General features: G+C 32.6%; 29 protein-coding genes, 3 long non-coding RNA genes and 4 other non-coding genes across 71 annotated transcripts; 15 read left to right on the plus strand and 21 right to left on the minus strand.

The window, feature by feature from the left end:
* The first annotated feature begins 8,085 nt into the window (after positions 1-8,085).
* Positions 8,086-15,670, plus strand: LOC132717027 (hemagglutinin/amebocyte aggregation factor-like). The gene is made up of 7 exons (XM_060700393.1): positions 8,086-8,192; positions 9,552-9,611; positions 10,139-10,355; positions 10,785-10,916; positions 11,770-11,893; positions 14,623-14,803; positions 14,849-15,670. The coding sequence occupies exons 2-6, from the start codon at positions 9,597-9,599 to the stop codon at positions 14,696-14,698; spliced, it is 564 nt and encodes a 187-aa protein (XP_060556376.1). The 5' UTR covers positions 8,086-8,192; positions 9,552-9,596; the 3' UTR covers positions 14,699-14,803; positions 14,849-15,670.
* A 9,537-nt stretch (positions 15,671-25,207) lies between these two features.
* Positions 25,208-31,018, plus strand: LOC132717016 (uncharacterized). The gene is made up of 2 exons (XM_060700371.1): positions 25,208-25,431; positions 29,065-31,018. Exon 2 carries the CDS (start codon positions 29,065-29,067, stop codon positions 30,589-30,591), a length of 1,527 nt encoding a protein of 508 aa, XP_060556354.1. The 5' UTR covers positions 25,208-25,431; the 3' UTR covers positions 30,592-31,018.
* Positions 31,019-37,979: 6,961 nt separating this feature from the next.
* LOC132717017 (cell cycle control protein 50A-like) lies at positions 37,980-52,452 on the plus strand. 5 transcript variants are annotated; one of them, XM_060700373.1, is made up of 10 exons: positions 37,980-38,123; positions 38,755-38,888; positions 39,509-39,646; positions 40,016-40,220; positions 44,434-44,547; positions 45,228-45,248; positions 46,393-46,617; positions 47,317-47,482; positions 49,481-49,522; positions 52,379-52,452. In XM_060700373.1, exons 1-10 carry the CDS (start codon positions 38,057-38,059, stop codon positions 52,422-52,424), a joined length of 1,158 nt encoding a protein of 385 aa, XP_060556356.1. In that variant the 5' UTR covers positions 37,980-38,056; the 3' UTR covers positions 52,425-52,452. The 5 variants fall into 5 exon arrangements, with proteins under 5 accessions (XP_060556356.1, XP_060556355.1, XP_060556358.1 ...); XM_060700372.1 differs by lacking the exon at positions 49,481-49,522 and adding an exon at positions 50,989-51,049; XM_060700375.1 differs by lacking the exon at positions 49,481-49,522.
* A 1,523-nt stretch (positions 52,453-53,975) lies between these two features.
* Positions 53,976-60,746, plus strand: LOC132717031 (uncharacterized). The gene is made up of 2 exons (XR_009623896.1): positions 53,976-58,102; positions 58,737-60,746. It is a non-coding gene; the product is annotated as an uncharacterized LOC132717031 (long non-coding RNA).
* Positions 60,747-62,872: 2,126 nt separating this feature from the next.
* Positions 62,873-67,241, plus strand: LOC132717015 (toll-like receptor 4). Its single transcript, XM_060700370.1, has 2 exons — positions 62,873-63,124; positions 64,054-67,241. Exon 2 carries the CDS (start codon positions 64,065-64,067, stop codon positions 66,891-66,893), a length of 2,829 nt encoding a protein of 942 aa, XP_060556353.1. The 5' UTR covers positions 62,873-63,124; positions 64,054-64,064; the 3' UTR covers positions 66,894-67,241.
* A 7,705-nt stretch (positions 67,242-74,946) lies between these two features.
* LOC132717029 (uncharacterized) lies at positions 74,947-77,109 on the minus strand. The gene is made up of 3 exons (XM_060700396.1): positions 76,684-77,109; positions 76,091-76,261; positions 74,947-75,354 (listed from the first exon to the last, which is right to left on the minus strand). The coding sequence occupies exons 1-3, from the start codon at positions 76,708-76,710 to the stop codon at positions 75,133-75,135; spliced, it is 420 nt and encodes a 139-aa protein (XP_060556379.1). The 5' UTR covers positions 76,711-77,109; the 3' UTR covers positions 74,947-75,132.
* Positions 77,110-80,912: 3,803 nt separating this feature from the next.
* On the plus strand, positions 80,913-89,093 carry LOC132717032 (uncharacterized). 3 transcript variants are annotated; one of them, XM_060700401.1, is made up of 3 exons: positions 80,913-81,269; positions 86,417-86,586; positions 87,511-89,093. In XM_060700401.1, the coding sequence occupies exons 1-3, from the start codon at positions 81,237-81,239 to the stop codon at positions 87,674-87,676; spliced, it is 369 nt and encodes a 122-aa protein (XP_060556384.1). In that variant the 5' UTR covers positions 80,913-81,236; the 3' UTR covers positions 87,677-89,093. The 3 variants fall into 3 exon arrangements, with proteins under 3 accessions (XP_060556384.1, XP_060556383.1, XP_060556386.1); XM_060700400.1 differs by lacking the exon at positions 80,913-81,269 and adding an exon at positions 83,888-83,992; XM_060700403.1 differs by lacking the exon at positions 80,913-81,269 and adding an exon at positions 84,009-84,189.
* A 1,308-nt stretch (positions 89,094-90,401) lies between these two features.
* Positions 90,402-99,343, minus strand: LOC132717033 (cytochrome P450 2J4-like). The gene is made up of 7 exons (XM_060700404.1): positions 97,648-99,343; positions 95,506-95,718; positions 94,444-94,582; positions 93,107-93,208; positions 92,303-92,466; positions 91,073-91,200; positions 90,402-90,656 (listed from the first exon to the last, which is right to left on the minus strand). The coding sequence occupies exons 1-7, from the start codon at positions 98,197-98,199 to the stop codon at positions 90,434-90,436; spliced, it is 1,521 nt and encodes a 506-aa protein (XP_060556387.1). The 5' UTR covers positions 98,200-99,343; the 3' UTR covers positions 90,402-90,433.
* A 3,598-nt stretch (positions 99,344-102,941) lies between these two features.
* Positions 102,942-110,629, minus strand: LOC132717034 (uncharacterized). The gene is made up of 6 exons (XM_060700405.1): positions 108,053-110,629; positions 106,152-106,323; positions 105,157-105,299; positions 104,516-104,627; positions 103,890-104,020; positions 102,942-103,219 (listed from the first exon to the last, which is right to left on the minus strand). Exons 1-6 carry the CDS (start codon positions 108,072-108,074, stop codon positions 103,023-103,025), a joined length of 777 nt encoding a protein of 258 aa, XP_060556388.1. The 5' UTR covers positions 108,075-110,629; the 3' UTR covers positions 102,942-103,022.
* Positions 110,630-113,733: 3,104 nt separating this feature from the next.
* LOC132717036 (cytochrome P450 2J4-like) lies at positions 113,734-124,246 on the plus strand. Its single transcript, XM_060700407.1, has 7 exons — positions 113,734-114,560; positions 119,303-119,515; positions 121,200-121,338; positions 122,149-122,250; positions 122,533-122,696; positions 123,001-123,128; positions 123,573-124,246. The coding sequence occupies exons 1-7, from the start codon at positions 114,009-114,011 to the stop codon at positions 123,793-123,795; spliced, it is 1,521 nt and encodes a 506-aa protein (XP_060556390.1). The 5' UTR covers positions 113,734-114,008; the 3' UTR covers positions 123,796-124,246.
* A 12-nt stretch (positions 124,247-124,258) lies between these two features.
* Positions 124,259-138,951, minus strand: LOC132717035 (uncharacterized). Its single transcript, XM_060700406.1, has 12 exons — positions 138,752-138,951; positions 135,117-135,241; positions 133,715-133,850; positions 131,959-132,067; positions 130,278-130,499; positions 129,950-130,062; positions 128,621-128,744; positions 127,894-127,964; positions 127,295-127,494; positions 126,224-126,370; positions 125,396-125,545; positions 124,259-124,398 (listed from the first exon to the last, which is right to left on the minus strand). Exons 1-12 carry the CDS (start codon positions 138,829-138,831, stop codon positions 124,259-124,261), a joined length of 1,617 nt encoding a protein of 538 aa, XP_060556389.1. The 5' UTR covers positions 138,832-138,951.
* Positions 138,952-141,042: 2,091 nt separating this feature from the next.
* Positions 141,043-212,026, plus strand: LOC132717037 (protein cycle-like). 3 transcript variants are annotated; one of them, XM_060700410.1, is made up of 17 exons: positions 141,043-141,127; positions 161,172-161,400; positions 165,046-165,114; positions 170,079-170,236; positions 171,323-171,402; positions 173,958-174,050; positions 192,886-193,003; positions 194,835-195,014; positions 196,642-196,924; positions 198,517-198,623; positions 199,640-199,790; positions 201,896-202,002; positions 202,371-202,479; positions 204,376-204,433; positions 209,494-209,548; positions 210,634-210,729; positions 211,589-212,026. In XM_060700410.1, the coding sequence occupies exons 2-17, from the start codon at positions 161,273-161,275 to the stop codon at positions 211,777-211,779; spliced, it is 1,983 nt and encodes a 660-aa protein (XP_060556393.1). In that variant the 5' UTR covers positions 141,043-141,127; positions 161,172-161,272; the 3' UTR covers positions 211,780-212,026. The 3 variants fall into 3 exon arrangements, with proteins under 3 accessions (XP_060556393.1, XP_060556391.1, XP_060556392.1); XM_060700408.1 differs by lacking the exon at positions 141,043-141,127 and adding an exon at positions 146,197-146,345; XM_060700409.1 differs by lacking the exon at positions 141,043-141,127 and adding an exon at positions 146,198-146,345 and having other exon boundaries at positions 194,835-195,005.
* Positions 212,027-220,083: 8,057 nt separating this feature from the next.
* Positions 220,084-226,800, plus strand: LOC132717044 (stabilizer of axonemal microtubules 3-like). The gene is made up of 6 exons (XM_060700428.1): positions 220,084-220,343; positions 221,374-221,562; positions 222,269-222,445; positions 222,934-223,154; positions 223,911-224,128; positions 224,870-226,800. The coding sequence occupies exons 1-6, from the start codon at positions 220,230-220,232 to the stop codon at positions 224,956-224,958; spliced, it is 1,008 nt and encodes a 335-aa protein (XP_060556411.1). The 5' UTR covers positions 220,084-220,229; the 3' UTR covers positions 224,959-226,800.
* Positions 226,100-246,598, minus strand: LOC132717043 (uncharacterized). The gene is made up of 7 exons (XM_060700427.1): positions 246,452-246,598; positions 244,883-245,688; positions 243,235-243,337; positions 242,740-242,915; positions 241,800-241,952; positions 228,485-228,607; positions 226,100-227,940 (listed from the first exon to the last, which is right to left on the minus strand). The coding sequence occupies exons 2-7, from the start codon at positions 245,680-245,682 to the stop codon at positions 227,817-227,819; spliced, it is 1,479 nt and encodes a 492-aa protein (XP_060556410.1). The 5' UTR covers positions 245,683-245,688; positions 246,452-246,598; the 3' UTR covers positions 226,100-227,816.
* On the plus strand, positions 230,437-240,921 carry LOC132717039 (prostaglandin reductase-3-like). The gene is made up of 11 exons (XM_060700411.1): positions 230,437-230,806; positions 232,860-232,947; positions 233,251-233,346; positions 234,038-234,136; positions 236,930-236,998; positions 237,417-237,491; positions 237,953-238,024; positions 238,252-238,313; positions 239,055-239,157; positions 239,733-239,918; positions 240,566-240,921. The coding sequence occupies exons 1-11, from the start codon at positions 230,670-230,672 to the stop codon at positions 240,623-240,625; spliced, it is 1,047 nt and encodes a 348-aa protein (XP_060556394.1). The 5' UTR covers positions 230,437-230,669; the 3' UTR covers positions 240,626-240,921.
* Positions 246,599-246,703: 105 nt separating the features above from the next.
* On the plus strand, positions 246,704-338,528 carry LOC132717040 (lipoxygenase homology domain-containing protein 1-like). Of its 11 annotated transcripts, none has more exons than XM_060700415.1 (51): positions 246,704-246,895; positions 248,056-248,253; positions 248,709-248,843; positions 249,351-249,505; positions 249,743-249,895; positions 250,738-250,911; positions 251,711-251,876; positions 252,346-252,593; positions 253,129-253,264; positions 257,712-257,856; positions 265,383-265,485; positions 287,662-287,794; positions 289,542-289,562; positions 298,300-298,686; positions 300,645-300,892; positions 301,294-301,429; positions 302,776-302,927; positions 303,576-303,733; positions 307,155-307,228; positions 310,013-310,206; positions 312,180-312,372; positions 312,520-312,680; positions 313,280-313,366; positions 313,693-313,905; positions 314,045-314,201; positions 314,549-314,703; positions 315,959-315,991; positions 317,763-317,896; positions 318,260-318,411; positions 318,848-318,952; positions 319,393-319,501; positions 319,830-320,014; positions 320,587-320,765; positions 321,132-321,248; positions 323,138-323,155; positions 325,996-326,155; positions 326,315-326,469; positions 326,773-326,982; positions 327,310-327,466; positions 327,971-328,176; positions 328,699-328,888; positions 329,192-329,439; positions 330,179-330,305; positions 330,856-331,086; positions 332,184-332,198; positions 333,099-333,281; positions 335,720-335,858; positions 336,174-336,341; positions 336,925-337,037; positions 337,430-337,621; positions 338,039-338,528. In XM_060700415.1, the coding sequence occupies exons 2-51, from the start codon at positions 248,079-248,081 to the stop codon at positions 338,218-338,220; spliced, it is 7,767 nt and encodes a 2,588-aa protein (XP_060556398.1). In that variant the 5' UTR covers positions 246,704-246,895; positions 248,056-248,078; the 3' UTR covers positions 338,221-338,528. The 11 variants fall into 11 exon arrangements, with proteins under 11 accessions (XP_060556398.1, XP_060556395.1, XP_060556396.1 ...); XM_060700412.1 differs by lacking the exon at positions 323,138-323,155 and adding an exon at positions 324,726-324,755; XM_060700413.1 differs by lacking the exon at positions 323,138-323,155 and adding an exon at positions 324,726-324,755 and having other exon boundaries at positions 248,060-248,253.
* On the minus strand, positions 269,406-285,626 carry LOC132717041 (uncharacterized). 3 transcript variants are annotated; one of them, XM_060700424.1, is made up of 3 exons: positions 285,084-285,626; positions 271,832-273,931; positions 269,406-270,268 (listed from the first exon to the last, which is right to left on the minus strand). In XM_060700424.1, exons 2-3 carry the CDS (start codon positions 273,768-273,770, stop codon positions 270,168-270,170), a joined length of 2,040 nt encoding a protein of 679 aa, XP_060556407.1. In that variant the 5' UTR covers positions 273,771-273,931; positions 285,084-285,626; the 3' UTR covers positions 269,406-270,167. The 3 variants fall into 3 exon arrangements, with proteins under 3 accessions (XP_060556407.1, XP_060556409.1, XP_060556408.1); XM_060700426.1 differs by lacking the exon at positions 285,084-285,626 and adding an exon at positions 276,333-276,584; XM_060700425.1 differs by lacking the exon at positions 285,084-285,626 and adding an exon at positions 276,216-276,294.
* A 5,478-nt stretch (positions 338,529-344,006) lies between the features above and the next one.
* On the minus strand, positions 344,007-355,323 carry LOC132717045 (small ribosomal subunit protein uS17-like). The gene is made up of 4 exons (XM_060700431.1): positions 355,184-355,323; positions 349,601-349,729; positions 347,793-347,998; positions 344,007-344,142 (listed from the first exon to the last, which is right to left on the minus strand). The coding sequence occupies exons 1-4, from the start codon at positions 355,193-355,195 to the stop codon at positions 344,019-344,021; spliced, it is 471 nt and encodes a 156-aa protein (XP_060556414.1). The 5' UTR covers positions 355,196-355,323; the 3' UTR covers positions 344,007-344,018.
* On the minus strand, positions 344,396-344,474 carry LOC132717058 (small nucleolar RNA SNORD35). The gene has a single exon (XR_009623905.1). It is a non-coding gene; the product is annotated as a small nucleolar RNA SNORD35 (small nucleolar RNA).
* Positions 345,027-345,108, minus strand: LOC132717057 (small nucleolar RNA SNORD35). The gene has a single exon (XR_009623904.1). It is a non-coding gene; the product is annotated as a small nucleolar RNA SNORD35 (small nucleolar RNA).
* On the minus strand, positions 345,489-345,568 carry LOC132717056 (small nucleolar RNA SNORD35). Its single transcript, XR_009623903.1, has one exon. It is a non-coding gene; the product is annotated as a small nucleolar RNA SNORD35 (small nucleolar RNA).
* Positions 347,227-347,306, minus strand: LOC132717059 (small nucleolar RNA SNORD35). Its single transcript, XR_009623906.1, has one exon. It is a non-coding gene; the product is annotated as a small nucleolar RNA SNORD35 (small nucleolar RNA).
* Positions 355,324-359,431: 4,108 nt separating the features above from the next.
* LOC132717003 (uncharacterized protein C17orf113-like) lies at positions 359,432-363,320 on the plus strand. The gene is made up of 7 exons (XM_060700354.1): positions 359,432-360,275; positions 360,498-360,644; positions 360,922-361,069; positions 361,362-361,437; positions 362,015-362,128; positions 362,308-362,498; positions 362,676-363,320. Exons 1-7 carry the CDS (start codon positions 359,432-359,434, stop codon positions 363,226-363,228), a joined length of 2,073 nt encoding a protein of 690 aa, XP_060556337.1. The 3' UTR covers positions 363,229-363,320.
* A 2,985-nt stretch (positions 363,321-366,305) lies between these two features.
* LOC132717046 (uncharacterized) lies at positions 366,306-375,029 on the minus strand. The gene is made up of 4 exons (XM_060700432.1): positions 374,665-375,029; positions 368,077-368,562; positions 367,141-367,278; positions 366,306-366,553 (listed from the first exon to the last, which is right to left on the minus strand). Exons 2-4 carry the CDS (start codon positions 368,545-368,547, stop codon positions 366,317-366,319), a joined length of 846 nt encoding a protein of 281 aa, XP_060556415.1. The 5' UTR covers positions 368,548-368,562; positions 374,665-375,029; the 3' UTR covers positions 366,306-366,316.
* A 3,383-nt stretch (positions 375,030-378,412) lies between these two features.
* LOC132717006 (uncharacterized) lies at positions 378,413-383,617 on the minus strand. The gene is made up of 3 exons (XM_060700358.1): positions 383,612-383,617; positions 380,932-381,408; positions 378,413-379,956 (listed from the first exon to the last, which is right to left on the minus strand). Exons 1-3 carry the CDS (start codon positions 383,615-383,617, stop codon positions 378,844-378,846), a joined length of 1,596 nt encoding a protein of 531 aa, XP_060556341.1. The 3' UTR covers positions 378,413-378,843.
* Positions 383,618-383,980: 363 nt separating this feature from the next.
* Positions 383,981-416,568, plus strand: LOC132717047 (aldehyde dehydrogenase, dimeric NADP-preferring-like). Of its 14 annotated transcripts, XR_009623897.1 has the most exons (16): positions 383,981-384,093; positions 390,604-390,747; positions 391,240-391,335; positions 394,586-394,721; positions 396,764-396,849; positions 397,222-397,385; positions 397,753-397,879; positions 398,908-399,011; positions 401,048-401,177; positions 401,815-401,885; positions 402,510-402,631; positions 406,154-406,283; positions 408,672-408,807; positions 412,962-412,993; positions 414,690-414,748; positions 416,490-416,568. XR_009623897.1 is itself a non-coding variant. In XM_060700443.1 (15 exons), exons 1-13 carry the CDS (start codon positions 384,076-384,078, stop codon positions 407,873-407,875), a joined length of 1,434 nt encoding a protein of 477 aa, XP_060556426.1. In that variant the 5' UTR covers positions 383,981-384,075; the 3' UTR covers positions 407,876-407,890; positions 412,962-412,993; positions 416,490-416,568. The 14 variants fall into 14 exon arrangements, 10 of the variants coding, with proteins under 10 accessions (XP_060556426.1, XP_060556418.1, XP_060556419.1 ...); XR_009623899.1 differs by lacking the exons at positions 408,672-408,807; positions 412,962-412,993 and adding an exon at positions 406,598-406,715; XR_009623898.1 differs by lacking the exons at positions 408,672-408,807; positions 412,962-412,993 and adding an exon at positions 406,598-406,711.
* Positions 416,569-418,780: 2,212 nt separating this feature from the next.
* On the minus strand, positions 418,781-420,381 carry LOC132716996 (uncharacterized). Its single transcript, XM_060700349.1, has 2 exons — positions 420,158-420,381; positions 418,781-419,239 (listed from the first exon to the last, which is right to left on the minus strand). Exons 1-2 carry the CDS (start codon positions 420,258-420,260, stop codon positions 418,854-418,856), a joined length of 489 nt encoding a protein of 162 aa, XP_060556332.1. The 5' UTR covers positions 420,261-420,381; the 3' UTR covers positions 418,781-418,853.
* Positions 420,382-426,452: 6,071 nt separating this feature from the next.
* LOC132716997 (uncharacterized) lies at positions 426,453-427,963 on the minus strand. Its single transcript, XM_060700350.1, has 2 exons — positions 427,798-427,963; positions 426,453-426,996 (listed from the first exon to the last, which is right to left on the minus strand). Exons 1-2 carry the CDS (start codon positions 427,898-427,900, stop codon positions 426,701-426,703), a joined length of 399 nt encoding a protein of 132 aa, XP_060556333.1. The 5' UTR covers positions 427,901-427,963; the 3' UTR covers positions 426,453-426,700.
* Positions 427,964-447,113: 19,150 nt separating this feature from the next.
* Positions 447,114-451,095, minus strand: LOC132716998 (uncharacterized). The gene is made up of 2 exons (XM_060700351.1): positions 450,897-451,095; positions 447,114-447,829 (listed from the first exon to the last, which is right to left on the minus strand). The coding sequence occupies exons 1-2, from the start codon at positions 451,018-451,020 to the stop codon at positions 447,525-447,527; spliced, it is 429 nt and encodes a 142-aa protein (XP_060556334.1). The 5' UTR covers positions 451,021-451,095; the 3' UTR covers positions 447,114-447,524.
* A 6,961-nt stretch (positions 451,096-458,056) lies between these two features.
* On the minus strand, positions 458,057-460,458 carry LOC132716999 (uncharacterized). The gene is made up of 3 exons (XM_060700352.1): positions 460,380-460,458; positions 459,302-459,405; positions 458,057-458,523 (listed from the first exon to the last, which is right to left on the minus strand). The coding sequence occupies exons 2-3, from the start codon at positions 459,384-459,386 to the stop codon at positions 458,177-458,179; spliced, it is 432 nt and encodes a 143-aa protein (XP_060556335.1). The 5' UTR covers positions 459,387-459,405; positions 460,380-460,458; the 3' UTR covers positions 458,057-458,176.
* Positions 460,459-473,971: 13,513 nt separating this feature from the next.
* On the plus strand, positions 473,972-486,613 carry LOC132717049 (N,N'-diacetylchitobiase-like). Its single transcript, XM_060700444.1, has 12 exons — positions 473,972-474,129; positions 477,862-478,554; positions 478,836-479,039; positions 479,394-479,650; positions 480,063-480,680; positions 481,310-481,555; positions 482,238-482,478; positions 483,377-483,504; positions 483,900-484,060; positions 484,453-484,665; positions 484,885-484,969; positions 485,507-486,613. The coding sequence occupies exons 1-12, from the start codon at positions 474,081-474,083 to the stop codon at positions 486,194-486,196; spliced, it is 3,585 nt and encodes a 1,194-aa protein (XP_060556427.1). The 5' UTR covers positions 473,972-474,080; the 3' UTR covers positions 486,197-486,613.
* Positions 486,614-490,004: 3,391 nt separating this feature from the next.
* Positions 490,005-490,817, minus strand: LOC132717007 (uncharacterized). The gene is made up of 3 exons (XM_060700359.1): positions 490,756-490,817; positions 490,495-490,573; positions 490,005-490,424 (listed from the first exon to the last, which is right to left on the minus strand). Exons 1-3 carry the CDS (start codon positions 490,815-490,817, stop codon positions 490,005-490,007), a joined length of 561 nt encoding a protein of 186 aa, XP_060556342.1.
* Positions 490,818-493,526: 2,709 nt separating this feature from the next.
* LOC132717052 (uncharacterized) lies at positions 493,527-494,612 on the minus strand. The gene is made up of 2 exons (XM_060700448.1): positions 494,373-494,612; positions 493,527-494,073 (listed from the first exon to the last, which is right to left on the minus strand). Exons 1-2 carry the CDS (start codon positions 494,524-494,526, stop codon positions 493,640-493,642), a joined length of 588 nt encoding a protein of 195 aa, XP_060556431.1. The 5' UTR covers positions 494,527-494,612; the 3' UTR covers positions 493,527-493,639.
* A 20,033-nt stretch (positions 494,613-514,645) lies between these two features.
* On the minus strand, positions 514,646-515,838 carry LOC132717000 (uncharacterized). The gene is made up of 2 exons (XR_009623894.1): positions 515,464-515,838; positions 514,646-515,192 (listed from the first exon to the last, which is right to left on the minus strand). It is a non-coding gene; the product is annotated as an uncharacterized LOC132717000 (long non-coding RNA).
* A 9,274-nt stretch (positions 515,839-525,112) lies between these two features.
* Positions 525,113-536,328, minus strand: LOC132717050 (heavy metal-binding protein HIP-like). 3 transcript variants are annotated; one of them, XM_060700446.1, is made up of 2 exons: positions 536,072-536,325; positions 525,113-525,661 (listed from the first exon to the last, which is right to left on the minus strand). In XM_060700446.1, the coding sequence occupies exons 1-2, from the start codon at positions 536,241-536,243 to the stop codon at positions 525,228-525,230; spliced, it is 606 nt and encodes a 201-aa protein (XP_060556429.1). In that variant the 5' UTR covers positions 536,244-536,325; the 3' UTR covers positions 525,113-525,227. The 3 variants fall into 3 exon arrangements, with proteins under 3 accessions (XP_060556429.1, XP_060556430.1, XP_060556428.1); XM_060700447.1 differs by lacking the exon at positions 536,072-536,325 and adding an exon at positions 525,933-526,200; XM_060700445.1 differs by lacking the exon at positions 525,113-525,661 and adding an exon at positions 535,229-535,778 and having other exon boundaries at positions 536,072-536,328.
* On the plus strand, positions 532,304-559,797 carry LOC132717051 (uncharacterized). The gene is made up of 3 exons (XR_009623901.1): positions 532,304-533,606; positions 534,450-534,530; positions 559,145-559,797. It is a non-coding gene; the product is annotated as an uncharacterized LOC132717051 (long non-coding RNA).
* Positions 559,798-576,716: the final 16,919 nt, after the last annotated feature.

A 576,716-nucleotide genomic window follows, 5' to 3' on the forward strand; every position in this document is an offset into this window, starting at 1 on the left:
ATTATCATCAATCATCCCATCAAAAATCAGCATCATTATCTTATCATCACTCTTCCATCATCATTTTCAGCGCTCAATTACACGAAGTCCGTTTTATACTGTATGGTTAATGTTTTAAGAAAACAGGGACCAGCAGTATTTGTTTTAGTAACATATTAAAATATATTTTTCGTATCACATCCAAAAAATGATGATCATCTTGACTTGCACAAATATTAGCCCCCTTTGTATTATGTTAAAATTTTCAATTATTGAATTGCTGATAGTGTGATGTACAGCTGATTATGATGTAATGTTGATTTGTATACTTATGATGATTATCATGATGATGGTTAACGATATAATGATAATGATAGTTGTTAATGATGTTCAGATGATTGGCGGTTGATGATGAACTGTGGGTGATATGGTAATTGTACTGATCTTTACTGGTGATATAATGATAATTATGACGTACTTATGATGATGATGAACGACTTATTTGACTTGATGTTAAAGATAAGAATGAAGCGATGATGATTACTGATGATTATGGGGGTGGTGGTGATGATGATGAGATAATAAAGAAGAAATTAAAAATGATGCAAATGATGAAAAATGATAACATTAGTTAGTTTTTGGTAAAAAAATGATGAAAAAATTATTTTTCCTGTGCTTGCTGCTGCTCTGCTGCTGCTGTGTGCTGCTGCTGCTGAATATATTTATATATTGACGATAATGATGATGATGATGATAGTGATGATGATAATGATGATGTAGATGATATAGATGAGTTGATGATGATAATGATGATAATGATGATAGCTTAATGTGGCTTAACAGCCATTAGAATAGCTTAATGCGGCTTAGCAGCCATGAGAATAGCTTAATTAGGCTTAGCAGCCATGATAATAGCTAAATTTGGCTAAGCAGTCATTAGAATAGCTTAATTAGGCTTAGCGGCCATGAAAATAGTTTAATGTGGCTTAGCAGCCATTAGAATAGCTTAATGAGGCTTATAGCAGCCATTAATTTTAAGATTATTTAACTGTGTAAATGTTTTCTTTAAGACATAACATATTCGACGTTAATTTTTATGAAATTAAGCATTTTATTGGTATTTATCTTATCGTGACATACATTTCCATAGCCACCGTGACGAGATAGATAGCCTGCCGGAGATCCTGGTGGATAAAGTGACTCTACTGCCGGATATACTCCTCCAGTCTAGAGCTTACAGCACGCTTTGGCACGTATGGGCTTTAGCTAACGGTCTTGGTAGTGGGGACATCTTTTTGCCTGCAAGGGATTTTCCGCTGGCTTTATATCTAACGTCATTGATACAAATTGCTCATTCTTGTAGGCCTATAATAACGGCATTTTACAGCATTAAGTGGTTTCAAGACATAAATAACGTGTTATCTACATGCATGGCACAAGTTTGAGAAGTACACATGCATTGAAAAATATATTATTCAAATAAAAAGGGAAATGTTGGGATTTGAACCCTCACCAGTATAGTTGATAGACCAGTGTGTTACCAATACGCTACAATGTCTCATTGCAAATAATGTGCCAAAAAACTATTACAATACTATCCATACACACATGACCTACCTTTTCTGAAGTGCACTGATCCATGGTTCCGAAATAAATTACAATTAAAATAAACTTATCAAACTTAACTTATCATAAATATCAAAGGCCGTATCATCTAATTCATTATGCAAAATAAATTATATTTATGTTATTTTGTATTTTTGCAATGTTTCTGCATTTATACACGCAAACACCCTAAAGGTAGCCTCTTAAGTACTGAGATATCCAAATCATGTATTATTCGTGTTTTTCAAAATAAATAGAGTTTTTTTACCACCAAGATAGCCACAAAATAATTTATTAGTCAATTAGCATTACCCGTCTAATTTCTAGTCTTCTACGGTCTCCCTCTAGGGAGACCGGCGAGCAGCTACACATATTTTTTCGACCTCTCCCAGTTCCAAAGCAATTATTTCAATTGTTTCAGTAAAAATTCAATTTACAAGTTCTTAGTAATTGCCGATCTAGATAGAAAGGATAAGACCGGGTCGGCCAAGTTTATTTTATTTAAAGTTATAATGAAATTGATTTGTTACGATGGCGTAATAATATGTCCGCCAAAGAAATAGTTGGCAAAGTATGAGAGCTGTCATTGAACAAATATTTGCTTGAGATAAGTAAAAAAATCTAATGGGTTTAAGAATAACTGAAAGATGTTTTCTGATTTTAACGGTAAACCATCCGAATTTGCTACAACGATGCCGATAAATTTCCAATGCATAAAAAATTTGTGTAGGAATAACAACTGTCAGTTAAATGGGTCAAACCGTTCATGCTGAACATTCAGCTGGACATTCGATTTATCACCGTTGAGCTGGCACGATATTCGGCACGACATTCAGCTCGACATTTTTTTGTGTCGAGCTGGAATGTGAAGCTGAGAATAATTTCTTGGTTGTATGAATGTCGAAACTTAAGCTATCAAAGAAGCATTTCCATATGAACTTTGCTGGAGTTTGTCAGTGATATTTTGAGAAGTTTTAGTGAAGAACCATCGAATTATAAATCGATTAATTTTTTTTAACGTTTATCTTTTATCTTTAAAACCACGTTAGCAATTTATTGGCGTTTATTTTCCTTAATTGCTTCATACCAACAAAAACAGATTTAAAGCAACATGCCTCCAGATTATGCTAATTTTAATGAAAAATTTGAAAATGTATTTAAAAGTAAAATCTTGTGAAGGGAATAAAGAAACTAATTTACACATTCAAAACGGTACTTACAATACACGTAAATAACCACAAAGAGGTCAAAATACAATGTTTGCGAATATAACCCTTACAATAAATTATTGTGATATATTCTGTAAAATCAGTCATTAATCGCAAATCACATGATAAGTGTTACTTGGATCTTGAATCTTTTACTTTCTTGAAATTTTAGTACATTGTACATTTTTATCTCAAGTTTGATTTTCTTGAAATATTTTGGCTCATCTGTTAGCATGCTGCTTTAAATCTAGGACATTTCGTTTTTATAATTTTAATTTATGTGCAAATTTCTGTCATTAATATTCAAACATTAATCGGATTTTCATAAAATCCAAAGCGACCGTAAGATGTTTTTGGAATAGGTTTTTGTGCAATAATGGCCATATAAGGTGATAATTCATCAACGGGGACAACATAGCACATGTAACATTATCTATCTTATTATGTATATAATGTACGAGGGATGATCAAAAATTAACCGGACTTTGTAAATGATTCTTAACCTGTTAAATGAATTTACATAACAATACACGGAAAATAAATCGGAATCTATCCCCTAAATAATACAAAAAATACCAACAAGAAATATTAACAAAGAAAAAAGTTATGCTGTTATTGGCATGCACATGTAAAGCTATGCGGCGCACGGTATAACTTTAAAATTGACGTTAACGTCGTCACAAGCGTTCCTTAACGGAGCAGATTTTTACTCATTTACGGAGTAGGCCAATATGTGGTACCGTCATGTTATTGATGCGGCGGATCCCCTGCCTATATATATATTTCTGTACAAGTGGGTATCATATTGTATTGTAATAGAATGAATGGTGATAAAGAGCTCCTGTAATGACGCACACTTCCGTTATTTTCTTCTGTAACTTGATTGTTGAAGAAATCGCACATGCAATTAACTATATTATGTATTACAAATAATATAAAATAAAGTTGCTGAATGATAATGTATCATACATACGAAAAAATAACATAATAATACAACTATGATCAAAATTGTCATTATTTTAAAATAAATAAAACGCATAGCCAATTTGAACAGTGGCTGTTAAATTGTTGACACAATTTCTCCATAAGACTACTGCGTAAAATAAGAAAATAATTGATACAATTGTAAACCAAGAATACAATACATGCAATTAATGCATTAACTATTATCATTTTAAGATCCTCAGAGTTGACTGCACCGTCCCGTAGTTACTTTCGAACATCGTTGACAATGTCCGCAGTCAATCGACTGTCATTTTGCAACGTCTTGGCGACTGACGTCACCAACGTCCTTGAAAATGTATTTTTTCTGTCTCTCCCTTACTTGTTTCTATTTCTCTATTATCCTTTCTTAATATTTTAAGCTAATCAAAAAATATGCTGTGGCTTTCTGGAACTTTTCCCTTGATAGCCATAATCTTTTTCTACGTTTTAAACAGTTTCTCGTCTTACATTTGACAATTTTTTCCTATTGATCGATTTTCAAGACATTCCGACGACATAGTTTTTAACGCGAGAATTTAATTAACATGTGACGTTTGAATTGTGATTGTAAATGTAAAATATGGTTTAAATGAAGTCATTTTTACTGACAACGTCAAGATATGGTACATGACGCTTTGGCGCATTTTGAAATCTAAATGTGCCATATTGTAAAATACACGCAGCATAAAGCGCCTCATGTCAAAGGCGAATTTAGGCACTGCGCCGGGTGTGCGTTAACCATGGTGTTTGAATTCGCTGTTACGGACAAGCTATTTGCGTTATCTGATTAAATAAAGTATCAGTTTACAGGTATTGTTTTCCGATTAAGTTTGATATATAACAATAAGTGATAGGATGAAAATTCTTCAATTGCCAGTCAAAGTCCGGTTTATTTTTGATCATCCCTCGTATGAAAAAATATGAAATTGTAAAGCCATAAGACAAGATCCGGGTGTTTGTATATTGTATGTATGGCGTGAATTATATATCCATGAATCGGGTAACAGGATGTACTCCTACTGTAAAAAAAGTAGATTTTATCAAAATGTGTGTTGTAAACGTAAACATATTCTTTATAGATTTTAGTCAAAGAAACTAATTGAAATCTATAAAATACTTACTAAATATGTCTAATTTGAATAAAAGAATGAATAAACTATGTATGGGAAGCTGCGTTTTCTATTTACGGACAAGTAAAATCGGTCCTTTCTTTTAAAAACTGGCAGGTATTTTTATGATACTATTCATAGTGTAACCAGAGTTTTAAACATAGCAGGTCTACTTTATGTGAAGTCAAAACATGTTTATTTTATTTTTACAAAGATATTCTCTAAATTTTCTATCAAAGTTGAGCATAGTATATCTTTAATGAACATTAATTATATTTAAGATGTTGACGATTTTAATTTTAGAAATACCATTTTTTAAACAACCAGTATCCTACTTTTATGTTGTTGGAAATGAAATTAAATACAAGTCACGTGCTATATCAAATATTCAGTAAAAGAAAATGGCTAGCTTACTAATATATTGTAATAAGTACTAGTACCAGTTTTACCTACTGTGATTTCTATTTTCTTTTCTTGCAAACTTTCTAGAATGTGCAACATGATGGTCATGTTATTTGTTGCCAATGCAACATAATAGTAACACAAGATTTGCAACTTAAAGGTAATGTAATATGCAACATAAAGGTAAATTATCATGATGCTTCTTAAAAGGCAAGATGAAGATAATGTAACATGGAGGTAATGTAACATAAAGCTTATGTAACATAAGGATATGTAACAGAATGGTAATGTAATATACAAGAGAAGGTAAATCATTATGTTGCTAGCATAAGATAATGTAACATAAAGGTAATGTAATATTAAGAAAATGTAACATAAAGATAATGTAACGTAAAGGTAATTTAACATAAAAGTAATGTAATAAGTTTATGTTACATAAAGGTAATGTTACATGGAGGTATATATATATATATGAAATAAACGTTATGTGACAATAAACTAATGTCATGTTACATGACGGCTATATAATATAAATGTAATATAACAAAAAGGTAATATAACATAAAGGTAATTTAACAGGAAGGTAATGTAACATAAAGGTTATGTAAGATGAATGGTAATGTAACATACAACATGAAGTTTATTAAGAATGCTGCTACTTTAAAGGCAAGATGAAAATAATGTGACACAATTTTAAGATAATGCAACATGAAGGAAATGTTACACGAATGTAATGAAAAATGAATGAAATGACACATAAATAAAATAATAAAACAGTAATGTATCAAGGAGGTTATGCAAGATGATGGTAATATATTATGGAGGTTTTGTAAGATGATGGTAATATATCATGGAGGTTATGCAAGATGATGGTAATGTATCATGGAGGTTATGCGAGATGATGGTTATGTATCATTGAGGTTATGCAAGATGATGGCAATGTATCATGAAGGTTATGCGAGATGATGGTAATGTATCATGGAGGTTATGCGAGATGATGGTAATGTATAATGAAGGTTATGCGAGTTGATGGTAAGGTATCATGGAGGTTATGCAAGATTATGGTAATGTATCATAAGGTTATTCAAGATTGATGGTAATGTATCATGGAGGTTATGCAAGATTGATGGTAATGTATCATGGAGGTTATGCGAGATGATGGTAAATGTATCATGGAGGGGGGTAATGTATTCGTGGAGGTTATTCCAAAGATGATGTAATGTATCATGGAGATTATTGCGAGATTGATAAGTAATGTAACATGGAGGTTATGCAAGATGATGGTAATGTATCATGGAGGTTATGCAAGATGATGGTAATGTATCATGAAGGTTATGCAAGATGATAGTGTATGTATCATGGAGGTTATGCAACATGATGGTAATGTATCATGAAGGTTATGCAAGATGATGTTAATGCATCATGAAGGTTATGCAAGATGATGGTTATGTATCATGGAGGTTATGCAAGATGATGGTAATGTATCATGGAGGTTATGCGAGATGATGGTAATGTATCATGGAGGTAATGCAAGATGATGGTAATGTATCATGGAGGTTATTCAAGATGATGGTAATGTAGCATGGAGGTTATGCAAGATGATGGTCATGTATCATGGAGGTTATGCAAGATGATGGTAATGTATCATGGAGGTTATGCAAGATGATGGTAATGTATCATGGAGGTTATGCAAGATGATGGTAATGTATCATGGAGGTTATGCAAGATGATGGTAATGTATCATGGAGGTTATGCAAGATGATGGTAATGTATCATGGAGGTTATGCAAGATGATGGTAATGTATCATGGAGGTTATGCAAGATGATGGTAATGTATCATTGAGGTTATGCAAGATGACGGTAATGTATCATGGAGGTTATGAAAAATGACGGTAATGTATCATGGAGATTATGAAAAATTACGGTAATGTATCATGGAGGTTATGCAAGATGACGGTAATGTATCATAGAGGTTATTCAAGATGATGGTAATGTATCATGGAGGTTATGCAAGATGATGGTAATATAAGAAGAAAATACTGATATTCCCTTGAATATTACAAATGTTAACATCAACCAAATTTTCTTCTTGCACATTTAATTATACAACAACGACCCAAATATTAGGAAAAGAGAAATACTTAAACTTACGATATGTAATATTACAGGATCATTCTACATTGTTGAGTGCAATACTGAATTTTATCGGACGGGTTACTGTCACACCTATATTGGACTCTAATAAATGTCCAATAGATGCAGTATTGTAATCACCAATATATAGTTTCACACCACCAATTTTTGGCATTCCGCTAGAACATTGTTCTATATTGTTATACATATGATTTTTTAAAGATGATTCGGTTAATTTATTAACTGCTGTGTTTTGTCGTATAGTAGATAGGGTTGCAAAAAATTCCAAGAGATTCAAAACGGCAACTTGTCCCGACGATCGTCCGGTATTACGCTTTCCTTGGAAAAATTAATATCTTTGTTTTTTCCGCAGGTTTTTTCGTGCAGTTAACTTTCTTCATATAAACTTAATGCATTTTGATTCCATTCAAAAAGTAAACAACCTACCCGTTTGTGAATATTTGACAAGGTTTTCATATAAAATTACAACAAAACGCCTTTAAAGAAAAATGACGACGGTCCCTGCATCACATACGCTTCATTATAAGGAAAAGCGCAAAATAAAAGAGATGTTACAAAAGAAATTTATAAAGAAATTGTGTCCTGTTTATTGAAATGTTAATCTAAATATAGGGACAAATAAACTTTGACTAGTCAATTCAGAGATGGGATTTTTTATGGAGGATGATATAACAACCTATAAAATAATGCAGACTCGATCATTGCAGGACTTTAGGTACCACACGATTCTCGTTAGGACATTTGATTACAGGTATGTGATGAATATTTTATACTTATTAATTCTCATTAACGTTTATTATCTGCTTAAATTACATTTTATTCTATTATTTTTATTCTATTTTAATATACAAAGCATTGATTGATCAAAAGTCGAACGTTTTCGATAAATTATGGAAAAAAATTCTTAGGACATTTTCGTATTCATTTTTTTAATATTTTGAGACTTTCTGCACAAACGTTCATTTAAAGAGAAAATTCTTATAATTTTTATACACATCTACACTTAACAAAAAATAAATTCTCAACCTACGTAGCCTCTATCGTATTTTAATGCAAAAATAACTTTAGTCAATTTTAGGACATCACATGCTTTAACTTATTGTTGGGGTTTACGTCGCATCAACACTGCAAATAAAGGCGGTGTGGCGACTTTCTAGATTTATTGTTTAAGAAAATATATGGAGTATTCATACAATGGGATAACATCATAAAACGTACAAAACAGATACAAGATATATGAATTGATAAATATATTAACAACAGCATAGACCTTTGTACGACGAAGTCCTTTGCTATGAAATATTGATCGGAAGTAGTATTTGCAAAAGAACATCCCCCTACATAGAAATGTAGTAAAGGTTCATAGACAATTCTGAGTTAGTTTAAGGAAAAAAGTAGAAAATGATATAAAATAGCTTTTTAACAGAAACACATAAGATACCTTTATAGCTCTGTGGCCAAAATTGCCATAGAACGTGTTGAAGAAGTCCCCCTTATATCCCATTATTTAAATATTATTTAAATAATTTTTCAAAGTTTTGAGAAGTTAATATGGGTAGTGAATTAACGCACATTTTATCCGGTTCCTCCCAACCAGGGTCTTTCAAATATTACATGAACGATAGGTTACTCACATGGCATCATTCATGAAGTCCATGTTCGAACCAACAGCGGTGAGTGGCAAGTCGTTGACTTTTAAGCATTTTAGCATGGATGCCCCGTAAAGTTAACGGTCTAACGGCATGAATTTAGCGACTTTACGGCGTGAAATTGGCTTTTACCACTCAGCCATTGACGCCCCGTGAACTGCACGGACTAGCGGCACGAAGCTGGCAGCATTGAACCAAACATTCCCTCGTCTTTTAGAAAATATATAAAGCAAAAGGGACTTTGACAGAATTTCAAAATCAGTAGTTCGAATGGATTTTTAAAGATATTTCTTGATATTTGAATAATATAAGTGATACATGTTTGGCAGTAATATTGCAGTTCAAAACTTCGTTCATACATACATAATATGTATAATGGTTGTCAGTTTCTAACATAGACACAATACGTGAAAATCAAAAAGTTTCTGCATTTTTTAATAATTTTACTCTGACATTTTCAGAAAAATAACCATCTTCCCGTTAAAAGTAAGAATTCTACAACTGAAATGTATCTCATTTGGGTAAGAACTGTTTTAAATAAATTTTAGAATGTGAATTTATTTCTTTAATTTGTTTGTATTTATTTTACTATAATGAGGGGCACAGGTGAAAGTATAAAGCGCCTTCTTCATAAAAGAAAGGCCTAAACCTTTTTTATAAGTCATAGCATAAATGCGCCAATGAGGGTATGAGGCTTTTGATGGATCATGCGTCTTTTACAGGCTATATTTCCAATATATTCAAATGTTTTTTCGTCTGTATACTTTTTACCAAAGGGACAGAGTGTGACGTGTCTTAAGATTGTTTTTGATGAGCAAAATATTTCAAAACTTTACTAAACCTAAACCTCAAAGAAACATGTTGCAGTCACCGTGGATATTCCAAACACCTTGCCGAATGACGATTATAGTAGTTCTCCGTACTTTTACGAAAATGTCCGGAATGTTGCGAATACTATTACGATTAATATCTAACCACCATTACACGCTTTTTCTTAGGTATATGATGTTAATTAAATGAAAGATTGTTATATTTTTAATCAATAAAGGAACTTCTGATTGTGGCCAGTGTGCTTCACACTGGCGGTTGCAGACTTTTAAACAATTATGATCAACATGTGGAATTCAAATGTGACAGACAGAACCAGTTCGTATCCCATGTATCGAGTATACACAGCAATCCCCATGAAGATCGTGTATTCTCCATGAAATGTCGAGATTTTCCAGTTAAGGTTGCTGGTCTGACGCCCACTTGCTATTGGACAGGTATTATGTAAAATCATGTTTTTGCCTTTTGTTGATTTGCGCGTGTGCAACAAACAATTTGGCTCATTTTTTAAGCACAAAGTGATCAGAGGTGAGTTTTTGTGATAACATATGCAGTCTGCCGCCGTCGTGCAAATCTTCTATCTTATTTCAAGAAACCAACTATTTGTACAGTATTTAATTTTCGTCATCAGAAATTCTATCATATTTTTGCCTATATTTATTGATCTTACGTTGGTTTCCGTTTTATAGAAATTAGAAAATGAAGTGACATAACAGAAATTAGAAATTAAAGTGACTATGTTTCTTTTGTACATGCTTTAATGTTTTAAGAGTTAGTGTATTTGACGAATGGGCCATTATTTCCTCTGAACATTGAAGATCAAAATATGCCAATGCTGATTATGTATTTAAAACTATGTATTTCAGGGTATATAAACGATTGGGACCAAGTTATGATATATCAATGCCCTGGCAATTCGTACATCGGTGGATTTCAAAGTGACTACAGCAATCCTCATAAAGACAGGAGGTGGAAGGCCAAATGTTGTCATATGAAAGGTAAATTTTGCTACTTTTTAATAATAAATCTTCCTAATTGCTGTCATTGATAATCTCAAACAGTCTAAAGTTTGTCTGTTGGTTGATTTATGCTACTCTCAACCGAAAAATGTCAACTTTAAAGGTTTCCTGCTAGGATATTTTTAATACAAGAATAGCAGACCCTTATAGAAATTTATAGCAATCAGCATTTCATCATTTGCATTTTTTCTCTTCTTAATCGGATAGCCAGGCAAATTTTGTCACTTATTTATTGAGTCGAACACTTAATAATTAAGAGTTTGGAACGAAGTGTGCATGTATAAACTGAATATAGTAGCACTGCCTTATTAGAACGACGGGACGCTCGGTCATAATCATATTTGCCCGGGTCAGCCTCAATAAGAGCTTATTTGCCCGTGTCAGCCTCAATTTGAGCTTATTTGCCCGGGTCAGCCTCAATAAGAGCTTATTTGCCCGGGTCAGCCTCAATATGAGCTTATTTGCCCGGGTCAGCCTCAATATGAGCTTATTTGCCCGGGTCAGCCTCAATATGAGCTTATTTGCCTGGGTCAGCCTCAATATGAGCTTATTTGCCCGGGTCAGCCTCAATATGAGCTTACTTGCCCGGGTCAGCCTCAATATGAGCTTATTTGCCCGGGTCAGCCTCAATATGAGCTTATTTGCCCGTGTCAGCCTCAATATGAGCTTATTTGTCCGTGTCAGCCTCAATATGATCATATTTGCCCGTGTCAGCCTCAATATGAGCTTTAAGACATCTTAACAAATACCTTATCATTAATGTTTAAAAGAGACAAGGTATGTTTGTCACATCCAGTTAATATATATGTTTATTATATGATTTATTCTTTAGGAATTTACTTAGCTGGATGTCACTATACTCCCTGGACCAATAACTATGATGGCAAGCAAAACTTTGATGCCGAAACTAACCGAGTAACGAAAGGCATCGCCTCAGTTCATCTAAATGGCATTGAGTAAGTTGAAATCATTTAAAGCAGCACGCCTCCAAGTTGAAATCATTTAAAATAGCACGCCGCTAAGCTGAAATCATTTAAAGCAGCATGCCTCCAAGTTGAAATCATTATATAAAGCAGCACGTTTCCAAGTTGAAAAGCAGCACGCACCCAAGTTGAAATCATTTAAAGCAGCACGTATCGATGTTGACAATACGTCTCTATATTTTAAATCTTTTGAAGCAGCACGCCTCCAAATTAAAAAAATTAAAATCATCACGCCTCCAAGATGAAATCATTTAAAGCAGCACGCCTCCAAGTTGAAATCATTTAAAGCAGCACGCCTCAATATCGAAATCATTTTAAGCAGTTCGCCTCCAAGTTGAAATCATTTAAAGCAGTACGTATCGATTTTGAAATTTATGTTAAGCAGCACGCCTCCAAATTGAAATCATTTAAATCAACACGCATCAAAGCTGAAATCATTTAAACAGCACGCCCCCAAGTTTAAATCATTTTAAGCAGCACGCCTAAATATTGAAATCATTTTAAGCAGTTTGCCTCCAAGTTCAAATCAATTAAAGCAGCACGCCTCCAAGTTCAAATCATGTTAACCCATTACTTCATGAGCATGTTGTGAAAAATGGCTGTTTTCATTGAAAAGTATCCAGTTACAAGTTCAAATTGCTATAATACTATAAAAACTGCTTCAACACTAATCAAACTTGGCACAAATGTTGACTGGACCATTGCCATTGCAACAACATGCTCAGGCTTAAATTTTCTGTTACCATGGCAACGAGGGGACATCTCAAAATTGCCAACAATCACTATTTTGCGTTGATTTTTTCCATCAAAATTGATTTCAAAGTGCTGCAACTTCTCAATGGATTGAGATAGAGTCAGATGCTTTTCAGCGTTGGTTACACGTTACCTTATGATCAATCTGGGGTCATTTATAGCCTCTCATAAGTCCAAATCTTTCTTGGCGATGAGGGGGACTCCGCCCCCCCCCCTTCTAACCCCCCAAACAGAAGGGGGCACATCCCCCTTCTGGCAACCCCCTGATGTATATTTTGGTTGGGGGCCGCGCCGAAAAAGTGGCAACTTTTTTTAACAACATTTCTCAAACAAAAACAAGTGTTGGGGGTCTAAATTAGGCATTTTTTCACCATTTGAGACAACAAAAGGGGGAGGGGGGTTGAAAAGGCGTTAAAAGGCTTGTATGTCGCGTTATGGGTAAAGCAAAATGTCTCTATATTTTAAATCATTTGAAGCAGCACGCCCCAAAAATGAAATCATTATGACAGCACGCCTCCAAATTTAGATTATTCCAAGTAGCACGCCTCCATGTTTGAAATTAATAAAAGCAGCGCGCATCCAAGTTGAAATCATTTTAAGTAGCAATGTCCCAAGTTGAAATCATTTAAAACAGCATGCCTCAAAGTTTAAAACATTCTAAGCAGCACGTTTCCAAGTTGAAATATTTCAAGCAGCACGCCTCCAAGTTTGAATCATTTGAAACAGCACGCCTCCATGTTGAAATCATTTAAAGCAGAACGTCTTAAACTTGAAAACATTTTAAGCAGCACGCCTCCAACTTGGAATCATTTAAAGCAGCACGAATCCAAGCTGAAATCATTTTAAGTAGCACGGTTCCAAGTTGAAATCATTTCTCCAAGTTTGAATTATTTTAAGCAGCAAGTTTCCAGTTGAAATCATTTAATGCAGCACGCCTCCAACTTGAAATCATTTAAAGCAGCACGCCTCCATATTGAAATCGTTTTACCAAATTGAAATCATTTAAAGCAGTACGCATCGAAGTTGAAAACATTTGAAGTAACACGGTTCCAAGTTGATATCATTTTAAGAAGTTGAAATCATTTAAAGCAGCACGGTTCCAAGCTGAAATCATTTTAAGCAGCACGTTCCCAAGTTGAAAGCATTTAAAGCAGCACGCATCCAAGTTGAAATTATTTAAAGTAGCACGCCTTCAAGTTGAAATCATTTAAAGTAGCCCGGTTCCAAGTTGAAATCATTTTAAGTAGCACAAATCAAGTTAAAGTCATTCAGCACACCTCAAGATTAATAAGAAAAACCTTTAGAACTGTACTCCTAAATTGCTTTAAAACAGAAATTACCAACAACTTGACGAAATATGCGTTATTGTTGCTGATATTATATTTTCGCAAACAAAGTTTGAAGGAGGTATACTGGTTGGCTGACTGGCCAGCTGACTGGTCGGTCGGTCGGTTGTTTAAAGAATTTAATTTCCCTCTCCTTGGCACTGTTATTGCCCTCTGACTTTGTATTCATTAGACTCGTACATTCAATGCATATGGCATTGCTGTTTCTTAGTTTGTGTTTAGTCCGGAGTATAACTCAGAGTATAAGAAGAAGAATTTTATAAGACTTAGTCTTTCGTTCTCATCCTTTTCTTTGAATATATTATATATTTCTATTCTGATGGTATTGTATTATGTATATCATGTAAATATACGGGAAATAAATATGTTTAAACTAACTCTGAGGTTTCATTGCTTCAGGCACAAACGAGCAGTTGGGTAGACCACTGGCAATCCGTAAGGTAGCTAGAGAAAAATATAGAATACGTTTTAGTTATCCTTATTTGTGTAAGAAAAGTTCAATATGTATGTATTTATCTGCTTAATGATATGCATTGAAGCCGCCATTTTAGTTTTAGTCTTGAAATAATGATGTTATTCGAATTATTTTCTTGTTCTTGTCAGGGACCGCATTTACAAGTTCACGACATGTGAAGTCCTTCGTAAAAAAGGGAAATTTGCTGTGGTCGGCAAGGAATAAAGTTCATCTACAGTGAATTACACCTACAGTGAAATAAACCTACAGTGAATTACCACTGAATTTCAGTGTAATGAATAAAATTACTTGTATGTTCTTTATTATTTCTAAATGCATCTTTTTTTTTCGTCTTTCAGTCTGTATATCATAGAATAAATGCATCTTTTCTCTCGTAATTCCAATTGTACATAACAGTCTATGATGTCCATTAAACCGCCATAATGCATTTATTTTTGTAAACTTTATACGTTTGGCGGTATATTACAAATTTCAACTCATTGTCAATAGTACTGAACCATAGTTTTATTTCTTTTGCGTATTGATAATAAGTACAATTGTAGCTATTTTGGTATTTTGTGTATGGTAGCCAAGATATATCTTTTTGTTTAAATTTTGCTACCTTTAATTATTTCAGATTCAGCACTATTCGCTTAAATTTAAAAGCATGTTAAATGTTCAAAATCCATTATTATAACATTATAAAACACATGTTTGCCCCTTCTACAAAAGAAAACAATATATTTTTATCTGAGGCTTTATGTACCTTTAAGCTGTATGCATTTTATTATCATGCTTTACTTATATTTAAGTTATGTCTTGTTTGTTTGTTGTTTTTTGTGTCGCAATAATAAGTATAATATTTTAACGATACACATTATTTTTAATACTGAAAACTCCCTTTATTTGAGAAAAAAAAAGAAATTACGTCATGAATTGACAGAAGTCATGTATGTAAATTATATAAACGTCACGAATATCCAATGAAAATCGACGTTACCAACGTGTAATATTATAAATAGATACGTTAAAGCAAAACAAACATGGTATTGAATCGCAACAGGGAAAAAAATTGTATGTTATATTTGTATGACTGAACTCCACAGGAACAGATTTATTTTGCTGCTTTTCTTTTTGCTGTCTTTGTATATGTACTTATCCACAGCTTATTAATAAATAAAACATTTGCATTATAAATTTTTAGAATTTGCAGTTTATGTTCCCAATTTGTTATGAATGCTGAAAATTTGTCCACACACGCAACTCAGTTTTTTCGCCCACCTCTTGCCCTTTCGCTCCACTACTTCCGAAAAGTGGCGACATACAAATTTAGGGAATCCACTTGGAGTAGCTGCAGGGAGCTTTATTTGTCAACAACTCATCATCATCAAATTCATCAGCAGCATCATCAAAACCATGTTTATTAATATCATCACCTTAATCCCCATCATCATCAGCATCAAAATCATAATTTACAACTATTATGTCATCATTTTCATCAAAATTATAATTATCATCAAAATCATCATCAAAAATCATCATCATTATCTTTATCATCACTTCCATCATCATTTTCAGCGCTTAATTACACGAAGTCCGTTATACTGTATGGTTAATGTAAGAAAACAGGGACAGAAGTATTTGTTTAGTAACATATTAAATATATTTAAGAAATAACATCGGCCTGAGAGGTGTATATCGGCTATTTAACACCGGTTTGGAGTTTTGATGCGTAGGAATTGACCACGAAGGCCGTAGGCCTGAGTGGGTACGGCCTGAGTGGTTAATTTTCTCGCATCAAAACGACAAAACCGGTGTTAAATAGCCGATATACACCTCTCAGGCCGATGTTATTTCGATTCTAACACGATAAAATAAGGAAAATCACTAATGTTATTTTGCAAGCGGAAATAACTTCCGGTGCCGATTTTCGTAAAACGCTGTTCGATTTTCGCACCCTACTCTTGCGAAGATATAGAAATTATTGAACAAAAGAAACAATAAGAAAAAAAACGTTATTTTATCAAGTTTTCAACATAAAAACTTACGTCGAATTGTGTTTACGTCAGTGCCCCAATTATCATTCTTGTATGTATGAAATAACGTCAGCTTGTTTATACTTAGGATGACGTCATTACGCTGCTTATACGGATTGGCGCCGTTTTGTCAAAATATTTATTGACTGATATGGATCTAATACGTGGCATGAGTGTATGTGATATATTATTTTGGTATTGTATGAAAAGAAAGTATTATACGAACTGAAAATATAAATAAAAATGCCTTTTATTGTTGCTTTAAAATGCTTTTTAAACTATACAATCGAGGGTGAAAACATAACAGCGCATATACAAGTAGTCCCTATCCGGTGTTTATTGTCAGTTTAACACCAGTTTTTTTCCTTCTTTGTCTATAGTGACAAAATCACGTGAGTGTTAGAATTTTCAGTATCACATCGAAAAACATAAGAAAAATATGATCATCTTGACTTGCTCAAATATGAAGTCCTTTGTATTATGTATAAAATTTTCAATTATTGGAATTGCTGATAGTGATGATGTACAGCTGATTATGATGATAATGTTGATGATATACTTATGATGATTATCATGATGATGGTACCGATAATAATGATAATGATAGTTGTAATGATGTTCAGATGATGGCGGTGATGATGAACTGTGGGTGATAATGGTAATACTGATTTACTGGTGATGATAATGATAATTATGACGTACTTATGATGATGATGAACGACTGTATTTGACTATGATGTTAATGATAAGAATGAAGGCGATGATGATGTACTGATGATTATGGTGGTGGTGGTGATGATGATGACGATAATAATGAAGATTATATGATGCAAATGATGAAAATATGAGGAACATTATGTAGTGGTGGTAATTATGATGATTATGTTTTCCTGCTGCTGCTGCTGCTGCTGAATATATTTATATATTGACGATAGTGATGATGATGATGATGATGGTGATGATGATGATAATGATGATGTAGATGATGTTGATGATGATGATGATGATGATGATAATAATGATGATGATGATGGTGATGATAATGATGATGATTTTGATGATGATTTTGATGATGATGATAATGATGATGATGATGATGATGATGATGATGATGATGATGATGATGATAATAATAATAATGATGATGATGATGATGATGATGATGATGATGATGATGATGATGATGATGATAATGGTGATGATGATGATGATGATGATGATGATGATGATGATGATGATGATGATGATGGTGATGATGGTGATGATGATGATGATGATGATGATGATGATGATGATGATGATATACATTATACATTATTATTATTATTATTATTATTATTATTATTATTATTATTATTATTATTATAATGACAAAGATGATTATGATGATGTTGATGCCTTTTAGTTTGAAATGTTTAAATGAACTACGACGCTGGACATTTTTCTCACGATGCCAGACCCATGACGAACAAAAAATAGCTTTCATTCTTTCGTCTTAAATTCCTGTTGTTTTTGCAATACTTTGTCATTGTGTTCTTATCAATTTAGACAACACGTCTCATACATTGCCAGACAAGCACTTGACCCTTTCTTTCATAGCTAATTGATTGTATGTGTTTGACCACTTGATGTGCACCTTTTTCAATATTGTAAAACAAGAAAAATCGAATGTTTATGTCAATTTAATAGCTCCTTCCCTATGAAATTGTCATTTTCTCGCGACACATTATTCTCACGTTACACCACAAACTCTCTGGTTAGAATGTCCTGATCTGGTGGTGGCTAAGTGTTATGTTTCTAGGGTTGTTTGACTGTTGGTGACTGTCACAGATATAAAATGACACAAGTGGCAATTATTGAGTCCGTTTAACATTTTTAACTAAATAGAGACATGGCCTTTTCTCATAAAAATGGGGGTTTTTTTTTGTTTTTTGTTTTTTTGTTTCTTTAGTATTTTTCTAGATAAAGCTCAAGATCGGTTTTGATATGTATTAACTGAAGTAGTTACATAAGAAACGGTACGAAACAATAAGATTCCATAGCAGTTGCTTTTACTGGTGCATGAAGACCATAGGTCATTACTGGCACTTTTTCTCTACTTGTAATGGGGTTTGTAGGCGAACAGCATGGGTCCTAGTCAGACTGCACGGATGCGCAGGCTGGTCTGGATCAATGCTGGTCGCAAACGCACTATGTTGGTTTTGTCATGACGCGGCTTGAAAAAGTTTCTATAAAAATGTTGTCCACTGTTTCGGGAATCCTCTGGTGCCAAAGATCATATTTCATTATGTAAATGTACACAACATGTGTTGATACCAATCTATGAAAGATATTTTTAAACATTTTTTTTTCATCGTTATTTTTTATTATTATTATTATTATTATTATTATTATTATTATTATTATTATTATTATTATTATGCCTGTGGTATTTGGTTCCCTTCAAAGTGGCAATATTTTCTTCTCAGATAAAAGGATGAATATAAATAAAAAAATAAAAAAGGACACATTTATTTTTGTTTTTCTTGATATTTATTAACAATATTTTTCACTTTTCCCCCACTTTGGGCAAACAATGTTAAACAATACATAACTGATATTAACTTTTTTTTCTTAATGTTGGTCAGAAATGAGGATACTCATAAATGATAAGTTTAACTCGAAGCCGTTTGACAGAAATTGTAACACAATTCACAGATATTCATGGAAAAATCATAGTATTTTGCAAAATGAAATGAGATAAAATTAGAAGAAAAAAAATATAATTGAAAATTATTTTGTCTTCAGTTAAAAATTACCACTTTCAGTTACACCAAAATACTTTCAATGCAATTACTCGTGAAGATGCAGCATTTTTGTCACATTTTAATTTAAAAGACGCTCTTCAAACTTCCACAAGGCATTAATTTCAATTTGAATTTTACAATGGAACGCTCTCATGCTCCCAGCATGCAGTTCAGTTTCCTGTCGCGAGCACTTGGACCTCATCTTGTATTCTATGTTTAGCATAATGTTTATGTCCCATTAAATGATTTTAAAGCGATAAAATATCATTTAACAATTGACAGTTTGCCATTATTGTGTTACCGTATACAGCATTCGGAACACCTCGCCAATTACCAATAATAATATCAATAACAAAACTAGAAAAAAATGATGGCGTAATTGAAAATGATAAATGAACTAAATAAATATTTTATCAATATTTCAAATAATAAAATCAAAACTTTTTTGTCAGAAAACATTTTTTTCCATTTTGTTAGGCACTCTCGTATTTGATATTCCATATATATCGACCATGGAAGTAAATCAAACTATTTCATAATAATTCAAAGATTTGCAACTTTTTAAAACTTTTTTCAGGGTAGTATTGTTCAGAAATTTGGCTTAAGTTCAGATCTATTTAAGTTTTTTTCTTGTCTAATGCGTAAACTTAATTAGTAAGATTGTATTGTTCAGCGCACTGTGTATTTAAGGGAAGCAATCATCTTGATTTTACACAATTGCGTATTGAATTTCTATTTATGACAATATTGAAATAAAATCCAACCACCATAATTCTGAATATTCAACAAACCATAAGAGTCTTGAATAGATTTGAATAAGGAAAAGCCATGCTCATCATTTAAAAGTGCCTAGGTTGCTGATAAATAACCCATGCAGTACTAGATCGAATAACCAATGTACTCCCAAGCATGCATTTTCAATTTGCTGCAAAAAAATTGCCTTTTAAAAAACGAAAAGAAAATTTTATTTTCCACAAAAAGTGATATTAGGCTTATAATTGTCTTACTGTCGTATGCACTCCAAGTGTCATTTGTGTCATCTTGTACAAGGACATTAACCAAGGTCAAACATCCCTAGTAACAGGATCGCTACCCTGCAGATCAGAGCATCACTGGACCCGGAAAAAATAAATCGGATGATAGTTTGTGGTGTAATGTGAGAATAATGTGTCGCGAGAAATGACAATTTCATAGGGAAGGAGCTATTAAATTGACATAAACATTCGATTTTTCTTGTTTTACAATATTGAACACGCTGGACATCAAGTGGTCAATCACATACGATCAATTAGCTATGAAAGAAAGGGTCAAGTGTGTGTCTGGTATTGCTAGAGACGTGGTGTCTAAATTGATAAGAAAACCATGACAAAGTACTGCAAATACAACAGGAATTTAAGACGAAAGAATGAAAGCTATTTTTGTGCGCCATGACCTGACATCGTGAGAAAAACATGCTGCATTGTTGACTAGCTTAGAGATGAATCTATTTCGCAATGCAACATTTGATTAGAAAACATAAAAATGTAACAACTTTTAACTTAATAATGTACAAGTCTGACAAAAAAAAAGATATGAACTTTGCAATCGGAGTATAAACTTGGCAATCAAAGTATGAACTTGGCAATCGAAGTTATCCACTTTCTCTTTAGAAATTTCCTTGACTTTTACAAATTTGGCTATATCATTCACTTAGTGAATATAGTGAAATGCCCAATGCCTTGCACTTTTTCCGAATAATAAAGTACAATAAAAGCATGTTTATTGATGACCCGTCACTTATAAAAAGCTAGATTATATAAGTACGAAATTTAAATATACTTGAAGATCAGAAGATTATGTTTTAAAAAATCTACCTTTTTCTTATTTAATAGTCAAATAAGTGAATATTAATTGATTAAAGCACTTTAGATTCAGTGCACGATAGACTCAGACGATAAATAAGGGTGGCAATTTTACAACTTTTATCTAAATTGAAAGATGGCTGGATAACAAGTTGTAAATATATAAATGAATAATTGTTCAAATTTATCAATTAAATCCTTCATATAATGTGAGAAAATTGCCATCTAGGCTGTGAGTTTTTGACTACTACTATAAATATATTTATATTTAAGATAAAACAATAAAAATTTGTAAAAAAAGAAATGTGAGCAATATACTATTTGTCTGAAGCTCGGTCGTTTCTGCTCGGCAATTTCCGTCAGACTGCGACAATGTTAACGCCGAGGGGTAGCGATTGTCGCTCGGCAAAGTGATAACAAGATGAAGGGCTTAGTGTCAGACCCCCTACCAACATCCTTACCTCAAATGTACATGTGTAGGAACACGTAATTTTAGCAGACGACACATGTTTTTGCGTATGATGACCGTTATTCGATATTAATTAAAATTTGCAAGGTTGAATATTAGAGAAAATTTTAATTTGTGATTGAAAAAGGTTGATTAATCTCCTAAATGTTAAGTTTACCGTGTTTTTAAAAGGAATTCAAGTTTGAAAAGCCAGTTGAACTTCCAGTTGATTTAATGAAATAACTTTCCAAATTTAAAACTACAAATCACCATCACCCTATGGAAAAGGGCCGCCATCATGGCATTGAAAGTGATCTTAGAACCTGTACTCATTGTAACAAAACCTTTATTGGTGATGAATTTCATTATTTGCTTGAATGAGATAATTTTAAAGAAATCGGAACAAAAATGTAAAAGAGATACTACTATTGTTATCCAATTGGCTACGAACTGGAAGAATTAATTAATTGTAAAGATCAGGCTACATTAGCAAAATTAGCTTTTCTTTGTAAGAATATTTTGTCAACTGATAATGAGATTTTTGCCACTTGTCATTCTTTGCTTTTTATTTTGCAACAACATAGATCGCAGTTACATAAAATTCTCTCATATTTTGGTACTTTCTTTATTACAACACAGCATGATATCAATTGCAACAATATAATTCATTAAGTATTAAAACTGTGTAACCATAATTGTTTATTACATATGTTTGATGTAATGTTGTTTTAACTTTTCATATTCATATGAATATGTTTGCAATGAATACTATTAAATTGAATTGAAGTGGGAAAAAAATATCTGTGCGATATTGAAGCGTTTTGTTTTTTGTTTTGTTTTGGGGGTTCTTTAAAGGGATAAACGCAACCACGTAAACAGTGTCATTATTAAAGTATTATGAATTGCTAGTAAAAATTGTATTGTGAGGTTTCCAATCGGCGCTCTCATATCTCGTGAGATTCCTACCAAATAAAATACACTCAAGGCAAAGTCAAGTTCCAAATCAAGAACTCTTGTTTGTATTTAAATAAGCTTGCGTTGTGAGAAAAATGATATATTTCTTAATACGGGTACTGTTTCCCCTAATCCTAAAGCTGTACTTAAAACTTACTTATGACACTTAAATGCAATTTGTATCTCGTATTGAATCGGTATTTTCTGTTTGATGTTTGATTGATCTGAAGGATATTAATCAAGTATTTCTTCGAAAATGTGTTAAAGAGATTTAAGGATATTAAGAAATGAATTAACGTAATCTTTATATACGGATGATATATATTTATATATAAGAACACCTGTTGTTTTATATTTTGAAGATCACATTAATTTGTTGCTTCCCACAATAATATGCCGTAAAGTTCTGTCGATACATCCTAATACACTTAAAGGTTTACTTACACTTAAATTTACTTATGCCACTTGAATAAAAATTTGTATCTCTGATAATCCGATTTGCTTGTTTGATGTTTGATTGGTTTTTACGTTTATAATCAAACGTTTCTTTAAGAAGTGTTCCAGATATTAGAATTATAACAGCGGTATCAATATTATATTTATGTATAACTTTATAATGTAATTCAACAAATTGCTAATATGCTATTTATTGAGTTGAATAAATATTTTATCAGGCTTTCAAACTTGGGCGAAGAATAGATGAATGTGCCTCTTGATGAATAATTCTAATCTATTTTTCAATTTCCTTATGAGATAATCATTAAGCTCCAGTTTTAACTGGTAAAAATGAAATTGTTGACATTGTGTCCAATCTGGGTAAACTAGAAGCTAGAATAATTTATTGCTGATTACAGAAAATAACCACAGGAATATAATATAAACAAAATAAAACAGATTTTAAGATAAACTTTAATTATGACCTTTAACAATATGGAACTTTGTCCTGACACGAGTAAATGAAAATAATTAAAACATCTTTATTGCAATTTAAATTGAAAACAGTCGTAAAACCTGAAAATTACCATGTATGAACACTAGTAATACAATAGATAACAAAGTTGTTTATCGTTGACACATCGCTGTCCCCGCCGGCCAAAGTTCGAACACTAATTCGACATCGAACCTGACGATTAGCTCGGGTTTGGCACTTTAGATTTACTGTAGGTACAACACTATGACACTATCAGATGCTGTTATCACGTGTCACTTTTACAACGATTTTGTTAGATTTAGCTCCTTGTACTCTTAAATTATTTTTTTTTAATTAAATGCCTAGAAACTTTTAAAAATAAATTATTTTTAAGACAATAATATTTTCGAATTTTCTTATTAAACAAAAATATAAATTTGGGGCTCAATAATATGTGATCCCTTTATATAACTTATGCAGATTTTCAAATAAGAATTTACTACTCAAAACTGAAATACCAAAACCCTCTTTTCTGATATCTTAAACGGGTATACAAATTTTCATTCTCACTAAAAAAAGATTCACTTTCACTTTATCTTCCAGCAACGTCGCTAACTTAACCTTAAAATAAAATCACGTTTTTCACGCGTTTGCAATAATTCAATATTGTAAATTTCTCTCTAAAGTACCGACAATTGGTAATCTTGCGTGTTACAAAAAAAAAGAATAAGGGATAGACTGTATCTTTGCTGAGTCAAGATGTTTGTACAAGATTACATTTTCAAAATATTGTCCCTATTTTTCAAGTCTTTAAGTTTCTATAAAAACCTATTTCACAGGCGATATGGTTTTATTACATCTTGCGGTATAAGGGTTATATTGTGCTCGAACAAACAATTTGAATGTAACTAAATCCACACCCCTCTTATGTGAAGAATTTTAATTCAAAATATAAATAGAAATTTTTGAGGCAAAATATCAAATTTTGAGAAATGATATAACAGAAAATTAAAACGAACCAAAAAATAAACTGACGGAAGAAAAAAACATTATTGAAATGTAGATCCTAGGTTAAACTGAATTATGTGCGGTTATAATACATGTATTCTATAATGAAATATAGTTTAGCTTAGTTTAATTAAGTTTATTAGGATTTAGTTGATTTCATTACGACCATAGAAAGAGGGCAGTATGCAATGCATGTATGATTTAAAGTCATATATAAATAAGACACATTCACACATTTTTATTTATGTAGATCTATTTCCAATCTATTCGATGAAGAAAATAAGAAAAATATGGCTTTCATAATAAAAATTTGTTCAAACAAATTTAGTAAATCTGGTTTTGGCATTGTTACCTAATAATTGCTTTTCAAAGATTATTTATAACAATGATTTAAAATAATATCATATTTTGGCCACCTTTCTCGACTGTTAAGTGTTTGTAATTCGGATTATTTACGCTTTAGCCTATATTTGTTTGAAATACCCTACATGGGGCCGAATAGCCCTTGTTCCCTAATCCGTAAGCAAATATATCAGTGTTTGAACATGTCACTAACGGCCCTTAGTCTTCAAGGTTCAGCTCTACCTAATTACTTACACAATTCTATTAATTAATTGCAATTGTACAATGAAACTGGCATTCTGTCTTAAAATTAATTCTTTGTAGGAAGTTGCATTTTCTCGTTATTGTCTCCACAGGTCGGGGGTGACGGAAGTCACATTGCGTGTCAAGCAGAAGACAATTTTCAGCGCGCGCCCACCCATAATACCTTGCGGGCGTTACGGTCCTGACGTCAAGTTAATGTCCGTCACGTGACAAGGATATAAAAAGTGCAATGACAGTTAAACAGGCATTAGATTTTTCAATTACAAGTGTTACGAATCAGTTAAGATAAACTGAAGACAACATCAGTTGGAGATAGACACCATAAGACACCATTTATACTAAAGGAATTATTTATTTCACATACGAAAGGTAGGCCGAAATATATTTTAACATTTTCTATAACTGTGCATTAATCATTTTAGAGTAAAAATAGATTTACATTTAAACTCAAATTATTAAATTTGAATCTTTGATAAAATGCGTTTAAACTTTTAAAAGCGGTATCGTGTATACATACAACTCATATTACTTAAGTTTTATGTATAGGCAAAATCAAAGATGTTTAGCTATTTACCTTTAAATGCAATGCGACACCACCTAAATGTATAATTTTGTGCGAATACTTTAATTTTGTGAACTACATGTAAAATACAGATATATAAATATAGCAAATATAAAATTTTACTAAACATAAACATTGCTCGAAGGAAATGGAAAATTGCTGTAGAAAAAATGTCGTTAATGATTCTTTGATTTTCCTAAAAATAATATAATAATATTTTCTGCAGACTACATTTTTTTTAGTATACATGTATATATTTTATCATTCATAAAGTTTCATCATGATTTGAAATCAGTTGATGTTAAACAATTGTAATATTTGAGACAGATATGTTAAGATAAAGTTGAAATTATGCAATACGTCATCTTGTGAGATATCTACACGTTATAGATGATATTCCTAGAGGGGTTATTAGAATATTTTAATATAAAGGTTGGAGGGGTGATTAAGAATGATTAAATATTTTACTACATATAGTAACAAAACAGAATAGAACAAGATTTGAAAGCACAAATGCTCCATTCAAACATATACTTATAGTACATAAGAAATAGCAGAATACTATATTGGAAGCACTACGTCAATATTATAATGATAGGCTCACACAGTTACAAATTCTTTGACATTTTATTCGTACTAAGAAATGAACAATTTTTAAGTAAGTAAACCAATGTTCGTAAATTAAGTTTAAATTAACTAAGATCTCAATTGATTAACTAAGACCTTAATTAATTAATGAAAATCTTGATTAATTAATGATTTTCAAAATTTCAAGTATATTATTACACTTAAAATACTACCAACATTCATGCAATCTGACCAGGCTTTATACTGTTAGTAACTTAAATTTTACATTTTCATGTTACAAAATCCTTTAAACTCAAAATAGAATGTCCCAAATTTAAAGAAGGGCAAGTCCATTAAACAATTTCAGCAGCGTTAAGTGGATGATTCACTGTCCGTGAGATTTGTTTTCAAGGTGACTAAGGAGGTTTTTGTATCTGTTAATGAATGGACGTTTATAATTATGACACGCATTCAAATCATCTCTTGTTAAAATAAAAAGATATTTAGCGTCTCCTCCCCCCCACCCCCTTTATGTCCAAGGCTTAGTCATCACGGCTTGTGAGTGTATTTTGTTCATCATAACTGTAAAAGAAAAACTTTAAAAAAGATTATATTTTGCTCATGTCTGTAAAAGATACTTCCTGTTGGCCTTCTTAGATTAGGTCTTACTTCTTTGTTGAAACAAAAAGTTTGTAAATTAGTATTTGTGGAAGGCTTTTGTTAAAGTGTCAAGTTATACTCTATATACATAATACTTTAAAACAGCCACTTAAGATTTGTTTTTTTTCTTTTTCAAAATTTGGTCTTTGATGTTAAACACTAAAGCTATACAGACGAATTAATTCAGGGCTTGTATCTGTAGAACTTAATTCAGACATCCGCACAGGAGGCGTCCCTTGTAATATTTCAATTTTCATATAATTGTCCTTGAAATCTTTTCAAATTTTATAATATTTAAGTTCTCTTTTCTCTATTTCCGATAAAAATTTATTATTAAGCTATATACAATTATGTTTCGTGAAGCTATTTTTTTTTTTCACTTCATATGTTTGACACACTAATAAAGAATGCGTTGGTTTTATAATTGAAGTTTGGAGATTTTACTCTCTTGTCTTATTCAAACAAACTCATTGCGTTATAATACATTTATCATTCACACAGAATCCAGTCTGACCGGCGTCCGATGACATTTCGTTATTACATTATATTATTAAGCCCATTTACTTGTGACAGATTTGAAAAATGCGTTTTATTGCGCTCGCCGGTTGTCTTTAACTGTTCAACTGTCTAATTTATCTATTTATGTGTTTGTTTTGAGTTTTATTGCTCTAGTTACGTCAGTAAATGTTTTCTCTAAATTGTTATTTTCAAACCATTTAACATGTTAAATCACATGTAAAGAGGACACATTTGTATCTTTTTTTCTGCGTCGTTGACGTTCCATAATTTATGGCCTTATCGAGTTAATCTTACAAGAGTTGTCTTTCATGATTTTGATATACGATACACCGATATCCGCTAAAATCGTTTCAAAGGTTCACTGAAGATGTAATAAAAATCTTATGGAAAAATCTTACATCAGTATGCTTGCTTAAACATTAAATTAATGGTCAAATAGGGTACTAGTAATTCATTTTAAAAGCCCGTGGTATAAATAAGTAGAATTGGTACAGTTACACGGGGGACGTATTGTTTGATATAAAATGGGTCATAAATTTAATCACATTTCACTTTATAGTAATAATACGTTACAAACGTATTCAAATGTTCCTGATTTAATGCCCAATAAACTTAAACCTATGTTAAACAAGGACTAAATTGTACTGTTTGGGGTCAAACTGCCGTCTGCTAGAGCAGAATGCTGATTTATTGTAAGATATTTTAGTACATGTACTCGTAACTAATAATGATATAAATGAATCACGTTTCTTTTTTTTCCAAATCCCAACCAGACGCTCTTTGCAATTAAAATTTGAATCTTTTTTAAAAAAAATGGTCAAAAATTGGTGCTCGTTTCACAAATCAACCATCAAAATCCTCTCAAATCGATTATCGAACTAAATTATGTATATTTATCATTTTTCTTTAACCCGAGAAAAAAGCACCGCCAATCGCAGCTTTTAATTGATTTTGATAAAAAAATTCACATACTTAATCAATTTTCTTAAAATATTATTCAACTTTTGCTTTTTAAATTTGACTTTTTAAATCTAATCTTTTCAAACATGAGTAAACACACTGTCACAGTCTTGTAAACATATAAACAACATCATTATCACTTTCTATTGTCATGTTGATTTTATCAGAGAAAATTCTTACAATTTTAATCAGATTAAGACAGAAATGTTAGAAGGAAGAAATGATTGTATCAAACATTGTTATTATTAGATAAATTTTATCAAATATTACCATCTTCATGTTCGAAACAATATCAAGATATTTCGGCTCATTGTTATGTCTTTGAAGTCGCCTGCCGACAAAGGTTTTACTTGTCCTAGGGAGGGAAAAATTAGAAAATCTATGATTAAACATTCGCATTTCTTTTCACATACATCAAAATCGAATTTTATCTTTTCAAAAACTCATTATCTATGTTTAATAATCTTTTTCTTCGATCTTAATTAATTCAGTATAAATATCAAACTTCTTCGAATTCAAATTCATTTCACATGCTAAGTTCAAAGTGTCAAGGTCGAAAAAAAATGATTTCTTACGTACATTCGTTCGTGGTAAGTTATTAAACGAGTGGCGTCCGTACTTCTCTCTGCCATTTATAAGTTCTTTTGAAAAAACGATATAAATGATCATTTGATATTTTGCTCGTCGTAATTTTGTTTGACCGGTTTTTCATGAATTCATTTTTATTCTTTCAGATGTCTCATGCCAGGAGAAAATACGTAGAAGTTCCTATGATAATTGAGGGAAACCTCAAATACGTAAAGGGAGTCTCAAAATACACAACATGCGGTGACGTCATCAAAATGATATTGAAGAAAACCGACGAAGGCAAAGAAAATGGAACTCCGGAAGCTTTCGGAATCTACGAGTCTTCACGAGGCATTGAACGTCTGCTTCCCGCCAAAAGCCGCGTGCTAAAAGTTATGCGCTCGTGGGGCATGGATGCTGATTATGAATTTGTATTCCGTAAAGTGAACACGGCGTTTGTCGCCCCAAAAATATCAGAAGCTAAAAGAAGGAAACTGACCAACAGGCAAAGAACAACAAATAAATACGAAAATGTCGCAAAGCTTGCAGGACTTGTACATTCACAGAAAACTAGACTCAGTAAACACAGTGGTAACAATGAATTTGTGAAAGAAATATATTTTAATGACTCTGATAGTAGTATGGATGAGTTTATTTCTCACGTCGACAAAAGTAACATGAACGGATTTCTAAATTTCTGCGGTGCTGTTTCAGCGGAAGAGATTAACAAATTGTCGTCTGTAAGCCAGCTTGAGATGAGCAGAAACGTGACCGGACAATCGGATGATTGTGGATTTGTACGTGGTAAAGATGTTACATGCACCTTACAACACAACGTTAATGACGTGAAATATGCCGTTAGAAAAACACTGAAAACCAAAACATGTACTATATCTGACCTCAGTACTAAAAGAAATAATCTCGGAGCTGAAATTCACGCGACACCAAATCGAAAAGCAGCAAAGGAACAAAGCAGGGCTATGAAACGTCACGACAAATTCGCCAATGAAATTGCTACAAAAGTTGCTAAAATGGACCAGAGAGAAGGTAAAGAAGCGTTGTTGCAGAAGTACTTCGCCGACTACATAGCATATCGTTCACCAGGACACAAATATCGTGACACAAGATTCCGAGAACAAGGTGATGGCGCGGAATCTACGACTGTATACCCCGCTCAACGAAATGTAACCGGTTGTGAGTTCGAGACAGTAACACCAAAGCGAAGCATCTCGCGGTCATCTCTCACATTCAATGAAAGTGACACGAGCAGCGATTCCGGCCAGGAGGACGATATGTTGAACTTCGATACAGCGTTCATCTCTGACGTCACGAAAGTTGACACCGGATATAAAGTACCTCACGCTAGCCCTAACTCCCATCTTGACAATTCTCTACACGAAGAAGTAGACTTAAATACTGCATGTGTAGGCAAGTTAGTAGACTATAGTTTGAGCGAAGAAGATTCTGTACTTGCTGACCCAAGTGACATCAGTTCTATAAGTACAGTTAGCGAACATATCGTACATAATGTGAGCAGCGTCTCTGATATTGTTAAAGCTATTTTTAACGAGAACCGAGAGGTCAGCGAAGATGACGAAATGGAGAGTTTTATGAAGACGAAACTTTGGGACGAATTCTCCGATGAGGGCCTCAGTTCTTTAGGCAGTGAAGATGAAAAGGAGATACTTGTTTAAAATCAGACACTTATTCACTGATGAAAACGGAAAATATGTACTCAAATGAAAAATAGAAAACTGTTAAAAGATCATATCTTTTCTTAGACAATAACTCCTTGTGTATAAGTCTAAGCATAGCTAGTAAAAGACAATCCAAATGGACGTGTCTTCCAAAAGACCATTGCTTATTTGTGTATACTTTGTGTATTACCATTTTGATATAATGGCCGCCGTTTCTCTAAATCACTTGCTTTCAATTCTTTTTTGTATAAAGACTCATTGCTTTTATCATTTCTGTAAATATGTGGTTTTTGAAACCTGGAGTGTGCTATAGTTGTGTTTTAAACTATTGTTATGATTGCTATGGAAACATAATTTTTGTTTTTTGTGCATATGATTTGTTATTGATAAGTTAAACGTTTTGAAAATGTGCAATAAAATGTTTATGAAGAATATAAATGATTTTTTTTCTTCATTTTATTGTTTTCAGGGTAAAATTATTTGATAATTGTTACCATTGTCACAAAACCCATGTATACAACCCAATGTACCCATTGTTATATGCGATCTGTTATCAACCTTCGGTCATAGATATTTTTGCTAAATTTATATATAGAAATTTGTAGTTCGTTTTCAATAAAGAAGATTTAGTAAATATAAGCATAAATACCAAAAAGAAACAATGGCCAGAGAACGCTGCCTTCGGGTTTCAATGAAAATCAATTTTCCAAGGTACAGTTTAATCTGTCTGTAGCGACTACTCTCACGAGAACTGAAATAAATCGCTCTTTGTAGTTCAGAAAAAGTATATATTCGCCTTAACGCTGAAGGAAAAAAGCTAAAGTGTTAATCTTTCGTGACAGGATTTTCTGGTTGTGGTCTACAGTCCGAAGTGGTATGTAGTACAGGTTTTACTGTACATTTGATTTATAAGCACAATAAAATTGATATAATTATGTTAATTTGTACGTCTCCAATTTGGGTAACACATAAAAGGAAAACAGAAATATATTTTATTTGTATGATTATCATATAAATTTTCTTCAACCCTTAACCTGTTGATTTTTTCCTGAACTCGCCCAGCTTTCAATTTTGGGACTGTCCATTATAAATGTTTGGGAGGTCAATATGAAATCGTAGATTCAGACGGATGTGAAAATATGCCTGACTCTACACTGGCTTATCACTTCCGGGTTAAAATTTCTACGTGGATCAGTCAGATTATTATACAAATTAATTCAAACAGTAAAGCAGTAAACACAGCAAACTGCCATTGAAATTTTACTTCTTTACTGTCATTATGGTGTAAGGGATTGATTGCATAACACTATATAAAAACGGAAATGGGCGAAAAATACCGAACAATGATCGATATATCTTTGGTATGCATAATTCATTGTTGAACTAAATTCTCGCGCATAATTTAATTAGATATTTAAATATTGACATAACATTGATACATCATTCATCATTAATAGTATAATAGGAAATAAAAGTCAAAATTTACCGGAAAAAACTGTACATTTATTACATTTCCTTAGGCAACTTGTCATTACATGTAAATTGAATAAAAAATACACACACATCTGTACTAATATCAATGACCTGTATACAATATGTATAAACTGTTTGAAGAAAATTTATTTTTTAATATTTTTTTACTTTATTATTCAATATTTTTCACAATATTTTTCAGCCGATTAACTTGACTGATTAATTTTTGTAAATCTGTTATGATTGATTTGAAAAACTACAATCCTATTGGACTAGAAATAATTTCAAACGTCAATTACCAGAAAAGGTTGTATTGATATTCAAATAAAAGCCATAGAGGATTGATGAAAGTTATTCGCAGTAAAAAAGATGTGTGTCCGTAAGAATATATATCTAAAGTCTATTTCTTTTAATGTTTTGATATTTTTCAAGTTTGAAACATTTTATAATAATCTGTTAACTGATTTAAGTTCGTGTTGATAACTATACTGTATGCATGTATATATAGGAAACATCCGATTTGTCAGCCTTTTTTTTCAAAGTACTGAAGTAACATGGGAATAACCTAAAAGTTCCGTATTTTTTTGATATTGTAAGAGACAATTTGACACCGTACTACATGTTTATTTTACATGTTGTGTTGTTGTTTATTTTTTCTAAATATTTGGAACATCAGAAATACTATACATGCTCATCATACAGAGATATGAGGATCTTGTAAATGGTGTGAATTTTTAATAGCCGATATGTAAAATGGTCCCGTTTTCAAGCACATTCCATGCTGAATGTGTGTAACTGAATTGTCTTGCTTTGTATTTGAAATTGTGGTTTGATAAGTAACTTTGAATAAAATATTCAAACTTTTATTTCCATCTTAGGTTTACATCAAGTAAACAACATAAGCATTATTTTGAAATTTACCGGCGCCAATTGAAAGCACTATACGTAGATAGATCAGCTACCGGTAAGTCTGAGTTGACTGTGCAGGATGTGCAGGGCAGAGTAGAGTTGTTATATTAAAACATTACACAATAAAAATATACAAAAACTGATTTAATAAAATCACATACAATTTTTTATATCCATATCCAAAGTTTGAGCAAATAATCAGCCTACCTCCTACATCTTTAAACAGATAAAGCGTTTTAGAAAATCATAAAGTATTAAATGACAACCGTCTTATAAAAATAATATGATTGTCTAATTTTTATCTTCTGACGACATGTAGCATCTTGGGTTATACCCGTTTATTTATTTATTATTCAGACAATAGTTACATTGACCATCACTAAATTTTTATGACTGTCTTGAGACATGTTGGTCAGCTTCGTCGTAAAAATGTCCCCGGATGACGAATAAGGGGTCTAACAAGAGGTGCCATCACAAATCAATTGACTAGTTATACTGACTGTTTTATTATAACATTCTCTAATTTATAGTTAGTACACAATTACTCCCGGTCTCTGTCAAATAAAACCCAAATCATGTTAACGGAAAGAACAGCGTCATTTAGTTACCAAGAATAATCAAATATGTTTCGTCAAACATTACATAAAGCGTTAGTTATACTATAATTAAACATGCATTTATAAATATTTAACTTATTGTGTTTACTCCATATATTAGCCATTTACTTACTTGTTAAAAAAAGCAGATATGTTTGTCAAACAATTATTACATAATACGTTTGTTATACTCTATTTCCTTTGATTGTCGTTAAAATGAAGAGAAAATGTTATCTTTCATTTTCTGAAGAAAGTAAGAAGCGTGTACGAGTTATCCCCCTCGAGATCAGTGCATTGTTGCGCACCATCTTTGCGATACTCACAGCGGTTACTTCCCTTACACACATTTCAAATGATAATGGGAGATTACTGTGCGATTATCAACTTTTTACCTCTATAGTCTACACAGTTTCTAAAATACAAAAAGCTGAATCAAATATGATTGTCTCATATTTGGCTACAACAAGATAATCTACATGCTGCCCCAGAACCGGAAGTGATTATAGCCTTTGCCAACAGTATTGATCCAGGCCAAGCTATAATTTAATAAATAGTGCAATGGTACAATTTTACCAGACTATATATTGTTGGCTGACTAACTCTACATTTCCGTCTTCGTTACATAAAAATTGATAATAAACTGTTCTGAATTTAGAAGTTGGACAAGTCGATTTAAGGAATTAAACAGGTTAATATAAATAGCAATACAGGCAACTTAAAGGCCCATTATACATCAGATTTTTTGTTTATATTTTTATTTCTCGAAAGTTTTTTACCTTTGTTGTCCTGCTAGAATTTCCAATACGTTATACATTGGCAACTTACTTGAACTATCATTTGCATTAATTGCTCGTTTGCAATTGATACAGTTATGGTGGTTAAGTATTTTGTATGGGAGTCAAAATACATTTTTATATTTATACTTCATGTTGCTACTTAGATTACAAATATTTTACATACAGAGCTGTAATTTCAGGTAACATGTATATAGCATGCCCTAACGTTTTAAAACTCATGTTTGCTCTTTCTAAAAACGGAAATAAAATATTTTTATTTTCTGAGACATAATGTGCCTTTAAGCAGGAAACATTTAATCATTATAAAGGCAGTTGTTCATAGGATATAAGCTAAGCAAATTTCAGGCTATTTTGATGACTTATGTCAAGTACAAACATCAAAACAAATAATAACATTAAGGACATGATGAACGGTACAGGGGAGATAACACATACAGCATGTTGTTAAAAGTGTACAATGGTTATGTCATCTTAGTAATGAATATATTGGTTAGATCGATAGCAGCCAAATCTAGATCCGTTCTTACTATCACCCATACAAGTACTTATGAATATAAAATCTAGAATTTTTTATATATAAGCATGAGGAAATATTCTGCCATTTAAGGTACTTGTCGGCTCGAAGTAATTATATTATAAATTGGTACATGAAATGTTTGTATGTATGATAAAAGTTTGTTATACATGTATTAACAAATTGTAAATGAAACTTATGATTGTTGTCTACGGAACCTTCTCAACTAACTTACTGTTAGGAAATGATCTTACATTATATTATGTTGTAAACTATTTGAGCTGTGCTGTTCTGTGTTGTGTTGTGCCGTGCCGTGCCGTGCTTACCGGTATAACCAAAGGCAGAGATTTCTAATGTAGGCTAGCTATCTCCGTAAAGCAAACTTGATAAATTGATCGTAACAAAAATACCTCCAACACCTTCCTTTTACATGCAATAAACTTTTATTTAAAACATCTTTTATATGAGCCAATTGAAGATCTATAAAAGCTATACATGTACATTTCCATTAGGAGTGCGCCCGCGCGTGTGTGTGCGTATGTATGCGTGCGTGCGTGCGCGCGCGTGCGTGTGCGTGTGTGGGATAACTATTGGAACAAAAAGGTCTTCCTGTGAGCAGGGTCTTTTAAATAGAAAGACCCTGCTATGAGGTATAATGTGAAATAAAACTTTTGACTTTAAAGCTGCATGCCTCCAGATGAGCCAAAATATTTCAAGAAAAATAAACTTGAGAAAAACGTTCTAAGATATTAAGAACATTAGAAATATTCAAGATTCGAGTAATAATGTAAATTTTGTCTGCTTTAGATGACTGATTTTGCAGAATTTATTACCATATTTCTACTGCGTTACTAACGCAGTAAGGGCTAATTTTGCATACTTTGACCTCTTTTCGGTAATTTATGTGGGCTATAAGTGTCGTTTGCAATGTTTTAAAGATCCTGTAACACATTTTTTTCGTGGTTTTATTTCATAAATATGATGTGCTCAAATTAAGATTTGTCAATATTGTAAGTTCAAATAAGCATTATTTATGAACTTATTACCCAATTTAACATTTCATGTAAATAAAGGGAGGTAATTAGAAATTTATTTTCTATAAATTTTATATCAAATTTTCCAATAAGAAATGAATGCATGTAATTTATTGATTAACCCATTACTTCATGATCATTTTGTGAAAAATGGCTGTTTTCATTGAAAAGTCTCCCGTTACAAGTTCAAATTGCTCTAATACTATAAAAACTGCTTCAACACTAATCAAACTTGACACAAATGTTGACTGGACAATTGCCCTTGAAACAACATGCTCAGGCTTAAATTTTCTGTTACCATGGCAATCTCAAAATTGCCAAAAATCACTATTTTGCGTTGATTTTTTCCATTAAAATTGATTTCAAAGTGCTGCAACTTCTCAATGGATTGAGATAGAGTCAAATGTTTTTCAGCGTTGGTTACACGTTACCTTATGATCAATCTGGGATCATTTATGGCCTCTCACAAGTCCAAAATTTTCTTGGCGATGAGGGGGACTCCGCCCCGCTTCAAACCCCCAAACAGAAGGGGGCACATCCCCCTTCTGGCAACCCCAGGTATATCGCGTAATGGGTTAAATATCATGTACACAAATATTCGCAGTACACATTTTACATATTCTTTGATGTTTGAAAATTGTTTTATTTGCATGATTATATACATATATATTTTTTTGCAAATGTGGATACACACAGTCTTCTCACTTCCCCTCGGAGCGTGCACGTCGCTGAGAAGGCACAGGGCATCGGCAAAAGATTTACGGCTTGGCTGGTATAGTTAACTTAAATTGAAGCATTCGTGGGCGTTATCACGGAACCGCTACTTCGTCAACAACTGCGGACCACCTGCCGGTGTTCTGACAAATGCCGAGGGGAGTGGCCTTACAAAGTAGGCGCTTGGGTCGACGAGGATGGTGTGCTAAGGTGCGTGAGCCCTTAGCACGGTTAGACGGCTTGAATGGCAGGCCTTTTGCTGGCACCAACAGCCCTTTTCAGGGCTATCCTTTCATATTGTCACAGGTTACTGTACATTTAGGTTCTCATTGACCGCCGTACAGTGACCTACTTTTGGCTCAAAATTCATATCTTTGGCTAATACTCCGTGGAAATTGCATGGAGGTAAATTATCACCACTTTGTGCTTCAAAATTAACTCTTTAAGGGCATGACTGGTGACATGTCCGGGGTCCGTACTCCACAGCGAAAGCTGCTTTTTGTGCCCTTACGGGCGGATGGACCCTCATTAAGCATTAACTTTAGTCAGTCAGTATACACACAGTAAAAATATCAATCACAAAACATACAGGATCTTTTATTGCTTTCCATGTCATCCCCACAACATTTTTCTTCTTCAGTATGTTTTCAAAATTTTCATGAAAATAAGCATTATTCTGGAGGCTTTAATGCAAACACTCAAATTTGTTGCATATATACATGTACACTTAAAAAAAAAACTTAATATAAGCCGTTTTGAAAAAAAAAAATATTTCAACGGTTATAATAATATTATAATTAATATGTATTATTATAGACGTTGAAATACGAAAAAAATTTCAAAACGGCTTATATTAAGTTTTTTTTATTTATATATATGATCAGTACATGTGCTGATCGAGATTGACAAATATACATTTTATTTGAAAAAGGCGTTTCAAGCTCCACACCCCAAGTGTCTGTGGCAAAATTAGCCTTATTATACAGACGTTGAAATACGATTTTTTTCAAAACGGCTTATATTAAGTTTTTTTTATATATATGGTCAGTACATGTGCTGGGATCAACAAATACTAGTATACATTTTATTTGGATTTTAAAGGCGTTTTAAGCTCCACGCCCCAAGTGTCTGTGCAAATAGGTCAACAAATTCATAATAAAATTATAAAACGACAACAATAACGCTAACAAAAATGACTAATCACCCTTTTTATAATCATTTATTTGTTTCATGATTTTAGAACTTTTCCTTCTTTTTATAAGGTGTTTAGTCTGGATTACCTGCCCTTTTATCTCCGTTCAATAGTACGACTGGAACCAGACTAATAAGGTGTCAGATTTCTTGAAATCCAAACAAACTTGTGGTGGTGTACCTTCAATAAATATCACGCACTTTAATTCTCACGACACGCCAAAATATTTCAAAATGGCGAACGGTACACCAGGAACTCCGGGTCCTGAAGCGGAAAAAGCTGCTAGTCGACGTCCAAAAGGTGATTTCAGCTTAAATTTTCTTAATAAAATTTCTTCCATGAACCCTTTTATATATTTAAATTCTTATTTTTACCGAAAATTAAGAGGTTTTCCAGATCTTTGTGAAATAAACACCTGTTGTTATGTTTTTGTTTTTCCTTGTTTTGGTTTTCGTCACACTTTTTGACATATGTCATTAATAATTTATTAATATTCTGATTTTTGTCCACGAAATAATTTTGATTTCACTGTCAATTTGTTTATATAGATTGTTCATTTTTGGTTTTAATATTTTGATTATGAATAATTTAAAATAGAAAATAAAATGCTGTCAAATGATTGGTCAGATCAATTAGAAATTAGAGCAGCAAGTATGTAGTATTTTGCCTTGTCTGGAAAATGTCACAAATTTTCTGTATACCGTTGACATGCACACATCATAGATCTTATACAATTTATAGATGCCACTAGTATTAAATTTAAAAGATTTATTAATCATGAATTAAACACGATTTCTTGAAAAAATTGGCTCAAACATTTAAAATGCTGGTTTGATTCTCACAGAATAATTTTTATCCATGAATAATATTATATTATTCTATTATATAATACTTAAAGAAAATTGAAACCAATGGTAATTTCTCTCTGCAGATACAAAACTCAAACAACAGAGACTTCCAGCATGGCAACCCATTTTGACAGCTGGCACTGTTTTACCAGCTTTCTTTGCCATAGGATTGGCATTTATACCTCTTGGAGTTGTTCTACTAGTTACATCTAATGATGTGAGTATATTACATTAGTAGTTACACAGTGTCGCTCAATAAAAGTATCTTTCATCTTTGGCTTAGCATTCTGTGTTCTCATAAATGTCACCAGATTTGTAGGTGTATTAATATGCGTAAATGAATTCTAAAATTTGAAAAAGTGATATGAACGGATTGAACCAGCTTGAACTAAATAAGTTTTAACTTACTAGTTTTTTAATTATAGTTGGTTTAAAAATCAAAACTGTATACATGACCATCATTAATTCACCACTTAGGCCACTTGTTCACAAGTTTATAATATTTTTAACATCCAAAAATTGATCCTGCCGAGACACCATCATTGTCAATGTGACTTAAAGATTCAGACCCTTATGAGAACAAGATATCAGATAATGAGGTCACAGAGGAAAAAACCTTGTCAGGTAATAGGTAAATTATGTACATGTATTGTGCAAACTGTCCAAAAAAGGTGAGAGTGCCAGCATCAAGTATGTATGGTATAACCTACATGAGTCATTATAGATTAATTAGGGTTTGTAATCCTAAAAACTAAGTCTTTCTTTGAGCTGTTACACATGGCCAAATATAGCAATTGAACTCACATTGGTTACTTATGGTGTATTTTCTATTTATAGATTCAGGAATATAGATACGACTACACACAGTGTGTCAATAGTAATGAAGACAAGTGTGCTGACCTTCTCACAAACCTTACAGCCACAGGGCAGACATGTACATGCACATTTAAGATAGAGTTGAAAGAGGATTTTGTGGTAAGATAAACAGATGTGTATTATAAGAAGCAATGCTGCATACACCATTTCCAGTACAGGAGAAATGTCTGACTCAATGGTAACTGTTGAGGGTGGTAACAAGGCTACAGCAAGTTTCCCCTGAGGAGTTATCCAAGAGGTGGATATTCCTACCTGTTCTGACTGGCAGCTTTGCTTTGATTATTTTACTTTTTTATTACAAATGAAGAAATAGTGAAAACCCAATTAGATTAAACAGTAATAAACACATATGTGACATCACATCAGTGATGACATCACATTGCTGATTTTTTTTACAAATAAATGTTTGAAAGTACATGTACATCATATATCAATTCTTATATAAGATATATATTTCTTTTTATCTAGGGCACAGTATACATGTATTATGGACTCACAAACTTTTATCAAAACCATCGACGTTATGTACGTTCACGAGACGACAGCCAGCTACATGGTTACGATGTAGATAGTTTATACAGTGATTGTGAACCATTCAAGACTAAGAAGTTAAACACATCCGTTGAGATGAAGATCGCACCTTGTGGTGCTATTGCCAACAGTCTGTTCAATGGTTAGTACTATCTACAACAGTCACCTGTCTTTTTGTCCAGTTTTTGATACATTAGGAAAAAGGTTTTTGTTTACATTAAAGCAGGAAGCTTGCAGATTTACACAAATTTTTATGAAAGTGTTCTAAATGATTAAGATATTTTCAGTAATACTAATAAAGTGCTTAATGATAATTTAGAGCACTAACTGGTTCTAGATGTACTTATATGCAAAGGTTGATAATATTAAACTTTTAGTGTATCAGATCTCATAATTTGTGTAATTTTTACACATTTGTATAAAGAATATTTATGTATCAATATATGATCATTTATATTAAAGATTCATACATATTTGTTTATAAGGGTTGTAACTCAGAATATTGATAATTTGTATTACAGATTTGTACACAATCATTTATGGGGGTGTTGTATTAATCATAATTAATGTTTTAATAATGATAATTTATATTACAGACTCATAAATAATTGTCTATGAGAGCGTTATATTAATGTTTCAATAATGATTAATTTGTATTACTGATGTGTAGTCATTTGTTTATGGGGGTTTTGTATTCATGTTTCAACAATGATAATTTGTATTACAGGCTCATATACTTTTGTGAATGTATATCAAAATCCCCTTGATCATAATCCCCTTGGTTGAAAAATGACATAGTGATCGAAATCCCCTCAACAGAAATGACCGGGTGTTCATAATCCCCTTGATGGATAGTCAAAATCCCCTTGGCAAAAATGATGGGGTGGTCAAAATCCCCTCAACTTGTGAAAAACAACCCCCTTTACTCAATATTCTTTTTCCTTTGATCTTTTGTCACTCCAGCTAAACTATTGTGTTACATAAAGAAATGTTGCAAACAGCAGTTACATTGAGTAGAGGAAAGAGTATGGAGTATACTTTAGCAATATAATACAGGTTATTTTTAAATACTCCAATGTTGTCATTTTCATGTTAATATAAAATATAAAACCAGACATAATATTTCACTCTTATTTATTTTCTGACAGCACATTTTACATATGTTAGCACATTCACAGAATTTACATAGCACCGACATTATTTTATTCTGATAATCTGTCCCAGAGCACCCAAGAAGTCTTCAAGGGATTTAATGCCACTTGCGTACTGTGAGCACAAAACTTTCAGTCTCTGCTGGTGAGCTTAAGTGGCCTTCTTCACTCGTTTCTGTAGAAGTTCACCACGATTACATCTCAGAATTTCAGCTGCCACCATTTTTGCATCCTTTTCAACACATTGCACAACTGTCCAAAGTGAAGGATTTGAATGTCCAACAAGGTGCTTAAACCCATTGTTCCAAGATTCACACTGGTTATTTTTTCTATCCTGGTCAGTCATTGTGGCACTGTGCACATTCCAAATTGGTGGAGGAAATCTTGGAGAGGAGCGTCGGAACCTCATATTTCCATTAGCAGTGATGACTGCGCGAAAGGATCCATTTACATAGTTGGAGTCAAAAATACTCAACCAGACACTGTAGATGATCTGGGGCCTGTTCACGTAGTAACGTCAAGCCTTCTTGCACATCGCTGCATGGAAGAAACGCCAGACCGTCAAGCTTTCCGCAGAAGGATTTCACATCATCATCATTGTTGTAGTCAGACTGAAGACCCTCTGCTTGCACTCTTCTCCAAGTAGCTTGGTTAGATGTATTAAACATCCTAGATGGTGTAAAAAAAAAAGGTTTTAATATGCTGTTTAAATAGTCTTTTACATATTATAATACAATTAAACAAGAATATGAATGATATATATATACATACAAAGCCTGATCATGTGTTGTATTGAATGATTCATTTTCAGCAACTTTTATCCTGATTCAACGTCAGACATGTTAAAGGCTTGTATAATTATTAACAGAAATTTGGTTTCATTTATTTTTTTATTTAATGAAATAAATGGTTTCATTTTTTTTTTTTATTTTTTTTCATTTAGCAATGAAATAAATGGTTTCATTTAATTTTTTTTATTTTATTTCATTTAACATTGAAAATAAATTATCACAAATGATCTTATTTTTTATTACCTGGATATGAATGTTGCTGGCCAATACAGTTCTCACAGCATTGTGTATAGCTATCTCATAGTCTGCCATAATTTGCTCTGGGATAGGTCGGATACCTCGCTGCAGACAGGCATCTAGTAGGGCAGTCAGCATTTCTTCATACACCAGCTGTTGCTTTGACGGAAGGAGTGCGTAGACAACTGAGACACAGGATTCACCTAAATGTACACGGATGACAAAAGTTGTTGGAACTGAGAGGGCGCTGTAGAGTGGGTGCCATCCATAAACCATCTGGATGCACTATCTAGGAGGCGAAGACCGTCATTAGTGGCGAAGATGAGGATACGGTTTGCCTGGAGACTCGTTGTCGTAGATGACATTACTTGCAAACTCAATAGGGAAAGGAACAGGAACATCTCTGATTGTTGATGGGTTCTTAGGTGCTGTTCCTCTCTTGGCGCGTCTCACAGTTTGCTTCAAACTCTTTACGGAACTGGCAGCAATAACCTGAAGTAAAAATAAAGCAACAGTTTTTCATGCACTCAATTCAATTATTTCATTTTCCTATTTCACAGTTGTTTGTCTGGCCTTTGTGTCTGTACATTCTGGGCATTTAACATATTCATCAGTATTGTCATTATATCATTAATATCATCATTAAAAGTAATCTTACTAATATAAATTTCCAAAGTGGTTTATTTCATGAGAAGACCCATGTGCATTTTACAGAGCATGTTGAAATTTAAAAAAGAACAATTTTGAAATTTACAGGATTTCTATGAGTCTTATTTATTAACTCACCTCTGTAGGCTGCAGCGATAATTTATCTGTTACTATCTGTCCGGGTTTACCACGGTTAGCTTCAGCAGATGCTTTTATCTCACTGCGGACTTTAAGTGCCTGCATTGCAAATTTGTCAGGAGCATGACTGTGCGCGGTTTCAGATTTGACAGAAGACACCTAGAAATAGAACATAAAGTTAGCATGCTGAAATTAATATTTACCTATTATAATTCAAATTTATGCATACTTTTATTATGATGTGCTTTATGTCTCCATTAATATTTTCATGTAATCTCTTTTGCTTTACTTAAAAGAGTGCTATACAAAGGTTAAAAAAAATAATAAGACGAAAAAAATTAATTCAGGCATAACTTGCACAATTGATACATATTAGTTTATCTCATGTTCAATGTACCAAATGATTATTATTGATTATATACTTACATGTAAATCAGTAGTCAGTGCACCTTTACAGTTCAGACCAATTCTCTGAGAGCATTCCACCGCATTGAGGACTTATTTTCATTTTTCTTTGTGTAGGCATAACCTTCATACAGAAGCTTACGAGAACCTTTGTTACTTGTAATGAATTCCATTTTGGGTATTCATGTCTATTGCAGAGAGCCATCATATTATATACCCAACAAAATAACAGTTTGCAGTTAAGTAAAACAAAGATGAAGTAATTTTAGATAGCAAACTGCAATTAATAGCCTCATTTTAAGTTATTATCTGGAAAGATCTAAAGCTAGTGTGCAACAAATTTGCCTTTAAAGGTGTTTATCATTGCAAAGATTAATTGATTGTTTGCTACATATAACTATAATTGCAATGATTAATTATAATCAACTATCATTTATTTGTTTGTATTTTACAATTTTCTCAGCAATAATAACATCAATAAAGGGTGTCATTATTAACTGGCTGTGACAAACATACACCTTTTAATTGTTTGTATGCTTTTCTCTTTTTTTTCAGCAATTCTTGAAGCAGTTGGTTCTTAAATTCATTGAACTAAAAAGAAAAATAAGAAAAGAAATTTCCCAACCATTTCACATTATTTGAGGGGATTTTGACTACCCACTGAGGGGATTATGACCATCCCTTTATTTTTGCCAAGGGGATTATGATAACCCTGTCATTTCTGTTGAGGGGATTTCGATCACTATGTCGTTTATGAACCAAGGGGATTATGATCAAGGGGATTTTGAGCGTCTCCCACTTTTGTTTATAAACGTGTTGTATTAATGTTTCAATAATGATAATTTGTGTTACAGATTCTTACACATTTGTATAAGAGGGTGTTGTATAAATGTTTCAACAATGATAATTTGTATTACAGGCTCATACACATTTGTTTATAAGGACGTTGTATTAATGTTTCAGTAATGATAAATTTGTATTACAGACTCATACACATTTGTATATAAGGGAGATGGAACTAAGAATGTAAATGTATCAATGTTGAGAACAGGCATCGCCTGGGCGTCTGATAAAGATGTGAAGTTTGGTAACCCTAGTTGTAAGTATTCATAAATACTTTTGAATATGAATATGAAACTTTACAATTGAGACTGATTTATCTTGCATAGTCATAGGTAATATGTTTAACAACATGTCCAGTAATAGGAGTGTAGATAACTGATGACAAGGTGAAAGTGATGAACCTTTGTCACCAGTATCAAGCTAGCCTAGCTGGCAAACCTGTGCAGTCTGAACAAGCTTTATACTGTTGGTAGTTCAGTATTTACCCAATACATCGGAGCAAACCATACCAGCTTTGTTTAACATGGCTGGTATAATTTACTCCCTTGTATATTTACTCATAAATTTCTTAATGGCTAAAGATTATGATATTTCATCTGCATTCATTGACATTATTGTGGCAGTATTGGATTTGAATAGAATTTACAAACATTTTATTCTAATGTTTGGTGTTTTGAATATCTATGATAAGATTGTTGTGTAGCAAGAACCAGATTTAGAAATGTTTACCTAAATTTAAATGTGAAAAAATCTTCATCACTGTCTCACTTAAATGAATTGGATTTTTTTTCTCATTTGAACACAACCTATATTTTAATAACTACTAAAATACTGTAATTCATACAATGTATATAGGTTTTTATTCTTAAATGAACGCTATGAATTCTTTGTTTAGGATTAGTAGTGTTTTTAATTATCACATAATTGGTTTATCAGCTAAGAATGGTTCTGATGATCGTAAGTATTTTGTTGATAATTGCCCTTTACCTCCGATTGTTCAGTTCTGATATTGGTTATGGAAATAATGGTTCCTGGTTTACTTTGTGTTCAATTTAAGAGGCAAGAATAAAACATAGTAAAAGCTGGGAACAAGTATCAAGGTGTTACCCTGCCTTAATTTCCATTTATATGTTAGCTTTTGATCCAATTTACTGAATTCAGAAATTTCTGTTGATATTTTTGTTGAGGAGGTGGACAAAGTATGTACACTTTTATTTTGAAACTTTGTTTTACTGTATATTATACAGTTTCATATATAAACTGCCAAGTGTTTTCCAGAAAGTTTAAGAAATTCCTGGCTGTATTTTGTCTATGTTTAATGAGGATCCATCCACCCAAAAAAGTATTCAAGATATGAACTTTAAGCCAAATGTAGGTCACTTTACGACAGTCAGTGAGAACCTAAATGTACAGTAACCTGAGACAATATGATAAGGAGATAGCCCTTTAAAGGGGCTGCCTTTCAAGCGGTCACTTTCTGTGCTTAGGGCTCACACACCTTGGAAAGTAATGAAGAAGGTTAGCCCTGAACAGGATTGTTGGTGCCACGAAGAGGGCCTGTCTTTCAAGCCATTAGTTTTCACTATGAAATTCCTGATGTCCGTATGTGTATGTCTATACCTATGCTTTTGTTTATCAGCAATGACAGCTGTAGATTGAAGTCCTGCTTTGCTTTTTGAATTTTCTGTCATATGAGGAACACCTCTGCAACCTAAAGCAGTTTATAGTGAATATTCTATACTGGCGTTTGAGAACTATTAACTTGGAAGTGTGAGATATTTGCTCTGTGACCTTGAAATCGTGGGTACAATTGAAATTGTATGAAAATTAACATTGTTAATGGCTGACTTATTTTACCAGTATAATAGCTGACTTACTTCACTAGTATCATATCAGACCAGTCGTCTGTACAGTCGTACATGTCTCTTATATATAAGCTTCTTAATGTCTACATTCTTTTAGTATTGAATTACTATAGTCTCATTGTAGATACAATGTTGTTTCCTAATTAAATGTAGAGAAGTTGAGTGTATGAATACAGCAGCTAAAGGCTAAAATCCAAAAAAAGATTTATAATGTACTAATTGATGTCTATTTTTAGCATGGGCAGGATTTACAAATCCGCCCAACTGGAACAACAAGATGGTGTATCAGCTTGACCCGGACGATGAGAACAACAACGGATACAAGAATGAGGACCTCATTGTCTGGATGAGGACGGCTGCCTTGCCGACGTTCCGTAAACTTCACCGCAGGATTAATCATCAGCAAACAGAATTCACTGACGGTCTCCCAAAAGGACAGTATGAAGTTACCATTGATTATGGTTAGTTTGTAAATTAGTTTGCCATCAGATTTCTGTGCATTTAAATAAAAATTTAGAAATTATTCTAATCAGTACAAATGGCAAAACTGCTGAAATAGCCATTACTTTATAACTAACAGGGTTGAAAAAAAAATTGTTAAAAATATTAAATTATGTCCTGTTTTCCAAATAATTATTTATATGCATACAAAATATAGGGGACCTAAGTGGTCAGGTGGTTTAAGTCCCTTACTTTAAATCATTTGCTCTTTTCCTTGTGGGTTAAAATCCTGTGAGGGATTTTGGATTTTCATGTGAGGAAGCTGTCAAGCTAGCTTACAGAACCTCAGTCAGTGGTTCTACTCTGGTGCCTGCTCATGCCTGAAATAATGCACAATGGGGTACCTGAGTTATTCTTTCTCCAGTAAAGCTGGAAAGTTGCCATGTGGTCTTTATAGTGTCATTAATACTTAAAATGAAAAATAAAATAAAAAATATTACTTAAATTGTGAATTAAAGGGAAACATGAATGGTTATTTTTTATACATTTCTTAAAATATAAATATATTTGTTTTGATTGGTGGAAAGTTTGTCAAATGAGGCTTGAAATAAGCATCAGTTGAAACTGTAGATTCCTAAGATCATCAGCTGATATTGTTTTTGTAGGTGTAGCTTTATTTTTGTTCCTGTACAATATTTTGCTCTTTTTGTTAAATATAGCCTACCCGGTAACATTGTTTGACGGAACTAAGAGTATTATATTGACAACAACCTCATGGCTCGGCGGCAAGAATCCATTCCTCGGAATAGCATATCTCGTTGTCGGATCAATCTGTATCTTGCTGGGAGTTATATTCCTGCTCATTCACCTGAAATGGGGACGCAAGTAAGTGCCACGTTATTTATAGAAGTTTTACTGACATGCAATGTAATGGAAGAAAACGTTTACTTACATAGAGCTGTTTCAGAATCAGCATTGTAGTAGTTTGATGTATATTTATTTAATGATCAACATTATTTTTTGTCCAATCACATTGTAGTATTTTTCAAATTTCTGCTTTGTCTAACTTTGGTTAATGTGTACTAACTAAATAAAATTCACTTAATCTGTCGTCTAACCGCAGTCTAACAAATTTCAATAATGCATTATATTAGGGAGGAGTTAGAGGTATGGTTTACACTCTGATTTGTAAAATGTCAAGGTTAGCAAAACAATGCCAACATAAAAAAAATTAGTCGAGGTCAGGTGTTTCTAAATGTGAGGATACAATCAACTGATTTATTACATAGATAATACATGTTGGGTACGCAGAGACAAATGATTGCATATTAACTTTTTTATATCCTTTGAACTCTAAGAAAAATGACTGTTATAAATTGCTGACTGTTTTAAACTTTATATTTTATAGAAAAAGTAACCAAAACATTATTTTCTTTCACTTGATAGGAATAAACTGCATTAACAATCATTGATATCAAGAATACAATGATTACATTTTTTGGCTGGAAAACTCATTGAAAATGGACCCCCTTCACACAGAAAAAAATGAACTGTTTTTCAAATGAGCAAATCAATAGGGATTTTAAATGTTAGTGAATAACTTGAAGCTAATAACGAATTTGTATCAATGAATAATCTCTAATGTATTTTTTTCTCACATTTTCCATTTATTTTAAAAGGATGTACACATTTCATTAACTCCATTGTTTTTACCTAATTGCATCGTTTTCCTCGCTGTTTTTTCCAGACATATTATAAACATGATAGTCTTACTGTAGATAAAGGTATAAATTCTGTGACATTTCAGTAAAAAATGTGCCTGGGCCATTTATTTAGCTTATCTAAATGTGACATGTTAGCAACTTGACAAGGTGTAGACATGTTGTAGAGCGAAAGGGCGGAGCTATAGGTGATTTAGAGAAATGCCTTGTTGTTAGTTGAAAAAAATAATGTTGATCATTAAATAGGTTAATGTTTAATAATATGCATTAACAAAAATAATTGGTCGCCTGCCTGTGGCAGGCTTGACCAATTATTTTTGTTAATGCATATTATTAAACACTAACCTATACGTAATGTAAAAAAAAAGGAAATGTCAAATCTCTGTTCATATAAGGTCCATTTAAACAATGTCAAATTGAAGTTTTTGTTCAATTGGTATCAATTAAGATCTTCCATCTTAAGTATGTGAAAGTTATATATGATGCAAAATTATTATCAAAATGATGTCATATTTCATACATTATAATTTATTAATGTCAATTTAGATTTTTGACAAAGTAATGAAAAATTACTATATGTTTAAGATTGCATTTGAAATTATAAGCTTTTTTTTGTTGACCAAATGTGAGGTTTATCTGTATATGAAATGAAAATATAGTGCAAAAATTAAGTTTATTTAATTTGACATCACATATAATGTACATTTCTGTTCAACATTTTTAGGACCAATTGTCAATACCCTCTTCTGTCAAATAATGATAATAATAAGATATAATAATAGTAATGTTTATTAACGTATTCAATGCATATGTTCTTATCATGTTATGTTGGGCTTATCAGCCCTAGTTGTTTGATTATAAACGTCTGTCTGTCTTTCTTGATTTAAAATGCCTGTCTGGCCACGTGGCTAAATGGTAAGTGCGTCTGATTAGTAATCTAAGGTTTGCTGACCATGTGGGTTTAAACCCTGTCTGGGGCAAGCCGTTGTTTCCTTGAGCAAGAAACTTTACATTCATTGCTTAGTACTGGTTGGTTCCAGGTGCGGATTCGAGAGTGTTTCAATAAGCTTATAGTTTCAACAAAAGCAAAATTAAAATAAATTTGTGTAAACTGTTAATGCCTGTCTGTTCGTCTGTAAAGTGTAAGAAATTGACATTTCAGCACCTATAGAAGACAATTTGTACACCAAAGTCAAACCAGAAGGTCCATTGTTGATTTATGTTATGTTTTTGTTTTAGTTGAACTTTTTATGCCCCCAAAATGTGGGAGCATATAGCGTTGCACTTGTCCGTCCGTCCAACAATCAGTCAGTCAGTCCGTCCGTCCGTACGTCCCGAAATCTTGTGAACGCAACTCCTCTTAAACCGGATGGCAGATTTTGCTTAAACTTACAGGGATGAACAACCTTAATGTGTAGATGGTAGTAAAGGAAGGAATTTTTGCTGCGACCAAATTTAACAGAATTATGGCCCTTTGTTGATTTTTTCACTATATACTATGTAGAAATTTTGTTTACGCAACTCCTCTTAAACCGGATGGCAGATTTTGCTTAAACTTACAGGGATGAACAACCTAAAGGTGTAGATGGTAGTAAAGGAAGGAATTTTCGCTGCGACCAAATTTTACAGAATTATGGCCCTTTGATGATTTTTTCACTATATACTATGTAGAAATTTTGTGAATGCAACTTTTCTTAAACCGGATGGCAGATTTTGCTTAAACTTCCAGGGATGAACAACCTTAATGTGTAGATGGCAGTGAAGGGAGGAATTTTTGCTGCAACCAAATTTAACAGAATTATGGCCCTTTGTTGATTTTTTCATTATATACTTTGTAGAAATTTTGTTAACGTAACTCCTCTTAAACCGGATTGCAGATTTTGCTTAAACTTCCAGGGATTTACAACCTTAATGTGTAGATGTTAGTAAAGGAAAGAATTTTTGCTGCGACCAAATTTAACAGAATTATGGCCCTTTGTTGATTTTTTGTCCAAAAAATATTTGACCTGGAGTCATAAGATTGACAGAACAGTGGTGTGTGGGGGCATCTGTGTCCTATGGACACATTTCTAGTTTTCACTACTTTTCCATTATGATGAACTTTTGGTTACTATTTTTTTAATGCCAAATACTACAGGGTAAACTTTTGAAATGAAAAAAAAAATTTGTTTCATTGTATAAACTTTAAAGTAAAGGGCGCTATATGGGATGCAAAAACTTCCTTTAATGTTCATGTAAGTGGCAGGATAGTGTAAAGTGAAATGATTGATTGATGCATTCATTTTGATTTACAATAATGTGACATGGCATAATATTAATAATCATGTCATACAATGTATAGTATACTTAAGGTTCATAATTTGACATATGATTGTCAAACATCATAATTATATAGCTTTAATATACTGTGATCATACAGGATTTATATCTCAAGTATCACACATGCAGTTGTTATTTTGGTATTGAAAGCAAGAATTAATCATTTCTGGAAAAAAGAGAATTTTGAAAATAAAAAGTACCCATTTTAGAAAATTATCCTATTAATCTCACAAAAAAATGCCAACCTATTTTGCATCTGTACTGCCTCTTTTAATATGGGTTAAATACTTTTCAGGAAAAAAAGGAGCATTGATTTTTATTTCAGTTTTAATAAGTCAATTATTTCAATAGTATTTCAGACATTGCTAGTATGTTTGAGCAAAGAACAGATTTGATAAAACATATGGACAAGGTAGATCTTAGAATGACCACAGTTTCCCCTATCTTTACAAATTGTATTGTCAACCCTTGAGCCCCCCTGAATCTGTGTAATACAATGTTGATTGAAATTTGAACATTCAAGTCATAGTTACAGGGATATCTATACAAAAATTACATAATATTGAGCTACCAACAGTATAGAGCTTGATCTGATGGGACTTAAGTGCAGGCAAGCCTGGATCTATACTATTTGGTAAAGGTTTATCACTCTTAGTTACAGCAGACAAAGCATTAAACAGTCTAAAGTTTCTGTTTCCCTATTCACACCATGTTTACAATTATCACTATTCAGTCCCACATAAGATACCAAAAAAAAAGTTGTTGAAGACCAGTCTGAAAATTGAGCTATACGGTTGGTTAATTTCATATCTATTTTTAGAACAAACCAATCAGGTGTTTGATATTTTGACTGGTTATCAAATTAATTTGATGTTGCATATTATGTTCTACTTTCCTTCCAATCTTTCCTTCACACCAACATTATATACTTTTTAAGACACATTGCGTTATATGCCCATTCAAACATGTAGAAATGTTCCCTTTTTTACTTTCAGAAAATATACATAAAAATTTATGGAAGTGCATGTAATTTGTTATCTTTGAATACAAGTTACTATTGTTTTTTTACTATTGTTCATTTGTTCAAAAGTTGTTCCTTTGATTTTAAATTGATGATGTTTAACACATTAAGTCAGTTTATAAAACATTGTAAATAAAAAAAAGAGAAAATTTGTCACCTTAGTGCAATAACTGGTTAACTCCTATTGAATTTAGAAGAACTTAGTTAACCTGTTACTGCACTAAGGTGTTTTAATGTAGTTTTGAGAGATAATGAAAGAAGTGTGTAGTTCAGATAAATTTTATACTTTCCAAGTTGTCACCTTGACTTGTCACCTTATTATACATCTAGGTAGAATTTCAGTGTGTTGAACGCCTTATTTTGATCCAGTGGTGACGTCACAAATGTTTTGATGATATATTCATTTGCCTTTTCTTTAGGAAAACTACACTGCTATGGTATTGTCTAAATTTTGTTTGCAAAATTTTACAAAAGGTATATAAAAGAAGAAATATTACAGAAATGTGTTTTTCTGATGGATTGTACAACTGTCATTGGTTCTATATAGTGGTTTTTACATTCATCAGCATGATGTATTTGAAATAGTTTTGCACAACCAGCTAGAGTGATAAAATTTGTCAGAAAAAAAATTCATACAATAAAAACGTACATGTACTATATTCCGTAACTATAAAAGATGACAACTAAAGTATATTAACTTATTTTTTTTTAATTTTTCAGAACTTCAGAGATGATCAATGTGACGAGTAGAACTACATTCAACTGATGATGATGATGATGATGATGATGACGATGATGATGATAAAAGAATAAAATATGAAGAACAGCAGTTTAAAGGCTTGAAAGACTAGAGTTAATGAATATAATACATTTGTATGACCTAGATGATGCAGAAGATTTCAAAGAAATTAGTAACCAAAGGCTGTTTTTAGACTTTAATGTCGTAAACTATATGTAGATGATGATTTTGTAGAAAGTATAGGTTTAAAGATATTTAGGAAGCAAAAAAATGCTGTACTTATAAGGTTATGAACATTTATATACATATATCATAATATTTTTCTTGATAAATGCCATTTACAAAATAAAATTTGATGTTTTAAGTAGAAAAAAAAAAGGTAAATTGTGCAATTGTGTTAAATGATGGTTAATAAAGTATAGCATTATGTTCTGAGCCTACAAATATTATATCATATTTGATGCATATTTGGTAGCGTTTTATGCTAAAAATAGTCATTAATTTTCAAAATTTGTTTTGTTTGTTTAATAAATTGTTAAATTATGTGTAAAAGCATTATATGTTTGGAAAAACAGTAGATTTTATTCTGTTTGAAATTGTCATGAATTTTTTGATTTGGTTAATTTTAATTAAATTTATGTTGAGCATTCACTCCAGTATTACGTCCAAATTAGAGAGGGTCAGGAAAATAGGGGTGAGGGGTGATGGGAGAAAACCTCTGGGTGTTTCTAGAGGAGGACCAAATATTTGTGATGGGAGAATTTACTTGTCTTTCAAATAAATCACAAAATTTATGGGTTTTTTTTACAGGAACTTTAATTGGATATTATTAGTTTCAAATGTTGTCACAAATTTTAGTTGTCATTATTATAATTATCATAGATCTATATCAATTTCAAAATGGTAATCCACCATTCTTCATGATTTCACTCTGTGGGGAAAGTGCAGTAAGTATGTAAATACAGCTGTGTGTTAACATGCATTTTTGATTCTATTTCTTTTTAGGAAACAATATTGGCAATAATAAAACTTTTAATACCCACCATTGAAGAGGCAGGCAGTGATGCATATCAGTGCAGCCTGAACAATCTCTATTGTTTGTAGTCGAATTTTAGCTATTTTTTTTACCCTGAAATCCTTTATTTAAATAATGGTCTGTTCACAATTCAAAGTAGGTCAAGTCCATTATCAAATCTAGCGGGTTCAGGGTAAACCATGGCACTGTGATTGTTTTTCCAGATAGTTTAGTAAATGTTACCTAATTAGCTTGTTTGTAAGGGTTTCTTTTAGCACCTTCAATAATGTTTGTAAATAATTTTTAACATTTTTTAGCTCATCTGAGCATGGGTAAAGTATTGTGATCCATTGTTGGTTTTCTAGTTTTATATTGTACATGAGAACAATACCTACTCCTTATCTACATTGCCATGAATTGTGAAGAAACAATATGGGAATGATTCTAGGATGAACTTTGACAAAAAAAATAACTTCATTGTAACAAAATGGCTGTCGAAGTTAAAAATAGAAATGAATTTATAAAACGTCCAATTTTTATTAAAGATGACATTAATCATCCAAGTCACACAGGTAACACTTGTTTTTTGTTATATTACACACTGTGGTGAATGCTGAGCATAATTTTAATTGGCCTAATTTTGAAGACTTGACACAGTATTGAAATGTGGTACATTGATTGCATTTACACAAGGAGTTACTACTGAATTTTTTCTCAGGAAGAATCTTATATTCATCCTGACCTTAGTTTTTCATTTCTTTTTTATTGCTATATGTTAGATGTTTACATGTAACTCTTCACCTGCTGGAATTTAAAGTGATCAGCCTTTGCCACCAGTATAGAACCAGGCCTGTTCTAACCAGATGTGAAAGGTCACACGCGACTAGTTTTGTTTATCAAATTGTGTGACACTTTCCTTTCTATTTATTCCTTACATTTTTATTAAAGCTACATTAAATAAATTTCATAAAAACAGAAATGGCGACATTTTATTAATAAATTTCATATCGACTCCAGATTTTATTTTGGTGTCAAGACAACCAAAATAAGTTTTATAAGCATAAAAAATGGGCAACTTCATTGTGGCGAAATCGGAAGTACAATAATAATCATTTCTGTTTGCTTGAGAAACTTCCGCTTCATATCATCCGTACATCAATATTAAATCAACAAACATGACTATATGCAGGAGTCCTAATCTAACGGTATATTTCCGCATTGTAACAGATATTTTCATACAAATTTAATCCTTTTTATGAGATGATTAATTTTTTCTGAACCACAGGCCTAGTGCACCCTGAAGCTAAAACGGTAAAAGTGTGTTTGCACAAGAAAATCTCACATTTACTGTGTTCCGGACAGCAACTATAACACTGTGACGTAGCGCATACACGAGCTAATTATTGTCTTCATTTGCATCTTAAAATTCGTATACGAACTTTAGTGTTACCGTGGGGTTTTCCGTTTAAAACCCTAATTTATTAACAATATTTGATGAGATTTACAACATAACTGTTGAAAGGGTTTATGAAACTGTATAATGCTTGTTTTTTAGGCCGACGGCAAAATATTTTTACATATTTATTTAATGTAACTTTAAGTTTCTACTAAAAATATATACATATAATAATAATATATAAATGTTACTCCATCTATACATCAAAACATATACACGACAATACGTATTGCAATATATTGCAATACGCTTCAGCAAAATGGCAATATATTGCAATACGGTTTTTGCTGTATTGTTACACCCCTACTAGTAATCCATATGAAATACCTAAAATTTGTGAAAATGTGCAATATGAGCTTTTATTTGGCCTTGTAATTGCATGGAAATATGGTAATTAAAATATTGAATTCAGTTATATTTTGCAAAAAGCATTTTGGCACTAAATAGATTGGGAGATATTTCGACAATTCTCAAGTTTTCTTTAAATTTGAAATCTTAAGACTTTTAGTTTTGAAGTCAAATGGTGGAATACTTCATATATAGAAAAGATTAAAAGTGCTCTTTTTTTTGGGATTAGATTTTTAATTTTTTGTTTAAATCCTTTCATGTTTATCTATTTTATAATGAATTTTATCCTTTTTTTTCAAAGTTAATTGTGTACAGTTATTGCTTATGTAACTTTTTTAATAAAATTACACATTTTCAAATTTTGAACAATGCACTTGCTGTTTTCATTCCATGTGATATTGTTATTATGTTACTTTAGAGAGGTGGGGAGAAAGTTTGAGTCAAAGAATGTGCGGGAATATAATATATATGTATTATATATGTATATATATATTGGTGTGTAGGAAATGAGTTGACATGATGTACAGAATTTTTCATTCTTGCAGATTTTTTTACTTAGATCAATAATGAAAATTGCTTGTAAGGAGCAGTACATTATTTGACATTTAAATTGTTTGCAATGGCGTGTGAAAAGGTTATGGATAAATATCAGTTTTATCCAGGTAGGAGGGATGTCTAGATTTACTCCTTATATGATTAAACAGTGTTTGTGTAACTTTAAAGGGACTCCACTGAGGTTTAAAGGGACTACACTGAGGTATTTTGACAAAACGGGACTGTTTAAAATTAATCATTCATTCAATGTAGGTCTAGACCAATAACTTGTGTGTAAAATTTTAGATCATTGACCTACTCCATTTTTCAAGAATAATCCCTCTAATTGTAAAAAAATGACCCAAAACTGAAAAACGTCACAACTCAAATCAGGCATAGAATAGTACAAATTATTATTATTTACTTTATTTCTGAGTATATTTCTTAATTAACATTTGGATATCTCTGTTTTAGGGCCCCAAATGATCTATATAAGAAAGTGAAATTTTATGATTTTAGGCTCTCAGTGAAGCTCCGTTAATAGATACAATGAAGAAGTTACTTGAAACAGTTCCATATATGATCTATTTTATAAATGAAAATAGTTTTATTATGTCTGAAATATGTAAAGTTCTGACTTTTATAAACTCACAGAATGTTGTACTGAAATAGGATAAATGTTTATTATAGATGTATATTTCTCTTTATTGTTCATATGAAGACCAGTCAGTGATTGTTACTATATATAGATTTGTGTTACTATAAATAGATTTATATTGTAGTATTGCTGGTCACAAGATATTATTCACTAGATTCATATTGTGTGTTGTATTTATTCTTTACTTCATTAAAAATCATTGGTTTTTCTCTTGCATACTTGTAGTTCAAAATCCAAAGAGCGAATGTTTCTTGCATAATTGTTCTCTATTTTTATATTGTGTACATGTAGATTTTAACATAAGGTAGCATGGTGTTCAGTCGATATTTATTACTGTCATAGAATGTTGTTGGATGACTTTAATTTGATTGGATGATTTAGCTTGCACTGTAAGACTGATAACAGAAGGGTTCGGTCTAGGTTGGATCCGAAAAATTAAGATTTGTTAGTAAGAATTCAATTTTTTTTCTTGCTATCATTATTCCACATATATTACATTGATAATAGTTTTATACCCTTTAAAATTTTAAACTCAAAAATAAAACAGAAATATAAAATGTACAAGCAAAGTTCTAGACATTTATTATGAAAACAGACTTTTTGTGTCGCCTTGAAAAGGTGACATATAGGGGTTACTTTTGTCGGCGGCGTCTGTGTTGGCGTCGTTGTCGACGTCGGCGTCCCTTAAAGCTTGTCCGGAGCATAACTCAGTCACTATAAGTCTGATTGACTTCAAACTTGGTATGCATGCTTCTTTCAATAACTCGAAGTGCAGTGCACAAGGACCGGTACTCTGCAGTTCTTATTTTTTGAGTTATTGCCCTTTGTTAATTTACATACTTTAATTTTGTCCGGGCCATTTCTCTTCAACTAAAAAAGCTATGGACTTGGAACTTCATAGGATGATAGATCTCATTAAGAAGAAATGCAGTGCACAAGAACCAGTACTCTGCACTTCCTAATTTTTGAGTTATTGCCCTTTGTTAATTTTCATACTTTATTTTTGTCCGGGCCATTTCTCCTAATGTGTAAAAGCCATGGACTTGAAAATTCATAGGATAATAGGTCTCATTAAGAAGAAGTGCAGTGCACAAGAACTGGTACTCTGCATTTCTTATTTTTTGAGTTATTGCCCTTTGTTTATTTTCATACTTTGATTTTGTCCGGGCCATTTCTCCTTAAGTATAAAAGCTATGGACTTGAAACTTCATAGGATGATAGATCTTATTATTAAGAAGTGCAGTGCACAAGAATCGGTACTCTGCATTTCTTAATTTTTGAGTTATGGCCATTTGTTAATTTTCATACTTAATTTTTGTCCAGGCCAATTTGCCGAAAGTATAAAAGTTATGGACTTGAAACTTCATAGGATGATAGATCTCATTAAAAAGAAGTGCAGTGCATAAGAACTGATACTCTGCATTTCTTATTTTTGAGTTATTGCCCTTTGTTGATTTTCTTACTTTATTTTTGTCCTGGTCATTTCTCAAGTATGAAAGCTATGGACTTGAAACATCATAGAATGATAGATCTTATTGATAAGAAGTGCAGTGTATAGAAACTGCTGCTTTGCACTTATTATTTTTTTAGTTATTGCCCTTTGTTATTTTTCATATTTCATTTTTGTCCTGGCCATTTCCCCTAAACTACATTGTTCACAAGGCGACACATCCGACTCGCGGAGTTCTAGTTTTGTTTATTTTTGCAAGTACATGTACAATATTGAGGTGTAAGGAATTGCATGAAATCCTTGAAAAAGATTTTGTCTTAATAATTTTGTTTGAATGTTATTCATTCATTGATTCATTCATTTTTAAACAAACTTTTTCTAGCTTATTATTTGGCTTTGTAACATTTTAGTTTCATTCTCTTTGGGACGTATCATTTAAATAAGAAATTAAAAAAGAAAAAACCCACACATATCTGACACATAAGTGAATGATAATTTTTTTATTCATACAGTTAGACATGTTTGCTGGTGACTGAATATTGTAATTTCATAAGCTAAATTGTCACCTTAGTGCAGTAAGGGGTTAACTCATATTGAAATTGAAATCACTAAGGTGATGATTTGTAAATTTAGAGTTTGACAAGTCCTTACAAAATACAAACAAGTATGAAATTTTAAAGTCTGGAATAGCATTGTCAATATTCAGTGTTAATATTAAAACAGACTATATTTGTATTGAAATTGTTTCAGAAATTGAAAAAATCCTAATAAGTTTCATGTATTTTAAAGCCTGCAAAGCAAAATGATTTTATTAATTGTTAAGTTCTTACTGTTTTTTATATAGTTATTTTAACATTCCACATGTATATACTTTTTAGAATGTAAATATAGGTGCAAAAATTATTTCAAAGTTCATACTCTTGCATAATCCACACAATTATGTTTTTGTTTATGTTTTGAAACATGGATTTTACCTTGATTTTCCTTTACGAAATCTCAATACATTATAAGATATGAAAGAAACAATGTAATGGGTCAGAATATAGTAGAGGAATTTTTTTTTGGTGGGGATGGGGAGTAAGGAATGAGGGAGGGGGAGTAGGGAATGAGGGAGGGGGAGTAAGGAATGAGGGAGGGGGATGAGAGTTGAGTTGTGAGGGGTTTCAAAAATGTGTATTTAGCCAATGACACTGTACTTGTAACAAATTTTGAAAATTGATGCAAAATTTAAAAGAACTTTGTTAACAGAAACAGAGCTATTGCTTTTTAGCTCGACTATTCGATAAGAATAAGTAGAGCTATTGCAGTCACCCGAGCGTCGGCGTCGGCGTAACCACTTATGTTAAAGTTTTTGTAATAGTTCAAATATTTTCAAAGTCCATTGACATATGGCTTTGAAACTTTGCACACTTGTTCACCATCATGACCCCAACCTGTACACAGGAGGAGGTAACTCTATCAAGCATTTTGACAGAATTATGCCCCTTTTTTGACTTAGAATTTACGTTAAAGTTTTTGTAATAGTTCAAATATTTTCCAAGTCCATTGACATATGGCTTTGAAACTTTGCACACTTGTTCACCATCATGACCCCAATCTGTAGACAGGAGGAGGTAACTCTATCAAGCATTTTGACAGAATTATGCCCCTTTTTCGACTTAGAATTTACGTTAAAGTTTTTGTAATAGTTCAAATATTTTCAAAGTCCATTGACATATGGCTTTGAAACTTTGCACACTTGTTCACCATCATGACCCAAACCTGTAGACAGGAGGAGGTAACTCTATCAAGCATTTTGACAGAATTATGCCCCTTTTTCGACTTAGAATTTACGTTAAAGTTTTTGTAATAGTTCAAATATTTTCCAAGTCCATTGACATATGGCTTTGAAACTTTGCACACTTGTTCACCATCCTGATCCCAACCTGTAGACAGGAGGAGGTAACTCTATCAAGCATTTTGACAGAATTATGCCCCTTTTTCGACTTAGAATTTACGTTAAAAGTTTTTGTAATAGTTAAAATATTTTCAAAGTCCATTGACATATGGCTTTGAAACTTTGCACACTTGTTCACCATCATTACCCCAACCTGTAAACAGGAGGAGGTAACTGTATCAAGCATTTTTTTACTATCAAGCACTTAGAATAGTCGAGCGTTGCTGTCCTACCGACAGCTCTTGTTATATTTGATAGGTTTTATTTTAAGGAAATCACTGTAATAACAACAAGTTTTTACTTCCTTTTTTGTGGGATAATCTTAAACTTAGAATGGAGTGTATGGACTGTTCCAAAATCTCAGTGTATAACAGACATTTTTCTAAAAAAAAACAAAAACAAGGCTGAAAAAATACAGATTATTTGATTTCTCAATCTGAAATTTGGGGAAAAAAGTTGCTTTAAATATTGATATAGTCATTATGACGCTTGGTTAATGGTTACATTAAACTAATTCTAACTGTATTTTATTGCATGCAATCAGTATAGATAAAAGGCGAGTTTGCACTTATTCATGTGGTGTCACCTGTTGTGTTTAGCTTTTTGATATTTAAACCTTTTAAGCAAGCAATTAATGGACTAATCCAAAATCAAAGCAGTCAAGAAAAATTTTACAAATTAGGCAGATTAAAAGTTAAATTGAAATTTGCTCATTATCGCCATAAAGTCTTGAATTATAATAATTGTCAGCCCAATTTGAGATATAAAGAAAACAGAAACTAGAACCTGGTCTGCTGTCTAGAGAAAACCAAAAAAACTGTATTTTTTCCAGCCCATTGTTTTGATTTTCTTTCCACCATTAACTGTCATGTTTATTTATTCTAGTCTGTAATGTATGATTGTGAATTTATCTTTATATATATACTGAAAATAAAACAAAATTTTACCAAAATTTGTTTGTGCTGTTTCTCTTGTTTTCTTCATCATTTTGACCATACTCACAGGATCCTAATGTGACCCTCAATGTGATGTAAATGATTCTAGTTTCATGCGTAAGTAGGTCACATTAGCTAAAAATAGACTCAATGACGTCTTAAAAATCTCAGAAACTGTAGTGCCTAAAGCTTAGAGTTTTGGCGTGTAGAATCACAATAAAGATATGTACAAATCATGACCCCTCGGATCACTTAGTTTTATATAGACTTGTATTCGGGAAACACATTAAAAGTCGTTTGGGAACATACAATGTCTTCTACAGCTGGAGTTTTTGTTTTGTAGCCTTTTCAATATGATCTCTACAACTATCGTAGGAGGATACAAAAATGACATACCCAGTATGATTTTTTTTTTCCCTAGCATTTGACCTCAGGTTGAGCGATCTAAGGCTACCATGGCCCTCTTGTTATTTTTTTCATTATACGTCCAAATGTATTCATTTTATGTTTCACTATAAATCTTAAAATTTATTAGTGAGCCCATATTTTCTAATGCAATTAGTACTTCCTAAATTTTAGGCATTTGTACTTTTAAATTATAAGAATTGTAATATTTTTTTTTTTTTTTTGCCGTGGAAAGGAAATTAAAGCTCTATAATGGCACCAATGGTTCAAGCAGGGTTTATTCAATAAAGTGCAATTTATTAACTCTTGTTAAAGATTAGACATTTCACCCAGGATTTATATTTTGATAAACCAATCGGCATTGCCCTAGTTTAATGGGTACAAGGTTAGCTTTTAAAAAAGCTAGTAGCGACTCGCTTCGTAATTTTTTTCCAGGGGTGCGTTTAAATGTAAAAATGACAGTTCTGTTAGCTGAAGAGACTTCAGAGAACATCAAAATAAAAGTGACATAAAGTTATGGAAGCCAGTTTCACTCAGTTTAACAAAGAGGAATATGAGTATATATGAAGATGCATGTAAACAGATAGAATGAAGTCCCTATGTCTATGCACATTTACTATATGGCCTTTTGACCTTGACCAAATAAATGTTAGATAGGTAGAATTCATAAAGATGTCTCTTTATACGAAGTTAAGTTGTAATATCATATTTAGTATTGGAATGAGTGACAGACACAAGCCCTAAAGTAAACACAAGTTGTCAATTAATTCAGCCAGAAAAGACGGGATCCTATTAAGAATATAGGGATCCCGGGAATTAACCAGTCTTAGATGCTTTTCAGATAAGCCGGGATCCTATTAAAACATATAGGGATCCCGGGAATTGACCAGTTCAAGAATATAGTTTTCAGAAAAGCCGGGATCGTATTAAAGTATAAAGAGATCCAAGGAATTGGCCAGTTCAAGAATATAGTTTTCAGAAAAGCTGGGATCGCATTAAAACATAAAGGGATCCCGGGATTTGACCAATTCAAGAATGTAGTCTTTGATTTTTCCAATTAATTAGGCATATAATTATAAGTATTGTGATTTTTAAGTTTGTTGATAAATAGCTCTAAATATATTTATATCCAAAGTTTAATTAATTTAACGTTCATTACATACAATAAAAAAACTTAACGTTTAATGGCCTTTCATTACGACAATAATCAACACAAATATAGTTTATAAGTTTTTCCTCTATATCTTATACGATCCCGGCCAGTCCGGTCGTCCCGGATCCCGGCCAGTAAATATATACACTAAATACCGGAAAGGATAAAATGACCGGAAAAAAGGAAAAAGAAAAAAATGCACAGAACCAGGTGTACACTTATGTTAATTAACCAAACGAAACTTACTACAGAGGAACAGGTGAAATCGCTAAATCAAAAGTCAGTGTTAATATGATTTATTGAAAAGAATTCATGAAAACAAACATTTTTAATCATCATAATATCTTTGCGCTCAAAACAATACTTGCTGCTTTTTAAATATGGCGTGAAAATTGAAGGTTTTTTGACGCTATGTAAGATTAAATTTGATTGGCTAAATAATTTTGGATCCTAGCCCTGATAGATAAATTTTTATAGAAAGCTGGAAGCCAAGCTTCGATTAAATTTTTGGATGGATTCGGAGTTTTAGGTTGTTTCTCAGTAAAATCCTAACGTAATACCGGCTCGCCGTGGCGAGCCGGCATAAAATAATCTGGCCGTGCACGAATATTACGTTCTTTATGCACTTCTTGCAAGAGTTGTCTGTCTTGAATACAGTCATTAACAAACAAAAAAAATGTTTATTTATGTACTAACAAAATACGGAAAGAAAATACACAAAAGAAAGGTCGTGACGATAGCACATGTTTACACAGGGAAATTAAATGCACGAACTTTTTCTAATTATTATTTTTTATCTTTCTCATTATAAAACTTTATGCCACTGGATCTTACAGAGTAAGTCGTATTCATTAAACTTGTTTTATAAAAAGTAATCTTTTATTTTTTATTTCACTTATTTGTTATAAGTGTATATGTTTTTAATTTCAACAAGTATATTTCTCATTTAATTTACATGTTTTGATTGATGTTTTATCATGTTTTTCATCTTTAATGACAATTTCAACTGTCACATTGGCGCAAAATTTGCACGAGAACACAATGCGTACGATGCGTATTCATATCGGTACCATCTTTGCGAAGTCTACTAGATCGGTACCATCTTTCCTAAATCTACTAAATATGTACCCTCTTTGCAAAGTCTACTGAAACGATACCCGCTTTGCGAAACCCACTGTCAAAATGGTACCCTTTTGCATATGCTACTGTCATTCTCTGCAAACAAATAGGCAACGGACAGCAGTCTAGGGAATGTTCAGCCTACTGATAAAAGGTGGTGACAATGTTTGGAAAAGTATACCACGGAACATTAGAATGTTTTATCTATGTCTTTTATTGTTAATGCAACACCACAATAGGCTACATTGTTTCGACCGATGTTTCGTCACAGCGACCGCCTCGGCATGTTTTTTGGGCTAACATCAATCTGTGGTTTGATTATGTTCACACCATACGTATAACATTTATCAATTTTTATGTTATCTTAAGACAAATGGTAACAAATAGTAAAAAAAAAATTTTTTAAATTAATAAGATTACCCTATTTCGGTTTCGCAGCGACAAGGAGAAGCTCTTGGCTACTGATTTTACACCACTCATGCTCATGTTGTTACGTATTTTTAGCTGTAGTTGTTACATATGGAATGAAACTCATGATCCACGACTATATAACCCGACAGTGTCACCACACTAATCCTGTACTCGCTACTGATCTACTGCAATAAAGATACATGCACTAAGTAATATATAACATTGATCTTTTACAGATACTTAAAACATGGCTACATTACACGATAGAATTGTGAAGAGTTTACACCAATTCTTCCTTATTTTATTGTTGGTTTCATCCGGATCATGTACCATTGATGAAGACGGGTCACACTCATCTCGTGTCGGACAGACAATCTCCGACAGCAATGCAACGCCACTCAGCTCAGAAACTTTCATCGACTATTTTCATGGAAAGTCTAACCCAAAAGAATCATCTGATAAAGCTTCCGTATCTCGTAACACTAACCCCATGTTAAAGTCATGCGATGACTATACTAGTATGCCGCTTCATATACCACATGTGGACATTAACTGTAAAACATTAGTGAACTGTTCATGTGGTAATGATAGAGTTTATGGACAAGTTGTCGACTGTTCTAAAAGGAATATTACTGAAATTCCTCAATTTCCAAAAGAAACATCTGTTCTACTTCTAAGCAGAAACCAGATTAAAAGTATAAAAGATGGAGCGTTTAAGAATCTGAAATATTTGAAATATTTAGACATGTCGCAAAATGAACTCCAAAACTTGACGAACGGCTCGTTTCATGGACTTGAAGGGTTATGTGTTTTGAAACTTACTGGAAACCAAATAAAATACACAAACGTTACCATTCCAGAAAGTACCTTTCGAGACTTAAATAATTTGATTTATCTAGAATTTCAACAAAATTTAGATGAACAATTTCCCGAAGAAATGTACCCGTCGATTGCTCTCAGTGCATTGACTGAGCTCCAGTTCTTACATATTGATGGACTTAATAATAGGCCTTTCCAAGTTGAATTTCAGAACTTGAGCAAGCTTTCCAATTTAAGCTTGATTGGGGAACCTTATAGAAGATGCAAGATGAAAACAATAGAAAAAGATATGTTTGTAAACTTTCCATTTTTGAAATCATTGACAGTGGTCAACTGCTATACAACAAGGGTTGAAAATGGTAGCTTTGCTGAACTCCACTGGCTTAATAGTCTTGATCTATCATATAACACTGAACTTACATTCGCTAGTCTTCCAAATATAACATTTGCATTAAGAGGCAGAACCATGTACTTATTAAATCTTACTAAAATCCATAAAACATTTGGAGATTGTACAAATTTAAAGGCAAACGATCTGCAATATATGACAAAAATGACGATCAAAAATTTTATAATTGATTCTAACAGACTCTCCGTAATGAAAAGGGATGCGGTAGATAATATTCCAAAACTAACAGGGACGCTATCCGTTAAGGACAACTTATTACTGATTGACGTCTATATTATTTCACTGTTGACCCATCATAATCTTACAAACTTGTCGTCATTAATTTTGGCTGACCAAACTCATAACCATAATCTCTCCGAACTATGGCCACTATATAACCAAGACTTTAATAAAAAAAGTAATCAAAACACGGAGAGACTTGTTGAAACGACTGTTCTGAAACCAAGTGGAAAAAGGCGAATTATGAAAAGATGGTCAGAACAAAATTGCTCCACATGTATAAATAATTTTTCGATACCTTACCCAGTCCCACAAAACTTACAACACCTTGATATGAGCAACATGAAAGCAAGGTATCCGTTACAAAGGATTTGTGTCTGTGAACCAAATAGTTTAAGATCACTTGACGTACATAGAAATATATTCTATAGCATCGAAGGGAGTATCTTGGGACTTACAAAATTAGAATGGGTGGACTTCTCTTGGAATTTCTGTGAGTACATCAGTCCTAATGTTCTTCATGAACTACCAGGCCTGAAGTTTTTGAATCTTTCATACAACTATCTTGGATCTTCATTCAAACTTGATAGACATGGGGATATTTTTAGCCAGCAAAGCCGCTTGAGGACTTTAGATCTCACGGAAAATAGAATACGCGCTTTTAATTCTGGTTTCTTTTCGGGGTTGATTAATTTGGAAAAACTTATTCTAAGAGATAATTTTTTGGCGCAATTTGAAGTCAACCTGCAGACAATGAAAAAGCTTAATCACATAAATTTAAGACACAACTTATTATTCCAATTCAGTGATTATATATTACATGAATTTGAACACCTTGCTGTAAACAATTTAACCATTGATCTTTATAAGAATAACCTTTCATGTAGCTGTAAGCATCTTAATCTTCTAAAGTGGATGTCTAATTCGAAGATCAACTTTCAAAACTTGAAGGATTACTCTTGCATAGATGAAAATGGAGAGTCAAGAAATATGTCGTCTCCGCATGAGCTTTATGCTGAGCTTTTTGAATATTGTAAAAGTTACACATTGCTTATATTCATTAGTTCTGCTATATTTGTTCTTGCCTTGACCGTTATCACGGTCTGTATCGTATACAGATACCGTTGGAATCTAAGATATATTTATTACTCGGGCAAAATGAGAATGAAGGGTTATATTCCAATAAAGGATGACGGTAGCGATTTTGATCATGACGTATTCGTTTCTTTTGCAAACGAGGATAATTCATTCGTTAGAGACTTTGCCATACCGGAACTAGAAGAAAAGCGACACCTACGACTTCTGCTACATGATCGAGACTTTAGACCCGGAGAATTCGTTCATGATAACATAGTTAAGGCGATTTGTACATCAAAGAAAACACTTATTGTTATGTCAGATGCTTTTCTGCAGAGTGTATGGTGCAGGTTTGAAATGCACATGGCCAGAATGGAAGCGATTAAAACTGAAAGAAATGTTCTGACTGTCGTGTTGTTAAAAGACGTGCCAACCGCTGGACTTCCGCTTGAAATTGTAGATATCATTCGACAGAAGACTTACTTAGAATTTCCACATGAGGATGCCCACAGAGAACAGTTTTGGGACAGACTATTCGAAGCTTTGAAATAAAGAAATGAACACAGGCATTGTAATTAATCGTATAACCATTTTATTTTTAATTTAGATTTTATTATATGCTTTTAATATAAATAAGTATTGTATTGTTGTATTTGCTTATAAAATAGACTTATCTGTGCATTTTCCTCGAAATGATTTCCGGGTGTATTTATTAAGTTTGACAGCATAAATCTTATGAAATATAAGCATCACGAATTAAAACTTTGCTGTAGCGCTGTCATCAGCATTGAACAAAACTCATCTGGAAGGTTTTTTTGTAAATGTTTAAACAGGATTTATTCAAAGGTGTCAGTATTTATAATGATTATCAATGAGTGAAATAAAGTCTACTAGATCTTCCTCTGTAAAATCAATTATTGTCAAAGAGAGTTACTTATTTATAAAAATCTCATGCTAAACCATCTGTATTATATACCTTCCATTGGAACATTAGTTTAAGTTTTGCTATTTAATGTTTTAATATTTCATCATTTAGTGGTAATCATGAACCTTCGGATAACGTTATACGTCCCTTCGCGTTGCAACTTGTCACTATTGATGGACAACTCGAGATGTCCAGCTTGTTTCACGGTATCTCTTTTCATAAAATTTAATTTCAAAACATGAATATGTACAACAATTGTCATCATGTTTTTGAGTTGAAAGTCCGAATACCCCTATTATTGCATTTTCCACACACAAAAAAAAAACAAATCAAACGGAGGTAACAAGTCTAAGATCACTTCGACCTGCTTTTTTCTTTTGTTTAAAACTAGTAATCTTTTGGTAAAACTCAGCGTTTAATATTTATAGTTCTAACCATGAGCGAAAAGTATTGAATCAATTTCATCCTGAACTACTTGTAGATATCGTTCCAGGACTTGAAGTCCCACTTTCACATATCAATTCTTTCATATTTTCATAGAATACAAATCGTTTCCTCCGAGTCCGCTGTAGTGTCCGTAACCTGGCTAGTGCGAACATGCGTCTTTTTGTCATTTCTTCAGTCCAGTTCTCGTGTTCTATACGAGATGTTCCAAGCCTAGATTTGCTTTGTTCTATCCGTTCATCTTGTTCTAGTTCTTCTGCAGGTGTCATTAATCGTTCTTCTACATCCAGAAATACACTATTATCCGTGTCAACCGTACTAGGCTCACTACCGACTTCCTTTAAAGACATTTTTTATCATTCCTTCGCAGAACCTCACTTTATCTGTTTAATTTCTTAGCTTTTGATATAAAATATTTTTGTCGGACTGACTACTTCCAAGCGCTTTAATATTTTCTTGACAACTACGACGTGATAGTTTGGAATTTGTCGTTACCATTCGCCAAAACTTTATAACTCATTCGATCTTATATTCATCGTATTATGTCTACAATATTTATTCACCGTTACACGATGTTAAAAATCATGTAATTCAAATATTAATTTTTAACCCTATTAAAATTCACTTTATTCTTTAATTAGCTTTAGTGACTTTGCTTAATGCAAATAACCCGGTCATTGGGTTTTAATTTTCCATTTAGACCACACACTTTTTTTTAAAACAGTTACAAAAAGATTAAAAACCAAATATATAAAACCTTGGTACAGATATGTTGGCCGATAGATTCTTGATGAAATTAGAATTAAAACATGTTAAGAGGGGATCATAAATAAAAATAGGCTTATTTAATCGTTTGATCAAGTGTCAGTAATGTACTTTTCGAGTGGTTTAGCAAACCTTCGTGGACTTTTATAGTATGAAATTACCGTATATACTATACAGTACACAACATAAGCTTTAGGTTTTAGGCAAAGTATTTTTTTATCTACTACATTTGAAACACGATACATTGTTTTATTTTACAATAAAAATTAAAACTCAATAAATAACCCTGTTTAAACCATTTTATAATCCCACACAGTACAGAAAAGATGTACATTTGTATTTTAAAGATTAACTAATTCAAGTGTTGAAACATTTTATAAAACTTAAATTAGAAAAAAGCTTTTATTATTTTTTTTCAAAATCCTAAAACAACAGTTGAAAAAAGGTACACATGCTTTGAATTAGTGTGACAATTCTTCTATGCTTGACCAACTGTTTTAGACATGTACAATTTATCTATGCTTTTGGTGATTATTTGCTATGTCATTTATATAAATGGATTATTATTAAACTTAGAGGTGAAAACAAACTAAGAACTTGGTCATGCTTTAATGTCCAACTTACATTATTTTAAGCACAAGCGGGTACCTGAGTGGAACCACCGATCTTGCGCAAGATATAACAGGATATCTTTGTGATATGAAAGAAACCAAACTCCAATAGCGGGATTCGAAACCACAGCGGTGATAGGCAAATGATTTAATGTCAGCGACCTTAACCACTCAGACAAGCTGGTCCTTCACATGGATTGACCTTCTTTAAACTATGAAGATTTGTAAATCACTGACTCATTTTTTGTTTTTTTTTGTTGTTGTTGTTGTTGTTGTTGTTGTTTTCAAAAACAATAACACAATTCACTTAAAGATGTGATAGTTTAACTCACGGATTACTAAATGTAACCTTGTACGTTCAGCAAAAAGCTTATTTGAAGTAAGTACGGTAATTCTTGTATCCGACTGACCTAAACTCCGACTGACCTAAACTCCGACTGACCTAAACTTTAAATTATGTATCCGACTGGCCAATCAGTGAAATAAATGTCATATTACACTATATTAGATAAAACAAAAAATTAAGATTCCAATTGTATGGATATGATATATTTTCTTGATATCATATAAATAAGTGTCATTTTGGCGCCATATTTGGTAATGTCTCAGTAGCTTTAGAATATGATGTTATATAATATCAAACTGGAAACAAGAAACTGAGCAAACAAGAAACACATACAATTTATACTTCGAAGTTAAATTCTTGAAAACGTAAGACAGTTCTCACTTCTAATTGAGATATTCTCGAAATTCACTGAAAAATATCAAAATATTTGCTTATATATCGTATTAAATACATCGGCACAATAACTGTCCAAATTTGACAGAAAATACCACCATGTTTACATACATTTCAACAAGCAAAATGTGAGGTTATTCTGTCGTTTATATTGAGAAATTAAATATTTACCAACGGTTTAAAAGTTTATCAAAATATGTCATCTATCTCTCTTGAAAAGCTAATAAATTAAAACAAAGCCACATCGAGTGCTACAAAGCCAAATACAAATCAGTTTACTTTAGAATAATGTGATTAAATTAAAGCCTTAAGCACAAGTTTTTCACTGCCAAACCCGTCTTAAGTATGGGAATAGCAGAGGCTGATAAAATAGCAAACGCCACAATGTGCACTCAAGATTCACTTCTAATATCCGCAGGACAAGACAGTGAAAATGTTGTGAATTTGAACAACAATATTCTTCTTTACTAAAAACAGAACGTAAAAAGATATGAATCTGTATTGTTCGATGTTTTTAATTTAAGATTTCAAGTTCAAATTCAAGTTTCATTTAATTGCTAACTCATAACTGAGTAGTATTTATTAAGTTAGTAGTACTCCCTTATTAATGTTCAGGTTGTGAGTAGTGTTTAGTGAGTGAAGTTTATATTGTAATTCGAGCTATTAAACTGAAACAAAGCTCCCGTAAAGTGCGACAAAGTCAAAAATAAATCAGTTTGTTTTGTTTGTTTGATTGGGTTTTACGTCACACCGACATAGTATAGGTCATATGGCGACGTTCCAGCTTTACTGGTGAAGGAAAAACCTCTGGTACCCTTCCATGCATTATTACAGGTACGAACGGGCACCTGAGTAGAACCACCGACGTTCCATAAGCTAGCTGGATAGCTTCCTCACATAAAAGGATCCAACGTCCCTGTCGGGATTCGAATCCACAGCGGTGTGGAAATAAATCAGTGACTCTTTTTAGATACGATACACTAAGATCTATTTCTTGACGTTTTTAATTCAACAATTTTTAAGCTTTTGCCTTTTGAGTTGATAAAGACATTAATTAGTATACAAATTCCTGTATTCGTTCAAAGTATAAACATATCACCGGCAAGACCTACTTTTCTTTCTGGTTGAACACCACCAGGTTTTACCATCCATATATAGAACATGCTTTTAAAACATCTCTACAAACCACTTAGTACAAGTGTGTTAACTCTTTAGTTAAAAGCGTTTGGAGAATTTGAAAATAAGCAACGTAAATATGTTATATAAGAATATCTGTTAATTGCGCTTGGTCATCATGTCGAAGTAGTAGAAGCAAGTTCTTAAAGTATATTAAAGCTGCATGCTTCCAGGTGAGCGAAAAAGAAAATCATGAAAATGAATATTTAAATTATTTTTACTAATATATTAAGAGAGGTAAAAAGATTCTAGATTCAATAAATAATTTACATGTAACGTGCGATTTAAGACTGATTTTGTGGTATTCATCACCACATCTCTACTACGTGACTAATGAAGTAAGGACCATTTTCGCGCATTTTGGCCTTTTGGTAATTTGCGTAGATTGTAAGTGTCGATTGTAATGTGTAAATTACTTTCTTTGTTCACCTCACAATGTTTTACTTTTACATTTTCACATTTTTCATGAAAATTAGCATGAATCTGGAGGCGTGCTGCTTTAAAGAACATGGCAGATATGATTCATCATTACCTTACTCAATTAATATACGTTCTATATACATGTATAAAAGAAATTCTGAACTCATTTTATTATAAATCAAAATCAAATATTAGGGATACTGAATATTTCAAAAGCATATCCAGTGACTTTATTTCATATGAAAAATGAATTAACTGGTCATTAACCGTACATGTAGATAAAACATTACAATTTTGAATCTTACTACGTTCTACCTCATTCAACAGATATTTAGTTCTAAACATTTTTATATCAATCATGCGTTCTATTATGTAATAGTTATAGAATATATACGAGGACTTTACCGGCTGGTATCAGCGCATGGGGCGACAACAAGGGTCAATCATAGGAAATTAATCGAGACGGAACGTCGAGATTAATTTCCATGATTGACCCTTTTGTCGCCCCATGCGCTGATACCAGCCGGTGAAGTCCGAGTATTTATTCTGTAACTGTTTTATCGCATGACCGCCACAACTTTCCTTTGAAGATCGGCGTTCTCTAAATTTTAGTATCGGAAAACTTTGGGGTGCTCTAAATGAGGTATCAGTACGCTTTGGGGTGCTCTAAATGAGGTATCAGTACACTTTCTCGCGCATGCCCAGTTTATTATTTTATTTCAAATAATAAAGTGAGCATACATGAAAAAGAGCAAAACAAAACATTACACAGTTTACAGACTTTTTTTTAAATATTTATGTATCATCTCAATCTTTTTTTCTTCTTTTTCAAAATCTGAAAATGCAGTTATTATAAAGATGTTGACTCAAGGGGAAGTAATCGCCATTTTCTGCATCCTGACCTCGAGGACAAATCTGAAACAATGATCAAATTATTTTTTTATTTACTTTAAACAATGCCTTCGTTTTACAGGAGATTCTGACCAGTAAGCCACTCAGTAAATCACTACACGTATATGAACATAATATTCTAGCGTAATTTTTAATAGATGGCAGTAGTAAAAATCACTACATTGTCGTTAGTTTTAAAAATACGCGTACAAGATATACCTCTGAAATATACACCGGGATACTTATCGACAATATTTCCTAGATTATATTTTGAAAATGAGCTTGAAAGATGATTATTATTTCGCATTTAGTAAAAAAATGCATCAACTTACCTCGTGAAATGGTTATTTATGTCAGGTTCCTTCAACGGCATCTAATGGGTGTATTTCTGTGGGTATTTCTTAAAATATTTATATGTTTAAATAAAGCAAATATTACGAGAGAAGAAAAAAGTCGTGATGGTCATGCGATAATTCAGTGTTACAGCATGGATCCAGACCAGCCTGCGCATCCGCGCAGTCTGATCTGGATCCATGCTGTTCGCTATCAGTTTCTCTATTTGTTATAGGGTTTGTAAGCGAACAGCATGGATCCTGATCAGACTGCGCAGATGCGCAGGCTGGTCTGGATCCATGCTGGTCGCAAACCCATTATGTTGGTTTTGTCATGACGCGGCTCATATTCATTATATTTTGTATATGATCATAATGTTATGCACTTTATTCAAAACAAATTAAATATAAATGTATCTTCAGTTTTAATATTGGAAAAACTAATAAATGTCAAAATGGTCATTGCGGCTCGACCAAACATATATTCTGTATACTCGTATAATATAAACTATGCATTAGTCATAAAAATACATGTTAATATGATTTTCAGTGATATTTTAAGACAAATATATATATTTAAAAAAAAAACACGATTAAGAAAAAATCACGAAAAGGGAAGTTAAGGCGTATAATTAAAACCCGCACTTTTAAAAAGAATCGTGGGAATAAATAATTAACAAAGAAAAAATGACCATATTTTTAGATTGCGGATAGTGTGTGCGTGTCGTTGATAGGTGATAAAAACTTCCTGTTCTAATATTTTACTCATATTTTATTTCCTTCAAGTGTTTATGATTGAAAAATAAAATCCAAGCAGGAAATAAGATCAATGTTAATTTGCTTTTATTTATCTACAAATTGTGTTTCCTTCGCATGAATCACTTTCACAAAAGATAATGGTAAACTATTAACGACTAACTTTTAAATACTAGATCTAGTAGCATTGATATATTATTTTCATCTAAAATGGGATTAATTTAACTTAATTTTTGATATGTTTATCATGTTTACATCAAAAATTACGTGACAAACTTTATACATGTAGATGGTTTACATTAATGAGACGACTGTATTATAATTCATACATGACATTTATAAACGTTGTTGTTGTTTTCCAACATAACATTAAGCTTTTTTAGAGAAATATTCATTATAATTTCTTTAAAATTCACTCTACTAAACACAGGCCGTTAGTACGTACGTACTGATTACCCTATCACAGGATGGTTCCCATTTTTCAAGTGGGGAGGTGGCATAAAAAGGGGCATAACTTAGTAAAAACTAATGTCTGATTTATGGGCCTTGGATATGGATAATGACCTTCTAGACATGTATCAAGTTTCAGGTGAACATCTTCTGTAGTTTCAAAGATTTATCATATGTTGCATGTATAATTTTAACCAGAAATTTTCTAAGTTTAAAAAATCATATCTATAGTGTAATCTGATCGGTTAATTTTCTCGTACGCACGACTTCATTATCTCGTTCGCACGACATAATATCTCGTGCCACCGTGCACACGAATTAGTAACTCGTGTGCACGACATTATATCTCGTGCGCATCACTTATCTATCTCATGCGCATAACTTATTAACACGAGATAAATAAAAACACACGCATGACACTTCTGTACAACCATATCTCTTGATGACATTTATTTGTTATGATTATACATATTAATGCACCTATCAATTCAGTTTAGTGCCGTATTGTAATCGTGTGTTAACAAATGAGGGAAACCAGAAATGTGCAGTACAGAAGAGAAACAGAAGAGAGAGACCGACAACCATTATTGAGGAATCGTGTGCTACGGAACTGGAAGTTTGATTCTGGCGAGGAATCATTGTCTGTCTGCCACCCTGACATTTAACCAGAGACTAACAAAAATATGGTTAAAATTGTTCTGACTATGCATATGGAAAGCAGCGCACTAAACTGCGAGTGAAAGGCGCGTAATTCTTAGATATTTGACGTGCTCCGTGATCACATCATTTATGTTATCATTTTGTTATTTATTGATATCTTATGAAATTCAATAACAAAAATGTTCCAAATATATGTGTACTAGTATATAACATGATATTAAAATCTTTAATTCATACATTTTTAATTAATGTTTTAAACAGACTTATCAGAGAATATTTGGACAGCACTCATATATTTAAATATGTGTTTCTATATATTTATATTCACCTGTTTGCATTTAAAAATTATAAAGTCACATTTATGTATTTACACGTTTACATCTATAAAAACATACAGACATTTTAATGCACACGTTTACAATTATTACAACATTCGGATTTAAATTGACAATTATAATTTACAATTAAATTCACATACAGACATTTATATTAAAGTATTAACATTTTTGTGCAATTTAGACATTTTTACTCAAAAACATGTATACTATAGTAAACACTTTATATATATTATGCAGTATGTTTTTAATATCATAGTACAACACAAAATTAATTTCAAAATTATTCATTTCTTTGAAGATCTACTATGACCGCTAGCATTCATAGTTTGTAAATACTCTTTCACGGTGTCATACACTTCCATACGTTGTCTATGAAATTTTCCAAGAGCTTTTAATTTACCATACGCTTCTAGTCTACGTTTGTTTAAACCATTCTCCCATTTCTCGTAGTCTTCTCTTTGACGTTGTAATCTGTCTACCACCTCTTCTAATCTGTTATCAAGTTCCTGTAAGATAGTTCATGTAAAGTTGTTAAGGAAATTGGAGCAAAAGTCCGCACTGTTATTCTATGCTTTTTGTTCAAAGCTAAAAAAAAAATATTTAACGTTTTAACGTGATAAGCAAGTACCTATTTAGCCTTTTTCAGATATAGTTAGAAGTTATTTATAACTTTGGTGAGAAAACATTTTGAAAAGAAATACAAACGTAGTTCATATTTTGAATTATAAAAATAATGTAAGATTATCTTTTGAATTATAAGAATATTGTAAAAATATCATTATCAAACACTTTGGTGTTGGAAGAAGATGCATGCAGTTTGTGCCTGGTCGATGTTATCCGAATGTTTGAATTCAGGACAAAAAACGTACATTGTACATGTAAAGGACAATATAAGAATTCCAGTTACAAGCAAAACGCCCTTGATAAAATTTCATGCTTACTTTTGAAAACAAAAATCTTTCAAACTTCTTAATCTATAAATGCAACAAAATGTAGTAGTATTGGTTGTCTATTGCTTGTATTTTATATTTGCAATATGAATTATGGTAGTATGTTTTTAATATATGATGTACACTGCTTTGCCGTCGGGCTTTAGACATTACTCGAATAATTATAGCTTTTCTTGAAAATGTAATCAGTAGGAAATCGAGGGGAAGGTACCCAAAATATCTTTTATCAAGCTGTCAAAACAAACTTTCATCTACATATGAAGATACATGATTTTGCTACAAATTTACGTACCTGAATTTCCTGAGCAGTCATTAGATATTCTACAGAACTTTCTGGCCGAGATGGTCCAATAGTGCTTGTGTCGTCCGTGGAGAACCCGGATGTAGATTTATCGAAGGGAATTTCTGGTTCCCGGCCTGAAGCTTTACTATCCGTCCTTGACTCTTTAATGTCTAGAGTAATCTGTAGTACAATAAAATACAAATATAGTTTAACACCGTGCAATATGGATTGCTAATGTTGTTATTATTACAAATATTGTTAATTATATAGCAGATCATAAAGCGATCCTGAACAATATGAATGTTTATTCTAATCACTTCGAACTCTTATCAACATTATTTTTCAAGAAATATTTGATAAGAATACCAAGATGATTCACTTCTATTGTTTTTATGAATATTTGAAATATTTATGAAAAATGTGCCCATTAAAGATTATTCACTTTAGATAAAAATGTGAGAAAATTGCAACGCGTAAAAATAAAAATAAATGTACATCACTAGCAAGGCTACCTGTATATGTTTAGCATGCAACTACCTTCTTTAATTAAAAAAAGGTTTATTATTTTTGTCCTTTTTAAAGTAATTTACTTATTTACATGCCTCTTTAGATAAATCGCTGTCGGTCATCTTTGTTAAAATTTCAGACTTGTCCTTCTTCTAAATCAACTCCTTTATAGTGCTCCCGTTTCCATTTCTTTTCTACTTCCGGTACGTGGCCGCTCAAAAATATCCGTGTCACTTTTTTTTCAACTTTATAAATAAAAGCGTTATGTTTCCAGTAAGTAGACAGTAATTCGGGTATTTAACAAATCTTACGTATTTTAAAACATTATTTTCACTTTTCAAAAATTTAAAATCCAAGCTGTCTTATGTTTTCATTTATTGCGTACCGCAGTCATTCAGCGTTTATTTATGAACCTCATTAAAATCTTCAAAATTTCTCGTCACCAGGGACTGTATTTGAATGCTTGCATTGTGTCTTTTATATTAGATGTATGCGTAAAGAGGCATAAATAGACTGTAATTTTCTTCTTTTGATACTGTGGGATTTGTTATATGAAGATTATTGTTAAACTAAATATTAAGGCCTTGGGATGTTTTTGCCAATCAAATCACGTGGGGAGATCGATATCTGTAAATAATTGATCTGTTTTGATAATATATCACAGTATTTTACAATATTTAACCACGCGATTATGAAATCATTGTATTATTTGATTTTTAATTAACTGGTATGGGGGGTTTGTAAAAACGTAACATTTATTTAAACAGTTTTAGATAACGAACTCAGATCAAATATTTAGTCCAATATCGAAAAATAAGTTTATCGTTGGGCTGAAAAATCCTAAATATAGATTTTTTTCTGATGAAAATTCCTAATTTTCTAGATTATCGTTTACTTAATGCTCTCTTAAACAAAAATATTACCAAATGCTGTAAATTAAAGTTGTAAATTTGAAACACCAAGGGAGACAATCATGCAACAAACTGAATTTAAAACCGTTAATTATTTCCCCTATATGCTAATTGTAATATTTCAGAAATAAGGTATTTTGTTTGAAAATTAAATATCGTTTAACTGTCATAAGTTTGTATGCATTTTTCCTGAGAACAATCTATGTGTATATTGCTATAAATTTCAATTTTCCGTGAAAATCAGTTTGAAATGACAATGACAACGTTTTGGGATTTGGAGAATTTGGATACATAGATAATATCGGCAATATAGGATTATCCTGTCGGTAGGTGATAATCCATGATACGTGACTGGATATGTCATTTCTTAAAGTTAGTCTGGTACGTGATGATTGATTAACTCATCAGTTTATCTTGAATAGATAAACCTGGCCCGTTTCCCGACAAATGAGTTTTATTTCCGGCTGGATCAATCGGAACACTTCGCAGAATCAACGTCAAGTATGGCGGTAAAGACCGGAAAGTCGCGATCTGCACCAATCGCAATTTTCGGCATTCCGAACCGATAGATTTTGGTACGACAGTGCATATCTACAACTTGATTACATGTGCTGATTTAGCATGTCGTATTCGCTTCTCGCTCACAAGGACGAGGGTTCTCAATTTTCGCTTTCGGATTCGAGAAAAAACGAAACGACAGAAAGGGCGAAAATACGACTCGTATGGTCGAATTCCATTTGTCGAATTTTCGCCTTTTCACGTTTAAAGTACAAAAATGCGAAAACACAATAGACGACAAAGTAAAGCATTTTCAATTTTTCGCATTTTCGCTTTTTCGTGTTATGACATTTTCGCATTGTTGTATTTTCGCTTTTTTTCCATAGTTACCGGCTGGTTTGCATTTATTATGAAAATAGATTTCAAAAAATGTAAAAATACAACAATGCGAAAAAAGTCAAAATACAACAATGCGAAAACACAACAATGCGAAAAAGTCGAAATGTAATAAAAGTCAAAATAGTCTACAATAATGCAAAAAAAAAGCGAAAACACAACAATGCGAAAAAGTCAAAATGCAATAATGCGAAAAAGCGAAAACACAACAATACGTAAAAGTCAAAATGCAATAATGCGAAAAAGCAAAAATACGACAAAGGAAATGCAAATAGACGACATGTTTTACGTTTCGTATACCCTATTGTCTTCTGTCGTATTTTTGCTTTTTCGCCTCGAAATGCTTGTTTTTGCCTTTTTCCTAAATGACTGGAAGTCCTACTTGAACTAAATCTTTATTCTTGGACATCAAACAATATTTTGCAACATACTAGCATTATTAGCATTGTGCTGTAAATGTACTCTTTTCTGACATACAACTGCGAACCTTCAGACAGTTTCAATATTGCACGTGTTTCTCTCATTTTTTCACCTTTTGAAAATAGAAACCTTTACATATACCAAATTAGACCTCCGGTGTACAAATGTAAGTGCAGGGGGTAAAAATTCCTCGGTTACTTGGTCCTGTATGTGACGGAAGAAATATCGAGTTGTGTAATTTGTCAAAGAGTCATTTTAAACAGATCCAATGAACGAAAAGAGGAGCAGACGGTACCCAGTATTTGATTGAGGAAGTATACTGTTCTGATAAAGTATCGACTGGAAATGCATTTCTGTTTTCTAACCAGTCATTTCGTCATTGACACAAATCGCAACAATACAAATTAAACAGATCATGCAAATATTGACAAATACAGTGCAGCCTCGACAAAGCGGCCATCTGTCAAGCAATCATCTTTATACAATATATCCAAGTGTAACAATAAATTTCACCTCTCAACATCATCATCGGACAGTGATTACCTCCCTTGGCAGATCTTTGTACTGATAAGGGGAAATCACTGCGTAGGAGATTGCCATACTATGTGTCCCGCCACAGTTGTTGTTTAGCAGAGGTTTTACTGTATATATCTTTGTATTATTTACGTAACGACCGAACAATTAGTGCACTCAAAAACAATGTAAGTCACTAGGACTCATAAGCAGTTGAAATATAGTTTAATAAGAATTTCTCATCAGGACGTGTATGTAAGACACCGAAGGTACAATTTATTTTGCAGTTTTTTATGCCTTCTTACAATTATCTCTACGAAAAATCGTAGCAAAATAAGCAATACTCAGTAAGAAATTTATAAACATTACGTATTATACAGAGCTAATTTTACCTGCAAAATACATGTACATTCAGTAAAAAAAACGCATATTGCAGACTCATAATATATATAGTGTAAATTCGTGACTAACTTGACACGTGCTCATATTCAAGTTATTACTAATAAATGAACTTCCTCTAGCGACCTAAATACACAATGTAATTGATAATTTACTTTAAATGTTTGCTTTTTTCTAATTCGATTACGAGAAATGAATTTGATACAACGGTTAAGGGTCGATAAATCCATAAGGTACACATACATTCCTTATTGAAGGTTTGTTGTTAAAGATTGCATTGATTATTTTCCCCAAAGTGAGAATTAAAAAGACAAACACGGTTTGCAAAACAGTTATTAAAGGTAATTGTCCTATTAGCTAAGTTGTAAAAAAGGTAGTGGTCCTTTAGCTAAAGTTGCTGAAGTTAGGTCCTATATAAGCTAAGGTTATTGTTACTCCTATTTGCTAATAGTATTAAAGGTATTCATCCTAACTGAAGTAATTAAAAGTAAGCTATAAGCTAATGTAAATCAAGGTAATATTAATTTTAGGTAAAATTACTGAACATTACTATCTTCTAAGCTACAGTAATAGAAGAAAATGGTCCTATAAGTAAAAATTGTTTTAAGGGACTCCACTGAGGTTTTTTGGCATGATGGGACTGAAAATGATTTTTCCAGATAAATGTACCATTTGATGTAGGTTAAAACCTCGATTCTCTGTGCAAAATTTCAGATCATTCGCGCACTTGATTTTTCCAAAATAAATATTCAAATTGTAAAAAAATGACCCAAAATGAAAAGCGTTAAAAACGCTTTTCACTCAAATCAGGCTAAGAAAAGCATAAAAATACAATTTTCAATTCATTTCAAAGTATATTTCTTAACTATCTTTGCATAATTATATTTCTGTTAAAAGTGCCCCAGCTCATTTATGTACGAAATTCGAATGTTATATTTTAGACCTATTTTGCATTCGCAACTGAATACACACCCGTACGCACGCACGGATCCACAATGTTTTAATTCTGGGAAAAGGGTGGGGGTGAACTTCTGAGCTTATGTAAATTGTGCGATACTTGTATACGGAAGTCTGAAAACACAGATGGACAAGTACCTTTAAGTCAATTGTATGTCAGAATGAAAATATTTACTCAAGTCAAGAAATAAAGTCATTCAAGTCTAATCTAATCAATTTTAGATAATGTTTCCAATAACATGCGAGGCGATCTAATAACCGTTTTTTTCTGTTAAACACCAATCGTGTTTGTCGGAAACATGGGGCGTGTTACTTGAATAGATGTCTCGCTAAAATACCAGATTCTTTTTTCTTTCTATAAAGGCGATAAGGTTTCATGTATGTGCTCACGTAAATGTACGGAAATCAATTAACTTTTAAGAATGGAAATACGTGACTTATCTAGCTCAATTTAATGCAATAAACAATGAGAGGATTTTAAATAAAGATAATATATGCATATATGGAGACTATAATCACAAAGGAAATATATATGTTATTCTGTAAACACTATCATGAGGGTTTTAGATGATTATCAGAACACAACGGTATGTATGATTTTGTCGTTTTGTTTATTTTCTTCTTCAATTCAAGTGTTTGTTCAGTATTGATTCATCATAATTTGGTATCAATCACTTTATCGTATTGATTGTTGTTGTTGTTATCATCATCGTAATCATCACTATCATCGTCACCTACACCATCATCATCATCATCATCATCACTATCATCATCATCATCATCATCATCATCGCCTTCAACACTATCAACATCAGAAGCAACATCATCATCGCTACAACCATCATCATCATCGTGATCATCATCATAATTATCAACATTTTCAGCACCATGAATACATTTGTTGTCACCAGCATCGTTTTCTTTTTCACTGTCATTATCACTATCATCACCACCATCATCATCGTAAAATTAAAATACAACAGAATCATCGTCACTATCATTAACAACACCGTCACTGCCACCCATGTCATCATCACCGCCACTACCAGCAGCAGCAGCAGCAGCAGCAGCAGCAACAACAACAACAACAATAAAATTTTCAAGCCAATAACAGTTGTCTTCATCTTCCAGATACCATCATAATTTTCATTAAAAGCATCATTAATGCGTGCATTATAAAAATGTGTTGTCATAATATTCTTGATATCATCTAGAGAACATATAAAAATAAGGGACGTACGTTCAGTTAAATATGCCTACTTTACAGGAGTAAGCTCCCTTTATATAAATGAAATAACGGCGCAATCATACAAAATGCGCAACCTTTGTAACATCATTAATATCACGAGCATCCGCGTCAAGTTCGTAAATTTGATATGTGCGACCTGCTTATGTGCTCCTTGACCCTTTTACCGCTCTGTGTTCGATTCCCACTACTTAAGGACTTTGAATTATTACATTGATTTGTTGAAATTATCCAGTCAGCCTACAACGGAAAGTCAGTCGTACTACGCAGGTGCTCGTTCGTTTTTTAAATAATGCTTAGATGGACATCTGAGGTCTTCTCCCGCGAATAAAGCTGGAACTTTATCATTTTTTGTGTAACCAAAAGAAACAAAAACAATTAGAACAAACACCATCGCCATGTTGATAAAAGCACTAAGTTAAGAAACATCTTAGCCCAGAATTCCTCTCAAATAATTCGAGAGATTTTCCATAGTTTAATGATTATGGGATTTACAGAAAACTTTATATTTGTTAACTTTTTCCATCGCTTATTAGATTTATGTATAGATTTTTGAATATTGTAACCAAACCATTTTGGCGTGACAGTGATACCCCATTCACAGTACATGTAGTAGTATTTGTTTATTTAAACCCCAGTCACACTAGAGGTTACGATTACTTGCGACCACCGGCGACTTGTAAAACAGACGATCATCAGCGATTTTCTGCGACCAAAACGTTTTTGGACAGATAAATTTACTTCTGCGACTATCGTAAGACCAGTCATCATTGACAATCGCACGACAGGTCATAAGCAAACGTACGATGGTCTCAAGATTGTGTGGGATTACTAACGACTACCCGTGACCTGTCATGCGATCACCTACAACTTGTCCTACGACCATCGCACGATAACTCAAAGTTACTCAAGATTATCAGTAACTAGTGGCAATTTGTTAAGACTGTCGTAAGATTGTCGCACTTCCGAACGACGATCGTGCAAAAGCCTAAGACCTTATAAGATCACTGGTGACCTATTTGATCGCAGGGAGGTTTTTGTGCAAGCTCAAAAACCTCTCTGGTCGTGGGACCTAAATAAGATAACCTGCGACTCTCAAAGACCACCGATAAGACGTTTTAAAGATTGTCCGCGACCAGAGGTCACTGGTGATCTTGAACTGGTCTTCACTGGTCGTAAGCTCTAATGTGACTGGGGCTTTTGGGTAGACAATTTTTTAACCGGGCAGAACCTTTCACCGCGCGTGTTCTCCATGTCTCAAATTTTCTCTGGATCGAAATTCAAACCGAAATTTTTCACTTTCTGTTAATGTTTCCTAATTGTAAAAACAAGCTGTAACATTTCACTTTTTATTCATTTATAACATCTGAAAATATTAACCATTATAATAAATTGCGCAGACCTTTTCCACGTGCCTTGAAACATGTCCCGGCGACTCTTTTAGCATAGCGATTGTAAGATTTAATTGGATTCAAATGGATTTTATTAAATCGAATATCATGTTGTTGTTTTTTTTATTGACAATCGAAACGCTTTTATTTTTCAACGACAATTGAAATCCAAAAAAACTATGAATGACATTTCAATACCGTAAATTGCTTTTCTTTCAGACATTCATGAACGTGTTGTTTAAAATACAAAGCCGACAAAGAAATACAGAGTCAAACACGCATTTCAGCATTTAACTGTCTCCATTGTCAACACGATGAATAACCTATTAAATAGTTTACAATATTAAATTCTATTTATTCCGAGTGATTTCACATCCATAGTGCTTTTCAATTTTCTTTCCAGATTAAAATCTTTATACGCGATTCTGTTAATCCCTTATAATAGAATCGTTTTTTTTTGAAACGGTTATAAACTTAAAAGAGATTAATGACTTAACTACAAATTAAAACCACATTCAGTGAATTTCAAATAGATATACACTCTTAAGTCAGCCTTTTCACAAAATGTATTTACAAGCGCATTATATGACTTATAATTGAACCCCGCAAGAATGGCATGAAACCTTTTATATACGTTCATATACAACAAGGTTTACCCTATTCAAAACAATCCGTAAGATTTCAGATTTCAGCATACTACAGAAAGGATTATTCTATTCTGTTTGTTTTGGAGGCATAAATATACGCAATTCTTAAGCTATCTTAAAGCAGTTTGCGTATTTATTATGACAGGTGTCCCAACTCCCTAGCAAATGCATATCACGTTGTCTTATCAGGAATTTTTTATATTTGGATTTTAACAACTAATTGGTAAGCATGTAATATAAATTATGATTACATCTGCTTTCGATGTCATTAATAAATATGAAAATAAATAATAAATAATACTAAATTAACTAATTAGTTATTACATTGATGACTTGATAAATGGCGAGCAGGATTTGTTGTTTATTTTGTTGTTAAGATTGTTTAAACATACACGTATTCATTTTAATTTGATGTTAAAACAAATTCTTGCAGAATGTATTACTAACTTTCTAGTCGACTTCCTGGAGCTAACAAGTATTGTATCATAATTATGAGAAAATATGGTCGGGCCAACAGTAGGCTTGAACCTACTATGTTATAACTAAGGTGCAGGCACATTAACCACTAGTCCATTGCTCCTCTTTGCTAGGTGTCACTATGGCCAAGTTGTGATTTGGGCATAATTGTCTAGTATATTATAGAGATAGGCCTTTATAATAAATCATCTTATTTTATTCAAAATATCAATCATGCATTAATTCAAATACCCGCCATGTATTATTTCAAATATCAATAATGTAGATCTAATATTTCAAATATTCTTCACATTTGATTTCAAGGTTAAAAGTAGAAATCGTATAAACCGCCAATAGGTTCTTTATACATCTGTCTTTCTTATGTGAGTGATCGCAGATATCTCGGCTGGGTATAAATCCCCTGGTGGGAAGAACCGTGCTTTTAACCAGCAACCAGCCAGTCTTGGAGGTCATCCTGAACTCCATTGATATAGATATTCTTTTAACATTAAATATGTTATTCTTTTAAAGATAATATAATATTCTTATTTTATAAGACCACATCGACGCTAAGGTCATCTTACTATTTAAACTTGTATCTCACTTTTTATTTATATTGATAACAATTAATGGACATTGCATGGTTATTAATATTTGTAGTAACCAGGTATTAAATTTTTCGGTTGGAGTTTTATTTGTTCAGTATACTTCTGTTCATAACGTCTTTTGAACAAAATTTGTGGACAACTTGTTAACACTCCTCAAATGAAAATATTTCAAATTTGTGTAAAGGATGAATCAAATGTCTTATCAAACAAAATAAGATTTAAAGATAAGTTGAGGTGCGAAAAATATGAATAAAACTGGTATGTGAAGGACCTAATTAACTGAATTTCTGTATGTGCTGGAAATATATATATGAATAAGTTAATTAAACATTTGGAAATGAAGAATTGAGTACATTTAGTATATCCCAGAAGTGAGATTGTACTGGTCTGTTCAGATTGAAATAAAGTTATTAAATGATATCATAATTGAATTTAAAATGGAAATTAAGAACTTGATTGATGTAATAAATTGTGTGAGCGTTATTCAAAGTACGGAAGGGAATCGAAAATAAAAGTTTTATTGCAAATGTTAACCCATTGCAAAGTTGCGGCGTAACAAGCGATCTATATTTAAATTAACATAATAATTAAAACGGAGTTAAGCACAAATACATGTAAAATGCACGTGGTGCTATTACGTATTCTTTAACCGAAAAACTTTTAGAATTATATTTTTAATTGATTATCTGAATGTCACAATAAAACGGTTTCCTTTCGTGTGCTTTGCCCGAATTACAGGATATATAAAAGAAGGGGGAACTTAAAATGAGCCGCGTCATGACAAAACCAACATATTGCGTTTGCGACCAGCATGGATCCAGACCAGCCTGCGCATCCGCGCAGTCTGATCAGGATCAATGCTGTTCGCTATCAGTTTCTCTACTTGTAATAGGGTTTGTAAGCGAACAGCATGGATCCTGATCAGACTGCGCGGATGCGCAGGCTGGTCTGGAACCATGCTTGTCGCAAACCCATTATGTTGGTTTTGTCGTAACGCGGCTCAAATGTTAATTCAAAGTACTCGTAAATATTGATTTATTTTATGTTGGATGCTTTACCCAATTCCTGATATGTTTGTTTTAAATGGTGAAAACTTGAATAATTATCATACGTTACTCGAATTTCAAGATGTAAACAAACAAAAAAATAATTTAATATCAAGAGCTTTACAAAATGTCGGATGGAACCGCGACAACTATGGAAATTTATCAATTTTAGTACGGGTGTTTTTCCTGAAGCAAATGTTACTTTAAACTTTTGAAGCGATTAAGACTTGGATTAAATTATCTAAGTTACATGAGACGCTTTACCCAAATTGAGATGTAGAAATTGTCGGAAACTATAACAATATAAGATATAACATGAACTTGGTTTACTTTATTGTAGGTGCTTTACTCGGAGCACGAGATGAATAAGGCGGTGGAAACTTGGAAGGAACTGAAGCGCATACAGTTAGTGGATGAGAAACAAAGCGAAGAAGATCGTCGATGGGAGGAGGAATTTATCCGTCGACGACAAGAATTAGAAAAACAAAGACAGATCTCTAGCCAAAGAAGGTAATTATGTTGTAATACTTTTGTGACTTGAGATCTAAAGCATACGAGGTAAACTAATTTAGCACTTTTCATAGCAAAAGAAGGTAAACTAAATGGCCAAAGGAGGTAACAAAACAGACGATTTGTTTGAATTTATACAGTTCCGAAAGTACGTTAAATAAAACTGCCTGTTTTTGACATTTTGACAATACAGAAAACCCTTTCTGAAACTTTTAAAGATCTTTCAGTTACGGGCAACATGTGACATGCTCAGAAAAGTTCTTGCTTACAATAGATCTAAATGAATAATGGTAATAGCGAGCTCGTAGAGCTGGCCCGAAGGGCCTGCTCGCAAAGCGAGCTTTACGGTAACGCGAGTACCTGCTAGATAGTGATGGGTCCTAAGTACCGAACTGACACATCGCAACTTTTCGAATTACAAGATATCGATAAAAGCCGAGGTATTCTGATTGAAAACGGAAGCGTAAACTGGTGTCCTGCGCACTTATATGAGAACCATAATAGGCAAGGGAACCAGAATAAACGGAAGCAGTTTATAAAATACCGAATGACAATTTTAAAACGGAAAATGTAAAATAAGAATGAACGATTATTGTATACTATTTCACGGTAAAAGTAAATCGAGCTCGCTTTGAGGCTTTGCCTTGTTCATATTAGAATAGTAGTATTAAAATGATGTCAGTTCAGCATGGGAATATCCATCACAAATTTAACTTAAATTTTTAAAAAAAAACGGATATGTTAGGTGCTATTGAAATAAAGGAAATGTCAGGGACTTCCGGATTTGGGTTCTGATTTTTTACAAAGATTGTCTTGCAAGAGCATACAAAACCACAAGTGGTAAAAAAACTAAACAGATATATAACCAAGACACAAATGTACTTGAATCAAATTAAAATGTTTTTTTTTTCTCTTTTATTTCAGATTAAGAAGTAACAGGAAACTGACAGATCTATCCGCCAGATGGCGTAACTTAGAACAGAAGCGCGTGGAGAAAAATGATCTATATTTAGATCGACTAAGAACCAGCCTCAGTATCGCGTTAAGAACAGAATCAATGTCGTCTGGTTCCCCGTACATGGACAGATGATAGTCATACTATATGTGGGGTCTGACAGGAAGTTGTTATTTCATATAAACTTTTTTTGAAGCGCGTTCAGGACAATTTGCTAACCTTGGAAGGCCGATAATGTTTCCGAGGGAAAAATTAATAACAACTTTGCCGGGGCGAGTTTCATACATATTTATACGAAATAAAAACATAATTGTCGGATTCGTTTTATCACGTGACTTAATTATAAATACCGATTTGTACATTTTATTTCCGAATAAGCCGCTTAAAACCGGAAAAAGCAAAGATCAATTTCAAAATAACTTATTTCTAGCATAATTGAGGGCATTTATGGAATGCTTAAACAGACTTGAATGCGTACAATCATTGGTAAGGGGTGGGGGCTGTTATAGTAATAAAATAACGTTACACGAACGAACAATTGTAATTCAAAGTATAATCAAAATATATTAAATTGTTGTATATCAAAAATAGAAAATTCGTGCTATAAATATAAGCCCCTATCAAATTCGCTTTTACAGATCAGTCAATAGTTCATTAGAAAGAAACACCGAGTGTTATAATTAAAATTTTACAACCACCGTATCATTTACAAACCATTTATTTACATTGGGTAAACAGACAGTATTATTTGTATATATACATAGTATTTTGTTTCTGAAAATAGTTTTAAATGTATATACGATTGTGCTCAAATTATCATGTGTGTCAAATGTATTACTTATATTATCACTGTTCAACAGTAAGATTTGTGTTTCAAAATGATAGATTTGTGTTTCCATGTTCACATGCCATACAATGTATGTAATTGTTCACAGGCAAGGATTGTATACGAATGTTCATAGACGAAAAATACATATTTGAATGTTCATATACTGAAAAATATGAATGTCCACAAATTAGGATTGTATAATTATGAATGTTCAAAAACCATAAGGTGTACATGTATATTTAATGTACATAGATCATACAAATATATTGTAGCTAAGGTTCATTATTTATAACTTGCTTTACAAACGATTTCTAGCTCACGGTGGTGATATTGATTATATATCTTATCAGTGAAAAGTTTCATTTTTATCAATAAGATAAATTCTATATCACTCACTGCCAATCAATCAAAGAGAAAACTTTTTGTTCATTTGTTTTTGATTGCTTTTTCATCAATATCGCTCATAACAATGAAATGAAATATAATATTACTTTAGGGACAAGCTTGTTTTTAACTGTTGCTTTTGTTGTTTTTATTGTTGTTTAAATATAATACGTATCAATTCACAAAAGTGTGTTTATGTATTTATGTATGGCCGTTCATTGTTTTATTTCTATGTAGATTTTATGTTTGTTTTCTTCATACAATGTATGCTTAATTGAACAAAATTTTATAATATGTTTGAAATGGATGACGTGAAGAGTATATTAAAATTAAAATTATTTTTGATCTTTGTTATCATTTTTGTACGCATGACCGAGGAATGATTTTGTATGTGACATTCAATTTTATTTCATATCCCCATATCTCACCGCAACCCACCCTACCCACTCCCAAATCATGCAATAAATCAGAAAACCACATGGAATTCAGGTCATTTTCTTCTTTTTACCTTATGTAAAAGCTCAAAGAAATCCTGAACAAAACGAAGAATTTATTGTACTGGAAGTTACATACTTTTTCAAAATGTCAAATAAATTGAAGAGTGAAATAAAGTGGTCAACAAAAATAGTTGAATACATTAATGATTCTATTGGACTCGTACACAGCTGCAAATTTTTTGTTAATACCTGCTAGCGCCTCATCCAATATAGCTATAACAGGTGTTTACTCGTTCAAAAAAAATCAGTATTGTACTCAACAATGTAAAATATAACATATGCCAAAGAAATCTGTTTATCATATCTGTAAAAAGTACAACCATTACTTTTATGACAGAACACCGTGAAAATAAAATAAAAGAAACTCTGTCGCGGTAAACATGGTATGAATGTTGCTGGATTGTTCTATTAATGCAGAAATATTATCAGTGCTTATTTATGGCATAGCACACGGATTTTATACTACTAGTATCCGGCAAATACCGGACAAGAGATGGCGAATAGTCCTTAAATTTATCGTGAACAAACAACGGCCGAAAACATAACCGACCTGTAGATAGTTATTTATTATAGTAAATAAACGAAAATTACCTAAATATAAGTTGTAAACTTATGAAGAATATACTCTTACTCAGCTAGACTTATTAAACATTGTGTTTGCCTCATTTGAAGGCGTACTTTTTAAAAGGAATTCTACAATTCCATGCTTATACATATAGTTTGGATATCATTGCATACGAGAAAGATAATAAACATGTCTACTTGATAAAAAAAAAAGTTCAAGGAAACTGATCGGAATATAGGTCTAGGTCAGTTTAGGTTTTACAAACAATGTTTTTATTTTGTTCTCTTTTTTTCTATCGTATCCTGCGATAAAGTTTTCAAGATTAATGATTAAAACATTCTTTATGCGCTTTTTATTCAAATAAAGATTAGACCTATGTCTGGATACTAGAGAGATCTCAATGTTTTATGCAAGATAAAAGCTCTTTTTAATTAAATTTAAAAGTTTATTGTAAATAATGTCAAGGAATTCAATAATCTAAGGTTATCATTTTTCTTTCAATTTTAATAACATGACTGTACTACAAATCAGTCTGACTACACAACATCTAAATGATTTATTTTGACTAGAAAAAACAACAACATCTATTTTTGACAACTTAATGGTGCATAATGAGATCAAAGTATAATATTTTCTCGAGAAATGATTCGACATTTATACTGAGGCTCCGCCATGGGGTATTTTCTCGTGTACAATCTAGGATCTGCAGACGGCAAGTCGTAGTTTTCTGGCGGCAAAATGCGCACGCGCTGCAACAGTGACGTAATGGTTATAAATATCCTTGACCTTGCAAAATCCTGTCCTGGACAAGCTCTTTTTCCTAGACTAAATGGAACAACGCTGAAAAAAGCGAAATGTTTCTTTTGGTGAATAATACTAAAATAGGTAAGTCAACCTTTTCAATGTCAAATAACTTTTAAAGTGTGACTTGGACTTAGTACAAAATGGCTAACATGATAATGTTACCCGATAAAGGCCTTTCGCTTTATATGGAATTCGTTACTTTTAAAACATTTGCCTCCCTTTGCGATTCAAAGCTTTCTAGATGTACTGAATTGTCTCCCTTGATGTCATTTTCTCAAATCTGCCCGCGTAAACTATTGCCTGGGTTTATACAGGAATGGGCAACCTTTAAACACTGAAATGTCGCTGTATTATCTTAACACTATCGGCTTGACTTGACTTACAGCAAAATGAAAAATAAAATGGATAAGCAAGAGGTTGAATGATTCAAAAATACAAGCTTAGTGTCTTACTTCCGTATGTAACTATGATCGGGCGGAAGGAGATCCCCTTTGTTGTCGAGAAACCTTTCAGGTCTGAAGTCCCAAGGATCGCCCCATATTTCTGAGTCATGATGAATACTGTACAGATTTGGAAAAATCTAAAATAAAATAACAAATTTAAATTAACGAACGTTCAAAATACATGTACTGTGTAATATTTCTTTGGTCTTCCAAATGTAACAAGGGGGCCATTGGCCCCAATGCGCTCACCTGAGTACTAAATGCAATTGATATACAAAAGTGAAGTTACCAGGTCTTAAAAATATACAATACAGGGTTAATTTTTTGTGTAGGTAAGAAGTTGATGTTTTAAGACAATACACCAAGAACTTTAAAGTTATGATCAAGGTTAAAGTTTGTGGATGGGAACAGTTTTTACTATATACATATAAGGAAAACCTATGACCCCGGGGCGGGGCCAATTTTGACCCTAGGACCATCCAAGGATCTTTCTTGTAAAGTATGGTTACTGAGGAGTCATTGATTTTTGAGGAGATGTTCTTAAAAGAAATTGTTGACGATGAACGACGGACAGTGGGGGATCACAATAGCTCACAATGAGCACGTTGTGTTCAGGTGAGCTAAAATACACAGTAAAATATTATTGAATTATAAAATTTTGAAAATAATACAGAAGAAAATGTAAAGATTTACAATGCCAAAATATCGTGTTTTATACTGTAGACATGGCATTTTATGTGACAATTAGGACGGGAGCATGCAAATTAAAATTGTACCTCTAAATTACGGAATGATTTTACTGAAAAGCTTTGCTGTCACTAGGTCGATTTTGGCAATTTAATATGCAAAGTAGTTGTATTTAGTTAAAATATATTCAATTGAGATTGGTTTGGTGAAAGTCTGGAGCTCATTTGAACCACTCCCAAGCCTGGAGATAATAAGTGCTGGTTACATACGAAGAAACAAGCTCGAACCTACATTCTCTGGGTCAAGTGGCAGACGCACTAAACACGAGATCGACGCAGCCTTATTTATACAAGTTACTCATAGATAATCATTTCATGAATGCTTAAATATGATGTATAAACATGTAGTTATGAGCATGGTTTTAAAAATCATTTTGCTGATATGATAAAAGTTTTCGTTAAATTGACTCGATGGTAGGAGCTGATGAAAACATACAAAAGGAATGATAAATTTGTTCATTCTTTTTCAATTTTTCAATAAATCAAAACATACCACGGACCCGTTTTCTATGTAATACCCGTCTAAAAGAAATCCCTTTTTACACAAATGAGGTATTGCTAATGGTGTCTGTGAGCCGTAACGCAATAGTTCAAGCATGACAGCGTTCGTAAATGGCATCCACTTCCGGTCTGACACTTCCGGAAATCGTTCAGTTCCTATCAAATAAAGTTTAATTTGCATATTTATAAAATTCATGCATTGGGAAACAAGTGGTCATTTAAAACAGATTTTCTGAATATCTGTAACATCTAAATTACATATTTCAATACCGTCAAAGAAAATGTAAAATGACAATGTGTAGCATAGAGCACATAATGTAAGGTATAGGCGTAATATGGCAAGAAATAGCAAGAAATGATATACAAAGTGTGAGGCGCTAAAAGAACAAATTGTAATTTTTGTAACGTGTTACATTACATAATACTATGAACAGCATAAATGAACCATAACAAATTGTGGGCGACTTCGGTCACCTACCGTGGTATCATTAGTAAGACTAAATATAGACCGGTTTGGCAAATGTGACGTCATGCGGGCCAGTCATTTTGTTAAAAGATGGCGGCGGAAATTAGTTTCATATCCGCCATTTGCAAAACCAACACAAAACATGCGCATTTCAACTTCGTAACAAGACTTAAGTTCGTGATCGCTCTGTGTGATTAAATAGCATAATGGACTAAAAAGGAATAAAAGGTAAAATGTACAGTTGGCTTAATATTATGTAGCATAGAGAAAATAACATTTGACATACAGTACAAATTTGAGCATAATTCATCAGCATAAGAAATCATTTACCGATGACGTTGTCAATTTCTGCTTGTAGGCGTGTCTGTATGTCCTGATAGTGACACATTAGTAAAATAAAGAGGCGGATACTCTTCAACAACTCTGTCATTCCTGTTAACAAAATTAGAAATCTATATTTGGTGTTTAAATATTGCAGTGACACACGATAGAAAAGTTGAGCAATTTTCTGATGTTTCTTTACCAACCTTAACATATAACCATGCCTTGTTCCTTATTAAGGGTTAGAATTTCCCGAATTATTAAGAAATTATTACGAAAATAGTTATTTACTCGTATACAAAAGCATGATCGAGACAGTATGCGTTATTGTCATTTGGCGAAAACATTCTAGAGTTTAATTTAACAATATTTGAACGTTTAAAGTCTTAGTTATGTTGGCATGCACGAAAATAGTGATATTCACTCTCTACTTGTTTCGCATCGCATGATTTACAAATTCTTTGTTTATGAAGGTTATTTTTTGCCTTTAAGTTTCTATCAGTTACCTTTGATGGGATGCTGAAAGCTACAATGTTAGTTGGGTTTATACAAGCTATTGAAAGATGGAAAACATTTATTCATTTTATTTTTCGACATTGCTTTTGAAGTTGATAAACGTAAAAATTAATAACCGACCTTTGAAATAGGTATGGTATGGAAGTTATCACTGACATAAGCTATTAAGTGTGAGATAGTCAAGCTGGCTGCTAATAACTCCGGTTGCAATCTAATATACCTAACGTTACATGTGTATGGGTATATATACTTTTAATATGTTTGTATCCTAAACATCTAATTAAAAATTCTTTTAGAATCATTTAAAAAGTCAAAAATGGTAATTTTAAAGTTGGCTAAATTGAAAATTTTCAGACTCTGACTGATTGACGCAAGTTAACTCCGCGCACACCCACCCCATCCATTCCCTTGTACAGGCTTACTTCAGAGTTTCAAATGGTTTACAAACGAAAGTTACGTATATTTTATTGTTTTATATTTTATTACGTATTTTTAGCTGTCGGCCGATTGTAAAATACTATTTAATGTGAAATGGTTGCAAAGTTACTATTTGACAAACTGTTTGAGAGGTATTATCTACAGTTCTAAGAATTAATACAATGCCAAACTATTTGAAATAAAATATAACCATTGTGTCTTTAATAGGAGAATAGTGTGAAGCGTGTTAGAACTTTTTCTTCTTTTTAATATGAAATTATTGAAATGCATTTATTTCAGGTGTGTTTATAGGTCTCAGTGTTTGAAATTTTTTTAAACATAAGCAAACTTGGATAGATTTAGTTCTTCATTCAAACTACAAAATTGTGTAGTAGGCTTTGCATTATGATTACCTGCCGCAAGGGTGTCAAATATAAAACCTTTGATATGTTCGTCACTTAATAACGTGCTTCCGGTTTTGATGACGTCATCTGATTGTCTCATTAAACACACGTCTACAAGGCCTCTCATCCTTCCAGAGATGTAAGATTTCTGAAACAAAAGTGCCACGCTGTAGAGGTTACACTGTAACAGTCTTGATACAAAAGTTAACTTAAAAAGAAATTTAGAAAGTTGTTCAAAACCTAACATAAACTCAGTAGGTTAATGCCATTTATTATATGGTGCCACTCAGCTATAAAAAATATGTTCATGATCTGTCAGAATTGTATTTATAGATTAGCATCTCCACACAATCTGCAATATATCAAAAAAATCTTATATCTGATAAAAAAAATCTGCTCGATTATTCTATAAACAACAACTCTTTTTGTTTAGATAGAATATATTCCCCTAATAACCATTAAATAAACAAACGGTCTGAGCGTTTGCTTTGAACTTCCGCCTGCTTTTACAACATCATCTTTTCTCTTTTACAACAAATCTTTCTTATGTTAGGATTAAAAGCGTTATGAAAGCGTGCAATTGATTAAAGAAACGTGCAAGTTATGTTGAAAGTAGATTTCTAATAAATGTTTTATAAAAATATCTTATGAACGTCGGCCTCGATTGCATGAAATGATAAGGTAGCAAAAATGGATTAGAATATCACGAAAATGTTTTCTCTCCGATTTTTTAAAAAGGAAAACGTAATAGAACTGATTAATCTGTAAGACGGATATGGACATGAGAACTACAGAAAGATATCTTGATATTTCCTTTGATTAAATTGTAACGCACATTCCTTGAAGATAGTTAAAGAAATTCCTGCACGAGCTAGTTCAGGTTACAGTTGTATTAGTAAGTTATGAAATAGAATTTATTGCAAAAACTGTTGCGCTACTTCTTGCTGCTTTTGAATAAAAAAACGTTACGAGTCAAAGCATCTACCTCTACATGGTTCTATGAATGATTTATTTCTTCTCCTAGATCTGAATCTGATATACTTGTAATAGAAGTAAAGAATGAATTCTAACCTTTTGGTCCTCGAAGAATCTTTTTGCCACTTTATCCCTTGACTCAACTGTCCGTCTGTACACATCACCATAGTAGCCTGGCAGGTGTCTAAGAAACGGAAATGTTCTGAGAGCGCCATCTACCGAAGGTTCGATAAGTTCAAACAGAAGGTCAATGAATTCCCATGGCGCGTCTGTGTCAGGAACCGTCTCGGAAAGACGTTCGCCGATCAACTGAAAGTGCAATGCAAAGACAAACGTGCAATGTAAGTGAAACTTAATAAAAAGATAAGATATATATCCTTTCATGGAATGGAATTCTATTTGGGTCGGTATTGCAAAGAAAAATCATATTGCGATAATTATAATGCGATATATTGCAATACATTTTGAACTATATAAAATGCTTGAAAATCCAGGGTAAGACGTACAGAACATTGACTGTAAGAGTTTATCGTATAATATTATTTCTCAATAAATGGTAGTCAGAGGCCCTTTGATAAAAGATTTCTAAATGTTTAATGAAAAGACATTGTAAATGACGTAATGTAATTTTTATGTTTAAAACCAGTCGACGAACTTCCGTTGCCGCTGCGACACCTTATTATTGTTTTTATATAATACAAAATAATTAATCAAACCAATTTCTTTTTTGTTTGTGAAACTAATTGCATGAAGTCGGGACAACAATTTGGTCAAGTTTTGCCATTATCGCATAAAAATTTACCGTAAATTATGCGGTATGTAAAATAAAGTGTGTGATGCTATTTTAAACTTGCACTCTCATTCTGTTCACCTTGTCACCAGTTATTTAGTAATTTAAACTAATTTTCTTTCAAATTCCGATATAATCTTCCAATTGCAATTATGTGTTTATCCATCCCTTGAAAAATTCAAAAGGACTATATTTGCACTATAAACATACTCTTCTTTCGCTCTCACGCACGAAATCTTTGTTCAAATACGTTAGAATTGTAAAACGTGTCACCTTGACCTTAATCATGATAACACATAAAAAATCAAAGCAATGTGGTTATTCTATAAAAACTATTATTTATTTATTTATTTGTAATTCTGACCATTTTTTCACCATATTTATTAAACTTAACTGTTTTAGGTATAAGAAAAAGTTTTGATGTCATTAGCGGTGTTTAATGGAAACAATAGACTGTAGACTTTTTAAAGTGACTAAATACTAATGTAAAACAAGTCAACTGAAGACAAATTCACTTTAATTTAGATTTTTTTTCATTCCACATCATATACTTATGTACATGAGTGGCACGTCTGCAAACAGTTGTCGTACTTTGCAGTTTTTATACATACTGCTTCTTCAATTCGGGAAATAATTAATATTGTAATCAATGGAATCAACTATGCAGTATTAAAAATTCGTTATAATAACTCGCCAGGTTCTATGGCCACATTTATCTATTTAAGATATGCCAGAATCATAACTTTCAATTAGTACGTTAGAAAACGTTTCAACAGCTAGAGGGATACTGTAAATCAGCAAAGATGTGAATGTATTAGAGAGGGTTATATGCCGGATCTTTGTCCGTTATCTTGTCTGGGAACTACTGTATCTAGCTCAAATAATAAATGCAGCACATATTTCCTACAAAAAAACGAATTTGTAAAATTGAATACTCGTGCGCCAGACCACTCATTAGATAATATTGAACATTAACTTTTATTTAATCAAAGCTTTGATTTGTTCAAGGGTAACTTTATCTATTTAAACGACATTATAAAACTTTAATCTTAAAAGAACATTAGATTAGACTTTAGATTGGCAAAATGTCCACATCCGACTACATGTACTTTATATTTTGGTTAAACCCAGCTTTAAATTGTTACTATCATGTGCTTTTAAAGTGATAGTAAATTAAAACGCGCTCATTTTAGATAGTCCATTTTATTGACCTCTTCAAAGACTTATCAGAACTTAATACCTGTGAAGGAACATCACCGAGGCGAAATAGGGTTCAAATTCACGACCTTTGTGTTGAGAAGATCACACATTTACCACTAAATCATCTTTAGACAAGAATGTATACTATTTTGCCTTTTATTTCGAAAAACGTTGACTTTTAAATTTACTATATGTAGATACTAATTAAAATATTTATAATTTTACACATATTATAAATGTTTACTTACCAATATTGCACATACGTTCTTAAAATATGTCCTCAAATACTCGTGCGGGTTAATATTGCACGTTGGCTTACTTATAAGATTTAAATGTAATCGTTTTATTTCCTCTTTATTAAGTAATTCAAAGAACTGTTCACGCTCAAAATATCTAGGTATTGCACTTTTATGGAATTCTCGAAGAAGGAGAGTGATATTTGATAAATTTGCACATCCCATATGTTTCCGACCGTAGAAAATGTCAGAGGTAGAGTTTGCCGACCGATCGTTTGCAATTTCATCCGTCGGCGTCGTTTCAAATGCTTCATACAAAAGTGAAGCAGACGACAAATTTACTATGTTAGTACCGTATAATTTCAGTTTAAATAATGGTCCAAATTCTTCACGGAATTTATGTAGATCATGATGAATCCGGTCAGCGTCTATCTGAAAACTGTTTCCAAAACAAAGATACCCCTGAGGTCCCGGGGGCAGCTTCCGTTTCCGCCGACGCCAAACACATAAGAACACATACACGAGACTTAACGAACAACAAATTCCTAGCAATATCTCAAACATAATTCGGCAGAATAATGTAAATTGTTTTCTACTTCTGTTTGCACCACTTTATCGTCTGCTTTTATCTCGCCGATAAATAAATCACGCTTAATACCTCGATTCACTTCCAGATATACCAGTATCTAATGGCTTCTCTGAAACTCGCAGCTATTCCATGGCTTGTAATTAACAAACCATTAATTGCTTTTACTTTGTCTTATATCCACTTAACTAATATCACAGAGTCATAGCCTGGTCATTACCTATCATCATTAAAAATTTACCTTTGACTTCAACATTTTGTACCTATTCATTAATTCGCATCAATAGACGGGAACTATGTATATTACTCAAACTCTTTATAAATAAATACATATTTAGTCAGCCCAATTACAGACCTTCAAATATGATCAAAGTTATTAACAAATAATCCTACATTTTACATCAGCCACATAAAAAGGATGTAGTTTAAAAATGTAATTTGTTTGATCATAAACCAGGGTACATCAAAGTTTCAACGTTGTAATTTCACACATTTGAAATAAAAACTATAAATTATAAACTATGTTATAAGCTTATAGTATAACTAACGCGTTGTTGAAACATATTTAAATATATTCATGTACATGTATATCTAAAGTAATATTCAACAAATCTAGTTATTAACCGTTTCCGACGTTTTAGAATATTTCCACTCAATCAAATCTACCATTATAGGCAAATCTACCATTATATAGGCAAATCTACCATTTACCACATTTTTCTAATCCATTTGCTGTTGTTATTTTTCTCACTGACATTTGATGCTTAACTTCATAAAACAAACAAAGTCACTAATTTTAGGCAATATTGTCACAGAAGCCATCCCAAACATTTTCATTAAATTCCAATTTTTAAATCAAGATCCAGCCCTTTATCATTAAGTCACACCTTGTTAATATATCAATTCATTAATAGTTGATTATTTCGAGCATGTAAAGAATTTCCGCAGGGAGGTGTATTTGTTCAAACAGACGCATGCATGTCGTATTAAGCACCGATTGAGAATCTAAGGTTATCAGATGGTTGGAGACTTGGTAATAAAGATCGGAGATCTATTTACATACTTAAATAGCATTTCTCTGTATCTAAACTAATTGACTCCATTAAAATCTTAAATTGCTTGTTGAAAGAAACACGTCTGATAAAGGTATTTGTATCACTCGGCTGATAAACACTGACGGCAAAAGTTTTTATTTTTGGCTAACAAAAGAAATAAACGAGTATTTTGTTGAAAATAACTCTCAGTTTTTAACAGTAAGTTGTAAAAGTAAATACAAATTTATTTATGTTTGAAAACAGAATGAAAAATTTACTAACTACGGCAGAGTTCGTACAAGTGAACCATTTTGCATATTTTAAATGTCTAGCAATAATCAAACATTGAATATAGAAATGAAGAATGTAAATAATCACAATTGTTCATATTGCTCATCCTCTACCTTTGTAGATTATAGTTTTGTTTATCTTTCGTAGTATTAATTTTTTTTTCTTTATTTTAACATCAACTTTTGTAATTTGTGTCATAATGTAAAATTATGACTATATAACTATATGTCAATACATGTATATTGACCTATGTCGTCTAATGATACCTTAAACAAACGACATGTGAGTGCCCTTTTTGACCATTGAATTTTTAGTCTCGCACATTTTCGTAGATCTGTTAAAAAATAAATTCACGTTTTCAGTACTTTCCGCCTTAAGTCATCCCAAAATTAATATTTTTTTGGGGTGACATAACATGAAATCGCATCTATTAAAGCCTTAAAGTATGATAAACTGTAGACATCGTTATTGCTTTTTGCCCTACGCAGAATGCGCATGCGCGAAATGCAACATTCGTAGTTATGGAAAATCGTATTGTAAAAAGGTCTATATGTGTTGCATGTATGGAAGAGGAACATAAGTTCAATTCTTTATTGTTGAATAAACTTGTTCTGTTCTGTTCATTAATCATTTCAATAAATATGATAAAAGTGTTGTTTTCGTCACCGTTTACGCATACAAAAACAAATGACGCCATAGAATACACACTGCAAAAAAAGGACTTTTCCTTTATAATGTTGTTTTAAAATATCTTATCTAATGTTAATTTGTACTTGATTTTTTAACTGAGGGTTTATTCTTCGTTTGCATCATTTCCTTTTTTACCTTATCACTCATTTACAGCCTTGTAAACATTTCAACTTGTTATTTTTTATTTTGCGGACGAAATAAATTGCTCAGAAAAAATAGTAGAAACATTGGTAATTTATTGATATTCTTATTTTCATTTTAAAGAACTAAATAGTTTCTATGAATAGTTTATGCTTTCACAATTATGCTCATCTATTGATTTTTTTTCTTATTTTCATTTAAAAGAACTAAATAGCTTCTATGAATAGTTTATTCTTTCACAATTATGCTCATCTAATGATATTTATTTCTTATTTTCATTTTAAAGAACTAAATAGTTTCTGTGAATAGTCTATGCTTTCACAATTATGCTCATCTTTTGATGTATGTAACTAGATTAGACTTAAATGAATATTCCAGCCCTGCACTGAAAACTGTGATGAACATAACCATACCATTTTGCCTGAGGTTGTACATCATATTTTATGTTCAAATCTAGATAAAAAATCAATTCCCGACCACTATTTGATCTGCGAACCAAACAAATCTAAATAAAAATCAATTCCCGAACACTATTTGATCTGCGTGCCAAACAAATCTAAATAGAAATCAATTCCAGAACACATTATGATTTGCGTAGGAAACACATCTAATAGAAATCAATTCCCGAACACTATTTGATCTGCGTACAAAACAAATCTAAATAGAAATCAGTTCCCGAACACTATTTGATCTGCGAACCAAACAAATCTAAATAGAAATCAATTCAAGAACGCATTATGATTTGCGTAGGAAACAAATCTAATAGAAATCAATTCCCGAACACTATTTGATCTGCGTACAAAACAAATTTAAATAGAAATCAATTCCCGAATACTATTTGATCTTCGTACTAAACAAAATCTAAATAGAAAGTCAGTTCCCAATACACTCTTTGATATGAACTAGATTAAACTGAAATGAATTTTCAAGCCCGCACTAAAACTGCGTACTAACAAATCCATACCAATTTCCGAATTCCCTAAACTATTTTATTTCTGCGTACCAACGAAATCTAGATACAAATCAATTCCCTAACACTATTCAATCTGCGTACCAAGTAAATCTAACGAGAAATCAATTCCCGAACACTATTTGATCTACGCTGTTGTCAGTGTCTGTATTTGTATAGTAAGAAGAGCATTGTACATTCCTTTCCCTAACATCAAGTGAGTTATATAATAACCGACATACTGGCCTCTGATACCGGGATTTTAATTTATGATTATTATGATATTCAAGATGTCACTATCACATTGTAAGGTAATTGTGTCGATGTTTTCAGTGCAAACATAACACGCACCTTGATCATATTAAACCAGTTTAACCAGAAAAGCATTGATGCAAAGCATCAAAGGGCGTCCAAGTAAGGAATGCAGCTAGAGGACATCTGATGACCAGATATATTCTTATTCCCTGCGGTCTGGACCGCAGGGTATTGGTACGTGTTTAACTTTTGAGGCATGGACGAGCACGTGACCTGTTTTCGGTTCATGGAGGAGCATGTGATCTGTAAACCGTATATGATTAGTTAATTGACCTTTTCGAAAACCTAGCTAAATACCATTCGCCGGTACGTTACGGATTTACCTCTAGGGAATTAGTCCGAATTACACCTAATTAACAACAAAAAACTATTACGTGATATTTCTAATTTTCTATAATTATTTTACAGTTTAAGGTGGAAAAACTTGAATGATGTGTTTGAAAATTATCAACGTTTCTTTAATATCTATCTCAAATTTTACAAACAGTAAATTGTTTACACTTAAAATCTACAAAATTAAAATATTCGTAGTGGCATCAGCTAGTTTAAAAAAAATACAGTGGCACAGAGGTGACATGTGTGTGTTTTTATTTATCTCGTGCGCACGAGATACTATGTCGTGGCCACGAAATACTAAGTCGTGGTCACGAGATAATTAAGTGGTGCGCACGAGATATTATGTCGTGCCCACGAGTTACTTAGTCGTGATCACGAGATAATTAAGTGGTGCGCACGAGAGACTATGTCGTGGCCACGAGTTACTAAGTCGTGGTCACGAGATAATTAAGTGGTGCGCACGAGATATTATGTCGTGGCCACGAGTTACTAAGTCGTGATCACGAGATAATTAAGTGGTGCGCACGAGATACTATGTCGTGGCCACGAGTTACTAAGTCGTGAGAACGAGATAATTAAGTCGTGCGCACGAGATACTTTACCAATCAGATTACACTATTTATATGAATTTTCCTAGTTAACTAGCCATGTGCTATAGGACAAGGATGCTGCTACTTCACCCGCCTGTCACCGTCACCCTTTCTAAAGAACATGTATAATTATTCGTTTCTGAGACATAGTGCAATTACATGTGAATTTGTACATAACGAGGAATGATCATGCAGTAAAACTGTGTCTCCCTTAAGAGGGACAAACATTCTACACATCTTTTGTAAGAAATACGACGAATGTCATCGTATGAACTATGCACTGTCATAGAAACAGAAAAGTAGAATTTAATTAAGGTATTAACTATGTACCTACAATACATGTATTTTTAATGTGGACAAATTATACATATAATGTTTGTTATGGATATATATTGAAATTTCAATGATATTATTGTTTATCCGGAAAAATTGAACACAGCTTGGTAGGGTCTTTATTATGATGACAATAAATACACTGCTAGAAAAGATATGGCAAGTCTCCACATATATATAGAAATAATTAAGTAGCATCTCGCACATAAAATATCACTTCCACTTTCTTCATTCACTGCAAGACTTTCCTCAGCAAGTACGACACGTTCCCTTGTCATTGGACGGTTGTCTGTTGATTGTTTTTCTTTTTCTTCTTTCTCTAGAAATAATAATAAAGATGAGAAAAAAGGTTTCTTGTGATCCTTCACACGTGTTATATTTACCAACATTAATTATTTCATGCACCATACAAAACGAAACAGTTTTGAAATGAACGATGATTTTATGAAGGTTCACCTAATGCTAAATTGATTAACTCAAGATGATACCTTCACTTCAAAATAAACTCCAAAAATATATACACTTCTCTGTAAAAGAGTCGTTCTTTGTTTAAAGCATGATTATAGTGACATAATAAATGTTGTTGCAATAGAGGTAAATAAAAACAACAACAAATTGAGTCTAATAATTGTCCTGTGTTTTGAGTCTAACTCACTTAATACTCATCCATTTTTGTGAAACCATACAAAGCGAGTACTTTATTGTATCAGCTACAATTGAATAGAATCGTACATCACAATTGACTTCAAGTGACGCAAACGTCATTTCACGAAGATTACTTGGATATATTATATAATACATATGAAAAACACAAGCTAATTCTTACATACTTGTTATACAAGTTCAAGGTTATACCAAAGCCCCTCAATTAATCAATGAGAAAATGTGGTTCAACCTTGCAGATTTTAAAGCGTCATATAATATTAGAATACGAAACTTCCAAAAGTTATTTTTGGACTTTTCTCAGAATAAAATGAATACAAATGTACCTTTTTTGCAGCTTATAGCTATCAAAGGATCATCTCTTTTCGAGAAGGCCTCCATGAAGAATTCAGCTGCATTCTTCGAACAGTGATTCGCAAGAGCATTTTTAAAACATTTTTCCATTTCTCTATACGAACTGCAACAAAATGATAAAAAATTAATAGAAATTTTATACAATTTTCTGAGGCATATTATAATTTATTGTTTAAAGGTTTAAACAAATCTTTTAAAAAATAGTTCCCTTTTATAAATTTTAATAGGTAGGTCTAGTCACACTTGTCATTTTCTCCAAGTATTAATACTTTCCATATAATTCAATGTTCAGTTTTACACGTAAAACTGTGAACATGGTCCAATTCATATAGCTGTACATCAAAGGACGAGAAAGCAGGTCTCTTCATTAAAATCTAGGTCAGCTGATATCAAAGTTCAATTTTACATCTAAAATTTTGCACATCGTCCAAAATGTTTAAACCTTTTAGAAAAAGCAAACAGAAAAGCCGAGCGTTGCCCCCACCCGGCGGTTGTTGTTTGCTTCTTTGCATTAGAATTGGCATCTCGTTATATGAATGCAAGTTTATCAACGCTATCGGCACATTCTCAAAGAAAATGAAACGCCAATAAATTATACCTGCAACTATCCCCCTCGAAGATTATTTGTTTTACATGGGTAGCTTTGCAGTCGTGGTATGCAGATTGGAAGTTCCTATTTGTTCTACACTGTGCATATATCCCTTGGAACTCTGAAAGCAAATTTTATCTTAATAAATCTTTTAATCTGAAAAACTGGTGTATGTAATTGTAAATTAATATACTAGGTAGGCTTTATAGCTTTCATTTATTTTATTTTTCATTTTATTTTACTTGACTTGCCTAATGCGATATATGTGTGCACATCCCAAGTTATTCCCCCATATATTTCAGCTTACCTAACTTACCTACACTGATATCTCAGTTTCTTTATTTCAGTCAGTTTACATTTAATTTACACCAGTAACCAACCCTGATGTTACATTAATTTTGTATCTTTATGTTTACATCATTTACCCATTGTGATATATAATTTAGTTTCTTTATGTTTACATTATTTACCCACTCTGATATTATATATTTTAGTTTCTTTATGTTTACATCATTTACCCACTCTGATATTATATATACAGTTTCTTTATGCTTGCATCATCTACTGGAAACAATCGAACTATACATCTGGTGTTAACATATTTTAGTATCTTTATCATCTTTACCATAGGGTCTATTTTTCTAACTAACCTTCTCTGTGTTCGCATAAGTAGATGACAAATTGTTTGAGGCCCTTCCAGTGTGCAGTTATAAAATTACAGTACAGTGGTATAGCATTAGTTACACGTGTATCCATCTCTTCAACGGTGAGAACACCTTTGGATCTATCTAAACTAAAATAATAAAACCCCAACATGTTAATACATGTATGATATGATTTAATAACAACTTTTTTTCCAAAATCAGGGTTACTTACCTTGAAATATACTTTTTAAAACTATATAAAAAACTTATATGTGTAACATTTTATGTAACTTCTGTAGATTGAATTTGTAACATTGATATGAACTCATATGCAAAATAATCAAAAAGATATAAAGCCTAAATCTACATGTAAAACATGAGTGAATAATCAATCTGAAATTATATCGAATAAATGTGACCTATAGGTATATGAGCCGCGCCATGACAACACCAACATAGTGCGTTTGCGACCAACATGGATCCAGACCAGCCTGCGCATCCAGCACAACCTCCGAATATCTTAGACCCGGTAGAAAAATTACTTTGTAAAAGCTCTACTTACTAAGCTTGAAATACTAGGCCAGGTTGTACATTCCTAACAAGTAGATGCAATTGTTGGTTAGTTAACACAAAATATTTCATGAAATACCAAGCAAATGTCGTTTAATTGATTCTTTTGATGTTCAGGGCATAAAATAAGTCATTTCTTGTGAAATATTTTCAAGACCGAAAGCAGCAAATACACATTCTTCTTCCATTTACATTCTTCCATATCAGGTGGTTAACTTTTTATATATTGTGAACAGTTTATAAAAAAAAGTTAAACAGTATGAAATATTTAAAAGTCTACGGACAGCTGAATTAATATATTTAAATAATTAAGTGATGTATTATCTCTAAGTTGCTGGATATAAAATTATACTGGCTTATTATACATGTTGTGTCGACAATTTGATACACTGACATAGACAGGTCACTTAACGACCCAAAATCTTACTCACATACATATTTCATCAATCAACGTCACGTCTTTCAGGAACTGTGCATGCCCTAGGCTGCAGCTTCTAAATACACGCCATTTGTTCAAACACTGCATATAGTTATCGTTTGCATTTTTGTTGTCACATTGGTATACCCTCTGTCCAGCAATGACGGCACACACACAGATCAATGCTTAAATTGAAACAAGGAACAATCGGTTAAAATGAAATGGTAAGTTTTTAAAGAAACTGATAATTCTCAATGTAATTGATAGGTCTTGAGAAAATGACATTTTTGTTAATCAAACCAACATTTCCTAAAGTATTTGTATACAGTTGCTACCATTTTGAGCAAAATAATGAATCTGTTTGGATAAAATAAATAAACCAATGTTTCAGTCGAGGTAGAGAATTTTACCCTTTAAAATATCTGTTCAATAACTCTACTTATTATTTATTAAAATAAGAAGCATGCCGATATTAAACCATGGTGGTTTGATATTAAACCATGGTGATTTGATATTAAACCATGTAGGTTTGATATTAAACCATGGTGATTTGATATTAAACCATGGTGGTTTGATATTAAACCATGGTGATTTGATATTAAACCATGTAGGTTTGATATTAAACCATGGTGATTTGATATTAAACCATGGTGGTTTGATGTTAAACCATGGTGATTTGATGTTAAACCATGTAGGTTTCATATTAAACCATGGTGATTTGATATTAAACCATGGTGGTTTGATATTAAACCATGGTGGTTTGATATTAAACCATGGTGATTTGATATTAAACCATGGTGATGTGATATTAAACCATGGTGATGTGATATGAAATAAAGTAATGGAAAAGAAATCTCTGAAAGACATAAAAATAGGAAGTCAAACTGATAACAGTCAGATGATATAATAATTATTACTAATCTAACCAAATGTTTTTTTAAACTAGAAGCTTTCAAATCTTCTTAGTATCAATAATTCTTAGAGACAGTAAACCAAATTTGTGAACTTAAGTTTAGTTTTGCCGAATGTTAGGAAATGGTATACAACACATAGTTCTCCACTTCGCAGGATTATTTTTCGTGGAATTGGAGCAATATGTAGCTAATGACATACATGACATATTGTAAGCTGGTAGACTATGTATGTGTCTTCCATTCAAATTACTACATGTAATGTTTAATTTGTCTAATTAATTGATAATTCAGCTGAACTTTGAAGGAGATTAACATCACTGTTTATTTCATACCATTTTTCACATAACACACATTTTCAAAATGAAAGCGCCTTTTGTTGTTGTTGTTGTTGTTTTCACCCATAAGAAAGAGTAAGAAAATTGAATAAAAAATAAAGAAAAATTAAATGAATACTATCGCATCCGTTGTAATACGAGTTTTATTATCAAGTTTTTTTCATGGATTGAAAATTAAATGTTTTTTCAGATGAAATAAATCATGAAATGTCTACCATTGAATTACCAATTACCATTTTAAAGGAACTCCACTGAGGTTCAAAAGCCTCAAAACATAAAATATTAATTTCATACATAGACTTAAAACAGAACGATATACAAAAGAAAATTAAGAAATATACTCAGAAACAAATAAATAATCGTACAGGTTGTATTTTGTTCGTTATATTAATTAAGCCCGATTTTAGTAAAAAGCGTTGCAACGCTTTTCAATTTCGGTCATTTTCCTCAATTAAAATTATTTTTTAGAAAAAACGGAATGAGCGAATGGTCTGAACTTTTGAACACAAGTTATTGGTCTAGACCTAATTCAAAAAACCTCAGTGGATTTCCTTTATACACGAAACTGCTAATATATTAGAATACTGTTTCATTGGTACACTACTATACGTGGTAAGACAAAATTAATGAAGAAATGAATATTGTAAAATATAATTATAACATACCAGTTAGTACTGAAATAAACATGATGAAATCAAGATTACATCCAATACAATGGTCATAAATGTCTATAACTTTTTTAAATGTTTCACCTCGGTGTCAGTCTTTTTACCCACTTCTTTAAATATATTTACACTTTTTTACCCGGACTCTTGACAAAATAAAAACTGAAATACTGTTTAAAGCGTTTACATCCTGTTATAGTTTCTTTGTATTTGTGAACTTCGCTTAACGCATCTTTGGTGAAAAGAAAAAAAAATGAAGGTAAACCAGAAGGATCTGAAGAGAATAAAAAAACGCAATTTTGGAGGAAAACATCAATTTAGGAATGAAAAGTATTGATTGCATACTTAGTCTTTTGTGTCAAAACCTTCATTTCATCAAATTTACAATGATTTTAAAGTGGAAATCATAAAAAAAAACATGTTGTACATTTCTTTATGTTCGTTTGGTAAATCAAGGGATAATCGTAACGTCTTCTTTGAGTTGATTGAGTTTCGATAGAAAAGCGTTGAACAAGTAAATCAAGATGTTAAAGATCCCGCTGATAGACATTCACATTTGATGTCCCGTGAAAAAGTGATCAATTGCTTGACAGATACCAAAACACTTAGTGTTGATTAAAATTTGACTATTTAAAATGCTAACACTTCTTTAAAGCTGCATGCCTCCAGATAAGCCAAAATATTTCAAGAAAAATAAACTTGAGAAAAATGTTCTAAGATTTAAGAACATTAGAAATATTCAAGATTCAAGTAAAAGTGAACATTTTATGTGCTTTATATTACTGATTTTGCAGAATTTATTACCAAATTTCTACTGCGTTACTCACGCAGTAAAGGTCAATTTTACATAATTTGGCCTCTTTTCGGTAATTTATGTGGATTGTTAGTGTCGTTTGCAATGTGTTAATTACTTTCCTTGTTATCTTCACAACATTTTACTTTTTAAGTACTTTTTAAAATTTTCATGAAAATAAGCATTAATCTGGAGGCGTGCTGCTTTAATTTTATTTTTCTACTTTATTTTTCTAGTTAAACGTACTTCTAGTTCACCGTACTTCTAGTTAAATTACTTCTAGTTAAACGTACTTCTAGTTAAACGTACTTCTAGTTAAACGTACTTGAAACAATCAAAAGAGATGACTGCGTGATCTTAAAATTACAATATATGATTAAAAGTGTTTCCTAAATCACTTCACACATTATAGCTACTTAATCATGTTCGTGAAGTTTGCAGTCTAACAACCTCGAATCCATAAGTTGATAGCCAAGCAGCCTTAAGTTGGCATTCTAGCAGCCAAAAGAAAAAAGTAGAATAAACATGAAAACGGTCGGAATTGCATCAGTATTACTTCCTTAGATCATTTCACTCCTTTTTTTCAATAGCGTGATCTTTATTTTTTAAGACGTTGAAATTTTAAGTTTTTTTAATCCGACGCATCTTCGAAATTTGTGAAGGGTGCAACTATAATTTCACTAGTTTAAAAAAAATAATTGTCATGATATTCTTTTTTTTTCCTTCAATCATTCAATTTGAACTTTAACACATTTTTTGTCCTCAGCTGAAATAGGTTTGAATCTTTGAGTGACTTCTGTATGAGATATTCGTACTTCTTTGCGATGTGAATATCTGTGAAATTTTACTACAATGGGGCGTGGTTTTCGAGCCCTCTGTCCCCCTAATCTGTGTGATCTATTAAAACTCATACAAGATGTGTCGATGCATAATTTGATAGTAATCAAATTTGTTACTAAGGATTCGCAGTTTTCGATTTCTCTTGGCTGCTCTGGCAAACCGTAAAAAATGAGTTTTTCTCTCATTGTCCTTGATTCAAGGATTTTTTAATTTGTTTACTCCTCTCTTTTTTAATTGTCATCAGTTTCTCTGTCAATTTTTCACATTGTTCCTTAAGACTTTCCAGGTCTTCTTTTGATTGTATTAGCTTATATTTTTGTGTTTCGTACATGAGACATTTGTCTATATCTGATATCTTGTTTTTCATTGTTGTTTCTTTTATTTCCATGTCCGAGATTTTACTGTTCAACATGTTAACTGACTTTTCATTTAAATCAACTTTTAACACAATCTTTGGTATTGCGTCTTTCATGGTGGTTATTATTATTGATTTTACAACTTCAATCAATGCTAAAGCCCAACTGGGTGGGGCTGGTGTACCAGTTGGTTGTTGAGCTGGCTGCGCTGCTTGAAAACCATACGCATTTTGTTGTTCAAGATTCATTGTTGGCGACGTGTTATAATTCATAACTGACAACGTACATAATCATCACTCATTTGATAAAAGTCCAGCTCAGTGTTTGTTTAGCTCGGAGAATCCACGTTACACGAGGACGTGTTATAGACGCCATTTCCCGTGCCTGGTGATCCACTCGCTTTACGTCTCTCTGCTTTTCATCGCCTTTTTCTTTGACTTTTAGTAAAATTATTTATATCCGACTTGAAGACATGCAGACATTTGCTTTGAATTCGGCGATTTAAGAAGGGCAAACTTTTCAAAGCAGCAAAACAGAACGCCCTGAGACATTTATGAAAGTGGACTAGTCCGTCAATAAACATAGAGGAAAATTTCTTCATTCCTGTGGTTAACTCGTACTATCACAAACTAGGAAAGTCCAGCAAATGTTTATCGTTGGGTTGCTACATTTTATGAAAATCCCAAACAGCCAAAGTATTGCCCTCCACCAAAACACATTTTTGTAAATGTTTCCCAATCCCATTAATTAAACGATAATTCAAAAACATGATGAATGATATCACTACTCATGTAAGAACTCAATGATTTATTCAAGGAAACAGTCATTCAAAGACCTTCAATGCTTATGACCCTACTTTCCAGCTGCATAATCACGAATTATCATAGTCTCGTATTATCATATTCACGTATTATCATAGTCATGGATTATCATATTCACGTATTATCATAGTCTCGTATTATCATAGGCACGGATTATCATAGTCACGGATTATCATAGGCACGTATTATCATAGGCACGGATTATTATAGTCAAGATTAATCATAGGCACGGATTATCATAGTCACGGATTATCATAGTCACGTATTATCATAATCACGTATTATCATAGTCACGGATTATCATAGTCACGGATTATCTTATCACCAAGGTCGCAGCATCTCCTCTGAAATAAAGGGGAAAAAAAGAGTCGAATTTTTCACATCAGATAAAATCAAAACATGTTGAAGAATGCTTTATATTGTCAACAGGCAAACATATTTATGAGATAGAATAAAATGCAAAGAAATTAAGATTGATATATTTTTCTTGAATGAAGTCACGAATTAACCACTTGTGATGTCAAAAAAATATTACTTCTATCTTACTGCTACAGGAAAATAATTTTACGTTAAAACTGCGTGTTTCCTACTAAGAAACAAAATATTGGTTTGTCCTCCCTGAATTATACCAAGTATAATAAAACATTGCTATTCGATCAAAATCAGCATTTTATGTATTTAAACATCATACTATGACACCAGAGATTTTTGTGAGGTATTATATTTCGCTAATATTGCGATTTGAAGACTTTCGTAAAAATAAACGTTCGATATGTATTTAAGTAATAGTAATTAAACAGCACTTCTTGATTTAAATTCGTGAATATTAAATCAACGCCAATAAATTTGAAACTTGAGTTTTCCGACATTTTGTTCTCGCGAACATGTATTCTTTTACGGTAAATAATATGCTACTTGATTAAAATATCTTCTGAAAATACCATCGAGTCAACATACACTCAAGGATACGACAAAATTACCTTGCAAGGTCAAAAAGACATCTTAAAACAAACTAATCATGGCTTACATTTCCCGGTTTTGACAGCTCTCAAGGAGCAATAAGTCTATTATTGCATAATTCATTTGATCTAAGGAAATGAAATGCTTAAAGTTCGAATTATTATGCAAACACTAATTATACCGAGAGTGCAGAGCCAGCACAATATCAGGAAATACAAAAAAGAGGAAACAAAATTAAACTCGAAACATTGGACTATCTCTTTAACTTAGAGATTTGTTATCTTAAAATAAAATACGCGTATAATACTCTTGTCTGTAAATTAATTAACTGTGCAGATACGTCGTTATAAATCTTTCAAAAATTGGTTAAAATTTATTTATCAGTCATCATACATTTCTATTTTTTTTCTTTTTCTTTCTTTTTTTTGATAACTCATTAGATTTATTCAAAAAGTTTTTCGGATGAGTCTCATTCATTGAATAAACTTTATCATCAGCGTGCCTAAACATGTGAGATTATTTCTCCCAAAGTTGCCAAACATCATTGTAGTTGCTTGTATAAACAGCGGGAAATGACCCAATGTGTTTAAAACATAAAAGGCATGCGCATTTAATAATAACACTCTGACGCAAAAAGGTCTTTAGAAGTAAACTTCAAATTGCGAACATGCCTTCATTCTGTTTATTAATGATATGATATTTGATTCTTAATCTACAAACAAACATAAAACATACAAACAAAAACATTACATTTCTGTTCCATATAGACCTATGCAGTAATTCGCCTTGCTTTGCATATGTGGAGAATTTTCGTTCACTAGTCAGAACTTTGCTGTATAAGGTTGTAAATATTTTCTTATTGCAGATAAAAATATTTACTTTAAAAAACTTTCTGATTAAAAAGTGTTATCTTCAATAAAATGCTCGCTTTTGTTGACCAGACTAACAGTATAGTTTTTGTGTTAATTGTTTTTTTCCCCTAATGTTTATTATTTTAAGTGATGCGTCCTTCAACAATCAATTTAAGGATTGTTCACTTTAGATACTCGACGATTATACATGTATTTAAGTATGTAAATTGGCGGATATTGCCAACTAGGCAGTTGTTTGCAATATGTGGTGTTTTGATGGTTAACCAACATTTGATTTCTGTTCTCATACATGCATAATATGTGATAATTTTGGCATTGTTGCATAATGTATTTATAACAATTTGCATTCATTTGATATGTTACTTTGTTTTACATTTGTATGCTTTACTTTTATGCAGTTTTTACTTTTTGTCATTTAAATATCATTACATGACAATTTCAATATATTGTTTATTTGCTTTTTAATGAAATCAAACTGAGAAAACTTCGAAAACAAACAACCGACATACATAAATAGATTTTCGTATTACCAAGTTTTTAACCATCTGATTGTTTTTTTTTGTTTTATCTATTTTCGCGTGCGGTTGTCTATATTGTGACGCACCCTGAGAAAGTTAGCGGTTATTTTAGGGCAGCGGAAGTGACCCCTGAACCACTAGTCCGGCGCGTTACCGCTCATTAGGTAGCATTAGAATGTCAGATATCTGAAGATAATCGTCCGCACAGTCTGACTTGACTCACAGACTTTATGTTATAATCTTAATTCTTTTTTTATTTTACTTTTTTTTTTATTTATTTTTTTTTTTATTTCCTTTTTTTTTATATTTTATATCATGAAAGTTACATTAAAGCTTTCTTTGATGTTAATGATGGAAAAACAATATTTTTTAAATATTTCTTTTTATACTGCTATTCCGGAGAAGTGCAGAATAAGTTATTGAAGTAGTTTGAAAGCATGTTTATAAAAACACATGTATAATAAATACAGTTTCGGTAGATACACGAGACTTGAAAATAGTTTCCGTCTTTTGATGTGAATTAATTGAATAGGTACACAATTAATGTTGAAGTCAATAGGAAATGTTTAATGGGTATTACTAATGGCCAAGTTAGGATTTGAAATTTTCAATTAATTTGAAATCGGACAAAGCCAAAGCAATAAAAGTTTTAGTAATTACAAGACATGAAAAAGCTGCGAGTTTCGGAGTAGCTATTACATACGCACGAAATTTATTTATCTGCACATAAAATAAAAGCGGACGATAAAGTGGCGCAAACAGAAGTAGAAAATAATCTACATTATTCTGCCGGATTATGTTTGAGATATTGCTAGGAACTTGTTGTGCGTTAAGTCTCGTGTATGTGTTCTTATGTGTATGGCGTCGACGGAAACGGAAGCTGCCCCCAGGTCCTCAGGGGTATCTTTGTTTTGGAAACAGTTTTCAGATAGACGCTGACCGGATTCACCATGATCTACATAATTTCCGTGAAGAATTTGGACCGTTATTTAAACTGAAATTATACGGTACTAACATAGTAAATTTGTCGTCTGCTTCACTTTTGTATGAAGCATTTGAAACGACGCCGACGGATGAAATAGCAAACGACCGGTCGGCAAACTCTACCTCTGACATTTTTTACGGTCGGAAACATATGGGATGTGCAAATTTATCAAATACCACTCTCCTTCTTCGAGAATTCCATAAAAGTGCAATCCCTAAATATTTTGAGCGTGAACAATTCTTTGAATTATTTAATAAAGAAGAAATAAAACGATTACATTTAAATCTTATAAGTAAGCCAACGAGCAATATTAACCCGCACGAGTATTTGAGGACATATTTTAAGAACGTATGTGCAATATTGGTAAGCATATGTTTTGTTTTTGACTTATTAAAATAATTAGTTATAACGATCGTTTATCTTTATATAAACGTACTTGAACATTTATAAATTACTTGTTTCTAACTTACATTTTCAACCTGCCCTGCAAGAATTAAGTTAATATTCAAAGTCATCACAAAAAGCAATTTTATTTTAAACTAGCATCGACATAGCAAGAATGAGCGGTGGCCTCTCAACAACTAGAGTCCTAAATCTGAACCCTTTCTTCTGTCACTAACAAAGTTTCAAATATTGGCTCGTCCAGAAATCGAGTCAACTGAACTACAGAAAGTGGTCGGTATATTAGAATAAACTCCAAACATTTTTCTTACATAACAGACTTTTAGTCTGAAGAGTCTTTTAGTGTATTGTTGCAGAATAATGCACATTGCGCAGGAACAAAGAAAGGAATGTTCAGATATCATTTGACGCCACATGTGACGACAACAAACCAAATGACGCCATGAAAATAACTTCTCCGCTCAATATATATTTCAACAATTTCTTATCAATTCTATAATTACTAGAGTTATTATAGTTGCACGTTAGAATGGAAATACATATCAATATTTCTTGCGTTCTTGTCCAATAATATATACATGTATACATGTACATGTATCGTTGAAATGTTCAAGGAAGGATGAATACTACCGGACACCGCGATTAATATTCCTGCGCATTTGAACCCGGATTGTGCATTATTATGTAACTACGGAAGAAAAAATAGATATTCCTCTTAAATAATAAACTAATAAAAACTTGAAACCCTTCCTTGTGAAAACTATCATTTATAAGTGTTGCTTCCTTACTTTGAAACTTTAAACGTCAATCATTCAAAATGTGTTTAAATATTTAGATTTAATAAAGCCATACAAAATTTCATAAATCTAAGATTAACTGATATTGGTTAAACTTGGGGTTTATCGGTTATTCTAAATCTATGAGTCAAATACTTAGAGTATACCACTTATGTCGTGAGATAAGCATATTTAATAAAAACGAGTCTGCAATTTTTACTTTTCTACTTAGGAAATAGATATCAATTCTGAGTGCATTCTTGTAGAATAATGCACGGTTCTAGTTCAAATGCTTAGAAATATAATCACGAAGGCCGATAGGTCTAAGTGATTAATTACAAAGCATTTAAATGATAAACTGTGCATTATTATACAAAAATGCAAGAAAAATAATATGAGCCGCGTCATGACAAAACCAACATAATGCGTTTGCGACCAGCATGGATCCAGACCAACCTGCGCATCCGCGCAGTCTGATCAGGATCCATGCTGTTCGCTATCGGTTTCTCTACTTGTTATAGGCGCGGATGCGCAGGCTGGTCTGGATCCATGCTGGTCGCAAACCCATTATGTTGTTTTTGTCGTGACGCTGCTCATATATATTTCCGTTCTAATAAATAACTATGTTGAACTGCACTAGCGTAGAAGTAGATTACCCGACGTCATTTGGTTTATTATAGCATAAAATCGGCTATTTTTCCCTCTTTTGCCCATGTTATAACGGGACCAAAACCATGTGTTAACATAGTCACGCGCTCTTGTTATAGCCCGGTTTCACCTATGCGCAATACATACAGGGCCCAGTAAACAAACAAACAAACAAAAAATGACGATTTGGCCTGTTTGCCAAAGAGTCATGCGCTCTTGTTATAATTCGAGGGCCTCAGTCGCATATTAAGTAACTATGCCGGAAAAACGGCGTATAGACATCGGTGCTAATCTTGGTTGTCGCCCTTTCTAAGAAACGGACAGTTGTCAATGTAAACAAATACAGTAGAATCTACCTGTCATTCAGTTTAACACTCCGATTAACTTACAAAACTAGATAACACAAAATTAATATGAGAAAATCTTTTTTATTTATGTTTATGTTGATAAATGCTCTTTATATTTCTTTGAGAGAATAATGCTTAGTGCCTGATTTGTTTGTAAACTTGTTTGCTTGAAAAGAAAAACCGATTCTGATGTCACTGATCTTTTTCTACCGTCAATCTACATCTACATTGTACGTCGGCGCAATCACACTTGATTATGACGCGACGGGAATCTGAAATCATTCTAAGAATTTCTGAGGGTCATATTTTGTCTTGGGTAGAGGGTAGAGTAATGTAACGTTTTTTTTTTCTTGAGATAATAAATCTCCAAAGGCCAAGCTTTGTTAAATCAATTACAATTCAAAATTTCGTTCGGTTCCGAGAATTTTCCAAATTGTTGGCCCTGGAAAAATGAAACGCATACGTAAAACATAGAATTGGATAAATACCGTCCAAGCACAAGAATTTAATGTTATTTTCCTTAAATGAGAATTTAAATGAGCCGCGTCACGACAAAACCAACGTAATGCGTTTGCGACCAGCATGGATCCAGACCAGCCTGCGCATCCGCGCAGTCTGATCAGGATCCATGCTGTTCGCTATCGGTTTCTCTACTTGTTATAGGCGCGGATGCGCAGGCTGGTCTGGATCCATGCTGGTCGCAAACCCATTATGTTGTTTTTGTCGTGACGCTGCTCATATATATTTCCATTCTAATAAATAACTATGTTGAACTGCACTAGCGTAGAAGTAGATTACCCGACGTCATTTGGTTTATTGACGTCATAATTATGATTTGTAAGCATTCCTTTTTCATGCTGTGCATATATCAAGTAATAATGCACTTGTGTATCTGTGTTAGAATTTGTTTGTATTGCACTTGTGGGGAGATATGCAGTCTCAATTCAAGATGATTTATTGGCCAAGGATCAGACAGTTTACTGTCTCAAAAATAAACATCCGCTTATCGTCCTTTATTTTATGCTTTTCAGTGGATTACTGATTTATCCGTGAAAATTATATTTGATAATTTTACAGTGAAAACAATCAAAATATAATTTCACACTTTTCAATGACGAAACCATTTTCTTAAGATTTTCCCCACGTGGTACCTCAATTTTAATTTTTGCTGACAATTCTGACAATGGCAGGCTGTTCAGAGAAAAGCAAAGCTGAAATTGATAAATAACTTAAATGTCAAAAGCAATGAGAAGAAGAAAACTTACTTCTATTCATTCTTATTACCAATCACCAAATATCTTCTCTTAATTTTTTTGTTTCTTTTTTACAGTCTGAAAAATACATTCCTTCCACATGCAAAACTGCTCTTGATGACATTTGGGCATAATTAAGTATCCTTCGAGCAATAACTGCCGTATGCTTTATGAAAACTTGAATAGCAATGACAGCCATTAGCCCGAAGAATAAGTAAACAACCCAGCGTTCGTTAGGCAGCCTTTTCAACAATTCCAAGTTTTCCTATTTCCTAGTCGCTTTTTGAATGATTACACTTCTATCAACACTTATTTATTGTCTGTTACAATCCTCAAATAAGTTTTCTTTCTTTTAAAAAGGTGTATGACTAACAAATCCAAATGATATCCCTCTAAATCAAACACAGTTATTTTCCTCCCTACACAACTTTTAAAAAAGGCGGCCGCTTTAACAAAGCCAGGTCTAATATAAATTCGCAGTAAGTAAAAGCAATATGGATGGATGGTTGGACTTTTTCTCCTACTAGAATTGTTTGTTTTTATTAATAAAACAAGCGACCATTCATAATTTTTTATGAAATGAATAATATAACCGCCATTTAACGTTGATTGTCGAACTTATTTTTCATTCCAAGACTTATTCTATTTTATGAAAAATTCGACTAAATGGGGAAAACAGATTTTAATATAAGGAAATTTCGTTTTAACTTGTTTTTAAGCATAAAATAAAAAGAAAATGTGTTTGATTGTGTGTAAGATGTGATTTTATTTCATCTCGTGAACTTTAAAAACAGTATTCTCTACGCCACTCGTGAGAATACTGTTTTTAAAGCCCATTCGATGAATTACACACAAACAAACAAATATCCTCTATTTATTGTGTCTATAATTCTGTTTGACATACCAGAATTTTGTTTACAGATACTCATGTTACCTTTATCAAAATAATTGGAAATTAAGCTTCCGTCGAAAATGGAAACCATCTTTTGATAAGCCTTGAAACGTTGTTCAATCTTGTCTAAAGACAGTTCGTATAATTAGACAGACACGCTGACGTAACGCATTTATGAATGTCTCGTGCTTCCCAATAAATCATTGATACGTCCTTACAGCGTTCAGAAATAACCCGCGCATTGTCGTACACTATTGCACAGGTCGAGATCAGATGCGCAAATATTAGAAGCCTGTGAGATTGATAGAGTTTTAGCCATCCGACAGACAGTGGAATATAATGTGATATGCGAATTTTAGGCTTACAAGCCTTATTTGATTGAAATAGATCTGCTAAAACTGAATATATTTGCTTCTTAGATCTGCTAAATGGGGTAAACAAGGGTAACCCTGAAGTCGTCCTCCATATGTGTCCTTGCAAGGCCAAGTTTGTTTAGCCTTTCACTAAGAACGACTTTGTTTTTTTCATCCACATCATTATGAATACATTAATTTCCTGTTCATCTATTGGTACTGGTGTGATTTGGATAACTCTATGTATATGCAATGTCACAACAACAATTTAAGTCATTCTAAATTCTCACGTTAATATCGTATAGACGCCGAGAATACAAAGTAAAATAGATTAAGAAATATAACAATTTGCGCGTAAAATGTTACAAAGGGTATCATTTTTTTTATAAAAAATCACAAAATTTTGATTTTTCAGTATTTTTTTTCACTTTCAGCTGATCGGGGAATCTCTTTCCGAGTCGGATCCTGACAAAGAAGCGCCATGGGAATTCATTGACCTTCTGTTTGAACTTATCGAACCATCGGTAGATGGTGCTCTCAGAACATTTCCGTTTCTAAAATACCTGCCAGGCTACTACGGTGATATGTACAGACGGACAGTCGAGGCAAGGGATAAAGTGGCGAAAATGTTTTTCGATTATCAGAAGGTAAAAATAAATCTGCTTAAAAGAGGTTCAAAAAATCAGATATACATGTATTTTGGGGCTGTTCACTGTACACAAAATTCAACAAATCATGTTCAGAGTAAAGTGTATGCTGTATAGAAAGCTACGTAAAAGTTTGTTTCTTTTATCTTTTTTCTTTTTTTTTTTGGTTGTTTGTTTTTTTTAATTGTTTTTTTTTCTCTCTCTCTCTCTAACGATTTTTAAGTAGAATGACAAAAAAATGGTACACTAAGAGGCAGCATACAAAATCCTTCAACAAACTTCTCAAATAGCCTAGGATTTGATTTTTTTTTTTTGGAATTTTAGTTATCTTTGTTTTATCATTTAACCATTTAATACAAAAAAATGTATAATCGTATAAACCCTGTCGAGAAATAAATCTAAGCCAGTACAATAACAACAAATTGATTAAATTCCGTAAACTTATGTCCGTGTCTGTAGACGTGTTATCAGTTATATTATCTCTTTTATATAAAATGTTCATGAAAATATTAGCTTTTTTTCACCTTTATTTTTTATGTTGATTCTCGAGATATCATGTCCGACGTTTACCGTTTATCAAACACACCTTAACGTTGTAAAAACCATACATCATTCCCGGAACAGTTGCATGCTTTCATAACGTGTTCTGGCTTAAAAGAAATATAAAATATAAAAATACATGCATGAATTGCATTCCATACAAGTTCTAAAAGCATCCGAAAGTTCAAAGCAAAAACACGGTTGTTTTCTTTCTTGTAATGATAATCACAAGAATTTGATCTAAACAAAGAAAATATTGTTATGTATACAATAACTGAACAATTTTTATTGTGTTTTTATCTTAACTTTTGGTAGTTTTTTTCCTATAAGAATTTGAAAGGTTGTATAGTGTTAAGAGATGCTAACCTATAAAAAAAAGTCTGACAGATCTTGAATAAATTTGTATAGCTGATTGGCACCGTATAATAAAATACACTTATTTTTATAAATCTTACAAAATATCTGTTTTTATTCAATTTTACCCATGAAATATGGTGCTATATTAGTCAAATATATTTCATATTTGTTAAGAATAAATATGAAATATAAATATGAAAGTGGGCGGAGTCAAAACTCATATTTATTTCAAGGGACTTCTTTCGCCATTTTGTTGGAAAAAAATGATAAATAAAAAACAACTTTTTAAAGGTCACGAATGTTAATTGAGTATGTATACGCTTTAAACAGTAATAAAAAAATAAGTTCTGCGATTTTGTTTAAAAACTACACGAGTTGCTATTTTAGTAGGCTGAACACTCTCGTTTCCGATTTCTAGGATCTTTTTCTCATTCTGATATAATGTCGTCTGGAAATATTTCTGCGCTTATTTCGATTAAAGTAGACCTCATTACATTGTATATGGAATGAACCTTTAAATGTCACTTTTGACTAACCAATTTAGAAAAATAACGCTAATGTAGATCTATGTCACCAAATAAACAATCAACTTGTCAAAATTATAATAGAAATGACAAACATATCTGACAATAATAGCTTAAATGACGAAATTGTACATTTCTTAGGTAAAAACAAAATATTCTTTTCCCGAACTAGATTAACAACAAAATCAAAATCTTTGGATTTGGAAACATATCTTCTCTCATTAAAAAAACTGCAGTATATATTTCCTAAATTTATTTTTCAGGAATCCTATATATCCGGAAGGAGGAGGGGTCTTGTAGATGTATGTTTAACAAAACAAGCAGACGACATCCTTAAAACCGGAAGCACATTGCTAAGTGACGAACATATCAAAGGCTTCATATTTGATACCCTTGCAGCCGGTAACCAGATTTGTAAATTCCTAATTTAATAAAAAAACAATCGAACTTTTGAAGTTTCTCTTTAACTGCATTTCTTTTAATGATAATTAAACAAGTGACACTCCTGTACAGAACACATTTTATTGAACATTGTGTCAAGTACTAACTTTTGGATAACAAGTTCGGGTATATGACAGTTTGGCTTATGAATATATGAATAATATTGTATTGCAAGCTTTCAATTATACTACTTATAAAAAAACGAGTTCTCATCTATTGTACAACATGACCCCCTCAAGAACGACTACGTATTGCTTATTTATTCATAAACCAATATATTGATGTTGTCATTAAGAAATATCCCTATACTATGGTGGCTGACTTGGAACACTTTGGTGCGTCGTGTTGTCGCTAGCGACAGCACGACAAAGCGACAAACGGCGCGTTGTCGGACTTTCGTCTTGTCGCCCTGTCGCTAACGATGCACGCCAAAATGCGCGTTGTCGTGTGGCGTGTTGTCGCGATGTCATATTTTCGCTTGGCTCAAATCGAAGGATTGGCTATTCGCCGCTCGACAACACGCCATTTGGCGTGTATCGTTAGCGACAGGACGACAAGACGACAGTGTGACAACGCGCCGTTTGGCGCTTTTCGCTAGCGACAAGACGAAAGGCGATAACGATATAGGTTGTGTTGTCGCTATCAACAACGCAACGCGCAAAATGTGCCAAATCAGCCACCATACTTTACCCTAAAATGTGTATTACATAATATCGACTATATTATTCATTGCATCCAGTCTTGTGCCTATCTAGATATTATATTTTACAGGAATGACAGAGTTATTGAAGAGTATTCGCCTCTTTATTTTACTAATGTGTCACTATCAGGACATACAGACACGCCTACAAGCAGAAATTGACAACGTCATCGGTATATGTGCATTTATTTTTAATCCTTTGTGGTACATTGTACATCATTGGTCATACAAAAATTCTTTCTGCTTCAATATCCTAAATGTTACAAAATATCTTTCTTGTTACTAAATATCTATTTGCAACTTGGTGTTGAAAATGTACGGTACAACCTTGATGTCACACTTAAATTACAACCTAAAAAATGTGAATGAGACTAAAATGTTTAAAGTGATAATTTTTCATTTTAATTTGTAAATATGAGCGATGACCATCTTATTCAATTCAATACTCTTGACAGGAACTGAACGATTTCCGGAAGTGTCAGACCGGAAGCGGATGCCATTTACGAACGCTGTCATGCTTGAATTATGGCGTTACGGCTCACAGACACCATTGGCAATACCTCATTTGTGTAAAAAGGGATTTCTTTTAGACGGGTATAACATAGACAACGGATCAGTGGTTTGTTTTTATTTTAGATGAAATATTTATCAAATTAATCTTGATCGATTCAATTTTACACGAGCAGACAGTATCCGAAAACTGGTTCCTATCCAGCTGACACGAAAATCTATCAGTAGCGACCAAATATATTCTGTCATTGTATGGCAATTGTTAAATTCAATTTGTTCTGAATAGAAAATATAATAACATTTTGAAATTTACTTGGAGGTTACGTCCGAAACGTTAGAAATAGCACATAAATGCATGTTGATAGCAGTATATTTTATTATTGTTAACATAACGTTGTTTCTATTCGTTCTAGATTTTTCCCAATTTGTACAGTGTTCATCATGATTCAGAAATATGGGGCGATCCTTGGGACTTTAGACCAGGGAGGTTCCTAGACAAGAAAGGCCAGTTACTTCCACCTAACCATAGTTCTATACGGAAGTAAGTCTTAATATATGCTTAGTGGCTATTTGAATTTCAAAATAATTACATCACAAAAACAATTCAATATTGGTTTATCACATAAACTAATCAATATGCAGGGTGTAAATTTAAATGCAAAAAGTTAGATACTTAAATGTCACGCGGGATGTAAGGCTTTACTGCTGTAGAAAGCCGTTTCATTTTATATTTTCAGATAATTTGTGAAACCAAAATTCTTCCTTAAGAAGTATGCGAGCATATAGTAGTCAGGGGCAACTTATTTGAAGTTAGTATCCTTAACCACTGAGCTGGAATCTTCTGCAGGTCATTGTAGGGCAATGTGTTTGTTTAGAAAACAAATATATTGTTTTGTTATTTATATGGAGTTCAGTTTTAGGAAAGATTGTAATATAGGTCCATTATTTAACTTTACTGTTAATCGCTTTTTGCTCTTTTTTTCAGCGTTGTTCCTTTTGGACTAGGAAAACGAGCTTGCCCAGGACAAGATTTTGCAAGGTCAAGGGTATTTATAACCATTACGTCACTGTTGCAGCGCGTGCGAATTTTGCCACCAGAAAACTACGAGTTGCCGTCTGCAGATCCGAGGTTGTATACGAGAAAATACCCCCTGGCGGAGCCTCAGTATGAATGTCAAATTATTCCCCGAGAGAATATGAAACTTTGATCCCTATATGCACATTAAGGCGTCAAACGTTGTAAAGTATTTCCTAGTCAAAATGAAGGTCATAACAATAATTGACTCGGAGGTATTTTGTCCTCGCAGGAATAATGAAAAAAATGTTTTGTCGTTGTTATTGTGTATATCTCCTCATGTAATGGCCAATGACAACTTTTCGGCTCTTTCCGTCAAACTCCGGAAAAGATTTGCACGAAATCGGACTTATGAAATTAAGCAGTGCCTACTCATTGTTGAAAGAATATCTGTTTATGCCACATTAAATAATGCGTTTTATTAATAGAATTTATTTTGCAGGAATGTTTGTGTTATTCAATAGTTTTAGAATGTAACAAACATTATATATTGCAATTCAAACTGTGATGGTACAGAGTGTTTTTGAAGTAACAATAAATAAGAAACTAACAGAAAAAAACATTCAAATATTTTAGTTTAAAAAGCGTCTATTGATCTAGATTCCGTTTTTCTTTAAGAGTCTGACTTTATCTTGATGATAATATCCATAATGTTTCTTTCCGACCAGATTTTCTCTTGTCCATCCGTAACATAAACCATCTTCATTAGCTCCAAACTTCTGCTTAATTATTTGGCCTAAAAATAAACAAACATTATTAAGTCATAAACAAAACCTAGATGTGTACATTCTTAATGATAATATAGTATATATTAGATTAGCACAAAAAAACTACGGAATCCAGTATCCTCCATCGCTCAATCCACCAAACAGAAGTAGAAAACTTGATAATAATGCAAATACAAGTTGCTTAAAGTAAGTAGAAAGGTTACCGACTGCAAGTAGCGATATAACCAAATGCTAGAAGAAAAAATTCAAAAATCAGAAGAGTTAAGGACATAATGCAAAGGCAAAAGTGGATATCTCGCTCATTGTGTTTCACTTTCCGTATACATTGTACCTTGTATATATATTTAAAGAGCCTCCCTAATGGCAAGATTTTTTTGTCGGTCCGGGTCATACAGATGCATCACTGATTTTCAGAATGTAGTTCCTTAAAGGTTGTGATTTCCACCACAATACCATACATTCATGTCCATAAACAGAAAATTCATTCATTTGCAGGAATAAAGAATAAAAGTAATAAAATTAAATTACTTTATTTCTATGTATATAGAGGATAATGAATGAGTATAAGTTCAATACTGAATTTATTGAACGAGTTGACATGTTTATCAAACACCCGTGCCGATTTTGCGACTCCGTAAAAATGGTATTGCACTGCCGTGCATGTATTTTGACGTGACGTTATTTGCCTTATACAAACATAGTGTAAAGACGCGCTAATTGAAAGCGTTTTACTATAGGCGCGTCAATGAAAATTGACGCTTTTTCACTTTAAACAGTCTTGATTTTTGGTATGTGATAAATAGAATATTAAATTCGTGTAAGTTCATTACTGAATTTATTGAACTCGTTGAATAAAATTATATCATGCTCGCCAGAGGCTCGCATAATATAATTTTATTCAACTCGTTCAATAAATTAAGTATGGAACTTACACTCATTGAATATCCTCTATAAAAGATATTTTCATTCAGAGGTACATTTACACAAGTTTTTTCCTTATCTTACCCTTTTTGAATGCTATTTCAAGGCTGCTGGGACTTGGAGAATGTTCTTCCACGGCGATAACACGGACATTCCGGAGTTTGCCGACACACTCTTGTATTTCCTCGTCACTTTCCGAGTCTTCAGGAACAAATTTGTCTACAGTGCTATACTCTGAAGAAGAAAATGTAATAACGCGTGTTTGTTAAAGACGTTTTTCGGAGTTTTCATATAGACATATAGGCAAAATTAAAACTGAATGTCAGAAAGGTTAAGGTTGTGAGATTATAAACCAATTTGTTTAAACCAAATATTAACAGCCTGAAGAAAACCATATTATTCTAAATTAGGGTTTGTAACTTTTATTATTTCGACGCTAAACATGTTGTTTAACACAGATGTAAATAATCATGGAGCTTACTATAAAAATCATGTATATCTATAAAGAATAAAACAATATTATATCTTCGACCATTCGGGAACTATTTTGCTTGAAAATTAATGCGCCTGTCATTTGACAATTTTTACGCAGTGATCTCCCCTGAATCTTTCGGCGTTAGTGTACATATAAAGGGAAGTAACTTCTTCAAAAAAGCGGACTACTTTCGGCATTTGCAATTAACAGCATCAGGGTCTGAAATTTCGCTACCATTATTCGTTTGGTCTGACGACCCAAACAAATAAAAACAAATAACATATCTTGATTTTAAATGTAGCCTTCTAAACAATATATAATGACACACAAAAACATTGACATGTTTGGTAAACACAAATGCCTCTACTGTATAATTATGTATTTGGAACGCCAATTCAAATGATGGTGCCAGAAAATAAGAACAACATGTATATCACCTGTTAAATGAGCCGCTTGGCGACACTCGTTGTTCTGTCGTAATTTTTCTACCTTCATTCTAGTGGTATATTGTTTGTTTGGCTCTAATACTGTTATGTCGGCTGGACAGCGCACTTCCGGTGGTAAGTTTAGCGTTTCAATAGATTCTGAAAATGAACGATTCTTATCATAAATTTTGCATATTCATATAACCTTATAGGCTACACTTCACAAAATGACTTCTTAATGTGAATATGTCTATAGCTTAAAGATATTGGAGTTCTAACACGTAAATATGTTTGAAAATGCGTGCAACTTAAATGCGATTCAAATTTTGAAAGCACAACTCTGTGTTTGAAGTGTGCGTGTTATATCAGTAGTTGCCTCCCTTAAACTGTCGTCTTGAGGCAAACGATATTGTACAATTTGGACAGCTGTTTAAATATTCTAAAGCTTTCATTGAAAAAAAAAACACCGAGTTTTCTAGAAAATGTACTCTGTATGTGCATGTCGGTAGCAGACGTTAAAACAATACATGTAAAGCTATCATAAGCTAATGTAATGGTCAACTTGCATATATTTTGAATTGAAAATAAAATAATGGAGAGAATATGAAATCAGCGTGTAGATTAACTAGCAGAGAAATGACTGGACACTGGTACAGACTATGTTGAACTTTTTAAGACTATGTTGAACTTTTAAAGCAATTCCAGCGCCCAAACAAACTTACCTTACCGTTAACGGTGTGAATGGTCTATTAATTAAAATTATGTTTTATAAATAACTATATTTGATCGGGTTATTTGAGGATTATTAAGTGTCGCGTGCAGTTGTTCATATTGCGACGCAATACTCTGAAGAGAGTTAGTTGTTATCTTTAGGGTGTGCGGTCGACCCTGGTTTATTATAATGCCTTGTAAAGAGGACCAATATATGTCTGATGCGGCCTCTATTTTTAAGGCTAACATTAGAATTGTAAGTAAATAACGGAGGATAAAACTTGCGAGTCCTAGATTTCTGGTCCGGCGCGTAACCACTGGTTCGTGGATCCGCTCCTAGGTTTTATATAGATAACCTTAATGTATGAATACCTTCGGAACGCCTCTGTGATGGCAATAAAGCTGGACCTGCCATTCTATGTTGCATTCGGTTCACTTCTGCTACTACCGAATCACCGTTACCGTCTGCTTCAACAGACGAACCGGAACTGGATTTATAATAGAAATAAGTTGATACACTCTCGGTTAACGTCAATCCTTGCTGGCTCCCAGGTCTGTATTCTCTGTTATTTCTGAAACAGAAATGATCGAAAGAACATTTCATTATAAACAACTGAATATGTTAAAAATAATGGTATCTTACGTCAGTACCTATATTTATCCAGATGATTTTTGTTTTGTTAAAGGCATCTAGGTCGGGTGCCCACTTCAATGCTGGAATTAGTAAAAAAAAAAGAGTTATGTAAAACTGCTGAAAAAAATAAAATATTTGTACACGGTATTATCCATTTTTTACGGTATTTGCCGCCCGGACATGCGAATATACGGGCTTTTCGCGGTTTTCTACAACTGAGTCTTTTTCTTTTTAAAATCTTCTTTTTTTTCTTTTTTTTTCTTTTTGCTTTATTCAAAAGTGAGTTACAAACGTACAAACTGATTAATTATTAATGAAAGGGTTTGTGAAAGTTTACCTGCTTTGCTCGTTCGAATTATCGACATTTTCATTCTTCTTCGATCTTGCAGAAGGAGTCGAAAACATGTCCTGTAAAGTAAGAAAGACAGAAAGGTTAATTTATTCTCTGTTAATTTGATCAAAGTAATTCAATTAAGTTCTCAAAAAATTGAACAACATCAACGAAAAATACTTCTCCTATTTCGTCGATTGATAACTAAAACAAGTATATATGCACATGCGCACTTTAATTATGTTCCAGCAAACAAAAACATTCCAAGTGTATTTATAAGGATTATTGGTAATCGGCTAAGTGTTCCGAATGAGAATTTTATCAATTGACAACTTTTAAGGAAACGAGTATTGCCATTACAATTTCTTCTACTTAACTGGATCGGATTTCTTGCTTTACATTGTGTATAACTTTTCTTACAAAAAGTGGAGCACTATGATGTAAGGTCCATAGAGTTTATCTGACTATCAGTTCATTGCGAAAGTGAAGGCAACTAGTACTGGTAAACTGCTTGACAGCATTCCCAGGAACGATGCAGTGGCTGAACTGTGTTCTGGTATATTCAATGTGGCTTACTGCCGTGATCCGCAGTAAAAACTTCCAAAAACCACCACCATTACCTGGCTATGATACAGGTATTGTACTTCCTTAACACGCGAAAGAAAATGAATATTGGTGTTTTTATCTTGCTTTTTTCTCTAAAAGGAAATGGAAATGGTCAAACTGCACCAACCTGGTAATTTGGTATGTCGTCTTTCTTGGCGTTAGTATGAACATCAAGCCAATGCACCTTTACAAGTTTTTCAGCTTCTTCTAAACTTCTGATCTGTTGGCCTTTTATAGTCACCCTGGGCGACCTTTAAATAAATAAAAACATCAGCTTGTATATTACGTTACATTCACTGGCATTGGCCAGACGACAATTTTGCTTTGGTAAATTAAGCAACTCGCGTATATATATCGCCTCCAGAATCATGCCAAATTTTATGGCAATCATGAAAAAGTGTTCAGAATTCTAAAACTGTTTCAAGTTCAGAAATAAAGTTATTTGAGCCTATATACGGCACTTGCTGTCGTAAAAATACTAACAAAGTGTAAAAAGGGTTACAAATAGCCCTATAGCTCTTTACGAGATAGAAATTTGGAGACAAAAATAGTAAGTGCAGTCAAATATACGAACGAAATTATGAAATAATCTTTCCTGAAATTACTCTCAACCTTGTTATGGAAAATGTAATTATGATCCGAAAAGTGGATGCATTTAGCGTAGCGAATGTTCAATATAGAAATTCAGGGGGAGTAACTATAGACACATAGACAAACCTGTACAAAGCGACCTCTTATAAAGTAGACACGACTATTTCAAATCGCTCGAAGTGTGCTTTATTTGGGAGATGATTTTAATCAGATTGCTAAGATACTTTATCTTTGTTTGACATTGAATTGCGGATAGGACGTTGCTATGACTCGGCTTTAATTAAAAAGGAAACGATATGCGTTTACGCCCGTTTCCGTCACGGAAGTATCATTAATTAATATGACAATTAATAAAAAAAAAAGGTATCCAAACCATTATCAATATTTGCATCAAAAATCGCTTAGGGAAGTTAAGTATTGACAAACCAATAAGCACAAAGGTTTTTGGTATACAGTAGTCCAGGGGTAAAATCAGTGATCTCAGGCCTAGTGGCTCTTGAATCGAGCCTGACCAAGGAAAACTGTTCTAAAATTTGATATGCAAATATTATCATATGACATTTGAACATTTTTTTTAAAATGAATGCATGTGGTTTCCAAGACAAAACGTCAACTCTTTATGCCTTCAACGGTATTAAGCTATATATTCGCCTTGGGCGAAGACAGAAAGACACGAAATGGCAGAAATCAGCCACCATACATGGGTTTGAAATTTAAATGCGTAAAGATAAAGAATTTATTCTGTTGGACACTATAACTCTCGAAAGAAAACGGAAAGTCACTTAATTTTTACTCTCACGTGAGTTAAACGCTGACAAAGTAGATCTAGGTGATATAAAATTATTTAAACAAAAGAGATATATACCTTTGCATAGAGTTATTTTGCAGGCATTCAAAATAGCGTTTAATTTCTTCCATGATCAATCTCATACGCTGTGTCTCTAATTCCTGGAGTTGCTTTTCTGTAGATTTTAAAAACTGCAATGAAATGAACCAAGTATTTATGAAATAAACACATTAGATTTGCTATTTTCGATAAGCTATTTCATAAAATATAAATACAAATCAACAATTTTCAGCAGCAATGCAAACCCTTTTTTTTAATTAAAAAAAAGTCAAAACTCTGAAAGTATTGGAAACAGCATCAACATCGTAAAGTGTTTAATTGAACAGCTATCAACAGTCAAACTTACTTGTTTAGCAGACGACTCTTCATCCAGAAGTTCTTCTTCAAATAATGCAATCTTTTCCGTTTCCATGTCATTCTGACGCCGTAACCTTGACAACTTGTCTCGCATTTCGTCTATTTTTCGAGGTCCAGTTCTTGACGTCGGACGTTTTGATGACGTTATACGACTTCTCTCCGCCAGCTGCGTTTCTAACGTTCCGATCCTGTTTTTTGAGTGTTCTCGTGCCTAGAAAAATGCATTCTTATCATTATACGACTTAAAATTTAATCACAGTCCCAATTTTATAAAAAATAAAGTCAGAAAGTGAAGCTCAAAATGTCACGCGAGCCAACTATAGCTCGTAGTAATATTTGTTTTTTACATTTTGAAAATTAAACCCCTGGTGAAAGCCCGCCCTTCGGTACAGAACCCGCACTGCGCGATGGACATATCATGTAATTGCATGTACAACTATTTTGGTTCCGAAACTAAACCACCAATAATTGGCCTGACACAACGGAGAAAGACACAAGGTAAAAACTCGTTGTCCATCAGGAATGGGTGGCCGGGATTATAATATTATCGGAACTGCGTATGGATATCAGCTGGAGACAGCCGAGGTCATGTGACATTTATTATGTTGTTGTTGTTGTTGTTGTTTGTTTGTTTCCACATATCTATCTCCAGTTCATTACACAGTAACAGTGTTGGCAATTTGAGTTCTTCAAGCGATTCTTATCTTCACAGCCACTAAGATTCTGACACTTAAAACTTTGCAAATGTCTCCAAGGACTTAATTGTATACTTTTGACAAAATCGTAACTGTAACAAAATTGTTCTTCAAACCTTTAAAAATCAAACCATTATTCAAAGTCGAGCGTTTTGTCCCAGTGACAGCTCTTGTTTTCTTTCTTGACACGTGTTGTATATAGATTTATAACCTTGCGCGACATTATACGAAACCTAGTGATATCCAATATAGTTATCACATATGGTTTTCTGTAGCATGGCGTGACAATAATTATGGTTTCAATGGCAGTTGCGTAAAGGATTTCTAGGTCATCACGTGACAGCTAAACTACGAGTACATATCATTTTTAGAAAATACCTCCGACAAATTTAAAATACACCCTTAACTTCTTCTATTTTAAGAGGATTTTAAACTAAAATAGAAAGAATCTATCATCTACAGAAGCCGCATAATGGTATAAAAGAATTTCTAATAAAAATCGGGCCTCGAATTCACCAGCAATATGACTGTCGTTTGCGAAATATTGCGCCAAATGATTTATCACGCATGAAGCATGGAATGACATACGAGGAAATATAATGATCTATTAATTATACGCCCTGTGTGAGAGTTCGGGGCTTAGAACGAATAAAAAATGTCTTAATTAAATTTGATATTGTCGTGCCCACTCACATAGGAAACGAGATTTCAAAAACAAACTTGACTTATATATAGGTAAGTGCCGTTTGCGTAAAGACTAAACTAAGAGTCATGTCTTAAAAACAACATTTTACGAAGTCTATTACAATGTTTTATGCAACATAAAAAACAACAACAGGTGACGCATTACACAAGTAACAAGATAATGTTTATATAGCGGGTTATATAAATACGTCACGTAACATATATGCATTACAGAAATTCGTCACGTAGTCAGTCATGAACAAGAACGTCACGTGATTTATAACAACCTACCTCAGTGCAGTTTCTGTATGCCATGGCGATGTGGTTTCTTTTGTCGTATCGTTTGTGAAAATCTTTCTCCAACATCTTCATGTTTTGCTCCTCATCTCCTTCATTTAAGCTGTAAATATTAAAAAAAAAAAAAAAAAACATTCGTTGAAAATAAGAGAGCTGTAGTAAAACTTCTTCTAAAACTATTTTAACTTTTTAAGGTCTCGGCGATTCATAAATTTGACGAAAAGTGCCGAAAAAAGTACCAGTAGTTATATATCTTAAGAACTAGTTCATATTTTAAAGAATTGTGCACGGGTTTTTGATTCCAGTTAAACGGTGTTACCAGATCAGCCATCTTCGTTACGTACCAAAATATTAAGTTATTTTAATGCTGTTCACTTATCACTGCATCAACACATAAACTTTTACAGTTGTCGTGTTTTTGGCATCCAGCCAGAAAGACAATACACGGACACGACGGAACCATGATTCAAGATCGCAAACACGACATATTAAGATTTAACATAAGAACGACACCAAGTTCCGTTTGTCGTTCCGTCGATTTTGACAAAAGACAAAATTACCAAATCAATGTGGCATATCACAGGTTATTTTTAGCACTGGCAATGTGGAGGGCGAAAATCCGACAAACACGACATAAAATTGGCAGTTAATGGTCAATACTGCTAAGGTGGTAGGAGCTTTTTAAAGCCTTTTTCGCGACTTTTTACGGACCAAAAACAACGTGAATAGTAATGTATCATAAAGAACGCCACTTGAAAGTTTAAAATACTATTTCGTTTGCTATATTTTAGATTGGGTGCGTTACTTAGTCCTTACGATTTAACTTTACGTAACGTCACGAGATGTCGCGTGCAAACTAGCATCATTATACTATTACTTTAGGTGACATTTTATTTATACCGTAATAAGTTAAGCTTATACATGTATTGTACTCATTTTGAAGAAAATATATAGAATAAAGACGAATTTATTAGTTGAAACCTCCCACGTCTCGTGCATGAACAAGATTCACTTAGGTAAGAAAAATGCAATATTTACCATCAGAATTCTAAGTGTGAATCACTAAGAATTTCTCAAATAGTCATCAAAATGATCTGGCTTTTTACACAGAAATGTAATTTAGAAGTCACTTCTTTGGACAGTTGTAAAAATAAATACGTTCAAATGAAGACCTCTGGTTTAATTTCTAAAAAGATTGTAGATTTTACACAAGCGAAAAATAACAACGAGATTTTGTCACCAGAAGAAAACCAGTCCAGCAGGTGAAACATGTACACGTAACTTACAGTTAAACCAGTCACCGTACTGCTCTCTGCATTATTTTTACACTAATTGAATGCTATAAATTCGAAGCAGAGCAAAGTCAAGTACAGAAGGGTAACTTAGGGTTGAAGGACAAGACCATCATCTAATGTTCTCTTAACAAACATGTTCATTTAAGTGACCATCTAGAGACTAAACGAAAACGTCTAAAAGCGCGGTGGTTCACATTATCAATATTCCTCCAAACACCAATTTATTGACAACCTACATGTGTAGAAAATTGACAAATCTAGATAACTATGTGTTGAAAATCGAGGCAAAAACATCTATTCGTTCGCTTTACTGCAGACACATCAGATAATGAATAAGGCAAGCATGAGCACAGTGCTTAACTTGATTTGGGCGCTAATGGCTAATTGTTGTACATAAATATGATATAACAATCATAGTTGATTATACTATTAGAAACCATTGAGGTATTTCTTACATTTGTAATTTAGAATAAGGTCCATGCTCTGACATAAGGAGGTTGTAGACACGTTGCCGGGATTCCACGACTTCCGCTGCCTCACTGCGCATGCTCCCAAGAATCTTTGACATGAGCTCGCTCTTTAAATATTGGTCTGAAATTGTAAAGGTATTATCACAGATTTATAATATAAATCCGTGGTATTATGATTTATGGCATGTCGCTATAGAAAAATTGTTAAAAATAAAAAAAATATACATTTGGATCAGTATGCTTATTTGTTTTATTAAATAATGTTTAACCTATGTGCTTCAAATGACAACAAATAGTCATGTTCATCTGATATCTTTTTGGGTGTAGATTAATATTTGGTTGATTGGGTTTTACGCCGATTCTGACACATTATGGTCATACTTCGGCGGCTGGTCAACCTACCTTGCTTTCCCGGATAACTAGCAATTAATTACTTATAAATTATCTTCGCAAGTGACAAAAATCATAACAAGCGATAGACTATTGATGAATTCCAAATCAAAATTGAGTAGTAATCCAGTACTCTTCCTTATTCGCCTTTTCTGTATCAAGTTAGATTAGTACAATAATTTACCATATTTGCGTTCTTATTTGATACTTTCTTCACAAACTCTTGTGTGCCCTTAATGGCCTCAGAAATATCAAATGATAAAATTGATTATAGTGATCAAATGACATAAAGTAAGGTGTACACCCAACTTGCTAGAACATATATAGTTTTACTATGATTCCTTCTATAGGTACTATATTGAAGAATTTCTGCAGTAAAAGAGCCAAAATGGAAAGTGATATACCATTGGAATCGGCAAATGATACCTGGAACATGATATGACTGTGTTCATGATGTTTATTAGTCAAATAATGAAAGACATGACGAGAAAATATCGTATAGCAGGTGTGGTGCCGTAAACAAATGTCACGCGATCACCATCCTGAAGATAACGTGTAAGACGAAAGGTTCGACAAAACTTGACAGCTTTACCTAGTTCTATCACCATCACGATGCTATATGACATCATTTGGCACGTTATATGTTTATTTCCCCTTAAATTCCCATTCTATGTTTCCAAATATAAAACACGTACTAGTGTCAGATATGAAAGCGATGTTAGTTTTAGACTTTTAGTAGAAGTACGTAAGTATTTTTAGAAATAAATAGCTGAAAGGGTATACCCGGACATCAATTTTCATATTTTTATTTATGATAAATATGATATGTACATGTATATGCTGGGATGGACAAATTTACAATATATTTGGATTTTAAGGTGTTTGGAGCTCCACGCCCCACGTCTCTATGGCTGACATATCAATGTGGAGCAATCCCATGTCATTCTTGTGTCCTCGAGTGACATTACATAGAACAATTATGTCATAAAAAACTTACCAGTTGGGTGACACATTCTGTCCGTCTGTATGTTGAGATCATTCACCCAATTCTGTAATTGCTTGATATATTGCATCTCAATTTCTGCACGCTCAGCAATCTTCATGGTGAGGAATATTCGAAACCTGAAAAAAAAAGTTAACCCAATATTAAAGGGACTCCACTGAAGTTTTATGAGGTGAAGGGACCGAAAGTATATTTCGATCGCGTTATATGGCGGCCATTTTGATTCATGCACCATACCGCCATTTAACTTTTACCTGAATTCCTGTGTCTAATTCACACAAAATCTTAAGATTGAATAATTGTTATTTGAAAGAAAGTTTTAATGACCATACAAATTTCTTAAAAGAGTTGTCACTAAATCTAAGTTGAGTTTCTTTTGCGGGATTGCTGAATGGCGACATCAGTTTACTTCCATCAATATATCAGTTATGTTCATTAATTTGATTGGAATGAATGAATGAATGAATGAAACGAAATGAATGAATGAATGAATGAATGAATGAATGAATGAATGAATGAATGAATGAATGAATGAATGAATGAATGAATGAAACGAAATGAAACGAAATGAAACGAAATGAAATGAAACGATATTAATGAAAGAATAAATGAATGAATGAATAAATAAATGAATGAATGAATGAGTGAATGAAATGACATGAAATGACATGAATGAAATGACATGAATTAATGAATGAATGATCGGAAGAACAAACAGATGAAATTAAATATTTTAAGTCTAGTAATTATTAAATAAATGGGAGGGCGGTAACGAATGAAGTTTAATAAAGTTCAGACAGATAGCCTAACTAGAACAAAATTTGTTAATCTTAGTAATAAATTGAACGGTGTTATAAATGAAAAGGTCCGTTTATGATTATAATTATACTGTCCATACAGTGACAAATCAGTACATTCATAAACACACTTTCTATTGCTTTATTTCTTAGTCTACCATCATCCTTTTCAAATTTTTATCACCTCAAATTAGAAATCATGTCTGGGGAGATGCGCCAAATCTCTAGATAATGGTCGTAATTACCAGCAATTTTGTTACATCTCAAACATCTTTCAAAAGATGTCATTTCAATATGAAGCAGCTGTATATCGCGACAAATGCTTTGTTCTGCGGTCCTGTACCCGCGTTTTGCAAACCGGAAGTGCACCACAGTTTTATACATCATTCCATCCGAAAAGAATCCGTTGCTTAAGAATTGGATAAACAGAGGTATTTATCTTATCTTATTTAATATATGTTTATATCTTATCTTATCTTATTTTATTTATTTATTTATATTATTTTTTTATTTATTTTTTATTTATTTATTTATTTTGTAGTTGTTGGTGTAGGAGTTGTTGTTAATTTTTAAAATCGTGACATTAAATTCTGGTTGCAGAAAGAAAGGCAAACATTACGAAACAAAATTGATTATTTTATAACATTATACAGACAATACAGATAAGGTCATTAAAAAAATAAAGGCTTCATTAAAAACAAAGGTTATGTGAACAACTTGTCATTCAAGTAATTCTAAATCGCTCAATATAGATATAATTATCTTACACGAAAGTACTCAATTTCTAAAATTTATATAACTTGATTCTTCTTTCCAAGAAAATATTAGGAATTTATCACTTCGTTACTATAAAGAAAAAAAATGTTATTTTGGATTTCCTTACGAATTCGGATTGCCTACATATACTGTATGACACGATTAATGGAGAAATGTACAAGTATATTGTGTAGAAAAGTTCACATATACCGGAATAATTCAACTCTCATGTCCTGTGCTAAATAAATATCTAACATAGCATGTTAATTCATACAGATATAAATTTTTACTCGCACAACTTTAATATGATGAGTCGCGGTTCAAAAATGATCTGATCGTTTGACATGTACATGTATTTCCCTTTAAACAGCTACTACTTTAACCTGCTGGTCTACTTTTGTAGCCAGAGAAAACCAAGATTGGTGATCTGCATTATTGTTATTCGGTCAGGAATTATTTTGGAAATTTTCGTAAAATATGAATGGTTTTGTGCAGAATGAAAAGAACCCGTGTTCCCGCTTAGTTGAATGTTTACAACACCCCAAAACCACGTGAAATTTCTGTCCTAATCTATAATAGAAATTGTAGGTAATTATAATCAGTAGGTGGGCTCTGTCACACCGTATAGGGATCCCTTCAGAAAGAGTATGAATGTGGAGCTCCGCGTAAACTATTGTAAGAATTCACAGTTTCACATTGGTTCCACATAATATATTGATAACTTCACATGTTATAATGTCACACTGACATCATATTAGGACAATTTGACATGATGTATAGTTATTTCGACCTTAAATAAGGCTGGTTCCACATAATATATTCAAAAATGCACATAGTATAATGATATATTGACATCATATAAAGAGATACATTGACATCATATATTGTTCGGTTGACTATAGATCAGGATGGCTCCACATAATATATTCATGAGTGCACATTGTATCAGAAAAGGTTGACTCAATATATTGCTATTTGGCCATAGCAACTTTTAGGTTTATAATTATAAGACAGTCAAGGCTTTCCATAACCGTTTCGTAAGAGGCGACAAAACGGGTTCAAATTACTGGAGTCATATAAATTATATTTCTTTATTTTTAGTCATTTACCAAAAAAACTACATATCACATGCGTTATATAGTTAGTGAAGTATCGACCGTTTCCCATAAGAAAACTAGATGTATGTATAAATACATATATTAATTTGTTAATGCTTCATCCTTTTAATTACAGATTCAAAAATGAAAATTCATATCAAATAATTGAAAATCTTTTCTTAATTGTTTAAGAAGAAACGCATTTCGTCTTCTGCCTTGCTTCGTCGGGCCCTTGTAGGTGATTTTCTTGTTGCTCTGTCTTCCTTTAGGACATTGAGTAATTTTGTTATGGTCATTGGGTTTACTTTTATATGTTTCTACATGATCATTTTAGTGTTTTACTTATTTAACCTTTTGTTACCATGACAACTGTTAGAATTTCACTTGGCGGGGATTCATTTTATTTACACCGTCTCGTTTAAAGGAACATGGTGGGGCTAAGAGCTAGGTTTGGTGCACCATTAACCGGTTTAAACTCTCCAGCAGTCATTATTATGCTGCTGACCGTTCCAAGGCGGCGCCCCACTGTGTTCCTCAGATGTATGTCTATGCTGTTTCATACTGTTTTGGTGACACTTTTGCTTGTGTCCCTTGTTGTTTTCTCGTCTACGGTAAGTATCTTCCCCATTGCCTCTAGTTTTTATTTCTTTGATTAACCATTGATTGCCCTGTCCTGTTTTTGTTTTGGGTCCGCCTGGGCTCCTGGCCATTCGTTCTTGTTGCTGAGTCATATGGTTGTTACGTTCATTGAACGCCGCCTTTCCTTGTTGATCTTGTTTATCATATTTTTTACTAAAGACACAGACGCCCTTATATTGTCGGAAGATCATTTTAACAAGATTTCAAAGATTCAAGATAGCACAAATATTTCACAAAGTTCATCGCCATGTTCGGCGTTTCCATAAGAATTATATAATTATAAAAAAAAAATTGTGAGAATTAGATAAAAGTGGGAAACGCGATATTGCTTATGACTTACTTGTCAGACGCCTCATGTTTCTTAAAGGCTTGGTCTAGCAACTTGTATGGAAAACTATCCCCTACGGTTTTCGTTGCCATGGTATCTTAATCTTCTTACTTTATCGTCGGACTATTCTTTAATTTAAGAGTAAAACGACGATATCATGATCAACATCACTCTAATCCTCCAAACAAATGTGACGTTACTATGGAATCAGCGTCTTGGTTCTGTGACGTTTAACGTCTTCTCAACGTCACAAGGGAGGTAATAAACCGCTGATTTCTATTCACTTATATCATGAAGCGCAATATCACGTTAAAATTCAGCAAACTTTGATTAAAAAGCTGCATATATACTTATAAACATGACCGACCTAGATTAAACATATCAGAATTGAACATTTACTGATTATTGCAATATAATTTCTATATCTCGGGTTTGAAACTTGCACAGGCAAACTTAAGATCTCTGCTATCGCGCCAACGATATATTCTCTCGATTCGATGCCATATTGTAAGACATTTATCGCAGTAACCGATTAAGTTTGAAATTTTAACATTACAATATATCGTTGAAATATAAAAAGAAATAACCGCGTTTGAAGATAGAGCAAGGTCTTTAACACAAGTTATTTACAATCAATTCGCCACAAATTTTGTCAATAGGATTAACGGTCAAATCAGGGTCAACATTTAGCTCATCTGGAGTGCAAAGTACAAAGTTTATGATTTTTTTCATACATTAACAATAAAGAATATACAACAAAAACGAGCCATTTTATTTACGATAGCTGCGAAATATCTGTAGAAAAGTTGATACATACAATTTACGTCACAAAGGAGAATGCGCGACGTTACGCTGCAAAATCAGTAAAAAATAGCTTAAATCACTTAAAAAGCATAAAATAAAAAGAAAATTTATTTGTTTTACATATAAGATTGAAATATATTTCATTCGTGAACACCAGCTATTATATTTTCACTCGTTGCTACGCCACTCGTGAAAATATTGCATCTGGTGTTCACTCAGTGAAATTATATTTCAATCTTACATGCAAAACAAACAAATATCCTCTATGTGAAGACGCGCTAAATGTTAGCGTTACTGTATACTATACTGTAGGCGCGTCCATGAAAAATGACTCTTATATCACTTTAAACGGTCTTTATTTGGGTATGTTATAAATAAAATATTAAATTCGTGTAAGGTCATTACTGAATATATTGCACGAGTTGAATAAAATAATATTATGCGAGCCTTTCTGGCGAGCATAATATTATTTTATTCAACTCGTGCAATAAATTCAGTATTGAACTTACACTCATTCAATATCCTCTATACATGTATTTTTCAACTGTAGGGAACTTTTGTAGTAAATATCCGTTTACAAGCGAAATGATTTTATATATTTAACAATAAATACAGGATATTTGTTTCGTTCAGTTGTAAGATCGGAATATATTTCACCTAGTGAGCAGCAAAAGGTATATTTCACGAGTGGCGTGAAAATCTGTCCACAAGCCAAGAAAATGTTCCTAAAAATTTGAATACAGTTTTCATAGTCTGTCTATATTTTTTAACAATTGTTCTTTGTTGTTACATATTTTTGTATGCATTAAACAACTAATTAAAATCAGAGACATAGATAACTTATTCATTAACGAGCTATCAAAAAATCAGTAAAATAATACATTTTCTGAAAGTTTGTGCTTTTGTCTATGGCTGCAGGTAAAAATATTTACAGTGGCCATTTAAACAAATGATACATCAATTTTAAAGAGAAATTTATTTTTATTACAAAAATATTCATATGACGAAAAAACTGGCTCAGTGGGTATGTTCTGCTATGTTTTTCTAAGTGAAAGGCATGGAAAGTTACCAATATTTTAATAACTTGCAGCAATAGATAAAAGATTAACCTTTCAAACGGTATGTAATATTAAAGGATCAAATGTACATCCATTAAGTTTAATTTGTTACAAATTGCCTAATTGTTCACTTTTTGATAGGCATGAGTGATGTTTTAGTGGAGTAGATCTATATATCTACTGTAGGAGCTGTCTATGTCTCTGTTATATAATAATTTGTGCACAGAAAACGTGTTCTAAGTAGATCAATGTATATCTTTTTAAATTTAACTTTCCCTCAAACATACGGGTATTATACTTTTTTAATGACATTAATTTTCACGTGCATAGAGAACTGTGCTTCGTTAGTGGGCGAATAAATTCAGTGGAACATCTCTTGTTCAAGGGAAGTAACCTAAATCTTTTAACATGTACTGTAGAATCAACCAATCAGAATGCGTGTAATATTATGGTCAAGGCCACTCGTGAGATCGTGGTGTTAAGAAACGGAAAAATAGGAAAAAATCAAGTAATTGTCGCTATTAAGGTAATATTTGCATGCAATTTGTTAATTGACAAGTATGAAATCGTGTACTTTTTGTATTTTGGGTAAGATTCACCATTTGAATACTGTAAAACTGTGGATAAACTTCTGTCAGTTTTACCTGTCAAAATTTAGGTAACTGGGACAAACACGTGAACCACTGGGTCAAAATGTAAACATTGATTTAGCTCTTTTGATGACAACCTCTAAATTGATTTAAACGACATATAATTTGTTAGATCTTTTTGATATTAATTTATCGGACGTGACCAGTAGGCCCATTTATTAAAGACTTCATATTTTTAATGTCACAGAACGTTGTTACATAATAAGGGGTGTCCCCTTTTCTTGAGTTTGATTTTGCTCCTAAAGCATGGGTCGGTCTATTTAACACCGGCACGAGATATCCCAAGACACCCAAACACACACTCTGGAACAGAAAGATACACATTTTTAGTCCAAGGACTACCCCAAGACACCCCAAGAAACTTATATATCTGTGTAAATTGGGAAAGTGTTATTATATACGACAAATGATTATTTACGTGTCATCTTGTTAATTACAATCAAATATACCGTATATCAAATATTGTTAATATCATTATGTATGGACTTAGAACTGTCATCACTAAAATATTTATTGATAGATCTATGCTCTTTTATATAAAAAATATTTTGATTAAAATTAACTTTAGATCTACTGAAATATAAACAAGACTATGCATGTTAATCTGTTAATCCAATGACATAAGGGGCAGATTAAATAAAAAAATCAATATTATGAAACAGAATATGATTGATTATTTCATTGTTGTAAACAATTTTGCACAAAAAAGATTATATATTTATAATCTTACATTTAAAAAAGACAGGGAAATAAATGAAGAGAGATTCAATGTACACGTAAATGTGAAATGGCATAGAACTACTTTACCTCAGGTAAAAAATGTAAAATTAAGATGTATTTACATGTCAGTAAAGTGTCTTGGGTGGTCTTGGATGTCTTGACGTAGTGTTGGTGTAGTCTTGGGGTAGTCTAAGGGGTGTCTTGGGGTAAATAGACCGATCGCCGAAACATTTCTCCACTATGTAAGTATATTTTTACCAGACATTTACATTTACTGTTTATATACTCTGTATCAGGAACTGTTGATCAAATTCATTTTAAAATATTTTTGAGAAAACATACAGAAAAAAATGTTAATTTTCATTATAACTCATTAAAGGAATGTGCAATTGAAGGAGACTTTTGTGCAGAGTGCTCCATGTATTTACTGCCAGTTTTAGTAAATGAATTAATAATGTACATGTATCACAAATTCCAGTGATAATCAGTTAATCTTTAATGGCAATAGAAATACAACTTCAAGAATTTATAACAAATTTATCATTGTGCATATCATTTTCATTGAAATGCATGAGTAATTACTTTGTCAGCATGCCCGAGGCTGTTTATTCCACTACAAACTAGAAAACGAGTGAGTCTCAATCATCATCATAGCGAAACTGTTAAATTTGACAGGCACATGATATAATTTGACAATTTTTTCTTCCGAAATAGGAAGATTGATATAACAATGTCAAGTTGTCATTTTTGCTTAAAATCCTTTATTTTAGGTTGACCATAGTTGACACCTAAAGCATTTTTGCCATGTAGTTTGATATTTCTAGTACATTTTGCATTCCAGTACCTTTCAAACTTGGTTACAGTAAATAATGCAGATAGATTTTTTATTGAACATATGTTTAATATTGTAATCTACATATATCAAAATCTATTACAGACTGAAAAAACATCCCTATTTTTGGTGAGAGACCTTATCAAAATCTATTACAGACTAAAAAAAAACAATCCCTATTTTTGGTTAGAGACCTTAAAAATGTCATAGAGATCTAATTTTTAATCAATATTGACTTTGAAGATTGATGTTTAAAAACTGAAAGATTTAATTTTTGTATTCTGTTATAATTGGACATATATACCACATATACAATGTGGTAACCTGTATACAACGTGGCAATATATGTATACAATTTGGTAACCTGTTTATAATGTCTTGTTTTTGTAAAATATGTATGTATAAACAATGTTGTAACCTATATACAATGTGGTAATATATATAAACAATGTGGTAATCTGTATACATTGTGGTTACATATATAAACAATGTGGTAACCTGTTTACAATGTGGTAATATATATAAACAATGTGGTAATCTGTATACAATGTGGTAACATATATAAACAATGTGGTAACCTGTATACAATGTGGTAACCTGTATACAATGTTGTAATATATATAAACAATGTGGTAACCTGTATACAATGTGGTAACCTGTATACAATGTGGTAATATATATAAACAATGTGGTAATCTGTATACAATGTGGTAACATATATAAACAATGTGGTAACCTGTATACAATGTGGTAATATATATAAACAATGTGGTAATCTGTATACAATGTGGTAACATATATAAACAATGTGGTAACCTGTATACAATGTGGTAACCTGTATACAATGTGGTAACCTGTATACAATGGTGTAACCTATAATAACAATGTAAACCTACATATACATGTACTGTATGGTAACCTTTATAAAATGTGGTAACCTGTACAATGTGGTATCTTTTCTTCAATAAAAAGAAATGCACTTGTACAAATTTTCTTCTTTGGCACTTTTTCATTATACTTAAATCTTTAATTATATTATTAAAATTTTAGGAATAGCAATGCCATTCCACAACTGTATCTTGACAGATACATTACAACCAGTGTCATTGAGACAATAGGTACAAAGCATTGAAGGTGTTTATCAAATGCAACATAATTTAAATATATCATAATGCCTTTTTCAACTTATCATAATTATCAACTAAAGGGCAGTTGAGGTAATAAATGGCATTGAAGTTTTGTATACAAAATTAATATACATTGTATATTGGACTTGTCTATTAAAGATATGAATGTATACTATTTAGTGTGGTATCTGTCAGTTACATTGTTACTGAAGTGACCTTTGCTTGCAAAAATAGAAGTTTGAAGTGGTCCAGACTTTGTTTACAGTATTGAAGTACATGTACAATGTATACATTATCACCTAAGTAGTGCAATAACAGGTTAACTCCTGTCAAATTTAGATTTAAATTTTTGCAATAAGGTGACGATACATGTATATCTAAATTTCTAATTTATTGCAGTATGTACTGTAACTACTCATATATGTATCACTAAATGGAGATAGTTGCATATGCCACTGTTATATTCCATGTTTGAATATATTAGAGTTGTTTGAATAATACACAACACAAATATGTACAAATGACTGACCTATCACTTGACCTTTGTCCACTCTTCAGTGACAAAGATTAGTTACATACTCGATAACTGAACTTTATGGTCAAAAGTTTTTATTCAATGTTACATGTTCTTGCATAATGACTGAGTGATAGAGAGTTAAAAAGTCGACCAAAATTGGCAATAGCTATACTTAAGCCACAGTACCTTTACCCTACTTAAATTGCTTGACACTGAAAGTGATTAGTCATTCTCTCTAGAGTAGATGCAGGCCATTTTGGTACAGTCTGACTTGGCCCTACACTGTTGATATCCCAATTTTTGTAATTTGATATTAAATTTGCCTTAATTTCCTAATGGACTGTCCCTGATTCAAAGCAGGCAAGTCCACTTTATAAAGCAGGGTAAGCCGGTTAAGAAAAAAAACTAATAAAATTCGAATTTCTTATGGAATTGATATTTCTATAGAATTGCAAACTAAAATTAAAATATCTTCAATCAGTGTGCCAAAAATTGAATTAAAGTTACTTTCATAATAACTGAGCACAAACAATTACTATTTTTGATATGTTATATTATTGTCAAGAATGAAGATTAATCTTAGAAATGGACAATATTTTGTTGATCTTATGCATGTACATAATTATGTTCTCAAAATAAGATCTTTTACAAATAATGTGTCCAGAAAATGTAAGGAAGAAAAATAAAAATTCATACCTACAACTAGGTACCCTCTTTCTTTTTGTTTGAGCACAGAAACCAATCTCTAAAAAATATTTTTTGTCTTGAAGATCCTAAAGATTTAAGACCTCGAAGATTGTGAGTGGTAATATGTCAAATGCCATTATTTATTGAATTTTAGAACCCTTGATAGTACCTAAAACTTTTTCCTTTTCAGCGGTCAAAACTAGCACTATTCAGACTGGGAAAAAAAATCTAGCAGGTTTTCTGTTGCAAGGCAACTAAAGATTTTAAATTTACAGTGAAAATTGCCCAACCTGCTTGTAAATTTTAATTGTTATCAATAGCTGCTATTTATTGTTATATTGTTCCAGATTCTGTTCTGAGTACATGTATAATTATATGAATAATGTAAGGACGACTTTATGAATGAGAGAATTAATTTTATTTCCTTAAATTGATTAACTTTGTTTCTCTAAAGATCGGGCTCAAACTTTTATTTACTCAGTGCTTGTTGACTATCTCATCTGATAACACAATTAATTTAATATGCTCACATTATGTAAAGACTTGTGACAAAAAGCTTTAAACAGAAATTATTTATGCTACATTAAGCAATTTAAGTTGATCTGAGAGAGACAGATTTATGTTTGGCCGGTAGTCTATAGTCTATACTTTTGGTATTATATTTGCCAAACGTTTGACTACAATGATGAAGTCATGAACTTGACCTGAATATTATTATAGTTTTACGATAAGGTGGGATAAGTTCACATGTACTGTGTAAGCCGAATAGTATATATATGTAACAAATCGCCTGGTTAAATGTAATTATGCAAGATTTGCTCTGTATAAATAAATAGAAATAGTGAAATTTCAAGATTGTAGTGTTGCATTTTTTTAGCAGAAACTCGTAAGCTGTAAAATGAATGTTTTCTTTGTTTTGTTTTTTGTACTATGCTGAGTTAAGAGTATTATATAACATTTATATGTTCTGATGGAAGGATGGGAGTAAAGTTACATAAGTCCATTATTAGTTGGCATGTTCTTAAATCACATGAGGGACTGATGTCTTGAGGATCGAAGTTTAAGAGCAAAATTTCAGTAAAAAGCAATTGTGTTTGTTAGTTTGGAATATTATTCAGTATTGAGTAACATTAATTGTCTGTGTAGGCCTCTTGACCTATCATTTAAGAAAATGTTTGAGGGAACAAATTACTTCAACACAAGTGGCACAGGTAATAAAAAATAATTTTACATTGAAAAGGTATTATTGTTTGACTGTATGTACAAAAAAATTATTTTCTCAGAGTTATTGAACTAAATTTAACAAGAAAATTATTTTGACATTGTCAATTGAATACAAAAAAATAAAGAAAATAATAATTGCTTTCACCAGGACTTACATTTTATTGATATTATTAATTTATTTATAAAATTCAATAGTAAAAGCATTTCAAAAACTGGAAACAGTCAATGCATTTGACAGTTGTTTTTGTTGTAAGCTCACGTGATCTCGCAGAGTACTCGTGTCACTGGTCAATATCTGCCATCTGTTGTTATCGTATCTCTTCTTAAACCACATGGTAAATTTAAGCCAAACGTATGGTCCAGCCTTAAATGGCCCTCTAAGAAAGTTATATTTGTCAGGTCCAATCTGATGCATTATTTAAAGTCGGTGAACAGATCAGCTAAAAATAGATTTAAATAACAAAAACTTTACAAATCTTCTCACAAAATCTTCAAAAATCTTCTCACAAAATCTTCAAAAATCTTCTCACAAAATGCCTTTTTTAGCAGTGTATTTCATTCATTTGAGTGATCTTTAATGCCTTTTTTAGCAGTGTATTTCATTAATTTGAGCGATTTTGGGCCATCTTAATTACATGTACCTTGTATAATAATGAAGTTTAATAACAGTTTCTAAGTGGTGACTAGTGCTGATCAACATCACCTAACATTTTCATGCCATATGATCATGGTCTGCACTGTTCCCTATTCAGTCAGTGCTTACTCTTAAATTTATTGTAAAAACATGTAAATGGTTTTGCCCACATTGAAATATCACAAAAAGTCCATTTTGCATTTTTAGTGTGCTTAGGGTAAATCGACTTAATCATTGACAAATTTTTAGTATGCATGCTTTGTTTATCCAAACAGCCACTGTAAAAAGGAATAAATGGTTAAAAAAAAAGTCAGAAGTTTTTTTAGACAAAACAGTAGGCTGACAATTAAATAAATATTTATATAGATATAAATCAATGTTATATGTCAATAAAAGATAGAGTGGCATATAAGGTATACATTGTTCAAGTGTTGTTTTTAAGAGTTAATATGTTGAATATTTAGCTATCACTTGGAACAAGCAGCTCTTACCAGTAAGTACAGTGTTGTGTTTCTTAGAAAGTCCTTAGTCTGAAATCGGTGTTTAAAGACCAAAACTGAGGCAATTTTGCATTGCAAAGAAATTGTCCTATATATAACTTATGACTTCTCTTTTGTGACTTGTAATTTCTGAATAACATTACTGTATACAGATGAGTAATTACACAAATTTCTCATAAAAGGGTCTGTCATTGTATTTCTGAACTTTTCTTTGGAAAATAGAATGAACTGCATGTATAGTCTACAGTCCTTTACTGAAGGGAAAAACCTTTACTGAAACCGTCTTAAGTGAGTCCTAAAGTTGGTTTTATGTCCTAGGACTAAGAATACACTTAAGATTTTCTATGAACATCAGCCCAAACTATTTCTTTAACCCTTACCCTGATGGACCTGAAAGTGATGAGCTTTGCCAGCAGTATCCAAGCAGTCTGGCCAGGCCCTACTTTACTATATTTTCATCTTGATATTCAAAATATTGATAATAATTATACTGTCGCAGAAATGAAAAGATGGGGCAAGTCTCCTTAGAAATTTTAGCAAGGTAATGGATTAATGCATAACAATAACATATCAACAATGTAAGGCAAGTGTCAACCTTGACCTGAAAAATTGTACGTTATGTGGTCAGTGACCAGAATTTGACCATTAGTGGATGATGGTCATAATGCATCTACCGGTAATTATTTTTTTTGTAATATTGTAACATACTATGGAAAGGGCACGGTGTTAGTTTAGTAAAATTATACAAATTTATTTTAGTTTGATTGTGTTAGAAGCTATAAGCTTATTGAAACACTCTTGAATCTGTTCCTGGAACCAACCAGTACTATAAAGCAATGAATGTAAAGTTTCTTGCTCAAGGAAATAACAGCCTGCCCCTGACAAGGGTTCAGCAATCCTTAGATTACTAGTCCGACGCATTTACCACTCGGCCACAACGCCACTTTCATAGCAAGGGTGGAAAAGATGTTTTTGTATTACTTAAATGTTTTGTTTTCTTATTTTCCTTAGGGAAAAAATCTTGTAGACAATTTGTATTTTATTTTATATGGTCACTTACCTGAGGCTTGTCATAATCATATTCATAATGCTGTATATTTGATATCCTTTATAAATTTGCCTTCCTCCTGGCTTCATCCTTCAAGCTGCCTTCTTAAATGTGACTGGTGTACCAGTATAAACTGTATGTTGTCTGAGGTCCCATCTGTGTTCCATGAACGTTTGCTTTCCTTTGTTTATCTTTTTGCTGTTTTTGTTGCATAAAACAAGCTGGCCCTGTTACATTATCGTCTTAGAGGCAAATGTACAAAAACGTTCATGATGAATTTCAGAATTGAATTTAATTTAAGCCAAAACATTATAATAATGCAGAGTAAAACATTTTTATTAAGAAAGTCTCTACTGCAGTATTTATAATAATAATAAAGAATTATACTATTATTTCTCTCTTTGAGAAAAGGGGCCAATTAGTGAAACAATAAAAAAAGTGATATAAAGCACTGCAGGGTGGAAAGTCCCTGCCTGAGATTTAAGAGCAGATTACTGTCACCAGAGTTTGTCACACATTTGACAGTCTGAAATCACCTGACATTATACATGTAGCTGTAATTTAGTAACTATCACATTTACAATTATAGAATCGTCAAGAGTCACAAAGAAAATGTACATGATAATGAAAAATTCAATAAAATACGTTATCCCTGCCATGGTACATTGTGTCAGTTTCTATTTTTAGTTACAGTAAGGAGTGTGCATGGATAAGATTTTATTTTCTTTCAAACTGTTTAACCAGACTATATGTAATAACTTGAATGATTTGAATGGAGATTTAGCCAATGAGCATCATCATCAAGGGAATTTGTTTCTGGATTTATCTCTGGCTTTGCAGTGTTATTTAAGAAAAAGTTGAAGGTAAAATTAATGTTTTAGTCAAAGTTAATGGTAAACATGATGGCGCCTATGTTAAAAATAATGGCGCCTTTATGTTGCTCAGAAATTACAATTAATGCTTTATTATAAGCTTGTTTAAAAAGCTGTTGGTTAATGCAATTTATATATATTTAAAATACTGTATATTATAGAAATATATAAACAGAAGATGGAGATATTTTGTAGGTTAATATATTACAGTGAAATCTTTGCATGGTGGCCCTCTGTAGAGCATAAGTCCTTACAATATATTTATCCTCTATGGAGCTACACATAGGACATTTGCACCTTGGACAGTAACTGTTGTCCGCCTCCGCAAAAAAAGGGGGGGGGGGCAACCCGAGCAAACGTGTGAGGGGGCCACTGTCCGGGGAGCAAATCATGAAATGTCCGGATACCATCAGCAAAAGTCCGAACAGTTTTGCAATATATTTTTTAATTTCACTGATTTAGTGACGGTTTTAAAAGTTATTATTAGCACCAGTTAAATATTTCATTATATGGATAAAGAAAGTTATTTCTGACACCTTGATTTACTGAGACAGACCTGTACATTTGATATCGACAGTGAGCTGGATGGCACAGCTGGTTGTAGTCTGATTGGTATTTTATGCTCAGGTATAATGTTCGGTGGGTTCGGGGAATAATATTGGCGAGACCTTGCAAACAAAACAGATAGTGTTTGTGGTATGAAACAAATATCTTTTATATGGTAAATGTTAAATTAAAAGCTGTTCCTAATTTGACAAGAAAAACTTAAGTTGTTGTCAGGTACTAGTAATACAATTAACGATGTAGTGACATATTAACTCAATAATAATTTGTATATATATAACCAATGCTGGACATTATTTAGTAGTATAAGTGGTTATTGGAAATTCCGTCTTTTTCTTCGTAACTCTGCTTAGACGAAACTTTCTCGCTTCGAATGTTTCCAAGTTTTACTATAAATTATTTCCATACAGTGTTGTCATAATGTTATTGGGAAATAATGATTGACTGCGTTAAAATTTCGCTGCCGAACTTATAGTAGTATATTATTTTAAGAAGTTTTATCGTATCGAAAGTAATTGTGTTAGAGTGTTTAATTTTTAGTTACCTTGTTGGATAGATTATAAATTATGTTTTATTTTGCATGCAGATGGTGTCCGCACTGTGCTATATTTCCTGATATTTTGTGGTGAAATATTTTGATTGGAAATGAGACCCAACCTTAACATTTTTTAAACTGTGCTATTATTTGAAATACTTTATGAAGTAAATAGTTTTGAAATTTCAAAATTGGAAAAATTGCTCTTTTTTGTTTGTTGCTTTTTTTTGGGGGGCAAAAAATAAGAGATATGCATGGAGTAATTAAAATTATTTCCATGGTCAATTTTTCTTAGAACTGGATTATAATTTTTTTTTACCTTTGTTGACAATTGATGAGTGGAATTTTAGTGTACGCAAATATTAGAAAATAGTTGAAAGGGAAAATGAAATATTACAGTTATACTAAACTTTTAATGGTCAAAATATTTTTTTATAAATTGATCATTTCTTTGGTTAACTATAAAATTATGTTTATTTTCCTTCTTTTACTGTAAAAAATTCTTTGTATTTGTATTATTCTTTACATTAGCAATAAGATTTTTGAATGGCAAACCATGGTCATTATATATGAATACAGTGATATACTTAAGATGGTTACAATATATAACAGGTTCACTATGCCATGATATACCATTGTTTAAACTAACATAATCATTTCAAATGCCATGGCATGCCACATTTGCATGTCACATTTACATACATAGTCCTTATTATTGCCATGACATTTTATATTATAAATGCCATTAACAAGTTATACCTCATTTAGTTATGATCATGAAAAAAACTGCCTTGTTAAACCACAGTTGTGGTCATTTTGCCATGTCAAATCATAGTTATGGTCATAGTCACAAAAATTCTATGTTAAACCAGGTTACTTACATGAATTTAATTTTGTTTTTTGCCATGGTTACACTCTTACACATGTAATTACAAAAACACCATGATAAACCAAGGCCACTAACATGATCTTAATTAAAGCCATTATTCCAGCCATTAAATTACAAACATAAACATTTTGAGAACCATGTTATATCATGGTCATTTAAAAATTATTAAAAAAAATGCCATGTTTGATAATACCAGGGTCACGTAACATGATTATGATGGATGCCATTACAATTGTATATTATATATAACCTGACTGAAATGTTCATAATAAATGAATGGTGACATGGTAATGATAACAAATTATTATAAAATGCCTTGATATCATACCATGGTAACTAAAACTAGAGCTGTCATCGATATCGACAATATCAATGTATCGTTGATATTTTTTTGTCGATCAATAATCGATACACATTTTAAAAAATCGATACTTTTGACTAATAAATTAAATGTCTAGAAATTATAAAATTCACCAAAAATATATACAGAAGCAGTAATTTATATCTAATGTTATGCTTTTGTTATATAGTGGAATTATTTCATAGCAATGGTGACAAAAATATTGTCTGGAAAAAATCATGCAGTGGACAAGACACTGTACAGAACATGTTTTTGACTGAAATCATTGAAACAGGTATGAAAGTGAATGACAGACAAGTGAGTATAGGATATTATGGATATATCGGTGTATCGTTGATTTTAGTCACTTGATATCGATATATCGTTGATATGCTTTGCACTGAATCAATGACAGCTCTAACTAAAACATTATTTTGATTCTGATCGACACTTGTGTCAAACCAGTTTGAGCGTTAAATGAAGAAGGGATTAAATAATAACTAATAATTTAGAATTAAATGTGAACTTATTTTGAAAAACAACAAACAAAAATCAACCCAGTTTTTTCCATAGTAATTTGATACAGTTTATTGTTATATTTTATTATGCTAGGTGTACTGCACTTATTTGTCTTCTTTTATTTTACAAAAGAAAAACAGATACGTAAATGACGGAATTTGAATCAATGACAGGCGCTAGCCGAATGGTGATATTCAAAGAAGTAATTAGAAGCTGTTATGAAATATAAGGCATTTCATAGTGATTATTAAGCTGACGTTTCCGAGAAATATACGTGTGACGGGTCAGAAAATTGATCAGAAAAATTACGTACGTTTTTAAGGAAAACATGTAAAAAAAGAATTCATTCAATAATTAGTGATCAGAACTGAGCGGATGTTAGATAAATTTGTATTCGCTATATTCTTGAAAATATTAGCAGTGTTATATTTTTTAATTTATTATTGTAAATAAGCAGCTATACATAGTTTAAGAAAATTAAATTTTGAGCTGTGTTTTAATAATGTTTTAATAGTAATTGGATTTTTGGTGTGCTTTATTTTTCTACATAGATGAAGTTTTTATGGAATAAAATTTATTGATAGAGGAATTTATAGAATCTGAATGATTTCCTGTAAATGGTTAGTTTCTAAATATGAGTAAATAATGGAGTAAATAATTTAAACTAAGAAACATTGGAGTAAATAATTTAAACTTAAAAACAATGAATTAAATAATTTAAACTTCAGTTTTTTGTTGTAATAAATAGACTAAGATTCATCATGTTTTATTAATTTAAGAAAACTTCTGTTTAATTTCTATTAATAATTGAATATTAATGGTTTATTAAAAACTAGGGTTAACTATATTGGAATTAATTAATTGGTTTTTGTTTCGGACAAAATTAAGATCAATAAGTTATTAATTAATTAATTATTTCTTTCTATATTCTGATATTGAATAAAATATTATGTATGTAACAAATAATATTAATTCTAATGTTTTAAAAGAAGTGTATATAAATTAAATAGGGAAAGAAAGGAAGTATTTTTTTTCTTTAATAAAAGAAGGGGAATTTCTTGTAACAGAATATTTTTTTTCTTTATGTATATAAATTACAACAAATATGTAATTATGAAAAGTTTCATTATATTTAACTGTAGTGTCTGTTTTAACGAGGGTTTCTCCTGACATAACAGTTACTGGTAAAACACAAAATTAATATAATAAACTTGTTTTTAATCCACAATTACTTTACTTTCAGAGTACATGTATCATCATTTCTTTAAGATTCTTTTAAATATCTTTCCTAACATAAAGTATGAAACTATGACACTTATTTATGCATGCAATATCTTACTTGTATACAGTATCGATAAAACTGGAACCAAAGGGGAAAAATGACACTTTGTATATTTTGGAAATTAATCATTTTAATGACATTGGAAAGGAAGGGAGAGGACATGAGACAGACAGTAACATTTTTATGTTTGGTAAATGCAGATACCCATTAAGATATAGTTATTGTAAGTTTTAATTGGTGAACGGAGAGATGAGTGACTTTACTGGATGTCAGTTTTAATATATTGGAATATTACGTTCTGTCTAAAGGAGTATATCAATACGATGGCTGATGATTATTTCCAAGCAGGTAACTTTCTTATTTTTATTTCACAATTTTTGCCTGCTTTTTTGTTTTTGAAATGAAAGTCAGTATATTAATCCCCTCAAATTTTACAATTCTCTGGACTTACCTTCTTTGTGTTTTGTTTTAATTAGTGACATAGCTTTTTCCCTTAAAAAATAAGTCTTATCATTAAGCCTATTGGACCAATGAGTACACAGTAGCACAATTATTTAAAGACCTTCTGATTTAATGTTAATTGCTTATAATTATTATCACATTCATTATTTGTTGCATTAAAACTATACTCAAAGTCAAAGACTTATTGGATGCATTTTAGAAAAGAAAACACTTTTGAAAAACAGTTTTAATTAGCTCGACTTTGCAGAATAGGGAGAGCTATTTCACCCACCTATGCTTCACTGTCAGCATCCACATGCCCATCTGTAATACTTTGTTTATGTATGCAAGCTGGTATCTGGGAATGGGTTGAAATTTTAATCAGTTATTTTGAGAAGAAATATGTAGATTTAATATATTTCCCTATATCTCTGATACCGAGATGCAAACAGTCATGTGTGTATATTTAAGGAAAATAATCAGTTTATAGCTTCTTGTAGATCACTTTATGTTTATTGCCCTAATAATAAGTCTGACGACTTCACAATAAGGATAGTCTCATGAAAAAGAAGTTATTTTCTTCTCTCAGACTATAAAAAAGGTAGCTTTTATGCACTGATAATTAAAAAAATTAGCACAGTCATAAGCACAAAAGAAAAAGAAATTCTTAAGATAAAAATTTGATTGACTAATTAAGTCAAGGTTAATATTAAGATAAACTCAAAATATATTTTGCTACTTTTCCGTACAGTAAGGTGACTTAAGGTGTACTTTTTCATACAGTAAAAAGATCTGGAAACAAAGTGATTCCATAGATCACAACAAAATTACATGACAAGGTCATGTTTTCCATATACACAAGTAAGGTCATGTTTTAAGTCTTAGAAGTTCAACATCCATCATGTGTTATAAAAGATGTTCCTTACACATATAGATTCTGGTGTGTGGACTAACTTCTTAAAAGTGCAGCCCATATTGTAACACTTGTTTTATAACTTAATTATTGGCTAATAATACCAGCCTCTTTCTTCTTCTACATAAAGACTAATAAAATAAATTGTGTAATTCATTGAATGAAACTATGGAGTATGTGAATTTCGATAATGTCAAATTTGTCTTTGGTTAAAGTAAGTCACTCGGTCAATATATTACAAATTATGATTGTAATTAAAGTGGGTCACATATTTTACCTATTAACTCTGTTACATAACAAATGTAAGTCAAGGGTATTTATGATTATTATCAGGTGACAATTATTATCAGGTGGTCAGGTTTGAAGGATGATATATTATCATGGTTGAAATATGAGTTATCTTCACCTGCTGAACTTTTTTGAAATGAACTTTCCATCTTAGTTCATTATCAGTGTATATGGATATTGAGATGGATGACTATGCAATTACTTGACCATCAGTATATTGTGCCTGGTCAGACTCACATGCACTTATAGCACACAAGTGCATGCTGGCTTTGTTTCATACTGCAAGTGTCAAATGTTTATTACATGTACATGTACTTTCATTTCCAGTATGGTAAGGGATAAATTATAAGTCAGCGATTGTTTAAGTTTCAATGTTTTTGTAAATGCAAAACACAGCTTTGGGTGCAGGATTTCTCGTAATTTTAGATGCAAACACCTTGCAGCATCTGAGTTAAACCCACTGATTTATTTATGACTAATGAGGTACATGTAGCTGAAAAAGGTTGCCTTTAAGCAGGTGCTGTAAGCATGAAATAATTCAAAGTCAGGGGCAGTATCTGGGTTCAAACCCATAGTGATTTGGTGCAATTTGATTCGTAATCAGTGACATAGGTCACTCAGACATTATAGAGTGCCGCATTTTAGTGGGTAAGCCAATATTTTAAATTTTCTACCTGGTTTACAAAGGCCTTATTTAAGCTAGTGGTTCATAGAAAGTACCTGTCCCAAAGTGTAAGTCTATAATGTATAAGGTACATTTACTGTGATGGTGCCTTAGTCTCCAAGAATTAAAGCTGGACCCTCCATTTATATAGAATGTTAGTATGAAATAAAGTCGAGGAGAAATGCTTCAATATTTATCATTCTTTAAAGCAAATTAATAATGTCAGTAACAAATAAAAGATTTTTTTTAAAAATATTTTATTCGTATTGCTCTTGTTATGGTCTAATTACCTCAGGATAAGTTTTCATCTCTTGCTTGTCTTCGATTTTTTTCTGTATTTTACAGTCAAACAGTTATAGTCATGTGCCTTAATGGAAATTATAATGAGTAAATTAATTAGAATGGTTGAGTCCATAAAGAGAAAATGAGTAATTAATTAAGAGTTCATGACTCTTTTTTTCTTGTAATTATTTTAGATATGCCAAATTAAAGAGGGCATTAACTTCAACTGACTAGAAAAAGAAATTCTCGAGCTTATAAAGTCTCTAAGAATAATCTTCATTGTAAGTTGATAGCACATTGACAATGTGTGTACATGTGAAAGAAGACATGTGGGCACTGAGGTTTAAAGGATTTCTAGATGTTGTTTCATTATTTGGCCATATTTTGCTGTCAGAATGAAACACGAGACACTGATTTACATGTAGTACAGAGAAGACACAAAAAAAGAATTCTTTGGATTGTTCAAGGTAATGTTTTCTGTAGTGAAGTAGAAACAGGAAAGTAAAGATGCTGTTGACTTTAAATAAAATAAATAAAATCAACTGGCGATTTTTGTACAGCCATTTAACTGAATTGTTTTGTAATATGTTACCGGTATATACAAAGTAATCACAAATATTAAGAACATTTAATTTCAAACTTAGAATTTTTTATTTCAATAATTTTAGCATATATTTATGTTACTGCTGTGCAAGCAGGAGTTATACACTTATGTAGATGAGAACATGCATTAACTGTTAAACTCATGCGTGCATTTTTTTTCTCATATTTTTTAATATGCCTGACTCAGGGTGCCATGGAAAAATTGCTCACTGCAATGATGGCCCCGGTAGTTTCATTATCAAAACATAAACATCAACACCAGCATGATGTAACCCATTTCTTTATATTTTTAAGGAAGAATAGCAGCAATGCACTATTTTCATGCACATCATCTGCAGAGGCATAGGCGAATGCATGATGGCAAGAGAAGTTATGTTGAACAACTTTTGTTTGTAGCTCAAAGTAAACTTGTCAATATAAATGATAAAATATCATAAATATTGAGAGAAAAAAATTAGACATGTTTTAAAAAAAAATCCTGAGTAAAGAACATTAATCGATATATTTTTATATTGCTGATGAAAATGGTGTCTAAGCATTGTTCTTTATCAACGTGTGTACTTAAGTACTCAAGTTACTATTTGTCAGAGATGTGTTGATATACATTTATAATTGTCAAACAAATTGAAGTAGTATGTTTACTTGTAAGCCATTGTATATTTTGTAACCCTTTTAGGCCTTTGATATGTATTTTGAAATATTTAATCATATAAAGTCAAACCTGTGTTGAATATATACATGCAACCAGTGCAGACTGAGAATATTAGCTGCAATACTGTGTGGTCAGATCATATGCCACGGGCTGCACTGTTGCTATTCAATCATATTTTGAAATTTTGCATTAAAACGATGAATGGTTTTGTTCTGACTAGTCAATTTACAGTATTTTGAGTGTACAAAATCATTTTAAAAGGATTTTTTAAAAAAAATCTTCTGACTGATTAGCAAACTGTGAAGACTATGATCAGAACACACAGACTTGTCACATGGATGATTTAATTGCCCGATTTACAAGCATCATTCTTTCAATTAATGTACTAATAAAGGGATAATTATCATATTCTTATCACAATATGATTCAATTTATTCTGTCAACAGGACTGACTTGATCTCCATTGTTTTTAGTGCTAAGATTTGGCATCATAAATTCCAATAGTCATAAAAAAGTTGCCCCCCCCCCAGAACTTTTAATACAAGACATGCTGAATGTCATATATTGCAGTTTAACATAGACAGTAGCTATCATGTATGTTTTGTAAATATAACTATTGGATGTATGTGCTGCAAATATTGCTTGCAATTGCCCCTACAAGGGAAAATGAAGTGAATTTCACTGCTTGGCTGGTAAAGTGTGAGCAGGTGACTGTTCCCTCAGAACAGAGAGAGAGAGCCGGTGACTGTTCCCTTAGAACAGAGAGAGAGCCGGTGACTGTTCCCTCAGAACAGAGAGAGAGCAGGTGACTGTTCCCTCAGAACAGAGAGAGAGCAGGTGACTGTTCCCTCAGAACAGAGAGAGTGAGCCAGTGACTGATCCCTCGGAACAGAGAGAGAGCAGGTGACTGTTCCCTCAGAACAGAGAGAGAGCCGGTGACTGTTCCCTCAGAACAGAGAGAGAGCAGGTGACTGTTCCCTCAGAACAGAGAGAGTGAGCCAGTGACTGATCCCTTGGAACAGAGAGATTGAGCAGGTGACTCTTCCCTCGGAACAGAGAGAGTGAGCCAGTTACTGATCCGTCGGAACAGAGAGAGTCTGAGCAGGTGACTGTTCCCTCAAAACAGAGAGAGTGAGCCAGTGACTGATCCCTCAGAACAGAGAGAGAGAGCCAGTGACTGTCCCATCAGAACAGAGAGAGAGAGCCAGTGACTGTTTCCTCAGAACAGAGAGAGAGTCAGTGACTGTTCCCTCAGAACAGAGCAATAGCCAGTGACTGTTCCCTCAGAACAGAGATAGAGCCCTGTTTATAGTCATTCAAATAAAGTTTGATACCCTTCGATTTACATAACATATTATTCACACATTTGTTACACTGATACAAGTTAAAGTATACAATAAAACAAAATGAGTAGAAGTGTTGATATATCACAGTTAATTGTTAAAATGGGTGTTTCTTTCTCTGAAAATTGTGCTTAATGTGTTATTTTATGTTGTATGACTGATGATTATGTGACAAAATGGGTTAATATCTGTGAAACACCCCCTTGATTGTGTTATGGTGTTATTATATTAGACTATCCTATGCATGTTTTTGTAAGTTAAATACTTTTATCTTGTGAAATGGCGATAGACAAGGTTTGTTTCGAACAAAATTAATTGATGACACTTTTGATGAAATTGTGGGGAGGGATAGGTGGGATGTGACAGTGGGGGGCGGGGGATAGGTGGGAGGAAGTAATATGGCATGTGTGATAAAATTGCCACTTTTCTAAAACATAATTGAAATTACAAAAGCCCATTATCTTACTGTGAAATGGTGATTGTTTATAATAGCCTCATGTGCTTGTACAAATACGCTGTAAGTTCAGTATTACGCAATAAAAGCATGGCAAAGTGCAGAAAATTAAACACCATAAATAAAACGTGAGATTGACCAATTAAAAACTTAAGCAAATATGGCCATGACATATGTATGTACCAATTTAGCTTATTTATTCAAGGTCATAAATTCTACAAATAAATATATCATATATATATACATAATATATATATACATATATGTACTAACTGTGTCATGAAATGATATTTAGAAAAAACACCTTAGGTCTTTCTTGATAAAGTCGGTGAGTGACTGTTGGAGGAGGCAACTTAAAACAAACAAGAAAAAGTCAGCAAAATAATTTTTAGCAAGACTTATTTTATGTAAAAAAGAGCTATTTGTCATTTCTGTTGCTGTCCGAAAACTTGAACATTGGTCATATTTTTTTTAATTTCTCAATTAACACAATTAACAACTCTTTGAGTTTCAAGTTGATCAAACTAAACTTGACCTTCACTCATAAATGACCTTGACATTCAAGGTCAAATATTAGAATTTGCTTGATTTTTTACATAATCAACTATAACTTTGTTATTTTTTGAATGAATTATTTTTTGAATAAATAATCTTCAAAATTAGATACAGTAATCCTTAGAACAAGACCTTTATGTAGACCAAATTAATCATAACCTTCATTCATCAATGACCTTGACAAAATAACACATATGACTAAACTGAATGTTGAATTATTCTGATATAACTTTGACCTTTAATTGACCTTTGCCATCAAGGTCAAAATATTGAAATTTACTGAAATTGTCGTAATTTTATTTGTTAACGGATTTTGTTTATTCTTGGACAAGAGAATGCTTGTGTCAAAACATGACAACGATGATTAATGTAAATTTGACCTAGACCTTTGAATGACCTTGACCATCAAGGTCAAATATTAAATGTTATAATTGGTTCAAGACAGTTAAATTCTTTTTAGGAGTAATTCTTTCCTTCAAGGTGTGGTCCCCAACTGGTGGTGGCTCTTGTTTAAGCTTTATCTAAAAAGTTTAAGGATGAAACATTTGTTAAGATATTAATAATTTTTAGTTAGCTTAACTTTAACCTTGCAGTTGGAAAAAGAGAACTGAAAAATGATTTTGAATTTTTATCGCATATTGTGATAAAATTTGTCTAATGCAATGACAATGTACAGTGCATGATATTGATGTTAAGGGAAATGTTATATTCTTAATAAAAGATTGTACATGTATATATTGGACAAAAGCTTTCATACGATTATCATATGGTGCAAAATGCTTCTATGTGATACAGATGCTTTAAAAAGGCCAAAAAATTTCTATACAAGCATTAGGCATGATGTTCTCATATTATAATCTTAGACTTAACCACTGGCTGCCTAAGCATGCTGTGGGACTGGAATATCTTGTTTGAGGGTAACTGTTTTAAGATGGTATTAAGGCTCTGCAGGGTTTAAGCTATAAACAAATATGTACCTGAATGCCAGATCAATATATTCATGTCTGTGATGACAGCCAATGATTGTTTCTTTTCCTTGTATTCCACATGTTTGTTATAAGTTTTAAAAGAAATAACAAAAGGTAATATCTTTTATTTCGCACTTTAGGGTATGACCTTACACCTACATTCATAATGGTGGAATGATGTCAACCTTAGCTGAGGCAACTCATTCATAAAGGCGATGCAAATGGCATCAATTTGAAGCATGCTGTCCTGAGTGATTGAATGATGATTCGTATTACACAGTGAATGAATTGTTACATTTTTTTTCAGAATTGGTGCAAACACTAGAAAACCCATTTTGCTTGGAAATATTTTGTTACTTTGCATTGGTTGAAAACATTTCTTATATTTTTAGGAATGGACTCAGTCATAAAATCTAAAAGAAAATAAAAATTGAAGTTTAATATATAGGCACTGTTTATATTTTCAGATTTCTTCAATCAGCAGGGAGATTGGGGTCTGCCCGGTGTGATCGAGGCCCCTGACTTCAGCCGCCTCTCGTATGGAAATTTTTCACCATATCAGGGTGCCATGGAGATGAAGTCTAACATGAACTCGTATTTAGGTCAGACATCAACGCAGGCGTTAAGCCCGTCAAGCATGTCAGCAAGTTGCTCAGGAACCGGCACAGTCCGCAAGAGGAAATGCCCTTCCCTAGAGTAAGTTGGCTGTTAATGACCTTGATATATTTTAGCCGAATGTTTCTTTTACCGGATGCAATTGTGCCTTCAAACTAAAATTGTGGACTGTAATATACAAAAAAATATTTTCCTCTTGAAAATAATGTCTTGAAATAAATTTCTTAGAAATTTAGATATTTGGCTGTTTGATACTCTTAGATTCTGCTTCTAACAATTTGCGTAAAAAACTGAAAAGTAGGTCCATCGTTTTTACTGGTGTCTAAGTATCTCTAACATTCTGCCATTTAGGCCTTTAAATGCTTGTTGCTCTTATGACTTAATTGTCAAGTTATAGCCAATAGCACAATTTACATTATACTGTGATTGGTCAGGAAATTGACTTTATCATTAAATAATATTATAATGCTATCATATTGAAGAGTTCAGATATGATTATCAGATTTTTGTATGATATTTTATTTTCTTGGTTTCATACTTAAGGTGACTCAGTAAAATTACAAAGCAGGGTGGCTTAAGTTACAAGAGAGATTATCTTGAGTTATCTCTCCAAGTAATACAACAATACGGTTTACAGACTAATAAGCATGTAATTGCAGGCAGCCATTATGGTGCAGAATGCCATAATGGCATTTTCTCAAATAATGAGGTCACTCAGTGTGAACAACATGCTTTCATGTGACAAAAATTCACTAAAAATATGTATTAAGAAATCTATTGGGCTGATAAGTATGAAAATATCCAGGATAAGACTCAGTATTACATCTATGTTAGGGTCGTAAACCTTAATCCTGCATATATAGATCAAGGCCAGGCTAATATTTATAGTCTGACCTGACTCTATACTGTTGTCAGCTTACTTGACTATTTGAAGTATAAGGAGATCTATTGTACTTTTGGTGGAGTCCGCGTCATACTTTGGTTAAGATTTTGCATGCAGCTTGGTATTTACATGTTTGGTATTTCTAAAACTTCTGAAGGCAATGGGTCGAAACTTCACACACTTATTTGAGAGCATAATAGGAGATCACTTATCATAACTCTAACAAGGATTTTGACAGAATTATGGCCCTTTTTGGACTTAGGAAATTCTACATTATCCAGGCTTTTGTTTTACTATCAAGCATTTAGAATAGTCAAGCACACTGACTTACTGACAGGTCTTGTTTCAACTTCTGAAATCTTTAAAATAAACAATGCACAATCACAAACTTAAGTCAAAGATCATGCAGTATACACTTTATAGGCAATTAGCTTGGTAAAACTAAATCAGCAAAGGATTAAATTTTATCTTTATTCATTATACCCCCAAAAACGAAGTTTGGGGGGGTATATAGGAGTCACCCGGTGGTTGGTCGGTCGGTCGGTCGGTCGGTCGGTCCAGACGTCCGTTGCATTTTCCTTGTCCGGAGCATAACTTGAAAACTAATGGTTGGAATTCAATATAACTACATACAATGGTCAAGCACATTGAGAGGAAGTGCAGTGCACAAGAACCATAACTCTATCTTAACTAATTACAGAGTTATTGCCCTTTGTTACTTTTCCTTGTCCGGGGCATAACTTGAAAACTACTGGTTGGAATTCAAAACAACTTAATACAATTGTCAAACACAATAAGGGGAAGTGCAGTGCACAAGAACCATAACTCTATCTAAAGTAATTACAGAGTTATTGCCCTTTGTTGCTTTTCCATTGCGTTTTTTTTTTGTCCGTTGCATTTTCCTTGTCCGGAGCATAACTTGAAGACTAATGGTTGGAATTCAATATAACTACATACAATGGTCAAGCACATTGAGAGGAAGTGCAGTGCACAAGAACCATAACTCTATCTTGACTAATTACAGAGTTATTGCCCTTTGTTACTTTTCCTTGTCCTGGGCATTACTTGAAAACTACTGGTTGGAATTCAAAACAACTTCATACAATTGTCAAACACAATAAGGGGAAGTGCAGTGCACAAGAACCATAACTCTATCTAAAGTAATTACAGAGTTATTGCCCTTTGTTGCTTTTCCATTGCGTTTTTTTTTTTTGTCCGTTGCATTTTCCTTGTCCGGAGCATAACTTGAAGACTAATGGTTGGAATTCAATATAACTACATACAATGGTCAAGCACATTGAGAGGAAGTGCAGTGCACAAGAACCATAACTCTATCTTGACTAATTACAGAGTTATTGCCCTTTGTTACTTTTCCTTGTCCGGGGCATTACTTGAAAACTACTGGTTGGAATTCAAAACAACTTCATACAATTGTCAAACACAATAAGGGGAAGTGCAGTGCACAAGAACCATAACTCTATCTAAAGTAATTACAGAGTTATTGCCCTTTGTTGCTTTTCAATTTGCATTCTTTTTTTTGTCCGGAGCATAACTTGAAGACTAATGGTTGGAATTCAATATAACTACATACAATGGTCAAGCACATTGAGAGGAAGTGCAGTGCATAAGAACCATAACTCTATCTAAAGTAATTACAGAGTTATTGCCCTTTATTACTTTTCCATTGCTTTCTTTTGTCCGGACCATAACTTGAAGACTAATTGTTGGAATTCATTATAACTTCATACAATGGTCCGGCACATTGAGAAGAAGTGCAGTGCACAAGAACCATAACTCCATTTTGACTTATTACAGAGTTACTGCCCTTTGTTTCTTTTCCTTGTCCAGAGCATGACTTTAAAACTACTGGTTGGAATTCAAAACAACTTCATACAATGGTCAAGCACAATAAGGGGAAGTGCAGTGCACAAGAACTATAACTCCATCTTGACTAATTACAGAGTTATTGCCCTTTGTTACTTTTCCATTGCTTTCTTTTGTCCGGACCATAACTTGAAGACTTATTGTTGGAATTCATTATAACTTCATACAATGGTCAAGCACATTGAGAGGAAGTGCAGTGCATAGGAACCATAACTCCATCTTGACTAATTACAGAGTTACTGCCCTTTGTTACTTTTCCTTGTCCAGAGCATGACTTGAAAACTACTGATTGGAATTCAAAACAACTTCATACAATGGTCAAGCACAATAAGGGGAAGTGCAGTGCACAAGAACCATAACTCCATCTTGACTAATTACAGAGTTATTGCCCTTTGTTACTTTCCTTGTCCAGAGCATGACTTGAAAACTACTGTTTGGAATTCAGTACAACTTCATACAGTTGTCAAGGACATTCAAAGGAAGTGCAGTGCACAAGAGCCATAACTCCATTTTGACAAAATACAGAGTTACTGCCCTTTGATACTTTTCCTTGTCCGGAGCATAACTTAAAACGTACTGGTTGGAATTCAAAACAACTTCATACAATGGTCAAGCACAATAAGAGGAAGTGCAGTGCACAAGAACTATAACTCTATCTTCAGTATTTATAGAGTTATTGCCCTTTGTTCTTTTTCTTTGTCTTTCTGGACTTATTACAGAGTAATTCAATTAAACTTCATCAATGGCCAACCACATTGAAAGGAAATGCAACATACATGAACCACAATTATCTTTAATTGCCCACAACCATAACTCTATGTTTCAATTCTTTTACAAGGTATTCTGTTACTAGTAACATCCTCATTTCCGAAGCAGACTTGTGGGGGTATTAATCACATTTAGTGATAGTTCCAGTTTTTCTAGGGATATAATTTCTTGTTTTATACTTATCATAACAGCTTGTCGACAGAAGGTAATGAGGACGAAGATGATGGAAATGAGGCAGACGACGTCAAAAAGTTTGCCAGGTACGTTTTTATGTGACTTCGTAAAAATCATCTCCCAATATTTCGCCTCTGTTGTCGTTTTTATCTGGTTCTTGTTGGATACTAACTTTTAATTATGATAATCCAATATAACTAAAAGCATATTGTTAACCAATGATTTCAGTGATTTGTGGTCATTGTAAAAACTTGCTCGCATTGTAAAACGCAATATTGGCGAGTACTCCAGGCCTGACCTTTAGTTCCATTAAATGTTAAATGTAAAATGATTGAAAACATAAGTGGATGGCTTGTGGCCAATTGACTTACCAGTAGTTGCATTGGAAAGTATAACTTGTTTGGCAGAATATGTTTCCGTGTACATTACTGTCAACTCGTAATCAGACCAAAGCTGACCTACTATGAGTAGAAACAGCAAATACATTTGTTTTGGCTTTAAGATAGCTGAGTGTTATCAAATTAGATGTTTAAAATAAAAGTGGCGTCAAGAGAGATTGTTTTTTATAGGAAACCACATTCGGTCTTCTTAGCAGTTTATTAATGAGCCATTTTGTAATGCAAACAAACAAAACAATAAGGGGTAAATTTTTAGCCTTCTTCTTGACATACTGTAACTATGTGTTCACTAAAGTACAAGTAATTGATTTACTGACTCAGCTTAAAGTGCTAAGATATTAAACATTTTAAGTATGGTGTAAGTATAAGTACTAAGTAAAAAGGTCACTAGATCAGTAATATCTAAAGTTCAGAAATTGAAATTACTAAACATTATATTTACTGTACTTAAAAGTGCATGCACCTGGACGAGGAAACAGATTTTCAAATGATCAAATTGGATAAACTATATTAGGTATAAAGATAGCTATTTACAAACTATGTGATGTGCATATTAAATAAAAGATTTTACTGAAGAGACCCCTTTAAATATCACCATATCTCTATCCCTTCATTAAGAGAGCCCTTCATTAAGTCTGTTCCGAGATTTAACTAAATCATGAATTTCCTAAACTAACATTGGATGCTTTCTAAAGTCAAGGAACAAGTTCATTAAGTAAATAATTATCAGGTTAATTTATAACTTTTGAGACCACTACCTGTACCAACCAGTGCTGCATTTACAAAGTGTATCGTTTATGTCCCCTTGGAAGGGCTCAAACTCGGCAGATTCCAGTATTTTTGTCACACAGGAAACTTGAATTTAATTTTATGATAATAATTATGTTCCCATTAGGGATCACACTTATAAGAGCTCTGGGTTGCAACATACTAGTGCTGGTGTTGCACAGAAAAATCCGGTCACATCCCAATTAGAGCTCAGATTTGATTGAAAGGTAGATACTAGTATTGTAAATCAACATAGCCACTTTTTGTTTGGTTGGAAATGTTTATTTGACATTTTCGAAAATAGCATACATGGCTAATTTTTTACTTTTTTGTCAACAATTTTCACAGGTCATTTTACCCTCTTTCAGGAATCATTAGCAACATAATTGTAATTCCAATAACATATTGCTTTTGGACATTTTCCATTTTCTGAAGTGACCAAGCATATATTTGTAGTGGAATCTACTGAATTCGCAGAAATCATAATGTTAATAAAGTACATGTAGATAGAATAAATGTGCTCTTTATTTATCTGAAAGTAATACTTCCTGGTGGACAAAAGACAGCGTTCATAGACTGGGGAATTTCCATGATGTAAAATAACACAACTTTGCTGAAAATTTAGAAATTTATCATTGAAATATCATGAAATTTCCAAAATCTGCCTTAAAAATCTCCTGAAAGACTAAGATAAGCTTATTACATGTATTAATCAATATTGAGGCAGTGTCCCTTCACTATCAATGATAAAAGACTTATTTTCTAAGAGCTACAAGTAATTTTTAGAATGTAGTAGTTCCAAAAGTTTTAATGACATTACAATTTTCTACAAGATATAGACCAAAAGTGGAAAAGTACGTAATTTGGCATCTTTGTGGTATCATGGGAAAATCTCTCAAAATTATGGAAGTACATGTATCATGGAAGTTGATTTCTTTTTTTGTGTGAATACACATGTATAGCTTGACGTTTGTTGTTATGATGTGCTAAAATCTTTTCACAGATTCTTTATCATTGACCTTGACACTGAGAAATGACTTTTTTTATACATGATGCAATGAAGACTTGAAAATCAATAGAGATGTTATTATCACTTTATACATGTTAAATGACATTGACAAGCAATTATTTACAGAATATCACGTAATTTTCATCATGTACACACATATTCTTAAAATAATTTCTTTGTGTTAACTATTTGTGGACCAATGGAACCAACTTCCTAGGGCAAACTCCTGTCAAATAATCATGTGACATTCATCGAAATAAGAATGTCACATGCACATTTTAATGAGAATCATTTCACATATACATGTATCATATAAGAATTAATGTCGCATATTTCATCGGAGAATCTCCCATTACAGAATGTCACAAAAATGTATCACACATGAATGTCACATAAATTATATCAAATATTAAGTGGCACATAATTATATCATATGAAAATGTCACATGTTTTAAAATGGTACATATCAAATAAGAATTTTACATGGGCAAACGGACAGAAGCCTCCTTTACAAAAGCCTACCAATATCCAAAAATGACAGGGTGGACAAAAGCCCTCCCATAAACAAAATATGCATGTTATTATTGTTTTTCAACACACTTAACATATTTAAATCTATATACACATCATTTGTTTCTTATTTAAGGTATAATGTCTAAAATTTCTCTGCAGTTAAATTATTCAGGTTTTGAAAAGGTATATTTCTTTTTATTGGAAGTTGTTTGTTCACCCCCGTCATTTTCAGGGGAGGTCTTTTGTCCTACACTCTGTCACATGTAACAAATGAGAATTTCTCATATCTTCATTCATGGATTGGTGGCTGACATGTCCCCTAGTCTGATTCCATTTTATCAGTTTCTATGGCGATATGTTGAGATATAAAGAGATTTTAAATCAATAGATAATTAGTTGTTAATTGCATGTCAGCAAATCTTTTTCTTGAAGCTTTCTTGTATAAGTCACCCACCTAGCTAGCTGGAGTATTGAAATAAGTGGAAAAAAAGGAGAAAAATGTAATAGATACTTTGATGGCAAGTTTCTCTTATAGTCAACATAAGTATGGGACATCATGTTTGTGACTGGCCATGTTGTCATACTAACCAGTGCTTCTGACAGTTTTTGCTTCATTGCTGCTTCAGACCATTGGATGGTTATTTATATTAATATTATATAAAAGGAGTACCAGTCATATACATACAAGCATTGAACGACAAGCCTGAAGTCGTTGTTAAGACATGTAAAGTAAAATGTAAATTGTCACCTGAGATTGAGATTGCATGTTGTTACTCAAAAATGATTGTGCTAAATAATGAAAAAATATCTATAAATAGATAATTTTAAGTATAGAAGATTTTCAGTTGGCATAATAAAAGGGTGGTCTTTGTAGAAAGTTGGTTTATAGAAATAAGTAATTTTTGCAATAGAAAAATGTTAAAATGAAAGTATCTTTGTTAATTAGATTTCTATATGTCCTATTGTTTTATTTCTTGGATAAGGGTCTGACCTATGCTGTGTTGGTGCAGCGTTAACTCCCCCCCCCCCCCTCCTCAACTTCCAAAGAAAAGGGTAAAAAGGGGTGAAAGGCATTTTGTAAAGAAGGCATGACCGAATTTTTATTGAGTAAATATGCTTTCAAGCAGTCAGTGCCCTCCAAGATAAACAGGACCTTATATAAGAAGCTTTAATGATGTATCGTTTCCTGCACTTGATGGAGAAATTAATTCTTGATAGACAGGAAGTGAAAGGAAATAGGGTGATCTGGCAGGTAATTACTTAATGTGACTTTATCATTTGAGAAAATGGTCATATCAACAGTTTGTGAAGTTTATATGGTACAAAATAAAGTCAGTTCATATAGCATGCAGTAGGACAAGATAAGCTGTTAACTTTCAGTTATACCAAGTAACCTTTTAAATCCCCCCGAGTCCAAAAGTAATGGGGGATGTGCAGAACCTATTTGTTCCCCTTGTGGTGCTTCAAGGTCACATTTGAAAGTCAAGTATCATACAATTGTGTGTGAACTTTTTTGCATCCTTAGATACCCCTTGAAAGATTTTCATCAAATTTAGCTCAAATGTTCATCTCAAAAAGGTGATGTGCAGAACCCGTGCTGTTGCTGTGCTTGATCAAGGTAAAGGTCGTCAAAGGTCAAATGTAGGTCAGTTTTGTGTATGCTCTATAAAATTCTATCTTCTTGGCTTAGCTCAAATGTTCACCTTCAAAAATAATAAGAAAATAACCTACATAGAATTCAGTGTCAAAGAGATGATGGTGGTTATTTATGTGACAGCTCTGGTTTTATCTGTTATTGGCATATTGATGTCAGCATAATTCCATTTTAATCTTTTATGTAAGACAGATTATCAGCCATGTATTTGACAGATATTGATAAATTGGCCAAGTCAGTTATAATACTTATAATGCTTGTAGCATATTTATCAGTCAGACGTTTTGACTGTTACAGACATCGTAGAATAATAGAACATTAGGACATCAGTGATTTATCTAATATTTATATTGTTTAATTTAAAAAAAGGTGTAGGAGTCTTTAATGTCTGCTTGCTCTTAAAAAGGACAACAATTTAACTTAAACGCCTTAATTATGCAAAAGAATCATTAATTTCTGCTTGCTTTTTCATTTATTTCAAATAAGGTAGTCTAGACAGAAAACGAAGTACAAGCATTGAATTTTATGATCTTTAGCTCATACAAAATGTTTTATTTTACCCTTTAACCTTACTGGAACTAAAAGTAGTTAGCCTTTGTAACCAATATAGACCCAAGAAAGCCGTAAACAAACTGTTCAAAAATCAAAGATTGCAAATCTATTATACAAATTCAGCAAATAAAGTGTTAAATTTTTCTTTTTTAACAGACAGAATCACAGTGAGATAGAGAAGAGGAGACGAGACAAGATGAACACGTACATCATGCAGCTGTCGACCATGTTACCCATGTGTAACGCCATGAATCGCAAGTGTGACAAGCTCACTGTTCTAAGAATGGCTGTACAACACATGAAGTCATTGAGAGGTAAGTTAAATCAGAATTGTGGCAAGCTCACTGTTCTAAGAATGGCTGTACAACACATGAAGTCATTGAGAGGTTAGTTAAATTGGAATTGTGGCAAGCTCACTGTTCTAATAATGGCTGTACAACACATGAAGTCATTGCGAGGTTAGTTAAATTGGAATTGTTACAAGCTCACTGTTCTAATAATGGCTGTACAACACATGAAGTCATTGAGAGGTTAGTTAAATTGGAATTTTGGTGACAAGCTCACTGTTCTAATAATGGCTGTACAACACATGAAGTCATTGAGAGGTTAGTTAAATTGGAATTGTTACAAGCTCACTGTTCTAATAATGGCTGTACAACACATGAAGTCATTGAGAGGTAAGTTAAATTGGAATTGTTACAAGCTCACTGTTCTAATAATGGCTGTACAACACATGAAGTCATTGAGAGGTTAGTTAAATTGGAATTGTTGCAAGGTTACTGTTTCAAGAATGGTTGTTCAACACATGGAGTCATTGAGAGGTTAGTTAAATTGGAATTGTTACAAGCTCACTGTTCTAATAATGGCTGTTCAAATCATGAAGTCATGAGCAGTAAATGTAGTGATGTTGTCCAGTGACACAAGTAAACTTATCAACTTTGAACTTTGCCAGCTTTAATTTGAATTCACTGAGCATGAATGCTGATAAAATTAATTATAAGCCACTACATATTTTGTTACTCAACTTATTGTGTGATACTTGTTTTACATACATAAGTAGCACACAACAAAATATCTGAATCGTGCATAATTTTGAACTATTAAATATATAGTTAACTGTTTAATTACATGGAACCATAGGAGTAAAGGAGTTCAATGGAGGCTTCCTGTATTGTGATGGTCTGTTTGATATCTGTGATGTTTAAGAACATAGCGTACCACTAAAATTAAGAATCTGGTAGGAATTTGTAATTAATGGACCATGAAAAATATGAAATCATATCTGGTTCTTTACAGTATACAGTTTTCGGCGCCATATGAGCTAAATTGTGTTGATGTCCCGTATAACCAACCAAAAACAAAACAAAAATGTTAACATTGTGTATTATTCTCTGTTTCAGGATCATCAACTTCATATACAGAGGCACTTCATAAACCATCATTTCTCTCCGAAGATGAACTTAAACATATCATTCTAGAGGTAACTTTTTTCTGCTGATTAATCATGTTAACAAGAATTTGTTCTGACTTTTCCGAGTGACCTGGTTCTCGATCTGAGGAATGACTAAGTATTCGAGTACTGAAATCAGTACTCATTACCATCCTAAGTATTAACTGAAGTAGGTCATATTTTACTTAAATGTCTGCATCAAATTAGGTCAAACTTTGTCTGCATCAAATTAGGTCAAAACTTGTCTGCATCAAACTAGGTCAAAACTTGTCTGCATCAAACTAGGTCAGACCTTGTCTGCATCAAACTAGGTCAAATCTTGCCTGCATCAAACTAGGTCAAACCTTGTCTGCATCAAACTAGGTCAAAACTTGTCTGCATCAAATTAGGTCAAACCTTGTCTGCATCAAACTAGGTCAAACCTTGTCTGCATCAAACTAGGTCAAACCTTGTCTGCATCAAACTTGGTCAAATCTTGTCTTCATCAAACTAGGTCAAAACTTGTCTGCATCAAACTTGGTCAAATCTTGTCTTCATCAAACTAGGTCAAAACTTGTCTGCATCAAACTAGGTCAAACCTTGTCTGCATCAAACTAGGTCAAACCTTGTCTTCATCAAACTAGGTCAAAACTTGTCTGCATCAAACTAGGTCAAATCTTGTCTGCATCAAACTAGGTCAAAACTTGTCTGCATCAAACTAGGTCAAACCTTGTCTGCATCAAACTTGGTCAAATCTTGTCTGCATCAAATTAGGTCAAAACTTGTCTGCGATCAAACTAGGTCAACTTTGTCTGCATCAAACTTGGTCAAATCTTGTCTGCATCAATTAGGTCAAACCTTGTCTGCATCAAACTTGGTCAAATCTTGTCTGCATCAAAATTAGGTCAAACTTGTCTGCATCAAACTAGGTCAAACTTTGTCTGCATCAAACTTGGTCAAATCTTGTCTGCATCAAAATTAGGTCAAACCTTGTCTGCATCAAACTTGGTCAAATCTTGTCTGCATCAAATTAGGTCAAAACTTGTCTGCATCAAACTAGGTCAAACCTTGTCTACATCAAACTAGGTCAAAACTTATCTGCATCAAACTAGGTCAAACCTTGTCTTCATCAAACTAGGTCAAACCTTGTCTGCATCAAACTTGGTCAAATCTTGTCTGCATCAAACTAGATCAAAACTTGTCTGCATCAAACTAGGTCAAAACTTGTCTGCATCAAACTAGGTCAAAACTTGTCTGCATCAAACTAGGTCAAACCTTGTCTGCATCAAACTTGGTCAAATCTTGTCTGCATCAAACTAGGTCAAAACTTGTCTTTATCAAACTTGGTCAAATCTTGTCTGCATCAAATTAGGTCAAAACTTGTCTGCATCAAACTAGGTCAAACCTTGTCTACATCAAACTAGGTCAAAACTTATCTGCATCAAACTAGGTCAAACCTTGTCTTCATCAAAACTAGGTCAAACTTTGTCTGCATCAAACTTGGTCAAACCTTGTCTGCATCAAACTAGATCAAAACTTGTCTGCATCAAACTAGGTCAAAACTTGTCTGCATCAAACTAGGTCAAAACTTGTCTGCATTAAACTTGGTCAAATCTTGTCTGCATCAAACTAGATCAAAACTTGTCTGCATCAAACTAGGTCAAAAACTTGTCTGCATCAAACTTGGTCAAATCTTGTCTGCATCAAACTAGATCAAAACTTGTCTGCATCAAACTAGGTCAAACCTTGTCTGCATCAAAACTTGGTCAAACCTTGTCTGCATCAAACTAGGTCAAACCTTGTCTGCATCAAACTTGGTCAAACCTTGTCTTCATCAAACTAGGTCAAACCTTGTGTGCATCAAACTAGGTCAAAACTTGTCTGTATCAATCTAGGTCAAAACTTGTCTACATCAAACTAGGTCAAAACTTATCTGCATCAAACTAGGTCAAACCTTGTCTTCATCAAACTAGGTCAAACCTTGTCTTCATCAAACTAGGTCAAACCTTGTGTGCATCAAACTAGGTCAAAACTTGTCTGTATCAATCTAGGTCAAAACTTGTCTACATCAAACTAGGTCAAAACTTATCTGCATCAAACTAGGTCAAACCTTGTCTTCATCAAACTAGGTCAAACCTTGTCTTCATCAAACTAGGTCAAAACTTGTCTGCATCAAACTAGGTTAAAACTTTTCTGCATCAAACTAGGTCAAAACTTTTCTATATCAAACTAGGTCAAAACTTTTCTGCATCAAACTAGGTCAAACTTTGTCTTCATCAAACTAGGTCAAAACTTGTCTGCATTAAACTAGGTCAAATCTTGTCTGCATCAAATTAGGTCAAATCTGTCTGCATCAAACTAACTTCAAAACTTGCATGAACTTGATTACATCCAATCAGGCTCAATTGTTCGCTGCTTTAAAGCAAGTGACATTTGGGTTGTGATAGAAATTGTTTTTTCATTAACTTGAAATTTTAGATAATGTTACATTGTTATCAAAGCTTTATGTTTGATTAGATTTGAATGGAGACTTTTTCTTGCTTTTTTCTAGAGAAGAGAAGAAATAAAAAAACTGATAACCTAAAATGTTTTTTTTTATTTTTCAGGCAGCAGATGGGTTTTTGTTTGTTGTTGGCTGTGATAGGGCTAGAATATTGTTTGTGTCAGAATCTGTCAGCAATATACTGCAATATACCAGGGTATGTATTCTATAATTGTCATTGTCAGAATCTCCCAACAGTGTACAAATCTATGTACTTTGTATATTGGCCATTGTCAGCAGTATATAACAAGATCATTGTCATCGTCATAATCTGCCAACATTGTACATGTAGTATGTATTTTATATGATTCACAATAAAGATATTGTCAGTTGTTTAATGATATTGTCAGTTGTTTACCACAAAATAAAGTGGGTATGTATTGTATAATGAGCTTTGTCATTGTCAGAATCTGCCAACATTGTACAAGTGTATGTATTTGATATATTGGCAATTGTTAGAAGTATACATGGGTTATAAATAATATGCAGGGGTAATCTATAAAAAGATTTTTGTCATTGTCAGAATCTGCCAACAATATACAGTAGTGTATGTATATTGTGTATTGGCTATTGTCAGCAGTATACTGCAATATAGCAGGATATGTATGAAATATGGTCATTGTCAGAATCACACAGTATATCATTAAGGTATGTACTTTTCAATTACTTGTGTTATTGTCAGAGACCAAAAATAATACAGGTAGAGGCCCTTCCTCCACCATTAAATCAGGAAAGTCGCCTGTTAGATCTGTTAAGTGTCACAGTGATTAAATTCCAGCAAAACAATCCCACTACATCATGCATTATTTGTTTGATATTTCCTTATGAAATACTGTCTGTTTTTAAAAATAAGATCAGAGTGTGTGCATGATTAATTGCTTCTCTAGAAACAATATGGCATTGGGCAAGTATATTCTTGTAAAGAAGTCAAAAATCAAAATGAAAATAGTTTATTTCATATCATATTATTAATCAGCAAAATTATTATTCTCGTCTATTATTTTCCTAATTCTAGTCTAATGAAACCTCAAGTCTTTAATTCTAGTCAAATAGTTTATTTTTCTTCTTGTGAGTAATTGTTTTCCTATCTTATGGAACGTCTGTACTTTTTTGTTCCTGAAATATCGCACAGAGAGGCACCTAAGGTCTTCTCCACCAGTAAAGCTAAAAGTGGTCATATGACCTGTACTTAAAAAACAATTCACAAAAATGTTACCCTGCCTAAACTGACATGGATGTTACTCTCCCCAGAGTTTATAATGGACTGTTCCAAAAATAGAAGCTGGACAAGTCCATTTAAGGAATTCTGCACTTAATGGATTACTGAATCTATTTTTTTCCTAGAATTTGACGTGATTTTTATTAATTCAATAAGTTTATTTCATTGTAATATATTATCTCATAATATGTCAGATGCTTAAGTTCAGTTGACTAGGTCTTCAACCTACATGATTTACACTGTCATGCATCTGAATTAGAACACTCGTGAAATGTCAGACTGAAATGCATTCAAAATTGCAGAATAAAAACAGATGCTTTGCACTCTATGATAGAAAATAAATATAAAAAGTCATTATAAAAAGACTTGAGAACACATGGTGTCCCTTTAATTTGTATGTTTATGAGATTTTATCGTTACCATGCTAAATCTCTTCATTCATGATCAAAACTATTATTAATTTTGAGGAAATTTTTCAAAATATATACTTACTCGGACACCAGTAGTGAACAGTGTGAACTAGGATCAGATGGCAGAGATGTGCCGGCTAATCTTGATCTATTCTAGTTGCTTTGGTAAAACTAAAGATTAAAAAATTCACCTTCCCACAATTCACCTTCCCACAATTCACCTTCCCATGTTCCAATTCTTCTCGAGCTCGGATTTGTCCTCTATTTGCTATAATAACGGCCATTATTTGCCTTGAAGTTGATGAAGGGAAAGGATGAATAGATATAAGTGAAAAAGTGGTTATCACACGGAAGATAACAGCTTGTTATTACAGTTTAATTATTTTAATTACTGTGAATTTTTTTGTTATTCTTCAAACCAGCATGAAAATAATTATGTGAATGTATCAAAACTAAACAATGTGATGTCCTTATTATTATTTGTAGGTCTCTTTTTTTATATTTCAAATGTTGCTAATTTTACCTTGAAAAGTTGGGTTTTTTTTAGCTTAGCACTGCATTTTTGTGTGATCGCCCTTTGTTCATTGTCCTTCATTATACATTATTATACATTGTTCTTTTTTTTTTAACTGTCTCCTCTTAAACCAATTACTATATTTTAAGTGTATTTTAGTTTCCTACCAAAGTTGTTGTTCTTGTCAGTTGCATATTCATATCACAGAGTCAAAAATGGGTTTTCAAAAATGTAAAATTCTACAAAGCCTAGAGCTTTTTTATTTGGTTATGTAAAATAATTTAGCATCCCCTTACCAAAGTTGTCTCAGGTGAGCGACTTTGGACCAATGGTCACCCTAGATTTAGTAACCCAGAACTTAAATTGTATTTAAGTTTGTCATTGTCATTCATTAAATGCATATTGTCTGTATGTTAATAATTAGTAAGTATTCCTGATTTTTTTATAGAGGAAAAAACGATATTTAAAGAGAGATGCCAAAAACAACAGAACTATGCTCACATTCATGCATTCATGTTGAAAATAAAGGTGAAGGTCAAACTTTGTCTAACCATTTACAAGATAATAACTATCTGTTTTTCTACAGTTTTACAATGAGGCATGTTATTAGAAATTCTTCACAGGGGAGTGATTTTTCCTTGACACTACAGACATTATGTTTTGCTTGTTTTAGAATTATTTCTAAATATAAAAGTGAAACATTTGACAACTGTTGTGAGAATGGAAAGACAAAGGAAAGGAAAGTAAATTGTTACTGGTAAAAGCACACGTTACAAGAATAAATGATTGGTTGAAGAGATCATGGGCAGTTTAAGACTGACACATGGCAGCAAGAAATTAAAACAAAAAGCTCTCTACAGCTGTTAAGATTTACCTGGACCCCCCTAAATATCTTAAATGGACTTGTCTATTTTTTAATCTGGACAAAACCATTCATCATTTTTAGGGAAAAATTTGAAATAATTTGAAATAAGTATTGACTGTATGGTGAAGAGTCCCAAAAAAATTTGACCTAGAGTTAGTAGATTGACAACAGTGGAATGAGAGGGCACCGGTGTCCTATGGACACATTGTTTATCTTGTGCTTTTGCAGAGTTGTTGCTCATGTCTTGTTGAAATCATACATGGGGGGAAATAATCATTGTTAATTTCTTATCTGAAAACTACAGTAAATCTCTTTGAGTAAATATCTTCAGTGAATAAATATATGCCCTTTAAACATCAATGTCAGATCTCTAGATAGTATTAATTTCACTTCTATGAACATCTTTTTTTTGCAATAATTGAAAATTTCTACAAACTACAAGGAACCTGTGTCAAATTGTATAGAATGGAAATGTCAAACAAATGGTATGGTTTGTAATCATTTAATAGTGAAAGTCTTGAGAGAGCTGGAGAATGTGAAATACGAGTATTGGTTTCCTGTTTCCAGCCAATGTCAGTGTGGTTTTCATTAACACACGGATGAATTAAACATTGTCATTAATCAGGTCTTTACTCAGTCAGTATGTCACGAGTATAAATATCGGTAAATTTTTCCAAAGGTTACCGGCATTCCGGTTAATTTATCAAGGTCAAGGTTACATGTGTCTAGTAAAGCACGCTTTTCTCTGGAAGTTTTTTTTTTTCTCAATTACTTGTTATACAAGCACGATAATTATGGTAAGTACTTGTAAGTCTATGTACTCTTAATAAACTGTAGTATGCAATACATTTGTTGAAAGTATTCACCTATATTTACAGCGTGATTTTTTTTTTTTTTTTTGATGAATCAGCATTAAGCCGTATAATGTTAAGTCTTTTACTTAAGCTTTATAATCATGAGGAACATTTTGAGGATTTTTAGCAGTACCATCACAGTCAAATTATAGTCTCTTACACTATCAAACTCAAGATTAAAAATTCAGGTTAGATCTATATTAGATTAATTACCCTTACCACACTAAATATCTTCAATGGACTTGCCCGTTTGTCAATCTGTGGATTGAACCATTCATTATTTTTAGGGAAAGAAAGTCAAAATACATATTGACTAACTTATAAAGAGCCAATAGTGCAGACCATGATCAAAGGGGGGCCTCCGTGGCTGAGTGGTTAAAGTCGCTCACTTGAGATCACAGGTCCCTCACTGCTGTAGGTTCGATCCACACTCGGGTCGAAATCATTCATGTGATGGAAGCCATCCAGCTGGCTCACAGAAGGTTGGTGGTTCTACCCAGGTGCCTGCTCGTGCCTGAAATAATGCCCGGAGGGGCACCTGGGGTCTTCCTCCACCAATAAAGCTGGAAAAAAATCGACGAAAAATCTCGGTGGGAAGCTTTAGGATGGCCCGACTTGAGGGTACAGTCGCCCATATTGGCTTCCCGGCAGCGACCTTAAATAAAGGCTTCAAAAAAACAAAAAAACATGATCAAAGCCTCTGAAGTACTGACTGATCTTGGTTGCTTACTGAGATGCTATAAGTATCACTATTTTCCTGTCTGTCAAAAGAACACCTTGTGACCTTTTAACATACTTGATGGCAGAAAATTTAATGATCTCTAGAGAAAATGTTGTATAATACTGTTTTATTATTTATTATTATTCTTATTAAAAAAGATGATTATCGAAATGTGGAAGGAAATTGTCTGTCTTTTAGTATATATTTCCTTGTAACATTTCCTTTTTTAGTTTTGCTTATATAAAAGTGATTTAATCTTGAAATGAATGTTAAGGTCTCACTTTAAAGGTCAGAATTTTTTCAAAGGGTAAAATATTCAAGAAACAGTTTCTTGATGGCAGCTGTAAAGTTCAGCTTAAAATAGATTAATTAATCATGGCTGTGTTGTTGTTTGACTGAGGTTTAAAAAAGGGTGGGGATGGGTGGTGTTATATACTCAAGTGACATTAACACCCTAAAATATGTGTGCTTGATAACTTGTGCCCGATAGTGCTTGCCTGAAATAATGTGTGGAGTGAAAGGATTTGGGGCAGAAGTCAGTTGCCTATAAGTGCCAAGAGTAATTTGAAGAGTGATAAGGAGCCTAGGGGTGAATACAGAATATGGTTTTCTGGGGGTGGGGGGTAGGGGGCTGACATATGGATGGAAGATTTTGACAAAAGCAAAATTAAAACAATGCAACACGCGAAAATTGCACATGTTTGAATGTTGGGCCAGCATCTTGCCCATGTGACAAAAATTGTAATTGATGTCTTTTATATGGCAATGTCCTTTTCTTATATAATTATATGTACACACTACCTGGACTTATGTAAGAAAATTCTATGTGATTCGGGTGGGCCTGGGAGAGTCGTCCCTTCCCATAGACTGAGAACTTTTTGAAATATGAGTTTGAAAATAGTGTTATTTCCTTGACTTTCTAGTGCTGTTTCTGATACCTTTTGGATGGTTTAATATCATAATGTATTTTGGATAGGTTAAGTGTTTGCAGGCTCAGCCAGTACTCAGGGGTTCAGTAGTACCCTATTAATAAAAGGTAGCTAATGCTCAAGGGGTCAAAACACCATTTTTGGGGAAGGGGCCTCAGCCTTTTTCTTGGGGAAGATATGCGTTTTTTTGGCATAATTTGGGAAAAGGATTCTCAAATTTAACACAAACTTTTAACAAGTTCTTTAAAATAGAAAAGCAAAAAGCACTGGGAAATATTTATTATGCATTTAAAGACACTATTATAAAATTTGTTCTTAATTCTATAGGAAATTTCAAAAGACTGGGGAATTTTAAGGACCAAACTTGGGAAAAAAGAAGCTAGTTTGGGTGGGGAAGCAGCCTATACTCGGGTCTTTTTGGCCCTGACTCAGGAACCAATTAGCACCAAAAATAATGAAAGAAAGACAATTTACAAGGGTACATTAGTAACCCCAAATAAATGAAAAAGGGAAGGCGATTATTTTGGGGTTTGGCCCCATTTTTTCCCTTGGAAAAAATTTTGGTATTGGCCCGGGAAAATTTTAAAGAACCCTTTTTAAACCCAAAGGTTTTCCCAAAAATTTTGTTAAAAAAAGGTTTAAAAAATTTTTTTTGGGGGGAAGGGCCCCAGGAAAGGAATTTGGTTGGGGGTTTTTTAAATTTTGAAATAATTTTCCTAACATTTTTAAAAAACCCCCTGAAAAAGAAAAAAGGGCCCCCCCGGTTTTTCTAATTTGAAATGTAAAGGAAAATCCGGGGCCCTTTGTTTAAACCCTTGGGGGTTTTAATTTATTTGCTTGGTAATTTTTCTGCTGGGGTAATTTAATTCAAATTCGTGGGCTATTCGTTTTTGGTATTTATTCCCTGTTTTGGTAGTTCTTTTGTTTGTTTAGTAATTCTGTTTTTGTATAAAAATTTCTGTTGGGGGTAGTTACTCTGTTGGAAATTTATTTCCCGGAAATTTATTCTGCTTGCATTTATTCTGCTTGGTAGTTACTCTGCTTGGTATTTATTCTGCTTGGCATTTATTCTGCTTGGTAGTTATTCTGCTTGGTAATTATTATGCTTGGTAGTTATTCTGCTAGGTATTTATTCTGCTTGGTAGTTACTCTGCTTGGTATTTATTATGCTTGGTATTTATTCTGCTTGTCATTTATTCTGCTTGGTAGTTACTCTGCTTGGTATTTATTCTGCTTGGTATTTATTCTGCTTGGTAGTTATTTAGTTTGATATATATTATGTTAAGTATCAATTTGTTGGTTTTTGAATTGGGCTGAAACCATTTTGATGATATGATATTTTAGAAAGATGGCAAAGGAAAAATATATATACAGTTTCTCAAGTTTCTAGTACAATTATATATAATTTTTTAAAAAAGGGGCCAGGGGGCACCCCTTTTTTGAGTTGGGGATGACCAAAGTCTGTTTACTAATACTTGTATTAATTTTAAATTTTTTTTTTGGGCAAATTAACGGGGATTAAAAGGTCTTGAAAATGTTAAAATTTGAATGAAATATCTAAAAAAATTGAATATTTTTAAAAAACTTGTCTAAATTTGCCAAAATTTGTTTTTTTTTGGTTTTCCACTTTTTTTAATGTTTAAATTGCCCACATTTTATCAAAAGAGGGGGCTGTTTGGCTTTTGTAAAAATGAAAAATTTAAGATTCATTCCATTTTTGGGTTTTTTTCCGGTTTCCCTTTTAACCAGTCCTGAAATATTTTTTTTTAAAATTTACCTGATTGGGATTTTATAAATTTTGTATTTAATGGGGTTTCAATACATAAATGAAATTTTTTGCTTTTTTGGAATGAAACTAAAGTTATATATAAATAAAAGAAACCTTTTCACAATAATAATATAAAATTTTGGGTCTGGTTTTACAAATTTTCTTCCTTTGTAAGGTCACTTGTTACTTCACCAGGGAAAGAATCTAGTACTTGCAAACTTGCAAAATTCCAGTGAATATGAAAATTGAAAAATGCCATTTTTATGTCTTTGCTGAAGGTTCCTTGGACTGGAATGTGCTTCGGTTCATAAATTTTGATTTTGCTGTTGACTTCTATGTTACCAGCTTGTCGAGATAATTGGTCATGTTTTCTTTCGATTATAGGTATTTATGTATACAGTTTAGTGATCTTAGATTACATTGATCAGTCGATTTTTTTTGTTAGTTTACGTTAATAAATTTAGTATTGTTTTTCATTACTAAAAATGGTATTTACACTCTTGCAGTCATTGTAATCGTGAAGGTACAAGTTTTGAGCTCCTAGACAAGTATTTTACTTCCATGGGCAATAGTAAATGAACTGTTAGTTTGCACTATCCAAAATTAAAAGGGGGCCATCTTACTGGTTTGTTTTAATCAGTGGAAAAGATTTAGTTGCCTTTAAAAAAAAAAGGTTTAATAAGGTTTAACTCAGCTGATCTTTGACTGGTTTTTGACACCAGCAAGCTTAAAAGGGTTTTAATTATCACTGTGTAAATGTTTCTCTTCCATACATGACTTGAAAATGGGTTGTTCCGGAGATGTAACCTAAGAGGTTGAAATAAACACAACTGTTTTCATCACAACCACCAGTTAAAAACCAGAACATGTCAATAACTTGCTAATTTTATGAAATTCGGTTTTTGCGTCTTAACTCTAAAGTCAATTAGTTATAAATATAGTGTGTAATATATATATTTATGTCAGAAAGATATAAATCTATTTATCTCATTGCTAAATTAATTAAAAAAAAAAAGGAAAATATATTATAATATTTTCATAATTTACTCCACCTTTTCTGTTGCTGATTTAAGATTTCTGTTACATAATCCATTTGTTATGAAAAATGGCAATGACTTTTGCAATTCTGTTGGTCTTTAGCTCTTGACATTAAACTGGTGTGCATTTCTATCTTATTTCTTGCAGACATACGTTTTTGTTTCATGATGTTTATTACATGGTTTGTATATAATATAACATCTTTTCTTGCGACTCATGTGATATATTGTATGTATGACTGTAATAGTTTCCAATTTTGAACCTGCATAGGAAATAAAATATCGGCCAATTTGAAATAATGTTAATTGTGTCAAAACAAATATGATAAACCAAGAAGAATTTAGTCTAAAAGACAGTTGCAAGTTTTCAGTTGGGTGAGTGCAGTATAACTCTAACCTGATTTTCAGTTTGTGTGAATTGAGGTAACATCCATCTGCCCTTTCAGGTACTGAAAGTATTAGGACCTCTCAGTTTTGAAATATTATAATTAGTTAAATCTTACTTAAAACTTACTTACAAACTGAATATTTCTTGTAAATCTAACAGAATTGTTTACCAAACAAATTGAATATGCCTTGTATATCAAATAGGGATAAATTTCCATATAGATTTGACTGGATGTTTTGTTAACCAAACAGAATATTACTTGTAAATCTAATATGAATTGTTTATATACCTTTGATTGAATTGTGTTCCAAACAAATTGATTGTTTCTTGTAGATCTAATGGATTTGTTTTCTAAACAAATTGAATATTTCTTTAATTGATTGTTTCTTGTAGATCTAATGGATTTGTTTTCTAAACAAATTGAATATTTTTTTAATTGATTGTTTCTTGTAGATCTAATGGATTTGTTTTCTAAACAAATTGAATATTTTTTTTAATTAATTGTTTCTTGTAGATCTAATGGATTTGTTTTCTAAACAAATTGAATATTTTTTTAAATATATACTGAATTATTTCTTTAAAATCTAATTGAATTGTTTACTGGGGTACTCAATCTACTTAGAGGCCTGGAATGGACATTTCCGGTGTTTACAGTTTTATGTAAATTGGCTAACTTGTTATCCAATCGCTACACTGAGATATTATAGTCACTGGTTGACCTGGATTGCACAAAAGAGCACTTGCTTATGTTTGTGATACTGTTTGTGAGCAGTTGACCTAGCAATGAATGGAAAAGGTGTGGCTAAATGTTCCGCTACGAAAAACCGGAAAGGTCCATTGTTGTAACATAAAATATATATTCAATTTCAGTATTTTACTTAATAATATAGTTTTTACTATGTTTATTATACTGGCATTTCAGCAAACAAAACAAACAGAAAAAAATCATTTAAAAGAAATAAGAAAAGATTTTGTGCAACTTGATAAGTCAATGCTCAGTTTTAAAGGTATGTGGCACGTTATATGTGCATTTATATTTAATGTTTTAAAATGTTGAATCTATAAAAGGCAGACTGCAAAGACATCAGAGTTAAATTGGTTTAAGAATAGCTCATAATTGGATGAAAGGATATTTTTGGTTAGTGCAAGTGGAAACGAACAGTAAACGTTACTATTTATAGATGACGTAATGATTGACAATTGTTGCATGATGCTAAAAATAAAATATTTTATAACTTAAGATTTTAAAAGTTATTTTTTATACTTTCAGTTATCAATTTTGTAATCATTTTAAAAGTTAACAAGAAGTCTAATTTTAGAAATATGTTGAAAAATATAGAATTTCACATCGTGTGACTTTAATGTGTTGCTATTTTTGATGGAAATCTAAGTTAATTTCATGAAATTATATATGAACTTTTCTGTATTTCAATTGTCTTTGTTCTTTGTGAAAATAAATATAAGTTACTTGACATGTGTCTGTCCCTGTTGAAAGTGACATTGATGAGTAAGATACAATCTGGAACGCACCAAATGTAGATCTTCTGTAGATCTCCTGTCTGTGGTGCTTCTAGATTGCTGATCGACCTCCATCATCAGCATGGTGCACGCCGTCATTGATATTTGGGCCCTTATCCATGTATATCTGCTGGCGAGTGGGCCCACCATCTTACAGTGTGGAGGTCGATTGCTTCCAGCTCTTCTCCTTTCGTCTCAGCCACAGCCAGCTATGACATATAATTGTTTCCGGTTTTATACTCTGCTCCTAAAAATAAAACTCTTATGACCCCTAGATTTACAGAATGATTCAGTTATTTTCACTTAATAAAAGAGAGGGGCTGTGTCTTTTTATTTTTTATGCTTTTATGCAGTTTTTATAATTTATCCTAAACATTTGACATTGTATTTAACTCTTGGTCTAAATCATAATTATGCCCCCTTTTGAAAAAAAGGGGGTATATTGCTTTGCACTTGTCGGTCCGTCGGTCCGTCCGTAGACCAAATGGTTTCCGAGTGATAACTAAAGAACCCTTAGGCCTAGGAACTTCAAACTTGGTATGGTGATTGGTCATGACAAGTAGATGACCCCTATTGATTTTGGGGTCAAGGGGTCAAAGGTCAAGGTCACATTGACCTTGTAAGCAAAAACGGTTTCCGATCAATAACTAAAGAACCTTAAGGCCTAGGAACTTCAAACTTGGTATGGTGATTTGTCATGATCAGTAGATGACCCCTATTGATTTTGGGGTCAAGGGGTCAAAGTTCAAGGTCACATTGACCTTGTAAGCAAAAACGGTTTCCGATCAATAACTAAAGAACCTTAAGGCCTAGGAACTTCAAACTTGGTATGGTGATTTGTCATGATCAGTAGATGACCCCTATTGATTTTGGGGGCAAGGGGTCAAAGGTCAAGGTCACATTGACCTTGTAAGCAAAAACGGTTTCCGATCAATAAGTTAAGAACCCTAAGGCCTAGGAACTTCAAACTTGGTATGGTGATTGGTCATGATCAGTAGATGACCCCTAACGATTTTGGGGTCAAAGGTCAAGGTCACATTGACCTCTTGGGTAAAAACGGTTTCCGCTAAATAACAAAAGAACCTTAGGCTTAGGAACTTCAAAACTTGGTATGGTGATTGGTTATGACCAGCAGATGACCCCTATTGATTTTGGGGTTAAGTGGTCAAAGGTCAAGGTCACATTGACCTTGTAGGTAAAAACGGTTTCGATCAATAACGAAAGAACCTTAGGCCTAGTGACTTCAAACTTGATATGGTGATTGGTCATGATCAGTAGATGACACCTTTTGATTTTGGAGTTAAGGGGTTAAAGGTCAAGGTCACATTGACCTTGTAGGTAAAAACGGTTTCCGATCAAATAACGAAAGACCCTTAGGCCTAGGGACTACAAACTTGATATGGTGATTGGTCATGATCAGTAGATGACCCCTATTGATTTTGGGGTCAAGGGGTCAAAGGTCAAGGTCACATTGACCTCTTAGGTAAAAACAGTTTCGGATCAATAACTAAAGAACCCTTAGGCCTAGGAACTTCAAACTTGGTATGGTGATTGGTCATGATCAGTAGATGACCCCTATTGATTTTGGGGTCAAGGGGTCAAAGGTCAAGGTCACATTGACCTCTTAGGTAAAGCAGTTTCCGATCAATAACTAAAGAACCCTTAGGCCTAGGAACTTCAAACTTGGTATGGTGATTGGTCATGACCAGCAGATGACCCCTACTGATTTTGGGGTTAAGGGGTCAAAGGGAAAGGTCACATTGACCTTGTAGGTAAAAATGCTTTCCGATCAATAACTTAAGAACCCTTAGGCCTAGGAACTTCAAACTTGGTATGGTGATTGGTCATGACCAGCAGATGACCTATTGTTTTTAGGGTCAGGGGTCAAAGGTCATGAAACATTGACCTTGTAGGTAAAAAACGGTTTTTCTGATTAATTAACCAAAAACGCTTAGGCCTAGGAACTTCAAACTTTGTATGATGATTGGTGGTGACCAGCAGATGACCCCTATTGAGTTTTGGGTCAAGGGGTCAAAGGTCAAGGTCACATCGACCTTGTAAGTAAAAACGGTTTCTGATCAATAACTTAAGAACGCTTAGGCCTAGGAACTTCAAACTTGGTATGGTGATTTTTCATGACCAGCAGATTACCCCTTTCGATTTTGGGATCAAGGGTTCAAAGGTCAAGGTCCCATTGACCTTGTAAGTAAAAACGGTTTCTGATCAATAACTAAAGAACACTTGGGCCTAGGAACTTCAAACTTGGCATAGTGATTGGTCATGATCAGCAGATGACCCCTATTTATTTTGGGGTCAAAGGTCAAGGTCACATTGACCTTGTATGTTAAAATGGTTTCGGATCAATAATAAAAGAACCCTTAGGCCTAGGAACTTCAAACTTGGCATGGTGATTAGTCATGACCAGCAAATGACCCCTTTTGATTTTGGGGTCAAGGGGTCAAAGGTCAAGGTCACATTGACCTTGTAAGTAAAAACGGTTTCTGATCAATTAAGTAAAAAACGCTTAGGCCTAGGAACTTCAAACTTTGTATGATGATTTGTCTTGACCAGCAGATGACCCCTATTGAGTTTTGGGTCAAGGGGTCAAAGGTCAAGGTCATGACCAGTAGATACTTGATAACCCTTATTAATTGTTTGATCACTGGGTCAGAAGTCATGCATAATTACCTTATCACATGAATAATTGGCTGCTGATAGGGGGCATACATGTTTTACAAACATATCTTGTTATATATGTATTAACAGTCAATTTAATAGCTAATTCAGATTCTTTTATAGCCTCTTGATAGTGCAACCCTCAAATGAAATTGCTTTAAGAAAATCTTTGTGTTGCCTCTACAGAGTAGTGGCGACATATAGTAATCACTTCTCTGTTGTCTGTCTTTCCGTCTGTCCGTCCATCTGTCTGTCCGTCACAAAACTTGTCTGGACTACTCCTCATAAACTACTTGTGCAATTTCATCCAAACTTTTTGTGTCTCCTCCACGGAGTAATGGCGACATATAGGGATCACTTCTCGTGGTCTGTCTGTCTGTCACAAAACTTGTCCGGACTACTCTTCGTAAACTACTGGTGCAATTTCATCCAAACTTTACAGGAATGGTCAGTACCAAGTCTAGTTGTGCATATTGTCAGGATTTTTTGGTTCAATGATTTTTGTTAGAGTTATGGCCCTTTAATAATTTTATTTTTAAAGATTGTCCAGACTACTTCTTTTATACCAATAAAGCAATTTCAATGTAACTTTACAGGATTCAGATCTGTAGCTCAAGTCCTTGTGCATATTGCACAAGATTCCAGTTGAATGATTTTTGGCCAAGTTATGGCCCTTTGATAAAAAAGGTGTATTTTTCTGTATTGCCAGATACACAATAGCTTGTTCGTACTACTCCGTGCAATTTTATCCAAACTCTACAGGAATGATCAGTACCAAGTCTAGTTGTCAGAATTTTCCGGTTCAATGATTTTTGTCAGAGTTATGGCCCTTTAATAATTTTATTTTTAAAGTTTGTCCGGACTACATCTCTTATACCACTAATGCAATTTCAATGAAACTTTACAGAATTGATCTGTAGCTCAAGTCCTTGCGCATATTGCACAGGTTTTCCGGTTGAATGATTTTTGGCCGAGTTATGGCCCTTTGATAAACAGGTGATCTTTTCTGTGTGCTGCCAGATACACAAAAGCTTGTCCGTACTACTCCTCATAAACTACTGGTGCAATTTTATCCAAACTTTACAGGAATGATCAGTTCCAATTCTAGTTGTGCACTGTCCGTCTGTCTGTCACAAAACTTGTCCCAACTTGAATTTTAAATTGGCCATCATGAGGCGACACATGTGATCACTGATCGCTCTTGTTTATTAGTAAAAACTAAAAAACTAGAAAAAAAAATGCATTTTTGAAAGTGAAAATGTTTTATGATACCACATATATTAATATGTAAAAATAAAATGTTCATATGCATAATTATATTCAATAATTCTAGTAGTATATTTATGCTTTCCGTATTGGAGTGCATTTGTATAATAATTTCAAATTCTCAAGTAGTAGAATATAGTATTACACTTCTCAGCAGAAATTGTAGACCCAGTGACATTTTCATTGCTGCGACTCCAGGAAAAAACCATGCAAGATCTCTTTAGAAAATACCGGAGAAATGAAGAGGAAATTTAACCGCATGTAAAAATTGCTTTTCCAGTGAAATGTTACCCATAAAGAAATCTAAAGTTATGGTAACAAGCATGTATTCTTAATCAGCTGTTCGTTTTAAAGGTCAAGTTTACTTTGCGGCTTTTAACAACTTACGTAAACTTGGAAATTCGAGATTTAACAACCTTTACCTTTATAAGATCAGCTGGCAGATGATATATCATGTTCCATGCCATTATATTTTCTCTATTCAAGTTTGATATCGGAGATTTTTCTGTCTATTGTATTGAATAAGATAGCACTGGAGAAAAAAAAAATCCAAAATTAATTATTTGTTTTTTAAACTTCCTTAGATCACCCGACATTTAAGATTAATTTTTTTTTAGCTTATTTGGAATTCTTCATGATTTAGTGTCAATTATACTGTTATTTATGGTTTTTCTTCAGTCTGTAATCCATTGAGAGCAGTTCTTGGTGGCTAGTATTAATGTTAAAATCGTTACCATGAAATCAAGAACAAATCTTACTGTAGTTGAATGACAACTTCTAAAGTTGCCACAGTAAGCCTCAATGGTTGAGTCAGTATGGTTGCTTTCGTATTAAAGTCTGTTGCACCACTTGAATCTTTTATGTCCCCCAATACCATTGTCAGGTTTCCTTCATGTGACGATTACCTTTCCCATTTTTCCTCTATTTTGGGAAAACACCTCATGGCAAATTTTTGGAAATTTATGTTGTAAAATTTTCCAATTTGGGAAAAACAGCTATTGTGAAATTTGCCAATTTAGGAAAATATGCTAGCATTCAAGGTGTTGCAATTGTTAAAATAAATCTCAATAAATTTTACTTGAACTGTCCGGCTTTTCCTGTCATATGAAAACTACAAGGACAGGCTAAAATGATTACCGATTTTAAAACTGATATCAATTAAAAGTCCTGTTTTTATTCACAAAACATGTATAAATTTATTAAATTAAGTACTTTTTCTTGGATTGGGGAAAAAAAACACCATAATTTGGATGGGGAATGAGGCTGATATTCAGACCCAAGGGATATGAACTTTAATATGCTTAACTTGGTTGGTAGCGAAGTAATGCCTGAAATAATGCACAACAGGGCACCCTGGATCTTCTTCCACTAGTAAAACTAGAAACTTAACAGTCCAAAAATATGTAGTAAGATTGTCACAATATGCTATAATTACATTGTTATTGATGATTTGACTTTTGCAGTCAAAAACGTTTGTATATGAGCATTTTTCAAAACTTTGGAAAAATTTCTTGTCAAAACTTAATACTGGTGTATAAGGTTTCTCCAAATCAGCTCAACTCTTACCCATGAATGTCTTTTCATTCAAAAATACTTATCAAAATAATATTTTACAAAATTGTATTGTATTTAGGATAAAAAGCAAATGTTTTAATTGGTAAATGTTAAAATTTCCTAGTTGAGACCACACTATAGAATTTCCAAAAAGAACATTGATGATTGTAAAAAGATAGAATCACCTTTGTGTGAAACATTTATGAAGGGGCACCATTAGTAGTTTGGCCCTCATTGACCTTAAAAACTGTCTGTGACCTTTATAATATTGTATCTAAGCAATTTAATAAAAACCAATGAAAACAGAGAGGTGAGAATTTTTCTAAGTATACACATAAAAGCTTGTAGACTACTATTATTTCATGTTATAAGATTTTTTTTAAATATCAAGGTGTAGTTTTACCTGCTTATATGTGATGTATGTCTTTAAACTACTTGTTTTCCTTATATAATCTGGAAAATTTCTGAAAATTAAAAAAAATATTGAGTAATTGTATCATTTCATCTCGTTATTTCTATTTGAACATAGTACTTTAAAATTTGATAAGAGAGTCATTATAAAAAGATAAAGACTGCTGCCATTTTCATCATAATGTATGACAATTTTGTGAACATTCTCAGAAACAATGTACTACAGTATAATTATGTGGATCTGTAAAAAGAAAATTAGATGATCACATAGAATAAATTAACTTTAATTCAGGGAGATTTTTCAGCTCACCTGAGCCCATGTTGAGTTTTATTTATTATTACTTATTTCATTTCATGTCAATAAATCTTTGACCAGGCAGCTGTTTATCTACCTATGTCTGTTTCTGAAACTGGTTCATTTACTTAGGTATGTCTCTCAGAAACCAAATCATATACTTGTGCTTCTCTCTGAAACATCTCTCTCTGAAACTGGTTTATTAAGTAGTGTCTCTTGTTTACTTACTTTATGCCTCTCAAAAACTGGTTTATCTACATATGTCTACCTCAAAAACTGGTTTATCTACCTGTTTCTATCTCAAAAAGCTGGTTCTTTGACTATGTATGTCTCGAAAGCTATCTATGAGAATTTGAAATAGTTTGATTAAAATAAAGCATTATATACTAATCATACTTCTGTTACGGTGAATTTGATCGGAGGAAATTCAAATACATATATATGTATATAAAAGGTTTGTAGTTTCTATTCCAAGTATGATTTATGTACAAAATTATCTGCTTCTCAAATAACTCTAAATAAATTGTGTCTTGTCTGTATCGAAACAATGCTTGCAAGTTAAGTGATTGCTAAATTTATATTAGCAATATGAAGTCATTTAGGTCTCTTGTATCAATTGTAAATACAAATGAATTTGTCTTGACTGAAGAAAAGTTTCATCTCTTGTTCTTTTTACCTTGTGACTGCAGTAGTATCAGATTCTATTTCACATACAGTTATATGACAGGTACACATTCACGCAACAAAATATGTGTCATTTACTTCCAAACAGCAAGCGCGTGCTTTAGTGTGACAGAATATGTGTGTCAGTATAAAGACAGTTTACTTAAAGTGTGCTTTGACCTGTTTTCCTTTGGTGTCATAAATTGTTTAATAAATAGTGGCATTCTTTTTTATATACTTTAGAAGAAATTGCCATTTTTAGCTTGACGAGAGTCACCCTTTGGTTTAGTTTTGCGTACAAGTTGGTACTTTAAAAACTTCTGAAGGGAATGGGTTGAAATTTCACACCCATGTCTGTGATTATCTTTTGGGCATAGGTCCCATAACTCTGAGTTACAGAATTTTACTGAGTATTGCCCCTTTTCATACTGTCAAGCACTGAGGGAAGTCAAGAGCGCTGTCCTACAAACAGTTTTTGCTTCAATTTTAATATAGATTAATTTACTTGAATCAATGTTGACTCCATGCCAAACTGGATAACTCATGATATCATGATTGTAAGTAACTAAAATGCTATGAAGGGTTTTAGACAAACTTTTAGAGGAAGATGACAAATGCTTGCCTGTTTCCAAACTGTATATTGTTCTTAGCTCAATGTTTGAAATCCCTTAAAGATTTAATGGACTGTTCCAAATTCAAAACAAGTACCTTACATAATTATGCATTACACAAATATTAGTTAGTTTATGAGAGGTTCTGTGAACTTGGTGTCACATCCTTTAAAATCGACCTGATTATTGGTTTGCTTTTGTTAATGGGTTTTAAATTATACAATATGCCAGGTGTAAAAGCCAAATTAAACAACAAATACAATTTATGCAACACATACTATTTCAGAGACCCCCCCCCCCCCCCCAAAAAAAAAAAAAAAAAAAAAAAAAAAAAACGTTGAAACATCAAAATGAGTTTTGCAAGACTTGAAGCATGCATGACTTCAGAGAAAATAATTATAAAAACTTAATACCTTTATAAACTCAACATACAACTGAAATTTGAAACATCTGCCAAGGGAGAAACATGGATAATAGTTTAGTTTCCATTGGATACCGTTTGGACAATAATGTGTGACATATATTTATAAGATTGAATTACAATAAATTATTTGATGATAATAACTGGTAGGAGAAATAATGTAGGCCTGAAAGGTAACTTAGAATGTGACTATACTCAGAAACATGCAGGAGTTTGTTCAGTAAATTGGGTCTTTGAAAATGCTTAGATTTCAAAGAGTATAATTCTGCTAAACAAGAGAGAGAGAAAAAAAATTACATTTCAAATTTGTTTTGGTATTTTAAGATCGGAATTTAATTGTAATTTTTTTTTATACCCAAACTTGATGAGTTTGCAAAAGCTTAAAGATTGAAATGTTCACAGTTGAATTAACTGTTCATGTTATATGTTTAATTTGACTGAACTTACAGTTTTTATGCAGTAACTCATGTAGAGTAGGCTTTTTTGTATGTTCACATGTAGCACTTTTTGCGCATTTTATGAAGGTACCTTTATAATTCTGCTGACAGGTGGCCTAATACTGCTGACAGGTGGCCTTTTACTGTTGACAAGTGGCCCTATATTGCTGACAAATTGCCCTCTTACTGCTGACAAGTGGCCCTATATTGCTGACAAATTGCCCTCTACTGCTGACAGGTAGCCTTTTACTGCTGACAAATGACCCTCTCCTGCTGACAAGTGGCCCTCACTACTGCTGACAAGTGGCTTTAGATACTGCTGACAAAAGCTGATCACATTCAATTGCGGCAGCTGCAAAAGATATCATAAAACATATCCGTATTTTTAATGTGATAAAAAAAATTGAAAATAGAAACAAAAATTTGTACTTTCAGAATGAGTTGATAGGACAGAGTTTGTTTGATTATATTCATCCGCGAGACATTAGTAAAGTAAAAGAACAGTTCTCGTCGTCCGATCTAGCACCCAGGGAAAGACTCATCGATGCTAAAAGTAAGACATTTTATCATACGTATTTCTGTGTTTTAGTTTTGTTTTCAATTTTTACCCACAATGCACAGAACACTAGTTTACAGCTTACCCTTTTAATGTTAGCTTACCCTTTTAATGTTAGAGGAGATAATTGAAGACTTGTGCTACAAGTTGGTTTTAAGAAAGAATGTGAATAAATGGAATATTTATCCGTTTTTTGATCCAAACAATTTTTGTATGACTTGTATACCAGAACAGTCTTTGTTGGCAAGGTTGAATGTACCTGGCTGGTTAATTTTAAGTAAAATACCCATTAAATACAAAATGGACTGTTCTATATTCAAAACAGGTCCAGTCCATGACACAAATTCAGTAGGGTTATGGTTAAATAAAAGTGTCGCAAAAAAAACTTCAAGGAGAACAGTTATTATTATACCCCCACAAACGAAGTTTAGGGGGGGTATATAGGAGTCAGCTTGTCGGTCGGTCGGTCGGTTGGTCGGTCGGTCGGTCGGTCGGTCGGTCCGTCCGTCGGTCGGTCGGTCCACATCATGGTTTCTGGACAATAACTAGAGGTTGGAATGAGATATTGTAATCAAACTTGGTATATAGCAACCTTATGTGGAAACTCCGGTTGGTATTGCATTTGGACCCCCTGGGGTCAAGGTCACCGTTACTAAAAATAGAAAAATGGTTTCCGGACAATAACTAGAGTTAGGAATGAGATATTGTTATCAAACTTGGTGTATAGCAAGCTTATATGAAGACCTGGGTTGGTATTGCATTTGGACCCCCTGGGGTCAAGGTCAAGGTCACCGTTACTAAAAATAGAAAAATGGTTTCCGGACAATAACTAGAGTTAGGAATGAGATATTGTAATCAAACTTTGTGAAAAGCAAGCTTATTTGGAGACCCCAGTTGGGATTACAATTAATTGAAATATTTCTTTGTACACAGTTGATAGTTTGTGTTGAAATTTTTCTTCAGACTACTTATTTTTCAAAAAGTTGCTGGTGGGGGTATTAATCACCTTCAGTGATAGGTCTAGTTTTATATAACTTTTGTATATTTAAGCATTTAAGCAATTGTTTACTGTCAAAATTGCTAAACCCCTAACATATTTGAACCAAAAGTACATGTATTAAGGCTTTGGCCAGGCCAGTCTGACAAGGTGGCTGTTGGCTGACTAACTTTACAGCCTGATATTCCCATACTTGATAATGAACAGTTCCAAGAATGGAAAATAGGCCCATCTGTACAGGGTATGAAGAGTTGAAAAAGATGTGATAACGTAAATTATAGAGACACATTTCAAAAAGCGAGTGATTTTCAGTAAACATATCTTATTTGATACATGTATAAGATAATTTAATGATAATTTTCATATAATATGCTGTTGATTCAAATGTAACTGTGTTACCTTATAACTCTAAAAACAGATACTTTGTCAGTTTGAGTGACTCAAGTGTTTTGTCAGTTTATACAGAATGGATTTTAGTTTGATTGTGTAGGAAGCTTTAAGATTATAAGCACACCCTCAATCCGAACCTGGAGGCAGCCAGTACATAGCAGTGAGTGTAAAGTTTCTTGGACTTACCCATCACAGGGTTTGAACCTACACTGCTTACAGACCTTAGATTACTCATATTTTAATGCAAGAACCACTCAGACTAATTCAGTCATGCCTCTGCAAAAAATTCATTTCATATATAGAAATTTTTTACTTTGCATGTTTAAGCCTGACTCAGCCTATTTAAGTAAGCCTAGCAAGTCTTGTGTGTTGTAAGATTTTGTTTTACATGCATATAATTAACATAGAAATCTTAAGAACATTTTTATATCCTATTTCTAGCATTAATGCCAGTAAAAACCGAGTTGCCACAGCGACCTACACATCTGTGTTCCGGTGCACGGCGATCGTTTTACTGTCGGATGAAGTATCGAAGTGAGAACTGTGATAGCACGAAGGGCATCAAGTTTGAGAAGGAGGAAATGGAGTTTGTACATCGAAAACGAAAATCAGGTATAAAAGGTTGCTACATTTTTTCTCATTTTGCATTTTGTCCATGTGATTGAAAAAAAAGTGTATGTACATTGAAAAGGATAATCCAGTACAAAAAGCTTGTTAATTTATGATATGTTACGTGTTAACCATCTGTCTAAATTAATTTCGTATCTGGGAATTAATTGAAAAATTATACATTGAAAAAAAATGTCTGGTAAAAATTGGAGCTTAATTTTTCCACAAAAAACACAGTACACTATGCACTCCTCAATTTTCATATAGCCCTCTCAAGAATGGTCATTTCCAACTTTAAAGCCGAGTAGGTGAAATAAACTGAAGTCGAGAGACGGAAAAGAATTTACTTAATGTTTTAAGCAACTCCACTAAAATTTGAATTTTTTCCATCATAGTGGGAAAATCTGCAAAAGATGGCAATGAAAAATACTCTAGAATTGAATTGAAAATCTTTTTTTTTTTTGCATGATTTCATAGCCTTTTTTTTTGAGTGAAAACTGAAAAGCCCTGCAAAGCTTTCCATTTTTGATTTATTTTGCAAAATTAAAATGATTATTCTGGAGTGAGGAAATGATCTGAAATTTTGCATGAGACCTACATCAAATGGTACTCATGTCTCGCAAAAATATTTCCAGTTCCTTCTGGTCAAAAAACTTCAGTGGAGTGAGTCCCTTTAAAATTCTGTAGAGTATAATGTATAAATCAAGGTTAAGGTCACACAATGCCATTATGTTAGAAAGTCAGTCTGGTTACACATTTTTATCTATTCCAAGAAGAATAATTAAATTAGATTTGAATACCAGTCTGATTTGTTGTAATATTTAAATACCAGGAGACAAATTATATTTCTGAACTAAAGATAAAAGTCACAGTAGATTTATTCTAAATGTAAAATTATTTGGAGCATTTGTCCGTATTATTATGTTAAATACTATGAAGAAAGTACTTAGTGACTTCATTTCATGAATAGTTTTAATGTAGCACCCCTCAGTGAACAAGGTTTCTATAATCGAAAGTGAAACTTCAGAAAAATTTTAAGACAAACTTTACAGATTTCTTTAAAACTTGATTGGTATTAGAATCTATAATTAAATTCCAAGTTTTTATAATTTTGCTCAGGCTGTTAATATCAATGTCAACGCACAGTTGGAATATGGGTCATATAATAGGGTAGTAAAAATATGATTCCACGGTGATTTCTAGGTCATGTTTGAATACAATAAATATAAAAACTGGTTCAGTGGCCCAGTTACAATGTTTAGGTCAAGTTATCCCCTTTCCTTTTGTCAAAAACTTGCAAAACTTTCATTAAACTACTTCCCCTTTTTTTCCAAAGAGGTGACATTATCCGGATATCGTGATGGGGGGCTTTTTAAAAAAAGGGCCCAAAAAGTCGGTTATTGGTTTTTGTATGTTTATTATACGCCCATCAAATGGCTTTGCCCATGGTATTCAGAAATCATATTGGATAAGTCGTTCACTTGTGGAAAAAATTTTAATTACTGGTTAGTTATCCAGGAAAGTCAGTTAGATGATCGACAGCTGCAATATGACCAAAAATCTGTTAAAATCGGTGGGAAAAAAACCCAGAAAAACAAACATACCTTATAATATTAATCTGTATATCCTTTTTTTTCAGACCAAAAATCCTATACTGTGATACATTTTACTGGATATTTAAAGTCCTGGCCAACTTCCAAAATAAACATTAGTAGTGAGGACGATATTGAGGACAATTGTAACTTCTTAAGTTGTTTAGTGGCCATTGGGCAAACAAGAACTACTGTAAATCAAAATAATCAGACCTTGTGTTCAGGGGCCACAACTCCTGTGTCAAATATATCATGTGGATTAGATCTTAGACCAATGGAGTATATGTTCAGGATATCATTAGATGGGAAATTAACATTCATTGATCAAGCGTAAGTATTTTATTTGCCATTTGTTTGTTTGTTGGTTACTGTTGTTTGATCCTTTAATTTTTCACACTGTCTTTTCTGTATTGTACATGTTGTTTATATAGGTTGGTTCAAACACTATTATGACATACCCATCAACCACCAATACATAAATGCCCCCACAACTTTCTGCTAAAATGAAAAATAAATGTAACATCATCAAATTTTTTTTCCCAACTGGAGCTTATGTAAAAGAATATCAGCTTCAAATAGAACTATTTTGTGAGACTTAAGCTTTTATTTCAAAGTTATTGTTTTAATTTAGGAGGCTGACCAAGTTCTTTACTGGTCACGTTTGGTTAACAGCAGGTTAAATGATATATAAAATTCCACATGAATTCTATTTTATGCATCTGTTAACTGTATTAATGTAAGCTGGTAGGATGTCTTTATTTTCAGAATTATTATGACACTCATTCTGTATTCAGTATTCTGCAGACATCATTGTAGAGTAAAAACAATCAATACCTTTTGAAAATAATAATTATTGCAATTTTCAGAATTAAAATAAATGTCAGAAAAGATTGTTATAGCAATGCCAAGTTTTGAATGTCAAGGTTGAAGTAGGCACATCAAATCTAAAAATAGACTTGTTACTGCATTTATTATGTAAAGTTTGCAATGTCAGGGTTGAAGTATTTTTTTCATTATCGGTCACATTTGAAAAAAAAACATTCAAAATTTTTTACAATATCATTATTAATTTTATGAAGGGATTTAGGATAGGACTTTTGTGTGTTGTGAAACTACATGGTGTTTCACGTTAGGTACAATTGTGCCCTGACAGTCCAAACTTGTACCATAAAATGTTAACATAAAAGATAGTTTTGTGGAATCTTGAATGTGTAAAAAGCTATGTCTACTGTTTTTATATTACAAAATAATAGTTGGAATTTAGGAAACAGTTAATACTTTATTACCAATAGGAAATAAATATGTTTGTAATATGTTTGTATATGTAAAACAGAAAATTATTGCAAAAGAGTTAAAACCCTACTTTAAATAGCAGCATAATATTTTGTTTTGGGACATTATAATATATTCTGTTTATACAGTCAAGCCTGTGTACAAAGGCCACCAAAGGGAGAGACAGGTAATGGTCTTTGTAGACAAGTGGTCTGTATTTTGAGGTTACTTTCTTCAGTTTTATTAATGAAAGGTTCTAAAAAAAACCTATCTACAGTGTTAATCAGAGGTGGTCTTTAACACAGATTTGACTTTATGTACATTATTCATTGGTGTTAAGTAACACAGATATTTTTATGTTACAAGTTTTTTCAAGAATTAATTGTTAGATTACAGAAACAACAGAATTTCATCTTTTATAAATTTAATAAAACTATTTCATTAGATAGAGCTTTATACCCTACATGTCGAGGGTTGACAGCAAAACTGCAGTAACTAGCATGAAATAAAGAAGGACTTACAACAGTTTTGTGATTAACACTTTATGTTCAAAGGCAACAGGATGTTAAGCTTTTATGAGGAAAAGAAAAATAGAAATGAAAAGATTTTGTTGTCAGACAATCTATAAGATATGCCTCTTTTTATTTCAGGACCACTGTAGTATTGGGTTATTTGCCTCAGGAATTACTCGGCACTTCCGTGTACGAATATTACCATCAAGATGATCTGACACGTATGGCCGAAATCCATAGAAAAGGTTTGATATTATATTCCATGTTTCTATTTTAATTCTTTGCTCGCACACAAGTTTTCAATTTCAACAAACATTAAAATTTTCACCTAAAGATTGGCTGTGAAGAAGGGGGTGGGGGGGGATTGCCACAAGGAATTTTGTCTTTTGCGAAAGTTATCACATCGATTTGCAGGTAAATTATTTACAAGCAGATCTCTACCTATGCATGCAATAATGCATAAAGAGGTGCTTGAATTCTACCTTCACCAATAAATGTAAGAATCTCTTTAACAGTGCAATGGTCTGACTTGAAGTCCAACATAAAAAATAATAATAAAAAAAAAATATTAAAAATAGATTTGTGCTCTAATAATGGCTGCTCTGACGTGTTGTCTAAAACATTTCCTCTAACAAAAGACGGTTATTACTTTATATGTATTTATGAAATATTTATTTTCATTTGAAAATAATTGTAAGATAATCGTATAAATGCATCTTCTTAAAAGCTTTCAGACATTTGCTGTAATGTTTTTTTCAAAAAGTCATTTTATCTGGAATTTATAATTCATTTCTTACGTCAGACTGCTTCCTTTTTAAAATAGTGATGCTTTTCAGAGCCTTTGTTCTGTTTATTAATGACATTAAAGAAAAATGCCAGTTTTAGAAAATTGTTGTAAAAATAAGGGTTTAGATACTAAATAAGGCTATACTTATTTTTATCCAATTTTGAATATAACATAATTGATATAGAATTTAAAGAATTATTGTCTCCTTAAATTGAAGGGTTATATATAACCTTCAAATTGGTGCAAACCAAGATTAGCCGGTACTTCATGGTTTGCTAATATAAAATGTATAAGGATAATATACATGTATAAGCATTATTATATTTTGAAATTTTTCATAAAAATGAGGGCATACATAGTCTTGATTGAAAGATGGACAAGACCGTTTAAGATATTTAGCAGGGTAAAGAAGTTATTAGATAAAATTACACATGTTAGTATTTTAAGGTAATATTTTATTTCTTCCATTTTCAGTGCTTGAATCAAAAGAGAAGGTTCAGACCGGGGTGTACAGATTTAAATCAAAGAAAGGTTCCTTTCTGCCAATTCGCTCAACATGTTTTACATTTAGAAATCCATGGACTAAAGAAGTGGAATATATTGTCTCAACAAACTCTGTCGTTCCGTAAGTTGAACATGTTAATTACTTTAGACTGTTCATAAATATTTAAAGGCTTTCGGTTATTCAAACCAATGATCTGAAGTACTAAACTTATGGTTGTTAAAAATGTCTTGTTTTCTTGATACATAAACATGCAATTTTCTTAAGTATATATTCCAAAAAAATTTTTATACAGTCAAACAGTTGTCTGAGGAATAAATAGGATTTAAGTTTTCTGATTTGAGTATTATTTTTTACCAAAGAAATATGAATTTTAAGGTGTGTTTTTCACCAAAGAAGTATGTGAAAATTACATTTTTTTGTTCTTTTTGCAATATTATACTTTAAGATACATTTTAAAAATTTTCATGAAAATTAGCATAAATCTGGAGGCGTGCTGCTTAAATCTCTTCTTAGGTCATTACACAAATTCCTACCTGTCACAATTATTAAATCATCTGGAACCCAAGGATAAAAGCCTTTGCGCCTAGAACAAAGCCAGACTAGCTTGCACTGTTAGTAGCTGAATTATTTGTATTTTGATATTGGAGTCCCTTAAATATTGAGTGAACTGTTCCAAGTTTTAGCATGGTAAAACCTTTACACAAGATTCAGCAGGTAATGGGATAATGTACTAAATTAGGACTGTCCGAAACTAACTTAGATAATGTATACTGCGAATTCACTTATATTCGTGGGCATGAAATTTCGTGGTTTTATCAAAACGGGCATTTTCGTGGGTTCTTAAATTCGCGGATTTTCGTTTTCTTGTTATAAAAATTCAGTAACCTAATGCAAAGTAATCTTAAACTTAATCGCCGAACATTTTTACTTAAAACATGAACACATCTTTACTTGTCACACAGCGCTTGTCAATAAATTTAATCCTTGCCTCTGGGCATAATCTAATATAGCACAGTTATAATTGACTGCAATTAACACATTGGTGTGACATGATATGCACCTCTATTGGACACACTGCCCCTGTAATTCGCCGATGTAAACATCGCATAATTTATACGACACCTGACCTGACAGGTTTTAACCAGCTAGTTTAAGAGTTTACACCCTGAATTGGTTTTAACATATTTGACAGTAACTACATGCAACGTCACAGCGACTGTGTAAATTTACATTCATATAATTAAAATTAATCTCGAGTATATGTGGATTTTGTAAAAGTCGGTGGCGTCTTTGATGTTTACGAAATAGCATTCGCACAGATACAGATTAAAATTCATATAAACTGGATCATTTAAAAACGACAAAAGAATGTACAATAAATCTGTTTTAGCGATCGTATTTTTTTTATAGTTTTGTGTACTTACGACATTAATATCAAAGACTTTTTTTAAAGTGACAATTTTTATTAGCGCTAATTATTGTACTGCCTGGGTTCCCATATAAATAATTAACTCGATTATGTCAAGTATTCTTGTCTATGATTGTCTAGTAGATTACAACGATCAAGTATGTATATGCGACATTTGTGACAGTAAATTGAGGACATATATTCGAGTTTTTTTTTCAAGTTTCTTAAATATTGCAAACGGATTTAATATGTCACTTACCTGATTATCTGTCTGTATTTACATCCATTTCACGAAATATCGGCCGGAAAAGAGCCGACGCATGTTTGTAATATATAGGACAGAGACTGAGTAAGAGGTATTTGTTGGGATAAAAGTTCGTCGAATCTTAAATTCGTGGATTGACCTACCCACGAAAACCACGAAAATTCGTGCCCCACGAATAATAATGATTTTACAGTATGCTGTGTAAAACAACTTGTTTAAGTTTGTTACCCTAGCAACCAGAATAATTACCATATGGGCATATGTACACGAACAGAAAATACATGTATACTGTAGTGCAACCTCTACAGAGTAACCCTCTGTAGTGCAACCACCTCTTCCCAACAACAGTGTTGTGTCCTCTCAAAACAAGACTTTCACAATAAATTTCACCTCTCTAGAGCAATACTGCTTCACAGCAAATCAAAATCTTTATCTTCCAAAGAGTGTAGCTAGGTAGACATTGTAATTTCTTTCCAGAAAATTTGACTTCTCATCAAAATATTTTTGCTGGAGAATAGATTCAAAGGAGTAATTGAAATGTTACTTTTCTAGAACGGAGGAAGTGACAAGTTCCGGTCAAGGTTACGAAAGTGCTGGCGTTCTTTCACTTGATACTGATTGCTCCACTGCCGATTGCTCAACTACCGAAGAATTAAGTGGTGAGTAAATTTGTTTAAGAAATCGTTCAGGGAAACAATCAATAGGTAACTACTTTTTGCACAAATTTATGAATCTCCAGCATTTGGAGGTTTTAAACCCCTCTTTATCAAGAAGTTTGCTGTTTATTTTGTGAATCACATATTAATAATCTTTTTTCCTTACACTAAGTTATTAACAAATAAGATTGCCCTTTATTTGTAGTACAGAAGGTAGAAATAAATTGCATATGCTAAAGTTGCTTTTTAAGACAAGCAGTCTCTGTTGTTTAGCCACTTTAAACATCTACCAATTTTAACTTTTCATTTTGAAAATGACAAATTTGAAATTTTGTTTGATAGTTATTCATCAAATTGTTTTCTTGTCACAGGAAGTGCCCGTCATGAAAAGCTGATGATTCCAGGCTTGCCAGGTGGTACGAAGCCTGGCGCTGGACGCATTGGCCGACAAATAGCAGACGAGATGTTAGAAAGCTCAAGGTTAGTACTGTATTGTAGCTTAATTTTCAGGCACTGCTAGATTCTTATGAATTATTTGCAAGTATAATTACTGTGTTCAACCTAAATAATACACTTTCGTGAAATCTCACCAACCGCCTCCGTGGGCAAGGGGTTAGAGTCGATGACTTCTAATCCAGTTACCTCTCTGGCTTGGGTTCGATCCCCGGTAGATACTTTGGTAGTTTAGCACGGAGGAAGGTAGTCTAGTACTAGTGTAACTCTCCAGGAACGATGGTTAGGAAACTACCCGCCTATATGACTGAAATACTGAAAAGGCGTAAAATGAAACAAACAAACAAAAAAAGTCTTTTATAGGCGTATTGTTATTCTGAAAAATCTTCATGGCCATAACTGGGATTTGAACCACAGACCAGGTAGACACTCAACCAAGTTGCTAAAAGGTTATCCCAATGGGAAGACTGTTGGAAATGGCCTAAACGAAATGGCCTAAACCTTACATCACTTTTGCCCATTAAAATTTTCATGAAAGAACTTTTTTATGTTCTACAACTTGATTTAGAATAAAAGCCCATAATATCAAATAAGTTTTGAAAATATTTTTAATGATCTGATTGACACAAACCTAGTTTGTATAATTCATACAAACATGTAATTTTGTAAGTTGAATTGAGTAATTGACATTTTCTTTACATTTTAAAGTTAAGCTGTTATTTGTTATCCACCTTTGGGAATATTACATTGACATTTGAGTTTGATTTTAGTCTTTTGAGAAACATATTTTACATAAAAGCTCGGACATTTTTTGAGTTTCAAGCCTGATTTATTGAATTTCAGATATTTTAACTTGAAAATCATTTATCGTAACTTTAAATGTTCTATGCTTAAGTGCACATCGCCCCCTCCACATATTTTATACTAGGATATTATTGTGGAAACTACTAGAAATTTTTTCTGACATAAATTCCTTTTGACAGATATTTTTGTCAAATTGAATAGTGATTATGTCATGTAGGAAATTTATCATTTAGTGACTTTTGCTGAGCATGTCCTTGGTGTTGCGTCAGATGTTGATGTGCAGTACAATGTTGGGGGTGTCTGTGGACGAGTGGTTAAGGTCTTAACTTCAAACTACTTGGTTATAATGCTGGGAGGGGCATCAAGGTCTTTCCAAATTCAAACTGCTTGGTAATAATGCTGGGAGGGGCATCAAGGTCTTTCCTCACCATAAAAATCGAAAGTACCCATAATTAACAGTGTTGGTGTAAGATAAACTCAACACAAAAAAAAACACGGAAAAATATGAAATTGTACATTGACATACAAATGTGTTACTGCATAGTCAGACTAGAAATCTCTCCTTTCACAGAATTCTTATGCTATTTCAGGTCTAGCAATCCTATTACCTTTGTTGAGTTGATTAATTATATTAAAAACTAAAAAAAATTGAAATTCTTCAAATTAGCTGAGAAAAGTTCTAAATTTCCAAACTGATTTCTGATAATTATATCAAATCAACAGGGAATGAGTTTTGAGTTAAAATTGCTGTTTCAGCTATTTAAGTCTCTGAGCAAATTAAAGAAAACTCAAGAGCTATTGCTAAGACATGGTCATGAGTTTCTGTTGTGTTTTTTTGTGGTTTGATTTTTAATGTTGTAGTAATTGTTGGGTTTTTTTCCCCATATTTATTTTAGGTATGAATTGAAACAAGGATGATGATACACTAAAAAAGGGTACATACATATACATACCATCGTCTTTATTTCTTTTTACATTACTTTGTTCAGACAGCCATTAATGATGATTAGCTATTGTCTACTACTTCTCGGGGAATTTTGGGAAATGAGAATTTGTATTTAGGGATTTACGGAAATGGCACTATTTTACAATTGTCATTAATCTGGTCTTGATTTTCAGATGTTCAAGATCCCCTCAGGTAGTAGATAGTACAAATACAGACGTGTATGAATCCCAGGTGAGTCGTCATTCATTATTTGTTATTTTATTATTGATGTTTTACTGCTACAAATCTGAAAGAGAATGGGAAGAGACTTCGTTTTTTATGGTCTTTTATGTTTTTTTATTTCCAAATCAATGAAAAAATGAAGGTAGACATTCTATTCATAGAAAATAAAACTTTATACATTTGAGTATGCATATTAGGACCAAGCTTAACAAACTGCTTTCACATTAAAGGGGTCTACTCATCAGAATATTTATTATTTGTCCAACTTATTTGTTTTTACCTCCACTTTTTCAAAGAAAAAAAAAAGAGCTATTTATTATACCCCCAAAAACGAAGTTTGGGGGGGTATATAGGAGTCACCCGGTGGTCGGTCGGTCGGTTGGTCGGGCGGTCGGTCGGTCCAGACCTCCGTTGCATTTTCCTTGTCCGGAGCATAACTTGAAAACTAATGGTTGGAATTCAATATAACTAACTACATACAATGGTCAAGCACATTGAGAGGAAGTGCAGTGCACATGAACCATAACTCTATCTTGACTAATTACAGAGTTATTGCCCTTTGTTACGTTTCCTTGTCCGGGGCATAACTTGAAAACTACTGGTTGGAATTCAAAACAACTTCATACAATTGTCAAACACAATAAGGGGAAGTGCAGTGCACAAGAACCATAACTCTATCTAAAGTAATTACAGAGTTATTGCCCTTTATTGCTTTTCCATTGCTTTTTTTTTTGTCCGTTGCATTTTCCTTGTCCGGAGCATAACTTGAAGACTAATTGTTGGAATTCAATATAACTACATACAATGGTCAAGCACATTGAGAGGAAGTGCAGTGCGTAAGAAACATAACTCTATCTTGACTAATTACAGAGTTATTGCCCTTTGTTACTTTTCCTTGTCCGGGGCATAACTTGAAAACTACTGGTTGGAATTCAAAACAACTTCATACAATTGTCAAACTCAATAAGGGGAAGTGCAGTGCACAAGAACCATAACTCTATCCAAAGTAATTACAGAGTTATTGCCCTTTGTTGCTTTTCCATTGCCTTCTTTTTTTTGTCCGGACCATAACTTGAAGACTAATGATTGGAATTCAATATAACTACATACAATGGTCAAGCACATTGAGAGGAAGTGCAGTGCATAAGAACCATAACTCTATCTAAAGTAAATACAGAGTTATTGCCCTTTATTACTTTTCCATTGCTTTCTTTTGTCCGGACCATAACTTCAAGACTAATTGTTGGAATTCATTATAACTTCATACAATGGTCCAGCACATTGAGAGGAAGTGCAGTGCACAAGAACCATAACTCCATCTTGACTTATTACAGAGTTACTGCCCTTTGTTTCTTTTCCTTGTCCAGAGCATAACTTTAAAAATACTGGTTGGAATTCAAAACAACTTCATACAATGGTCAAGCACAATAAGGGGAAGTGCAGTGCACAAGAACCATAACTCCATCTTGACTAATTACAGAGTTATTGCCATTTGTTTCTTTTCCATTGCTTTCTTTTGTCCCGACCATAACTTGAAGACTTATTGTTGGAATTCATTATAACTTCATTCAATGGTCAAGCACATTGAGAGGAAGTGCTGTGCATAAGAACCATAACTCCATCTTGACTTATTACAGAGTTACTGCCCTTTGTTACTTTTCCTTGTCCACAGCATGACTTGAAAACTACTGGTTGGAATTCAAAACAACTTCATACAATGGTCAAGCAAAATAAGGGGAAGTGCAGTGCACAAGAACCATAACTCCATCTTGACTAATTACAGAGTTATTGCCCTTTGTTACTTTTCCTTGTCCAGAGCATAACTTGAAAACTACTGTTTGGAATTCAGTACAACTTCATACAGTTGTCAAGGACATTAAAAGGAAGTGCAGTGCACAAGAGCCATAACTCCATTTTGACAAAATACAGAGTTACTGCCCTTTGATACTTTTCCTTGTCCGGAGCATAACTTGAAACGTACTGGTTGGAATTCAAAACAACTTCATACAATGGTCAAGCACAATAAGAGGAAGTGCAGTGCACAAGAACTATAACTCTATCTTCAGTATTTATAGAGTTATTGCCCTTTGTTCTTTTTCTTTGTCTTTCTGGACTTATTACAGAGTAATTCAATTAAACTTCATCAATGGCCAACCACATTCAAAGGAAATGCAACATACATGAACAACAATTATCTTTAATTGCCCACAACCATAACTCTATGTTTCAATTCTTTTACAAGGTATTCTGATACTAGTAACATCCTCATTTCCGAAGCAGACTTGTGGGGGTATTAATCACATTTAGTGATAGTTCTAGTTGGCATTGTTATTGCCGTTGCTGGTGCAAATGTCGGTGCCGTTGACAGTGTTGTTCAAAAACTTTAACATTGGTCATAATTTTTTTTTATTTCTCAATGGATTTGCCTTCAAATTTGGATACAACGACCTTTTAAGACATTTACGTTGACCACACTGAACTTGACCTTCTCTTGTAAATGACCTTGACCTTCAAGGACAAATGTTTGAATTTTGCTTTTCTTTTGCTATAATTGGTTATAACTTTGTTATTTAATACAATAATTCATTGGTCAAGACATTCAAGTGAACCAAATTGATTATGACCTTCACTCATCAATGACCTTCACCATACAGGTCAAATTGTTGATTTTGCTTTACTTTTGCTATAATTAGCAATAACTTTATTCTTTATAAATATATTGTCTTCATACTTGATTGTTCTTTATAAATGCATTGTCTTCATACTTGAGCACAACTATTTTAAGGACAATATTTTAGAGTAGATTAAACTTAATTTGACATTGACTCATAAATGATCTTGACTTTGAAGGTCAAATTATTGTAATTTCACAGTTTTTTTGCTATAATTGGCTATGACTTTGTAAGTAATGAAGGGACTTTCTTAGAACATGGGCACAACCATGCTTTGGACAAGACATTTAAAAAGATTTAATTGAAATTGACCTTGACCATAATTTGACCTTGACACTTAAGGTCAAATGATGAATTTTTCAAATATTGAATTTGGCATAGGTTGTCATAACTTTATTTATTTACAAATTTGTTTAATTCTTAAACAAAAGAACACTTAGAACGAAAACCAACATGTTGAATAATTAAAAAATGACCTTGACCTTAATTTAACTTGTTATTTATTTACAGATAGGATAGAAATAAAGAATATACTCAAATCTTGATTTATAACAAAACTAATTGAAAAGATACTTATGAACCACATTTAATTATGGATATAAATGCCTAAAATAGACCTATTATTTCTATTATAAGAACATGCCTGCTTTAATAAGATCAGACTGGCTTTATTGGGTGTTACTGTCACACCAACTTGACCTTGATATATGAGATTCAAAACAAAAAGTCATTTTAAATACCAAGTGTCATGTTAATTAAGGCTTTTGCTCGCCAAGTGAATAAAAGCTGTTCAGAAGGAGAAAAGCTGCTTTATACTTGGAGATTAGTTGATTTTGTACTTTTGTGATTTTTATCTCGTAAAATATTTCCAACCTGCTTAAATAAGTATGTGTGCACTATTGGTTCAAGTTCTGATGCCAAAGTGCAAGTATGATGTGGCATCTTTGCTTGAAAGTCAAGTTTAGGTTTGATGAGATTTGAAAAAGATTCAAAATAATGTTATTCTGTAAATGTGCTCCGTTCCAACAGTCAGATAACAAACATTACAGACATATTCAATGAAACAAAATCTCTAAGTTATAACTGAAATAAATGTTAAGATAAATAAAACAACAAACAAGATGTGCTTATTAGGTCTAAAAGTTTTTTTTATTGTTTGTTTATCAAAGTATACCAGACCATTTTTGATGACTGGCAATTAAGGTATATGTACTCATTGAAAAATAATGAAACAAGATAGATATTTACGTATCAGGGATTTTTGAGGTCTTTCACTTGTGGTGCAATTACTACTTAAGTTTTGTCATTTGACTATTGATAGTATGGTCATGTAGAGAAACATTTTATACTGACGAAATACCGATACTGGTAAACATGTAATAAAGCTAGCATTAATTATCGCATGCCACTTACTATCTAAATATCAGGAACTTTTTCTGCTGAAATGTCATATCATATAACAACGACCTTTAAAGTAATTTGTTGTTCATAGGTACTTCTACGCTTTAGTTATATTTCAGCATGCCATATAAGATTGATAGACAAACAACTGTAGGGAAGGTTTGATAAAGTCGGCCAATGTTCTGACCTTAGGCCCTTTTAGGTGATAATTAATAATGTTAATTAGAAATTAGAATGTGATAGGTCATCAGAAGCGAATTGTCCTTTACATACACTAAATTGTGGTTCAGTATTTTGAATGAAATTTGATAAATAGTTTGAAGCGTAGAATGTAACTTTTGAGTAACTTAATGAAGTGTTAAAAACAGGAATGTCAAGTAGTACGATCACCTGCTGGAGCGTGATTAAAATGGTGTTCTTGACTGTGCATAGTAATCATTTGTTGTTACATTAAGGAAAAAACAGTTTTGTTTGTTTAAGTTCTTCTTTGTCCCCTTGTGGTTGAGGAGTTGCCTATATGGGTCGAGGCACCAGAATGGCACCCTTTCATTTATCCCTGTGTGATTGCAAGGGGTGAATAACTGGAGTCTGTGCAACTCTCAGCTCCAGCAGATGACGTGATTTTGACCCCTGGTGTTACTTTAAGTTCCTTGCTTCGGCCCGATATGACCTAAAATGTGTTGGTATTAAACCAAACAAAACAAAGACCTTCATTCTTTGACTGTTTTAATGAACATCAATAATAGTGCTCTTTATCATTTTATTGAACACTGTGTATATAATGCATAACAAAATTAATATTAACTTAAGTGCTTTACACCTCCACAAATGACCTGGTTTGTTTTCCAGCCGTAAAATTCTTCGAAAATTGTCCTTCTAGTAACCTTGTCAATATTTCCCTACCAATTCTAATGAGTTTGACTCGACATTTAAACTGTTATTAAATCATAAATGGCCATTTGTGCTAATAGCTTGTCTTTCATGCTCTTTTTTCAGATTGCATCGAAGCGTTTAGACTGTCTACCTGGGGGCGCTCCACAAACAAGCAGTGGTGAGAAAATTACTGTTAATTAAAAATATTAAATGTTTTCTTGTTGAAATAAATTTACCATAGGTAATTCGAAACAACTTGAAACAGCTCAGTCTCTCTTTATTGAAAACAATTGGTTTTACGTGTAGGTAGAGTAATATGAAAATAAAAGATTATGGGGATGTGTAATTTGTTATGCAATTATATTTATTATTTATTAATTTATATTATTTAATGTATTAACTTATAACTGCATTGACCTTAAAGTATTTAATCGAAGTTAATTTATTGTAAATTATATTTTTTTGTTTTGTATGTTGATTTTATGTGATACAATTTCTTGACAGCAGAGTAAAACACAATATGATGGATTGGTGCAAAATGAATGTAATTCCTTTATTATGTAATATGAGTTACAGCTGTATTGCACCAAACTGTCTGAAGTCTGGGTCATACTTATCTAGTTCCCTTATTAATAAAACAAGTATAAGATAAGTGTATACCTTAACTTACTAAATTTTTGTTTTTGCCCAGCTTTGACATGTTTGAGTTTGGAACAGTCCAGTCAAAGTTTAAGGGGAAAATTGAGCTACCAGCGGTATAGAGCCTGTCAGACTGTACATATCTGAATACTTGCCAGGCTGTGTAATAATTGCAAAGATAGATAATATACTATGTATATGTTAAAGTTTATTATTACGTATTTACAAAATTAAATTAGTCAGGCATACTAATAAACTTTAACCAGCTTAGTGTTTTAAATTATTTTTATAAACAGTCGATTTACTAGACTGTTTAACAGTTTGGCGATTTACCAAAGTAAATGTGTTACTATTCATTTGAAATACTGCAATCCTATTGGACAAAAAATAATTTAAAACACTAAGTAACTTTAATCCTGGTATAAATAATTCCGGTGGTTAGTTATTTCTGTTGGTAATATAGCCCTCAGTTAACAAAATACCGGACAAATACAAAGTATCACATTGACTGATACAACCAACACATCATCTTTTCAATATAAGTTAAAAACCGATGAAGAATAAATATGTTCTGAGATTTTTTTAAAACTTATTTATACATGGTTATATCTTGCATATTTACAGGTCATAACTCTGGTTTAAATGTGTCTCTGCCATCGACGAGTCTATTGACAACCAAAGGTCCTAATGGAATATCAGTGCCTTCATCAGGATTAGATGGTAAGATTGAATTGTTTGTTTACTCATTTTAATTCTTCAATCTGCTAAATTTTCATAAATGGACTTGTCCAGCTTTCACTTTTAGAACTGTCCATTATCAATTTTGGGGATATCAAGCTAAAAATTTAAAGTTAAGTCAGCCAAGGGTATAGAGCCTGGTCAGACTTCACAGATGTGCAGGCTGGCCTGGCTCTATACTGGTGGCAAAGGCATGTCACTTTTGGTACCAGCTTGATTTGGACTGAATGGTTCAATGTTTACATTATCAAAGAATATACATGTCTATGTTTTACTGTTCAGAACTATGTATATTTAAAGTTTCAGATGAGTCTATCTTTGTCTTACTTTATATGATGATGTATTAATTTGATAACATAAATATGCTTTAGACTGTTGTCATGTGTTTTCTAAATAATAATTACAGTCTGTTGTGTGACAGATCATATTTATGCTGTAGACACATTTGAAGTAAAGCTTTCTTAAGTGACAATAATCAATTTTCTACATGTAATTATGTATCTAGTATTTCAATATCTAATGGATATTTAGCCCTGAACCCTGATTAATTTATAATAGACTTTTCCATTTTTTTATTTTGGAACAGTCAATTTTCAATTTTAAGGGATATCAGGATGAAAATAAGGAAGTAGGTCAGTCAACAGTCAGTATGAAACCTGGTCAGACTGTCCTGGTGTGCAGGGCGGCCTATTTTACTTAATGATAGCAGAGGCTTTGCAGTTTTGGTTTAAGAATTGTTAAAATTAAATTGGTAATACTGAAAATATGAATACTTATAGTTAATCCTCTAGATATTTCATAGATCTTTGTTAATTATACCGAATTATGTATTTGTAATTAGGTCATGGGCGTGAATCAACAACATCATTGTTAGATACTGTGATAGAAGAGCAAGCGATGGAGTCCATGACAAACACGTCCGGTACAGACGAGGGAGACGAGGCGGCAATGTCAATCATAATGAGTCTTCTAGAGGCGGATGCTGGACTTGGCGGTCCAATTGACTTTAATGACCTACCGTGGCCTTTATGATGTTGGTTTATATATAGTATTAATGCGTTATCATTTTGAGCGTCGTCATCATCGGAAAATTGTCAAGTTGAATGTGTTCATACGTAATTGCTAGTCTACATGGAGAAAATGGCATGTGTGCACTGATTTGTACATTAGAAGAAAGACTTATCTAGAATATTTCTGTCGAGGGTCAATTACACCTCTGTCACAACTAGTTGGCTTATCTGTTTCATAAAAATGTCAAGCTATTTTGATCGTTGTTGTCGTTGACGTCATGCAAAAACTTTAATGTAGCTCATTATTCAAACGTTTTAAAAGTTATGAACATTATATGAATATAAATAACTTGCTTATCATGATATTGTGCAGTTGTTAGACAAAGGGTATAATTTTGAAAGCTATATTTTTGGAGTTATGCCCCTTCTGGTTATTTAAACAGACGAGCATAAACACCGCATGCAGTGCTCTTGTTCTATTAAGGTCATACAATTTTGAGTATTATGTAGATTATTACGGTGTGTCTATCTTAAGTGCTTTAAGGATTATTGTAAAACGTCCTTATGTCATATTAGTTTGATTTTGTACTAGTCGTGCATGAATTTGATTCTACCCTGTTTTTTGAATTTAGAAGAATTGAAAACAACACAATTAGAAATCACTCTGGAAATAGATAGTTATTTATAACAAATTAGAGTATTTTAGTGTATTTTTATATTAATTTGATTCATATTGAATCAAATACATTTAAATATATATATATTGATTATTTCATGCCAGTTTCAAAATGTGAAGTGTACAATATATTCACATATAATTTGAGTTCTGAAATAAGCATTCAACAGGGAATGTTAGTTCTCAAATACCTTTGAAAGTACAAAAAAAAATTCCCACCAGATATTTGCTCAGATTTACTTAAATATTTTATTTTTCTGTCGACATTTGTGAAATGTTTATGATTGCAATTTCATATTGTAGTAAGAGAGAATTCCATGTGAACTCGAGATTTGTTTTTTTTATTTCTGTGTAAAAAATGAACCTGAAACGGAACTATTGTTCACTGATGGCGAGAGATAAAGGAGAAACTTTACCTGACACTCTAACCTTATCTTAACTGTTATTAACATGTTTTAATAAATACATTTTCACAATTAATATGAAAGTTAGTCTAGAAACTTGAAACCTGAAGGTCAAATCCACGAGGAAAATGTTGTAAGTAAAATAATATGATTGTGAAGAGGGAATTATATTTTAATGTCATTCTTTTACATGTTTTATTGTCACAGCATAATGTTTACCAAGAAAAATGTAAATTGCAGTAACAATTTAATAAAAGTGTTCACTGTTTTTCCCAATAATTTATTTTTCAGTAAATATCAGTCAAGGTTGAAATTATCTACCCTTGTTATAGAATAGAATAACCAAGGTCATTTATTTTTTCCAAAGAAGGATCCCAGGAAAGCAATTGTTTGAACTCCTCCACATTTGTGATGATTTTTTATGAAAACATAAAGTGTATAAAGTTATATAAAATTATAATGAAATATTTTCATAAAATTTATAAGAGATGAAATTATGTTGTTTTTCCTTTTCTTTCTTTTTTTTCGTTTCTCAAAAGAAATGTAAAATAAAATGTGTCTTGTTATTTAACACTTACGAGTATTATAATGTAAAAAGAATAAAATTATCTGGAACAAAATGTTATTCTGCTCTACTAATATGGTTTTGAACCATTTAGCAATGACATTATGCATGCATAATGGACTTTTAAGGTAACATACAAACATCTTTCTTCATTTTGGTATTTTGGAATTCTTTAAACAATAAATTTGTAAATTACCGGCAGCAGATGTATAGCTTAATACTCTTTTAAAAACTTTTCTAAAGAGTAGAATTATTGTGAAGTGCAAACATTTAGAGATTTCCACTTGCCTAAGACACAATTACAGTCATGTACTCCTCCTTATCAAAACATTTTTCGCTTAAATAAGCTTCATCAGTTGTTATGATAAATAACAAAGGAAATAATGTAAACATAACCAAACAGATTCTACATTGATAGACGCCACATTTGGCATGTCAAATATATAATGAAATAAATCGTCTTTTACCATTTTATACAATAAAACATGTACATGTGAATATATAGACATAATTATTGTAAAGAGCATATATAATTTTCTAAAGATTTACATAAAATAACTGGATCCATTTATATTTTGCATAAAACATTCAAAATTTCACCAGGACTGTGAATATCATTATTTTTATTATTATAATATTTGTACATTTCTTAACAATAAAATTCTTATGTTTGATTATTAATATGTTTGGAGATTTATTGGATTCATGCTGTTTTAAGTGATCTATTATAATTAAATAATCTCCAAGTCTTGTAGTGAAATGGTTTTTACCTTGACATAATACTAAATGATCTTGTTGCTTAGATAACAGTAAGGTTGGATGTCTAGTGTTCTAGTTTTCAGACAATTATTTCTAATTTTGATATCAGATGATATTGATAAAAAATTCCCATTTGTAATATAAGTAACTTTTTTTTCATCTAAAGAAAATGCATGTAGTGACAGTTTTAAGTGGAAGCCATTAAATGACATTTACTGTGTCTAAAAGAAAACAAAAATGTATTAATTTTTGAAAATGGCCAAAGAAAATTAAAAAAAAGTTTTACATATTTATTAGTTGAAATTTTTATGGATGTAGCACACTTTTGCAGGCCAAATTTTGATAATAAACTTTTTTTGTCTTTGTTTATAAAACTGAAATTTTCAGAATATTTATATCTGCAGAGTTGAATTTATTTTTATATTTCTTCTAAAATTGAATGTCAATTTACTAATCAGTAACAGTTAAAAACATACAAATCTAAATTTGTAATCTACCTCATATGTTTAAACCTTCTCAAATTATTTAGCTGTGTTGCCATGGTAAACTTTTTTAAACATTTAAAATTTAAATTTGTTTTATAGAAATGGTTGTCGTTTTTTTTTCTAAAAAAAAGAATGTGATATTTTAAAACTTGTACATTTTACCTCATTTATCATTATTATTATTAATAAAAAGACATTGTTAAAAAAGTAAGAATTTCATATATACTATATGTACAGTATATCTGTATTGAAATAAGGAACCTGTGTTAATATTGGTTTGTTAAATGTATGCTCAATAATTGTTATTCCATTGATATGAGATATGGTAATTATTGATTTTAAAATAAATTTCCATGAGCACAATGTATGAAGAGAATATTGACTGCCTGTGATTGTTGAAAAAAAATGTTTATTTCATAAAAAAAACTATTCCAAAGTAACTTAACATAACAAATAATCTTTGTGAATTTCTAAAAAGTCAGCTTCTCATTATGGGATTCTCATTTATCTTGATACCCATGCCGATTTTGTGACAGCAATAAAAAAGGTATTGCTCTGCAGTGCATATATTTTGATGTGACGTCATTTACGTTATACAAACATAGTGTAAAGACGCGCTAAATGTTATTGTTACAGAAAAAAAATGAAAAAATGATTCTTTTGCACTTTAAACAGTCCTTATTTTGGGTATGTGATAAAAAGAATATTATTTTTGTGTAGGTTCATTACTGAATTTATTAATCTTGTTGAATAAAATTATATTTTGCTCGCCAGAGGCTCGCATAATATAATTTTATTCAAGTCGTTCAGTAAATTTAGTATTCGTTCAATATCCTCTATTTATTAAATTTAAAAAAAAAGCTTAACATGAACAGTTTTATTTCCATTGTTATTTTTTCTCTGTTCATAAGAGATAATGCAAAATCTTTCATGCCCAATTGAAGCCGCATAACTAGTGTATGTCAATTTTGGGAAATTTTCTATGTCAAATATAATAAAATTTAGGTTTTTAAATTGAAACGCATCAACAGTTTGAAAACCCTCAGACGGTTTTTGTCTATTTAAGATCATTTCACAGGTTGTTCTTGTTGTATTTATTGATTTAGGATTTGTGTGGACCTTTTAATTTAAAAAAGAAAGTACCGTAACTTAAGCCGTATTTTGTCTATCTTTATAAGTGTGCTAATATGCCAAAATTGTATTGAAAAAAGATTGAGGCCTTACTTCGATTACAAAGTGTATTTTTCTCTGTATTGACTTACAAACTTCTATGTACTTGAAATTAATGTATAGACAAGAAAATTAAGAATTTTATATTACTTATTTCTTCTGTCATGAATTATAACATAACAGAAATGTTTTGATTAAAGATGGTTTCTTAAGGTTACGTATACTGTACATTTATAAAAACATACATGAATTTAACAGTTTTAACAGATGTGCTCTTAGAACAGTATTTTTATATGTATATTGATAAAACATGTGAGAATGATGTGTATATATGATATTTTTAAATGAAATTCATTGAATTGTTGACCATTGATTTTTTTCTCAACAATGTTGTTTTGTTACAAACTGAAAGATTCATGTATAAAATTGACACATTTTGTAAATGCATTAAAAATTAAGATCAGAGTACAGGTAAAGGAGATGTTATACTATTATTCAGGGATATCTGGCCATTTGGACAAGATTTTGAAGATATTATATAATTTGGTAGATTGTCCTTACAGTCAAAACTGTGTTGAAGACCACCTCTAAATAAAGATCACCTTGTTAATAAAGACCATTTCTCAACACAATTTATTGGTTTAATAGAACAGATAAAGTCCCATATAAAGACCTTTTGTCTGTAAAGACCATGTTTGGTCTCTCATTTAGGTGGACTTTGTGCACAGGTTTGACTGTTTACTTTGAAATTTTCTGAACAATCATAGCTTGTTTTTATTACATAACAGAACAGAACAAGTTTATTCAACAATAAGGAATTGAACTTACGTTCCTCTTCCATACATGCAACACATATAAACATAGGTCAATATACATGCATAAACATACTATCGTTATATAGTCATAATTATACATATTATACAATTTACAAAAGTTAATGTTAAAGTAAAGAAAAAACATCAATACAACAAGACATAATTAAAACTATAATCTACAAAAGTAGAGGATGAGCCATAAATCTTATATGTTAGTACTAGCATTGTGAAGTTTATTTACCTTTTGAGCACGCCTGTCAATAAATCTATATCACCTGTAAAGAGCCAGGCCAGCCTGAATATAAATGCAGTCAAACCAGGTTCTATACTGATGGTTACACAATTTAAATTTTTGAAAGAGAAGTCTCTGAAAACTAGAAATTGGCCTAATATTGGCCAATTTTACAAATGTTGGCCAATTTCTCTTGGCCTCATGATACAAATATTAATATTGTGTTGATAGCCGAATATTGGTTGTTGTACAACTGAAAATACTGATGTAACGCAATATAATATTGTTTGGCTTTTGCATGTTCCAAATTCAAAAAGTTAACATGAAATGTAAATAACAGCTTTATCCCATATATTGTCCTCTACATCAGACATGTTAACAATCAGGCTTGCCACTAGAACAAGGCAATTGCTATATCCATGCACTACCTCAGACAAAATAAAAGCAAGTATGTCTTCAGGGGGCATTGCATATTTGGACAACCAAGTAAATAGACCGGTAAAAAAGTCATTCAGTCTGACTTGATTTTATTTTGTTTGGTGTTTGATTCAATTATTTTGATATTGAAATTGCTCCAGCCCACAAGTGACAGGTCCAAATTGAAACGGGGAAATCTCGTAAGTTTTGTTTTTGTTTTTTTTTAATAAATTTTATTATAGTGAGTCATATCACTTTTAATACAAATTAAACTTAAAATTTTAAATGTTCAGGTCATCAGCCTTTACCAGCTTGTACTGAAAGTGATACACAATTTTACTAGACTTTATACTGGTTGCATAATTCTCATATTTTGTTATTGAAATCCTTAAAGCTTTGATTGGACTGTTCCATATTCAAATATTGGCAAATCCATTACACAAATTCAGCAGGTTAAGGGTTAATGACCCATTTCAGTTGAAGATGTTATGGGGGTGGGGGGGGGGGGGCTAAGTGCATTTTTGTACAAAGGCAGAGAAGAAGGAAATATGGTTAATTTGTAAATACTGTTATTTGTTGTATTAATTATAAGAGACATTGGAAACTTGTAATGGAACTACAGCTGTTGATGAATCAGGTATGATGAAGTCTACAGTTGATCTCAAAAGCACATTTGATTACAAATTTAAATTCAATTTTTGATATATCAATTCATACAGACATTGATTTACACTATGAAATTTAAACCTCTTGTTACCTTTGTAGGAACATTATTGCATAGCATTAATAATTTTAATAGCAATAAAATGAAAAAGGATTTAATTTTTTTGTATCACATCAGCTTTGAGGAAAATATCTATATAAAAATGTGTGTATTCAATATCCATGCAAAACTTTGCAGAATTTATAAAAAAAAGGGAAAAAACGTAGCTAAATTTACAATTTTTATCATCATTTATTTTACTGGTAACTATTTTTGCATATTTTGTCATATTTAAAGCTAATTTTGAGGATATTAAGTGCCTTATACTTGATTAAATCACTTGAAATTTACTGTTTTCAATATCTATCTATTCACACATTGAAGCTTTATCAATCTGAAACACACTTTTTTATAACACTTACTTTAAATTTCTTAAAAGTTAACCAAGAAAAAAAAGTAGATATTTTTTTAAAAGCCTTTGAAGCTTCCTACTCAATCTTTAAAATTTATTTTCTATGTAATTTATTAGGTAAATGAAAGATGATGTATTGTTAGTTTCTTGAGCCAAATTTCTTGAAAGTTAAACAAGAAAAAGGGAGAGTATTTTTAATAAACCGTGGAAACTTCCTACACAATCTTTAAAATTTATTTTATGTTATTTATTATGTAAATAAAAAGATTATGTAGATCTATTGTTTAAAATAAACTAAAAATGGATTTTAATGTTATATTTTTATGGAAATAAATTATTTCTGTTAATTTACATGCTTGTAGAACTTGAAAGTCATTAACAAGTTGACATGGTAAAACTGTGTGTTACCATTGTTGTTGACAGTTTTTTTATGTTGATCATGTAAATAATTCACAATATTCATATTCAGTTGAATTAAATTGACTGCCAGTTTGTCATTTTCACATTTTTTGTTGAAACAGTAAGTTTATTTATCTCGGCACTAATGAAACATAAATGATGATATGGCAGTTAATTTGAGTGTGCTTTGTGCATCTATTGTTTTTAATGAGAAAGTTTGTTGTTTATGCTGTTGTTGTTGTTGATATTAATTTTGTAAATCCATAGTTTATGTCATATTAAACTGACAAGAACTGTTCACTGTTTTTCACTTATTCTTATTGCCTGGTAGTAGTACGGGACCACCTGCAACTATCTATATTATCAGCTATATAAACCCTTGCCAGATAAACTTATACATGTATATCTCCAGTTATTACGTCACATATGGTTAGATTATGATGACATTAAATGGTTAGCAGCAAAACAAAACTACATATAGATGCTGATTTATCGGGGAAAAAGTAAGAATGAAACATTTAAATAATCTAAAAACATGATTAAACTAGACAAAAGCAGGATAAATCAAATACATGGTTGTTGGCAGGATGGAACTGGTTTATCCAGTAAACGAGAAAGTGTATCTTGGCGAACTTAAGCCAGGTCTGTACAGATATGTACAATATTCTGTGGGTCTCTGTCAACATTTAGGGGTCTGAGACCTGTTATCATGCTGCTGGGAACTGAATCCATCCATGTGGCCAGTGAAGATTAATATCAGTCGGCATATCACAGTGTACTATATTCGCTTTTCAGTCCAAACATATTCTAAAATTTTCCTGAAAATTATGAATGGTTCAGTCCATATTGAAAGATGGTGACCCTGGATGGACAAGTCCATTTAAGATACTTAGCATAGATGTAGTAACTTAGTTAAAGCTCTAAGCCAATGCCAATTGTTCTCTTGTAGTTGTACCAATTAGAAATTTGAAGATAAGTTTCAGTACAGAGTTACAGAGAAAAATCATTAATTTTTTGTATGAGCTTTAAGTCTCAGAGGCCTGCATATATAAACATTTATTTGTTTGTTTTATGCTGAAATATCAATAAGCTGATATTTCTATTTCTTTTCATGTTTCTGTTGTAAAATTGTTGAAAAAAGTGATATCTACATGTTGCAAACAGCCCACAAAACAATGTTGCAGTTTTTATTTTGTTGAGAACATTTAGAGGTGTTATCCAGATAAACCACTAAAATTGGTTGCGTGAGACCTATCGTAAGAACGACACGTATGTAAATATTTCCCATGATTCCGTGTTTGTTTACATGGATACGTCAACGACTACCATGAGAATGTAGTTAACTTGGGTTTATTTACATTTAAATAACAAGTAGTCTTTTATAAACTCATACAAACCAACTTAAATTAAATAGATTAGTACTAAAACTGTCAAAATGTCGGATTTTAAAGAAGTTAAATATCAACCAAGACAAGACTGGAATCAAACATCAACCGGGGTTGGTCATCATTACAGGCCTGGATATTATTTCCCAAGTTCACATTTCCATGTACGTATGCTTTTAACTATTGTGAATAAACAAATATGTCGATTCGTCTTTTTATAACTTCAACAAATATTTATGATTTTCGTCACTGCATGTAGATCTATGCATTGTCACTCTGTGTGTTATCTCAACAAATTGAATTTTATCAATCCTAAATTTATGTAGAAATTAATTCAAACTAAGATAGTGACGATGTTCCGCTCGTGCTGAAATGGTAAAATCTATATAAATATAGCTTAAGGTCTTTAGTGTACCTGTTTATATTCTATGACATGCCGCAAAAATGCGGCTTATGAAGTTTTGGAAGCCAGACCTTACATCAGTTAAATTGGTTAAACCGTACAACCCTAATTAATAAAGCTAGGTCCCAAGTGTCTATGTAATATGCTCTTAATTTTTATTCTTTTGTTTAATCTACAAAGCGGCATGGCCGAGTGGTTAACGTGTCAGGCTAGTAATCTAAGGATTGCTGACAATGTGGGTTTAAACCCTGTCAAGGGGCAAGCCCTTGTTTTCTTGAGCAAGAAACTTTACATTCATTGCTTAGTACTGGTTGGTTCCAGGATCGGATTCGAGAGTGTTTCAATAAGCATAAAGCTTCCAACACAATCAAACTAAAAACAATTTGTATAAACTAATCTACAAATTTTAAAACTCTTAAAATGTCAGAACAATTTTTGTATATGATTTTTAGTGAGAATGATAGATCTACCATTATAATGCTGTAGCAAACTTTGTACATATGTATATTTTTTTCATATAGACTTGAATTTCTAAAAAATTTTACATCTGGTTGAACTTATAAATATAGCAGATCATTTTGCTTACTAGTGTTTAAATTATCTTTTTTATTCACTTTTGTCATTTAATATGTCATAGTTTCTTATTGTTACAAAATCTTTTGTTAAAATTTTGTGTTTGCTTATCATAATAATTATGATCTTGAGTCATTAGCACCTGCTAAATTTGATTTCTTATGATCCTAATGTTTCATTATAATCCTGTTTTAAACCGAAATAAACATCTTTTTTAGCCATCTATAGGAGAGCCAGTTCCTCCCCCACTAGCCCATCAAGATCAAGTCACGAGAGATCAACACTTTGAAACAACGACAGGGAAAGCTCATGACAGAAAATACCCTGCAACATTATACTCAAATCCTGTTCATCAAAAGGCACCTGGTCATTGGAAAGTTGATTATGTTAAAGACTTAGCAGAAAAGGTATATTTCTGTAAATGTTATGTAAAGCTGCCAACAATGTTAACAGTTTAATGTCAGGCCACCTACACTTGCTTTCAGGCTAACCTGACTTTATAATGTTGGCTACTTCATCAATTGATGTTGATTGCAATCTTTGAAACTGGCTCTTACCATGTTTGTAACCTTGCCACCCATATAGAGTCATGCCAGCCTGCACATCTGTGCCGTCTGGCCAGGCTCTATACTGTATAATAAGGTCACTTTTCATATTAATAAAATCTCTTTAACTTTGAATGGACTATTTCAAATTCAAAGCTGTTCAAATTTTTTACTGGATTTCTGTAGGTTTAGGGTTGAAATAATAATGAATTGTCCTAAATTTAATCCATAAGAAATATGTTAGAAAAAATTTGTACAAGATTAAAAAATTGATGCTCAAGCTACATAATTATATATTTTATACTTATTAGCTTCTAAAAGTATAGAAATAAAAATAATTTGTCAACTTTGATGTTTTAGACAAGTATTATGAATCTGAACTTAATGTTACTAAATTTTAACATACAGTAAATTTGTGAATTATTGTTGAAACTGAAGCATTATTTATGTGTATTAAGAATTTCCTATAGTAATTTACCTACCAAGTACATTGTATGAATTAAATAAATTTATTTATGTCAGTAATACATATCAATAGTATATAAATATTGATAATTTTTGTAAACAGTTGTCAAAGGGAGGATGGAGGCGACCACTTACAATGGGAAATCAGACATCAGAAACTCGTGAAAAATTCTGTAGCGAACCTGGTGTAAGACAAAAGTATCATTTTGATGACACTGCTGGACTTGGTTTACCTCAAAACTTTAATCTTCATGATCACCATGTAGAAGGTCCAAGCAAGGTACATTGTTTGTTCAACTATGTATAAGATTTCTTAGTCTCTACAATTATTATACTCTGTCAATTCATGGATCTTAAAATTGTGCCTTTATATAAGTAACCAATTATTTGGTATATAAGATAAATCATTTCACAGTTCAGAAAGGTGATATATTAGGTAGGTGGGCAGATTTTAAATGATAAATTTTTTTTGATGTACACTAACTGCAAAGATAACTGTAAAAAAATCAAAGAGAAGTATAACTATGACATCGTCATATAGACTGTCTACTCTCTTTGTTTTATGCAAACGGTAACATTTAAAGTACATTAGAAATATGAAGTATTTTGTATTAATTAAAGAATTAATCACTTCTTTTTGAAAGATTGATATTGATCTTGAGAATTTCAAGTTGTTAAATATAGTTTAACAAACATTTACGCCACTAAAGCAATTCACAAAATTTGCATACATCTTTAAAGTAAGGTAATATTTATTATTTCTTGTAGCTTGGCCAGGCAACAACACAAAACCCCAAATTACAAGGAAAACAATTCTATGTGCGTGACCGAGGAGTCCTGAACTTACTAGATCCCTACCTTACCACGACACACAAGGATCACAGAGCTTTCAAACCAGATGAGTTGAAGAAATACCCAAAGAAAGATGCAGCTACATACTGGCAGTGTGAAGACTATCCCAAGGCCTGGGGTCATGGGCTCAAAGCAAAGTAAGTACATGTACATGCAAAAAATTATCTACCATAAGACACAAGATTATGGGCTCAAGACATAATGATCTATCTATAGTTAGCATAAATTCATGACCTCTGAAGGGTTAAAGGCAATCCTAAGGCACAAGGTCATTGGCTCATTCAGGCACAATAAGGTCACGCTTAAAAGCATGGAGTCATGGTCTCAAGGCTAATAAGTTATCTACACTAAGATATCAGGTCCTGGTCTTGAGTCATTATCAAGTTTTAGGATGAAAAAGGTTTTTTAAATTAAAAAATGTTTTATTATGCAATGTTGCTTGTGTAATAATCATATAATTATATATACAAACAATTTTGCATCTTTTTATATTACAATTAGTTTATTTTGATATAAAATATCTAGATATTGTTAACATAGCCATGCTTAATGATGTCAGACATTATCTAAGTTGCATTTATTGTATTAATTTCATAAAGACTGAATAAGCAAACCTAGGAAAGGTTCAAAAAGACTGAATAAACAAATCTAGGAAAGGTTAATACACCAAGCTTCATAGAGCAATTAACCTATGTACTGTATACATACAAATCCTCCATTATTTTATGCCTCAAAGATTTTAATGTTTTCTGTTGAAATTTCGTGCAATTTCAAGGGACCTGTGAGTGTGAGATGTGTTTAGATAAATAATGTTACTTGTTTCAATAAGAAAATAAAATAAGCATACAAATGTATTGCAGCTAATCTATTTGCTTTTTTATCGTCTTCTTCAGCCCATTGCCTAAAACTTCAGTACCTAGAGAGCAGCTACCTATGAGAGATACTACATTTTTCACCACAAAAACTAAAGTTCCAAGACCACCAAAGGCAATGGTTCCTGTCCCCCACTCTGGTCTCAAATCCGAGCATGCTGACCGATATACACGACCTAATGATGTCAGATTTAAGGAGGCTATTTATTGTCCAGTTGACCCTCCATTTACTTTGCCTGGTGAGTAGTTGTTAATTAATTTGCTTATCTATATTTCAGGCCCGTAGGCCTCAAACTGGCTGTTAAGATCAATTGTTTTCATATGAAATGAATCATTTTGTGTAGAAAAAGTTTTGACTGATAATCAAATCATTTTACTATATTACTAAATTCAAAAGCAACTTTATGTCTTGGTTACACTTTTAAATTTTAAAGTTGTAATTAGGTTAGATTATCCATCATAGTTTTTAGAATGTTATTTATAATGAAAATATTCCTGTCTTGGCATCCTTTATAAGAGCTCCACTGAGATCCAAAACTTCAAAATCATAGGTCTTAAAAATTCTTACATAGATCAACTGGGGCACTTAAAATAGAAAAATATGCAAAGGATTAGAAAGGAAGTTACTCAGAATTCAATTAAGTCAGTTTTTAGTGCAATTCTTAGCCCAATTAGGAGTTATAAAGATTAAAATGCTTTCCAGTTTTTGGTAATTTTCAACAATAAAAAAGGATTATTCCAGATAATCGCATTGAGTGATTGATCTGAATTTTACAAGTAATAGGTTGGGACCTCTATCAAATCATTCAAATGGTACACAAATCTAAAAAAAATATTCTAGTTCAGTCATGTCAAAACACCTCAGTGAAGTTTCTATAAATTTTAACAGAAAATTTCCTTTTCCTACCTAAGTACTTATATTGCATTTAAATTCCAAAAAAAAACTTTGTTGTAACAAAATCTTTTCCATCTTGTTTCAGTACCCGGAACAAAATCTGCTATGACAGCCCCTAAAATGTACAACACCGAATACCAGCACGTAGGATCGGAAAAACCTATTATGGTGTAAATTCTAAATTTAGAGTACCAAAGAAACAAGACTTTTATAAAAAAAATACCATTTTTAATTTTCATAAAGCTTAAAATTGTCAGAATAAAAGTATTAAAAGTTTAAAAATGAAAACAGGAAAATATTTCTAAAGGTTTTATCTTGTTTATGTATTTATATTTTATACATAACTTTATCTTTCTATTGGATTTATTAAGTATATGAAATATTATTGTTTCAATCAAATTTTAGATAATCATTTAGTTTTGTGGTTTTATACATATATTTATACAGTTCAGTAAGTTTACACTTTTTACTTTCCTTTGACTATGAATTATTTACTTTGTATTCAGAGTTAAATAGTGCAATGATGGAAATGGTTATGAAAAAAAAAACAACATATGCATCAATTTATTGCATATTTTTTATGCTACAACATATACATTTATTTAACAACCGTTTTATTCCATGAAAAATGTTGGAATTGAATATTTTTACTATCATTTTAGAGGTTAAGGATTTGTATTGTTAAAGATGGGGGAAAAAAAGACTTTTAATTACACACGTGCATATCTGTTCTATTTTTATCATATTTGTCATGTCATTTGCTGAGGTCATAGGTCATATTTTAAATATTTTAACATGCATGCAATTGACCTTATTACACATGTTGTAAGATAATGTGGTTGAATGGGACGAGTTGTCTGTGATATTTTGTAGATAAAAAATACTTTCATCATTGTAGCTGTTAATGTAAATGTTAAATTGAATAATTTGTGTGAACGCTTAAAGCACCAAGTGGTCTTTTTATAACTTAATGTGAATGCTTTAGTTACTGATTGGTTTGGCTGGTTTTGTTTTCTTACCAGCATAAGTTTAAAGGGCTTACAGTCTGTTATCAGTAAAATATTTGTAAGTAATCTTATAACTTAACATTGAAATAATAATTTTTGTAAATTTCCTATAAATACAGCAGTAAATGTGAGAAATCATAGCTAAATCTCTGGTATTAAAAATGCAGTTGAGTACATTATTGTGTATTTGGGTAAAGAACCAAACAGTTTCCTGTCTTACCAAATATTTTTTGTGCATATATTTGTGAATTTTTCGCTAGATATGACCATAAAATATAAAAACAACATACATGTCATGATGTGTACAGTTTTGTTGTTGTTTTTTAGTATGTTTCACCAACTATATAGTTTAACAGCCTTGAAAGCAATGGACGTTTTTTTATGTCAAGAAAATAACTAGACTGTGCCAAAGTTTAGTTTTAGTTTCTTGGTATGATTATGTGAATATTTTTATTTTAAAAATGTCATTATAATTGCATGATCACATACAACACAAAATTTTCTTTTTTGTCAAGTGTATTTTAAAATATGCAAATAATTAAAAATAGTATTAGAAAATTATAACTATTGGAAGACAATATATTTAATATACAAATAAAATTTGGCAGACAACCAATGGAAAAGAAAACAAGATAGCAACCACTTCTGGTCAGTTGATATTTGTTAACGTTAGCAGCTGTCCAATATCATTTTTACAGCTGTCCGATAACATTTTTTCACAAGTGTCCGATATCACTTTTGCAAGTGACCAATAACAAACAAGTATTTTGAGGATTTTTTCTGTCCATTTCAGCATTTTTAGCATAGTATTACAGTAACCCACAGTATGAGTATTATTTCCCACAGTATGAGTATTTTTTGTATCTAGATGTACAAGCCGATGTATTAAGACAATATATTTACATCAGTATTTTTTTTAGCTTCCTTCTCTTTTCTTTTACATGCATTTCATTATTTTCATCATGTGTTTTGTTAATGATGTGAATATAATGAATAAAAATTTCAAATATTTTTTATTCGATTTTTATTTTTGTGACAGTGTACATGTAGATTTGAGAAAGAAGATATACAATCCAGGCTCTTTGTTCACAAATGGTAATCTGCTCAAAGTCATGGTAATAATTAATCACATAAAATGAACAAATTATGTCAGTTGTTCTCATTCTACAATGGATTTTATACTTTAATTAAAGTAGAACCACCACCAATCTTTGGTACGCTCACTGGAAAACTTTCAAAAATGAAAGTGTTTATCATTTCTTGTAGGAATCAAACCCACAACAGAGAGTAGGAAGTGACTGAAATTTAGCAAACATAACCACTGCGCTTCAAATAGCCCTTTTTCTAACTGAGGTAGTTTCATGACTTCACACATCAATGTAAAAGTAGTCTCCCCTGATAGTTAATACAATAGCGACAACTTCAGTACAAATATAGAAAATGATGTCATAAAAATTTATTATATATATTGTTATAAATAACCCATTCTAGACAAATTAATAACCCATTCTAGACAAATTATCATTTATACCCGCTTCAAGTTCACAAATTTTAACAAAATTACACCACAATATCACTATACGTAACATAACTCTTCTGAAATTATTTTATTAGCAATAAATATTCTTTCAGCTGAGTCACCTTTTAATAAATTGTTATAATTCTACTATAACCGTAAAACATCTGTCATTAAGAATTTCTTTTCCACTTAACTTACAGAAACATCATGTCTCATTTCAACCTTTTTTCTTAGAAATTGTGGAATGTTTTTGGCTGGGTTTTAAGACACGCTGACACGGTAAAGGTCATCTGGCGTCATTTTATCTTTATTGGTACAGGAAGACATAAAGTGCCCCTCTTTGCACAGTTCATGCTTGAGCAAGTACCTTCAAGCAGAAAGACCAACCTTCAATAAGCTAGCTGAATAGCTTCCTCATATGTAAGAATCCAAAGTTCTGGGTGGGATTCGAACCAAATCCATGAGTGATACAAAGTCATTGAGACTTCATCATTGAATGGCAACATCTATTTTTCAGGTTTCATAAAATTGTTGTGTCTAAGTGTGATCAACCAGTCTTCAAGGAACTTTTCAGTCTCTTCACTTCTTGAGTCAACTTGCTCCGACTTTGAAGCTATACTTTGCTCTAATCTGAAATATTAATTTATATTCTTGACTTTTAACCCTTTGATTACTAACATAGTGCCACATTTGTAAAGAAATGGGTATACCCATATAATGATAGGGAATTATCTATTTATTAATTTATATGGTATTTCTTATCATATTTGGTAGAGGTTTGAGAAAATCTTTACTATGTCCACCCTTTTCCAAAAGAGTACAGGTTTTGTATACATGTATTTTATACACATAAAGTGATTCATCAGTTCTCCTTTTTTGTGTGGTATCTCTATTAGTATTATTTAATTGGTGGACTTCTATTTCTCATACCATGTTTTACTAACTGTTCTATTGTTTTATTAAAAAAAATGTATTTATAGATAATTATGATTTTTGTTGGGTTTTTCATTGCACACACAGTATAATCTTAAGTTGCTGTCAGGATTTGAACCAATAGCGGAGAGGGGCAAGTGGTTTGAAGTACAAGAACTTAACCACTTGACCATGACACCTCATTTTTAGATATATTTTACCATGCTTTTGCATAATACAGCTGCCTATCTATCTAACTTACTCCTTGATAATTTTCCAAGCATCAGCTACAGGCACATGCCCTGCTCGAATAGTCATCAAAGTCTCTCGTTCAGTCGATTCCATTTCTCTGTACACTTTAAGGTCTGTTCCTTGTACAATATCCCTAGAAATAAACAGAAAAAAAGATTGTTATAATACCAGCAATTATTGCATTTTGTCAAAGCCCCTTTTTTTGAATTTTGTGAAACTTAACTTAATATAAATTTACATAATATAGAAATGTATATACAAAGTACCCCCTATAAATATAAATCCAAAATAATGGCAAACGTATTATGATAAGTTTATATAGTAAATTGCTGATGACACTAGACTTTGTGTAACAATAATCAATGTATTATCTGATGTCAAAAGAATCACGACTAAATAATGCTCATTTGTCACATTCCCGTGCCGCTTTGCGACTCCGTAAAAATGGTATTGCACGGCCGTACATATATTTTGACGTGACATCATTTGCCTTATACTATAGGCGCGTCAATGAAAAATTTTTTGGTATGCGATAAATAGAATGTTAAATTCTGTAACTTCATTACTAAATTTATTGAACTGTTCGCCAGAGGCTCACATAATATAATTTTATTCAACTCGTGCAATAAATTCAGTATTAAACATATCCTCTATAACTATACAAGAAATAACAATTTAATTAAGGTGAACAGGTGACTGGTGACTGGCGTTTGTGCAGGAAGTTGGCAAACATTTACAGAAAATTAAGGTGCAAAAAAGGTCATATGATAACTTTCCAGCTGTACTGAGGAAGAAAGATCTCAGGTGTACCTTAGTTCATTATTTCAGGCACGAACCAACACCCGTGTCGAACCACTGACATTCTGTAAGCTAGCTGGATAGCTTCCTCACATGAAAGAATTCAAAGTTCTCTATCGGGATTAGAACGTACAGCAGTGAGGAGCAAGTGCTTTCAAGTTAACGACCTTAACAACTCGGCCACGCATGTCCACGTATTGAACTTTCATTTTTGAAATTAAATATTTACAGAATATACGAGATTTCTGTGGGTCATATTTTCCGAAAATATGAAAATTTTCAATTTACAAAACATTATAACTTATAACATTTGCTTTTCTCAAAAGATATCAATTTAAAAACGGAATTGCAGATTGTTTGCACGAAACTTGCCACAGACATTTGGGGTTTGGAGCTCAAAACGCCTTTAAAATCCAAATAAAATGCATATTTGTCAATCCCAGGACATGTACTGATCATATATATCAAAAAATCTTAATATATGCCGTTTTGAAAAAAAATCATATTTCAACAACTATAATAATACACAAGATAAAAATGTTCGCCGGAAAAAATCCGCACCCCTACCGTCATAATCACCATGTATTTTATTCCATTTCCAATATTTTCACATAATCCTTTGGTCCATCGACACAGAAGATATAATTCTTCACGATGATGGTCAATTTTAAACTTCAACGGTAATATAAACAACGCAACAGCCGAAATAAACATCAATATTATCGCCGTTTTTTTCCAACGACAAAATCTTTCGATAAATTCAATGGACCAGACGGCTATGAACGAAGTTATCCGATTATGTGGCCCCAGCTTTGCCGTGTGCAAAATGCGCAGCGCTTTTAAGTTTGGGAACCACATAATCGGATAGCTTCGTTCATAGCCGAATGTCCCAAATGTCTGTGGAAACTTGCGTGCAAATTAATAACATGCGCGTTTTTCTTTGCCCGAGTCTTTTTTTTTTAATCTAAAAACAAAAACAAAACAACCTCAACAACAGGTATGTGCAAATTTATGAATAGAAAACGTAAATATCATGTAACTCATAAGTCATTACTGTGGAGCTTTACATTATGCACAAGATGCATACAAATTATGCGCAGTACACGGAAGTAAATTTATAAAATTTGGCCGAGTAAAAAACTTAAAATAAATATTTCGTCTAAAGGAGAGAAATTAAAAGAATAGACGTTTGATGTAGTAATTTTATAATAATCTTATCATTAAATCATCGTCAAACTCGTAAAATGCCGTTCTAATTCGTCTGCAGTGTTTGGTAATTTATTGATGCAAGCAATTAGGGGAAGTCACTCTGAAGTTAAAATTACACAGTCTAGAAGATAGCTTGTTCGGGTCAAAAAAGAGAATGACAGTCCATTTTGTAAGAAATAAAAACAAAAATGGGCGATGAACATCTTCCCTCTACTATCAGAAAACTTACAGCATTGCGTGCGAGCACCAATTTTCGGGAAATAATTTCTTTGGAAACGTTGCCCACCCCTAAACCTGGAGATGGAGAGTTATTGGTGAGAAACAGGTAAATGAAATTTAATTTAGAACATTTTAAAAATTTCCAATTATCTAATAAACGGAGGCGTCCTGGAGCCAAATCTTAATGTTAGATATAGTCTAAATTTTTCGACTGCAAGACCGACCGATTTTACGTACGATCTGATATTACATGAGACCATCGTCTATACTGTAGTATAATAAAAAGCCCAAAAGGGCTAAATTAATAAAAACAATCTTAATTAGATATTTATTTCCCCTATTAAATAATTATAGAAGTTAGTCTAATTAGGTTTTTATAACTCCTAATTATGAGTGACAAAGTCTTAATTAGACTTTTATTTTTCCAAATTAGGTGTTATAAAGTCTCTTTAGGCCTTTATAACTCAGAATTAGGAGTTATAAACTTATTTTAGTCCTAATTAGTCTTTTATAACTCCTAATAAGGAGCAACAAAGTCATAATTAGGACTTTTTCTCCTAATTAGGCTTTTTTCTCTCCAAAGTAGACTATTTTAACCTCTCATTTGGAGGTATAAAGTCTGAACTAGGCATTATTCTCCTAATTAGGCATTTGAAACCATTGTTAGGATTTCCCAAGTCTAAATTATGCTTAATAAGAGTTCATAAAGTGCATATTAAGCTTTCATTTTTCCTAATTGGGAGTTTGTATGTCCTTACTTAACTAAAAATTTCAAATATGGCTCCCATCTCTTCTAATTAAGATTTTTAAAGATCCTGTCAAACATTTTTTCAATAGTTTTTTTTATCATAAACCTGATGCTCAAATGAAGATTTTTAATAAACTAGAGTGCCATGATGGCCCTGAAATTGCTCACCTGTATATAGGCCCCTGGACCAAGACCAATTTTAAACCAGGGGCTTTCATTTGAACAAACTTGGTAGACATCCATTAGAAGATGCTTCATGATAAATATCTAAGCTCTAGCTCTTTGGGGTTTTTATAAGAAGATTTTTAAGTTTTTACTATATACATATAGGAAAAAACAATGACCCCCCCCCCCCCGGGAGGGGCCAATTTTGACCCCAGGGCTTTTATTTAAACAAACTTGGTAGACACTCACTAGAAGATATTTCATGCTTAGTATCTAAACTCTAGCTCTTTGGGTTTTTTATAAGAAGATTTTTTAAGTTTTTTTAATACACATATAAGGAAAATCAATGACCCCTTGGGCGGGGCCAATTTTAACCCAAGGACCTTTATTTGAACAAACTTGGTAGACACCCATTAGAAGATGTTTCATGCTAAATATCTTACCTCTAGCTCTTTGGGGTTTTTAAAAGATGATTTAAGTTTTTACTATATACATGAAGGGAAAAACAATGATGCCCTGGGGCAGGGCCAATTTTTACCCCAGGGCTGTCATTTGAACAAACTTGGTAGACACTGACTAGATGATGTTTCATGCCAAATAATTAAGCTCTAGCTCGTTCGGTTTTCTAAAAGAAGATATTTTAAGTTTTTTTTTCTTTTGGTTGCCATGGCAACCAGAGTTCTGTTTGGAAATAAATTCTTTGTACATTTCTTAAAGTTGACTACCAAAGGAACATTCCTGTGAAGTTTGGATAAAATTGGCTTATTGGTTTATGAGATGTCATTTAAAGTAAAAGTGTACGGACGGACGCCGGATGAAAAGCGATCACAAAAGCTCACCATGTCATTCTGTGAGCTAAAACACTAATTACCCCCCTTTATTTACATAAAATGTTAAATTCAGTAATATCTTTATTTTTTATAAAGCCTAAGCCAGTTTTCTCAAATAGGTGTTACTAGGCCTTTATAACTTCTAAGTAAGAGTTAATTTTTATAGAACATTGAGTTTGGCACCATAACACCTCAATATCTATAATAGTCTATTTTTGTGTAATTTAGATCATGCCGGTCTGCTATCCCTGTTTTAATATTGCCTTCAAATTTGGATATGTTTGCCCGAATAGTACTTATATAGAGAACAGAACCACTGACCTGAATTACAAACCATTTAGGCTCATTAAAGCAGTTTTTCATTTATATTTCGATCAATATCTTAAAGTTTTAAATGTTTAAAATTATTACACCAGGTTTGTTGGCATAAATGCATCTGATATGATGTGGGCTGCAGGAAAATATGATCCCACATGTAAATATCCTCTGGACATCGGTTTTGAGGTGAGAGTTTCTATTTTATATTTCCTTTATCTCTTTACCCTGTTGAATTTTTTAAATGGATTTGACAAAACTGTCCAGTGTTAATTTTTTGTACCTCCAGACGTCAGCAAGTCAAGCCCAGATCTTCCCGCTTGCCTTCCTCTATACTAAGACTTCAAAAATAATGTCAAAGGCAACTGAAATTCTGTTCACAATGCTCAACACTGTTATAAGTATGGAAATACTGATAAAAAAAATTATGATCAACACATCAAAAGAAATAATAAACTTTATGCAGTATGTGTATATATTACATTAATATAGGCTGTAGCCGAGGTTGTGGAAGCTGGTCCAAATGCCATTTACAAACCAGGACAACCAGTTATGTACTTACAGTTTGGTGCCTTCTGTGACTACAAGGTGATGTAAAAGCCTTTTACACTTAAATTTGTGTAATATGTTAAATGTACTTGTCCATCATTCAATCTGGGCAAAACCATTCAACATTTTTAGGGAAAATTTTAAAATATGTAATAACTGAATAAAAAACAGTGCAGATCATGATCACACAGTAGAACCAACTGAACATAGCATGCATTGGTGGCATTGGTAGAAACAGTTGCTGTCAGCAGGTTACAGGTTAAATTTCTGTTCATTATAATTTGTAACATTTTCTTATTCAAATTTTCATTATGAAAATTATTATGTTTACCATTAATTTTCAGTTGTCAAGGAAAAAATTCTGTTAATATTCAATAAGACTGTTTTATTGAATATTTACTTCTCAGGTCATGTTTCATCATGAATGATCTACCAGTAATTTAAAATATAGATCAAACAAGCATGGCATGCAGTGTTCAAAAAAAAAGTCTCTGTTCAAAAGGGGCATAACTCCGAAAATATTTTTCCCCTTGTCTTACAACTGCACCTTGTCATGATAAAATATCCCAAGTATCATGTTAATAATTTTTAAAATAATTGAATAATGGGCTTCATTAAAGTTTTTGAATGAGGATTGATGCCGCAGCAGCTATCATTATAGCCCAACATTTTCTTAGAAATAGACAAGCTAAAAATGGTACATTAAACAACTTATTTCTAAACATTTCAGATTGTTAAAGCTAGTGTCTGTGTACCATTACCCGAGGTGAAAGCAGAGTATCTTTCTTTTATATTGAGTGGAAATACAGCGGCAATATCATTAGATAAGGTGAGTGTCAGAGATATGTAAAAATGTGCAGGTATAAATACTGCCAGCTACAAATCCAAGGACTTCTTCTTATCTTGACAGAGCTGTTTCAACAAACAAGAGCTGTCGGTAGGACAGCAACGCTCGACTATTCTTAGTGCTTGATAGTAAGAAAAAATGCTTGATACAATTACCTCCTCCTGTTTACAGGTTGGGGTAATGATGGTGAACAAGTGTGCAAAGTTTCAAAGCCATATGTCAATGGACTTTGAAAATATTTGAACTATTACAAAAACTTTAACGTAAATTCTAAGTCGAAAAAGGAGCATAATTCTGTCAAAATGCTTGACACAGTTACCTCCTCCTGTTTACAGGTTGGGGTCATGATGGTGAACAAGTGTTCAAAGTTTCAAAGCCATATGTCAATGGACTTTGAAAATATTTGAACTATTACAAAAACTTTAACGTAAATTCTAAGTCGAAAAAGGGGCATAATTCTGTCAAAATGCTTGATACAGTTACCTCCTCCTGTCTACAGGTTGGGGTCATGATGGTGAACAAGTGTGCCAAGTTTCAAAGCCATATGTCAATGGACTTTGAAAATATTTGAACTATTACAAAAACTTTAACGTAAATTCTAAGTCGAAAAAGGGGCATAATTCTGTCAAAATGCTTGATACAGTTACCTCCTCCTGTCTACAGGTTGGGGTCATGATGGTGAACAAGTGTGCAAAGTTTCAAAGCCATATGTCAATGGACTTTGAAAATATTTGAACTATTACAAAAACTTTAACGTAAATTCTAAGTCGAAAAAGGGGCATAATTCTGTCAAAATGCTTGATACAGTTACCTCCTCCTGTCTACAGGTTGGGGTCATGATGGTGAACAAGTGTGCCAAGTTTCAAAGCCATATGTCAATGGACTTTGAAAATATTTGAACTATTACAAAAACTTTAACATAAGTGGTTACGCCGACGCGGACACCAACGCCGACGCCGACGCTCGGGTGACTACAATAGCTCTACTTATTCTTATCGAATAGTCGAGCTAAAAATGCAGGTACAAAATGTATATATCATAACTGCTAGGTACAAATCCAGAGGCTACTTTGATCCAGTATTAAAATTTTACAAAATCATCTTTCTAATGGTATTTTGAACCAAAATTTTCTTAAATATCTGCATGGACATCTTTAAGAGAATCATTATCTGTGTATTGGATCAACAGTAGATGTTCCAAAAAGCACTGATATCACAATATCGGGTGACAGACCTTGTAAAAATTCAAAATACTTAAGAAGGTCCTTATTGACTGAAAGTCCCTTTTCAAAATGTTTATTATCCCCCGCCGATGGAATCGGGAGGGGGATATAGTTTTGGCCTTGTCCGTCCGTCCATCCGTCCGTCCGAATTTCGTTTCCGGACTAGTTCTCTGCAACTACTTGCTGGAATTCAACGAAACTTCATGGGAATCATCAATATCAAGAGGAGATGCGCATATCGTCGGCTTGTTCCGGTCAGACCCTTTAACTCAGAGTTATGGCCCTTGATTAGTTATGTAGTATGCATATAGTAAAAATTGTTTCCGCACTTCTCTGCAACTGCTGGCTAGAATTCAACGAAACTTTATGGGAGCCTTCAATACCAAGAGGAGATGCGCATATCGTCGGCTTGTTCCGGTCAGACACTTTAACTCAGAGTTATGGCCCTTGATTAGTTATGCAGTATGCATATGGAGTAAAAATCGTTTCCGCGCTACTTCTCTGCAAACTGGCTGGAATTCAATGAAACTTTATGGGAACCTTCAATACCAAGAGAAGATGCGCATATCATTGCCTTGTTGGGGTCAGACACTTTAACTCAGAGTTATGGCCCTTGATTAGTTATGCAGTATCCATATAGAAAAATATTTGTTTCCCTGCTACTTCTCTGCAACTACTGGCTGGAATTCAATGAAACTTTATTGGAACCTTCAATACCAAGAGGAGATGCGCATATTGTCTCCTTGTTCGGGTCAGACATTTTAACTTAGAGTTATGACCCTTGATAACTTAGGCAGTATACAACCAGAGCAATAATCATTTCCGTGCTACTTCTCTGTCACTACTGGCTGGAATTCAATGAAACTTTATGGGATACTAAGAGGAGATGTGCATATAGTCGCATTGTTCCGGTCAGATACTTATAACTCAGATTTATGGCCCTTGATTAGTTATGCAGTATGCATACATCTCATTGGCATTTCCAGATATTACTATTTAACACAAAGTTATGGCTCTGTTATTGCCCTGAATATTTATCAAGTTCAAAGAATATTACTGTTTATGCCATGATTAATATATAAATAAGGCCTTATGTCTTCAGTTGTTGTGTTAATAATAACCAGTACTCGGCGGGGGATATAAATTCAACGAATTTGCTTGTAAAGGTAAATTGTGGCATATTTGGCCAAGTAGTTAACACATCAGAGTCTAAGGATTTGAAGGATTGCTTGGTTCAAGTCCTATCAGGTTAAAACAATATTGTTTCCTTAAGCAAGAAACTTTACACCTACTGCTAAGTTCTTTGTGTTCCTGGAATGCATTCCAGTGCCTATAAATTTTGGTTTCCTATAAAAACTAAAATAAAGTCTATGTAAACTTAAACACAATGTTTACATAAGATTCTTTGACAGACAATATCTCTTTTTTTTACATTTTTTATTACATTGTTAAATGCTAGTTATGTATGTAAAATGATTTATATTGTAAAGATTATCAAGAGTTATGGCCCTTTGTTAATCTCTGTATCATTGTAAATGTTTGTATACATGTAGGTTGGAGAAATCAAGTCAGGTGAAACAGTATTGGTAACTGCTGCTGCAGGAGGTACTGGCCAATTGGCTGTAAGTTTACTTGTATTTTTAAATTTCATTTAAACTGCCAAGTGTGTCAGGTACACAGCTGACTATCAGTGAATATAGACATGTATATATGTATAAAGTCCTTCATTATTTTATTATTACTTTTATTGTTATATATTCATGGTGCACAGCACTACCATTCACAAAAGCATGGTCAAACTCGTTCCACTTATTATCAACATACTGTAACTTTAAAGTACCCTAGGATTAGTTGGGAAAAACTAAAGTATACAACTATTTACCAATTTTGCAGAGTTATCTCTTCCCTTTCACATAATAGGCTCAATCTTTCTTTAGCAACACCTTCCAACAACAACCAAAATCTATATCTCCAAAAGGGTGTTGCTTTGCAGAGATAATGTAATGTATATATTTCAATACAATTTGTTTTAATTTTCAGGTTCAATGGGCCAAATTAAAGGGATGTCATGTGATAGGTACATGTTCTTCTGAAGATAAGATACAATTTTTAAAGGTACATATATTCTTTAAATAGATTTTATATACATGTACAGTATGTATTTATAAAAAGCTGATGATCATTGTTTGCCAGGTTGAAGGAAATTGTAAAAAATACGTTTTTAGATACATCAGTAGGAAGTCAACAGTTAATACGAAGACTGATTTACTGATTGATTGATTGATCGTCCATCATCATTTATCTATCTATCTGTCTGTCAAGTGGCTTTTAGTCTCTACCCCCCACCCCAAGCAATTGAGGGGCTTTTGGTTACAGGACTTTTGGTTGAGGGGCTTTTGTTGAGGGGCTTTTGTCCTGGTATCAAATACATGTATCACACTTGTCTATAGAGGTCTTGTCAGAAGACCTAGGTAACCTTGTATATTGGTATGACATTTGAAATATAAAAAGATTTTGTTATATAAACTGAAGCTAAACTTAAGCTGAACCTAATTAATGTGCATTTTGCTCTTTAGTCAATAGGCTGTGATAGACCAGTGAACTACAAGACAGAGAATCTTGGAGACGTTTTGAAAACCGAATATCCAGTAAGAATCAAGTTTTTCTTAACCTTTTACCCCATGCAAGCGACAAATTACTGAATTAGAAACAAAATTTAATTAAACTTACAATTTCAAATTTCCTTGAGAAATTGAGCTAAAAATGAGAACACCATATTGGAAAAGTAAGGGTTCCTATACCCGAAATAGTGATTCGATCTACTGCAGTAATTTTCTAAATATTTTTTCAGTAATTTTTTAAATATTTTTTTCAGAAAGGTGTAGATGTTGTTTTTGAAACCATGGGAGAACACATGCTTGATACCTGTATTGATAAGTAATTCTTTATTGGTTTTCCTTAATATAGAAATTAAATATCAGTCAAACACTCTCTATAAAGACCAACTGTAGTGTATAAGTTATAACTGTGGTCTTTGTTGAAAGGTTACATTTATTTTAAGATTGAAGTATATTAGTATTGCAAAAATTAAGATTTGAACTAAATTATAACTATCTGAAAGATACCTAAGCTTTCATTGTGATGAATTAATATAGCTCTAATCAAGCTAGAACTAAAAGTAATAAATCTGTTTACCACCAGTATAGAGCCAAGCCAGCTTGCAGTACCATGCAGTTTAACCTAGTGCTTAACTGATGTCAGACTTACATCAAATTTTCATTTTGATAGCCCAAAAAAAAATCAAACTTGGACAAGTCCATTAAGGAAATTCTTCAGGTTAAGGATTAGTCAGACTCGGGTTGATCTGTTTGAGATCTATGTAAAAGCATGGTACCAAATTCAACGCATGACGAGACATATACATGTATATTTTGAAATGTGAATATTTATTTTGTCATATGAAATATATATTTGGTTTTAAGTATGAGATACCCCTCTTTAATATCAATATTGATAAGGAGAGTCATTATTATACTCCGGCATCTTGATAATTGTCAGTTGATCAGTTTTAGGAATTTAAAGGAGTATGCCTCCTGATTATTGTTTTTTAAACTTGTTTATGAACTTAAATATAGGGTAATGCCTAAATATGGAAAAATAACACTGTCTTTATTTCAGCTTGGCTGAACGTGGAAGATTGATTATTATAGGTTATATTGAAAGATATGAGTCCGATAAAGGTTATGAACCATCTCATACAGTTGCTACGTTAACAGCCAGGGTAAATTCAATTAAGTTTAATTATTACATGTATTAGATCAGGTATATAGGGACAGGCAGGCCTGTAGATGAGCGGGCATTAACAATTTCTTCTATGCCCTACTCATACATTATTCAAGGGTGTTTGACATATATAACATCCCAGACATCAGGGACTGTAGGACTGTTCTAGAAATCAGGTGATTGTCATGGAGGCATCCTGGAGTTGATTTATGTTCCGATAAAACAGAATTCTAAAATAATTTCCGTTGTAGCAAGAGCTATGACATTTTTTTGCCATTATATAATCAAGTTAATATTAACTACTGTAGAATGCTGATAATGCAACAATTGTCCTCAATAGATGTTGTTCCAAATTCAGCAAATATGGGTTTAACCTAATCTGTTGGTACAAACTAACTTTTACCCTTATAGCTTCATGGTGCACTACCCATCATAATAGATTAATCCACCTGTTTCGCTTATTTTCTAAACTGTTACTGTAAAATTTTGTTTGTACCTACAGATAAGCTAGGGAAAAACCCAAATATTCTCAATTCCGGAGTAAGTCTATTAATTTTAGTTCATTAATTTTAGCTCTTAAAAATATCTGCAAGTGTGCGAGGATTCTATTTGAAGAATTTTGCTGAAGATTTTGTGTCCTATGTCACAAAACAGATACAGTATTACAAGGAAGGGAAACTGAAGAGCTTTGTTGACATGGGAGAGAAGGAATCAGCTGGGCTGTTTGTTGGTTTAGAGAAAATTGCAGATGCTGTTGAGGTAAGTGTACCAACTTTACATCCCAGTACTGGCCAATCTGCATTTAGATGTTTGTAGCATAGCCAAGGGACTTTGTCAAACTAATTCTTAACAAATCATGATGAACAAAATACAATTTTTAAGATATTTGTAAATAACTATAAAAACTGCCAAGTCCTTTCACATTGTTCCTTTTTTTTAGTAACATTCACACTAAATACTAGCCTTTTTCTACAAGATTCTATCATCAGAGACGTTTTACCAAACTCTGTTATTACTTGCACAGTTTAAGCTTTTTGATAAAGATATACCAAAAATCAACAATGCCATAATACGAGAAGTTGGTGCTGCATTTTTGAGAAGATGTAATGCCGATGTAACGTAAGTTGCGAATGAGCTGCGGCGATCAGCTTAACATGTATTTTTGAAAACTGTCATTTTGGATAAAATATACGGATTAATTATCTGAAACTTACACATCAAATTGATAAATGATTGAATAAATGTCAAATATAATTATATTAACTTTCCTTCCCCAAAAAAACAATTTATGGAGTGTGTCCACGAATATATTGATCAACCCTCGTACATGTACCACATAAACATTCTTTCTACAATTGAAACATTACAACAGTGTCTAAAATATTTGTTTTATATATGCATTTCAGTATTTGTATTCCAAGAAAAGTATCGGAAAGATTGTAGTGGATGTGAGTTCGAAACTCTAATGTATGGCAATGGACCATAAAATGGACAAAACTTCGGCTAAAACTGCCAGAACAACTTTCATCAAAGTCTGATTAACATACAGACATTAAAATTTTGTTATACATATACATTGTGTATTATGTCATTCAGGCATTCTTTTAACTATGTTTTCTTGTATATATGTTTACAAATAATGAAAGATTCATTAGGTAAGTGAGACACACATGTTATATTCATTGAATCCAATTAAAGCAGGAATGGATATACATGTTGAAACCTTAGTGCAGTAACAGGTTAAGTCCTTCTAAATTTGAAAGGAGTTAAGAGTTATTGCACTATGCCGGTGATAGAATTTAAATCATTTTATTAATTGTAATTTATGCATTATTATTCTGATATATTTGCCAATGTGAGATATATAATGTACATAGAGTATATATGAAAATACAGCAAATTATGTAAATGACTTTTAATTTGTTGCTTTAAAAAGGGTGTTTAATATTTTAAGCATGTTTTATTGAGACATCTTTAGCATATTTTAAATTATCAAGCATAATATTATTTATTGTTTGCAAACAACAATTTAACTTATAAATTATATATAACTAATAAATTTAACTTGGAACAGTCTTTCTTGTTTACGACTCAAAATTTAATGTTTGCTAAGACTTGCATATCTTTTAAGGTATGGAATTGTAAAAACTACAGTGAAGTACCAGGGACACTGTTATACTTCTACCAGGGACACTGTCATACTTCAGAAATACAGACAAGTTCACTATTAAGTTAGTATTAACATACATGTATGCTAAAATCTGCAATTTACAGGTGCCCATGCAGCCAATTCGAACAAGTAGTCTTTTAGTCACTCTAGCCCATGCAATTACTGTCAAATATAGAATATTACTTTATGTGTGATCTTTGCATTGTTTGTGTTTGTTTTAAGTCCACAATAACTTGAATGGCAATATGGCTGAGTGGTTAACATGCCAGACTAGTAATTTCAGGATTGCTGCAGCTGTATGGTTTCAAACCCATTCCAGGGCAAGCTGTTCTTTCCTCAAGCAGAAAACTTTACATGATTGCTAAATACTGGTTAGCTCCAGGGAGCAGATTTGATAGTGTCACTTTAAGCTTATAGCTTCCAATTAAAATAAAATAAATTCTGTATAAATTAAATAAATTCTGACAAACCTTGCATTTTGTAACAATCTGACAATTACATAAAGCATCTTGCACATCTTTGCAGGGAGTATTAGTTCCTCAGGGTGATCTTTACACCATTTCTGTAGAAATTTGGTTCCTTTACTGCCCTGTGCATCTCTTAGGTACTTGTCCAAACATTCCCTATTAATAAAATGAAGATTTTTAGTGACCTTGAATGACCTTAAAAATATTGTGACTTCTAGATGACCCCTAAAAAATTAATTAATAAAAAGTTGAAATAAAGTGTTTGCAATTCAATGGTCAGTAAAATAAGGTAGATCAAAACAGTAAAGTTTGCTTGATTGTAATGTCTCACATAATAGTCTTTCTTTGATCTTTTTTTGGGGGGTTTGGTGTAAGACATAGAAACACTGTAAATGCCATTTGGTAGCTTTCAAGCTTTACTGGTAGAAGACCTCCGGTTTCCCTCCATGTATCAAATGGTCTTTGAGTAAAATAATAAACCTTCAATATGCTATCTTACCAGCTTCCTCAAAAAGAAAGAGATCAGTCCAAAACAGGATTCAAACTGTAACCACTTGGCCATATTGGTCCCTCCAGAATTGTAGGTAACCATCAGCCTCTGGGATATCTGCCGTAACTGAGGAAAACTTACCTGTAACTGCCCTGCCTGTTTTTCAACTCTTGTCAATACTGAACTACTGTAGATTAAACCACACAGCATACGAGGACACTTGGCAGTAACTTAAAATAACTTTATGCCCAGCTGCTGAATAAGTTGCAGGAAACTCAGCTTATTATGAAATCAAGGTGACTGCTGGATTTACATTGTTATATCCAGATATTGTTATAAGAGGTACATGTATATTGTAATGAGTGTAGTTTACTGTGACTCAGAATAGTTTCTTGATTTAGATTTATGAACACAAGTAGCATTTTCACTCAGAAGTAACTATGGACAGCTTACCTATTTAGAAACATATTCCTGCCCTGTGATAGCTTTTCCCACTCTGGTGAAGACTGTACTATAGTAGATTCATGCAGAAATAAACACTCTACACATCTTGCATCACCACTCAACAGTAACTCGCAATATCTGTACACTTCATGTATAGTGTAGTCACATGCCTCACTTTCATGATTCTACAAATATTTAAAACTCATTGTATGCATAAAATTAAAAACAGAAGTCTGAAAATGACTTAATGTTCAAGATATCCATATTTTATCATTAATTTAAAGTCATTAGCATATTTTCCATGAAATTCTCACAAATGCTGAAATCAGTTCTGGTTTGTTCAACGAAATCAGATTGCAAAATGATTAAGCTAAGTAAAAAGAACATGCTTTAAAATCAAACTAAAATATCTTGGAACTATTTATTACAATGAATATTACTGTTCCTAGTAACTTATATTTTATATATTACATAAACAAAATCAGTACAGAGAATGACATATACTTTGATGGTCTGTTTAGGTGGATTGAAGCCAAGAATGTCTCTGGTCCTTGCTTGATACACAATAAACATATCTGTATCACTATCAGCAGTTTGAAGATTGTATCTGTAAAATAGATAACAACAATTACTAAAAATGGTCTTCATGAAAATGGTAAATATTATAATGTACATATATTTATTAATAGAAATGAAACTGTGCATTTAACTTTACTGAAACAAGATATGTTTGTAAAACATGTATGCCCCCTATCGGTAGCCAATTAGTCATTTGGTCAAGTTATTGTGACTGACTTTTGACCTAGTGACCAAAAAATCAATAGGGGTTATCTACTGGTCATGACTAGTCACTAGGTAATTGTGACCGTAAAGGTTGTGTGCAGCAATTTTATGACAAAGTTACCACAAATCTTACCAAACAATATATGCATAAATTTTAAGAATCATGTAGGCCTCCTTAATGACAGCCAATTCGTTATATTACATTAAAACGTGAAATGTGTATGCCAAAAGCATTTTTAGTTTAATAAAAAATATCAACCAAGGCAACTTGAGTTGTTGAGTTATTGGTCAGAAACCATTTTTACGTACAAGGTCAATGTGACTTTGACCCTTAAATAAATAGGGGTTATCTACTGATTAAGACCAACACATCTGTGAAGTTAGAAGGTAAAGGGTCAATGAGTTGTTGAGATATTGATCAGAAAGCATTTTTACCTATATAGTCAATATGATCTTGACCTCAAAAATCCATTGAGGTCATATTCTGACCAAAAACAATGCATCTGTGAAGTTTGAAGGTCAAGGGTCTATGGGTTGTCCAGTTATTGATAGGAAACTGCTTTGACATACAATGTCAATGTGACCTTAACTTTTGACCCCCTGACCCCAAAATCAATAGGGGTCATCTACTGGCAAAGACAAATGCACCTATTTGAGGGCCAAGGGCCAATGGCTTATTAGGTCATTGATCAGAAACTGTTTTTACCTACAAAGTCAATATGACCTTAACCTTTGACCCATTGACCCTTTATCAATTAAGGTCATCTACTTGCCAAGACCAATCCACCTACGAAGTTTGAGGGCCAACAGCCCATGGGTTGTCATAAGTTATTGCTTGGAAACTGTTTTTACCTACTTGGTCAATATGAACTTGAACTTTGACTCCTTGATTTCAAATTAAATAGGGGTCATCTGCTTTCAAAGGTCAATGCACCTACGAAGTTTGAGGGCCATCAGCCTATGGCTTTTTAATTTATTGATCGAAACTGTTTTTACCAACAAGGTCCATATGACCTTGACCTTTGACCCCAAAATCAATAGTGGTCATCTACTGGTCTTGAACAATTCTCATACCAAGTTTGAAGTTCCTAGGCCTAAGCGTTCTTAAGTTATTGATCAGAAACCATTAATTTTGGTCTATGGAGCGACGGACGGACCGACTGACAGACAAATGCAAAGCAGTTTACCCCCACTTCATTGAATGGGGCATAAAGGGCATAAAAAAATATTTACATAGAAATAAAAAATGATGATGACAAGGGGATTACCTTTCATAAACCCACAATTCCTGAGTTCCAGTTACCAACTATTGTTTAACTTATTGTTTTATTTTAAAAGCATTTAACTTTTGTAGACAAAGCCTTCATACCTTTGACTACCAAATGGACAAGCCAATAAAACTTTGCCGAGGTCTCGTTCTACCTGGGTTACTATTTTCATCCATGTTTCCTGCACTGTCAAAATCTTAGTCTCCTTATAAAATGGTTCTACGTGAAGTTCAGCCTCTCTCTTTTTTTTCTCATCACGTTTCTTACACAAATCATTGTACAGGTCTTTCATTTTGCGACACAGGCTCTCTCCTACTTCAATACTTACTTCCTGCCAATTTCTACATTTGTTTACGCAGATTGTGTTTCCTCCAGGGTTTTCAATACACTTTAATTCTTCAGTCATCTTTGAATTCAAGCATAGTTCTCCAAATTCCAAGTAGTTCAATCTCCAATCAATATCAAAGTAATAAAATTCTGGCAATTTTTTCACAGAATTGCTGTCTTCACAGTTTAGAGGACTGGGATCTGTGTTTGTAAAACTGTTAGCCACTGTCAGACAACTTTCTTTACTATCAGATAAAGATTTATTTTGGGAATCTTTAATTGTTTTCACATCTTTATGATTTTGCGATATTTTAACATTCTCTTCAGTTCTTTTAGCTGCCTCACCAGGAATATTTAACATTTTTGCGTAGCCATGCCAACCATGGCAATTGCTTACGCTGAAAATTAAGTAAACTTTTCCTTGTGAAAGTGCTTGTGTCAAGATTTCCCTGGGATGAGGCGATGTTGCTCTGTCTGCACATGCCCACTGGCCAGACTGTACAGCTTGTTTTAATGAAGGAAAACTATTCACCTTTGCAATAAAGTACCTACTCTTCACCTTCTGTTCCGCCATTATTTACTACAAAGCAAAATTATAAATGCTTTTCAAACAATATTTATTCCAATTACAAAAGGTGGGTTTCATTATTGGAATATTTTGGCATACAATGTATGTAATTCTATCAAATTCTTGAATGTAGTAGGAATACAGAAGAAACATAAAAATACCACCAACACTTGTGGGTCAGACCGTATCCCACAGCTTGATCAGTGCCAAATTCTGCAATCTTTACTTTTTTGAGACTTGATGGTAAATGGGATGTTTTTTTAATGTTGCGGAAATGGTTTAAAAACAAGCTTAATAAATGAGACTAAGCCCCATTTGTGTTAACATTTAAAGTTTTTATTGACCATTCACAGCGGTGGGTCTAGTAACGGATAGTGTATGACTCCCAAGTGTCTGTGGGAAATACATGTAAATCAACTAGTCAATTAGGTCAGGGTCTTTCAAATAGAACTCTATTTGAAAGACCTTAATTTGGTATATATATAAATGTTCATAGACTGTTTAGAAACCAGTTGTCCATAATTCAAGGGTCGCATTAAAAATACAAAACGGTTAAATGAATGAAACATTATAAATACCTTTGAAAATTGAGCACGGCTAATTGAGTGGTGAAATTAACCTGAAAGTTGTGAAGACTAAAGTACCAAATTGTAAGTGGCTATATTTCCGGATAGATCATCAGTTAATTAACTATCAATTACAATAAATGTTTAAATAATGGGCAAATAAATAAACTTAAAGTAAAATGAATGGTCTGAATGACTTAACCACAAACCTGATCCTACATAGACGACAAACAATATCAGGAAGCCATTCAATTCGGCTTTATGTTGCACAATATCGACGAAATACTCTCTTGTCAAATTTTACCGTAAAATCTCCAAATTGAAGAGTCATCATCTCACCTGTTCGTTTCCGGTGGCTTTGCGCATGCGTGTAGGTGATTGGCAACGCTGTAAACATTTTTATTGACTTTATTTTTACTTGGTTTGTACCACGTGACTCTCAGGCTTATACATGTTTTATTAGTTTTCATGGTATAATATCATGCTGTTTATTCCATTTAATCAATACAACTCGTTCTGCTAAATTGACTTTTGACTTGCATGTATAAGAAATAACCTCACAGGTGTTACCCAATTAAGGAATTGTTTCCAATTTAAAACAACAAAATAGTGGATTATAACATGGAATTGTTTTAGTTTTAATAATTAAGCAGGTTTGTAAAATTGTATTGACTATGTTTTCATTGACTTTCAGAACCACACATGAATGTTCAGATTACATGCATGGTTGATACATGTAGTAATTAATATTTAATTAAATACATGTACATCATTACAAGATTAAGATGTTTACAAAAAATAAAAAAAGTTTGAGAAATCAAAGTTAATTATTGAAGTATATCAAAATGTTTCAGTTTTGTTTACAAACAGATATACAATGAAGTTAAGGTAACAAGACATACAATAATCATCGGATGTCTCTCGTGGGAAAACCCACAACATACTGCATACAATATGTAACTAAATTTCAATTGTTAAGATTGGATTATTATGTTCATTAACATACATGACCATAGTAAATACATTGTATAATTGATAATTGATCAAAATTTTGAAACTTTTTTTAGTTGATATGGACAGAAGAGTTTAATTAATCCAATTTGACTTACAGAATACTTACAGAACCTCAGAATACTGTACCACGACTCTACTGACTGTGCTATCTTACACATTTCCTTCTCCTATTTGTCAGTTCAGTATTAGGACATACTGTCCCACTATGTTGAAAGTGTCCTAGTACAGAGAACAATGTGAACAATCACATTACAATGCATGGCTAAAGTTTAAGTGTCTGTTTTAAAATCAAAGGATTGCTTGCCGTCTAAGCGAAGGTGTTGTTAAGTCGTTGAGCAAAAGAAATCTTACCCTTGTTAACATTTCAGTATTGGTTGATACCAGGAACAGACTTGAAAATGTGTCTATAGTCTTATATAGCTTCCTAAAAGATTGAATTAAAATAATTAAGCTCAAGAATCAATTGATGTTAACTTAGGTTAGAATTTTGTGTGGGCGTAAAGAAGCGATACTCAAAAGTATATAGAGAGAAAAGAAAGGATTACTTGTCCAGTAATAGCATCATATACAAGTCATATTATGATAAACTTAAAAAGTGAAAAACTTTATGTTTTTAATTAAGTTGTGAAGAACTTTTTTATTTTTTGACTTACTTAATTTTGTGTACTTTCTGTTTTAAAATTTTGTTTGATGCACTTGCAATTAAGATCATTGTCAGTATGATCCACTGTATCTGTACAGATAATTTTGTGTTATACAAGAAAATAAGAAACAGATCACTGATACTTTTATATTCCAGACAGGTTAAAAAAAGATACCAAGATGTGGCAGCCCAATATGAACAGCGAGGCTGTCAAAAGGTGTATGGATATTCCCAATCTACCAATGTCCAGTCAGGTAGCCAGACCAGTACCTCCACAAAAACCTTTACAACCAAAACCACCATATGCCTATGATGGCCATCACAATGCTGCAAAACCAGCCAGACCATATTCAGGTGTGCATAAGTACTTTCGTTGCTTACTTTTTGGACATTATATACACTTAAGTTGCTTACTTTTTGACATAACTTAATTTTTCAATCCTTTCACAGGGCCTTTTTGCCTTCTTTTATTAAGTTTAAGGGTGGCTTTCTCAAAAAAAATTCTTTAAAATCATGCAGTTTTCCCCAAAAATTGTATTGATGTTAAGTTTTTTCTTCCCCTTTTGCAAAAAAACTGTATAATTTCCCCCAAATTTAGGGTGGGACAGCTTCCCCAACATGTGAAAAAATCCCTTTCCAGTGAAATAATAACTTCTGAAATCAAGTTATTTTACAGGTATTTCATTTTATTGTGTGTACTTTTTAAAGAGTTAAATCTTTTTAGACATGTTATTCACATATAAATTATATGCGATTTATCTTACTTCATTTGTTGGCATTGATTAATTATTAAATGACTACTTTTTTAGCACCACAGAGAAGAATTACTGCTCCAGGATATTCAGAAGCATGGAGATCTTCAAATCATGCAGAAAATCGTGCACCACCTCGCTCCAGAAGCTACTATGTCAATAATGAATATCCTAAATCTCATCCATATGCTTGTAAGTTAATTCTGTCATTAAAAGTTCCCTTGGGAATAAGTGCTTTGTTATTGCTTCTAATTGCTGTCTAATTACACCATGTTGCCTGCTTCAGAAATTTCAGACTGATATTTGATCAAATCAAGTATGATAATTTTAAGTGCAATATTTCCTTGGATCAAAGAGCAAACAACATTATTTTTGTATGCATATAGTGAAATTAAGCTTAAGTTGGTAAATTCCTGAAGTAATGAATTTAGATCAGAAACAATAGGACATAAAATTACTTAAAAGTATTTATATGTTTATTTTGCTAGCAATTTAGTTGTTTTTATGAAATATCTTTTAGTGTTTTTGGATTTATTTTTTTCACCCTAATATATCTTTATTATCATTGTCTATAGAATATGAGGAATTGAGGATATGGGGTATATCTTTACCATACAGAGTTGTATAGTTACTAAATGTGATGTTTTTTCTATTAATAATTGTGATGTTTTTTCTATTTTTTTTTCATATAATTTACAGCTCGCCAGAGAGAAGGTTTTGTACGGAAGACACTCGGATATCCAGAAGTTCAAAGAGGTCCAAGCACCCCTTTGCCGCCATATGATCCCCTTGGTGACCCTCATCTCACAGAATATTTTGAGCGCAGATTTGGTGCTATTCAATCAGTCGCACGGGTATGTGATGATGATTTGCTTATAAAACAATAAAAAAAGAAATCAGCCGTGTGCACTATATTATAAATAATTTGTACAATCTTCATTTTGGTTTTCTGGGATTTTTAGTAATATGTTTTGCAAAAGCAGTAACAGGAACATTCAGACTTTTTATGCTTAGTAACATTCTTGCACCCATAATGTAGCCTTGCTGTGAAAAATACCGTAATAAAGTGAAATAATATTATTTAATTTCAGAGAAGAGGAGGTCGTCCCTCAAGTGCACCTAGCTCTAGACATACATACACTACTACAGGGAAGAAAATTAAGGCTGATGGTGGAGAAGGTCCCATACTGTATAAGGTGTTTGTGACAACAGCGGATAAAAAAGGAGCCAGTACTGATGCCAAGGTTTGTTTGATCATATTATTATGTTATGACATGTTTTTTATAACTATGAAGTTCACATATATATTATACAGTTACAGACTTATGTCGAGGTCTGTATATAGATTTTTAGACCTGAGAAAAGTTATATTGACCAAGGACAATAGTCAGATCAGGCAGATAAGGTCTGAAAAACTATATATTGACTGAAAAATAATACATGTACTATAATCATAATATAATAAACCACTGTTTATAACAGAGTATATGTTTATCTTTGAGAGAATATCACTCTGTAATAAAACCATTGGGTCTACACGTCTTTTTTGCAGACTCATGATGGCAACACTTATCAGCCACTCAGTCTGATTTCTAACAGAGTAAAGCTTTTATAAAGAGTATACAATATTCTAATTTATAAGAATGTATCAAATAAAATGTAAAGTTTCAAGTGTGAAAGGACACCTACCTTGATTATTATAAATACAGCATCTGGCAGCTGTTTTAAATAGCAAACATTTTGTTGTCTTAGTGGTGTAGAGCAATGTGCTTATATTTATTTGTGTACTAGAGGTTATGAGTTCAAATCTGGTTGGTTGTTGCTGAGACATGTTGCTCTACAAAGGTTAATTATGTAGTGAGAATTGATAGTTTTGTTGTAAAGAGATGATTGCTCTGCAGAGGGTCATTCTGCAGAGGTGTTACTGTATTTACACACTCTTAAAATCATTATTTAGTTTTAAAATATATTTACGGTGATAATTCAAGTTAAACAGTAAATTTACTTTACAACTTTTTATTGAATTTTTCTGTAAGAATTTAATTTGATACATTGTTTATTGAATATTTTATTTGTTGTTATTTAGGTTTTCTTGTCACTGAAAGGAACTAAAGGGAAGATAACTCGTACAAGACTGTCAAAGAAGGCGGGGTCTGTAAAGTCTAGTAAAAAAGTAGCATTTAAGTTCTCAAAGGGTACCACACACATGTTCAAGATACGAGGACCGGAATTAGGCGAAATTAAATCTCTAGTCATGGAGGTATGTTCAGTCTTCACTGTTTGTTGTCTGACATTGTTGTGTGAAATAAGACTTTGTAAGCTTTGTATAATGGTTATATATAGGGAAGAACTTACAGAAATTTTCTTTTTACATCAGCTCTATCCTGTTTAATTTGTCACTTAGATCTAATTTGTTCAAAGGGGTATTTCGAGGAATAATATATTTCCGATATTTGGTCATATTCTTTCTTCAAGGTAAAAAGAATCAAAGTGACATGCTACTTTTCATTTTGATGGGGTCACATAATTTTCAGTCACATAATGTTGTAACAAAAAGTTGAGTTACTAATATACAAAATGTACCAAGTAACAAATTACAACATATAGCTGGTTACCAACTTACTTGGCTGTAAATGATACATATAGCAATGTTTTGTGATAAATAATATGTTGTAGAATAATGCATGATTCAAGTTCAAATGCATAGAAATATAATCAGGAAAGTCTGTGTAATAAATAAGAAAGCATTTGAATGATAAACCATGCATAATATACTTCAGGGTAAGAAAAATTAAGATTTATTTCCATTGTTACAACGTAATCGAAAGAGAATTGATAAAAATATGTTGAGCTACATTGAGCAGAATAATATTTTCTGACATCAACTGGTTTATTTACATCAAATCTGATGTCATAGGTCATGTCAGCATTCTTTTTTATGCCATTCATATAAAGTGAAATAATGAAATCCACTGCCTGGTTTGTTTAGTAGGGAAATAATTTGAAGTGTGTTAGAATAATAAAAGTTTAAGCTGCAACTGCTATGTTACTATTTTTAGCATGATGGTATAAAGAAAGAAGATGGCTGGTTCCTACAGGAAGTGGAAATTGTCAACACCAAGAGAAAAAAGTCCTGGCTATTCATGTGTAACTCCTGGTTATCATTGTACCATAGTGACGGTCATTCAAAGAGAGAATTTTTTCCACATTTAGGCTCAAAAACAGGTACGCAGAATTATTTTCCAAAAACCATGGGATTTATTTCTGCACATAGATAATTGAAATGTTTGCATGTTTCCCTCATTTATTCATGAACTCTGTTTTGTGAGGAAGCTATCCAGCTAGCTGATGGAAGGTCAGTGGTTCTACTCAAGTGTGAGCATGTGCCAGAAATAATGCTGTGAAATCACCATATATCTTTAATTACTTTAACCAGTGTAACTTAAAACCCAACTTTAATTTTGTTCTCACTTTAGACAAAAGTATGTCAATGATTCATTTTACAGCCATATGAATATCTGTAATATATTTGATGTTGAATTGGCAGGCCTGGATTGGATGGTAGAATGCATTACATTTTAAGACATTTAAGATTATTATATTTGTTATTACTTTTAAATAAAATGCATAGTCACTGTTCAATTGTTTTAGTTTTATATGACTTATTTTATATAATATATTTTCCCAATTTTAGATTATGAAATAGTGGTTGTTACTGGTGACATACTCAATGCAGGCACAGACTCTAACGTGTTTATAACCATATTTGGTAAAACGGGAGCTACGGCTAAAACTCATTTAAAAAGTGTCAAAAGTAAACAGCCCTTTCAACAAGGAACCAGCAACCTGTTTAAAATTCATTCAAATTGTGTTGGACCTCTTACAAAAATCAAAATAGAACATGATAATGTAGGTTTTGCACCCGGCTGGTATTTGGAAAGGGTAAGTTTTTATTTGATTTTGCTTATGTTTTTGGCCATTTTGTAAAGCAGCGTTAGGTAGTTTTTGTCATTGTTACATGTATTCATATTTTGTTGTCAGGTTTCTTGCTGTAATTGAAGAAAGATTTTTATTCAAATCTTGCTAGAAACTGTTGATTTGAGATAGAAATTTGAATTTGACCCAGTGAACTTCTTCTGCATTGCAGATTCTCATGCTTAGATGAGTGATCTAAGGACATAATCATTATATATGTTAGTTTGTGATCTATTCAAAATATCATGGTGAAGTTTTTTCTTGACAAATATGTAGAATTTTATTGAAATTATTTAAAATCTGTTCCCTAACATTTTTCCTATGAAAAAGTTTTGTTTAAACTTACTTTTTTGTCCTTTATATATCATGATAACTGTAAATGAAGTATATTGATTATTTCAATTTAAAACAACTTCTATTTCATTTCAGCTAACTCTGTTTCAAAACAGTTTATTTACAAAAACAGTGTTGTTTAATTTTATTTTCATTGTTCGTTTGTTAGATTGTTGTGACAGATTTATTACACCCAAAATGGAAGTATTATTTCCCGTGTAATCAGTGGCTAGCGAAGGACGAAGGAGATGGTGCAATATGCCGCACTCTGTTGGGTAGTAGAGATCCATTTGCTGTCAGGAAAGGTAAAAATAGGATATTGTATATTTCTATAAATTGTGATTGCTGTGAATTTGTGGTTTCCTCCCTTGGTTTGTTAAATCTTTTCAAAAACACATAATGATATTAAATTTTATGAGTTCTTCTTGGGTGAAGCAGTTGTTAATAAATTATTTATGATTATACTTGATAATATTTAGACAGATGTTGTAAGCAATCAAGTAACTTAAACATTCTAATCATTTGGGTTAAGAAAATGATGCATATAGGAGTTACATAGGAGTCACCAGTTTGTTGATTGAAAAAGTTTGTCAAATTTGATGCAATGTTCATAACAGTCCAATATGTCCAAATGGTCAAGGTCACATACTTTGGATCACTTGTGCTTCACCACAGTGGGTATAAATCCCACAAGTGACTTTGGATTGTTTCAAATGAGGAAGCTATTCAGGTAGCTTTAGGAAGGTCAGTGGCTCTACTATAGTGCCTGCTTTAGTCTGAAATAAGATACAAAGGAGCACCATCATTTCCACCAATATAGCTGGAAAGTTGCCATATGATCTTTAGAGTGTCTATGTGACTTAAAACCCAACCAAAACTAAAGTCAGCACTAATCGAATTTGAAAAATACTGAAGAGTTATGTTTCACCTTTACTGTCATATTTCATTTTGATCAAGCAGTATTTTTACCCATACTTTGTATTAGGTTCAGAGCTGGTATAAGTACAGTTGTTTTAAACAAACTTTTATCTGAATCAACCATATACAAAAACATTCAGTATATGTTCATATTTTGATAATTATAGTAGTGTACAAAAAGGGTGGTAAGTTGCAGTATTATTTATTTTCTTAAGTAATATGCATGTTACTAGTACTTTATTTTGGCGATGGCACTAGGGTCATAATATTGCATTATTATGGTACATGAGTTGCATGTAAATGCATGTTTCAAGTCATTGTGACTTTAAAAAGCATGTTTTATATTTTTCTTCTACAGGAATTGGTGAGCATGAGATAGTATTATTTCATAGAAAATATCCTTATTTTCAAAATGTGTATTATGTTCATTTGTTTTGATGTCTTGTCATTTTATTTCACTTTAAGCCAACAAAACAATTTTTTTAGTACAAGTTTCTACTTTTTTATCAATCATTCAGGGAAATTTGAGTCTGCTTGGTTAGCACAATAGGTAGAACATTGAAATTGTTATCTAGGGGTCACTGGTTCTATACCCAAGTGACGTGACATTTTTCCATGACATTGAGTCTTTAATGGGAGGTATATCCAGCGAGCTTATGGACCATGGATGGTTTTAATCAGGTGCACGTAAATGCCTAAAATAATGCATGGAAGGGCACCTGAGGTGTTCCTCCACCAGTAAAACTGGAAAGTCGCCATATGACCTTTTACTGTATTGGTGCGATGTAAAATCCAATAAAAAAACAACTAAAAAACTTAATTTCTTCACAAAACCATGATATTTTTACAGTCACTTTTCTATCCTGTAAATACATGATAATGTAAGCATAACAATAAAGAAATAGGACAGATTTATGCAATTTATACAGTTGATACTTATTTCATCAAATTATTATATCATTTAGTTTGTAATAATTCATGTGCAGCTTTAAGTTTAGACTATCAATTCTGGTTCAACCAATCAGTTCAAGCTTGTTTGTTTTATTTGTCCTGTATGTCGCTTCATGATACTCTATCTAAATGTCTGTTTGTCTGTTTGTATGTCTGTTGTTGTAAGTAAGGTTTTATGTTAAGGATTTTCCCAAAAAAATTATGAATCTTTACAAAGCTTATAATAAGAATTACACATACTCTATAACAATTACTACCTGTCTCTCTGAATCAAATTTTACCAATATTTTGCCACAGGATCTTGTTATTATATTAATAATTAACATCAATGTCCAATGCTTTCACCATATACAAAAAAAATGTAATTTTAGTATGGACAATTTAATAGGATTGTAATTAGACTTTTCTGACGGTAGTTGGACTTGGGGGTAAATTATTGATAGTTTTTTAGCTACAATTTTTAGCTCGACTTTTTTTTTTTTGAAAAAAAAAGTAGAGGTATTGTTATAGTCAGGTCGGCGTTGCCGTTGCCGTTGCCGTTGCCGTCCGAAAACTTGTACCTGGATCATAACTTTTTTATTTCTTGGTGTATTGTCTTCATACTTGGCCACAACAACCCTTGGGACAAGACCTTTCAGTAGACCACACTAACCTTGACCTTCATCCATAAATGACCTTGACCTTCAAGGTTAAAAGTCCAATTTTTGCTAGTTCATGCTGTTATTGGCTGTAACTTTGTTATTTTTGAATGGATTGTCTTCAAACTTGAACATAATAATCTTCAAGGATATCCCTTAAAAATAACCAGTCAGACCTTGACATTCACTCATCAATGACCTTGACTTGAAGGTCAAATTATTGAAATTTTCATTTTTTTGGCTATTATTGGCTGTAACTTTGTTATTTTTTGAATGGATTGTCTTCAAACTTGAACATAATAATCTTCAAAGATAACTGTTAAAAATATACTGAAAGACCTTGACCTTCACTCATTAATGACATTGTCTTTGAAGGTCAAATTATTGAAATTTTCATTGTTTTGGCGGTAACTGACTGTAACTTTGCTATTTTTGAAGGGATAAACTTCATATTATAACAGAACATTCTTAAGGACCAGACCTTGTTGTTTATCAAACCCAAATTTGCTTGGGCTCTTTAATGACCTTGACCTTGAAGGTTATATTACTGAATTTTCTCAGATTGTGCATTTATTGGTGTGTGTGTATGTATATGTATTATATATATATATATATAAATGTGTGTGTGTGTGTGTGTATGTATGTATGTATGTATATGTATATATATATATATATATATATATATATATATATATATATATATAATAGGTATATATATATATATATATATATATATATATAATAGGTATATATATATATATCAAATAGATATATATACATACATTATATATATATATATATATATATATATATATATATATATATATATATATATATATATATTATATATAAATATATATATATATATATATATACATATTTATATACATATATATATATATATATACATATATATATATATATATATATATATATATATACATATATATATATATATGCATGTATATATATATATATACACACACACACACATATACATATATATATATATATATATATAAATTGCGTCATTTTTTCTATTTTTAGAAATTGCATCATTTTTTTCTATTTCTAGAAATTGCGTCATTGTTGCTATTTTTAGAAATAGCTTCATTTTTTTTTCTATTTTTAGAAATTGCATCATTTTTTTCTATTTTTAGAAATTGCGTCATTGTTGCTATTTTTAGAAATTGCGTCATTTTTTCTATTTTTAGAAATTGCGTCATTGTTGCTATTTTTAGAATTTGTTGCTATTTTTAGAAATTGCGTCATTGTTGCTATTTTTAGAAATTGCGTCATTTTTTCTATTTTTAGAAATTGCGTCATTTTTTCTATTTTTAGAAATCAGTCATTTTTTTTTATTTTTAGAAATTGCGTCATTTTTTTATTTTTAGAAATTGCATCATTTTTTACTCTATTTTTAGAAATTGCATCATTTTTTTCTATTTTTAGAAATTGCGTCATTTTTTCTATTTTTAGAAATTGTGTCATTGTTGCTATTTTTTAGAAATTGCGTCATTTTTTTTATTTTTAGAATTTGTTGCTATTTTAAGAAATTGCGTCATTTTTTCTATTTTTAGAAATTGCGTCATTGTTGCTATTTTTAGAAATTGCGTCATTTTTTTCTATTTTTTAGAAATTGCGTCATTGTTGCTATTTTTAGAAATTGCGTCATTTTTTCTATTTTTAGAAATTGCGTCATTTTTTTCTATTTTAAGAAATTGCGTCATGTTGCTATTTTAAGAAATTGCGTACTGTTGCTATTTTTAGAAATATGCTTAATGTTTCTTTTCATATATATACAAAATATATAAAGAAAACTAATGTGACAAGACAGACCAACTAAATTTATAAAAAGGAAACGTTAATATATGTTCAAACCTTTCTATGTATGCGTTTAGAAAAAGTAAAAAGTCGAGCGTTGCCCCCGCCCGGCGGTGGCTCTTGTTAACTTAAACCTGTAACTTGTATATAGGGAGACTGGTATACTCTTGTTGAAGGTAAACCCTGAAATGAAATTCCTGATACTTACACAGGAAAGTTTACCTTCAAAGTAAGATAAATCCATTATATAAATTGGGCAGGATCAAGATTTTAAAGCAAAGCCAAAAACCAAAAATTTATTCTCTCATATTTTTGATAAAATGATTATGATATGTCACTACAGGAATTTTAATCCTTTATAAAATTTTAACATTTAACTGTTACCAGTGTTTTATACAGATACATGTTCATCTCTTTCCAGACACAAAGTACAAAGTGACTGTATACACTGGAAACAAGAAAGGTGCAGGGACTGACGCCAATGTTTATATCATACTGTTTGGAGAAAATGGTGACTCTGGTGAGAAAAGGCTCGATGATTCAAGAAACAATTTCGAGAGAGGACAGTAAGTGGTTTTACTCTGTTGAACCCCCCCCCCCCAAGCTTGCTATAGTTTGACTGGTTTTTTTTTCAATAAATGTAATTATAACAGTCTTAATACAGTCAAACATGACCAGGAAATGAGATATTTTTATGGTAGCCTTATATATGCACAATGAAAATTTAGATAGAATTATTTTTTAAATAAAATGAGTGGTATGTAAAGACAGGTTTTACTATATTTCATGTTGCCTGTTTTAGAGGTGGTATTATTGCTCATGTTCTTCTGTATAAATGTATTCATTTTCATAAAAAAAAAATTTGTGTTGTAAGTAAAATATGACAATAATAATCAAGGATCATTTGAGCTCGTTTGTCCATTCTGCTGTATTTGTTCCTACTCAAGCTACATGGGCCTTCCACCAGGGACATTATTAACTATTCCTTCATGTTGTAAAGCTATCAAAGTTAAGCTTTTGGTAGGTTGGAGGTTGATGGCTGCCTGATTAACAATGCTAGGTGTGTATAAGAGCCCTGTCCAAAAAAGAAATTCTACAGCTAATTTCATAAAAAATATTTTTAAATTTTTGGAATTGGTTGTTCTTTTCCCATACACAAATTCAATTTTCTCAAAGATTTGGTTGAACGTGATTTATGTTAACTTGAACGCCTAAATTTATTCTTTATATTTTATGTTTTATAACTGAATTATTTGTTGAAAAATCTAACATAAAGTTTGATTGAGCAAGACAACATTCAAAATAGATTATCTCTAAACTCCTATCAAGTCAAGTAATATGTTCATATTTTAAATGCAAAAGTTTGCAAGTATAAATAAGAGGGGAAAATAAAAAAAACAAACAACAAAAAAACAATACTTGCATGATTTCCAACATCTTGAAGTTTGCCAGTTTTGAAATTTGAGTACGCCTTTTTCATCTTTGATTCTAAACACAAGTTACTTTTGTTTCATTTAATATGATACCAATTATCTTACAATCTGGTATCTGTTTGTATCAAATTACAGTTATAGGATATTTAAGAGTTACAGTTGTTGGCTCTTTTTTGTTTTTTGCAATAACCAAGATATTAACTCTGCATGCTAAATATTGGCATGTCTATCTTTCAATCTGTGCAAAAGTGTTTATATTTTTTTTGGGGAAAATTTCAGAGTGCATAGTAATAGTTAATAGCAATCAGTGCAGACTATGATAAGATGGCACAGATGTACTGGCATGCCTTGGTCTGCACTGGTCACATGGGTATATTCAATTGCTGTCAGCTGGCTTAGGGTTAAGCTGAATTGTACAGAATGCTTGTTTGAACCAATTTTATATCCACTACCTCAAACTAACCAGGGTACGAACCCACAACCCTGGATTGTGGGGCAGACGTCTTAACCATTAACCTGTTTAAACTTTCCTTTGTTTTTTGTTGTTAGCTTGACTTTTTGAATAAACAGGTAGAGCTGTTGTACTCACCCTGGCATCGGCGTCTGCTACGGGGTCACACTTTGGTTACATTTTTGCTTGCCAGTTGGTATCTTCAAAACTACTGAAAGGAATGGTTTGAAACTTCACATACTTACTTGAGAGCATAATAGGAGAACGCCTACAATTTTAAATGTTTTTTAACGGAATTTTGATTCTTTTTGATGTTAGAAAATTCTATATTATCTAGGCTCTTGTTTAACTATCAAGCACTGAGAATACTCAAACACGCTGGCTTACTGACATGTCTTGGTTTTTTTTATTTATTGACATGAATTATGATAATGTTTAATCTCCTAGTACCAGTTTTAAAATTTCTTACATATGAGCCGTGTCATGACAAAACCAACATAGTGGGTTTGCGACCAGCATGGATCCAGACCAGCCTGCGCAGTCAGGTCAGGATCCATGCTGTTTGCTTACAGACCCTATAACAAGTAAAGAATCTGATAGCTAACAGCATGGATCCTGATCAGACTGCGCAGGCTGGTCTGGATCCATGCTGGTCGCAAACCCATTATGTTGGTTTTGTCGTGACACGGCTCAAAATTATTTTTTTTATCCTATTATGATTTTTTTCCTCAGACAGTATTCATTTTATCCTGGTTTTATATCATTTATTGCGTAAATTACCCATTTCTCATGTTTTATTGTGAGATATTTTAATTATCTCTTGTCATACACATGTAACCTTCTCCATTCCACACTACTTTAATGATTCAAAAACATACATGGCATAATTCAATTAAACTATAACATGTTTTGTCCATTAAACGTTTTTGGAATAGCTCAAGATGTTCTATCACTCAGAAATCACTGTTAAAATATTCAATAAACAAGTTAATCTTTCTCCTCGAAATTTTCACTTAATCAGAAACACAAAAATAATCAGTTTTCCCATCAATATTTTGTATTCCTATGTATACCTGCTACAGCAATTCTTACTTAATGATATTATGTCAAGAGGGTTATCGGCTGGGTAAAAACTCACCAAGCACTTAAGATTTTCATGAAATATTTCTATAATGAATGTATGGCAATAAAAGTCTGTGGAATATGAAATAATGTTTTAAGTTCCCTGCTGATTGAACTATAATTTACTTTTTGTGCTATTCATTATCTGTACTTACCATTTTACTTATGAAGTTTCAGGGGCCTTCCAGGAGCCCAATTGTACGATTTTTTTCAGGGGCCCTAGAGCCCAGTTGTACAACAGTTTTCAGGGGCTCTTGAGCCCAATTGTACAAGACTTTTCAGGGGCCCTCGAGCCCAGTTATACTAGAGTTTCAGGGGCACTGCAGCCCAATTACACTAGAGTTTTAGGCACCCCGTGATTTCTCCATGCTTTGGAATCACTTGCCATTTAACCCACAACTTGCTTAATTTTTGTTGAATGGGTTTTCACTGCTTTTAAACTTTGGACAGTCCAAAATTCAGATACAAAGTAGATAAATTAAGCTGCCTGGCCAGGCTCCTGTGATATGATATACACAAGTAGTTATTTTATTATCACATACCCATGCCGCTTTTTTGACCCAGTAAAAATGGAAGTGCACGGCTGTGCATATATTTTGATGTGATGTTATTTTCGTTATATAAACATAGCGTAAAGATGCGTTAAATGTTAGCATTTTACTATAGGCATAGTGAAAAATTGGTCATTTTTACTTCATACTGTCTTTAGTTTTGGTATGTGATAAATAGAATATTAAATTTATTGAACTTGTAGAATAATATATTACGTTCGCCAGAGGCTCGAAAAATATAATTTCATTCAATCAGTTCAGTATTAAACTTACACTTATATAAATTATATTATCAGATAAAATTTTATAAGTGTACTTTAAAAATTCAGAAAGTAGGTAAGACAGCCAGGGGCCATAACTCTGCTTTGTATATTGTTAAAATTTCAACATCATTTTGTACTTTAAAGTGTAATAATGTGTTTTTCTGTAGGGTAGTTATTTTTATTACCACAGGCCAGTTGTTTTTAATCACTAGATAAAAGAATTGTACAAGGATTGAAACAGCAGGTTGTGCATAACACAGTGTTTATTTATTTCTAGTAGAATTGGAATGCACCCATCGGCAAGGCATAAATTATGCTACTTTCTGTAAAGGTGCTTGTTATTTTTCAAGGCATTTAAGTAAAATGTTTAATGTATTATTCAGTGTAATAGAAATGAACAACTGCATTTTCTGAAACATTTTTATTAGAATTACAGTCGAACTTCGTTCGCTCGAACTCGGAGGGCCTGTGTAAATTTGTTCGAGAGATCGGTAGTTCGAGCCAACCGAGGTTGAACTATTATTACGTTGATCATATGCCTAAAGGTTTTCCTAGCTTACATCGGTCGAATGATAAATGCGTCAATATAATTGTTTGTTAGTACATCTGTTCGTCGAATACTTCATATTTAGAATTATTACCCCAGTGTTATAATTAAGTATTAACGGTACGCTGTGTTAATCTATATTCATACATATTGTAATTGGTTGAGTTCGATTGGGCAATCACACCAAACTTGTTGAACAATGTTCAAAATATATTTCTATGTTTATAATGGGATGAATTTAATTTTAAAAAATAAATTAATGGAATATTTATTAAAAAACATTTACAGTAGCATCTATTTGTAGTCATTTACTAAAATGAACACACATACAAGTATCATTCTATTAATAGATAACCACGGTTGTAATTAAAGCCGTACGGGTAAATGTCATTCTTTATTGGCATGCATATTTCACTTATTTCACAAATTATTTTCTTTTTATCATTACCATAAACGGCAAATCAACAATATTATCATACAAATAAATCGGTTACAACACCTCTTATTTTGTATCAATTAACCTTAATTACCTCTGTCACGATCACGAGGTGTTAAAAACATGTGTCGCCCACTGTCATTTATTTAGGACATACCGACTGTTCGACCGAAACGGTGTGATTTCTACTATATTTCTGCTGAAGGGACCAGAGATCAGGTTCGAGCGATCGGTATTTGAGCGATCTGAGGTAGAACAATATATATCATATAAGAATTTTGCCGGGACTGGGCGATGAGTTCGAGCGAAGGGAGGTATTCGAGCGATCCGAGTTCGAGCAAACGAAGTTTAACTGTATCTTAAAAGAACATGCTTTTTGAGTACAAACAACCAAATTTCTGCACTCAGTTCAAGATAAGACTGCTTATTTATCTTATTAAAACTAACTCTTGCAATTTTACATTTGTAAGTTAAGTCTAGTTATATTTTTGCTGGTATAAATATTATAGGCAGGTTTAGTCTAGTTGGTATTTAATTGCTGGCTAAGTCTAGTTATAATTTCACAGGTTTATATAGGCAGGTTCAGTCTAGTTGGTATTTATTTGCTGGCTAAGTCTAGCTATAATTTCACAGGTTTATATAGGCAGGTTTAGTCTAGTTGGTATTTTTGCTGGCTAAGTCTAGCTATAATTTTACAGGTTTATATAGGCAGGTTTAGTCTAGTTGGTATTTATTTGCTGGCTAAGTCTAGCTATAATTTCACAGGTTTATATAGGCAGGTTTAGTCTAGTTGGTATTTTTGCTGGCTAAATCTAGCTATAATTTGACAGGTTTATATAGGCAGGTTTAGTCTAGTTGGTATTTTTGCTGGCTAAATCTAGTTATAATTTCACAGGTTTATATAGGCAGGTTTAGTCTAGTTGGTATTTTTGCTGGCTAAATCTAGCTATAATTTTACAGGTTTATATAGGCAGGTTTAGTCTAGTTGGTATTTTTGCTGGCTAAGTCTAGCTATAATTTCACAGGTTTATATAGGCAGGTTCAGTCTAGTTGGTATTTATTTGCTGGCTAAGTCTAGCTATAATTTCACAGGTTTATATAGGCAGGTTCAGTCTAGTTGGTATTTATTTGCTGGCTAAGTCTAGCTATAATTTCACAGGTTTATATAGGCAGGTTTAGTCTAGTTGGTATTTATTTGCTGGCTAAGTCTAGCTATAATTTTACAGGTTTATATAGGCAGGTTTAGTCTAGTTGGTATTTTTGCTGGCTAAATCTAGCTATAATTTTACAGGTTTATATAGGCAGGTTTAGTCTGGTAGGTATTTTTTTGCTGGCTAAGTCTAGCTATAATTTTACAGGTTTATATAGGCAGGTTTAGTCTAGTTGGTATTTTTGCTGGCTAAGTCTAGCTATAATTTTACAGGTTTATATAGGCAGGTTTAGTCTAGTTGGTATTTTTGCTGGCTAAATCTAGTTATAATTTTATAGGTTTATATAGGCAGGTTTTGTCTGGTAGGTATTTTTTTTCTGGCTAAGTCTAGTTATAATTTTACAGGGTTATATTGGTAGGTGGTTTAGTCTAGCAATTTTTAGGAAGGAACACAGGTAGTTTGTTTTGTCTTAAAGTTATGGTTTGGCAGGTATATATAAATTATTGCTATGACAAAACCATATTTTAATGTTTAAAATGTGGGCACCTGAGACCTTCAGTTTGCTTTAAAAGTGAACCAAGCTCAGGCTGTTTAAGATTTCTTTGCCACAAGAAGAACAAATTGAGTTGTGGTTCCAATATTTGATAATCAAAAAGAAATAGTGTCTAGTATTTTCTCAGATTTATTGGTTACCAGGTGATATAACACCTGTAGCTGCTGAGTGGTATTCAAGGTGGTAACATAAAATTTGTAACAGGTTCCAGAATTACAGTAATTGCGGGAAGAGGAAAACAGCTAATGTCTTCCTCACATATTCTCTTCTTTTATATCTATAGCAGTTTTTTAGGGCCATGCTCCTCTAACATTGTATTTTTTATCAAATGTTTAATCAATTTCAAGCCCTTTCCCTTAGCTCTCTACCCACAGCACTCTACCCCTGGATGATTGCAGGAAAATGCCAAGGAAATGAAACCAACTTTTTACTCTAATGCTTGTCTTCTGCACTGCCAAATCTATTCAATGGCTCTTTTTGTGACAGAATAGCAGGTGATATTCCATTTCACATTGCAGGATTTTATTGGGGATGGGCAAGGCTTGAAACAGGGGGTTTGGTAATCTAAAAGACAAAGCCCGAACTGTTATCCAATGATTAGATATTGGGTAGCAGGAGTTACAATAGACTGGTGCATTAGTTGACAAGATTTCTTTCTTTGATCTTTACAAAGGGGGAAAAATGAGACTAAGAATGTCAAAGTTTTACCATGTTTTTTAAAATGTTATGAAACAAAGTTTTTTGTTGTCAAAAAAAAAAAACAAAACAAAAAAAAACAGGAAAAACAAAAAACCTGCAGAAATGAAACGGGTTGAGGATATCTCCCTGTAATAGTTTAAAGGTTTTGATATAATTCTAAAAGATTCGATTGGTTCCTTGTTTTTCCCATTTTTTGTACATGTATACTGCTAAAATTTTATATTTGTATTTTATTTCCACTCAAACTGTTTTAACTCTTATCCTGCTGAGGCAAGTGAATATACCCATGTGATCACTGCAGACCATGATTGGTGACAGCTGAATATACCCATGTGATCAGTGCAGACCACTATTGGTGGCAGCTGAATATACCCATGTGATCAGTGCAGACCACAATTGGTGGCAGCTGAATATACCCATGTGATCAGTGCAGACCACAATTGGTGGCAAGTGAATATACCCATGTGATCACTGCAGACCATGATTGGTGGCAGCTGAATATACCCATGTGATCAGTGCAGACCACAATTGGTGACAGCTGAATATATCCATGTGATCAGTGCAGACCACTATTGGTGGCAGCTGAATATACCCATGTGATCAGTGCAGACCATGATTGGTGGCAAGTGAATGTACCCATGTGATCACTGCAGACCATGATTGGTGGCAGCTGAATATACCCATGTGATTAGTGCAGATTACAATCAGCAGGCACATATTTGCTGTTCAATCTTGGTCTGCACTGTTGGCTTTTCTGTCAGTTCTTATTTTGAAATTTTGCTTACAAATGATGAATGTTTTTATCTGATATTGAAAGACGAATAAGTTCATTTATGATATATAGCATTGTAATTAAAGGTTAATATATTTTCTCTGTTCATTCCAGGAAGGATGAGTTTACATTTGAATGTCCATGCCTGGGTAGATTGGAGAGAATTCGTATAGGTCATGACAATGCGGGATTTGGACCTGGCTGGTTCCTTGAAAAGGTAAGAATTGTTTCAGGTTCCTTCCTGCTTGTTTTTCAGGTCTTAAGTTCCTATATATTTTTTCAGTTGCAAGGCTCTTATGATTCTATGTTCAAAGTTATATCTGAGGTATTTGATTGGTCAGAAATGAGCAAAGAATTTAAATTGACCAATGAAAATCTTGAGATTTGAGACAAAGCTCAGGAAAAGTTTTATACCCTCTAGGACCTACCCTTACCTTTTCTAGTCTTAAGTTCCTATGATATTTTTTTGTTCAGACTCCCACACAAAAGTTTTTAACCACAGGTTTTGTGAGGGAAAAATCTGGTAAAACTATTGCTGAATTATTTTATAACCATGTTCATCGCTTATGTTTTAGTTTTTTTGTGCGATAGAAATGTAGCCTTGATTATGTTATATGTATTTTAAATTGAGTCTTCCCCTTTCTTTATGAAGATGCATATTAACACACATTGATCATCTAAAATCTGTTATATTGAATTTTTACTGTTAAATCCGAGGTAAAGGGTCCATTGTATAAAGGTTTGCTAAAACCCAGATGTTCATTTGGGAATTTAAACTACCAATGCAATGTGACCTTGAAGAATAAATTGGGTTTTATTAAGTTAAATTTGATATCTAATCACCCATCTTATATCAACAGATTCAAGTCACACAAGTGATTCTCTCTTCTCGTCATTTGCACTTTTTGTTTTGAGAGTACCGGTATTTGCTATGTTCATATGCTATTTTCGTGCTTTTTTTTAACAGTTTTAATTTATTTTCAAGGCCATTTTCCTGTCTTTTACAATGTTAATTTATTTACCCTAGTTTGATTACCCAAATCAGATCTTCACTGTGAAGGTAGCATGAGACCCAGACATTTGGCAGGTGTCCATTAATTATGATATCAATTAATTTAATTTCATTTACATTATCTCCTTATACCTTAAAGTAGTTTATTATAGAATGTAATTCAGTTGAAGGAGCTATAAGAATACAAACACCCTCAAGTCTGTACCAGGAAAGAACTGGTACTAAGCAATAAGTGTAAAAATGTCTTGCTCTGGGTTTGAACCAACTTCACAGGCCAGCAATCCTTAGAATACTAGTCAGATGTTTTTACCGCTTGCCACATATACTCTGGCATATCATAAGGTCTTTATTCTGAAGCTAACATTTAAGGTCAACAGTTTTCACCAAGGTGCCTGAACTTGAAAGATGCATGAGGCTAGCACCTTGCCCTCTCTTTACCAGTGAACATTCATATTAATCGTATGATTTCAATGTTGATTTTGTTACATATATTCTAAATCCTCTGTTTTCTCAGTCATGTCACAGAAAACTAAATTTACCAACCCCATCACAAAGACCACATCACACAAATAAAATCAAACAACAGAACAAAGTCCTAAATATCTTTAACACCACAAAAGCAACAACAAATTCCACCCTCATTACAGAAAAAAATGTTAAACAAAAAAAAGAAGTCTTTTTCCTAAGCTACTAAAACAAGAACAAATCTTTCACCATGATTTAAAAACAGCAACAAAAACAAATGAGCCGCGTCACGACAAAACCAACATAATGCGTTTGCGACCAGCATGGATCCAGACCAGCCTGCGCATCCGCCCAGTCTGATCAGGATCCATGCTGTTCGCTTTCAGTTTCTCCACTTGTAACAGAGTTGGTAAGCCCTGATCAGACTGCGCGGATGCGCAGGCTGGTCTTGACCCATGCTGGTCGCAAACCCACTATGTTGGTTTTGTCGTGACGCGGCTCAAATCTCATATTCCAATCACGTCATAGAAGATAGCAACAACACCCCATATCTCACATCAAAAAAAGAGTCAAATTTATTTCTTGTAATAAAAGTATTTAACTAATTATTAATAGGAATATCAAAGAGGTTTACAGTCTGTATATTCAAGTAATGTACAAATGATTTGTTTACTGTATATCTTGAGAATATATATATTGCTATAAATCAATGTCTGATAAGAGAAAATTGATAATGTCTAAGATAAAGTGCACAGATACTAAAATTTTAATTTAGGCCAACAAATATTATATATCATTTCTGTCCCTTCTCTTTAGGTATGTATTGAAATGAGTTATGCCCCAGTCTGTTGCAACTATGGCCTACTTTTAACTTTTTGCTGTCCTCTCTCAAGGCAAAGGTTTTTGTTGGTGAAGTTCCAAGAATTTATGGTGATGAAGGGATCATTGCCTAAATTTCAAAATTGGAGACAAACAATATTAACTTTGGCCTGACAAATTCAATTCTGCATGATAACATGTATTTTAGACCTGTTGAAAATTAGAGCACAGCAAGTCAAATATTAGAATAATGTCTAGTCATTTGCTTATAGATTAGAAAAAAAAGTCTTGTTTAAGCTGATCTGTCAGATAAAAGGGAAAAGATTGAGTTATATAATTCATTCAATGTACATAGTTGATCAATTGAATGAAGATGCATTGTAAATCAAAGAAAGGCTTCCTAAAGGCTCTGGAGGTTGCAAGGTCCATGCAACATCAATGAATAATTGTTCCATTATCAAAGGTAGGCTTCTTGAAGTCTTGACAGGTTGTAGATTGTTTTCTCCAATTGAATGAAAATGTTCTGTATATCAAATAGATCTGTCTCAAAGTCTGGGTAGGTCACAAGTTCAATACTCAGTCACTCTGGTTCATTCCATGGCCCAATTGATTGAACATGGTTCATCTTTTGAAGATAGACTTCTTAAGGTCTTGGAAGGTCATAAGTTTGATCCACAGTTTAGCTAAAGGAAAGTTCATTATAAAAATAGTTGTTGCTTGTTTTGTGTTCAGGGGATACTTCTAGATACAGCAAATTATGTGGCAGGATGATGTATACTTTTTTGTTGACTATTTATGCATTCAGAGCTTACTACTCCAACAAATCATCTATCACTTTTTTTAAGAGAATAATTGAATTATTGGAAGCATTTGTCCTGAACTTCTCTGTGGCCAGGACTGCGTCATCTCTGGTGTGGGGCTCTTAAGGGTGTAATGCAGTAGATGTTGGGTGGAATGCACAAATGGAGTATGGTAACACTCTGGAAGTTGTTGTTTTTTTACTGAGGTTTCTGGTATAAGTAAACAATTCAGCTAACAGTAAATATGGCAGGGAGTGCCTACCATAGATTGTTGTGTAACAATCAATGCCATTAAATTTTATAAAATACAAGTGGTTGTTCCTAACGAGACTGTAGTTAAGGAGCTTAAGGTGACCAGACCTCTTGGGCAATAAAGACAATTTTTATTTTCATTTTTGAGAGCTGAAAGCTCTGTCCATTATCACTTTTGGCTACTTGATCCCACTTGTGCATAAAATAACAAGATAATGGGAGATGAAATTTAAACTTTTGTCAATATTCATTGCACAAGTAAGTTAAATTTTAGTTTTTTGCTGAGTCATTAATTTTATATCATAAGTTTGTATCGATGAAATTATGTTCCTCATTGCAACATACAAAGATAATGTTGCAATGAACATCATTCATTGCAGCACTAATTTAACTTTAGTAACTTAAAGTAAAAGTTTTAGTTGATCATTACCTGTAAATTTTGTATTTGATGAGACACAGGGCTCCTAGAATTTTGATAGAGAAACTGATAGTATATTATTCTCAAATAAACAGTATATTAACCTATTGCACTTCAGATTCCCATTAAGATAGAGAAGAAAAATGAATGAAAGTTTATAAACAGAGTGCTTAAAACTGTACTCTACCATACTGTTAAAGATTGATTAGGGAAGGTAATAAGGTAAAAGTGTTTTGTTTATAATGCTTACCACGCAAAATTTCATAAAAGGACTTGTCCATCTTTCAATATCAGGATTAAACCATTCATCATTTTAAGGGAAAATTTCAAGATATGTAAATTGAGTGAATAGCAAACTGTACAGACCATGACCAGAGGGCGTGGATGTGCAGCATGATCTTGGTCTGCACTAGTGGTATATGGGTACACAATGTAGAGTGATTTACAGTTGCCACCAGGGGGCTAAAATCATTTAGGCGAAATAATGAAATAATTGTTAACAATGATGGTTTCATACCATAGCATATAACCTTTTAAAATATTACGACAAAGAAATAAACATTTCTATTTCTATTGCTTTCACAAATACATTTTACTTAATCAGATTATAAAATAATATGGCTTTACACTTTATTCCAAAAATAAACAATTTACAAATATTTTGCATTCAAATAGGAAATTCATTAACAGCACAATAATAAAATTAACAAAGAACATATTTTACCACTAAAAGTCACATAAAAAGAGTGTTTTAAATACTTACATATGTTTCTTTGAAATTCATATCATAATTTCAAAGGATTTAAACATTTCATTGGTAATTAATTACCAGAATTAATCTGGTAATTTTCAGTCTGGTTGATCATGTTCACTCAAACAATTAGAAAACGAAGTTCACATGTAGACTCAGTCCCAGATTAATAACTATAAGGCAATGTGTCACTATTGATTATAAAAACCAGGTCAATATTTGTTTTTTATTTCTTATGAAAAGAAGAAAAAAAGGCAGTAAGAGTGTGTCTATTTGGCTGTAATTGTCTCCCTTTATTCATTCAATAAAAGGGAGTTAACTCCAGTTGCATTGAATATATATTTGAGGTATTCCTGTGATTTGTCAGTGGGTGGGTTATGTATCAAGGAATGGTTACTCCACATTCGTACCACAATGGTGTAGGACTGAAGAATGATAACTGCGTTCTTATCGGAACTTCACCCCAATTTCGTCGTCTATAACCTGAAAAAGAAGAGAAAACAACAGTGCAAGGGTATAGCTGATTTCAAAAGAAGGATAGCACCTTATATATTTATTGCAATGGTTTCAACCATGATAGTAAAAGTTTGGTGTCACTCAGGTTTCTGTGTCTAAAAATTTTATTTCAACCGTTAGCCCACTTACATTTCTTACAAAGTCTGGTCCATCTTTCAGTTTCTGAAAAATGCGCATTCATCCTTTTACGGGAAATCTTTAGAATAATAAGTGAATAAAGAACAGTGCAGACCATGATCAGATGGCATGGATGTGGCAGTTGATTTTGGTCTGCACTGGTTGCAATGGTAAAATTATTTGCTGCCAGCAGGGTAAACATTAATAAGATTTCTAAAATCATATAGAATTTGTCCAGAATACTGAAAATTAAAATTCATAATAAGCATAATAAAACAAAACGAAAATAAAAACTGAAAAAAAGAGAGGAAAAAACGCACAATTTCTTTATCAATAATGAATGTGGAATGGAATAGAGATTCCTATGGTTTTCCTGCATGCACGTCTTAATTTAAACCATTAATTGAAACAAATGAGAGAGATTATGTAGCAATGATAAGACCAGGCTACAGTATAATGTTTCTTCTATTACAAAGTGCCTTTAGGCGGTAGCAAGTGGGTAGTTATCAAAAAGAATATATATATACTTGACATTTATACATGCACCTGTTGTTTTTCGTTATAATTGGCTTGTAACATTATTGGTTGAAATAAGTATTATGATTCAATGAAACAGTAGGTTCACAACGAAATGTAGGATAATAATTTGTAAATCGTGTTTGTATTTAAATATAACATAAACATCATGTCAATCTAAAATTTAAAACTACCCCGAGCTTTAAGCCGACTCCTTAACTCTCAATAAGACAAGCATCAGATTTGTAATATCGGGGTAGCTGATTTGCTCCTTGGGTGAGGTGAAATGTTGTCGGTTAGTTATCCAGGAAAGGTGGTTAACTTAAGTAAACTTGCCACTGTGATTACAAAGATATGTCAGATTGACTTAAAATCAAACAACTAACCCTCACCCTCTTCTCTTTCATCCAAAAACCATTATGAATAATTATTTATCAGTTAACAGTGTAGTTTTAACTTCAACAGATGATGCAGGTTAATTTTGCCCCTTTGAAATTTGTTGTTTTTTTGTTGTTTTTTTTTGGGGGGGGGATCAGTGGTAATTTTTTTTTCAATGGTAAATTGAACAGAATTTATTTTAAGTATATTTTAAATTAATCTTAGTCCAATGGACTTAGGATTTAAACTTACTTTTCCTAGCAGAAAAAAACAACAACATCTAATAAAACAATGCTTATGTAGAGCACTGTTGTAACTAGCTTATGCTCCTACCTCAGGGGCACTTCACCAATAAAGCTGGAATGTGGCCATTTTGACTTTTTCATTGATATTTAGAATGAAATATATAAAAAAAAATACACAAACAATTTTGTTAATTTACTATTTTTCAAGATACGAGATGTTTTGAGGATGAACAGATTTAGACAACATGGATAATTTTTAGATATTTTCCCTTACCTGGTATCCTACTAAAATCAGTAGCACCTTTCCCAAGTTTCACAGGCGAATTTTTGGAAGCTCCCACAAATTCACAATGATCTTCACCATTTTGAATTGTATCTCCAATATTTAAAAATGTTCCATTGAGTGAGTCACTAAGATAGATTTTATATCGTTTTTCTGAACACAGGACAACTCCAACATAGATACCTACATCATATCCCGTTTTCTTTACATATTTTTTGCCACCATAGCATCCAGACCGGCTGAATGTATGGTTAAAATTAAATTGTGCCCATTGGTTTTTGTCAAGTGCATCTTCTGTTTTAATCCTCTCATTATACACTATGTTTTCCTGAATTTCTTTTATATCACGATTTACTTTATCAATTTTATTCAAACATTCTGTCTGATTCTTATAAACATCTGAAAATTTATAAGTGATATGTTCAAAGCCTTCCTGAATGAAATCAAAATCCTTTTTGTGATCTTGAACTAAAGAGGTTATATTATGTAGAACACTAGGCCAGGTGTCTTTCATTTTGTGTACAAAATCTACGGCATTTTGTATATCTATTTCATTTAATGCCTGCCCAAAATCGAAAGTGTCCTCATAATCTGGATTCAATGTTTCATTCAACTTATTAATTTGTTCAGTCATTTGTTTAATACTTCTCTCTAAGTTGTAATGTTTGTGCTTAACAGTTGCATTGAAAATCTGAAGACTGAATTGTGTTTGTCTGGCGGACTTTGAAGTAGCCTGAATGAGGTTTGAAACAGATATAGTTTGATTCTTTAAGTTTTCTATCTCCAATTTGATAGGATATGATTCAGATGAAAGTTTTGATAAAAGTCGATTTTCCATGGCAACTTTTTCGAGTTCAAATGTTCTTTTAATTTCTCCGGAAAGCATATTATCGTGCAGTAATGAGGACAGACCATTTCCAAGTGTTTCTATAGCATGCTCCATTTGTTCTATTCTGCCACTGATGTCTTGATAACCTTTGTTATCTTTAAACACATCTACATACTTGGAATCCAGCTTTTTATCAAAATTTTCACTCAATTTATTAAGTTTTACTTGGGTTTGATTTAAATGTTGGCCCACTATCTCCTTAACCTTACTGGTTTGTTTGTCAAGATGTTTTTTAACTTCACTATTCAATATCACAATAGCATCTTTTATATCAAGGTCTTTCGTAGACTCACTGTCAGATTGAAAAATCTTTGACTGAGGTTTCTCAGGCAGTTCATTATTGAATGCACTATCCGTTGTATCATATCTTTCCATCACATGCCTTTTATTATTATTAGCCATTTCTTTAGTGTTATGTTTCTCTACTTTAGAACTAGGATCATAGTCTCTCTTACTGTCATAACCACCAGCTCTGTTAAGTAATATTTCTGTGTTAAACTCATCTAAAAATTTACTGTTTTGTGACATGTAAGAGTTGAGTTCATTTCTTATGTCATGTTTTAGTTGTTGACGAAATTCATAATGAATATCCCGTTTTATTTCTTCTTTCATTTCTCCCATCTCCTTCCGCAGTGTAGATTTTATTAGTCTCACGATTCTTTTTCTATTGAAAGTCTCAACAACTACTTCCTTTACTCTATCCGTGTCTCTTTCTCTCGTCAAATTAGTTTGAATATTAGTCACACTGTTTTCTAGTTTCTCTAACCGTTTGGAAATTTCGCCATTGTCACGGCCATGATTTAAAGTGTATGTAAGACGTACATTAATTCTGCCAATGTCGTGACGTATAGAATTGAGCTGACTTTCGACAGATTTCAGTTTCTGATCAGTCTGATAGTCACTACCTCCGGTACAAACAGTCTTCAGGCTTTCCTTCGGAACCATTAAACTAACCATACAATTGTCTTGCGGATCTTTAACGGCAACAGTACATAACACGATCGCCATCTTGCTGAATACCATAATGTATCGTAGAAGCATTTTGTTTACAGTTGCAACTTTCAGACTTCGGACTTCGGTTTTGACATTGAAGAGATTTGAATTTTTTTATTTATTGTTGCTATGACACAGATGACTCTTTTGATGTATTTGATTATTTTCTCAATGATGCATCTTGTAAATTATCACTTCTCTCGCAACATCTGAAAACATAATAAAAGAAAATAAGGTTTAAATCATATTTTGATAACGTGAAATGCAGATAAAATGAGTATTTATTTCTAAAACAATGGTTATACAATTTAAAAATTGTAGTGATGGAAAAGAATTGTTCTTAAAAAAAAATGATTGTTTCTTTAAATAGCCCACCTCATACATTTATGAATGTATACCAATTATTTCATGCATGCAGGGTTATATCAAAATCAAAATGTTATCAATATTTTAAAGTACAATGTACCTGTATATTAAGATTATGTACAATCTATTTTGGTTTTCTAGGGCACTGGTTTTTATCAAATAGTTTATTATCAAGACATATTTTATCATTTTATAGATCCTTGCTTGTCAAAACTCTACTTTTCTTTATAAGTAAAGTCAAGTTTAGTTGTTACCTGTAATAAAATATGGGGGAAAAGAATGTGAATGAATCAATCATTGATTAAAGATAAATCAATCAATTTGTGCTTGAATCTTTTACTGATCTTATCTAAGTGCAGTGAATTTGCCCAGAAACACACATCAAATTATGCTATCATTACTTTAATATGCTTAGGTGGCTTAGAGTGCCCCATCACAAAAAAAATTATAAAGTTGGATAAAATAAGAAAAATTTGCAGACTACATTTTTAGCATAATGCATTTCAGTTTTCTCTTAATGCATAAGGAATAAAGACTGCAGCATTTTTTTAAAAAGTTTTTTTATTCTTAATCTTGACCGCTAACCCCTTCTGCCTGAACTTTTGTGATGGACTTGACCCTCTTTGAATAAAATCATGACAGTTTATTAAGGGTGTTTAATATACATATATTACATACAGGTTGAAATTAAACATCTGCTTTGCATTTTTGGTCATATTGCAATAGGCAATTTAAGTGGCTTTAATGATATCAAACTGCTGTATTGAAGCAAATATAGTTGCATGAATAACAAAAATAACCTCTAGCCTGCAGAGTCCAAACGAGATCAGTCTTTGCCACCCAGTATAGAGCAAGGCCAGCCTTTACTCCTATGCAGTCTGACCAGGCTCTATAAAGTTAGTAGCTAAATTTTTGTATTTTGATCTTGAAATTCCCTTAAAATTTGAATGGACTGTTCCAAATTCAAAGAAAGGTAAATTCCATTATACAATTTCAACAGTGTTGCGATAAAAACTTGAACTTGTGAACTGTATGGATAACAACTTAAATTGCTTGATTTTGATGACGTCTATTTCTTTTCCTTTTCTTTTCTTTATTACTTTTTAATCGTTTTGAAGATGGTAAATAAATCTGCCTACACACATTTTGAAATTCACTGGGTTACCAAAATTTGAATTAAATTCCTTTCAAGGATTTTATTATAACAGTTCATTTGCACTCTTCTGGTTCTTCATGTCAATAACCTTTAATTTTTGAGAAATTCTATTGCTTTTATATCAGTTTTTTTTGTATTACATTACAGTCATATAAATTAGAGCATATAATTTTTTCAGTCATTTCAATTCTATTAAGCATGTTAATCCTTCTCATACTTACCGGTTGCACTGAGGTCACCGTCTAAAAGGCTAAAAATTTAACTTCTAAAGTTATGCAAGACCAACTGGCATATATAATTAACATTAAAATTAGCAAAAGATAATAAAAAAGTATACTCAGAACTGATTTTTTCCCCCCAATTATTACCCTGATTTGAGTTAAAAGTTATTTTGTTTGGTAAATAACTGCCCACAATACTAAATTAACCTGAGGCTGGACACCAGTGACATCATGCCAACACTCTATCATGACTTGTCTCAGATGCTGGTAACCAAATAGTAATAGCACTGGCATTTTTGGAGTAAAATTTGAAAATAAATTTCTTGTTTTGCCAATGAACCATCTGAGTTACTTTGCAACCTTACAGAAATTTTCAATTTAAGTTCTTTCTGCTACTTTGTGATTTGTAATGGCTTGATACCTGATTTAACCCCCCCCCCCTCCCCCTTCCCCAAAAAAACAACAAAAAAAAACAACAACATTTTTATGTGTGCAATCATTATATAAAAAGATTTGTCCAAAATATTTGTTATGCTCTTTTTTTTGTTAAGAAAAAAATAAAAAGGAAACATAATATACATCCCAGTTGACTTCTGTTTATTTTTTTTAAAATTAAATGCTAAATGAAGTTTTGCCATTTTATGCTGATTTTATCATAAACATGACATGATTACATATATTTATTACTGTACATGATTGTGATATAAAAGTTCTATCTATCTTCTTAATTTTCACATAAAAAGAACTCACCTAGCTGTTATAATATCTAAATATCCAACAAAATTGCATAAAAAATCATAAACATATAAATAAATGCATGAATTCAATTCTATCTATCTTCTTAATTTTCACATAAAAAGAACTCACCTAGCTGTTATAATATCTAAATATCCAACAAAATTGCATAGAAAAATCATAAACATATAAATAAATGCATGAATTCAATTTGATTCATGCATTTGATATCACTTTTTGAACATAGTATAGATTTTAAACCTTTTCAAAATACTTTCACTTTATATAATCTTATGCGCATGAAAGCAAATATTTTCGGTATTAAATACACTTGCACTGTGAGCAAGGAGTTATTTATAATAACATAAGTTAAGTGCACTCTTAAATCATATCCTTCTTCTGTCATAATAGATGGATGGAACATTTAGGCCATCTGATTTTTATGAAGAAACAAAATTTTGATCCTGTTTAAAGCTGCATTGTCTCCAGGCAGGCCAGAATATTTTAAGAAAATCATTATTGAGAAAAATGCACTAAACTTTTAAGAAAGATAAAAACAAAGATCCAAGTTATATTTACCATGTTATGTGCAGTTTAAAACTGACTTTGCAGTATTTTATCACCATATTTCTACTGCGTTACTAACGCAGTAAGGGCTTTTTTGCATATGTTGACCACTTTTTGTGTTCATTTTCGCAGATTGTAAGTGCCAATTGGAATATGTAAATTACTTAATTTGTCCACCTCAAAATATTTTACTTTTAAATACATTTCCAAAATTTTCATGAAAATTAACATGAATCTGGAGGTGTGCTGCTTTAATGGAAAGAACAAGATTAATTTAACTATTGGTTTCTCAACTTAAAAAAAAATTCAGAGAATAGAAAATAAATAAATAAAAGATTGTTCTAAAATTTGTTGTAGTAAGCTATAAATATGCAAAATTTGATCTTAATAAAGGGAGACAATCTATGAATGTTTTGTTTTCTTGTTCTGTTACTCCCTCAATGTGAAGCAATTAAGAGCTATTTAAATGGAAAGGGATTCCTTGTTTTGTAACTCTTCAGGAAAAATACCAACAAAGCCTTGTTCTAGAATTGTTGTAATAAACTATTTATAAGCAAAGCATGATCTTGGTAAAGGGAGATAAATTGTGAATGTTTTGTTAGAATTATCCCCCTTGTGATTTAAATTTAAATAGGGATTGATTTAATAAAAAATTCTTAGCACATCACAACAATTTAATATGCTTATGAACAATTTGAGATAGAAAATTAAAACAGAATATAACAAAAACTATGTATAAATTTTCCAACAATGATATATATACATGTACTACTTGTAAACTCTAATTATTGGAGGACTCAGCAAGTGAAATCTATGAGCAATTATCATTATTTCATGCCTGAAACCCCATATACCTGTTTGCTTTATCAAATCTTTATTACTACAAACTTAAAATGATGAAAATTAAAGATAATGTTAATCTATGATAAGCCTTAAAGAAAGGCTTTGTCGTGATTCACTCACTGTAGAGCCAGGCCAGCCTACAGACATCTATGCTGTTGGACCAGGCTGGCTCTGCTATTGGTAGCTCAATATTTAGCATGTCTGTTTCAAAGAAAAAGTTGAGCTATTTGATAGCTGCTTTATAGCTGTCTTTTTGCAAAAGTTTTTGTGTTGCCCATTATTCAAACATATTAAAAGATATCAACATGAAATTTTGAATACTGACTTATTATGACGAAGAAAGGGGCGTATATCCTTAAAGCTATATTTCTAGGAGTTATGTCCCTTTTTAACTTAGAATTAATATATGTAAAATTTGGTTATTGCACAACCGACAAGAAATAATCACAAGCAACAGGTATTCTTGTTGTTTTTTGATATTGAAATCTCTTAAAACTTTAATAATGGACTATTCCCTATTCAAATTCAGCAGCTTAAGAGAGATAGGGTAAACTTATTTATTGTTGCCCCTTCGATGATTCTTTTAAAAAAGTGACTGCAAACATTTTTTAAAATTTTTCGGCCCTATGACAATTATTATTTCTTGTCCTAATTCTGCAAGGTGTAAAGCTTTATAAATTGTCATGTTAAAATAACATTTTACTAGGTCAATGAAAGGACAAACTTTTGGTACATCATCTCTTCTTTTAAGTAGATCTTGAAAGGTCTTGCCATTTGTTGATGGTAGTAAATGGTACTATGTAATTGTAGATCTTTAGGTTCATTAAAGGTTCATATAAATTCAGTTTCCTATTTTTAAGATAAAAACTGATTATGCATAGGCTTATACTAAAATATAGTATTTCATTTTGTCAACCAGGGAGACATTTTATATGATTATACTCAAAAATGAAATCAAATTTATGAACAGAGATATATAGTACACTTAAGTTTCGAAAACTTCACCTTAAGATAATTTTCATAACCATATCTAAGTTTTATAATACATGTACAGGTAGTTGATCAAAATTTAAAAAATCAATATTGATTATTTAAAACTAAAACATATAACTGCACCCTCAGAAGAGCTGTTTTAAAAGTGTCCTTTTTGGCAGTTAAAGAAGACACTTTCAAACACTTGTTACCTTCCCCGTGATTTTATTACTGCCAATGTTATGTAATAGTTAAATTGTACTTTGTTGATAATGTAGAATTATGTAGAAGCAAGTAGAATTGATGCCTGTTGATTTTTACTAAATTTCATGTGACACCTTTAAAAAACAGAGTCTTATACATTCTAGTATGGACTAGGAAACAATGGCGAGAATAACTTATTGCATGCTTAACTTTATTCCTCAAGACGAGTTTTACCCTTAAAAGTCTGTTTAGAACTCTCAGTGACTGTATTAAGCCTTAATTATTGCCTGTTTCTTCAATTGAATAGGATAAATATAATTTCTGCAAATGGTGTGTTGAGTAACAAAGGGAGAAAACTTTTGGTGGCATACAACATTTTTAATAATGGTATTGATTGCTGTAAAGAATGATATTAAGTTTGATTTATTATCACATAAAGATTGCACTTGTTTTATCAGTCACTCCCATTCTAAATTGTTTTGTATCTCTTTTTATACGCCTGTTTGAAAAACGGGACGTATTATGGGAACGCCCCTGGCGGTCGTCTAATTTTGTCCGGAGCATATCTCCTACATGTATGGAAGGAATTTAATGAAACTTCATAGAAATGTTCACCACTATGAGGAGCAGTGTCACGCACATGAACCAGGTCTCTAGGTCAAAAGGTCAAGGTCACACTTAGAGCTCATTGAAAAATGCTTGTCCAGAGCAAAACTTCCACATGTATTGAGGGATTTCAATATTACTTGGCACAAATGTTCACCATTGTGAGGCGGAATGTCGCGCGCAAGATTCAGGTCCTTGCGGCCAAGGTCAAGGTCACACATAGAGGTCAAAGTTCAGATAAAAATATGAAGATGTGTATATGGACCATTTAGTCATCATTTATTGAGGGATTGTAACATAAATGGTCATTATCAAGACTATGGCTGTGATTCATATAATTTAGGTCAATATATACAAGGTCAAGGTCACTAAAGATGATGAAATATCCAGATTTTGTCCGGAGCATATCTCCTACATGTATTGAGGGATTTTAATGAAACTTCATAGAAATGTTCACCACTATGAGGAGCAGTGTCGCGCACATGAACCAGATCTTTAGGTCAATGGTCAAGGTCACACTTAGAGTTCATTGAAAAATGCTTGTCCGGAGCAGAACTTCCACAAGTATAGAGGGATTTCAATATTACTTGGCACAAATGTTCACCATTGAGAGGCCGAGTGTCGCACGCAAGATTCAGGTCTTTGCGGATTCATAGAGGTCAAAGTTCAGATAAAAATATGAAGATATGTCACACATCCTGTGCATATCTTCCCTACTGATTTGTTTTAAGGTTCATTTAACAACACAGTGCCAAGGATAAAAACTTGCTTGCTAGATAACACTTATCCATAATGCTCCCATCTCCATCTAAAGCTTTAGTAAACGGGCGTATTTTGTGACTATGGCACCCTTGTTGACAATCGTTTCTTTTTGATTTTAAAGTTCATATTGCAAGATCATCATTTTTCACTCACTTTGACTCACACTTTAACTCTTGTAAAGTCTTTTTTTTAAGGTACAAAGAATTACACATCTGAAAAAAAGGTGGTTAATTAATTCTCTTTGAGAGATCTTGATAAGAAAAAAGCTTGATCTTTGAATTGTTGAAAACACCTATGATTAAAAAGATTCTAACCTTAATGTTATTTACAGAAAGTTAAGGAATTATTTTAAAACCCAAGATATTGCTGTTTGCATGAAAAAATTCAAGCATTGTGGTGTATTGTCAGTCCCTTGTGAAATGACGTTGAAATTATGGTTCTTATTGCAGAATAGGGTTCAAAATTGGGCGTCCATAGATGTGCCTTAAATTTTCTGATTTTCAGGAATAGCTTGTATCATTCAAAAGTTCAAAAGTGCCAAGGTTGGCAAATCTTAACACTGTATGAATAACAGATAAATATCTATCATGGAGGTATTCTAAGAAACATTTTACAGACAAATCATGTTGAATTTTATCAACAGAAGACAATTTTACACGATTCTCTTGAAACTAACCTTGAAAAAAAACTGCATTTTGTTTTACTCTGCCAGAAATTATTGCCAGAAATATGATTTAAATGAGATGCCTGTTGAAAATGTTATGTTAAACAGTAATTTCATACCTTTCAAACTTTGTAAAAAGATATTAATACTTGGAAGAAATTTTCAATTGTTTGTGATTGGTTGTTTGTAGTTTAGCCTCCAGATCATAATTATGGCAGCAGTAATTTACCACAGGATAGTTCAGCTGCCACTTTCTGCCACTTTGTTCCTTTGCAAGTTCTATAGCATTTAAACCAGTCTTGCCTTCATTTTTGCAAGGAACTGCTAGCTAATCTGCATAATGCCAGAGCAGTGGTACAGTGTGAAAGACTGTTGAAAGGATTTCATGATCAGTCACAATGAAAGTGACAATTAAACCCAAGTCACCTGGTTCATGGTCCAACAATATACCATTTGAGCTAACAGGGCAGTTCTATTTTCAATTGTTTGATTTTTCTTCTTATATACACATCAGAAGCCTCAGTCTCTGCAATTTCTGTGGCATAATGATTCGGATTGCCCTACAATTATCTCATCACCTTCAGGATGATGACCAATGAATTGCCATAATTATATGTCAACTACATTGGGTTTTTTTAAATAAATAATTAAGATAAGTGGCATTTGGTTGATGACCATTGGTTTACCATATATTATCTCAACATAGTAATTCTTATAGTATTTTAAAACTTTATTCTTTGGAGTGATATCTCAGATTTCCATATAATTCAGCAAAATCAGTTTTGTTGAATGAAAATTCAAATTCAAATAAGAGTGCATTGCACAAATATAATGGACTGAAGGTCAGAAGATGAAACTTGAATAATTTTATTGACCTTTGATAACTTATGCGCAAAATTTCAGACCATTCTGTTACTCATTTATTGTTAAAATAATAATTTTCTTTGCGTATAATGACCTCAAAATAAAAAGCGTTTATATAACCTCTATAAAATTGATGTTAAATTGCTTTTTACTATGTATTTTCTGATAACATCTTCATTATTTTTGACATTTCATAAAACCAGACTCAATCAATTAGGCACAATGTTTTCAGGGAATGTCAAAAAATGAAAAATATATTTTTTGCAAAAAAAACCTCAAACAAAACCTTGTTTTATCCATTGTTAGCTAAAGTAAATCATTCTGGAATGCATGTTTAATTAGAAGCGCCTTGCATTGCCTGTAGCCATTGATAAAATCGTTGTTTTCTCATTTGGAATAAATATTTGCATGTGTTTATCACAATTAATTCAGATCTTAACCAGCTTTTTTTCTATGTTATTTTGGCAGTTTTTCTGCTAATCAGATCATTTGTGATATTAATGTGATAGTTTATTAACATACTACTATTCTATTTTATTATATACTTACAAATGAAATATTGAGAAATATTGATGAAATAAAATGCGTATTTTCATTTTCCGTATTTTCACTGTAAAAATTTATTTTTCACTGCAGTGAAACATATTTTCCGTATTTTCACTGGGGTCTTGCCGGACTACTTTCTTTTAAATTCTGCCAGTACACAAAATTTAAGAGAAAGTCTTTCAAATTTTAATGTCAAAAAAGAGAAAAATGTATATTATAAACAGAAAATTCAAGTTTTTTCTATAAATACATGATTTATTTTCAAATTACCATATTTCACTCGTGGCTACCGCCACTCATGAAATATTTATTTTCATACCACTCGATGAAAATAAATCATGTATTTATAGACAAAACTTGAATATCCTCTATTTATATCAGTAATATTATTTGAATTTTTTGTGATATGTCACACCAATTTTGTATTAAGAATAATGAAAAAGTTAAGAAAAAAATATTTAGAAATAAAGCATTTTGAATGGTAATGGAATTTTTCAAAGATTTTTTTTTCACTTTAAGAAAATAATATTGACATATATTAATTCATGAATATTACATTTAGCTCGGTCAAAAAACATTCGATGTTCTTGTGTTGTCTAGAGTAAGCTCCCTTTGAAACAAGCAATACAACTGTATCCATTCTCACTTTTGTTATGTTCTGATTTACATTTCTTACAATTTGCCCTTAATGATTTGTAATATTTTGGATTGCTTTGGTTTAGTGCCAGTGTACATAGAGGATATTCAAGTTTTTTCTATAAATACATGATATATTTTCATCGAGTGGTATGAAAATAAATATTTCATGAGTGGCGGTAGCCACGAGTGAAATATGGTAATTTTCATGCCACAAGATGAAAATAAATCTATTTATAGAAAAAACTTGAATTTTCTGTTTATTATATACATTTTTCACTTTTTGACATTAAATTTGGAAGGTTTTCCCTTAAATTTTGTGTACTGGCAGAATTTAAAAGAAAGTAGTCCGGCAAGACACCAGTAAAAATATGGAAAATATGTTTCACTGCAGTGAAAAATAAGTTTTTACAGTGAAAATACAGAAAATGAAAATACGAATTTTATTTCATCAATATTGCTCAATATTTCATTTATAAGTATATAATAAATAGAGGATATTCAAGTTTTTCTATAAATACATGATTTATTTTCATCGAGTGGTATGAAAAAAAAAAATTCATGAGTGGCGGTAGCCACGAGTGAAATATGGTAATTTTCATGCCAAAAGATGAAAATAAACCATGTATTTATAGAAAAAATTGAATTTTCTGTTTATTATATACATTTTTCTCTTTCTGGACATTTAAATTTGAAAGTCTTTTCCTTAAATTTTGAGTACTGGCAGAATTTTAAAGAAAGTAGTCCGGCAAGACACCAGTGAAAATACGGAAAATATGTTTCACTGCAGTGAAAAATAAATTTTTACAGTGAAAATATGGAAAATGAATATACGCATTTTTATTTCGTCAATATTTCTCAATATTTCATTTAAAAGTATATAATAAATACATGTACAAATGTATATATTGTTATGTCTATCAGTGACCAGAATGATACTGTAGCTGAACTAAGAATAAATCATTGCCAAAATGCATAGTATACAAATGTAGTACTGAGAAGGGAGGAATAATCACTTTTCGTACCAATATCTCACAGAAAATATGTGAAACCTCAAGGCTTTCAAGTTCACCAAGTCTGCCTGTTTATGCTAATAGCTGCTTCAGTTAAATGGGCATGCTTACAAAAAGAACTTGAAAAACAACACACTTGTTAAAGTAGACTAATATGCCATGATGAAAATATTTTGAAAATTATTATTGCCAGGCGGAATTGGATTTTTACTGGTCCAGGCGGAATTGGATTTTTCCTGGTCAGAAATAGAATTAGACTCATATTCAATGTATTGAGTAATATTTAAATTGTCCTCATGAATGATTAAGCGTATGAGGTTTAAATTGAATAATGGCAAAAAACAGTCAAATTGACTTCAGACTGTTATAAGCATGAAAGAATGATGCTGTTCATCGAATAATATATTTACACTAAGCTTATCTTAATCTTCCCCTATTCATATAACAAAAATGTTGGTTAACCCCACAAAGATTCAAAAACTTAAAAACATAAAATTGGAGATTAATATTCATATGAACCTCTGCATTAGAAACTATGAAATATGTGAAAGATAGAACAAAGATATAATCAAAATTCAGTTGACATAGGGGAATTAAACACTTTTCATTTTTATAAGTCATTTTTTACAATTTAACTAATTAATCTAGAAAAAAACGAGTGAAAGAACCATCTGAAGTTATTTGTACAAGACCTACATCAAATGGTAAACAAAGAAATTTTTTAAAAAATATTTCCAGTCAATAAGCCTCATTGGAATAATCCTTGAACAAGCACTTTACCAAAAGTACATTTGTTAGATTGGATATGAGGCATGGAGCATGTCATACTGCAGTTGTAAACATAAACAAATTTATTTTAAGACACTGTGAACTGTTTAGATCAAGGCACCTGTATAATATTATAAGCCCTTGTAGTAGAAATGAGTCAACTAGTTATAGGATAGACATAATATTCCGGACTCGGTACTCTGCAAGTGTGGCTTTTTTTCCCCCGTCTAATCGGTAGGCGTAAAATCTATTGCAAAATTTTCTGACTAATAATGCTGTATCTCTGGTTAATATTCATTCAACAATTTTGAAGGAAAAAGAAAGAAAAACAGCAGAAAGCCCCCACACACAGATCCGTGTTTGTTTTGGGGCTATATCAATCTGCACTCCATAGCATAAATATTTAAAATCTATCATCATGACAACAAAATTGATTACCTGTTACTGTAGTTATCACAACATGACTGTCCTGTTCTCTAAACCTATCATACTAAACCGGAACTGTTCCACAGATAATTTTCTTATTATTTGTCTTTACTGTACTACAACGTTGATTGGCAGAAATGCAAGTTAAAATGTCAGGAACACTTTTCCTGATAAAATGAAAATCAGGTGTTTTTATTTGGTTGAAGTAATTTCTTTTATCAGTGTCAAAAATTTAATTTTTATCAAAATTGACGGAAAAAAAAACTTAACAATTTTGCACTTGTCTGTTATTTTAATCTTAGAAACTGAAGTAATGAAAATTTATCATGATAAAGTTGTATTAAATCCTGCCTTGGTATTTAATTAATATAAATTCACTTGATGATATTCAAATTTATGTCCTGTCCTAGGTTTTTTTTCTTCTCTTTTTTCTTCAATTTTCAATCCAAAGAAAAAAACATAAAGAATAAGTTTTTTTTTCAAATTTTCTATGTATATTCACCAGCACATTTTATACTAAAGTGAAGTAAGCTAGGAAATCTCCTTTCCAATCAGTAAATGTCTATAGATATACCAGCTTGCTGATAAGCATTTAGGCTTGTCTTAAACCCCTAGGGGAATCAGCTGAAGTATTTTTAGGAGTTTTGAAATACTTAGTGTGGTTTATGTAATATGCAGAGAGTTTTTTGAGTTTTTATTCTTGAAACTCAGAAGTCTTTTGGGTTTTTTATATTTATGTATTTTCCATGTTAATCTCTTGGTTATAATTACTGGTACATGTTATAGTGTAGTGTCTATCATTCACATTTTGGCAGTTACTTGACAAATGTATCAATAAATTAACCTTGATTCCACAAGTATATAACTATTATCCTGAACCTTTGAAAGTTTCGTTCCTTAAGTATATTTTTAACAACTTTTAAACTTTGATTCCTCAAGTATTATAGAACCATGATTCAACAACTTTTAAACTGCAATTCCACAATTATATAACCATTATTCCTCAGCGTTTCAAAAGTGTATGTATCTATGATTATTATAAATCTTTGAAACCATGATTCCACAATTATGTTAATTACCATGATTCCACAACTTTGAAAGTGTCATTTCAGAAGGTGGTATATCCATAATTCAACAACTTTGAAACCTTGATTCCACAAGTTTATAACCATGATTCTACAGTTTTGAAAATTTCATTACAGACATATATTTATATATATTTATTACTATGATTCCTTTATAAAACCATGATTCCACAAGTATTTAATCTTGTGCCTACAACTCATGCCTACAACTCATGCATGTATATATATATATATATCCATGAGTCCTTTACTTTGAAATTTTTATTTCACAAGTATTAATTATGTAACCACAGATTTCATCAAGTATATATAACCATGATTCTACAAGTATGAAATCATGGTTCCACAAGTATATAACAATGAATTTGCCAGTATTCAACCATGATCCCACTTAAGTATGCTTCCATATAACCATGATTCCACAAGTATGTATGTAAGTATGTAAGTGATAAAATTGGGAAGAGTTGGAAGAAGTTGGAGGAGGGGATGAAACTGGGAGGAGTTATGATGAATTAGAAGAGGGAAATTGAATTGGGAAGAGATTATTGGGATAAATTGGAGGGGGGGGGTTAAACTGGGAGAATTAAGTTCAAATAAATTAGAAGAGGAGTTGGGATAAATTGGGGAAGGGGCAATTTTACAGGTAGGAGTGGGGATAAATTAGAGGAGGAGAATGGAAAGGGTTTTAACTGGAAGGATTAGGTATAAATTCATTATGAGGAATATGATTTTTCAGTTGTACTTTAATTGTGTTTCTGTGATGAAACATGATGAAACAGTTATTGGCTCTATCTCAACAGAATTTTCTGTTATCTTCTAAGTATGATATCTTTCTTTTAAAGTTTTAATGGGTTATATTAATGTGTCTTTCATTTTCTCCTCTTTCCTTATCATAATGATATAAAAATCAAAAATATTTAAGATTTCAATTAATGTGTTGATTTCTTCCATAAGATAAGTGCATTACTTTCAGGGAAATGTCAAGGAAAGAAAACTTGTTTATTTACAAGTAAATGCTTAATTATCATAAAACCACACAAAACAAATTGATAAAAACATTGTTCTGTGTTTAAGAAAAGTTTCATAATTAATTGTTTTTTGGTTAGATGTAAGCTAGCATTTTGGCAATCATTATAACTCTTTTGCAACCCTTGAAATTTTGCACATTTTTTTTATGTGTGTGTGTCCCTGTCCAAGAACAACAATGTTCAAGAATGCTCTTTGTGAATTAAGAAAAGATGTAAAGGTGTTGTTTGCAAGTTCTATCTCCATAATCACTAAAGGTATTCATTTAAAACTTTACACATATCTGTTTCAAAGACCCATAACTTTTAATAAAGTAAACATTGATTGTCACTAAATTAAATTTCCATTTTTATATGCCCCTTTGAAAAACCTCTTTGTTGAACTGATATGTTACTGCTCATCCTTGTCAACTGTTTAGACTTACATATTTAAGGTATAATGCACTTGATGACCGTTGTTGTTGTTGTAATATATTTCAGGTAATTGTAGATGACCTTGACAATTCTATCACATATGATTTTCCTTGTAACCGATGGCTGGCTCTTGATGAAGATGACGGGCTGATATTCCGAGATTTGGTCGCTGGAGTCGGGGCCTCGGACGCTTTTACTGGTAAGCTTTACAGATTATTTTTGATTTATTATTAGCTTTCCCATAGGACTTTGTTTTTACTTTCTCCTTTTAAATAACTTTACTTACAACAGCATTATCATTAAGCAATTAGATTTATTAGATTTTTTGTCATAGTTACTTGTATAAATTAACAAATTACTTATAAATATCAGACCAAATGTAAAAGTTATTGAACACATGGCCACTTATCTGTCATGTGACTGATGTATGTGGAGAATAGAGTTTTCAGTTTATTATATACAAACAGGAAGTGCATTTTATAAGTTTATTACTGATCTAAATATAGAATATATAAGTGGCAGAATCAGGTTACAGATTGGAACAGTAATTGGACATAATAATACTGTGTCTTTTGTATTCAAGTATCGGTAACTGCATTGTGGGATACCCACGATTGATAAACATGTCACATAACATGCAATCAATGTTAAAGGTTCCGCCCTGGGTATCTGACGATGCAGTAACTGTTGAGACTGGGTCTTTTGTATTTAACAGATAACAATGGCATTTAAATTAATTGTGCTCATTTTTAGCTCGACTATTCGATAAGAATAAGTAGAGCTATTGCAGTCACCCGAGCGTCGGCGTCGGCGTCGGCGTAACCACTTATGTTAAAGTTTTTGTAATAGTTCAAATATTTTCAAAGTCCATAGACATATGGCTTTGAAACTTTGCACACTTGTTCACCATCATGACCCCAACCTGTAGACAGGAGGAGGTAACTCTATCAAGCATTTTGACAGAATTATGCCCCTTTTTCGACTTAGAATTTACGTTAAAGTTTTTGTAATAGTTCAAATATTTTCAAAGTCCATTGACATATGGCTTTGAAACTTTGCACACTTGTTCACCATCATGACCCCAACCTGTAGACAAGAGGAGGTAACTCTATCAAGCATTTTGACAGAATTATGCCCCTTTTTCGACTTACAATTTACGTTAAAGTTTTTGTAATAGTTCAAATATTTTCAAAGTCCATTGACATATGGCTTTGAAACTTTGCACACTTGTTCAACATCATGACCCCAACCTGTAAACAGGAGGAGGTAACTCTATCAAGCATTTTGACAGAATTATGCCCCTTTTTCGACTTAGAATTTACGTTAAAGTTTTTGTAATAGTTCAAATATTTTCAAAGTCCATTGACATATGGCTTTGAAACTTTGCACACTTGTTCACCATCATGACCCCAACCTGTAGACAAGAGGAGGTAACTCTATCAAGCATTTTGACAGAATTATGCCCCTTTTTCGACTTAGAATTTACGTTAAAGTTTTTGTAATAGTTCAAATATTTTCAAAGTCCATTGACATATGGCTTTGAAACCTTGCACAGTTGTTCAACATCATGACCCCAACCTGTAAACAGGAGGAGGTAACTGTATCAAGCATTTTGACAGAATTATGCCCCTTTTTCGACTTACAATTTACGTTAAAGTTTTTGTAATAGTTCAAATATTTTCAAAGTCCATTGACATATGGCTTTGAAACTTTGCACACTTGTTCACCATCATGACCCCAACCTGTAAACAGGAGGAGGTAACTGTATCAAGCATTTTTTTTACTATCAAGCACTAAGAATAGTCGAGTGTTGCTGTCCTACCGACAGCTCTTGTTTAAAGGAAAATTTCTTTGCCAATGAAAGAATTTTGTTGTGTAATATCTTCCCTCTGAAATTTAAAAATATTGCATTTGAGGAAAAATTATTGTTTGATTATCATAATCAGGTACAATGACAAAAAAGAAAGGTAAAATAAATTGTCGAGATATTCAGTTTTGGTAGCATGATTATAGGGTGGTTAAGGTAGCATGATTTGTTTTGTATTGCATGCACAACATGCATTGGTTAAGTTTTTTTGAGGCACATGCAAAATTGGAAATTTTTATTAATCTTTTACTTTCAATGTGATAACCCTTCCACCCCACACAATAATATTGCCTTCAGGATTAGTCCTTATATATAATTTATATATTAGTTACATGTATTTTAAGTACATTTTTCTTGCTCATATCTAATGTTTTTAGTGGAGCAATTTTAAATTGTCTTGCCTTTTGAACTAAATGTTCAGTGAAGTCTATGCACCTGACACCTAAATTAATTTACCATTAATGGATTCTTAAGATCAAAACAATTTAAAGATAAAAAAAGACCCAGTGCTAGAAAACAAATATTATTTCTTTTTTCTAATGTCACGTGTGCCACAATCTCCATCAGCTATAAACCAAAATTCCAGAAAACAATCTCTACATTATTGGCTCTATTACATTTTATTACTTTATAATCAATTTCAATGCTTGTTTAATATTCCATAGATTTAATATTCCCTCCAATTCAATTAAAGATCTTTAGCTTGATAATTGATCCCAAATTGCCAAAATTAATTAATATTTTGTAGTTTAAAGTGTAATTAGAAAGAGGAGTAAAACAAATTGGGAGGCATAATTGCAGGAAGAATGTGTTTGAAGCCATATAAATCAATTTTACCTGTCTTAATGATCACTTAATTATCCCCGTAATCAAACGTTAAATGCTGTATGATATTTCATTTTATGACCCGCACATTCCTCCAGTGCATTTTTTGGTGCAATTTTTGCAAGTTTAATCACTATAATGAGGAAGATCACATGTTTGAAGTGAGCTTTTAATTGTAAGCATAGATAGTTTTTATGCAGCCAGTTTTTATGTTGTTTAAAAAAACGCAACAGAATCTTACTCAATTATAAGAAACAGAAGTTGCATTTAAGACCTACCATTGGCTACCTTTCCTTTGATAGGTTACAATTTTTTTATCTGTAATCAAATAAATCTTACAAAACATGCAGGAAATATGCAAGCTGGGATTGCTTTGTAGTGCAGTATAAAAATTTGTACTGAGGTTCCCTTTAGTGAGTCTTCATTAAATTCCTAATGGAATCTTGCCAGGAGAACCCTTGTGGCCAGCTCAGTAGGCACAAGTTTTTTCCAAGAAACCTTAAATTGAAAAGTTTGTGTCCAGGCTGTTATACACTTATATTTTTCACTTTTTATTTTCTTTATTCTTACACTTTTCACTGTAGATATAGAAAATTAATATATAATTATGTCACATTTATAAAATTTCTTATATATGTATAATGTTGAAATAATGTTTACTTATCTTTTTGCATGTTTTTTCAGGATCAAAAGGTATAGTTAAATTATCCCCCTTTATAAACCATATTCTTGATTATTAACTCCCTTTGTTACCCTGATAAGTACCTCCCGTTGTTACCCTGATTAAGCCAGATAGTGATAGACATAATAATAATTATAAAATTATGTTTTTTTTTTGTTTTTTTTTGCAATTTCGACAATTAGATAAGGTATCAGTGTTTAGTTGAAATAAAATGTTGCAAATTTATAGACACTTGGCAAAACTCAAAGTAATACTCAAATGAAATAACATTTTGGCTTGACTAAGTGGTTGCTCCCCTTGTTATTTTCACATGTCTTTCCATAATTTGCGTTATCCATATTTCTCTTAAAAGTAAAAAACATTGCTATATATTTAAACTTGCTTATTATTTAAAATACTTTAATTCTTTTAGAAAATTCACTTTTCATTTTTTTCTTTCTTTATATTTTCTTTTAAGGAGAAAAATTAGTTAATCGTAAGAGCATTGTATATTTCCTTTTGATATTTGTCGTCTGCTGAGTTGTTGCTAGTTTCCTTATAATAGATAAAGCACTTTAACCCTTTCAGAAAATGAATAGCCTGGAGCCTGACCAGTCTGAACAGTTTGTGCAGTCTGACCTGGTTCTATACTGTTGACAGCTCTATTTCTAAATATTTGTGCTCTATTTCTAAATATTTGTGCTCTATTTCTAAATATTTGTGCTCTATTTCTAAATATTTGTATTGAAATCCCTTAAAATACAAAATGGATGGTTCCAAATTCAAGTATCCATTACACAAATTTAGTAGCTAAAAGGTTAAATTTTTAAATTGTGGACCAGTCTTAAACTCTAACATTTGATTGGTCTATTTTGTGAACCAATTCAAAATTGACCCATGAAAGCCTTGTTTTAAGAGACTGGTCAACAAATTTTTATTTTATAATTATGGGCCTTGAATGTGATTGTTAAAAGTGTAATGAAGTTTGATGTTTTTATTTCTAAGTAGTTGGCTTGAAAAGTGTTTGTATTTAAGATTGCTGTTTATTTTGTTTTTTTTTTATTGAGAATGTACTTCTGCTATTTTTAGATAGTTTTTTTCCTGTCTTCCACTGTGTAGGCTTAAATTAGAGAGTTTTAAAGTCTGTTTTTGACAGAATAAGCCTCCTGTTGTGTTACTGTCTGCAAGCTTTATTTTTCTTTTGTTTGAATGCTGGTGATGGAATAAAATAATCAGTTTGAAGACCCAAATATTGGACATTTTTTATTTTAAACATGTTTGAAATTGACAAGTCAAAAGGCTGCATGTACAGTCTGGATGCCAATTTTTGTTGACATTTCTTTGCTTTTTGGTGCGCATGTAAGCTTTTGGCACTTAAATTCTCCTTTGCCTTACTTCAAATCTCTGGCCTCTCATGTGTGGATTGGAATCCCAACAGCAGCATTAAGTTGTTTTATAGTAGAAGGTTTGCTGCCTTCTTACTTGTGCATGAAATGCTGCTTGGTGGAGCTACTGTACTTTTTTTAGGCGGCCATACCTTATAATCTTATATAAGCTAGACAGTTGCTTTGCTAGCTTTACTGTGTTTCTGCAAAATCAAGACTTTTATTATTAACTATGCTTTATACATATATAACAGGCGTCTCTGTGGCTGAGTGGTTTAGGTCACAGACTTAGACTCACTTTCGCTCAACACTGTAGGTTTGAATTAAGAGACTGGTGGTTCTACTTGGGTGCCTGCTTGAGCCTGAAATAATACATGGCTTCAGTAATGTACACAGAGTGACCCAGGTTTTCCTCCTGTAGGTAGGTTGGAAAGTTATGATATGACTTTTAGAGTACTGTTTGGCATGTATATATACATGTATTTATACAGCAAACCAAATAAACGTCGGAATCACAGACATCAAAGATCAGGAAATGCGAGAATCAGGTTGTTATACATATTTCTGGCCTGTAAGATGTCATCTAGGACTTTGTTTGTGAACTATTTTTTCCTTGCAGACTGTTATTGAAAGCATCATCTTATCTGATATATCTCATCTAACATGTTAACATGTTTTCCTTGACAAGTTCACCTTAGTCTGGAGATTTTTGTTGTTGTTGTTGCTAAAAATAGATAAGAACGATCATGAGCTCATTGCAACACTGTCATAATGTTTCATTTTTAGCTCGACTATTCGCAGAATAATCGAGCTAATGCAGTCACCCATTTGTCGGCGTCGGCGTCGGCGTCGGCGTCCCTGTGGTTAAGTTTTTGTATGTAAGCTGGTATCTCCATAACTACTGAAGGGAATGGATTGAAACTTCACACACTTGTTCTCTGTGATTATCTAAGATGATTGGCACAAGTCCCATAACTCTGATTTGCTTTTTTTCATAATTATGCCCCTTTTTCGACTTAGAAATTCTTGGTTAAGTTTTTGTATGTAAGCTGGTATCTCCATAACTACTGAAGGGAATGGATTGAAACTTCACACACTTGTTCTCTGTGATGATCTAAGATGATTGGCACAAGTCCCATAACTCTGATTTGCTTTTTTTCATAATTATGCCCCTTTTTCGACTTAGAAATTCTTGGTTAAGTTTTTGTATGTAAGCTGGTATCTCCATAACTACTGAAGGGAATGGATTGAAACTTCACACACTTGTTCTCTGTGATTATCTTAGATGATTGGCACAAGTCCCATAACTCTGATTTGCTTTTTTACATAATTATGCCCCTTTTTCGACTTAGAAATTCTTGGTTAAGTTTTTGCGTGTAAGCTTGTATCTCCATTACTACTGAAGGGAATGGATTGAAACTTCACACACTTGTTCTCTGTGATTATTTAAGATGATTGGCACAAGTCCCATAACTCTGATTTGCTTTTTTACATAATTATGCCCCTTTTTCGACTTAAAAATTCTTGGTTAAGTTTTTGCATGTAAGCTGGTATCTCCATAACAACTGAAGGGAATGGATTGAAACTTCACATAGTTGTTCTCTGTGATAGTATTACATGATTGGCACAAGCCCCATAACTCTAATTTGCTTTTTTGCATAATAATGCACTCCTTTTTCGACTTAAAAATTCTTGGTTAAGTTTTTGCATGTAAGCTGGTATCTCCATAACTGCTGAAGGGAATGGATTGAAACTTTGCACACTTGTTCTCTGTGATTATCTTAGATGATTGGCACAAGTCCCATAACTCTGATTTGCTTTTTTAAATAATTATGCCCCTTTTTCGACTTAGAAATTCTTGGTTAAGTTTTTGCGTGTAAGCTGGTATCTCCATAACTACTGAAGGGAATGGATTGAAACTTCACACTCTTGTTGTCTGTGATTATCTAAGATGATTGGCACAAGTCCCATAACTCTGATTTACTTTTTCGCATAATTATGTCCCCTTTTCGATTCATAAATTCTTGGTTAAGTTTTTGTGTGTAAGCTTGTATCTCCATAACTACTGAAGGGAATGTAATGAAACTTGAAGGGTTTGTACCTTTTCGGACAATTTTATGTATTCATATAGGTAAGCATTATTATACTCAATGAAACACCCTTGTGACAAATTTTTGAATAGTCGAGCGTTACTGTCCTCCGACAGTTCTTGTTAGCTCGACTATTCGCAGAATAATCGAGCTAATGCAGTCACCCATTTGTCGGCGTCGGCATCCCTGTGGTTAAGTTTTTGTATGTAAGCTGGTATCACCATAACTACTGAAGGGAATGGATTGAAACTTCACACACTTGTTCTCTGTGATTATCTAAGATGATTGGCATAAGTCCCATAACTCTGATTTGCTTTTTTACATAATTATGCCCCTTTTTTGACTTAAAATTCTTGGTTGTTTTTCCGTGTAAGCTGGTATCTCCATAACTACTGAAGGGAATGGATTGAAACTTCACACACTTGTTCTCTGTGATTATCTAAGATGATTGGCATAAGTCCCATAACTCTGATTTGCTTTTTTACATAATTATGCCCCTTTTTTGACTTAAAATTCTTGGTTAAGTTTTTCCGTGTAAGCTGGTATCTCCATAACTACTGAAGGGAATGGATTGAAACTTCACACTCTTGTTCCCTGTGATTATCTAAGATGGTTGGCACAAGTCCCATAACTCTGATTTGCTTTTTTGCATAATCATGCCCCTTTTTTGACTTAGAAATTCTAGGTAAATTTTTGCTTGTTAGATGGTCTCTCCATAACTACTGACTAACATATAACTTTTCGGACAATTTTATGTATTCATATAGGTAAGCATTATTATACTCAATGAAACACCCTTGTGACAACTTTTCGAATAGTCGAGCGTTACTGTCCTCCGACAGTTCTTATTTTATTTTTTCTTCATGTATATTTATCTGTGACCTATTGAATCTTTATGATAGACTTAAATGTCCGGTTTTGAATATAGTGGTTTTAGGGGTTTTCATCATCAAAATTCAGGGGTATTCTTGTCCGAGTGGTTAACAACTTTCATATCAAACCACTTGCCCCTTACCGCTGTATATTTGTATCCCTACAGTTACTTTGGAATCTTTCATGTGAGGAAGCAATCCAGTCTAAGCTTGCTGAAATCAGTGGTTCTACTCAGGTGCCCATTGGTGCCTGAAATAATGCACAGAAGGGTACCTCATGTATTCCTCCATCAGTAAAGCTAGAAAGTCGCCATATGGCCTATACTATGTTGGTGCAATGTGAAACCAAACAACAAAGAAAAACATAACATATCAAAATGCCACAAAAATTGAGCCATAACCAGTCTGATTGCATAGATAGGTTCCAATTTTAAATTACTTTGAAGTTTAAGATATTATCAAGATGGTTTAAGACCTTATTTTACAGCAAACAAGTCCAGTGTATAAAATGAGACCTTTAAATTTGCATAATTATCATCCTTAAATGTTTTTGCCTGGGCAATTTCTATGAACTGCAGAACTTAAAACTTCTATTACACTTTATGTAAATAAGATACAAGTATATAAAACCTATATACATGTATATGTTTGTTAATAATGATTTTTATTCCAACAGCAAACCCAGAATGTGATAATAATTACCATAGTAAATTAATAACACAATAATTTTTTTTATTCAAATCTGATTACAATAACTGATATAGTCCTTGTTTTGCAAATAAATGGAACAGTGATTGGGACGGACAAACTCTTTTTGTAGTTTTAAATTACTATTTGGCAAAGATAGAATAATAAGCCATTTTCATTGAACTTTGTTCTAGTTACTGATGACAGTTAAATAAGGTCCACAATGAAGTTTGTTCTAGTTTCTCGACAGTAAAATAAGGTCATGACATAATTAATTTTCTTATGAGGTGGTATAGACAATTGCATCATAAAATAATTGAATTTTATGAGAAATGAAATGAAAAAACACTGATTTTATAATGAGATAGAAACACATTAAGTATTTACCTTTAAATTAAAATATTAAGGAATTATAGCACCAAGTGGTATACCCATTCCCTCAGCCAGATGTTAGTAACAGATTTTACCCAAGGGACTGCAAATTTAATTAGTAGATATAGCTTTATTGATTTGTAACCCTTTAAGTTCAAAGATTTCATGGTAAAGTTATGTAATACTTTGATTTGTCAGTAAGTTGTGTACTTATTCCTACACTAATGTATTTAGAGAAGACAGTGGTATGCTGTTTTGCATACCACACATTGTCTTACCAATCTTATATAGTTGCTTTTATATGACAATGAAATTTAAGAGAAATGGTATAAAATTGATGTGTTTGTATGAAATTATTTCAACGTGTGAGAGGAATTTAAGTACATTCAATTGTTTTGAACTTGAATAGCTGAAAAGAATAGAATTTGCTGAATTTCATCTGTTTGAGTATACAAAATGTATTTCTTTGAAAAAAAATTGATATCATTCCTTTAAACCCTATCCATGCTATAAATTATAAGTGAACTTGTCCCTCTTTCAATCTCAACAAAAACCATTCATTGTTTTAAGGGAAAATCTGTACTACATGTATATACTGACTGCAAAGTGAACAGTGCAGACCATGAACAGTCAGCATAGAATGACAGTGCAGGCAGATCGTCGTCTGCACTCGTAGAATCAGTAGAAACTGTTGCAGCCGACCTCTGCTTGACGTTCAGAGAATTGTTACAAATTTTTACACACCTTTTACATTACAAGCCAGGCGGTCTACTTATGGCATGCACTTGCCAATCATTTTCGCTACTTGTGTTGAAAGAGTAGAAGATTAAGGAAATGTTTTTAAAATAGAAAAAAGATAAATATCTGTGAAGAAAATTGAACAAGCAATAAATTTTGAAGTGTTCTTAGCTAGCAGCTGACTGTGTCTCAGATTTATTTAATGAACTTTATCAAATTGATATGTTTATTATTGCAATTTCGTTAAAGATCCTGTATGTTTTGTGATTGATATTGTTACTGTGTGAATACCACACTTGCAAAAAGTTATATATGTATATAATTATGCAAATAAAACAAGTTTCAACCATCAAAGAATATGTAAAATGTGTACTGCAAATATTTGTGCACATTATATTTAATCAATAAAACACAAGCGTTCATTTCTTATTGGAAAATTTGACTTAAAATTTATAGAAAATAAATTTCTAATTACCTCCCTTTATTTACATGAAATGTTAAATTGGGAAATATCTTTATAAATAATGCTTATTGGAACTTACAATATTGACAAATCTTAATTTGAGCTTCATATCTATGAAATAAAACCATGAAAAAAATGTGTTACAGGATCTTTAAAACTAGTGTTACATAACCCATAGTGTAATAAATTTTAAGCATTTTAATAATAATAATGATATCACTGAGATTTTGAGAGGTACAATAATAAGATTAAATGTTTTTAATGTTTTTGAGCATACAGTACAACCTGTGCATATCGACCCTCTGTACAATAATAGCCTCTGTACAGGAGCAGTAACTATTGTTCACAGTCCATTAGCCTCTTTAGCCTTTTAGTAGCATCTCTCTGTAACAACCAAAATCCTCAGCTCCATAAGGGTGTCACTTGTCAGAGGTTGTACTGTATTATTTTGCATTTTTTCTGACTCATCTACAAGGGAACAAAGTTGTCAAAAATATAACAATTTTTATATTTATGCTACTTACAAAACTAATTTATGATTTTGACACTTTTCTTATGTTTTTTTTTATATTCTCCTACTTATAGCCACTTTTGAGACATTTAGTTGAGGAATAAAAAGATGACCTTATCAATGTCTATTTATTCTCTTTGCTGAAAGCTCTTTACTTTCAGCTTTCAGGTTAATAAAGGAGTTATCTCCCCTTTAAATATAGTAATTTTCTAATATTTTTCATTATCGTTTAGGTTTCCCATACGTTATAAGTGTAGTTACTGGAGACCGACAGAATGCAGGAACTGATGCCAATGTTTTTGTTGTCCTTCATAATGGCAAAAAGAAATTGGACAGCGGGAAAGTTTGGTTGTCCGATGGCAAGTTTAAACGCGGGATGACCCAGTTATTCCATATTAATCTACAAGTGATGCTAAGCCCGTTAACAAGTTTAGAAATCGGACATGATGACAGTGGGGCGGCACCAGGATGGTTTTGCGACCAAGTTATAGTATATTGCCCCAATACGGGTATTGAACAATACTTTTCTTGCAATAAATGGTTCTCTACATCTGAAGGTGATGGTCTCATTCAAAGGACTCTGTATGAAAACACAGGCATGAGAAAAAAGAAAGATAAAAGTAAGTCAAACGTTTTTGTTAGCTCACCTGAGCACGAAGTGCTCAAAGGTGAGCTTTTGTCATCACTCTGCGTCCGTCGTGCGTCGTGCGTCCTTCAAAAAATGGCGTCAAACTTTTCAAACAACATCTCCACCTAAACTACATGGCCAATTGCAACCAAACTTTACAGAAATGATCCTTAGGTGGACCCCTTTCAAAGTTGTTCAAAAATTTAAATTCCATTAAAAACTCTGGTTGCCATGGCAACCATTAAGAAAAACTTAAAAAATCTTCTTCTAAAAAACCGTAAGAGCTAGAGCTTAGATATTTGGCATGAAACATCTTCTAATGAGTGCCTACCAAGTTTGTTCAAATCAAAGCCCTGGGGTCAAAATTGGCCCCGCCCCAGGGGGTCATTGATTTTCCCTATATGCATATAGTAAAAACTTAAAAAATCTTCTTTTAAAGAACTCAAAGAGCTAGAGCTAAGATATTTAGCATGAAACATGTTCTAATGGGTGTCTACCAAGTTTGTTCAAATAAAAGCCCTGGGGTCAAAATTGGCTCCGCCCCGGGGGTCATTGATTTTCCTTATATGTTTATAGCAAAAACTTAAAAAAATCTTCTTTGAAAAAACCTAAATAGCTGGAGTTTAGCTATTAAGCATGAAACATCTTCTAGTGAGTGTCTACAAAGTTTGTTCAAATCAAAGCCCTAGGGTCAAAATTGGCCCCGCCCCGGGGGTCATTGATTTTCCTTATATGACTGTGTATAGCAAAAACTTAAAAATCTTCTTTGAAAAAACCCAGATAGCTAGTGTTTAGATATAAAGCATGAAACATCTTCTAGTGAGTGTCTAATAAGTTTGTTCAAATAAAAGCCCTAGGGTCAAAATTGGCCCCGCCCCAGGGTGTCTTTGATTTTCCCTATATGCATATAGTTAAAACTTAAAAAATCTTCTTTTAAAGAACCCAAAGAGCTAGAGCTAAGATATTTAGCATGAAACATCTTCTAATGAGTGTCTACAAAGTTTGTTCAAATAAAAGCCCTAGGGTCAAAATTGGCCCCGCCCCCGGGGGTCATTGATTTTCTCTATGTGCATATAGTAAAAACTTAAAAAATCTTCTCTTAAAGAACTCAAAGAGCTAGAGCTAAGATATTTAGCATGAAACATGTTCTCATGGGTGTCTACCAAGTTTGTTCAAATAAAAGCCCTGGGGTCAAAATTGGCCCCGCCCCGGGGGTCATTCATTAGCTTGACTTTTTTTTTTTAGATATATACATATTATATATATACACATATATATTTAATATTTATATATATATATATATATATATAAATATATATATATATATATATATAAATGTATATATATATATATATATATATACAACCAAGTTTGTTCAAATAAAAGCCCTGGGGTTTAAACTGGCCCCGCTCCAGGGGCCTATATACAGGTGAGCGACTTTGGGCCATCATGGCCCTCTTGTTTAAATAATTCAGTATGTTTTGTATCAACATAATTATATGATAGATATTTATTTGGGATTAGATTAATGTTCTTTTATTAGCATAATAAATATTTAGCTTAATACTGGAATGCTAAGCCTCATGTTGATTTGATATTATGATTGGTTTATGCAAAAGTTATTTTAGTTTGATTGTGCAGGTTGCTTTAAGCTTATAGATTCACTCTTGAATCCATTCCTGGAACCAATGATACTGAACAATGACTCACCCTAAATGGGGTTTGAACCCGCATAGAAGCCACATAGTTTCATTTAGTCTGTTTTGCAATTATTTTGTTTATTTTTCCATAGTTTGTGACAGTTAAGAGACCAAAACAACACATCTTTCTAGGCGTATACTTTGAATTTAAGGATTATTTTCTCAACTTTCTATGATCTTTAATAAGTTGAATGTTGAAAGATTTTAGAAAAAAATGGCATATGATTGACAGCATTTTTTTTGTCCATAGAAAACACATGGAATGTCTTTGTTAGAACTAGTGATGTAAAGAATGCAGGAACTGACGCAAATGTTGGTATTTGTCTCTACGGCAAGAAAGGTAAATCGGAGGAAATCATCCTTGACAACAAGGGAGATAATTTTGAGCAAGGTCAAATGGATCATTTTAAAGTGAATATAGAGGAAGTTGGAACACCATATAAACTGAGAGTGTACCATGACAACAGTGGGCGAGCTGCCGGCTGGCATTTAGAAAAGGTATCCAAATCATATTCATTATTTTTCTATTTGAAGATTGTGACATTATGAATTTCACCATCAATGAAGGTCCATCACATTATGCAGCAGAAGTCATTATAAATTAATGAAAACTATTAAAAAACATAAAAAAGGGAAAAAAAGTCAAACTCCACTTATCAACTGTTATATTTTCACTTGTTACAACAAAATTACATTTGGTATTCACTCAGTGAAATATATTTCAATTTTTCAATGAAATGTCCTCTATTTCAATTTACCAGTTACAATAATGAAATAATATCTGTAAAGGCCATCAGGTATCATTTTATAACATAAAAAGCATTCCATATATCTTTTTAGTAAAAGATTTAGTCCCCATTTCAAGAGACTTTCTTAATTTTTTACTTTGAAATTTTCAGATTGAAATGGAAAATTTGGGTACCGGTGACAAGTACTCATTTCCTTGTAACCGTTGGCTGGCTGATGATGAAGATGATCGAAGCATCGTCCGTGAAATTCCGGCCAAAGGTCCCGGCATCAAAAATCCTCTGCCATGTAAGTAGATTGATTTTGAAAAATCTGGCCAAAGGTCCTGGCCTTAAACAAACTTTTATGCAAGAAGATTGGCTGTGAAAATTCATACCAAAGATCCCGTCCTTGAAAACTCCATTTCCTTTGTCTGTGACCAGTCTCTGTACTTTTGGATAAGTGATTTGTTATCTTCATCTTTATATCTTCAACATTAATAATGGACAGTTCCAAAACTTAAAGCTGGACAAATTTAGTAATTAGTTAAAGCATTAACAAATGAGTTTTCTTTTATTCAACTCCTGCAGCATAAAAGAAAATAACTGAATGGACAGCAGATTTCACATGTTGGAACTTCTTTCTAAAATCCCAATGTATTTGATCAATAACTTGTTTGTAGCGCCAGTTTGAGTTGATATTAAATGATTGTTGTTATTTGTTATGTTTACATGACATGTTTATTGTTATGTTTTACATGGCATGTTTATTGCAAGCATTCTCGAGCACAAAGATAATGTTACCAATATCACTCACTTACATCAGTCCAGCTGTTTGTGATTGTTTTTTATTTGTAAGTTTAACCAGTAAAATTAATTTAAGTCATTACATGCAAGTGATTGCCTGTAAGCTGTATCCAGTTGCGATTGACTAGATATTAAGAACTCATATCTATAATAAAACTTACATTTAAAAAAACTGTATAAATATTCCTTATGGGTAAATTGGTTTTTTTTTTCTTTTTAAGTTTTTTTTATTTTTTTTCTAGTTTGCTTGAAATAATATTGAAAGTTCAACAAACTTCATGTTTTATATATTTCTAGAACATAATTACTTCACCTGTTAGGATAATTCCCACAATTTCATATCAATTTATTTGATAAAGTTGGTAATAAAAGCATAATTATTCAAGTTTTCATAAAATGGTAAATGAATGAAAATTGGGTCAGAAAGCCTCAAGTTAAATTATTTTAATGATATTACACTTTTAAAAGTTTATTGACTCATGACCGGAATTTTCATTTGATTCTGAATTGTCTTAATGTACCAAATTTGGCTTTCTTTGAGTAAAAGTGAGCACTTATGTAAGTAAGGCTTGTCTGAGTATCAGGTACATTGGTGCTGTATTTGTCACATATTATAATATCTATAAAAGGAAACTTGTTGATTGATTGGTAGCATCTGATTGATTGATTGATTGATTGATTTGTTGGTTGGTTGATTGGTAATCTCTGGGTTCTGAAATAATTGGTAATGTCTGACTTGTTAGTTGATTGGTTACCTGATTGATTGGTAATCTCAGGTTTCTAGGTTGATTAATAATGGTAACCACTTGATGTAATTTCTATAAAGTATTTTCTTGATATATATTTCAGTGGATAAGTACATTGTGCAGGTGTATACCGGCTCTAGGAGCATGGCTGGGACAGACGCCAATGTATACATCAATGTTTTCGGGGAGAGGGGAGACACCGGGGTCAGGGCGCTCAGGAAATCTCAAAATATGAACAAGTTTGAAAAAGGAAAGGTTTGTATCTTTTTGATACCTTTCAGCAAGTTCATATAGAGATAAATGCAGCTGCATGAACATTTCATAGCGATATCCTTAACCAAAACCAAATTTGCTTTAAAGGAGCTTGATTCATATGTTTTAAAGGGACTCCACTGAGGTTTTTTGACATAACAGGACTGGGAATATTTTTTATCTAAAAAATGATGAATGGACTTACCCAGATTGAATGATAGACAAGTCCATTTACAATACTTAGGATGGTAGGATTTTAATATTCAAGCGCTGCATAGATATGTGCAAGCTGGCATGGCTCTACACTATTTGCATAATATAAGTGCAAATATCTTTATTCCTTAAGCTTCCAAAATCCAGATTTCTGATAATAATCATAAATAACTGGTGATATAATTAATGTGTGTTTCTGATGCTCAATTAGGATTTAATGAAGTCTTCAATGCATTGTTAATAACAGAATTACTTTTTTTGCGGCTTTTAAAGGTATTTGCCTCTGGGAATTTGCTGTGTTCTCTTGTATGCCTGATTTATGAATTTCAAAAATAAAAGTTCATTTGTTATGTCAATTGGTTATCTTGTTTATTTCAGATATTTTATAAACTTGAATGTTTGCGATACAAGATTCATGCTTATTCTTCTCTTTTTCAGATGGATGAGTTTGAAATTGAGGCCGTATCGGTTCTGAAGCTGACCAAGATTAGAATAGGTCATGATGGGAAGGGGATAGGAGCTGGTTGGTTCCTCGACAAGGTCGTTGTCAAACAGGTCGGGGAGAAGAAATATGACCAAGAATTTGTGTGCCAAAGGTGAATTTTAAATATTTTGATTAGTAATTGAGCTAAACAGCCTTACTATGACCAATAATTTAAACATGTACTGTATTCTTTCCCCCTTGAAATTGAGGGGATTTATCCCCCACAACTGTTTGAAAATGAGTTAATGAATTAATAAAATGTAAAATAGTATAAATGAATACTATAACTAAATTTGAAAATTAAATAACGTATAAATAACGTATAAAAATAAACACACACAACATTAAAAGTAAATGATGAAAATTAATCTCAATATTGAAGACCAAACATCATTTAAAATAAATTTCAAATTTAAAGTGCAAAAAGTTGAGGAGAAAAAAAACAAAAAAAAAAAACAAAAAGGGCAATGAACAGAAGTGAACTTATAAAATGAAATGGGACTGAAAAAAAAAAAAAAAAACAACAACATCAATTACAATTCATGCATGCATGATTTTATTATATTTATGCAAAATAGATTATTTATGCTGATAAATTTAGATAATATGATTGAAGTGTTGTCTGGAGGGAAGATTGTTGTGAAATATGTAAGATATCGTAGTTAAATGTATACTGTGATGATGTTAAACATCTCTCTTTATTATTACATTTATTCTAGCAAAATAATTATGTTCAAAGATAGCGAAATACTTTAACGTATTTTATGTCTGTACTTTTCATTAAACATTTTTTAAACAGTTTTTAGGGTTTCTTACAAAATTTGTAACCTAAATTTGTTTGTGAAACAGATAAGAAAATGCCCTTTAACCCTGTACCTGCTGACCTGGCTCAATACTGTTGGGAATATGGGTTTAAGGTAGTCTTACTCTAATGCTTTCCCCGCCCAAAAAATTCTAACATTGGCCAATATCGTAATTAATCGGTCATTTCCGGATTTTCGGTATTCAACAATTTTTAACCGTTTATAACCGGAATTCAGTACAAAGCGATAAATGATGAGTGGTTGCAAATAATCTAATGCCCAAGATTTTTAAAAATAAATTCTTCCGGAAAAAAACGATTTGCTACGATATTGGCCTATGTTAGAATTTTTTGGCGGAAAATCATTATAGTAAGACTATTTAACATTGATTTCTGCTAATTTAGCATTGATTTCTGCTAAGTTATTCCCCTTTGTGAACTTTTATGGCCCTTGTTTTTACTACCAAATACTGTATTTACTGTAATTTTAAGTTCTTATCTCTTTTTTTCCATAAATTTACTTCCAATATTTTCCTTATTAAATTTCAGGTTGAATGTTTAGATTTACCGAGATAATTTTTTTCATATTTTCGAAAGTCAAGATTTAGTTTGATGGTAAAATACAAGCGTTCAAGTAAACAGAAACATTATTGTTAATATACATTTTTTTTTTTAGTTTTTTTTGGTATGAGCACTTTTATTGATACTAATCAATGTGAGGAACATTTTTGAAATGTGTGGGCTTATCAGTACCTGGTAGATCAATGTGGCCTACTGTGATCACAACGCTGCAAAATAAATTAGCGAGATATCACGTAACTTACAGATTCCAAAATTCTCCGCTACTGAACATATCTTCTCTTGAATTGGCTAGACTCAATGTAGACTTGATGTAGTCTAGATGTAAGATGATTGAAAAATAATGATAACTTTGTAAGTGTAATAGTATCTATAATATCTCATATACCTGGATGATGATAGCGATACTTACCTTACGGTACTTACGTTAACTTCAGTATTTCACACTTATTTTGCACTTGCTGTCCTAGTGGTTTGTGGGATATGGGTTAAGTGTTAATAAATAGCTTCCATTATATGACTTCCGACTGCCGTTCAAGGTCAAACTATAAAAAATGTAAAGATTATGAGGTTCTTATAATTAACTCCAACAACAGAGAGAAAATGGTGTAAGAATTTACATATAGGTGCTTAATTAAAAAGGGGTGATATATTTTTTTCACACTTGACTCGCAAACATTAATTTTGTGTCTATATGAAAAGTTATTCTTAACATTTTTTGCTTTGCCTACTTACCAATACTGCTATTCTTTCCCTACTTACCAGTACTGCTATTATATGGGAAAAAAAGACTTGTACTGGATTTCAACTGATTTTTGGAATTGCTTGTTGTCATGCATTAGGTATGAGGTCATGACTAACTTGAACACATGAGTCCTAATGGTAGACACCTGGCCTTGAGGTTATAAAACTTTTTACAGAACTCTGGATTTCAATTGGTCAGTTTGCAATCTGTGCTGGCTTCTGACCAATCAAATACCTGAGATAAGAGTTTGAGAAAATACATTTTTATAAAACTTCAGACCAAGATCTTTCTGTTCCCTCTCTGAGTGTTATAGTTTCATGTATGAAATAGATAGCCTAAAAGTTTAAATTTGTTTAATAACTTTACAGGCAAAAAGTTTGAGTCAAAAATGATTTTTTTAACCTTTTCCAGGCAAAAAACATATGAACTTGTTACCAAAATTATTGACACTATTCTTTTATAATGTATTTGAAAATGACACCAGGCAAATGAAAACTGAGAAAGTAGGTCTGTCTGGATGTCGGGTGCAAGCCTCTACCCTATATATATAATTAACCTGAAAAAGAAGTAGGCTAAAATGAGGTAGGAATAATTATGAAGATTTAATTACTCTTCAGTGTGGAAACATAAAAAAAGTATAAAGTAGGAGGAGCTGAGCAAATGTAGGAAGGGCAGATCAGGAAGCAACCATCTGTTCTGCACCTAAACTTTGATCTTATTGCTAATAAATTATACATTTAATTAAAGATAAAGATAAATCACTGTAAATATAATGTGATATGTATGTTTAATATCTATTTTACTTGTTATCACCCAAGATTTGAGGTGAATATGAGAGATATATATCCATTAATTGGTGTTTAAATGCAGTTAGCAAGGATGTAGGTATGAAGAATTGAACCCAGGGCTTGATTCCCACCCAGAAAGATGTAAATTAAGGTGTATATGATTAAAAATTCAATTTAGTACCTTAAAGGTACACTATTGTATAATGAATTTTGATAAAAGAGATAGATAGAACAGTCTAGGCAATATATGAAATACATCTGGCTATTAAAGCATTATCAAGTTCTATGTGAATATCATGTGGGTAGTTAATTTAAAGCCAAAACATACGGTACGGCTAAAGGTAAAGTGAACTTTAATTGCTTTTAGATTTTAGGTACATAGCACATTGGCCAACTTTACAGCATTTATTCATCGTCATTAAGCTGGATGTTTTATTTTCAATTTAATTGAATTCATAAGGTCAAATTAATTTTCCAGTTGGAATCAAAAAGCTTTGAAGTCAAGAGGTCACGGGGTTTAGTCCTATGTGAGGGAGACTGCCTATTCTCTTCAGCAAGACAACTACTCGAAAATTGAAAAAATAGTGGTATCAGTATTAAATATTTGATTTTTTTCCAGATGGCTTGCTGAAGATCAAGATGACGGGTTGATAGAAAGGGAGATTACTGCATCAGGTGCTCAGATGCTTTCAAGTGAGTTACTTCCCTTTATTGCCTATGTCTTTCTGCATATATTCTAAAAACTCTCAAATATTTAACATCCTGAAATGCACACTTGGCATATTCCTGTAGATACAAATGTAAAAGACACATTATTTTGTTTGTATGAAGTTACATATATATTTTATAGAATATCTGATGCATTTACCTTGTAGAGTACTTGCAGCTACTGAATCTACCCAACATTTTTGTATGGATTGTAAATGTCATGTGTGTCAATATGTTCTAATGTGAGAAAATAGAATATGTTTAAACCAATCTACTGCCAGTGTAGTTCAAAATTAGTTAATCATTTAGGAAATAAGAAAAATATTTTTGTTTTAGTCTCTGCAATTATTGAAAATATTCACTTGAAAATTCACACTTGTTTAGGGGTCATGATTGTTTGCAGCCGACCACGACCAGTATCCAATGGATCCAGCATTTATATTAACTGAATTATCCCCCTTTTGCAGTCTCAAAATGTTACTCTTGCTTTTTCTCAAGTACTTGAACATTGTTGAGCATGATGTCCTATGCAAGGCCTTGTTATCTATATAAATATAACTACATGTATTCTATGTATGTATGTGACAGGGTTTACTTGACCCCAGAATCAGTGTTCTTGTTTTATCCATAATATTATAAACTATTTCTTTTTGTTTCCATGACAACAGGTAATTGTAAGTGTACTTTAAAGATGCATGTCATCTTGTTTTATATGCTTAAAGCAGGGCTGAAATTTTATTTCTAAAACATGCTTAAGAACATCAATATTAAGGTAATTTTGTTCACCGTCATATTAGAGCCTGTACCAGAAGGCTTTAAGGTCTTAAAACCATTAAATTTGATATTGGCTGAGTGTAGATAGAAGGCAATTAGGTTTGCAGAACATCAGATTTGATCTGTGCAGATGGCACTTTGGTTTATAGACTATCCAATTTGATCTGTGCAGATGACAATTGGATGATAGACTATCAAATTTAATCTGTGCAGATGACAATTGGTTTTTAGACCATCAAATTTAATCTGTACCAAAGGTATTCAGTCTTAGATCAAATATCAGACCTTTGGTGAGACATAAAGGCTTTTAATTAGACCACAACATATCTACTAAAACCATAAAGGTCATTTGACCATGGATCCCTAAGTACAAGTCTAAGCAAATAAAAAAAAAAACAGTTATGAATTTAATTTTGCAAAGCTTGCTTGATTGTGAGTAGATAGAAGATACTGTGCCATTTAACCCCCCCTCTCCCCTTTTAAGGACCTGTCCTCAAAGTTTTATGTTAATGAATAGATGTCTTCCTTCCATTCCTTCCACTATAATGCAGTTTCTGAACCAGAAATTGCTATTCCTCTTCATGAAACATTATTTTGGGCTAGTCTGTGATGGGTCTTTTTTTTTCATCCAAGGTGCAAAATTTGATAAAGTCAAATTATAATTCATGCAATTATTGGCTTACACGGTCTGTAAGCACAAGTCTGTTTGTCTGATTGTTTCATACCAAGCTGATTACAAGCATATTTAGAGGAACCTTTTTACAAAACAAATGGTCTTTAACTCATGTATTTGCCATTTTATCCATGATAAATTCTGGAATTATTGTGAAATATAATTGTACTACCATTTAGGTTATAAATAAGACAAAAATCAAGACCCATTCTTCAACTGGAACTATTCTATTGGCTATTATCAAATATGAAATTAAAGTGAGATGCCTGAGTTTAGGACTGGTTCTCAAAAATCTTAACTTTTTTGTCAAACCTTGGGCAGTAATTGCTTATTATGTTAAGATATAGACGCCTACACCTTAACCTGCAAATTAAATGTGCAATATATTGTCCCAGTGCTTTGAGTTTGTTTTGGACCAGTCAATTCAAAATTTGAACCACCTGGAGTATGGAGCTTGGCCAGACTGCATTGGTGTGTTGGTTGACTGGGCTCTATACCGGTGGCAAAGACGGATTGCTTTTAATCCCAGCAGGTTAAAAGCCTAACGTTTTTAATTTTTGTGAAAGCTGTAGAGTAGAATATTAGTTGTACTTAATCTGTAGCACTAAGTTAAATGATTTTGCTTCCAGGCAGATTTAGTGGAGTTTGGCCTTACATTGTACCTGAGTACCACCTTTTTTTTTACCTTGGTTGAAAGCTGTATGTTATTTTATATCATAAAATTAATGCATGAATAAATTGTGCATGGGCATGGCTGTAGTACAATTAATTTTCAGCAAAACTTAATCTTAAATAAAGATTTAAAACTGTGTTTTACATTAGATACAAAAATGTTCATTTGAAGATAGAAATGTAATAACAGTTGAAACCAAAATTAACCAGTATAGAGCCTTTGCAGCTTGCACAATGTCATCCATGCAGTCTATCCAGGCTCTATACTGTTGGCAACTTGTTAATGAAATACCTTAAATATTGAATTGATAGTACAAGCGTTTCAAATTCAAATGGTTAATTCATTGCATGTACATAAATTCACACAATGTTAAAGGTTGATATGTATGAAATAAGTTTTCACCATATTTTTACCCTATTACTTACAGAGTAAGACCTTCTTTTTCATAATTTAATGTTTTAGATAGGTGTTTATTATCGTTATTTTGGATAGTAATTGACTTAGGCTGAACCCGTGAAATTGTTTTCTTTGACTTCTTTTTCACAGAATAAAACAATTTCTAAATTTTCATTAAAATTAGCATGAATTTTGAGGCACGTTAATTTAAATAACAACATATTTATACTTTCTATCCATATATTTCTTATAGCTACCTCATATCATATTCACGTTAAAACGGGAGATGTTTCCGGTGCCGGTACCGATGCCAATGTCTATCTGATAATCTATGGAGCGAAGGGCGACACAGGTCAGCTGATGTTGAGACAGTCAGCAAGCTTCAAAAACAAGTTTGAGCGAGGAAAAACTGACGTGTTCAAAATAGAGGCGACAGATATCGGACAGGTAGGAGATAATGTGTTAAAGAACAAGGCAGATATGAAATTTTGTATTGTTTTAACATAGTTGTCATAGATACATTAGACAGGTATGACATATTTCATCTTGTTTATAACTCGGACCGAAAATATATGTCATTTGAAGAATTTATTGTATTCATTCTGATTTCCTGAATTTATTTGTTACTCCCACATAACTCATTTTTGAAAAAGTATAATTCCGAGTAATTTTTTCCTGCTACATTTTCATAGTATTTTTTATGCCACCGCAGCATCTGCGATGCGGTGGCATATAGTGATTCACCTGTGTGTGTGTGCGTGTGTTTGTGTGTGTGTTTGTGTGTGTGTTATATAGATTATATAGTGAACTTAAAAAAAATCTTCTTGTGAAAAACCACGAGTCCAATTTCAACCAAACTTGGCAGGATTGTTCCTTGGGTGAAGGGCTTCCAAAGATGTTCAAAGAATTTAATTCCATGCAGAAATCTGGTTGCCATGGCAACCAAAAGGAATTATAATAATAAATTTAAAAAATCTTCTTGTAAAGACCCAAAAGGCCTAGAGCTTAGATATTTTGCATAAGGCATTGTCTGGTAGACCTCTAACAAGATTGTTCAAATTATAGCCCTGGGGTCAAAATTGGCCCCGCCCCGGGGGTCATTGATTTTCACTATGTACATATAGTAAAAACTTAAAATACCTTCTTGTAAAAACCCAAAAGGCCTAGAGCTTAGATATTTTGCATAAGGCATCGTCTGGTAGACCCTTACCAAGATTGTTCAAATTATAGCCCTGGGGTCAAAATCGGCCCGCCCCGGGGGTCTTTGGTTTTCCTTATATGTATATAGTAAAAACTTATAGTAAAAACTTCAAAAAAAATTCTTCTAGCAATTGACAAATGCTAGAGGTTAGATATTTTGCATGAAACATTGTGTAGTAAACCTCTAGCAAGATTGTTCAAATTATAGTCCTAGGGTTAAAATTGCCCCCGCCCTTGGGGTCATTGATTTCAATATATACATATAGTAAAAAATAAATAAATCTTATTGTCTGAAGGTACAAGACTTAGAGCTTTAATATTTGTTAAATAATATCATCTAAAGGTACTCTACAAAAGTTATTCAAATTTTGCCTCTTTTGTCAAAATTAGCCCCGCCCCCGATGGCCATAGGTTTTCCTTATATATATATAGTAAAAACTTAAAAAATTATCTTCTCTAAATTTACAAAGGCTAGAGTTAAGATATTTTGCATGAAACATTGTGTAGTGAACCTCTTGCAAGATTGTTCAAATTATAGCCCTGGGGTCAAAATTGGTTCCGCCCCGGGGGTCATTGATTTTCATTATGTACATATAGTGAAAAAATAAAAAGTATTTTTGTCTGAAGGTACAAGGCATCTATAGAGCTTTGATGTTTGATATATAATATCATTTATAGGTCCTCTACCAAAGTTGATCAAAATTTTCCCCTGGTGTCAAAATTGGCCCTGCCCGGGGGCAGTGATTCTCATTATGTACACATAGTAAAAACAGAAAATAAAACAAATGTTTTCTGAATGGGAGAAAGCTACAGCTTAGATATTTAACTTGAAATGTTGTTTGGTGGACCTGTATCAAAATTGTTTTGAATTAAACCCTTGGGTCAAAATTATGCCTTGCCCAAGGGGACAGTGACCTACTTTCTTGTCCTTTGATGTACAGCAATGACATTTTGACCATGTGCATAGTTTTAGTTGTAAAATTGAACTTTGATATCAGGTGACCTAGATTTTGATGATGTGACCTACTTTCTTGTCCTTTGATGTACAGCTATGAAATTTGAACCATGCGGTGGCATAGCATTTTTCTCAAATGCAATCTTGTTTTAAATATGGTATTTTTTGTACAAAACTTGAGAAATCTTAGGAAATATGTTTAGTGTTGAACCCTATATGTTTTCTTGTTGGAATCATGTTGAATACATGTACGATTATGTTACAGATAAAACGTATAAAGGTCGGACATGATGGTACCAATCTAGGTGATGGCTGGTTCCTGGATATGGTGAAGATACTGGTTCCCTCTCGTGGCGAACAGTATGTATTTGCTTGTCACAGATGGCTTGCCAAGGACGAAGCAGACGGATTGCTGGAAGTTGAAATGGACGCTTCATATAAAGAGGATATGGAAAAAAGTAAATATTATTTTTGTTTGTATGATAATTCTATGTCTAATTTTATAAATGTGAAATATGCACATAAAAATCAGTATCTTTAAAATTGAAATAGCAACCGAAATAAATCAGTTTGGTAAATGGTTTAAATTTTATTTCTGATTTTAGCTATTCCATATGAAGTTACCCTATGGACAGGTAATAAATCTGGAGCAGGAACCGATGCTAATGTTTTCGTACAGATATATGGTACCGAGGGCAAAACTGAATCGTATAATCTGCGAAATAAAACTGATAACTTTGAAAAAGGAATGTGTGATAAATTTAAGGTAAGTTGCTCATTATTCATCCAGCATTTTTAGGGGTGGTTCAGGGTTGGAAAAAGATAGTGGATTTTTAGTAAACCAACTCCATAAAAATTATTGGTGAATTTTTTTGTTTTACTGGTGAAGATAGATTTTAGATGTGGATTAGTTCAGGAAAAAAACAAAACATTTTGATAATAAATTATACTAATTTAAGTCAGAATATTTTGTAAAGTAATGCATTCGTTTTCAGTGTACATAAAGTAATGCATTCGTTTTCAGTGTACATAAAGTAATGTATTCAGTTTTCAGTGTACATAAAGTAATGCATTCTGTTTTCAGTGTACATAAAGTAATGCATTCGTTTTCAGTGTACATAAAGTAATGCATTCAGTTTTCAGTGTACATAAAGTAATGCATTCCATTTTCAGTGAATGTAAAGTAATGCATTCCATTGTCAGTGTATGTAAAGCAATGCATTCCGTTTTCAGTGTCTTTAAAGTAACGCATTTCATTTTCAGTGTACGTAAAAAAAAATGCATTCTTGAGAGAATAATTTTTATTAAACAGTGATTCAAGAGGTAGAACTATATATATATAATGGAACTTTGTTATTCTAACAGATTGAGGCTGCTGATGTAGGTAGGATTCAGAAGGTGCGAATTGGTCATGATGGTACGGGAACATTTTCAGGCTGGTACATGGATAAAGTAAGATATCATTATCTGCTTTTGAAATAGTAAAACGGGGGAGTTTTATTTGAATGGGGGAGGGGAGAGGGCAGAAATAGAGGTAGGGTGTTACAAAATATTTTATTAAAGGAAACTGCATAGTAAAAGCCATGTTTTGGTTCTATATTTTGCTTATTTATAGGTCTTTGTTTAAAACAAGAAATTACACAAAATATAATTACTATTTAATCAAAATTAATTGAAATTAAAAGACAATGTACAGATGTATATTGAAAGAATTTAATTATAATAGTTATATTGAGTATTATAATAGTTATATTTCATACTCAATTTTCTTTTGTCAGATGCTCATTCAAAGAAAGCCACGTAAGGGCACAAAGAAGAAACGCAGACGTTCAATCTCATCTGCCCGTGACAGGGACCGAGATAGGCGTTCACCTCTTATGTCACGCATGGGTGACTTCTCAGATTCTGACGATTCTGACATCAGCAGTGTATCTCAGTCGAGACGTCGTAGGACGAAATCCCCAAAACTTCCGAAGAAGAATCTGAAGACGGTAGGTAGATTACTTTAATTTCATGGTTTTCATAAAAAAACTTTGGTTTACATCGTATGCTTGATGCCCATGCTGCATTAAGCTAACAATGTTCCGACTATGACTGTGATATAAAGTAGGTCATAATTATGTATTACAGGTGGAGGAGGAGTCTGATGAATATGACGGTACGGAGACAGAAGATTATTGGTTTCTTGTTGATCGATGGTTCGCTCGCAGCGAAGATGATAAACAGATTGTTCGAGAGCTTATACCAACTGATGAAAAGGGGCGTCCAATCAAGGGTGGTCTCGAAGGTACATTAATTTGCTTAAAATCAGATGGAATATAGATGTGAAAATATTTTTCTTGAAAAACAAAATGCAAAGTTATAATAAATTCTTATATTAAATGATGTAAACATCAATTCTTATTATAGATTCTAATAACTTTGTCTTCTTGAGCCACCATTTTATTGCAAGTCGTCTATCCAAATTACTGTTTTTATTCCTATTCTGTTAATTTCACTGTTGTGACGAAACATCTTGTTGTAATGGCCCATGTTAAATTGTATGTAATTTTTGGACAAGAATTAAATTCATTTTCTATTTATTCAAAGTACAATTTAGGTAACATAAAGATTTTATTATATATTTATTTGCAGAGGTAAATTACACTGTGCGTGTTTTTACTGGAGATGAATTTGGAGCTGGAACAGATGCCAACGTATTTATTAACCTTTATGGCGATGTAGGAGACACTGGTGAAAGGCAGCTCAAGGACTCTTCAACAAATACCAATAAGTTTGAGCGCAAACAGGTAAAAATAAAATCTTTTCACTCTTTCCATTTGGTATTTTTGTGGATTTTGATAATGTGGTTCAATTTGAGTGTTTGAGGTTGATTAATTAATTTTTTATGTTGAAAATACATGAAAATTTTTTATTGACAATTTTTATTCATGTGAGTTTTTGTTTAGTGTATGTTTTTATGTATATACATGTAGGCCTATGTTAATGATTTGGGATATAAAAAAATTGTGATTATAACTGAACAATTCTTTGATGTGATATCAATGTTATTAACTGTTTTAGTGTCAGAGACTCCAAAGGTCATATGCCTACCTTTAATGACACTTTGACCTTCAAAAGGTCAAAGGTTATGACCTTAACCTCTCAGCTAAGAAGTTAATATTGAGCAATATATAAGTAATCTCAATCTCCAAGGTTTTATCTAAGCTAGCCTCAGTTGCAGAAAGGTTATTAGGTTGCAGACTGTTACCCATGGAAGAGACTTTGGATTCTTTCATGTGAGGATGCTCCCAACTACTTGTATCTTATTGAAGGTTAATGGTTCTACTTGGGTGGCCACTTGTGCCTAAAATTATGCAAGGAGGGGCACCTTAGGCTGTAACCTCCAAAATGAAAGCTTTGCAGTTGTCATTTGACCTTGACATTGTTGGAGTGACATAAACACAATCAAAACATCCATCTGAAATGTGGAGTAATAAATAACTATTGACTGATTTATTAAAATTCTTAACAAAAGATTTTTTAATCTAATATATTATAGACTCAGAAAAATTCAGATCACTTTTATTTCTGCTTTCAAACATGATTGTATAACAATGTGAATGTATATTTATTGGCCAAAGATTTTAAGAGCTTTCAGTTTTTGTTCATTGCCATGTACAATACAGTGTTTTTACTGGCTGCAGAATACATGTAATATATGGGCTATATACTTATATTTACTTTTTGCAAAAAGGCAAATTATGTGTGCTTTAAGAAAAATAGAAATTATACCTTTTTTTTAATGAGAAGTTTTGGCTGCAGCGGGTTAAATTCTAAGGCATGGTACTGCTTTTCAAGTTGATTTCTTTTTTTCATGCAATGGTTAATGATAAAATAAATAATTGTTTTTTTTTTATTTACTAAGTGTTAGCTTACACTCAATTTTTAACCTTTCAAGTTGATTTTTGTTTTAGAATCGTCTTGTGATATTGCTACTTATTATTTACCCTATGACCTTTGTCCCTGACATAACACTAATTTTATTTCTTTCCCTCTACAAAGGATTCTAATTCTAATATGTTTGAAAGAAATCAGGTATTTTATGCATGTTTCCTTTCGTGTGTTGTCAAGTGGTAACATTAATCACCCATCCTTACATCTAACCTGAACCAAAGGTCATCAAACATGATTCTGTAGACCAGTCTTAGAGTTAAAACATTCTGATTGGTCAAATTCAAATTTGAGATTTAAATCAACCAATCAGAAGCCATTAATACTATTTGACTGGTCTTCAGCCTCAAGTTTTGTCTATCTTTGGCTTTATTATTTGTTTTAACCAACATGTCTTGAAGTTATCAACATTTCCATACTAAATATCAACATTTAGGAATGTATCAAAATCTAAAAAGCATTAACAAAATTATTTAATTATATATGCATGAGCTGGGATTGGTTAATAATCGCATATGATATGTTGTCAGTAAAAGAATGACTTAGGTTTTGCACATTTTTAACACATATATAGTATATAAATTCTCAGCATCAAATACACATATTCACATGAAGGTGAATCCATTGCATGTGATATAAAGTAATGCTTTATTCTTAAATTGAAGGCATGTTCCATGATTTCATTAGTACGGTATAATTGTAGGACATACATTATTTTACAAGCTTGTACTGTGGGTGCATTTTGTGATATATATATATGTTATGAGTTATTCCTGCTAGATTTTTTGTTTAAATGCTTGTAGATATTTGTACAAATGTTGACCTGATTCTACAAAAAAATAAACTATGTAAATTGTAAAATTAGTTAAGAATGGGGAAATTGTGCATGCGACAGTGACTTAGATGTGTATGTATTTGTGGATGATTTTGTTTAAATCAGCATTGGCATGAATGACATTTGTTTAATAAAAAGTTTAAGTGGTGAATTACTTTATTGTTCCCTTTTAGTTTGTTTTCTTCTAGTTATGTTTGCATTATATAGTAGATGCACGGTGGTTTGTTAAAATAAACAAATATGATTTATTTTGAGCATCAGCAATGATAATATAACTGGCCTATGCTATTATAGAGCCAGACCAGCTTTACACCACCTGTATAGAGGTCAATTAGCCTAATACCACCTGGTTAATGTCAGGAAGCCTTATTCCACAGTTAAAATAGGCCAGGCCAGCATAATTACCACTAGCATAGGACCGGGCCAGCCTTATACCACCAGCATAGCCTGTTTCCAGTTTTTGGTCTAGCCTAAGTTACCCTGACTTTCACGCATGTTCCTTGTCTTCAATGACAGAAGATGCTGGCGTTATTTACTAATTATATAGAAATTTTATACTAGTCTTGCTGTTGATTCAGGATTACTTGAAATAATGATTTTGAATGAATATTTTATAATACGTATATTTACAACTATATGAGTGGTGTAACATTTCACAATTACCAGGTTTATTGAGCCTTCATCACATTACACAAATGTGTGAAGTTTTAATTTCTCACTAAAGTTACTGCAAAATCATTTATTTTTAATTCATGATTACTTCGTTGCCTGTTTAATGTTATTGTTTTGAAATGGGCCTCTCCAAAATTTTTGTATTTTGATATTGAAATCTGGAATGATCCAATATCAAAGAAGGGCAAATCCATTTCAGCATGTTAAGGGTTAATATGATGTTATATGTAGAAGGTTATGTAATATAATTGTACATGTATAAACATTTTGAGAATATGAGGTATTTTTTGGTACTTGATTTTATATGAACAAAAAGTAATTAACATAAATTTATATCAGGCTTGATTGTGAAACTAATACGATGTAAAATGATAAGGTTATTAAATGCTATGATTTAATATTAAACAGGAGGACGTCTTCATTGTGAAAGCTATTGAACTTGGTAAGCTTGTGAAGTTGAAGATTCGACATGATAACGCCGGTGGTGGCGCTGCGTGGTTCCTGGATAGAGTGGAAGTGGACGATCCAAAAACTAAAAAGACGTGAGAATTATTTTGTTGCATTCCATGATTTTTTTTTTAAAACTATGTAATTGATATCAAAATTGATGTGGGAATGTTGATTTGTTATTGAATATTATTTGTACTTTGGTCTTTAGTTTTGATATGCTTATATTTTACTTGTAAGTTATTGCCAGTGATATTCAGCATAACAAGTATTAATTTAGAATGACGGTAGTTTAATAAACAATTTTTTTGGCAACATAATGACTGTGCAATGCGAACTTTCAGATCTCACGAGCTTTGGCATACAAACGAAAAAGACAACACTCAGTCATTGAACTATAAAAGAGATATTGTATTTCAGTTAAATACTATCCTATATAACCAATCATTTGATTTCAGATATTTCTTCCCGTGTCAGCGTTGGTTATCGACGAAGGCAGACGATGGTCAGATAAGCCGGGAACTTGTCCCAGTTGATGCCAGTCTGAAGAGCAAACTGTCGAGACAGGACTCCAAGGCCATACGTAATGAGATTGCCTTGGAAACTAAAGGTTTTACTCTTTCGATTTCTTACATTTATTTTGTCCAATTAGTTCAATGTGAAAGTCAATAACCACTCTTCATGTCTGACCACAAACTATATTGCTCAATTCAGATATTGACATTACATAAAACTAACAATGGATGTTTCAAAAGTCAAACAAGAAAAGGTCATGAGACTATACCTAAAATTGTTCATAATCACTCATTGGGTTAAAGAACAAGTTTAAAAGAAAATGACTTCGAAAACCAGACTTAAGTTTGAAATCCTTGAATTGTTTGTTTTAAGGGTTTTGTTTACTGTTGTTTTTTTTGGGGGGTAGGGGAATTATTGGCATTTTGTTTAGATTTATCATGAAATCTGTCTTCCTATTTTTTGGTCAAAGGTTTCCTCAGGGATTTTTGTTTGTATCATTGTGTTACATTCTAAGCGTTATATTTTTACAGCTGCAATGCAGACATACCATGTAAAGGTGACTACAGGAACAGTGTGGGGTGCAGGAACTGATGCCAATGTTCATATTGTTCTATATGGAGAAAATGATGATACAGGTATGATCCTTTACTTGAAACTTATTAATTTAATTCAAGGTTTAATAGTGAAGAAAGTTTCAAGCTTATTTTAACCACTTTATGATTCTACTTCTTGAAACTAGCCTGTGTCCAATGTTATAGCTTAAGATCAGATCTCAGGTATTTGTTTGGTTGTTAACCAGCACAGAATGTCCACTTTCCAATGAAAATCACGAGTCTTGAGGTAGAGCTAAGAAAAAAAGTTTTATTTCCTTGTGGCAAGTACTTGTGCCATATGAGAAAACATGGTGGTGACCTCATTAGGGCTCGAAACTGTCATCCCTGGTTGGCAGACACCTTATTCACTAGAAAATGATTATGTATGTCAATATATATAATGGCTTACCTGAGCTACTCATGCTGAATTATGCAAGCCGTTTGTTTAGTTACTTATATCCTAATTTATGTTTATTTTTCAGGTGTTGTTTTACTGAAATCTTCCCGTACACATACTAACAAGTTTGAGAATGGTAACACAGATGAATTCCTGGTAGAAGCTGTAAATATCGGAGATCTGAAGAAAATTAAGTAAGCATATACAGTAATAATTGAGTCATATCAAAGATTTACACAGATTAGTCATTGATAAATTTTTTTGTATTGTCTTCTTATCGACTCTTGATGTGGGGGTTTGATGATAATTTAGTGATGCTCTCGTAATTACTGAAGATCATAATTATGTTAGATATCAAAGTATTAGCTCTCAAGTTGTTAATTGAGGGACTTTAAGGACTGACTGTTCAAAATAGTTGACTTTGGATGCTAACCCTATTTTGTAGGTTGCATTGAAACAGTCTTTGTAATGTAAAACACATTACACATTATACTATTTATTGATTGATGGATATCATTATAGAATTGGACATGACAACAAAGGTGGGGGCGGAGCTTGGTTCCTGGACAATGTGGCCATAGAATGCCCGTCACTGGGTAGAAACTGGAAATTCCCAGCCAACCGATGGCTTGCCAAGAACAAGGGAGATAATCAACTGGAGGTGGAGTTATACCCACAAGATTTAGCCACAGAAGAGTATATCAAATGTAAGATTTTGTGATATAATTCAAGGCTTCATGGCCAGCAATTGTGGTTATTTACAGAATCAACAGAAAAAGGTTTATATTGTTACGATAATGTTCTGAGACATTGTTACATGTAGGAAATTTCATGAATTATTTCCTTGTCATAGGAAGATACAAGACAAGTTTAAAGTTTTATTTACATAGTCAACGCTAATTCCCTCTTTAGTTATTGGAATGGTTTATATCATTTTTTGAAACTTCTGAGATTCAGGCCATCTTTCACATTCACAAGAGAATGACTTGAGTTTATGCAGATAATTAGCAGAGTAATGGTAGCCAGGTCTTTAATAAAAGTATTTAAAAGTGAATTTAACTCTGTTGTTTTACACAAAAAAATTAGAAAGTTAGCTTTAGTATTAACCAGTTTGAGAAAAAAACATTTGATTTGTTATTCAAAAATCACAAAGTGACAAAATACTTTCATAATTATTCTTCTTTATCCTAGAAAATTATGGTCAAATAAATTTGTTTGTATTCAAGTTTTCAAATCATTGTTTTATACATATTATACATTAAGATCATATTAATTTCAGGTATACCATATGAGATTGTTACGCACACGTCTGATATCACCTCAGCGGGGACGTCAGCGAACGTTTATATACAACTATATGGTAAAGAGATCTGTACTCAGCAAAAAGACCTCTGTATCAGTAAACTGGATAGGAAAGATAAATTCAAGAGAGGCTCAGTTGACACCCATGTTTTAGAGGTATGTTGTCCATGTTTTAAAGGTATTTTAGGTATCCAGGAAAGCCAGAGGTGGATCATTTCTAAGATATGACCAAAAATGTGTTAAAATTGGCTCAAAAACCAAAAAAAAAACCAACTTGTGCATGTAAAGAAAACCTGTCACTCGAATCTATAAGTTACTTTTTTTAATTGTACTATATTTGGTGCTCATAAAGACCTTTTTCATTTCTTACAACTCACTGTGTTGATCTTGCTATTTTAATCTTGCTATTTTGATCTTGCTATTTGATCTTGCTATTTTGATCACACTATGTTGATTACTCTATTTTGATCTTGCTATTTTGATCACACTGTTTGAATCACACTACATATATTTTGATTTCAGTTAGAGGATGTAGGTGATACCATTGAGAAGATTCGTATTGGTCATGATAATTCTGGTTTGACCGCTGGATGGCATTTAGACAAGGTCACAATAAGGCGACTGCACGAGTCAGGAAAGGTATGCTTTACCATTTTACATTTATATGACCTAAAACTTTGCACTTTTGCTTTAATTAACTCATAATGAAAATGCATTTTATTTCTTTTTTAGCTCACCTGTCACAAAGTGACAGGGTGAGCTTTTGTGATCGCTTTTCGTCCGGCGTCCGTCCGTCGTCCGTCCGTCCGGCCGTCCGTCCGTCCGTCCGTAAACTTTTGCTTCAAATGACATCTCCTCATAAACCACTAAGCCAATTTCATCCAAACTTCACAGGAATGTTCCTTTGGTGGTCACCTTTAAAAATTGTTCAAAGAATTTAATTCCATGCAGAACTCTGGTTGCCATGGCAACCGAAAGAAAAAACTTTAAATATCTTCTTTTAAAGAACCCAAAGAGCTAGAGCTTAGATATTTGGCATGAAACATCTTCTAGTGAGTGTCTACCAAGTTTGTTCAAATAAAAGCCCTGGGGTCAAAATTGGCCCCGCCCCAGGGGGTCATTGATTTTCCCTATATGCATATAGTAAAAACTTGAAAAATCTTCTTTTAAAGAACCCAAAGAGCTAGAGCTTAGATATTTGGCATGAAACATCTTCTAATGAGTGTCTACCAAGTTTGTTCAAATAAAAGCCCTGGGGTCAAAATTGGCCCCGCCCCAGGGGGTCATTGATTTTCCCTATATGCATATAGTAAAAACTTAAAAAATCTTCTTTTAAAGAACCCAAAGAGCTAGAGCTAAGATATTTAGCATGAAACATGTTCTAATGAGTGTCTACCAAATTTGTTCAAATAAAAGCCCTGGGGTCAAAATTGGCCCGGCACCAGGGGGGTCATTGATTTTCCCTATATGCATATAGTAAAAACTTAAAAATCTTCTTTTAAAGAACTCAAAGAGCTAGAGCTAAGATATTTAGCATGAAACATGTTCTAATGGGTGTCTACTAAGTTTGTTCAAATAAAAGCCCTGGGGTCAAAATTGGCCCCGCCCCGGGGGTCATTGATTTTCCTTATATGTGTATAGCAAAAATTTCAAAAACCTTCTTTGAAAAAATCTCAAATAGCTAGAGTTTAGATATTAAGCATGAAACATCTTCTAGTGAGTGTCTACAAAGTTTGTTCAAATTAAAGCCCTGGGGTCAAAATTGGCCCCGCCCCGGGGGTCATTGATTTCCTTATATGTGTATAGCAAAAACTTAAAAAATCTTCTTTGAAAAAACCCAAATAGCTAGAGTTTAGATATTAAGCATGAAACATCTTCTAATAAGTGTCTACAAAGTTTGTTCAAATAAAAGCCCTGGGGTAAAAACTGGCCCCGCCCCAGGGGTGTCATTGTTTTTAACTATATATGTATAGTAAAAACTTAAAAAATCTTCTTTTAAAAAAAACCCAATGAGCTAGAGCTTAGATGTTTAGCATGAAACATCTTCTTATGGGTGTCTACCAAGTTTGTTCAAATAAAAGCCCTTGGGTTAAAATTAACTCTGCCGGGGGGGGGGGGGGGGTCATTGTTTTTTCTTATATGTGTATAGCAAAAACTTAACATCATGAAACATCTTCTAATTGGTGTCTTAATTCCAAGTTTGTTCAAATAAAAGCCCTGGGGTTTAAACTAGCCAGCTTCGGGGGCCTATATACAGGTGAGCGACCTCAGGGCCATCATGGCCCTCTTGTTGTTAAATTGTTAACTAAAATACACTTTAAAATGCTTGAAACTAAACAGATTACAATAATTATTTAAATTATTTTGCATAGTTTCTAATCTTTGGGGTAATTTGGTTTGGTTTTTTTCATGTGCGTCTTTTGAATTATTTTTATTCCGTATGACATAAGCATGTTTTTGTGAGCGTAAAGAGTTTAGAGTTGTAGCCTGTATTCCATAATTATACTATATTAATGCTATAAAAACAGGGTTCACGTAAGGTTCAGGTGAGTCGAGCATGATTGTATAAAATATGTTCCTTCTAGTGACACAGTGATATATAAATTCCTTCTGTTGTATTGTTTAGTTTACAAATGTCCAAAATTTAACTGTGACAAAATCTTCCTTAAAAACCTTAATTTTTTCTTAAATTGACTTCTAGTAAGCTTAAAAAAGTCTTCCTTAAAACTAAATTAAACTTCTAGTAAGCTTTTAACAGTGATTAAATCTTTATCAAACTTTAGTTTGTTCTTAGACTTAACTTCTTTTAGTCCTTTTTAAACTTTAATTCTTAAAATGGAACTCCTGTCAGGAATTTAACAGTGACAAAAGTCCATCTTAAAAGTGACAAAGTCTTTCTCAAAACTTTAGTACTGCTGTTAGTTTGTTAGTGTCCAAAATTTAATTTGGATTAATTCATTCACTGTCCTTCATTCTAATATTAAGTATGTTGTAAGTGTCCAATATTTAACTTATTTACCTGTTACTAGTTTTATTGTCATTATATTTGTTATTATAAAATTATGTACTACTTTTCTTTTTTACTGTGCATGAAAAACATCATCATTTTATTGTTCAGTTATATTGTCAATTTTTATTTTATAGAAGTCATTTTTTTAGATATGCATGATAAAATTTCCATTTTGCTGAAATTTAAAAAAAAGAAAAGAATTATGTATATTAAGAAGCCTATTCAACCAAGTCAGTCTAGGACTAATTTGCTGCAGTTAAAACTGTTGAATCTTTGAAACAAAATTCTATAAATATATTTAATAAAATTTTTCTTGATACAAATATTTTAGTTTCAAATTACTTACTTATACTCAATTATGAATCAAATTCTTTGCAATTATATATTAATGACTGTGGGTCCTTTTGATTGACAAATGAGTGGCTGCGTGTGAATGTCATAGGAAGAATTATGGTCGTAATTGCTAAGAAGAATCAAATGGTTGAGAGGCTGATTCCTAAACCACTAAACTACTAATTATACGTGTATATATTATTATAAATTACAGGAAACTTTATGTTTAGTTTCTTTCATAAACAGTTGTTACTTTTGTTAGATATACATAAGTTACATAACTATTACTATAGAGAATAGTATTACACTGTATAGATATTTATATATAGCAATTCATGTACATATTCTTGTTTAATGGTAACAGTAGACTAGTATAACTTACAATCACATGAATGTATTTTCTTACTAAATAACCAATTTGTATGACAGATTATAGAAATGTATTGAGGAACTGTTGTCAATGACTATGTAATTTAATAACAGTAACAAGACTGCTGCATAAATGTTCTAAATTTTAATTTTTCACAACACTCATGAAATTTTGAAAAAAGATTTCATTGGTCTATGAGGTATACATGTAATATATTTGAACTTATAATAAACAAATCTATAACAGTGTATCATGGCTTCTGAGCCAACAATAAAATATGAAATACTGTTTTAATAATGATTTTACGAATAATTCATTTCTTACTTTGGAGGCTGCGTTATCACTTTATCAAACATCTTCATTGACAATTTGCTTTAATGTGTTGTATTTTATTACATTAAAGGATGACTTTTATTACGACGATGATCCAGGGGTAATTCTTGTTTATGTGAAGCTTATATATTTTATACTAAATGCTAGGCTGTATATTCATGATCATGTCTCAGGGGCAGTAACTCCACTTAACCCACTTTTATTCCAATTGTCTCCCTTTAAACCCATTTGCATTATTCAAATGAAAACTTATAGAATGAATAACTTGTTTCTATGAAGCTTCAATGCTAGATTATATATGCATTATCATATTTCAGGGGCAGTAATTCTGCAACTTAAACCCATTTGCGTTTTTAAAAAAAAGGACTGTAATAGATAAAAAAACTTAATAAATGATGAAATTTACCCCAGTGTGATAATTATTGTTGTTATTATAATAAGAAATGTGACAAAATTTTATTATATAGTATTTTTTGTTTGTTTATTATTTATATTTTTTTTCTGTTTTGCTTTTACAAGTCAAGATGTTAATTTTAGCCATACTAAGATCCTTAGATGTTAAAACAAAAAAGTTTCATTAAAGAAATATTTTTAATTGCTTTATACCTTTTTGAGAAGCTCAGGCACCCAACCCCTATGCAAAACTCATTTTATCGTTTTCTTGCCAAGCTTTTGCTTTGGAGATGGCAGCAAAATTGTGTGCTATTTGTAATAAATATTTGTTTAGAAATAAAGGGTCCACAATGATTTGAAATGTTTTCAAGCAATTTTGTAAAATTGTATGTGATGATTACAAGCCAATTAAAAAAACAAATAAAAAACAGTCACAAATGACAATGTAAACCTAGATAATTCTTCATTAGTATTTCATAATGTTGGTTGTTTTGAATTATTTTTGAAAATGGTTAATAACTTACGAGTTTGAAGAAGATTTTTGTTATAATTTTAAGAAGCCGCATTTTTTTTATAACATTGCATGAACAAAAAAAACAAACACAGAGAGTCTAAAAATAGAATTTTGACTAGGGCTATATTTTCAGGGTGTATTTAATGTAAGTTTTTTTTTATTCCTTGGGAGATTTGATTTTGGGGTGATGGTGATTTATTAAATTTTAGTTCAATAATATTTTATTGCATATATCAATATACATAATTTTTTCATAAACATTTCTGGGTAGGGCTAAAAGTTTTGGCAACATTATTATGGGCCCTTAGTTAAAAGCATGATTTTGAGACAAAGACTGCAAAAGGAAAATTTATGTAGTAATGTTTTGAAATGAAACTTTAAATAAATATAAGAATGTTCAACATGGGAGATTAATACAATTAATGTATTTTAGGGATCTATCACATATGTTTTCCCGTGCAAGAGATGGCTAGCACGTAACGAGGATGACAGTGCTATAGAGCGGGAACTAGTGGCCGACAAAGCCATACAGGAAGTGATCAAGAACGGAGAAGTGCAGAGTAAAGAGCTCAAGTTACGTGACAAATTAGAAAGTAAGATGTTTTAAAATTATTAATGTTTTAATTATTTCAAATGCTTTGAATATTAAATTGACATACTAGTGGTTGAATGACAATATAAACAATTGCAAAGCAAAACAAGTTGATTACAATAAATCAGGAGAGCTAAATAAAGATTTTTTATTAATTCAGAGAAGATATATACAGTGAATGTGAAGACTGGAGACAAGTCAGGTTGCGGAACTAACGCTAATGTTTTCCTTACAATCGTTGGTGATAAAGGCGATACCGGAGAGAGAAAACTTGCCAAATCAGAAACTAACTTTGACAAGTTTGAGAAAAATCAGGTACAAAATTGATAAAGTCATTTTCAAAAATTTGAAAGAAACTGAAAAATGCCGCAATGAACCTAAAATGGTACAAGGGACATTGTTTGGTGCGCAGAATTTAAAATGTAGTTCTGGTCTCTTCTTTCATACCCTAATGGTGAAATGCTAGGACGGAAATCAAAGAATTGAGAAAGATCGGTTTGTGGTAAAACTTGCTCTACAATTTAACATTATATGAATTAGTACCATTGTATATGTAAGTATAATTATATTGAACTTATGAATGACTTATTTGTTTTATTTTATGTTCATATATTATAGACTGATGTATTCAAGTTGGAAGCAGCAGATCTTGGTAAAATATACAAGATACGTATTCGCCATGACAACTCGGGATTTAGCCCAGCCTGGTATCTCGACTATATCGAGGTTATTGACAACGCAGATAATGATACATACAAATTCCACTGTGAGAGATGGCTAGCCAAAAACAAAGATGATATGAAGATTGAGAGATCTTTCTATGTTAAGGTGGGTACTTTTGTTTTCTTTGGGTTAGTTTTTATGTCAGGTCATTTGAAGGTAGGGTATTTTCAATCATTACTTTGATCACAATAATTACAGGTGCCTTTACAGCAATAAACTAGTACATGTATTATATAATATAAAAAAAAAATAAATTAGGGAGCTTTTAATACTGTTATTTTGCAAGATTATGAATTGTAAAGCATTTGCAATTTGTTCTATAAAGTGTTACGCTATTTTGCAGTAAAAATGACTGTGTTGGATGTCTAATATTGAAAAAGCTATACTGTTCCTGTAAAATGATTTCAAAATTTATTATGTTTTATTCCACAGGGCTTTGATGGTGAGATGTCAAGCACAGGGACATTAAGATCTACAAAATATGGCTCTGTTGCCAGTCTTGATTCACTACGCAGCACAGATCCCTTCTCTAAAAGTCCCAAGTTGTCACGGAAACAACTCTCCATGGAAGATATACCAGAGGGACCAAGTACGTAACACTACTTTCTGTTTTTGTATACTCGTAAGAAATCTTGAGAGTTTATCATATACATGTATGCATGGAAAGTGGTTTGTTGAATATCTATGTATACAAAACAGCGTCCATTTACTACTACTTAAAAATTCTCAGTTCTCTAGAAGTTACATTATCTTCCATCAACCAAAGCTAGTGTTATTTCTTGTTACTGTAGTTTATCTTTTATGTATAATGAGTTTTTATTTTCAAATAATATTACTTTATCTTCATGTTGACATATAACTTTATGTTTATTATGTCTCTTTATGTTTATTATGACATCACTTCATTTTTATGATATCACTTGCAATGTTTTTTGGGATATTACTTTATGCTTTTTATTATATCACTTGATGATTTTTATGATATCACTTTTTGTTTAATCATAATATTACTTAATCTTTATTTTCACACTTTTATCTTTGCTGTGATATCCGTTTTTCTCTATTATGATATGGCTATATATTTATATTACAGCTATACCGTACACTGTAAGGGTAGCAACTGGTGAAGGAGAAGATAACGGAACCTCCAGTAATGTTTGGATCACAATCCTTGGTCCTAGGAAGAAAACTACTGGCCGACTTTATCTCGAACTAGCTCAGAAAAATAAATTTGCTCCAGGGTCAACTGAAATTTTCTCCATCGAGGCAGTTGATATTGATGAAGTGAAGAAAATTGAGGTAAGTTTTTGTCTTGTTTGATAAAAAAAAAATGTTTGAAAAAGTTAGTCAATGGATTTAAAAGACCTAGGGTATGATTAATAGTGTTTTGTTTACAGTGAAGTAAAATTGTAAAAAGGTAGAAAATAGATCCTATTTATTGTACAAAATTGTTGACAGGGCTACGTTAAATTAAGTCTTTAATTATCTAATCAATCAAACAACCAATTGTGAGTTACAGTTTTCTTTTTGATATTTTATTAGGCCAGGGTTGGGTTAGTGTGCTGTGTTTTGTGGGAGTTTAGGGAGTAGGGTTTGATGGGGGTTTTTATGGAATTTTTTTCAGCAGACTAGAAAAACACCTTTTTTGAATAATAAAAAAGATCTGCAATATTCTGAATGACATTAACCTTTAAATTAATAATGTATTTGCATGTTTACCTCAGAAATGATTATATTCCAGGATTATTTTTAATAGCAACTAAGGTTAAATTTAATAGTACCATATCACTTGAGTAAATATTTGTTTCATTTATCTACCAGGTTGGACATGACGGTACAGCACCAGGTTCGGGTTGGTTTGTTAAGCAGATTGAAGTTGATATGCCGACTAAAGGGAAACATTACACATTTGCGTGTAAACAATGGCTGGCTCGAGACAAAGGTGATGGCAAGACCAGTCGAACATTCAGCGTTGATGATGGCATAAGCTCCATGTCATCTTACAAACCAAGTAAGTATAGTGGATATTGGTTTGTTTTTTTAATTCCTGAGTTTTTGGAAATATTTTGAAACCATACCTGTCAACATAAAATGCATCTGTTTCTGATGTATGATTTCAAAAATGAGTAAAAAAATTGATAAAAGCTTGTGATGTATTAAATTCTTACATAGCCTTGTGAATAGAGATAGGAGTGTGACATGTCATAATCTTAACATGATTTCACCTTAACCCCGAGGAAAAATGTTCGCAATTGTCAATCTAGGCTTGTACTTTATTTCATGGTGTTTTATATGCCTATTCTGTGTATTTCAGTGATACCTTATGAGGTCACTGTGTATACGGGAGATGTAGACGAAGCTGGTACCGACCAGAAGATCACGATGACCGTGTTTGGTGAGAAAGGTACGACAACACCGCAAGTACTGGAGAAATCTGGTGACAGGTTCGAGAGAGACAGGGCGGACTTCATCAAGCTGGAACTAGAAGATGTGGCACCTGTGAAAAAGATGAGAATTGAGTGTGATGGTAAAGGTAGCAGGCCAGACTGGTACCTTGAAAAGGTTGGTTTTCAGTGCTATTGTCTCCGGGCAGATTTAGGGTTGATTTTAGAGACAGATTTGGTTGAATCAGGTACAGATTTGGGTTGAATCAGGGACAGCTTTTGGTTGAAACAGGGACAGACTTTGGTTGAATCAGGGACAGATTTCGGTTGAATCAGGGACAGATTGGGTTTGACTCAGGGCAGATTAGGGTTGGATCAGGGACAGATTTGGGTTTGAATCAGGGACAGATTGGGTTTGACTCAGGGCAGATTAGGGTTGGATCAGGGACAGATTTGGGTTGAAACAGGACAGATTTAGGAATGAATCAGTGATAAGGTTTGTGGTTGCTTATATTGTGAGTCAACAATGGGAAATAGAGTGTAATTTATAGCTTATCACATATGCTCTTATGACAGGGTTGAGGTTTTAGTTCAAACTCCCATGAGAAATATAGCTTCTCTCAAAAAGAATGATTCCATAATGTATATTCCACCTTGGTAGACTGTTTAATTTTTACTTTTTAAAAAGTTAAAAGTTGATAGATTATTTTTAACTGTTCAGTTATTGATAAGGTATGGTTTTGTGGTATGAAAATTACCATATTTCAAACAATTGTCTACTGTCCTTTGTGATATATTTATTTTCATACCAATTTATGAAAATAAATCCTGTACTTACTAAAAAAAACTTTAATGTCCTCTGTATAGTGACAATATTCTTTTTTTCAGTTATAATGTGATATTTGTGACTATTTCAGGTTGAGTTACGCAATATGTCTACTGGAGTCTTGTCAGTGTTTGACTGTAAGGGTTGGCTCAGTAAGTCAAAGGGCGTGTTGTCAAGGGATATTCCAGCTAAAGAGGGCAGAAAGGTCATGGTCGAAAGTAAGTGGACACTATTCTTTTAAGCCTCTAAATTTTCTTTTCTGTTTTGGCGCCATATTACCTATACTGTGTTGGTGCACCATGAAAACAAACAAACAAATTAATGCACCAATTCAACTTTTCCACTAAATAAACTTTTCCACTTAAGATAAGATTTTAGTGATTTCATATAAAAAAATAAGTGAACATTATTTATTGGTTTCATGTCGATATTAGTTTTGCACCCGACTATAATAAGCATAGGTCATTTCAGTTCTCTTAACCTATTAACATGAGACCAGAGCAAAATCAATATAATTATAAGGACCATAACTTTTAAATAAGAATAGCAAAAATGATTGGCATTCAGATTTAAGCGTGATCATTTGCAGTGAAAATGCCTTGCCTGTGTCAGTAGTAGAGAGCCCGGTCAGAATGCACTGTTGGACAGTCTTGACTTCACTATTTTTGCTTTTCATATTTTAAAACACCCTTAAATAGCAATATACAATTAACAAATAAGAAGATAAATTTGAAAATAAAGTATAACATATGAATTATAAACTTTCAGAGACTAACTATAAGATAAGTGTGAAGACGTCCAATGTAAAGGGTGCAGGAACCGATGCCAATGTTTTCGTCACATTATTCGGTGATAACGGTGATTCCGGTCCACTTCACCTGAAGAAATCGGAAACAAACAAAAGTCCATTTGAGAATGACCAGAATGATGTGTTTGTATTTAATGATATTCTAAGTCTCGGAGAACTCGCAAAGTGCCGAGTGTGGCACGATAACAAAGGTTTGTATTTAAATATTACATCTCAGTTTGTTTGTTATTGTTTGGTTTTGTGTAAGTTTTCTTTTAATTTATGTTGGGGGATTGAAGGAAATTTTAACAAAATTGTTCACAGTAAATTTTATGTGTCTGGATGATTGTTAGCTGTGGATGCGTAGGTCACATAGGTTTAATAGTCTGTATCGTTTAGAGTGGTCCTAACATAGTTCTTATATTTAATGAAAGATATATCATTGTGCGTTTTTTTGCTTGATAAAACTGATATATATCTTATATTAAAACATAAGATCCATGTTTTAGCGATACTTTGTAAAATATATGGATGAATTTTATGCTCAAAAATTGATCATTACAACAAACACCAAATAGTTGATGAAGATATTGAGGCTAATGCTTTACATGAATAGAGAAATCTGATAGAAATATTGAGTTAACAGTCAAGTATAGAGGGCTTTTAGCACAATGCACAAGGCTCTTATATATACATGCAGAATAAAAAGAAAAAAAAATTGGGTTCATTGCTATTGTGTCACTACTTGTATATTTGCTTATATTGCATGCTATATCTTTGATATTGTCTAGGTTCTATTGCAGGTAAATAAGATAGTATAGATTTTGCATCAATCAACACAATATTTCTTTGCAAATATAGACCCTAATTTTAGATCTTTTGTTCAGAATTTTTATGCACAATGAAAAATCAGTGAGGATTTTGTTATTTAGTCTATATTTATTTTAATAAATCGTAAAAAAAATATCAAAATTACACACATTGTTTCATATTACAAGATAAGTTAATACTCTGATTGCTTATTGATTGAGTTGGAAGCCACACAGACACTACAAAGGTCATGGTAGTGACATTCTTGCTTTATTGATGGATTTAGACATCATTTCAATTGAGCTGGAAAGTCAGTGTCTGTGTCTTAAAATATTACACAAAAAAGAAAGTATTCTTACTTACAAATTACTTATGAGTTAGTAATAGACTCTAATAAAAATGCACTTAAAATACATATATTTAATAATATTACCATCAACTGATATGCACTGCTTTACCCATTCTGCTTTATGGATTATTTTCTTGTTTTCCAATCAAGGTCTCCTAAACCAAGGTAAAATATCAAAAGAGCTTAGCTAGTTTATAAAAGCTTTATATACCCAAAGCAAAAGTTGTCTTGAAAATGCAGAGTTAACAGTTTTCTATTAGAGAAAACATATCTTGAAGCCAGTAAAGAAACCCGAACCGTACCTCCTGATTCTGAATCAACCTTGTCCTTCTGTATGTTAAATCTTCCTTCCACATGGTTGGAACCAATGACCTGACAGTCTGTAAGCTTTCAGAATAACTAAGAATACAACATTGTTAAGAATTTATGTTTCAGAATCTGAATCAAATATATGGTAATAAATAATGCTAAGTTAGAATCAAATATGGCTTGCAGGATTTGAAACAAGTTCAGACTAGTACATTGTAATCTAAAATTTGCTATCTCAACTTTTTTTACAACTAAGGCTGAACCAAACATTCCTTATTGGCAAGTTTGATACTAATACATTGAATTTATTGGCTCTACCTCGAGTTAATTTTTACCTGATTGATTTGTAGAAAGATATCCAATATTTTGTTTGTGTGTGAATAGTGTTTTCAACTTGTCTTAAGTGTGTTTCCTGTCTTGAATTTTATGTTTTGGCTAGTTCATATCCTAAAGGTATGACAATTTGCAGGTGTTAAAAAATATAAACTAAAGCTTTTAGATATCTTAAAATACATGTAGTTCTTTGAATGCAAAATTATAGGAAAAAGATTAAGCACATGAAATATTTGTCAAACTTTCTATGAGATAGATATATAAATATGTTTAGTTTCAGATATAGATTGAAGAAACCAGCATTTGCTTATTGTCACTTTACATATTATTTCAGTTAAAATAACTTTAAAATAAAATAAAATTGTTTTCATACATATATTTCATTTTTCAAATTTGAATTAATATAAAATTATATACATCCAGGATTCGGAGCAGCCTGGCACCTGGCCTATATTGAGGTAGAAGACATAGGAACCAGAAAATCTTACACATTCCATTGTAACAAATGGTTATCAAAGTCTGACGATGATAAACAGATACTGAGAGAGTTGACTTGTAGCACGGCTGCCAAGGGTGGTAGTACGCCAGACATGAAAGATAAATCTTGTAAGTTTCAGTGGTGATTTTTTTAAACTTATTTAGATAAAAGATGGTCTCACTGAAGTTGGTTAAAGAACGGAAACTTAAGTAAAAAAAAACAATGAATTTCCATAAACTAAACTGGTGGAGAAGTGATGTATTTTCCGTGAATTATTGTTAAATGAAGGGGCATGCCTCCAGATTCATGAAAATTTTGAAAATGTATTTCAAAGTAAAATATTGTGAAGTGAACAATGGAAGTAATTTACACATAGTATAATGTCACTTACAATTTGCGTAAATTACCAAAAAGAGATCAAAAAATAACTGTTATCGCATTAGTCACGCAGTAGAAATATTGTAATAAATACATTAATCACACATAACATGTAAATCATTACTTAAATCTTGAATTTTTTTACTTGACTGAAGTTTGATTTTCATGAAATATTTTCGCTTATCTGGAGGCGTGCTGCTTTAAGCTAAAAGGAAGGTAAATTGACTATTAAGATTGGGATATAAACAGTGTATTTGCTAAGCAAAGGAGTGTTATAATTATTTCATAAATTGATATCTGGCAACATGATTGATGATGTCTGACAATGAATAGAATATTTGATTGTCTGATTGGTATCTGATAATGAGAGACAAGTATGAAATTGATGTCTGATAAATGAACAACAAAAAATGGTTTTAAATACAATTTAGATCAACATCTGATAATGAAGATACAGATGATTTGTTCAAAAATAATCTGACAATATAATATTAATATGATATTTGATTATTATACATGTTGCCAGGGATAATAACCAAATTGATATCAGGCAAAATAGAGGAGATAAAAGAGTCAAGAGAACTGATATATGTATTTGTATAATTAATATCTGACAAAGTAATGTATTATATTGATATCGAAAGAAATATATGAATTATACAATGTATCAATATTTGACAATATGTGTAGCATAGTACAATATGTGTATAATTGTATATTGATGACAAAAATCAAGTTATCATTGTGATGTCTGACAATATAATGTATTACATTGATATTGGACAATAAATTTATGAATAATACAATGTATCAATATTGGACAATATGTATATTATTGTACAATATGTGTATGATTGTATCAATATGACAATAATCAAATTATCAATCTGACGGTATGTAATAACAAAAAGAATTGACATTAAATTTGTATAGCACATGGGGGATAAACAATTGTTTTAAGAAACAATATGTATGCTTTTTAGCTCGACTATACGAAGTATATGGAGAGCTGTCCTACTCGCCCCGGCGTCGGCGTCGGCGTCCGCGTCCGCGTCCAGATTTTAGATTAAAGTTTTGGTGCAGTAAAATATTTTTCACTATAACTTTGTCATTTCTTAAGGTATCAACTTCAAACTTCAAATATATGTTCCTTATCATCAACCACATCTTATGTGACAAGGTTCATAACTCTAGCACCAATATTTTCAGATTTATCTCCCCTTGAACTTAGAATTTTCCTTAAAAAATATTATTTTTTACTGATACTTCTTTATTTCTTAAGGGATCAACCTCATACTTCAAATATATGTACCTTATCATCATTCCCATCTTATGTGACAAGGTTCATAACTCCAGCACCAATATTTTCAGATTTATCTCCCCTTGAACTTAGAATTTTCATCAAAAAAATACTATTTCTTACTGTTTCTTCTTTATTTCTTAAGGGATCAACCTCATACTTCAAATATATTTACGTTATCATCATCCCCATCTTATATGACAAGGTTCATAACTCTAGCACCAATATTTTCAGATTTATCTCCCTTTGAACTTAGAATTTTCCATACAAAATATTATTTTTTACTGTAACTTATTTATTTCTAAAGGGATCAACTTCATACTTCAAATATATTTACGTTATTATCATCCACATCTTATGTGACAAGGTTCATAACTCTAGCACCAATATTGCGCAAGAATTATCTCCCCATAAACTTAGATTTATTTTCTAGAAAAATGTTATTTTTTATTTTAACTTTTTTATTTTAAAAGGTATCTACCTCAAACTTCAAATACTTATTCCTTATCATCAATTACATTTTATGTGACAATGTTCATAACTCTTGAAGCAATATTTACAGATTTATCTCTCTTTGAACTTAGGATTTTCTTTAAGAAATATAATAACTTCTTTATTTTTTAAGGTATCTACTTCAAACTTCAAATATATATTTCTTATCATTACACAAATGTTGTGTTGCAAGGTCCATAACTCTAGCATGACTATTTCTAGAATTATTCCCCTTGATCTTGGAATTTATGTTAACAAATGTTATTTTTTTACTATAACTTAATACATAATTATACATAATTGATTTTTCTTTCATAGTTTTGTCCTCCTTACTGCGTCCAGTATTTTATTAGTCGAGCTTCGCTGTCTCCTGTGACAGCTCTTGTTTTGTTTCAGGTTATGAGATTGAGGTAAAAACATCTGATAAGAAAGAAGGTGGAACCATACATAATGGTTGGATTATACTTGAAGGAACGAAAAGAACATCCAAGATTTTCAGACTGGAAAATAGTGCTACTAATAAAATATTACGCAAGTAAGTCACGTGATAACACAAAATGAATAAGAAGAAAAAGTAGTTCTGTAAATGTTCCACTCAAAGTGTCGTTTTGTGGTTCAAAATTCGTCAGGACAAGCCTTTTTTTATGTAGCAAAAAACTTTTCCACCATTCTTACACGGTTTTTCCCGGAAAAAGACTCAAGAGTATTTGATAACTTTAAGCTTTCCCAAAAAATCAAACTAAAAAAAAAACAAGTACATGTATAAACAAATCATGTATTCAGGTATATTTAAATAAGCAAGCTCACCATCATATTTGAGATGATAAATTTGTATATATTTTCTTTCCAGGGGCAATGTAGATCATTTTTCATTCCCGTCTGCCCCACTTGGTGAGCTGGAGAGTTGCATTGTGGGAGCATTTGAACGTGAAGACCGTCCTCTAGGTGATGCGGAGGGTCGGGAGGCAGAATGGCATTGTTTCGAGATCAGTGTTACGGATGCTGCCAAAGGCAAAAAGTAAGTTTTATTCTATAATAGTTTTATATTATATTGTGATAATAAAAAAATATAATTTCCAAATGATCATTATGCATCTGATAAAATAAATTTAAGAAAAGTAAAGGAACATTTTATTTTCACATATCTTAATACATATCTATGCACACCATTGTACTCATATTTTGGTTTGATACTGTGACAAGTTGGTAATGTTGTTTGGATAGCAAAAAGTGATCAAAGGAGTCAAAATAGGTGGTACAAATGATATTAGGTTTTTATTCTGTATCAGTTTGTATAAAAGCTGAACTATCATGTGGATAAATGTAGGTTTCTTGTGCTGTACCTGGGGTCTTCCACAAACCAGTAAAGATATCAATATCAATTTGAGGTTGTCTGCTTCTCAATCCATGGGGTCTTGAGTTCCAGCCCTGCTGGGGTCACAGGCATGTTTCCTTATAAGATACCAATCCTGGTTAGTTTTCTGAGCTTAAAATGGATTTTTAAAAGTGGTTCAAATATATGAAAGCTAAATGCAATTACCATGTTAAAACTTGACCAAAAAGATACATGTATTTATGACAATATTGTAATTTAACCACAGGTATATATTCCCATGTAAATCCTGGATACCAATTAAGGAGAGGATTAACAAGAGATACGGAAAAGTGCTTGAGGTGAAGAAAGTTGAGGAAAGTCAAACCTCTATAGTGAGAAGTAAGTCATTGGTTGATTTCTTGAGTTTTATAAATTTCAAATTTTAATTCATGTTCTAGAGATGAGGAACATGTAATGGGAGAAGTGTTTATGGTTTGATTCTATGCTTCTGTCAAGTTGATTTTTTTCAATTAAAAAAGGCGATAAGTGGAAAAGTAAGCTCAACATGGGGATCACGTGTTTTAACTGTATTATGTTGAAGATCATGTTTCCTCAGACAGCAGTACTGGTTAGTTCCAGAAAGCATAGTTTCTTGTGTTAAAAGTGGAAGCATTTCTTCATAATAAATCTTAAATATATATGTTTTAATTAAGTAAAAGGTAACACTTTCATCCATATCATATCTATATCTTTGAACTCCTGCTAACACCTTGTTGATTGTATTGTTTCAGCTCTCGCACCCATCAAGTATGAGTTAATAGTGTACACTGGTGATAAGTTTGGTGCCGGAACAAACGCCAACGTACATGTCACACTGTATGGAGAACACGGGGATACAGGAAAACGAGCTCTCACTCAATCAATGAGAGATCTGTTTGAGCGCAAACAAGTGGACAAATTCACGATCGAGGCTGTTGATCTAGGTAAGAAGCTTGTCAATATATTTGTCTTATTTTGTGTTGTCTTCATAGCAAAGTGTATTGTTGCCGCTCACTGCTGTGGGTTCAAATTCCAGGGACTTAAGATAACTTCATGAGAGGGAGCTATTCATAGAGCCCTAAAGGAAGGCCAGTGGTTGTACTATGGTTGTTAAAATAATGCATGGAGGGGGGGGGGGTCACCTGATGTCTTTCTCCAGCAGTAAAAATGAAAAGTTGCCATACGATCTCAACATTGTCAGTGTGGCTTTAAATCTGACATAATAAATTGTGATATGGTGAGTTTTTTTCAAAAAGGGCATCTTTGGTTAATTTTATACATGTTTGAAATAATTTCTTGATATGCTTTACTATTCTTTGGTTTGTTTCATTATATGCATCCTTTATTGTTACTGTTTACAGGGAAATTGACAAAATTACATGTGGAGCATGACAACAGTGGATGGAGACCGAAGTGGTATCTTGACCGTATAGAAGTGCTGAACCTTGTTAACAATGATCTCACTGTGTTCCCTTGCGGACAGTGGCTTGACAAAGACAGCGGTGACAACCAGATTGAACGAGATCTCTACCCCCAAGATTAAAGTCTACCCCCAAAAGATACTGCCACAAAGATTAACAGTTTACCAAAAAGATAAATATCTACCCAAAACCTTGTTGTTTTAATCGTAAGATTTGTACACATTATATGCTTCTTATTTATTATCAAAGCATACATGAGGAAAATCCATAGGCTAACCTACAAATGTATCACCATAATCAAGATTATTGTTTATTTTATATATTAAAAAATTGTATTGTCACATAGATTTATTATCATTTTATCATTATATGTTCATGTATACTGTTAAAGGGAGAGAATGAAAGGGGAGGTAATTATTCACTATGGCTTTGTCATATTTATTCATTGACATTCAAAACCTGTATTATTCATTGACATTCAAAACCTGTAGAAATGTTGGTTTGTATTTATCCATTGTTATCACATGTTATTTTTAGATATTAACAGTTATCAATGCACTGTTGTGTTTAAAATAATGTTCCCAAAATTTTATATATTTCTATTTTATAAAAGAAATGCAGTTTTTAATGCAGAATGAGATTTTTTAAACCACTGTCCACTGAACCAATCAAATGGCAGCTTTTTGTCACATGACCATGTGTTATAAAAATTTCTTTATTAAAATCAAAACAAATGAACCTTATTTTAAAAAACCTTGAAATATTTTGTAACAGAAGTATGTGATATTAAATATTTTTATGAAGTAACCAGATTTTTAATTACTTCTGTTGTCTATTTGTTGTCCATTTTTGTAAATGACATATTTTTATTTTGAAATTTGTGACTTTGAATTCTGTTTTTTCATAAATATAAACGGTGTTTAAATGTTGCACGGTAGAATATTTTTAAAAAATATTCAGAAATAAACATTTTAAGTTTTAACACATACATATATATATAGCTAGATTATTTTAGCACCCATAAAATAAATCATTATTTACTTTTGTATATTTATTTTATAATTGTGATATCAAAAATGGATACCTTTTTTATATAATTTTTTTCATTTTTATGTCTATATTTAACAGACTTGTGTTTTTGTATACATTTTATTATTATGTCTCCCCCACCTCGGGGGGAGACATATTGTTTTTGCCCTGTCCGTCCGTCAGTCCGTCCGTCCGTCAGTCCGTCCATTCTTCGTTTCCGGACGATAACTAGAGTTCCTTTTGACCTACAGCTCTCAAACTTCATAGGATGAATGGTCTTATTGAGCAGATGATCCCTATTGTTTTTGGGGTCAGTAGTTCAAAGGTCAAGGTCACAGTGACCGTTGGTCAATTTCTCGTTTCCGGATGATAACTAGAGTTCCTTTTGACCTACAGCCCTCAAACTTCATAGGATGATTGGTCTTATAGAGCTGATGATCCCTATTGTTTTTGGGGTCAGTAGGTCAAAGGTCAAGGTCACACTGACCGTTGGTCAATTTCTCGTTTCCGGATGATAACTAGAGTTCCTTTAGACCTACAGACCTCAAACTTCATAGGATGATTGGTCTTATTGAGCAGATGATCCTTATTGTTTTTGGGGTCAGTAGTTCAAAGGTCAAGGTCACAGTGACCGTTGGTCAATTTCTCGTTTCCGGATGATAACTAGAGTTCCTTTTGACCTACAGCCCTCAAACTTCATAGGATGATTGGTCTTATAGAGCAGATGATCCCTATTGTTTTGGGGTCAGTAGGTCAAAGGTCAAGGTCACAGTGACCATTGGTCAATTTCTCATTTCCGGATGATAACTAGAGTTCCTTTTCACCTACAACCCTCAAACTGGGGGGAGACATATTCAAAATTGAATACCTGGTTAAAAACAAACAGTTTAGGAAGCATCTTCTCATACAACCTTAACAATAGAAACCATCCATAGACAGCCTTCATTGAAGTGACTACCGGGTATTTACATTATCTTATCTCCATTTCCATTCCTGTTTCCATTCACAGTTATTCTCAGCAGTGGGGGAGACATGCGCTTTTTTACAAAAGCATCCTCTAGTTTAGATAAATGTGCTTGTTTGTATAATTATTTTTTTGTATATTTTGTTTGTATATTTTGTACAAAATTTTTCTTTTTAGTTTGGTGCCCAGAACACTTTACATGTTTACAACAAAATTTTTTTTGAGGGTGGGTGGCAGAGAGGATAAGCTCAGCACTGGTGGAATCACAAAGTACCCTGTATTTCATAAACATGTTTTCGTCATGTTTAAACAGTAAATTAATTTCTAATAATATATATTGTGGAGATGAACTTACTTCGGTGCCAAATGTAAAACTGTTTGCCATAATTTGAACAGTGCATGGTTTTCCTAGATGGGCAGCAAATTGTATTTATTAATTGTTTGTAATTTTATTGTGTTATCAAACCAACTTGTCTGTGATAATTGTATTTCTTGTATGTTTTGATGATTTATTTATTACTTTATTATTTTGTTTTAACAATGTCAATCACATTTCTGTCTTTTACTTGTTCCCACAAATAGATCGAGTGACGAGAGTGAACATTGCGTAACAAAGCAAACTTAGTAACTAATAAAGTCTATCAAATCCATATTGATGAGGCTTATTAAAATCATTTCATGTAAATAAAATGGGTATTTACTATGTATACTATTATTTATACATATGTACATAGTCTACTCATATGAATGTATTTGTTTACTTAATGCGTAACATTTGAATTGCAGGTTTTAAAAATGAAATTATTTTATGTGTAATAAAACCGTCAACTTTTTTTTATTGAAAACCTGTTACTTTATAGATTTTTTATTTTTCTGTAACATTTTGAAATTAGTTTTTGTTTCATTTGTTCAAATTTCTTACATTCCATTAAAAAAAGAAGTTAAATTTCTGTTAAACTTCAAAAATATATATTTTGAACTTTTGAAGAAATATTTATACATGAATACTGTTGGTATATATTTTTATAAAAATAAATCATATTTAAAGTCATTTACATAGTGTAAACATGTATTCCCATAGCCTAGTCTTTAAAATAAAACATTCCATTTTCGTAATAAACACGCCAATCTGTGATTAAATTTGTCAGGGTCGTGGAAACACTGTCCAAATTTGTTTTTAAAGTACATTGGTTTAGTAACGATGTTGCCACGAACATATAATAATCTCATATGACAACCATTTTTCTTGTTTTTTATTTCAATTGAATATCTACTACATGTTAAATCATTGCTTTGATAATTCAAACCAAGAACCGGTTGGATGTGTGTGATGAACCAGTCCTTCTTTAAATTGTCAATTGTTTCAAATGTTTTTTTTCTACATACCATCAAAATGATTAAACTGAACTGCCAATAGTAATATCTCTATACTGCAGGTTTGTATTTTTTTAAGATGGAGTAAAATTTGACCTTTCCATATTTGGGGGTTGTAACATAACTTGTTTTGAGCACAAAATGATAATTTTCAAACAGAGTAAATTTGCTCATCTTCTTTTATACCTTAATACACCTTGTAAAATTTCATTGATCTTGATCATTGAGTATTTGACTTTAAATGAAATTTAGAAAGAACTATGTACCTTGGTAACATATTAATATTTAACAGTGTAATTAGGAGTGTCAACTTTTTTCTGCTTTTAAAATGAAAGTTGATGGTTTTCAGAATTTAAAGACAATCTTGTGAAAATGTAAATGTGATAAAAGTCTTAACTATCCTTATACAGCTTGATTTTTAAGCAGCTCAAAATTTTTACCTTTTTATAGCATATTTTTTGTTTTTGTTTTATCTACCGATATAATGTCGAACAATTCTAAAATTTTGAAAGAGACTTGTTTTTTTCACTTTGTCTAGATATGTATTTGTGTATATTTTTGCATCACCTAAATCTGTCAGAGGTTGCTTAATTGATAAAAATGTTTGAAGTTTTAGGCTACAGATTTCCTGCAGAGGTTTTATAATGTTGTGCGCAAGATTGCTTTGAACCTGACTCATGTTTCTTGCATATCAGACTGGCGTTTCCGTTAGTTTTACCCATGCCGGAAATTTCATCTGGCATGGGGGGTTCCAGATGAGTCGCGTGCTGTACAACGGCACGGTTAAGATGACGTCATTTTACCGTTATGAATGATTTTGTAATTCATACGCTGTTGTAAGAAAGTAGTTACGATTGTAATGATATAAATTTTCATTGAAAATAAAGGTAAAGAATTTAAAATATAATGGAATATGGTAGAATATGCAAGAAAAAATATCTGACATATGTTTGCGGTTCGGATCGGAATATCCGTCCCTCGGTCACCCGCCCATGGGCGGGTCACCTTGGGACGGATATTCCGATCCGAACCGCAAAATATGACAGATATTATTATGATAGATCATTTTCCATCTATATAGAAGCTATTTAGTTAGTAATGGTTTTTTTGTAGAATTGTTATTTCATTTTTTGATAAAAGTATTTTATTTAAAATGATACATTTAACAATTTCACGCAACAGCGTTTCATGGAACAAACTTTTCATTCTTTAGTTGCAGCACAAACTTTTGCCGTCCTTTCTTTCAAAACAATCATATTTGTCTTATTGTTTTTCAATTTAGCTTAGATTCCTAATCTTATACATTTTGTCCAGTCTCACTTTGCATTTTTTTTATTTGTTTATAAATTTATGCCCTGTATGTTATTTGTGAATAGTTTAATAATTTTATATTTTGGATTTTTTAGGGGGAAAATGTATACATATACTTTTGACATTTTGTTACAATTGTAATATTTTTGTTAGCAAACTTCTGTAACTGTTGATAAACTAGGAAAATAAAATCATTACAAATATAAACTTGTATATTTTATATTAGAAAAATTTGTATTGTCAAACAATATTGACCTGGCACTCAATTAACTTTCGTTAAGGTCATTTGAATAAACATTGACCAGTGGTCTATCGAATATATCGGTATATATACACATGGAAATAAGTTTAGCACATCCGGATGATCCCAGAAATTTAAAATTGGTTGTGATTGAAAGCACTGTCACAAGATGATGACTTAATTGAGCTAAGAAATAGTCATTTGGTTAGTGGCGATACCAATTTCATCATAAACCAGTAAATTTAAGTTTAGTTTATTCTTAACCAAATTATTGAAGCATAAGCAAATCTGTTGTTTTTTTACCAAAAACAAGTGTTTTTAAGAATGGTGTTGGAGCGTTTACAAAACATTTACTGGTAAATATTTTTGGTAAATGTGGACGATCACGTAACCTAAACTGACATTATGTAGCCAAATTTTAATTAATAGTGTGTAACTGCCATGTGCACAGATAATAGCCTCAACCTTCTCACACAATTTTGCCGACCACAACTATATTTTTAACGGGCAATGGTACAAACTACCTGTAGTCAATTTAGCTCTGCACAAAGAACGGCAAAATTTACCTCAAAATTGCATTAGAAGCTATACATCATCCGGGCACATGTCGGTTACACTCATTACATCAATGTCACTGATAGGGGTCTGGGTGTTGCACATGCTTTACATTGGTATAGTTATTTCAAAATCCCTTAAGGCTGAATAATGGACAGACAGACCATCTCTGTATACCCTTTTCTTTTCCAAAGAGTTTAAAAATGGCTTCTCTTGTGGGGATATTAAATGCATATAATTTGGAGTTTTCATATTTTCAGCAAAGTTGATTCTAAAATTATGGACAGCCACTATTTTCTCAGAACATGTGTTCATGTGAATACATAGCAGTTTTTGACTGTGTGACCAAGGATTATTTAACATGTTAATGATTTTAATCATATTAAAGAACTAAATGAAAAAATTTGATCTTTTTTTTCATTTATTTTCTTTCATTTACACAGCATTTAGAATTTCTTGAATCCTTTTTTAGATCCTGCTGCTTTGGAGACCTTGAGAACGTTGAATCTGACGGTCTTACTGAGGGGTCGGCATTCTCCAACAGTTACAACATCACCAGGCACTACGTCCCTGCAATATATAGAGAACATTCATTAATTAATGAAGTGTAATAAATATCTAATTATAGTCACCAATAAATGATCGTACCAATTAGTCATTCCATGAACTTTGAAAATATTTTTTCTTTATTTCTACACAACTGACCATCAATCTGATCCTGTGGTAAGACATGCCAGTTTTGAACAAATTGTGCAAATAAAGAAATGAGCAAAATATATCAAATTTAGCTTCATATGGAAGTAATGTGGGAAATTGTTATTATGTAGTCACATCAGCAGAATGCCATTTGGCAGTATCACCAGTACATGTCTGAAGACCATCGTGAGAAAACATCACTTGTGACTTACATATAAAACATAGATGACTCAATAACTTGACAACACTAGTCTTGACTGGACTTATATGCTTGATGGGTTTTTTTTCGTTTTTTTTTTTTTTGGGGGGGGGGGGGTCATTTTGTTTGGTTTTTATTTCGCACCAACACAATGTAAGTCATATGGCAACTCTCCAGTTTTACTGGTGGAGGAAGACCTCAGGTGTTCATGCATTATTTCAGACAGGAAGGAGCACCCAAGTAAATTTACAAACATTCCATAAGCTAGTTGGATAGCTTCCTCACATGAAAGAATCCAAAGTTCCTGTCGTAATTTGAACCACAGTACCTAGGGGCATATTATTTTAAGACAATAACCTTTATTGCTCCAGATATGCTAAACAATTGTGTTTCCATCAATAGTTGAATGAAGGAATAGCTCTTGGAAAATGTTTTATTTGATTTATTTGTTTAAAGAAAATAAAGATTGGAGCAGAAAGGATAGATTTTCACAAATTTTTTATAAACATTTGATTGATGAAATATACCAAACAAATTGCAGGTTGTCATTATTTTTACTATAGTCACATCAGCAAAATGCCATTTGGCAGTATCACCAGTATACATGTCTGAAGACCATCGTGAGAAAAACATCATTTGTGACTTGTCATTTTTACAGCTTATTTTACCCGATCATGTCTTTACATGGATATCCTATTGACCATAAACTCGTAAGACCAATATTTTTCATTGTAGAATATATTACAAAATTCATAAAATATCCATGTTACTGTATGTTGATAAAATCAATCAAAGAATTTTTTTAAAAGCTATATTTAGAATCCTGAAGGTCAGCTATAGCCTTTATAACAGCAGCTTTAACTTTCAATCATGCCCAATCATGCCCATAGGGAAATGTATACAGCCTTTAACATAAACGAAACATCTGCTTTTGAAAAACTGATCAAGCATAATTTATGAAGTAATTGGTGCAACAATGGAGGACATGATGGACTATCTCAATTTTTTAGATAAATAATGGCCTGTCACATCAGCAGAATGCCATTTGGCAGTATCACCAGTTCAAGTCTGAAGACCATCGTGAGTAAAACATCATTTGTGACTTCATGACTTTGTGACTGTATATAGGCCCCACCAACCCCCCCCCCCAAACGTTGCAGGGCCAATTTAACCCAAGGACTTTTATTTGCACAAACTTGGTAGACACCCATAAGAAGATGTTTCATGCTAAACATCTAAGCTCTAGCTCATTGGGCTTTTTAAAAGAAGATTTTTTTTTAAGTTTTTAACATATAGTTAAAAACAATGACACCCCTGGGGCCGGGCCAGTTTTGACCCCAGTGCTTTTATTTGAACAAACTTTGTAGACACTTACTAGAAGATGTTTCATGCTTAATATCTAAACTCTAGCTATTTGGGTTTTTCCAAAGATTTTAAGTTTTTGCTATACACATATAAAGACAATCAATGACCCCCCAGGGCGGGGCCAATTTTGACCCCTGGTCTTTTACTTGAACAAACTTGGTAGACACCTATTAGAACATGTTTCATGCTCAATATCTTAGCCATAGCTCTTTGAGTTCTTTAAAAGAAGATTTTTTAAGTTTTTACTATATGCATATAGGGAAAATCAATGACCCCCCAGGGCGGGGCCAATTTTGACCCCTGGGCTTTTATTTGGACAAACTTGGTAGACACTTATTAGAACATGTTTCATGCTAAATATCTTAGCTCTAACTCTTTTGGTTCTTTAAAAGAAGATTTTTTAAGTTTTTACTATATGCACATAGGGAAAATCAACGACCCCTGGGGCGGGGCCAATTTTGACCCCAGGGCTTTTATTTGAACAAACTTGGTAGACACTCACTAGAAGATGTTTCATGCCAAATATCAAAGCTCTAGCTCTTATGGTTTTTTATAAGAAGATATTTAAAGTTTTTTCTTTCGGTTGCCAGAGTTCTGCATGGAATTAAATTCTTTGAACAATTTTTAAAGGTGACCACCAAAGGAACATTCCTGTTTGGATGAAATTGGCTTAGTGGTTTATGAGGAGATGTCATTTAAAGTAAAAGTTTACGGACGGACGGACGCCGGACGAAAAGCGATCACAAAAGCTCATCCTGTCACTTTGTGACTCCTGTCACTTTGTGACAGGTGAGCTAAAAATGCTCCACTGAAATAATTTAAACTGTCTATTTCACACAAGCCGAGAGGAAACCATTTAATTCTTAAAAAATAAAAAACAAAATTTTAAGATACTGAAAAAAAATTCATTAACAAACAGATGCAAAGAAACCATGTGTTCAACTTATATACTTTCTTATTTTTACTTTGGTTGTTTTTGATATCGATTTTAAACTTTTTTTATGTAACATCTTGACCATCAATCTACCTAAACAATTTTCCTGGATTTATCCACAAGTGATCAAATACTAACTCAACAAGATTAAGCAGAGACAAAACACCATTAGACTCAAATGTCCAAGATTAATTGTATGTGAAATTTTTTCCTTGCCCAAGGATCAAAACCAACCTGAATGACACCGAAAGAAATTAACCGAAAACCCTTTAAGAAAGAACTTTCAAAATACAGATCAACACCATTTAGGAGACACTATTTTGGCCGATGCTTAGAAGCTTTGCTCTCAAGACGTTAGATTTATTGTGAGGTCTTATTTTCAGAAGAACTGACAGTCATAAAAATAACTTATTGTAAAGAGATGATTTTCCTGTCACTGTGATATTAAAGAAAATTAGAAGAAGTCACATCAGCAAAATGCCAGTTGGCAATTTCAACATATAATGTCTGAAGACCATCGTGAGTAAAACATCACTTGTGACTTGAATTACTTTTCCAAAACGACACCAACAAATCAAATTATCCAACATAAACTGATGATTGCCTTTGAAAACAATAGTCAGTAACTGAACAACATTAGAATGTTAGCATATTTACAAGTAAACACCTCTGGTGACTTACAAAGAATATTAAAACATCATTATCATATTGACATTGAAATAAAACCAATTTTAAACCCTTTTATTCAACATGTTTGCTGTATTTGGACTTTTATACACGTAAAATTTCTGAAAAGGTCTGACAGCCTCAAGAATAGTTTTATCAATTAGTGAATTTAAGATATTTATTATCAACAATTTAGGTAGAACAAAAATTTTATGTGACTGCAAAAAAAGGGTGCCAGTGACAGAGAAATGCGTTTTTCAAGACCTCTCTACTCTGCCTGTCACATTTTTGTCAATGTCAAATTATTATATAGTAATACTGCTTTTCTTAATATTGACACAAAGTTGGGAAATAGCATACCTAAAACATGGACTAAGATGCACAGACATATTTTTATGTCTCTTCTCAAATCTCTGGTATTTTTTCACAAAGTGCAGATAATCTCTACGGATTACAATAGTCCTTTGCATCTTCATCTTCATAACAACACCTGACAGAATACGTCCTCGGATGCTCACGTTACCAGTAAATGGACATTTCTTATCAATGTATGTGCCTTCGACAGCCTAAAATGAAGATAATTTGCAATGTAAGGAGAAAAGTTATACAAGTTATGACTTTCACAAATTATCTTAAATTCTTAATCAGTATTAATATAAAGCAGTGACTTTTTTTCCAATTTTCCAAACAACCTGTGGCTTTCTGAAGGGGAAAATATAGCGCAATAAATCAGAAAAGGGGGAAACCAGAAATCAATTTCCAACAACTGAAAATGAAATTTACGCACACATTTTATGAAAATAATTAATTTCAATTCAATTTAACATGCATGGTACAATAGTAGAGGCAGTATCTATAGCGACAGATTTCTGTCTTCTAGCTGATGCTGTTAAGTCATGGTTCTGGTAAGGAAGAGCACGAGGCATTTAAGGGGGAAATATATGCATTTTTAGGGGAAAATATACCTATATTGGGCTAGGGGAAACAGCCTTTATTCGGCTGTAAAATACAGTGAAAAAAATCACTGTAAAGTAATTATAAAGTTATTCAGATTGCTTCAGCAGGATTGCTTAAAATATTTATCAAGTCCACTAAGCTTAGTAACCCTTAAACCTTTAGCAAGAAACTACTTTTTTGGTTGTAAATCTATAAAAAATAAAAACTGAAATTGGCAGATTGTGTACAGTGTAACTTCTGAAAACCGAACACCCATGGGACTTGTCAAAATGTTCGGATTTCAGAGGTTGCCGGAATTCAGAGGTTTCGGATAATGTGGACAAGACTAAGCCACTAAATGTCACTAAATGTCAAGGAAAATGTGGCCATTACTGTAATATCATATATAATAGTCTTTTAATCAAGATAAAGATGTGAAGGAAAAGAAAACATTGATATTTTACACTTTATTTAACTTACAAATTGTCCGATGCTAGTTAATTAATTAGTACAGCAAATGCAATAAAATCCCTAAAGACGTTTGATGCACAAATTGTCCCAATTAATTGCCATTTAATCCGCTAATAAACACTTCAAATTCACTGACCGCCGTAAATTACTTTAATTGACCGCATCACTTCAAATATATTACTTCACAGTTTGTGATTTTAACGCGTGTCAAATTACACGATCACTTCTAATTAGTTAACAATCGACAGGGAGATTAAATCTTCCTGCAGGGTAAACATTCTCGATTTTACAAAGTATTTCACACCTTTAGATATTTCCGGATTTTGGAGGTAAAATTGCATTGATTTGACTCTAATTTTACAAAAATATCGTCCGGAATTCAGAAGTATTATATTAATAGAAAATAGAAGGGAAAAAATCGGGACCGAAAAAATTGTTCGATTTTTAGAAGTTTCCGGATTTCAGAAGTTCCGGAATTCGGAAGTTACACTGTATATGAATAAAGGATGATAAAAAATCACATAAAAGAACCCATATTAAAAATGCAATAACTTAAAGTGAAAGCAACATGCACTTAACCACAGACAAACAATAGTTATGACAGAAACCTAAATATAATATATTAAACAAAATGCCTTGCAATTCATCCATTAGTACTTTAGAAGTTATTTATCAGAAAGCTAGTCAGTTGACTGATTTGCTATATATAGCAAAATCTAAAATTGTTTAAAACCAGAAAATAATAGTTCAATTTTTTTTACTTCTCTTGGCGTCTTGAATCCTAGACCAACACTCTTCGAGTAACGAAGATTTTTCTTGCCCTTTGCAGACAGTAAAGCAGACTTCTTGTTCATGAAGACTGCATCCTGTTTTTGAAACGATCTCTCGGTCTGAAATATATAATTTATCCAATGAAATGAACCACAGTGATAAAAGTTTATATGAATCATTGAGGTCAACTCGGGGTTATACCAACTTGGCACTGGTCAAATCCACTCTATAATAAAAAATTGTTAGGATAAAGATTTAGTTAATTAATTTTTTTAATTTTCTAAATTATTAAAAGTTACGACGACTAACAAATAGAAATTCAAAAAGTTGGCAGTGTTGTTGGGAATTATCTTTGATTAAAAGACATGTCCGAAAAGATGTTTTTATGATTGATCCATAAAAAAATATGTTAAGACTGAATTTTGTAACATAAAATGTAACTATAGTAAACACCTAATGCTGTTTGAACAATACTTTCTACAAACATCAGATGTAGGCCAACCTTCTAATGAAATTGATAGAAGTGTAATCAGGAAAATGCTAAACAATGAAAATATATAAACAGTTAAAAAATGTTATCATTTTACCAGAAGTATTTAATCATGGGCAAATTAGGTGTAAGGCCAAGATGACTTGGGGGCCGAGTTAGTGCTAATGCCGCATTGACATGGATTCTGTCACTTAAGGATTAGAGTTGGACATGGAATTTGCAAGACAGATTCTTAATAAGTAGGTAACATGTTAAGGGGTTATATGCTCATTTGTTGAACATACACAACACTCCCCTTAATCATCATGAATTCTGTCATTCATTTAATTTTCAAAGGATGAGTCAACTCGGCCCTATTCGAACTCGGCACGGGTTAGTCCAATAGATTAGACGTTACAGGCTTGTTATAGTTTTATGTTGGTCAAGCCTGACGTCTAATAGTTATTGCTCATAAACGCGTAGCATTTTGAAAAATTAAAAACATGTCTGTTGACTTGCCTTTCAAGCTTTATTCAAAAGCTTATCTTCTGTTCTTTCAATTGCATGGTCTATCATTAACAAAAACTTTCAAACAATGAAATTATCAATTAAAAATAAAATATAAATATCAATCTATTTTGCTCATCGGCCATACTGGTTAAGTAAAGCGTTTTACAGATTGATTCCAATTTTTTGAACGGAAAAATATATTCGAACACACTGACGGTGCATGGGAAATTATTTCGTTGAAAAAAATTCCGTTAGAAACTTCTGGAATCATTTAAACGCTTGCATTTGAATTAGCCAATCAGATTTCGCGCACTGTATGGCGGCCATTTGTATATCGGCTGTACAAGGAATTTAATTAAATGAGAGGATTTAATCATGACTTTTCGGATGTGACAGTTCAATTATTTTGTTAACAGGTATTCATTTTTTAGTTTTGTTCATAAATAGGTCAAAATTATTGTAAATACACGTTGTTTTAATTGTTTAAATTCATTAGATCTAAATCGATGTCTAATGTCAATTTTTTTGCTACACGATTTTGCAAAGATCTGTTAAGACCTAACGTAACATGGAAAATGAAAAATGTAAAATATCAGATTAATGAATGATAAATATGAAATAGGTTACGTATAGGTCTTAAAATTAGGACTAGGCACGGGTCAACTCGGCCCACTTTACAAAAATATAAAGGCCTATAACGTATTTACTTTGCTTTGCATGTTGTTAAGGTAAATGAAAAATAAGAAATATAATATTATTATTATATGATTATACATTGTACCTCTGCTGAAATAAAGTATATTTAGAAAAAAAAGTTATTTGTCTTGCTGTTTCGATAAAATTAATATAGACACAAGCACTATTATCGAACCTGGGAAGAAAAATTATGAACAGATTAATAAAATAGCTTCATATTTTTTCTTCCCAGGTCCGATACTTGTGCCTGTGAATATAATAAAAGTGTTTCTGTAGATGTTTTTTCTGAGTAAAGTAATTTTCAAAAAATTATGGAATAAAAACGTGTTTACTTAATAGCATAAGCTTCTAATTCATTGCAGGTGGTCACTTATTAAATTTGAATGAATGAGTCACTCATAATTATCACCTAATTAATTGGTATCTTTAACATACATTGACTGATAATAATAGCCCGTGACAATAGGAGTCCTTTGATGTCCTTTACCCATTGTAAAAAGTGGGCCGAGTTGACCCGTGTCGAGTTGGAATAGGGCCGAGCTGACTCGGGCCGAGTATGTTTTAGGGCCGAGCTGACCCGGATTCTTTTCAAACATGTAAGCAAATAATTAAAACACATAAATTGAAAGGCTTTGAAATGAATTTTAAGAACAGGGGAGTGATGTAAAATCGATAACATCATCGATAACTCCCTCATACTATATTGGTAGACTACGAGAAAGAATATTAAATCCATTATTAGCCCGGGGTTCTATGATATCGCGGTACTTAACGTTTATCGGCAAAAAGTAAAAAATAAAAATCATACCTGAATGAAATTCCTCTTCCTTTTAATAAGTCATCCTTTTACAAAACTGTTTGTGAAAAAAATATTTCAATAGTTCCAATTAAATTGTATTTTTTTTAATTATTTACATTGTCCGCCATTTTGGCTCATTTCAGGGGAGGTTACTACGATATCGTGGTAATCCTTAAAATGTAAGTATGGAAGGCTAAATCTGCCGAAATCTTCAAATAAGTTTGTGAAAAACTGTCAACAGTAAAATAGGTATAAAATTCAAACATTTAAATGTTAATTAACTGTTTGCAAACGTTTTTAACAATCATTTTACTTATTTACATGATTTTAAATGGATACAAATTAGTTATTTTCACAGTGTGGACACTTGAATCCATAATTGAGACGGACAACACGGACAGGTGAGCAATAAATTAGGTGAGTCCAATGGTTGCAGACATCACACTGTGCCCATTTGGTTATTACAACACTGAGTGCACCCCTTAACTCCTTCGGTTGCCATTCACCACACACACAGCACAGATCTTCATCACAGATATCATCAGATGAACTGAGACAATCATCATCCTCACTAAGGAGTAATGGACCACCTTTCTTTGAAGATTGAATTCCAGATGTACTTGGTTTTACAACTGTGCTAATTGATTTACACTTTTTACTTTTTTTAATATTCATGACTTTATTGGATTGTTTTTTTCTTTCTTTCTGTACAATTGAATTTGAATTTATCAAGTTTTGGTTTTGTTTATTTAGAAGGTTTCCTGCTAAGTATGGTGGTACAAATCTTTTTTTCTTTTTCAGAACAACTGACTTAATAGTTTTATCATCAAAAAAGCTGTTTGGAGATTTGTTTACAGAGTTGGCAGGTGCAGCTTGCTTGTTTACAAGGTTGGAAGAAGCAGTTTGGTTGTCGACAGAGTTTGAAGGAGCAGCTTTGTCTACTATATTATTGTTAGAGGAAGAGTTTTCTGCAATATTTTTATCAGAGTCATTTTGGTTCTCTGTATCATTTTTGTCATAAATGATAGCTGGAGCAACCTGGCTATCCTCAATAATGCCACTGTTCAGAGGATATATTCCAGTTTTTCTAAATCCTGTTATCAGATTTTCAGGCGATAATGCTCTAATGTAAGGTTTCCTGGTTAGTTGAGCAACCTGGTATTTGGTGATGTTAATACCAGGATATTGCTGAAGATAAACCTGGCATTCTTTATTATACATAGCTTTCAAAGGCCCAAATACAGATACATCCAATGGCTGTGTCAGATGGCTGGTATGGGGAGGAAGCACATATAAAATGACATTGTTCTGTTTGGCCCAGTCAGTGAGTGTCAGATTTATATGGGACCTATGACCATCGTATAATATCAGAGTTGATGGCTGATCTATGCCTAGACTTACACCGGAATACTTCATGAAATGTGTAGTGACGTAATTCTGAAATATCTGGGTGTTTGACCACCCAGAGTCAGACATTTCTCCTGCTGACCCAGGAAGACACCCCTCTAAAAAATCTGGATTCCACCTTTTTCCAGGGAAGATGTAATAAGGTGGGATAAAATTCCCCAATGCATTCCCCCCAGCAATTATGGTTATTGTAGAAGATCTAGTGGATGTTATAGCTTGTGGTTTTGTCCCTTTACTGAAAACAATCTTAGGCGGAGCATGTTCCGCATTTATGCCCGTTTCATCAATGTTAAAAATTCTTTCAGGATGCTCATCAAATTTATGTTTTTCTATGATGGCTGAAAGCTCTCTAAAATACTTGTCAAGCGCTTCTCTAGATGCTGATTGAGCCCTTGCAAGGGACAGTTTCTGGGGTTTGGCAACAGTTAAATTGGGCCAACGTTTTAGAAGCCCATAAAACCAACAATTACTTAGGGAGTTTTTGGCCTTTACAGATTTACCAAGTGACTTTGCATAGTCTTTTGCCATATGTTGGATTCCTTGTTTATTGTACCCATAGCCTATTTCAGCCATATAAGATACATGCTGTACCAACTTATTTTCTTCTTCTTTATTGAAGATTGTTTCAAACCCAATAGTTGAATCTACCTCAACTTTGCCTGTTTTCCTATCCCTTAAAGTGGTTTCTGGCACAGAATACATTCTGGCAGCTCTGTAAACAGACATTCCATTACTTGTAGCCTGGAAGGCTCTCTGCAAATTGGACCTGTCATATTGTAGTCTCTTTTTTTTTGAAGGTGGACCCTAAAATGATGAAAAAAGTTATCATGCTCAAAAGATATTGTATGCTCAAGGAAAAGAAATTGTATTGATGGATGCAAAAAGTTAAGAATATAAATCTTATTTAAAAATGAATATATTTTTTGAAGTATTTTATGTATTCTATGTGTAGATCTATCAAGTTGAACTGATCTTGTTTATCATATTTGATATTAATATTTGTAAACTATCAGAATGATGTTTTTGTTTGTGTATTGTGCAAATTGTTAAATGATTTTTATTCATTGTATCATATTCAAATATATTTATAAATGTATATTAAAAAAATTGCTGTGTGATTTTTTAAATAATATTTTAGGGACAAAAATTATGACTAAAGTGGCCTTCCATACATTTTCCAATAAAATATTAGCAATGTCTATTTATAGTAACATCAAGCCTCGTTTTGGTTTGTTTATAAACAGACGATATGTAAGTGAGTGGGATTATGGCTTATTTCAAATGACTGTGTAAAAAAATGAATGGAAATAGTAGTTAAATGTAAAGGTTTGTATAAAAAAGTTTTCTTACCAGGAATGCATTCATTATTAACAAAATTATATTTATCGGCGAATGCGATGCGGTTTAGCGTGACATTTATAAAAATAGCAGCATCGGCAGGTGTCGCTTTAGCGCGCAGTCGCAGAAAATGTAAATACCGCGATATCATAGAACCAGCGATATCATAGGAACCGAGTATACTTGTCGCGAAAATATATGACAATCTGTTTTTAAAGACCATACGAGAATACAGTGTATTCAAAGGAGCAATTTATCAAATCAAAAGGTATTGAAAAGTCATGGAACGTAATCAATTTTTCGAAACAATCAGTATTTGTAGTAATAATTGCATCCAAATCTTTCAATGCTTACCTGCTCCGCCATGATGAGAGATTTTTCGGAAAAGACCGGAAATGGGTTACATTTTCATATTCACGGAGTTTTGACTGGTTCTGTACGGCCTTAAAAGCGACAAGAGTAGTCGGTGTAGCCTTTTCGCTATTGTTTTAGCATACCGTTTTATTAAAAAATATCAAGAATAGGCAAGGCATAGATATACATGTATGCATTTCCCAACGAGTTATTATAATTTAGTTTAAAATTTTTTTTATTTTATTTTTAAATTTTACAAACGAATGGTGTACTTATGGGCTTTTTTGTATCTCTCGTTGCCCCCTGATAGCTTAAGCTTTAAACAGTGTCTTTCAAAGACCTTGCTTTGAAATAGATAATCCTTGATATTGTTAATGTCGCAAATTAATTCTACCATATAGTCACTGTCATGACTCAGTCTTCTTATTTTACATACCAAAAATTGCAACTTTAATTAGGATTCCACCATAAGTTTAACGAGGCTCTTGCAGAAGACAATTCTCTATACCAGTAACATTTGTAATGTTGCAAGTGTTGTATATGTAACAAATCCAAATAACTGGACGGTTCAATATAGCTTTGTTGCATTCATAAATATACGCTAACAATCACAGACTTAACAATAACTGAAATATAAACATACATGCAGAGGCTAGCCAGTGGCGGATTTATCACTACACACAGGCGAGGATCTGATTGGCAACTACAACATCAATCAATATAAACAAAATCGAAAATAAAACTCTTAATCACGAACTTAATAACGTTTTGACATGGTCTAAATTAGGGTTAGAAAATAACCTACAAAAAACAAAAGCGATGCTTTTTTCTAACGTCAATCGAAATCGACCTAATTCATATATTGATAATGTTCTACTAAATTTAATAGCCAGACTACCATTAACACCTAGGTGACACATTTAGCCAAGCTGGTAATTGGCATGAACAAATCGCGAATATCGTCTCTCCTGCATAAATAATTCTATAAATAAAGAAATTTAAAAAATCAAAGTTAAGATAAATACATGTATATTTTTCATCAATCAGCAATAAAGAACAGAGAATCTAATATAATTTTGCTGTTTTTAATGCTTCCGAAGGCTCTTTTTACCCCAGATATTGCTTGAAAGCACTCGTTTTTATTGTTTTCAAGAGCTTATCGTTTCTCTCGATCCCAGCTATAAGAAACTTAACATAATATTGTTAGATAACATTCAGAGGTTTTCCTAATTTTCATGTACCGTAAATTGGATGTACAATTACGAGTACTCATCTTCAAAATTAGTTGGGTAACAGCAAAAATATTGATTAACATATCTGAATCTGACAAAAATGAGCTTGTTTCGTATCCTAAAAGTCACGTGGTATCTTAATATTGAATACGCAATATTGCAATGTGATTGAGGTAAAGTAAGAAATGCAGTACCACTACATATATATCCTTTTCAAACGTGTTTCCGTGCGAATTCGACTGATTGGATATTTGAAAACTGACGTATATTTCTTAGCAAGTTCATGTCAAATAAATTTTCCTGCCATATGTTATATACATATGTATTTCCCTCATTATTAAAGGTAGAAAATATTGTTGCATTCAGGAATACAACGGTTTTAATTTCTAGTATGTATGTATTATATTATAGCAATATACAACATTACATCACATTGTTTTAAATTGTACAGTAGATCTACTGTGGGACTTTTAATTTACCCAGTATAGAGGTATTGAATTCTGTACTCTCAACATAGCATTTATACAGATGATGATCCGGACAATGTGTGATCCCCCGGAAGCATTAATTACAACAAAATTACATGAAAATTGCAAACCCGGTTTGGTTTAGTCTGTACATGAGGGATAATAAGGAGAAAAACATTCCTCATACCTCTAGCACTGGCTTTAGCAGTACTCAGTTTTCAACACTTAATTTTAAGTGCCAGAATCAACAATCCCGAAGGACCAGAAAAATATAACATCACTGAAGTGAAGCAAAGCGCAGCTATAAAAAGCTGCCACATAGCACTTGGCACCTGCTGTTGTGAAATATAAAAATCAGGAGAAAGTGTGATCAAACGGAAGCATCACTCAAAACAACATTACATGAAATTTCAGACTCGGTTTCATTGAGTCTGTACTGTACATGAGACATAATGGAAAAAATGCAACATCCCTCACGCCCCTTAGCACCGACTTGAGCGGTATTCAATTTTCAACACTTAAAAGTGCCGGAATCAATGACCCCGGAGGACTAGCAAAGAGAAAAATTGCTTGAAGGCAAACATATTTGTTTTGTTTTTTTACCCAACTGCAGCTAGCCTAACCACACTGTATGGGACACCCGACTCTTTAAAAGTTGATTACAAAATGCAGTAATGAAAATTGTTTAATTAAAGAAAATTTTACTTGTTAAAATATAATGAAAGCTAAATTTATTTATTAATTATTATTTATTACTAATCCAAGATTTTTATTGAAAATGCTTATTAAAATGCATGTTTCTTCTGTCAATATTTATTGTTGAATGAAATATTACAAAGCAGTTGTTGTTTTTGTTACCTGTAAATCGAGATATTCATTCTTTTGTGGCACGTTCTTTTCAGTTTATTAAGCATTGTGAAGAAATTACGTTTTCTTTATGCTAAAATTATTTTGTATAGACAAATTTATTTATACTTTTTCTTCACTTGAATAAAAAAACGTTTCTTTCTTATTTAATGTTTGTAATAATGTTTGTATTGTATATTTAGTGCAAACAAACGCATTTATTGAAGAAAAAACTGTCATTTTAGTGATTGAAATAATATATCCTATAAGATGAATATTAGCAAGACGGCACTAAAGGCTGCTTTTAGGGTACTCAGAGCCCTGAAATTACACTAAGGACCTGCATATTTTTTAGAATGATATATTTAAAGCTAAAGAAAATAATTTGCTAAAAGAAAAAAAAGAAATTTGAGCGATTCAAATTATGTTGATCACTTACCGCTACGGGCTCACTGAGGACCTTGTGTTTGCAAGTGAAGACTAGTCACTTAAAAAAACTAACAACATATCAGGGTTTCTATGATGATAGTGCTTCAGCTTCATCTCATAGAATATATTAATGACGTGTCCGTGTCTGATGAGATAATTCGTCGCAAAGAAAAGTTTAATACTCTTGCCTTTCATTTACATCTCTAAGCTCGTTACTTTTTACACCAGTCTAACGGTGTGAAGTCACTTTGTATACTTCCGGTTTGAAGGTGAAAAATGTCAATTACTAGGAATTTTCGTTTTCTGAGAGTAAGAAACACATTAGTTACTTAATTTTTAGTCGAATGTTCAGTAATTTTCATATATTTACATCATGCAAAATATTAAATTCTTATGGTCTCTATGTTTGTCATGTCTCGAAATGTCATTAACTTTCATAAATTCGGATAGGCAATATTCGGTTAAATAATAAATCATTAAATAGAAGTTAGTACAGATATGCTAGACAAACAAGACATAAAACATCATTCATTCTCGAAGATCTTTACCTCCTTTCATGATGAGAATGTATGACACACTGTGACATGCCATAACATACGAGACTGTCCCCAAAATCAGGTGACTCACAGAGGTGTCCTGGAGTATGCTGAAATTATCTCCTTTGTATTAAGAACGATTATGATTTTATGTCATCCTCTAACGCCCTTAATTTATGAATTATAATGTCGAAATTCGGCACCGTTCAACCTTAAAATTAATATTTCCTTTTGATTTGGAAAAAAAAATCCCCCCTTATATTCCGCCTATAAGAGTAAACAGTTTGAATATTCACCACCCTAAAGGTACAGGTATTGTACCCACAAAACAGAGGGGGAGAGAGAAAGAGCCTTGTCTTATTTTCAATTAAATAATATTTTCTTGAACCCAGATATATACTGCAGTGATTCAGATTGTATCGGCCCTTCGGTCAATGGCCGATAAAAGCTACAGATGACCGGAAAAAACAAATTCAGTACGTCAATCGGGCCGAGAAAAATTCGGTTTGTCAGACAATTTGACCGAAAAATTTCTGTAGCAAACGGTCAAAACTTCATTTTACAATTTAGCCTCGATTATAACAGATATTTTCGTCCCTATCTATGCGAATAAAAAGATAAAGTACGAATCGTTTATTTAAAATAATCCGAGTCATACAGGCGCTTATCGGTACCCGGCGCTTATTGATTTAGTGTAGTGCGGAACGCTTCGATGTTTATCGTTGTTGTATGACAAATATGGCGGCGAAAAAACCTCTCTTTGATGCAAAACAACGATCTTTATTTAGTGTTGGTTTTAATAGTGAAAAATCGTCAAACCAGCCGCCTATCAAAGAAAAAGGTAGTTCATCTGATTCTAAAGTACCACGTTCATTTCAAAATAAATGGCTTCAGGCCCACAAGTGGCTTAAGTTCGATACAGAAAAGCAGTTGATGTTTTGTACCCTTTGTATTAACGACGGACGCGACAACATATTTACACAAGGTTGTAATAATTTTAGAACAAGTACTTTTAGTGACCATGTTAAATCAAAAGATCACCAGAGATCTTTAGCGGCCTGTAAAGATGACTTTAAAAGTGTGATGAACAAGCACTTCTCTGCCAAGGAAGAAGCGGTTCTACTTGCCTTAAAGACAGTTTATTACCTGGTTGAAGAAAATATACCGCTCAGTAAATTCAAATCACTCGTTGAGTTTCAGAAAAGTGTTGGTGTGAGTGGCTACAATCATCTGTCTGTATCTGACGGTATAAGCTATGAGTCGGACTATGCTGGTCATGAATTTTTGAAAGCTGTATCCGACACTGTGGAGACACATACTGTACAGAAACTACAGAAGTCCCCATTTGTTACACTTCTTTGTGACGAATCAACAGATCGTACTGTAACACACCGCCTAGTCATTTATTGCCAGGTTTTGGGGGAGGATATGTTTCCTGAAACATTATATTTATGCAACATTCGCCTAGATGAAGGAACAGGTGCAGCTATTTCTTCTGCACTATACAAGGAGTTGGAAAAAAGGGGAATTGGTCCTGAAAAGATAATGGGTCTTGGCACAGACGGAGCTAGTGCAATGACAGGTACTTTTTACAACTAAGCACAAAATTTTACTGATAAAAATGAGACCAATGTTAATACTCAATGCACAATATTAAAATCAAAGTTAAATTTTTATGATGTGAGTTTTTTTGTGACACATGGTGGTATTGCTGTTATAAAAAAAGTTGACTTTTCTTTGAAGTGCAATGATTATTCCTAATACATAGTGACTTGTAATATTTAGCAATTCTACAAAATTTCAGGTAGAGACAGAGGAACTACAGGCATGATGCTGCGTCAAAACCCACATATCATGAATGTACAATGCATTGCCCACAGACTAGCGTTGTGTACAAGTCAGGCGTCTGATTCTGTGCCACCAATGAAAGCATATCAGGAAGTCATAACATGTAAGTAATAATTATAACTATCGATAAGCTCATTTTTTATGCAGTTTACTAAATTTTGATTAAATTCTAAGCATAAACCAACAAATAAAAAATTCTGTCAAACCAACAAATAAAAAATTCTGTCAAATTCAATGCTAAGATATTTTTATAATCTTGTTTGTTTCCTAAGTCTGATGTAAGCTTACTTCAATCAACAAAGTATTTAGTTTTGATTTTGTATATAGCACATGACATTTTAAGAAGAATAAGTTATTTAAGAATTGATTAATCATTTCAGCTATCTTTTACTACTTCAAATTCTCTGCTGCAAGAGTTGCAAAGTTACAGGCCATTCAGGATGTCTTGGACTCCCCCCGATTGAGATTTAAAGAGGTCCATGCTGTTCGGTGGATGTCGTTCTTCTCTGCACTTGAAGCAGTTTACAAGTAAACTATTTAAAAATTTAAAATTAAACATATAACATGATCATCATCTTTTGCCAATGTGCATAAACAGACTTCAATTTAAAACATATAACATGATGTTTTTTTTCCGATATGCATTTTTATGTTTGCTATTGTGAATAAAATCTTTGATTGTTTAAAGCAATTTCAGTTATAGACAGACCAAGCCTATTTTAATATCAACTTATACCTTGAAAATCCTAAAACACAAAGTTCATATGCATAAAAGAACATAATTACAGCAATTTAAATGTATGTTTTTTTTTAATTTCAGGGGCTTGGATCCATTGATTACTTATCTAGCTGCCACCCCAATGAGTGATGCCAAAGCACAAGGATTGAAAAAAAAGGTTGTCAAATTATTTCTGTTGCAAACAGGTTATAAATATACTTGTTTTCTAAATATTTTCAGCAGTTTTGAAGTCATTTTTTAACAACCAGAATGACAGAATAAAGCCATTGATCTTGTGGCTCATGGTATAAACAATATTCAAATTATTATTTATGAATTGACCTTATTGATTTAAATGCAAAAAAACATTAAATTAAAATGCTGAAAATAACCACATGTTCAGAGTTAGCTGTTTTGTTATACAGATTTTAGTTTGAATGTTCCTATTTTATTTTACATTTCAATGTATGTTATTTAATAGATGTTTGCTGCTGTTGGCTGTTATAGTTATTTTGGATGAAATCACATTGTTTTACAGTAAGTTTGTTACAACTTTATATCTTTTCACATATATGTTATTGTATTGCAACTGTGTGTTTTATTTTCTAGCTAAGATTTCAAAATTATTTTTAAATTCAATTTCATGTTAATTAAAACATTTAATTGATAATTTTCTGTATAAAAATACTTTGTCTGAAAAATATCTTGTTGATTTAATTTACCAACAAACAATAATGAAACTTTAATTATTTCAGATTGCCACACTGAAGTTCATATCTATTACCTACATAATGATGGACATCATTCCAATTGTGACTCAGTTGAATCTTTTCTTCCAAAAGGAAATTACAGATGTAGCATTAGTCAAGGTAAAATTCGTTTAAAAGTTACTTACAAAACTTACTAATGCTTGAAGTATTGATTTATACTTGGTGAGTATAAAAATAATTCAGATTGCTTCATTCTTTAAAACCATGCAATAAAACTATTTAAGAATCAAAACTTTATTAATAGAAACATTATTATAAATAAACATTATTTTTGTCAGGTGAAGATTGACCAGACATTGTCAGACCTACAGCAGTTGATAAGCACTCCAGGATGCCATGAGCAGAAGTTAGCTGAGGTCATTACAGACACTTGCTTCAAGGAGCACATTATCTCCCAGTGTCCAAAAAGTGACATAGCTAGTGCCAAGGAGAAATTTATCACTGCACTTGTTAATAATATTGAGAAAAGGTAATTCATTGCATTCCAAGACATTTTCCACACTAGTATAAAGTATCTAAAATGCAGATAGTATTTTTACATGTTATTATTTCATATGACATATAAAAACTATAATTGTTTATACATAACATAACATATAGGTAAATTAAAAAATAGTATAATTCTGTTTTTCTTGTATAATTTCAGGTTTCCAGATACTGATCTTCTATCCTCATTTGGGGTACTCTCAATGAGGCCCATCACACTGCTGTCAGATGTTGAACTGAAAACCTGGGGTGATGAAAAAATAGACATTCTGGTCAATCATTTTGGAGAGGAGAAAAGTCACAAATGGAAGGTTGATGGGGTTCAGCACACTAAGACCAGCTCTCCAATCATAGATCCAGATGCAACAAAAAATGAATGGAAACAGATTAAGATACTTGTTAAAGCAGAAATGTATCCCCGTGATGATCTCTTTAAACTGTGGCATCTTATAAATAAGTTTCATGGTGAACAGTTCCCTAACCTTTTGATATTGGCCAGTCTTGCCATCATATGTCCTGTAAACACTGCAGGCTGTGAGAGGGGGTTTTCTGTTCAAAATCAAACTCTTACAGCTTTGAGAAACAGGCTCAATCCTGACACTCAGGACCAAATCATGAGGATAAGGATAAATGGCAAGCCTAGGGAAGATTTCCCATTTGAAGATGCTTTAAAGGCATGGAAAGCAGCTGTACCTAGAAAATTGTTTAACTGACTGAAATAGAAATGAATGAAATATTTTCCAAACAAAAGGGATATTAATAAAGTAAACTTGAAAGTGTCAATAATGTTTTATTATTCATTTGACTGTTACAAAAATTGTCTTAAGTTTTTTTTTGTACTTTAGGACAAATGACCTAAAAAAATATGCCCATTTAGGACATCTGTCCTAAGGAAAGTGTGTCCAATCTGAATCACTGTATACTAATGATTTGTCCCCAGACAGACTAATAATACAAAGGAGATGTTAACATGAATCATTTAATAGGTATATCTCTTTGTTCCTTTCAATTTATTCTAACTAAAATTATCTGCAATAATTAAGATCAATTAAAGTTCAAGGATTAGTAGGAGAACTATCTCACACTTAAGACTTCTAAAGGTTTTAGTACATTTATATTTTTGTGGGAAAATAGCTTGAAACTGTATGAATTATGATGACATTCTTTTTACATGTTATTTATATTTTATATATATCTCAGCAAACTAAAATTTAAAAAAGGATTGACATTGATTAACATACATGGATAAAATACTTTTTTGGTTTTGCCAAAAGTTCAGATTTCACAATAACTTTATCTTATAATTTATATTGCTTTTGAATGTTTTCTTTATATTTCTACATTTATATAATTTTTATTTAAGGTTGTGACAAACAGCCCTGCAAGATGTCTTTTTTCCTCAAAGAAAGACTCTGGTACAGAGCCATCTAAAGGTATGTAAGCCATAACTTTTTTAGTTTTTTATGTTATAAATGATGTCTTTTTATGTTAAGAAATAAACAATAAAAAACAGTTTTTACAAATGACTCAAATTATACACTGATGATTTGACATCGTATGTTAATCATTGGTAATGGATTGCTAAAAAGACAAGCTAATGTGAATGCAACAAGATTGAAGTTTTCTGTTTTCCTTTTTTTTTCATATTAGCAAATACATTTACAGTACAAGCTCATGAGGTTAAATTTTGGTCATGTCATGATTAAGGTCACCGGAGCTAAAAAGAGAATTTTCTACTTTTTCTTAAGTAAAAAGTAATGCTATGTGTTTATATTTGTCAAAGAGCCACCCTGTATAAGTGTAAGTCATTTTTTCTTGTTTTATTTCAGGAACTACGACAGCTTCATCTCCTCCACCACCTCCAACACAGAAACCAGCTGCTAGCAACACAGTTTCTGATAAATACCAATGTAACGAATATTATGAACATGATGAAATGAGCTTTTATCAGTGGGAAACTTCTATGTCCAGTAAAAGAGTAGGACAGCCCTCGTCAAAAACAAAGTGAATTGACAAAAAAAAAAATGAACTGCTTTTTCAAGTTTTTTTATTTGTTTAGTTTGCATAAATGGTTTATTAAAACAATAAAGAAAAATAAATGTTATAAACATTGAAAACAGTGTGGATTTTTTTCCTTATGTGATTTTTGCATTGAGAGACTTGTTTCAATATTGAGGTGCTTAAAATTAAATAATAATAAATCATTGATAAGGAATATTGGAAGATTATACAGTGCAAACTCTTCATAGCAACATTCTTTTGAAAACAAAGATTTTCGTTGTTGTTGATAGGTGTAGCTTAAGAGCGGTTAAGATATATTGTGAAGTCTTACTTCGGGAAGAATTGAAAAAAAATGTTGTAGAGAGGTAATTGCTCTACAATGGGTCGTTATGTAGAGGTTGCACTGTATTGACACTTTATCTTTTTGCACAGTTTAATAACATATTAAATGAACATAATGCCTCAGAAATTCATACTTTTTTAACACTTTAGAAATGTCAAACATGTGTTTAATAGTGTTTTAATAATGAATCAAGAGCATGTTAGATGTTTGCTACTGAAGAAATTAGTGCTTAACATGCAGTAACGTGTCGTAAAGATAGCAAAATGTAGATTAAGTAGTTATCTGTCTTCCATACAAAATACTTATTCACTATAAGTATACCAATTGACAAAAGGGGCAAAAGAAACAAAAGATAAATCATAATTTTGTAACATGACAAATGAGTATTTTTTGGAAACTGTAACCAAAAATAAAATGGTTTTGGGAAATAAAAATGATAGCATTTATCAGGCATGATGGGCCTTTAAGTTAAAATTCACATAAAAAAATGTTTCTATAAAATCTGTGTGAACAACATACATTCAGTGACCTAAATGTCTGTTTCATGTACATGTACCTGGAACTGGCACATACATTTTAAAATATAAGGTGTTAATAAGAAATACTGATTGTATCCTTATTCAACAGCAATCCAAAGTTTAGATTAAAAGGTTTTGTAAATGTTAGAATGTTAAAATATTGTCAAAATATTTTAAATATTAAAGTCTTTTTGGATTTCAAATGCAGATATTGGAAAAATGAAAAGAAAAATCAAAGAAAACCCAATTTGTGAAAAACAAATAATGGCACTTATAATTAGAAAAATACACATCTGGTGGCTTTCAACATATTCCTTAGTTACCGTATTTCCAGCCAGAGCAAGGTTTTGAAAATTGAGCCAACTCTCATTAATTTTTAATTAACATGAAAGCATGTGAAAGACAAAATTCATATATTGACACTCACTGGATTTTTTTTCTTTTTAAAAATATACAATTGACTTTGATTAAATTTTCACAAATTATCAATGAATGTAACCTTAAGACATGTAGATTGTTTAATTTTGATAGGAAAGACTTATGTTGGGCAGGTAGCAGCAAACCATTGAGCAAGTTAACTGCTAGTCAGACAGAATGGCATTTATGTAAATCAACCAGTACTAAGTCATTTTTACCTAATTTCCCCATGTGCGGACGCTCAAAAATATGATAAGTTCGTTCCAGAACAGAATAGGTTCTATATAAAATTTGTGTTAACTGTTATTTATATAACACAATAAGCTTATATTACACTGTTAATATCAGAAAATCTTATTACAACACAGTCGGTACGTACATCGTGGTGAACTGTTCACTAACTTAACGCCAATCATGTCATTAAATTCCATATTACACCGATGACGTCAAAACGTATGCTGACGTCACAATTTTATATAATAATTGGTCATTTTATTCATTACAGTATTGACAATTATACAATTAGATTGCGGTTAAATTAGAATGATCTTGACGGATGTCTGTCATGTTATCGGAGGTGAATATCGGCGGTGAAGAGCCGAAAAGAATTGGTGTTTCCTTGCCCGGTAGCATACCCGTGCCACGTGCTTTATAAAACCAGCCATCAAGGGAGACAATCACAAAGATAGCAATAATCATTAATAGTAATACAAAGCACACAGCAAAACATCGCTTCTGAAGCTTTTTCTCGGCTGGACACTGAAATAGAAAAGAACAGTACGTTTTAAATATTATCCGTGCAATCTATGATTATAATTTTTAGTATTACGTAATTGCTCGTGCTCATCCGCTTCATTTTGGTGTAATAATTGCCCACCTTAAAGAAATCGACAGAAAATCTTACTTTTATGCGGGTAACTTGATGTGAAACTATTATACATGTATGTAGTTAATATTATCAATATCATTAAAACTATAGTGAATATTGCTTGGCAAACTTAAGGATCGCAGAGATCCGGAAGTGCCCAACATGATTCACTTTAAACGGTACAATCCACGGGAATAGATCAAAGTACCCTATGTATATGCAAGTGTTCATCCGTAGCTGTTCTACAGAAATTAGAAACTTCGACGGGAGCGATAGCGATTTTAATTTCTGTAAAACAGCTACGGATGAACACTTACATATTTAGTGTCAAGCTTTATTTGACCCTTGATTACGTCACTAGGCAGTTTTATGAAACACTATGAAAAATAGGTGACTATTAACGGGATTCAATATAGTATCGACTTCTGTTCTTCATTGAAAATGATATGTAGATATATATAAAGAATGTAATACGTACCCAAAAATGTGGATCTATGAAAGTATCGGGTTTAAATTTTGGCCACTGCCAACTTGAGTCTTTGTTCGGATTCAGTTCTGCCGTGGTCTCGGCGTTAGTTTTGATAGTTATGTTCTCACCATTTGTTAACGAATGTCCCTTGAAAATTAATTAAATTAAAAATTGCCAGCCACATGTATATATCTTTATGGACTTCATAGACTTTTTAAAGAAATGTTTAGATAGTCGTTTGCATGTGCATAAGCATTGCAGTCACTTTACTTTTTTATCGATGCGATTATCCTCCCTTGATGTAAAAGAATGGCGGGCGAAATAAATTTTTATTAATATTTTCCAATAAGAAAGAAGGAATGTATATCTGTAAAGCTATAACTCTCAAGATTATGGCTAGAAAATATAAATATGTAACTATTAAAGTATTCTAAAAAAAGAATTAAAGAAATTAAAATTATTGAAAATTGCATTCATCTGCAATAAACAATTGGTCGAATTTGCTATGAAAAGTCAAATCTCTTTAAATAATTATATTATAATGCTACATATTATACATATATATAGTTTTTATACATCCCTTGGAAGCAAATTACATGAAAATTGCCGACTCGGTTTGACTGAGTCTTTACATGAGGGATAATGAGAAAGCCTAACGTTCCAAACAACCGTTTATACAGGGCTATATAGCCTGTCAAAAATATTTATAACTAATAATATAAGCGTGACAGTCGACGAGACATACGTGCAATATCATAAAGAAACGGAAAGAGAAATGTACAAGTTACCACCGAGCCCTTTCTGTTATTGGGGTTTCGGCGTTCCGGTCCTCTTTGAAAATCTTTTGGAGAGATTTCACGAACTCATATGATTGCACACAAAGTAAGCGAATCTTCTTATTTGTCAGATGTATAGTTATAATCAATTATAACGACGGAGGTTTACCTGATATACTGTACTTTTCCTCCGTAGTTGAGATTTTTGCTCTCCGTTTTTAGCAAGTTCATCGGTGTGCCATACAGTTGCACTATCACAGCCATTTTCTACGTTGTTGTTTAGAATTGTATTTTTTAACTGAAACCTATTACTCATTATACCGTTGAGCATGGACGTTTTTTCAGTCTTTGTAATGGAACCAGGTGGCATAGCGTTGACACGTGACAGAGTCTCTGCGTCAATCTCTTCATAATCGTGCACGGAATTCACGCGTCTGTCATGCTGCTTGTAATATCTGCCATTTGGCATGTAACTTGGCACGTATACATAGTCGTCATTGTCGGGCACTGGAACGCTGGCAGGAATTCGTTGACGTTGCACGGCGTCCTCGTAAATGGGCGGCAGGTCACTAATATAACTTGGACGGTAATGTTTCAAGCTTGACCTGTGAATGCCGGTTATCGCAAACGTCGTCGCCATTTTGGCATGCCAGCTCTGAAAGTAAATGATGTGTTCTTAATAAACGTTTCATGTATAAAATTTGTGATGAATATAATAACGAAGAAAGAAAATACTAAAAGCGTATTGATGTAAACTTTTGACGCAATGGACATAAAAGTCGAAATTAGTTTAATATATTTCAATGTTAAAGACAATACTAAAAGAACAAAAAAAATGTTCTACATGCATTAAAATACGGCCTTTGCAGTTGAACCTATTTCAACGCACCAGCACCAAAACAAGTGAGCATTCCTATAACCGAACAGTACCAATATTTAAGAAGTACTAAACAAAACAGCAACAGCAAATCAAATGAAAATATGTAAAAGAAAACCATAAAGATAAGAAAGAACACCATGAAAATCAAAACCCAAAAAGTAAAAGAAATAAAAAAGATACCGTTTAGCTACTTAATATATTCGATAACCAATCCCAAAATAACATAATGTATTGCGAATGAATATTTAACATATTTTTAAAACTGAAATGGAAATATTCCGTTTTTTTTTTTTAAAGTTGTTGTTTGATTATAAATTTAAATGTTTGTTTTATGCTGAAATCGGGGGAAATGTACTTGTTTTCCCCGTTGGCGGGTGCAGCGTAAATTTATGTTAATGATATGGATATGGGCTAGCTTAATGTCTAAAAATAGATGATCATGTTTATTTATTGGCCTAAAATCGTTTTAAAATATACAATATTAAAACAAAAAAGGTATAAATTAGCAATATCGGAAGCAACGGTAAATTGCCACAAAGATATGAATATGCTAATGTTGAAAACTTGTAAATTTATAAATACATTATTATCATCAACATTATTTTATAATCGAGTAACAATGTATATTTGACCGCTCGCAGCATCAAATGTGCATGTATATTTATGTATGTTACTAGTATATATATAGTCATACATGTATATATTCGTCACCATATATATGTTGATATTAAAGCCTCAGGGTAACTATTAATTCGACACTATATTAACTTATCACATTTCATCTCTTGATCACCTGGCACATGGACTGACTACAAACTGGACACTGTAAATTCAATGAACGCATTGAGTTAAAGGCACATTATGCCTTAGACAAATAAATTTTCATTTCTTTAGAAATCGATAAAATTTTGTAATGTTTGAATAATGGTTTTAGAGAAATGTTTCATGCTTTTTACCTGAAAAAATATCGATATATTTATAAAATGATTTGTCATAAAATAGCAAAATGTTAACAAAGTAGTATTTTGCCTTCCCTACAAAATACTGATTCACTATAACTGTACTCATTGCCAAAAAAAGGAACTGATGAAAAAGATGGTTCAGGTAATTGGCCAATGAGTTTCTTAATTTTTGAATACATTCTGTACTTCATAAGTAAACCAAAATTGAAAATCTTTAAAAAAAATAAAAATTAAACCAATTCTGAGGCATTATGGGCCTTTAAATAAATCGTAAATCATAAACACGATATTGTAAAACCAAAACATGTGCAGCTTTTCTGCGTAAGTCCGATCTTATCATCAATGTTTTCTTTGGACATAGTTTGTAGATATTGTTAAATGGGCGAAAGGTTTCTTGTCAATTTTATAATAAAGTCATTGTTGTTATTGCTGTTGTTGTTGTTGTAAAAGTTACATATACTATGACGTCAACCTAAACATCCGTGACACTGACCCTGCATTATAATCGGCAAATGATTAATAATAAAGATATGAAATATATACAGCAAACGTAAATTTTCTTTGATTTTTTTTGTAGTGTCATTTTATTAATGTAAAAATTCGTGCCGGTCTTTTTTTTCTTCGTAAGCTGTCAATCCGTTTGAGGGCTGCGCTTTTAATAAGAGGTGCGTTTGCCTTGCTCATATTTGCTGTAAGAAGTACGTAACATCGCAAGGATAAAACTATTACATATTCTACATGAACAACAGATTCCGTGCCTCTTTTCCATTGAAATATTACTATTATTCGGAACACCTCACCGATTACCCATATAGTCTTTATAATTAGTGAAATACATTTTGTAAATTAAATACAGTGGGACCAATTGACCACGATCATCAGGGCTTGGTGATAATGCAAGACTCTGATGATAATAATTACAGGCTTCAAAGACAGTAGCCAAAACTTTTGCCAATTTCGATCCCGTTTTTTTACTAGCATTTTTATGTGCGAACATAAAGAATATAAAACTGTTGCTATGGTTTTTGCAGAAAGCCCTTGCATCACGGTAAATTTCACGAAAAAAGGAGAAGATTTAAACCATCGCTCAAATTTACTTATATACAGTGACATGCCTTGTGTTATTTCTTTTTAAACATGCCAGAGAACGCCAGAGAACAGAGAGTCACTAACTGCACAGGTGATCTTTCTGCTTCTGTTTTTTTCTCAAAAGAGTCTAACTTGAGTTTTATTTTCATGATAAATAATGTATATTAGGAAACATGTACTGTGCGATCTACCCCTAAAAACGCCAAAAAAACAACAAAATTGACAATGTTGCCAGGCTCGGTTTGGAAAGTACAAGCTACCTTCGACGCCCCATAGCACCGATTACTAATATTCTTCGTAAAGTTCATAAATAAAACTATTTTTGAAAATAAGTGATCGATTTGATTAATGTTTATGTTTACATTAATACATTGATTGATAAAGATTGAGGGCTATGACAGCTGACTGCTAGCTTTACAAGTTAATCTGATGATATTGATGGATTGTTATATGATACGTAGCTCATCGTTCAATCCATGAACGGGACAGCAGTTGAAGTCCACGACAACAGTCGTACTAAATAAATGTATAGCAGCTTGGTGGAGTAATGAAATTTGAGAATTTGTCCGTTTTCTAAATTGCCTAATCAAATTTCTTATAAAATAAAAATAACAATGAAAAAGGACTAGTGACATGTGACATGCCTTATACCGTCGACCCTTTAATTAAATAAATATTTATTGTTAAATATATCGATGAGATTAGCTAATTTGCTAGTCAGTGAGGATGTCCCATAACACCCACCTCCCCCCTCCAAAAAACAACAACAACAAAAAAAAAAAAACAAAAAAACAACAACAACAAAAACAACACCCATATCCATCAAAGAGTTTGGCTATGTTTGAACTCCTTATTTGTATTACAGATTTAGCCGGATATCGTTAGTTTCACCAAGGCCTAGTGATGGCCATTGCACTGCAAGTTGTTTGACTGTAAACTTTTATATTAAATCCGACTTTTAAATCAAACAACAGTTTTTACACCGCATTATAACCAACAGTCGTTTGCATGTAACAAGTCTTTATACTCAGTAATATTCAGGGGACCTCCGAATTTATATCGGTATATCCGGATATCGTTATATCCGGGAGGCAAAAATTTGATAACAAAAATCGGGACCGTCGTTATTAGAGTTTATATATAATACTGTACAAATTGCTTTATGTTAAAATTAGAATTTATTAACAAGAGTATATAAATAAAGTGTATGTAGTTTTATATATATACAGGGCTGCAGTCGATATTTGAAAAAAATAAATATTTTTTTTCTCTCAAAAGGAAGTTTGCTGTGTTATAAATTCGTTATAAATGTTTCTGACAGGTTGCTTGACCGTGTAAAAATGGTTGTTTGAAGTTCGAGTCTTGTGGCTCGAGTTATATTTCCAAACAACTATTTATAAAGGGACATATAACATGTCAAAAAATTAATATTACTAATAAAAGTAATGATATAAACGTCACGATTATCCAATGAAAAGCGACGTTACAAATGTGCAGTATTATAAATCGTTACATACGTGTATTGTAAAGCTAAATGTAAACGACAGTATTGTCCGCAGCAAAACGACGTGTCGTATCTTTCTAATTTTTATTGTTGCATTCGCATTTTAGTGATATCGGTTAGACACTGTGATATCTTTGAACTCTAAATGGCCCTTCGCCGGACTTTCGGGACGAAAGGCGTAAAGATTCCACAGTGTGTGACCATGAATAATATTTATTTTCTGCCTCTCTTAGTTCAAGGTTGTATAATTTATGTTTCATGCTATATTACAAGTATGAATTGATGATCTTATAGGGCGTAGGGTCACACTTTCTTTTTCATTATTTTGTTTCCACGTAAACATGTCGCTAATGACAGATTTTTAATTACGCAGTACATGTACTTAATTCAGGATAACACACTTAAAGTATTTCCCTTTTATTAGATCGTTTCTGTAAAAGACGTAAAGAAAACCCAAAAAAGGAAGTATTATGCATATGAATATAATTATAACGTCAGTGCTTTTATATTGGTGACGTCACGACTCCAGCAATACATGGTATTGAAAACGGAAATTTCTCCGGAAACATGTATTACTTCATTTAAAAATGCTGTAATTTCATTAGAAAATCTTTTATTTCTATGGAAATGTTTATGCGACTCTGCATGTGACTAAACAAGGACGTCACGTGATAATAAACAAGTTACAATATCATTGCAGCCACAAAACCTAGTTACGCCATAAACTGACAAGAGATGATTTTATTTTTATGTTATAAAATTATAACGATGTAAAAACCCGCTTAATTATTGCTCAAATTTTGTCTGATATTGCTCAAATTTAGTCTGATATGATAATTTTCTGTTTATCTAGTCATAGCAAATTTGTATCATGTCATTTGTTCATGTTATATAGCAAATTTTGTATTACGTCATTTGTTCATGTTTAATATGTTGTATTCTGATGCCTCTCAGAGGCCTAGAATTTGAAAATAAAAGTTCAAAAAAAAAGTAAAATGTATAATTATCATGAAAAAAAGGTCAGATGTTAAAATGATGCGTATGTAAAATCACTCAGTTAGCAAGCAGGGAAAATGTTGTCGTTCAAGTTATCGATTAGCTATTAGTATTCAAAACTATATACATTTTGTAAACTTAATTAATGTAACACACATATTAAATATGAAAACAACAACAACAACAACAAAACCCCACAAAAAACCAACAGAAACAGAAAAAAATCATCATCTTCATCATCAACAACAGCAGCAGCAGCAGCAGCAGCAGCAACAACAACAACCAAATATTGTACCTAAACCATTTTTCTTGAAGAAAAAAAACACTAAATTTTTATTCAGTACCGTCCCTGACTCGCGATATATAATTTAAACTTTAAACTTAATTCAAAATAAATAAAAAATATCAGTAGAATTTGAATTTCAAAATGTTTCGTCATATCCATTTACGATGAAGGGATACATCTATTTAGCAAATTTGATTTTCTTAAAGATAAATCAATTTTCTACGTTTAAAATTACATTTAAAGATTATAAAGCTATTTATCTGCTTCCTGTAGTTTTTAAATAATTGTTTGAATTTTAAAAGATAATACCAAAATACTTGTAAGAAATACATTTGTATTTTTCGTCAAAGCAGCATGCTTCCAGATTCATGCTAATTTTCACTTTGAAAATTTTGAAAATTAATTTAAAAGTAAAAGATTGTGAAGGAACAAACAAGGTTATTTACGCAATGCAAACGGCGCTAAAATTAAGGTGTGCAAAATAGTCCTTGTTGCGTTAGTCACGCAGTAGAAATATACGATGATAAATACTGCTAAATTAGTCATTAATTGCACATAATATGACAAAATATTACTGGAATCTTGAATCTTTTTACATTTCTTAAAATTTTTTAGAACATTTTTTCAAGTTTAGTTATTTTGGCTCATCTGGAGGCATGCAACTTTTAAAGCGAATAGTGGATACATTAAATATATGCTAAGCAGTTAAAACCCTACTTAAAATAGCACAACGATATTTTGTTTCGGAACAATATTCATGTGTCAATTAAAAGACACGTATTCTATATACGTTACAAAAATTAACTTTGAATTATGGAAAAATATACTTTTGCAATACTTTATAAATTTCGTAAAAAAAATCAAATGTATAGCTTTATACACAAAAAATAGTAAATTAATTATAGTTTCGTTTGGAAACAAATCCGCCAAATTCGATAGCTCTAAATTCAAATATTTTCTTCTATTATTATTTACATGGCACCAGTCGAAATGGAAAGAAAAAAGAAAGAAAGAAAAAAATACAAAAACAAATTACGCACCTGTAGTTAATCAAATAAAAAAACCAAGTTGATCGGCCAATCCGTTTTTATATGAATAAACACTTTATTTAGCACTTTTTATGTATACATCGTGATTCAAATTGCAATATTCAAAGCGCGTGTACTATTTGACTGTATCAGTGCCCTTTAACACCGCTGTAATTAATTTCTGTTCAACCTCCATCCAGGGGCAATTCATCACTGTATATCAATGATATATCAAACAGTTTAAATGTTAATACCTCTCTATAAACATTTCCAAAATTATATGAATTAATACGCGTGAACTTTTTCAATATAATCACGATTTGACTTCGTAAATCTTGTTGAAAATGCGGGTTATAACGGGAGGCGCGTGGGTTTGACAAGGTGGCTGGGTCGTTTATGGTGGCGTGTGGGTTTGACATGGTGGCTGGGGTGTTTAGTTTATGGCTTATTTATTGAAGAAGACCTATCAGGCATGCAGTTAATGCAGTGGTCAGGAAGGCCTGACTGGTGTTAAATCGCCTAATGGAAAATGTCAAAGTGTCGGAAAAATAAATAAATAAAAAGTAAATTGTGTACTTAATTTGGACAGGTTGTTTTTTTCTCTCTATATTTATCGCAAACAAATTTGTTTGCATTCTTTGTATATTTTGACCATATCTTGGTTAAAGATAAAAAGGTCTCGGTTGGTATCTTAAGACAACATGCTAAATACATGTGAAATTTAAAAGTTAATTACTGTATATGAGCATGTACATTGTATAGTGTGGGGGTGCTGCTGGAAATAAGGAAAAAAAAATCATCATCATCATTATCATCGTCGTCGTCGTCATCATCATCATCATCATCAATAACAACAACAGCATCAGCATCAGCAGATGTGGGATAAGGTTACTACAGGCAGTGGCTGTTTATCAGAGTCGAAATTATCGTGGAATATTTTTTTAAAATGCTAAAGTAATGAATAGCCTAACATTATTAGTTTACTTTACATTTTCAGTTTACACCGGAAACAAAATTGTTTGCACACGTCATTGGGCAAAAATACAGGATGTTTAGGCTTCTGCAGACAGAAAATATTAAGATAACTTTAAATACAGTTTATGCTGACCGCCAATATCCGAAAGACCAAGACTTGTGTCAGTTCGCGAAGCCTGCTCTAAATACAAAAGGAATGCATAAAAGTGCATGGGTTATTCCTTCAAACGCACCAAAAGGTCTTTTTAGAGCAGATATCAGATAACGATTTAACTTGGTTCGCAATACAACTAATAGACCTTAATTATATTGTACAAGGGCATCATGTTAATGACATCCTGGTCTTGACGAATGCAAACAAAGGCCAGAATCTTATAGGACGCAAAACAACAACAACAAAACTGTTCATATTTTCATTTATGTATTCAAATGCGAGACAGTCATATTAATATAAAAAAACAATTTAATTCATTTCATTATCTTAAAAATGAATAAGTAACTAAAATTACTGACAACTTGACAAAAAACAACAACTTATTTTCTAGCCTTAGCCTCAATACCACACCAAATTTTAACTCATGCGACTAGTGCAGACCAAGATCAGCTGGCACATACGTCACATGCGGTCAGATCATGGTCTGCACTGTTTGCCATTCAGCCAGTAAATGTTTTGACCCAGTCCCCTCCCCTAAAAATGATAAATGATTTTGTCCCGATTGAAAGATGGACAGGTCCATTTAAGATATTAAGCTTGGTTAATGTAAATATATACATGTTTCATTGCGGTGATATTATTGACTTTATGTAATTAACAATTTCCGTTTAGATGTTAATGTGCACCGTGGAGTCGCCATTAAACCAAACGTTATTTTTGCACTCAATAATCTTTTGCAATGCTTAATTTAACAATACACGATGCAGTAAATACTTTTGTGCACTTTTAATGCCCCCGGGACCAAAAACCAGACAGACCTCGGAGAGATAAAGGTTTTTATGTCACAAATTAAACCCCTTAACACATTAATACGAGACATCATTTACAAACAACGTGTGGACGATTGAATAAAAGGTGCTCAACGAAATGTAACATTTTCGAATGTACTAAATGATGATTTTTTTATTTAATTGAAGCCAATTACACGCAAAATATAACGACAAGGTTATGTATTACATCAGTTTTAAACTAGCCATATATATAAAAAAGAAGTCGTATATATATAATATTATGCAAACATTTTTGTTGGTTTTGAAGAATATTATATCAGATAAAAACTAAATATTTGTGGATTTTAATAATGGTTTATTACACTACACTACATTTGTATTTACAATGTTTAATGATATGGTTTTTTTCCGATAAAATATTGAAAAAACGAACAACCAATATAAACAAACAAAACGAATAACAAAAAAGAACAACAACAAAAATACACGCACAAACAAGAACACACGCGAAATACGAGAAAAAAACCCCACAAAAAACAAGATTTAATTCATAATTATAGAAGCCATATCGTACTTTTAGAGAAATTGAATTTTGATTCAAAGAAGAATTCATTAAAGATAAACATTTGCATTACAGTAATACGGAAAGTCATTTCCTGCCAAAAAGTTTAGTAGTAGAAAAAACAGAAGCAGGAGAAAATTACATAATTATGTAAATATTTGTTTCCTTTTCTCTTTTTTTACAATAAAGATAGCAATTCTGGTGAGACATACATCAATTTATACATCTTTAGAAAACAATAAAACAATAAAAAACTATATACATGTGCTACAAGATAGTTAACGTTGCATAGTCGTTTTGACAAATAGTACATACAAAATGTACAAAACAAATCCTCAGTGTCAATAAAAAATGCAGAGTTGGAAAATGCCGTAAAATATGCCTGATACAAATGACAAATGAGTTATGCACACAGTGGTATCAACTTAAGATGCCAATACATTTAAGTTCAGTTTAAGTTGTTGATGAAGATATGTGAACTCAAGTTGTTGATGCAGATATGTGAACTTAAATTGTTGATACAGATATGTGAACTTAAGTTGTTGATGCAGATATGTGAACTTAAGTTGTTGATGCAGATATGTGAACTTAAGTTGTTGATGCAGATATGTGAACTTAAGTTGTTGATGCAGATATGAGAACTTAAGTTGTTGATGCAGATATGTGAACTTAAGTTGTTGATGCAGATATGTGAACTTAAGTTGTTGATGCAGATATGTGAACTTAAGTTGTTGATGCAGATATGTGAACTTAAGTTGTTGATGCAGATATGTGAACTTAAGTTGTTGATGCAGATATGTGAACTTAAGTTGTTGATGCAGATATGAGAACTTCAGTTGTTGATGCAGATATGTGAACTTAAGTTGTTGATGCAGATATGTGAACTTAAGTTGTTGATGCAGATATGAGAACTTAAGTTGTTGATGCAGATATGTGAACTTAAGTTGTTGATGCAGATATGTGAACTTCAGTTGTTGATGCAGATATGTGAACTCAAGTGGTTGATGCAGATATGAGAACTTCAGTTGTTGATGCAGATATGTGAACTTCAGTTGTTGATGCAGATATGTGAACTTAAGTTGATGATACAGATATGTGAACTTAAGTTGCTGATGCAGAAATGTGACCTTAAGTTGTTGACATAATTAAATTATGGTATTTTCTTTGGTTGATGATGTAGAAATTTTACCTTCTGTTTTTGATAGCTTCTTTAGTAAATAGCGTCTTTGTTTTGTCTTTATCAATTAATTAATTTGACAAAGATCAGGATTGGTTGTAATATTTAATCTATCTATATATATTCATAATATCAACATTAAAATCATAAAAAAAATTGACATTCTTATTCTATGTCAACAGTGTATAATACAATAATTATTACACGGCATTCTGATTTTACACACAAAAGAAACAACAATAATTACAAATGCAACATTTGTTGACATAGCCTAGCTTCGTATTCATAAATCATTTAAAAATACACTCAAATGTATTTTAATCATGAAAAGTATATTCATATGACGGAGACGACAATAAGACTGTGTTTCCTTTTTAATAAAAAAATAACAGTTTATTCGTAACAATTCGAACACTCTTTCAGAAATATATTTTTTTATTTCTTAGTAAAACATAGGCAATGCAGAGGCATAGATAATTTTCCTTCAGGTCTAATTGTCAATGCATTTTCTTGTTGTTAATACATTCGTGAATTACTCTGGACTCAAACTCAACTCATCTAAATACGCAACCCGGCATGGCTCATCCATAAAGGGAACCATGTAATCCTGGGCGCGTGGTACCAGCTTCCATGCACTTCCGTCCTCTAGACTACGTACATAATTGTCCCTCTCTCCATTCATTATTGATGTTATTTTTTCAATTACCTTGCTTAGGGGATCTCGACATTGGACGTTTGCCCTCAAGGTGTTCCGAATATGACCAGGCTGGTGATGAATGTCACAGATGGTTACACATGTTCCAAAAACACTTTTGATAGCACTATAAATTACATTATCTTTTTTTTTCATTTTACGGTCTAATTCTGGTTTGAAATCATACTGGATATCAGCGCACTGCTTCACATGATCAAAGAAACGCTTGTAAGTGTCACCATCTGTGTCAAAATGAAGCATGACAGGACCAAGCATCATAGGAGAGTATTTCCTCTTGGAGTTCGTGTCAACGAAGTTGGTGTTCCGAAACACAAACATTGTGACGTAACAGTTCCCTAGGCTGAATGATCTTTCTACGTGAAGGGAATGTAGTTGCTTTTTACAGAGGGTCAGCAATGCTTTTCCATACAAGTACACAGACGGGGAACGACCATTTCCAAAGTCAACCTTCTTGACGATGGTGTCGGACTCAGTTGAATACAAATTGAAAATCTTCATACTTTCCTCGCATGCTCTTTCTAACTGTTCCATTTCAATTTCACAGACGACAGGTTGGGTACGATTTCGACATTCTTGAAATGGTTGAGAGCACGATTCTGGATGAGTGGAGTTGCTGTGCTTTTTACACGAATCTAAGGTACAATGAGAGTTCTGTTTGAATTCAGATTTAAGGCATTCGTCCGCGTCGTGAATTGTCTTTGAAAATGGCATCTTTGTGTCTTTACTCAAATCTGATGTGTTACCATCTACGTCGTCATCATATCGGCTGACCTCTTCCATGGTGGACTTAACGTGTTCTTTTTGATGTTTCTTTTTAACGCTGTCAAACGTCACACTCACGTTTATTGACGTCACACGAATTGACTGGTTGTCCATGTCAACCGACAAATGACCCGGTTTTGATTTCCTCTCTAAAATAACTGGTGATTTCTGTAAAAGATATATAATAGAGTTTAACTGTATCAACATTATCCTTATATTAAACTGCTGCGCCGATTTTTAACTGCTGGATGAAGATGGACTAGCAGATGAATAATACGTTGAAGTTGATGTAACCAACGAGAAATTTTGTCGATATCTTACAACAATAAATGAGCCGCGTCACGACAAAACCAACATAATAGGTTTGCGACCAGCACGGATCCAGACCAGCCTGCACATCCGCGCAGTCTGATCAGGATCCATGCTGTTCGCTTACCAACCCAATTACAAGTAGAGAAACTGATAGCGAACAGACTGCACGGATGCGCAGGCTGGTCTGGATCCATGCTGGTCGCAAACCCACTATGTTGGTTTTGTCGTGACACGGCTCAAATTAATAATTACAAGCTCTACTGTTCTAAATCTGTTCTCGTTTTGTTCTTCTTTTGTTAGCAAAATATCAATAATATTTTGATAAACTGATAATTTCTTTCCTGTTTTGAAACATCATTGACTTATCAGATATCTGCAGTGTTTGCCATGTGTAATAAATAGAGGATATTGAATGAGTGATGTGAGTTCAGTACTAAATTTATTGCACAAGTTGAATAAAATTATATTATGCGAGCATCTGGCAAGAATTTAATATTCTATTTATCACATACCAAAAATAAAGACCGTTTAAGGTGAAAAGAATTATACATACGAAAAATCACTTCATATTTTTGTTTATTTCAATTATTAACTATTCTGCTCTGATTAATACACACAAATCGTTGCACACAAATGCAGTTTGTTGTTTTTTTTATTGTTGGTTTCTGCAGACTTGCAGTTGGAAATGAGAAAACTACATTATGAGTGAATTGTAAGAGTGATTTTAGGCATAATTAAAAGCATAACTATTGCGGGTTTGTCAAATCTTAATCATGGTAACTTAACAGATAGATCGTCAGCTCAAATTACACAATAAAGTAAATTTTTTACCGATGGTTTCTCAAATGAGTCATCAAAGGTGTAACTGAATACATCTTCTATACTGATGTCAACGTCACTTCCCGTGGCTGATTCGTCATCATCGATGTCATCTTCGGACAGGTAGAAATCTTCCATCATAGAATCTGAAAGACCCTTTTTCTGTTTCTTATTGACAGGTTTCCCACAGATAACAACTTCTTCAAATGAATCGTCGAGAACCTGGTCGATCTGCCGTTTTCCTGTCCTTTTATGAGATTCACTATAATCAGAGAGCGTTGTGTCGTCATTTAACGTCAAACTAAAGTTTATTGACGTCACTGGCGTAGATCTATTGCTTGAATTAGGTACCAAACGTCTTTTAGCACATCGTATCAATTTGTCAAAGTTGAGAAGGGAACTTAGGCTCGACAAACGGCGCCGTTTTGTGACCTTCTCCTCTTGTAAGAATGTGCTGTCATGCGAACGTTTACGTTTCAGTTGTGACTTCTGAAAATATAATCAAAGATACTGTAGATCTACTGTACTATTAAAGTAATATTACATAGCAACTCTTAGTATTTTATTTAAATTCTTTGTGTCCAAATAAATCGAGCTTTGATTATCAAATTATTATAGCACGCAATATTTGGGAACAAAGAATTTGAAATGTAAATTACCTTAAAGCATGTTAAAATCTGACAAACACAATACAAATGTATACATCCAGATAACTTGTGAAAGGGTGAATCAACGGCTGTTTGAAATGGTCCGAACCGGAAGAAAAATATAATTGAGCCGCGTCACGACAAAACCAACATTAAGGGTTTGCGACCAGCAAGGATCCAGACCAGCCTGCGCATCCGCGCAGTCTGATCCATGCTGTTCGCTTACAAACTCTATAACAAGAGTTATACTCTATAATATAGAGAAACTGATAGCGAACAGCATGGATCCTGATCAGACTGCGCGGATGCGGAGGCTGGTCTGGATCCATGCTGGTCGCAAACCCATTATGTTGGTTTTGTCATGACGTGGCTCATATAGACTTTGCCCTAAACGTTATCCATAACTAATTTAAATAGCTTCGTGCAGTCTGGTATTCTGAGATGACAGATGGGTTTTAATGATAATACTTGTTGTGCTTGTATCTTGCTTCAGCAGTTATCAGTCACTTTGTATACCCAAACCAAACCTGAACATATTTCGCACACAAAACCGCTGATATTTTTCTTTAAGATTCGACAATGAAACAAATCCGTTGAATTGATAACCGTCGTCGAATTATTCAAATCATTAAATTGTATGCACGAATATAACAAAGGGCTATAACTCATGTTATCAAGTCAAATGTAGTGTTACTGTTCCTATGCAGTTCTATCTTTTAATATACTGTATGATTTATACGCGCAACCATCCCCGCAAATAAACTGATTGTATATATAAGTCTTAAGCTATACAGAAGAGAAGTATGGTTCTAAAACAATTTAGTTTTCCCTATTGCTATTGAGATCTACCAATGTGTGGAGTTTCCAGTTGAGATTCTAAATATTTCTTCAGATTTTTTTTAGATTCTTCAATAGACAATTATGATTGTAAGATAATGAATTTTCTCCTTATGAGATTTATCAGTGTATGAAGTTTCAAGTTGATATCCTTAATATATGTTCAGTTGAGTCGACGAAACAAAGGGGAAAAAGAAAAGAAAGTTACGGTTCTTAATAATTGTGCTTTTCATTATTGAGATACATAAAGCTGTGAAATTTCAAATTGATATACATGTATTCAATACTTAATAAAATAAATTATACCCTGGACTAAAATTAAGTATGAAAAAATAAAAATGAAAATTACTACAAAATTATGCAAAAGGGATCAGTTATGGTTTTAATACAGTGCACTTTGCCTACATATGAGCCGCGTCACGACAAAACCGCATCCGCGCTGTCTGATCAGGATCCATGCTGTTCGCTATCAGTTTCTCTACTTGTAATTGGGTTGGTAAGCGAAAAGCAGGGGTCCTGATCAAACTACGCGGATGCGCAGGCTGGTCTGGATCCATGCTGGTCGCAAACGCACTATGTTGGTTTTGTCGTGACGCGGCTCATATGATCTATCATTCAATAAAATTTCAAGTAAATACCTATACTATACTTTTTTTGAAATGCCACGTGACGCTTATACAATTTAGGTAGAAAAATGCAAGAGGCAATAACTCCTAAATTATAGAAAAGAGAGTTTTGGTCTTCTTAGAAGTGGGATGTAAAGATGTAAAGACATGTGAACTGGTTCAAGTTTTAGGCTCCTTAATTAAATTTCAATTCCGCAATGGGCATCGTAACAGCTAGTCGGAAGACAACGCCAAATCATAAACATAATTATGCGTACCTGGCCAGATCTATATATCTCCCCGTCTTTAACGGTAGATAGTTATTCCTAATGTTTGACCCAGGACAAAGGTATGTTCATATAATATTCCTGAATTTGGACATATGATTTGACCGTATGCATAGCCTGCTTGACCCTTTTCTAAATGAACTAGGGTTTATAGTCCAACTTTGCTTCGGAAATGCTTTTATTTTTCTTCCATAATAGTCCATTTTTGTTGTCCTGTAACAGTTTCCAAAAAATTACTCATTCATTTCATTGCATGGTAACATCTATACTGTAAGCCAGTTTTTGCTTCTTTTGCATTTTGGTAATTAGTACGTACAGTCATTCGTAATGATTTAACAATTATTTATAGTTTCTAAGTCAAAACACCACTTTGTTTACATTTTACTACCTTTCTGACAAAATATTTCACATTCAACCTGGGACATCGTATATCCCAGATTCAACGCTATTTTAACATCTCACTTGTAGCATAGTCGTACATGCAGTTCCTAAAAATGCCCTGAACAGCAGAACTCGTTTATCGCACAATTATTTACATTGTAGACAGCCATGCTTTTACTTTAAATCTTGAACTTAAAATAACATGTTCATTTTAAGTCCCAGATCAAAAGTGGAAAATTGTTTTGGCATTTCGTGTAAAACTCGATTACGGTGTAAGGGCCTTTTTCGTTTACCGTAAAACAAAAGCGACTGTTTACTTTCCTTTTCTAATCAAGCACGCTCGTTCTACATTATGACACCGACTCGTTCCAGCTATTAATTAACTTGTGCGAGTGAAAAATGGCTAACTATTCTGCGGTAATGAAATGTCATTTAAATTAAATAGTTTCATTAGAACATTTGTATTGTAATATTGTCTTAATATTGTTCACCTTAATTTGATTTTTAACTCAAAAGAAATTATCGGAAGCGCAAAGTCCATTCTTTAATTTATTGTATTAAGAGATGGGTGGGGTAAAATAGAAAACATATATCTGATGACCTGACATACCAATTATATTCGTTTATATATTGGGGAGTCATCAAAAATGCTATTTCTTTAAATGTTTATAAGTATCATTAGACCTTTATAGATCAGGGTTAACAATATTTTCTACTTGCAAATTTATAATAATAATAATTATAATTAAATTTAATATTAGTACTCAAATGTTAAATAATATAAATAAATAATAGTAATCAAATGTTTAACTGGCAATATGATTTAGTCCAGAATTGTGTATCTTTTATTATTATTGAATTATACACATTGACAATGTATTTTGAACATATGGTATGACAAATAGAGGATATTAAATGAAAGTAGGTTTAATACTATATTTATTGAAGGATTTGACTAAAATCATATTATGCGAGCATAATATTGTTTTATTCAACAAGTTCATTTAATATAGTATTGAATCTACACGAATATTATATTCTATTAATCAAATAATATAAATACGAACGGTAAACTGTTAAAAAGAATCATTTTTCATTGACGCGCCTATAGTGTTACGCTAACATTAGCGCCCTTTAACACTATGGTTATATATAACGCAAATGACGTCATGTCAAAGTGTTATTACACTAGTGTAAATGATATTAATATAAGCTGCATTTGTATTAAAATGTCAGAAACAAATATCACTAGTAAACACAGTTCTCTCCTTGTAACTTAACAAAAACATTTCAACACATTAACGATTGTTTAGGGATCAGGAAAAATATACCAGAGGAACACTTGCCTATTAAGACTAGAATCACTGGTGACAATGTACAAATTATAAATTTGGGCATGCCATGCAATGCAATTTTTGGGACCTTTATTAATTTTAATTGATCAAGTGATTACACTAACAGACTGAAAACTCAAGAAGTACTGGTCCAGTGTTTCTGCCAGAGCGCGTTTTTGCGTTTTTGGCGCACTATTTTCAGCCATGACGCAATGAAATTTAGTTAGTGCGTATTTTGTGACGCAAGAATTTCACCGTCGCTGATTTCAACACAAGTCAGATATACAGACTATAAACCGTCAATTCAGTATAAAAATGTACGGAATGTTTACCGTGGGCTCCACTATAATTTTAATGAGAAATGAAATTTACCGGGTCCGTGGTCCGGCATTTAGCCAATTTCAACTAGTTAATAAACGCTTGCATTTATACGTTACTGCATATATTGAAAGCGCCCAGACAAAATTATTTATTTTGTTGTCGTCATATTCTGCGAACGAATAACTGTCTGCTGGAAAATGCAGTCTGCGTATATGTTAGTGTTCATCTGTGCTGTTCTACAGAAATTAGAAACTTCGAAAGGAGCGATAGCGACAGGAGAATGTTTCTAATTTCTGTAAAACAGCTAAGGATGAACACTAACATATTTAGTGTCAAGCTTTATTTGGCCCTTGATTACGTCACTAGGCGGTACTATGAAGCACTATGAAAAATAGAAGGCGACTATGAACGAATTTCAATATAGTATCGACTTTCTTTCTTCTATGAAAATTAACACACATAATTTTTAAGAAATACAGCGTTATTATTGGATGACAAATAATCCAAAATAGCAGAGATTGACCAATTTCTTCACGAAAAATATACAAAATATTGTATCGTGGACTAACCAGTTCTCAAACCTCTAAGCATTCAAGAGGTCTTTTAGTGTAAATAAAAATATATCTTTATTAAAATTCTTTACATATGTACACTTTAATCTTTATGTAACATTTCTGTCAAATTTGACTGAAATTCAACAATTATAAAAGCTCCATTTTCATCTTGGAAAAGCACAACCCTCTGTTTTAAAACTGACATGGCCTCTTAAAATAAAGAACCTAATCTCAAACCCCTTCAAATATTTCTAAAATTCTACTGTTTATTTTAGCCAAATAAGTGATTGTTATATGACTATCACATGACAATGAAGTATCCTACATGATGCAGGTACATGCTTTAAGATATTTTTGTCTATAATATTCATTTTCACAAATAGTTAATGGTGTATTAATTGGACTTACAAAGGTAATAGCAATTTGTATGAAATTACGCAAAGTAATAAAATATGTTATGTAAATATTTGTTCCTATGCACTGTTTTCATTTGACATCAGCAGACATGTCTATCAGAAGCTAAGCTTTTATGCACACAAGTACAGGACATCATAGTCACTTCTAGTAAAAAAATAACAGCACATGAATGAAAGGTTTGAGAATAGGTTGGGTGTGAGAATAGGTACTTATACGATAAATAAAACTTATAAAGTGTTACCTGTTTTTTTTTTTACATTTTTGTTAAATTTATTGGCATGACCCTTATGAATTTGAAATGACCCCTAAAATATCATACAGGGGGTCATAAAAGACCCTCAGAAAATCAGAGCTGGCAGAAACACTGCTGGTCGGGTCAACTGGACACTTTTTGAACATTTTTCCATAAAGAATATATAATTTCAAGCTACAGATCTGAAAATTTGACACAGTACAGCTAGGTTCTTCTCGTAACTAACAAACTAGTTATGATTATGTTGACACTGATGTCTAAGGCTCGTCAAGGAGGTTATCTAAATTACCTAAATTCAACATAGCATAGTACAGAACCAGGACAGATATAAAATGACAATGATTTAATTAAGATAAAAGCTTGAGCATTTTAATAAGATAAAAGCTTGAGCATTTTAATAAGATAAAAGCTTGAGCATTTTAATAAGATAAAAGCTTGAGCATTTTAATTTTGATTTTTTAACATGATATACAATATATCAGCAGCAAATGCTGAAGTTTTTGGATGTTTTATTGTTTACTCTATAAATGATTATAAAATGTAGCTAGTATAAGAGATCAGGCATTGCACTCTTGATGCCCAAATTTCCAATGTCAATGTTCCTTAAAAACAAATTAAAATATCCCAATTTATGAAAGTTGAAATGAAATTAATTACTTAATGAGAGGAGAAACTTGCATTTATTGTTGATAGAAAAGCTTGTCAACAACTGATCAAAGAAAACAAATAAATCAGGCATTTTTAGGGCCTTCAGGGTTTGATGGTTGTCAGGCTTTGGTGGTCCCCAACCAGTACTGATCTACTAAGTACTTATATAAAAAATTCAGTTGAAAGGAAAACAGTTTACAGACGAGTGGTACGTTTTTACACTGCACCCTGATAAGATAATATAGATTCTCTTACCAAAAGTGTTTGCTTGTTATAAATAGTCTATCTAAATATATCCACAGAAAAATAAATAGAGCAACCCAAAATAGACTTAAGTTTTTAGGGTTAACATCATCAGCTTTTGCATCTGGTTATATTACAGCCGACAGTTTCCAAGCATGTGCAGATTATATATTATTATTGAATTATACACATTGACAATGTATTTTGAACATATGGTATGACAAATAGAGGATATTAAATGAGTGTAGGTTTAATACTATATTTATTGAAGGATTTGACTAAAATCATATTATGCGAGCATAATATTGTTTTATTCAACAAGTTCATTTAATATAGTATTGAATCTACACGAATATTATATTCTATTTATCAAATAATATAAATACGAACGGTAAACTGTTAAAAAGAATCATTTTTCATTGACGTGCCTATAGTGTTACGCTAACATTAGCGCCCTTTAACGCTATGGTTATATATAACGCAAATGACGTCATGTCAAAGTGTTATTACACTAGTGTAAATGATATTAATATAAGCTGCATTTGTATTAAAATGTCAGAAACAAATATCACTAGTAAACACAGTTCTCTCCTTGTAACTTAACAAAAACATTTCAACACATTAACGATTGTTTAGGGATCAGGAAAAATATACCAGAGGAACACTTGCCTATTAAGACTAGAATCACTGGTGACAATGTACAAATTATAAATTTGGGCATGCCATGCAATGCAATTTTTGGGACCTTTATTAATTTTAATTGATCAAGTGATTACACTAACAGACTGAAAACTCAAGAAGTACTGGTCGGGTCAACTGGACACTTTTTGAACATTTTTCCATAAAGAATATATAATTTCAAGCTACAGATCTGAAAATTTGACACAGTACAGCTAGGTTCTTCTCGTAACTAACAAACTAGTTATGATTATGTTGACACTAATGTCTAAGGCTCGTCAAGGAGGTTATCTAAATTACCTAAATTCAACATAGCATAGTACAGTACCAGGACAGATATAAAATGACAATGATTTAATTAAGATAAAAGCTTGAGCATTTTAATAAGATAAAAGCTTGAGCATTTTAATAAGATAAAAGCTTGAGCATTTTAATAAGATAAAAGCTTGAGCGTTATAATTTTAATTTTTTAACATGATATACAATATATCAGCAGCAAATGCTGAAGTTTTTGGATGTTTTATTGTTTACTCTGTAAATGATTATAAAATGTAGCTAGTATAAGAGATCAGGCATTGCACTCTTGATGCCCAAATTTCCAATGTCAATGTTCCTTAAAAACAAATTAAAATATCTCAATTTATGAAAGTTGAAATGAAATTAATTACTTAATGAGAGGAGAAACTTGCATTTATTGTTGATAGAAAAGCTTGTCAACAACTGATGAAAGAAAACAAATAAATCAGGCATTTTTAGGGCCTTCAGGGTTTGATGGTTGTCAGGCTTTGGTGGTCACAGACCAGTACTGATCTACTAAGTACTTATATAAAAAATTCAGTTGAAAGGAAAACAGTTTACAGACAAGTGGTACGTTTTTACACTGCACCCTGATAAGATAATATAGATTCTCTGACCAAAAGTGTTTGCTTGTTATAAATAGTCTATCTAAATATATCCACAGAAAAATTAAGTAAAGCAACCCAAAAATAGACTTTTAAGTTTTTAGGGTTAACATCATCAGCTTTCGCATCTGGTTATATTGCAGCGGGCAGTTTCCAAGCATGTGCAGATTATATCAATTATGTAAAAGTCCAAAATGAACAATCACTTGCAAATAAATGCCAGCTGAAGTTACGTACCTTTTCTAGCAGTATTAGCAGTGTGAAAAGTGATTTCAAAAATATTAGCGAATCTCCCCATCCCTTCTAGAATAGATACTGTATTAGATTTTTTTTCTGGCATTTTGCATATTTTGCCAGTATGCATGCTTAAATTTGAACCCTGTAGATTGTATAACATGAGTGACATGTCATGAATTACCATTCTCAGTCATACAGGAAAGAAATCTACATAAGTCCTTGACTGCCTTTTCAATCCTGTTTTATATAATGTTGTTGTACCATAATTGTAAATGTTTGCATTAAATGAAATAAATCTGTTTAAGCCAAACAGGCTCAATAGAGTTTATCACTTTAAAATGATATTTCAATTAAAATAATTAAGCATTATATATGATACAAGTAATAAATAAAAAGATTTGGTTGCCTTTTATTTTCTTAGAATTATTTCCCTTTTCCCCATTTTCAGGAAACAAAATGTTTGAAGTTCATAAAAAATATGTTTTTAGCTCGACTATTCGATAAGAATAAGTAGAGCTATTGCAGTCACCCGAGCGTCGGCGTCGGCGTAACCACTTATGTTAAAGTTTTTGTAATAGTTCAAATATTTTCAAAGTCCATAGACATATGGCTTTGAAACTTTGCACACTTGTTCACCATCATGACCCCAACCTGTAGACAGGAGGAGGAAACTCTATCAAGCATTTTGACAGAATTATGCCCCTTTTTCGACTTAGAATTTACGTTAAAGTTTTTGCAATAGTTCAAATATTTTCAAAGTCCATTGACATATGGCTTTGAAACTTTGCACACTTGTTCAACATCATGACCCCAACCTGTAAACAGGAGGAGGTAACTCTATCAAGCATTTTGACAGAATTATGCCCCTTTTTCGACTTAGAATTTATGTTAAAGTTTTTGTAATAGTTCAAATATTTTCAAAGTCCATTGACATATGGCTTTGAAACTTTGCACACTTGTTCACCATCATGACCCCAACCTGTAAACAGGAGGAGGTAACTGTATCAAGCATTTTTTTTACTATCAAGCACTAAGAATAGTTGAGCGTTGCTGTCCTACCGACAGCTCTTGTTGTATAAAATTCTTAACCAGTCTGACAAAATGCACATTTCCATGAACTTCCTACTATAATTTATGTTCCAAAATCAAAGTTCTTGGCTTTCATTTTCATTCTTAATAAAGAATATATGAAATTTTGCTATGATCAACAATTATTAGGAGTATTAAAGTATTAGGAGAAATTTCAGAAATATTTTTTGATAGTTCCAGGCCATGGACATATGACAGCCTAATGTACAGGTATTCACTAATCTATTACCTGTGTTTGTTTTGTCATACAGGTAGCAGGTTCGATGCGAAAGGCTTTTCTAACAGGAAAAACAAAATCTTTAGAATGGAGACGATCACAGCTACTGGCATTGTTAAAGATGTTGGACGAAAACAGAGACCGCTTGACAGATGCATTAATGAAGGACCTGAATAAGGTATATCATATTGTTATCACCTTGAATACAAATAATTCACCTTGCCTACAGGATATTCTATTTGTGACAAGGGAATCTTTTCAATAACATGAATAGGCAAACAGTAAAGTTTTCGTGCACAAATATGACCTGAAAGCTGATTTTATGAGTGGATTTTAATACAATCTTTGTCAAGAACAGTGGCCAGAAAGACATATTAGTATTTGTCTTTGTGTTTGAATAAAATTCCCCAATGAAAGGATCATTATCCACATTGCATTGATATGGTCTTATTGATAGAAACAAATATTTTTTTATTGTTTCATGATTGTGAAATGGATACCCATGGGGTTAAGAATTATGTTGCGTTGTGCACAAAGTTAATAATTTACATGTCAGGTGATTGCTTTTTGTGAACATATATACTACCACTCATTATTATTTTCTTTGCAGAATTTAGGTCTTATTCTTTAATCACAGAAATGAATGAAATTTTTTGCTCTGTTATTACAGTGTAGGTTCGAATCATGCCTGATGGAAGTGGACTTTGTAAGGAATGACTTGATCAATGCACTCAATAACCTGTCAGACTGGGCCAAACCAGAAAAGGTATCGTAACATTTGTTGATTCATGACATTTTATGTATAAGGGATATATAAAATTTAGTTATAAAAAAGGAGTTAATTCCATGTTTTATCAAATATGCCATAAAAGTTTCAATTCAATTTCAAAATGTTTTGATAGATATCAGGTGAGCAAATAAAGAAATGCAAACCACAATAACAGGGCTGGGAATGAAAACTCTGTTGTATCCTACAAAATGTAAACAAAAGCCGCCATTTTGGAACGAAAAAGGTATGTTTTTGTTTATAACTCTTTGTTGGAAATGACTGAAAACCAGATATATGTATTAACAAGCTCCACAATTTTCCGCTTCGTTCAGTATATGTTGCTAGCTTGTACAACTTTTTTGTAAAACAAAAGTTATAGTGAACTTGCAACTCAAAGCGGGCCAGAATTAATTAAGTTTTGTGGATACGACGCAGTTCATATTGCTTTATCCATCTTGTTTTCCTTCAAATCAATTATATACTCATTTCAGAGTTTACCATAAACTTAAAAATATAATTTTGCATCATTTACTAAAAATATCATTAAAAAGAGATTTTTATTTTCTGAGAAAATAATAATTTGTACAAAATGATATGACGCAGTTGAAAATAAAATATGATACGACGCAGTTGTATTTTTTTTATTATTTTCAACATAGATAATTTCGGCAATATATGTCTATTTTATTGAATAATCACTTGCGCTGAATAAACTCAGTTCATTCGTGGTTTGTAGCGATGTTCTGATGCTTTTGATTATTTAGAATGCATTGTGTCATGTCAAATATAACATTTACTTTTAAATTGTTAAATATGAACATGTAACTTATCATAATATCTGAAATAATTGCTTATATTTTCCTGTATGTTCAATATAATCCCTATTTTGTTTGAAAAAAATATAGAAATCTATGAACTTGAATAACAAAAACATTTACGCTCATAGTAAACTGTGGTTCTACTTTCTCTCTACATGGGGGCAAGGACCTCAGGTGCGCCTTTCTGCATTATTTCAGTCAAAATGTTGCACCTGCAGAGAACCATTGACAATTTAAAACTAGCTTGATAGGTTTTTGCACACGTGAGAATCAAAAGTTCCTGGTGGTTTTCAAATTTACAGCAGTCCAGTGCAAGTGAAGTCAGTAAACATGAACAGCTCGGCCTCGGATGGACACACCTGTCCGAGATTTTTCAACAAAATTTGTCAACCATTGTCTTAAATGTCAGCTGTACAAATAAGCAGTTTTTTTATAAACTTCTGCCATGAAGATTTAACAAATATTTGAATTAATTATAAAGAAAATAACATCTAATTTCTTGTTGATATAAAATATTTCCTTATTTTACTTTGATATTTCGTTAAAAAAGTATGTGTCTGTGGCATGAATAGGAGAGAAATTTTCGATGTGAACAGGGTGTAATCCTCTTTGAAGTCATTTTCTGAAAAAAATTGTTTATGTGTCAGGCAATTCATTATCAAATCACACTTTAGTATGAAGTTATATTAAGATGACATGTCTCAAGTCTGTGGAAAATTCAATGTGATAATCTGACCTAAATTATCTCATCCCAGCATTAATTCTATATAAGGAAAAATTCTTCAATAAAATTCAAGAATGTCGCGCATATGAAAAAGTAACCATCCCCATTAATTACGAACTCACAGGAACAAGTTTATAAGCATGCTAAGGCAACACTAAAACACGGAAATGGGGTGCGATCATGTGTTTTAATGTATTTGATACACCCTTTTCGGAATTTGTAGATGCAAATATAGGTGCAAAGAATGCGACCAAATTGAAGCCTTAATAGAATTTTTATTACAATTTCCATTTTTGTGGGACCAATGAGTGACCTCAGCTCTCGGCTTCAGTTGTAAACAAGGTCACTTGTGCGCATTCATAATGATAAAAAATTTGCAGACAAAAATTGTTGTTGGACGTTACTATTAAACTTCACGCATAATTTGATAGCTGAACCAAAGTGCAGCCTGCAATTAAAATACAACTGTGTCATATCATATTTTATTTTAAACTGTGTAGTATCATTTTGTACAAATTATTATTTTCTTGAAAAATAAACATCTCTTTTTAATGAAATTTTAGTAAATGATGCAAAATTATATGTTGAAGTTTATGGTGAACTCTGAAATGAGTCTATGATTAATTTGAAGGAAAAAGATAGATAAAGCAATATGAACTGCGTCATATCCACAAAACTTCATAAAAACTCTGCTCCGCTTCGAGTTGCAAGTTCGCTATAACTTTTGTTATACAAAATAGTCGTGCAAGCTACATATACCGAACGAAGCGGAAATAGTGGAGCGTGTTAATACATATATTTGGTTGTCAGTAATTTCCAACAAAATTACTTATAAACAAAAACAAACTGTTTTCATGCCAAGTTGGCAGTGTTTGTTTACATTTTGTAGGATACAATGCAGTTTTGATTCCCAGCCCTGTATAAAGCACCAATGATCCACAATATTGAATATCAAAATATGCAAAAGAAAAGTTTACTCTGTAAAAGAAATATGGTGATTAAAATTGTAAACTGAATCACATTTTATAAAGGTATATACATACATGCAGATTGATTCATATTAATCTTTTGATACATTTTTCTACAGTTGGATGTTTTGAATCTAAGAAGTTTATAACATCTTAGCATTGTTGCAATATTAACAGATTTAGCAAAAATGCAATTCTGTTAACTCTACATGTATATATAAATTGTCAATTCAGAAACAACAGAATTCATTATTTGATTCATAGGTTTCATACTGCTACATGTATGTCATGCACAATAATGTCATATTTAATAATGTATAAATTTTCCCAGCTTTGAATTTAGGACCATCTTTTAAAGTTCAATATAGAAATTACAAAAATTGGGCTACCAGCAGTATAGAGCCTGGATAGACTGCACAGTAGTGGACTAGTGGAGGAATGCTGGGTGGTAAAGGCTGGTCACTTTTGGTTTCAACAGTGTGTGGGTGTAATGAATCTAAGAAAATGTCACTTCTGGTTCCAACATTCCAGTCACTTTCGGTTCCAGCAATATGAAGGTTAAAGGGATAAATGATGTTCTTTCAAAACAAGAAACTGCTCTTCATACTTCATAGTAGTTCAGATGATGAGCATATATTTAGTGGCACGATTTTAATGTAGTGTTTATTCTTAAGACATGTTTGGTTGTAAGATGCAGCATTTTCCCCTTTATTCCATGTTTCTGATGTATATTTCAGGTAAAGAAAGGTTTGATCAATATTATGGACAAAGTATACATCCGAAAAGAACCATTTGGTGTGGCACTGATAATGGGGGCGTGGAATTACCCTGTACAACTGACAGTTGCCCCAATGATCGGAGCACTAGCTGCAGGTAAATTTGTGTGTAACATTTAATATTTTGATTTCACATCATTGATATATATGATCTGATATGAGTGTCATGAAATTTTATATATGATGGCAATGAATGGCAATAAATATTAGATTCTTTTATGACATTGGACTTATCAAAATGAATTAAGAAACAAACTTGGAATACAAAAATGTGCTAACTTTTATCACATAACTAAATTTAGCTGAAACAGCCTGTTTACAACTTCTTTCATTTATATTTTTATTTATAAACATAAGCTTGACATGTTAATTAAGTCATGTGATAAATATCAATTTTACTTCACAAAAGGCATATGTTTTTATGTTAAAATTAAAATTTTCATTAAATCAAAAATAACAATTTTATGAATTGTGGTCATTTAAGCTGCTCACTTCCAGGTGAGAGATCAGTTTTTCATCATTAAACACTCTAAATTTTCATAAACATTAACAAGAATCTGGACGCTGCATTAAAGTCAATTTGATTGTAGATTTTTTAAAAAGAAATACAGTGCAACTTCAGCAGAGGAGCTCTCTGTAGGGCAAGTCAAACTTTTAATTCCTGTAAAAGTTAGACTTCACAATATATTCAACTCTGGATAGAACTTTACTCATCTTGCAATGGATGTTGATATGAAGAAGTTATATTTACTTATATTTATACATGTATATATTGTGACATCATCACTTATACTACCATAGCAACAAGCTAAATGCTTTTACAGCAGTTGGCTCACTCAGTCACAGTTTTTCCTTATTATGAATATCTTATGGCAAACACATTTATCATTTTATAAGGCCACGACTGCCCATGAATGAATATATATGAAAGCAAAGAAAGTCATGAACAGGAAATTATACACAGAAAAATCACATGAAAGAACCAACACACCTCAGCCAGTACCTGTAACCATGTGTGTCTTGATTGCAGGTCCTGTATGCTAACCACTACATATATAGCATTATATAGTAAAAAATTCTTACCTTATTTGAAGGCATGATGTTGAATCTTTCCTTAAATCCAATATTCTGAGGAATAAAATGTCTATGCACAAAATGAAATACTTTCTTAATTAATTTTATACAAAATTGAGATATAAATGAGGTATATATAGGAGCAAGAACTCAATTTGTGCTAATTAGTTTTAAAATGGTGTTAATTGCTTGAATTAGATTATTATTGGTTTACCAACATTTACCTTTGATATTAACCTAATTCCTTTGATCAGAAATTGACACCTTTTAAAATTGTCCCACTTATCTAATCTATAAAGGTTTCTTTGAAGGCCATTATTAATATCAATTAAGGAATTAATAAATATCAATTAGGGCATTTATCAAGGCAAACGTCAAGTTTTTAGGATTAATAATTCTTTCATTTTAATAATTTATTGTAACTATAATAATAATCTGTTTTAATTCATGTAAGTTTTCCTATAATTTTATTTAAGTTATTGATCAAGGACATTTTATTGCATTAAGATATTCTCATTTTTAAGTCATTTTGCTTTCATTTTGATATAGCCATGTTAATAATAAAAGATCCCAATTTTAACAATGTTTTGGCTCTTTAAAACACAGAAGAAATGTTTGCCTGTTACAACAATTCTGATGATAATGTTGATGATAATAACAATAATAAAAAGAATAATAATAATGATGATGATGATGATAATTTATAATAATAAAAATACACAATGTATATGATAATAATAATAATAATAATAATAATAATAAAACTAATAATAATAATATGTAATAATAATAATCATGATGATGGTGATGATAGTAATAATCATGATGTTAATGATGATAATAATGATAATAGTGATGATAATAACAATAAATAAAAACAATAATAATGATGATGGTGATGATGATAATAATGACAATATATAATAATAATAATAATATAAAATAATAATATTGACAATTTATAATAATAGTCAATGTATATAATAATAATAATATGTAATAATAATAATCATGATATTAATGGTGATGATGACGACAATGATGATACAAATATTTCTTTGACAGGTAACTGTGTATTAATGAAGCCATCTGAGGTGTCTGAAAATGTGGCTAGTTTATTGGACGAGCTGTTCCCTAAGTACTTTGATACAGTAAGTTTACTTTTTTATACATGTATAAACCTACATGTCCATGGTTGGAACAGCTACATTTCTTATTATTCAAGGGAAATAATTCTGAAAATCATAAAGTGTAAATATATAATGACATATATTTTGACCTGTATTTATGTTATTACTTTTATTTAATTTAACAAAATTTACAAATTTTCGACAAGTTTCAAGTTGAAATAAATTAGACCAATCGTCACATTCTACAAGTTGTCCAATTCTATCAAATGTTGGATTGAACTAACTGTCATATTTGATTAGATGGCTTTCGACAAAATGTCATGGAAGCATGTAAGATATGTATAATAGAAAAAATCTGTCACACACTACAAAGAAACATGTGTTGTATTTCAGGATTGTATTAAATGTGTTTGTGGCGGTATACCCGAGACAACAGCTCTCCTGAAGGAGAAATGGGACTATATTTTCTATACAGGGAACTCTTTTGTCGGCAAGATTGTCATGAAGGCGGCTGCAGAGCATCTTACACCAGTCACACTTGAACTGGGAGGAAAAAGGTATGATACTCATAATAAGACGGGTATTTGTCAGATTGCAAATTGCTTTAGGGGGTATACTAAAATTTCTTGCCTCCTGTTGCTTTGTGTTGAAAAATCTTCTTTGAATTCTTTCATTTAGGGAAATTATTTGAAAAAAAAAGTGTTTTATGAACTGGTAAGGATTTCGATGTCAAAGTGATGAATTTTAGCTATCAATGATATAAAATTACTGATCAGGTCATCCTGCAGGGATTTTCAGACATACCTTGCTCTATACTGGTTAGAAAAGTCTGTTATTATTAATGTCGCTTGGGGTCTAAGTGTTCAATTGTTGATAAGCTTTGCTGATATTTGTATATTTATGTACATGTATGTATAATTACAGCCCAGTGTATGTGGATCAAGGTTGTGATCTAGGCATAGTGGCCAACAGAATTTTATGGGGCAAGGTCACAAATGCGGGACAAACCTGTGTTGCCCCGGACTATATTATGTGCACTAAGGAAACTCAGGTAAGAAGGTGACATTTATGGTATTTTATCCATAAAAAAGAACAACATTCACATTCTTTTCAATTTCTACTATTCATTTGGAAAAAGGTGAGTCATAGTATTTGAATAATAGAAGAATAGTAGGTCTATCCTACTCACCATGCTATACTCAACATTTCATGAAGGTTTTGTATGTTACTTCATATGAATCTCATTAACTTTGAAAATAATACACCTGAAATTTTGCACACATCTTTTGTGATTTAAACTATAAAACACTGGCAAAGATCCATAACTCTAGCATGGATTTTGACAGAAATTATTCCCCCTTTGTGTTGGGAAAAATAGAAAAAAATCCTGGTTAGAATGAGCATGATCTTTATCAACAAAACAACTGATTTTATTCTTTTGAAACAATTAACAAATGCCTTGATACATGTATATAATTGAATGTAGATAATTGAGTGGAGTTAAGTGCATTTCCTGGAAGAATTAAATTCATTTTAACTTACTATTGTGTGAAATACTTGAGACATGATCTACTTATGTATATGACTATGAGTCACTTTGTTGGTAGAGAACAATGGTAAAAATATGAACAAAATTCACATAATCTTAACCCTGAATCTTTGTAATGGTTTAGCCCAGCTTTTAATTTGGAACAGTTCATTTCAAAGTTTAAGGGGTTTCAGTATCAAAATGAAAAAAATTGAGCTGCAAAAAGTATAGATTTTGGATAGACTGCATGAATGTGCAGACTGGCCTGGCTCTAAACTGGTGGAATAAACTATTCCCTTGCAGTTCCAGTAGGGTAAGAGTGAATGGTTTAAAACCTCGTAATTTTGAATTAAAAATTATGTCCTTTCAAAATAAAGCCCTTTAAGAATAGGAAAATTAATTATTGTTAATAATCTAACTCCTGTATGCATGTTTTTGTTAATGAATACTTAAATATAACTTATATGTTTACAGGTATTTCCAGTCTTCATTTCTATATTCTTAAACTTTATTCACTATTCATTATGCTACTATTATTTTATTTTACCCAGGATGTACTTGTAGAGAAAATGAAGGCTACTCTGGGAGAGTTTTATCCCGAGGGGCCCGCCAAGTCACCTTACTATTGTCGTCTTATCACTGACAGACATTACCAGTAAGTTGTTGATTTATCTGAGTCACTCTTAACCTTCAACCTGTTAGCGGCAATTTGGCAGTTGATTCTAGCTATGTGACCAGTGCAGATCAAAAACAACTGACACATCCTTGCTGATTTATCAAGGTCCTACCTGGTGCTGGCTTTTTTTGGTCTGCACTGCTCACATGGGTAGATTCAGTTGCCACCAGTTGGCTAGGAGTTAATATCAAGACCATACACATCAGCTTAAGTACTAAATACATGTATATTAATATATTTCTAAGTGGTGACATGGCCAAATGGTATACATGTCAGACTAGTGATTTAAGGATTGCTGGCTGTGTGGGCTCAAACCCAATCTGGGGCAAGCCTTTGTTTTCGTGTGCAAGAAACTTTACTCTCACACATTGCTTAGTACTGGTTGATTCGAGGAACAGATTAGAGAGTGTTTCAATAAGCCTATAGCTTTCAACACAATCACACTAAAATAATTAGTATAAACTTAATATCAATTTGAAATGTTTGTTGTGCCCCCACATTAGTGGCGGGCATTTAGATTTACCCTTGTCTGTCCGTCCGTCCGTCTGTCCTTCCGTCCGTCCTTCCGTCCGTCCTTCCGTCCGTCCGTTCACTTTTGTGTCGCACGTAACTCAAAAAGTATTTGACCTAGAGTCATGAAACTTTACAGGAATGTTGTTCAGCATGTGTAGTTGTGCACCTGGGTATTTTTGTCTGGATATTTTTAGTATTTTCAGAGTTATTGCCCTTGACTTAGTAAAATTTTGCAATTTTCAACTTGTGTCGCATGTAACTCAAAAAGTATTTGACCTAGAGTCATGAAACTTTACAGGAATGTTGATCAGCATATGTTGTTGTGCACCTGGGTATTTTTGTCTGGATATTTTTAGTATTTTCAGAGTTATTGCCCTTGACTTAGTAAAATTTTGCAATTTTCAACTTGTGTCGCATGTAACTCAAAAAGTATTTCACCTGGAGTCATGAAACTTTACAGAAATGTTGATCAGCATGTGTAGTTGTGCACCTGGGTATTTTCATCTGGATATATTTCAGTATTTGTAGAGTTTATAGCCCTTGACTTAGTAAAATTTTGCAATTTTCAACTTGTGTCGCATGTTACTCAAAAAGTATTTGACCTAGAGTGATGAAACTTTACAGGAATGTTGATCAGCATGTGTTGTTGTGCACCTGGGTATTTTCGTCTGGATATTTTAAGTATTTTCAGAGTTATTGCCCTTGACTTAGTAAAATTTTGCAATTTTCAACTTGTGTCGCATGTAACTCAAAAAGTATTTGACCTGGAGTCATGAAACTTTACAGGAATGTTGATCAGCATGTGCAGTTGTGCATCAGATATTTTTGTCTGGATTTATTTAGTATTTTTAGAGTTATTGCCCTTCACTTAGAAAATTTTTGCAATTTTCAACTTGTGTCGCAAGTTACTCAAAAAGGATTTGACATAGTCATTAAACCTTATGGGCAGGTTGCTCAGCATATTTAGATTTGCACCTTGGGTTTCGCTTGTGGATTTATTCAGTATTTGTAGAGTTATTTCCCTTGACTTAGTAAAAAGATTGACAGAACAGTGGCGCGGCGGGGGCACCCGTGTCCTATGGACACATTTCTAGTTATTTCTGTTGTCATGCTTTCATTCATAGCTAATTAAATCTCATAACATTTCACTGAGTTATCTGTACTTTCAATTTATACCTTTATGCAAAGTTTCATCATAATCTGTTCATATTGATAGAAGCTATAGAAAACTTTCTGTACAACTATTTGAAATGACCTTTGACTTATAGAAAACTTGTTGTATGACAGTTTGAAATAATCTTTTACCTATAGAAAATTTGTTGTTTGAAATGATCGAAGACCGTCCTATAGAAATTTTTTTTTTGACTGCTTGAAAAGACAGACCTATAGAAAATTTGTTGTTTGACTTTTTGAAATGACCTTTAACCTATAGAAAATTTGTTGGTTGAAATGACGTTTGACCTTTTCATTTAATGCTGGGACTAACTTGAACTTTATTACAGGAGAGTAAAGAAGATGATAAATGGGGGAGGTAAATTGGCTCTAGGAGGTGAGTCTGATGATTCACAGAGATTCATAGCCCCCACAGTTCTCTCTGATGTCACATTTAGTGACCCCATCATGCAAGAAGAGGTATGTTCTTTTTTTGCCCCCCCCCCCCCCTACTAAGGGAAATGGAAGGTGGTGGGGGAAATACAGATTTGCTCTTGTCTGTCTGCCCTGTCAGCGGAATGTCCTATAGCCACATTCAAAGTTACATACTAAAACATGTGTTGCAGATTTTTGTTTCAATAGCTATAACACTAGTCATGTAATATTATGTCCAGGTCCGCATAAATATCTTCTTTCATGTTAGAAAGCTACCCAGCTAGGTTACGGAATGTTGGTAGTTCTACTTTTGTGCTCATTTGTGCCTGAAATAATGCACAGAGGGGCAACTGAGGTCTTCTTCCACCATTGAATCTGGAAAGTTGCAATATAACCTATACTGTGTTGGTTAGACATAAAACCCAATTATAAAAAAAGGAATCGTGTCATAAGTAGAAAGAGTTATACATGTATATTATTATCTTATATAGAGTGTGCCATAATTTAGGTACACACTGGAGTTTTGATTTTGGTTAATTTCTAAAATTATTAGAATGCCTCAAAGATTTGGTTCCATTTCTGCCTATAATTGCTCTTTTTTACAAGTATTTGGCATGTTTTCAGGTATACAATTGTGAATAAAAATGTTTTGTGGAACATTTTAGTTATGTGTTTTTTTCAGGTGTTTGGTCCAGTTTTACCAATTGTGCCTGTGAAAAATGAGGATGAAGCCATAGCTCACATCAATGAAGGGTAAGCTATATCAAATTCATAATTTATATATATTACATTACTCTCATTTTGATAGTCAGTTAATAGTTTTATCAAAAGAAAGAAATAAATCAAAATAGAATAAGTTTAAATCTATTCATTTGCCTTATTGGGGAAATTTGGACATATGACTCATTTGATTCAAATGTGCTTCACATAATATCAGGATTTACAGTAAGATATGCAGTACCTTAACTCAAACTGGCCAAAGTCACTCATGGAGTGAAATGTATTCCTGTGATACACAACCCTTTTCAAACTGCCCTGAGGTCTTTATCCACCAGTAGGAGATACATAACAGCCAAGATATGAGTCAAAAGTATGTTGAAATGGGCATGAATTTACCAGACAGACAAACAAACGGTGTACTTGTCTGCTGGACTATAAAAATACAAGAAAAATAAAGGACTAAAAAAATAAAAAATAAATGACTTAAAAAGTACTGAAATGCATGTATATTTATTTGTTAACATGCAGTAAAAGAAGTTTGGGTATTGGTCAGATAGAATGTGTTTAAAATAATATAGAAATAATTATTCACAGTGTAAAAATGATTAATTTAGATTATTTAAAAAGAGATGTATGTATAATAATTATTAATTTCAGCGGTACGGGCACACCTTTAGCGTTATACGTGTTTTCGAACAACCAGCAACTGATCCAAAAAATACTGGATTCTGTAAACTCGGGTGGCTTCTGTGCTAATGATATTTTAATGCAAGGAAGCTGTAAGATCCACCTTTATGTGCATGGGTTGTTGTTGTACTTAACTGTAGTTTTGATGTATCCGTAACATATCAGTTTTTTGTCTCGATCGATTACGAATCCCAATAAACTTCAATAAGAATTAAGGTTGCTGCCAGTCTAATCCTTATTCGTATTGATTGTAAATATCATGTATGTTAATATACTTATGTGAAGCATAGGCGGCATAGCTATAGTTGCTGTCTGATGTTTTTTGTTAGTCTATTTTTAGCATATTTTTGACACATGAGAGTGTGTTTTCCACTGTGACATCATTATTTGATAGAATTCCAAAATGGCAGTCCTCATACATACATGTACTCTTTATGGTTCATACTTTCTTCAATTGAGGTGAATTGGTCACAGTGAAATGACCAAAAATTTGTTAAAATGGGTGCAAAAATTAGAAAACAAACAAACAAACAAACATGAGATTATGTTTTATTTGATAAAAAACTGATATTTGCATGTAGAACTACTGTTTGGCTTATATTGACTTTGTGTTTTATTGATTGACATACTAATAAATGATAACATAAAATCATATAATTTGCACAAAAAGAAGACATGATTATGAATTATCATTTTCAATATGTTTACCTAAAATGTTTTAAATAAGAGGTAAATGTAATAAGTCAGTTATGACTGGAACATCGAACCATGGTTTAAGTCATTCCAGTGTCCTAGTCTTGTTTCACCGTGAGACTCAGATCGTTTTCTGTACAGGAAACAATATGGGAAGATGTATGAATGAGTTAAATCTTGAATTTAACTTATAATTCTTATCCAGAAGAAAGACAGGGGTGGACTGTAACCTGCACTTTTCAGAACTGTACATGAAACCAATCAAACCAAGTTTACAACAATGTCATTTTTTTCATTTTGGGCGTTCTTTAGGGATTATGTTTTTCTGTTTTTCACCTTTTCTTTGCCAGATATGATTTTATGCTATCATAACTTCTTAGGTACAAGTTCTTTATATTGTTGCACGATTGGATATACATGTACTTTATAACACTCTATATTATATGACTTGGTGATTCGAAGCTGGGATTTCTTTCACACTTATTATTGCTTTATTTCATGTCTTTTCAGGTTCATTTTGTCTGTAACACTTTATTAGTTTAAGGACGTTTTCGGGAGATTTTATATAGACATACAGGCAGAATTAAAACTGTTCAATAGAATTTCTTTAAACTTGGCATGTTGTTAGAATATGAAGACATAAATATTTCAAGTGATGAAAATCTGGGTGTCACTGATCTCTATAGGAAAACTCCCGAAAGCGTCTTTAAGTAATCCACAAAACACTAGCTATTACAGTTATAAACAGTTTAATTATCGGGTAAGAGTTAAAGATAAAAAAGTGATATTTTTATGTCTATGAAAAATTTGCATACTTACAGTGAAAAGCCTTTAGCAATGTATGTATTTTCCTCTAATACGTCATTGGTCGACAAGATGGTAAATAACTGTACATCTGGTGGCTTGGTAGTCAATGATTGTCTGATGCACGCAGGAGGTATCGTACAATATAGAATGAACCTGTTACTAGATATTCCCAACATCCCCCCCATCCAATCCCCCTACGCTTATGACCCTCTAGTTCTTACTTTAGCATATCGGCAATTATTGCACACATATAAACATTAATTTGGTTTCATGAGTTTGAATGTGCAACACATAAAGTTTTAATTAAGAAATAACATCGGCCGGAGAGGTCAATTCCTACGCATCAAAACTCCAAACCGGTGTTAAATAGCCGATATACATGTACACCTCTCAGGCCGATGTTATTTCGATTCTAACACGATAAAATAAGGAAAATCACTAATGTTATTTTTCAATCGGAAATAACTTCTGGTGCCGATTTTCGTATAAGGCTGTTCGATTTTCGCTCCCTACTGTTGCGAAGATATAGAAATTATCAAACAAAAGAAATGATAAGAAAAAGACGTTATTTTATCAAGTTTTCAACAATAAAAACTTACGTCGTATTGTGTTTACATCAGTGCCCCATTTATCATTCTTGTATGTATGAAATAACGTCAGCTTGTTTATGAAGAGTTGTTTACTTAGGATGACGTCATTACGCTGCTTACGGATTGGCGCCGTTTTATCAAAATATTTATTAACTGATATGGATTAAATATGTGGCGTTAGTGTATGTGAGATATTATTTCGGCATTGTATGAAAAGAAAACATTATATGAACTGAAAATATAAATAAAAATGTTTTTTATTCTTGCTTTAAAATGCTTTGTAAACTATACACTCGAGGGTGAAAACATAACAGCGCATATACGTCAAGTAGTCCCTAACCGGTGTTTATTGGCAGTTTAACACCAGTTTTTTTCCTTCTTTGTCTATAGTGACAAAATCACGTGAGTGTTAGAATTATTAATTAATACATATGAACTGTTTTGATGCATCCAAGGGGAGATTAAACTCTGAATTTCGGGAGATTTGATTTGTTTAGTGGGAGGGAAGTTATGGACACTGCAATTTTTCAGGGGCAGTCAAAGTACAAGAACGTGATTCTAAATCACATGTCAAATGTCATTTGTTTTAAATGATTTACATTTAGTAAGGAAGAGAAAAATTGGGAATTGTACCAAAGGCAGGATTATACAAATAAAAGTAGTATTGCATCTTTTTGTCTGTGTAATATATAAAGTGATGGGACATTGTTAATCACTTTACCACCATGTCACTTAGTAGTGAATCTTTTCTTTCATCAATACTGCTAACTTTTCTTGCTTACTAAATAACCACTTCGTTATAAATGCTTCATGTATCCAGGCCTGCTTCATTCATTCTTGTCTGCTTGAAGAAACTCCACTGAGGTTTTTTTTTACATGGGAAATATTTTTCCAAGATTTGTTTTAAAATATTTTTCCAAGATTTGTTTTAAATTTGATGTAGGTCTAAACCAATTACTTTTGTGCAACTTTTCAAATCATTTCCACACCCGGTTGTGCCAGAATAATAATTTTATTGTGCAGAATGACTAAAAAATGAAAAGCTAAAAATTGCACTTACTATCGATTTTCAAATTTTATGTTTTTAGACTTTATTTTACCTCAGCGGTGCTGCTTTGAAGAAAGATTAATCAAAGTTGTTTTTCACATTTTTCAACAGTATTCTTGATAACTTTATGAATTATCTTGTGTCTAATAATTGATGATCTTTCTTCCCACCTTTCATTTTCTTTGTTTTACATAAAAGGCAAGATTATGATTCTGGATTTTTGATTGTTTAGTTTATAAAGTATTTTGTTTCAATTAAACATACATAAGCAAACTAATTATACAATCAAAGACAAAAAAGGTATTGAGTAGAAAGCTACAAGCTTTTTAAAAAAAATTCTTCTTTTTTTTTTTTTTATTATTTAATGATGACTGCTACATTTTGAGATTGTTTTTTAACATTTTTATAATTACTTGCATGTTGTTTCTCATTTGTTTGTGAATTGTTATTGTATGTCTGTGTTTAATATTATTCAGTGCCAACGTTACCATTTGGTGGTGTCGGAAACAGCGGTATGGGATGTTACCATGGGAAGTTTTCATTTGATACATTCTCACATAAACGAGCATGCATGGAGAGGGGATTAAAAATGGAAAGCGTGAACAGGTGAGTGTTTCATAGAAATGTTTCATATTTTGGTCAACTTTTCCAAGAATTACAGCGAGCTATTAGCATGACCTACTTGTTGGCATTGGTAAAGGTCAATTTTCTCAGAAACTGTCTAAGCTATTCACGTTTATATTCCAAATTGGAAAAAAATGAATGATGATATATTGACCTAAAATCTAAATCAATAAAAATGCTTGATTTTCTTATTGGCCCTGTCTATTTTCAGTATTAACCCTTTGTCACTTTTCATAAATCAGTTTCAAAGTTTATTACCCAATTATTCAAAGTGAATTGATGATAATGATTTACAGTATAAGGTACCCACCTCACACTGAAAAGAAACTTTCCAACATTCTGTGGCTACAAGGAGCCGGAAAGCAACCATCTTCCGGTGGAGTTCTTTCTTATTTCAAGTTTTGGTAAAAGTAGGTAATTCATACGAAAGTTCATACTCAGTTTCCAGCTTTGTCGTGTCATCAAGGTTTTGTCATAACATGAAAATGCTTAGTATTGTTTTAAGTCCTTAACCTGCTGAATTTTTTAAATTGACTTGTCCAGCTTCCATTTTTGGAACTTTCTATTATCAATATTGGGGATGTCAAGAGGAAAATTTTAGAGACTGGTTGTATGTACAGATAGGTAAGCTGGCCTGGCTCTAGACTGGTGTATGATGTCTGATTTGGAACACTTTTGTGTGTCGTGTTGTTGCTAGCAATGCACGCCAAACGGCGCTTTGTCACGCGGTGTGTTGTCGCAATGTCACATTGTCGCTCGGTTTTAAAACATAAGGATTTGCTATTTGTATATATATAAGCTAAGTGACAGGGCGACAATGCGCAGCACAACAACACACCACTTTGTGTGCTTTGCTAGCAACAGGTCAACAGTGCAACAAGGTGCTTTGTACCATGTCGCTATTGACAACGCAACACACAGAGTGTACCAAAGCAGCCACCTAACTGGTGGCTTTTTGTTAACTGTACAAAAAAATGAAGTAATTGTAATTTAATCAATTACAGACAAATGTAATTTGCCCCAAGTCTGGTGGCTAAGACTAATCACCTTTGAAGTTTCAGCAGATTAAGTATTATAAAGGACTTCAGAAATCTAAAAATCTATAAAAACTATGAAAAGTCTGGAAAAGATTTTAAAAGATTTTTATAGTTATATATACATGTATTTTGAATTAATTTAGATTCTGACCTGCTTATGGAAATCATGTTATGACAAGATAGTTTCTTCCATGTATTAATGTTATCCCTTTGTACCTTTCACAATTTTGCTATTATGCCAATACTATCCAAAAAAAGTCTTGCCCTTGAGCTTGAGAAACAGTCTAAAAATACTCCTCTGCCATTGGTCAGCTCTGAAAAATTCAAATTTGAATCATCCAATCAGATGCTAGAATTTCAGACTGGTTTTCAAGTTCTATTTTTGAACAGGTAAATCTAGATGGTGAAGTTTATTTTTCCCTCTTTCCTAGTGCAAGGTATCCCCCTTACACAGGCACAAAAGCCATGACCGTTGATTTTATACAGGGTAACGGAAAACAGCCGCGAAGTGAAGGCAGTGGGTGCTCTATATCCTAGACACACTGCTTGAAGGTATTTTCTACATAGCTTCTTCTGGTTTTCTTGTGGTTGCATAATTTTTATATCTTTCTATATTGTGTAACAACGCTACATGGCCATTGATCTACTAAAAAGGAAAGGAATAAATTCTGAAAAAAGGAAGAAAAAACTCCTTGAAAGATTCAGTAAAGGAAACAAACTCGTCAGAAATGAAAGGCAAAATATAAAACTAACATGCTGCAGACTTACCCTTTATATATACATGTAATTAAAAATGTGGCCAAAAATAAGTAAAAAGAAAAGGAAAAAAAATCTATATTCGCATATGTTGATAAAAATCCAACATGTGTTTTACATATTTTGTACGAGAAGTAATTACGGAATTATGTGAAAAGAAATTATGGGATCAAAACTAAAAGTTGATCAATGGCCATACTGTTTTGATTGAGTTGTTGAGTTATTCAAAATGTTTCCCAATTCAGATATTGTATCTACTATCTGTATATCTCTTTTAGCTGTCAAAAGCAATGGTGTATATGGTACTTCAGATGTTTTTGTTTGTTTGTGTGGATTTAATGTTAATGAAGGAAAAAAGAATGGTAATTTTAGTACTGAAAATGGAAATGAAAGAAAAAATTTGTTTTTCTTCATAAGAACTACTTACCCTCAGAGTATGATTTTATAGAGAGATTCTAAACTTGAATGGTGATGCATTTTGAATACTTAAACTCTGATTGGTTTGTACACGACAACTAACTGGGCTAACATTATAACCTTGTGAATGAACCGCACATCACCTTTTTCTATTCGGCAGTATGAGATACCCACCGTGCACAAGTCAAAAGGAAAAAACTGCCGCATGGTTGTTGAAAAAGAAGTTGAAAAGCAATGGACCCATGTCTTACGTTCCATACTTCATTTTTGGAACACTGTTTGCAGTTTTTTTGAAGGTAACATATATAATTCTAATTGAAATGAATCAAAATTTAGGAGTCTATGCAAATCATTTTCTTATCTCTGAATCCCTTCAATCATTTTAGTGACAGCAAAATTGGAGAACTGAAAACAAAATTTGCAAAGTCAACATTGACATTTGCCTTTGCAAAAGCCGAAGAGCTAGCATGTTTTGTCAACTTTAAACCATAATGTGCTCTTGATAAGCAAGTTTCTGTTAAAACCACTCTGTTGAAAAACAAAGTTGCTTTATCGATAATGAACCTAGCTGTTGCTACATATATTAATGGAAGATTATTTTGTGGCCTGAAAATTACATTTTTATTTACCTCATTTGGTTATTTTTGAAGCACAATTAACTTTTTAGTTGAAATAAAATTGTCATTTTTGGGGGTTTAGAATTATATTACAATATAGATTTATTACTGAGCACATTTAACTCCCTCTTTTTGACAAGTTTGCATGTACTTTTGTGTTGAAAGTAAGCAATTTTTTGTATCTAAATTACTTATTTGGACAATATTCTTTGACGAAACATATAAGCCATTGGCCTTGGCAATGTCTCTATAGGAAAAAAGTTCTATTTTCAACTTCTTAGTCATCTCATATTGGTGTTGTAACATTTACCTATTATCAAAAATGAATTAGTAGAGCATACACCACTAAATTTGTAGAGCATACAACACTAGATTTTCTTTTCCTCCAGTATATTATCACCATATCTACCTAGTCATTATCCTACAGTAATATTTAGTATTCATTATACACAGACTAAACTTTCTAAATGTTGGTTTCATACATCTTAGCACTTAGAATTTTAAAAATAAAATTATATTTAGTATTGAACTTAAAATTTCATGTAGAAATCAAGCAGGAAACAATTATAATAACAAAAATAAGTATGTCATTTTTTTCACAGTCATTACATATTTTAAAAATTAAGCACTATATGGTTTTTTAAAGCAATAGACAACAGTGTGATGTACACTGGATCCATGTTTTATGCTTTTTACATAATACATTTATATTTCCTTAATAATTATTCTAATATTTAGGATTAATTAATTTTGAATAATATTATATAAATTAAAAGAAATTTTTCTCATACCGTGTCCAACAAAATGTAAGAACTTGCACACATGACAAACATGTGTATATACATGTGCATTTACATCTTTATTAGCTCACCAGAGCCGAAGGCTCAGGGTGAACTATTAGTATCTAAGGGGGATACTCCGTCGTCCGTCGTCATGCGTCTTCTTCTCTGAAACTGCTGGACAGATTTACTTCAAATTTGGTCTGTAGCATCCTTGTGACAGTCACACTTGAATTTGTTCATGTCATTTCAATTGGCCCCTTTTAGGGGTCATTAGAGCTAAAAATAGAAAAACCTTTAAACATCTTCTACTACAGAACTAATTGATGGATAATCACCAAACTTTGTCTGTAGCATTCTTGGGTAGTCTTTTATCAAATTTGCTCATATTAATTTGATTGGCCCCTTTTAGGGGTCTCTAGGGCTAAAAATAGAAAAACCTTTAGACATCTTCTTCTACAGAACTAATGGATGGATGATCACCAAACTTTGTATCATTCTTGGGTAGTCTTTTATCAAGTTTGCTCATATTAATTTGATTGGCCCCTTTTAGGGGCCACTAAAGCTAAAAATAGAAATACCTTTAAACATCTATATCTAGAGAACTAATTGATGGATGATCACCAAACTTTGTCTGTAGCATTCTTGGGTAGTCTTTTATCAAATTTGCTCATATTAATTTGATTGGCCCCTTTTAGGGGTCTCTAGGGCTAAAAATAGAAAAACCTTTAGACATCTTCTTCTACAGAACTAATTGATGGATGATCACCAAACTTTGTCTGTAGCATTCTTGGGTAGTCTTTTATCAAGTTTGCTCATATTAATTTGATTTGCCCCTTTTAGGGGCCGCTAAAGCTAAAAATAGAAATACCTTTAAACATCTATATCTAGAGAACTAATTGATGGATGATCACCAAACTTTGTCTGTAGCATTCTTTGGTAGTCTTTTATCAAATTTGCTCATATTAATTTGATTGGCCCCTTTTAGGGGTCTCTAGGGCTAAAAATAGAAAAACCTTTAGACATCTTCTTCTACAGAACTAATTGATGGATGATCACCAAACTTTGTCTGTAGCATTCTTGGGTAGTTTTTTATCAAGTTTGCTCATATTAATTTGATTTGCCCCTTTTAGGGGCCGCTAAAGCTAAAAATAGAAATACCTTTAAACATCTATATCTAGAGAACTAATTGATGGATGATCACCAAACTTTGTCTGTAGCATTCTTGGGTAGTCTTTTATCAAGTTTGCTCATATTAATTTGATTGGCCCCTTTTAGGGGTCTCTAGGGCTAAAAATAGAAAAACCTTTAAATGTCTTCTTCTACAGAACTAATTGATGAATGATCACCAAAATTTGTCTGTACCATTGTTGGGTAGTCTTAAACTCTTTTTATCAATTTTGATCTTATTGATTTGATTGGCCCCTTTTAGGGTCCACTTAAGCTTAAAATAGAAAAACCTTTAAATGTCTTCTTCTACAGAACTAATAGATGGATTATCACCAAACTTTGTCTGTAGCATTCTTGGGTAGTATGATACAAATGTATCAAGTTTGCTCATATTAATGTGATTGGCCCCTTTTTAGGGGCAGCTAAAGCTAATACCTTTAAACGTCTATTTCTACATAACTTATTGATTGATGATCACCAAACTTTGTCTGTAGCATTCTTGGGTAGTCTTTTATCAACATTGATCATATTAATTTGATTGGCCCCTTTTAGAGGTCTCTAGAGCTACATGTAAAAATAGAAAAACCTTTAAACATCTTCTTCAACAGAACTAATAGATGGATGATCACCAAACTTTGTCTGTAGCATTCTTGGGTAGTATGATATAAAATTTGCTCATATTAATATGATTAGCCCCTTTTAAGGGGCAGCTAAAGCTCAAAATAGAAATACCTTTAAACATCTATTTCTACAGAACTTATTGATTGATGATCACCAAACTTTGTCTGTAGCATTCTTGGGTAGTCTTTTATCAACATTGATCATATTAATTTGATTGGGGCAGTTTAAGCTTAAGCTTAAATGCCCAGGTCATGGCATTTCTTCAAATTATTGTTGAAACATATTCTATGCTCAAATTAAATATCAGAAAATATTGACAATGGATAATTTCCAACTCTGAAAAGCAGTTGTTTCTGGTGAGCGACTCAGGGCCATCATGGCCCTCTTGTTCTTAATTTCTTATATACACTGCATAGAGTAAATAAAACACCAATTTTGATGTTTAGGAATTTTGTTTTGTGTATTATTCATTCTGATGTCATTTTCATTGAATTATGAATATATTTTCTTAAAAATTGTATATGTGACAATGAAAATAATAATGTTTTTGGTGCATTTTGAAGTTGCAACTTGTACTCATGCAGTTATAAGTTTACAAAAGGTTGGTTGTTCTACAAAAGGGCTTGCAGATGCCAGAAATTTGATGGGGACATGGGGAGTAGGCTGAAAAATAGCATACGACCATAACTGTGTCAGTGTGAAGTAACCTGGGACATTTTGCAGTATCTTAATGTGTACTCCTTTAAAATCTGATGGTACAGTTGGAATTAGTGTTCTTTGTTAGAATGAAATTTCCATATCACATAAATTGCAGTGTAGCTAAAGCTTAAAGATAAAACTGAAATTTTGAATTATTCTGATAAGACCTTGACCTTTTATTGACATTGACCAGTAGGGTCAAACTATTGAATTTTGCTTTAATTGCCATAACTTTGATATTTATTTAAAGATTTAATTCACATTTGGACAAAAGAACACTTATGATGAAACTGAAATGATGACTTATTCAAATGTGACCTTGACCTTTTAATGACCTTGACCATCAAGGTCAAATATGATATTTGATTTTTACTTCTTAAAAGAAAACTATGTTTTCAAGGAGTACTCACTTTTATTATATTCTTTCTCTAATGTGTTTAACTCAGAAATAAGAAAAAGTTGAGCATTGCCTCTTGCTATGTACATATAAGTTATTGTTTTCATGATTTCATGATCGAATACTTGTACTATTACTATTACAAACAAAATTGGTTTCTTTTTCAGCTATACATGAAATATTATAGATGAGTAAACATGTAAGTGTGTCCTGTCACTAAACAAGTTGTATATTAGTTTTAGTATAATAATAAAGTAAAAGCATGGTTGTTGGTAAGTTAATATGCTTCATGTGCCATCATGTTCATTATCGTGGTTATAAAGTACTAAATATACAAATTTCAAAGGTTCTAGAGTACTAAATACAGTTTTCTTCAGGATTGGGTTTAGCTCACACTGACACAGTAAAGGTCATAATATGAATTTTTTAAGTTTAAATTGCTGTAGGAAAAGCTGAGGTGTTCCTTTGTGTATTATTTTAGTCATGATCAGGCACCTGAGTAGAACAGCTGACCATATATAAGGTTGTCAAAATAATAAAACTTGTTAAGGAGACATCAGATAATTTATATATTTTTAAACACATATTCTATCTGATAAAGTTTGGTTCTGTTTTGAGTGATACAAGCTCTTTTATGACCTTTCTAGATTAAATGGAAGAGAAAGTCTTAAATGTTTTAGACAAACCTTCTCCATGAAAGAATATGTCTGCTGTGTATCTTCTTATCTTCTGCACACAGAATTATTTAACCCATTACTGCATGAGCATTTTGTGAAAAATGGCTGTTTTCATTGAAAAGTCTCCCGTTTCAAGTTCAAATTGCTATAAAACTATATAAACTGCTTTAATACTAATCAAACTTGGCACAAATGTTGACTGGACCATTGCCTTTGTAACAACATACTCAATCTTAAATTTCCTGTTACAATGGCAACGAGAGGACATCTCAAAATTGCCAAAAATCACTATTTTGCGTTGATTTTTTCCATCAAAATTTATTTCAAAGTGCTGCAACTTCTCAATGGATTGAGATAGAGTCAAAGGCTTTTCAGAGTTGGTTACACGTTACCTTATGATCGACCTCTCACAAGTCCAAAATTTTCTTGGCGATGAGGGGGACTGCTGCCCCCCCTTCAAACCCCCTGATGTATCTTTTGGATAGGGGATGGCGCCAAAAAAGTGGTCACTTTTTTAAACAACATTTCTCAAACAAAAACAAGTGTTGGGGGCCTAGATAAGGCATTTTTTCACCATTTGAGACAACAAGAAAGGGGGCGGGGGTGAAAAAGGCGTGTATATCTGGTAATGGGTTAATGTCCATCACATGATTTGAACTTATTTTCAATGTTGGTAACCTTGAAGACTATAACAGATATATTCTTAGACATTAAAGTACCCTTCCTCTTACCTCTGTGAGTTCAAATTATATGTTAAGAATCTCACAAAAGTGGGTTTGAATCTCTCTAGGAACTTTGGATTCTTTCATCTGAACCAGTTTCCCAATCAGAGCCAACAGAAGATTTGTGCTTTACTATCCCACATAAGTCAATGGAAGATCATTGGTTCTACACAGTTGCCCATTTCTGCCTGAAATAATGCACAAAGGGGCGGACCTGAGGTCTTTCTCCACTACTATAGCTGTAAAGTCACCATTAAATAACTAATGAAATCAAAGATGTACAGGTTTAGAGAATACAAAATTGTATAGATTGTAGTTGCATTACTGAAAATTTACTTAAACTTATTTGATATTTTTTTTCTATATTTTCCTTTTACAAATATTATAGGTATGCTTCCTTTTGCCAGTGCTTTTGGATGACAGCAATTTTGCTATTTTTACAGGCTACAATGATATGTTATTTATACCAATTCATGTTTATTTATTCTCTTTAAAGAGTAATCTTTAAAAGACAGCAGCTTTGGGGTTTATGTTTCAAGATGGCAATTTCTTAAGGTTAGAAATTACAGTGACTTTATTAACCAGTTTGAAACATTTGAAGCTCACCAGAATCGAAGGTTCAGAGTGGGGTTTATGGTATAGAGGGATACTCTGGCATGTTGTATCAACAATACACAGATAGATTTCCTCTAGAACCACATGTAATTTAGTCTTTGGCATATCTTTAAGGGGTCACCAGAGATAAACCTGAAAACAACTAATTGTCAGCAAATAAATTTGTCTATATTGATGGCTATCTGTTTGGTTATTGTGGATTGTCATTTGTCCAGTGTTTTAAGCCTTAATTTGCTTGAATAAAAAATAATGAAAATTGATCAGCCTTATAATGTCACCCAAGTATAGAGTCAGGTCAGTGTGCACATCCACGCAGTATAAACATGCTCTATACTGTTGGTGGTAGCTTAACTTTATTATTTAAGTCCTTTGAAATTCAAATAAACTGCTTTCAATTTATTTGTTTGCAAATCCATTTCACAAAGTCAGCATGTTTTGGGTAAATTCATAGACTGTTATAAGATTAAAAACATGTTATATGTAGAAACCTTCTGAACAAACAAATAAACGAACAGACCATTTATTCTGGTGAGAAATTTAGGGGCCATCACGACCATTTTGTCACTATTTAATCAGAGAACTACTTATTCATGGAGGATGAGATATAGTTATCATTTGCTTGTTGTGCCTCAGTATCACCTTTATATTCCTGTCAATGATGTTCCTACCAAATCCCAGTTGACTTTATATATAAATTGTCTTGAAACTATTTCTCTCTTGATCATTTGTCCAAAGAATGACTGCTATTTTTTGCTTGCCAAAATCACCATTAGGATGTTTGTTGTTGTTATAGTGTTACCATTGTTATTATTATTTAAACTTGCAAAACACATGTTTTGTTCATATTATGCATATACATACAGTCTGACCAGGCTCTATACTGTAGGTAGGTCAATTCCTTTGTTTTAATTCTAAAATCAAAGCTCTGCAAACTCTACAGATCAAAGGTTAATGTATGCCAGTCATAACATATCTAATGATATATTTTTACTAACAACAGAGCAACTAATCTAGGTATATATATGTTTTATAGTTTAGACTCACCTAGTAGGTTTTTGCTAAAAAAAAGCAATATTTTACACCAAGCTTACAATTATGTCTGAATTATATCAAATGTAAAATCTCAATGTGTAAGGTCACCTTTTTTATTTCTGTTTCATGTTCAGATGTAATTCAAATATTTTCAGAACTTTTGTTTTCATTAAATCTGTTTTCAAAGCTTAATTCAAACAGAGGTAAGACTTTGCCAGCCCTCTTAAAATATGGCAGAGAAGATGAAGATTTTCTATGTAAAGCTTAAAATTTAACTCACAACATTTAAGTGACTGATTTGACAACACCATATAATGTTTTTGAATGATTATATTTCATAGCTTCTGTTTTTCAATAGATTTACTGAATTTTCCAATTCCAATTAATTATTCATTTTTTTGGCAACATGCCAATAAGGTTTATGGCATTATTGCAGGGTTGGCAATATGCTAAATGTTGTCATTGCCACTATTTCAAAATAATAGAATAACAAGTGTGGGTGTTGCTATTACTCTGAAATTAAATTCTAAACTATCTGACTCTAAATGATGATACATTTTGATTGTTAACTATTCCTTGATGTTTGCTTAATGGTTATTTAAGACTTAAGTGTCTTTAAAATAAATGTTTAAGATTTTATATATTTCAGATTTTCTTTGCTCCTGAGTCATCCATCTACAATATTTTTTCAAAATAAAGGCTTGAATAATTGGAGGAAACGCCAAAAAGAAAAATTAGTAACATTGGAGCCACAGAGATGACCAGCACATGAAATAAAGAAGAAAAAAACATTATTTTGAAAATAGACTAATGAAAGTGGAACTTTATTCTTGTTACCATATTAATTGACATTTAGAAAGTTTAAGTTTGACCTCCAGCAATGACTGACCATCAACTGAAATAAGAAACCATTTATTTTTGAAAACGAAGCGATAAAAATGGGAAATTTACTCTTTGATTTATAAAATGTTTGACATGTATAATAAAGATATTTTGTTTGTTTTGTTTTATGTTACGGATATATTAATGTTGTGAATGTATATAGAAATGTGAAGGAATAAACATATATGCCTTATACACAAATACTGTACATGTGCATTTGTATGACAAATGTATAATACTGTAATAATTTTTGTATAATTGTTATATGCATGCATGTATGTTATGATTTTTACAGTAAATTTAATAATGAGTTTACTTTTTTGGTTGAATGATGAATTGTTAAAATAATAACCTTTTTTACAATAATTTATATATATATGTCTCTTTGGTTGCTGTTCTGCCAATCAGGTTTTGGGGGGTAGTACGAAAGGGAGGGATTTATGTTAATTAGTAGGATGAGAAAAGTGGGAGGAGTTTAACTTATTTTCTATCTGTGATATAAAGAACCAACCGTGACTCAAATTATTAAATTAATACAATGCTTTAATTTTATATTGAAATCATTGTCAATGTTGATTGTTTGCCTTGCAAAGGCAATCAGATGGACCAAAAAGAAACCATAAATATCAGGCTAAGAAAAGTTGTCTGAAAAATAATGAGAACTACATGTATATCTGCACCTTGCTGTCAGTATTGTCGATGTGTAATCATTTGATGCATCAAGTTATTTTTAGAATGAAACAAGCTATTTTTAGATTAGCACAAAATGTTTAAAGATTTGTACGAATTATTTTTAGAATGTTGTAATGTTGTAATAGTGTATATCAATAATAATGTGACATAAAAATGTATGCTTTTGTAAAATCATTATAATTAAAGCAAAGAGAGATAAATACATGATTATCTGTGAAAATTTTTATTATATGTTAATGTTATCCAGTAATATCCTTTAAACCTGCAGAAATAGGAAGTTATTAGCCTTTGCCACAAGTGAGAGTGGATGTTAGTGTTTAAGCTAATATCATGTATAAGTTAGGGGGGGGGGGGGATATTGTACTTTTTCATTTTCTCTCATAAAAAGGCTAAATCAAACCCAAAGTCTGCAATGTCCATGTAATATTGTTTTCAGTATGTCAACCTGTGCCCAGATTGTTATACTGTTGGTAGTTCATTTTTTTTTGGTATTTTAATATTGAGATCCCTGAAACTTTGAATTGATTTTGTTGAATTGATTTTGAATTTAATTGAATTGTTTTACTTCAGTTGCTGGAAATTGATATTTATAATTCATCAGCAACAAAGACCTATGCAGATAATTATGTGTTAACCATATTCAATCACTTTTGAATGTCACTTTTTGTATGGAATCCTTTTATATGCTCACTGAGTAAATTGTTTCCTTAAACTCTATTCAATTCATATAATATAATGTGTATATATACTTTAACTATTTAATAACTTAGATAAAAAAGGTAGGTAAATACTGGTATATTTCCAGCTCTTTTCCAGATATGAAATACTTGCATGGTCAATGAATGAATTGTAAATTTTCTGTAATTTGCTCGTAAACTGAAACTGTGTTCTAAAACTGTAAACAAATATTCTTTTTTACCAAAGTTTGTTTAATACAAAAACCAATTAGTGCTTGTATATATAGATGCATGTGCTTACATGAATTTTGAAAAAGATTGATTCATGACATTGTCATATGTATCTTTTTAATGAATAAAAAATAAATGAAAATTTGTTTCGTTGTTAAACTCATAATTTAAATTATTTAATATTATTTGTGCATAAGTTCCTTATTTGTATGTATTTCAATTAGTGAATAGTACGTGTACTTTAACCCTTTTCTGTTTCACAAGTAAAAGCATTGACTAGACTAGCGGCTGCATTGCGAGAAATACAAATAAGCATAATTCTACTGCACTGGATTATACTGTAATTCGGAATAAGTAACATATGAAAAAAAAATGTCACGAGGCTGATCATAATTTTCATTTAATGAATATGAGGAATTAAAATGCATATACTTGATCACTTTATTGCTCTTTTATATATAATTCCAGAAATATTTTGTTTGAATTTTATTTCAACAATGTAAATGTTTCAATGTCCATACTAGCTAGTATTATCCTTGAAATTGCTCGGTACCCATCATTCTATCTTGTAGACATTTGGCAATTAATTGACCCGAATTTTGGAAAATCCTGATACAGTTCATTCGTCTGATATTTTCAGCATGGCTTCTCCGAACTAATCTTTCAAGATCACCATTTAATGGTTCATCAGCACTATCTCTTTTATTGTTCATGATAGCAGACGGCGGCATTGCAGGGGCATAGTCACTGAGTCGTATTTCCGGTTCCGGTTGACACTCGTTTAAATATTTCCTGATGTCATCATCGTCTGCGAGTTGTGTTATGAATAAATCGTCTGTATCTTTATAAGCGTCAGATAATAGATTTCTACAAGATGATGCACCGTCTGCTTTTTGAAAAGTATTACCAACATATCCTGTACCAATACATAAACAAATATCAAAACGAGGATAAAATAAATTTAAGGAGAAATATTCGAACATTCTATCTATGTCCAATGTCAAAATTTAAGAAATTTAATATTATTTGTTTTCCATAGAGAAAACTTCTGATTCTTTCTTGCCTTCGGTTTGTACAGAGACATATAGATAACAGAGATAGGCAACTTCCTAGCCAGTTAAGATACCACTAGCTCAGTAGGTATGTTCTGCTATGTTTTTCTAAATGAAAGGCATGGACAGTTACCAATATTTTAAAATACAGCAATAGATAAAAGATTTAGCATTTTTAAATGGTGTATAATATAGAGGGGTCAAATCTACATGCATTAAGCTTTACTTGTTACAAAATGCCTAACTTTTTGATAGGCATGAGTGATATTTCAATGGACTATATAAGAGCTGCTTATCTCTGTTATCTACATCTCTGGTTTGAACATTTTAAATCCAAGAAGATAAAAAAAAGTCAACATTAAAGTACATTGTAATTGAAACAGACTTACTGAACAAGTGTCAATTTTGTCAATCATAGTCGAGTGGTAGTTTAAATAAAACTTCAATGAAATAATACGACATTTATGCCATACTTATGCAATGAAATCTGATCAGGCTATGTAGCTTTATTTTTTTGATATTGAAAACCCTTTAACTTTGAATGGACTGTTTCAAATTCAAAACTGGGCAAATCCATTACTATAATCAAGCATGTTATAATGATACAATGAATTCTTTTTGAATTGAAACTATTCTTTTAAATGTTAAAGTAAAATGAATTTATACTAGCCTTTTTCATCTCAAATGGTCAAGGGAAATATGTTATGAAAGTAAAATGGAATTTATACTAGCTATTTTCATATCAAATGATCAAGTGAAATAATTGAAATATAGATACTTACCCAAACGCCTAAGCAGATCTAAAACTTCGACAGGGTAACCGGACGACAGTTGCAAAAGGTGCACTAAACAGATTGTGAAACAACTAGAGGTCATGCCAATCATAATGACTTGATACTGACATTAAAATCCCACAAATAATTGTCCAAAATATCAAATGAACCTTAGACTGTATAGCATCCTTATATATACCCAATTTTTAACACATTTTCACTTTCAACATAGATGTAAACGACTTTTCCGGTACAGATATACATTCAACGTTTTATAAATAAAAAAAGGGAAAGGCATGACATTCGAAACCTTGAAATAGTTAAATCATAAAATATTTATATGCTGTAGAGCATATTGCTTTTATTTTTATATATTGATTTAAAACTGATTTTATCTCAGACATTTCAAGAGTGATTAATGTAACAGTTTTCAATGTCTCTTGGGGGAGATAAAATGAACAGCTAGGGATTCGAATATACAGTTGAGTTCACACTAAACTTCCCACCCTTGTGCACTTCTAGTGCACTAGAGCTGAACTAGAAGTGCACTAGAAGTGCACTTCTAGTGCACTAGACCATATGACCAGGCTGGCCAGGGAAGGTGACACGTAAATGGTTTTTTGGATAATTGTATATCAGGGGGGGGGGGGGGGGGGGCATCTATTGTTACGCTGCTGTATGCAAAAAAAATTGGGAAAACATATATATGGCCTATTCATGAATATAAATAAGTAAATTTTAAAATCAGCAGTTTTAACATTTTAGGTGATTATCATGTTGAAGCTTAAAATTAAAATGTTTTTTTCATTTATTGTAATCATATTTTTATTAACCAGTATTTAAAGTGAAAAATAATACCCCTTAAAATCAAATTAATAGAATTAATAAGGTTAAATTTAAATATGCTCCGTAATGGATAATTAAATAAGTGTTTTTAAAGCTTTTTTAAATGGCCATATATTTCAATTTTTCTAGTATACAAATGGTATAAATCAATGTGATAATTCTGGCCCAATTAATTTAGTTTGTTACATCATTAACTTTTTTTCATAAGCTCAAACAAATCAAGGAAAGGATATATTTAAGCTGAAATATTATTTCTATAATATATAACTTAGAGAAAATTCATCATGTTCAATATTGAAAGAGAATATTAATACATTGATTTTAAAACAATCAATATACTGTGATAATTTAGTATTCAACTGTGTAATGCTTGCATATGTTTATGCAAATAATTTAAATATTATCCATAAAATAAATAAATTTGATATCTTTATTCATTTATTTCAATATTAAAAATTTAATGTATAAAGGGAATACTTTTATTGAAGAGGAAAATCTCAAGTCATGCTGTGTATTGGTATTTTCTGAGAGGGACTGTTTTCAATATACCACTCTCCTGCTGATAAGAGGGCCTCAGGGTAAATAACAAAGAACAGTCAATTTTGCAGATTTATAAGAATGCATTGAAATTCCCTAGTTTTCTCAAAATGCATGTTTGACATAAGCCTGGGATTCATCAGGCGTTGGCACTCAGTAAATGACCATAATTTTTGTATAATCAAATATACAAAAAAAACATAAAGGCATAAATGCATAATAGATATTTATCAGATACATAGATAGATGTTATCTATGTCTCTGATATTATTGTCTCTAAAGCGGAATTTTCTATATGTATCCATTTATCCACATTTCTTGCCATCTGTACATAGAAATTTATACGAAAGCACGAAGTAATACCAAAAAGCATTTCATAATGAAATGTGTGTTTTAAACAAACTTTTCAGCTTATTTTAGCTCGACTTTTACGAAGAAAAATTCGAGCTACAACTGTTTCATGGTGCTGTCCCATGCAGTTGCGCCGTTGTCGCTTCCATCTGCAAACTAAACATTGCTCATAATTATAAATTCTTTATAACAACCCAAGTAGACCAGACAGAATTGGAAAATGTCTTGTAAATGACATGTCCTTCCATGTATTCTTTTTTTGCATTCTTTTTTAATTATTTGATTTTTAAACTCAACTCAAATAGCAATAGCTTTGTTATTTATTTTGACTGCATTGATATCAAACTTGGTTAAAACAATCATTAGGACAAGACCATTAAGTAGACTACATTGATCGTGACACTGACTCACAAATGACTGGCCATCAATGTCAAATTCTGTTTTTTCCCTTAGATTCTTGTAACTTTTGATATCTATTTACCGTTAGACAAAACGGCTCTTATGACAGATACATTGAAAGTGTTGACGGATTCAAATAAACGCATAGACAATAAAATGTTCTTGATGGTCAAGGTCAAATTATTGAATTTTACTTTAATTGTGAAAACTTTATCATATATATACGATTATTTTCACCAAAACAACATTAATTGCAAAACTAACTTTGACCGTCGTAACTTTGTTATTAAATATAATAGACAAAAATTTGATTCCTATTGGTACAAAACAACACTTTAGGTTACACCAACATGTATGACTAATATATTTCAAAATAATTTACTGCAAAAAATATTGTGAAATTGTGTACAAGACAATTGTTTTCCTGGAGAACCCTTTACAACAGTATTCTTCCTCCGATGTGTTTGACTTGAAATTTGAAATTTTGGGCGTGACTTCCGCTTGGCGGTGGCTTTTGCAGTTTTATTGTATGAAAATATATTTTAAAAAATCGTCTGTGTAATTATCATACTTTAATTGTACTTAAAATTAATCGTCTGTAGGCAAATATCAAAAGTCAGCTTTGCGCTTTACTCCATTTAAGTCACGTATGAATTTATATAACATTTTAATCTCGATATATTTACGATATTTACACAAGACTTGTTCATCACGTATTTGCTCACGAAAATCGTGACTTTCATTCTTTCATGTGGACCCAACGCTTTGATAGCTAGTACATGTAACATAATTATATGAAAGAACTGGAAAATGTCCAAGAATACCACAAAATTAAGATAATTGCAAAAAATTTCAATGTATATATAATTTTTCATTTTTGTACTTTCTACATGTGATATTTATTGTCCCTCGCCTTTTCTAAGAAAAATGAAGGATATTAAAATGGCCCCATCTGTCTGTCTGTTCATCAGTGTGACATCTTCCCGTGTCTGGTCAATAACTCAGCCATTCATAAAGGAATTTTAAAATATCATGCCACAAAAGTTTAATATAATAAAGCGACACCAAGACCAATACCCCATCTCCGAGGTCAATACACAAATGTCTACATTGTACATTTCGTGTCCGGTTCATAACTTTTCATCCATCAAGGGATTTTGGCACAAATATGTGTTTACTAAGTAGGACGGCGTGTCAGTCATGCGCAACACCAAAAAACTTCTACCTCCAAGGTCTAGGTCACACTTAGAGGCAAGCCAACACTTAGAGGTCAAAGCCCAACACGGTCTGTTAAAGGTTTTTTCTGATCCACAACTTTTTCGTTCATCAACGGCTTTTGAAATCAGTTTGTACAAGTACGAGCGTATATACCGAATTACGACAAGGCGCCATTCGCAACACCAGGTCCTCTACCACAAAAGTCAAGGTCAGATGTTAATCTGGTCTGTATTTTACTTGTCCAGAGGATAACTCCGCACATATCATATAGGTTCCTCTGAAACTTAAATGACTGAGAGCGAGTTCCAAAATAAAGGATCGTATCTTTCAGACTGGCTTGACGTCCTCCCAGGGTTTTGCAAATCGGCTAATCAGTAGCACCTGCCAGATGTTTCGATAAGCATTGCTAACATAACACAACACCCTTTCTGTTTTCCACAGACTAATTTTCGATGAACGTTAACCAAATAATTGTATGTGTCTTTTTTAATCGGACCAATTTGTAAATTAATACGAATACCCCAAAAGTAATTGAGTAATTTTGAGAGCGGTTTGTCTTAATTTTCCAACTGTAAACAGGCAAACTATAACTTTCATTAAATGTTTCAGTAAATTATGAATAACATATCTTTTTAAGTTCTTTTGTATTTCCATTGAATGATAGCTTCAGTCAATGGGGGTTTGACTCCTTTAAATACCATTTTTACAGGCAATTTTAGGTTAACTCATATGACTATATTTGTTACTTTTCGAACAAAGTGTCATTCAAATTGTTAAAAAATTGTAAACTCGTTTTTATTTAGTATGTTCATGAGGGATGATGGAAATTTGAGTCATCATTTCTTAGCCACCCAAGCACCGACTCAAGCGTTATTGAATTTTCAGCAGTAAAAGTGTTGGAACCAATAATACGAATGATGAAGGAGAACAACAACAACAGTACTTCAATGGGGGTAACCTTTACAGCTATCGCACAGGATTTAGCACCTGCTGTTTTGAGCAAAATCAATCTGGAGATAGAAGATCCGTTGAGGGCAATGAAAGCAAAAAAGAATAGTTGACAATCGCAGACAACTTGGTTGTTCTAAGGATGTATACTGGAGATAATGGAAAGTGAAACAAGCAAAGACTACATGTACTGACAATAATTTTATATCATCCAGATACTATGTCTTTATAAATTACAAAGAGAATTCCAAGACTTTATTTACGTCTGAAAGTTTCATTTTGTGTACTTAATATTTATTTATGTATGCAACTAATGCACTCTTAAAATATTCTAAACGCAAATGAAAGTTCGGGGGACATAAATCTTGAATGTCTATTAATTTTTAATATGTTATGAGACGCTTGTCGTGCATTTTCACTGGTAACAAAGCTTTACTGTGAAATCAAGATTAGTTTACAAATAAAACTTAAAACCATTTTGTCTGCAAACGAATGTTATAATGATCATTACTTTCAATAAAACATATCTGCGGAATAATTTCATTTTAATTTATTGATTTAAATCACAGATGTTCAGCTGTCTTACAAAAGAAGTATCATTCTGCAATCGCTGAACAAAATGATGTATTTGTTACATGTTAAGTGGCAATGCAATGTAACAGTGAATGGCAAAACCGGCTTCCGTCAAGGGTTTGTAAATCCATGTCAAAGTTCCTGCTGTTCCTCGGGATGGGACCTTAGTTACAATTGGCTGATTCATAACCGTTGCTTTTCATGGGATAATCGTGACGGTTACTGTCAATTTATGAAGAAATCTCACTTTTTTCTTTTAAAGAAGATGCATGCTGTATCATAAATTCGTTATAAATATTTATGACAGGTTATATGGTCGTATATAAACGGTTGTTTGTAATATTTCCAAACAACCGTTTACATAGGGCATATAACCTGACAAAAATAACACTTAATAACTATTATTATTAATTAACTTTTCAATATTAGGCACGTTTTTACTTCAAATGTAAGGCTAATATGAAGTTCACCACGACATTATGAACATAAAACAAGCCCATTATGTAAAAAGTACGGCCATTATGAAAAAACTCGGCTATTATGAGATTGGAGAATTTTGATTGGTTCTCCAGCTCGGCCATTATGAATCTGCTTTTTTTCTTCATTGAAAAAAGTCGCAATTTTGAATTGCTGCAAGGTAGATTTCCGAGACATTTTTAAAACAGAAATCTCATTTGCAATACCTCACAACAACGGAATTTCTCGTTAGTTATTTTTTGTTCACTAAGTACTTAAGTTTTTAAGATTATGTGTAGTTAATTAATAAAATTGTCAATAATTAAGTGTCTTCATAATGGCCTTGTTATTGGGCTTTAGACTGTCATATTAGCCGTCGGCCTTTGGCCTCAGGCTAATATGACAGTCTTCAGCCCAATAACAAGGCCATTAAGAAAACACTTAATTATTAACATTATAATATAAACGCCGCGATAAGCCAATGAAATTCGACGATTCAAAATTACAAAAATGATAGTTCTTATAGCATGAGGAAAGCTTACATTTGATTTTAGGCCATCATTTTGACTACAGAATGAATTTTTTGCACCAAAAGTGACACAATTTCTTATTTATTTACATCGTATGCGAAGTAAAGTACGGAAGCACATGAAATGGTGATTTAATAAAGTTAAGATATTATTCAAAATACGTAATGTATATGGAGACTGCTTCTAAAAGTTTAAGCTCATATTTGACATTATTTAATACAAAAGTAGGTCCCTGTGCATCTTTGTATGTAGTGAAATACCTTAAGATTCGTTTGGTTGGACGTTTGTGACTTACTCAAGGTTTATCTTGAATTTTGAATAGCGTTTATAGGCCTTTTTACAGTACAATATTTCCATAGAAACGGAAGTAGCATTTTACGGAACTAATTTTATCTGTATATTTTAAAAATTAAAATAGTGATCAGAAAAATAAACAACAAAATCACCTAATATATATTTTTCATTAATTCAAGTTATCAACAAATATGCGATTCAATAGAGTAAATCCACATTTCTTATAAAAACAACTAACAAGTGATTGTTTATACAAAAAAACCTAACAAGTCATTAAATCCTTAATTCTCTTTACACTATTGTGAATCAAAAGTGTGTATGTTTTCGTAACAAATTTATTCATATGCTTTCATAAAGCACGCATTTACATCCTTCATAAGTTCCTATTTTCACTACAAAACTATCCTTTATTTGCTAAGCATTTTTTAATCAGTTTTATATTGTTATATTTTTGAAAACAACTGTCTCTTTTCGTTAACGATCTACCTTGTGCTGTCTCTGTATCAAGAACTAAATCAGACAAGACTAAAGGTTTCCCCTCTGTTGTTAGTTTCTGTCCTAGATAAACTGGCTCTCTCTTCATGTCCCCTTCAATGATATTCGTGTTCTTTCTTAATAAATCATAAATTGTTGACATGTCACTTGCGTAGTCCATCCTAGCCTCTCCGTCTTCGAACACAGAATTATCCCCATAACCTTAAAGATGTAAAGGAATAGTATAAGATACATTGCAAGACTTAAGGAATATCATAAAAGATTTTAAGATGTAAAGATAAAAATTTAAATTGCATTTCATGAATTCTATAGAGTTTGGTAAACAGCATGCCAAGATTTTGTAAAATATCAGTTCATAAACTTAACCATTTCTTATTGTTATAATTGCACATATTCTGTTATCGAAACATTTTTATATGACTATATTAACATATAGTATTATGAAATGATGATTATTTTTAGTATTTTATCTAAAATATTCAGTAGTTACAATTTCAAGACAATTTGTACCAAATGTTTATATACATTTCATTGTTTTAATGTCAATTATTCTTGAGTGATTTTAACAAAATGTCCCATCCCTGGGTTTGTGTATATATATGTTCTAATACCAGAAAATATATTTATATATGTGGGCGCCGTGTTTCTTATTCTTAGTAAATAATGAAAATGAAAAAAAACAACAAACAAAAAAACAAAACAGTATCTTATTATCTTATGTCCAGTAGGGTTTTTTTGTAATGTTTTAGATTATAAAATTTAAAAACCCCTACTTATGATTTTTTTAGAGTATAAAATTTTACGTTTTTACCCGAAATAGTGTAATTAAAAAAAAGAAAAATAACCGAATAATTGAAAAAAAAATTGAAAATTAATGAATACTGTTTATGTGTTTGATATTTTCTTATTGTATTCATTTCGATCAGGGTCTTTCAAATTTTAATTTAAGAATCTCGTATATTAAAATTTAGATTTTTTTATTTCATAAAAAAAATGACTTACCTAGCCTTGGTGGATATGCTGATAGTCCGAGGAAGGCGCTCACCGGCAGCCAAATTTGTGACACGCAGACGACACAAGTTAACAAACTCTTTAACGATGTCATAATCTTTTGATTTCGTTTTGAATATAACCAACTCTGTCAATGCGTCTAAATGAACTTATATAGCGAAAATGTGCGAAGTGAATTTTCATAAAAGTCCCATGTGAACATTTTAATTTTATGCAATAAGAACATGTATTTCAACACAAGTTTCAGTTTACCAGATGTCAAAGTTATAAGGAAATATTCTACCCCGCTATCTTATTATTGTTCAACTATATTGTTTGGAATGCCTTTGGAGGATATTAAAAGGTGTCATGTTTGATTTTAAAGTGGAAACTTTGGGAGGAAAATGTTTTATGTTGCATGTTAAGAGTGAATGATGATATGTTAAATGTAATATTAATGGCATAAATTCCTGATAAATTGTTGTTTAGTACGAGTTGATTTTGATTGCTCAGTTCATTTGGAGGAAGTCTGTGCAAATCTGACTTTAACTGTGATTTAGAATATGTTTAAATCATTTTAAGAGTACATTGTACTTTTTAATCTGTCAATGTTGTTTGGTTATTTTTAGTTTATTATCGACGCCGGAATAAACCGTATGACCGGAGCATACGACGTCTGCTGCTGTAGTTGCACCGGGACGTCTTTTTCATCCTGTTTTGCCAGCATCCTCTTTCTCGTTGGTTGGTGGTAAAGGAGTACAGAAGCTGCATCAAACAATCTTTCATAAATTTGCTTTTTGCAGGACAGCTCTCTCTAGTTGACGATTGGTCACCCAATTTTTCCTTGTACTTTACTTGATCTTGACCTGTCGTTGTAGTTTAGTAGTACATCCAAATCGGGAGGGATTTAGAGAATAATCTGTCCTTCTTATAACAGTCATTGCATTATTATATAGAGATTCGTAACCTGATGATATACTATTGTTTCAGTATCGTAAAAGATTAATACAATAAGTCTTAATTCAGTGCTAGGCCGCAAGTTTGTCGCAAGCACTATTTAATGAACAGACTCAATAACAACAGATACCCCAATTTTTAACTACATTAACTACTGTATTTGTTTTGTTTTCATTATTCTCAACGGGGGATTTTCTGTATCTAGAATGATTTTAAAACATTAAATTGTATAACGAACATTAGAAAAATATCATATTTTGTCTTTGAAAGTTGCTTTGGCAGTTCTTGAGAAAATGAAACACGTTTGAGCCTATTTATATACACAGAGACAGAATATGCATGGCGACCAGACGCTGGTAATACATTAATAGATACGTTTTTTTGTAGTTTAGTAGTATTTTTTTGTATATTTGTACAGGATATATTTACACAATCTAACACCATTATCTTAAGCATAGATTAAATGTATATACAAAAGCGAAAGGTTTGGACCAAAATTTTTGCAAACATCAAAGGTCTATCTTATTGGCTAAATTGTAACAAAGTAAGTGTGGACTTTAGAAATTCAAAGATGTTTAAACTTTTACTTTACTTTACTGTACATTATTTACTATTTACTATTGAGTGTAATGTAAAAATGTAAGTGTGTATTTTAGGTATCGCGTATTGGAAATAACTTTTTTGCAAAATATCTATTTAAACTAAAGAGCAATCCCATTTTCACTGATATTCATTCTGAACAAGAGGACCAAATATTACTTTCAGTTGGCGTGATTCTGTGGTCAAAGTTATGTTTGGAAAATAATTTGTTTACTGCCAATCCAAAGGCTTAAATATCCAGGGTTCATTTAGATATTAAAGTAATTGCGCGAGAATGTATAAGTCAACATAACTTTACATTAAGGGGATGATATCTGAGGCTTTATAATATACCTTAGAGACGCATTGTAATAAATATAATATTCTATATAGTGTTGAATTTCTCCGACTTAAAAGCATGTGAAGTTTTGATTTTTTTCTATAGATGACTTTCAAACAATTTGTTTTATTTGTCTAGTAAATGTATGTTGTAAAACTTTGGTATTAAAAGAGACATAAAGACAGTTAAAATGAATTTAAAAAATCCTTTTAATGCAACTGATAATTATAGATGTATGTAAGTAAATATATTGCAGACGTATCAAAAGTTGTGGGCAGACGGTACAGTTGAATTACCTTGGTAATGATTTTTTTGTGTGTTTGTACATAGACGTATAATTTAGATAAATTGATGAAAAACAACTGAAGTCGTCATCTTGATTATTTTAGTTATCTGCCCATGAAATTTAGCTTTGGCTGTTTCATGTCATTTTTCAGAGCAGATGTAGAATGGTAAATAAAGTATTCACTCGAAAATTTAATAAAAGATTAAAATCTAATATGTAGAATAATTTTGGATGAAGCATGGTTTACTGTTGTCAAGTTTCCTGGAAACTTAACTTGAAATCTCCTTTATATTGTTTAAATTGTATTTGAACGACCAATGAGATACCTTAGATTTTGAAATGACCAATAAAAATTCTACAATTTTTAATTATTATTCAATTCTTTCCGATAAATTTTACAGAATGCCAACACGCTTTCAAATGGCCTTTGGCATTGGATAAGCAGGATGTGCCCATACGAAACATTCGAAATATTGTATTTTTAGCCGTAGAGTGATGATACATACAAAAAACGGAAGTAAAATTCCAACTTCTTAAATTCTCGGCGTCATCTTCACGAATTCACACTTTAATGTTTTAAACTGAATATCAACAAATTCACGAAATCACGATTTCAACTTCATGAATTCAAAATTTTAACTTACAAATTCAACTTCATGAGTTCACGATTTTAATTTCCCGAATTAACAATTTCAAATTTAGTGAAGTTGAAATCGATAAGTTCAAAACATGATTTCACGAAGGTGAAATCGTGAATTCGTTAAGTTAAAATCGTATAAAAACAGTACAGGACACCTTTTAATAGTTGAAACACCGGTATGAACACCTTGCTTTGTGAGTAAAAACCTCTTGAAATGAGAGATCCCTCCAAGAGAAATGAAGATAACAATTTCAAGTTGAAAATTCTAGACTCGGTTTGGTTTTACAGAAGCGGGGATTGTGGGGGTTGGGGTATTGGAAAAGTATACCCGCCATTAATTGGCGGTAGCTCTACAAGAGCGGGTCAATATATAATGCAATATCAAGTGTATTTTCTAATTTTACCGGTGATTCTTGTTTTTGATTATACTTTGTTATGCTTCAAAGCTATCTAATGGTAGCAAAATTGTGTGTGTAGTCAACCGCCTATGAATTATATTCACATTTAAAAATACGTTGCGTGGAATGCATTTATGGTCACTGAGTAAATTGTTTGCTAGAACTCTATTCAATTTGAAACAAAAATGCGTATATTTGTCATAACTGTTAAATAACTTAGATTAAAAAACGTAGGTAAATACTGGTATATTTCCAGTTGTTGTCTTTTTTTCAAGATATAAAATACTTGCATTGTCAATGAATGAATAGTAAATTTTCTGGTAAACTGAAACTGTGTTCTAAACCTGTAATCAAGTACCTCAATTTGTATAATACAAAAACCAATTAGTGCTTGTATATAGATGCATGTGCTTACATGAATTTTGAAAAAGATTGATTCATGACATTGTCATATGTATCTTTTTAATGAATAAAAAATAAATGAAAATTTGTTTCTTTGTAAAACTCATAATTTGAATTATTTAAGATTATGTGTGCAAAAGCTCCCCATTTTGTGTGTATTTCAATTAGTGAACAGTGAATATTAACCCTTTTCTGTTTCACAAGTAAAAGCGTAGAGTAGTGGCTGCATTGGGAGAAATACAAATAATCATATACTGTAACGTGGAATTAGTAACACATGAAAAGAAAAAAATGTCACGGAGGCTGATCATAATTTTCATATAATGAATATGTGAAATAAAAATAAAAATACTTAATAAATTTATTGCTGTTTTATATATAATTCCAGAAATATTTTGTAATGTCAATCTTTCAATGTGAATATTATCCTTGAAATTGCTGGGTACCCATCATTCTATCTTGTAGACATTTGGCAATTAATTGACCCGAATTCTGGAAAATTCTGATACAGTTCATCCGTCTGATATTTTCAGCATGGCTTCTCCGAACTAATCTTTCAAGATCACCATTTAATGGTTCATTAGCACTATCTCTTTTGTTGTTCATGATAGCAGACGGCGACATTGCAGGGGCATAGTCACTGAGTCGTATTTCCGGTTCCGGTTGACACTCGTTTAAATATTTCCTGATGTCATCATTGTCTGCGAGTTGTGTTATGAATAAATCGTCTGTATCTTTATAAGCGTCAGATAATAGATTTCTACAAGATGATGCACCGTCTGCTTTTTGAAAAGTATTACCAACATATCCTGTACCAATATCAAAATATCAAAACGAGGATAAAATAAATTTAAGGAGAGAAATATTCGAACATTCTATCTATGTCCAATGTCAAAATTTAAGTTATTTAATATTATTTGTTTTCCGTAGAAAAAACTTCTGATTCTTTCTTGCCTTCGGTTTGTACAGAGACATATAGATAACAGAGATAGGCAACTTTATAGCCAGTTAAGATACCACTAGCTCAGTAGATATGATCTGCTATGTATTTCTAAGTGAAAGGCATGGACAGTTACCAATATTTTAACATACAGCAATAGATAAAAGATTTAACATTTTTAAATGGTGTATAATATAGAGGGGTCATATCTACATGCATTTAGCTTTACTTGTTACAAAATGCCTAACTTTTTGATAGGCATGAGTGATATTTCAATGGACTATATAAGAGCTGCTTATCTCTGTTATCTACATCTCTGGTTTGAACATTTTAAATCCAAGAAGATAAAAAAGTCAACATTAAAGTATATTGTAATTGAAACAGACTTACTGAACAAGTGTCAATTTTGTCAATCATAGTCGAGTGGTAGTTTAAATAAAACTTCAATGAAATAATACGACATTTATGCCATTTATTTTTTGATATTGAAAACCCTTTAACTTTGAATGGACTGTTTCAAATTCAAAACTGGGCAAAGCCATTACTATAATCAAGCATGGTAATAATGATACAATGACTTTTTTTAAATTGAAACTATTCTTTTAAATGTTAAAGTAAAATAGAATTTATACTAGCCTTTTTCATCTCAAATGGTCAAGGGAAATATGTTATGAAAGTAAAATGGAATTTATACTAGCTATTTTCATATCAAATGATCAAGTGAAATAATTGAAATATAGATACTTACCCAAACGCCTAAGCAGATCTAAAACTTCGACAGGGTAACCGGACGACAGTTGCAAAAGGTGCATTAAACAAATTGTAAAACAACTAGAGGTCATGCCAATCATAATGACTTGATACTGGCACGAAAATCGCACAAATAATTGTCCAAAATATCAAATGACCCTTAGACTGTATAGCATCCTTAAATACCCAATTTTTAACACCTTTTCACTTACATCATAAATGTAAACGACTTTTCCGGTACAGATATACATTCAACGTTTTATAAATAAAAAAAGGGAAAGGCATGACATTCGAAACCTTGAAATAGTTAAATCATAAAATATTTATATGCTGTAGAGCATATTGCTTTTATTTTTATATATTGATTTAAACTGATTTTATCTCAGACATTTCAAGAGTGATTAATGTAACAGTTTTCAATGTCTCTTGGGGGAGATAAAATGAACAGCTAGGGATTCGAATATACATAGAAATTTATACGAAAGCACGAAGTAATACCAAAAAGCATTTCATAATGAAATGTGTGTTTTAAACAAACTTTTCAGCTTATTTTTAGCTCGACTTTTACGAAGAAAAATTCGAGCTACAACTGTTTTAGTCATGGTGCTGTCCCATGCAGTTGCTGTTGTCGCTGCCATCCGCAAACTAAACATTACTCATAATTATAAATTCTTTATAGGTTATCTTCATACTTTGACAATCCAAGTAGACCAGACAGAATTGGAAAATGTCCTGTAAATGACATGTCCTTCAAGGTATTCTTTTTTGCATTTTTTTTTAAATTACTTGATTTTTAAGCTCAAATAGCAATAGCTTTGTTATTTATTGACTGCATTGATATCAAACTTGGTTAAAACAATCATTTGGACAAGACCATTAAGTAGACTACATTGACCGTGACCCTAGCTCACAAATGACTGGCCATCAATGTCAAATTTTGTTTTTTCCCCCTTAGATTCTGGTAACTTTTGATATTTATTTACGGTGGGACAACGGCACTTATGACAGACACATTGGAAGTATTGACTGATTCAAATAAACGCATTGACAATAAAATGTTCTTGACGGTCAAGGTCAAATTATTGAATTTTACTTTAATTGTGAAAACTTTATCATATATATACAGATTATTTTCACAAAAACAACATTTATTGCAAAACTAACATTGACCGTCGTAACTTTGTTATTAAATATAATAGACAAAAATTTGATTCCTATTGGTACAAAACAACACTTTAGGTTACACCAACATGTATCACTAATATATTTCAAAATAAAATTACTGTAAAAAATGTAATGAAATTGTGTACAAGATAATTGTTTTCCTGGAGAACCCTTTACAACAGTATTCTTCCTCCGATGTGTTTGACTTTTGAAATTAGAAAATTCGAGCGTGACTTCCGCTTGGCGGCGGCTTTTGCAGTTTTATTGTGTGAAAATATATTTTAAAAAATCGTCTGTGTAATTATCATACTTTAATTGTACTTAAAACTAGTCGTCTGTAGGCAAATATCAAAAGTCAGCTTTGCGCTTTACTCCATTTAAGTCACGTATGAATTTATATAACATTTTAATCTCGATATATTTACGATATTTACATAAGACTTGTTCATCACGTATTTGCTCACGAAAATCGTGACTTTCATTCTTCCATGTCAACCCAACATTTTGATAGCTAGTAGATGTAACATAATTATATGAAAGAACTGGAAAATGTCCAAGAATACCACAAAATTAAGATAATTGCAAAAAAATTCAATGTATATATAATTTTTCATTTTTGTAGTTTCTCCATGTGATATTTATTGTCCCTCGCCTTTTCTAAGAAAAATGAAGCATATAAAATGGCTTCATCTGTCTGTCTGTTCCTCAATGTGACATCTTCCCATGTCTGATCAATAACTCAGCCATTCATAAAGGAATTTTAAAATATCATGCCACAAAAGTTTACTATAGTAAAGCGACACCAAGACCCCATCTCCGAGGTCAATACACAAATGTCAACATTGTACATTTCGTGTCTGGTTCATAACTTTTCATCCATCAGGGGATTTTGGCACAAATGTGTGTTTACTAAGTAAGACGGCGTGTCATGCGCAACACCAAAAACTTCTACCTCCAAGGTCTAGGCCACACTTAGAGGCAAGTCAACACTTAGAGGTCAAAGCATAACATGGTCTTTTAAAAGGTTTTTCTGATCCACAACTTTTCCGATCATTTACGGATTTTGAAATCAGTTTGTACAAATATAAAGGTGCAATGCGCAACACCAAGTCCTCTAGTCAGAGGAGGTTTAATTATATTATGGTCTGTAATTTACTTGTCTGATGATAATCAGGTATGTTCCAGTGAAAAAATAACTGAGAGGGAGGGAGCTCGGGTGCACTGCAAAAGAATCATTACTCCATATTAAATAATTTTCAAACTACCCCCCTTTATGCCCTTATTTTCTGTGATAAAACTGCAAAACTGTATTTTTTGACAGATACAAAGGAGTTGTTTCATTTAATTTAAATGATGAATTTATTGTTGCATGTGCAAGTATAGTATTTATCAAGATTTGCACTGAATGTCCATACCTCAAACTTTTGAAATAATATTATTATATACTTTGTGTAAAAATTTCATAGGCGGAGGACGTTGGTAACTCTGTTACAAATACTTGTCCTTTTTTTTTAAATTCACCCCCAGTTTTAATAATGGACACAAAATAAAATAAATAAGACCAACCCACGAAAACAACTTTGGAAAATTGTTAAATGTAACAATACCATTTGTTTTTAATACATGTATTCAATTCAGTCACAGTTACTATATATTCGATCATAATGTTCAAGAAGTGTTTAATCCTTATATAATTGTTTCTTCCATTTATAGCACTGATAGCTTTCCCCGAACCTTCCAGAACTTGCATTCGCAAAAATTTACTTTTGTTTCTAGGGTGAAATCGTTATATAAGATGGTATGTGTGTTTTCTAGGCTTATTGAGGGTCCATTCGCCCTATCAAGCACTAAAAGAGCCGACCCGGGCCAGTCACTATTCATGTAATTCACTGAATAGTATTGAGTATACACATTAGTTGATTTTGTGATATTTACCTTTTGATGCTTGGGAGGCCAATGACACCATTATATGCATCATTGTGCAACATAAATAGTGTCGCTGCCAAAATAAAGGATCTGGCTTGATGGCCTCATAGGGTTTTGCAGAATGGCCTGGTGCCTGTCCCATGTTTCGAAAAAGCATGGCGTACATGACAAAGCACCACTTCCTGTTTTCCACAGACGAATTATGAATTAACTTTAGCCAAGTCATTGTATGTGTCTTTTTTAATCGGACCAAGTTTGTAAATTAATACGAATACCCCAAAAGTAATTGAGTAATTTTGAGAGCGGTTTGTCTTAATTTTCCAAATGTAAACAGGCAAACTATAACTTTCATTAAATGTTCAGTAAATTATAAATAACATATCTTTTTAAGTTCTTTTGTATTTCCATTGAATGATAGCTTCAGTAAATGGGGGTTTGACTCCTTTAAATACCATTTTTTATAGGCAATTTTAGGTTAACTCATATGACTATATGACTATATTTGTTACTTTTCGAACAAAGTGTCATTCAAATTGTTAAAAAATTGTAAACTCGTTTTTATTTAGTCCGTTCATGAGGGATGTTAGAAAGGAAAGTCATCATTTCTTAGCCACCCCAGCACCGGCTAAAGCGTTATTTAATCCTCAACAGTAAAACGTGTTTGAATAAAACCGAAAATGCGGCCTACCTACTTCTGTATGTAAATACAATCTGGAGAGAGGATATTCGTTGAGGGCAATATGGAAGCAAAAAGAATAGTTGACAATCGCAGACTTGGTTTTGGCAATGCAATGTAACAGTGAATGGCAAAACCGGCTTCCGTCAAGGGTTTGTAAATGCAAGTCAAAGTTCTTGCTGTTCCTCGGGATGGGACCTTAGTTACAGTTGACTGATTCATGACCGTTGCTTTTCATGGGATAATCGTGACGTTTATATAGTTTTATATACTAGACTACTGTCAATTTATGAAGAAATCTCACTTTTTTCTTTTAAAGAAGATGCATGCTGTATCATAAGTTCTTGTAAATATTTATGACTTTATGACAGGTTATATGGTCGTATATAAACGGTTGTTTGCAATATTTCCAAACAACCGTTTACATAGGGCATATAACCTGACAAAAATAACATTTAATAACTATTATTATTAATTAACTTTTCAATATTAGGCATGTTTTTACTTCAAATGTAAGGTAGGCTAATATGAAGGTCACCACGACATTATGAACATAAAACAAGCCCATTATGTAAAAATTACGGCCATTATGAGAAAACTCGGCTATTATGAGATTGGAGAATTTTGATTGGTTCTCCAGCTCGGCCATTATTAATTTGCTTTTTTTCTACATTGAAAAAAGTCGCAATTTTGAATTGCTGCAAGTTAGATTTCCGAGACATTTTTAAAACAGAAATCTCATTTGCAATACCTCACAACAACGGAATTTCTCGTTAGTTATTTTTTTGTTCACTTTTAAGATTATGTGTAGTTAATAATAAAATTGTCATTAGTTAAGTGTCTTCATAATGGCCTTGTTATTGCTGGGCTTTAGACTGTCATATTAGCCTTCGACCTTTGGCCTCAGACTAATATGACAGACTTCAGCCCAATAACAAGACCATTAAAAACACTTAATTATCAACATTATAATATAAACGCTGCGATAAGCCAATGAAATTCGACGTTTCAAAATTACAAAATTGATAGTTCTTATAGCATGAGCAAAGCTTACATTTGATTTTAGGCCATCATTTTGACTACAGAATGAATTTATGGCACCAAAAGTGACAGCATTTCTTATTTATTTACATCGTATGCGAAGTAAAGTACGGAAGCATATGAAATGGTTATTCAATAAAGTTATGATATTATACAAAATACCTAATGTATATGGAGACTGCTTCTAAAAGTTTAAGCTCATATTTGACATTTTTAATTAATACAAAAATAGGTCCCTGTGCACCTTTGTATGTAGTGAAATACCTTAAGATTCGTTTGGGTAGACCTTTACTCAAGGGTTATCTTAAATTTTGAATAGCGTTTATAGGTATTTTTACAGTACGATATTTCCATAGAAACCGAAGTAGCATTTCACGGAACTAATTTTATCTGTATATTTTAAAAGTAAAATAGTGATTAGAAAAATAAACAACAAAATCACCTTATATATATATTTTTCATTGATTTAAATTATCAACAAATATGCGATTCGATAGAGTAAATCCACATTTCTTATAAAAACAACTAACAAGTAATTGTTTATACAAAAAAACTAAAAAATCCTTAAATACTTAAATCTCTTCACACTATTGTGAATCAAAAGTTTGTATGTTTTCGTAACAAATTTATTCATATGCTTTCATAAAGCACGCATTTACATCCTTCATAAGTTCCTATTTTCACTACAAAACTATCCTTTATTTGCTAAGCATTTTTTAATCAGTTTTATATTGTTATATTTTTGAAAACAACTGTTTCTTTTCGTTAACGATCTACCTTGTGCTGTCTCTGTATCAAGAACTAAATCAGACAAGACTAAAGGTTTCCCCTCTGTTGTTAGTTTCTGTCCTAGATAAACTGGCTCTCTCTTCATGTCACCATCAATGATATTCGTGTTCTTTCTTAATAAATCATAAATTGTTGACGCAAGTCACTTTATGCGTAGTCCATTCCTCAGCCTCTCCGTCTTCGAAACACAGAAGTTATCCCCATAAACCCTTGAAAGATGTAAAAGGAGATAGGTTTGTCATAAGTAATATCCATTGCAAGACGTTAAAGGAATATCATAAAAGATTATTTAAGATGTAAAGAAAAAATTTTAAATTGCATTTCATGCAATTCTATTTTGTAGTTTATTCGAGTTTGGTAAAAACAGCATCGCCAAGATTTTGGTAAAAATATTCAGTTTATAAACTTAACCATTTCTTATTGTTATAATTGCACATATTCTGTTATCGAAACATTTTTATATACTATATTAAAATATATAGTATTATGAAATGAATGATTATTATTTATTTTAGTATTTTATCTAAAATATTCAGTAGTAAACAATTTTAAGAACAATGTGTACAAATGTTTATAATAACATTTCATTGTTTTAAATGTCAATTATTCTTGAGTGATTTTAACAAAATGTCCCATCCCTTGGTTTGTGTATATATGTGTTCTAACACCAGAAATTATATTTAATATATTTGGACGCCGTGTTTCTTATTCTTAGTAAATAATGAAAATGAAAAAAAAAAAACAAACAAACAAAAAAACAAAACAGTATCTTATTATCTTATGTCCAGTAGGGTTTTTTTGTAATGTTTTAGATTATACAATCTAAATATCTACCCATGGATTATTTTAGCAGTATAACAATGTTACGTTTTTAACCGTAATAGTGTCAATGTAAAATAAAGCAAATAAACACGAATAATTGAAATAAAAATTGACATATAAATGACATACATGTATGTATGTGTTTGATATTTTCTTATTGGGATTTATTTTTGAACCCGGGTCCCCTTTTAAAATTTAAAATTTCCCTGTTTCGATAAATTAAAATACATGCTTATTTTTTAATTTTATTTGCCGCAAAATCTCCTCTTGGGAAATTTTTTGCGGGGAAATATAGCCGGGTTTTTAAAGGGTTTTAAAAGGAAAAAAAGGGACATGTACTCGTAAATGTTCATTAAAGTGAAGTAGAAACCAGCCATGAACATTTTTTTTCGTCACTTCATAAATTTGAACCATTTTTGGATTTACGTTTATGATGTAAAATGATGTAAAAGTACATCGCATTTCATATTACATGTGAACAGATATCTTTGTTTAACAGGAAAACGAATAAATAAATAAATAAATAAGTAAATAAATAAATAAATAAATATATAAATAAATTCACATATAACAGTTGAACAAATCAAATAACTCCCTACATTTTAGTAGATGTCTGACAAATTTAGTAATCACTATACATAGTTTTCTTTACAATCATGGAATGAATATCTGATTATTTTATGTATGTAACAAGCATATTTCAAAAATGCCATATATGGATTCAACAAAAAATTCTACTTTATATACTCGTTAGTGACCATTTTATTGTAATCCGACATAGTATCATTTGGCAAATTGTTTCCGAATAAAACCACGTCTCAACAAATTTCCTTTCTTTCATTTTTTAAAGCAACATATCAATGAAGCTACGGAGCGTTACAACGAGGTTTAAGCATATTTTAATTTTAGAATCTCGTATATTAAAATTTAGATTTTTTTATTTCATAAAAAAAGTGACTTACCTAGCCTTGGTGGATATGCTGATAGTCCGAGGAAGGCGCTCACCGGGAGCCAAATTTGTGACACGCAGACGACACAAGTTAACAAACTCTTTAACGATGTCATAATCTTCTGATTTCGTTTTGAATACAACCAACTCTGTCAATGCATCTAAATGAACTTATATAGCGAAAATGTGCGAAGTGAATTTTCATTAAAGTCCCAAGTGAACATTTTAATTTTATGCAATAAGAGCATGTATTTTAAATACACGTTTTTAGGGTTTTCCAGAAAAACTAAATTTGGAAATAAACCTACCCCCGTATTTTTTATTATTGTTTTAACTTTTTTGTTTGGGATCCCCTTTGGGGGATTTTTAAAAGGGGGGTCATTTTTTTGGGTTTTAAAGTTTAAAAAAAGTTGAAGGAAAATGGGTTTTTTGTTCCCTGAAAAAAATTTAAATGATGATATTTTTTTAATGTAATATTTAAAGGGGATAAATTCCCGATTTTTGTTTAATACCAGTTGATTTTCAAATTTTTGGAGGGGAATTTTTGTGCAAAAACTGACTTTGATTTTTATTTGAATATGTTTAAGTTTCTTTTTAAACTGGTCAAAGCCAGTTTAAAGGAACAGTAAAAATTAAAATTGAACAATTCTATAGTAAAGATTTGTTGCAAGCCATCATTGCAGCTATAAATGATATATAAAATTAGGAAAGTGTATGTTGTTTTATGTTTTGCAAAAAATTATGCGATGTATGAACCACGTGGGTTTCCGACCAGAACCAATCCCAGAATATTACCTTTACATATTGTGATATAAAAGAGAAAATTCATATTGTAATGATTAATGTTAATAAATGTATACGTTTTTGAAGTTTAGTTTTATCATATTTTATTGTATGTTTATACAGGATATATTATCACAATTTATTACCAGTATCGTAAGTATAAATGTATATAAAAGGGCAAAAGGTTTGGACTAAAAGTTTTACCAACATCAAATGTCTATGTTTTTGGCTTAATTATAACATAATTACATAATTAAGTGTGGAAATTAGACATTCTAAATGTTTTTACTTTTACTTTTTATATTCACTTTTTTGTAAATGAGGGAAATGTAAAACGATTGTTTAAATGATTAAAAGTGTGTATATTCGAGGTGTTGAGTATTTGAAATAACAATTTGCAAAACAACTATTAAAATCAAAGAGCAATCCCATTTTCACTTCTCAGAACCAGAGGACCAAATATTACTTTCAGTTGGCGTGATTCTGTGGTCAAAGTTATGTTTGGAAAATAATTTGTTTACTGCCAATTCAAAGACTTAAATATCCAGGGTTCATTTAGATATTAAAGTAATTGCGCGAGAATGTATAAGTCAACATAACTTTACATTAAGGGGATGATATCTGAGGCTTTATAATATACCTTAGAGACGCATTGTAATAAATATAATATTCTATATAGTGTTGAATTTCTCCGACTTAAAAGCATGTGAAGTTTTGATTTTTTCTATAGATGACTTTCAAGCAATTTGTTTTATTTGTCTAGTAAATGTATGTTGTAAAACATTGGTATTAAAAGAGACATAAAGAAAGTTAAAATGAATTTAAAAATACCTTTTTAATGCAACTGATAATTATAGATGTATTAAGTAAATATATTGCAGACGTAACAAAGCTGTGGGCAGACGGTACAGTTGTCTTTGTCTTTTCTTGTGTTTGTATATAGACGTACAATTTAGATAAATGTATATAAAAAACAATTGGGGTCATCATCCTAATTCTTTTAGTTATTTGCTCCTGAAGTTTATTTTTCTGTTTTTGCTGTCATTTTAAAGAGCAAATTTAGAATGTTCCACTATTTATTCACTCGAAAATTTAATAAAAGTTTAAAATCTAATATGTAAAATAATTTTGGATGAAGCATGGTTTATTGTTGTCAAGTTTCCTGGAAACTTAACTTGAAATCTCCTTTATATTGTTTAAATTGTATTTGAACGACCAATGAGATACCTTAGATTAAAGTTTGTAATTTTGAAATGACCAAAAAAAAATTCTACAATTTTTAATCATTATTCAATTCTTCCCGATAAATTTTACAGAACGCCAACACGCTTTCAAATGGCCTTTGGGATTGAATAAGCAGGGTGTGCCCATACGAAACATGCCGTAGAGTGATGATACATACATATCAAAGGGCTGCAAGCTCTGTGGCATTTTCTGATCTTTGCAATCTATATTGTACTGTATATATGTATCTATTTTCCTGTATAAGTTTATTTTATATACTATGATTAATCTTGCAGGGCACAATGATGCATCGACTGCGTTTAGATTTTTTACTATAACAGTTTGAGTTTGATACGTACTGAATTTTGCATGACTACAGTAGAGTTGCATCTAAAACTCATTTATGTTTATCTTTAATGACAGCCACACTTTATTCTTGCATATCGTGGCTACTTCCTTAAAAAAAGACAACAAAAAAAGGTTGCATCGACTGGGATTTGAACCCCAGACCTCTCATACCCTAAACGAGAGCGTTACCTCTGCATCACGCGGAAGTTATACGAAGCAAGCCTGAATAAAATCAAATAATTCTAACTTTGGAATTTCCATTTCGGGTTTGTAATCCTTATTAATTTCGAGGTATTTTGTTCAACACTGATGTAAATAATTTAGAGAAAATCTTATTGCCAAAACAGTCCGACATGTATATTCATGTAGTCCACTATTCAGATTTAATTGTGTAATACGCTGTGAAGAATTCGGTAATCGACATAGCTAATGAGCATTTTCATTGTTTAAAATGATATTCATCCGCGTAATTTGTGATTGTGCATTAATTGACAATTCTATAGGCCAACTTTACTTTGAAACTTTGAATGCGTTTTAATTTGTTGGATACTTGTAACAAAATAAAAATATGTCTTTCTTTTACATCGCTAGTTTTAAGCTGTTTTGAGGTTAGGTTTGTCATGAAATTCTGTCCCAGAGATTGAATGTCAGCATTGTATTTCCTGATATGTGATAAGAAAATACAAAAACGGTAGTGACTTCTTAAGTTCTCATCATCTTCAAGAATTCACACTTAATGTTTTAAACTGAATATCAACAAAAAGAATTCATAATAATTTCAAGTTGAAAATTAGAGACTAGGTTTGGTTTCAGAAGCGGGGGTTGTGGGGTTATGGGTATTGGAGAGGTATACCCGCCTTTACTTGGCGGGAATTCTATGAAAGTTGGTCAATATATAATGCAATATCAAGTATATTTTCTAAATTTTGTCGGCGAGTCTTGTGTTTGAGTATACTATATTATGAATGATAACAAAATCATGTGTGTAGTCAACCGCTTATGAATGTTATTCACACTTAAAAATACCTTACACGAGTAACTTCATGTGAAATATGACTAGTAAACGCATAGTTAAAAGTGCTAAATAAAAATCTTAGGAAAACTAGGAAAATCTGGTATAGGTGTTTATAATATTTGCAATATTGAGGGCAACAATGAAGTACCTTGTGCAATTGTTTCGATTTGGATGCAAAAAAACTAAAAATAAAAATGAGCACGAGTCAGTTAAAGATGCCTGTAAGTCTAGTAAAACACGCGCAATAGTAACTGACAAAACATTTATATAATCAAGCTTAACATTGACAAAGATGGTAGGCTTTCACTTACCCAGATAGCCCATAATACAAGAAATATCAAAAGGGTCAACTCATACGATTCTGAAGAATTACTTGAAAAGTCAGGCAAGTAACTGCCATTTTGCTAACACCTGACAAGAACGAGGAGCGATTTAATGCGATTTGGGCCACCAAAAATGTTCGTCGTCCATGCATTGCCAAGCGATTGACAAATGTCAAGAAAGTTATGTACGTAATACCCCAAATTCCAGAAGCCATTCTGTCACATTCCAAGTACCATAGAGATGTCGTGTTAAGAAAAACTAATTAAAACACACTTCAATAAAGTTCGTCTTTCGAATTGTATGAAAGGCTTAAAATTTTCTGCATGACAGGGATCGGGAAATTATTTTTTCAATATAGCAAATGGAGTTTTAATCATTTTAAAACGTTGGCGAGACATTGATGTGGTTACCACGATAATTGTCTTATATGTATCTCTAAAATGCATAGAGTGGGCGAAATGTTGATCATTTCGACATTTGTTTGATCTAAATATAAGATACTTACATTAAGTGACGAAGATTATCAAAAGTTCATAATGGATGCATAATCTTACGACTATAATAGTTGGCAATATTCACTTAAAACGTTTTTTTTTCGCGAATCTTTTTATAAAGAATAGTGACCTGAATGTATAAAAGAATTGAAATGAAATAAATCATTCAAATGTGTTAGAAACTAAAAACCAAATTCAAAAGATAATTGTAATGGGCAAATATTTAGTTTATTGAGAAAAAATATTAAAGTCTATTAAATAACTCTGACAATCGATTTAAGAATCATTCTGGTTTTTGCACTTGGCAAGTTTTTTAAGAAAACATACATGATAACTATTAGGAGTATTATTGTTTTCTTGGGTTTTCTGAATGAAAAAATATTTCTCACAAAGTTAAAAACACCACACATGGTCCAGAGTTAGAATGCCTTAAAACGTAGTATACTGTTCCAAACTAATACTTTTATGAAGTTTTTTATTGATATTTCAACATATGATATCATAATTGATCTACATATTGTTGCTTCTTAGTTTGTACAAAAAATCAAAATGCTAATTTTAAAACGAACAAAACATGTGTCACTGTATGAAATATTACAGATATATCATCATATTTCCTAGGTTAAATACAATTAATTTAAAGTTCAAATATGTTTTGGAACAGTATTACGTTTATAGAAAAGTTATTGCCCTAAGCATTTGTTGTTTCTTTCCAAGCTACGCTCAATTCGTTAATTTTCAGGAAAATGAGCGAGTACAACTCACCACTGTGCTTTATTGTATGAGAAGATGTTTAAAATCCAATTTTGTAGAAAATTCATGAACCCGGAAATTTCATTGGGACGGATAGTGTTTGGATTTAAATATATATCACTACACAGGATTTATTCTTTCTTTCTCAAGTTGTTTATTTTCATTTACATGTAAAACAGATAGTTATGCGACAGAAAAACTAAGCAATGGAACTTCTTCAATAGTAAATTGTAGCAGGAATGTTTGACTGTCATGAGCAAATGCTTGACATGAGTCATTATCAATGAAGGTAGCAACTTTGAGAGCGATTTCAACAAGATTTAAGTCCTCCTAATAGAAAGAAAAAGAGGTTAAAAAAAACTTTTTTTCCCAACGGTATATGAGTTATCTCCAAATTGGGAATTTAGTTTGTTAAATAAAAGATAAATTCTCATAAAAACAATGATAAAACTGCACTATTCATCATTTCCCATGGTACATACAAACAGACATTTTGTTGCTTTCCTTCCTGTTAGAGTCGTGGCTCTTCTTTATCTAGTTTCTATATTGTCAACGTCACAAATGTAAATGTATGAAATAAGCTTTAAAAAAAATTCGATGTCCTCTTGATGCATTATTAGAACCATCTAAGAATATCTATACAATTTCAAGCAGATTTAAAAACGGGGGTACGGTGAAGTACAGAAGGCATGTATTTATCAAATGTGTAATCCTTGTATTATAGAAGATGAATCTTATTTTATACTAGTCTACAATTTCTGTTATGATATAATTTTAGTACCAAGTATATTGGACTGTTGTATGGTTGTTTATTATAGTACATTGTACAAACTGATAAGAATAAAAATGGTCAAAACAAAGTTTTGACAAACTTTGAAAAATCTTTCTACAGAAAAGAAGTCAAATACTTTGGGGTAGAAAATGTGTTTGTTTATTGAAACATTTGGTCATGGTACAAATGTAATATTTATATTCATCTCCCGTGAATTCCTGCACTTCTGCATGATATGCTGGAAATATGATGCTCACGCGTATTATATTTATCTATTGTCAACATTAAACTTTTTCTCGTCTGCAATTATTTCAAGAAATATTTTTTTGTGAATTAAATGTTTGATACTTGTCTTCCCTGAGTTATTGCACCTAGGAAATTATAAATTCATAAGAATGTTTTGCTTGTGATTTTTTTCGTCTACAATATGTTCTAAGAAAGTATTTATTCGCGCGGCATGTGACATTGATATTCAAATATCCTAAATTAATGTTGCTGCCTATCAAAATAAATAAGAAACATGCCAATGAAAAAGTCATTGATTGGTCAAAAATTTAAATTAAATACACCGATAAGATTGTTAAATTTGTTTGATATTATACCATTAACGCAATTCTTTCAAATATTGTATACAAAAAAAAAACAACAGGGAAATAGCATTCACCATAGGTGTGAAGGTATTTTTGTATTTGTTTAAAATCAAGTCACGATATTTTGTTGTTAAGTGATAGCAGAGAGTTTATTAATCACGTTCTGTCGCGTGACATTAAAATGCCGCAATGGGAAATATATGTGCATTATTTCTAATTTTTTTCGAGATCACTGGGAATAGAGAAAACAAACGAGAAAGTTTAAACCTAGGTAGTCTATAGTAATTTTTTCAAATATTAATTTCTAGACAAACCTTTAAAAGAGGAAACAAACAGTGAAAGACAAAGTATAAAACAAGACAAAAGTATTGATTCTTCTTTTATTTAAGTTTATGAATTCCTTTTGGATAGTAATTTTTACAATTTTTACCATTTTGTTTCAATTTATACATGAGACATGCATATTAAAATAACTAATAAAGGAAAGGCATGAAAGATTAAATTTCATATTTTTTAAATGTATGTATAATTATATTAAAATACAACAGGAAAAAGCTGCTTCAAATGCTTGCTTATTTTTTACTTTTTCTTATTTTCTTTTTTTCAATATTGAAATAATTTATGCATGTGTCCTTGTTCTTTAACATTTTCGTAATACCGATTTTTTCAAAGTTTATGTATTTTGTATTAACCATGATGAATAACAAGACACAAAAGTCTGAAACGAGTCTGTTGTTTAGAAATGACTGTTTTAGATCTTGAAGAAGGCTTGCTTTATTATCTGACACTCCTTCTATCGTTACATAATCGGACTAACCAACTACCGAAAACATTTCCTTTCCGACAAATTGAGTTCAAATCATTTCTTTTAGCAACCATTTCCTTTTCGCCAAATATATTGTCTCTATCGCCATCGGTTTTCATGCCTTCCCAAAATAAAGAAAGCGCTGGTTTTGTGTCGTCGATATCCTCTGATTCAATTGCAGCAACGTCATTGTAAAGATCTAGGTAATTCTCTGGAACATCTTCGACAGACAGTGCTTTCAGTAGATTATGCAACTTAAGAGCCCCGCTGTAGTAGCCTAAAAGATAAAGTTAACACAAATGTAAAACTCGAGAATAAAGTTCTGTATAAAGTTGTAAAATTAGTTACGATTTATTTGCGCTCAAATATATCAAATAAATGGTTGTATATGACATGACAATAGCATTTCTGGAAACAGATATTGAGAATACTGAACACGTAAAAAACTCATAATTACAAATAAATTGGATCACGAAGGGAATGTGTTTTATTTGATTTCAAAAATCTTGATATTTACCTTATTTCTTACTTCAAACAATCTGATTTGTATTTTTATTGTAATATTAACATCAAAAAGCAGATGAAAGATATGTGATTAATTAATATATGATCAAACCTATTAAAACAAATCTATTCAGCGTTTTTCTTTCTTCGAGTGTGTGTGTGCAATGTTTACTTTATCTTTGATTTGTTTGTCTGGTGCATATTAAATGAACAAGAATAAATTCATATAAAACAAGGAAGTTTAATACAGATCTAGATCATGTCGGAAACAATCATTACATTGCACAAAACATATGAGCCGCGTCATGACAAAACCTACATAATGCGTTTGCGACCAGCAAGGATCCAGACAGTCTGATCAGGATCCATGCTGTTCGCTATCAGTTCCTCTACTTGTAATAGAGTTGGTTAGCGAACAGCATGGATCCTGATCAGACTGCGCGAATGCGCAGGCTGGTCTGGATCCATGCTGGTTGAAACGCATTATGTTGGTTTTGTCGTGACGCGGCTCATATCATCCTTATCTAAAGCCAAAAACACCAGTTTGTATAGACAGAGAAATTATCGGTGTGTTAAGAATTCGCAAATAATGTTTGATTAATCCATTTTCTTTCGCATCTCAAAATGAACAATATTGTCAAATGAAATTGTATTGAAATATAGAAGAAGAAAGCAGCTAAAGTTACTTATTTTGTATTCAGTACGATAAAAAAACAACAAAAACAGGTGCGGATCCAAGTATCTTTTTTAAAGAGGAGTTATAAATTTCATCAAGATGGGGTTGGACATTTTCAAGGGGGTCCTAAGTAAATGTTTTACTTAAATTTCACTTAAAGTTTAAGTTAATATCCGGAATACCGTACACATAGGTATATTTTACGATAAATTCATATTATTCACAATGGATGTAAAGTAAATTATATATTTATTTTTCCATCTCGATATTTTTACCCTGTTATAAACTGAATATTGTCTCTTTATGTTTAATTTGACCTAAAGAGAGATGTATGCCTTTGGACAGCATTTGTACACTTGACAACATTTTTTATTTCATTATAGAATATATCCTAAGTTTTCTTCCTAAATTAGCATGAATTATGAGGCAAGCGTTGCTTTCATTTTAATATGCTTTTCAGTACATATATATATGCAATAAAATACATATTTTTAAAATTCACTCTTTAATTCCAAATCAGCGGGAAAAGGAGGGAAGTTAAATTGTGATGTCATCCTCACCGATTAACAGTTTACATGAATTGTACATTTGACAACTTTTTTTCTTGTTAAACATTTTTTAAACTTAAAAAAAAAAAGAAAATAGAATGACACAAATATGAAAGCATGTTGCTTCAAAGATTGAATTTTTACATATTCAGTGTGCAAATTATTTAACTTATATGAATGCTTGAGCGGCGTTCGTGTGATTGCTTCACTTATCAAACATATAACTTATTTACCCGTCAACCATTGAAAACCAAACTTAAATGAAAACTAAATAAATAATATAATTTGCTTGAAATTGTCTTTTTTCGCGAACGTTACTTTTATTTGAAGGTGCAATATCACATGCAATTTGTTTTATATATATTGATATACTTCTCAAGTGGGCAAGAATACTGAATATGTTTTACGTTAATAAATTAAAATAATATTTTGACATGGAGCGAATTATTATGTATCAGCATTAAATGAACTAGGTGTCTGTATACGATGTCGAACCTTAGACCCACTGTTTTGTACATGGTTTGGTCAGCATTGTACAATTACAATTTAAAATACAATTTGAAAAATGAAATTTATTAAACAATATATAAGTCTTCTAATTTCTTAATTAAATGATGCCTTTATTTAAATAACTAATTTCTAAAAAAAAAGATTAATATTAAGCAAGTACTAATAAAATATTTTAGCGACTCATTAATAGTTTATAACATACAGTCGTTCCGGAAAATTTCGCAGGACATTCTTGAAAAGGAATGACCCGTATTTGACAAAATTGTTAACCAGAATGACAAGCGCAGATATGGAAGATTAATTTTATTATAATTACATGTATATTCTCAAGAAAAATAATCATTTCTTTTCCTTCATGTGAAGTGTAACTATATAAGCAAATTGTATATATATCAGACAAATTGATAATATTATATTAGGTACCCCGACACGATGTTGCCACTAATTATCTTACAATCCCGAAACTGAAATTATTTAGATGGATCTCACAAAGTTGAAAAAAACGCAAATCAAGGGAATTGATTTTTAGATATTTGAAATAATTAATTTGAAAAAAATGATGACGATAATCCAGTTTGAATCCCCCCAGAATGAAACAATTACAAAACATGAAAATAACAATTACTTTGAATTGAATTGATTGAAATCCTGATTCATTTGCATATAATATATAAAAACAATCAAGCCAAGTTGCACATAATATTTGAAATAACAAGAAATGTAGCTTTTCTTTCATAACAAATGATAAGAAAGAAAGTTTTAAAGTAAAACAGCTTATCAAAATTAAAAAAAAATGTAAGTCTGAAATTCGATGTAACAAACCTTTCTTAATGCAAATCAGTCAGAAAGAGAAGAAATACATAATTATGCATGAATCATAATAAAAACTGTAATTAAAGTAAAAAAGAAATTAAAAGAAATAAATACTAGACAATTTTAATATTTGATACTGTAAAATTAATTAATTTAACAAATACACCTCGGATGATAGTACTTTAGTGAGTAAATGTGTATACGGAACATGCATCGTTGACGAAATTGATAACAGTGGTATCTAAAATTAAATAACGGTAATTAAAATATAAGAAATATTTTTAATCACTCACCTTTTAACAAAGGATTTTCTTGTCCATTTTGCCATTTTGAAAGTCCCTGGCAATTCCAAAACCAAGAAACTAGTAGAAAAATGGTCACTTTACTAAAGTGGTAACGATGGCGTGAAACCAGCATGGTTTATTAACTGACGATGCGTCTGTTGGAATTACACTAAATTGTCTAAGACTTGTAAATGCCATATATGCTGAAGCGACGAGATTGGAGAAGAATTCCATTAAATAGCGATAAAACATTGCACACTGTTACAAAAACATCGGGGGAAAATCAACAATAGTATCTGTTATATCAGTTTCAAGATACCCTGGTTTAAATGTGAAAGTTAACGGTAGGGCTAAAAGCTCTTTGCCATTGAAAACGATAATGTTTTAATTTGATACCCTATGTTTTTCCCTGAGCAGTAATTCTTATTTGATGCGTATCTATAATCGTCAAATGTTATTAACTTCAATGTGTCAAACGTGTATTAATGTCGGTACTTGACGTGTTTTCTCTAAAAGCATGTGCATGATTCCCACCATTATGGTATTGTGTAGGTAACACCTATGTAAGTGCGTGTGGAATACGTCCTAACAACATTTAAAGTAAATGTGCCAAAGTACAAAAAACTGGTTTTATAAATGAAATCGCTTTCAGCAGTTGTTTATCAAAGTATTACTATACTTTTTTTGATATTTATTTAAAATTGTGTTAAAGCTGAAATTTTATATTGTAAGAAAATATTTTATACGACCAACAAATCGTCCACTTAAAAATGTTTCAAAACATGATCAATGTTTGAGCTAGTGAAAACAGTGTGAAATTCAATCAGACCATCTTTCGAAAAATCACTTCCAGTTATATTTCCCGTATTAAATGCCTTCATACTATGATGGTATATGTATGCTTAATGTAAAATTGTACTTTTAAATTTGTTTTTTTCCTATTGGTCTCTGAATAATTTATAACGACTACGAGCTATTATTTTTAAACTTATTTCAAACTTAATGAAACCTTACTGCTTGACAGTTCAACACTAGAGTTTATAGATGCGTCAGCTTGGCTACATTTTATTTTATAAGTATCAGCACCAAGAACAAAGTGTTTTTTTTCACTTTAATCTTCAATAAATTTCACTGACATGTAAATTGAAAAAAAAAACCACTATTTAATTAAATGACATAAGATATTTACAAAAAATAAACTTAAATTCGATAATTTATTTCTTACATTTGCATACTCTACAGGAAATTATTAATTATTTTGTAGTACAAATGTACACAGTGGGTTATTAGGTATTTTATTTCGAAAGCTATAAATAGAATGATGACCGTAACATTGTGAAATTCCGAAAATCTATTTATAGAAGAAGTTTTAATTTAACGAAACGGTCATTCGTATCGCGCTATGGTTATAAATAACGAACTGGAGAATTTTGCAGGAAATGAAATGCAAACATATTCAAACAATAAATTGCACTCTTTATAAATTTATGGAAAAAATTAAGTAGGCCATTTTTACGAATTGTTATGATAAATTATTATCATAGTATTATCATTTGGAAATTGTCTTTTCCGAAAGTTTTTTTCCTGTTCCTTTTTTACGGCCCTGATTGACATTTTTTACCGTGAATATTTAAATCGATATAGTGCTGGCTTTCCAGTAAACAGGTCTAGCAGTAGTGTTCTATAAAACCTATTCGCTGTTCAAGTCTCTTTAGCTAAAAAGTCACTGCTGCAATCGACTCCTGATTTCCCTAATTTTTCCTGTTCTATATTTTGTTTGAAGGCAATCGGTTTTATGGTAGTTTGAGTGGAAGGTTCATTTGCCGAATATTGTGACATTTAAACAACAGAAACTTTCGTCTGCAGTTTTAACATTAGTTATTATGGGAATGTAAACATACTGGTGTGGTGGGTCAGACGAGGTTTTTGAAGCAATTCAAGAAAAAAGTAGATTGACTTCCCAATAAATCAATTAACATACTTTGTTTATTTTGACTACTGTTTGGTATGTTTCAAAGAAAATACCACAGGAGCTTGAAATTCTATCAAATAACCAAAATAAATGATAATATACAAAAATACCCCCTATATAGTATAGATAAACATATACTATATAGTGGGTATGTTTTGAATATTATAGGTATATTTTGGATATTATCGTTAATATTGATAGAATTTCAAGTTCCTGTGGAAAAGACGTTTAATATTCTAATTTCTAGCATGCCTACCAAATTTCATGATGAACAATGTCTTTCGACCGCCAAATCATAAATGATATACAATTCTGGTATTAACCAATTAACCAGTGAAAAGTTTAAAAGAATATCTGTCTACTATCTTCACTTGCTGCATTTCTTGCTTGGACGCCAAGTTTTTGTTTTGGCTTTGATATTTTTTATAATCTATAATAACTGACTACAGTAGAGACACAAACAGAGATATGGTGTCAGTCTGTCACATTACAAGTCTTGTAAGTCTTTTTTGTATTGGAATTACTTTCCTTATTAGGTAGGCATCAGTGAAAGCATTTCTTTCATATCTGGCCCCTCTTTTATGGACAGTGCATACGATAAGTATAATTGTACAAATTTTTAATGATTAACAAAACATCCGGAATAATGTAGAAAATGACCTGTGCGTAGGGATGATTTGGTAAGGTATCTGTAATGAGCGCATTTTTTGTACTTGTTCACATAGAATTATTGGTTAAATAAATAAACGCTATTAAAAGCGTTCGTATATGCAAAATAGACTTTCAGGAAGTTTCAAATTTAGATATTCTGAATGGATGATAAAGCAGGGGAAAAATGGTCTGAAAAATTATGCCTCGTGATTATATTTAATCTGTGTTTGTGAGAGCGTATTCATGAGTGCGATTTTAATGCCTAAACACAGTTCCAATTTGTACAGATATTGTTATTGTTGTTGGAATGCAATACTTTTAATACAATTCACTTTTTGTGTATGTACAGTCCGTTTTTTTACCACCAAAAACGGTAATGAAGCGTGGATGAAAATGATAAAATATGTTTTATAAATTATGAAGAAATGAAGCAAATAGTGATTAGTATGCCGTAGATAATTGCATGAGACATTAAAACATTCTTTAATCTACACTCATTAATATTGTCAACATTTTGAGATTGTATAAGCATTAATATTTCACACTATTTTACAGAACAGAACAGAACAGATACTTTATTTTCGACTTGTACAATTATACATCGTCATACATAAATAAACAATTTTACAATACATACTAACATAAATCACAAGATCGGATCTAAACATGTCTCTTTCATATCAATATAGAGGATGAATTTTTAATATATTAAGTTGTATCTACTATATCTAAATTATTTCTATGAGACATCGCATCTCGTACATACAAGGATAAATTTAAAAGTATACTTCTATTGTTTGATTTTAACATATCAGTGAATTTAAGCATACTAGGTCTTATATAATAGTATCTTTTATATATTTTTTTCTTATATCAATATAACAAGGACAAATTAGAATGAAATGGTATTCATCTTCGACGTCATGTAGATTACAATATAAACAATATCTTTCATTTCTAACAATTCTATTTCTATGAAACCTACCAGTTTGCACGTGTAATGAATGCGAAGATATTCTAATTCTTGTAAGATACTTCCTTAAAGTACTTGGTATTATATCAAGATAATTTTCATATACAAAAGAATCTTTAACATGATTATACAGATACAAAACAGGACTGCTCTCTTTACCAGAAAGCCAACTTTGTAAAAAACAATCAATTAACCTTTGCTTAAATATTGGTAAAAATATTTTACTATTTACGGAATCTGGAAAATCCCAAATATCACTAAAACCATGATTACATAATAACAATTTAAGATTTGATAACCAATTTTTCTTACCATTAAAGAATGCAATTATTGCAATGCTATATACATTTTTAAGAATGATATTATCTGTCTCAAGCATTTTAAACCAGAATCTTAAAATCTTAACATATCTTGAAATATATAAAGGATAACGTGCTAGTTCACCATACACAGCAACATTACATGAATTAACTTTCACATTTAATATTTTTTTTACAAAATTTAAGATGAAGTCTTTCAATTTCCTTTGATTTAGTAAAACCCCAGATTTCAGCAGCGTAATTTAAAATTGAACCAACAAAAGAGTCAAAAAGCTGACATAACACTTTAGGTTTTAATTGATATCTATTACAATTGATCAGTAGTACATTTAGAGCTTTATGAGCTTTACCAATTACAACAGGGGATTTGTATGCGTCCCAAAATTATTCTACTATTCCAGTGATATCGCAAGTTTGATGACAAGCAAATGAGTGCAAATGTTTTGCTTTTGAGTGATAAAACAGAGTTAAGAAGAATCCTGGAGAACGTTCGAAACGGCAAAATGAAATATTTGAATATAGAAACGTTCGCAAATGTGGTCATTGTGTGGTTACCATGGAACCTCAATGTGACTGTGGTACGTCAGCGAAATTCTATGAAACGCGGCGTATAGCCCCCAAGGTGATCAAAGATTATGAATCCTCCACATCAAAGTCAAACTGCCAAAAGACAGTAACACCGACACTTCAGTTATCACATGGCGATTGTCTACTAGCTTTATCGGTGGAGAAGACATCGGAAGCACCTTAAAGCATTATTTCAGGCACGAGCGGCGGCATATCTTTAAAAACTTTTTTACTTGACGTTAACACGCTAATAACACTGTAACGAGCTACATATACTCATGACCATTGATTCGCTTATTGTTTTCATGTTTACTGTTTTGACAAGTATTATGTGACTTATAGGCCCAATGGGCCGGGTGCATGCCTTTATGTAACTGTATATTGTCATCATTATTTATGTTTGCACATGTCACTTTAATAAAATATTTACTTACTTACTTATACACGTATAGATCCGAAATTGCCAAACAATTCCTTTGATGACATGGTTTCAGACGTTTTTGAAATCGTATAAAATGATGTTTAGCAATGTAATTTTTAACAAAAACACTTCAAAACTTATTGCGTTTGAAGAAATGTGATGACAAAATAAATGAAATTATAAACGAATAATTTGTTTTACATTTTGGTTTGTATTTTTTACTTTCTTATTACTTGCGAGCAGCACAAAGACTCAAAGTTTATATCTTTGATTAATATTAAGTCTTTAACGACCACTTTGAATTTTCTATCAATAAATGTTAGGGCTTAAACTTGAAATAATAGTTATAAACGATACCAAGTCTGGTCAAATCGCACGCACACGCAAACTGACAGCGTCCTCGAGTGGTTATCACTTGCGACAGTCATAATTGTCGCAAACATTTCAAGGTGTACAACACGATAGCACGATATTATTAATAACTTTGATCTAGGATTGTCCGTGGCGACGTCAAGAAATAATGAAAATGCTATTAAAGAGAACAAGTAAATTATTTCCAAAAGATTGCATATCTTAATGTATTGGACAAATGTTGTCTAACTGTTCAAAGAATGGCGTTGTGTTCATAAACAAGATAATTGCTTAATCACACGCCAAATCAACTTTCTTCCAAAGTTCAAACAACCTTCTTGTCTTATGATTTCCTTTCAGATTTAGAAATGAATGAATTATGTAAATATGTTAAATATTTTGTGCTCATAAAGTTCTCCCTTGATGCATAAATGTTGTTTCGTGAGTACTCTACTAATTTTCCATATCTGGCATTTTAATACCAAACTTTAATCACTCACTTAACAAAAATCGTGCAATTTAGTAAAATGCATCTTCAAAACCTTCTCACAATTTACAAGCAGTGTCTGATGAACATCTTATGTCATGATCAATGTCTGCCTTACCATGTCTGACATGATTATCATTTTTGTAAGATCATTACCCAATGCTTACAATCCAATGTTCACATATTGTACTGCTTAAAGCACTCAAAATATGATAAACAAGGCTGCGTTCAATGAACGCAACCCGCACACGACCCAGCAACAAGAACCAGTGGCAAGGAGCCCAGTAGGACCCCCAAAACGATTTTTAACAACAATTTTTATCATAATGAGAATAGTGATATCTGAACACTTCTTAAAACTCCACACCCGAACAATGTTCATTCATCATTACTCGATACAACTGGAGCAGAGTTCACTGAATAACTTGATGTGTCAAGAACATTGCTCACTGATCATTACTCAATGTGCCAATAAAAAAAGTTCAGTTCTCAAATGGTCATGACAGTATTCAACGCGAGTAGAATAATGGAGAGCACTGAACACAGTACATTTCGTCAAGAACTAAGATCACGAAATACAAATCATAGTACAGGGAGCTTTACTAATTAGGACTTACTTGGGCAGTTTTAAAGCACATTGTTTACAATCAATTAGTGATAAATTATGGAAGTTAAGTTGTAAGAGATGTAGCTTAATCATGCCATATTTGTTTCCTTTGTTTTACAGCGGATAAGCACAGCACGGGCTGTATGGGGCCAAAACAGAAAGGATGATTTTGGCTAACATCGGGTGTTACAAACTTACAAAGCAACACCAGTGGTCAAAACCACATTACCTGCTGGAGCAAAGAGATGCATAGACTCCAGTTATTTGGTCCACCCAGCAGCCACAAATGGCAATTGTGGCATGTACATAGAATGCAATATTTAAGAAAGATGATATAAGTCAAAATCTATGAATTAATTAACAGTTATTCCAGAGCTTTCCATGATTAAACCTTCTTCTACATTATTTAAAACAATGCTAGGAAATTTAACATTTAACTTGAAACCTCGGCATCAATTTTGTCGAACAACAAAAACAGATATGTTTTTTTTTAAGTAGAAGAGTAGTGTTACTTAATTCATTATAAAACCAAGCAACACCAAAGGTCCAAACCCAAAAAAACTTCTTCTTTTTCAAAAGAAATGAACTTGATATTAGCTTTTAATATTATATACATGTGTACTGTCGAATATTTATACTGTACTTCGTTTATTGTATTTTCAGTATGTTTTACTGAAGATGGTTCTACTCAGAAATTCCTCGGCCAGTGAATCTGGAAATTCACCATATGATCTTTAAAGTGTCGATGTGTCTTAAAAAGGCATAAAAACAAACAACAAAACAAACAAACAAACAAACGAAATTATGTTTCCTTTTTATTTTTTTTATATTTTGTAATATTTTTTTTTATTGTATAATAAGTTATCTTATCATGTTTTAGATATATGTATTTTATTAATATTTCAAAGTATTTTATCTGTTCTTTATATTTTTTTCTTTATTATCCAGGTGTACTATCTACTTTTCGGCACATCATTCGAAACCACACGCTGAATTGTCTGCCCCTTTTACAATCATAGACGCTGGCGGAAGTGAGGGTCGTGGCGGAATCATCCCTCTTTTCTTTATTTTCATGATTAAATCTATCCATTTCTGTGTTTGCTCTTCTGTTCACTTCAGGACTCTCAAGATTATGAAGAATATATGTCGAAGATTGGTTTTCTCTGACGCCATCGTTTTCAGTGACGTCATCAATTATTTCGTGGTCATCAGATTTTATCATCGATCTTTGTTTGAGATATTCTAACCACTGAGAAAAAAGACTGTGCTCATAGTCAGCTTCGTCGTCTTGAATAAAAAACAACAACACAACAATGTAAGACTTGAATTAAAGCAACAATGTGAAAATTAAATAAACACAACACTATATTTATAATTTGAATAACTGTAACACTGTCTAAATCAAATAAACATAAGTTCAGTGTGAACAATTGGAATTACAATAACAATGTTACATTTGAATAAAAATAACAATATTGAAATTTAATAAAATCAAAGTGTAAAATTTGAATAAATATCACAATACAAAATTAAATAAACATAATGTATAAATTAACACTAAACGAAATAAAGAGAACTACACATAAAATGTTCTGTTTAAGTACTTGAGATAAAGGTTTGATTCAATTTCAAACAAAAAATCAAAATTAGATAATAAGTGTTTAAAAACTGATTTAATATAACCAAAATTATACATAACTGCTTCTTGAACTCTTTTTTTTCAAAGAATATCACTTTCCTTTTTATAAACATTTATTATATAAATCATTTGATACATTCTAGGGAGAAATAATCTGCAAACAGTAAGTGTCATCGATAATTTTCAATAACTTTATAAATACATGTGACAATAATGATTTGTTACTGTCTTAAACAATAACAACAACAGTAAAACAGATACCCAGGTTTTTTGGATACATTCTAACTGGAAAAGAGACATACTTGAAAACCTACATTGTTAAAACAGCATTACAAACATAAGTGAAACAAGAATACAATAGACAAATGCAACAAGTCCGTCCTTACAACAAGTCTTAAACTTTGAAATATCAAAACATTCCCTCACCTGTTGCAAATGAAGTTATTGCCGCGCCAAATGTCGCAGACGACAATGTTATTGCCAGTAGTGCCACATATCGTACAAAATACATCACACACAACACTTGCGCTCTGAAATAATATGTATAAATGATATACGCATAATATATTTCGACTGCAGACGCGTAAAATAATTGTTTTTTTCGAAATGTTTAGTTTTTTTTGGATTTAGTTAGATTATTACCACATTATCACTTTAAAAAATCTTATATCAATAACTTCCTCAACTGGTACGTATACTCAACATGTGCACTTTGCAGCACACACGAAAAAGGCAAAAATCAAAGCAACAATCACAAATGACCAAATAAACACAATCTTACAGTGCAAATCAAGATTGGCCGCCATATCCTTGACGTCTACCGTTTGATCATGCTTCATGCATACTAGTAAGTCGCTATTCAGTCACAATATATAAATTTTGAATATTTCCCTAAAAAATAACTAATCGTTTTGTCCAGATTGAAAGATGAAAAAGTCCATTTAAGATATTAAGCGAGGTATTGGATGAAATGAAAACAGAATCACAGAAAAGATTTGATGGGTATTGTTGAAGCAAATATACACAGATTTGTGAAAACGGGTGTCAAATGAAAACAGACGTTACGTCAAATATATTTGAAGATATAAATAAATTCCTTATTATATATCGTTTGTCTTTTCCAAGTTGTTTATTACAAATTAGAGTTAAAGAAGATACTGCATTTGAATACTGCATTTGAATTCAAAGAAGTAGATACTGCATTTGAATAAAAAAAATACTGCATTTGAATTTAAAGAAGTAGATACTGCACTTCAATTCAAAGAAGTACATACTGCATTTGAATTTAAAATAGTACATCCTGCATTTGAATTTAAAGAAGTGCATACTGCATTTGAATTTAAAGAAGTAGATACTGCATTTGATTTTAAAGAAGTAGATACTGCATTAAATTTTTGAATTTAAAGATATAGATACTGTATTTGAACTTAAAGAAGTAGATACTGCATTAAAATTTTGAATTTAAAGAAGTAGATACTGCATTTGAATTTAAAGAAGTACATACCTTTGTCTTTTCGGTTCCCTTTCTTTTGAATAAATATCTCTCCGAGGAACACGTCTTGATGCAAACAGATGCCTTTTTCTTTCATATCCACAGAAGCATACGATATCATACTTTATATACTAGATTATCTGTAATCCGAACCCAGCTCGTGATTCTCTGGTCAGAGTAGTGATAATGGAATATTTGATATATGATCAGCACATATTTGTATTTTCTTAGGGCGGAAGTCTTAATTGTTTTAGTGCTTGCTTTCGCGTAAAAATACCCATTTGAAGCCAACGCATTCACAGACCATTGACTCCATCAATCAGAAAGTATGTAATAATCAATGCACGCGTGGGTCAAGATTATTTCAGGCAGATATATGATACAAATAAAATAGTTCGTATTTCACGGAGCAAAAACGTATTATGCTGAAGATATTACAATAAATGTTGCAAGTATTGTCAAATGGGAGTGGGACATCGATTCTGCTTCAGAAAAGCAATTCTTACCGGATAAAAAAATCCATAAATGTTAATAAAATAGCGGTGCTGCAAATCTTATATGGGTTTTAGTGCAATACTTCTCTACGTATTCCTACACATTCTATGTTGAACAGGCACGTGCTATTATTAAAGCCTTGATAAGCCTTACATCTTGACATACGAAACTCGTTTTAAGTATTTTCATTTAATGTTTGGTCAAATAAAGATACTCAGTAGAAAATCATTTTAAACTGTAAAATACTTTTAGTCAACTAAGTAACTATTGACACTAATAAACAGTTTTGTTAAGACAGTTTGGTAAACATGCATTTTTTTATTTTTTTGTAATGATAATATTGTTTCTTGATGACAAATCTGAGTTTTGTTTTCATCGAGGTTTTGGACAAATTCTCTGGTGAAGTCGAAAAGCTTTACGATTTGTAAAATACTTTTTTGCCGACGTCAAACGTCTTAGTCCCGCCCACTTCTCCAACAACTTGAAACTTGAAAACTTGATTTAACGCCTATTTCTACATATAGAATACATATTCAATGGCGTTGTACAGCTATATACCTTATATGTGCTACTCCCAGTGCTACCATACACAATACTCCCAGCAGTGCGACGGTCACAGTGATTGGGTAATCCCCACCAACATGTAACAATCTACACCCCTGTACCCCTGCACATGATAACACATGGGCTAGACTTTATTATATTATTGTACAATGAAAATAATAAAAACTGAAAGAAATATACAAACATGCACAAAACAATTAGGAACAGACAATGCCTTCAGCGTCACTTAAAAAAGTGCAAAAAAGTCCTTGAAGTAAAATGATTTCAGTTGTCTTTTGAAAATTTCAACAGATTCACATTTTCTCATATTAATAGGTAGTTCATTCCACAATTTTGGTCCTATCATGCTAAAAGCTCTGTCAGAAAAAGTCCTCTTCTTATTAAAAGGAACAACATAACAACCAACAGAGGATTCAGATGATCTTAAGGTTCGTTTTGACACTTGATGAGACAAAAGCTCTATTAAATATGATGGTGCGTTTCCTACCGAACAGTTATACATGTATGTCAGTATCTTGAAACTGATTCGTGCTTTAATCGGAAGCCAGTGCAGATCGAATAATGCCTGTTTAGAACTTTCATACTTGTTTTATCTTTAGTAATATCCCATTTAGATTATTGCAACATCATTCTATACGGCATATCTCAAAATGAATTAGCCAAACTTCAACGTATTCAAAATATGTGTGCCAAACTGGTGTTAGGTCGTTCCAAGTATGAAAGTTCTCCAACAAGATTGTTAATTATGCAAATATTTTCAGTGCCCATTTACAGTATAGTTTTTTACTGTTTTTTATTTTGTTTGTATATCCATGTAAGAGTAAAGATTAATCAATCATTGCGTAAGATCGAGGATTAGGAAATTCCCACAGGAGGATGACCTTTTTCTGTGGGAGCGAGCCCAAAAAAATATCTCAAAATGTGGTAAAATTTGCTGTATAAATGTATGTTGTGACAATTAATTAATGTATGTGTTCAAAACACATGTTTCCCATTTAAAAGTATAATTATAGAGATAATTAACATTTTCAAAAACAGCTTTATCTTTGTTTAAAAATATTGTTTTCTCGAAAAAAATGTCTTGCAGTTCTTATGGTATTCTGAACGCATGTAGACACATGTACAATAATAATACATCTATAGCTAGGGTTATTAGACACCGTCTGTACCGATATGTGCGAACTATATGATATGCATCGTTCAATACTGTCCTTAAATAGATCTGAAGTGTGAATTAGGTTCATCATAATGATTTTATACGTGACTTGTTACTTTATACGAGTGCAAAAAGAAAAGAAAAGACTGTGTTAATTTTGAAGGTGTTACTATTCTTTTAAATATATAACGAAGCTATATCATAATTATGTCAAATGTTTTCATAATACTTTCACCTTTTCGGTTACAAAACATTTTTGTTCTCGTAATAATATCACAGCGTTTTATGGAGATTTCATCGAAAATTTTGAAGTAAAAAATCACTAAGTAACTATATAGCCGTAATAAATACTTTGAAAGTCTTCCAACGCCAGCAATCTTGTAAAATATATATTGTTCTTCGCGACCGTCTGTCAGTGAAGACAATACAGTATCCATGCCTTTATTTTGGTGATGATGGTGGCTTGATGTTCAAGTCTGGATCCTATTAACTTCCTTTTGTATCTACGTGTTGTTCTAATTTCTTTGTCTCCAGGTGTCATTGATTCCGATGCATTTCGTGATGATGGTTAAATATAGCTTTAGCCGGTGCTACATGCAGGGGGCATAAGAGCTTTACACTTTTAATTTTCAATTGAATTCATATTGAAACCAACATTGTTATTGTCATTATTCTTGTTTGTTTTCATAGCTCTGAGGTGATCTTTCCTGCCTTAGATTTCCAAGATATAGAAATGAAGCAACTGTTCCAAACTTACGACACCAAGCACTTATTCATTAAGTTTATAAAATAGTATATAAGCTTTAGTGTCCGTCTCACATGTAAAACCTGCACACTTTGTTTTCAAACCAAGATGATATTTCCTCATGCGCTCGTTGACATTCGGTTAATTTTGCAACCCTTAGTGTTTTATTAAAATATATTTTTATAGATGTATTGAAAAGCAATACCCAAAGATGTCCAAGTAAGTGTAAATTGTGGTCATATTTTTCTGTTTTTTATAAATATGAGTTCGATGCTATTGAAGGAAATGAAAGTTAATACCATGAGCATGCTCTCTTTATGGTGGTTACATTTTACCGTCTCCAAATGAACTTTGACTTATATAACTAGGGGTTGTCTTGAAAAGCAACAACAATTAAGACTGTACGTGCCCAATAAAACATTAATAATATATGTCATATGTTGCGGTTCGGACCGGAATATCCGTCCCGAGGGGACCCGCCCATTTGAGGTAACGAGGCTTGCCGAGTTACCGCACATGGGCGGGTTCTCGAGGGACGGATATTCCGATCCGAACCACAATCATATGTCAAATATTTTTTTTGCATATTCTGCTATATAATTTCATATTTAAAATGGTTAACCTCAATATGATAAATGTTCATCGAAATTAATGTCATTTCCTCCATAGCTATTTTCTTACAATAGCGAAATGACGACATCCTAAGCACTTATTTTTCTTCTAAAACGACGTCATTTTAACGCGGTTCATCCATAAAGTGCGCTAAAATGACGTTGTGGTTTGGTACGCGACTCACCTGGCACCCCCATGCCAGATGAAATTTCCGGCATGGGTAAAACTCGCGGAAACGCCAGTCTGCTATGCAAGAAAGATGTATACATAACAGTTTGTGGAAACTTACAAAGCTTATATTAAATTATTCTCGTATCGGATATAGCTTAATTGAACGTTTATGTATGGTTTCTGTACCTTAACTTAAATATGGTGTGATACCTTAAATATTTTCTTTTAACGATGCACGTGTATTTCGTGTGTTAGTGGGGTATATATATATATATATATATATATATATATATATATATATATATATATATATATATATATATAAATCCAATAACACTAAAAGTCAGTACAAACCCTAGACAGAGTGCTCGATGGTATCCCAGAGCTGTATGTATGTATGGATTTATATTCAATCAACACATTGAAAAACACATTTTCCTTTACTAATTAGTTTCATGCGCAAAACGCAATCTTCAGAAGTGTAAATGGTAGTTCTCAATAAAGGGACGTAACTATGAAGTGTAAATGGTGGTTTCTCAATAAAGGGGCGTAACTATATTAATACTGTTCATTTTTTAAAATTGCTTAATAGGTATTTCCTGGAATGTCTGCAGGTTGATACAAGTTCGTTTCTTTTGTTAAGTTTAGCGTTTTCTTGTTTGCAGATAATGTAGAATTTCTCCCATAGGCACAAGTTGCATCGGTCGGAGGCTGGGTTGTAGGGTGAGGCTTGTTTTAAGATATTCCATGTTATGTTAAAGTCGATGTTTTTTTCTTTGAGTTCCCAGATATATTTACTTAATTCAGTGCTGTTTTTAAGCTTAGGATTTCTAAATGATGCTTTGTGGTTTGTAAATCGGGTTTTAAAGGTATTTTCTGTTAATCCTACATAAGTTTGTTTAGGCTTGTCGTCGTTTGTTTCCACTGTAGCTCTATATACAACCGATTTCACCAAACATCGTCCTGACATGGGGCAATCTATTGTTTTCCTACAATTGCATGTTTTAGGCTGATTTTTTACTATTTCTTTGGAAAGAATAGCTTTGTTATGTCCGTCGATTATGTTTTTTATATTGTTCATGCAACTATAACTTAATTTGACTGTGTTTCTATTGAATATTTTGTGTAGCAAGTGTTCTTTGATATGTTATGACCAAGAATCTTTTGACATAGCAACACCAATCTACCAAAGGTCTATTACAAATAGTGGATATAAACACCAACTTAAATACTCAAATGAAGAAAAGACTGACAACGGTACCAAGAATCGCAAAAACAGAAGCAGAAATATAATCTGGTATAACCCACCATATAGTAAAAATGTAGAAACCAACATTGGAAAAACGTTTCTGAAAATACTAGACGAAGAATTTCCCAAAGAACACTTGCTACACAAAATATTCAATAGAAACACAGTCAAATTAAGTTATAGTTGCATGAACAATATAAAAAACATAATCGACGGACATAACAAAGCTATTCTTTCCAAAGAAATAGTAAAAAATCAGCCTAAAACATGCAATTGTAGGAAAACAATAGATTGCCCCATGTCAGGACGATGTTTGGTGAAATCGGTTGTATATAGAGCTACAGTGGAAACAAACGACGACAAGCCTAAACAAACTTATGTAGGATTAACAGAAAATACCTTTAAAACCCGATTTACAAACCACAAAGCATCATTTAGAAATCCTAAGCTTAAAAACAGCACTGAATTAAGTAAATATATCTGGGAACTCAAAGAAAAAAACATCGACTTTAACATAACATGGAATATCTTAAAACAAGCCTCACCCTACAACCCAGCCTCCGACCGATGCAACTTGTGCCTATGGGGAGAAATTCTACATTATCTGCAAACAAGAAAACGCTAAACTTAACAAAAGAAACGAACTTGTATCAACCTGCAGACATTCCAGGAAATACCTATTAAGCAATTTTAAAAAATGAACAGTATTAATATAGTTACGCCCCTTTATTGAGAAACCACCATTTACACTTCATAGTTACGTCCCTTTATTGAGAACTACCATTTACACTTCTGAAGATTGCGTTTTGCGCATGAAACTAATTAGTAAAGGAAAATGTGTTTTTCAATGTGTTGATTGAATATAAATCCATACATATATATATATATATACAGTGTTTTTGCGGGTTTTCTTCATTCTACGCTTGCATTTGATAGTGCTTCAAGAACTTGTTTAAATACGCCCCACCCGACCTCATCCCTTCTTACAACAAACGTTTTTGTAATGAAGTTTTTTAATACACATTCTTGCTGAATATTAAGGCTTTTTACATTATTCTTCACATGACACACACGAATCGTTTCTTGAAATATAACTTTTTAAAGTTGCATAATTTAATGAATTTTCTTTGTTTTAATGAGCTTAACTTGTTATTAAATATTTTACAGATTACACTGTTTGTAATATTTTATAACCACGTTTTCGGATCTGTTTTAGTTTCGTTTCAGAGTTTCGGATACAGCAACAATGCTATAGATCTGATGAACCCCTTATACTAGAACATAACAAATACAGATGAATACCGGTTGATTCTATTGATATGTAATATGTACTACCAAATATTAAGCGTTATTCCGATGTATTTATTGTTGTTTTTTGCTATAGTAGATTAGAGAATAATTGATTTACTCTCGACATAAGACAGAGAGAGAGAGTGGGAGAGTAACTACCATTTTAACCGATGTATTATTTTAATATCAAACATTTTTTTTTCTTTTAGTACCGACAGTTTACTTCTGGACTGTATGGCCAAAGTCCACTGACACAATGCCTAACTCGATTAAAGCTACATCATTGTTAGTAAATTATTTTAGCCGGTTGTTTCATTTACCATTGGCAAATATAGCCAAACATGACGCCAAATTCAATTGACTACGTGTTGCTTTTTAATTTTCCGAATGAGATGACCGACATAAATAGATGATATATAGAAATAGAGGATATAATAATAACCATGATATTTCAGACAGATAACAATCATAAGGGCGAAAGTCAAAAGCACTAAATGATATAATAAAAGTGACAGAAATTTGAAACAATTTTTTATATATCGTTAAAGGTTCCACAAAATGTGCTAAAGTAGCAGTATATTTTTGGAATACATTAATTATCCGTGTCACGACAAAACTAACATAGTGCGTTTGCGACCAGCATGGATCCAGACCAGCCTGCGCACCCGCGCAGTCTGATCAGGATCCATGTTGTTCGCTTTCAGTTTCTCTACTTGTAATAGGGTTGGTAAGCGAACAGCATGGATCCTGATCAGACTGCGCGGATGCGCAGGCTGATCTGGATCCATGCTGGCGCAAGTTTACGCACTATGTTGGTTTTGTCATGACGCGGCACATTTGCAGTAAAATGTATATATAATTCTATCTTGGTGCTGAATCATATTGCCTTAAGAATTGTATACGGTCTTACATCAAACAAAATCATGATGTAAACAAACAACAAATCTACAAAAGTGTACCAAAATCAATCAAAAAATATCAAACAGCTCCATTCCGTTTATTATTATAGATGGATAGATATCAGTCGTATCCGTCTAAATTTGTGATATTAGTGATTTTTGACTGTTATTTTTCTCTTTGTTTGTTTGTTATAACCAATTGCATATTATATGCCTTGGTTTAATAAAATTTAAACTAAAGTTAACTGATCTGAAATGTGCAAACTTTTACGAAATATCATGTTATTATACATATTCAATAAGTGTCAGATATTATTTTAGTCCTTGCATTTACCGAAAAGGCATTTTTGACTCAAGTATATTCATTTAAACATCGGGTCTATCTAAATAAACTACGCCATGTATACAAGACTAAGTAAGACGCTGATAACAAAAAATACAACCAGAACAACAACAACAACAACATCAACAATCGTTGATGCGTTTCCATCCTGTCAGATGTTCAAATCTTATTATCGGAAAATTATTACATCAACTAGTCGTATTTGTACACTTTTCGTACACATAAGCGGCTACACCATATAGCTAGAAATATTTGGACCAAATATAATTTAAATAACCTCAGTATTGTAAATAAAAAAACAACAAAAGAAATTATTTTTTCTGAGGTTATTGAGTTGGCGACATGATTATTTCATAAACATTTACAACTGATGATTATTTCTTTATTCGACTGACACACAAAAAAAATAAATGTTTTTTCATGTTACGTCATTTTCCTCTTTTGACGGCGACAGGTCTAATAAACGTATTTGTGAGTGAATTTTATTTTAATTGATCTCGTGAAAATATGCTAACCCTTGCCTAAATATTATTAGGATGAAATAAAGTCAACAATGTATATCATAACATTATTTGTATCATAGTTATGAGACCTTTCTATTGATAATGTGTCAGAGAAAAATCATCATAATAACAAAAAAAAAAAATAACCAAAAATACACTTAAAAACTGCTTATTTGACTTAATTAATTTAATTAATGCGTTTCTTTGATCACTTAGAGAAAAAGAGAAACTATGAGGTTATAAAACAAAAAAAACAAAAAAAAAATGCGGAAACGTGAAACGTGAACAAAAATGGAAAAGAAAATTAGTTGTTTTAGTTACTAAAATGATGCTAGATCACTAGTAACTATAATTGCACCTTTAATTAATAACATAATAGAACCTAAGCAGCGGTTGATAAAACTGAAAACACATTAGGTTTTATATGAAAAAAAAAACAACAACAACAAAAAACCCAGCTTAAATCGACACCATAAATCAGCCGGCCAATTATTAGCATTTTTACAGCAAAAATTAAAACCATGTAGGTTTAATTTGTCAAACCGCTGACTATTCATTTACCTCTGATATGCTCAGTGTAAGGTTTTATGACCTCAGGTCACTAAACTGTATTTGTTAGTCTTATTTGCTATTCATTATTAATGACAAGACGTGTATAGTTAGTAATTAATGACAACATTATAAAATAATGTTCATTCAAGCGCGACGCTGTTGTTTTATATGAGCCGCGTCACGACAAAACCAACATAATGGGTTTGCGACCAGCTTGGATCCAGACCAGCCTGCGCATCCGCGCAGTCTGATCAGGATCCATGCTGTTCGCTATCAGTTTCTCTACTTGTTATAGGGTTTGTTAGCGAACAGCACATACACAAATTGTTATATATTGATAAAGAAGTTTTCTTTTTGTAGAATAGGCACTAAATTAGTAATAAATAATAAAATTATTACGATAAGCACGGCTAAATAACAGCTTGCAAAATAGCTGTTGCCCATTAACATTAAAATCTTATAAAATATTTTTTATAAAAGTTATCAACAGTAAAATTATATTGGTTACATTATTATATGGTTGATTCTCGAAAAATGTCTCTGTTATTTAAACACACATGAAGTGTACGTAAACAAAATAAATGTTCTGGAACAAAATATTATTTACTATTTTAAGTAGGGTTTTATCTGTCTAGTTATGGTTTTGTGCATGCGTTATCCGCTTTTAAGGCAATAATCTACCATGTTTATTTCAAATGTTTATTTTTTAAGCATTTTGGAAGTATTCTTTTTTAAAATTCAAACTATAATTTTTGGAGCAGATATATAGCTTTATACACTTTAAAGTCTTATTTTTCCAGATGAGTCAAACTATTTCAAGAAAGAGAAATTTTATAAAAACGTAAAGTAAAACGATTCAAGGTTCAAGTAATAATTTACATGTAATATGCCATAAATAACTGATTTTGTAGTATTTATCAGCATATTGAAATTTCTACTGTGCCACTAACACAGTACAGAAGCCTATTTTTTGCATATTTTGACCTTTTGTTGTTAATTTACGTAGATTGTAAATGCCGTTTGCAACTTGTTTATTACTCTCTTTGTTCACTACATATTTCTTTACTAATAAAACATTTTCAAGTTTTTTCATAAAAATTAACATGAATCTGAAGGCAGGCTGCTTTAATGTTGACGTGCATTATGTTTTTTTCTTTCTTTCAAAGAAGCAATGAAATGCAAATTTGGAGAATATATGATACATTGGATAATTGTACAAACCAAAAATAATATTGTGCACTGAGTTGTGGTTTATTTGATGTCCTTTTTATCATCTTCCTTGTATGGGAAGGTTTTATGAAAGCCATGGGGTGGGGTCAAATAAGAATTGTTACTTTTAACTGTATAATTTTCCAAAGCATGTCACAAGAAGCCTGAAATTCAAGCCATTTAATTGATTTAATTAATTCAATGCGTTTCTTTGATCATTTAAAGAAAAGGAGAGATTGAAAACTTTTTTCAATAAACAAGAATCCTCATAATTACCTAATAAAATTACACAAAATGTTATTACATTTGTATAGGTACCATGGAAACCAAAAAATGTCGCCAAACACGGCGAATTGAAAATGTTGCTTTGTTTAGTTCTGTTGACCTACTTCTTGGACGACATACATTAATGTATGTGATCGTATAGGGTCCTCCCCGGCACAGGTCTGATCAGATTATTTTAAGACATAGAAACGTTTTTATATATACAGAAAATGGTATGATTACAACTTGTTTAAACATCCAATTATTAGATCAAATTTTGCTGATCATGTAATCTTCAATAATTTGCATCAATGTCCGTATTTTTGTAATGTTTGAACATATTTCTGCTGTGTTTCAGATAGGTGTTTGTTTTCTTTTCAGAGTTAACCAATTTCTCCGCAAGTGACCGATAATTTATCCAACATGATTTTTGTATTTTCTGATCGCAAGATCAGTAAATACATAGCTAACATCCACGGTCTAACACAAAATTTCCTCACAGACCTAACAACGCAAAGTAGTTCTCACTCAAAACTGCTTAAAAACCAGCAATTTAAAAGAAATAATAATTTTTAATGTAGGCATTGAACGAATTACAGTGCATTAAAAGTTTACATTAGTCAATAGAAATATGAGGTTGCAATCACAAATTTCGCGGATGAATATCTTTTTTACCCAATGAAACATGTTCGACTATTTCCGTAAAGCTTAATCAATGAAAATGCTATTTTAGCTATGTCTATTACCGAATACTCCAGAGCGTAGTACACAAATAAATCTGACTGTCGAGTAATGGAATATATACATGTCGGACTGTTTTGGCGAGAAGATTTTCGCTAAATTATTTTCATCAGTATTTAACAACAGGTTTATCGTGAACAAAATACCTCGAAATTAATAAGGTTTACAAATACGAAATGAAAATTCTCAATTTTAGAATTACAATATATTTCTTTTTATTCACGCTACATACGTATTACTTCACTGTGGTGCAGAGGTAGCGCGCTCGTTTAGGGTGTGAGAGGCCTAAGGTTAAAATCCTTGTCGGGGCAACTTTATTTTTTAAAGTATCTTTTTTAAGGAAGTTGCCACGATATGCAAAGATAAAGTGTGGCTGTAATAAAAAAATGAAAAATGATTTTTGATGCAAATTTTAGCATGCAAAATTCCATTATGTATCAATCACAAACTGTTAAACGCAGTCGCTGCGTAAGATGAATAATAGTATATAAAAATAAACTTATACAGGAAAGATCAGAAAATACCACAGAGTATGCAGCCCTTTGATTGGAACAGCAGTTAGAGACAAATGACTATCAATTAGACTCAACGTCTGAGATGAATTGTGACGGAGAAATTACGACTGGCCGAGGATAGTTGGTGCAGCAGGGTATCAAACCCCCTACTCCACGATTTCTAGTAAGACAATTTACCACTATACCACCGAGACCATATCTACCTATTTATCATAATTTGCAACATTGAATCCGAACTATAAAATACATTTAAGTGTTGACATACTGTTACGTGTTCTTCTTATATAATTGCATTCAGTTTAAAAAATACACATTTTATAGTATTTCTTAGTGTAGCCTGTTTTGTTATGTTTAATACTGATTATGACCTGCGGTCAGCGGTTCACCGTGACTGATTAAGAAATATTGCAAACACAGCGCTGTTATACACGGAAACGCTTGTTAACATCAAGGAAAATGTCGAACCAGTGTCAAGAAACAAAACCGCAATGTTTGTACAAACGCAGACAATAACAACTTAATTTAAACGATGTTTTTATATCAAACTACATAGAAAAATATCATGGAACAAGTAAAAACAATTTTTCAAATAAGAGTTTGATCAAATGAAAATGTTCTGTACTTGTTAACTTCCATTACAATGTTACATTTGTGTCTCCAAATATTATGTAATACGCCCTGTTTTAAGTGGATTGAAGCAAATACAAATACACTGAAACGAAGTAAGAAAACGTTTCAGATGTTTTAGAAAAGCTAATAAGTAGCTTGAATCATATACTTTCGAACCCTTCTTTTACATATTTTCTGAATAATTGCTTTCAAAAACGTTTATTTACGTTTTTTTGTTGAAAATAAATCCGAAAATGGGAGAAACCTTCGAAAGAATAAGAATAAATTCTAAAAGACGGAGAAAAAATGCAGAATTTGTTTGAATGAGTTCGTGAGATATAATGTAAGCTCTAACATCCATTATACCCCCTAGCACCGGCTTAAGGGGTATTCAACCTTCAACATAAAGTAAAGGAATCAATAATCCGAAATTAAGAATAAAAAGCCTCAAGTGTAAATATTTCTTTTATACAGCTGCTATGATGACGAGTTTAAGACCACATTTTCTCTAACCTGGTAATTAAAGCATTTTTATTGAAACCAATTAAAAATTGAGACATTAACAAAACACATAGAAAAACAATAAAGCATGATTTTACCATTTTTTATTAAATTATTATGATTGACTGCAAACATATTTTGAAATTTACGCAGCTGCCACAATAATGAAATAAAACGGTTTACCTCATCTATAAATCATTGCAAATCATTATTTTTTAAGCGACAAATAAATAAATTTAAGGAAATCTAATTAATTATATAGCTTTGTAAACTTGTTAAGGTAAATGATCTATCACGAACGCATCTGTAAATAGAGACGTGCTTTGTAATTGTCAAATGAAAGTGCATGTTTATAAAAGCTTATTCAATATCATATGAATTAACTGTTTCATATCAATTGAGAGAAATGTTGTTTTTCATCATAAAAGGTCACAACGATGCAGTGGTTTTCCTAGAAGACGCGTAGGCTGATTTTTAGAATCACAGGTAAGGAAACAAAACAAAATTAGAGATGCATGCGTCAATATGCGTCAACCGATAACGGTATTTCCTATGTCCGAGCGGTTTACGACAAGGTTGTCCAATGCCTCGTTTATTATTTAACGTATTTGTTTAAGGGCCTGACAAGATCACTTAGCAAAGCAATCAACTATTTTTTGACAATAGACATGCTGTAGGCATATCATTTGTCGTGTCCTTGTATATTTTGTAAAAATATACATATAGTGTTTGTTAAATATAGAGACTTATGAACAATAAAGTACTACTATATACGTGTAACTTTTATTTGTAATTCTTTTCTTTTTGCTGGTGGTTTACTGTCTGTTCTACTTAAAACACAAAGAAACAGTTATTTTTAGTAAATAAGTGATTGAAGCTGGGAAAGAAAACAATTAATGAAAGTAGCAACAAAAAGGAACAACAACAACAACAACAACAAAATAAACAAGTAAATAAAATAAGAACATGGACAAAAAACCCTTGTCTTTGGCAGTTAAATATAAATTGATAAAACCACGTAAAACATGCGTCAGCGATTCAATAATATATCAGCAAAACCGAATAATCTGTCACTTGGTACTAACGTAGGTTTTTCATTAACCGTAAAATGATAAAAAGCTAGTCTATGTATAAAGTAGTTAGTACGCATTTTGCAATAATTAGCTGTACGTTGTGTCTTAATTGTCGTACCGCGTGACGTGAGAGCATGACTGATCAGGTCACGGCACAATAAGTATATATGTATCTCTTGTGAAACATTAACTCATGATCTCAGTTTTGTTTGTGCCCCAAGGATGATGGCGCACTTAAGCACAGCTTGGCTGTTTACTTGTTTATTTACAGGTAGGAGTTATACTCTTTTGTCTCTATATTTTCATTAGCAGTGTTAACTTTTTCTGTATGAATCTTTCTCTTTTTTCTATAATTTGTGTCTTTACTGAATACGCAGTCTTTTAAAATATTTCCAATGAAATATTTTATGGTCGTCGTTTCTAATGATTTCTATAAAGTATAATTAATTTCTTTGTTTGAAATGTTATTTTTGACATGTTTGAATTATTAAGTCAGCGTGATTTAACAGAAAAATTAAGGATGACATGTTATAAGTATGCAAAAAGAAAACGAAGCGGGGAACTCGCAGTATAAAAATAATACTTATCTAATACAAATAAATTTGTTTCAAAGATTGCTTAAAATTATTCAAGTAGTGCAACTTATAGTTTGATATTTATATACAATAAATTGAATAACGTCAAATAACAAAGAATCATACAAAATATCAAATAATTGGGAATTAGAACATTAAGCAATATTTTTCATTTCTAAATTTTACAAGTGTTGTTAGTTAGGCTTGTATATCAAGCTGCAAAGCTTACATTCACTTGTACCTTTAAACCAATGTTTCTTCATCCATTTAAAGAAATATGGTTTGAGGTGTATAAGGCGCATTCTATTTACCGATGCCGTCCGTGACAAATAAAACCATGTTGGTTTCCTTATTTCACTATAATAAGTCCAGAAAAGCAACAACATAACAAAACCAACATTTCTTTCATTGTAGTATTACAACAAAATTAGGATTAATTATGGGCATGACTAGAATATTAGACACATGTTTAAAACAAGTACATGATTAATGGATCAACAAAAACTATCATCATTAGGTGAAATAAATAGCGTAATTTGCATATTCAAATGTACCTTTTTTCTTCTTCAGAGAATGTTTCATCGAATTAAACCTGTTTAAACCTGTTAGACATTAAATTCATTTAGCAATTCAGACCGCATGAACGATGAATAATGATATGCATATGGCTTACCCATATAGTTTTACAGACTTTTAGATGCAGGAAATTGGGACCAATATATGGGTCTTAACCGGTGCTTTTTTGTGTGTTGGTAACATAAAGGAATCTCGGCTAAATCTTCGTAATTGTTAATGTACATCTGCATTTCCGTATTCATTTTCTTAAATCATATCAAAGAACTGTTAAACAATGTCCAGCCTTTCATATTTTCTTCGAAATGTAAATTTTTATAACAAGAATTTGGAGAAAAAAAAACAACAACATCTTATGTTGTTTTAATATGTTGTTGTTTTAATACTTAGAATAAAAGCAATGCTTTATTGAAGGGATATAAATCTTAGGCCACGTAAGCAGCTGTGAATGACAGTTTAATTGACACGTAGGTAATTGCATATAACTTGCATAAAAAGACTATTATAATTGATCAAAATGTAATAAATCTTTAGGTGGAGGAAGAACAAGAGAGGTGTGATCATTTTACGTGATGAAAATTTTAATGTGAAAACCGCGATGAGTATGCGTTAATAACGAAAACAAACCAGCATCTATCTAACAAGATGTTACACCTATATTTATTGTCTTGATTTAGGGCAATGTTTAAAAAATCGAATTTGTGATAAAAATATGTATATACATGTACCTTACATAAATATATCAATTTTATAGTCGCCTCTGGTAATTAATATAAGTTTGCATTTAAAAGGCCGCTTAGTTGCATTCTCACCCTTTTAAAGGGGAATGGGGTAAGGTGTTGTTTTAGAAGTAGGGAAATACTGCAAAATGAAAATAAAAAATAAACGATTCTTTACCCGGCAAGCTTCAAGAAACTGCATGTAATTATAGTCTTACGCATAAGAATTTACCAATATCAGTTTAAGTAGAGATGACAGATCTCCCTGAATAATTAGTTCAACACTGCGTTTTTATTACACCATGATCAGTAGAAAAACGTTATGATACCCTACTTTCTACTATTCAAGTTTATGCAGAAAAACAAATTTGTATGGATATAATAAAATTACAAATGTTATGGGATGAACTTGTGAAAGTGACTTCAGCCAATTGATCATTATTATATTTTCATAAATGGGGTTAAGCAAGGGGTGCAGTTCCTACCCGTCTATTTCATGTTATTCATTAAATACAGACTTTAATTGATTTCTTTATAACGAAACAAAGCGATTAGTAAACCACTAGATTCAGGACAAATGTTCAAAATGAGTTTAACTTATTCAAATAAAGACTTACTTTTCTTGGTGTGAATTCTTAATTGAAAATATATATGTATATACTTTCTTGGCTAAAAAGTGTACCAAAAGTATAACACTATATTTCCTCAGTACATAAGTATAGATGCAAAAGTATTGTTTCATTTAAAAAGTAAAGGTTAAACAGTCTAAATGTCTAATTGTTATGAATTGATTTAAAAACATTCATAAAGAAATAAATATTATTAATATAAGATATGGGGAAGTGGTTTATCCGTCACGGTGTATACAATGTATATACATATACAAATTGTCAAGCAAGCACTTCGTTGGTCAGTAAAAATGAGTAAAACAAATATAAAAAAAGCATTTATGCAACCCGTATCTGTCATCGCTAATTGTTTTAGACAGAATAAATTACTTAATTATGACAATACATCATTCTCGGCAATGTTGCTTGTCAAAATACTCTCGTTAACGTTAAATATACGTTTTTGCGTCGCTTAACGAACGCGCACGTGCTATCTAAAAAAAGTACGTTAGAAGTTTCAATAAAAATGATATGTTATTGATTGGTACGACTTTGACATGCGTTTAAAATTTTGTTACATCAAACAGTCTCATAAAAATACAGTTATGTTGTAGATTTAACAATAGACATATGTGTCCCCATAAATGACAACGCTCTTTGAAGTAATACTTATTGTTAACATCTTGATTTATGTATTTTTTAGTCATTCATTTTACAGTATGGTTAATTAATTAATTTATTTATTTATATTTATTTTACGAAATTATTCAGTTTTATGATCATTATGATATCGCTAGCAGTGTTGCATTATTAATAAATTAATTTTTATTTGCTTATATTTATTTGCTTAAATTTAGTTTTTATTTATTATTGATTTTTTTTATTCTTATTCATTTTTTTTTATTTCCTCAACACCCCCGCCACCATTTATAATGCTCCAATAAAAACTTCTGCATACATTGCTTGCCCATATGGTCTCTTTCCGGTGGCGAGGGTAAACAAACGCAAACACACAATTTGCATACATAACAAATTTAACAATTCGCTTATCAAAGGGCCTCAACCGAGGTTTGTGTCATGACGGAAGTGGCGATAATTTTTTCAAGAATAATTTTCCATTTGATGTATTTCTAAACTACGAACTTGTGTGTAAAATTTCAGATTATTCGCTTGGTCTGTTTCTTCCAGAAAAAATATTATAATTGTGAAAAATGACCCAAAAATTGAAACCCGAATCTGGTTAAGAATAGCACAAATATACGATTTTCATTTTTTCTGTGCATATTTTTTTAACTATCCTCTGATTTCAATACCCAACTTGATCTATGTAAGAAATTCAATATTTTTATGTTTTAAGGTTGTTAGATCTCAGCGGAGTTCCTTTAATTTCACGCACTTTATTAGTTTTCTACAAAACTTAGATTCTTGTTTCTACATTTTATGACATACATAAATTGAATCCATTTTTTAACATGAAGAGTATTTATTTATTTATTGCAGTATTAAATTTACTTTTCTTTTATTTCAGTGGTTGTAATTATTCCAACTGCTCTCAGCAGACCTTCAACACAGATCGACATAGATAACATACAGAATAATTTAGATATTCAAGTGTTTTTGGAAACAAACCATTTGTCCACAGGCCATTACAAAATTGCCTATATATTGAAAAATAAAGGTCAAAGAACAATTCTTGATACCGATGACTGGGAAATTATATTTTCATTGCATAATAGAGACCTATTAGCAAAGCCGAAATTTGAAGTTGCCGGCTTTGCAATTGAACCGTATGAAGACAATCTGTATAAGATGGCCCCCGTGCCAAATGGCCGATGGAGTGGACTCAGGTCAAGGCCTTTCAAAATTACAGTAAATGCCACAGGTTTATCAGTGTTTAAACAGGATATGTTCCCCAAGTTTATTGTCAGATCGCCCAACACTATTCCACGCACGATTAATTCAACAGACGACGAGTCTTTGGGCTTTGTTAAGTTAGCTAAATCCAGGAATGATGATTATTCCCAGATGAACGGCGTACAGAGGACCATGATGACACCGGATGTAGCAGACTTGGACAGAGTCCCACACACCATTTTTATACCGGCTGCCCTGAATAATTCTGTATCCCCAGATATACCGCTGATGGAAATGAGTAAAATCACTCAGTTTCACGTATTTCACGAACGTAATGTATCCGACACTTTTAAAGGCTATTTCGAAGGTAAGTTACATGTTAATTAATTGATTCATTCATTAAAAAACAAAAACAAATTATAATTACAATAATAGCGATTAATGACATTATCAGGTTTTAAGAAAAATGAAATACTTTCACAAAAATGATAGATCTATATATGTAAACTTTTATTAAATAGGGTCGCATATAAAGAACAAAAATACATTTTTGTGGTATCATTATTATTTTTCAAACCTACTTGTTATCCAATAAGTTGACCACTGAGAAGAAATAATTCAGAGAAATGTTTTTGCTTTAATTTTCAGATGTATTTACAACAATACCGAACATGCACCGAGGTAAACTAAGGAATGTAACATCCGTGCCCCCGGGAAATGTTGACAGAATCTACATTCAGCAGACCCCGCCCCAACCAGGAAAGTCAGAAGACTACTACGAACTCGCTGTCAGGCCTAAGACCCCGACTCGCAGGTTCAATCTTATCCACATGTCAGCCACATCTGAAGCCGGTAAGTCCGCACAATTATCCTTAAAAATCAACAATTTAATTTAATTATGAATTCCAAAATTGAAAGTAAATACAGCATTGGCCAGTTATTAATAAATAAAGTCACGTGACTAAAGGTACAAGTAAAACCAAATACTTAAGACATCATCACCGTCATTATAATCGTCGTCTTCTTTCTACATCGTCATTTTCATTATTATTTTTATCCATAACCCTGCACTTAAGAAGCAACACAAGTTGACACATCACCCATACCAGTGACATACTTTAATTTTTCTTTATCAAAAAAATATACGCATATTACGAATCTTACATATATAATTTTCTACATGTTTTTTCCTTCTGAATATTAAAGGTCTTCACAATGCCGTTGAATCACTAATGGGCGCCGCTGGTCTTTACGACATTTTACCCGATATGACGGTCATTGATGACGCAAGGTTTGGACACCGGGCACTATCTGTGGACCTTACAAAGAACTTTTTCCCAGTTTCAACAATCAGAAAACTTCTGAAATTAATGAGCACATACAAACTGAACAAGCTTGAGCTTAACCTTGGCGGGGACCATGGCTGGAGATATCAAGTCATGGATTTTCCTGAACTTACCTCAGTACGTATATATGCACTTTCATATATCATTGTATGTTTGCTTCTTTTAAAGCAATGATGATTTTAGTACTGTAACATGTGTAATATATATGTTCATACTTTCAGGAAGTTTTCTGTAATTTGTTTTACTTTAAAAAAGCTTTAATAGTGATATGGCAAATAAATAAAACAAATCGATGGTTTGTTCCGGCTATACATATGAACTTAAGCAGGCGCTTTGTAATACATATTTTAGACAATATGGACGCCATGATGTACACACGTGTTTTTTCCTCGTAAATACGCTTAAATACTATTCATTGTGTCGATCAAATATAACATTCACAAATATTTGTTTTCAAATGTTACGGAACGTAATGCTTTTGCAAAAATGGTCAGGAAAAGTTTCTTTTACCCTTTTTTTTCTTTTTCAGTACGCGTCAAAAAGGTGTGGAGACGGGGACCAATGCCTGCCTCCAACTTTCGGAGCTGACAGCGACCAACAACTCCCTTCGTCCGGGTTTTATACTCGACATGATTTAGCAAATATCCTATCGTATGCATATTCTTTACACGTTGATATTATTCCAAGATTCAACTTTCTTGGCGGTATGCTAGCAGCAAAGAGAGCTTCTCAAAGACGACATGATAGTAATATACGTGGAAATCCAACTGTTGCAAACAAATTTTACTTGAACTCGCCTGTTCCATCTATACCCGCAAGTGAAATTCCCGAAGATGAATTATCCATCCAGGGTCTGTTAGACCCATGCCGAGATCAAACATTTGCTTTCATCAACGCCGTTATTTTAGAAGTAAATCGAGCGTACAGCATTGCGAGCGTCCCTTTCAAAAATTTCCACGCAGGCGGAGATGGTCTCACTCAGTTCCTCGGAAAGTTCCCGTCTTGCAAGAGATATAAAATTGAAACATATGCAAAGGCGTTATCAACACTGATTGGCACAATGCAGACGACACTGTCTTCTGTGAATGCAGTTCTGCACGTGAACGAAGAGGCAATAGTTGATCCGGAAACTAACGATTGTATTAATGTAGGTGAAGTTTTTTTTATATTTCTTTATTGTTTGTTTAATAAGCGTCTTAAACCCACACTTGATGCTTATAATTTGGAATTTTGAAACTCGTCTTTAACAGGTCTATGAATACTTTGGTATAGCACACATTTTATAAGTGCACTACGGGGAAATGTTAAGACTCCAGTGACTGTATGCTTCCTTCTTAATTTTGAATATTTGCGTTTTTTTTTGTATCCGTACCTTTTTTGGGGGGGGGGGGGGGGGGGGTGAGGGTTTACGTCACACCAAACAATATATAGATAAATTGGCGTTTTTCGAGGTTTACTGGAGGAGGAAGACCTCAGGTGTCCTTCCGTGCAGTATTTCAAGCATGAACGGGCACCTGAGTAAAACCACCGACGTTCGGTTAGCTGGCTGAATAGCCTCCTTACATGAAAGAATATAAAGTCCCTGTCGGAATTCGAACCCTCTGAATTGAGGGGGAAGTGGTTTGAAGTTAACGACCTCAACCACGGACAGACGCGTAATAAGTTCAACGGAAACAAAACATGCAAAAAAATAATGAGATACACACATATAATAGTCTTAAGTCCAATTTATGAGTTCCTCAACTATTTTATAATTTTCTGAAATTGCTTTTTCAGATTCCACCATCATCGAAGATGTCACAAAGCAACTTAGTCGCCCACTTCTATAAGACGTTTCCCGGAAGTCCGGAAGAGTGGAATTTGACTACAGAACAGCTAGCGTATATGGACGGAGAGGTTGTTGACCCGCCATCAGAAATGAATCCAAACGGCACCTATGACGCCTTGTTGCCCTACAATGGACAGAAAAAAGATCGAACTTCCTGGATTTTCCCGTACCGATGTGCTAATAAAGGATTTAAGGTATGATGTATGCAGATCATGATACAACCTCTGCAGAGCAACCATCCATGGGAGACAGAAAATAAGGTTGTTGCCTAGAGGTGGTGCTCTAGAATGGTTAAATATTTTGTGAGGTCTTCCTTTTAAATTTTTTTAGAACGTTGTTGTGAAGAGGTAGTTGATTTACAGAGGGCGGCTCTTCAGAGATCAATATATGTGTTCATGATTATTACGTCCATTTCCTGACACAGGGCCTTTTTTGTTTTATGTACAGGCACGTGTTATTTATTTACTGATGAAAATATGTTGCAGACATCTAATTTTAGAAACAAAACAATGAAAATTCTACTTTAAACGGTCGCAAAAAACGAGTCCTGACTCCAATAAATGGTTGGTTTAAAAACATGGTACACAACATTGATAAAGTTCGGAACTGAATATGGTACATGGACCGTATAATTTTTGTTTCCAAGCTGATGCATATTTTCAGACTTGATGTTAAATTCTATCCGAATTTCGTCGATATGTTCAGGGCAAAAGAACATCAAGTAGATAACGTTTTCAAAAATTGCCATCATATTACAGGGGAAGAACACATCTTCATAAATACCTTTTTTGTCATTATACAATTATATTCATGACAAAGTATATAATATATATTTTGAATACGTTAACACAAACAATCTTCTTGTTTCTTTTGTAGATCGTGCTAAAACCAGAGAACTTTTTCGCCCTTGACCAAGCGTATGAATTAGATTTTGACGAGCCTGGAAACAGGAAAACGAGGCGTTTCCACATCATTAATATGCATCGTATGATGATGTATGAACCTCTGAACCATTACATTAATATGGACCTCGGAAAAGACGGATATACTTTCCTTCAATACAGAATGTGTAAACTGCATAATTGCGAACCTCTCATGAAAAAGGAAAATGTCTTAGGTATGTAAAAAACAAAAACATCCATAATTATGAATAATGCTGCTATCATGCTGTTATCAAAAAGAAACAACAGCAAAAAAAAAAAAAAAAAAAAAAAAAAAAAAAAAACAAAAAGAAACAACAGCAAAAAAAAAACAAAACAAAAAACAACAAACAACAAAAAACAACAACAACATCGTAAAGCCCTGCACACAATTTTGGACGTAGAATGTTATGCTCCTTGTCGTCCGCCAACCCGTTTGTCCGTTAGCTCTGTATCTATTGAACCGATGGAAGGAAATTAAAATTAATTGGCAAAAATGTTTCATAGAACAAGACAATGTTCTGAACGCAGGTTCACGCTTCTTCATATCAAAGTCATGGTAACACTTAATCATTCAAAATTCTTATTTAAATGCATATCAAAGAGATTATAGGCTGCAATGTTTGCTTATTTTTACTTTATAAAGGGAGAATACTCTGTCATTACTGTCTATTTTAAGTCATCTGTTGGTAAAAAAAACACCTTCCACATGAGGACAAAGGTTCAAATTTCACGAAGGCAATTTATATTCTTTTTTTGTATTTATTATGATATTTCTTAAAATTCGTTGGTAAAAACAGTTTGATTCAGAAATATAGGATTACTAGTATATTTAAATTTGGTACCTCGACAACATAAATAAAAAATTTAATATTTGATAGTTTTTACCATTCGTTATTATGGGGATAATTTAGATATTTCATGTTTCGGACAAATTTCACGGATGGGTCAAATTGCATTCGAACGTGTACTGTCCCGCCTTTACGATGATTAGTTTATTTTTTGTATGTAATTTTTATACATACACAAACTTTCGGTTTGAATTTTTGCCAAAGTATCTATTTCCACTTAAAAAACTTGAACTTTGATTTACAGGTCTGGCTGCCACACTTGATACAGCTGTTATAAGAACAGAAGAAATGTTGTGGAAAATGTTGTTGCCAAGATTATTTGTTTTTGCCGAAAAGGCTTGGCGGGAAGGCGAGCACGAAAATATACTCAGGGTAAATGTTTACCATTTATATGAAACGTTCGTCATAAGTTCGTGAAGTTCCGGCAATTATTTAAGGTGTCAAAGCGTTGATATGCTAAGAAACATAATTCTTGAACATAGAAAGGCATATCAAGTACAAGGTCACATATTTGTCAGAATGTAGTTGTTACCTTTTAGTTGAATAAGTAAACCAATCTTACATATCCATTTACATTGAAAAAAAAAACGTTAACTACTTCTTTTGAAAATTAGGCCAATTACTTTCTCGGCAAGCCTCGTTACCGCCCAAAGGGCGGGTCCCCTCGGGACGGATATTCCGGTCCGAACCGCAACTTATGACAGATATTATTATTATCAATGGCTGAAGGGACTCTTTTACATACATGTATTTATTATTTGTTATAGGCTGAAGACCCATCTACGTTAGTGGTAGAAGAGAATTTGGCACACCGAGCCGGTGCTATTACCATGGAAATTGAAAATATTATGAACACTATTGCCTTCAAAGAGTTCGGGCGTCTAGATGATGCTGGATACGCATACAGGATACCGACGTTAGGTGCAAGGTAATATTGTTCTATTTATAGCATTTCTTAGAACCTATAAAAAGAGTTTTAACAACCTATAAATACAGTCTATAGTCAACAAATAGATTTTTTTTGCAATGACTTTTACAACGTATTATAAATTTTTTAATCTTAACACGCATTGGCTTAAACTAGTATGCTAAAACAAACGTTGTAAAGAATAATTTTAGTGCCTTGCCTACATGAATTCAGTCTTCACTTTGCCGAAACTTGACAAAATTGGTCGGAAAATAACGAAGTTTACCAAAAATGACGAAATTGACCGGAAGATTGGGGAATTGGTCAGCATATTAAAAAATATGTGTTCATGTACACAGTTGCAGTATTTTACAAACTCAATTTTCAATTCAAATGTTATTTTATATTTTCAGTATTCAGTTCGGCATATCATTCTTCAGACCGCCACCTTTCCCTTTGATGATTAAATCTGATATACCGCGACAAGAGGTATACTACCGTGACCTAAATTCAACGAACCCACAATGGCAACCTCTATTCAACGTTGACAGGACTACTGGCAGAATCGAGGGAGGATACCTGTTTGACTTCCCGACCTCTAGTCAAAAGATCGAAGTTCGAGCAATGTAAGTATGAAGTTAGGCATATACTTGTATTATAAAACCACCTCTAAAAAGAACGACTGTAGACAGCATATCTCTTTACTCGGCGCACAACAAAGATAAAATAATTAAATGAAGTAAAGTATGTATGTTATATTTAAGCATATTTTTTATTAATTTAGTATCAATATTAAATTAAGTATTTATACCTCTAATTGCTTATCTTTCCGTTATATTACACAGGTCAGCTGGTAACAGAAATGGCACGGGTAAACGACCAGGTAGAGCAACTCTTGTTGAAGGAAAACCAGAATACTATCTGCCAAGGGTTAGTATTTTTAACATTTTAAACAGTCTTTTACCTTTTGATTATATCGTTTAACTTCCGGAAATTCGTGGTTTATTGTCATAAAGTCCTTCGGCTTTCAGTGCATTAAGTCCTTTGACTTTCTATGCTTTATTAGTGTATTTAGACATTTCACTTTCTGTGTATTTAGTTGTATTAAGTTCGTTTGGCTTTTCGTACATAATGTCCTTTGGCTTTGTTTGCGTTTAGTGCTTTGGCTTTCTGTGCATAAAGTCCGTTGGAGTTATATCAAAACAAAGACCATAAAGCAGTTGAATACAAACTGGTGCCATAGATAAAGTGTCGCTACATATTTTACCGTTAAAATATCACGTTCTCTTAATGAAGTCATAAATATCAGAAAATCAAGATCAACGCCTCTTAAATATTTTATTTTGTTCATGGTTAATTTTGATTAAATTGATTATAAATTAATTAATTAAATGCCTTAACATGACGTTATCTGTTACGCATTTGCTTTAGCTTTAATGCTAAGACTGATTGAATTGTTGTTTGCAGACTATACCTATTGACCTCCGTGAAGGCACTTGTTTACCGATCGAAGACCATTGGTTGACTGAGATGAACAACGTAAGCACCATACAATGGCGCAGAATCTTACAAAACATTAATCGTGTTCTCACAGACCGACGTAACTTTATGAGAGAACGTGAGCTCGCGTTGGAGGCGACTGTCCGGGATTTTAACCAGATGAGAGCTGCCGCCGGTGTGAGGTCCAACGTAAATTTAATGATGGTTTTTGATGAAATTCGACAAGCTCTAGAAAGAGGACAGAACGTGACGAATTTACCATCACCTAATATTTTGAAGGATGTGTATTTAAAAGACCAAGCAATACACGAACAAAGAGAACGGCAAATGGATGCTTTATACCGTAGGTGGCAGCAAGAATATTTAAGATGTGAGGCTGGACAATCTCAAGTTCAACTTCTCCAGGACGTTCCTGTTTTTAACCAAAATAACCCCGTTGAAGTACCGTCAAGGGGAGGTCAAGGTCAAGGGCAAGGTCTCGAGAGACAGTCTGGAGGCATAGGAACAGCCGGAGGTGTGCAAATGGGATCCAGAAGTAGAAGTTCCGGTGGCAGACCTCAAGCGGGACAGAGCAGAAGTCAAGGAATGAGTCAAGGGGCAAGTCAAGGCAGAGGTCAAGTCAGAGGTCAAAGTAGAATGATGAACCAAGGTCGCTAGGTGCCTTATTTTCTGAAACTGGTCATCACTTACAAAGAAAATTGATTTTTATCTGACAATTGATAAATCTTTCTATAAATGGCAGGATAAACTTACAAATACATTATTGAATAATTTCAATTTTCCAGAAGATTTACAATATCTGAAGAATTTTTTAAACGAACTTTGTGGTTTTCTTTAGAAAAAGCTTGAAAGTCATATTGTTAGTATTTTTACTTTTCTCCAGTATGTTTAAGACATGATTAGTCAGTTTTATGATGAATGATACATTTTTAAGACGTCTGCTTATTCGATTTCAAAACGGCTTGTGCCTATGTGCTTATTCGTGTAAATATTGAATTGTTGTTTTATTGGGGTAACAAACACATTGCTTCCACAGGAGCCTATTTTAAAAGTAATAAAAATTTGAAAAAAAAGAAACTTTTGTTTCCATCCATTCTTCCATCCATCCATCCATTCATCCGTCCTATTTTTAAGGAGTACAAACGGCATCGTTAATTATATATAATACCTTTTATAAACATTTTCCTACTTTATTTAAAGATGTATCAGCAGACCTAAAGAATGATATAATATTCTCAATGACGTCAGCGGTCCGACAAAATAGTAGACTGTCTGAGCTTATCGTATCTTCTCGGCCTTTTCCGTCAACCTTCGAATAAGGACCTCGATAGTAGGAATACACAGATCGAATGCGGTCTTTTTGGTCTAGCGTATGCTAAGAAACCACACGTGAAAACAAAAAGTAATTAAATGCTGGTAGCTGTTGACAAAAACAATTGTAGTATATTTGGTAAAAATCCACCTAAATTATGTTAATTCGTAGTTATAAAAGTAAACAGTACATTATTTACATACTTTTTATTATTGTAAAAGCCGAAAGTACAAAATGTCTACCTGGTTGACATCAATTCAGACTTGTTTATAAATCTGTACCAGTGGGAACTTTTAAATTGATTATGATTGCCAGACATATTTTCAATCATATTTTTAGCGGAATATACTTTATTTTCCTTAGGATGTCAAAAATAAGCATTCGTTACACGTGTGAGATCTACCTAAGTCCGATGTTATTATAAATGATAGCCGAGGTGTGCCGATTGTGTATGAGCTGATTTTTTTCACAACATGGAATTTGGGATCGAGGCTTAATTGATAATATTGAATCAAGCAGTGGTTAATATGAAGTGATCACACGGTGCAAACGCCCGAAGATCACTGGTTACGATTTAGATGTTGTGAAACGAACTGTTTTATTCACCTTTTCCTACTTATTTATTTGTTTATTATACAATGCTTTCAAGAGACGTCTATATTACGTATGAATTGCAATGGGCAGACGTGAGTTTAACTGATTTGTGTTAAACCACGACATTTAATGTAGCATAACGTTGTTGCGCAGTTTTACTTTAAAGCAGCACGCCTTCAGATTCATGTTAATTTTTATGTATTTTTTTTAAATGAATTTGTAAGTAAAATATTGTGAGGTGAACAAATAAAAGTTATTTACATATTACAATCGGCACTTTCAATCCAAAAAATTACAAAAAAGTCTTCAACTTATGCAAAAAATAGCCCTTACTGCGTAAGTAACGCAGTAGATATATGGCAATAAAATACTGCAAAATCAGTGTTAAACCGCACATAACATGTAAAACATAACTTTGATCTTGAATGTTTTTACCTTTTGTAAAATTTTGGTACATTTTCCTCAATATTTTTTTTTTGATTTTCTTGAAATATTTTGGGTCTTCTTGAGGCCTGCAGCTATTACACTGCCGGCCCGATGCACTCAAAATAATATGCATTGAACTATAATTTGCATTGGTTAGATATGACTTTATGGACACGATTCCTATTTTAACACCTTGCATGATATGTTTCCATGGGCAAATGATCAATTGCATCAAACAAATACTGATTTAACTTTTGATCGAGGTCCATCGTGTCTGTTTCAGATGAACAATTATGCCACTTACATGAGGTATACACTGATGACCTTTTAACTGCAACAAGAAACAATTTTGACTATTTGATATCACTTCTAAATATAATTAAGAAATAATATCGGTCAAAGCGTTGTGTATCGGCTATTTAACGCCGGTTTGGAGTTTTGATGCGTAGGAACGGACTACGAAGGCCGTATTTTTTCAAGCGGAAATAACTTCCAGTGCCGATTTTCGTATAACGCTGTTCGATTTTAGCACCCGTACTGTTGCTAAGATATAGAAATTATTTAACAAAAGAAATAATAAGAAAAAACGTTATTTTATCAAGTTTTCAACAATAAAAACTGGACGTCTTAGAATGGATTGTATTGTGGTTACAGCAGCGCCCCATTTATCATTCTTGTATGTATGAAATGACGTCAGCGTTTATGAATGAGTTGTATACTAAGGATGACGTCACGACTCTTACACGACCTCAAGTCGACTCTACACGATGTTTTACGACTTCTTTTCGACAACAACCCGACGAACATCCCGACTTCTTCACGATCACCCAGACCTATACGTATGGTGGGTGATTTGTGCCATCCGTGTTTTCGCCCCGCGACCCCGCCAAGCGAAACGTCGAAAATAAACAAGTTAAAATTGTGGGGCGCGCAGCGAAACACGCTAATTAGCGAGGGCGCGTGGCGTTATTTAATAAATAAAACTTCGCCGCGCGGGGGCGCGGGGCGAGATTTAAGAAATAAAACGGCGGGGGTACGGAGCGAAAACACGTGTTTTTGCCCGGCGCCCCGCCATTTTAACATGTTAATTATCGACTTTTGGCTTGGCGGGGTCGCGGGACGAAAATACGCTAATTAGCGAGGGTGCGAGGCGAAGTTTTATTTATTTAACTTCGCCCCGCGCCCCCGCTAATTAGCGTGTTCTCGTCCCGCGACCCCGCCGTTTTATTTCTTAAATCAGCCACATATATACGCGAGTCATACACGATCTCAACTAGACTAACTCGACCTCTGCTCGATCGTTGCCAGATTTTCACCCGACCAGATCGTAATGATTGTAATCGAGTCGTGAATAGTCGTGTATCGAAGTCGAGATGTTCGTGTACAGATCGGGTAAGAAATGTATACCCGACCAAACTAGATCGCTACACGATTTGTTCTCGATCAACTAGATCTTCTACTCGATCACTAAACGATCGCTTCTCGACCGCTTATCTACTCGATCGCTACTCGAATTTTTTTTTGACATGTAAATATATTCGGGTAGGAAGCCCGAGCCATGCCGACCAAGGTAGACCGCTCCGACCACCCCCGATTACGCATGCAGACCGAGCTAAACCGGTACCCGATCGCATGATCGTGCTTGATCGAGTTGATCTGATCGGCGGTGAGAACACAGCATAAAGCTGGGCTCCCACTGCCGATCAGATCAACTCGATCAAGCCCGATCAAGCGATCGGGTACTGGTCTGGGTCGGTCGGCATGATTGATCGGGAGTGGTCGGGGAGGTCTACCTTGGTCGGCATCGATCGGGCTTTCTACCCGAATTTTTTTGACATGTCAAAAAAATTCGTGTAGCGATCGTGTAGCCAAGCGGTCGAGAAGAGCTCGGGAAGCGATCGTGTATTGATCGAGTTGAAGATCGAGTTGATCGAGAAACAATCGTGTAGCGATCTTGTTTGGTCGGATTGGCATCTTTAACCCTATCTGTACCCGATCATCTCGACTTCTTCTCGAGTAATATACGATCGCATCCCGATTAAGTAGATCTCTGTTCGATCTCTTGTCCAGATTATCTAGACTGCTACCCGACTACTCCACGACCACACACGACCGCACACGATCAAACCCCGATCACTGTTCGACCATACACGAGCTCACGGGGAAAGCGTCATCTCCAATGAGGAAGTATGGGGTGTTCATGTCATCGCCAGGCAGTGGATCAGGGTCCGGCAAACCAAGGCTGTTTTCTTCTAGCATGGTTCTGAGTTCAGTGTTATTGAATAGCTGGGCATCGGATGCACTGCCATAAGCACCAACGCTTACCCAGATGAATTTGTAGTATGCGTCTACGAGTGCGAGTAGTATTATGGAAAAGAAGCCTTTATAGTTATAGAACAGAGACCCAGAGTTCTTCGGGTTCTTTATCCTCACGTGCTTACCATCAAGAGCCCCGCAGACATGAGGAAAATTCCACTTGGTTCGGAAGTCATCTGCAATCTGCTGCCATTGTTCAGCAGTGACGACGGCTGGCAGCACCTCTTCAGAGTACTCCTGTATTATAGCATCCAAAACTTCAGGGACGAATTTACTTATTGTGTTACTTCCCACTCGGAATGAGTACATCAAAGTCTGAATACGAGGCTCCAGTTGCGAGATGACGAAGAGTGACCGCCAACTTCAATCCAGGCTCCAGGGCTTCCCTGAAATAGAGATTGAACAATGATAAGTAATAACTAGCCTACTATGATACAACGGTATTAAAATTTCTTAAATATTAGTGACAATTGCACAGAGCTGTAGAAGTCAAATGGTTGGAAAAGTAAATCGATGACTAATTATTTCAGAAATACGTGAAAATGATGGGATCGAACCCATGATTTACCTGAAGTTGGTGTTCTTTTTCTGAATTCTGGGTGATATGCGATCAACAAGCTCCCCAAACATATCAGCGTCTACCCTTAGGAAATTTTTGATATCCTTTTGGGTCCTCCCTGTTTAGCTCCTGTAGCAGTTGCTCATAATGCCCATACAGTGGTCGTCGTGCAAGCCCACTGCTTCATCCATATTTTCCTGCGCATTTGTCGCCTACGTCTATGCCTACGACCCTCAGCCTCTTCCTCTTGTTTCCAACTCTAGGACAGCAATGGCCCTGTCTCTCTGGAGCTCTAACCATCTGGCCCACAACTGCAACTGTTCAATCTCCATAAATATTTATACTATGCTGGACACAACATATACTATGAAGTTTCAAGATGAAGTGATAATGATCAACACTGTTTGAAGTTTTTATTCTAAAAGTTTTGGTACACGACTGTTCACGACCTTCTACGACTCGAGTACGACCATGACGATCTGGTCGGGAAAGATCTGACACCGATCGAGCAGAGATCCAGTAGGTCGAGTTGAGATCGTGTAGGGATCGTGTAAAGGTCGGGATGATCGAGCGGAAATCGAAAAGTGGTCGGCGTTGACGTCGTGAAGGAGTCGTGAATAATCGTGTGGGAATCGTGTGTGATCGACAAGAGGTCGAGAAGAAGTCGTGTATACGCCTTTAGTCGAGCTTGGTCGGGCCTGATCGGGGAATTTGGGTGATCGGGATGATCGAATTGATCTGATCGGCAGTGGGAACCCACCATTAACTGATGTGGATCAAATATGTGGCGTTAGTGTATGTGAGATATTTTTTCGGTATTGTATGAAAAGAACTGAAAATATAAATAAAAATGCTTTTTATTGTTGCTTTAAAAGGCTTTGTAAACCATATAATCGAGGGTGGAAATATAACAGCCGCATATAAATACATGATTGTACAAGTAGTCCCTAACCTGTGTTTATTGGCAGTTTATTCTTTTTTTATTCTTTGTCTATAGTGACAAAATCACGTGGAATGTTAGAATTGATGATGACGATTTCTTGGCAAGCGTTTAATAAAAGTTTTGTCTATGTTAACATGTCAATACAAAATGGTTATTAAACTGGTTTATTGATTTGACTCGACTGGATATTACTAAGGAAGAGGCACGATAGCACCAGTGGTGATTTGTTCTTTATGGTCAAATACTAGCAATGGATCAAGATTCTCCTGCAATATTACTTTTATTGTATCATAGTTTGGGAACCTTTCTGTTGAAAATGTGTCAGAGTTATATCGTATACATATACATGCACAGTGGTTAACTGGAGTGCAGGTATAAGTAACCCGCACTCTAGAGCATATCCATTGATTGGCTCATTTTTGCTGGGGTTTACTTATTGTCACGGCAGGGAAAGGGATAGCGATAGAAATATCATATTCAGATGCTCCTTCATTGGTTATTTCTTCTGGGGTTTCATATTGTGACAACAGGGAAAATGTTTTTTATGTTTGACTATGATACAAAAGAGAAAGAACATCAAAACACTCGGCAATCTGATAAATCAGATAGCCTTGTGTTTCGATGTTATACCACCTTGTCGAATTTAAACTACTTGTATCATAGTTAGGGGGACGTTTCTGTTGAAAATGTTTCAGAGTTAATTCTTATACATATACATGCACAGTACGTTAACTGTAGTGCAGGTATTAGTTTCCCGCATTCCGGAGCATGCCCATTGATTGGTTCATTTTTGCTGGGATTTATCTATTGTGACGGCAGAGCAAGGAAAAGAGGCAGAAGTTTCATATTCAGATGCTCGTTCATTGGTTACTTTTTTCTGGGGTTTCATATTGTGACAACAGGGAACGTGTTTTTATGTGTGACTATGATACAAAAGAGAAAGAACGCAATCTGATTTATACTCGGGTCTACGCCCACCTCATACAAATCAGCCTCGTGTTTCGATGTTTCGCGGGGCGAAAACACGATTGGCACAAATTAGCCACCATACATTCGTGTTTTGGCCCCTTGACCCCGCCAAGCGAAAAATCGAAAATTTACAAGTAAAAATGGCGGGGGCGCGAACCGAAAACACGCTTATTAGCGAGGGTGCGGGGCGAAGTTTAATAAATAAAACTTCGTCCCGCGGGGGCACGGAGCGAGATTTAATAAATAAAACGGCTGGGTCGTGGGACGAAAACACGCTAATAAGCACGGGCACGGGGCGAAGTTTAAAAAATAAAACTTCGCCGTGCGCTCCCGCTATTTAACGTGTTTTCGTCCCGCGACCCGCCAAGCGAAAAGTCGAGAATGAGAAAGTTAAAATGGCGGGGCGCGGACCGACAACACGCTAATTAGCGAAGGCGCGGGGCGAAGTTTAATGAATAAAAAATAAAACTTCGCCGCGCGCCCCCGCTAACAAAAAACCTTCTTAAAAAAGAATTGATGCAGTATTATGAATACATGACTGTGCATGTTTGACACATCAGATAACAACTTAATTATCGCAGAGGAGCGGTGGTCTAATGATTAAGGTGTCTGCCTCTCAACCCAGGGATCATGGGTTCGAGTAACAACCATGTTTCTTCATATGACACCAGTACTGCTTGGTTCGGATTCGAAAGTGATTTATATAAGTTGCATAGAACTTGTTTCGCAATCGAACTTAAACAAATATGTTTAAACCAATTATCGCAATTAACAGGATGACAATTGGATGTTGAATAGGAGATGATACGAGACAAAAACCGACTAATCTAATATAAAGGACATACCAAAAAAATTAAATGACAATCAATTCAACTGCAATTATTTATTATCATCTAAATATGTTACACAAATCTAAAGACTTTTTTCACGCATGGCTTGTCGTTACAGTCATCATAGTAATGCTTTCTAGAAAACGGCGAATTACATTGCATTTATTAACGCTCCAGCGAAGGCAGTGTGTCTTCGAACACCAATCCCATCGTGAGTATTTACACCCTCAATAATTTTTCTTCCCTCTACCCACACATCATCACCAGCGTTAAGTTTAGCCACAGTCGTAACACCTCCCATATCCCAACCTTTGTTGTAACCAGCCCATGCGTATTCGATAGTTTCGCCATTTTTCTTCAGATGAACCACTCCCTGTTTACCTACATTCCCGATCGTGATTGAAAACATGTATATCCCATCACAAGGAGCAGTAAACACGCTATGGAACGGATGGAATGCTTTGCCATTGTTAAGTTCAACACTGTCATAAACAATTTTTTGTCCAAGAGTAACAGTTCCAAGGCTCTTTGTCAGTTGGGCTCGAAATGCTACATTCTTGCATTTTTCATTCTCGCTGCTATGTTCTGTTAAAGAAAGTATCAGGCTTATATGTTTATTCCAGTATTTACATTCAATTTGTAAAAAGTTAAGAATTAGATTAATCAAAACGAAAACCGTTTCAATTTACGCCTCTTATAATTGTGCAGCTTTCTTTTCAATAGTAAGTGAAAACGATAATTGATGATAATTGATGACTTAGTTGATACTAAAATCTTTTTTGAGCTACTTGCATCGTTTAAATTATTTATATGATGACCTTTATACTTTTCCTACGTTCTCAAAAAAACTATAATGTTATTTTTGCAACGATAAAAAAACTTACCCCTTAGGTTAGTCTTAAGGTTTTTAACTTCTTCCTCAAGTTCGATCAACTTTTTCAGGATGTTGTAATCTTCTCCACATTTGATGTGATTTGTTTCAAGTGAAGAAACATTAATTAAACATCCAAATATAACAAGTGTCCCCCAGTGAAACATCTTGAACTGCACGAAATGTAATATTATGTATCAATTGAAGTTTCTTGTAAGCAAATTGTCTTCCGCCAGTATTTCACAAGTTATGTAGCTATCCGAAAAAGATAAAAGAAGGTCTTAACCTTAAACAGGTTACCGGTATTTAGGCCGCTCAAAATATTATATTTATTTCTCTTACTAATATTTAATATATTTTTTCTCTCTAAACTTTATTTTGTCGAATTCTTTTTTTATTTTTATATTGAAATATATATATATGGTATATAGTATGTTGCATTCAGCCCGTTGAAGTTTGTTGTTGGCGACGCCGGTGAGCGGCGTCGTCTCTTATGGAGGCCTATGGAAGGAGCTGTTATTATTTGCAGTTTATGTCATGTTGTGTTAATCAGTTTTATTTTAATTGGTAAAAATCAAGTAAACAAATATGTTGTTATATTTGTATTTAATAACTTTATGTAAAAAGCATGTGCATTGTGATATTATTTTCACGAAATTGCAGGCTCAGTTTAACAGCTTGTCCCTTACATGTAGCTTTATTGGCAATACTAAAACCCGGATTTCGAATATCGTTGTGGTCTACATTGATGCCGTATTCTTTTTCTTTTCAAAATTTTCCTACAAGAAGAACGTTCACCTGTAAATGAGTATTAATTTATTAACGGGTATTCTTATTACTAAGTAGCTTTCCAGCGACAAGGTTCGAAAGCAGACGGAACTTAAGTTATTGCTGAGATATATTTCGTTGAAAGATATGGGGTCTAAGATGACGCAATTTCTTGATAAATGAACAAAACCATATATAGCAGATACGTATGAATGTAGAACCAATAGTAGCATTTCTAAGCTATTAAAACGGTAGAACCAAAGATCATCATGCACATATCTTTACATAGCAGATATAGCGCCCGTCTGGAACTGCGCAACACTTCTAATACAAATAGTTATATTTCCCAGAAGAAAACAAAACTGTTTTATAAATAGTCAATTGTGAATAAAATAACAGAACACAGAATGATTGGAATAAGGCCGTGACTTTATTGTGCTTTTTGGTGAAAAACAAATATCATCGTCAAAAAAATATGAAATGAATGAGAAAAATATGAAAGACAGCTCCCAGCTAAATGCATGAAAAGCTACATAGCAACGCAAAGTGCTGTAAACTATGATAATAAGCTCTGAAAATGCTAAACTCTGCTTGGACTTGCCGCTAATAGGTCAACGATTAAGAATATAAAGCGGCGTGGCATTTTACAAGAGTAAAACAATAACAAAGCTAAAGAGAAATCGGGGCAAATTGCTCCCATTAAATCTCTTATTTCAATGAGATATTTCTTGACGACAATATTTTTATCAAATACCGAATAGCACATTTTGTCTGTGTTGAGGGCCACTTAATATTCCAAGAAATGAAATTCGCCACTAATGATTATTCATAGTGAATGCACGTATTTTGCGAAAGGAAAATGTAAAGATTTGATACAGTTGATGCCATTGGGTTTTTCCTAAGTAGTTATTTGTTTAATTATTTTCATAACTCCTGCGCTGAAATGGTAAAAATGTTTATTGGATACCAGTCTGATCTCGACTACACTGAAATATGCATCAGTGAAAATGAAGAAAAGCGAGAGAAGTAAATGTACACATTTTTAATAAAATAAGAAAATTTTAAAACAAAAAAGGGGGGTTGGAATCTTAGCAAATATTGCTAATATAATATACATCGCAATCCATAAAAAAAGCCTGAGCTAAGCTTCAGACCGGTAGGACAGGGGGACTTACATGTCTGTTTCAACAAAGCAAGGTGTTAGAGGTATGTAGCAAAGACAACGCGGCGATAAAGCGATATGTACGGACCTACACGTACATATCAAACACTGCTTATTCAACTTTCGACTAGCCACTTAAAGGCGTCGGCCGGCAAGTTGATTTTTTGCAGCCCTGTCCAAATAAGACACAGGCCAAAATTATGGACAGCTCACTAAATGCCTGACCGCACGGGTCACAGGCCCCTCTAACGGTTAAGGGGGCACGCCCAATAACACCAATATAAGAGATACCGCCGAACGCAAGGTGCTGTTACAAACGGTTAACCTAGGAAAAAAAGTGAGCACAAAGATACTGCTGCGGTATCATGACTTTTAGAAAATAAATACTAATAACTAGATGTGCCAAAACCATTTTGCCAACTTTTTTTTTTTTTTTTTTTTTGCTCACGACGCGGGACATTTAAAATTATATAAAAAAAAAACAAAAACAATCGTTTCTCCCGCTTTTCCTTCATAAACGATATACATGCGTGTTGTAGCATGCCGATTTGATGCTATGCATCCGCCCACACGTACAGGCATATGTTTTGTGGGACAAATCTCTGGAAAAAAGGATTTGCTTGCGTAGAACCATTGACCTGTTCAAATATAAAACGCGTTTTAGGTCATCAAAATACATAGGCATTAAGACCGATCAAACGGGAAAATAAAATGAAGCTAACTTAGATAAAGAGACTATAGCTAAAGATTTCTAAAGGGGAAACAATCAAAACTTGACAATCACAACTTAGCACTTTAAATCAGGTCACTTCCCACAAAACATGGAACAGTTGAGGTGCCTTTAAACAGGACAAAGAGACCACTACCAAACCAGGTCGTTCGCGCTGTCGAATCCTTTATCTTTTATATACATATATTGAAGGAAGTTAGAATTTTTCAATTTCTTATTTATTATTTTAAAGAATAATTGGCCCCTGTTTATTATGTATTGCTTAATTTCATTAACAAATTATGATAGACAATTTCAACTTCTCTTTAATTCGTTAACAATATCAATCAATTTAAATACTTTAGAGAAACTTTGGATTATAACTAATAAAAAACGAAAAAAAAACTTGTTTTACGGATGTCAAAATAGGATGAAAGTCATATAAGAAACAACAAATTGGTTTGAGTGGCCTGTCAAAGTTTAGTCCGACAGGCCGCTAGGCCCCGCAAAACTTCACAAAATGATAAAAACAATCAAAAAGTATTCTTTTATGATTCCTTGTTTGTTTTATATATCTTTTTAAGCTGCATGCCTCACAGATGAGTCAACATATTTCAATAAAATCTAATTTGAGAAATATGTACTATGATTTTAGGAAAAGTAGAATGATTCAAGATTCAAGTAATATTTTACAGTGTTAATGTGCGATTAATGACGGATTTTTCAATATTTACAACTAGATTTCTACTGCGTTACATGTTCTAATGCAGTAAGGACTATTTATGCATATTTTGACAACTTTTTGGTAATTTGCGTGGGTTGTAGATGCTATTGATAATGTGCAAATTGCTATGGTTATTTCACAATATTATACATTCAAATAGATTTAAATAAAAAAAATCATGAAACTTAGCGTGAATTTGGAGGCGTGCTGCTTTAATATCAAGAATTGTCTAAAGAACTTCACAATGTGCCGTTTTTATTGTTTTTATAAAAAATTCTACAACTATAAAATTTTAGGTTGCCAGGCTATTCTTTATGAATATGTATTTTTTCTTTCTTTCTTTAATGTAACTTTAAAATGACTTCAAAATTAACTATGAGTCGACAAACTTTTACAACACTAAGTTCAGGCCACTGGGCCGCCAACTTTACGCCGCCAGGCCGCTGAGCAGCTACTAGGCCACTGGACCGCTAGGCTGCCAACTTCACACTCATTTACTATAGTACATCTCGTGCATGAAAGAAATATTTCTACTTGATAATCTATCCAACAAATTAAGTTAATATTAAAGATCAATGCAAGTAATTACCTTTTACATGAATAGCGTGAATTAAGGAGAGTCATTTCCCATCAGCACCTTGAACCATGCCATGCCGCTATCCATCAGTCCATAACATCAACCGGTTCCTTCCTTGATATACCTTTGCTCTGGAAGTATTACAGCACGATTCGCGTTTTCACGTGTTCGTCTATCTGTCTATAGACATAGCTGCACACACCAGTCTGTATCAGTAATACTACAAAATAAATCAAAAACATGTACATCTGTTCACGACTAATTATTTTCCAAGCTCTGTGTTAAGTTTGTTTTTGTTTGTATTACTTTTAACAATAACTTAGTATCTGTATTAAAAATCGAATTGAAAACTTTATTTAACATAATTAGAAAATAATGATTAGTCATGCGGAGATAGCCGAGTCATTGTACTTCTGCATATACATGTATACAATTTACACATAAGACACGTGCTCGCGCCCACGCCTTGTGTCGCACATGAAGACTTGAAATAAGCAATCTTTCAATTTTTCATGACCCAATGGCAAAATGTCAGTGGTAGTAAACATAAAAAACAACATTTGATATGTATATTATATATACCATATCGAACCAAGTTAGCATATTTTGCGTAAGTTATAGCTATACTGTGAAATGCATATTGAAAATCACTGCCATACTAAATTCAAAATGCACATTTCATAAAAGCAAAATTAATCAAAACAACATGAAATACTTATCTGAAAGACGAATTGGTGAACAGTTGAAACCAGCTGTGTTGAACTGTTGAAGCATTTCAAATACCGAGAGCATTTTAATAAGCGATGTTTCCACGTCAAATTTTAAACTTTAAATGCGCAGCCTTTACAATGTACGCACGAAAAACTCGTGCTTGGTAAACTTACGAAAACCAGTTTTATCGGAATATTTTACCGTTTCACACGGATGGGTTTTGAGGCAATTACACATATGCACCCGTCCAAAATTAAACGGGATTTATTTCTCAAAAGAAGATAAATCTACTTAAGATTGGTAATGGAACTGTTGTTTACGATTATCCTATTGATTTTATCCATATTACGTTAATCGACGGTCTAGTGCTATAAGGACGTAAGTGGTACTTGCGCCCTTTTTCATGTTTTTACGCCATTCGAATTAGAACTTCATCGCGCACCTGCTGACTAGATATCTTTACTCTAGCATTTAATTTGCTTCAATATCGAAGAATGATTGGTAGGGCGTAAGTAAATCAAGTCCAAAAGGAAACTTTTATAAGGCCTAACTACAACACCATAACTACACCGTTCTCAAATTTTATAAGAGCCTGTTTGAACTAACGTATCAAAGTCTAACTACTACAGTTAGACTTTGATACGTTAGTTCAAACAGATAGTCATACTTTACGCACGTAAGGACTTTATGTCACGAGTCAGGGACATACCTTGACACATTTTAAGGATACGCATTGTAGATAAGGGGGTCAAGGTCTATTTCCCGGGAAAAAATGTTGACAAAAATCATTTGAGTGAATTGTCAATTCGTTTGAATCAAAGTTGAAATCACTAGAATTATTGCATTCAAACAGGCGCTTTGCATGTTTTCGTAATATAAAGGCATGTAGTTGTACCTATCTATAGTCAAGTGGGTGTGGGAGGAATATCCCCTCCCATAGACCGAGAAATTCCAAAATGAAAGCAACGATATTGCATTAAATTGTCTTTATAAACATTCAAAATTTTGTAATGTTAAAGAATGTATATGCTACCCCTATAGCTTCATGTGGCAACAAAGAAACCTGATATTTTTAACAACGTGTCTTTTTGCAGTAAAAACTTTAGAAGCTGACAAAATCCACACCACTTCTGTGTAAGAAATTATTCTGAGATGACAGGAGACACCGTGCATGTCAAGCTTGTAAAAGGGTCGAAAAGACCCAGATTACATAAAAGCTTATATTAATATTTTTTTCATGGGAAAACTGTTAATTAAACTAATTAAAATAATAACGAAGGTTATTGTACATTGGGCTATTGGACAACACTGTGTGACTGGAATAGACAATGGTATTGTAACATAAAGTTCAGACACTTTAATGTTAAATACAGTTGACATTGCCTAGTCATAATGTCGTTGATCTAAATTTGATTGTTAATTACAATAAAATTTGAATTTGAATCTGTTAGTAGTATAAAAAGTGTATTCTTTCAAAGTTTCAAGTGCTTTAAAGCTTGTGTTTGGCAGTTTTTATTAAAGTAATTCAAATTCCTGAGTACAATATGTATACATGATATACATGATTCGATGATTATATTTCATGTGTATCTTATATATAATCATTCATTCATGCCTCAATATAGAAAAAAAGATTTATTTTTCGTATTTTGTCTGAAAATATATGTTTTAGTTTTCAAAAAATATTTTCAACTTGCTTCAATCCTTCAATCAGGCAACTGTAACTAGAACCAAACGGTTCAAACCCCGTTAGGGCCAAGGTATTGTTTCCATGGGAGCAAATTCGAATGTGTTTAAATAAGCTTACAACTTCCAACACAACCGAACTAAAATAAATGTGTATAAAACTAAACTGTTAAAATTTGTAACAAAGTTGCCTTTATGTTTTGTATTAGCTGCGGTATGTGCATCATTGTACATTAAGCGGTTATAATATTCCGTGCTTGACCTTTTAGTGCATTTGTCTGTGATAGGAATATGTCAGTCGTCTGTCGTTAACACAAGTTCTTTAGAATTATCTCTTCTTTAATCATAAGTAGGATCTTAATCCAACTTGAAGTACGACCTTTTTACATAAATAGTTTCAATGGGCCACAGGAAACTACGACACAATACTCAGACGGCTAAGATAGTTGATATGTAGCATTACTTGTGGATTTTCAACACAGAGAATGTATCACGTCATTTAAGTTAATTCTAGGAAAGAATCAATGTGCTTGATCCTATCTATAATAAGCAGCTCGAGGTCAATTTAATGAAGCACAGTGACTATTCTAAGTCATATAATTATGTAACATTAACAAGAGCGATCAGTGATCGATCATATGTGTCGCCTCATGATGGCCAATTTTATGTTGGGACAAGTTTTGTGACAGACAAACAAACAGACGGACAGTGAACAACTAGACTTGGTGCTGATCATTCCTGTAAAGTTTGGATTAAATTGCACCAGTAGTTTATGAGGAGTAGTCCGGACAAGCTTTTGTGTATCTGGCAACACAAAGAAAAAAACACCTTTTTATCAAAGGGCCATAACTCGGCCAAAAGTCATTCAACCAAAAAACCCGTGCAATATGCTCAAGGACTTGAGCTCAGATCAATCCTGTAAAGTTTCATTGAAATTGCATTAGTGGTATAAGAGTAGTCCGGACAAACTTTAAAAATAAAAATTATTAAAGGGCCATAACTCTGACAAAAATCATTGAACCGGAAAATACTGACAATATGCACAACAAGATTTGGTATTGATCATTCCTGGAAAGTTTGGATGAACTTGCTCTAGTAGTTTATGAGGAGTAGTCCGGACAAGCTTTTGTTTATCTGGCAACACACAGAAAAAAACACCTTTTTATCAAAGGGCCATAACTCGGCCAAAAGTCATTCAACCAAAAAACCCGTGCAATATGCTCATGGACTTGAGCTCAGATCAATCCTGTAAAGTTTCATTGAAATTGCATTAGTGGTATAAGAGAAGTAGTCCGGACAAACTTTAAAAATAAAAATTATGAAAGGGCCATAACTCTGACAAAAACTATTGAACCGGAAAATACTGACAATATGCACAACAAGATTTGGTATTGATCATTCCTGGAAAGTTTGGATGAACTTGCTCTAGTAGTTTATGAGGAGTAGTCCGGACAAGCTTTTGTTTATCTGGCAACACACAGAAAACAACACCTTTTTATCAAAGGGCCATAACTCGGCAAAAACTCATTCAACCAAAAAACCCGTTCATGATGCGCAATGACTTGAGCTACAGATCAAAACTGTAAAGTTTCATTGAAATTGCGTAAGTGGTATAAGAGAAGTAGTCCGGACAAACTTTAAAAATAATAATTATTAAAGGGCCATTACTCTGACAAAAATCATTGAACCGAAAAATGCTGACAATATGCACAACAAGACTTGGTACTGATCATTCATGTAAAGTTTAGATTCAATTGCACCAGTAGTTTATGAGGAGTAGTCCGGACAAGCTTTTGTGTATCTGGCAACACACAGAAAAAAACACCTTTTAATCAAAGGACCATAACTCGGCCAAAACTCATTCAACCGAAAAACCCGTGCAATATGCTCAAGGACTTGAGCGACAGATCAATCCTGTAAAGTTTCATTGAAAATGAGAGAAGTAGTCCGTACAAACTTTAAAAATAAGTAGAAATGTGTCCATAGGGCACGGATGCCCCCACACGCCACTGTTCTGTCAATCTTATGACTCTAGGTCAAATATTTTTTGGACTACATGTGCCACAAGTTGAAAACTAAAAATCAACAAAGGGCCATAATTCTGTTAAATTTGGTCGCAGCAAAAATTCCTTCCTTTACTCCATCTACACATTAAGGTTGTTCATCCCTGGAAGTTTAAGCAAAATCTGCCATCCGGTTTAAGAGGAGTTGCGTTCACAAAATTCCACATAGTATATAATGAAAAAAATCAACAAAGGGCCATAATTCTGTTAAATTTGGTCGCAGCAAAAATTCCTTCCTTAACTGCCATCTACACATTAAGGTTGTTCATCCCTGTAAGTTTAAGCAAAATCTGCCATCCGGTTTAAGAGGAGTTGCGTTCACAAAATTTCTACATAGTATCTAGTGAAAAAATCAACAAAGGGCCATAATTCTGTTAAATTTGGTCGCAGCAAAAATTCCTTCCTTTACTGCCATCTACACATTAAGGTTGTTCATCCCTGTAAGTTTAATCAAAATCTGCCATCCGGTTTAAGAGGAGTTGCGTTCATAAAATTTCTACATAGTATATAGTGAAAAAATCAACAAAGGGCCATAATTCTGTTAAATTTGGTCGCAGCAAAAATTCCTTCCTTTACTACCAATACACCTTAAGGTTGTTCATCCCTGTAAGTTTAAGCAAAATCTGCCATCCGGTTTAAGAGGAGTTGCGTTCACAAAATTTCTACATAGTATCTAGTGAAAAAATCAACAAAGGGCCATAAGTCTGTTAAATTTAGTCGCAGCGAAAATTCCTTCCTTTACTACCATCTACACATTAAGGTTGTTCATCCCTGTAAGTTTAAGCAAAATCTGCCATCTGGTTTAAGAGGAGTTGCGGTCACAAGACTTCGGGACGTACGGACGGACGGACGGACTGACGGACGGACGGACGGACGGACTGACAGACTGACGGACGGACGGACAAGTGCAACGCTATATGCTCCCACATTGTGGGGGCATAAAAATTATTAAAGGGCCATAACTCTGACAAAAATCATTGAACCGGAAAATGCTGACAATATGCATAACTAGACTTGGTACTGATCATTCCTGTAAAGTTTGGATGGAATTGCACAAGTAGTTTATGAGGAGTAGTCCGGACAAGTTTTGTGACGGACGGACAGACGAACAGACGGACGTTCTCACAGGACATTAATAATGTGGCTACTCTATTGTTCTCTCTATTGTTCTTTTTAGCCACACAAAAGAAAATAGCCACATAAAAGCATTACGGAATGAATGACATCAAAGGGAAAGAACAGTTACCTATTGTTCCTCTAGCCACATAATTACTGTGCTGTGAGTGCGGACAAACAGACAGACAGACAGACGGACAGACAGACGACGGAGAAATGATCCCTATATGTCGCCACTACTCCGTAGAGGCGACACAAAATGCAAGTAGTGTTTTATCTATCTGTCATGTAACCTTCACATACAAAGTCATAGGATAGTTTAAAAACGGTTACATATTACAATTCATTATTGTTATAGATACAAACAATTGTATAATTGTATTGATAATTAATGAATACACTATTAAAAATCTAAAAGGGCATATATGGTAGTTACGCCCTATTTAGCCAAGTCCGAGTAACAATTTTAAAGAGCGAAACTGCGAGTTACGTCTTTTTAGAATTATTGACTGATGCACAAAAATGTAAATATTAAAAGGGCATAAAACGGATTTTGTGAATTTTATTAAGGTGATGGGTTATTTTAATTTGAAAAAGTCGATATTAGTTGTTCTAAGTGTGTCCCAAATTTTACCATGATTGAAAAAGTATCAAAGTCTGCAGACAGTTTTTTTTCAATTTCCCGAAACTTGCAAAAATGATTTACGCCATTATAGCACTAGACCGTCGGTTCATCTATTGCACGGAATGATTGTTTTTACAAAGTGTACCAGTATCCGGATGTTGAAAGCTCTCCGATTTTTTGCAATTACTGCTGTCACGTGGCCATCTAAATTTTTATGAATACTTTACCATTACTTATCATGGCTTAATAAAACTGACTAGTTTGTTCAGTTAGTATATACCTACAGGTATTCTGCTACAAGAATCTTCTAATCACTATGAAACAAATTATTATTTTCTATGTGTTTATATATAAATTGTTAATAAGATAACCGTTTTTAAAAATGAAAGTTAGAACAAAATTAAAGCTATGCATATAGGTGCTCATGTCCATATATTGAAACAGAGAAGTAATAACATCCTGATGTTATCAATTTTAAACCCTTGATAAACAATGTATATGCAGTTAGTTATATAGTAAAGTCTAATGGAACAGTATTTGTTACTGTAAGAGATATGCATTTAATGTTTAGACACTCACACAACTCAATCTTTATTATATTGTATAGACTATTTGAGTTTTTTTTTACTTTTATACTATACATTAAAGTTTTCTTTCTACAAGATTATAAATTCCATCCAAGTACCGATGCTAGTAGGATGTTACATTTATTTTTAATGGAAACTGGGAATTAATAATGTTCTGTGCACATATGTATATCTTAGTATATGAATATAATGTGACTTAAAATATTTCTGTAATTACAGACTTACAGTTAAGATGGATAAGACTTGCATTTAAATATATAAAATGATAATACCGGTATGGTTATAGATATTTATAACCAGTGTTAGCTGGCTAATAGTATCTTTAATAGAGTTTATACATTAAAGTTTTCTTTCTATTTGGTTTTGAATTCCATCTATTAATACAAATGTTAATGTTAATGTTAGGATTTCATTTTTATTCAATAGAAACTGGGAATTGTAAATGTTATGTGCATACATTTATATCTTAGTATATGGATATGATGAGACTTTTAATATTTCTATATTTAAATTATCATGACATTATTTTGAAAGTGGTGGAGGACTTTCATTTAAAGTTATAAAGATAATACATGTAGGTTAAAGGTTTATACCCAGTGTTAGCTGGCTAATAATAATATCTATAATATAGTTAAATGCATCTTAGCCTAAATGTTGTGGCTTATCTTCTGAACTTGTGAAATTTGGCAGGTTACATAATGACCTATCCAGAATTGAAGTTAAATTAGTGTCCATTACTAGTGATGGCAGGGTCCATTGGTGCAATTCTATCGGACAGTGCATGGCAATATAGTATTTATTCCACACCCTCTGTGCTAGTAGGTCAGTACTGTCCTTTAAGAGAAGACTTGGATCAAGCAACATAATTTATAAAGTTGTGTTGTGAATTTGAAATAGACTTTTTGGACTCTGGAAATGAAAACGAGGCTAAAACGAATGCTGGAAGTGCATTGGTTATATTCTATGAGATGTGAAATAAAGTAGAATATAGCTGCATTGAAATGAACCATTATTTTTCCTTTATACTATTATTTGAATACCGAGTTTAATGTTTATCAGTTATTGATTATACTAATATATGTACAGAGTATGCATAAACACATGAAATATGTTGCAGAACAGAACAACACCACCTCCCTCTACCCAAAATAATGATAATAAATAAATGAATAAAATAAAATATTAAAGCTTTTAGTTTTTATCATCGGTCGTGCAGTTTATCGCTCTTAAACTGCTCAGACATAAAGAAATTTTTGTGAAACAAAATTAAAAGCGTTTTCTGTGTTTTGTTGCATTATTGGTCTTCTAATGGTATTTCAAAATGAATGTCGTTTCGACAAAATCATATTCAACGATCAGAAATTTCATGTCACAACTACATGATGTGCAAACTAACATAATATCTTATCACTAAGTAAACTACTTCAGCCGAAATTTTATTTCGTTAAGAGGCTATCTATCAATGTTTGATCAGAGACATACATAACAGAGATAGGCAACTTCCTAACCCAAGGGGCAGGACGTGAAGTGGTTGCACACTTGGTTCAAGCGAGCGAATTCGTTGCAAACTTGACAAAATGGCGAACACGGCGTGATTTTTTGAAACGGGTGAACGAATTTTGGCCAGGCAAGTGGGTTTCTTTGTTATTTTGAAGTTCATTAGTATGTCTATTCCATAATGCAATATATATGCCACACTCGGTTAAAGGTTTCAGCATCCTAGATTCTATTTTGACGAAGTTATTGAAGATATAAACTGATCGTGTATATATTTTTAAATTTGACATGTGACTGTTCTGGTCGGTTTTTTACTCCTAATTTATTCGAATTTGTAAGTTTTGAACTGCATTTAACAATAACAAAATATGTTTCTGTAAATGCTGTACAAATGGTTTAGTTTGCAAGTCCGAAGATAACGTTTAATATCTTGGTCAAGCACATTTTGGTTGCAGACTTATACTTCAAGCCTTTTGGGTTGCAAACTTTTGTGTCAATAATGTGACATGCATATTTCAGCGAGGAATAACTAATCATTTTTTTTAAATAATTAGCAATATTAAGGCAATTATACCCGTTCATCTAATAAGAAATATATATACAAATTGTGCATGCGTGTAGATATATCCTAACACAGGGTCTTTCAAATAGGTGGCGCGAAAGCCCAGTTGGGTAAACCACTGACTGTCATTCATCCGGGTTCGATCCTGGGTAACACCCTTAGGATTTTTCAGAGACACTTTCAGAGACACCTACGTAGAGGTTAACTGGTAAGAAACCCAGGCAATCCTCGCATGTATCAGTGCTATACACTAGGCATGTAAAAGAACCAATTAGAGCTAGAGACTGGTTCCCGGACTCCCTTGTATCTCATAGCTGTCTCTAGAGTCTGGTGAGATAAGGACCCTACTGGAAATAAGTGCTTGCACTTTCGTAGGTTATCCTTGACCGCCCGGTCTAAAGAAAATCAATCAATCAATCAAATAGATATAAAACACAATATGCTAAACTGAAGTTCAGTTGTGTTTATCTTCATAATTTTTTATCGTCGATGTACTTCTTTTCTTTTTACAAAGTCTTAGGACTTTTTTTTATATCTTGGCATGACTTACTGTAAAGGAAAAGAAGAATAAATAGCAACAAACAGCTTTCATTATTGTTCTTTTTTTTAGATTTAAAATAAATAAAATTGTATAGTAGATAAAAACTATATTAACATTGACACAAGGGCATTATTCACATGTTTCTTTAAATTGTTCCTTATTATTGACCAATCGAAACATCTTCCAAATTCCCTAACTCGAACAATGACTTCAAGTAGTTTTGTCACGTATCTGTCAATGTAAATAACCAATCGTATATCATTTATATTATGATCTAATAATCAAAATCATCTTTTAGAAAGAATACCAATTGACATAATGATGTACATCAAAATCCCGAAATATTGTAAACAAGCATGTCATTTTAACTTTTGGTTTGTAAAAATATTTTAAAAGTACATTTACATACTTTATGTCTAAAGCAACTGCTGATCTTTACATACGAAACAAACAAATTTAACATTTCTTGTGGTTTTGATAATTTTTGGAAATTTTACCGAGAAACATCGTATGTGTGCACATGTCCTTATGTTTATGATGAAAATAATTCACTTACATACAACAGAACTCTCACATACGTTTGTTCTGTATGTAGTTTTCATTTGCATTTTACATATGATGACATATTTTAGAATTGAAGTATCAATAAATATCTTTCTATATGCTATTCTTTTACTGATGATTATAGTATTGAATTGAGAACCATGTAATTTGAAACATAAATTGCATAATTGTTGTAAAAGAAGAAAGTATAAATAACATTTATGACAAAACAAGTAACAGTACATAAATGTCAATAATTGCCATTGAAAATAGGTTAATAAATATAACCCTCTACACTCCTTTTGCAAAGATTTATTATGGAATTCAATAGAATAAGAATAAGTTTGCAACCAAAAATGCTTGAAGTATAAGTCTGCAACCAAAATGTGCTTGAACAAGATATTTTTGTGTATTGAACGTTATCTTCGGACTTTCGAACTAAATCATTTGTACAGCATTGACAGTAACATAGTTTGTTATTGTTAATCGAGTTCGTTCGAAACATACAAATTCGAATAAATTAGGAGAAAAACCGACCAGAACAGTCACATGTCAAATTAAAAAATATCTACATGATCAGTTTATATCTTCAATAACTTCGTCAAAACAGAATATAGGATGCTGAAACCTTTAACCGAGTGTGGCATATATATTGCATTATGGAATAGACATACTAATGAACTTCAAAATAACAAAGAAACCCACTTGCCTGGAAAAAATTCGTTCACCCGTTTCAAAAAATCACGCCGTGTTCACCATTTTGTCAAGTTTGCAACCAATTCGCTCGCTTGAACCAAGTGTGCAACCACTTCACGTCCTGCCCCTTGTAACCAGTTAAAATATCACGCGTGCCTGCTAAACTTAAAACTTGTAGCAAGTAAATAATACATTTTCTGAAAGCTTATGCATTTGTCTATGGCTGCAGGTAAAAATATTTACAGTTTCCATTTAAATAAATGATACATCAAATTTTAAAGAGAACAACTTCTTAATTAATGTTACAAAACTATTCATATGACGAAGAAACTGGCTCAGTGGGTATGTTCTGCGATGTTTTTCTAAGTGAAAGGCATGGAAAGTTACCAATATTTTAACATGCAGCAATAGATAAAATATTTACCTTTCAAATGGTATAAAATATTATTAAAAGGATCAAGTGTCCACGGTGCATATCCATACCGGTTTCCCTCTTTCCGAAATCTGCTCAAACGGTACCCTCTTTGTACATGCACAGGTCATTTATATCACAGGTCACCTCTCATTTTTTAACACATAGGTACCTTCAAGGCACGACATATGCTTTTATTTGCCTTAATAGTAAAGTATTTAATATTTACATAAAAGTAAGAAATATTACATACCTAACGATTAACGCTAATAAAATCATATGTTGTGCCTTGAGGGTACCTATGTGTTAAAAAATGAGAGGGTACCTGTGATATAAAATTCAAATGAAGAGAGGTAGCCTGTGCCGCTGCAAAGTCGAAAGTAGGGTGGTTTTATGAATTTTACATTTATTTTTGACAATATACTACCATTTGTCCGAAGATGATATGTATATGAACATATTAAATATGTATGATGCATATATAATCAAGCCACAGGTTAATTTTAGCCCTAAATATATGTCGAGGTGATGGGCTAGACAAGACATGTCGACTTTTTGTAGCTTATTGTGAAGTTGCAGTGCATGAAAAACGGGCACATGACAAATCAGCACATAAATAAAACATTCTAGTGTTCCGTGATATACATCTCTTCTACGTGTCATACCTCGTTTCCTTATTACAATGAAATTTTACTGAATTGTAATCCATCGCTGGTTTGTTTTTAGCAGAGAATAACCTGTGCATGTACAAAGAGGGTACCGTTTGGGCAGATTTCGCAAAGAGGGTATCGGTATGGATATGCACCGTGATGTCAATCCATTTAGTTTTATTTGCTACAAAATGCCTAATTTTTCACATTTTTATAGGCATGCGTGATATTTCAATGGAGTATATAGGAGCTGCTTAATTCTGTTATCTATGTCTCTGTTTGATGTATGGTGGCTGATTTTTGCCATGTCGTATTTTCGCTCCACAAGGTGCCAAACTAAGGAGGCAGTACACAGTTTCGGTCGTTTAGTTTCGAATTGGCCAGGGTCAAATATACAAATAAGAGACAGACAATTTTGAAATTAAAGTGGATATATAAGCTTCTTAATTTTTAAAGGTACTTGATGTTGATATATTTTTTATAGTTTTCAAAAAGGTGTAATTCGCTATTTTTGTCATTAATGTTCGCGACAAAAACAATGAAAAACACAAGGCTATGTGCCAGAAAACTAGAATGTGGACTTGTATTTTAACTGTTTGTTTTTATATAAATATGTATGTGTTAATTATGAAATGCATTTATTTCAGGAGTGTGATTACAGACTTGTGTGTCAGGTTTTCATTGTTACTCAGTCATATTGCGCCTTTATGACTTATGTATGAATGACCTTTACACAATCACATTTCCGCACAAACTGATATACTAGTACTTATTATGAATATGCATTCAGGTGTGATTAACTGATTCAGACTAATCTTTGTGGAAGTAAATTCAAAGCTGAAAGGCAACGCAACGTTTCCAAATAAAAACTCGTGATAACACCATCTTTCACTTATGTTAAACATGTTTTAGTTGTTTTCCTATTGTTACAAATATTCATTAAGTGACAGAACACTTCTGTTTTCATTCTACCTTTTTTATGGAAAAAGCACAGTACCGGTATCAAATAATGGCTCTTTAGACCGGTATATTAAATAAAGCTCTTCAAACATGTGTTCTTATTTGATATTTTATTCTGAAAGAAAAATAATAAATGAAACTATTTGATGAACATTATTTAGAAACGTGAATAGGTAGGTAGGTAGATGTTAGGCGAGGGTGATGTTTTATTTAGGCAGGTATCCACATATATCACTAAAACACCCAAACCCTTCTCCTGCCGAGTAAGACTATTTTAAAATAAACAAGAATCTGTGTTTGATAAACACAAATGCCCCCGCGCTCATTGTTGTCAATAATTTAACTTTAGAGAGTGAAGTAGCTAATTTGTAATTTTTAGCACTGGTGACCTTGACCCAACTGACCCCTACCTCCATCCAAATTAGAATACCTCAATTTCATGTTCCTACAAAATATACAAGACATCTGTCGATAGAATAAGGTTAATACACATGTAAAAGTGTAAAAAATCTATTTTTGACATTGGTGACCTTGACCTTAATATGACCTCTTACTAAAGGAAAAGGAAGAGGACCTCCCTTGGTATGACTATTATGAACACGAAAGACATTAACTTAAAAATAAAGGCTGTATGAGCAGAAATGTTTAGATTTATGTTTTTACACAAGTGACCTTGACCTAGAGACGCCTAACGCCACAAAAATTAGAGGACCGTTAAAGGTATCCACCTACCAAATATGAAAGATATCATTAAATAAATTAAGTAATTAGGTGAAGTTTTTTGATAAATCCAACTTGGCGGAATAGGTTAACCATACAAGGCCCTATTTTCAAAGTGATAAAAAGGGAACTTACTGGGAAAATGGATGGCACATTTATATAACTTGGCAATATCATGTACATTGTATTGATAAGTAAGTGTGAAAATTATTAAGCCATTAGTTCAGATAGAACATAAGATATTTCCAACTTGCCGGTTTAGGTTAACAATTATTTATTTTTTAAGTGCTAAAAAGGGCCATAACTTGGTGCAAATGGAAGCCATAGTTATGTAACTTGCCCAGATCATATACTTTGTATGTATTAGTAAGTGTGTAAATTATGAAGCCATTGGTACAGGTAGAACTTAAGAAAAATCCAACTTGCCGTTCTAGGTTAACCTCGTACGGACAGACGGACGGACAGACGGACGGACGGATGGTTCAATTACTATAAGCCCGGGGGCATAATCATGCTATTTCATATGGAACGTCGAAATAAGATTCCCTTTGGGGTACCCCTTCACAGCAAAATGACGTCACCGGTAGATGTAGATCTAAAGTATTTGCTTTCGTAGCTAACGAATGTGAACAAGAGAAAAGGAGTAGTTTGTTGACACCTTTTTATAATTAACATCAAGCTTTGACGAGGCCATATTTGTTTTAAATACCGATGAGAATATTTACCATTAATCTATTTAGGTAAATATTTTTTTATTTGACAATTAAATTTTGCTTGTATATCGAAATTAACACAGCGCAACATCAAACCGTACACGCATCGTCACAGCGCATGTTGTTTTACAACGTGGGGTACCCAAAGGGGAATTTTAATGTGCATATTACCTGTCTAATATCGCAGATGGCCGTGAAGTGTGCGGGGTAACGGGCTAGCAGTCTAGCGGGCTAACAGTGTGAACTGGGCGGGCTATAGTCTAGCGGTCTAGCAGTGTGAACTGGGCGGGCTGGCGGTCAGCGGGTTAAACTTTAATACTTAATTGAATGAATCCACATTAAAACCTCAGGATACATTTCCTAGCAGTGTGAATAAGGCGGGCCTATCCCGCTACACTGTCAGCCGCCCAGTTCACACTGTTCGGAAATGTATCATAACGTTTTCATGTTGAATCACTTAATTTTAACAGTTAAGCCCCGCTGGCCCGCCAGCCCGCCCATTTCACACTGCTATCCCGCTACACTGTTAGCCCGCCCACTTCACACTGCTAGGAAATGTATCATAACGTTTTAATGTTGATTCAATTAAGTATTAAAGTTAAGCCCGCTGGCCCGCAAGCCCGCCCAGTTCACACTGCTAGCCCGCTACACTGTTAGCCCGCCCACTTCACACTGCTAGGAAATGTTTCATAACGTTTTCATGTTGATTCAATTAAGTATTAAAGTTTAGCCCGCTGGCCCGCCAGCCCGCCCAGTTCACACTGCCAGCCCGCTACACTGTCAGCCCGCCCACTTCACACTGCCAGGAAATGTATCATGAGGTTTTAATGTGGATTCAATTAAATATTAAATTTTATCCCGCTGACCCGCCAGCCCGCCCAGTTCACACCGCTATCCCGCTACACTGTTAGCGCGCCCACTTCACACTGCTAGGAAATGTTTCATAACGCTTTCATGTTGGTTCAATTAAGTATTAAACTTTATCCCGCTGGCCCGCCAACCCGCTCAGTTCACACTGCTATCCCGCTACACTGTTAGCCCGCCCACTTCACACTGCTAGGATATGTATCATAACGTTTTCATGTTGAATCAGTTAAGTTTTAGAGTCTAATCCGCTGGCCCGCCAGCACGCCTAGTTCACACTGCAAGACCGCTAGACTGCTAGCCCGCCCAGTTCACACTGTTAGGTCGCTAGACTGCTATCCCGCCCAGTCCACACTGTTATCCCGCTAGACTGCTATCCCGCTCAGTTCACACTGTTAGCCCGCTGGACTGCTAGCCCGTTACCCCGCGTACTTCACGGCCATAATATCGCAGTGCAATTTTACTAAGTGACATTTCAAATTCTCATGTAGCAGTATTTAAAAAGATGAGTTTGATTCCTATGTGGTAAATGTTTATATAGAGAGAATTCCAGTTGATGCTTAATAATTACATTTAGTAATTGTTGATGATTATTTATTTCATACTTTGACTTAGTCGTCCTCGTTATATTTCACTTAATTTGTCACAGTAGCAAACTCTGTCATTTCTATTACCGTTGGTTTGTTTGTATTGACTATAGTCATTGTGATATGGATAAATGTAACCGTTTGGCGATAGGTCTTGGCGATAAATCGTATTTTATCTAATTTAATTTGAATAAATATAATTTAATAAATTCAATTTTATTTCAATTCAGTTTAACTTAAAAGCTTTACACGTATTTCAAATCTACTTCTTAAGAGAATCAATGCAGTATTTTGAATACATATATGCATAAAAGAGTACAACTTAATAATCGCAATTAGCAGGATGACAATTAAACCGTTTAATGATAAATCGTTTCTAATTCAATTCAATTCAATTTCACTTAAAAGCTTTCCAACTATTTTTAATGTCCTTCTTAAATATAATCGATGCAGTATTATGAATACATGTGCATGTTTGACCTATCAGATAACAACTTAATTATCGCAGAGGAGCGGTGGTCTAATGATTAAGGTGTCTGCCTCTCAACCCAGGGATCATGGGTTCGAGCCCTAATCGGGTCACAACCATGTTTCTTCATATGACACCAGTACTGCTTGGTTCCAGGAATCGGATTTGAAAGTGATTAATATAAGTTGCATAGAACTTGTTTCGCAATCGAACTTAAATAAATATGTTTAAACCAATTATCGCAATTAACAGGATGACAACCGGATGTTGAATAGGAGATGATACGAGACAAGAAACCGCCTAATCATATATAAGACATACCAAAAAAATTAAATGATAATCAATTCAACTGCAATTATTTATTATCATCTAAAATTGTTACACAAATCTAAAGACTTTTTTTACACATGGTTTGTCGTTACAGTCATCATATTAATGCTTTCTAGAAAACGGCGAATTACAGTGCATTTATTAACGCTCCTGCGAAGCCAGTGTGTTTTACAACACCAATCCCATCGTGAGATTTTGCACCACCAATAATTCCTCTTCCCTCTATCCACACGTCATCACCAGCGTTAAGTTTAGCCACAGTCGTAACACCTGCCATATCCCAACCTTTGTTGTAACCAGCCCATGCATATTCGATAGTTTCGTCATTTTTCTTCAGATGAATCACTCCCTGTTTACCTACATTCCCGATCGTGATTGAAAAGAGGTACATCCCATCACACGGAGCAGTAAACACGCCATGGAATGGGTGGAACGCTTTACCATTATTAAGTTCAACACTGTCATAAACAATCTTTTGTCCAAGTGTGACAGATCCAAGGCTCTTCGTCAGTTGGGCTCAAAATGCTACATTCTTGCATTTTTCATTCGCGCTGCTATATTCTGTTAAAGAAAGTATCAGGTTAATCATTTACTTTGTGAAAAGTTCAGAGTAAGTTTAATCAAAACGAAAGCCGTTTCAATTTACGTCTCTTATAATTGTGCAGCTTTCTTTTCAATAGTAAGTGTATATGATTATTGATGATTTGATTGATACTTAAACATTTTTGAGCTACTTGCATCGTTTAAGTTATTTATATGATGACCTTTATAATTTTCCTACGTTTTCAAACAAACTATAATAACTTTATTGTTGAATCGATAACAAACTTACCCTTTAGGTTAGTCTTAAGGTTTTTAACTTCTTCCTCAAGTTCGATAAACTTTTTTAGGATGTTGTAATCTTCCCCACATCTACTGTGAATTGGTTCTTCAAGTGAAGAAACATGAATTAAACATCCAAATATGACAAGTGTCCCCCAGTAAAACATCTTGAACTGTACGAAATGTAATATTATGTATCAATTGAAGTTACTTGTAAGCAAATTGTCGTCCGACTAAACAGTCCTGTGGATATTTCACAAGTTATGTATATCCGAAAAAGTTTAAAGAAGGTGACAATGACTTTGCAAGTTGCCACTATATCTCCCTTTTAAATCTGTTAATTATTTTCCTCCTTTAAACAATGTGTTGTGTTCTTTTTCAATATTACAAAGCCAAAAAAAAATGATAATAATGAAAAAAATAATAATTAGTTAATTGACACTACAAAAGATCTCCTTTTGTTGATTAAACAAACAAAGTCGTTAGATGAGATGTTTTGAATGTTACAATAAGCCACAGTGTCCAAACCCTTAAACAAATTATTATTTAGGCCGCTCAAAATATAATATTTATTTCTTTGACTAATGTTAGATATATTTTATCTCTCTAAACTTTATTCTGTAGAACTCCTTTTTATTTTTTATATTGAATTATATATTTATGGTATGTCGTATGTTATATTTAGCCCGCTGAAGTATTTTGTTTAAATTGTGGCAATACATATGCGAAATATCTTAAAGGCGCTCTCTATGGTGTTCCGTTTGGGACATTGCTTATAAATAAAGTAAACCTCGAATGCGGAAACACAAAACTACGAGGACGAAAACTTTCGTTGTTTCGTCTTGGTACTTTTGAGATTTCGACTGATCGTTGTTTCTTCAATTACAATAAGGATTTGATATGGATTTTGACTCTCAGAAATGAAAACAAGGCTATGTGGGGATTAGTATGGATTTGATATGAACTTTTTGGACTCTGGAAATGTAAACACGAGGCTATATGGGGTGTGATGTGAATTTGAAATAGACTTTTTGGACTCTGGAAATGAAAATGAGGCTAAATACCCACGGAGTGATATACAAAATGTAAAGATAGATATACTATTTTGAAAATTCCCATTTTCTTTCAGATAGAGCAGGCCTATGCTTTTTATAGTTAATGTTATAATTAATGCTTATAAACCTCGCTGAACTTTAACTAAAATATATCGGATGAATTTTAAAGAGTAAAATTGAGGAAAAATTGTTAAATACAATTATTCTCTGATACTGACATAATGCACTGCCAGACTTCTAAAATTATTATTTTTAGGGACCTAAATGATCGCGTATGGTGTGGTTTTGATGCTATAGATTATTGTAACACTGAAACAGTTGATCTGTTGTGTTTGTTTTATGGTCATACAGATCGTTTTAAAAGCTATATTTTCCTTGATTATATCTCATGTTTAGGTATGTTGAACAAAAAATTGTTGAAAACATCTTGATTAAAATAAAGATATATGGCTGTGTTTTGTTTTTCTAATGGTAAATACGTTTTAAAGCAATATTTTCCTTGATTTGATCTTATGTCATCCTAGGTAAGCCAGGCTATTTACCGTATACATGTATTAAATGTAGAATATATGGAATGTGTACCGTGTTTTCAGACGATGATCTCATGTCTAGGTATATTGAAAAAGAAAAAAAGAGAGAAAGAAACAAGTTTAAAAAAAAGTGAAAATCGCCAGAAGGCCCGCATGTGTAACCGCACAAATAGATTATTATACTGGGCTAAAATTTTTCCGGGTCTCCTAGATAGGTAAATAACTTTTAAATAATTTAATCAACAAGGCAATCTTCCACGGTCAGTCTTCCATGCAAAATACGACACTTTGCCTTATTGTGCCCAAGGGACTGTCGTGATGTGAATGTTACTTGTGTTTTTTTTCGACAACAGTGACTTCCGAGGTGAGCAGTCGTCGGGACCGACGTATCCTCATATAATCGTCTACTTCCGATTGTCCCCGCAGACCTACACAGGGCTAGCTGAAGTCCGTGTTCCGGGCTTTACAGGCTGTGCCAGGTAGATGAAAGGTAATAGACATGTTGCAAAGAAGACCCTGATTTGGCTATATTCCAATAATTGTAAAATGTCAAAATATTTTACTTTATGACAACTGTATCTCCGGCAATGACGCGCTAGCCAGAAAAACAAAGAAATCAAGGCTACATAAGATGAAAAAAAAATCCGACAGCAGATTGCAGAATATAATTATGTGTCGTGCATTGTGTGTCCGGGTGTCCGCGGGTATAGGTGTGTCCGTCGGGAATACTCTGGTATTTTGCCGACGTTGAGCCGAAAATCGTTCTATACAGCTCATATCTGGCCAATTCCGGCTGGCCACTGAAGGGACCAGACTCAATTACGCAGAACCGCACATTATGGGAATGGTTAGGGGGTCTGACCGGGTATCCGCGGGTAAAGGTGTGTCCGTCGGGAATACTCTGGTATTTTGCCGACGTTGAGCCGAAAATCGTTCTATACAGCTCATATCTGGCCAATTCTGCTGGCTCCTGCGGGGACCAGACTCAATTACGCAGAACCGCACATGGTGGGATGGTTAGGGGGTCTGACTGGGTGTCCGCGGGTATAGGTGTGTCCGTCGGGAATACTCTGGTATTATGCCGACGTTGAGCCGAAAATCGTTCTATACATCTCATATCTGGCCAATTCTGCTGGCTCCTGCGGGGACCAGACTCAATTACGCAGAACCGCACATGGTGGGATGGTTAGGGGGTCTGACTGGGTGTCCGCGGGTATAGGTGTGTCCGTCGGGAATACTCTGGTGTTTTGCCGACGTTGAGCCGAAAATCGTTCTATACAGCTCATATCTGGCCAATTCCGGCTGGCCCCTGTGGAGACCTGACTCAATTACGCAGAACCGCACATGGTGGGATGGTTAGGGGGTCTTACTGGGTATTCGCGGGTATAGGTGTGTCCGTCGGGAATACTCTGGTATTATGCCGACGTTGAGCCGAAAATCGTTCTATACTCTCTCATATCTGGCCAATTCTGCGATTGGCAATTCTGCTGGCCTCCTGCGGGGACCAGACTCAATTACGCAGAACCGCACGGTATAGGTGTGTCCGTCGAAATACTCTGGTATGGTGTCCTGTGGGGATGGTCAATTAGAACGCAATGGTGGATGGTTAGGGGGTCTGACTGGGTGTCCGCGGTAAAGGTGTGTCCGTCGGGAATACTCTGGTATTTTGCCGACGTTGAGCCGAAAATCGTTCTATACAGCTCATATCTGGCCAATTCCGGCTGGCCCCTGTGGGGACCAGACTCAATTACGCAGAACCGCACATTGTGCGATATTTATGGGATCTGACCGGGTGTCTACGGGTATAGGTGTGTCCGTCGGGAATACTCTGGTATCCTGCCTCCTTATATACTTATATTTTTTCATTACTGTAATATTTCTACCTTTTACCATTTTTGTTCAATTCTGAAAATTTGACCTTGATTAAATAGAAATTTCCTCAAACATATTTGCAAAAAATTTTATTACGATGAGTTTTCCCGTATATTTTATCATTTATTTGTAAATTGAAACGCGATTCTAAGCACTTTAACTTGAAATATAGCATATTAAGATATATAGAAGCTCAACTATCTTATATAATTTCAAATTTGATTTCTGGCCAGTTCGAAACTAATACTCTAAAACTAAATTGAAACTGAATTGCAAATGGTAATAATATTTAAAGGGAGTCAACTTTGTAAATAGGATATTTATCAAAGCTGAGGCAGTTTATCGCGGTTGTTCATGATATGAAATATGAGCATTCCCCCAATGTCCAGTACAAGTTAAATTTATATAACGTATGAATCAGAATAGAACAATGTTTGACTGAAAGCTAGGCAACGTCTCTAGGAATATTTTTATTATTTATACTTGTCCTTGTTCAATACTGCCACCTATCCGAAGCAAATTATATTGTCATACAGTAGTTTCTCTGTTCTTAAGACTCATCCTGGAATCTAAGACCATCCCGCGTTATTAGGACATTTTTATAAAGAGAACGTCGTATTTTTCTGTTCTTTATATCAATGGTTATACATGATTTAAGAATTATCAGACCACCCTGCTTATTCCATCTTTTAAAACCTACCAGAATTCAGTCCTCAAATTTATTTATTTTAGATATTTTGTTAAACCCGATCTATTGAGGTCTGACTGATTGGTAAAACGCAAACGACCTACGCTGTTAAAAAAATCAACAAATTTTTCTGTTTGAAGTGCTCTTCTTTGGCATGACAATTGTTTAGCAATTTTGTTCTGGGTTATTATATGAAAATAAGGTTTGAAAAAGTAAATTTTTTTTTTCGTCACTGTGGTTTTTTAATTTTGCTTTTGCACACATTAATATGAGGTTAAAGAATTCCCATTTCTTATATGATAAGTTGAATTATGCACACTCATATTATAATTAATTTTTTAAATAAGACAATTGGAATTTTAATACAGTAGAAATCTTACTTAAACCCACCGGGAATTAAAGAACCAAAAACCCGCTATTAAGACCATTTTTTATAATAAACGGAATTTTTCTGTTCTTGAGTCAATGGTTACATGATCCAGCATTAAGACCGTTATCCATTTTTAAAGACCACAAATTAGTCCAAATTCTTTGTTTTTGTTTTTTTATTTGACCCCCACTATTGAGACCATGTTTAAGTCAAACCCCAGTAGACCTTGAAATTTGGGTTTTTTTATGTTGTAATCACCTGCTTGAATGTTCTTGGGCTTTCACAATGTGTCAAAAACACCTTATGTTTTGGGGGATACTGAATGAAATAAGGTGAGAAAGAAGATTTTAAAGTGTTTAATGTTGGTTTCAGCATATCGATTTTGCGAATAATTTATTTTTTTATTTGATGGATGAATTTTGTACATCATATACATGTAATAATTAATATTGAAATCAGGCTTAATAGAATTTGATATTTAATTTCTTCAGAAATATCTTCCCATCAGATGTAACATTATAAACTTAACGACATTAACTTTTATATTGTATTTGCAGGTTATGATACATATTGTTTATTCAAACAAAATGACTAAAATAGATCATTGTCATTAAGTGTGTAAGAAATGATAAGAATATTTACAATTAAGAGCATCCCGCAATTAAGACCACTTGGTCCAGTCCCGATGGTGGTCTTAATTGAGGGTTTTTACTGTATAAGCTTTTCTTCAGAAAAAAAGATTGGGCATTGACTGTGCTGATAATAATTTGGCCACATACTTCTTTCATGTAAATGACTTTTAACATACCACTATCTAAAAAGAAGTATTGTCGGATTCATCTCCACGAATTCGTGAAGTTGAAACCGTGAATTCATGTTGTTGAAATCGTGAATTAAAGAAGTTAAAACTATAATTTGCATTGGTTAGATATTATTTTATGGACACGATTCCTATTTCAACATCTTGCATGATATGTTTCCATGGGCAAATGAGTAATTGTATCAAACAAATACTGATTAAACTTTTGATCAAAGGGCCCCCATCGTTGGTCTTTTTTCAGTTTTGAAAAATTATGCCATTTACAGGGACGTTACACTGAGGGCCCTTTTAAACTGAAAACAGCCATCAAAACTTTAGAAAAAAATTTTGACTTTTTTAAATATCATTTCCAATATTAAAATTTGATGATAAACGATTTTTTGGGAAAAGCTTTTTTAATACAATTTTTTGTCTTTTTAAAAAACATGTAATAAAACAAGTTCAATTCTCTTAAAATTTTTGGGTTGGATCTTTCCTTCCCGAGGGAATCATTTTAGTTTTCCCAAGATTTTTGTTTTTTGCGCGGACTTAAATTTTTATGGAAAAGGGGGCAGGGTAGCAATTATCCTTTTTTAGTGTGGAAAAAGTGTGTTTTATACACATTTAATACAATATTTTATGTCCACCTGATTGCGAACTATGCTTAATGTAATACATATATAGAGAGTATACTTACAGCTTAATTATCAAATTTAGTTATTGTTGATCATTATTCATTTCATAATTTGACTCAGTTGTCCTCGCTTTCAAAAGGCGTATTTTTAGTGTGGGATATGTAGCAAGTCAAAATGGATGGAGTGAGTGTAGTGGTTGGAGCCACTCAATTGCGACCGTTCCATCTAATAAACAAAAGACATTTCGGTTACTGAATAAGTATAAAGGTATGCCACGTACAATTAAATTATGACGTTTTGGGCATATTAAAACCATTAGATGTTAAAGAAACTCCACTGAGGTCCAAAATAAAAAAAATTGAGCGAGCGAATGATCTGAAATTTTGTATAGAAGTTATTATCAATGAAACATTAACCTCGAAAATTTTTCCCAGTCCCGTCATGTGAAGATCTCAGCGGAGTCCCTTTAAAAAAACAAGTACCTTGGTTTTGTTTGTTTTGGGCTAGAATCATTATCATGTGGATAAATTAAACCGTTTAATGATAAATCGTATCTTATTCAATTCAAAATTTAATTTCACTTAAAAGCTTTACAACTATTTTAAATGTCCTTCTAAAAATGAATTGATGCAGTATTTTGAATACATGTGCATGTTTGACACATCAGATAACAACTTAATTATCTAAAAGATTCAAATAACTTTATTTGTGTTCAAAGGCCTCAGGCCCAAAATACATAGCATACATACAACAATATAGTAATATGGTTGCGTCACCTTAACAATGTTTATTAATGCGTAAAAAGACTAGTTGTTTATGTTATCCATTAAAACATGAAAACATGTACATAAAACATAAGCTTCCTTAATGTGATTATATCACGTGTACCTATTAATACATAAAAATCATGTAGTTCTTTTCCGCCAAAATACCAATTGAATAAATACTTATCACGGATTTGTTTGTATTTTTTACATACAAAGAAAGCATGGAATTCACAATCTATACTATCATTACAAGTTGTACACAAACGTTCTTCCCTTGGGATATTATTATGTCTGCCTATTTCTATACCTAATTTATGATTGGAGCAACGAAAATTACAAAACGCCTTTTTATGTTTAAATGGTATTTCTATTAATAAGTATCGTTCAACATTTAAAAGTGATTTAAATTTATTTTAGTGAAAACATCTACTAGAATTCGTTATATTTTCATACCATTGTTGAGTACAACAATCAATAAGTCTTTGTTTGAAAAGTTTAAGGAACATATTCGTGTCACCAATTTCTTGAGATATCCAGACAAAACCAAAACCATATCTAAACAGTACATGTTTAACTTTGGTAACCCAACATATTCGACCTACATCGTCTAGTGACTTCAACATAAAATAACACTGTTTAGGATATCTAGATGAAGGCATGGTCAGAAGTTTACAAAAATATCGTATGCAGTTTGTCATGTACGAAATACTTAAGGGCAATCTACCACATTCCCCTAAAACCATAGCTGTATTTGTAGTTTTTTTAACAGATAAATGTTTTCGACAAAAATCATTATGCACGTGTTCAATAGTTTGGCTATATTCAAAACCCCATATTTGTGATCCATAGCATAAAATTGGTTTAATCATATGATCAAAAATTTTAAACAATTCATTACTTGGAAAATGACCGAAAGGTTTCTGATAATATTTTAACGATAATATTGCCTTTTGGGCTTGAGATGCCATTTTTTCCTTAGCGTGAGTCCATGATAATTCAGGAGTGAAAATGAGTCCCATATATTTATACATAGATGTTATATTTAAGCTTTTACCTCGGAAATACCATTTCTCATAATTACGTAAAGGACCACCATTACGGAAAACAATTACTTCTGTTTTATCAAGATTAATTTCCATTCCAGTATTATAACAAAAAGTGTCAATAACATTTAATTGTTGTTGTAATTTAGATAAGTCTCTGCACAGTTCGCTACATCATCGGCAAACATAAGACATAATATATCCGGTATATCATTAGTAATAAATATTCCTGTGCCACAGTTTTGTTTAAGTAAGATATACAACTCATTGATAAAAAGAATAAAATAGTCGTACTAGATTTACCTCCCTGTCTTGTTCCTATGTTACACGGGAAAAAATCAGTTAAACAATTTTGTGTTTTCACACAAGACTTTAAATCGGAATACATACATTTTAAAACCCGTAAAAAATTACCATGAATGCCTATTTTCTGTAGTGAATCAAATAATTTTGAATGGTCAATTTTATCAAAAGCTTTTCGGAAATCAACACATAAACAATAAAAACGACCACCTTTTTCAGACAAGTATTTTTGTATCATGGCTTGTAAACAGAAAGTATTATCAATAGCTGAGTAATTACAACTGAAAGCTGCCTGACATTCGTCTATTTTATTATTTTCTTCAGCCCAATTATATAACCTTTTATAAAAAACGCCAGAAAATATTTATACATTGTATTTGTGATAGAAATGCCCCGATAATTGTTCGGTAAGGAAGGCGATCCAGACTTGTAAACTGGACATATAATACTTTGACCCCAAGTATTTGGAAAATTTCCTGTTGTTAGAATTGTGTTAAATAACAGTAACAAATGTTCCCCGATGTCCTGACGTGAATATTTAAAAAATTCAGATGGAATCCCGTCGAATCCAGAACTTTTATTATTTACAAGTTTAGAAATAACTGATTCAATTTCACATAATGTAAAAGGTAAATTAAGTGAATTCGCACTTTCATCGGAAGATACATGTTCGTTATTCACATGTGACGGCACCTTTACCGCGTTTGTGTCATACAATAGTTTATTGAAATAATCATACCATTCCTTAGAAGAAATGCTATTGTTTGTTATATTATTTTTTGGTTTGGCTGATTTCAATTGTTTCCAAAAAGAAATGGCATCAGTGCTGTTCACTAAGTTATATCTATTTTTACTTTGGTATTCAAATTTCTTTTTATCACAACATATTTTAAATTCGTTACGACTAGTTTTATATAATCTCAAATCATTTTGTGTATTTGTGTTACGAAAATGACGTAATAATTGATACTTTCGTTTCTTCAATCTAAAACATTCATCATCCCACCATGCAGGTTGATTAGAACTAAATTTAAACTTTATTCTCATACATTCGCCAGCTTCATGATAAATCTGAGTTAATAAATTTATATACTCATTAATGTTTTCGTTAAGTTTTTGTATTAATGTATCATTATTCTCATGTAAAAGGTTTCGTAAACTATTCACGAAAATTTCATTATTATTATTTTTCCAGCGGAAGTTTATCATATTAATATTATTACACGTGTTTGTTTGATAAAGTGTATTTTGTACAGGTATTTTTATCTTAAATTCTAAATTGCAACAGATATCGCAGAGGATCTAATGGCTTAAGGTGTCTGCCTCTCAACCCAGGGATCATGGGTTTGAGCCCTAACCGGGTCACGTCCATGTTTCTTCACATGACACCAGTACTGGTTGGTTCCAGGAATCGGATTCGAAAGTGATTAATATATGTTGCATAGAACTTGTTACGCAATCGAACTTAAATAAATATGTTTAAACCAATTATCGCAATTAACAGGATGACAACCGGATGTTGAATAGGAGAGGATACGAGACAAGAAACCGCCTAATTATATATAAGACATACCAAAAAAAATTAAATGACAATCAATTCAACTGCAATTATTTATTATCATCTAAAATTGTTACACAAATCTAAAGACTTTTTTTTCACACATGGTTTGTTGTTACAGTCATCATATTAATGCTTTCTAGAAAACCGCGAATTACAGTGCATTTATTAACGCTCCCGCGAAGCCAGTGTGTTTTAGATCACCAATCCCATCTTGAGATTTTGTACCATCAACAGTTCCTCTTCCCTCTACCCACACATCATCACCAGCGTTAAGTTTAGCCACAGTCGTAACACCTCCCATATCCCAACCTTTGTTATGACCAGCCCATGCATATTCGATAGTTTCGCCATTTTTCTTCAGATGAATCGCTCCCGGTTTATCAACATTCCCGATCGTGATTGAAAACAGGTATATCCCATCACACGGAGCAATAAACACGCCATGGAATGGATGGAACGCTTTGCCATTGTTAAGTTCAACACTGTCATAAACAATCTTTTGTCCAAGAGTGACAGATCCAAGGCTCTTCGTCAGTTGGGCTCGAAATGCTACATTCTTGCATTTTTCATTTGCGCTGCTATATTCTGTTAAAGAAAGTATCAGGTTAATCATTTACATTGTGAAAAGTTAAGAGTTAGATTAATCAAAACGAAAGCCATTTCAATTTACGTCTCTTATAATTGTGCAGCTTTCTTTTCAATAGTAAGTGTATATGATTATTGATGATTTGATTGATACTTAAACATTTTTGAGCTACTTGCATCGTTTAAGTTATTTATATGATGACCTTTATAATTTTCCTACGTTTTCAAACAAACTATAATAACTTTATTGTTGAATCGATAACAAACTTACCCTTTAGGTTAGTCTTAAGGTTTTTAACTTCTTCCTCAAGTTCGACCAACTTTTTCAAGATGTTGTAATCTTCTCCACATCTACTGTGAATTGGTTCTTCAAGTGAAGAAACATGAATTAAACATCCAAATAAGACAAGTGTCCCCAAGTTAAACATTTTGAACTGTATAAAATGTAATATTATGTATCATTTGAAGTTACTTGTAAGCAAATTGTCTTCCGACTAAACAGTGCTGCGGGTATTTCACAAGTTATGTAAATCCGAAAATAGTGAAAAGACGGTCTAAACCTAAAACAAATTATTTAGGCCGCTTAAAATATAATATTTATTTCTCTGATTAAGTTTAAAGATATAGAGGATATTTGTTTGTTTGTGTGTAAGATGAAATTTTATTTCATCGAGTGGGCTTTAAAACAGTATTCTCACGAGTGGCGTAGCCACGAGATGAAATAAAATTACATCTTACACAACAAACAAACAAATTTTCTTTTTATTTTATGCCTGAAATCAAGTTAAAACGAAATTTCATTTATATTAACGTTCCTATTAAAATCTGTTTTCTCCATTGAGAGCCTCATTTAGTCGAATTTCTCATTAAATACAATAAGTATTGGGCTAAAAAATAAGTTCGACAATCAACGTTAAATGGCGGTGATATTATTCATTTTATTAAAAAAAATATGAATGACCGCTTGTTTTAATAATAATAAAAAAATTATTGTAGCAGAAAAAGTCCAACCATCCATCCATATTTCTGTTACTTACTGCGAATTTATATTAGACCTGGCTTTGTTAAATGTAAGCGGCCGCCATTTTTAAACGTTGTGTATTTCACGGGAGGAAAATAATTGTGTTTGATTCAGAGGTGATATCATTTGGATTTTTAGTCATACACCTTTTTAAAAGAAAGAAAACTTTTTGAGGATTGTAACAGACAATAAATAAGTGTCGACAGAAGTGTAAACATTCAAAAAGCGGCTAGGAAATTGGAAAACTTGGAACTGTTGAAAGGCTGCCTAACGAACGCTGGGTTGTTTACTTATTATTCGGGCTGATGGCTGTCATTGCTTTTTCAAGTTTTAATAAAGCATACGGAAGTAATTGCTCGTAGGATACTTAAATATGGAGAAATGTCATCAAGAGCAGTTTTGCATGTGGAAGAAATGTATTTTTCAGACTGTTAAAATGAAACAAACAAAAAAAATAAGAGACGATATATGGTGATTGGTAATTTGAATGAATTTTATTTCTTTTGACATTTAAGTTATTTATCAATTTCAGCTAGCTTTGCTTTCTCTGAACAGTTTGACATTGTCAGAATTGTCAGCTAAAATAAAATTGAGGTACCACATGAGGAAAATCTTAACGGCCATGCATATATTTCGACGTGACGTCAATTTGCGTTTTACAAACAATTTAAGACGCGCTAAATGTTAACGTTATACTATAGGCGTGTCAATGAAAAATGGTTCTTTTTAACTTCAAACGGTCTTTATTTTTGGTATGTGATAAATAGAATAATAAATTCTTGTAAGTTCATTACTGAATTGATTGAACTCGTTGAATAAAATAATATTATGCTCGCCAGAGGCCCGCATAATATAATTTTATTCAAGTCGTTCAATAAATACAGTATTAAACTTACACTCATTCAATATCCTCCATATATTGCAATGTTTATAGTAACATACAAATGAAAGTTTTAAATTCAAATAACTTAGCATTTCTGCTGTTTTTATTATCACATTCTCAGTATTCAGATATCTTACTGTACATAAAATGAATAAGTTCATAATTTAAAAAGTAATAAACTATGTAGTTTTACACATTTTTGAGTACAATACCGCATTATATTGGACGAGTATAAAGCTGTACCAAAATTGGATGAGGACATATCGACGGAACTTCGTTACTTCAATTACATTAAGGATTTGATATGGATTTTGCAGCTGGGTACTAGTCCAATAGAATCAGTATTGTTTTCAAATATTTTAATGATTTCATACCACTATTTTTTGACATTTCGACGGAAATTTGTTACTTTAATTACAATAAAGATAACATATGGATTTTGAACTCTCAGAAATAAAAACAAGGCTATGCAGGGACTGGCATGGATTTGTTGTGAAACTTTGGACTCTGGAAATGAAAACGAGGCCATATTGGGTGTAATATTGATTTGATTTGAACCTTTTGGACACTTGAAATGTAAAGGCTATATGGGGTGTGATAGACTTTTGGACTCTGGAAATGAAAACGAGGCTAGATTGATAAGATTATATTCAATACCGATTTCTATAGGAACATCACGGGATGCAAACGCTGAAAGTGCATTGGTTTTATTTTATAAGGTGTGACATAAAATAGAATATATCTGCATTGAATTGAACATTAATCTTATCTGTAAAGGATTTCGGATAACGACTAGACTATTCCAGTAATCGCTTCTATCTTTTATTTTTTATACATTATCATATCTAATATCACAAAGAAACAAAGCAATTCTGTGAAACAAATTATTTAGTCATTTTCTAATACATTCATTTCTGATATAATCCTGACAAACAAATAATTGAATAGAATAATTAAAATAACTATTTATTACATGTTTTTCGGTTGTTTATAGAAATTTATTACATGCTTTTCGGTGGTTTATAGAAATATATCAGTGAAATAAAAACTGGTAATTTCACTGTTTGAAACAGTGAAATTATCAATTTGATAATTTCACTGTTTTGAATATTTGAGCCCGTTGCGTTGTTTCAATGAAATATAAGCGTTCACAGTACTGGAAACCAACTTAATTACGTGACGTCGTAATTCAGTGTTGTTATATTTTCTGGTCCTTCGGGATCATTGATGCCGGCACAATTAAGTGTTGAGAATTGAGTACCGCTCAAGCCGGTGCTAGGGGCCGTGAGGGATGTTGCACTTATTCATTATCTCTCATGTACAGACTCAATCAAACCGAGTCTGCAATTCTTATGTAATTTTGTTGGGGTCAATGCTTCCGAGGGATCACTTTAGTTTCCAGAATTTTATTATTTGGCGCCCTTTTCATTTAGCACTAGGTAAAAATGTCTTTTTAAACGTTTTTTTTTTGCATATAATAAAAAGAAAATTTGTCTAGTTTAATGTAAGATCGAAATATATTTCACCTCGTGAACACCAAAAGTTCATATTTCACTCGTGGCTGCGCCACTCGTGAAATATACCTTTCGGTGCTCACTCGGTGAAATATATTCCATCCTGATATATCCTCTAAAATCAGTGATATAAAACTGGGTAATTCACGGGTTTGAAACAGCGAAATTACACTTTGATAATTTCACTGTTTTGAATTAAAACCCCTTACGTTGTTTTAGTGAAATACCAGCGTGCACAATACTGGGTACCAACTTAATGACGTGACGTCGTAAATGACGTCACGTTGTATTATTATTTGGCGCGCTTTTCATTCAGCATTAGGTTTTATGTCTTTTTAAAACGTTTCTTTGCATGTAATAAAAAAAAAAATTTGTTTAGTTTAGTGTAAGATCGAAATATATTTCACCTTCTGAACACCAAAAGTTGTTCATATTTCACTCGTGGCTGCGCCACTCGTGAAATATACCTTTTGGTGCTCACTCGGTGAATATATTCCGAATCTTACACTGAACTAAACAAATCCTCTATTTCTTATGACGAAGAATCTCACTAAACAGAAGTACAGTTACAATTGGTTAAATAAATAATCGTAACATTTGATTTTAATAAAGAAATACTTCATTAGAAAATTCCTTATTTTATCAAGTAAAATATCAAAAAACAATTATCTTTTCATTACAAAATAAATTTGTTGTAGCCTAATATTCATTTATCTTCTTTACTTTTTACATTTTCTGGTTGTTTACGTGCTTATAGCTGGCTGGGACATAAACAAATCAGTAAGTAGTTATTGGTCAACAATTTTAAAAGCATACTGATCTAATCAATAGGAAAATCTTACAATTTAAGAGCAAATACTTTGCAAAATGTGCGATGTAAGGCGTACTGAAATTTAAATTAACGCTTTATTTATGCATGAGGACTTTCATCTCCGGTAAATGTATAAAAACATTATATTAAAGTGAAGTTAGTAATGCGTGTTTGAAATACGAAACGTTTGTTTCGTTCTTTTTGTCTTTCTTTCTTTATATGTTCATATCTTGCTTGTCTCATAAGGGTTACAAGTCTACCAAAGTAAACAACAACATGTCAAGATCAAGGCAACCCATTGAATCAAATGGCGTACATAACAAAATGTTGATATAAAGACTATTTAAGGGGGCAGGGGACATATTCGAATGATGGCAGGCCCCGGTCAATTTTTTTAATAACTCAGACATGGTGTTTTGAAGGTACTGGAAACTTCTGATATTTCTCTGTCATTGTATTTTTTTCTTGTTTGTAAGTAGGAAATGAGCAGTATTTTTGGGTTTTTACCCGAAACTTAGCATTTTTTGGTAGCTTTGTAAATGTTATTTGTGACCTCTCCGAATGGAGGTTAAAAAGTTAAAAATCAAGCTTTGACAGTTGGCGCCAAACAAGTAAGAAATTTCGGATAAATTTTTTGTGAAAAAATCTAAACGCATGACAGACACTTTATTTGGTCATTTTTGAAAATGTCATAGCTTGCACTGCGTATTAGTGATACTTTTATAGGAATCGGGCGGATTCTGGAGTATGCTGCACCGTCATGAAAATTGCCCATATTGGTATACATGTATTTTAGGTGTGATTTTGGCTGGGTGGGGGTAAACATAAATTGCTGTCAGTCATTTTTTAAGGAGCAATGCACCGTTATGTTAAATTACCTTCATATTTTATGTTACATTACCTCCATGTTACATTATCTTCAGATTGCCTTTTAAAAAGCAACCTTTATGTTGCATATAACATAACCTTTATGTTGCATATTGCATTACCTTTATGTTGCATATTACATTACCTTTACCATTACTATATACATGAGCATAGTATATCTATAAAGGGATAATATGTTTACGTTTACAACACACTTTTTGATATTATCTACTTTTTTACAGTAGGAGTACATCCTGTTACCCAATACCCGGATCTTGTCTTATAGTTTTTACAAATTTACTATTTTTCATACATTATAATACTGCAAGTTTGTAATGTCGCTTTTCATTGGATAATCGTGACGTTTATATAGTTTTATATACACGGCTGTTGTCGACTCATGAAGAAATCTTACTTTTTTCTCTAAAAAATGATGTTTGCTGTATTATAAATTCGTTATAAAGATTGTTGATAGGTTATATGGCCGTATATAAACGGCTGTTTGCAATATAGCCCTCGCCTAGCGGCTCGGGTTATATTTACAAACAGCCGTTTATATAGGGCCATATAACCTGTCAACAATCTTTATAACTAATATTATATACATAATAGGATATATAGTGTTGCACCTGATGATTTCTCACCATATATAACCATTAATTGCACAAAAACCCATTCCATGGACATCTTATTGCCTCAACAGACGGTAGGATTTTGAAGTACAACACCAATTAAAACTAAGATGTACAGACAAATCTTAATGTGTGAAGGCTACTATTTCTTGATTTCAGAAACCTTAAGTCTAGATGTAAGGGATAGGACATGTTCTATTTTGAAAATCTTGTTGTACAGATTTTTTACAGACCTCCCACAATGACAAGTAACAGATAACCAAATTATCTCCTGATAATGGTTGTAATGAATGAAATTCCAGAACAATTAGGGCTAAAAGGTAAACATAGTAGTATGATGGGGTAAAAATGATGTTGAAAACTCTTCAGGAGACCCAAAGTTGTGTTATGCTCGAATCCCAAATTATTCCGAAAATGATTATGTCACGGTATTGAAGTGTTCTCTAATTAGGGGAGGGGAGGTAGTTTGTAGGCGGCCAGATAGCTTAGTCAGTAGAGCCGCAGTACGGTATTCCGAGGGTCCCAGGTTTGAGTCTCGGTCAGGCTTCACATTAAAAAAATATTTATATTTTTTTTTAAATGGAGGTGTTTCAATCATTACTCATGGCGAAAAAAAGTATTTAGTGAGTAAAGTATGTAAAGGATCAATATAAAAGGATCCTTTGTAGGGGAAACCTCAGATGATTCTTACAGTGTAGAATTACCGTCTGAATGCAAGTGTTGTATAGCTTTGAAAAGTGTACATCTTATCTCTAATTAGTGCTGTACAACTAAATCCTACCGTCTGTTGAGGCCTTTACGGTCGTTATGGATTTTATGAAAAGAACATACTGTTTGGATAATATTGACATAAATTTGCACATAAATTATAAAAACGTAATGTTCTACTTTTAAAGCAGCATGCTAATAGAATATATCACAAAAATTTATTGTAAGAGTTATATTCGCAAACATTGTATTTTGACCCCTTTGTGGTAAATTTTAATTACTTTCTTTATTCCCTTCGCAAGATTTTACTTTTAACCCTTTCACTGCCATAGGGACGGCATATCGTGCATATTATTTTCGGAGTTTTTGCCATATGGACGACTTTTGCCGTTTCTATAATAATAATAATAATAATAATAATAATAATAATAATAATAATAATAATAATAATAATAAATATAAAGATAATTATACCATCGACAATAATTATTATATACTAGCAGATTTGGAAACATATTTAATATTCAGTTTAAGCGCTTGAGTTTAAACTCTTTATTTTTACGCTATACGTCACAGTATTTTTGCAATGGCCTGTATATTTGGCTCCTCCTCCTAACAAGTCATTCAATCTCGTTCGCGCATGCTTAGTAGACTGGGTATATAAACCGAGCCCGCTTCTGCATATTCCTTTTCGACCCAGTCTCCGTCAGCTCCTGAAGCTGCCCTGAACCGACACGTAAAAATTTTGGAGAAAAAAATTATGGAGCGGTTCTGAACAAACATGGCAAAAAGACTTCATTTTTGTGTTTTTTTAAAGTAGCCGAAGGTAGAGTTGTCTTCTAGGACTAGTATTTTATGACAATATTGTGTTAAATTTATCTAACAAACCAATTTTTCAAATTGTTATTACGAACAATCTAGATCTATTAGTATTAGCAATACTGGGCTGAAGGCCAGAGAAAGTCTGAGAAAAAGTGACCCTACTAAAGACATTGTTGAAGGTTTATTTAAAAAAAATGGTCACGTCATCACTAGACTTTATGACGTAACAAATACCTTGTGACTAGTGGAGTATACATTGTAATAAATGCCCTGACAGTATATCATTGTGTTGATGTTTATAAAGTATTGATATAAAACTTTATCTACCCATAAATTATGTTGACTGATTGTCCAGGTAGATCTACCCTTTAATATATTAAACTTTGCTCATAGGGATGCTTCATAATGGTTAGCAATGTCATTCTTAGACATTATAAGTTGTGATAACGTAATGCGTTAACCTCGTAAATTCAGCATTTTGATTCTGGTTATTTTACTTTATTTTACAAATTGCTGTGGCCATGCAAAACGACAATCTAACCTGTCACAAGTTCTCTGGCTGTCAAGGCTTCTTTGAAGAGACTGGTCAACATTATGTTCAAGACAATGGCACCAGAACAGAACACAGAAGTCGGAAGAACCAGCAGAAGTTGTGATGCCTAATTCAGCCTAATTGTCGATAGACAGGTGACGTCACTGTTTCTAAATAAAAAATTAATCTATGCCGTTGCACACGCCCTTTAACATCGCAAAACGTCCATAACGCAAAACGTACGTAGATATATGGACGTTTTGCGGCGCATATCGTCCACATTTTTCTGACGTACATTTTGCGGCAAAAAGGCATGGTCCTGCCGCATATAACGTCCATATTTTAAATTAATTTTGACCAGTTATTATTAGGTGTTATTGTGTGTTAATTTTAGCTCACCTGAGTATGCGCCTGTCTGTCTGTCCGTCCAAATTTAGCTTGTTACCACTCTAGTATCCACATACCCTAAGCAATATGTCCAGAGTTATCTGCCCTTGAATTACAATATCTGTTATATTTCACATTGTTACCACTCCAACGCTTTTATTTCTTCATCAATCTTGACAATTTTCACCATGAAATCTCAACAAAGTTAGATTATAGGCTAAATCTAACAAACAAAAAACAAACAAAAAACAAAAAAAACCCACTATATTTCACATTGTTAGTGCTTTCGTTTCTTCTCCATTCTTTAAATTTTTTATACAGAATATGTATAGCAATGAGGTATCGATCAAATTCATTTATGAGCTAAATCGACTGAATATGTCAAGAATTATTTGCCTTTGAATAATAAAAATAAAGACATATTTTAAAGTCAAATTATTGAATTGTGATTAAACTGCCATTTCTTTGTTATCAATGATCAGATGTCATTCATATATTTATGACAGGACGGACATCTTGAATAGTTCAACTATAATATTGACATTGAAATGACCTTTACATCGAGGTCACAATGAATTTTGCTTAAATTACCATATCTTTGTCATTTACAGATATTTGGATATTGATGACCATTTCAGACGTAGAATGAGTACTGATATCAGTTACCCAGATTCTGACCAAGTACATGAAATGTAATTGCTTTTTATTTGTAATACTCTACTAAAATGAATATTTATTCACAAAATAAGTAAAGTTATCGCAAATAAACGAACGCACGGTAATTATATTCTTAATAAGCCACAATTTAATGATAAGACGAGAGCGGGCATTTGACCAATTTGAGTGAAAGCGTTGCAACGCTTTTCTGCTTCGGGTCATTTTTCACAATTAGAATAATTATTTTAGTAAAATCAAGTGAGCAAATGATCTGAATTTTTTGTACACATTTATTGGTGTATACCTTCATCAAATGGAACATTAACCTCCAAAATTATTTCGTATCCTGTCATATCAAAAGACGTCAGTGGATCCCTTCAATAAAACTTTTCTTAATCAAATATGTATCACTTGATTTGTCACAGTAACAAACTCTGTCATTTCTATTACCTTGACTTTGGTTGTTTTGGGGATTAATTATGATGTGAATAAGTGAAATGTTTTGGATATTTGATGATAAATCGTATCTAATTTAATTTAATTTAATTTAAAAGCATTACAATTATTTCAAATCTCCTTCTTAAGAGAATTAATGCAGTATTTTGATCACGTGTGCATGTTTTATCAGAGAACAACTGAATCATCGCAATTATCAGGATGACAATTGGATGTTGAACATGAGTGGATACGAGAAAACAAGCCGCCTAATCATATATAAGACATACCAAAGGAATTAAAATTGCAATTATTTATTATCATCTCAAAATTGTTACACAAATCTAAAGACATTTTTTCACACATGGTTTGTCGTTACAATCATCATATTAATGCTTTCTAGAACACGGCGAATTACAGTGCATTTATTAACGCTCCCGCGAAGCCAGTGTGTTTTCGAACACCAATCCCATCGTGAGTATTTACACCATCAATAATTTTTCTTCCCTCTACCCACACGTCATCACCAGCGTTAAGTTTAGCCACAGTCGTAACACCTCCCATATCCCAACCTATGTTGTAACCAGCCCATGCATATTCGATAGTTTCGCCATTTTTCTTCAGATGAATCACTCCCTGTTTACCTACATTCCCGATCGTGATCGAAAAGAGGTATATCCCATCACACGGAGCAGTAAACACTCCATGGAATGGATGAAACGCTTTGCCATTGTTAAGTTCAACACTGTCATAAACAATTTTATGTCCAAGAGTAACAGTTCCAAGGCTCTTTGTCAGTTGGGCTCGAAATGCTACATTCTTGCATTTTTCATTCTCGCTGCTATGTTCTGTTAAAGAAAGTATCAGGCTTATATGTTTATTCCAGTATTTACATTGTAAAAAGTTAAGAATGAGATTAATCAAAACGAAAACCGTTTCAATTTACGCCTCTTATAATTGTGCAGCTTTCTTTTCAATAGTAAGTGAATACGATAATTGATGATAATTGATGATTTAGTTGATACTAAAATCTTTTTTGAGCTACATGCATCGTTTAAATTATTTATATGATGATCTTTATACTTTTCCTACGTTCTCAAAAAAGCTATAATGTTATTTTTGCAACGATAAAAAAACTTACCCCTTAGGTTAGTCTTAAGGTCTTTAACTTCTTCCTCAAGTTCGATCAGCTTTTTCAGGATGTTGTAATCTTCTCCACATTTGATGTTAATTTTTTCTTCAAGTGAAGAAACATTAATTAAACACCCAAATATAACAAGTGTCGTCCCCCAGTGAAACATCTTGAACTGCATGAAATGTGATATTATGTATCAATTGAAGTTTCTTGTAAGCAAATTGTCTTCCGACTAAACAGTGTTGCCGGTATTTCACAAGTTATGTATCTATCCGATAAAGATAAAAGAAGGTCTTAACCGTAAACAGATTACCGGTATTTAGGCCGCTCAAAATATTATTTTTATTTCTCTTACTAATATTTAATATATTTTATCTCTCTAAACTTTATTTTGTCGAATTCTTTTTTTATTTTTATATTGAAATATATATTTATGGTATATAGTATGTTGCATTCAGCCCGTTGAAGTTTGTTAATGGCGACGCCGGTGAGCGGCGTCGTCTCTTATGGAGGCCTATTGAAGGAGCTGTTATTATTAGCAGTTAATGTCATGTTGTGTTAATCAGTTTTGGTAAAAATCAAGTAAACAAATATGTTGTTATATTTGTATTTAATAACTTTATGTAAAAAGCATGTGCATTGTGATATTATTTTCATGAAATTGCAGGCTCAGTTTAACAGCTTGTCCCTTAACTTTATTGGCAATACTAAAACCCGGATTTCGAATATCGTTGTGGTCTACATTGATGCCGTATTCTTTTTCTTTTCAAAATTTTCCTACAAGAAGAACGTTCACCTGTAAATGAGTATTAAGATTGGTAATGGAACTGTTGTTTACGATTATCCTATTGATTTTATCCATATTACGTTAATCGACGGTCTAGTGCTATAAGGACGTAAGTGGTACTTGCGCCCTTTTTCATGTTTTTACGCCATTCGAATTAGAACGTCATCGCGCACCTGCTGACTAGATATCTTTACTCTTGCATTTAATTTGGCTTCAATATCGAAGAATGATTGGTAGGGCGTAAGTAAATCGAGTCCAAAAGGAAAATTTTATAAGGGCCTAACTTTACCATAACTACACCGTTCTCAAATTTTATAAGAGCCTGTTTGAACTAACGTATCAAAGTCTAACTACTACAGTTAGACTTTGATACGTTAGTTCAAACAGATAGTCATACTTACGCACGTAAGGACTTTATGTCACGAGTCAGGGACATACCTTGACACATTTTAAGGATACGCATTGTAGATAAGGGGGTCCAAGGTCTATTCCCCGGGGAAAAAAGTTGACAAAAATCATTTGAGTGAATTGTCAATTCGTTTGAATCAAAGTTGTATTACTTTGCATGCGATTGAATAACTGAATCACTAGAAATATTGCATTCAAACAGGCGCTTTGCATGTTTCGTAATATAAAGGCCTGTAGTTGTACCTATCTATAGTCAAGTGGGTGTGGGAGGAATATCCCCTCCCATAGACCGAGAAATTCCCAAAAAGGAAGCAACGATATTGCATTAAATTGTCTTTATAAACATTCAAAATTTTGTAATGTTTAAGAATCTATATTCTACCCCTATAGCTTCATGTGGCAACAAAGAAACCTGATATTTTTAACAACGTGTCTTTTTGCAGTAAAAACTTTAGAAGCTGACAAAATCCACACCACTTCTGTGTAAGAAATCATTCTGAGATGACAGGAGACACCGTGCATGTCAAGCTTGTAAAAGGGTCGAAAAGACCCAGATTACATAAAAGCTTATATTAATATTTTTTTCATGGGAAAACTGTTAATTAAACTAATTAAAATAATAACGAAGGTTATTGTACATTGGACCGGTAGGAAGTTAGCAGTAGCAGTGAGCAGTAGCAGTAGCAAATTTATAAAACGTGAAGTTGGCAGTAGCAGTAGGACAGCAGTAGCAGTAGCAAAATTATAAAACGTGAAATTGGCAGTAGCAGTAGCTCAGCAGTAGCAGTAGCAAAATTATAAAACGTGAAGTTGGCAGTAGCAGTAGCTCAGCAGTAGCAGTAGCAAAATTATAAAACGTGAAGTTGGCAGTAGCAGTAGCTCAGCAGTAGCAGTAGCAAAATTATAAAATGTGAAGTTGGCAGTAGCAGTAGCTCAGCAGTAGCAGTAGCAAATTTATAAAATGTGAAATTGGCAGTAGCAGTAGCTCAGCAGTAGCAGTAGCAAAGTTATAAAACGTGAAATTGGCAGTAGCAGTAGCTCAGCAGTAGCAGTAGCAAAATTATAAAACGTGAAGTTGGCAGTAGCAGTAGCTCAGCAGTAGCAGTAGCAAATTTATAAAACGTGAAGTTGGCAGTAGCAGTAGCTCAGCAGTAGCAGTAGCAAAATTATAAAACGTGAAGTTGGCAGTAGCAGTGGGACAGCAGTAGCAGTAGCAAAATTATAAAACGTGAAGTTGGCAGTAGCAGTAGCTCAGCAGTAGCAGTAGCAAAATTATAAAACGTGAAGTTGGCAGTAGCAGTAGCTCAGCAGTAGCAGTAGCAAAATTATAAAACGTGAAGTTGGCAGTAGCAGTAGCTCAGCAGTAGCAGTAGCAAAATTATAAAACGTGAAGTTGGCAGTAGCAGTAGCTCAGCAGTAGCAGTAGCAAAATTATAAAACGTGAAGTTGGCAGTAGCAGTAGCTCAGCAGTAGCAGTAGCAAAATTATAAAACGTGAAGTTGGCAGTAGCAGTAGCTCAGCAGTAGCAGTAGCAAAATTATAAAACGTGAAGTTGGCAGTAGCAGTAGCTCAGCAGTAGCAGTAGCAAAATTTATAAAACGTGAAGTTGGCAGTAGCAGTAGCTCAGCAGTAGCAGTAGCAAAATTATAAAACGTGAAGTTGGCAGTAGCAGTAGGACAGCAGTAGCAGTAGCAAAATTATAAAACGTGAAGTTGGCAGTAGCAGTAGCTCAGCAGTAGCAGTAGCAAAATTATAAAACGTGAAGTTGGCAGTAGCAGTAGCTCAGCAGTAGCAGTAGCAAAATTATAAAACGTGAAATTGGCAGTAGCAATAGCTCAGCTTTAGCTTAGCAGTAGCAAAATTATAAAACGTGCAGTTGGCAGAAGCAGTAGCTCAGCAGTAGCAGTAGCAAAATTATAAAACGTGAAGTTGGCAGTAGCAGTAGCTCAGCAGTAGCAGTAGCAAAATTATAAAACGTGAAGTTGGCAGTAGCAGTAGCTCAGCAGTAGCAGTAGCAAAATTATAAAACGTGAAGTTGGCAGTAGCAGTAGCAGTCAGCAGTAGCAGTAGCAAAATTATAAAACGTGAAGTTGGCAGTAGCAGTAGCTCAGCAGTAGCAGTAGCAAAATTATAAAACGTGAAGTTGGCAGTAGCAGTAGCTCAGCAGTAGCAGTAGCAAAATTATAAAACGTGAAGTTGGCAGTAGCAGTAGCTCAGCAGTAGCAGTAGCAAATTATAAAACGTGAAGTTGGCAGTAGCAGTAGCTCAGCAGTAGCAGTAGCAAAATTATAAAACGTGAAGTTGGCAGTAGCAGTAGCTCAGCAGTAGCAGTAGCAAAATTATAAAACGTGAAGTTGGCAGTAGCAGTAGCTCAGCAGTAGCAGTAGCAAAATTATAAAACGTGAAGTTGGCAGTAGCAGTAGCTCAGCAGTAGCAGTAGCAAAATTATAAAACGTGAAGTTGGCAGTAGCAGTAGCTCAGCAGTAGCAGTAGCAAAATTTATAAAACGTGAAGTTGGCAGTAGCAGTAGCTCAGCAGTAGCAGTAGCAAAATTATAAAACGTGAAGTTGGCAGTAGCAGTAGCTCAGCAGTAGCAGTAGCAAATTATAAAACGTGAAGTTGGCAGTAGCAGTAGCTCAGCAGTAGCAGTAGCAAAATTATAAAACGTTGAAGTTGCAGTAGCAGTAGTCAGCAGTAGCAGTAGCAAAATTATAAAACGTGAAGTTGGCAGTAGCAGTAGCTCAGCAGTAGCAGTAGCAAAATTATAAAACGTGAAGTTGGCAGTAGCAGTAGACAGCAGTAGCAGTAGCAAAATTATAAAACGTGAAGTTGGCAGTAGCAGTAGCAGTAGCAGAGTGCAGTAGCAGTAGCAAATTATAAAACGTGAAGTTGGCAGTAGCAGTAGCTCAGCAGTAGCAGTAGCAAAATTATAAAACGTGAAGTTGGCAGTAGCAGTAGGACAGCAGTAGCAGTAGCAAAATTATAAAACGTGAAGTTGGCAGTAGCAGTAGCTCAGCAGTAGCAGTAGCAAAATTATAAAACGTGAAGTTGGCAGTAGCAGTAGCTCAGCAGTAGCAGTAGCAAAATTATAAAACGTGAAGTTGGCAGTAGCAGTAGCTCAGCAGTAGCAGTAGCAAAATTTAAAACGTGAAGTTGGCAGTAGCAGTAGCTCAGCAGTAGCAGTAGCAAAATTATAAAACGTGAAGTTGGCAGTAGCAGTAGCTCGGCAGTAGCAGTAGCAAAATTATAAAACGTGAAGTTGGCAGTAGCAGTAGCTCAGCAGTAGCAGTAGCAAATTTATAAAACGTGAAGTTGGCAGTAGCAGTAGGACAGCAGTAGCAAATTTATAAAACGTGAAGTTGGCAGTAGCAGTAGCTCAGCAGTAGCAGTAGCAAAATTATAAAACGTGAAGTTGGCAGTAGCAGTAGCTCAGCAGTAGCAGTAGCAAAATTATAAAACGTGAAGTTGGCAGTAGCAGTAGCTCAGCAGTAGCAGTAGCAAAATTATAAAACGTGAAGTTGGCAGTAGCAGTAGGACAGCAGTAGCAGTAGCAAAATTATAAAACGTGAAGTTGGCAGTAGCAGTAGCTCGGCAGTAGCAGTAGCAAATTTATAAAGCGTGAAGTTGGCAGTAGCAGTAGCAAAATTATAAAACGTGAATTTAGCATTAGCATTAGCACAGCAGTAGCAGTAACATTGTAGCAGTAGAACAGCAACGCATTTTCGCGATTTTACTACTACGTTTAAGAGGGGAAAAGGCCGCAAAAAAATAGCTCAATATTTTGCCCTATTTACATCCGATATATATCACAGGATGAACCGCAAGCAAGCGGGATTTTTCGTTTTGCATTTCGATTTCGCGTTATTTTATCGTGTTACAACGGCCATTCAGACGACAATGAAAAACCAAGCTGACCGTAATTTAACACTTCATTCAGATGAACAGTCACTTCACTTCGGCTTTACCTACGAAAACCGAATTATTTCATTTTGTTCTATATATACCCGAAAATCAAAAATAGGCGTTAAATAGAGTTAAAAGTTTTTTTACGGTCGTATGCAACAACACGAATTCTGCATGGAATGGAATTATTTGTAAATGAAGGGGATCATCCTTTTTACTATGGAATTTCATACATGACAGTGTCCTGTTTAATGCGCACTTGGTCCTGTTTACTGCGAGCTGCCTCCTGTTTAATTGCATAATTCTCAGCAGGAACTTAATTGACATTACGCCAGAGAAGGGATCGCTCCGCCCACTGGTTCAGGCGACCCGGTCAGTAAGAACATTAGACAAAGTACGGTATCGATGTATTGGCAAAACAGTAATGTCACTCATGTTACAAATGAATTTACCTTATATAAATATTCTATATATAAAAGTTTGATGCTTTAATGGTTTTATTGAATAGTAGATCTATTTCTCAATGTATAAATGCATTATGGTATTTCATAAAAAGCGTTGGAAAAACAATATCTGCATTCCGTATTAATGATGCATGAAACGTTTTATTAAAGATCGTTTTATTTCTTGTTGATTTCAATGAAAATTTAAAACTGACAAAATATCATTATATCTTACAAATTCAAAGAGAGACTATATGTAGAAAGTATATGATTATGTTATGAACGTTTTATTTCGAAATTGAAAAAGCGAAGCAAAAACAGTAAAGTTATATTAGTGACACAAATGAATTTAAAAAATCATTTATCGAGTTTTATGTGCGAAATTCTGTTGAGATAATACATTAATTTGTTCAAGTATTTATAAAATTGATTCAGAAAATTGCATGACCTTGTTAACTTTTTATATGTGATTATGTATTGTTAACATACATTTGATATGATTCACGGCATAACACAACGTTATTCTCTTTAAAATATGCTTCACATACATCAGACATGATGTTATTGGTATTTGTTTCGTATAAGCAGGTCTATTTGAATATTTTATATTAATTTATTGAACTTTAATAGAAATACTCGGGTAAGATAATTTCACCAAAGTTGTTATTGTATTTACTCATTATATTTGCATTTCTCTTGTAATTTTGTTGTGATTAATGCATCCGAAGGATCACTTTGTTTCCAGATTTTTTACAGTAACATAATTTTAAAACTGATTTCTTTAAATCATCATTCATACATCATATAAAGGGAAATGTAAATATTTTGAGATACTTTTATCTATTTAACCTTTCCTGATCTTGTTTATACTAGGTTTGTTGGAACTCTCTATATCGTGTAGATATTAATGGAATTAGATTACATCTCTCATAAATGTCTTGAAAGTATAAGAATTGTTCCAGATATGCAGCTCGTGTGTTTCTCATATGTGGGTATTACGCACGCTCATCTCTAACTTTAATTGCAAAAATCTTTCTCAAACAAACTTAATCATAATTGTACGGAGCCCCTAAAGTGACATTTTCCACACTTTTTCCCGGGACTTAATTCATTTAAACGAAATATTAATTCGTAATAACGAAATATCAATTCATGTTTACGAAATATCAATTCGTAATTACGAAATATTAATTCGTTTTCACAAAATATTTATTCGTTTTAACGAAATAATAATTCGTGTTTATTAAATATTAATTCGTAATCGAAATAATAATTCGTTTTTACGAAATAATAATTCGTTTTTATGAAATCCTATTCCATTTTTGAGTAACCATGAACAGTCACAATACCTTCATTCAGTAATGAGGACAGCAAGCAAAATAATATACCTGAGTAATTGGTTACTAAATTATTTCTCAACCAGGCAAAAAGTGCTTTATATTTCTTTTGTAATGGAACTTTAACGAGAATCATCGTAACAAAACCATCATAACAACCATCGTAACAATATAAACAAAAATATATGGTGCTTAAATAGTTTTTATTTCAACAGTTCAAAAATGAGAAATGGCGTCTGTTGTGCACTTCAATTTAATAAACAATTGTGATTTTTCCCATTAGACGTATTATGTTTCTAATATACATGTAAGAATGTAAACCTCATTGTCATTTACTGTACATTATTACAATGTATATTAAATGCTGAAAAGATCTTCCCGTCCCGAAAAGGCTATTTCGGCAGGCAGTTGATATTATAAAATATTAATAGTTTAATAAATGTATGTGTAAACTATTTACCAAAATTGCAACAATACGGAGCCCCTAAGGTGACATTTTCCACACTTTTTTTCCAAGACTTAATTCGATTTTACGAAATATTTATTCGTTTTTACGAAATATTAATTCGTAGTAACGAAATATTAATTCGTTTTTACGAAATAATATTTCGTAATTACGAAATATTAATTTGTGAAAATGAAATATTATTTCGTAATTACGAACTAATATTTCGTAAAAACGATTTAATATTTCGTTATCACGAATGTTTCGTAATAACGAATTAATATCTCGTAATTACGAATTAATGTTTCGTTTTTATGAATTTATATTTATTTTTTACGAAATGCATCATGTGATTAAACGGACTCACAAAAGGCACAAATGCATCTTTCTTGTCGGCTCAATAACTTAAAACCTTTGAAATTTACTATATTTATATTTAAATTAGTGTTTTTTATCATGGCATGGTGCCAATAAATAAATTTTAACGAAATATATTTCTTTAAGATTTACTAATAGTGTGTATGATATATAGTCGTTAGTTTTTTAAAGAAACATGTCAGAAAAGACTAATTGTCTAAGAAATTTAACATTTTTTTTTGCCAGCTGTTGGGAATATGTTCCTTTGTCATAGTCAGGCATTTGAGAAGCACGTGCACGAAGCGATGCGCGAGAGACAAGAAAAGCGACATTCCGGCAAAACATGAAGCGAGCCGTGAAATTTCGTGGTACGGGATACTTCGACATGGCGAGATCTCATTACAGTATCGTGCCTCGCTCGCTTCTGGTCTCGTCGGAATGTCGCGTCTCGCCCGATTGGGCGCGGTCAGATATTCCATAATTATGGCATTACCCGGATTCTTTTAGGAACTCATGCACGTTGTAAGTGCTTTTCAATGGCGGATCTGAAAGTAGCACTTCTCTTAAAATGGCAATATTTTTTTATATGTTTCTGATGAAAACAAAATACGTGTGGGATAGTCATCTCGTTTTCTTCCTTAGATCATTTAGAGGTCTCCGTGGCCGGGTGATTTGAAAAAAACTACTTGCCTTTAACCGCTATTGGTTTGACACGCACTCGGAGCGTCGAACTATTCATGCGAGGAAGCCCGCCCAGGTTCCAAATGCAGAATACCTATCCGCGTGCGCACGTTATAGTTATCGCGTGCGCACGCAATAACTATTCCTTTTGAACGTAATAGCTATCGCGTTCGCAGATATAAGTATCGAGTGGCCACGTAAACGCTTTTGCGTGTGAACATAATAAATAAGAAAATCCTAAGTCCCTTTTACTACCTTTTTGTTGCTTAGAATAATTCTTTAATCATTTATAAAACTTTGAGTATCGGGAAGAAACGTGTCACAATTGATAACGATAAAAATCTAGCTGCATATGTGCTTTTTAGAATCGATGTTCGCCGTTTTACCTCATGTCAATTGTCATCATAAATAGGTTTGTACATATATTTATATAAAATCTTAAACCTAAAACCTACAGTGGAACTATATATTATTATACTTTTAATTCAAGAAATTTGATTGGCTGAACCTGAAGCATACACTTAAACATACGAAATCCCGTCCACCGTGATAAAATGATGAAAACGCAATGGTACGATGGTGAAAACATGATGATACGAACGTAAAAAAACGGTTGTATGATGGCGAAACAACGATGGTACAACAGGAATGGTGAAACTACGAAATCACGATGGTAAAAACGTGATGGTACGATTGTGAAAGTACGATGCTACGATTATGAAACTGCGACGGCATGATAATGAAAACGCGATATTATTTTCACCATCGTGTTATTGCATCAGCGTGATTTCACCATCCTGCCATCGTTGTTTCATCATCGTACCGTCGTGTTTTCATCATCGTACCATCGTTACATCACGTTTTCAAAATTGTACCATCGTGCATAGTGTATCAGGGGAACAAAAATTGTTACTTATGTCCAAACGAAACACCGTAATCGGGCGATATTTGAACGATACAATATCGTGACTCGTTTCGCATCTCGCCTGAATCTCGCGTCTCTCTTCGCATATCGTACGTCGACGCCAGACAAGAAAATCCTTCGAGGCCATGTACCACTAAATATTCCCTCTATATTCTATATAAAATTGACATTTTTCAAAGACCTACAAAACATAGCTAGATCCATTTTAGAGAACAAATAAAGACTTATGATAAAACGGAAAAAAATGTATCTCCAAAGAAAATGTCTAGCGTATCATTTGTTATTGTAAAATTTGCTATGACGTGGAAAAACCACCAATATTAAAATTGAAATTCACTTTATTAAATAACACCTTTGCTCGCATTTTTGTTTTACCAAAATGTCTAAAATCGCGTGTCCCTTTAAAAAAGCTATCGCGCGCACATGTAATAGTACTAGTATCGCGTGGCCACGTAATAGCTATCGCGTGCGCATGTAATAGATAAGAAGATACTATGTCCCTATATGCCACCGTAGATACTACCTTGGTGTTGCAAAGAATATTTCTTAAATTATTTATAATCTTTAAGCATCGAAAAGAAACGTGTCACAATTAATAACGATAAGAATGGACTCTCTACATATGTGTTTGAGTTCTGGATACTGCACTGGTAGAAATTTTCATTGTGACACGCAGAACTGGGATATTCTTTTAGTTAATATAGGACTCCTATGCAGAGGTAGGAAGTTTTTGATCGGTCGGAAGTGACATAAAAACGGTATTATAAATACAGACAACACAGAACAATGACTGGTTGGCATGATACGGACGGGCATAATTATTACCATTTTAGAATTTTATGGAATAATGTGAGACAAATGTCATTCGAGTGTCCTTTCTATTGTGTGTCGAACACATCTGTCTCATTTCCCATTTTTCGCAAATATAAATGTTTACGAGCACATCGGTCACACCTCGTGAGACAAATGTGATCCGAGACAAATGTGCTCCTACATTGCTTGCAATACTGTGATTATTGCTTGTTGAACTAGGTGGCCTTCAAACTCGTAGTCGAGATTCAAGTATTCGACCTCGCACTTTCAATACGTTCGCCTTTATCACAAAGTACTAATATGCAAATTGGATTTTATGCGTTGGTACTAGTACCGGTTGCCCAACGTACACAGATGTTGGTTAGTTTATGTCTGGGGGATACTGAACTTGAATACTAGAAATACTAGAATACAAGAAACGGTAATACGGAGTATTGAACTTTATTCGGACTGTGTGAATTCGTTGTGTTAGGAGTCGGATAGGACGAGTTGGTAATCTCAGTGAGAGTGATCCATTCTCCCGGAATAACAGTCTTGTAATTCTAATGTTGTTTCATGACCGTCATACACACCGATGGTCAATGTTGTACTTATACAGTAAAGAAAAAAAGTTATACGCTGAATATTTCGAATTCGAGCATGTTTTACATATTATTATATTTTATTCAGTCCAGAAGTAGTAAACAACAAGAATAAAACGTCAGCTATAAAGATCGATCCTTTATTAATATCTATAGTCGCAGTGAAAACAGTTTTGAGGGAGCCTTGTAGGAGCACATTTGTCTCGGAGCACATTTGTCTGCGGTCGCATTTGTCCCACTGCACATGAGACAAATGGGACCGCAAATGTCTATACCAAAAAACTTATTTGTGTGATAAATGTGCTCCGATCAAGTTTGTTAAGGGACAAGAAAGCACATTTGTCTCATTTCATTTTTTATGAATTATTTGTAACACATTTCCCCACGTCAGAAATTCTTCGCCGTTTTACCTCATGTCAAGTGTAATCATCAATAGGTTTGCTTATGCTTTCTTTATGAAAACCTTAAGTGAACTGTTAATTATAATATCTCTAATTCAAGAAATTGATTTGCTTAACCTGAAGGCATAGACTGAAACATACTAAATCCCGTTCACGATGGTACAATGGCGACAGCGCGATGGCACGATGGTACGTTGATGAAAACGCGATGGTGCGATGGTGAAAACACAATGGTACGAACGTGAAAGAACGAGTGTTCGATGGTGAAACAACGAAGGTTGGATGATGAAAACGTGATGGTACTATGGTGAAAGACGATGTTACGATGGTGAAAATACGAAGGAACGATATGATGAAACTGCGATGGCATGATGATGAAAACGCGATATTATTTTCTCTATCGTGTCATCGCATCATCGTGATTTTATTATCGTACCATCGTATCATCGTACCATCTTATTTTCACCTTTTTACCATTGTGCACAGCTGTTAAGGGAGACAAAAATGTTACTTATGTCTAAACGGAACACCGTAATCGGTTGATACTGAATGATACAATATCGTGACTCGTTTTGCATCTCGCCGAATTCTCGCGTCTCGCTTCGCATCTCGTTCGTCGACGCGAGACAAGAAATTGGTTCCAGGTCATATACCGCTAAGTAGTATTCCCTATATAGTCTACATAAATCACTTAAAGGCCCATTATGCCTGAAAATGCTTTTATTTGTATTCCTCAAAATTAAAGCTTTTTTATTTTTGGTATACTTTTATAGCTCTAAAAAGATACTCATTGGCTATTGGCTAATTACCTGAAGCATTTTTTCATCTGCTACTTTTTTGCAGTTTGCACAGTTGAAGTGATTTAGAATTTTGTATTGAAGTCAAAATACTACTTTTGTTTACATTTTGCTACTTTTATGACGCATTATTTCACATTTAACGCGAATTCCTTTGGGTTACAAGCATCTAACTTCCTCAGAAATCATTACTTGAATATTAATCATTTCATACTTGCCCTATCTAAAGAAATAAAAATTAATTAATTTCTGAAATCTCGTGGTACGGGATACTTCGACATTGCGAGATCTCGTGTTTCAATATCGTGCCTCGCTTCGTGTCTCATCGGAATGTCTCGCCTCGCCCGATTCTGAGTGGCCCGATATTCCATAATTATGGCATTACCCGGATTATTTTAGGAACTCGTGCATGCTGTAAGTGCTTTTTCAATTGCGGATCTGAAAGCCGCAATTCTTGGAAAATGACGTTTTTTTATACATATATTTCTGATTAAAAAACAAAACTGTGTAATGGTCTTCTTATTTTCTTCCATAGATCATTTAAGGGCCTCCGTGACCGAGTGATTTCAAAAAAACACTTGCCCCTGACCGCTTTAGGTTCGGCACATACACGGGGCGTCGAACTACATTTTGAACTGCCTCGGCTATTATCTATAATAACCTCGGAAACAATACGGATTGAAAGTAGTTCTACCACTATTCCGGTACTATTATGCTTGAAATATGTTTGACAACAAGTTGTCATTTAAATATACCTACTGACGTTCAATTTTAAACAAATCCGACTAAATGTCAACAGGTTGGTTTTTTGTACTTTCTACAACCATAATAAAAAATATATGAATAATGTATTGTTTGCTTTTGTACCTATAAATTCACTTGTTTTAGGTGGAATTTTACTACATATATTGGAAATAAACATGTCAACAACTCCCAGCATTAAATTGCCATTTGTTTACATGTTTAGTTTCTTAGCGTAGGTTGGACCGAAATACCGCATCCGTTCTGTGTATTCATACTATTGTGTTCGAGGTCCTTATCCGAAGACTGGCGGAAAGGGCCGAGTAGTTGCGATTGGTCGAACTATTCATGCGAGGATCCCGGTCAGGGTCAAAATGCGGAATACCTATCCGCGTGTGCACGGAATAGTATCGCGTGGCCACGTAAGGGAAAGCTATCGTGTGCGCACGTAATAAACAAGAAAAATTTATTGATGCGTGCCTTATATGTGACTGCTATCTATGAGTAAATACAGAAAACACAAACTATTTCGGCAACTGTATATATAGTTCTTTAACCAATGTGATTGCAATAGATTTTTTATTTTGAAACAAGAAGAAAATAGTTAGTAATAGGCAGTAGACAGTACACTGTTTGTTGTAACGTTATCACAATATTCGGAATGTTTTGATATTATTGCTTTAAAATATGCACAGCAAGCAATAGACAGTAAGCAAAACGCTGTATTTTGTATGTCTTGCTTATCAACGCCGATTCCTAAGTGATATAATTAATATCTTAGCATCAGAGTATCATTTTTCATAGCTCCGTCCTATTCAATCTACTCTAATGTAAGAAACCAGTTATTTGGAAATACACCACATCTGATATCTTGACACATGTCTTCGAATCAGTTAAAAAAATCAACATAAAATTGGTTTTTTTTTCAGAAGAAATTAATTTTCATCATGTTTCGTTTGCATGTGCATTAACCAAAGGTCAGTACTTTCTGATTTGCTGGGAAAAAATGAAACCCGATTAATACTACCAACTACAGAAAATATTATGAAAAGTGAAAATGTCGAAAATTATATGTCGAATTACGCACCTATGTCCATTTTGAAAGTTAAAGTTTGCTCGTTTAATAAAAAAAAAAGAAATATTGTCCAGTTTGTAAATTTGAAAAAAGACGTACATCATATATAAATCATTTATTGATAAATTATGTTATGTTCGGTCATGAAATCGATTACCTGGAGTATTCAGAAGTGTTCGGCAGGCATTACGAAGGCAACCGATCTTCGGTTGTAAATTTAAAATTTCTCTAAAATACAATTACATATATGATAAAACAATATATATAACATTGTCTTCCTTCTTTCTGTAACATGTCCCCATACTTTAGATTGACTGCTTTACTCAACCCAGTTAATAGTGTTATTTTTTACCAATTGATGTTGAATAACAAAAAAAAAAATTGTATTAACTAAAAATTAACGCTGAAAATAGTCATATTGTGGAAGTTGTAATACATGAATTGTTGAAAATGTATTATTTATATCAATGCTCAATGCTCGTTTTATAATTTTGCTACTGCTACTGCTGAGCTACTGCTACTGCCAACTTCACGTTTTATAAATTTGCTACTGCTACTGCTGAGCTACTGCTACTGCCAACTTCACGTTTTATAATTTTGCTACTGCTACTGCTGAGCTACTGCTACTGCCAACTTCACGTTTTATAAATTTGCTACTGCTACTGCTGAGCTACTGCTACTGCCAACTTCACGTTTTATAATTTTGCTACTGCTACTGCTGAGCTACTGCTACTGCCAACTTCACGTTTTATAATTTTGCTACTGCTACTGCTGCTACTGCTACTGCCAATTTCACGTTTTATAATTTTGCTACTGCTACTGCTGAGCTACTGCTACTGCCAATTTCACGTTTTATAATTTTGCTATCTGCTACTGCTGACTACTGCTACTGCCAATTTCACGTTTTATAATTTTTGCTACTGCTACTGCTGAGCTACTGCTACTGCCAATTTCACGTTTTATAATTTTGCTACTGCTACTGCTGTCCTACTGCTACTGCCAATTTCACGTTTTATAAATTTGCTACTGCTACTGCTGAGCTACTGCTACTGCCAATTTCACGTTTTATAATTTTGCTATTGCTACTGCTGAGCTAAACTGAGCTATTGCTACTGCCAACTTCACGTTTTATGAATTTGCTACTGCTGAGCCACTCCTACTGCCAATTTCACGTTTTTTATAATTTTGCTACTTCTACTGCTGATCTACTGCGTCTGCCAACGTCACGATTTATAATTTTGCTACTGCTACTGCTGAGCTACTGCTACTGCCAATTTCACGTTTTATAAATTTGCTACTGCTACTGCTGAGCTACTGCTACTGTCAATTTTACATTTTATAATTTTGATACTGCTACTGCTGTCCTACTGCTACTGCTGCGCTACTGCTACTGCTGAGCTACTGCTACTGCCAACTTCACGTTTTATAATTTTGCTACTGCTACTGCTGAGCTACTGCTACTGCCAATTTCACGTTTTATAATTTTGCTACTGCTACTGCTGAACTACTGCTACTGCCAATTTCACGTTTTATAATTTTGCTACTGCTACTGCTGAGCTACTGCTACTGCCAATTTCACGTTTTATAATTTTGCTACTGCTACTGCTGTCCTACTGCTACTGCCAATTTCACGTTTTATAATGCTTTTGCTACTGCTACTGCTGAGCTACTGCTACTGCCAATTTCACGTTTTATAATTTTGCTACTGCTACTGCTGTCCTACTGCTACTGCCAATTTCACGTTTTATAATTTTGCTACTGCTACTGCTGAGCTACTGCTACTGCCAACTTCACGTTTTATAAATTTGCTACTGCTACTGCTGAGCTACTGCTACTGCCAACTTCACGTTTTATAATTTTGCTACTGCTACTGCTGAGCTACTGCTACTGCCAACTTCACGTTTTATAATTTTGCTACTGCTACTGCTGTCCTACTGCTACTGCCAATTTCACGTTTTATAATTTTGCTACTGCTACTGCTGTCCTACTGCTACTGCCAACTTCACGTTTTATAAATTTGCTACTGCTACTGCTGAGCTACTGCTACTGCCAACTTCACGTTTATAATTTTGCTACTGCTACTGCTGAGCTACTGCTACTGCCAACTTCACGTTTTATAATTTTGCTACTGCTACTGCTGTGCTACTGCTACTGCTAACTTCACGTTTCCTACTGCTGCTACTGCTACTGCCTACTTCCCATACATGTACATTGGGCTATTGGACAACACTGTGTGACTGGAATAGACAATGGTATTGTAACATAGAGTTCAGACACTTAAATGTTAAATACAGTTGACATTGCCTAGTCATACTGTCGTTGATCTTAAGTTGATTGTTAATTACAATACAATTTGAATTTGAATCTGTTAGTAGTATAAAAAGTGTATTCTTTCAAAGTTTCAAGTGCTTTTAAGCTTGTATTTGGCAGTTTTTATTAAAGTAATTCAAATTCCTGAGTACAATATGTATACATGATATACATGATTCGATGATTATATTTCATGTGTATCTTATATATGATCATTTATTCATGCCTCAATATAGAAAAAAAAAGATTTATTTTGTGTATTTTGTCTGAAAATATATGTTTTAGTTTTCAAAAATATTTTCAACTTGCTTCAATCCTTCAATCAGGCAACTGTAACTAGAACCAAACGGTTCAAACCCCGTTAGGGCCAAGGTATTGTTTCCATGGGAGCAAATTCGAATGTGTTTAAATAGGCTTACAACTTCCAACACAACCGAACTAAAATAAATGTGTATAAACTAAACTGTTAAAATTTGTAACAAAGTTGCCTTTATGTTTTGTATTAGCTGTGGTATGTGCATCATTGTACATTAAGCGGTTATAATATTCCGTGCTTGACCTTTTAGTGCATTTGTCTGTGATAGGAATATATCTGTCGTCTGTCGTTAACACAAGTTCTTTAGAATTATCTCTTCTTTAATCATAAGTAGGATCTTAATCCAACTTGAAGTACGACCTTTTACATAAATAGTTTCAATGGGCCACAGGAAACTACGACACAATACTCAGAGCTAAGATAGTTGATATGTAGCATTACTTTGTGGGTTTTCCACACAGAGAATGTATCAGTCATTTAAATTAATTCTAGGAAAGAATCAATGTGTTGTACCTATATATAATAAGCAGCTCGAGGTCAATTTAATGAAACACAGTGACTATTCTAAGTCATATAATTATGTAACATTAACAAGGGCGATTAGTAATCACATGTGTCGCCTCATGATGGCCAATTTTATGTTGGGACACGTTTTGTGACAGACGGACAGACAGACGAACAGTGCACAACTAGACTTGGTACTGATCATTCCTGTAAAGTTTGGATTAAATTGCACCAGTACTTTATGAGGAGTAGTCCGGACAAGCTTTTGTGTATCTGGCAACACACAGAAAAAAACACCTTTTTATCAAAGGGCCATAACTCGGCCAAAAATCATTCCACCAAAAAACCCGTGCAATATGCGCAAGGACTTGAGCTACAGATCAATCCTGTAAAGTTTCATTGAAATTGCATTAGTGGTATAAGAGAAGTAGTCCGGACAAACTTTAAAAATAAAAATTAGTAAAGGGCCATAACTCTGACAAAAATCATTGAACCAGAAAATGCTGACAATATGCACAACTAGACTTAGTACTGATCATTCCTGTAAAGTTTGGATGAAATTGCACCAGTAGTTTATGAGGAGTAGTCCGGACAACTTTTTGTGTATCTGTCAAAACACAGAAAAAACCCACCTATTTATCAAAGGGCCATAACTCGGCCAAAAATCATTCAACCGGAAAACCCGTGCAATATGCGAAAGAATTAGAGCTACAGATCAATCCTGTAAAGTTTCATTGAAATTGCATTAGTGGTATAAGAGAAGTAGTCCGGACAAACTTTAAAAATAAAAATTATTAAAGGGTCATAATTCTGACAAAAATCATTGAACCGGAAAATGCTGAAAATATGCACAACTAGACTTGGTACTGATCATCCTGTAAAGTTTGGATGAAATTGCACCCGTAGTTTATGAGGAGTAGTCCGGACAAGTTTTGTGACGGACGGACAGACGGACGTTCTCACAGGACAGTAATTATGTGGCTACTCTATTGTTCTCTCTATTGTTCTTTTTAGCCACACAAAAGAAAATAGCCACATAAAAGCATTACGGAATGAATGACATCAAAGAGAAAGAACAGTTACCTATTGTCCCTCTAGCCACATAATAACTGTCCTGTGAGTGCGGACAGACACACAGACGACAGACAGACAGACGGACAGACAGACGACGGAGAAGTGATCCCTATATGTCGCCACTACTCCGTAGAGGCGACACAAACATCAAGTAGTGTTTTATTTATCTGTCATGTAACCTTTACATACAATGTCATAGGTTTTAAAGACTAAAGATAGTTTAAAAACGGTTACATATTGCAATTCATTATTGTTATAGATACAAACACTTGAATAATTGTATTGATAATTAATGAATACACTAAAATCTAAACGGGCATATATGGTAGTTACGCCCTATTTAGCTAAGTCCGAGTAACAATTTAAAAGAGCGAAACTGCTAGTTACGTCTTTTTAGAATTATTGACCGATGCACAAAAATGTAAATATTAAAAGGACATAAAACGGATTTTGTGAATTTTATTAAGGTGATGGGTTATTTTGAATAAGTCGACATTAGTTGTTCTATGTGTGTCCCAAATTTTACCATGATTGAAAAAGTATCAAAGTCTGCAGACAGTTTTTTTCAATTTCCCGAAACTTGCAAAAATGCATTTACGCCCTTATAGCACTAGACCGTCGGTTTATCTATTGCACAGAATGATTGTTTTTACAAAGTGTACCAGTATCCGGATGTTGAAAGCTATCCGATTTTTTGCAATTACTGCTGTCACATGGCCATCTAACTTTTTATGAATACTTTACCATGAATTTGCATGGCTTAATAAAACTGACCTGCAACATTTCATAATTTTGCTGTTTAGGGTGTTCTTTTTGGGTTTCAGGTTTTCTCTATTTTAAGGCTAAGCTACTCATGTTTACTAAATTATTTGTTCTTTTCTGTCTATCTTGGGTATAATTTACTATTTTTGTTGTATAAAATTTACCAGTTGTAAGGTCATCAAAAGGAATAAAGGTCCTGAGGAGTGAAATATTGATAGATCTTTTTTACTGGCTTTATATACCTTAGACTGGATTTTTCTAGTTTGTTCAGTTAGTACATACCTACAGGTATTCTGCTACAGGAATATTCTAATCACTATGAAACTAATTATTATTTTCTATGTGTTTATATATAAATTGTTAATAAGATAACCTTTGGTAAAAATGAAAGTTAGAACAAAATTAAAGCTATGCATATAGGTGCTCATGTCCATATATTGAAACAGAGAAAGGATAACATCCTGATGTTATCAATTTTAAACACTTGATAAACAATGTATATGCAGTTAGTTATATAGTAAAGACTAATGGAACAGTACTTATTTGTTACTGTAAGAGATATGCATTTAATGTTTAGACACTCACACAACTCAATCTTTATTATATTGTATATAGACTATTTGAGTTTTTTTTTTTACTTTTATACTATACATTAAAGTTTTCTTTCTACAAGATTATGAATTACATCCAAGTACCAATGCTAGTAGGATGTTATATTTATTTTTAATGGAAACTGGGAATTATTAATGTTCTGTGCATATATGTATATCTTAGTATATGAATATAATGTGACTTAAAATATTTCTGTATTTAAAGACTTACAGTTATAATGGATGAGACTTGCATTTAAATTTATATAAAATGATAATACAGGTATTGATTGGTCTACAGGTTATAGGTATTTATACCCAGTGTTCGCTGGCTAATAGTATCTTTAATAGAGTTTATACATTAAAGTTTTCTTTCTACTTGATTTTGAATTCCATCCATTAGTACAAATGTCAATGTAAATGTTAGGATTTCATTTTTATTCAATAGAAACTGGGAATTGTTAATGTTATGTGCATACATTTATATCTTAGTATATGGATATGATGAGACTTATAATATTTCTGTATTTAAAGAGTTACAGTTATCATGACATTATTTTGAAAGTGATGGAGGACTTTCATTTAAAGTTATAAATGATAATACATGTAGGTTAAAGGTTTATACCCAGTGTTAGCTGGCAAATAATAATATCTATAATATAGTTAAAGGCATCTTAGTCTAGATGCTGTGGTTTATATTCTGAACTTGTGAAATTTGGCAGGTTACACAATGACCTATCCAGAATTGAGGTTAAATTAGTGTCCATTACTAGTGATGGCAGGGTCCATTGGTGCAATTCTATCGGACAGTTGCATGGCAATATAGATATTTATTCCACACTCTCTGTGCTAGTAGGTCAGTACTGTCCTTTCAGAGAAGACTTGGATCAAGCAATATAATTTATAAAGTCTCAAAACATCATTTTCTGAATTCTTATTCTATTTTTTCTAACATGTGCTTAGTTTGAAAAGGACAGCTTCTGTCTTGTCAATTTGTAATGGAGGGACACCGGTCTCAACCTCCAGGTCTCCAGAGTCAACCCAACTACAGACTTTTCATAGAGTAGATTGTTACTTGCACTTAAATAAATTTGTGCACTAAATTTTATAATGGGTGATTTGTGCCACATGAAAACCGACAAAGTACAAAAAGTAACTGGGCGCCAGATGAAAAACTACCAAAAAGTGGTTCGTTTGTTGTATTTTCATGTTTTCGCCTGGTGCCCCAGATGCAAAATACAAATCAGCCTCCCAAAAAATTCTTATCAAAGAAAAAGGGTTAATTTTTATCTGTACAAAAAATAAGATATTGTACATTTATTAGTACAGATGTTCACTTTCAAATTGACCTGTTATAAATAATGGCACAACCAATAAATGTATTAACCCTTTTATAGTAATACAAATATATAAATTGTTATTTTGATTAAGACTATGAGTATGTAAGTTTTTTTCTTATTTGTTTAATTAAGAATTAATATACCTGTTAATAAAAACATCTTAAAGTATCTGTACGGGAGAAAATGTGAAAGCAACCAGACAGCTCAATCGCTACAGCCGCGGTACATTATTCTTTGGGTCACAGATTCGAGTTCAGGTCAAGCGGAAAGTTTTTCTCACCCTGTGACTGCATATAACCCTGAGTTTAATTCACTATGCTCTGTAAACATCAGAAATTCAAGGACACAAATCAATATAGTGGGGAAATATGTTGTGGTTTAGAACTGCTCAGTTGATCGTCTGACAGTCATGGGTTCAAGTCATGGTCAAGCAGTTTCTGTCAGGGTTTCGAAGTGGTTTTTCAACTGGCACATGTTTGATTCATTTAACAGATTGTATTAAAGTTGAAATGGACAAAGGCAGTATTGTATGCATGATACTTTTAGATCTACAAAAGGCATTTGATACAGTTGATCACACTATACTGCACATGAAGAAGTTCTTCTGCCATAGATAATGGCATTCTTACATTGTTCAAGTCTTATTTCTGATTGACAGCAGCTGGTGGATGTGGCTGGTGCTCATTCTACTACTGCTCCGAGTACCTATGGTGTTCCCCTAAGATTCATTTTAGGTCCTCTTTCATGTCTAATATAATTATACCAATGACCCTAAGAAATAAGCTTTAATTATATGCTGATGACTCAGGTATCCTTGCATCTGGTAAAATAAATCTGAAGAAATTCTCTCTTATAGCATGAGTCTTATTAGTGATTTGTTAATTGACTAAAAATTGTCTTTGCATCTTGACAAGACAGGGTCTATTCCTTTTGGTTTAAGTTTCAACTTAATCTGGGCCTAGCCTCCAGGTCACATGTAATGGTACTGCTGTAAAGTACACATCTTTTGTTAAGTATTTAGGTGCAAAACTTGATCAATTTTTTTTGGCGTCGCCTTTGATGCTTTGCATCAACGTTTTTCTTGTTATAAATTGCGGCAATACATACGCGGGAAATAATAACTCTTAAGGCGCCGTGTATATATGCTGTTCCATTAGGGCCATCGCCTATAAAAAAGTAAACCTCGAACGTGAAAACACAAAAATTCGAGGACGAAAACTTCCGTTTTGTTTTCATCTTCGTACTTTGGGGTTTTCGTCCTCATACTTTCGCGTTTTCGCTCTCGTATTTTCGTGTTTTTGTGTTCCAGGTTTACTTTTTACTAACGGATCACGGTAGCTCGCGAATGTAATTGGGAAATATTGCATTGTTTATAGTAAGAATACACATGTAAGTTTTTAATTCAAATAACAGTGTATTTTTTGCTGTTTTTATATTATCATTACTTCCTTAATATTCAGATATCTTACTGTACATGAAATGAAAAATGTGAGTTTTGATTGATATAAGTTCATAATTCAGAATGGAATAAACTATGGGGGTGTTATACATTATTCAGTACAATATCGGATTACAATGTATATTGGACGAGTACTCGATCATTTGTACCTTCATTTCATGAAGCGCATCCGTGTACGAGTCCAATAGAATCAGTATTGTTCTCAACTATTTAAATGACTTCATACCACTAGTTTTTGTGTGTACTGCCTCCTTAGTATGGCGATTTGGTGATTTTTTAACACATAGGTACCTTCAAGGCACGACATATGCTTTTATTTGCCTTAATCGTAAAGTATGTAATATTTACATAAAAGTAAGAAATATTACATATATACCTAACGATTAACGCAAATAAAAGCATATGTTGTGCCTTGAGGGTACCTATGTGTTAAAAAAATCACCAAATCGCCATACTAAGGAGGCAGTACACAGTCCAGTTTCGGTCGTTTAGTTTCGAATTGGCCAGGGTCAAATATACAAATAAGAGACAATTTTGAAATTAAAGTGGATATATAAGCTTCTTAATATTTAAAGGTACTTTATTTCAAGTTTCAGTGGCTAGTATTGTATTTCAGTTATTAAGTAAAATTGATTTTAGTGGTGTTTGACCCATATTATTTGAGGGAGTACCTGGATGATCCACAGAGCTAGCTAGCTCAGAAATCAGCTCTTCAATTTAAAGGGTATGCAGAAGACTTAAAATCGTGAAAAAAGGACAGCTGTGCCTCCTCGTTTGAATTTTATTTTCAGATTGTACATTGTTTAGTAAAGAAGAAACAATGAAGCTTGTGATTTTATCTTTTGGTGTTGATATATTTTTCATAGTTTTCAAATAGGTGTAATTTGCTATTTTTTCTCCATTAATTTTAGTGACAAAACAATGAAAAACACAAGGCTATGTGCCAGAAATCTAGTATGTGGACATGTATTTTAATTGTTTTCTGTGAGATAGATATGTATATGTTAATTATGAAATGCATTTATTTCAGGTGTGTGATTACAGACTTGTGTGTTAGGTTTTCATTGTGACGCAGTCAGATGTTTGCCGAGAAGCCTTGAAAGCTGCGCATTGTCCCTTTATGACTAATGTATGAATGACCTTTACACAATCACATTTTCGCACAATCTGACATACCTATAACGAATATACATTCAGGTTTGACTAAGCGATTCAGACTAATCTTTGTGGAAGTGAAATCAAAGGTGAAAGTCAACGCAAAGCTCCCAAATAAAAACTCGTGATAACTTTCACTAATGTTAAACATGTTTTAGTTGTCTTCCTATTGTTACAAATATTCATAAAGTGACAAATGATATAGATTGGACAATTCTGTTTTCATTCTATCTTTTATATGAAAAAAGCACAGTGTCGGTATCAAATAATGGCTCTTTAGACCGGTAAATTAAATAACTCTCTTCAAATATGTGACTTCCATCATCATGTGACGTCTGTGAAGGCAGTGATTACAATTCTGCCAAGGGAGGTAATCAGTGTGAGGAGTTTGATGCCCTCACAGACGTCACATAATGATGAAAGTCACATGACGTAACGTCGAAATTCAAATGTAAATATCGACCGTTACATAGAAAATCTAACGTCATTTTTCTCCTTCTGTTTTATTTTTAACTTTTTGCACCTACGTCAAACCATTACCAAAAATATACAAAATAATGAAAAATAAATTAGAAAGCTAAAAAAATAAATATCAAAATATTGATATTTCAATGTTTGGCAGATATCTGTACTGATAAGGGGAGATCACTGCGTAGGAGATTGGAGGATTGGAGCACCACACTAAATAGCGTATTCCGGTATAAACCGGACAAGGCGTTTGAATGCTAAAATCCTGCCTTTAAACCCAACGGAATGAACTTTAACAGATCTAATTAATCTTGTCACATCGATTTATGTAAGATAATGAATGAAAAATGTAAAAATTGGCGAAAAAAACGATCATAGATCCTCTATTTGTCTATTTTATTATCATGATTTCTGCAAGCGTCCAGAGGTACTGCTCCAATCCTGTATTGAGGGGGCAGGGGACCTAAAAATGAACAATTTTGTATTTCAGTGTGACCTAAAACACAATTCCAAATATTTCAAAATCTGTTTCACAGGCAGATAACCAGTTGCACAGCATTATTCAATGATATATGACATACATTGAAGAAAATAATAGTTTGCATGCATTGCTCCTTCAAAAAATGACTGACAGCAATTTATTTTTACCCCCACCCAGCCAAAATCACACCTAAAATATACCAATATGGGCAATCTTCATGAAGGTGCAGCATACTCCAGAATCCGCCCGATTCCTTTAAAAATATCAGTTACACGCAGTGCAAGCTATGGCATTTTCAGAAATGACCAATAAAGTGTCTGTCATACGTTTAGATTTTTCACAAAATTTATCTGAAATTTCTTACTCGTTTGGCGCCAACTGTCAAAGCTTGATTTTTTAACTTTTTCACCTCCATTCGAGAGTCAGAAATACATACAAAGCTACCAAAATGCTTAGTTTCGGGTAAAAACCCAAAAATACTTCTCATTTCCTACACACAAACAAGAAAGAATTACAATGACAGAGAAATATCAGAAGTTATCAGTACCTTCAAAACACCATGTCTGAGTTATTAAAAAATTTGACCGGGGCCATCATTCGAATATGTCCCCTGCCCCCTTGAGTTAAATCCAATTTACATGAAGTATTTGCTTTCGTACCTAACGAATATAAACAAGAGAAAAGGAGTACACTGTTGAAGACACTTTTTATAATTAACTTCAAGCTTTGTGGTGAAGTCATATTTGTTTTAAATACTAATGAGAATATTTGTCATTAATGTTTTTTGGTAAATATTCTTTATTTGACAATTAAAATTTGCTTATATCTCGGAATTTACACTGCGCAATGTTTGATGTCATCAAACCGTAGGTGCATCGTCACAGCGCATGTTGTTTACAAAGGGGGAATTTAATATGTATATAACCTGTCTTTCTCGGTTATATTACTGCGCAATTGTACTAGGTGCCATATAAAATTCTAATGTAGAAATAATTTAAAAAGATGAGTTTGAATATATATATAGAGAAAACTAGTTAGAAATGCTTAATAATAAAAAGTTGATGTTTAACAAAATTTTGATCAGTGCCTCTTTATTTTTCACAAAATTTTTTTACAGTAAAATTTTTATTTCAAACCCCTTGTTTTTTTGTAACTATTATCTTTATGATTATAAAAAACCTTTTCAAAAAATTTTTTTATTAATTAATTTAAATATATTTAATTTTTTAAAAAATTCAATTTTTTTCAACATTTTTAACTTAAAATTTTACACGTTTTTAAAATCCCTTTTAAAGAATAATGCAGTATTTTAATGCTTTTGCATTTTTACCCCAGAAAACCTTTAAATTTCCAATTTGAAATTAAAAGGTTAATGGGGGAAATAACATCGACCTTATAAAAACATACCAAAGAAATAAAGGCCAAAAATTTCAACTGCTATTTTTTTTTATCTCTTTGTTCCCAAAAATAAAATATTTTTTTTCCCCAATTTTTGCGTTACAGCCATTTTAAAGCTTTCTAAAAAAAGGGCAAATTAAGTGCATTTAAACGCCCGCAAACCAGGTTTTTAAAAACCAAAAACCCCATGGGAGCTTTTTCCCCCCAAAATTCCTTTCCTTTCCCCAAAAACTCATCACCATTAAATTTTTAGCCACAGTTGTAACACCCCCCTTTCCAACCTTTTTAACCACCCATGCTCCCCGATAGTCGCCTTTTTCTTCAGAGAATCACCCCGTTTACCACTTTCCCCCGACTTTGATTGAAAAAGTATACCCACACAGGGAGCAAACACCCAGGGAATGGAGGGAACCCTTTTGCCATGTTCATTTACCTTTTCAAAAAACAACTTTTGTAAAAAGGGGAACAGACCTACCTTTGAGCTCAAAACTTTCTTGATTTTTCATCCGCGCTGCTATATTCTGTATAAAAATAACAGGTTTAATCATTTACTTTGTGAAGAGTTAAGAGTTAGATTAATCAAAAAATAAAGCCGTTTAAATTAACGTCTCTTATAATTGTGCAGTTTTCTTTGAATAGTAACTGAATACGATAATTGATGATTTAATTGATTTTAAAACCTTTGTTACTTGCATCGTTTAGATTATTTAAATGATGATTTTTAATAATTTTCCTACGTTTTCAAACAAAGTATAATGTTATTTTTTGCAACGATAAAAAACTTACCCTTAGGTTAGTCTTAAGGTTTTTAACTTCTTCCTCAAGTTCGACCAACTTTTTCAAGATGGTGTAATCTTCACCACATCTACTGTGAATTGGTTCTTCAAGTGAAGAAACATGAATTAAACATCCAAATAAGACAAGTGTCCCCCAGTAAAACATCTTGAACTGTACAAAATGTAATATCATGTATCAACTGAAGTTACTTGTAAGCAAATTGTCTTCCGACTAAAACAGTCCTGTGGATATTTCACAAGTCATGTTATGTATATCCGAAAAAGTTTAAAGAAGGTGACAATGACTTTGCAATTTGCCACTATATCTCCCTTTTAAATCTGTTAATTATTTTCCTCCTTTTAACAATGTGTTGTGTTCTTTTTCAATATACAAGACAAAAAAAATAACAATTAGTTAATTGACACTACAAAAGATCTCCTTTTGTTGATTAAACAAACAAAGTCGTTAGATGAGATGTTTTAGAATGTAAACAATAAGCCACAGTGTTCCAAACCCATAAACAAAATATTTAGGCCGCTCAAAATATAATATTTATTTCTTTGACTAAGTTAGACCTATTTTATCTCTCTAAACTTTATTCTGTAGAATTCTTTTTTTAGTTTTTATATTGAATTATATATTTATGATATGTCGTATGATATTTATTTAGCCCGTTGAAGTATGTTGTATTAAAATTGTGGCAATACATATGCGAAAAATCATATATATAATTAAAGGCGCTCTCTACGGTGTTCCGTTTGGGACCTCGCCTATAAATAAACTAAACCTCGAATGAGAAAACACAAAACTACGAGGATGACAACTTTCGTTGTTTCGTGTTTCCGCGTTTTCGTCTTCGTACATCTGAGATTTAGACAGATCTTTGTTTCTTTTATTACAATAAGGATTTGATATGGATGCTGACTCTCAGAAATGAAAGCAAAGTTATGTGGGGATTAGTATTGATATGAACTTTTTGGACTCTGAAAATGTAAACACGAGGCTATATGGGGTGTGATGTGAATTTGAAATAGATTTTTTGGACTCTGGAAATGAAAATTAGGCTAAATACCCACGGAATGATATACTAAATGAAAAGATAGATATAATATTTTGAAAATTCCCATTTTCTTCACACAGAGCAGGCCTATGTTTTTTTATAGTTAATGTTATAATGCTTATAAGCCTCGCTGAACTTTGACTAAAATATATCGGATGAATTTTTAAGATTAAAATTGAGGAAAAATTGTTAAATACAATTATTCTCTGATACTGACATAATGCACAGCCAGACTTCTAAAATTATTATTTTAGGGACCAAAATGATCGGGTATTTATAAACTTTAGGTATGGTTTTGATGCTATAGATATTTATAACACTGAACATTTAATCTGTTGTGTTTCTTTTATGGTCATACAGATCGTTTTAAAAGCTGTATTTTCCTAGATTATATTTCATGTTTAGGTATGTTGAAAAAAAATAGAGATATATGGCTGTGTTTTGTTTTTCTAATGGTAAATACGTTTTAAAGCAATATTTTCCTTGATTATATCTCATGTCATCCTAGGTAAGCCAGGCTTTTTACCGTATACATGTATTGAATGCAGAATATTTGGAATGTGTACTGTGGGTTCCGACCATGATCTAATTGAAAAAGATAAAAAAAGAAAGAAGAAAAAGTTTACCATGTTGATAACAACAAGAGGTATCTGGCTAAATTTCGTTTTCCTAATGGTAAATAACTTTTAAATAATTAAACAAAAGCAATCTTCACGTCAGACTTCATGCAAATACGACACTTTAGCCCAAGGGACTGTTATTGGCCTATACTTAAAATAAGCCAAGGTACGATCCTGGAGACAATTTTGAAATTGAAGTGGATATTTGAGCTTTTTAATATTCAAAGTTGCTATATTTCAAGTGTCAGCGGCTAGTATTGTGTCTCAGTTATTAAGTAAAATTGATTTAGTGGTGTTTGACCCATATTATTTGAGGGAATACCTGACAGAGTCGAATGGATGATCCGCTCGGAAAGCAGTTCTTCAATTTAAAAAGGTTTTGCAGAAGACTTAAAATCGTGAAAAAAAGAGCTGTGCCTTCCTTTTTGGATTTTATTTTCAGATTGTGCATTGTTTAAGAAAGAAGAAACAATAAAGCTTGTGATTTGTTTGATGATAATATTCAAATAGGTGTATTTTTTTTTTGTCATAAATTTTCGTGACAAAACAATGAAAAACACAAGGCTTTGTGCCAGAAAACTAGAAGGCTGACATGTATTTTTAACTGTTTCCTGTGAGATACATATGTATGTGTTAATTATGAATTGCATTTATTTCAGGTGTGTTATTACAGACTTGTGTGTTAGGTTTTCATTGTGACTCAGTCATATTGCCCCTTTATAACTTATGTATATAAATGACCTTTACACACTCACATTTCCACACAAACTGATATACATGCACTTATTATGAATATACATTCTGGTCTGACTTAGTGATTCAGACTAATCTTTGTTGAAGTAAAAAGCTATCGGAATTGTCTATGACCTACTTCATCATTTCTATGTAGGAGATTGTCTTTTTACCCTACGCAAATTGAGTATGCACGAGGGAAAATTACTCCCGGTTGCTATTGCAGTACCAAAAAGAAGGTGCAAAGTCATATAGCATTGTAACACTGCACTTTCAGATCTAATCCCACTGTTCAACGTACTTTCAGGTCTAACGGACCTCGTCATAAAAAGGTTTATATCACCCGAGACGTTAGGTGAGGGCGATGTTTTATCTAGGCAGGTAATATCCACATTTATTTAATTTTACCCGTAAAATAGTGTGCTTTATCAGTCGAATATATTTCATATGTTTTAAAAATGACTATGAAATATAAATATTAAAGTGGGCGAAGTCTTCTTTCCGGGACTTCTTTCGCCATTTCGTTTGAAAATTCTGATAAATTCAAAACAACTTTTTGTTCAATTTTGTTTTGAAAACTATCAAGACTGATAGAAAATGGTCTAACTAAGAAAATAAATCCGAACACCAATATCTTTAATTCAGTCATTAACACTGTACAGACGTTTAAAGACTTGTTTACGTGACGTCACAATGTAGCGCTAAATATCGCAAGCAAAACAAGACAATGATTATATTACTGCGCGCTGTACAATTGCAGTGTGCATAACAAAGAAGGGGGTTCGTAACCATTTTTCTTTGATGATGAAATTAAATAAAAAGGTTATTTTTTTCGTTTTTCGTGAAACTTGGTATATATTTTCACTAGATATGTTAAATGTCACATATTTTCACTCGCCGTCCCGGTTCGTAAAAATATGTGGCATTTTATCATGTTTCGTAAAAATATATTCCATATTTCACTCAAAAGAAAAAATATCCTCTTAATATCATCCCAACACCCAAGTAATAATTTTATTACCCTTCCCCTGACGAGTTAGACTATTTTAAAATAAATCATGCTGTTTCTACTGAAACTTCGAAATAAGTTCCCTTTGGGGTATCTCTTCATCGTAAAATGACGTAACCGGAAGATGAATGTAAACAAGAGAAAACGAGAAGTAGCCTGTTGGCCCCTTTTTAAATTTAAAATTAAACTTTTCAATTTTTTAAAACCGAGAGAAATTTTTCTTAACTATTGGTAAAAACTTTTTTAAATTTCAATTTCATCTTTGCTTAAAATTTGGGAATTAAACATGCCAACATCAACCGTACAACGAAAGGATGTTTTTCAACGTGGGGGACCCAAGGGTTTATGTGCAAATTTACCTGTCTTAAAACGCGTGAATTTTCTTCTCATTTGCAGTATTTTAAAAAAAAGGGTTTATTCCAAATTGTAAATGTTTAAAAAATTCTTATGTTAAAAATTCTTAAATTGTTTGATTCATTTATTCTACTCTTTTGTCTCCCCCTTTTTTTTCACTTAATTGTCCAGTAGCAAAACCCTTTATTTTATTCCGTTGGTTTGTTTTATTACTTAAATATTAGTGGGATAAAAGAAACCTTTGACGATAGATCGTATTTAATTTAATTTGAATTAATATAATTTATTTCAATTAATTCAATTTTATTTTAATTAAGTTTTACTTAAAAGCTGTACACGTATTTCAAATCTACATCTTAAGAGAATCAATGCAGTATTTTGAATACATATGCATATTTGATACATCAGAGAACAACTTAATTATCGCAATTAGCAGAATGACAATTGGATGGGTTTAAAAGGAGAGAATTGAAAACAAAAAGCGACCTAATCATGCCCTAAAACTACAAAAGAAATTGAATTTTGGGAATTTAATTTAACCCGCAATTATTTTATTCATAATAATTGTTACAAAAAAATTAAAAAATTTTTTTCATTAAAAATGGTTGTTGTTACAGTTTTTAAAATTTTAAAAACGAATTACCGTGCATTTTTAAAAGGGGAAGCCAGTTTTGTTTTACAAACAAAAAAAATTGGGGATTTTGAAAAAATTCCCCTTTCCCTCTTAAACCCAAAAAGTCATCACCCCCCGTTAAGGGTTTTTCCACAGTCGTAACACCCCCCATATCCCCAAACCCGTGGGGTTTTTTAACCAGCCCCTGCTACTCGATAGTTCGCCCCCTTTTTCCCTTTAGTGAATCCCCCTCCCCCGTTTTTCCTACATTCCCCATCGTGATTTAAAACGGTATAAACCCCGGGCACAAGGGCCCTTAAAAAACGCCATGGAATGGATGGAACGCCCTTTCCCTTGTTAAATTCAACCCCTGATAAACAATTTTTGTCCAAGAGTAACAATCCAAGGTTCTTCGTTTAGTTTTGGGGTCTTGGAAATGCTACAATTTTTCACTTTTCATTTTGCCCCCTGCCCATATTCTTTAAAGAAAATATCTTTTGTAAAAAAGTTTAAATTTGAAAAGTTTTAAGAGTTAGATTAATCAAAAAAAAAAGGCCCTTTTTAATTTAAAGGGCTCTTATAAGTTGGGAAAGGGAGCTTTCTTTTTAATGTAATGAATAGATAATTTATGATTTAATTGATACTTTAACCTTAAATTGGGGGCTAAATTGCATATTTAAGTTCGGGTCAACTTTTTTATAAAATCATAGATTAAAAAATCTTTTCCACATTACTGTGTATTGGGTTTTTTTCAAGGGGAAGAAACATGAGTTAAAAATCCAAAAAATTTACCAAAACGTCCCCAAGTAAAAAATTTTTTAACTTTTATGAAAAAAGTAATATTATTTTATCAATTTTAAGTTACTTGAAGCAAATTGGGCTGCCCACAAAAACAGTTTCTGGGGGGTATTCACAAGTTAAAGTATATCCGAAAAAAGTTTAAAAAGACGGTTTTTAAACCCTGAACAAATTATTTAAGGCCGTTTTAAAAAAAATTTAAAATTTTTTTTCTTTTTACTAAATTTTAAAAATTATTTTTTCCCCCTAAAAATTTTTAATAATTTTCGAATGCCCCTTTTTATTTTTTTTATTGAATTAAAATAATTATTAATTTTAGTAAAGGTTTTCTTTTAGCCCCTTTGGAAATGTTGTTATAAATTGTACATTACGCGGGGAAATTCATATAATCTTCAGCCGCTCCCGAATTAAGTGGGGAATTTCAATACCCCGCCACCGCTTTTTGCCTGCCTCCCGTAAAAATGGTTTTCAACCGACCAATGCATATATTTCCCGAACGTGACGTATTTTACTTTACAAACAATGTTGATATGCCACTAAATTTTAACGTTTATGCACTGAAAAATGGGGTTTTTTTTTTTTACTTCAAAGGGTCTTTATTTTTGGGTATGTGGATGAATAGAATAAATTAAATTCATGTAAAATTTCATTAACTGGGAAATTTATTGAATATCGTTAATAAAAAATATTATGCCCACCAAGAGGCTCGGCAGTAATATAATTTTTATTCAAAACCGTCTTACATAAATTTTGTATTTTTAACATAACACTTCATTCAATATTTCCTCTATCTATTTGGGCAATTGTTTATTAGTTTAAAAATAAAAAATGTAAGTTTTAAATTCAAATAACACAGCATTAATAGTCTTTATTATTATTTCTTAGTATTCAGATACAGTAAAACTTGTCATATGTGACATTCCATGGGACCATACCAAAAAGGTCACATTGACAAGGGGTCTTTTAATCCAGGTTCCTAAAAAAAATCATCAGTTGTTTCAAAATGCTATTTTTACTTGTTTGTCTTTTCTTTGATTGTGTTTTCATTGTGTTACATATATGTAATATTTAAATATGGTTTGTTGAAGATATAAGATAATTTTTATTTAAATACTTTATTATAGTTAAAATGTTTTTAAAAATAAAAATGTTTACATGCATAATTATACAAATACAATGTATTATAGATATAAAAATTTAAAAGAAGTGCCGAAAAGGTTTCACAATGAACATATGTACATATACAAATGTATTTGACAGTACATAAAATAAAAAATGCGAGTTTTAATATAAGTTCATAATTTAGAATGGAATAAACTATGTAGTTGTTATACATTGTTGAGTACAATATCGAATTATATTGGACGAGCACGCAGTTGTACCTACATTGAACGAGGCGATAGCCGTGTCTGATTTAGGTTTTTCAGCTGAGTACGAGTCCAATAGAATCAGTATTTTTCTCAACTATTTTAATGCCTTCATACCACCATTTGGACATTTCGAAAGAACAGTAATGATTTAATATTGATTTTGAACTCTTAGAAATGAAAACAAGGCCATATTGGGTGTGATATGGATTTGACATGAACCTTTTGAAATGTTAACAGTGCTATATAATATAGTGTGATAGTGTGATATGAATTGGAAATAGACTTTTTGAATTCTGGAAATGTAAACGAGGCTAAATTGATAAGATTATATTCAATACCGATTTCTATTGGAACATCACGGGGTGCAAATGGTGAAAGTGCATTGGTTTTATTTTATAAGGTGTGAAATAATGTAGAATATAGCTGCATTGAAATGAACCATCACTTTTTCATAAATCTTATATGTAAAGGATTTCGGATAACGACCAGACTATTCCAGTATTCGCATCTATCTTTTTTATATACATTATCATATCTAATACCACAAAGAAACAAAGCAATTCCGTGAAACAAATTATTTAGTTATTTTCTAATTCATTCATTTCTGATAAATTCTGACAAATACATAATAGAATAGAATAATTAAAATAACTATTTCTTATGACAAGTATCTCACTAAACAGAAGTACAGCTATAATTGATTGGTTAAATAAATAATCGTAACATTTGATTTAGTGAATAAATACATTAGAAAATTCCTTATTTATAAACCAAATATCAAAAATAATTTAAGCAGCTATAATACCGACTATAATTGTCTTTCACATCGAAACCTTTAAGTTACAGTTTCAGCTTTAACGCCGTTACATATAACGGAATCCTTAAAAAAACATATCAAACTAGTACGTCAACATGACGCGCTAATTTGTTTAATGCGTTATGTTAAATGAATTGGCGCCAAGAAACGATTTAACGTAAAAAGGGTGCGTTTATATAGATTCGGCTAATAAACGATTCTTACAGTGCTCTTCATGAAATTCCTTGACTTCATCGAATTACAAAATATCAATAAACAATTATCCATTCATTACAAAATAAATTGGTGTAGCCTTGTATTCATTTATCTTCTTTACTTTTTGCATTTTCTGGTTGTTTACGTGCTTTTAGCTGGCTGGGACATAAACAAATCAGTGAGTACTTGGTACAGCTCTGGTCTAATCAATAGGAAAATCTAACAGTTTAAGAGCAAAAAATTTGCAAAATGTGCGATGTAAAAGATTAGCGGCGTAATGAAATTTAAGTTAACGGTTTATTTATGCATGAGAACTTTTATCTCCTGTTAAATTTATAAAAACATTATTTTAAAGTGAAGTTAGTCATGCGTGTTTGAAATACGAAACGTTTTTTTTCTTTCTTTTTGTCTTTCTTTCTTTATATGTTCATATCTTGCTTGTCTCATAAGGGTTACAAGTCTACCAAAGTAAACACAACAGCATGTCAAGATCAAGGTAACCCATTGAATCAAACGGTGTACATAACAAAAATGTTGATATAAAGACTTTAAAAGTGTAAACTTTATAAAATGAGTACATGTTAGGAGCTTCCTAAGACCCAATAGAAGTGTTGTTTTTATCTGTTTTACTGAGTTGTCTTAAGTCATCATCAGTTGTTTTTGGTCATTTTGTCATTTCTTTTATCGCAAAGTCAGCTGATATTTTTCTTTTTACAAATTGATTTGGAAGATATGTTTACACCTTCACAAATTTCATGACTTACTGATAGACATATATAAATGGTTATTCAAATAGTTCTTCATTTTCCTGAAAGGTGTTCTTGATAGTCTTTGCGACCATCTCTTTTCTTTTACATTCATATCTTGGTGATTATTATCATTTTAACTGTCTGATGAACCAGTTTTTTTTCCTTGGAACAATACTAATTTAAAAGTGTTAATTAAACATGTATACGATTGTTATAAATGATAACTATTTTTGAACAGCACAAATCCACAAAATTCAAAGCATCGACCGGAAATATTTGCTCTATTTTTAAGTTCTATATTTATGAGTTAGAAAAAAGGTTTATTAAAAGAGGTTATGACCCAATTATTTTAAGGCATACCGCATGCTTGGTGTTCAACCCTTTTACAATTGGACGCTACGCTTTCCTCTTTTAATTACATCTGACGGACTCAGTAGGAGACTCTATGATGGACAGTTCTTAAAGCCCTTTGGGACTGAATTGTCTTAATGTTCGTCTTCTGTCTTGCTTCGTCGGGCCCTTGTAGGTGATTTTCTTGTTGCTCTGCCTTCCTTTAAGGCATCGAGTACTTTGGTTATGGTCATTAGGCTGTACCTTTTTCTACATATTTACATAATTTTGTATGTGTTTAATTTATTTCGTCTAATGTAACCATGACCATTGTTAGAATTTCACTTGGCGGGGATTAATTTTACGTATTTACACTTTCATGTCATTCAGGAACATATTGGGGCTAAGAGTGAAGTTTGGCGGGCCTAAAACCGGTTTAAACTCCCTAGTGGTTTATTTACCACTGACCGTTCTGTGGCGGTACCCCTCTGTGTTCCTTCACGTGTTTTTCATGTCTGTGTTGTTACTTGATTTTGAATGTTTACATTTTTTGTGTTGTCTGCCTTGTTGGATTGTCGTTTACGGTAGGTATTTTCTCACACTCGTCCCATTTTTTACCCCCCTCCCCTTTTCAACCTTACAACCCTTATCCCTTTAATTCCCATATGGGCCCGTTTTAGTTTATATTATTGCACACATTACATGTCCCTCCCTTTCCTTTGAACGCCCTAATGTCCACTCCAGGTTTTGGTTTGGTGCCTTCTGGGTGTCCTACTTTAGTGTGTCGGGAGTTGCGTCCTGTGAACGTTGCCTTTGCCTTGTTGATCTTTATTCTTGTCTTTTTTACTTGCTTGTATTATATAATTAAAAACGTCACGCCATTGAGCAACGCCTGCGCCGCCTGCTGCATTATTTCGTACATCCGATGTGATCCTATCTTATTTTCCATAGATTTTCGATTCCTTTTCTGTATTGGTCAGTCCCTTTTTACTTTTCATGCCATACAATCGAACAGTTACTGGTAAAGTGACCGATTTTGTATAAAATGTGACGCTACGTATCGTTTGTACTTGGTCCGTGTTAATGCATTTATATACCATTTAACCATGATTACGTGTTGACTAAAATAGGAGCTTAAGAAGACAGGGCTGAACATCCCTGCAGTGATAATAAACGTACTTGCAACGATTGCATTCTTGCTATTGAAAGTAAATGTAGCTCTTCTTCATATCTAACTGGAATGTTAGCAGAACAAATATTTCAAACAATATAAATAACAGAGATGAGGACATTATGTGATTTATTGCCAAACTGCGTTAACTGATTAACATTTATAAATTACTTAGATTTAAGTAACTGTTTTGTGAATGTCAATCTTTCTTTATCAAATGATAAATATTAATACTCTGCTAAATGAATATTTATCCAAAAAAATAAGTGAAGTTATCGCAAATAAACGAACGCATGATGGATTCTTTATAAGCCACCTTTTACTGCGCATTTGCTCGATTTGAGTGAAAACGTTGCAACACAACGCTTTTCTGTTTTAAGTCATTTTTCACAATTAGAATATTCTGGAAAAGCGAATGATCTGAAATTTTGTACACAAAATATTGGTCTATACCTACATCAAATGGAACATTAACCTTGAAAAATTATTTCCAGTTCTGTCAAAAATCCTCAGTGGAATCCTTTTAATAATACTGTGTAATATCAAATATATATCACTTGATCTGTCATTTCTATTACCCTGGGTTTGTTTGTTTTGGGCTATAATCATTATGATGTAGATAGAAGATCTAGAAACCGTTTGATGATAAATCGTATCTTATTTAGTTAAATTTGGTTTTATTCTAATTTGATTTAATTTCATTCAATTTCTTTTGATTTAATTTATTTTGATTTGATTTATTCTAATTTAAAAGCTTTGCAACTATTTCAAATCTTAAGGGAATCAATTCAGTATTTTGAACACGTGTTTGATCAGAGAACGACTTTATTATTGCAATTATCAGGATGACAATTGGATGTTGAATAGGAGTGGATACGAGACAACAAGCCACGTAATCATATATAAGACATACCAAAGGATTGAGGATAAATGTCGCCCATTGTACCCGATTCTACGACAAGCAAGGATGGAAAATAAAAAGGCGGTATTGGTCAAGGACAAGTTGTACGTTGACGGAAAGGAAGTCAAAGTTGATGCTTATCATATTAAAAGCAAAGGTCAAATAAATCAACCAAACACCAACGAACCACAAATTTAGCTGTTAGCATAGGTTTGCCTTGGTGGCAATTCAAAATCTATTTCATTTTGTAGTATAAATATGTGTGGGCTATGCTCAATAATCACTATACCAGCATTTCAAACGTATATTTCATCTTTTGATATAATTTCATGCTTTGAAACCCATCTTGATGATCTTGATGTCATAAATTTTAAAAATTACGATTGTATTTTTTAAAAATCTAACGCAAAGGGTTGCTAGGAAGTCTGGAGGCATTGCGATTTTTGTTAAAAGCTTCTTGAGAAAATACTTCACCAATATTGATACTGAATGTGTATTTGTTCAGTGGTTTGAATTATCAAAATGTTTGTTTGAAACTGAAGAAGATGTTATTTTTGGCTCTGTTAACATCCCACCAGAAAATGGTAAATATTTCAACAAAAATATATATGACTGGTTTACACAGAGTATGAAAATTTCTGTACCAATTATAATCATATAGTTACATTTGGTGACTTCAATGCTAGAACTGGTAATGTTGATGATACATTGCAAGTTGATGAAAAACTGTTCTATATAATAGATATTGAATATTACAATGTATTTGATGTAGATATTTTGAACGAGTTGAGAAAAAATGATTTTTCTGTAGCACATATTTCAATGGATAGAGTTGCCAATCGTTTAGAAAAAAATCTTGTAGATTTTTGCAAATCTAATAAAACAGTGATTTCAAATGGAAGGTCATTTACAGATAAAATACCAGTAGTTTTACTTGTAAAAACTCATCAGTTGTTGATTATGTTAATAGCTTCAGCACACGCACTAAAACTATTTAACGGTTTTACTATAGATGAATTTAACTCATTGGCGACGCCGGTGAGCGGCGTCGTCTCTTATGGGATTCTTTTTATTTTGGCCTATGGAAGGAGCTGCTATTATTAGCAGTTAATGTCATGTTGTGTTAATTAGTTTTATTTTGATTCGTAAAAATCTAGTAAACAAATATGGTGTTATATTTGTATTTAATAACTTTATGTAAAAAGCATGTGAATTGTGATATTATTTTCACGAAATTGCAGGCTCAGTTTAACAGCTTGTCCCTTAGCTTTATTAGCAATACTAAAACCCGGATTTCGAATATCGTTGTGGTCTACATTTATGCCGTATTCTTTTTCATTCATTTGTATATTTTCAAATTTTTCTACAAGAACGTTCACCTGCAAATGAGTATTAGGATTGGTAATGGAACTGTTGTAAACGATTATCCTATTGATTTTATCAATATTACGTTTATCTATGGCACAGAATGATTGTTTTTACAAAGTGTACCAATATCCGGACGTTGAAAGCTATCCGATTTTCTGCAATTACTGCTGTCCCATGGCCATCTAACTTTTTATGAATACTTTACCATTACTTTGCAGGGCTTACTAAAACTGAGCCTGCAACATTTTATAATTTTGCTGTTTAGTGTGTTCTTTTGGGTTTCAGGTTTTCTCTATTTCAAGGGGAAGTGACTCATGTTTACTAAATTATTTGTTCTTTTCTGTCTATCTTAGGTATTACTTACTATTTTTGTTGTAAAAAATTACCGGTTGCAAGGTCATCAATAGCATAGAGGCCCTGAGGAGTGAAAATTGATAGATTTTTTTAAATGGCTTTATGTACCAAGACTGGATTTTTCTAGTTTGTTCAGTTAGTAAATGTAGAATGTGAAACTAATTATTATTTTCTATGTGTTTGTTAATAAATTGTTAATAAAATAACCTTTGGTAAAAATGAAAGGTAGAAAATAAAAGCTATGCATATAGGTGCTCATGTCCATATATTGAAACAGAGAAAGGATGACAGTCTGAAGTTATCAATTTTAACACTTGAATGAAATGCAGTTAGTTATATAGTAAAGTCTAATGGAAGGTTTAAAGAGGGACAGTATTTGTTACTGTAAGAGATATGCATTTAATGTTTAGACACTCACACAACTTAATCTTTATTATATGATATAGACTATTTGAGATTTTTTTACTTTTCTATACATTATAGTTTTCATTCTACAAGATTATAAATTCCATCCAAGTACCAATGTTAATAGGATGTTATATTTATTTTTGATGGAAACTGGGAATTATAAATGTTATGTGCATACATGTATTTCTTGGTATATGGATATGATGTGAATTAAAATATTTCTGTATTTAAAGACTTACAGTTATGATGGATGAGACTTGCATTTAAATTTATATAAAATGATAATACATGTATTTATTAGTCTACAGGTTAAAGATGTTTATACCCAGTGTAAGCTGGCTAATAATAGTAACGTATCTATAATAGAGTTTATACATTATAGTTTTCTTTCTACTAGATTATTCCATCCATTAGTACCAATGCTAATGTTAATGTTAGGATTTCATATTTATTTAATAGAAACTGGGAATTATAAATGTTATGTGCATACATGTATATCTTATATGGATATGATGAGACTTATGATATTTCTGTATTTAAAGAGTTACAGTTATGGCATTATTATTAAAGGGGTGGGATTTTCATTTAAAGTTATAAATGATAATACATGTATTGATTAGTAAACAGGTTAAAGGTTTATACCCAGTGATAGTTGACTAATAATGGTATTTATAATAGAGTTAAAGGTTGACTTAGCCTGGATGTTGTGGTTTTTCTTCTGAACTTGTGAGATTTGGAAGGTTACATAATGACCTATCCAGAATTGAGGTTAAATAAGTGTCCATTACTAGTGATGGCAGGGTCCATGGTGTAATTCCACCGGACGGTTGCATGGCAATATAGATAAATATTCCACACTCTCTGTGCTAGTAGGTCAGTACTGGTCCTTTAAGGAAAGAAAATGTCCTTAAACTTGGATCAAGTAGTATAATTTATAGTCTCAAAAATCATTTTCTGAATTGTTATTCTAATTTTTCTAACATCTGCATAGTTTGAAAAGGACAGCTTCTGTCTTATCTATTTGTAATGGAGGGACACCTGTCTCAACCTCCAGGTCTCCAGAGTGAACCTGACTATAGACTTTTCATACAGTAGATTGTTACTTGCGCTTGAATAAATTTGTGCACTAAATTTTATAGTGGCTGATATGTGCGACATGAAAACAGACAAAGTACAAAAAGTAAAAATACAATCTACCACAAAGTGGTTTGTTTGTTGTTAATTTCATGTTTTCGCCTGGTGCACCCTGATGCAAAATACAAATCAGCCTCCATAAAATTTATTATCAAAGAAAAGAGGTTAGTTTTTTATCTGTATAAAAAGGTAGATATTGTACGTGTATTAGTAAAGTTATGATCACTTTCAAATTTACCTGTTATGAAAAATAGCACAATCAATTACAGCCCTTTTTTAGTAAATATAATTATACAATATATAAATTATTATTTTGATTAAGACTATGAGTATGTAAGTT

This window comes from Ruditapes philippinarum, unplaced genomic scaffold, assembly GCF_026571515.1.
Source record: "Ruditapes philippinarum isolate M1 unplaced genomic scaffold, ASM2657151v2 ctg121_1_1_1_1, whole genome shotgun sequence".
Lineage (NCBI taxonomy): Eukaryota > Metazoa > Mollusca > Bivalvia > Venerida > Veneridae > Ruditapes > Ruditapes philippinarum.

What these genes read in the sequence shown, in the direction of transcription:
- LOC132717027 (XM_060700393.1), top strand. An exon ending in GCCCACTTGCTATTGGACAG is followed by an intron (nt 10,356 to 10,784) that starts GTATTATGTAAA and finishes TATGTATTTCAG; the next exon opens with GGTATATAAACGATTGGGAC. An exon ending in GTTCATCTAAATGGCATTGA is followed by an intron (nt 11,894 to 14,622) that starts GTAAGTTGAAAT and finishes TGTTCTTGTCAG; the next exon opens with GGACCGCATTTACAAGTTCA.
- LOC132717016 (XM_060700371.1), top strand. Translation starts at nt 29,065, where the DNA reads ATGTCTCATGCCAGGAGAAAATACGTAGAAGTTCCTATGATAATTGAG.
- LOC132717017 (XM_060700372.1), top strand. Translation starts at nt 38,057, where the DNA reads ATGGCGAACGGTACACCAGGAACTCCGGGTCCTGAAGCGGAAAAAGCT. An exon ending in TGCTAGTCGACGTCCAAAAG is followed by an intron (nt 38,124 to 38,754) that starts GTGATTTCAGCT and finishes TTCTCTCTGCAG; the next exon opens with ATACAAAACTCAAACAACAG. An exon ending in TAAGAATGGTTCTGATGATC is followed by an intron (nt 45,249 to 46,392) that starts GTAAGTATTTTG and finishes GTCTATTTTTAG; the next exon opens with CATGGGCAGGATTTACAAAT.
- LOC132717015 (XM_060700370.1), top strand. Translation starts at nt 64,065, where the DNA reads ATGGCTACATTACACGATAGAATTGTGAAGAGTTTACACCAATTCTTC.
- LOC132717029 (XM_060700396.1), bottom strand. Translation starts at nt 76,710, where the DNA reads ATGACCGACAGCGATTTATCTAAAGAG. An exon ending in ACAGCGATTTATCTAAAGAG is followed by an intron (nt 76,262 to 76,683) that starts GCATGTAAATAA and finishes ATTGTACTACAG; the next exon opens with ATTACTCTAGACATTAAAGA. An exon ending in TGACTGCTCAGGAAATTCAG is followed by an intron (nt 75,355 to 76,090) that starts GTACGTAAATTT and finishes ACTATCTTACAG; the next exon opens with GAACTTGATAACAGATTAGA.
- LOC132717032 (XM_060700400.1), top strand. Translation starts at nt 83,936, where the DNA reads ATGAAACCTTTTATATACGTTCATATACAACAAGGTTTACCCTATTCA. An exon ending in TACCCTATTCAAAACAATCC is followed by an intron (nt 83,993 to 86,416) that starts GTAAGATTTCAG and finishes ACTTTATTGTAG; the next exon opens with GTGCTTTACTCGGAGCACGA. An exon ending in CAGATCTCTAGCCAAAGAAG is followed by an intron (nt 86,587 to 87,510) that starts GTAATTATGTTG and finishes CTTTTATTTCAG; the next exon opens with ATTAAGAAGTAACAGGAAAC.
- LOC132717033 (XM_060700404.1), bottom strand. Translation starts at nt 98,199, where the DNA reads ATGTTTGAGATATTGCTAGGAATTTGTTGTTCGTTAAGTCTCGTGTAT. An exon ending in ATTTGACACCCTTGCGGCAG is followed by an intron (nt 93,209 to 94,443) that starts GTAATCATAATG and finishes TTTTGTTAACAG; the next exon opens with GAATGACAGAGTTGTTGAAG. An exon ending in GATCATAGTTACATACGGAA is followed by an intron (nt 90,657 to 91,072) that starts GTAAGACACTAA and finishes CGCTTTTTTCAG; the next exon opens with CGTTGTTCCATTTAGTCTAG.
- LOC132717034 (XM_060700405.1), bottom strand. Translation starts at nt 108,074, where the DNA reads ATGTTTATTTCAGTACTAACTG. An exon ending in CTTATGCGAACACAGAGAAG is followed by an intron (nt 104,628 to 105,156) that starts GTTAGTTAGAAA and finishes ATTTGCTTTCAG; the next exon opens with AGTTCCAAGGGATATATGCA. An exon ending in TTCGAGGGGGATAGTTGCAG is followed by an intron (nt 104,021 to 104,515) that starts GTATAATTTATT and finishes ATTTTGTTGCAG; the next exon opens with TTCGTATAGAGAAATGGAAA.
- LOC132717036 (XM_060700407.1), top strand. Translation starts at nt 114,009, where the DNA reads ATGTTTGAGATATTGCTAGGAACTTGTTGTGCGTTAAGTCTCGTGTAT. An exon ending in AGAACGTATGTGCAATATTG is followed by an intron (nt 114,561 to 119,302) that starts GTAAGCATATGT and finishes TTTCACTTTCAG; the next exon opens with CTGATCGGGGAATCTCTTTC. An exon ending in AGAAATTGACAACGTCATCG is followed by an intron (nt 122,251 to 122,532) that starts GTATATGTGCAT and finishes TACTCTTGACAG; the next exon opens with GAACTGAACGATTTCCGGAA.
- LOC132717035 (XM_060700406.1), bottom strand. Translation starts at nt 138,831, where the DNA reads ATGGCAACGAAAACCGTAGGGGATAGTTTTCCATACAAGTTGCTAGAC. An exon ending in AAACATGAGGCGTCTGACAA is followed by an intron (nt 135,242 to 138,751) that starts GTAAGTCATAAG and finishes TTTTTTTTTCAG; the next exon opens with GTTTCGAATATTCCTCACCA. An exon ending in CCTTATTCTAAATTACAAAT is followed by an intron (nt 132,068 to 133,714) that starts GTAAGAAATACC and finishes TAATATTTACAG; the next exon opens with CTTAAATGAAGGAGATGAGG.
- LOC132717037 (XM_060700408.1), top strand. Translation starts at nt 146,306, where the DNA reads ATGTTTGAGGGAACAAATTACTTCAACACAAGTGGCACAG. An exon ending in ACACATGAAGTCATTGAGAG is followed by an intron (nt 170,237 to 171,322) that starts GTAAGTTAAATC and finishes TCTCTGTTTCAG; the next exon opens with GATCATCAACTTCATATACA. An exon ending in TCAACAAACTCTGTCGTTCC is followed by an intron (nt 199,791 to 201,895) that starts GTAAGTTGAACA and finishes TTACTTTTCTAG; the next exon opens with AACGGAGGAAGTGACAAGTT.
- LOC132717044 (XM_060700428.1), top strand. Translation starts at nt 220,230, where the DNA reads ATGTCGGATTTTAAAGAAGTTAAATATCAACCAAGACAAGACTGGAAT. An exon ending in TCCCAAGTTCACATTTCCAT is followed by an intron (nt 220,344 to 221,373) that starts GTACGTATGCTT and finishes CATCTTTTTTAG; the next exon opens with CCATCTATAGGAGAGCCAGT. An exon ending in TTAAAGACTTAGCAGAAAAG is followed by an intron (nt 221,563 to 222,268) that starts GTATATTTCTGT and finishes TTTTGTAAACAG; the next exon opens with TTGTCAAAGGGAGGATGGAG.
- LOC132717039 (XM_060700411.1), top strand. Translation starts at nt 230,670, where the DNA reads ATGGGCGATGAACATCTTCCCTCTACTATCAGAAAACTTACAGCATTG. An exon ending in GAGGTACTGGCCAATTGGCT is followed by an intron (nt 236,999 to 237,416) that starts GTAAGTTTACTT and finishes TTTAATTTTCAG; the next exon opens with GTTCAATGGGCCAAATTAAA. An exon ending in ATAAGATACAATTTTTAAAG is followed by an intron (nt 237,492 to 237,952) that starts GTACATATATTC and finishes TTTGCTCTTTAG; the next exon opens with TCAATAGGCTGTGATAGACC.
- LOC132717043 (XM_060700427.1), bottom strand. Translation starts at nt 245,682, where the DNA reads ATGGCGGAACAGAAGGTGAAGAGTAGGTACTTTATTGCAAAGGTGAAT. An exon ending in AGGAATATGTTTCTAAATAG is followed by an intron (nt 241,953 to 242,739) that starts GTAAGCTGTCCA and finishes TTTTATTAATAG; the next exon opens with GGAATGTTTGGACAAGTACC. An exon ending in GCTTGGAAAATTATCAAGGA is followed by an intron (nt 227,941 to 228,484) that starts GTAAGTTAGATA and finishes TTAATATTTCAG; the next exon opens with ATTAGAGCAAAGTATAGCTT.
- LOC132717040 (XM_060700412.1), top strand. Translation starts at nt 248,079, where the DNA reads ATGTGGCAGCCCAATATGAACAGCGAGGCTGTCAAAAGGTGTATGGAT. An exon ending in ACAAGTTTGAAAAAGGAAAG is followed by an intron (nt 302,928 to 303,575) that starts GTTTGTATCTTT and finishes TCTCTTTTTCAG; the next exon opens with ATGGATGAGTTTGAAATTGA. An exon ending in CACAGAAGAGTATATCAAAT is followed by an intron (nt 320,015 to 320,586) that starts GTAAGATTTTGT and finishes TATTAATTTCAG; the next exon opens with GTATACCATATGAGATTGTT.
- LOC132717041 (XM_060700424.1), bottom strand. Translation starts at nt 273,770, where the DNA reads ATGCTTCTACGATACATTATGGTATTCAGCAAGATGGCGATCGTGTTA. An exon ending in TGATTTTAGTAGGATACCAG is followed by an intron (nt 270,269 to 271,831) that starts GTAAGGGAAAAT and finishes CTTCTTTTTCAG; the next exon opens with GTTATAGACGACGAAATTGG.
- LOC132717045 (XM_060700431.1), bottom strand. An exon ending in GATTCAAGACGCCAAGAGAA is followed by an intron (nt 347,999 to 349,600) that starts GTAAAAAAAATT and finishes TCTTCATTTTAG; the next exon opens with GCTGTCGAAGGCACATACAT. An exon ending in CATCTTAGTCCATGTTTTAG is followed by an intron (nt 344,143 to 347,792) that starts GTATGCTATTTC and finishes TATATATTGCAG; the next exon opens with GGACGTAGTGCCTGGTGATG.
- LOC132717003 (XM_060700354.1), top strand. Translation starts at nt 359,432, where the DNA reads ATGGCGGCGAAAAAACCTCTCTTTGATGCAAAACAACGATCTTTATTT. An exon ending in ATATCAGGAAGTCATAACAT is followed by an intron (nt 360,645 to 360,921) that starts GTAAGTAATAAT and finishes TAATCATTTCAG; the next exon opens with CTATCTTTTACTACTTCAAA. An exon ending in GCACTTGAAGCAGTTTACAA is followed by an intron (nt 361,070 to 361,361) that starts GTAAACTATTTA and finishes TTTTAATTTCAG; the next exon opens with GGGCTTGGATCCATTGATTA.
- LOC132717046 (XM_060700432.1), bottom strand. Translation starts at nt 368,547, where the DNA reads ATGGCGACGACGTTTGCGATAACCGGCATTCACAGGTCAAGCTTGAAA. An exon ending in GGAAAAGTACAGTATATCAG is followed by an intron (nt 367,279 to 368,076) that starts GTAAACCTCCGT and finishes TTAATTTTCAAG; the next exon opens with GGACATTCGTTAACAAATGG. An exon ending in TCATAGATCCACATTTTTGG is followed by an intron (nt 366,554 to 367,140) that starts GTACGTATTACA and finishes TTTCTATTTCAG; the next exon opens with TGTCCAGCCGAGAAAAAGCT.
- LOC132717006 (XM_060700358.1), bottom strand. An exon ending in ACTCATTTGAGAAACCATCG is followed by an intron (nt 379,957 to 380,931) that starts GTAAAAAATTTA and finishes TATCTTTTACAG; the next exon opens with AAATCACCAGTTATTTTAGA.
- LOC132717047 (XM_060700433.1), top strand. An exon ending in CTTGAACTGGGAGGAAAAAG is followed by an intron (nt 397,386 to 397,752) that starts GTATGATACTCA and finishes GTATAATTACAG; the next exon opens with CCCAGTGTATGTGGATCAAG. An exon ending in ATAGCTCACATCAATGAAGG is followed by an intron (nt 401,886 to 402,509) that starts GTAAGCTATATC and finishes TATTAATTTCAG; the next exon opens with CGGTACGGGCACACCTTTAG.
- LOC132716996 (XM_060700349.1), bottom strand. Translation starts at nt 420,260, where the DNA reads ATGATTGGCATGACCTCTAGTTGTTTCACAATCTGTTTAGTGCACCTT. An exon ending in AGATCTGCTTAGGCGTTTGG is followed by an intron (nt 419,240 to 420,157) that starts GTAAGTATCTAT and finishes GTATTGGTACAG; the next exon opens with GATATGTTGGTAATACTTTT.
- LOC132716997 (XM_060700350.1), bottom strand. Translation starts at nt 427,900, where the DNA reads ATGACATCGTTAAAGAGTTTGTTAACTTGTGTCGTCTGCGTGTCACAA. An exon ending in AGCATATCCACCAAGGCTAG is followed by an intron (nt 426,997 to 427,797) that starts GTAAGTCATTTT and finishes TACATCTTTAAG; the next exon opens with GTTATGGGGATAATTCTGTG.
- LOC132716998 (XM_060700351.1), bottom strand. Translation starts at nt 451,020, where the DNA reads ATGCTGGTTTCACGCCATCGTTACCACTTTAGTAAAGTGACCATTTTT. An exon ending in AGAAAATCCTTTGTTAAAAG is followed by an intron (nt 447,830 to 450,896) that starts GTGAGTGATTAA and finishes TTTATCTTTTAG; the next exon opens with GCTACTACAGCGGGGCTCTT.
- LOC132716999 (XM_060700352.1), bottom strand. Translation starts at nt 459,386, where the DNA reads ATGTATTTTGTACGATATGTGGCACTACTGGCAATAACATTGTCGTCT. An exon ending in AATAACTTCATTTGCAACAG is followed by an intron (nt 458,524 to 459,301) that starts GTGAGGGAATGT and finishes TTTTTATTCAAG; the next exon opens with ACGACGAAGCTGACTATGAG.
- LOC132717049 (XM_060700444.1), top strand. Translation starts at nt 474,081, where the DNA reads ATGATGGCGCACTTAAGCACAGCTTGGCTGTTTACTTGTTTATTTACA. An exon ending in GTTTACTTGTTTATTTACAG is followed by an intron (nt 474,130 to 477,861) that starts GTAGGAGTTATA and finishes CTTTTATTTCAG; the next exon opens with TGGTTGTAATTATTCCAACT. An exon ending in ATTTTCCTGAACTTACCTCA is followed by an intron (nt 479,651 to 480,062) that starts GTACGTATATAT and finishes TTTCTTTTTCAG; the next exon opens with TACGCGTCAAAAAGGTGTGG.
- LOC132717007 (XM_060700359.1), bottom strand. Translation starts at nt 490,817, where the DNA reads ATGTTTGGGGAGCTTGTTGATCGCATATCACCCAGAATTCAGAAAAAG. An exon ending in AAAAAGAACACCAACTTCAG is followed by an intron (nt 490,574 to 490,755) that starts GTAAATCATGGG and finishes TCTCTATTTCAG; the next exon opens with GGAAGCCCTGGAGCCTGGAT. An exon ending in CCTCGTATTCAGACTTTGAT is followed by an intron (nt 490,425 to 490,494) that starts GTACTCATTCCG and finishes GCTATAATACAG; the next exon opens with GAGTACTCTGAAGAGGTGCT.
- LOC132717052 (XM_060700448.1), bottom strand. Translation starts at nt 494,526, where the DNA reads ATGTTTCACTGGGGGACACTTGTTATATTTGGATGTTTAATTAATGTT. An exon ending in CCTTAAGACTAACCTAAGGG is followed by an intron (nt 494,074 to 494,372) that starts GTAAGTTTTTTT and finishes TTTCTTTAACAG; the next exon opens with AACATAGCAGCGAGAATGAA.
- LOC132717050 (XM_060700446.1), bottom strand. Translation starts at nt 536,243, where the DNA reads ATGCAGTTCAAGATGTTTCACTGGGGGACGACACTTGTTATATTTGGG. An exon ending in CCTTAAGACTAACCTAAGGG is followed by an intron (nt 525,662 to 536,071) that starts GTAAGTTTTTTT and finishes TTTCTTTAACAG; the next exon opens with AATATAGCAGCGCAAATGAA.